At 42.3% G+C, this 467,257-nt stretch overlaps 16 protein-coding genes across 23 annotated transcripts; 8 read left to right on the top strand and 8 right to left on the bottom strand.

Annotated features, from left to right (window-relative positions):
* The first annotated feature begins 45,573 nt into the window (after positions 1 to 45,573).
* LOC103176641 (protein rolling stone) lies at positions 45,574 to 49,682 on the top strand. Its single transcript, XM_007890299.2, has 3 exons — positions 45,574 to 46,320; positions 48,369 to 48,627; positions 49,085 to 49,682. Exons 1-3 carry the CDS (start codon positions 46,225 to 46,227, stop codon positions 49,609 to 49,611), a joined length of 882 nt encoding a protein of 293 aa, XP_007888490.1. The 5' UTR covers positions 45,574 to 46,224; the 3' UTR covers positions 49,612 to 49,682.
* Positions 49,683 to 66,225: 16,543 nt separating this feature from the next.
* Positions 66,226 to 71,799, top strand: LOC103176640 (toll-like receptor 7). Its single transcript, XM_007890298.2, has 2 exons — positions 66,226 to 66,250; positions 68,433 to 71,799. The coding sequence occupies exons 1-2, from the start codon at positions 66,239 to 66,241 to the stop codon at positions 71,541 to 71,543; spliced, it is 3,123 nt and encodes a 1,040-aa protein (XP_007888489.2). The 5' UTR covers positions 66,226 to 66,238; the 3' UTR covers positions 71,544 to 71,799.
* A 10,005-nt stretch (positions 71,800 to 81,804) lies between these two features.
* Positions 81,805 to 115,485, bottom strand: elk1 (ETS transcription factor ELK1). The gene is made up of 5 exons (XM_042339759.1): positions 115,272 to 115,485; positions 86,831 to 87,041; positions 84,479 to 85,198; positions 83,836 to 83,937; positions 81,805 to 82,978 (listed from the first exon to the last, which is right to left on the bottom strand). The coding sequence occupies exons 2-5, from the start codon at positions 87,032 to 87,034 to the stop codon at positions 82,880 to 82,882; spliced, it is 1,125 nt and encodes a 374-aa protein (XP_042195693.1). The 5' UTR covers positions 87,035 to 87,041; positions 115,272 to 115,485; the 3' UTR covers positions 81,805 to 82,879.
* A 13,783-nt stretch (positions 115,486 to 129,268) lies between these two features.
* Positions 129,269 to 137,003, bottom strand: brk1 (BRICK1 subunit of SCAR/WAVE actin nucleating complex). Its single transcript, XM_007890295.2, has 3 exons — positions 136,836 to 137,003; positions 132,931 to 133,013; positions 129,269 to 129,870 (listed from the first exon to the last, which is right to left on the bottom strand). The coding sequence occupies exons 1-3, from the start codon at positions 136,951 to 136,953 to the stop codon at positions 129,844 to 129,846; spliced, it is 228 nt and encodes a 75-aa protein (XP_007888486.1). The 5' UTR covers positions 136,954 to 137,003; the 3' UTR covers positions 129,269 to 129,843.
* A 4,324-nt stretch (positions 137,004 to 141,327) lies between these two features.
* LOC103176790 (FANCD2 opposite strand protein) lies at positions 141,328 to 141,907 on the top strand. Its single transcript, XM_007890553.1, has one exon. It carries the CDS (start codon positions 141,359 to 141,361, stop codon positions 141,905 to 141,907), a length of 549 nt encoding a protein of 182 aa, XP_007888744.1. The 5' UTR covers positions 141,328 to 141,358.
* A 958-nt stretch (positions 141,908 to 142,865) lies between these two features.
* Positions 142,866 to 182,986, bottom strand: fancd2 (FA complementation group D2). Of its 3 annotated transcripts, none has more exons than XM_007890293.2 (44): positions 182,859 to 182,986; positions 181,661 to 181,801; positions 181,389 to 181,456; positions 180,472 to 180,575; positions 180,029 to 180,092; positions 179,885 to 179,937; positions 177,742 to 177,820; positions 176,687 to 176,811; positions 175,540 to 175,627; positions 175,235 to 175,339; positions 174,003 to 174,103; positions 173,616 to 173,718; positions 172,759 to 172,794; positions 171,758 to 171,904; positions 169,691 to 169,825; positions 169,035 to 169,166; positions 168,289 to 168,396; positions 167,249 to 167,358; positions 166,193 to 166,253; positions 165,540 to 165,659; positions 164,846 to 164,919; positions 163,748 to 163,891; positions 163,461 to 163,561; positions 163,110 to 163,225; positions 161,632 to 161,740; positions 160,793 to 160,894; positions 160,103 to 160,221; positions 159,685 to 159,825; positions 159,039 to 159,155; positions 157,967 to 158,095; positions 155,954 to 156,072; positions 153,767 to 153,871; positions 152,445 to 152,572; positions 151,998 to 152,097; positions 151,024 to 151,146; positions 150,163 to 150,256; positions 149,477 to 149,548; positions 148,729 to 148,767; positions 147,476 to 147,550; positions 146,566 to 146,640; positions 145,707 to 145,853; positions 145,212 to 145,295; positions 143,771 to 143,851; positions 142,866 to 143,319 (listed from the first exon to the last, which is right to left on the bottom strand). In XM_007890293.2, exons 1-43 carry the CDS (start codon positions 182,926 to 182,928, stop codon positions 143,771 to 143,773), a joined length of 4,344 nt encoding a protein of 1,447 aa, XP_007888484.1. In that variant the 5' UTR covers positions 182,929 to 182,986; the 3' UTR covers positions 142,866 to 143,319. The 3 variants fall into 3 exon arrangements, with proteins under 3 accessions (XP_007888484.1, XP_007888485.1, XP_042195572.1); XM_007890294.2 differs by having other exon boundaries at positions 174,003 to 174,046; XM_042339638.1 differs by lacking the exons at positions 142,866 to 143,319; positions 143,771 to 143,851; positions 145,212 to 145,295; ... (21 more) ...; positions 165,540 to 165,659; positions 166,193 to 166,253 and having other exon boundaries at positions 167,281 to 167,358; positions 168,278 to 168,396.
* A 352-nt stretch (positions 182,987 to 183,338) lies between these two features.
* On the top strand, positions 183,339 to 200,982 carry emc3 (ER membrane protein complex subunit 3). Its single transcript, XM_007890292.2, has 8 exons — positions 183,339 to 183,516; positions 184,904 to 184,961; positions 187,032 to 187,125; positions 189,095 to 189,199; positions 190,146 to 190,227; positions 192,125 to 192,204; positions 194,395 to 194,477; positions 195,646 to 200,982. The coding sequence occupies exons 1-8, from the start codon at positions 183,362 to 183,364 to the stop codon at positions 195,772 to 195,774; spliced, it is 786 nt and encodes a 261-aa protein (XP_007888483.1). The 5' UTR covers positions 183,339 to 183,361; the 3' UTR covers positions 195,775 to 200,982.
* Positions 200,983 to 206,159: 5,177 nt separating this feature from the next.
* Positions 206,160 to 262,423, top strand: usp4 (ubiquitin specific peptidase 4 (proto-oncogene)). Of its 3 annotated transcripts, XM_007890289.2 has the most exons (22): positions 206,163 to 206,359; positions 217,044 to 217,171; positions 224,825 to 224,955; positions 225,555 to 225,681; positions 227,964 to 228,109; positions 233,889 to 233,950; positions 238,917 to 239,069; positions 241,610 to 241,739; positions 241,885 to 242,058; positions 243,238 to 243,396; positions 244,351 to 244,575; positions 248,791 to 248,874; positions 250,636 to 250,730; positions 252,239 to 252,439; positions 254,062 to 254,168; positions 255,122 to 255,370; positions 257,351 to 257,421; positions 258,682 to 258,797; positions 259,471 to 259,620; positions 260,882 to 260,985; positions 261,092 to 261,180; positions 261,560 to 262,423. In XM_007890289.2, exons 1-22 carry the CDS (start codon positions 206,271 to 206,273, stop codon positions 261,704 to 261,706), a joined length of 2,937 nt encoding a protein of 978 aa, XP_007888480.1. In that variant the 5' UTR covers positions 206,163 to 206,270; the 3' UTR covers positions 261,707 to 262,423. The 3 variants fall into 3 exon arrangements, with proteins under 3 accessions (XP_042195370.1, XP_007888480.1, XP_007888481.1); XM_007890290.2 differs by lacking the exon at positions 238,917 to 239,069; XM_042339436.1 differs by lacking the exons at positions 233,889 to 233,950; positions 238,917 to 239,069; positions 241,610 to 241,739; ... (12 more) ...; positions 261,092 to 261,180; positions 261,560 to 262,423 and adding an exon at positions 229,749 to 229,835 and having other exon boundaries at positions 206,160 to 206,359.
* Positions 262,424 to 265,957: 3,534 nt separating this feature from the next.
* On the top strand, positions 265,958 to 271,094 carry LOC103176789 (uncharacterized protein C3orf62 homolog). Its single transcript, XM_042339696.1, has 4 exons — positions 265,958 to 265,988; positions 266,898 to 266,994; positions 267,422 to 267,528; positions 270,467 to 271,094. The coding sequence occupies exons 1-4, from the start codon at positions 265,958 to 265,960 to the stop codon at positions 270,709 to 270,711; spliced, it is 480 nt and encodes a 159-aa protein (XP_042195630.1). The 3' UTR covers positions 270,712 to 271,094.
* Positions 271,095 to 273,290: 2,196 nt separating this feature from the next.
* LOC103176634 (glutathione peroxidase 1) lies at positions 273,291 to 275,681 on the bottom strand. The gene is made up of 2 exons (XM_007890288.1): positions 275,445 to 275,681; positions 273,291 to 273,638 (listed from the first exon to the last, which is right to left on the bottom strand). Exons 1-2 carry the CDS (start codon positions 275,664 to 275,666, stop codon positions 273,291 to 273,293), a joined length of 570 nt encoding a protein of 189 aa, XP_007888479.2. The 5' UTR covers positions 275,667 to 275,681.
* A 7,603-nt stretch (positions 275,682 to 283,284) lies between these two features.
* Positions 283,285 to 312,519, bottom strand: rhoa (ras homolog family member A). 2 transcript variants are annotated; one of them, XM_042339400.1, is made up of 5 exons: positions 300,131 to 300,137; positions 288,631 to 288,788; positions 285,627 to 285,747; positions 284,919 to 285,049; positions 283,285 to 284,437 (listed from the first exon to the last, which is right to left on the bottom strand). In XM_042339400.1, exons 2-5 carry the CDS (start codon positions 288,784 to 288,786, stop codon positions 284,264 to 284,266), a joined length of 582 nt encoding a protein of 193 aa, XP_042195334.1. In that variant the 5' UTR covers positions 288,787 to 288,788; positions 300,131 to 300,137; the 3' UTR covers positions 283,285 to 284,263.
* A 10,426-nt stretch (positions 312,520 to 322,945) lies between these two features.
* tcta (T cell leukemia translocation altered) lies at positions 322,946 to 342,846 on the top strand. The gene is made up of 4 exons (XM_007890286.2): positions 322,946 to 323,410; positions 330,864 to 330,918; positions 335,058 to 335,107; positions 341,971 to 342,846. The coding sequence occupies exons 1-3, from the start codon at positions 323,200 to 323,202 to the stop codon at positions 335,098 to 335,100; spliced, it is 309 nt and encodes a 102-aa protein (XP_007888477.1). The 5' UTR covers positions 322,946 to 323,199; the 3' UTR covers positions 335,101 to 335,107; positions 341,971 to 342,846.
* Positions 342,847 to 351,178: 8,332 nt separating this feature from the next.
* On the bottom strand, positions 351,179 to 360,824 carry glyctk (glycerate kinase). The gene is made up of 5 exons (XM_007890285.2): positions 360,621 to 360,824; positions 357,966 to 358,392; positions 357,004 to 357,155; positions 354,676 to 354,851; positions 351,179 to 352,413 (listed from the first exon to the last, which is right to left on the bottom strand). The coding sequence occupies exons 2-5, from the start codon at positions 358,352 to 358,354 to the stop codon at positions 351,505 to 351,507; spliced, it is 1,626 nt and encodes a 541-aa protein (XP_007888476.2). The 5' UTR covers positions 358,355 to 358,392; positions 360,621 to 360,824; the 3' UTR covers positions 351,179 to 351,504.
* Positions 360,825 to 365,146: 4,322 nt separating this feature from the next.
* On the top strand, positions 365,147 to 383,407 carry wdr82 (WD repeat domain 82). Its single transcript, XM_007890284.2, has 9 exons — positions 365,147 to 365,382; positions 368,411 to 368,508; positions 372,570 to 372,636; positions 373,944 to 374,043; positions 376,249 to 376,365; positions 377,278 to 377,433; positions 378,548 to 378,617; positions 379,941 to 380,083; positions 380,875 to 383,407. The coding sequence occupies exons 1-9, from the start codon at positions 365,222 to 365,224 to the stop codon at positions 380,902 to 380,904; spliced, it is 942 nt and encodes a 313-aa protein (XP_007888475.1). The 5' UTR covers positions 365,147 to 365,221; the 3' UTR covers positions 380,905 to 383,407.
* Positions 383,408 to 384,132: 725 nt separating this feature from the next.
* LOC103176629 (protein phosphatase 1M) lies at positions 384,133 to 398,560 on the bottom strand. Its single transcript, XM_007890282.2, has 10 exons — positions 398,055 to 398,560; positions 392,677 to 392,797; positions 391,580 to 391,852; positions 390,838 to 390,950; positions 390,343 to 390,427; positions 389,579 to 389,697; positions 387,908 to 387,971; positions 387,293 to 387,400; positions 385,575 to 385,720; positions 384,133 to 384,770 (listed from the first exon to the last, which is right to left on the bottom strand). Exons 1-10 carry the CDS (start codon positions 398,273 to 398,275, stop codon positions 384,611 to 384,613), a joined length of 1,410 nt encoding a protein of 469 aa, XP_007888473.1. The 5' UTR covers positions 398,276 to 398,560; the 3' UTR covers positions 384,133 to 384,610.
* A 5,255-nt stretch (positions 398,561 to 403,815) lies between these two features.
* On the bottom strand, positions 403,816 to 461,167 carry LOC103176628 (twinfilin-2). 3 transcript variants are annotated; one of them, XM_042339566.1, is made up of 10 exons: positions 461,044 to 461,167; positions 446,348 to 446,425; positions 429,413 to 429,591; positions 426,930 to 427,025; positions 420,086 to 420,190; positions 418,991 to 419,005; positions 409,122 to 409,247; positions 407,676 to 407,826; positions 406,302 to 406,423; positions 403,816 to 405,390 (listed from the first exon to the last, which is right to left on the bottom strand). In XM_042339566.1, the coding sequence occupies exons 1-10, from the start codon at positions 461,066 to 461,068 to the stop codon at positions 405,217 to 405,219; spliced, it is 1,071 nt and encodes a 356-aa protein (XP_042195500.1). In that variant the 5' UTR covers positions 461,069 to 461,167; the 3' UTR covers positions 403,816 to 405,216. The 3 variants fall into 3 exon arrangements, with proteins under 3 accessions (XP_042195500.1, XP_007888471.1, XP_007888472.1); XM_007890280.2 differs by lacking the exon at positions 418,991 to 419,005 and adding an exon at positions 410,913 to 410,930; XM_007890281.2 differs by lacking the exon at positions 418,991 to 419,005 and having other exon boundaries at positions 461,044 to 461,166.
* Between the last annotated feature and the right edge of the window lie 6,090 nt (positions 461,168 to 467,257).

Raw genomic sequence — 467,257 nt, 5'->3', positions numbered from 1 at the left:
TTTTTGTATTTTTAGGCAACCAGCCAATTTGCACACAGCATTGTCCCACAAACTGCCATGAATTGAATAACTCAATTCTATCTGTGGTATTCATGAGCACGACACTGGGAGAAACTCCCTTCTGTTTTCAAATGGTTCCATGAGATCTTCAATGCCCTCCTGAACAACAGACAGGACCTCAGTTTGACAACTCATCTGAAAGACGGCACCTCTAACAATTCAGTACATCCCCAGCACTGCAACTGAAGCATCAGGCTAGACTGCGAGTTTAAAGTCCCCAATGTGAGGATTAACCCACAAACTTCAAACTCAGAGTGCTACCAACTGAGCCAAGCTGAATGAGGTAGTGGTGGGGGGTACTCCAGTTCTATACTGGGGGAGTGCTGCATTATCAGAGGTCCCATCCTTCTGTCAAGATGTTAAAACCAAAGTCCTAACCGTGCTTGTTCAGGAGAAGGTTAAAAAAAATCCCATGACAGTGCCTGAAGAGAGCGTTTCTGGTCAAATTGATCCCTTTATGGTTGTTTGTAAGACACTGCGGTCTTCAAATTGGCTTCCGCATTGGCCTACAAAAACTCAGAAATTCCCTGTGAAGTGCTCTGACGCATTTTAATGCTACTGGCACCATATCAGGTGCAAGGATTTTAATAAATCATAATAATAACCCTTACATTTGGTGCAGCACCTTTCACATGGGGAGGATGTCTCAAAGTGCTTTGCAGGATTTGCTTTCAAGTGTATTTTGTAGGCCAACACGGCAGCCAATTTGCGCACAGCAACATCCGACAATGAGGTGAATGACGACTTTTATTTGGGGGATTGTTGGCCGGGACATTATTTATAAGTACAAGAGTCCCCCCAGGCAGCCTCTTCCTGTACTTGGGAGCACGTTTGGCCTCCAAAAGGCATAAAGGCAATAACAATACAATACCCTCACCACAGAGTGCAAGTCAGGCAGCTCACACTGAATCAGCCTTTTGTTGTGAGCCATTCAACTCAGTTTTGACAAAAGCAGCCCTTTCAGCAAGCCACAATGTGGAGGCAATTCCCTGGCATTTCGTCTTTGGCCGCACCTTTACTAATCTACTGGGAAACATCTTGTTATTTCTCCTCTTTACTCTCCCCCGCCCTCAACCCCCACCCCTCGGCAGGATCGTTAGTAGGGATTTTTTTTTAAATAGCTCTGTGCAACGCTCTTTCCCCTTCCCTCCTCCCAAACACCTAGAAACTCATACATGTTTCCATTGCTGAGTGACTTTTCAATGCAAATAGTTTAGTCACTATGTAGACCACTGATGCAGCAAATATTATGTTACAGAGAGAGTGATAACTATCAAAGGCATTTTAGTACAGCCCTATCATATCGTCAAGACGTCTCAAAGCGATTCATAGAACTTTAAGTTAAGTGTGGTGACTCTTTGAAGGTCAACAGAGTAGCCAACAATGGCAGCGCTTAAAAAAACTGCATTGGAGCCTAGACAATGTGAGCCATAAAGTCCTGACGTTGGGCTCGAGTCCACAACTTTCTGACTCTGAGGGAAGAATGATTTCACTGCCGACAGTGCAATACCGAGGGAGCGTTGCGTTGTCAGAGGTGCCGTCATTCCATACGAGATGTTAAACTGAGGTCTCGTCTGTCTGTTCAGTTGGACGTTAATGATCGTCTGGCGCTATTCAAAAAGATTAAGGAGCTTCTTTAAGTGTCTTGGCCAACAATCGCCCAAATAAAATCAGTCACTTACTCCATGGCTGGCTGTGGGTCATTGCTGCGTGCAAATTAGCTGCCACATTTCACCTACAAACACACAGTCACTACACTTTACAGCACATCCTGTGAAGAGATTTGGGACATTCTCCCGACGTGAAAGGTGCTATATGAAATGTAAAGATTATTATAAGTTTTATGCACAGCAAATGTTCCAGGAGGTGAATGACCCAAATCTTTGCCGAGAGCGGGGGGGGTGTTGTAAAACAGTTTTTACAGTTCTATGAATTAACAGTTAGCCATAATTTGGCTATAATTTGGCTAGTGTGAGTTATAAACACAGTTCCGGTTACTATTTTGTTGGACATTTGCCTCAAATGAGAAGCCCAAACATACTGTGGTGATTCCCCAGAGCCCAGGCTCACCACACGTACTGCTTCATCGTGCATTTACAACACAATAATAAGCAGGAACAAGCTCAGGGATTGTGCATTGCAGTTACACAATTAAGCACATGCTTTTTCAATTACGGTTACAGATTTCGACAAGTCGAGTCTATATGCAGGAATACATAACAGAGCAATAATAATAATAGTTGTCTTTGATATAATGCCTTATCACGTTTTCGAGACCTCTCAAAGCGCTTCACAGAATATACTGTAACCTGATATTTTGTGGGCGAAACATGGCAGACAATTGTCACAGCAGTGTCTCACAAACAGTCGTGGATTGAGTGACAACTTTTTTTTAAAAAAAGGGATCATTACCCCCAGAAAGCATTTGCTAATCGACTGACAACTGGGTTCCCACTTACTCGTAGTTAAACAGAGTAAGGAAGTGCGGAGTAAGGAAACTTGCCTAAGGTTCGCCCTGCCCGGGAATCGAACCTAGGTCCTCCAGCCTGCAAGGTGAGTGCTCTAACCACTACGCTACAGTACTCCAGTAATGATTACAGTACTGATAAATTTAGCAACTGGCCATTTAACCAATTATATTCTATTTGGTACATGAATGGCCACATAGATAATGAGCGCAAGACTTGTCAGCTCCTGTGAGCCTCTAAACTCATCACTGGGCTTAAGAGTCTCCAAACCAGACATACGAAACTCTCAGTCACTTACACATGGAAATTTTCCTTTGTCTGGAATGGAATGCTCACTCTCTCCAGAGGGATGTATCCTGCTAACCTAATTCCGGAGAGTATTAGGTGCAGGTTGGCGAGAGCCAAGGCCTGGGGACCTCAGAGTGTGTGTTGGGGTAACTGCCGGAGTTCAATAACTGGCTCAAACAGCATAGTTTTCTGTTGAAAACACTGTCTGGTAAGTTTTTCACGCTGCTTGTCCAGCAAGATCCACTCTACCTGTTGGGGCTTTCGTTTGCAGGGTTAACAGGAGCTGAGTGGGAAGAATCCCTGCCTACAGTGACTGGTCTGTCCTTCCAAGTTCTGCCAACGAGCTAAGCTGGCATCAGCAGTGCCCTGGAATACCATGAGCCCTCCTGGGTCAGAAACCGGACTGGAGGTTGTCACGGAGGGCTGGCTCGATCCCGACGTTCCGTTGCCAAGCACAGTATCTTGGAGCCAACTCATTTCACGTAGTTAATCATTTTGTAACATTTTGCAGAGATAGGGTGAACAGAGGCCATTCCTGTTCAGTTTAGCTCAACAACTAACTGAACTCGTGGCTAAGCCTGCAGCAGAATGGGAGGATCTCAATATCATCAGAAACAGCAATGTCTGTCCAGAACTCTTATGTGGGTTTTTATTCTCTTCACAAGATCACAAGTTTGGTTTGGATGAAGAAAGACCTTCAGCCCTTGATGTTGCCAGAAACAGCAAAGAAGTTTAGCTTCTGCATACAAATGTAGCCATTATTATGGTAATAAAAACACACTTGAAACCCTGACTCAACATTCACTTCTCTACACAGGATCACAAGAGAGGTTCAAATGAAGAAGGCCTTTGGCCCATTTGACCTCATCCTCACCTGATATACGAGTTCTGTAGCGTAGTGGTTAGAGCACTTGCCTTGCAAGCGAGAGGACCCGGGTTTGATTCCCAGGCAAAGTGAAACCTTGGCTAAGTTTCCTTACTCTACACGCCTCTGTTTACCTACCCATACATTAGGAGCTGAGCATGGGAGCAAAGGGAAATGGGGAAGGCAAAGATGATTGAAAGCACAGTCAAAGAGGTTTAAGAGAGTAAGGAAATACTTCCTGGTTTCCAACCTGACACTGACCTTTGCAACTCTAAATCTGGGTCCTCTTGTCCTGCTGTCTTGGCCTCTCTGAAGGTAACACAAACCAAGCATAGAGTTCTATCTACAGGATACACAGTCACCTGGGTGATAGTAATTGGTGGATTGATTTGCGAGGATAATAATTTCTTTTAAAAAATAATAATAGTAATAATAATAATTTGGTCACTCAATCCACGACTGTTTGTGGGACACTGCTGTGTGCAATTGGTGCCACGTTTCACCCACAAAATATACAGTCAATTCACTTACAGTACAGCACTTTGAGACATCTCAATGATCTAATGAGGTGCTATATCAAGGATTATTATATTATCCACTCTCCCATTCTCCCATCACAGCACCAAACTGTTTTCTAAATTAATCCAACATCCAGGCTTCAATCACCATTTCTGCTAACCCTGTTTCACTCATTATCACCCTTGGAGTACAACACAATATCCATTTGTGTAGTGCCTTTTACCTTGGGAGCTGAGCATGGCAGCAAAGGGAAATGGGGACGGGAAAGATGATCGGAAGCACAGTCAAAGAGGTTTAAGAGAGTAAGGAAATACTTCCTGGTTTCCATTCTGACATTGACCTTCGCAACTCTAAATCCGGGTCCTCTTGTTCTGCTGTCTTGGCCTCTCTGAAGGTAACACAAACCAAGCATAGAGTTCTATCTACAGGATACACAGCCACAGAGAGGTCCAACAGAGTCTGGCACAGGCATTACAACAAATATATTTCAAAGCATTTTGCTTCTTTGGTTTGTTTTACTTCAGCACAAGTTTGCTCAAACCACAGAAAGCCTTTACATCTCAGCTGTCAAAGGATATAGTAGATTGGAATCTAAACCACTAGGTTTGACATTCAGATTGGGCTCAGGGTGCAAATTCCTGATAGCATTCCTCTCATTTAGGATTTAACTAACTATGTTAACACTAAAGTTTTAAAACCATGTCTAAAAATGTGCAACAAGTGCCAGTAAATCTTCGCTTAATTCCAGTGGATGCAATGTTATAACCGAAGCAGATGTTCTTGTTGGACAGCTTTTGAGAAAACACGTTTGTCATAGAAACAGGAATGAAGGTGAAAGTTGCTTGATTTTCCCCACTGTAGGAGGAGAAACTCCATTCGAAAAAAAATTGGTCACTCGATCCACGATTGTTTGTGGGACACTGTTGTACCAATTTGCAATTGGCTACCAAGTTTTGCCAACAAAGTATGCAGTCAATTCACTTTACAGTATATTCTGTGAAGCAATTTGAGAAGTCTCACTGATGTGATAAGGTGTTATATCAAATTCAAAGATTCTTCGTCTTATTATTATTTATGTGTTATATTTATAAGCAATGGCCCCAGTAATGGATTAGCTCCCTGTAAGGTCTCGGGTTTGTGAGGTTGTGAGCACTGATTGTTGATCCTCCACTGATAATTCAGATTATGTCCCAACTGTTTAGTTCAGTTGTGAGCAGCATTCTCTTTCTGCTATAAGGTTTCCTTCTGTTAGGAATGAGCTGCTTCTGAGAATTGATGTCATTTCAATGAAGAAATGAAGAAATACCGGGGGAATTACCAGCCCCCCCCACTTTATACACAGACAAACTGGCTTTGCACAAGCAATTCCAGATGGCTTTCTTGGGAGTAATAACAGAAACACAAAGATAGTCATTCAAATGATTTTAGCTTCCTCTACCAAAGGCAGATAACAGTTATTAATTGAACATGCAATGTTCACAAGCATTTCCCTGATTAATATCTTCCCTCCTTCGGGTCTTATAAGTTGCTCTTTTCACTAGGGAGTCAGTCCTGATGGTGAATGACACGTAGTATAATCAGCTTTCCATTGCCACAACAACTTGCATTTTATACAGCAACCTTCCTACAGGAGAACCTCTTGCAGTGGTCTACAGTGAGGGGGCCAGGCATCAAGTTGAGGAAAGGGGAGATAGGGAGCGGGGAGATCATAAGCATGGGCGAATAGATAGAATTTAGGTGGAATTTGAAGGGAGAGAGGGAGAGAGGGATAGAGGGAGGGAGTTTGGGGTCAGAGGTTGGTGCAAATGAAACTCTCCTGAAGTGCTGCAACCCAAATCAATCACTGGCTATGTGAGAGCAAATTTTATTCTACATTGGAGAGCTCTCAATCCTTTCCTTAAGGGGGAGGGGGGTGGAGTCCTGCATTGTCGCAGGTGCTGTCCTTCAGATGAGATGTTATGTCAAGGCCCTGTCTGTTTACGTGGGCATTGAACCCATAACACTTCAGTAGAACCTTGTCATAAAGCAATAGTTGGGGGTCCATACAATTCCAACTCTTTTAAATGGGGAGCAATCTCTGCATTACCCAATTGCATGACCGCATGGGGGGAAAAAATCTTTCGGATTATGAGGTCACTGCTAACATTATTTCCTGCGCCCTGTGGAGCCACCTATTATAAGTAAATCCATGCGATAACAGGGTTTCACTGGATTTGAGAGAGAAAGGAATCAGTTGTAGGTGCGTCTTTCAGCTGAGACATAAACCCACGCCCCGTCCGCTGTTCAGGTGGATGTTAAAGATCCCACAACACCATTAGAAAATAGAGCAGGGAGTTTCACCCAGTATCCTGGCCACCAATCCCCAGATAAATAGGTCACAGCTGTTTGTAGCAGTTTGCTTTGGGACACCACCCTGCGTGATGGGTGCTATACAAATGCAAGTTATTGTTGTTGTTTGCTGAGGGTAAACTGGCTGATGTTATGGATTTGACCCCACAACCTTCACTCTCAAAAAGTGCTACCAGGCAGGAAAAATGTAGGAGGGAGTCGTGAGTGGGTGGTAAGAGGCAGCAAAGTAATGGTAGAGCCCAGCTGTCGAGCAGTGCTGACAAAGGCTCAGAGCTGCATCTTTCAGGAGAGGGAGAGTTAAGTCAAAAGGAAAATTATAATATGGGGGTGGGAGACTAATCAGCGCAGTCGTGAAGGAATCTTGAAAAGGATTATGATACTGTACAGTCCACAACGCAAAACAAGACTGAGCAACTCTGTGCTCGAATGCTACGGGGTGGGGCAGAGTTTTATTGAAGCGAACAACTTGGTGACTGCAGCTGAATGGCAGCGCAGAATAAAAGAGCGATACAAAGCTGACAGGCAATGTGTGTGGCACCTGACAGACAAACACACAGACAGACAACGGTTCACTTTCTGCCTTCCCTCTCAATGGGGCCTTTGGTGAAAAGACCTATTTTCTCGAGGCTAAAGAGCTTCGGCATATCTGGTTGCTTCTCAAAACTTTCCTTCATGATCACTCACTCCATGGCTGTTTGTAAGACACTGCTGTGCGCAACTGGTTGCCACGTTTCGCCTGCAAAATACAGTCAATCCACTTTACAGTGTATCCCATGAAGCACTTTGAGATGTCTTAACGACATGATAAAGGGCTATATCAAATGTAAGGATTGTTATTAATTATTATTATAATACCTGCATTTGATATTGCACCTTTCAAGACAACAGGACATCTTCTTCAAATTGCTTCACAGAAATTACTGTAAACAGCAACAACAAATTAACAAAACACAAAATACTGCAGATGCTGGAAATCTGAACACAAGGATCTGACGAAGAGTTGTGGACCCGAAACGTTGACTCATTTCCTTTCTCCATAGATGCTGCCCGAACTGCTGAGTGTTCCCAATGCCAAATTAAATTTGTGTAACGGCTTTCACATCAGGAGGACATCTCATGACCCTGAACAATCAGGAATTCGGTGAACTGTAGTGACTGGGTACTGTGCATTTTGGACAGCCAATTTGCGCATAGCAACATCCCACAGACAGCAACAACAAAACAAGATTACATTTATAGAGCGCCTTTCAAGTCGGGAGGACGTCCAAAGGTGATGGACAGTCAGGGGTCAGGACCCGAGCATGGGGGAGGAGTGGGGTAGGGGTGAGGGAAGGCAAAGAGGTGGAAGGGCAACTGAGGAGGATCTTGATACCAACCTTGAAGGAGACAAGGGAGGAAGTGAGGCAAAGGAACTGTGGGATGGAGTTCCAGAGTATAGGGGTAGAGAGGCTGAAAGCTCGACCACCGATGGTAGAGTGGTCGGGCAGGAGATATGGAGCAGACCAGAGCCGATGAATGAGGGAGTGGGCAGGTTAGCAGGGAGTCAGCAGATCAGAGAGGTAGGAGGGGACAAGGCCATGGATGGCCTTGAAAGTGAGGATGAGGATCTTGAATTCGATCCTCTGAGAGATGGGGAGCCAGTGGAGTCGGGCGAGGGTGGGAGTGATGGAGTAATAGAGCCTGGTGTGCAAGAGTACATGAGCTGCAGAGTTTTGGATGATCTGCAGTTTATGAAGGGAAGAGTTGAGAAGGCCAATGAGGAGGGAGTTTCCATAATCGAGCCTTGACAGCGATGAAATGAATGACCAATTGTATCTGGGATTGAAAGAGATGAAAGCTACAGGGTGGGGGGCAAGCCTGGCATCACTGAGCTATGGTACAAGGCAGTAAACAGAAAGCAACAGCATCTGCTTGGGCGATAATCACAAAGAAAAGAAATTCTGGAAAAGAAATCAGCAAACCTCACAAAATTAGCTTCCACTTGCTGATGATAGTGAAATGATGCTGTCCTCAGTTGGACTAAGGCCAGCCATTTCTGGAAAGGATCCAACTGTCTTGGACAACAAGCGGTCAGCTTTCCCTCCCTCCGCTTATTATAATAATCCTTTCATTTGATTTCATGCCTTATCACGCTATTAAAACCTCTTAAAGCACTCAAATATTCTACAGTGCAGTGATTGCGTATTTTGTAGGCAAACGTGGCAGCCAATTTTCACATGGTATTGTCCCACAAACAGCCGTGTAAATGACTGATTTTATCTGGGGACTATCCTCCTTTGTGGTGGGGGGAGGGGGGGGTTGGTGGTCTTAAGCGGTTAAATGGGGTCTCATGGGAGCTGAACTGGCTCCAAGGTGACATGTTTGGCAACGGAATGTCAGAATCAAACCCACCCTCTGTGGTGACCTCAGTAGCCTGGTTCCTGAGCCAGACGGGCACGTGGTATTCCAGAGCACTGTTGACGACAGCACAGCCAGTCTAGCTCATTGGCAGGACTTGGAAGGGTAGACCATCACTGGGGGCAGGGAATCCTCCCACTCAGGTCCTGTTAACCCTGCAAGCCAAAGCCCTAACTGGTAGCGTGGTCCTAGCTGGACAAGCAACATGAAAGCTTGCCAGACCGTGCTTTCAATGGCAAGCTATACGGTTTTAGCTGGTTAAACTCCAGCAGTACTCCAACGCACACTCTGTGGTTTCCAAGCCTTAGCTCTTATTAACCTGTGCCTAATACTTGCCAGAATTAGGTAAGCAGGATGCATCCCTCCAGGGAGAGAGTGCACATTCCATTCCAGTAATCATGTATAGGAGGAATGCATGGAATTCTCAGTTTGAGTTAGGGTTGGATACTTTTAAGCAAGGTGAAGGGTTTCCACATGTGTCAGATACCCGGTTGATCCAAAAGAATCTAGGGGAATATTGGCCAGGACAGGGAGAAACTCCCTTCTCTTTTCAAATAGTTCCATGGGAATCGTTGATATCCACCAACAGGTAAATGGGACCTCAGTTTAATGTGTCAATTGAAGGACAGGACAACTGTAATTTACCTATTCCTGACATACACACACACGCGCGCACACAGTAGGAAATCCATAAGGTTTGAGCAACACCAAGATCACTACTCCCCCCAACCTCTGGAAAAGTGGCCATCACCTGATCTGCTAGTAAGCTTTGCAATGCTTTCCCCATTGCCAGTCAGGGTTCCCCATTGCTAGGCCGAGTATTGTAAGGTGGTGACACATTTAATTGATGCCATGCTCTTACAGTGGCAGTCTCACCACTTTGGACACAACCCAAGTCTGGCAATTTTTAGAAAGCGATGGAACGGTCATAACACACGCGTTGAAACACACACCATGAACTTAAACAGCCCTATGTCTTTCCATTAGAAAGAGGCGTTCTTCAACATCTTTGGTAAACAAGCAAACTTTCTTTTGCTGAAGCACTCTCTCTCTCTACCCTCATTTTACTATTTCAATCTCATTTAATGTTTTATACACCTCTTTTAGGCCCGCCTGTGTGTCATTCCTGTAGCTCAGTGGTTAGAGCACTTGCCTCGCACGCGAGAGGACCTGACTTCAATTCCCGGCAGGGTGAAACTTTGGGCAAGTTTTCTTACTCCACACGATTCTACTTCCCTAGCAGTAAGTAGGAACCCAGTTGTTAGTCGATTGACAGATCGCTTTATTCCAGGGGTAATAGTTCCTTCAAAATAAGTAAAAATAATCTCAATCCACGACTGCTTGTGGGACACTGCTATGCACAATTGGCTGTCCGTTTTGCCACAAAATATACAGTCAATTCGCTTTACAGTATATTCTGTGAAGTGCTTTAGACATCTCGAAGATAAGAACATAAGAAATCGGAGCAGGAGTAGTCCATTCAGCCCCTCGAGCCTGTCCCATCGTTCAATAAGATCATGGCTGATCTTCTAACCTAATTCCATTTACCCGCCCTATCCCCATATCCCTTAATCCCTTTAGTTTTTAAAAATCTATCGATCTCAGTCTAGAATATGTTCAATGACTGAGCATCCACAGCCTTCTGGGGTAGAGAATTACATAAATTCACTACCCTCTAGTGAAGAAATGTTTTCTCAATTCAGTTCTAAAAGGCTGACCTTTAATCCTGAGTCTATGATCTCTAGTTTTAGATTCTCCAACCAGGGGAAACAGTTTCACAATATCTACCCTGTCAAGACCCTTAAGAATAGTATAAGTTTCTATAAGATTACCTTCCATAAGATAAGCCACCATATCGAATGCAAGGATTATTATTATTGGTAATATATTCTCTCAAGAGTGAAGAACTTGTCTAATCAGTGATCAAAGCTCAATTCCTCTAAAACTAAATTCCTCATCGTTCTCCTCTGCACTGCCCCAGTCTAGGACCGGAGTCGCCCCCTTATGTCTAAACAACCAGAACTGTATGCAGGACTGTTCGTAAGTGCGGCCTGACCAGAGCACTCCTGGCGTATTGGCAAACATACAAGATGCACATTGAATCCTGTGGCTGTCATGGTCTAAAACATGTAAGAAATCAGCCTGGCTCAGTTGGAGCAGCCCCATCTCAGGACCAGAAAATGAAGGGTTTAAATCTCTCCCAACCATGTCCAGGTATTGAGCTCACAATCTAAGTTACCCGTCCAATGAATTACATTCAGCTCACGCTGCGTGAGTCAATGCTTTGGAAAAAGCACCTGGCTACATCCGAGAGTTTGTTACAGCTAAACAAATGGGCCCGCCAAGTGCTAGCATTGACATAACCACAGATCCTGCTGCCAGTACAATGATTTACAACACGAGGGCTGTTGAGCACATGACACTGGCTGGCTGCCTTTTGTGGCATCATTCACTAACCGTTCAATACTGAAAACAAACCGTCCTGCAAAGTCTAAGAAAAATACATTCCAGATTTCATCTCAATATTTGACCTGGCCCCCTCCTCCATTTCCCCTCTCCCCCCTCTTCCCCCTTGAGCCCCCACCGCACACAAAAAATGGTACTTATTGCCTGCCCTAGTATGCAGCTTGCCGTCTTACTATTTAGAACTCAAAAGAAATGGGATTGATAAAGTAAACGTAGAATACTACTTTTGGATGCAACAAGGCACAGGTTTAGAGTTGCAAAGGGCAATGACAGGACATCAGGAAGTCTGCATTTATCCAGAGGGTAATTAACAACTAAAACAGTTACCAGGAAGGGTGGTTGAGCCCAGGACACTGGACTGATTTAAGAGACAACTTGATGCTGTGATGGGAAGACTGAAGGGTGGGGTTCTGGAGGGATGAGATCATTGAACTCCCAATGGGTGTTATATGGTGGTGTGCATTGTATGGAATGAGATAGTATGGAAACTCCTGAGAGAATGAATATATTGTGCAATGATTGAATGTCATGACATTTTCCACACAACTGCTCTGTAGATCACAAGATCAGAAAATCGTTTTGGATGAAGAAGGCCCTGGGGAACCTCCTGGAGTCTAACCAGATAAAGCCACATAGCTTGCCCATTGCCCATAATCTGGCAAGCTTCCTGCTGCTTGTCCAGCTAGGACCACCCTACTCTTTAGAAAGCTGACACAGGCACGATGGACTGAATGGCCTTCACTGATATAAAATTCTGAGAAGGAAATCAGTAAATGTTATATCCGATTGACTCATCATATCAAAGAGCCCTACAAAGATTAAGTCACAGTAATCAGTGGTTACAATCTCAAGCATTTAGTATTGAGGTTACATTCAGCAATGGCATTCTGTGGCCCCACATGACTCAGGCACAGTGTGTCCTGCCCAGTATTTGGTCACCATCGGCATTCTCTTTAATCTCCTTCATAAGCCATCCAGCTGCGTAAAATAAATAAATACATGTCATCCTTGTATTGACCGTACCTTTCATGTCGGGAGGACATCTCAAAGCACTTCTCAGTATGGACAGTAAAGTGTAGTGACTGTATATTGTGACGAACACAGTGGCCCAATTTTGCTCAACAAGTGAATGACCAATTTTATCACTCCATTTACAATGATGGCAGTATCAACTTAGACTACGTGCGTTCAAAGTTCCAATGTAGGGTCTGAACCTATAACTTTCTGATTCAGAGTGAGAAGGCTACAAACTGAGACAAGACACCAGGAAGGATTGTTTTACACAGAATCCAATTGACAGCTGTGGATGGGTTACCAGGAAGTGTGGTGCCAGCCAGGACGCTGGAGCTATTTCAGAAATAGTTTGATGCTGTAATGGGAAGATGCTGAGGGTAATAATTTGGAAGCATGAGATCACCCGGGATTACTCCTGTAAATCTGGTTTACCGCTATCTAAAGAAAGGAGTTTCTCCTGGTGTCCTGGCCGAGAGATAAATTCGGCCATTCCCTTCACAGTTGCTTGTGGGATATTTCTATGTGCAAACTGATTGTTGCGTTTGCCTACAAATAACAAAAACAATAACAAAAATCAAATTTGTACAGCACCTTTCACATCAGGAAGATGTCCCAAGGCACTGGACTGCACTATACACAAACTTTGTGAAGCCCTTTAAGATGTTCAACATCATAGGAATGATATCGACTTCATGGATTGTCATAATTCACCTATATATATAATTCACCTGGACCGCAGAGCTCACACGGTTATTTAATACAACATGGAACTTTACATTTTAGGAATTAGTTTCTATTTCTTGCCAGTGTCTGGAAGGTTTCCAACATTCAATATTGCTGCTTTCTCAACGGGGGGTAAAATTAATTCATTAGTGATGCATAGAATGACACTCTGATACGGCAATGAAATAGGCCATTCTGCCAACTAGTCCGGTCAGTGTTTATACTCCACACAAACCTCCACTCTTCCTAATTCCCTCATCTACACCCCACTAGTTCCCTTGTGCATGCATTAAATTGTATCCTCTTAAATACATTGATGCTTTTTGCTTCAACTACAGCTTCCAGCAATGAGTTTCACATTCTCACCAACCTCTGTATGAAGAAGTTCCTCCTAAACTTACTATTGGAGCTGTTAGTGGCTAGTGTATATATATATACCCTCTAGTTTTGGACTCACCAACAAGTGGAAACAGCCTGTTGACATTTACTTTATCAAATCCTTTCATAATCTTAAACCCCTCAATCAGGTCCCCTTTCAATCATCTCAACTCATTAGTTGTGGGTAGGAGATAGAAGAGCAAATCTACAAGCAGATTTCTAAAAGATGCAAAACCAATAAAGTAGTGATAATGGGGGACTTCAATTATCCTAAGATAGTCTGTCAAAATAACAGTGTAAAGGGCAAGGAGGGGGAATGATTCATGAAATGTGTGCAGGATAACTTTCTGGATCAGTATGTTTCCAGCCCAAAGAGAAAGGAAGCAGTGCTGGATCTAGTTCTGGGGAATGAAATGGGGCAAGTGGAGCAGGTTTCTGTAGGAGAGCATCTGGACAATAGTGATCACAACATCATTAGGTTTAGAATACTTATGGAAAGGGACAAAGAACAATGAAAGGTGAAGATACTCAACTGGAAGGAGGCCAAATCAGTGAGTTAAAAAGGCAACCAGCCAAGGTGGACTGGAAAGAAAGGTTGGCAGGTAAAATAGCTAACAAGCAAGAAGGAGATAGTTTGGAGACAGAACAAATACATTCCCACAAAGGGGAAATGTAGGACATCCAAACCTCCCTGGATGAATAAGGAAATTGGGATTAAAATAAAACAGAAAAAGGAGGCTTATGAAAAATATCAGGTCCAACAACAGATACAACAAATAAGTAAATAGAATATAGAAAGTAGAGAGGAGAACTGAAAAAGAAAATAAGAGGGGCAAAGAGATTGTATGAGAAAAGATAACATAAAAGGGAACCCTAAGATATTTTATAAGCATATAAAGAATAAAAGATTAGTCAAAGGTAGGGTAGGTCAAATTAGGGTCCAAAAAAATCTTCTTGTGGAGCCAGAGTTGTTTTTCTGACTGGAGGGAAGTGTGCAGTGGTATCCCCCAGGGGTCAGTATTGGGACCACTGCTCTTTTTGATCTATATAAATGACCTGAATTTAGGTGTAGAGAGTAGAATTTCCAAGTTTGCAGATGATGCTAAGCTAGGAAAAGTAGTAAACAGTGAGGAGGATAGTAGCAGACTGGAAGAGGACATAGACAGACTGGTATAATGGGCAGACACATGGCAGATGAAGTTTAATGTGGAGAAATGCTAGTGATGCATTTTAGGAGGAAGAATGAGGAGAGGCAATATAAGCTGATGGTACAATCTTAAAGGGGGTGAAGGAACAGAGAGACCTGGGGCTCATATAAGTAAATCTTTGAAGGTGGCAGGACAGGTAGATAAAGCTGTTAAAAAAGCATACGGGATACTAGGCTTTATAAATAGGAGCATAGAATACAAAAGTCGTGAAGTTATGATGAACCTTTTCAAAATTACGAGGGGATTCGATAGGGTGAACAAGGAGAAACTATTTCCACTGGCGGGTGGGTCGGTATCTCAAGGACACCGATTTAAAATAGTTGTTAAAAGAAACAGAGGGGAGGTGAGGAAACATTTTTTCACACAGCGAGTTGTTCGGATCTGGACTACATTGCCTGAAAAGGTGGTGGAAGCCGATTCGATAACCACTTTTAAGAGAGAAGTAGATAATTATTTGGCTTCCAACCTGCCCAATCTTTCTTGACAGCTGGATCCTCTTATTGCTGGTCACATCCTTTAAATCAACACTGTGCTACAATAACCTCCCTCTAATAATATGGCGATCAGAACTGCACAGATACTCCAAATCTAACCAAGGTTTTATATAAATTTAACATTACTTGCCTACATTTGTATTTGATTCTTCTGTACACAAAACCAGTTATTTAAAATCTACAACCCTAAAACAAGGTATTCGGCCCAACTAGTCCGTGCCAGTATTTATACTTCACATGAACATTCACTGCAGGCTTCACAGAGAACAGAAATCTGTTCCAGGTGTGGGCAAACCTTATAAAAAATTTCTAGGGAAGAAATCCCATCTGTATCTACATTTACTCCATGTAACATTCACCCACAAAATACGACACTTTACAGGAAATCCAGTGAAATGCTTTTCCTGATGTGAAAGGCGCTGTGTCAAATGCTAAGATTATCATTTTTATTTCAGTATCTTAAACACAGCCTTTAATTTTGCAGTCGGTTTCTTTTAAGAACCACAGAAAGCCCTGTAGTTTAGTGATTAGCACGCTCGCCTCACAAGCAAGAGGACCCGGGTTTGATTCGCAGGCAGGATGAAACCTTAGGGAACTTTCCTTACTCCGCACGCCTCTGTTTACCTAGAAGTAAGTAGGAACCTGTTTGTTAGTCAATTGGTGGATCGCTTTCCAGGGGTAATAATCCCTTCAAAATAAAATTTAAAATAATAATTTGACGCTCAATCCACGATTATTTGTGTGACACTGCTGTGCGCAATTGGCTGCCACATTTCGCCCACAAAACACACTGACAATTCGCTTTACAGTATATTCTGTGAAGCACTCAGACATCTCAACAATGTGATAAAGCATTATATCAAATGCAAGGATCATTATTATTAAAACTGACTTCAAGGTTGGAACCCAATTCAGCCAAATTGTGCATGCTCTGAAACACAGTCAGCGTAGACCCGGGTGGGATTTCTCCCCTTGACGTGCTTCACAGTAAATCACAAAGAGAAAGAAAATCAACACCTGAAAGAGAAACAAGCTTGTTCGCAAGTTTCTTGCTGGATTTCTAACTACCCAAGCGAGAAGTAAAACCGGATTGAGGACACGCTGGATGGATGGAACCATCCAGGTGGATCAGCCCCAGGATATACAATGGGTCCATTTCAACTCCAGCCCTGAAATCAGTCACACCTTTTACCTCACCCCTCTGATAATAATAATAATAATAATCCTTGATTTTGATATAGCGCTTTTCATGTCTTCTAGACATCTCAAAGTGCTTCACAGAATAGACTGTAAAGTGAATTGACCGTATATTTGTGGGCGAAAGGCAGCAGCCAATTGCACACAGCGGTGTCCCACAAACAGCCATGGATTGAAAATGACCAATTTATTTATTTTTTTGTTTTTTGGAGGGATTATTATTAGGCGTATGGAATAAGGAAACTTGCCCAAGGTTTCACCCCGTCTGGAATTAAACCCAGGTGTCTCACTTGCAAGCCGAGTGCTCTAACCACCTAGCTACAGGACATCGGATAAGGATGGATCCCAAGACTGGAGCGTCATGGTTTAAATAACCTTTCAAGTTACAAAACTTCTAACTCCTTTGCAGGGAATCATTAAGGACCTCACAGGCTAAATATTTCTGCAAACTCTGGAATAAATGATCATCCAGTAGCTGGTTAAAATAAAACCACAAGATTATTTTCAGGCAACTAACCATCTGACCCCATAAGAGAAAGCTTGGTTTGTTATTGTGAAAGGTTCCAGACTCACTCACTCACTCACTCACCTGTGGTGTAACCGCACACAGACTGCTACTGCTGTTTCTGATCCCACTTCTCTCTGCACTTCTGAGACTGAATTCCCAGTCTCTTTCTCTATCTCTCCCCCTTGGTCTAGGGGAGGAGCATCTGGTGGCATACCTCGAGCCTGCCCCCGAGAGCAAGTTTTAATGCGTCAGGAAAGGATTGTAAAAGGTGCAGTGCAATTGTGTCTGAGCAAGGCTTTATAAATGATACCTGAACCCATGGAGATCGCAATTAGTGCCTTTGTATAGGGTGACCAAAAAGTCGTGATACCATTACAATGTCTAATAAGTCTTAAATAAATGATGATTTTTTTTAGATAATAGGGTAATTATCGTGGCTTCTTGGTCACCCTGTACAGTGAGCATAACTTGTGAGTCGTTTCAAGCCATTACCTGTGTCCTTTGATAGCCTTCTGCCATCAATGGACACAGTTGGAGTATCACAGTTTTGCCACAATTTTTCTCCTCTTGGTTCTTGGGAGCTTTGATGATGATGATGATTAATAATAATAATAATAATAATAAGCATTGCATTTGATATAGCTCCTTATCCCATCATTAAGACAACAACAACAACAACAACAACAACAACAAGATTCCATTTATTGAGCGCCTTTCACGTCGGGAGGACGTCCCAAGGCGCTGTACAGTCAGGTCAGGACCCGAGCAGGGGGGAAATGGTCAGGGTGAGGGGAGGGAAGGGAGGGAGCGAGGAGGGGGTAGAGAGTCGAGAGGGGAGCTGAAGGCTCGGTCAAAGAGAAAGGTTTTGAGACCGGCCTTGAAGGAGGAAAGGGAGGAGGCGGCAAAGGCACTGGGGGATAGAGTTCCAGAGCCTCAGGGCTGAGAGGCTGAAGGCCCGGCCACCGATGGTAGGGGGTTTGGGGCGGGGGATGTGAAGCAGACCGGAGCCAGAGGAACGGAGGGTACGGGCAGGTAAGTAGGGGAATAGTAGGTCGGAGAGGTAGGAGGGAGCGGGGCCGTGAATGGCCTTGTGGGTGAGGGTGAGGATCTTGAAGACGTCTTAAAGCACTTCACAGAATATATTGTAAAGTCAAGTAACTGTGGGCGAAACACAGCAGCTAATTGTGCACAACAGTGCCCCACAAACAGTCGTGGATTGAGAGACATTTTTTTTTGGGGGGGAGCTGGTTATTACCCCAGAAAAGCGATCTGCCAATCGACTACCAGCGTGCAGTATACCAGACATAACCCCGCGTTCGGTAATCTCTCCTAACTACATTTCTTCACGGGGGGGGCAATCCTTTTACCAAAGGGTTCATTTTTCTGCTCCCAATTGTAAAACCATCTGGAAACAGTCACAAATTGTCCTTTGGAAATAGTTCAGTGTTTGTGTCATGAAGTGAATGACTAATTTTATTTGGGGGAATTGTTGGCCAGGAAACCGGGAGAAAACTCCCTTCTCTTTTCAAATAGCGCAAGGAAATCTTTAACGTTCACATGACCTGACACAGACGGTCGGTGTGCCTGATCATGTGAATGTTAAAGATCCTTTGGCGTCTCCAACAATGCAGCGCTCCCCATTGGTCATAGACTGTAAGCTCAAAGTCTCCATTGTGGGGCTTGAACCCACAACCAGATTCTGGTCCACAGGCGACAATGTTACCGAATGAGCCAGGCTGGTGCTATACCATGTGCTATACATGGTTAAAGCACTTGCCTCACAAGTGATAGGACCTGGGTTTGATTGCCAGCATGGTGAAATATTGGGCAAGTTTCCTTACTCCACACGTCTCTACTTACCCAGCAGTAAGTAGGAACCTGGTTGTCAGTCGATTGGTGGATCGCTTTCCAGGGGTAATAATCCCTTCAAAATAAAATTTAAAATAATAATTTGACACTCAATCCACGACTATTTGTGTGACGCTGCTTCGCGCAATTGGCTACCACATTTCAACCACAAAATATACAGTCAATTCATTTTTTCGGTGTATTCTGTGAAGCGCTTTGAGACATCTGGAAGACGTGATAAGGCACTATATAAAATGCAAAGATTATTATTATTATTATCCTAAATAAGAAATAAAAGCTGGGACTCCATCCCCTTTTTTGGTCAGTCTGAGATACGGAAACCCATCACTGTGCTCGAGAGTATCGAAACCACATATGTGTGTTACCTACAAATAGGGCTCCTTCCAGTATCTGAGCAAACATCACACCAACTGACAGGAACGCTGCTTCAAATCTGTGCCAATCCCGGGGGTGGGGGGAAAGGAGGGTCAATGCGTCACTCCAGTGGTTCCTCTATTATGAAATTCCATTAGAAATCAACGCATTCGTTGTCGTGCGAGACACAGAAACCCTCCATTGACTTTGGTGGCGTCTTGTCAGCAAAACAACGCACCTCCCTCATCCATCACGCAGCCGAGACCTGTCAAGTGCCACAGAGAGAACGCAAACAGCCCATTTGTAGTTAAGTGCATGCGTCAGAACATTTTGGAAAGGGCCACAAAAGTGGGTTTTGAAAGTCCTCTTCAATAGAGTGCGTGGGAGGTCTGGCATGCCATTATTCGGGGACAATTTATTTTTTAAGCTTAATTGCAAAATTGATTCATCTGTCAACATCAACATTCTCCAGCCACTGCTGAAAAGTGGTGTGTCTAAGCCGTGCACAAGGGACATTGGAATGTGTGAAGATATGTTGAAAGAGGTCCGTGCATTTGAGACCATGCCTGAGTTCCCCATCTCCTTGTTCCTTTCTTTCCTTTTCTTGTATGTAAGATGCCCGGGGTCAATGTTCCCTTCCTCTCGAGGCTTTCAGTGAAAAGGTAACAATGCTGAATGTTTGTCCACAGTCATGTTCTATTTTCCCTTTCTCTCCCGTTAGGCTGACAATTGAACTGTCACTCATTGCCCGCTTCGATGCACTCTGGTACAAGGGTGTACAGCACACAGTTTTCAGAGGAGCTCCTGTTACTGGGACCATTGGACATTAGTTTTACTTTCCCAATCAATCCTATTGACTGTTGAAAGTGCTACCAACTGAGCCAGAGGTCAACCTGGCTCAGTGGGAGCACTCTCTCCTCCAAGTCAGAAGGTTGGGGATTCAAACCCCACGTCAGGACTTTTGACTCACATAATAATAATCCTTGCATTTGAATCAGCGCCTTATCATGTCTTCAAGACGTCTCAAAGTGCTTCACTGAATAAACTGTAAAGTGAATTGGCTGCATATTTTGTGGGTGAAATGCAGCAGCCAATTGCACAGCAGTTTCCCACAAACAGTCGTGAATAGATTGACCAGATTATTTTTATTAATTTAAAGGAATTATTACCCTACGGAAAAGCAATCCACCAATCGACTAACAACCGGGTTCCTATTTATTAAACACACCCTGCAATGCTGGGAGTGCAGTGCATTGTCAGAGGTGCCATTCTTCGGGCAAGACATTAAACCAAGGTCCTGTCTGTGCCTGTTCAGGTGAACGTTAAAGATCACCTGGCACAATTTGAAAAGAGAAAGGAGTTTTTCCCATTTCCCTGGCCAACAATCCCCCACAAAACACATGCTTCCTAAGTACATTTTCCTAAAAAACTGAGCAAGCTTTTCGGAGCAGCCTGGCGCAAAATGTAATTTATTTAGATAGGAACACTGCATATTTACAGTAATAAAGAGCTGAAGAAGGAAGGAAATGTTATTTACTCTGGCGGGCAGCAGAGAGTATCGCTGCTCTCTTTGAATAAACGCTGCCCTGTCTGAAAAAGACCCCAAGGGATTGGATTTGACAAGTTAGCATTCGCAAAGGTGAGAGAAGGGCCAGTGTACGTAAAGGTTCAGTATCGGACCACCAAAGGTGAAAGAGGTTTGTTTCTTCCGAATGTCCGCAGATGATGTCCAACCCATGGCTGGAGAACCACTGACAGACGTATGTCAGATCAAGTCTGCTGAGCCGGAACTTTTTCCTATGTGAAAGGCGCTGCATAACTGTCCACAAAGTCCTGTTACCCCCTGTTGTTTTTTTTCTTACAATGAATTTTTATTTTCTGTTGCAGATGAGTCAAGTTTAACAATGTCTGATGCCAGTAACTTCCTTATCACTCCATCCACGTTACGAGAGATGTCACACCGAACATGGTGATGGATCATTTCCTGCCATGAAAATGATGGCGCTCAAATACACACATACATGGATCCTCTGGATGTCCAAATACAGTTATGTACTGAATACAATTAAGTAATTCTGAATACTATTATCATGATTTTTTCCACATGTTTCAGTTGTTGGGCAGTGTAAGAAACACATGGGAGTAACAGGACTTTGTGAACACCCTTACATCGTTGCCGTACAATATGCTGAGATGTCTTGATGTGCCAAGCTACTCAAATTGATCATTCATTTCTTAGTTGTTTGTAGACATTGCTATGTGCAGATTCTCCGCTGTATTGGCCTACAAAATACCCAATCTCTGAAGCACTTTGTGACATTGAATTTTATAGACGCTGATTCAAATGCAAGGATTATCAGTATAAGTATCAAATCAAATTTCTGAAGTCCTGTAGCTCAGTGGTTAGAGCACTCACCTCGCAAGCAAGAGACTTGGGTTCGATTCCCAGCAGGGTGAAACCTTGGGCAAGTTTCCTTAGTCCACACCCCTGATAAAAATCCATCAAGAAAAAAAACAATAATAAAATTGGTCACTTCAATCCACGAGTGTTTGTGGGTAATTGGCTGCCGTGTTTCGCCCACAAATATATAGTCAATTCACTTTACTGTATATTCTGTGAAGCGCTTTGAGATGTCTAGAAGACGTGAAAAGCGAAATCAAATGCAAGGGTTATTATTTTTTATTAAATCAAAGTATTATTAGTGGTTTTAGTATTGAAATAGGCTCCTGAACAGTATTTATAATAATAATCCTTACATTTATGAAGCGCCTTTCACATTGGGAGAACATCTCAAAGTGCTTCACAGTGTAGTGACTGTGTATAGTGTTGTGACTATGTATTTTGTAGGTGAATGCAGCAACCAATTTGCACGCAGCAATGTCGCACAAACAGCCATGAAGTGAATGGTCAATTTTATCTGGGATTCTTGGCTAGGACACCAGAAGAGAGAAATTCCCTTCTCTTTTTGAACAGTGCCATGCGATCTTTAACATCCTCCTGAACAGGCAGACAGGACCTTGTTTTAAAGGAAGTCGCATCCGACATTGCAGTACACCCCTTATTACTGCATTGGAGTGTCAGCTTAAACAATGAGATTCCACGTCCCAATGTGGGGCTTGAACCCACAATCTTCTGACTCAGAGGCAAGAGTGCTACCCACTGAACCAGACTGACACACATAGCCAAAACTGCATTGGAGTCCCTGCCATTAGACCTCAGTTTAAGTCATCTTAAATGTGTGCTGCAATTGATTCCTCTGGAACATTTAGAATCTCTTGTGACTTGGCAATTTTTCAAATGTTCCCATTAAACATCATTAAAAGCCCTTTAAATGTTCCTCAGATATGTGGATCTCACAACAGATTGCTCTCTGAGGCTCCTTCACCCTCCCCCTCCCCCACTCAGCTCCCAACCACTAGAGGTTTCAGTCAAGAATCAGCCTCCAAATTGTCCACTGAGGAACACTTACCATATTACAGGTCAATTTGTCTGCATTTCATTGCAAAGTGGTTCTTCTTCCTGAAGACAAACAGACAACTGTCTAAAACAAACAGACTGGGTAAATACCAATGAGGAATAGTATTTAAAATAGTACTGCAACTTATTTACTATTTGCAAAGAGAAAAAATTGTCCTGGCCAACAACACCCTCCCAACACACACGCACTTCCCATCCTCACACTTAAGGTGGGTCATTCACTTCACAGCTGTTCGGGGATAATAGCAAATTCACTGCTGCATTTGTCTACAAAATACACAGTCACTACACTGTACAGTAATTACTCTGTAAAGCACTTTGAGACATCCTCTCGTCGTGAAAGACTCTGTATTGAATGCAAGGAATATTATTGTTATTTTACGTACCGCTCACAATGCAGTGCTCACCTAGTCCGCACTGGGAGAGAAAGCCCCATCGGGGGCTTGGAAGTTATATATTATATTATATTATATTATACATATTAATCCTTGCATTTGATATAGCGCCTTATCCCCTCGTTGAGACCTCTCAAAGCAGTTCACATGATAGTCTGTAAGTGGTGTGACTGTATGTATCTTGTAGGGCAAAACTGCAGCCAATTTGGGCAGCAAATATCCCACAAACAGCTATGGTGTGAGTGGCCAATTTTTTATTAGGGGGGGATCGTGCTTTGAGACTTCCTCCCGATGTGAAAGGCATTTTATCAAACACAAGATTATTATTATAAATACCCTTCAGGAACCTATTACAATGCTAAGAGCACCAATAATGCTTTGATTTGATATTTTATTAAGAATAATCCTTTGCGTTTATTACAGCGGTTATAACATTCAACGTCTCTGATTTCCTTCATTTGAATGATTTCACTGCAAAACGCTAATGATTACACACAGCAGTAGAAAGACTTTCAGCCCCTAGTGATTCTTTAGGCTCAGAAGCGAACTTGCACCATGCGTTCTCAATTAACAACCCTCTGTTTGTTTCCTGTGCAATATTTTACAGGCCTGCCCGGCCCCTCTGATCCTGTGCCAGAGAGCCTGTGAGAGCGGAATAAGAAGTTTGGCCTTTTTGGAAACGTTCTCATTTCGTGTCGGAGACGGCCTTTGAAACTCTAAATGTCACAGGCTTGCCCAGAACTACACTCAATCAGCTGGGAACTCTGACATGCAAAAGGTGAATCCAATGGGAGTCACTAAAGTTCAACCCATGCGCGCACTCCCCTGAACGAAGACGTGACTCCCTCCGAGCAGTCTTTTTGATTCTGAAGTGTCTGATACTCTTAACTCCATTTGAAACCACATCCAATATGTAAGTGCACAGGTAACACAGGTGAAGGTATATTACACACTGTTACCAGGTAACAGACTGTACTGTAACAACAACAACAACAACAACAAAATTACATTTGTATGGAGCCTTTCATGGCGGGAGGACATCCCAAGGCACTGGACAATCAGTGTTTCGGACCCGAGTTGGGGGTTGGGATCAGGGAGGGTGAAGGGCACGGTGGGGGATGGAGGGTGACCGAAGGCACAGTTGAAGAGGAGGGTCTTGAGACAGGTCTTGAAGGAGGCAAGGGAGGGGGCGAGGTAGAGGGACTGTGGGAAGGAGTTCCAGAGAGTGGGGGCAGAGTGGCAGAAGGCCCGTCCGCCAATGGTGGGGTGGGTGAGGTAAGGGGGACTTCAAGTAGTCCAGAGCCTGCTGAGCAGAAGGAGCGGACAGGTTGGTAGGGGGTTAGAAGGTCGTAGAGGTGGGTGGGAGCAAGGCCATGGAGGGCTTTTTAACACATTGTGTCTCCAACACCTACAAATTATGTAGTGCTTTTCACTTTGGGAGAACGTTCTAAAGTGCTGGACAGTCAGGATTTAGAACCGAGCATGAGTTAGGATCGGTGGGGGAGGAAGGGCAGGGAAGAAGGGTGACCAAAGGTGCTGTCAAACAAGATTTTGAGACAGGCCTTGAAGGAGGCAAGGGAAGTGGCAAGCTAAAAGGTCTGTGGAATGGAGTTCCAAAGGGTTGGGGAGGAGAGGCTGAAGGCCCGACCAATGATGGTAGGGTAACAGACTGGTAAAAGACTGTACTGTAACACACTGTGTCACCCAGGTTAGGGGACAATGGTAAAATGTGACAAAGGTGTGAACGAGTGATTCAGTGACATTTATGGTGACAAATTTCAGCACTAAAGATTAGCATCGATTTATTTCCAGCACTAAAAGAAATTCCTCACATGCACAGACCCTCTGAAAAAATCTTTTATTAGCAATAAAAAAAGGTTTTCCTTTAAACCTTGCCTGCTTGTCACAGATTCGAGGCAGAAAATGGCTAGCGACCGGGATATATGAGTGCGATGTATGGGGAACAGGTGTGAGCGAGAATGTGGGTGGTTGGTGTGTGGCTGGAGATCGAGAGCCTTATTTGTGGAGAACGTGTTTAATGTGAGGAAAGGCAAAAAATGTGAAAAATGTATGCTGGGCGTTCAACCAAGCCAGACAAAAACACATTGGCCAGTACTTCTCAATCTCAAGCTGTGCTTGCAAGACTTTAGCAAAGCAGTGGAGAAGCTCTTTTTTCCCTCTCCTTTTCTGTCACGGGATCTAGGTAACAAGGATCTCATCTTAACATCTCATCCGAAGGACGAAGTAAGAATAAGAAGAATCTTTGCATTTGGTAGAGCGCCGTAACACATCGGAAGGACGTCTCAAAGCACGTAATAATAATAATCCTTGCATTTGTTATTGCGCCTTATCACGTCTTAGAGGCATCTCAAAGAAATTAGTGTGGAGTGCCTGTATGTTTGTAGGAAAATGCAGCAGCACACGATTGTGCACAACAATACAGCAATGGAGTGAGTGACCAAGTTTATTTGGGGGGATTGTTGACCAGAACAACATGAGAGAGAAACTTTTTCTTTTCAAATAGTGTAGCAGGATCTTTCACGTCAGACCTGATCGAGCACACGCAGGACCTCAGTTTAACAGCTCATCCAAAGTGCAGTCTTACACATACAGGCAAAGAAAGCCTTAAGATGGAAAATGACTTAACCATTTGAAAATGGAATTGAAAAATATTGGTGGAGTTGGTGACGCAAGAGAGCCTTCCCTTTAACCGCAATGAATTCTGTTAAATTTGGTGCTTCTCCTCACGCTGCTTGTTTTCTTAAATGTGTTTGCTTCGTGTCTGAACAAAACATCAAAGTAGCTGAACCCAGTTTAATTTCTATTCACTGATCACTCCTGACTCTTTAATTATTAGACAAATATTATAATCACTGCAGCAAGTTTGTAAAAATCATATGTTGCAGCCCAATCTGAACATTTCTCCAATACTTCTATAGTTTATTTAAAAAAATAATCATTAAATTTGGGAATGATTATTATTTTTTAGAAAGTGCCTTTCATGTCAGGAGGACATCTCAGAGCGCTTCATGGGGTATACTGCAAAGAGCTGTGACTGTGCATGTTGTAATTTCATATGCAAGATAGTAAAACTACTATTTTTATGGCACCCACAATGTCAAGGAGTCTCATAGTCATCTGGAAAGTGGAATAACTATTTAAATACACACAGATGGCAGCTACTTTCTACACAGCAAAGTCCCACAGATAGAGTCCCAAGTCCCTTAACATCCACATGAACAAGTAGAAACGGGACCTTGGCTTAATGTCTCATCCAAAGAGTTGTGCATTCAACAATGCAGCACTCCTCCTCACCGCCGCCCCCAGCACTGCACTGGAGCGTCAGCCTGTACTGCGAGCTCAAAGTCCCCAACATGCAGCTTGAACACACAAGCTGGCTGACAGACCGTACATAGGCAGCTGTTGTCTTATAGAAGTTTAGTGAACGAGGCTGGTGTAAATTGATACATATTGAGTAGAGCCATACAAAAATAATTCCTGTTTATTCAGGTCGTTGAGCCATTTAATGATGGAAATCTACTTGGGTGGCAGTATTTACAGGTAATAATTATTTGTTAAAAAGGACCAGAGTACAGAATGTTAGCATAGATTTTAGCAACCACTGAGCTCAGAAAGCATAAAATACTACATGAGTCACATTAAATGCACCAGCCTTACAGGATAAAACCTGAGACAAGTTTCCTTACTGCTCTGTTTATCTAGCAGTAAGTAGCAACCCGGTTGCTAGTCGATTGACAGATTGTTTTCCGGGGTAATAATCCCTTCAAAAAAATAGTAATAATGATAATTTGGTCTCTCAATCCATGACTGTTTGTGGGACACAGCTGTGTGTAATTGGCTGCAGTGTTTCGCCCACAAATTATACAGTGAATTCAATTCACTTTACAGTATATTCTGTCAAGCACTTTGAGACGTCTCAATGACTTGATAAGGTGCTATTTCAAACGCAAGGATTATTATTATTATTATCATTATTAGAATGATAATGTCGCTACCCTTCATATTCACGTTCACATCCTTCCACATCTGCACCCCATCCCTCCCTCTGGGACTTTCCTACAGTCCAACCGCCCCAGCCACTCCCTTTTTGACCGCGCTTTTGGTCGCCTTTATCTGACACATGTGGAACCCATCACCATACTTAAAAGTATCCAAACTAGACTGAGAGGTCTACGTACGAATGCCACCTGCACATGGAAATTCCCGTGTCTGGAATGGAATGCTCACCCTCGCCCCGGAGGGAACCCTTACCTAAATCCAGGGAGTATTAGGCGCAGGTTGACAAGAGCTAAATTCTGGGAACCCCGAGGGTGTATTGTGGTAACAGCTGTAGATGTATCAGCTAAAACTGCATAGTTTGCCACTGATAGTACTGTCGGCAAGCTTTCCTGCTTGTCCAGCTAGGACCATCCTACCTGTTAGGGCTTTGACTTGCAGGGTTGACAGGATTCTCTGCCCTCATGACTGGTCTGACCTTCCAGGTCATCCCAATGAGCCAGGCTGGGCTGAGCTGTCATCAGCAGTGCCCTGGAATACTACGGAACCAGACTAGCAAGACCGCCACAGAGGGTGGACTTGATTCTGACATTCCGTTGGCAAGCATGTCATGTTGTAGCCGGCTCAGCTCCAAGCAGACCCTGCTTGCCTCCCCCTGAAGCAAGATAGTCATTTTCTGAGATAAAGTAACAGGCCGGTAAAGATCTGTGCATGTCCGAGATCATAGTGATAAGATATTGTCTGCCGCTGCGCCACACAGTTGGGACAGGACAATCTATTGTCCCAGATGGCAGCTCCGGCCAATTTTTTTCATCAGATGAAATTGTTTCCGTCAGAGTCGAGCGAGGTCCTGGGATCGGGTCTCACAGACCCAAATAAGGACACGATTGTTACAGCGACTCCAAACCGCAAATGAACAAGCTGAAATGTCAGCCTATATCTATCTCTCTGATACCCACACATCCAGTGATATGGGCTCCAAGGCCCCTTTCATCTCCAACGATTACAAAAAATCCCCTTTCTGTTTCATTTTTCCATTCCAGATCAAGGCATTAGGGCACTTACGTGTGCCAAGAGATAGCACATTAACCTTTCAGATATTTCCTCATTTCGTCAGAGATTGCAACAGAAAAACCAGCAACACATAAGCCCCAGAGCCCATACCTCTGACCCTGTGGATTAGCAGCAGTTATTCATAAACTAGGGGAACTGACTCCGGAGTCAATCCATCGTCCTGCTCAACACACACAGAACAGTATTTATAATAATAATCCTTACATTTCATATAGCCCCTTTATCACACTGTCGAGATATATCAAAGCACTTCACAAGATTTACTGCAAAGTGTAGTGATTGTAGGCAAAAGCAGCAGCAAATTTGCACACAGCAATGTCCTTCAAACATCCACAAAGCAAATGTCCAATTTTATTTGGGGGATTGTTGATCAGGGGTCCAGGAGGGAGAAATTCCCTTTTCTTTTTCAAATAGCGCTGTGGGATCCTTAACGTCCACCTGAGCAGGCACAGACGAGACCTCAGTTTAACGTCTCAACCACCGGATGCCACCTCTAACAATGCGGTGCTCCCCCAGTACTGTATTGGAGCGTCAGCCTAGACTGTGAGTTAAAGTTCCAATATAAGCTGATGGTAGAATCTTAAAGGGGATGAAGGAACACAGAGACCTGGGGGTTCACATAAGCAAATCTTTGAAGGTGGCAGGACAGGTAGATAAAGCTGTTAAAAAAGCACACGGGACACTAGGCTTTATAAATAGGGGCATAGAATACAAAAGTCAGGAAGTTATGATGAACCTTTATAAAACACTGGTTAGGCCTCAGCTCGAGACTGTGTTGAGTTCTGGGCCCCACACTTTAGGAAGGATGTTAAGGCATTGGAGAGGGTGCAAAGGAGATTTACCAGGACAGTACCAGGATTGAGAAACTTCAGTTATCAGGAGAGGTTAGAGAAGCGAGGATTATTCTCCTTGGAGCAGAAAAGGTTAAGAGGAGACTTAATAGAAGTTTTCAAAATTATGAGGGGATTCGATAGAAATTATTTCCACTGGCAAGTGAGTTGGTAACCTGAGGACACCAATTTAAAATAAATGTTAAAAAAAACAGAGGGAAAGTGAGGAGAATTATTTTCACACAACAAGTTGTTGGAGCTGGAGTGCATTGCCTGAAAAGGTGGTGGAAGCAAATAACAACTTTTAAGAGAGAAGTAGATAATTATTTGGCCGAGGATAAGTTTGCAGGGCTATTGGGGAGAGAGTGGGGGAGTGGGATTGAATTGGAAGCTCTTTTCAAAGAGCCAGCACAGACACGATGGGCCAAATGGCCTCCTTCTGCATTGCATAATTCTATGATTCTATGAATGTGGGGCTTGAACCAACAAACTATCTGACTCAGAAGACGTGTGTTACAGAACGAGCCAGGCTGATACCTTGTTTAAACATGCTATGGATTCTAAAATCTGTGTTATTTATTGAATGTCTTTTATACTCCTTGCCAACTGTGCTCTTTGTATAAACCCAGACTGATCATTATTAGCTGTAAATCACCCATGCTCTCAACACTCAATAAAACGCCACTGATTGTATTACAATTGTTCAGCGCTCTGTGTCCAGGGCTTGAGCATCAATGCCTTAAGGATAACAGCTGCAACCAACAAAAATGCATGGTCATAAAAGGGTTTTTTATTCCACGTCTCAATTAGGTTAATGCCTTGGAATTACTGCTTGGTATCCAGTGTTTCATATCTAAGCCCCTCGATCAGGTTCCGGCCTGTAATGCACTCCGAGAGGATCCATTATTCTGCTCCAAAACCATCTGAACCCCTCTCAAGTGAATATATAATCATATATAAACCACCCCAAAGCCTGACTGAGCAACCACTCCCAGGTATCCATTATTCTCTATTTGATGTTGAGCATAATAATAGGCCATGCTGTTCAGGGTAATAAAGGCGCACTTAGATACATGAGCACGTCAAGCAGAGAAGCTAAACTCCAAGGCTCAAATATTCCTTTGATTTTTTTTGAAAACAGTAATGTTGGAATTACTACCAAATATTTGGGATGGGGGAGGGGGAGAGAAGGTTGCCTGTTGAGAGATAACAGAGAATGCTTTCTGGAACTGTCTGCTCCATGTTTCGATCATGCTCTTCTCCCATTGTCTCCCTGGTTCTACTTAACATGACTCTGGCTCCTTCCACCATGCTGGGTCAGCCTGGCTCAGTAAGTAACGCTCTCACCTCTGAATCAGAATGTTGTGGGTCGTGACTTTGAGTTCATAATGTAGGTTGACACTCCAATCCAGTGTTGGAAACAGCGCTGCATTGTTGGAGGTGTCGTCCTTCGGATGAGATGTTAAACCGAGGTTCCGTCTGCTTGTTCAGATGGATGTTAAAAGATCCCACAGCACTATTTGAGAAGAGAAGGGAGATTCTCTCCCACTAGTGCCCTGGCCAACAATCTTATCGATAAAATTGCTCATTCGCTGTTTGTGGGACATCGCTGCATGGAAATTGGCTGCCGGTTTCACATTCAAAATACACAGTCTCTACACTTGATAGTAAATTCCTCTGAAGTGAATGCCAACTTTCATTTGGGAGATAGGCCTGGACACCAGGAGATACTCTCTTCTGTTTTTGAATACTGTAGTGCCACAGGATCTTTAAATTCCACCTGAACAGACAGAATGGACCACAGTTTAACATCTCATTTGAAGTACAACACTTTAAACAATGCAGCGCTCGCTAGCACTACATGGGACATCAGCCTATAGCTCAAAGTACCAACATGGGGCTTGAACCCACAAGCTCAGAGATGAGAGCGCTACCAACTGAGCCATTCTAAATCACTAAACCTCAACTGTTCGGCAGCTCTAAGTAGACATTATTATTAAATAATAACTGAACACTGACCTGGGATACTGAGGAATAAATACAATATAAACGTAAAGCATTCATGAGATGTAGGATTTTAAAATGTTACCCTTGTAGTACTGCACATGTACCATTGGAGGACGCTGTAAGCACATGTTATGGGCAATAATAATCGCTTGCATTTGATACAGCTTCTATAACATAAACATCTCAGAGAGGGAAATGGTGTCAAGCCTAGTGACTGGTTTTGCAGACAAGCACAGCTTCAGTTTTGCACACAGCAGTGTCCGACAAACAGCCATGAAGTGAGTGACGGCCAGGACACAGGGAGAAACTCCTTTCTATTTCGAACAGTGCCGTGGGATCTTAAAGTACTTGTCTGCCCTAAACAATGCTTCAATAAATTTTAATATTAAATAATGATGGAGGTAAAGGACAGCACCTCTGACAATGCAACACTCTCCCATTAATACCCTGGAGCGTCAGTCTAGATTGCGAGCTTCATGTCTGCTTGCTCTGCAGTGCATTTTAAAGGTCCCAGGACACTATAACAATGATAATCCTTACATTTTGTATTGTGCGTTTAATATCTGGAGGACGTCCCAAAGCAATTCAAAAGATGTACTGGTAAAATGCAGTGATTGCGTGTGTTGTGGGTACACAGCAATGTCCCACAGCAACCATAAAGTGAATGACAATTTTTATTTGGGGAATTGGGGCCAAAAAGAGAAAGGGGCTGTCTACCAGTGTCCTGGCCAACAATCCAGATGGATGAGTCATTTACTTCATGGAGCTGTGAGACTTTTCAATGTGACAAAGCCCTTACTTTACAGCGAGACCCAAACAAGCTGAGCTCCACTCACACCATTCAGCAACCAGCGGAAATAATCAGTTGCTGTTTACCTTTTCACAATCTTTCCTACTTTTCAACACTCGCTCTGTATATTATTCTCTCCTTAATCTCCTCCAAACCTGCATACAACCCGATCTCTCGTTCTTGACCTCGCAGTCTAGGTTGACCCTCCAGTGTAGTGTTGGGGGAGCTTTACATTGTCAGAGATGCCGTCCTTAGCGTGAGATGTTAAACCGAGGTCCCCTCTGCGTGTTGAGGTGCACGTTAAAGACCCCAAGGCACTTTTCGAAAAGAGAAGGGAGTTTCTCCGGTGTCCTGGCCAATAATCCTGCAGACACAAAATTGGTCATTCACACATGGCTGTTTGTGAGACATTGCTGTATGCAAATTGCCATGCTGGCCTACAAAATACACAGTTACTACACTTTACAGAAAACGTTTTGAGATGGGAGGCCAGTCACTTTGGTCAGGGATGCTTGCCTCTCGGCTCCTGTTAGTCCTGCAAGCCTAAGCCCTAAAATGGGCAGCATGGTCCTAGCTGGACACACAACAGTAAGCCAGCCAGACAGTGCAAGCTGCGTGAAACTCCAGCAGTTACCCCAAAGCACACTCTGGGGCCCCTAAGCCTTTGGCGCTTGCCAACCTGCGCCTAATATTTTCCGGTATTAGGTAAGATGTGTGTGTCCCTTTGGGAAGAAAGTGCACATTCCATTCTTCAAAGACGCAGGGAAATTTCCATGCAATGAGGCGTGCAACCTGGTCTGGATACGCTTAACCCTGGCGACAGGAGTCATACAAGTCTGACCAAAATATAACAGTTGAAAGGCTAACCCGTCTTTCTCCCTCAGATGCTGAATAGCTTGAAACTCACAGCTTCCTCTAGTTTTATGTTCCAAGTGTGCAGTTTTTCTGTTGCAAAAATGGGGGAGCTTGATGAATGAACCAGTTTATTATAATAATAATAAATAATAATAATGTGTTCAATCCACACATCAAGATGTCCAGCTCACGATCTAAGCTGATGCTCCAGTGAAGAGGTGGGGGCGTGCTGCATTGTCAGAGGTGCCGTCCTTCAGATGAGACTTTAAACCAAGGTGCCACCTACCTGCTCAGGGGGACATTTACGATCCCATGGAAATTTCTCATGCTGTAAGGGCCAATAATTGCCCAGATGAAAATTAATCATTCACTTCATGGCTGTTTGTGGGACAGTGTTATGTGCAAACTGGCTGCTGCGTTCACCTTCAAAATATACAGTCACTACACGTTACAGCAGATCCAGTGAAATACTTTGAGACATCTCAACGACGTGATAACTCGTAGTATCAAATGGAAGAATTATATTTCGTCATATATTTATAAATTTATTGCATTTGATGGAGCCACTTTACATTGGGAGGACATCTCAAAGCACTTCACAGGATTTTACTGTGAAATGTAGTGACTGTGTGGAACGTCGAAGCCAATTAGTCAATTTGCACAAAGCAATGGCCTACAAACAATGTCCCTTTGTATTACAAAGGAAAGCTCAGTGGGCTGAGCAAATAAGGAAGCGTTACTGAGCAAGAGAGTTCAAATTAAACAAGCGGAAAGCTCTCAACTAGAAGAAAAGGTCCTTTTGTTATCTCTCTGTGCCTAGGGTTTGCATACTGCAGTCACTTTCTTCCATGTTGTAGCACACAGTACAATGCTTTAGTTTGTCTCTTATGCGTCTCTATGCCCCAGGGATGTGGGATAACTCATTATTTTAAATGGTTAACGATAATGTCAACAAGGAGATTGAGGACAGGCAGGCTGACGTGGGACTTGGGATCTACATAATAGTTTTCTGGGCTGTAAATTGTTAGGTTTAAATCTCTGTCCACATAGAGTTTGCTGATCTTAGAAACTTATAAATAGCTGTTAAAACTCAAGTGAGAACTTCTCATAGCTCAGACTCCGGAAGTGTTTTCAGAATTATTATTAACTAAAATCAATTAGGTATTATTAATAATAATACATTACATTTGACACAGCATCATTCACATCAGGAGGACATAGCACGTTGGGCATTCCAAGGTGCTGGGGGTTGGGATCAGGAGGAGTGGAGGGCAGGGAAGGTGGGGGTAGGAGGGTAACCGAAGGCATGGTCAAAGAGGAGGGTTTTGAGATGGGACTTGAAGGAGGAAAGGGAAGGGACGAGGTGAAGTGACTGTGGGCTGGAGTTCAAAGGATAGGGGCAGAAAGGCTGAAGGCCCAACCACTAAAGGTGGGGCAGAGCCGAGCTGAGGGAGCAAACATTGGGCCAATGTGCGATTAACTGAGCCAGGCTAAAATAGTGTAAGTCTAGGCTCGGATGGGATTGCTCCACTCTCGATCTCAATCACCTACAAAACATACAGTCACTCCACTTGACAGTATATCCCGTAAAACGTTCCTGACATGAAAGACACTATACAAATGTAATTTGTTGTTGTTGAACTCACAAGACAGGCTGATGCTCTAATGCAGTGTTGGGGGAAATATTGTCCCAATGTAGGGCTCTAACCCACAGACATTGAACCCAGAGGCAAGAGTATTACCAACTGAATCAGGCACTGTCCTCGATCCTCCTACTCTCGCTCTGCCCACTTACTGGTTCTGAGTTTCTCCATATCCTAAGCGTTGCTCATCTTGGAAGCAATGACTGCGTTGCACATGGAGCCAATAATCCAAGTAAAGGGCAATTGAGAACTTTCTTGATGTGTTTCCAGGTTGGAAGAGCCAAGTCCAACTTTGGATCTCATTATTAAGAGCAAACCTATAATAAAGCTCCACTTCTCACACAGCTTTTCCTGTTCAAAAATTAAGTGTGCTCAGCGATTTATCAGGTCGCTCACTCCCATTGCTTCCAAACCGATGTTTATATCATGTACTCACGTCGCCACAGTTATGTGGGAACTACTGACAACTAGATCTCAACATCCAGTCACAAGATAAAACCAGACTCTCACTCCATGGCTGCTTGTTGGACGTTGCTGTGTGCAAATTCACTGCTACGCTCTCCGACCAAACAGTCGTTGCATTTCGCGGTAAAGCCATGTGACGTGTTATCATGTAAAAATTATGATACAAGTCTAGGAAAAGTAGAAAACAGTGAGGAGGATAGTAGCAGAGAACATAGACAGACTGGTGAAGTGGGCAGACACGTGGCAGATGACATTTAATGTGCAGAAATGCCAAGTGATGCATTTTGGGAGGAAGAATGAGGAGAGATAATGTAAACTGATGGTACAATCTTAAAGGGGGTGAAGGAACAGAGAGACCTGAGGGTTCATATAAGTAAATCTTTGAAGGTGGCAGGACAGGCAGATAAAGCTGTTAAAAAAGCATACGGGACACTAGGCTTTATAAATAGAGGCATAGAATACAAAAGTCAGGAGAATATGATGAACCTTTACTAAACACCGATTAGGCCTCAGCTAAAGTACTGTGTTCATTCTGAGCACCGCATTTTAGGAAGGATGTCAAGGCCTCGGAAAAGGCGCAAAGGAGATTTACCAGGATGGTACCAGGAATGAGGGACTTCAGTTATGAGGAGAGGCGAGAGAAGCCGGGATTATTCTCCTTGGAGCAGAGAAGGTTACAGGGAGATTAGAGTTGGTCAAAATTGTGCGGGGATTCGATAGGGTGAACAGGGAGAAACTATTTCCACTGGCGGGTGGTTTGGTAATCAGAGGACACTGATCTAAAATAGTTGCCACAAAAACAGAGGGAAGGTGAGGAGAAATGTTTTCACACAGCGAGTTGTTTAGATCTAGAATGCATTGCCTGAAAGGGTGGTAGAAGCCGATTCGGTAACAACTTTCAAGAGAAAAGTAGATAGATATTTGGGGAGTTCAAATTTGCAGGGCAACCTGAGAGAGTGGGGGAATGGGATTAATTCGGATAGCTCTTTCAAAGAGCAGGCACGGACACGGTGGGCCAAATGGCCTCCGTTTGTGCTTTGAGACTTTCTCCTGGTGTGAAAGGAGCTGTATCAAATGTTAGGATTATTATTGTTGTCTTTTCCAACCAGTTCCCCTCACAAAAGGCACTTCAGAATCTACAAGCATTGCGATCAACAAGGCTAAACAAGCGATTTAACCTCAGTTGCGTCAAACTAGAGAGTTTCCCCCGATGTCCTGGCCAACACCCCCAAATAAAATGATCGTTCGTTTCAAGCTGTTTTAGGACGTTGCTGTGCGCAATTGTGCAGCCGTGTTCACCTACAAATACACAGACCCTCCATTTCACGGTAAACTCTGTGAAGCACTTTGAGACGTCCTCCTGATATGAAAGAGGTTGTACCGAAATGCAAAGATGAAACTGGCAAAGTTTGCACATTTTTCCCCCAGAGACACGATGCGAAGGGTGTCTTAGCTGAGAGGATATTTTACAAGAAGAAATAAGTACGCCACAGAATCCAAAGCAGATGTGCTTTTGCTCTGCTGGCACATGTCAGTAAAAATGTTTTTGGGAAAAAAAAGATTGTCCAAATCTCTTGACCCCAGAGTAAAATAACAAATAAACCATTTTCTCCTCTCACATGCTTTTGTTTATTGAAATTACGTACTTCATCCCTTAAAGCACCTCACCAAGGCTGAGAAGAAATTAATTTGTTTACTCGCCGTTCCCCAAATTTGGCCCAAGTCGCATTTTAAATCTTTTCCTTCCACTTACACTGGCTAAACCTCACGCAAGTTCACGAAAGACGTTCAGATAAAGAAGACCCTTTGGCCCATTTGATCTCAGCCTACTTACTCATCCTAACAATAATAATAATAATCCTTGCATTTGATATAGCGCTTTTCACGTCGGGAGGACATCCCAAAGCGCTTCACAGAACACACCCTGTAAAGTGAATTGATTGTATATTTGTGGGCGAACGCGGCAGCCAATTGCGCACAGCAATGTCCCACAAACAGTCGTAGATTGAAAATGACCAATTTATTATTGTTTTTTGTTTTGGAGGTATTATTATTAGGCTCTGTGTGGAGTAAGGAAACTTGCCCAAGGTTTCGCCCTGCTGGGAATTGAACTCAGGTCTCTCGCTTGCAAAGCGAGTGCTCTAACCACTGAGCTACAGGACTCCACAGTAAGTAAGAAACCGGTTGTTCGTCGATTGGCAGACTGCTTTACGGGGGTAATAATCTCTTCAAAAATATAAAAAAATAAAAATAATAATAATCTGATCATTCAATCCACAACTGTTCATGGGACACTGTTTGGCTGTTGTGTTTAGCCCACAAAATGTAGTCAATTCACTTTAGAGTATATATGTAGCAGCCAATATGCACACAGAAATGTCTCGCAAACAGCCATGAAGTGAATGACCAATTTTATTTGGGGGAATGGTTGGCCAGGACATAATTCGGTCACTCAATCCACAACTGTTTGTGGGACACTGCTGTGCGCAATAGGCTGCCGCGTTTCAGCTACAAAATATACAGTCAATGTACTTTACAGTATATTCTGCGAAGCGCTTTGAGACGTCTCAACAACGTGATAAGGCGCAGTATTAAATGCAAGGATTATTATTATCCTTTCCGAATCCCAACCTCAGAACCCTCCATCAAGCTGTTTCTTGAATGAGTCTGATGTCCTGACCTCAGCCACCTTTCTTGGTCACTTGTTTCCAACCCATAATTACCCTTTTATGAAAGAATACTTGCTGACGTCTGAAATTTCCCTTCAAACTCATGTCCTCTTCTCTTGGTGTGTCTGAAAGTACAGCTCTGGGTTTAGTTTCTCAATTCCATTTAAATCCATTTAGATTGATGCTCCAGTGCACTACGGGGGAGCGCAGCTTTATCAAAGGTGACATCCTTCGGATGAGACAATCTTCCGAGGTCTTGTCTATGCCCGTTCAGGTGGAAGTTAAAAGTTCCTATGACATTATTTGAAAAGAGAAAAGAGTTTCTCTCTCCTGGTGCCCTGACCAACAATTCCCAAGATAAAATCGATCATTCACTTCATGGCTGATTGTGGGACATTGTTTTGTGCAAATTGTATGCCTACAAAATAAAGTCACTACACTTCACAGTGAATCCTCTTCATTGCTTTGGGATATTTTGATGACGTGATAAGACGTTGTATCAAATCTGAGGATTATTACTATTCGTTAGTGTATTTTGTTACTCGGGGGCTCAGTTTGGAGCTGAGAAGCAATCGAAGGCAGATCTTCCTGCTGATTTGGACCTTTAGTATAAATGGTCACAAAATACTTATGAATATCAAATTGTTTTGGAAAATGACATTCCGAGAAATAATTCTCCCGCTGGCTGAAAATGTATTTCAAGCGACAGCTCTGGAAATCTTTAACTGCTTGTTTTCCATCGTCCTGTTCCATGTAGCCCAAGATCTTATTTAGTCCATTGGAGACCGCCAAGTCTTGTCTCTGATAAAACAATTGTTTAAAGCATTCAGCCATTAAGAGTCATCATAAAGTTACAGTAAAAGATTGTAACGCTCTATGAATAGCCTGACTCAAATGGTAGCGCTCTCGTCTCCGAGTTGGAAGGTTCAAGCCCCGTGTCGAGGGTTTTGAACTCAGGCTAGACCAACACTTCAGTGCAGTGCTGGGGAGACCTGCATATCTGGAGGTGCCGTCTTTGGATGAGATGTTAGACCAAGCTTCCGACTACCTGTTCGGGTGGATGTTAAAGATCTCATGGCATTATTGGAAAAGAGAAGGGAGTTTCTGGCCAACTGTACCCCAAATAAAGATGTTCATTCACTTCCTAGCAGTTTGTGGGACATTGCTGTGCGCAAAATGTCTGCTGCGTTCGCCTACAAAATACACAGTAACTACATTTTACAGTATATCCTGTGAAGGAAGCACTTTGAGATGTCCTGCTGACATGAAAGGCACTGTAGCAAATGCAGGAATTATTATTAGTGTTATGATGATTACTGCAGCCTTCACTAGAAGAGCAGTGAATAGGAAAGAAATTCCACTGTCAATCTCCAGGAAATCCTGATGTGTTTTATCTGATGGTTAGAACACATTTTCCCTTGTTGAGGCTATCAATATGTTGGAGACAATATGGAGGTCCATTGTGATAGCAGACTGTCTGACTGACCCAGGGCCCCTCTCCCACTCTTCTTCCCCCTGTGAACCAGGGTAACAACAACAACAAAATTACATTTGTATAGCGCCTATCACGGCAGGAGGATGTCCCAAGGCGCTGGACAGTGTTTTGGACCCGAGCTGGGGGTTGGGATTGGGAAGGGTGGAGGGCGGGGGTGGGGGGGAAGGAGGGTGATCAAAAGCACGATCGAAGAGGAGGGTCTTGAGATGGGTCTTGAAGGAGACAAGGGAGGGGGCGAGTCGGAGGGACTGTAGGGTAACGGAAGCTGGTACGGGAGATCACATGGGCTGCAGAGTTCTGGATGATCTGTAGCCTATGGAGGGAGTAGTTGGGGAGGCCGACTAGCAGGGAGTTTGCATAGTCAAGCCTAGATGTTATGAATGCAGGTATGAGGGTTTCGGTGGCCTGCGGTGGGAGACAGTGTAGCAGCCGGGCGATGTTGCAAAGGTGGGAGAAGGCGAAGCGGATCATGGCACAGATGAGGGGTAGAAAGGATAGTTGAGGGTCAAATAAGATGCCAAGCTTTTGGACTGGCTTAGTAAGGTGGAGTGTGCATCCATGGATGGTGATGCTGTCAGCGCCTGAGATGTGGAGGCACTGACGGGAGCCAACCAGGAGAACCTAGGTCTTGTTGACGTTCAACTGAAGAAAGTTAGCTCTCATCCAAGACTTGATGGTCTGATAGATCTAAACCATTCAAGGACAGAACCATGAAAGTTGAGGTGAGAGGAGAGGCGGTGGATGAGGATAGAGTGGTCAGTGGTGTCGAAGGCAGCAGAAAGGTCAAGGAGGATGAGGAGGCCGAGGGAGCCCAGATTGCAGATGGACAGAATGTCATTTGTCACTTTGACCAGGACTGTTTCTGTGCTGTGGATGGCACAGGTTTGGGTTAGGTTGTGGGGTATGATGGAAGGTGTAGCTGTTTGGTGTGGCCTCTGTCAGGGAGAAGGTGTCGCCTGGAGTGACGCAGGTTTCAGTGAGGGCGAGAATATTGATTTTTTCGTCGACAATAAGGTCTTGGACGGTAAGTGTTTTATTGGAGAGGGAGCGGTCATTTTCTAGGCCGATGCGGAGGGGACAGTTAGTGGCGGAATGTGGGAAACAAGGGAGGGAGGGGAGGATTGACAGGGAGGGTGGGGATGTGAATGAGGGAGGAGAGTTTGGCCCTTGTGGTCAGGGACCAATGGACCTTGCGGCAGAAATGGGGGATAGGGCAGTCAGAATAGATAATAAACTGAGAGAGAAGCAAACAGGACAACAGTACAAATAAAGCATGTGGGTTGTATTAAGTTAATTTACAGAGCAAGACTAATGGGAGAGTCCCAGAGGATGCCAGCCTGGGACACTCTCATCTCCGGCCAGTACTTTCAAGTTATACTTTCAAGCCCCACATTGAGTGCCTTAGAGTTCAGTCCAGGCTGACGTTCGAGTGCATTGGCCAGTAGGCACTGCTTTGTCAGTGTGCCATCCGTCAGATATGTTAAACCGAGTTTCCGTCTGTGCCTTTTAAAGATCTGTTCAGGTGGATGTTAAAGATCCCACTACACTATTTGAAAAGAGAAAGGAGTTTCTCCCAGTGTGCTGCTCAACAATCCCCCAGATACAATTTGTCACTTACTTCATGACTATTTGCGGGCCATTGCTGTGTGCAAATTGGCTGCTGTGTTCTCCGACAAAATACACAGTCACTACAATTAACAGTAACTTTGTGAATCACTTTATGATGTTTGACATTACAGGTACCATATGCAATACAAAGATTCTTAATAATTATTGTTAACTATTATGAAGAGCTCTTCATAGTGATTCTTAAATTAATTGAAGGTATTTGGGTTTATGTGATCGACTGATATCATTCGCAAGGAGAGAGTTAGGGCACGCACTGGATGGTGTGTGGTTTGAAAGCATCATAGAAAGCGTAACATAATAATAATAATAATAATAATAATAATAATAATAATAATAATAATAACAATAATAATAATAATAATCCTTGTATTTGATATAGAGTTTTATCATGTCATTGAGACATCTCAAAGCTCTTCACAGAATATACTGTAAAGGAATTGACTGCATATTTTGTCATCGAAATGCGGCAGCCAATTGCGCATGGCAATGTCCCATGAACAGTCGTGGCTTGAGTAACCAAATTATTATTATTATTATTTATGAAGTTTTACCTCGGAAAAACAATCCACCAATCACTATCAACCAGAGTCCCACTTACTGCTGGGTAAACGGAGGCATGTAGAATAAGGCAACCTGCCTAAAGTTTTCCCTGCCCGGGAATCAAACCCAGGTCCTCTCGCTTACAAGGCGAGTTCTCTAACCAATATCCTACAAGACCCCACAAGAGTGACTGAGCTGTAACAGAAATGTTCCCAATTCAATGCAATAAGTGAGAGTGAGTCTCAATGGAATGCTTGTTGCAGCTGTTGCTTAACCTCTGTGTAAAGAAATATTCCCTGGTGTTAGACCTAAAGTTGCCCTTCATAACTCTAAACCTGTGCTCCGTTGGCCTGTTGCCTTTTTGTATCTGAAAGTATTCTTCTGGATTTAATTTGTGACCTTATTTTAGCATCTTGTACATCTCTATAAAGCCCTGGGTTAAGCCATTGTCATTTCTTAGGGCTCATCCCTTTCACACTGGGGATCAGAATTCCTGCTCTTAACTACACAACATCCTGTACTTAGGTAATATGTGTCACAACATCAACAACTTGCACTTATAAAGTGCCCTCACACAGGGTAGCATCTCAGAGCACTTAACAGTGGCGGAGTCTGACTCCGAGTCAGTGGGAGGGGGGAGGTGGCCGAAGGCACGATCGAGGAGGAAGGTCTTCAGGTGGGACTTGAAAAAGGGGAGAGAGGGGGCAAAGTGGAGGGATTGGAGAGAGTGTTCCGTCAGGGTATAGTGGCTGAAAGCGTGACCTCCGATGGTGGGGCGGAGGGTGCGAGGGACGAGCAGGAGGCTGGTGCCAGTCGATCGGAGGTGCCAGGTGGTGGATTGGGAACTGGGGAGGTCAGAGGGATAGGGAGGTGCCAGGGAGTGAATGGATTTGAATACGAGTATGAGGATCTTGAAGTCAATCAGTTCAGTGATGGGGAGCCAGTGGAGCCCAGGCCAGAACTGGTGAGATGTGGGTACAGAGTTTGGTCAGTATGCGGGCGGTAGAGTTCTGGATGAGCTGGACCTTATGAACAGTGGAGCTGGGGAGACCAGCAAGGAGTGCGTTTGAGTAATCTCAAACAAACGCAAGCATGATGGTTTCAGCTGCATTTGGGGTAAGGTACGGTCGGAGGCGGGTAATGTGCCGGAGGTGGAAGAAAGCGGTCCTGGTCAGGGTCCGGATGTGGGGGAGGAAGTATAGCTGGGGTTCAAACCGGTTGCCTAGATTGCGCACTGGTTTGGTGAGTCTGAGGGAGGGCCCAGGAAGGTTGAGGAGTTTAGCTTCGCAGGAGTGAAGATTTTGCTGGGAGCCAAGGAGTATGGACTCCATCTTGTCCACATTCAGCTGCAGGAAGTTTGCACTCATCCAGGCCATGATGTCTGCCAGACAAGGTGATAGAATATTGGAGGAGGCAAAGTAGATTTGTGTGTCATCCGCATACAGAGGGAGAATATAGATAAGGAAAAGAAGAGAGCCAAGGATGGAGCCTGGGGTACCCCACAGGGTGGGGGCGGGAGGAGAAATCATTTTCCTAGATGAAATGGAAGATGTTGGTTAAGTAGGACTCAAGTCATGCGAGTGCGGTCCCACTAAGTTGGATGAGGGAGGAGAGGCGGTGGAGGTGGATGGTGTGGTCGATCCTGTCGAACGTGGCAGAGAGATCCAAGAGAAAGAGGAGGCGGAGAGAGCCCTTATCACAGATAGAGGGTGTCGTTTGTGACTTTGACAAGCGCTGCCTCTGTGCTGTGGGCAGGACAAAAACCGGACAGCAGGGGCTCGAGGAGGGAATAGAGGGAGAGGTGTGACTGAAGTTGACCTACAACAATGCGTTCCAGAACTTTGGCAAGGAAGGGTAGGTTGGAGATGGGACGGTAGTGTGTGAGAGATTAGAGGGTTCGAGGGTGGGTTTCTTGAGGAGGGGTGAGATAACATCGGTTGTCAGTGGGAGTGGGACAGTGCCTGAGGAGAGAGACTGGTTGACGGTGACGGCCAGCAGAGGGAAGAGGAGGGGGAGTTGAGTGACCAGCAGCTGAGTGGGGAAGGGGTCGAGGCAGCAGGTGGTGAACTTCATCCAGGAGATTCTGGATGGGAGGGAGGAGGGAGAAATTGGGGCAAAGGAGTGTAAGGAGGGGGGAGTAGCAGGAGCCGCAGTGGAGGGAGAAAGCGGTGTAGATGGTCTGGGTGGGGTGGAAGGGTACATGGGATGGGAGGAGGACGATGCAGCCAAGCGGATGTTTTCAATCTTTGAGGCGAAGAAGTTTAGGACCTCTTCGCACTTGGCGTTTGATATGAGGATAGAGGGGGCTTGAGGGGGTGCACGGAGGAGGAGGTGATGGATGGTGGGAAACAGCATCTTTGCATTGTTGTTTGCCTCCAGGATGACTTTGGAGTAAAAGTCGGTTTGGTCTGTGAAAGGGAGAGAAGGTAATTGTGAAGGATCTTGAGCCACAGCTGGTAGTGAATCGTGAGGCCAGATTTCTGCCATCTGCGCTCGATTGTCGGGTTTGTGTCCGGGTTCATGGAACATGAACATAAAGCACTTGACAAAACGATGGGATCGCAGGAAGGGAAGGAGGATGGAAGCGCATCCTCTGTACTGTCTCTAAGTGGCTGTTTGTGGGGATATTGCTGAGTGCAAATTGGCTGCTGTGTTCACGTAGAGAACAAACAATCACTACACTTTGCAGTAAGTCCTGTGAAGTGCTTTGAGATGTCCCCTTGTCTTGAAAGACGCTGAATCAAATGCAAGGATTATTAAAGCAACTTGCATTTATACCAGTGGCGGCTGGTGAACTTTTTGACAAGCGAGGCAAGCTGAGTTTTCCTAACCAAGCGATCTTGTTACCATGGCCATGGCCCCTTCGCGCACACACAATGTCTTGGTCTCTCTCCCGCTGTCCTTGCTCCTCGGCTCCCCAATTTCCTGGTGACACAGTGCCTGATGAGATGATTTACACGGTGCCCTTCATGTGGGGTAGCATCTCAAAGCGCTTAATGATTGCGTTTCACACCGAGCTTGAGAGATGAGGGATGTGACCGTAGGCACGGTCGAAGAGGATCTGATGACGGGAAAGAGGGGATGAGGAGTGTTTGAGGTAGGGAGTTCCAGAGCCCAGTGACTGAAAGCATGGAGGTGAAGTAGAGGGGACGAGCGATGTGTAGGTGGCCGGAACTGGCTGAGTGAAGGGGGCAGGTAGAGGAGTGGGGTGTGAGCAGATTGGAGAGGGAGGGAGATGATAGGGCACAGAGTGATTTATGGGTCAATGTGAGGATCTTAAAGTCAATCTGTTTAACATGAAACCTCTTTGAATTTATGTCTAAATGTGAGCAATGACTATTCTGAATGTAATGGGGTCATTGGCTCCCGCTTGCCTTCGCCCTGGGCGTGTTGTCACTTTTATAGAATCAAAGCATTGTTTCAAATGTCAAAGAAACAACTTTACTCTATCTCAAGGAGCACGGCTCACATCCTCCCTCTTCCAAATGAGGTTAGAGAGTGCACGAACATGCTGGCCAAGACAGATGTGAATTAAAAAGCCCCTTTTGTCTTTTTTATAACTTTAAGCAATAATAAAACTTGCATTAAACATCTCAAATAGCTTCACAGGATTTGCTGCACAGTGTAGCGACTATGCATTTGCAGCCAAATACACAAATACAAAATATTTGAATAATAATGCTTGCATTTGTTATAGGGCCTTATCACATCATTCAGACATCTCAAAGCGCTTCACAGGATATACTGTAAAGTGAATTGACTGTGCATTTTGTGAGCAAAACACGGCAGCCGATTGCGCACAGCAGTTTCTCAAAAACAGCCATGGATTGAGTGACCACATTTTTTTGAGGGATTATTACCACCTGAAAATAATCCGCCAATCGACTAACAACCAGGTTCCTACTTATTGCTAGGTAAACAGGGGGTGTGGAGTACGGAAACTTGCCTAAGGTTTTGCCCTGCTCGGGAATCAAACCTAGGTCCTCTCGCTTGCGAGGCGAGCTCGCTAACCACACTAAATGATAATAAAACTTGCACTTGATGTGTTGTCGAAACATCTTAAAGCGCTTCGCAGGATTCACTGCAAAGTGGAGCATCTGTGTATTAGCGTCCAAAAGGCACATTGTAAATGTACAACTTTGTAAAGTTCTGGAGTGTTTGCTCAACTGCTGGGTAATGGTAGAAATTTGAACAAGAATTGTAGTCGGGAGTGATGTTGGGGCGTGGGGGGGTGGGGGGTGTGGGAGGAGGAAACTTAAACCCAAGTATTTTGATGGTCAGCAGTTGTGAGTAATGTGATATTGAAGTTTGGAACAGATTATTTTCCCCTTTTCTGTGAAGCTGCATCTGGTTGGCAGTCGCTGCTCTCGAAACTTGGCTCTCTGCTGTCAAACTCAAACCAGCGCAGCAAACAGAAACAGGCAAGGAGCAAAAAGTTTGCAAAGTGAATTGCAGGATTCTTTTGAAATGCTTTGCAAAGGGGTGGGGGGAGGGGACAGGGGGAGGAGGTGCGTTGGAGTGGTGGTGGGGGGGGGGAGGGAGGAGAGGAAAGAACGTGTCCCAGTGGAGAGGATCTTTCTTGTGTTAAGAAATAGTTTTCAGCCAGGTCTCCAGCTTTAAGACTGAAAGCTGTTGCTGACTGGGATTCGGGCTCAGAACACAAGGCTTGCCTCGGCTTGTGCATGTCCATCTTTCGTAAGGTTATTCAGAAGCTGGCGCACAGTTAGGAAAGGCTTTCCAAATAAGCTTTCTGTATGGAGGCCTTATCTCACTGCTAAGGTCTGTTTTCAGTACTGTTGGGAGGAGCTGGAGCTGGGGAGGGGAGGAGAGGGGAGGGGAGAAAAGATAACCAGATGATTTTGACATTTGCAATAAATGTACTAGCTTAGCCATGCGAGACGCAGTTTAGCAGCAGTCCAGCAGCTCTGCTGGGACACATCTGGTGAAGCTCCCTCAGCCTCTGTTACAGAGAAATCATTCTTGCTGGTGTTTCTCCACGATCCTCTTCTCCTCTGTGCGCAGGGGAAAGGAGGGTCAGAGTGTACCAGCGCACGTGCAGTGATATCAGAACGCAGTCATCCTTCACGCTCAATCCCCTACCATTGGAGCTCGATGTCTGTCTACAACTGCGGAGAACGCATGCAGCAGCCAGCTCCCAGAGTTAAGACCACACTGTCAGCATGGGGACCTGCTGGATCAAACACCTCAGAGAGGAATTCACTCTCAGCAAGTGCTCCCCGAAGCCAGACATCCCACAGTTAATGCTTCGACCTCAGGTAGGAACGCAAGTTTGGTTTATCGGCCGGGAGATTTACCGTCGTTAAGAGCAGCTTACCGCAGTCACTGGTCACTAAGTTGCGCTCAGTCCAGGCTGCTTTTCTTTTTAACTGTTTCAGGGTGCAAATTGACGATTGTTCGGTTCTGGTCACCTCAGCGTAAAGGGGGGGAACTGCCGAGGTCCTACAGGCAGTGCAGAGGAGAGCAATGTGGCTGATTCCCCAATGTTAATGGAATGAGCTACAGGCAACAATTAGGCAAGCTAGGGCTCTCAGTCTTGAGAGAAAGTTTACGAACGTGTGTATAGGATCGGCAAAGTAAATACCGGTGTGAATGCAATTTCAGGACAGATATCAGGAAGTATTTCTTTACCCGGAAGGTAATTAATGATTCGAACAGGTTACCGGGGTGGGGGTTTGAGTCCAGGACGCTGAACTCATTTAAGAAATAGGTCAATGCTGTATTGGGAATCTTCAAAGGAGATGTCTCAGTGAAGAACTTATAGAGATGTATGCTAACCTATTGGGGGGAGGGGGAAGGTAAGTGGGGTCTCCTTGGAGCTCAACTGGCTCTGAGGTGACATGTTTGGCAACGGCATGTTGGGATCGAGTCAGTCCTCTGAGGCAGTCTTGGTAGTCCGGTTCCTGAAATCGGCAGGTCCGCAGTATTCCAGAGCACTGTTAATGACAGCACAACACAGTTCATTGGCACCACTTGAAAGAACAATCACTGTGGGCAGGAAATCCTCCCATTCAGCTCCAGTTAACCTTGCAAGCCAATTCCGATTAATTAGGGTGGTCCTAGCAGGACAAGCAACAGGAAAGCTTGCCAGACAGTGCTATTGATGGCAAGCTCTGCGGTTTTAGCTGGTTAGACTCTAGCAGTACCCCCAACCGGGTCCCCAAGCCTTGGCTCCTGCCAACCTGCGCCTTATATGGAATTAGATACACAGGATGCATCCCACCAGGGAGAGAGTTCACATTCCATTCCAGCAATCTACCTCTGGAATTTCCATGTGTAGATGGGATGCCTGGAATTCTCAGTTTGGTTTGGATGCTCTTAAGCACGGTGATAGGTTTCCGCGTGTGTCAGACACACGGCTGCCCCCGCTCCCCCCACAAAAAAAAAGTGTATACAATTGTAAATAGGATTGAAAAAGTAAACCCAAAACAATACTTTAGGTTGTACCTAGATAGTAGAACAAGCGGTCAGGTTTAGAGTTGCAAAGGGGCAATTTTAGGACAGACACCAGGAATTATTTATTTACCCAGAGGGTATTTAACAATTGAAGTAGCCAAGAGGGGTAGTTGAGGCCAGGACAAGGCACTCAATTTTAAAAATTCTGCTTTTAAGGGGGTCAGTCAGGTGTCTCACACATGCAGATCTGTCACCTCCAGAAAGAGTTCCATCTACTTACTCCACCTACACATGGAAATTTCGCTGTGACTGCAATGGAATATGCACTCTCCTCTTTCTGGAGTGACAGCCTACTTACCTAATCCTGGAGAGTATAGCAAGGAAAGCAAGAGTCAGCTCAGAGTTGTGATGAGAGGATGGGTGTACTGGAAGAATGAAATCAGATGGCGATCTTTGACCTTGAGAGAGAGAGACGTGGATAAGTCTGGGTTAATACACTGATTGTCTACATCATTACGTGGAGTCCCGTAGCATAATGGTTGGTGCATTCGCCTCCTAAGCAAGAGGACTTTAATTCACGGGCGGGCTAAAACCCGAGGCAAGTTTACTTACTCCACACAACTCTGTTTACCGAGCAGTAAATAAAAACACAGTTGTTAGTCGATTGACGCATCACTTTCCGGAGTAATAATCCTTCAACAAAAAATCCACGACTGTTTGTCAAACACACGGCTGCCCCCCCACTCACCACAATTGGCTGCCCCGCGTTTTGCCCACAAAATACACAGTCAATCCGCTTTACGATATATTCTGCAAAGCGCCTTGAGATGTCAAAACAATGTGATAAGGTGCTATATCAAATGCAAGAATTATTATTAATATTATTATTTCTGGCTTCTCTCTTTGCCAGTGGAGGATCCATCCGGTCGTGTGGCTGGGATATCGAATATTCATGGGGGTCTACACACTGTCCTGGTGTGTGTGCAGTGGTGTACAGTACAGAAGCATCAAATGGTTCATCTTCTTGTCTCACCTTGCCTACGTCATGCTCACCGTCTACTTCAACCTAGCGTTGGTAAACCTCATTTGTTACATGACGCTAGGACTAAAGGGTTCCACTAAACAGAGCACAGACACAATGCTGGAGGAGAAATTCAACTCAAACACAGGTGAAAAATATTTCGCACTTAAGGCTATTCTCGGGATGACATTAACCAGTAATTTTTAATGTTCTCAGACTTTCTTCCCCACTGCTTTAATGTCAGGAAAAACAACCTTACTAGTCGTTTAACTGTGAAGCGCTTTGAAACAGCCGCCTGACAATGAAAGGTGCTATCCTTGCATTTGATACAGTTCCTTATCTCCTCATCAAGATGTTTCAAAGCGCTTCACAGGATATAAACTGTAAAGTGTCTTTTGACGTCGTGAGGACACATTAAAGTGCTATTACTGTTATCAAATATTATTTGTTCCCTAAAAGAAAATGTTTAAAAAATAATAAAGAAATAAAGAAATCAATGAATCAATGAATGAATCAATCAATCAATCAATCCATCCATTCATAAAAAGTAATAATAATTTTGGCCACTCAATCTACGACTGTTTCTATATATTTTTCCCATACAGCGGTTGTTGAGGTGGAAGCCAGCGAGAGCTCGGGATCGTGCCGGGTTGCGCTGTTGCCAGTGTCTTCGGCATTGCACTCCAGCCTCTCCGTGCAGTGGATCCTCCACAACCTGATCAACGTGCACGCCCTCTTCGTCACCATCGCCTTCTGGAGCCTGGAGTACCAGCCGGGACACACACAACTGGACAGTGTCAACCTCAACATGCACCTGGTGAACAGCGTGCTGGTGCTGGCAGAGCTAGGGCTGATCGCTGCCCCCATTCACCTCCTCCACGTCCTCTACGTCCAGTGCTTCTGCACCATGTACATTGTCTTCACTGTCATCTACTGGAGCGCTGGGGGCACTAACACCACAGGCAAGGCCTACATCTACTGGGTGATAGATTACCAGCACCGCCCCGGCCTGGCCGCCGGCTGCAACCTCGTCATCGACTGCATCGCCATGCCCACCCTCCAGTTCCTGGCCTGGAACCTGCACCTCCTCAGGCGCTGCGACCACCTCTCGCTCTGCCAGCCCCAACTCTGACCCCGGCATTTATTCCCGGCAGCAAAATTCTCTGTGTCAGGAAGACGTCAGGAATTTACTGTATGAAACGCGTCTGTCTTTCCATCAACAAAAAGGCCATCACTAGGTCTCCCGTCTTGCTCCCCCTCCACTTTGTTGTACCCTCCCCCCACCTCCCTTTCGCCCATAAAATATACAGTCAAATCAATTTCCAGTATGAAGCGCTTTGAGACATCTTGAGGATGTGATAAGGCGCTATATCAAATGCAAGGATTATTATTATATATTATTCCCCCCCAGCCTCCCTCTTTCCCCCCCAACCTCCCTCTTCCCCCCTCCCCACCCTCCCCAAAACTGAGAGCATGAGCAAACAAAGTGCTTTCAGACCCAGTTTAACATGGTTTAACATTTCCTCCGAACGGCACGTCCAACAATGAGTTGCTTCCAGAACTGTATTATGTCAGCCTAGACTGAGAGCTTCAAGTCTCCGTGTGGGACTTGAACCCACAGCCCTCTATCTGAAAGATGAGAGAGCTTTTGAACTCCATCCAACAGTCCCTTCGCCTCGCCTCTCCCTTGCCTCCTTCAACGCACATCTCAAGACCTTCCTCTTCGACCACGACTTTGGTTACCCTCCTACTCCTCGGGACCCTCCAGCGGCTTGGGTCGTCCTCCTGATGTGAAGGGCGCTATTTTTACCACCCACTCTCCCTGCCCTCCACCCCTCCTGATTCCACCTTCCAGCTTGGGTGCAAATCTTTGACTGGCCAGTACTTTGGTCTGTTCTCCTAACGTGAAAGATGCTCTATAAATGTAATTTGTTCTTGTTTGTGTTGTTTCTTTCATCTGAGTCAGGCTGAAACCTGTTAAAGTGGATCACAAGGTGGGAACATCGGATGGGGGAGGAAGACAATTGAGGCTGTTGATCAAATGATCAAAAAGAGAGGTGTTTAAGAGAGTTTTTAAGGTCAAGAGCCCTGATGCAATGGAAGGGATCTTGTTAAGAGTGCCAGGAGCATGAAGCACATGTGTAGAATTTACATCTAATCTAGCTAGAGTACTTATACACACATACATTGTATTCCCCACATGTCTACTCCTCCATAAAATATAACAGACAGTGTAAAGTTCTGTGTTAAATAATAAACAACAGGTTTGGGTCATAAAGTTCATTGACTCAACACCTAATCTACACGATTAGTATATTCTATGTACTTATCTAGTCAATATACTCTGCAGTATATATGCATTTATCTCGACGCAGGATCGATTCTGTGGTATTCAAAGGTATTTATGCTGTAATGTGCATCATGCTGTATCCTTGATTCTACTCTGTACATCTAGAGCAACTGTATTTAAACCAATAATGATTCAATATCCAACACTGTCCTATATGCCTGTATTGTAATACTCATCCCCATTGCCCACTCACTAGTCAATGACTATAACGCAGTGAACTGTATCTACATTTATTTTTAATATATATTTATTTTATGTATGAATTCGATTCAGTCTATACTATATGTCTGATATTAGCAGCCACACAATGTTACTATTTGATATTAGCCATCACACCACTATACCTCACAAACTACAGACCCATCTCAAACCTGCCCTTCCTGGCCAAAGTTTTGGAACACGTCGATGCAGATCAACGTCTCTTAAATCTCTCTCTCCACTCCCTACCCCTCCGGTCCGGTTTCCGCCCTGCCAACAACACAGACACAGCACTCGTCAAAGTAATAAATGACGTCCTTTCTCTCTGTAATCAGGGCTGCCTCTACCTCCTCATCCTGGACCTCTCAGCCGCATTCGACACAGTTGATCACGCCATCCTCCTCCACTGCCTCTCCTCCCTCTGGGGACCACACTAGCCTGGTTCGGTGCTGCTTAAAAAAACAATAACAATACACCTCGGGAAATGTTTTTTCCTGCCGCCCAGCCCAGTTATGCAGGTGACGCCCAAATCTACTTTTCCTCCTTCAGCTGCAACTCCCAGTCCCAGTCCGCTAATTTCCTTTCAGCTTGTTTGATAGACATCAAGGCCTGGATGAATTTTCTGCAGCTGAATGTCGGCAAGACGGAAGCCATACATACTCTTTGTCTCCCATCAACATCTTCAATCCTGCGGGTCTGAAATCATCAACCTCCTCGGGCTTTCCCTCAGATTCTCCAAACCGTGCGCAACTTAGATATCAGGTTCGATGCCCAGCTTAAACTTCCTGCTCCACATCTTTTATCTGACCAGGAACACTTTTTTCACCTCCGTCACATTGCCCACCTCCGTCCAACACGTCACAACAATGCCTTTGTCACTTTCCAGTTGGACTACTCCAATGTCCTCTTCACTGATCACCTCAGTTCCACCATATGCAAGATTCAATCAATCCAAAACTCTGCTGCCTGGATACTCACCCACACAAAATCTCCGTACCCCCATCACACCAGCCAGGCTCCACTGGCTCCCAATTACCAAACAGATCGATTTCAAGATCCTCTCACTCGTTTTCAAATCACTTGATGCCCTCGAATCTCCCTGCCTATCCTAACTACTTACCCCCCACTCCACCCACACTGCCACTGCTCGACTAGTTCCAGCCTCCTGGTTGTCCCTCATCCCCTCCACTCCACCATCAGTGGCCGTGCCTTCACCTACTACGCCCCGAAACTCTGGAACTCTCTCCCTCAATCCCTCCACCTTGCCCCCTGCCTCCCCACTTTCAAATCCAGCCCGAAGACCTTCCTTTTTGATCATGCTTACGGTCACCTCTCTCATCGTCTCCCCCTGGCTCGGCGTCAAACTCCGCCATTATCAAGCACTCCGGGACTCTACCCTGGGTGAAGGGAGCTATATAATTGCAAGTTGTTGCTGTTGTACACAGTCTTATATTAGCAGTCACACCTCTATACAGTCTATATTAATAATAATACTTACATTTGATATAGTGCTTTATCACGCCTTCGAGGCGTCTCAAAGTGTTTCGCAGAATATACTGTAAAGTGTAGTGACTGTGTATTTTGAAGGAGCAACGCGGCAGCCAATTGCGCACAGCAGTGTCCCACAAACAGTCGGATTCTCTATCAATGGAATATAAAACTCTGATATTAACCTGTGAATTCCTAACCTGCAAGCATCCAGTGAATCAGTTACCATCCACCCATCACTCAGTCTTGTTCTTGTTACTAAGATAAACTCGGGGATCAAACCCCAATTTGTGTCAGGATGAAGATGTGGTCTACCTGACTGAGTGTGTGCCACGGGAGGGTACAGTTCTGCTCTCCCAGGAACAATCCTTAATAATAATAATAATTCTTGCATTTGATGTAGCGCCTTATCATGTGGTCACAACATTTCAAAGCGCTTCACAAAATATACTGCAAAGTGGATTTGACTATGTATTTGTGTGTGTGTGTGTGTGTGTGTGTAGCGGCGGGGAGGGGGGGTTTGGCACAGTCCAGTCACAAGTCAATAACACTGACCGGTGAATTGCTGCTGCACTCAAGACTGGATATAGCTCCTAAAGTGGTTCGCAGCGTTTTCTGTGAAATGTATTGACAGTGTACTATGTCGGCAAACACAGCAGGCAATTTGGCACAGCATAGTAATTACCCCGCAAACAACCACATAGTCAATCCGGAGAATTATTGGCCCCGAGTACCAGAAGAAACTGCCTTCTCTTTTCCATTAACACCATTAAATCTTTAACATTGTTGAGTCCTGTAGCTCAGTGGTTAGAGCACTCGCTTTGCAAGCGAGAGACCTGAGTTCAATTCCAGGCAGAGGGCGAAACCTTGGGCAAGTTTCCTTACTCCACACAGAGCCTAATAATAATCCCTCCAAAAACCCCAAACAATAATAAATTGGTCATTTTCAATCTACGACTGTTTGTGGGACATTGCTGTGCGCAATTGGCTGCCGTGTTCGCCCGCAAATATACAGTCAATTCACTTTACAGTGTGTTCTGTGAAGCGCTTTGGGACGTCCTCCCGACGTGAAAAGCGCTATATCAAATGCAAGGATTATTATTATTATTATTATAACATCCATCTAAACAGGCAGACGGGACATCAGTTTAGCATTTTATCCAAAGGATGGTACCTCTGAAAATGCAGCGTACTGCCCAATATTGCATTGAATTGTCAGCCTTGATTATAAACTCGAAATCCTAATGTCGGCAAACACAGCTTGAACCCACAACCATTTATGACTCAGAAGTGAGAGTGAGCGCTACCAACTAAGCCAGGCTGATAACTTCAAAAAGGATTTAAAAACTGGCTAGCGTCAGACACCAGGGATGGGAGCGTGTGTTACTATCCATCTGGATTCTATATTTCATAGACCACAAGTCACAATGAAACAAGATGCTGAGTTGAAATCCTAACAATTAATTTCAGCTGCAGCTAAACAACAGGAGAGAGTGGTTGATATAAAGACTACATTCTTGGTGAGAATGAGAGACGTACAAGTTCCAGAGAGAGACAAATAATCTTGACTCACACACAGAACGAGATGGACAAAGACTAAGAGAGAGACCATAGGCACCCATAGAGAGTGTGAGTGAGTGAGAGAGAGAGACCATAGGCACTGATTGGCATCCTTACTCACCAGGCAATGTGTGTGTGTGAGAGGGGGAATGGTTGCAGTACAAATAATCGTCACCTGGTGGCGCTACGGAAAACAGGACCTAATAATAATAATCCTTGCATTTGATATAGCGTCGGGAAGTCGTCCCAAAGCGCTTCACAGAATATACTGTAAAGTGAATTGACTGTATATTTGTGGGCGAACGCGGCAGCCAATTGCGCACAGCAGTGTCCCACAAACAGTCGTAGATTGAAAATGACCAATTTATTATTGTTTTTTTTGGGAGAGATTATTATTAGGTGTGTGGAGTAAGGAAACTTGCCCAAGGTTTCGCCCTGACCTGCGTGGAATTGAACTCAGGTCTCTCTCTTGCAAAGCGAGTGCTCTAACCACTGAGCTACAGGACTCCACAATAGTGGTCAACATTGCCCCCAGCAGGCAGTTAGTACCCTGGTTCTGCACAGTTCAAGGGAAGACATCGAAGGAATTGATTGGAAGATACAAGGCGCATCAGTCCCAATTGTTGATTCTTATCGGTACCTCGGGGTCGTGGTGGACACCAACTTCAGCCTGGATACTGCCCTGAAGGACCGCTCTGAGAAGGGGCAAAGGACACTTTGGTCAGGCTCATCCCTCTTCAAATAAAGCAAGGTCCCAATGCAGGTCAAGCTTGTGGCTAACAGGACCTGTGTGCAAACAGTCCTCCTTTATGGATCTGAGCTCCTGGGAATGCAGTGGAGAGGCTTCCTCCGACCCATCTGCAAAGTCCAAGATCAACCAGTAAGGTAGATTTGTGGCAAACACGGGAAGTAGCCACGTCACAAGCTGCCCTGTAAAGATTGAAGGCAGTTGCCCACTAGATAGCTGATGAAAAACTCTGAGGCTTGGAGCTACAGCTTCTGGAAGGCATTACCTGGAGTCTGAGTTTATCAACACATGTTTGTACATCCAGTGCCTGGAATCCACCTTGATTGGTCTGCAGAGAGGCAAGCAGCTACTGCTTAAACTCTATGGGGAGGAACGTGTGGCCGAGCTATGGACAGGAAGACAGTGGCAATGCTCTTATGCATATCCTGATGAGCTGCACTGGCCGCCGGGAAGCTCGCAGTGTACCTGCCGCCCACCTAGTGAGGTCTCAAACCCACACTTGTCAGATCTCAACCAACCAACTAGTGACTGTCTTCCTGCGGGTGTGGGGGTGGGTGGAGGGGGGTTTCCTTGGAGCTGAACTGGCTCCGACATGACATGCCTGGCAATGGAATGTCGGAATCGAGCCAGCTCACTAGTGGCGGTCTCTAGTCCGGTTCCTGAACCTGTCGTGTCCGCAGTATTCAAGGGTACTGCTGATGACAGCACAGTCAGCCTTGCTCAACAGCAGGACCTGGAAGGGCAGACCAGTCACTAGGGCCAGGGAGTCATCCCATTCAGCTCCCATTAACCCTGCGAGCCAAAGCCTTAACAGTTAGGGTGGTCCTAGCTGGACAAGCAGCGGAAAAACTTGCTGGACAGCAATATCAATGGCAAGCTCTGTGGTTTTAACTGGTTAGACTCCAGCATTACCCCAACGCACATTCTGGGGTCCCCTGAAGTCCTTGTGAAGGGGTGATAAATTGAAGCCTCTGTGCAAATTGGCTGCTGCATTCACCTACAAATACAGAGTCACTACTATTGGTGAATCCTTGAAGCACCTTGAGATGTCGTTCTGGTGCGAATGGTGCTCTATTAAATGCAACCTCATTATATTGTTTTTGGACAGCTGGTGCCTGAGGATATGCGGAAACCCATCACCATGCTTAAGAGTATCCAAACCAGCTTAAGAGTTCCATGCAGCCCACCAACACATGGAAATTTCTGGAAATGGAAATTTGGAAATGTGTCTGGAATGAGACAGCACCTTTCATGTTGGAAGGACGTCTCAAAGAGCTTCATAGGATATACTGTAAAGTGGAGTGACTGTGTGTATTTTGTTTCCTCAAGAAGAAAAGATGCCTAAAACATGTCATTCTCCATGAGGAATGGGGGTGATTAGACCAGAGGAGGAAACCCAAGGGATGTTCATGTACAACTGTCTAGTCTCTGTGTCAGGTCACATGTAAATAATCCCAGGAGGAAGAGGCTACAGTATAACTCACACACACACAGCCACACACACAGACAGTCAGTCACACACACAGTAAATCCGTCACACACACACAATGTCTCACACACACACAGAGTCAGTCAAGCACACACACACACACAGTTACATACACACAGTCACATATACACGCACACAGTCACATACCCACAGATACACGCAGAGTCAGTCAGTTATACAAAAACACACATACTGTTAGTCGCACACAGTCAGTCAGTCATACACACACACAGACACACACACACACACACACATAGAGTCAAACATACATACACACAGTCTCATAGAAACATAGAAGCAGGAGTAGGCCATTCAGCCTATTCGAGCCTGGTCCGCCATTCTATAAGATCATGGCTGATCCATACCCCAAGTCCAATTACCCGGTCTTGCCCCGTATCCCTTAATACCCGACCTGCAAATATCCACCTCAGTCTTCAAAATGTGAATGGATTCAGCATAAACAGCCTTTTGAGGGAGAGAGTTCCAGATTTCCACTATCCTTTGGGTGAAAAACTGCCTCCTAATTTCACTCCTAAATGGCCCAGCTCTGATTTTAAGATGATTCCCCCTTGTTCTAAATTCCCCTTACCAGAGGAAATAGTTTCTCTGTATCTAGTTTATCAAATCACTTCATTATTTAAAACAACTTCAATCAGATCACTCCCCAAACCTTCTAAACGCAAGGGAATAAAAACCAAGTTGATGAAATCTGTCCTCATAATTTAACCATTTAAGCCCTGGTATCATTCTGGTGGATCTGCATTGTACCCCTTCGAGACCCAATATATCCTTTTTGAGGTGTGGTGCCCAAAAGTGAACGCAGTACTCCAGATGAAGTCTGACCAAGGCTCTATATAGTTGAAGCATCATTTCCTCTCCTTTATATTCCAGCTCCCTTGAGAAAAAAGCCAACATCCCATTAGCTTTTTTGATAACTTTTTGTACATGTGAGCCTGTTTTTAGTGATTTGTGTATGTGGACACCCAAATTCCTTTGCTTTTCCACAGTTCTTAGTTTCTCACCATTTAGAAACTATTCTGTTTTGCTATTTTTTGAATCCATAGTGAATGACCTCACACTTCCCCACATTGAATTCCATCTGCCACAGTTTTGCCCACTCACTCAATCTGTCTAAGTCCCTCTGTAACTTCCTGCTCCCATCTACACAATTACTGTGCTTTCCAACTTTGTGTCATCTGCAAATTTGGACATAAAACTCTCTATTCCTTCATTCAAGTCATTTATACAGGGTGACCAAAAAGTCATGATAACTACCCTATTATCTTACAAAATATATCATCATTTCTTTTAAGACTTATCAGACATTGTAATGGTATCAGAACTTTTTGGTCACCCTGTATACATGGTGAATAGCTGAGGCCCCAGTACACACCCCTGGTGAACACCACTTGTCATGTCCCAACCATCAGAGAATGTTCTCTTTATCCCTACTCTCTGTTTCCTGCCTCCCAACCAATTATCAAGCCACGTCACAAGGTTACCTCCGATTCCATGTGCTTTTATTTTTGCTAATAACCTCTTATGCAGAACCTTATCAAATGCCTCTGGAAATCCATGTAGACAACATCTATAGACACTTTCTTATCCACCATGTTAGTGACTGCCTGAAAAAATTCAATTAGATTCATCAGACATGACCCACCTTTCTACGCTGACGCTCTATGCTGACTCTCTTTGATTAGCTCATTCTTGTCCAAGCACTCAGGCACTCAGTCCCCGATGAGATAATTCCAGTAACTACCCCACAACTAAAGTTAAGCTGACAGGTCTGTAGTTATCTGGTTTCTCCCTCCCTTCCCTTCTTAAATAATGGAGAGGCATTTGCAATTCTCCAATCCAAGGACACAATTCCCAAATATAGAGACCTTTGGAAAATGATGCCTAATCTCACACACCCAGTCAGTCACACATGATCATGCAATGGATCAAGATCCTCTAACAGTGACAGTATGAGCTCAGACCATCAGAAAGTGAAGTGAAACTAACAGTAGTTAGGAGGTGCAGAGTGAAGGATGGAGACTGAGCAGTGTAACCACAGCTGCAATTTACAGACATTACAGCAGCCTTTTTATTGTGCAATTTCCTGACTGTAATTCTGATAAAACTGCACCTCTCCGTCTACCTCACTTGTAATATCCTTGTTATAGAATTACAACATGTTAACAGCATTCTCCCCATCACATCTGGCCTGGTGGGGTTTTTCCAAGTGAGACATTTGCACAAGACATCCCTCCAAAGTGAAAGGCACTATATTAAATGCAAGGATTATTATTGTTGCTCAAAAACATTTCTAATCTCATTCTCCTGCTCATTCATCAGAACTTTTAATATTCCTCTTTTTCAAGCATGGATCTATAAGAATAATAATCCTTACATTTAATAGAGCGTTAAAATTATTTTCACTTAAAAGTAATAATAGTAATAATAATCCTTACATTTGGTATAGCGCCTTTCATGTCAGGAGGATGTCTCAAAGGACTTCACAAAATGTACTGTAAAGTGTAATGACTGAGTGTTTGCAGGCAGCCAGGTTATAATGCACACCAATGGCCCACAAATAGCCATGGAGTGAGTGACTAATTTTATTTGGGGGATTATTGGCCAGGACACTGGGAGAAATTCCCTTCTCTATTTCAATTATGTCATGGGACCTTTAACATCCACCCGCACAGGCAGACAGGACCTCAGTTTAACATCTCATGCAAAGGATGGCACCTCCCCTCTATCAATGCAACACACCCCAGCTCTAGGGGTGTCAAACAAGACCATGTGAGTTCCAAGTCCGAATGTGGGGCTTGAACCTACAACCTTCTGACTCAGAGGCAAGAGTGCTATCAAGTGAGCCAAACTGAAACACATGGCTGTTTGTGAGACATCGGCTGCTGCTTCACCTACAAAATACAGTCAGCCCACTTTACAGTAAATCCTGTGAAGAGCTTTGAGATATCCTCTTGACTTGGAAGGCTTTATATCAAATGCAAGGATTATCATTATCTTGAATTGTAAGGCAGCGTGGTCTAACAGGCTAAGATTAGGGATTTTCATTGCCCAAGAGAAAGAACAAGTTATTTTAGCATTTGGGAGCCATCATGTTTCATTATCACCACAGACTATTAATGAGTTCCTCAATCAGAAGCACACAACATTCAGATTGAGATAAACATTTGAGGAAGTAACCAGCAACTTCCTGAAAATTTTAGCCTATGCCTTGCAAAAAATGTCAGATTAATACAGAATAAAAACAAATGATAGTAAAATGATGGTAAGATTTTAAAGAGAAAAATGGATCCAAAATACTGAATATGATAATAATAATAATAATAATAATAATCCTTGCATTTGATATAGTGCTTTTCAGGTCTTCTCGACGTCTCAAAGCGCTTCACAGAATATGCTGTAAAGCGAATTGACTGTATATTTGTGGGCGACACGCGACAGCCAATTGCGCACAGCAGTGTCCCACAAACAGTCGTGGATTGAAAATGACCAATTTATTATTGTTTTGCTTTGGAGGAATTATTATTAGGCGTGTGGAGTAAGGAAACTTGTCCAAGGTTTCGCCCTGCCGGGAATTGAACCCAGGTGTCTCTCTTGCAAGGCGAGTGCTCTAACCACTGAGCCTCAGGACTCCACATATGTCATCAAGCACCTGAAACAGTAGACCACATATTGTCCATCGTGTCTAGCCTTAGCACAATCAGAGTATCAGATTAGACATAATAATGTAGCTAAATATATTATAATAATATAAAAATAATAATCCTTGCATTTAATAAGCACCTTATCAAGTCGTTGAAACGTCTCAAAGCGCTTCACAGAATATATTGTAAAGTGGATTGACTGTGTATTTGTGGGCGAACCGCGGCAGCCAATTGCGCACAGTAGTGTCCCACAAACAGTCGTGGATTGAGTGATCAAATTTTGTTTTTCTTTGGGAGTGATTTATTACCCCCAGAAAGCAATCCACCAATCGACTTACAACTGGGTTCCTACTTACTGCCAGATAAACAGAGGCGTGTGGAGTAAGGAAACTTGCCTAAGGTTTTGCCTTGTCTAGGGTTCACCCTGCCCGGTAATCAAACTCAGGTCCTCTCACTTGTGAATAATGAGCTGAGAAAAACAACAACTACAACAACGACAAAATTACATTTGTAAAGCACCTTTCACGTTGGAAGGACGTCCCAAGGTACTGGACAGACAGAGTTATGGACCCGAGCTCAGGGAAGGGGTGGGGAAGGGTGGAGGACGGGGGGGAAGCAGGGAGATCGAAAACACGGTCGAAGAGGAGGGTCTTGAGATGGGTCTTGAATGTGGCAAGGGAGAGGGCGAGATGGAGGGACTGCGGCATGGAGTTCCAGAGGGTAGAGGTTGAGTGGCGGAAGGCCTGCCCGCCAATCATGGGGCGAGCAAGGCTGGGGACGTGAAGCAGGACGGAGCCCACTGAGCGGAGGGAGCAGACCGGATGGTAGGGGGTTAGAAGGTCGTAGAGGTGGGGGGAGTAAGACCATGAAGGGCTTTGAAGGTGAGGACCAGGATCTTAAACTGTATCCTCTGTGTGATGGGAACCCAGTGGATTTGGGTAAGGATGGGGGTGATAGGGTCGCGGAGCCTAGTGTGGGAGAGGACAAGGGCTGCAGAGTTCTGGATGATCTGCAGCCTTTGCAACATCACAATAATCTGGGATTCACCATTACATAGTCAGGAAAAGCAGCTGTAACGGAACAGATATTATCATAAAGATTCAAAAGCGTTACCCCTGGGTTTAAACGCGAAGTAGTAATTGCCCCCTGGGTTAAAGGAGAAGTGGTTTAAAGGGACCACATGGATTTAAAGGGGAAATTGTCGGTCATAGTTTATACATGTAGCATTGTTAATATGATTATTCCAAGTGATTACAAGGAATGAGATTAAATCAAGAAAAATATCGACCTACAAATTGAATGTGTACATACATAAAACAAATACAGTTCCAATAATCATTGGTGCATTAGGGACTGTTAATAAGACTATCCGAAAACAGCGTGATAAAATACCTGGTGAACAAAATATCAATCTTCTGTTATTTTATGAAGCTCAAACATACTAAGAAAAATAATATCCATTCATATGTAATGTGGCAGTGTTATTGGTCTGGCTGACCCATCACTGAAAAACACTTGGAAATTACCTCTACAGAGTAATTTAAACTGCAATAGTAAACTACATAGTAATAATAATAGTTACATTTGGTATACCTCATTTCATGTCAAGAGGAAGTCCCACTGGAAGTGTGTTTTTTTTGCATGAATGCAGCTGCCAATATGCACGCAGGAAGGTCTCACAAGCAGCCATGACCAATTTTATTTGGGGGGGATTGTTGGCCAGGACATAATTTGGTCACTCAATCCACAACCGTTTGTGAGACACTGCTGTGTATAATTGGCTGCCGCGTTTCGCCCACAAAATATGCAGTCAATGTACTTTACGGTATATTCTGTGAAGCGCTTTGAGACGTCTCGAAGACGTGATAAGGCCCTATATCAAATGCAAGGATTATTACTAAGGATTATTTAAGATGTTGCACAACAGTGGATGATTTTTAAGCATGAGATAGAAAAGGCACAGGAGAGATATATTCCATTAAGAAATAAGGGAAAATTAAATATTAATGGAACGCCATGGATGAATAAGGAGGTGAAGGCAAAACTGCAGTAAAGCAAAAAAAGCATTTGAAAAGTACAGAATAGATAACAAAGAGAAAAACAGGAGAGAATACAGCAAGGGAGGTAGACAGTAGGGAGGTAGACAGGGCTTTAAACTACTAAGGTGGTAAAATCAATCACATGTAATCCGTCACAATTAAAATTAGGACCGATGAAAGTGGAAGAGCAGATTAACCAGGGAGATGAGCAAAGTGTGGCAAGCGGGGAAAAGAAGCCCAGGGATAGGGTTCTGGTGAATAGGACTAATAGCCTGAAGTCAGAATTAAGGGCGCTATATCTGAATGCGCGAAGCATTCAAAACAAGATGGATGAACTAAATGCACAAATAGAAACAAACGGGTATGATCTGGTAGCCATCACCAAGACATGGTTACAAGGAGATCAAGGGTGGGAGCTAAATATTCCAGGGTTCGTGGTGTATAGAAAAGACAGGCAATGTGGTAAATGAGGAGGGGGTTGGCCCTGCTAATAAAGGATGGGATAAAAACAGTAGAGAGGAAAGGATTTAAATCAGAAAAGCAGGAAGTAGAGTCAGTATGGGTAGAGGTACGTAACAACAAGGGGCAGAAAACTCTAGTGGGAGTAGTTTATAGACCCCCGAACAGCAGTCACAGTATCTCTCAAGGTATAAATCAGGAAATTAGCAGAGCATGTAGCAAAGGAAAAACATTAATTGTAGGTGATTTTAATCTGCACATAGATTGGGACAACCAAATTGGGAAAAGTATAATAGAGGAAGAGTTTATAGAATGTATTAGGGATAATTATCCAGATCAGTATGCCGAGGAGCCAACCAGGGAACACACCATATTAGACCTTGTTTTGTGTAATGAAGCAGGGCTGATCAGCAAACTGGAACTTAGGGCTCCTCGAGGGCAAAGTGATCATAATATGATGGAATTTAGCATTAAGTTAGAGAAAGAAGCAGTTAAGTCCGAAGCAAAGGTCTTAAATTTAAGTAGAGCCAATTTTGCTGGTATGAGAGAGGATTTAGCTGAAATAAACTGGGAAATTAGACTTAAGGATTTGACAGTAGACCAGCAATGGCAGACGTTTAAGGAGATAGTGCAAAATTCCCAGCGAGCACGTATTCCTTTGAGGAATAAGAATGCTACAGGAAAGGTGGCCCAACCGTGGCTCACTAGAGCAGTTAGGGAAAGTACAAAGTTAAAGGAAGAAGCCTATAAAATAGCTAAGATGAGTAGGAAACCCGAGGATTGGGAGAACTTTAGGGATCAACAAAGGAGAACCAAAAAAGTAATTAAGAGGGAGAAAATGGAATATGAGGGCAAACTAGCGAGGAACATAAAGACAGACTGCAAGAGTTTTTAAAAATATATAAAGAGAAAGAAGCTGTCAAAGGTAAATGTGGGTCCGTTAGAGGCAGAGACGGGGGAAATTATAGTAAGGAATAAAGACGTGATAGAGTCATTAAACAAGTACTTTGCTACTGTCTTCACCTTAGAAGACACTGAAAACCTACCAAGAATAGAGGGGAACCAAGAAGAAAATGTTAGCGAGCAACTTGGGGAAATTAATATTAGTAAAGAAATGGCTTTAGGTAAATTATCAGGTCTTAAAACTGATAAATCTCCTGGACCTGATGGCCTACATCCTAGGGTTTTAAAAGAGGTGGCTACTGTGGCCACTGTGACTGACCTATGAGGATAGGCTGAATAAACTAGGGCTATATTCTCTAGAGTGGATGGCTTGTCTTTGATCTTCCAAAATTCTCTGGATTCTGGAACGGTTCCCATTGATTGGAAGATTGCAAACGTTACACCATTATTTAAGAAGGGTGGGAGAGAAAAGATGGGGAACTATAGACCAGTTAGTCTGACATCAGTGGTAGGGAAAATTCTTGAGTCCTTAATTAAGGATGTCGTTATGGGATTCCTGGAAGACCATAACAAGATTAGGCAGAGTCAACATGGCTTTACAAAAGAGAAGTCGTGCTTAACTAATCTTTTAGAGTTTTTTGAAGATGTATCTTGCAGGTTAGATAGGGGGGAACCAGTAGATGTAGTATATTTAGATTTTAAGAAGGCATTCGACAAAGTGTCACACAAAAGGCTATTGCACAAGGTTAAGGCCCACGGGATTAATGGGAACATATTAGCATGGATTGAAGAGTGGCTAACGGGTAGAAAACAGAGTAGGGATAAATGGGTCATTCTCGAATTGGCAGGATGTGACTAGTGGAGTGCCACAAGGATCAGTGCTTGGGCCTCAGCTATTTACAATTGACGTCAATGATCTAGACAACGACATTGAATGTAACGTATCTAAATTCGCGGATGACACTAAACTCGGTGGGAGAGTAAGCTCTGAGGATGATGCAAAAAGATTGCAACGGGATATAGATAGGCCAGGGGAGTGGGCGAGTAGGTGGCAGATGGAATTTAATGTGGGGAAGTGTGAAGTTATTCACCTAGGTAGAGAAAAATAGAAAAACAGATTATTTTCTAGAGGGGGAGAGATTAGATAGTGTTAGTGTTCAGAGGGATTTGGGTGTCCTTGTACACCAATCTCAAAAAGTTAGTTTGCAGGTGCAGCAGCAACTAAGAAGGCGAACGGCATATTAGCGTTCATTGCAAAAGGTTTAGAGTACAAGAGTAGGGAAGTCTTGCTGCAACTGTATAGGGCCTTGGTGAGACCGCACCTAGAGTATTGTGTGCAGTTTTGGTCTCCTTATTTAAAAAAGGACATACTTGCCCTAGAGGGGGTGCAGCGTAGATTCACTCGGTTAGTTCCTGGGATGAGGGGACTGACCTATGAGGATAGGCTGAATAAACTAAGGCTATATTCTCTAGAGTACAGAAGAATTAGGGGAGATCTTATTGAAACATATAAAATTCTTAAAGGGCTGATAAAGTAGACACTGAGGGTCTGTTTCCCCGGCAGGAGAATCTATAACCAGGGGTCACAGTCTTAAAATTAAGGGTCAGCCTTTTAGAACAGAGTTGAGGAAACATTTCTTCACTCAGAGGATAGTGAAATGATGCAATTCTCTACCCCGAAGGCTGTAGATGCTCAGTCCTTGAACATCTTCAAGGCTGAGACTGATAGATTTTTAAAAAATAAAGGGATTAGGGTATATGGGGATAGGGCAGGTAATTAGAGTTAGGTCAGAAGATCAGCCATGATCTTATCGAATGGCGGGGCACAGGCTCGAGTGGCCGAATGGCCTACTCCTGCTCCTGATTCTTATGTTCTTATGTTTTTAAATAACAAGTATAATTCTGCGTTTACTTTCTCAATCTCATTTATAATCTACTAGCTGTACCCATTGCGGCTTCGCTTGCAACCAAAGGATCCAGTATGGAATATAGACACACAGACAAAAATGTCATCTTTATCTATACTCATCTGGGAGGACTTCTGTGGGAGGACGCCTTTTGGGAGGACTCAGTGGGAGGTCTCTGCGCTTTAAAAATGTAATTTTGTTGTTGTTGTTGCGATGTAGTTTTGTCGCTACGTGCGTGCTTTGTGACGCCACAGCCCACAGTCAGCCAGTGCATCCATCAGGTGTAACTGTAGCGTGTGCGTACATAAATAGCTGCTCTGAGACGCGCGATGCCACAGCGCCACTTTGACTCAGCAGCCACCAGGTGTAACTGCAGTGACCAACACAAAACTAAAAATAACTCATGAACGTTAGGAGATACCTGAAAACAGATATGCCCATGTCACTCTCAGATGCAAGACCTTTCCAATGAGGTATAAATCATGTCTCTACACCAATCGGTTATTGAGATCCTTCTTGAAACGCAGACAGACATTGTCATTTTATTGGTATAGAAGATAGATTATTAGTATAGAAGAAGATAGATAGAAAATAAACCTCCACAAGTCTCCTCTATAGTCTCCCAGGCTGAAGAGAGGGCAGATCTGATTCTCAAATGTTGTGTGACAGTATCTGCGGTTTTGATTAACATACGGGAGGTTTACCCAAAATAGACCTCAAGAATATTTTTAATTTATCAGCACCTAGTCATGCTGCAACTGTTTCCAATTTCAGAGAAGAAATGAAACTGCGAAGAGCATCACAATGTTATTTAAATATTCATACATCTCAGGGGATCATTGTATCCCCAGCTCATTGGAGCACTTCTCAAGTCAGTGCTGAACAGAGGCTGCAGTCACTGTGGATTGGATTACTACAGTCTTCTGAGACAGAAACTGCAGACAAATCTGGCAAATATGTGTAGCGCAGTAAGTGTATTAAAAATTTTACTTTTTATATGGCTTTCCAACTATTTACTGACAGGCAGGTCAGAATCTTGGGATATACCACAGTCAGAGCTTTAGCAAAAACCAAATCCTAATTTTTCACATGAAATAGGCAGACGCCCCAGTGTAATGTTCAGAAGAACAGTTGTGTTGTCGGAGGTGCCGACCTTCAGGTGAGACATTAAACCGATATTTCTGCAGTTAGAAGAAATGTCAGACCAACCATTGTAAATGCTTCAAAGCAAAGCTAAAATGTTATCAATATGATGAAATGACCACTTTTTCATGAAATCCCTGACTCCTAATTTCGGTGATTTCATGGTTTCACAATTTTACTGTAACATATTTATGAGGGAGAAGAGAAGAGAGGTGTACAAGAGTAAATAGGAATGGAGCCTCATGCAGAGTATAAACTAGCATGGACTAGTTGGGCCAAATGGCCTCTTTCAATTCCATAATGTTTATTATAATTGTATGCAAAATTTCCCAGCTCTGTGAAATGAAAAAGAGAGATCTTTAAATTTCTGTTTGGACTTGCGGGAGTAGGAGGCTTTGTGGGAGGTGACGGGGGCAAGAATGTCAAGGGTAACAGAGAGGGAGTTGTAGAGGAGAGTGACTGAGGAGGTAAGATCTTTGCAGGAGGACAGGAAGTCAGATATCTTTGGGAGTTGAAGTCGCCTCAGATGAGGAGGTAGAGAGAAGTTAGGAGGGTGGAAATGTCAGAGAGGAAAGTCCAGGAGGGTTTGGGTGGGGCGGTAGATGAGGAAAATTTTAAGAGAAACATTAGATGAAGGATAAAGAGGGATGTGCTTTAAAGGAGGGGAAGGATCTGGAGGAGTAAGGAGAAAGACCCAGTGAAGACCTGGAGATGAGAGCCACAATTTGTGATGGTTGGGTCCTGGGGTATGATGGTAGGTGTAACCAGGTGGGGTGGCCTCAGCGAAAGGGAAAGCTGTCACCCGGGGTGAACCAGGTTTCAGTGAGGGCGAGAATGCCACATTTTCATTGACAATGAGGTTGTGGACATTGACAGTTTTATTGGAGAAAGCGGACATTTTGCAGGGCGATGCAGAGAGGACAGGCAGCAGAGGAGTATTTAGGATGTGGGGAGGAGGAATACTGATAGGGAGCATGGGAATGTCAATGACAGAAGAGAGATCCGTTCCCGGGCGCTTGTGGTGGAAATGAGGAATGGGACAGTCAGGGTGGCTACTGTCGGACAGGATTCCCAGGCTGGAACAGAGGGAAGCTGTGGGGCAGTTGAGAAGGGAGGGGAGGTGGGGAGGGCAGTAAAAGAGTGGAAGTGAGCGGGTGTAATGGAGGATACGTCACAGGAAAGAGGGCATTTTGGGGGATGGCATCTCAACCCGCTCCTTAAAACTAGGAGCAGGTGATCAGACAGTCAGTGGGCATGGTTAGTTTCATTAAAATCATAGAATTATACAGCACAGAAAGAGGCCATCCAGCCCATCTTTGAAAAGAGCTATCCAAATTTGAAGGGGTGGGGGGTTGGGGTGGGGGTGGGGGCGTGCAGGCCAAGAAACTCTCTTTGAAAAGAGAAGGGAGTTTCTCCCAGTGTCCTGGCCAACAAATGTCCCAATTAATGTGTGCAAAATGGCTTCTGGTGTTTGTGCCTACGTAAGAAAAGGAACTCACTTGACAATCATTCTGATTAATAGCGGTGAGAGCTGCTGACTGAGCCAGACTGAGATTTACAACAATTGCAAAGATTAACCAACTTGAGTCATATGAAGAGTGTGGAGTTCTGTAGTTTAGTGGTTAGAATGCTCGCCTCCCAAACGAGAGGATGTGTGTTCGATTCCCGGCAGGATGAAACATTGGGCAAGTGCCCTTATTCCACACGCCTCTGTTTACCTAGCAGTAAGTAGGAACCCGAGTGTTAGTCGACTGGTAGATTGCTTTTCCGGGGATAATAATTCCTTCAAAATAAATAAAAATAATTTGGTTACTCAATACACGACTGTTTGTGGGACATTGCTGTGCACACTTGGCTGCCACGTTCGCCCACAAATATACAGTCAATTCACTTTACAATATATTCTGTGAAGCGCTTTGAGACATCTCAAAGACATGATAAGGTGCTGTATCAAATTTATTATTATTATAGTGATAAAAAACATTCTCCTTTCTCCATTTATTTCAGGGAGCCTGGAGAAACTGCTGTCAAATCTGCCTTGTGCTCATCAACAGCTGCCTCGTGATGGGCATTTTTCCCATTTATCTGCCCTGTGATGGCAACGTGAGCTCTGCCAATGTAGATTGCAGCAAACGGGATTTGACCTCAGTGCCAAAAATTAAGTCAGCAAATATCACCAACCTGTTTCTGAACAACAATCACCTGGAATTGATAGAACTCGATGCCTTTTCCGGGCTCCCGTCACTGGAGAATTTGGATTTGAGCATGAACTGTTTGCCCGGGAAAATGCGACCTCCAGGGCTGGATTGCCAAGTGACCATACAGCCCGGAGCTTTCGTTCGTCTCCACCATTTAACGTCCTTAAATCTAGCAGGGAACAGCTTGACAATCATACCAGGCCTGCCCACCTCCCTCCAAATCTTAAACTTCGAGCTGAACAATGTTGCTAAACTGCAATTCGATAATGTCTCCAATATCGCCAACCTGCTCCATTTTTACATTGGAAAGAACTGTTTCTACAAGAACCCATGCAATGTTTCCTTCACGATTGAGGGAGATACATTCCAAAACATGATTAAACTGCAGACCCTTGACCTGAAGTTCAACAACATAACCACTGTGCCCAAGGCTCTTCCCAGAGACTTAAAAATGTTGGATCTCTCCGAGAACAAGATCCCCAGTATCTCCGCAGAGGACTTCAGAAATCTCACTCAATTGGAATATCTCCTGCTGGCTTGGAACTGCCAGAGATGTGACCATGCAGCTCAGCCCTGCTTCCCTTGTAAGGACAACAAGTCCATCGAGCTATCTCATGACGCCTTCCTCCATCAACACCAACTGCGAACATTGGTGCTCAGGGGTAACTCTCTCAATCACATTGAGGACAAGATATTCGAATCACTGGAGAACCTCACAGTCCTGGATCTGTCCGATAACTTCCTTGCTAATGAAATCCAGAATGCCACCTTCTACCAGGCCCTCCCCAAACTCCAAGTGCTCAATGTAATGTATAATTATCAGCCAAACAAAACCTTTCCGACCCTGTCCCTCCCGCCCTCCTTTCGAAACCTGAGATCGTTGACCACATTTCTTATCGACGGGTTTTTCTTCAAGAACATGAATAAGACTGACTTGTCACCGTTGCTGAGTCTCCCCAACCTGCAGGTCGTGAACTTCCGAATGAACTTCATCCAGCACATAAGCATGAAACTCTTTGCCAATAATACGTCACTGAGATACATTGGCATGTCTCAAAACAAAATTTCCTTTTCCCAGCGATATTGCTGCCCTAATGGTCCTGGGGATAAAAGTTTTTCCATCGCGTCAACAGCCAGTGATCGACAGCACATTATCGAGAGAAGTTCTGAGGAGCCGCAGTTCAGCAAATCTCACCAACATTTCTGTGACCCCAAATCAGATAAAGTCTTTGACCTGTCGTCAAACAACATTGCAGATATTCAGCAAGAGGATTTTGTGGGATTGGAACATATAGAGTGTCTCCTTCTGTCCTGTAATTACATGACCCAGTCACTGAACGGGAAACAGTTCACCCACCTCAAGAATTTAAAGCGACTCGACCTCTCCCACAACAGGATTGATTTCTACTATAAAGAGGCATTCACTGAGATACCCAAGTTGGAAGTTTTAGATCTCAGCTACAACAGTTACACATTTCAAATGAAAGGCATGGGCCACCGTTTCATGTTCATCAATAATCTCAAAAACCTTAGGGTCCTGAACCTTGCGCACAATCGAATAGGTCAGCGAGTGACAAAAGAATTATACAGCAAATCTTTAAACACGTTGCATTTCAATGGCAACTCACTCAACATCATGTGGAAAAGTGGAGAGAACACCTACCTGAACTTTTTCTCCAACCTGTACAACTTGACCATGCTGGACATTTCCAACAACAAGCTTCTGACTGTGCCCCGGGAGGCCATGCTCCAGCTTCCCAAAAGCCTGAGACAGCTTTACATCAAAAACAACAAGATCAACTTTTTCCCCTGGGACAGCCTGAGCAATCTGACCGCCCTGGAAATGCTTGACCTGAGCTCCAATTATCTCAAACAGCTGCCAAAGAGAGCATATTACTTTCCCCAAACGTTTCACCAACTTATTCTCCGTAAAAATAAAATCCGCAAGCTGAACAGTGACTTCTTTTCAAAGGTGGTGGGTCTGACCCACCTGGATTTGAGCCACAACTTCATCAAGCTCTTAGACGCAGACAGCTTCCCCCCTCAGCTACTGAGGAGACTGAGCATCCTCAACCTAAGCCAAAATCCCTTCAGATGTACTTGCGATTCCGACTGGTTCATTCGCTTCATAAGAGATACCAAAGTAACCCTGGCGTATCTTACCACAGATTGGAAATGTGGCTTTCCAGAGTCTGAACAAGGGAAAAGCATCCTGCTGACAGATCCTCTTTCCTGCCAGAAAATCTACGGTAGCGTAGGGTTCATCTTGTCTTTTCTGGTGACAGTCGTCTTCACGCTCCTGCCCATCTTACAGAAACTCTTTGGCTGGGATTTCTGGTACACATTCCATGTCATTGCTGCCAAAGTGCAAGGCAGCAAAACAACCCCTTCCGGCACCCTGCAGTACGACGCCTTTATAGTTTTTGACACTGCTCATGAGGCGGTGGCTGATTGGGTCTATCACGAACTCGTGGTCAACCTTGAGAAGAGAGGTCCACTCAGTTCCAAGCTCTGCCTTGAGGAGAGAGACTGGATCCCAGGAAAGACATCAATAGAAAACCTTTACGATGCCATCTACAAAAGCAGGAAAACGGTCTTCATCCTGACAAATGGCCATTTTGTAAGTGGGATGTTGAGGCAGGCATTCTTCATTGCTCACCAGCGCCTCCTGGATGAGAAGACGGACGTCATCGTCTTGGTCCTGCTGGATGGGTCCCTGAAGGAGTCAAAGTATCTTCAGCTACGGAAGAAACTGTGCAGGGCCTCTGTGCTCAAATGGCCAAAGAACCCTCATGCTGAGCACTATTTCTGGTACAAACTGCAGAGAATATTGGCGAGAGACAATCGCTTACAGTACGATCAGAACTTTAGTGGAGGTTTCTTACCCTATGAAAGTTTGCAATACACATCCTGGCAATAGAGCTGCAGAGGTCGCCATGAATGTCGATTCCTCCAGATGTGTCAAGGATGTAGGGCTTATCTCACCAGAGTCAGAGTCGCCTGACTCAGTTGGTAGCACTCTTACCTCTGAGTCAGAGGACAGTAGGTTTGAGCACTATATTGGGATTTTGAACTCATAAAATCTAAGATGACATGCCAAAGCAGCTCTGGGAGGAGATTGCAATGTCGGAGGGCTGTCCTGTGGATAAAATGTTAAACCAAGATCCCGTCTGTCTGTTCAGGGGGACAGTGTCCTGGTCAACATTCTGCGAATAAAATTGGTCATTCCCTTCAAGATTGTTTGTGGAACATTTACTGTGCACAAAATGACTACAAAATAAACAGTCACTACACTTTACAGTATATCCTACAAAGCATTTTGAGATGTCTTGACAATGTAATAAAGCATTGTATCAAATGAAAGGATTATTATAATCTATAATCTACCACTATTAATCTTGAAGACCACAATTTCATATTTGAGTTCCAAATAAATAAATCTTAATTTATCACATCTCTGATTTGATATGGCAAAATCCCCATCTTTCAGGATCAGTTGCAAAACATAAGTATCGTTCTTTAGTGAGCTGAGAACGATTAGTTTGGTGCATATGGTTGGTTTTGTGGTATGGTTTAGAGCACACCTTTCGGACTCCATAAGAGAAATGTGCCCCTTTTAATAACAACCTGTTTCCTACAACTGTTGACTTTAACCAGCAACAATTTGCATTTCTGTAGCACCCTTCCCATCTCAGAGTGCTTCGAAGTGGTGGGAAGCGATATTGAGCAGGGAAAAGGGAGGGAGGAGGTTGTGACAATTGAGGTAATCAACGAGATAGGTTTTGAGGCAACGACAGATAGAAAGGGAGTGAGGCAGAGAAGTAGAGGGAGGGAGTTCCAGAGGTTGGAAGGGTAGAATCTCAAAGCTCAGCCACTGGGACACATGTAGGAAACCTGAGTTAGCAGAGCAGAAAGAGCAAGTGGTGGAGTGCGATAAGAAGACATCGGAGAGATAGGGAGATTCTTGGTGAGAAGGGATTTGTAGGTGAGGGACGTTCCCCAACAGAAAGACTGTTTAAGGTCTTATCTAACTAAATGCAAATTGCCTCCTATTCACTGCAGAGGAGATGAAGCAATAGATTTCAGTATTGTTCTTGCCTTGATCATACTCTAGTCCGGTGGTTCTCTTTTTGGACTTTGTTAACCTTGATGGTCTGTTGTGACCCAATAAGCTTTAATGCAAAAAAAAAGCGCTTACAAAATATTTCTTATCCAAGATATATGATATACACATTAACGCAGAAACAAATAACAAATTACATCTACACAGTGCTTTGCATGTCAGGAGGATGTTCCAAGATGCTGGACAGTCGAGGGTTTGCACCTGAGCTGCGGGTTGGATTCAAGAGGGGTGGTGGGCAATAGGGGGTGGGGGAGAGAAGATGACTGAAAGAGTGGTCAAAGGAAAGTCTTGAGATGGAACTTGAGGGAAACAAGGAAAGAGGCGAGGTGGAGGGTCTCTGGGATGGAGTTCCAGAGAGTGGGGACGGAAAGGCTAAAGGCATTTGGTGGATGGTGGGGCGAGCAAGGTAGGGGCCATGGAGCAGGCCAGTGTCCACGAAGCAGAGGGAACAGACAGGTTGGTGAAGTTTTAGTGGGTTGCAGAGGTAGGGTGGAGCAAGACAGTGGAGGGCTTTAAAGGTGAGTACAAGGATCCTGAACTCAATCCTCTGAGCGATGGGAAACTAGGCAATGGGGGTGATTGGCTCACAGAGCTTAGTAGGGGATGCTTCCAGCTCGGGCAGTATAGGCGGGAAGGGATGAGTGTCTGTGTGAGGGAGGATAACAGTGAGCTTGGCAAACAGAACCACCGAGAAGACGGGTGGCATCTTTAAGTCAACTGAGGAATGCACTATGTTGAAAGTTCCCCCACCTCCTGTTTTTCAGATAAACCAAATCCAGACTTCCTAATAACAACAAGAAGATTACATTTGTATAGCGCCTTTCACGTCGGGAGGACATCACAATATTCTGGACAGTGTATAATAATAATAATAATAATCGTTGCATTTGATATAGCGCTTTCATGTCTTCTCAATGTCTCAAAGCGCTTCACAGAACAGACTGTAAAGTGAATTGACTGTATATCTGTAGGCGAAATACGGCAGCCAATTGCGCACTGCATGTCCCACAAACAGTCGAGGATTGAAAATGACCAATTTATTATTGTTTTGCTTTTTTGAGGAATTATTATTAGGCGTTTACAATATACAGCGCAGAAACAGGCCATTCGACCCAATTGTCTATGTCGACATTTATGCTCCATATGAGCCTCCTTCTACCCTTCCTCAACTAGGCCTATCGGCATAACCTTCTATTCCTTTCTCCCTCACGTACCTATCTAGCTTCCCCTTAAATGCTATTTGCCTCAACTACACCTTGTGGTAGCAAGTTCCACATTCTCACCACTCTCTGGGTAAAGAAGTTTCTTCTGACATCCCTATTTTGACTATTTTATATTTATGGCCCCTGGTTTTGGTCTCCCCCACAAGTGGAGACATCTTCTCTATGTCTACGCTATCAAAATCTTTCATAGTTTTAAAGACCTCTATTAGGTCACCCCTCACCCTTCTCATTTTAAGAGAAGAGTCCAAGCTTCTTCAGCCTTTCCTGAGAAGTATAACCTCCAGTTCCAGTATTATCCTTGTAAATTTCTTTTGCACCTTCTCCTGTACGTCCTTTCTATAATATAGGGACCAGAACTATACACAGTACTCCAAGTGCAGTCTAACCAAGATTTGATATAAGTTTAGCATGACTTCACTGCTTTTCATTTCGATCCCTCTAGAATTTAACCCCAATGTTTGGTTTGCTTTTTTTATGGCCTTATTAACCTGTGTCGCTACTTTTAGCAATTTGTGTATCTGTTCCCCTAGATCCCTTTGCTCCTCTACCCCATTTGGATTCTTATTTTCCAGTCAGTATGTGACTTTCTTACTCTTCCTACCAAAATGTACCACCTCACACTTATGTCTATTGAAATCCATTTGCCAATTAAATGCCCATTCAGCAAGATTATTAATGTCTTGCAATTTGCTCCAGTCCTTATACCCCCACAATTTGTATTTTCGATTCCCGAGTCCAAATCATTAATGTAAGTTTTGCACTACAGTGGTCCCAATACCGATCCTTGTGGAACACCACTTCCCACCCTCTGCCTGTCTGAGTAGCTACACTTTACCCCTACTCTCTGTTTTCTGTCTTGTAGCCAGCTTGCTATCCATTCTGCTACTTTTCCCCATGACCCTACATGCTCTGACCTTATTCATTGGTCTATAATGCGGTACCTTATCGAACGCCTTTCGGAAATCCAAATATATTACATCTCCTGCATTACTCTTGCTCTTTCTGTTATCTCTTCAAGGAATTCAATGAGGTTGGTCAAGAATGAGCTTCCTTTTTGAAATTTGTGCTGACTATTCTTTATTATATTTTGGTTTCTAGATGTTTTTCTATTACCTCTTTCAGTAAGGATTCCATTATCTTTCCAACCACCGATGTTAAGGTGACAGGTCTATCATTCTCTGGGCTTGTTCTATCTCCCTTTTTAAATGTAGGTATAACATGAGGTCCTCTGGCACTACTCCCTTTTCTAATGAATTATTATATATATGTAATAATGCCTTGGCTATCTCTTCCCTAGATTCTTTTAATATACACGGACTAGGGATTTTATCCTCCCTGACTTTGGTTAGTTTATTGATTATCTCCCCCTTTTTATCTTAAACACATTTATATCCAAGTAAGTGGAGTCCTGTAGCTCAGTAGTTAGAGCACTCACCTCACAAGCGAGAGACCTGGGTTCGATTCCCAGCAGGGCGAAACCTTAGGCAAGTTTCTTTACTCCATACGCCTGATAAAAATCCGTCAAGAAAAAAACAATAATAATTTGGTCACTCAATCCACGACTGTCTGTGGGACACTGCTGTGCGCAATTGGTTGCTACGTTTCGCCCATAAAACATACAGTCAATTCACTTTAACTATATTCTGTGAAGTGCTTTGAGACGTCTAGAAGATGTGAAAAGCGCTATATCAAATGCAAAGATTATTATTATTATTATTATTACCGTTTTTGATCTCTTCTACTCTCATGTCCACCTGATTTGTTTCCCTGGTAAATACTGAGGCAGTCATTATTCAATATTTCTGCCATTTCGCTGTCGCTGTCTGCGATTGTATCTTGTCCATCCCTTAGTGGCCCTATTTCTATTTGATTTTTCTTTTTTTCATTTATGTGTGTAGAATATTTTACTATTTCTTTTTATATTCCTTGCTAATTTAATTTCATAGTTTCTCTTTGCCCTCCTAATTGTTTTTTTGACTTCTTTCCTAACCTCTTCGTATTCTTTTTTGTCATGTTCTCTCTTGTTGTTTATGTACTCAGTGAACACCTCTTTCCCCAGTCTCAACTTTGCTCTTATGTCTTTATTCACTCACGGTGCCCATTATTGTTTAACGTTATCTTGTTTTTTAGCAGAATATATTTCTTCTGGACTCTATTGATCGGAGTTTTAAATGTTTCCCACTGCTGCTCTATCTTTTTGTTTGCCAATATTGTTTCCCAGTTTATTTTCCCAAGTTCATTTCTCATCCCCTCAAAATCAGCTTTTTTCCACTCTATTACCCTGGTCATTTTCATACTCATGTTGTTCTCAATCTTTATTAAGTTTTGTTCATTATTGCCTAGATGTTCCCCTTTTAAGGGGAAGTTATGTTTAAGTTTATGTTAAGTTATTAAGTTATGTTCACTATTGCATAGATATTACCCTATTCTTACTTCTCTTATCTGCTCTGGTTTACTTCCCATTGCTAAATCAGGGAGTGATTCCTCCCTTGTTGGGCCTTTTACACACTGGGTAGGAAAGGAGTCCAGTACACATTGAAGGAACGTATTCACTGATCCCCTTTACTACCTCTTCCAGCTGATTTATTTGGGGGTAGTTGAAATCCCCTTATTATTACTCTATGTCTTTTACTCATTTCCCTAATTTGCTTGCATACTTCTTCCTCGACCTTCTTTTCACGACTACTTAGTGATCTGTAGAATTCCCCTATTTGGATGATTCATCCCTTCTTGTCTTTTTTGATCTCTGCTGAGTTAGTTGCAATCAGCCACTGCGCCATCCGTTTTTTGGGGAGTGGAAATTATCCAAACTTTCCATTCTCTATCCAAAGACACCACCATAGGGACAGGATCGGGCCCCGGTACTCACAAGATGTCAGTCTGGCTCAGTTGGTATCACTCTCACCTCTTCAGTCAGAAGGTGGAGTCCTGTAGCTTAGTGGTTAGAGCACTCGCTTTGCAAGTGAGAGACCTGAGTTCAATTCCAGGCAGAGGGCGAAACCTCGGGCAAGTTTCCTTACTCCACACAGAGCCTAATAATAATCCCTCCAAAACCAAAAACAATAATAAATTGGTCATTTTCAATCTACGACTGTTTGTGGGACATTGCTGTGCGCAATTGGCTGCCGCGTTTGCCCACAAATATACAGTCAATTCACTTTACAGTGTGTTCTGTGAAGCGCTTTGGGACATCCTCCAGACGTAAAAAGCGCTATATCAAATTCAAGGATTATTATTATTATTAAGGTTGTAGACTTTGAACTCATGGTGGAGGATGACGATCCAGTGCAGTGCTGAGGGGACCACTGGATTGACAGTGCCACCCTTTGGATGAGACGTTCAACCAAGGTCCAGTCTGTCAATCCACCTGTTATGGTGGATTTGAAAATAGAAGGGAGTTTCTCTTTCCCAGTGTCCCAGCCAGCAATCCCTCGGAGAAAATCCCCCATTTCATGGCTGTTTGTGGGACGTTGACAAATTGGCTGCTGGAAAGAAAATGTAGGATTGATTCCTTCGGTCCTCAGTCATCAGTTCACGGGATGATAGCAAGCTATGCCTTTTTACCTGGTTAAACTGCAGCAAATAGCTTAATGTCCAACAGAGTCCCAAAGCCTTGGCTCTCGTCATCCTGCACCAAATACTTTCCAGCATTAGGTAAGCAGGGTTCATCCCTCCAGGGAGAGAGTGCACACTCCATCCCAGGCACCGAAAAATCTCCAGTAATCACTGTAGTTTGGAGATGGACTAAGAGTTTGGAGATTTCTTAAGCATGGTGATGGGTTTTCAAGTGTTTCAGACAGTATAAAGATCCCAATGACATTCAGTGTGTGGCTCACATGGGACATCAGAAGTTTGTGGGTTCAAATAGTTCACTTGAGGAGTGTGCTTAGCTCAAGTCCTTGGCTGAGAGTGGAAAGTCACTGATTAAAACCAATTACCACGGGGCACTTCCAGACAGATAAACACAAGTGCCGTTTTCTAATAAAAAATATATTTTATTTTCATTGCGAATAACAGATCCTACGGGCAAAAAAAACCCTTCAAAGTTAGAAAAGGTAATTTGACCTTTCGTCTTGAGAGAATCATGAACAATATAAAGTCACAGACATCGTCCGATTCGTCAAGTTTAGAAAAGACCTCAATTTAAAATAATCAGGCTCTTCGCTAAACCACTGTTAGCCTTGGCGTGTTGACTCAAAAGTCTTCCCCAAGTGATTACTTGGGAGCACTTCTGAGGCGAGGGCTGCCGTAGCGATACATTTCACTTCCAAATCTGTCACGTTCAATATTGATCGATTCCCTCGGTGCTCGGTCGCCAGTTTACACAGTAAATACAAGGCTAATAGGAACCAGCACCAGGTCATAGCATTATCTAACCAGACCCTCAGAGACGCACTGAATCACACGTCTACTTTGTTAAAGATCTGTTAAAAGCAGCACAGTCTTCACTCAATGGTAAGCTCACATTGAGATGTACCTGTCCAGCCAGCATCGCCCCCAACTAAACAGAGGACGTTAACCAGCACAAAGGGCTAACATTTCGCCCACAAGCTTGACAGTATATTCTGTAAAGCGCTTTGAGACGTCTCGAAAAAGTGTTGAGGATGCAAGAATTATTATTATTATTAACGGGCCAAGACACTGGAGGATTTTAAGACGCAGCTTGATACTGTCATGAGAGGACAGGAAGATGGGCATTTCTGGAAGGATGAGATGAGATGGGTTGAAGGGCCTAGTCTCGATACTTTTAAACATACTGATGGATTTCCACATGTCTCAGACACCCCCAAAAAAATCATCTGAACCTCCCTTGGGATTTTGTGGTCAGCAGTAAGTGCATCCGGGACAAATCTTCATTATTAGTTAGCTACAGGGATAACGTGCCCCTATTCTTCAATCAGCAACTTCCCCGCCCCCTCCCCTCCCCTCTCCACCACACACCAAACAGTGACTTCCTCTCTGACTGGCCGCAGATCCGTTTTCCATCCCCAGGCTTCTCATGGTGGGGGGTGGGGGAGGAAGAAATTTAACAGTTTGTTCAGTGTTTAGTGCAAAAAAAGGACACTTCCTTTCAAGCAAGGTTCCCCCCGCCACCCTTGATAATAATAATCCTTGCAGTTGATATAGTGCTTTTCACGTCTTCTAGATGTCTCAGAGCGCTTCACAGAATAGACTGTAAAGTGAATTGACCTTGATGTGTACCCCCACCCCACACTTTTTCCTCACTTCCGAACGCCGGAACTCCCTCTACCTCTACCTTAAAATCTACCTCTTCAGCCGTGTCTATGGCCATATTCCCCTCCCTACCTGGTTTGGCATTGGCCTCTGCCACTGTTAATGCTCCGAGACATTATTTTCTGGGAAGGGTTCTATATAAATTTAACTCGTTGCTGTCGTGGCTCCTCCTGTTACTAAAAATCTAGCTTAAGGAAACGCCAAGGGAGGAGAGAGGTTCAATGCAACAAATTCTCTTGGTGATGGAGGTCAGAGGTTGGGGATCAGCCAAGCTCACACTGGCTCTTCTTAATTACCAAATGACCTGCTACACCATCTGCCACTAGGACTGACATCCACTTTACAATATATTCTGGGAAGTGCTTTAAGGCATGAACGATGCGAAACGGCATTATATCAAATGCAAGGATTATTATTATTATTATGGAAGCCTTCAATCTGAAAATCCATAAATAAATACACTATCGAGCTATTTGCTTTACTCAATACATTTTACAGTTTGTACAGTGCTGTGAATAACAGTGCATCTTACCTGAAGATGCAAGTCTACATAACACTCTTTTGTCAGGCATGTGATCAATAATTTGCACTGAGTTACAGTGGTTTAGGTAATAATTTGGGGCAAGTATCTTCATAGAGTAATATAGGTGTCAGCTTGGCTCAATTGATAACTCTCTCACCTCTGATAACTCTCTCACCTCTGATAACTCTCTCACCTCTCAGAAGCTTGTGTGTTCAAGCCCTACGTCACACAGTCAAGATGGACAACCCAATGCAGTGCCAGGGGTTCACTGTATTGTCTGAGTTGAAACATTAAACTGAGGTCCCGTCTGCTGTTCTGGTGGACAGTAAAGATCCCATGGTGCTATTTAAAAAGGGAAGGGAGTTTCTCCTGGTGTCCTGGCCAGCAATCCCCAAGATAATAGAAAGTGCTCATTCATTTCATGGTTGTTTGTGACCCAAATACACAGTCACTACACTTTACAGTAAATCCCATTAAGGGCTTTAAGGTGTCCTCCCAACATCAAACACACTGTGTTAAATGCAAGGATTCTTATGTTGCTAACAAGGGCAAAATGCACAATACACAACATCGGACCCAGTGTTATGTTAGCCTGCAAAGCCGTTTTATGTTAAAATTTAAGATTACACAGAAAGTTCTTAAATTCAGGTTCAGTTTGGAAGTCATTTATAATATTACGAAAATAAAATCCTTGCATTTGATATAGCACCTAATCACATCATTAAGACATCTCAAAGCGCTTACATATAAATATATATAATCCTTGCATTTGATATAGCATTTTTCACGTCTTCTTAACGTCTCAAAGCGCTTCACAGGATCGACTGTAAAGTGAATTGACTGTATACCTTGCGGGCGAAACACGACAGCCAATTGTGCACATCGGTGTCTCTCAAACAGTCGTGGATTAAGTGACCACATTTTTTTTCTTGAGGGATTATTACTCCAGGGAAATGATTGACAAATCGACTAACAACCGGGTTCCTACTGACTGCTAGGTAAACAGAGGCGTGTGGAGTAAAGAAACTTGCCTAAGGTTTCACCCTGCCGGGAATCAAACCCGGGTGCTCTCGCTTGTGAGGTGAGGGCTCTAACCACTGAGCTACAGGACTCCATTTCTCTGCAAACCTAACAAAGATTCCAGCTCAGCTGTGTACTTGGTGGTGGTGGGGGGGAAGGCATTTCTAGGAGAGGCCAATTTATTAATAGATTTTGATAGATATATAGCGACTATATAAAGCAACAAACAGATGCAAGTACATCAAGGTATTTCCTAGTAAAAATTGGGGTTCGCTCCCAAACCCCCCTTTCAATTATATGACTGCCTTAAAACCAACATGTCACCAGTCACCATCTACACCCATAGGCCTGTCACCCATTGAAAAACATTCACTCCATCATAGGTTAGTCGTTAGGACTCAGGCCTCTGTGTCAGAAGGTTGTGGGTTCAAGCCCCATATTAAGACTTGGAATCAGTCTAAGCTGATACAACCAATGCAGTGCTGGGAGTGGGTGTTGCATTGTCAGAGGTGCCATCCTTCGAATGAGACATTAAACTAACGTTAAACTATCTACCTGTTGAGGTGACTGAGTTTCTCTCTCCCAGTGTCCTTGGCCAACAATCCCCCAAATAAAATTGGTCACTCACTTCTTGGCTGTTTTTGCACAAATTGGCTGGAACATTCACCCACAAACACACAGCGATTCCATTTTGCAGTAAATCCTGTGAAGCACTTTGGGACGTCCTTCCGACTTTAAAGGCGCAATACCAAATGAAATGTAAGAATTATTATTATTATTTGGGTTAAATGATACCTACACCACCAGGCTGGACTGCAGAGTCCCCTGGTGGAAGAAAAGAGTAATAGTTTACTCCACCAAAGTAATAAAGGTGCAATAGAACAGGTTGTAGTTGAGATAGTGTGTGAATAGTAAAAAGGACTTTAAGATGTATAATGACAGTAGAACAAGAGGATATAGGTTTAGAGTTGTAAAGGGCAATTTCAGGACAAACACCAGGAAGTTTTTCTTACTCAGAATAATCAACGACTGGAACAGGTTGTCAGGTAGAGGCTAGTTAGACGCATTTAAAAAACAGCTCAATGCAGTGATGGGGGTACAATAGGGTGGGTGATCTGGATGAGATTAGATGGGCCAAAGGGCCTTCTTTACCCAGTCTGTACTATAAGCAGAGAATCAAAGGCAACAGAGCCTCAAAACCCCAATACCTACCACTTAACCTGACAGCCCTGTAGTGTGCTGGTGCCCACTTGTCCATTGCTCTGCATAATAATAATGAATAGAGTCCATCCCTCCAGGCAACAGAGAGAGTGCGCACTCCATCCCACCCATTATGTGGACCTCCCAGCCGTTCAGATCGGATGCTCTTGAGCCCCATGGGGCGAGGGTGGGTTTCCACATGCGTGCGACTGTCCATCCTTCACCCGGCTGGGCAACACAGCAACATTATAAACAGTAGATTGCCAGACACGATGTCCACGTGTGAATGGCACTGTCTGAACCAATATTGACGCTCTGTTTCATCACTCCCATTTACACACTCATACAGACACGGGCACAAACATCCGAGACCAGGCTTAGGGACCATATACAAGGTTGCTGCACCCATCACAATTGGGGCCTCTCCCTTCAATCACAAATGCGTCTGCTCTCAACACTAGTTCCTCCGCTTTGGTGAATGTCCACCTCACCCACTTCACATCCAGACCAATCTTATGGGTTACCCAAAAGGCGTTGAGTACCAGACGGGAACGAATAGACATCCATCTCCCACATCTGTTTGTTGACGTGAAAGATGCTACAAAAATGCAATTTGTTGTTGTCATTGAGTCCTGGTGCCTGATAACAAGCGATGTCAGAGCACAAACGCAGATCTCAGCCTCACAACCTGGCATTGGGTCAGAAGTGGCAACACTTGAGGCAGCATCAGGTAGACAGAGAGCTGAGCTTCAGGTTGACCTCTCTGGACGGGCTGTGTCAGGAGCTCTGGAACGACATTGTGCCCTGAAGCTCTGGACGAGGGACAGTTCAATGGCCGGTTTGAACTTCTCTCCCTCAAGAACGTTTGCACCAGAGCGTGCACTCCGCCCACATGGGTAGCTTTCTCCGCTTCTCCTTTGTGTTGAGCTCCTTCATGGTTTCTGAAGTCCTGGTGATGGAAGAATGGGCGTTGACAGCCCGTCCACACTGGCAATGGGGATGTGGATCTGACTACTGCCCGCTGAAGGAAACTGGAACATAGGAAATTCTTTAATGTTTGTACATATTAATATTATTATCATTATATTGAGTTATTTTCTTTCCCACCTTATGCACCCAACCATCACCCCCTTTTACTCCCTTCCTCTACTCTTTTTCCAATTTCCCTCGCTGACTCTCACTTCCCCTCCTCATCACTCCCCCTTCCCCGTCTTCTAATCATTGAATCATGAGTTCCAATTCCAAGTCCTAATGTGGGGCTTAAACCCATGAACTTCTAACTCAGAAGCGAGAGTGCTAATAACTGAGCCAGGCTGTTATGCTTTAATGACTAGAACCCATCGGTGTGATAATCGTGTGTCAGCCTGCCAAAGAGGTTACATCTCGTCTCCAAGTCAGAGGGTTTGGGGTTCAAGTCCCACATCAGAGACTTTGAATCACATAATCTGAGAAGACATTAAACCAAAGTCCCATCTGCCTGTTCTGGTGGATGTTAAACATCCCATAGCAACTATTCGAAAAGAGAAGGGAGTTTCTCCCAGTGTCTGGGCCAACAATACCCCAAGTAAAAATTGGTCACTCGTTTCATGACCGTTTGTGAGACACTGTTTGTGCTGCTGCTGTTTCGCCCACAAAATGCAGTTAATCCAATTGTACAGTATATTCTGTGAAGTGCTTTGACATAAGGTGCTATATCAAATGTATGATAAGGCATTATATCAAATGCAAAGAACATTATTCTTATAATTATTATTATTATTATGTTGGGGGGTGGGATTGTTTGGATCTCTACGTTCTTTCTTTGGTTTTCTGCGGCAGTTCCAAACTAACACGGTTTCCCAGAGAGGTGAGGCTCCGTCATTGAGCATCCTCTGGTCTCTGATCTCACCTGGAAGGAGAGCTTTGCGGGGCTCCTGGGGGCTATAGGACTGAGTGTGCTCCAGAAATGAATGACCGACGGCAAAGCGCTTGGTGTCAGGATGAATGGATTCTGTGAGGGGAGACAATGGCACGAAGTTAGAAGCAACAACAACTTGCATTTATATGATGACCTTCATGCAAAGTAGGGTCCCAAAGCAGTCTGCGCCTCAGATTCCCAGTGCCTTCCCCCACCCCACTCCAGCCAGAGCAAAGCCCCCTCTATTTCTCTCAGTAAAACGGGAAGAGAATCTTCCCCCTCTGTGTCTTATCACGGAGGTTAGCTCTGCTCCACTCAGCTCCACTCAGAGTAAGTTTCCTTACTCTACAGCAGTAAGTAGAAACCCGGTTCTTAGCCAATTGGCAGATCGACTAACAACAGGGTTCCTACTTACTGCTAGGTAAAAATCCTTTCCAAATATATATTTGGTCACTCAATCCATGATTGTTTATGGGACACTGCTGTGCACAATTGGCTGCCCAGTTTCACCCACAAAAATATGCAGTCAATATACGTCACTAATTTATCCTGTGAAGCGCTTTGAGACATCTCAACGATGTGAACGAGGCGCTATATGAAGTGCAAGGATTATTATGGTAACAGAGCTGTGTACCTGGACGTGCTGTGCGATCAGTGTGGGGGTCAGAGCGCTGGGGCTGGGGAACACCACAGTGCTCAGCACTCCCGCATTAGTCTTATCCGGGGGTGGGCTCGCCCGGGTGATGGGGGATGTGGCCGGCAGCTCCAGGTTTGGCTTCTTGGGCTTCGGAGGCTGAAGGCTGCTGACACTTTCTGACAGGTCTTCAGGGGAGTCCAGGATCTCCAGGTCGATGGAGATAGACTCAGGCACGGGGGGGCCCTGCTCCGACCCCTCCTCCGCCTCCACTTTCACCTTGAAATCACTCAGGTGAGAAGCATCATCGCTGGCCTCTGCCGGAGGCTCCTCGAGGTCAGATCCCTGGTGCTGCTCCCCCAAGGCCTGACCCTCGGACACCGCCAGTAGCTCCTCTGCTGACAGCTCCGACAGTTTCCTCTCCGGCTCGGAGCAGCAGCTTCTCGGGGAGTCTCCTGCTGCCCTGGGCTTGTAGCTGCTGTGCTGCAGCGACTGGATGGTGAAGGTGGAGTAAAGTCCAGATCGCATGTACTCATTCCTGGGAGAGACCCTGGCCGTGGGTTTCAGCTGCTTCTGCAGACAAAGCCCTTCCTCCTTCGGCCTGTGCACCGCCCACCCCCCCTCTGAGCCGGTGTACTTTTCGGCCTCCAGCGTCACAGGGTCGGGCAGCGACACAAACTTGTAAACAAACTTCTGTCCGTTCACCTTCTTGATGATGTTCTACCAAAAAAAAAGGTTGGGTTTTAAATAAAAGTCAGAAGTGACTCTCTCTCCCTCCCCGGCTCTCACGCTACCCAAGACCGCTGTACGCAATTGGCTGCCGCGTTTCGCCCACAAAACACAGTCGCTACACTATTCACAGTAAATCTATCCTGTGAAGCGCTTTGAGGCGTTTCAATGACATGATAATGCACCGTATCGAATGCAAGGATGATTATTATTAACGTTCTTTTGAAATTTTACATCAAGATGTGAGACTTTGTGAATTGGAACCTCAATTATCCACCATAACCAACGAGTTATCATTAGCAATAATTATTGCTCATTATTTTTGAGTCAGCCTGGCTCAGTCGGTAGCACTCTCACCTCTGAGTCAAAAGTTTGTGGGTTCAAGCCCCCAGGTCAGGACTTGGAATCACATCGTCCAAGTTGACACTCCAATACGGTGCCGGGGGTATGTTTTATGGTCGGAGATGTCGTCCTTCAGATGAGACGTTAAACTGAGGGTAGATGTTATAGATCCTGTGGCACAATTCGAAAAGAGAAGGGAGTTTCTCTCTTCTGATGTCCAGGACGACACATCCCCCAAATTAAATTGGTCACTCACTCCATGGCTATTTGTGGGACGCTGCTGTGCACAATTGTGTTGCCGCATTTGCCTACAAATACACGGTCATTCCATTTTCCCATTTCACAGTAAATCCCGTGAGGCGCTTTGGGATGTCCTTCCAACGTGATGAGGCACTATACCAAAAACTAGGATAATTATTAAAAGTAAAATGATCCTCGATTTTGATAAGAGCATTCCGTTTCAGGAGGATGTCTCAAAGCGCTTCACAGAATTCATTATGAAATATTACTATTATTAGTGTATTTTGCAGGCAAAAGCGGTAGCCAATGCCACACAGCAATATCCCACAAACAGCTGTGGGGTGAGGGGACAATTTTATCTGGGGGATTGTTGGCCAGGACACCGGGAGAGAGAGATAGAAACTCTCTTCTCTTTTCAAATAGTGTCATGAGATCTTTAACATCCAGCCGAACAGGTAGACGGGAGCACGGTTTAATGTCTCATCCGAGGGCATCGCCAACATTGCTGAGCTCCCCTGTCAGCCAAGACTAAATGAGTTCAAATCTCCAACGTGGGGTTTGAATCCACAACTATCTGATTCAGAGGCGAGAGTGCCGACACTGAGCCTGGCTGACACCTGTATTACACAGCTGGGGGGTTGGAGTCCGAAAGGAGGCAGCTAACAGTTCAGGTTCCAGGGAGGGAGCATGTTTCATACATTTACTACTCGCTCCCTGAATGAGTGTTTCCATTTGTTTTGAATTTCCACTCCTTCGACGGCAAGGCCTATCATCTGGTTCTACTGTTCTGTTCAAGATAAAACAGATCCAGTCCTTTTAGAATCTCACAAAAATTAAATTATATCGCCTCTCAACCTTCTCTTTTCAACGCCTTGGAACGTCCTCCTGACATCGGAAGGTGCTTTACAAATGTAATTTGCTGCTGTTGTTGTCGACCAAACCCAGTTTACTTTATGGCTCCTCATAGTCCAGTCCCTCCATCTCTTCAAGCATCCATTCACGGGGAGAGAGATGACCCCGTACAGTCCCGCTCCTGCTCACCTTGTCGTAGTAATAGCGAAGAGCTCGGCTCAGCTTGTCGTAGTTCATGTTGGTTTTGTTCTTGCGCATCCCCCAGAGCCGGGCCACCTCCTCCGCGTTCCGCAGCTTGAATTCCCCGTCCTTGGACGTCCAGCAGATCAGATCGTTCTTCTCCTCGTCCAAGAGCTGCCGGAGAAACTGCCAGAGAGTAATCGAGGTGTCCATCGCTGGGCTGCGGGAGAGACAACAGGACAGTCAACACACAAGCTGCGCTTAACCAGCGGCCGCTCATAGCGAAAAGAGGCACATCTTCTCCATAGCTTTCCTAAGAGGGTTTTACACAGCGGCAGCAAAGGTCATGTCATGCTTTTTACGGGAATTATGCCGTTGAATTCTCAGAAAAAATAAAAGCTTCACATCAGTTACTTTCACATGTAGAGACTTTTTTGTTGGTAAACGTAAAACACTAATAACCCTTACATTTGATGCATCGCCTTCCACGTCAGGAGGACGTCTCAAAGCTCTACACTGGATTTACTGTAAAGTGCAGTGACTGTGTATTTTGTAGGTGAATGCAAGAGCCAATTTATGCACAGCCACATGCCACAAACAACCATGACGCAAACAACCAATTTTATCTGAGAAATTGTCAGCCAGGACACAGGGAGAGATTCCTTTCTCTTTTTGAATAGTTCCAAGCGATCTTTAACAACCACCTGAACCTAAACTGACAACTCTACTGACCACAAACTCCCCAACTCTACTCCCCACAAACTACGAAGCACTCCGATACACTGTCTCACGTGAAGGACATTATATAAATGCATATTGTTGTTGCTGTTGTTGTACACTGTATGAGCTCAAAGTCCTGACATGGGATTTGAATCCACAATCTTTTAACTTAAAAAAAATGATCACTTAACCCATGACTGTTTGTGGGACACCGCTGTGCGCGATTGGCTGCCACGTTTGACCCACAAAATATATAGTCAATCCACTTCATAGTATATTCTGTGAAGCGCTTTGAGACGTCTCAACGACATGATAAGATGCTATATCAAATGCAAGGATTGTTCTGATTAACTCGGAGACAAAAAGTGTTACCAGCTGGTTCAGCCCTGACGTGCCAGATATATTTACTTTTACAAAACATTCAAGGTTTGGTAACACGGGCTCATCGTGAAAAACTCGGCACATTTTCTCTACAGCTTTTCTAGGAGGGTTTCATACAGTGACAGCAACACGCCCGCTATTTGGCGTGTCATGCTGTGCACGGCCAACAGGGGGGGCACCAGAGCAGCCCAATTCAGCGTCCCTCCCTCAGACCAGACCGGATCTTGTTTGATGTCTCCCACTGACACACACACTGACACACACAGACACACACCAACACGCACACACATACTCACATACACACAGACTCGGAAGGTTGTGCGTGTGAGACACTGTGTGTGTGAGAGTCACTGTGTGTGTATGAGACCTACATATGACACAATACACACCACACACACACACGTATTGATACACGCGCACACGCTCCAAAAAATAAAATATAGCGATTTTCACGTTTTTTAGAAGTCTTAAAGCGCTTCGCAGATTATACTGTAAAGTGAATCGACTGTACATTTGTGGGCAAAACACGGCAGCCATTTGTGCACAGCAGTGTCTCGCAAACAGTTGTGGATTGAAGTGACCAATTTATTATTGTTTTTTTTTCTTGAGGGATTATTATCACGCGTGTGGAGTAACGAAACTTGCCCAAGATTTTTCTCTGCTGGAAATCGAATCCAGGTCTCTTCTTGCCAGGCAAGCGCTCTAACCACTGAACTACTCACACACATGTACATGTACTCACACACCAACGCACACGCCAACGCACACATGTACTGCAATTTGATTGGCACAGTGCACATTCCCACCATATCTGAAGGAGCCACCATCAAGCAGCACCAACCTGCATCACACATACATGAGAATTTACACATCACTGGGCAAGATGCAGAATGTAGCTTTATGGAGACCAGCTTTGTCCATAACTTTGGAAGTTGAAACGCGGAAGCATCATTTCCAAAGGACTTTGATGGATACATAAATAATGGTAACTTCAGCTGGATATGGAGGGTGCTCAGGGTCTGCAGAATTGTAAATAATAATAATAATATCTTTGCATTTGGTACAGCCACCTTTCACATCAGGTTGATATCTCAAAACACTGCTGCAAAGCGTAAAGTTTAATGTAAAGTGTAGTGAATTATACCTCAACAATGAAAGGGCAGCCAAGGGGAGAACAATCAAATATTAACATAATCCTGTATACAACACCTGTAACATAAAAGTATTTCAGAGCACTTATTAATAATAATAATAATCCTTACATTCGTTATGGTGCCTTTCACATTGGGAGGACATCTCATGATTTTCACATGATTTTCTGTCAGGTGGACGTTAAAGAGTTAAAGATCCCACAGCACTGTTCGAAAAGGGAAGGGAATTCTCTCGGTCAACAATCACTCAGATAAAATTGATCACGACTTCATAGCTGTTTGAGGGACATTGCTGGACGTAAATTGACTGATATATTTGCCCACAAAACACAGTGTCATCTTCACTGTATAACCTGGAAGTGTCTCGCCCTCCTGATGTGAGAGGCGCTACATCAAATTGAAGGATTATTGTTTATTATTGTGATACTGTAAAGTGTAGTGACTCTGTTTTGTGGGTGATATCGGAGAAGAGAAAGGTAGAGGATAGCCCATCGAGACTGCATTGGCTCTCAGAGCAAACCCTTCATTCAATCCCATTTTCCTGCCCTATCCCCACACCCTTTTAAACTTCTATCCTTCATAAACCCATCTACCCTCTGTGAGGATTGCAAGGGTTATTTATTACATTCCCCACAAGATAAAACTTGTGAAACTCATTCACTTCGCTGATGTTTGTGGGATATTGCTATTTTCATATTGGCTGCCATGATTGCTTACAAAATGCACAGTCACTCCACTTTGCAGTGAATTTAAGTGCTCTGAGGCGCTACCCTGCTTGGAGGGCACAATATAAGTGCAAGTTGTTGTTGTTCAAGAATCATGTGAAAGCCTATGAGATGTTCTCCCGACATGAAAGAGGCTATAATCAAATGCAAGGATTATTATTTTTATTATTATTTTGTAAGATGGGATTGAGAAAGTAAACATGGCGGCCTTCTTCCAGATACAACAAGGATAAGAGGCCACAGGGTGAGGGATGTGAGAAGCAACAGAGACCAGGAAGTATTTCTCACACAGAGGATAGGTTACAGCTGGAGGGGTTAGCAGGAATAGAGGCCAGAACACTGAACTATTTTAGAAACAGCTCGATCCCATTATGGGAACATGATGGGAGTCCTGTAGCTTACTGGTTAGAGCACTCGCCTCACGAGCGAGAGGACCAGTGTCCAATTCCTGGGCAAGTTTCTTTACGTCACACGCCTCTGTTTATCTAGCAGCAAGTAGGAACCCGGTTGCTAGGATTTGGGGGCAATAATCACTAAAAAATAATAATAATTTGCTCACTCAATTCGATACTGTTTGTGGGGCACTGCTTGTTCTGCCCACAAAATAAACTGGCAATTCATTTTACAGTATATTCCGTGAAGTATTGACACGCCTCAACGATGCAAGGATTATTGACATGATAAGAGTGACGTATGGACAGTTACTAACTGGCAGATGTGACACAGACTAGACTGGCACCTGTGCTGTGGGCGAGGGCTTCCAGTATAATACTTTACTGTAAACCAGTCAGAAAGAGACACAAGCTGACTATTTTCCACCGGGGAGGCCCCAGCACACAACGCTCCATCAGAAACAGCCTGACCAGGAAACCACGCCCACACACTCCACCAGCCTCAGTGGTCACAAAACCACAGAAGTCTTTATCCATCTGAGAGCAGCTGCAAGAGTTGAACTGAGACACACGCAGACATAGAGAGAGAGACACGCACGCTCACACAGTCAAACACACAGACATACTGACACTCACACACAGACACACATACTGACAGACAGACACACTCAGAAATACTCGCAGACAGACAGGCACATACATAGTGAGACACACACACTCAGACATAGTGACAGAGAGAGAGACACACACAGACATACTCACACACAGAGAGACACACACTGACTCAGACAGTACAACACACACCTCTGAGTGTACAGCATTCGAGTGTCAGCTTATACTACACACAAACACACATGTAAAAGAGAGAAACACACACACACAGGGGAGAGCTCCTCTAACAACGCAGCTCGCCCCCCAGCACTGTATCAGCAGGGTGCTCAAAGTCCCACAGTAGGGCTTCAAACCACAACCTTCCAGCCCAGCAGTGAGAGTACTACTGACCAGGGTCTCTAACATACTGTGTAGTGTTGAATGTTAGACTAGTTGTTCATTATTCACTGGTTAACTGGAGTCCCGTATCGGAGTGGTTAGCGAGCTCGCCTCATAAACGAGAGGACCCAGGTTCGATTCCCGGGCAGGACGAATTCTTAGGCAAGTTCCCTTACTTCGCACACCTCTGTTTATCTAGCAGTAAGTAGGAACTCGACTATTAGTCGATTGGTGGATCGTTTTCTGGAGATAATAATCCCTTCCCCCCAAAAAAATGTGGTCACTCAATCCATGATTGTTTGTGGGACACTGCTGTGCGCAACTGATTGCCACATTTCGCCGACAAAATATACAGTCAATATATCCTGTGAAGCGCTTCGAGACGTCTCAACAACGTGATAAGGCGCTATATCAAATGCAAGGATTATTATTATTATTGGACTAGCCTCAGTATTTACTAACTACTGGTTATTCTGGGTGCAGGGATTAGCCAGGGAGTACACTCACTGTGCCAGGACTGACCGTCAAAATATTCCAAATGACCTCTCGGCAGCTTTCAGCACTCACCATAGGTGAACTACGTAATAAGTACACGGTTAGGATGCAGCACAAAGTGGGGCATAAATAATTAGCTGTTCAGCTCCAAGGCTCACAGGCTTAGCACGAGGCGATTACAGATCTTTAATGGATTAATGTAATGGAGTAACAGTTGGCCGGCCACCTGTGCACAGACAACCAGAAGAAGCAAAAAAAAGCGAATTAACCTCCAGTCATGGCTTCTGTACAAGTTAATGCTTGTCAGCTCAGTCGATAGCCCTTTGGCCTCTGAGTCAGAAGGTTGTGAGTCCAAGTCCCCCACATGGAGACCTGGAACTCACATAGTCAAGGCTGATGCTCCAGGGCAGTGTTGGGGTGAGCCTGCACTGTCAGAGATGCCTTCCTTCAGATGAGACGTTAAACAAAGGTCCCATCTGCCTGTTCGGGTGGATTTAAATGTGCTACAGTACCAGTGAAAAGAAATCTCCCCCCAGATAAAATGGGTCACTCACTCCTTGGCTGTTTGAGGACACTACTGTGTGCTAATTGGCTGCCATGTTCGCCCACAAAATGTACAGTCACCGCATTTTACAGTATATTATTATTATTATTCTGTGAAGCGCTTTGAGACATTTTGACGACATGATAAGGCTCTGTATCAAATGCAAGGATTATTATTATCAATGGCAAAAATACTGGGCAGCACTGTGCTGGCAGAGATAGTCGCAAGTTAAGCTCAGAGCCTGGATGAAAGGACTTGACCAGTCAAATAAACATGGTATTGACCTTACCCAAGGCCTTCAGCAGCTACACACCTGAGCTCTGGAACCGGCTGCTTCAATCCCTCTGCCTCATCCCCTCTTTAGCTATCCTTAATTCCTCCCTCTTCGACTACAACAACAACAACAACAAGATTCCATTTATAAAGCGCCTTTCACGTCAGGAGGACGTCCCAAGGCGCTGCACAGTTGGGTCATGACCCGAGCAGGGGGGAAATGGTGAGGGAAGGGAAGGGAGGGAGCGAGGAGGGGGGAAATGGTCAGGGTGAGGGGAGGGAAGGGAGGGAGCGAGGAGGGGGAAGAGAGTCGAGAGGGGAGCTGAAGGCTCGGTCAAAGACTACACCTTCTCCCTTACTTGTTGTCCAACCTCGCCACCGTATAGCGCTCCAACACGTGAAGGGCACCATACAAATGCGTGTTTTGTGTTGTTACAGGAAGGAAGGGAGGAAAGAGCAATGACAAGGTTAAACCAGCCTAAGCAACTCACAAACCTGCACCCAACTGGACTGTTTGTGTGAGTGTTGATGGTTCTGCACAAAGTGTGTGAGCTCTGTGTACACGAGCAAATGGTCATTTATTTATGAGTCAGAGAAAGATGATGGACAGAAATAGAGAAAGTCATCGAGAAAATTAGAGATTCAAAGAAAGATAAATAGACGGAGAGGAAGCCTACAGTAAACAGCAGCTTCAGGAGGGTTTGAAACACAGGTCACTGCTGCAGTCACATAAAGAACTTCCACTGTTACAGAAAATCCAAACTGCATTTGCCATAACAAGTGAAGTAACTGTTCACACAGTAGCAAAGCCAAGTCACGCAAGTGGGTTTTAGGTGACGTGACTGGAAGTCAAACAATATTGTTGTACTCTCAGTAGATTGGTTTTAGATAATCTTAAACCAGGTGATGGGTTTCAAGGTGTTGTGCATGTGTGTGGTGTTTGTGTATGTGTGTGTGCGTGCGTGCATGCGACTTTGTGTAGGAGTATGTGTGATATTGTGTATGTGTGCATATGGCATCAGACTGTGTGCGTGTGTGTGGATCTGCGTGTGTATGTGTGGTGTTTGTGCGTAGGTGTGCATGGGCATAAGACTATGTGCGTATGTATATGTACACACATAACTGTGTGTGTCAGACTAAAGCTAAGACTGCTTTTGTGGGCAAGTTCCATCATGGGGCTTGAATGCACGGAGTCTAACCCAGAGGCAAGATTGCTGACTCCTGAGCCAAATACTCACTGTTGAGACTAAAAATAAGAGGGAAATGTTCCTCAACTGGAAGCACACCTCTATAAGGTCACAAGAGAAAGAGCCAAACAGTCCCTGAAATCATTCACTGTAATCTGGACGGCTCTGAATGTGGGCTCTCTCTAAATAAAACAGCACATTTCCACGCTGCATCTCTGAGCTCTGCCTCTTCAGCCCAGCAGATGCACATTCGCCCAAGCTGTAACTCACTCACTGCAGAAAGAAAGTCAGAAAGAAAGACATGTATACACATGTAAATGTGCTATTTTTATACAGCCTCATCATCTCAGAACGTCTTAAAGCACTTCTCAATAATGACTGTTAAGTAGAGTGGTTGTTTGTGTAGCTAACTGCCCTAGCAAAATCTCCAAAATAGCCATGAGGCTAATAACCAATTGATCGGTCAGTCGGTCAGGACACCGGGAGGAAGTCCCGGCTCTTTTTGGATAGCGTTTTGGGGATCTTTAACGTCCATCTCAATAGGAATCAGACAGGACCCAAGTTTAATGTCCTGCCCCCTTCACTCAGTTATCACTGGCTTGCACCACGTCCCCTGACCCTCTACATCACTATCGGTGACCATGCCTGTCACCACTCTCTTAGCCTCTGGAACTCCCTGACTCTTCCCCTCCCTTAACCCCTGTTCATCCTTAAATTTCACCTTAAAAGCTACATCTTCGACTGCGCCTATGATCCCCTCTCCTTCCTCCCTTACTCAGTTGTTGTTGTCATCCAGAGGACAGCACCACCAGTCCTCTCCCCAGTACTGCACTGGATCAGTCCTCAAACCCAGAGGAGTCCCATATCGTAGTGTTTAGAGCACTCGCCTCACAAGCAAGAAGACACGGGTTGGAGTGCCAGGTGGGGCGAAAACCTTAGGCAGGTTTCCTTGCTCCACACACCTCTGTGTGCCTAGCAGTAAGTAGGAACCCGGTTCTTAGTGAATTGGTGGATCGCTTTCTGGCGGTTAATATTTCCTTAAAAAAAAGGTCACACAATTCCCGATTGTTTGTGGGACACTCTGTCATAATTAACGACTGGAACAGGTTGCCAGGAAGGGTGGTTAAGGCCAGGATGCTGGGATTTAAAAAGCCGCCTGATGCTGTGATGTGGGGACGGGAGTGTGAGGATTCTGGAAGGATGAAATCAGATCGGCCAAAAGGTCTTCTTCATCCAGAACAATCTTGTGATCTTGGTAACTGTAAGGGGTGGGTAAGACTAAATCCTCAGCAGCTAGGTTCCATTGAAAAAGAATGGGGATTTTTGGACTAGACCCAGTGAGGAACTCCCTTCTCTTTTCAAGTCGTGTCGTGGCATCTTTAATGTCAACCTGAAGAGGCAGCCGAAACCTCGGTTTAATGTCTCATCTGAAGGATGGCACCCAGCACTGCACTGAACGCGTGAGTTAGAGTATAGATCCGTCAGCCACATGGCTCTATCCAGCCGCAGGAAGTATCTCTACAAACCAACACTCACAGTCACAGCAGCTGCCCACACAAAGACAGATCTGACACTAAATAACGGCACCACCCAACTTTTATAATGGGTATAAAACCATATCCCTGAGGGATATCAGAGCAGGAATACAATTCACAGGTTCAGCCAACACTGATAATCTGCTTGTGTGTTGCATTATTTATCTGCTTTACAAACAGTTTTCCCTTCCAGCTAAACACTCCCCTTATATTACAATATTATGTGTTGAGCCGTTCTCCGGACGTAAAAGAATCTGTACAAATATAAACTGTATTGTTTCTCTCTTTTTATATATAAATTACATGTGTCCAATTATTGTTCCTAATTTTTCCTCCTGCCATCGTACACCTTCTTCCCCTGCTCTGGCCTCCCCTCCCACAGAGGGTGTGTTTCTAGGGGTACTAATTGCCCTCACACCTAACCCAAGTGGAATCCTGTAGCATATTGGTTAGAGCACTGGCTCACAAGCGAAAAGACCTGGGTTTGATTCCCAGCTGACGTGAGACTCTATTTGTTTTAATTAACCTGCTTATTGAAGGCCCTAGTCTGTAGCTTGGGAGGGGGGGGGTGAGGGGTTGGAAGCATTATTATCACCACACCCTCATCTCATTGAGATGTAATAACTCTGCAACCTGAGATCTTGCTTCGAGACACCATCTTGCGTGAAGGGGGTTATATAAATGCAAGTTGCTTTTGTGTGAATGGCCCAGTACCACAGCACTTACTTACTCACTAAACCATTCTATACATTCAAATATTTTCAAATTATTTTAGACTGAATGTGCTTAAGGTTGTCACAGTTTTGATCCCCAAATTTGAATGGTCTTTTAAGCAAATTATAATAATCCGTTGATCATTTGATACAACCCTTTCACGTTGGGAGGATGTCTCAAAAGCACTTCACAGGATAATAATAAAAATAATCATTGCATTTGATACAGCACTTTATCACATCATCGAGACGTCTCAAAGGGCTTCACAGAATATTTCGTAAAGAGGATCGACTATGTATTTTATTTTATTGAGGATTTACTGAGAAGTGCGTATGTTGCAGTCAAATGCAGCAGCTAATTTATGTACAGCAGTGCCCTCGCAAACAGTCCTGAAGTGAATGAGCAGTTTTGATCTGGGGGGATTCTTGGCCAGAAGAAACTCGTGTCTGGGTGCCATCCTCAGCCACCCACAATCCCAACCCAGGGCAGGGGGTGGTGAGGCCAGCATCCAGCCAGTGATCTCCCCTAATTGTCTCCATTCCCCACTTGGGTTGTTTAGATCTCAGAGTTTTGTGTTGGCTGATTGAGCGAAGGTTTGGATCCGGTTATTTTAGCCTTATACAAAAACTGCCCTTGCGTTTATCTCTGTACAAAAATGTGACCTTTCAGGCTGCTGATTTTCTCGCTCTGTTAAACTTCTCTCCACTAAATTCCTCCCCAGGGTCTTGGCTCCTTTCCATCCCCAGGCGTACAGTTCCAAGTGTCCATTGATGCTTCTTGTGTAAGCTCCAATGGACACCATTTCACTCAAGGGAGATTCACAGTACAACTAAACCTGATCCTGTCCACCCACTCAAAGCTTCCAAGCGTTCTCCCTGGATACGGATCGTGAACAGGAATTCTGGCTAATTGTCTCCTCCTTACCCCAGAGGGGGAAGGGGGAGCAAGGAGGATAAAGTCAACCGTATTGTCCAGTCCAGGTCAGATTATGGTTGGGATCCATACAAATGTAATTTGTTGTTGTTGTTTTGGGTTGTGGGTCAATCAGTAGAGAGATCTGCTGAGATTTTGAGCACCTTTTTCCCCAACTTTTTTTATAGGATTAAGACCCAATGCAAGCAACTCTTTTGAAATGAGGAATTTTGTACAAGAGGGAGGAGGGAATAGAGGTAGCGGAGAAGCTACTCAAAGCTGTGGTTGAAGCAGAAACCATCAATGTATTTAAGAGGAAACAACAACTTGCATTTAGATAGTACCCCTCACGTAGGGTAGCGTCCCACAGCACTTGTATACAACACATACATGAAGGGAATAGAGGGGTGAAAGAGAGAGGAATAAGAGGGGGTGGAAATGTGGAGTATCACCTCCAGCATGGATTAGTTGGGACCAATGACTTGTAATGTCCTGTATAAATAATAATAATAATAATCCTCTGATGTCTCAAAGCGCTTCACATTATATGCTGTAAAGTGAATTGACTGTATATTTTGTGGGCGAAATGTGGCAGCAAAACAGTCATGGATTTTTATATGTTATGTATTTTTTTAAAGAAATTATTATCCCCCAGTGTTAGACCTGGGAGCCTTAACGTGGGAGTCAAACTCATAACCTTCAGTCTCAGAGCAAGATTTCTAGCAACTGAGCCAAGCAGACACCTTCTTTCTCTCAGAATGAATGTGCAGTGTGCCTCACAGTCACAACAGGCTGGTTTCCTCTGCTAAAACAGATTTCTCTCCCTGTTCAGGAGACAAACTCACCTCGGAACCGAAGCTCTACCCAGGTTAAACCTACAAGGCCAATAATTATGATTTTTTTTTGGATGGATTATTACCCCCAGAAAGCGATCCACCAATCGACTAACACCGGGCTCCTACTTACTGTTAGACAGAGGTGTGTGGGAGAAGGTTTTGACTCACGTGGGAATTGAACTCGGAAACTCTCACTTGCATTAGCCATTACACTACAGGACTCCACAATATTCACAATTCACAAGAATAGTCTTCAATCTGATCTCATCCCTCCAGAAAACCCACCCTAGAGTCTGCCCCCTCCCCCCCCCACACCACCCCCCACCATCACTGGTTCAACCTGATTTTTGTTCATACTTTAATCTGGAATTTTTCCATAGTTCTTAAACAGAAACCGGCTTCCAAATACAGACTGAATATCCCAGAAATGTTAAGGTAAAATGATCTTTCAGACTAATGCTAAATGGCTCTCGGGACCTTACAAGTAAAGTTGGAGGGTTCAAAGTACTGGTCCCCGAAACTAGACACCACACAACATTCTTTTTGTCTTTCAAAAATGTACTTCCGAGTCCGAGTTTGCAATATGTTTAGCTTTTGCAACTGTGTTTGGAGGCAGCTATCAGCCAGCAGCTGGAAATCCCCAGCAAAAATCCCCGCCTCTCACTGCTTTTGTCAACTATTAACCTTCACACCAACACAGATCAATTTGCAACTTGTGAATCAGTCATTCGCACACTGTACACTTACCAAATAGCAAGATTTGGTTACAGTTTTGACTGTAAATCTGCAAAGCCTTTCCCTCCCTCCACAAACACGCTCAGTGTATATCACTGCAGACTCAACACACACACAATCAATAATTTCCCAATAGCTTCTCGATTCCAAAAGAGGAGTGGAATAATGAAAAGAATAGGATAATAATAATAATAATAATAATACTACTAATAATAATAATCCTTGCGTTTGACATAGCGCCTTATGTTGTTCAGAACATGTCAAATTGCTTCGCAGAATATACTATAAAGTGAATTGACTGCATATATTGTGGGTGAAAATATTCTTAAAATCCATCGGAAAGGGATCCACCAATCGACTAACAACCGGCTTCCTACTTAGTACTTAGTACTAGGTAAAGAGTAAGGAAATCTGCCTAAGGTTTTGCCTTCCTAGGAATCACAACCGGGTCCTCTCACTTGAGAGGCTAGTGCTCTAACTAACACACTGCAGGACTCCATAGATAGAGACTGATCTGCCAATGTATAGTGATCAGTCAACATCAGTCACCAATTACCCTGATAGGCAATAACAGTGCATTTAAGCGTTCCAAGACGCTGCCCCACGTGAAGGGCCCTATATAAGTGAATGTTGTTGTTACATTGATGTAGAATCAATATAATTCAAAGAACTTCACAGTAATGCCATTGAGTGTTGTGACTGTATAGGCAAACGGAGCAGACAATTTGCGCCAGTAGTTCCGACAAACAGCCTTATCTGGGTGACTTTTGACCAGGACTCCCTTTTCAAACAGTGCAATAGGGTCATTAACATCTACCTGAATAGGCAGACGGGACCTCGGTTTAACATCTCATTCCGAATGATGCGACCTTTCACAATAGAGTTTATCCCCCAGCAATGGACTGGAGTGAAAGGCGCGACTCCCAGCTCAAAGTCCCCCAGAAAGTGATCCGCTAATCAACTAACAACCGGGTTCCTGCTTAATGCTCGGTAAACAGAGGCGCGTGGAGTAAGGAAACTTGCCTAAGGTTTCACCCTGCCCAGGAATCAAACCCGGGTCCTCTCGCTTGTGAGGCAAGCGCTCTAACCACTAATCTACAGGACTTGATAACCTCTCAAGCTGTCATCTGGAGTCAAGTGTCAGAAGGTGTGGCTAGCGGATAGCTCCCAGTACCAAAAACATAGGACCTGATGGGCCTGGTTAATGGTTAACGCTCTGTCTGAATGAGAATAGTAATTGACCCCTGCCTGCCGCGCTCCATTTGGTTAGGATATCGTGAAGCTTGTGTTATCAGTAAAAATGATAAACTACGTCAAGCTTGTCTTCCCACACAACCACGTGGTTTAAAACCACAGTCAAGATTGTTGTCTAAGTCTTTCAAATGTCACATAGAATTTGTCACATTACTTATTTCCCTCCCTCCGATTCTCTCTTCACGGCCAATGACTGAGATATTTCTACAGCTGTTTAATACCCACAGAACCATAAAATCTGCCGCATAGACGGAGGCCATTTGGGCCATTGTACCTGTGCTGTCTTTGTGAATGAGCCATGAGCCACTTGTTTAGTTCAATTAGTTCAAACACGCCCCTACAGATCATTTATGTTTCTCCTGTTCAGAGACGTCTCGAAGACGTGATAACCTGCTATATCAAATATAGGATTATTATTATATTATTTCCTCTTAAAAGCTAATCCATGGGGTGGGATGAGGGGTGTGGGGTTGCAGTGTAAGAGGTGCTGTCCTTCAGATAAACCAGGGACGCAGATGGCTGTTCAGATGGTCTTTAAGATCCAATGGCACTATTAGAAAAAGAGAAGGGAGTTTCTCTCAGGGTCCTGGACAACAATCCCTTGAATAAAATTGTTCATTCAGTCCATTGCTGTTTGTGGGACATTGCTGTGAGCAAAATTGGGTGCCATGTTCGCCTACAAATTATATTACAGACACATTGCAAATAGCTCTGTACTTTTGAATCATAATATTTAACTGTAATGGATTAATGGAAAAAACATTGCAAGAAACAATAAATTCTAGACAGTGCACCTTTCTATAAATGTACACCCTAACCTTTGGGTCAAAAAATTATATTAATAATAAATAATAATACTGGTATTCAATAAGCACCTTTCAGGTCAGGAGGATTTCACAAGATTTACTGCCATGTATAGTTACTGTGTATTTTGCAGGCAAGCACGACAGCCAACTTGTGCACAGCAACATCCCACAAAAAGCCATGAGGCGAATGCCCAATTTTTATCCAGGGGATTGTTGGCCATGACACCAGGAAAAACTCCCTTCTCTTTTCAAGTAATGTCAGTGGACCTTTAACACCTGAACGGGCACAGATGGGACCTCAGTTTAACATTTCATCCGAAGGACAGCACCTACAATAATCCAGTGAAACAATATCAGCTCAAAGTCCCAATGTGGTACTTGAACCCACACCCTTCTGAGACGAGAATGCTACCAACTGATACAGACTGGCATTAATAATGGAGCTGTAAAATACAGTAACAGCAATATTTTTCATCCCGTACTTCTAATAAATGTATTTGCCAGCTACGTTCATGTGTGACTACAGTTTTGCAAACATTGATGACCTCCATTATTCCCTATGTAACAGCTCTGCCTATTAGGAACATAGGGACATAGGAACAGGAGTAAGCCATTCAGCCCCTTGAGCCTGTCCCACCAGATCATATAGCTGTTCCAACCTCCACAAGCTCCAGAGCATTCACAAGCCTGAGCCTGTAGCTCAGTGGTTAGAGCACTCGCTTTGCAAGCGAGAGACCTGAGTTCAATTCCCGGCAGAGGGCGAAACCTTGGGCAAGTTTCCTTACTCCACACCCCTAATAATAATCCCTCCAAAACCAAAAACAATAATAAATTGGTCATTTTCAATCTACAACTGTTTGTGGGACATTGCTGTGCGCTATTGGCTGCCGCGTTCGCCCACAAATATACAATCAATTCACTTTACAGTGTGTTCTGTGAAGCGCTTTGGGACGTCCTCCCGACGTGAAAAGCGCTATATCAAATGCAAGGATTATTATTATTATTAAAACACCTTCTCTCCTGCATCAGACTCCACAAGCTCATCACCCCCAACTTACCCAGCTCCACTGATGCTCTGTTCCCTCACCTTCAAATGCCTCACCCAACCTTTCCAAGGTTCTTCAACCCAAACCCCCAACCCCCCATCTCCCACTCCCTGCCCATTCCCTCTATCTGACAACTCTGACCTCCTTCATGTCTCCCACCATTAACAGGTAACCTTACAACCACTGTTACCTGCTCTCTGTAATTCTTCTGAATTTCTTTTCCCCCACCCCTTCCCCCACCTCTTGCTCTGCTTTCAAAATCCACCTAAAAACCTCTGTCTTTAGACTGCATCTTCCTCTCCCCCCACCTCCCCGGCTATTCCCAGGTTGGGCTCCCACTCCGACTATGTGAAGCACTTTTGAGTCATTCTATGTGAAAGGCGCTGTACAAGTGCAAATTGTTGTGTCAGGTCAGGACAGGATGCATTACAGAGACACAGACTTTATGCCTGTGTTTCATCTGCACCCACTAGTGAAGTAAACCTCCTGTTTGAATGTCACATTGGCTACAGCGAGGTGTAAGCCAGCAGCACAGCGAAGCGTTGAGGTTATATTTTAAATCCTTTGAACTTCATCTGCACGAGAAAGACTTGCCACCTTTACGTCCAAACAAAAGTGTTGCGCAGTCTGTTTTCATCTACAAATCACTAAATGCCCTGGCACCTCCCTGCCTCTCCCTACTCCTGCTTACTCCCCACTCACCACCTCTGCTGGCCTGCTCTGGCCTCCTGCGTGTCCCTCGTCCCCTCCGCTCCACCATTGGAGGCCATGCTTTCAGCCACTACGACCTGAAACTTTGGAACTGTCTCCCTCAATCCCTCCACCTTGCCCCCTCCTTCCCAATTTTTAAATCATGCTTGAGGACCTTCCTCTGCGACCATGCTTATGGTCGCCTCCTCTCTGCACCACTTTAAGGTGGCTTTAAGGTTCCCCTGAACGGGCAGACAGGACCTTAATAATAATAATAATCCTTGCATTTGGTATAGCGCTTTTCACGTCGGGAGGACGTCCCAAAGCGCTTCACAGAATATACTGTGAAGTGAATTGACTGTATATTTGTGGGCGAACGCGGCAGCCAATTGCGCACAGCAGACCTTGGTTTAACATCTCGCCCAAAGAACGGCAACTCCTCAAATTCAGAGCTCCCCCCACCCCTGCTGGTTCGAGCCATAAGACCAGGGCCTTAAAAGTTAACGCTGGAAAATTCTCAAGTTCACTTTTTAAAATTTGGAGGCTTAAAGAGAACTGCAAAAGCAAAACAGGTTGCAAATCAAAATGCCCAACTTTGCAAATTTCTGCACAACCTTGAACTGTCAGGCAGTCAGTGGTTGAAAGGAACAATACCTCAGAAAAGTTGCCTTAGTGAGTGCTTGTCAAATTTAGGTCAATTTCGCTAGTTAAAGAATTATTGTGCAAGCGGGTTCTTGTTGATTTCAGGTCGCTTTCCCCACTTGTTTCTGCAAACCGCCGGTGAGGCTCCGAATGCTCTCGGCCTTCGGTGTCAGTCAGACAAGTGGCGTAAACACGAGAAACGTGAACCGCGAAAAGGAGGTTAAAAATAGGATGCGGTTGACACGCAGCAGAAAATGATGGTGACTATCTATCTCCCTGCGTTACGACCACAAGGTTCCACTGAAACCTTAAACACAGTACATCAAACCTTAAGCGGATCAAACAAGAGTAGGAAACGCGAGACACCTGCAGCACAGCGAGGCGTTTGAAGTGCACTGACAGCCAGCTAACTGCTGTTGCAAGCTTCCCCGAGGACAGGCAAAGCTGTGTTGCAATAATGGACCCTTTCAGCACAGACTCTCTCAGACACCATCCCCTGCAATCTTCCTTTCAGCTCTCTCACTGAAACACACACTCCGTCAGGATCCACGCTGTACTTAATGGTTATTTCAAACCGTTGAGACTGACCAGAACTCGCTAGAAAATGTTGGTCCATCATCACCCATTAGATATCCTATTTATGACCCCGACGTTGTACAGAATGTACAGAAATGTTGGCTGCCTCCTTCGCTGACAAGATAAAGTCACTACACTTTACGGGTGGATGTTAAAAGATACCGTGGCATAATAATAATCCTTGCATTTGATATAGCAGTTTTTCACGTCTTCTCGACGTCTCAAAGCGCTTCACAGAATAGACTGTAAAGTGAATTGATTGTATATTTGTGGGCGAAACGCAGGCAGCCAATTGCACACAGCAGAGTCCCACAAACATTCGTGGATTGCAGTGACCAATTTTATTATTGTTTTTTTGGAAGGATTATTATCAGGCGTGTGGAGTAAGGAAACTTGCCCAAGGTTTCGCCCTGCATATTCGAAAAGAGAAAGGCGTTTCTCTCTCCCGGTATCCTGGCCAAAAATCCCCCCCAAAATAAAATAAAATTGGTCACTCACTCAGTGGCTCTTTGCGGGACATTGCTGTGCAATCTTGAATCCAACCCCCAGCTTGGATGCAAACCCTCAACTGTCCAGATCCTTGGGATATGCTCCTTATGTGAGAGGCGCTATATAAATGCCATTTGTTGTTGTTATTATTATAAGTAATAATAATCCTTGCTTTTGATACAACGCCTTATCACGTCGTTGAAACGTCTCAACGCGCTTCACAAGATATACTGTAAAGTGGAGTGACTGTTTTGTGGGCAGTCAAATGCGCAGACAAAAGGTGCTATATAAGTGCAAAGTGTTGTTGTCCCATGTTCTAAACCACCATCACTCACAATACCTCAAACTTTCCAATAACCTTCACCATCACGTAGTAACAATAATTCTTGCATTTGATCCAGCACCTTGGCAGGTTGTCGAAATGTCTCAAAATGCTTCACAGAGATTTTACTAAAAAGGGAAGTGAGTATATGTTTGCAGGCAAGCGTGGCAGCCACTTTGCACACAGCCATGATACGAATAAGTCATTTTATAATCTATTCATAACTCTGGGGGATTATTGGCCAGGACACTGGAAGAAACTCCCTCCACTGTTCAAATAGTGCCATGGGATCTTTTACGTTTATTCGCCTACGAAATACACAGTCCATCCAGTTCACAGTATATCAACGACGTGATAAGGCGTTATATCAAATACAAGGATTGTTATTATTATTACGTTCACCCTCCTCAGATCACCCTCTAGAACCGGTTTACAAGCACGAGGAGGTGCTGAGTGAGATAATGGACACGTCTGACACCTCGAAAGGTTGGCTTCAACAGGAAATGGAAGCTGCAATCAGCGGCAATGAGATGGGGATGCTGGAGCATACAGCGGGGAGGATGTGGTCCTTGGAGCCTCCGCTTGTCCCAGGCTGTGGCTGTGATTGACATGTTCGGTGACGCTCGGATTGCCTTGGAGAGTCAGGTCCATCCAACCTTGCTCCGTTCAAGACTGATGGTGGGACATTGCTACGCGCAATGGCTGGCTGCTGCGTTCATCTACAAACACACAGTATTTCTGTGAAGCTCTTTGAAATGTCTCGACAATGTAATAAGGAGCGATATCCAATGCAAGGATTATATATTATGTAGTTTAGCTTGTTTAGTTTGCTTTAAAGGGACACTCCCAGCTGTATCGTCACCCGTGTCGGAAAGTGCTTGTTAAGACTCTAATAGAGGTGTTGAAAATTATGAGGGGATTTGATAGAGTGAACCAGGAGGAACTGTTTCCACTGGTAGGTGGGTTGGTAACCGTAGCACACAGATTTAAGATAGTTGTCAAAAGAACCAGAGGGGAGATGAGGAGAAATTTTTTCACACAGCGAGTTGTTCGGATCTGGAATGCACTGCCTGGAAAGTTGGTGGAAGCAGATTCGATAACAACTTTCACGAGAGAAGTGAATAGAGATTTGTGGAGGACGAATTTGCAAGGCTACAGGGAGAGAGCAGGGGAGTGGGATTACTTTGGACAGCTCTTCAAAGAGCTGGCACGAGCATGAAGAGCCGAATGGCCTCCTTCAGTCCTGTGAATTCTATAATTTTATGATTCTAAAACTGGATTGGATTTGGCTGCAAACATCTCACTCACACACACCCACACAGGCAATTTCCAGCAGGGGTCACTGAACAACACGGGAACTGTACTTTACAAATGAGGGGGTTCAGGGAAATCTGCCCCGTCTGTGAAAAGACACGAGTAGGTGTTTTCAGGAAAGGAAGTTAGACTGGGAATGAGCTGACGAGGAACGTCTCCTGCTCAAAGGAGCCTTTGTAATGGTTGTCTTAAGTAGGCAGCAGTTGGCAGCCTACAGAAAAGCAACTCACGCTAGCCTTCAGCATTGTTTAACAGTAAATTAAATGTCACGTGTGATCGGTCGGGAGAAGAAGGGCCCGTCTGCACATCTCCCAGGAGCCCAAGGCCGAATGCCCTGTGCCAAGGGCACAGTGTGCAGGTTGGCAAGAGAGTGAATGCAGAGCACACAACCCAAAAGGTACCTGCGCTTAACACCTTGACAGCCAACCCTATACAGTACGTACCACAGCAACCCAGTCAATGAATAACAGTGCCACAACCAACCCCGATGAATGGGTTGGGCTGATGAAATCTTTTCAACTACGAGGACAAAAAAAAAGGGATTGTGTTCCAGAAACAATGGGATTTTATGTCTCCTCACAGTCGCCTTTATACACAGAACAAACCATCGCTCTCAGTTAGAGAGAGATCACCACCTCCCTTACCATCCCCAGTCGGGCATTTCTGAAGCTGGTCAGACGGCACACTGACACAGACGTCACAGGCACATTCCTGCCTTAGATATCCGAGACCAAAAAGAAGTCTTATCTCATTGACTCCCCGTCTCATCCTTCGGCCTTCAGAGCTAAGACTTTAAACGTTTCAAGGGGGGGAAAAAAAAATTAATCAGAAAAAATAATATTAAACAGTGGCTCAGTTGATAGAACTCCCGACCCAAGGTCAGACACCTGGCAAATCAAACTGCACGTCAACAGAGAGGGGAGACCCCCTCAATTGAGACGTTAAACCAAGGTCCCATCTGCCTGTTCAGGTCTCACTGCATGATTCGAAAAGAGAAGGGAGTTTCTCCCGGCGTCCTGGCCAACTATCCTCCAGATAAAATTGCTCATTCACTCCATTGCTCCCTGTGGAGCATTGCTATGTGCACAATTGGCTGCCGCTTTCAGCCTACAAATGCACAGAAACTACATTTTACAGTAATTATTGTGAAGTGATTTGCTGTGTTACAATGTTAAGAATAATAATCCTTACAATTGATATCGCGCCTTATAATGTCATCAAGAGGCCTCAAAGTGATTCATGGGATACGATGTAAAGTAGAGCGACTGTGGATGTCTTGTGGGCAAACACAGCAGCCAATTTGCACACAGCAAAATACCACAAACAACCATGATGCGAGTGACCAATTTTATTTGGGTGATTGTTGGCAAGGAATCTTTTCAAACAGTGCCATAGGATCTTTATGTCCATGCAAACTGCCAGACAGTTTAACGTCGCAGATGAAGGACGCACTTCCGACAATGCAGCATCTCCTCAGCACTGCATTGGCGTGTCAGCTTAGACTATGTGGATTCCATGTCCCTACATGTTTGTTATAGGATCTGTATCACATATGCGGGATAAAGAGCACCTCTGTTATCCTGCGGTTGGTTGGGTTTCTCAGCTGCCATTAATAAACGAGACATGCAAAAAATAGCCAACTTTCACTTTGTTGGGTTGCCGTTGACATAACAGTAATCCAGCAAACAGTTGATCTGCGAATTGAGATACGATGCAAGAAGTGCCACTGACAAGACTTTCTCTGTGAAGTGACATAACGGTGTTTCTTGTGCGTGAGCAGAAAGTGACATATCAACGACAAAGGAAGTAAAGTCAGAAGTGTCCTGACGACCAGATGTCGGCCATTTTTTAAATGCGAGAAGCCGACCAGACAAGAGGCAGAAGTCAGGTTACAGCACTATAATAATAATAATCCTTGCATTTGATATAGCGCTTTTCACATCGGGAGGATGTCCCAAAGCGCTTCACAGAACACACTGCAAAGTGAATTGACTGTGTATTTGTGGGCGAACGCGACAGCCAATTGCGCACAGCAATGTCCCACGAACAGTCGTAGATTGAAAATGACCAATTTTTATTATTGTTTTGGTTTTTTTTGGAGGGATCATTATTAGGCTGTGTGTGGAGTAAGGAAACTTGCCCAAGGTTTTGCCCTGCCGGGAATTGAACTCAGGTCTCTCGCTTGCAAAGCGAGTGCTCTAACCACTGAGCCGCAGGACTCCACACTAATGGTTAACACGGGTCTACAGGAGACCCTCACTATAAGCAAAGCCACGCTATATCTGGGAACTCCTGTATCTATTGCTCATTGCCATCAGAGCAGATGTCCTTTACACGCTAGACATCTCGACAATGTGATAAGGCACTATATCAAACGCAAAGATTATTATTAACAATGTCATTATCGGTGAGAGTGTTACTGTTACCTCTTCATTACAAGTGGTTGCTATTAAGGGTCATCAAGCCTTTCACAAATCTGTCATTCTACCTCCTGTCTCCTCCTCCTCTTCTCCAAGTTATTTGACTCTCTTTTCCTTCTATTGGGCCACTCCTGAACACCTTCAGCCAAGGGACCATTACTCACGTGTGGCGTTTGACAATGAGAGTGTTGGCAGGCAATTTGTCTGTAGGAGAGGGGGAACCAAACCCAATCCTGTCCTCACTGCATGCACACGCCGGGACTAGTGCGCACCAGCACACACGCACATGCAAGCATACAAGTGGAGTCCTGTAGTGCAGTGGTTGGCACACACGTCTCGCCAGGTTCAATTCCCGGGCAAAGCAAAACCTTAGTCAAGTTTCCTTACTCCACACACCTCTGTTTATTTAGCAATAAGTAGGAACCCGGTGGTTAGTCGATTGGGGGACAACTTTCCAGGGGTAACAATCCCTCCAGAAAATAAAAATTTGGTCACTCAATCCAGACTCTTTGTGTGACGCTGCTGTGTGCAATTGGCTGGCGCATTTCACCCATAAAATATACAGTCAATTCACTTTACAGTGTATTCAGTAAAGCGTTCTGGGACGTCTCAGCGATGTAATAAGTGGCATTACCAAATGCAAGGATAATTATTATATGGGCCAAACGTTTTAACCCTTGCCTGAATTTTGGGACCTTGGGAAGCAGGGTATTACAAAGCTGTTTAATATTTGTTCCGACAATTAACCAGGGCAGTAAAAGTTAGTCCTTGATGTTGGATGTTCAGTTACTAGGCTTATGTTATGTAACTGACTGTTACGTTTCGCACCTGCTGTGTTTGGACACAATTCAACCAAGAACATCTGGTCACACCTCGCCAGAGGCAATAACAAACCAGCCACGTTCCTCAGATACTGTGCGTACATTTCATTCTACCTAAGCAGACTTGATGGTCCAAATGGCTCTTTCGTAATAACATGAAATTGGTTCTGACAAAGAAGGCCCTTTGGCTCATTTTGGACCACAGGACCTGGAGGAGCCCAGTCAACCCTGTTCCACCAGTTATTATCAAATTTAAAAGTTTATTAAATGGCTGCCGCATTTCATTCACAAAATGCACAATCAATCCACTTTACAATAGATCCTATGAAGTGCTTTGAGACGTCTCAACGACGTGATAAGGCGCTATTTCAAATACAAGCATTATTATTATTATTATTAAGTGCTCCAGGACACTACCCAATGTGAAGGGCGCTATGCAAATGCAAATTGTTGTTTTTATTGTTATTGTATCTTGGCAGATCTGTTAATCCAAGCAACCTGCTGTTAGAAAATATAGATTTTTACATATAATCAATTAAGTACATAGAGGAACTTTTAAGAACCTTAACCATATCATTAAGATAAAATAATGGTAGGTTTGTATGCAGCCTTTGTTTAAGTTGACCATGAAGGATGACCTTATTTGTTTAAATATATTGACTATCACCTCGGGATACATTGGTATACTTCAAACAGCAACCGAATGTTCCAGAAGGTTTGATAGTTAAATGGTTAAAACTAGTAATAATAATCCCTCCAAAAAAAAAACAATAATAAATTGGTCATTTTCAATCTACGACTGTTTGTGGGACATTGCTGTGCGCAATTGGCTGCCGCGTTCGCCCACAAATATACAGTCAATTCACTTTACAGTGTGTTCTGTGAAGCGCTTTGGGACGTCCTCCCGACGTGAAAAGCGCTATATCAAATGCAAGGATTATTATTATTATTATTAGTTGCGCTCAACCGGTTGAGGTCAGCTCCTGATTAAACGGCTACAGTCTCGAAACCTGCCTATCTTAAGGTTGAGAAACAAGCGGCTGTGGAAGGCTGCCCAGAAGTTGTCCATATCTCTCTCTGTACAAAGCAGCCTGCGAAGGGTAGGGACTATCTCTGTGACAAGGGCAGCTGGAGTTAAAAACACATAAAAGAAGTAACTTTGAAATAGTTGAAGTTGTGTGGAGGGTCAGCTCACTTCGCAGTGGAATCGATATTGATTCTACTGTATCTGTGTATATGTAATAATAATAATCCTTGCATTTGAAATAGCGCTTTTCATGTCTTCTAGACGTCTCAAAGCGCTTCACAGAATATACTGTAAAGTGAATTGACTGTGTATTTGTGGGCGAAACGCAGCAGCTAATTGCGCACAGCAGCGTCCCACAAACAGTCGTGGAGTGAAGTGACCAATATATTATTTTTTACAGGGGTGAGGGAATTTATCTCCAGTAAGAAAGTGAAAGGGGAGGAGTGGTCGGCAGCAGCCAGAGGAAAGACAAGGATAGAGGTCAGATGGTCGTTGCCCATGGTCATCGGAACGGGTAATATGCTTTGATTCTGTAAATACTTATATTTCACTAATTGTTCAATAAAATTTTGTTACACCACTTTGGATTGTCGGGTCATATTTCAAACTATTGTCACATCCCACATTCATACTCCACACCTCTGTTTACCTAACAGTAAGTCGGATCCCGGTTGTTAGTCAATAGGCGGATCGCTTTTCCAGGGGGTAATAATCCCTTCGAAAAATACATATAATAATTCATTTGGTCACTTCAAGCCACGACTGTTTGTGGGACACTGCTGTGCGTAATTGGCTGCTGCGTTTTGTCTACAAAATATACAGTCAATTCACTTTACAGTATATCCTGTGAAGCGTTTTGAGACGTCTCGAAGAAGTAATAAGGCGTTATATCAAATGCAAGGAATATTATTATTATACCTTGATAACTCTACTGCCCGTATCTATCCATCTCTATCTCTCTCTCTCTCAAACATCCTTATTAATTCCACCTCCAGAGCTTTCTGGGACAGTGTTTGTTTCACATCCTTACAAGCCCCTGTGTGAGAAAGCGCCTTCTGACCTCAGTGCTAACCGTCGTGGCTCTGATTTTAGGGCCAAATCCCAGTTGATCTCTTCTTTCCAGAATATCCGGTCACAGCATCAACAACTTCATGGTAACCGCTTACAGCTGCCAATTCCTCTCTGCAGGAAGAAGGACATCACTTCCTGATGTCAGTCTTGAAATCGCCCCGTACAACCCTGACATCATATTACGTTTAAAGCCCTCCGCACTCTTGCTCCTCCCAACTCTGTGATTTATTAACACAATCCCAACCCGTCCACTTCCTCCGCTCAGCAGGCACTGAGCAGCTCCACCCCTGCCCTGCCCGCTCCTCCATCAGCAGTCCAGCCTTCAGCTTTTCTGCCCCCACACTCTGGAACTCCATCCCAGAGCCCCTTCACCTCCCCCTCGCTTGCCTCCTTCTAAACAGGCAGCTGGGACTCAGAGGAGAGTTGGGACAGTCCAGGATTCAAACCTTGGATCCTTCACACTCTGTACGTTTAGATCCACCTGACCTATGACCTAAGATTGCTGGATACTGACCTTGGGTGTGAAACATACCAAAATGTTCCAGTGCGCAGTGCTAACTTACCTCACCTTGAGCACAGATCTCACCAGGAATAAACAACGCAAGATTTACGCTATATTTGGTCGATGGCTATTTTCACAATACATTACTAGTCAGAGACTGTAGTAATGTAATGTAGCGGTCCTGACTGAGACCAGTAGCTTTGTGTGTTTGTAATTAATGTGAAAACCACAAATACTCTCTGAATTCCATCTCGAGGGTGGAAATAGGAAATGATTAGACAGCATGGAATTCAGTGCTGAATCAGTCGGTTATCACGGCAGATGGCATTTCTCTGGTCTCTTCCTCAATGTGTTCCACACAGACCCTCATTCCTGTGCTCGCCCTGTGACGGAGTTAAGGCCGTGTGTAGTAAACACTTGGCCAGAATTAACCGATCTCCAGCTAGGAGCAGTGGTTAGGGTTCCAACTGGTTAAACTCCCCCCACACCGCCCTCCACCCCTCACTCTGGGTTGCAAACATCAATAATAATCCATGCATTTGATCTTGTACCTTTGAAATATCTCAAAGCGCTTCACAGGATTTACTGTAAAGTTTAACTCCTGGGTATTTTGCAAGTGAACGCAGCTGCCAATTTATATACAACGTTCTACAAACAGCCATGAAGTGAGTGACTAATTTTTAACCTGGGAGATTGTTGGCCAGAACACCGGGAGAAATTCCACACTGAGTCAGACTGATTCCTTTCTGTTCCTGATCACTACTGGAACGTGGCGGACTGCATGGTTGAACACTCACATGGTTGATGTGTAGAACGTACCAATGTGGAGCTCTCAGTCTGGTTTGGATACTCTTTAGCACAGTGTTTGGGTTCCCCACGTGTCAGACACCCACAGGGCTGATCAAAGATAAATAAGATGGATATGGGTTGGGATGGGGGAACAGGCAGACTGAACTTCGGTTTAACTCCCCATCCGAAGGACGTCACCTCCACCAATACACCCCCCAACACCCCCCCCCACGTGCTACACTAGAGTGTCAGCTTTGACTATATATAATAATAATCTTTGCATTTGACATAGCGCCTTATCACGTCTTTGAGACATCTCAAAGTGTTTCACAGAATATTGTGTGGGGTGAATTGACTGTATATTTTGTGGGCGAAACACAGCGGCCAATTGCACACAGCAGTGTCCCACAAACAGTCCTGGATTGAGTGACCACATTATTATTATATTTATTAAAGAGATTATTACCCACGGAAAAGCGATCGGCCAATCAACTAACAACCGTGTTACTTCTCACTGTGAGGTAAACAGAGGCGTGTGGAGTAAGGAAACTTGCCCAACGTTTCGCTCTGTCCGGGAATCAAACCCGGGACTCTCGCCTGCGAGGCGAGCGCTCTAACCACTGAGCTGCAGGACTGCACCAACATGATTCCAAGTGGGGACTTGAACTCACAAACCTTCAGAAGCCATTGAGAGCTCTACAGTACCAACTGTGAGCCAACGGTGAGCCGGGCTCACACTCACACTCACTCACACTCTCACTCACTCACACTCTCACACTCACTCACACTCTCACGTGTGGAGTCCTGTGGCTCAGTGGTTAGAGCACTCGCTTTGCAAGTGAGAGACCTGAGTTCAATTCCAGGCAGAGGGCGAAACCTTGGGCAAGTTTCCTTACTCCACACAGAGCCTAATAATAATCCCTCCAAAACCAAAAACAATAATAAATTGGTCATTTTCAATCTACGACTGTTTGTGGGACATTGCTGTGCGCAATCGGCTGCCGCGTTCGCCCACAAATATACAGTCAATTCACTTTACAGTATGTTCTGTGAAGCGCTTTGGGACGTCCTCCCGACGTGAAAAGCACTATATCAAATGCAAGGATTATTATTATACTCACACTCACACACACACACACTCTCACACACACTCTCACACACACACTCACTCTCACACACACACACACTCACTCTCACACACACACTCACACTCACTCACACACACTCACTCCACTCACACTCACACACATACTCTCACACACACACTCTCACACACACCCTCACACTCACTCACACACACTCACACTCACTCACACTCACACACACTCTCTCACACACATACTCACACACACACTCACACACACTCACCCACACTCTCACACTCACTCACACACTCGCACTCACTCATAATCTCACACTCACATACACTCACTCTCACACACTCACTCACACTCTCATACTCACACTCACACACACACACTCTCACACACACTCTCACACACACACTCACTCTCACACTCACACACACTCACTTACACACACACACACTCTCACACACACACACACACTCACTCATACACACACACTCTCACACACACACCTCTCACTCCACTCACTCACACTCACAGTCACACTCACACTCTCACACATCAGGAGGACGTCTGAACAAAAAGCGCTTCAGAGACTATAAATACATCAAATCCTTTTTTTCCGCTTTCCCCAAGTGATCCGAGTGCTAATGGCCGCGTGTGGACACTACAGTGGGGCTCAGTGGTGGGGGGGAGAGGGGGGTCAAAAAAACACAGCGAAGAGATCTCACCCCTCCCCACTCCCCCTCACCTCCCCCCTCACCCCCTCCCCTCACACCCCTCCTCACCCCCTCCCCTCACACCCCTCCTCACCCCTTCCCCTCCCCCTCTCCCCTCACACCCCCTCACCCCCTCCCCTCCTCACCCCCTCTGACCCCTCCCCCCTCACACCCTCCTCACCCCCTCCCCTCGCCCCTCCCCCTCCCCCTCCCCCCTCCCCTCCTCCCCCCTCCCCTCCTCACCCCCTCCCCCTCCTCCCCCCCTCCCCTCCTCCCCCCTCCCCTCCCCTCCTCTCCCCCTCACCCCCTCTGACCCCCTACCCCCCCTCCCCTCCTCACCCCATCCCCTCCCCTCCTCACCCCCCTGACCCCCTCCCTCCCCCTCTCACCACTCTGTGCAGCAAAACTGGACAGAACACCAGTCGGGACGGCAGTGGGTAAACAGCTGTTGGAGTCCTCTCTCTCTCCTCCGTTCAGACGGTGTTACAGTAACTTTTTTATATTCGATACATTGTACCCAATCGCGAGACACAGTGTCGGCGCCGCGCGGAGCGGCGATACAGTGTATCGAGTGCGGTGTCCGCGATACAGTGTATCCCATAGAAAGTGACTTTGAGAACTCCCAAAACCGAAGCGAAAATAGCAACAAAAACATCTCCGAGAGAGAGAGTGGGGGAGGGAGTGGGAGAGGGAGGGAGGGGGAGGGAGAGAGAGGAGGGGGAGAGAGAGGGAGGGGGAGAGGGGGGGGAGGGAGGGGGAGAGAGAGAGGGAGGAGAGGGGGAGAGGGAGGGAGGGGAGAGGGGAGGGAGAGGGAGGGGGAGGGAGAGAGGGGGGAGGGAGGGAGGAGGGAGGGGGGGAGAGGGAGGGAGGGGGAGGGAGGGAGGGAGGGGGAGAGAGAGAGGGAGGGGGGGAGGGAGAGAGGGAGGGGGGAGGGAGGGGGAGAGGGAGGGAGGGAGGGAGGGGGAGAGGGGGAGAGGGGAGGGGAGGGGGAGGGAGGGGGAGAGGGGGAGGGAGAGAGAGAGAGGGGGGGACGGAGAGGGAGGGGGAGAGAGAGGGAGGGAGGGGAGAGAGAGAGGGGGAGGGGAGAGAGAGGGGGGGGGGGAGAGAGAGGGAGGGAGAGAGGAAGGGGGAGAGAGAGAGGGAGGGAGGGAGAGAGGAAGGGGGAGAGAGAGAGGGAGGGAGGGAGAGAGAGGGGAAGGTCTCGGGTGAGGTGGCGGTGGGGGATGTCAGACGGCTTTAAAGTCATTCAAAAGAGCTCGTGTGTAAAAAGACATTCCGCTGTACCTGATATCGCCGCTCTCACCCCTCACTGAGGGATCACATCGCCTCTCGGGAATCGATCCCTCTCCTCATCTCACTCCGCCCCAGAGAGAGAGGGAGAGAGAGAGAGCGGCTCCATAGTGACTTTCCACATGGCGTAAAAATCCCTGAGACTGTAAACCAACCCCAGAGAGAGCAGTGTCACACACACACACACACACACACACACACACCAACCCCAGAGAGAGCAGTGTCACACACACACACACACCAACCCCAGAGAGAGCAGTGTCACACACACACACACACACCAACCCCAGAGAGAGCAGTGTCACACACACACCAACCCCAGAGAGAGCAGTGTCACACACACACACCAACCCCAGAGAGAGCACACACACACACCAACCCCAGAGAGAGCAGTGTCACACACACACCAACCCCAGAGAGAGCAGTGTTACACACACACACACACCAACCCCAGAGAGAGCAGTGTCACACACACACACCAACCCCAGAGAGAGCAGTGTCACACACACACCAACCCCAGAGAGAGCAATGTTACACACACACACACACACACCAACCCCAGAGAGAGCAGTGTCACACACACACACACACCAACCCCAGAGAGAGCAATGTTACACACACACACCCCAGAGAGAGCAATGTTACACACACACACACACCAACCCCAGAGAGAGCAGTGTCACACACACACACACACATACATGCACACAGGGTGTGTGTGTGAGCTTCTGCTCCGCCCCCAGTGAATAGCATTCCTGAGGTTAATTTGTTCATTTGAACCTCCCTGTGAGCAGCCCCGACACCAGGAGCCTCTCTCCAACCACTGAGACTTCTGAGCAAGTTACACAGAGACACAGCTACAACAACAACAACAACTTTTTGGATTTATATAGTGCCCTTCATGCTGGGTAGCATCCCAGAGCTCTGGCACACACACACACACATATATACACAACACACACACACACACATATACACACACACATACACATATATACACACACACACATACACACACACATACACATATACACACATACATATATACACACACATACACATATACACACACACATACACATATACACACATACACATATATACACACACACATACACATATACACACATACACACATATACACACATATACACACACACACACACACATATACACACATATACACATACACACAGATGTTTATGAACCCACGGGTGGGATAAAACCCAAGACAACCTACTTCCAGTAAGTAGGAACCAAGTTGTTAGTTGATTGGCAGATCGCTTTCCAGGGGTAATAACACCTCTCTAAAAAGAATTTTGGTCACTCAATCCACAACTGATCGTGGGACTCAGCTGTGCATAATTGGTTGCCACCTTTTGCCCACAAAATATAGTCAGTCCACTTCACAATATATTCTCTGAAGCGCTTTGAGACCAATTGCGTAAAGCAATGGCCCACAATTAATCCCTTCTAAAAAAATTTTTGGGACACTCAACTGCGTGATAAGACGCTATATAAAATGCAAGGATTATTATTATTGTTAATTCAACAATTTTTCGCAGCCGTAGGCTTTCTGAAATTCTGCGTGAAGAGAGTCCCATTGCTCTTCTTTCTCAATCCTGGCACATGTAATAATAATAATAATCCTTGTATTTGATATAGTGCCTTATCGTGTCTCAAAGACATCTGAAAGCGCTTCACAGAATATATAGTATTGTAAAGTGGATTCGCTGTGTATTTTGTGGACGAAAACATGACAGCCAATTGCACACTCACAGTAGTGACCACATTTTTTTTGAAGGGATTATTATCCCCAGAGAAAACGATCCGCCTGTCAACCAACAACCGGGTTTCAACTTACATCCAGGTAAACAGAGGCGTGTGCCATAAGGAATCTTCCCTTAGGCTAACCATTACATTCTATAGTCAATCCTGGAACATCTGGGTCCTCATGATATTTGGCGAGTAGGAATATAAAAAGGCTCCAACATTGGATGATCTGAGCAAAGTAAAACAAAAGTAATTGTTTCTATCTAGAATATGAAAGTAGATGAATCATCTCCTTCTGCTAAACTGTTACAAAGTTCACTTTACTTTACACACATAAATGGGAAGGTCTCAACTATTAGTTAAGTTCTCTGGTCTGGAGTTGGTTTGGGGCTGGGTTACTGCCAGGTAACTCAAGTCTGGTTTTGTTATTTTAGTGACTGCCCCAAACATCCTTTTTCTTCTGTAAAACATTAAAATGGAGTCATTCATCATCAATAAAACATTGATCATTTTTGGGGGGCGTGGGGGCTGCGGGGTGGGGGTTGGCGTGTGTAGTGTGTGGGTGTGCAGTGTGTCTGTGTATAGTGTGTGTGTGCAGTGTGCAGTGTGTGTGTGTAGCGTTTGTGTAGTGTGTAGTGTTGTATGTGTGTGTAGTGTGTATGTATAGTGTTTGTGGGTGCAAAATACCGTTCATGGTGACTCTTAGTGTAAGGAATTGCAGAAAGCTTTCAACACCCAAGGAAGCCATAATGACAATACGTCAGTGTTGGTGCTAACTCCCCCCATTGGAGATATCTGCTCTGCTCACATTCGCCCACTCTTTACTCTTTAATATTTATTTATTAATTCAAATACATTTTAAATAATAATAATAATCATTACATTTGATACAGCGCCTTTCACATCAGGAGGGCACTTCAAAGCGCTTCACAGGATTTTACTGTAAAGTGTAGTGACTAATGACGAATGTCCCACAAGCAGCCATGGAGTGAGTGACCAATTTTATCTGGGAGAGAGAAACTCTCTTCTCTTTTTGAGTAGTGACATAGGATCTTTAATGTCCAGGCAGACGGAGGAAACCATTTAACGTCCACCCGAAAGTTGGCATCTCTGACAATGCAGCACTCCACCAGCACTGCATTGGACTGTCAGCCCCGATGTGGGGTTTGAACCCATAACTTTCTGACCCGTGGGCGAGAGTACAACCAACTGAACCAGGCTGACACCTATGTCGGGTAAACAGGATTGAGCTAAGTTGGTTCCGCTTAGTCAAACAGCCTTGTGAAACCCATTAACTAGCGTCACACTTTCACAAGGTACCAGAGAAAGCCGGTGCCTTTGATTTGTCAGATAGGAATGAGTCACATCATCGTTCCACACACAAATGGTTCATCTAAGAACCGCGGTGTGAATGATACAGATATTGAAACATTGAGGTGCAAAACCGTCTGCAGAACATGAAGACGGTTCATTCTGTTCACTCGGTCAGAGTTGAGCGAAGTGTTTGATTCACTCTTAAAGGGGCAGTGGTGGGTTACATTTATTGGGTATTTTAAACTTAAAGGGGTAGTGCCCACATGATCAGACCCCACAGTGGCAAACAGAGCAAGGGGGACGTTCCCACAGTACTTTCCACTTCACAGTGCCTACATCGAGGAGGGATAGGAATCATGGTCAGCAAATTAATCTCCAAGGCATGGAGGAGACAGATATAATTAGCAATTAAAGCAGAAACATTGCGCTTATCTAAAATGCATCAAAAGCAGTTCACACTAATTTATTGTCCAATGTAGTGAGTGTTGTGTCAGGCGGCTAGCAATGTGGAGCTTAAGCCTCCAATATTCTGACCCGAAGGTGAGAGTGAAGGAATAGTCAAGATCTGCTTCAGTATCAGGGCTAATAGAAAATTGTGGAAATTTTTACCCCAAATTTGACAAATTTTGCAGGAAATTGCGGGGAGTTTATTGGTGCTGTTCAGAGGTATATTTTACTACATGTTTTCATTTTATTGATTAAGGCTAAACATGAAGAAATAATGCACATTAGATTGTTGCAAAAAAATTAATGCTTTATTTAACAAAAAATGTGTGGCCCGTTTTTGTTAAAGAAAGCATTCTTTAGGAGTTCTTGCTAGGAAACACTAGCGTAGGACCAAAGGGCCGAATGGTCCGTTTCTACCCCACACTACCTTTGACTCCCTGTGTCCTGACTGAGGGGCTGTAAGTCACCACCTTCTGCCTTTCAGGGCCCACCACCACAGACAGACACAGAGAGAGACACACACACTCACAGACACAGAGACACACACACACACTCAGAGAGAGATACACACTCACAGACAAAGAGAGACACACACTCACAGACACAGAGAGACACACACTCACAGACACAGAGAGACACACACTCACAGACACAGAGAGACACACACTCACAGAGAGAGATACACACTCACAGAGAGAGATACACACTCACAGACACACAGAGAGACACACACTCACAGACACAGAGAGACACACACTCACAGAGAGAGATACACACTCACAGACACAGAGAGAGACACACACTCACAGAGAGAGACACACACTCACAGACAGAGAGAGACACACACTCACAGAGAGACACACACTCACAGACACAGAGAGAGACACACACTCACAGACAGGGAGACAGACACACACTCACAGAGAGAGATACACACTCACAGACACAGAGAGAGACACACACTCACAGACAGGGAGACACACACTCACAGAGAGAGATACACACTCACAGACACAGAGAGAGACACACACTCACAGAGAGAGACACACTCACAGACACAGAGAGAGACACACACTCACAGACAGGGAGACACACACTCACAGAGAGAGATACACACTCACAGAGAGAGATACACACTCACAGAACAGAGAGAACACACTCACGGAGAGAGACACACTCACAGACACAGAGAGAGACACACACCCACAGAGAGATACACACACTCACAGACACAGAGTGACACACACTCACAGACACAGAGAGACACACACTCATAGAGAGACACATACTCACAGACAGACACACATTCACAGACACAGAGACACACACTCATAGAGAGAGACACACACTCACAGACACAGAGAGACACACACTCACAGATACAGATAGAGACACACTCATAGACACAGAGAGACACGCACTCACAGACACAGAGAGAGACACACACTCACAGAGAGACACACACTCACAGAGAGAGACACACACTCACAGCCACAGAGAGACACACACTCACAGACACAGAGAGACACACTCACAGACACAGAGAGACACACACTCACAGACACAGAGAGACACACACTCACAGACACAGAGAGACACACTCACAGACACAGAGAGACACACACTCACAGACACAGAGAGACACACTCACAGACACAGAGAGAGACACACTCACAGATACAGATAGACACACACTCACAGACACAGAGAGACACACACTCACAGAGAGACACACACTCACAGACACAGAGAGACACACACTCACAGACACAGAGAGACACACACTCACAGACACAGAGAGACACACACTCACAGCCACAGAGAGACACACACTCACAGACACAGAGAGAGACACACTCACAGCCACAGAGAGAGACACACACTCACAGACACAGAGAGAGACACACACTCACAGACACAGAGAGACACACACTCACAGACACAGAGAGACACACACTCACAGCCACAGAGAGACACACACTCACAGCCACAGAGACACACACTCACAGAGAGAGTCACACACTCACAGACACAGAAGGAGACACACTCACAGACACAAAAGCACACACACACACACAAATAGAGGAGAGAGAGAGACACACAGACAATTTTGCATTCCCGCCACACTGAGCGTGTAGGTCCCGGACCGTTCGGCCATGGTAGAGTTGAGTAAACAGCCAGTAAGTAGGAATCCGCGGCACAGAGGCCCGGGGCTCCGAGCTCACTGTGTTTATAGGTTTGTAGCCGAGGAGAACGTTTCTAGCAGATTCTATTGGCTCAGCGCCTTATTACGTTCTCAAAGTAATTTGTCAGCCCGGCTCAATTGGAAGCACTTTCGCCTCTGGGTCATACGATCGTGGGATCAAGTCGCACTATGGATACTTGGAACCTTAGGCAAGTTTCCTTACTCTTCACGCCTCGGTTTACCTGGCAGTAAGTAGGAACCCGGTTGTTAGTCGATTGGCAGATCCCTTTCTGGGGCTAATCATCCCTCCCAAAGTAATAAGAATTTGGTCACTCAATCCAAAACTGTTTGTGGGACACTGCCACATGCAAGTTGTTGTCGTGTGCAATTGGCTGCCGCGTTTCGCCCATAAAAAATACAGTAAATTCACAATAACAGTATATTCTGTGACATGCTTTGAAATGTCTCAAAGAAGTGATAAGGCACTACACTGAGTGCAAGGCTTATCATTATAATTATGATGATTATTGTGGGACTTTGCTATCTGCAAAATCTGCCATTGACCATGAATAGCATTACTATAAGGGTTCTTAGGGATGTTTCTATGATATACACACTATAAATACGCGTGTTCCTCTTTTATATCTCACCGCGGAGCTGCACATGATAAGCACATGATGTTTGTTAACACAGTCTTAAGCATGTACAGTTTGGAGCCGAGACTTTAGACAGTGACCTTCACTGAAGAAGCAGCCAACCCAACAGTTAGTGCCTGCTGCTCACGTCGAGCTCAGTTCAAGGCTTGACTCTATTCAAGAAGGGAAGGAATGTTCTCTTGCTGCCCTGGTCACCAATCCCTCGCACTGATCCATTGGTCATTCACCTCTTGGCTGTTAGCGGGGCCTTCCTGCTACAAATTCGCCTACCAAATAAACACAGCCTCTATACCGCCAACTCCCCTCAGGCTGCCAAGACCCTCATCCACGCTTTCGTTATGTCCCACACTAAGCTTTGTGGGTCTGTCACCCCCACCTGGCTTCACTGGATCCCCATCCCCCAGGGGATTGAGTTCAAAATCCTCGTCTTCACTTTTAAAGCCCTCCATGATCTTGCTCCTCCCTACCTCTGCCACCTACTACTTCACCAATCTGGTTGCTTCCTCTGCTCGGTGGGCACTTGCCTGCTCCATGTCCCCCGCTCTGCCTGCTCCACCATCGGCGGTCGGGCCTTCAGCACTCCTGACCCACCCCCCCCACCCCGGAATCCCATCCCAGAGTCCTGCTGCCTCACGCCTTCCCTTCCGCTTGGACCGCACCTTTGGTCATCCCCCCTCCTCCCATCCTCCACCCCTCTTGATTCTAACCCGCAACTCAGGTGCAAACCTTTCGCTGTCTAGGGCCTTGGGACAACTTCCCGAAATGAAAGGCACTATATAAATGTAATTTGTTGTTGTTGACAACAATCACTTGGCTAGTTTAACATTATAACAATTTGTAAAATGGATTTTTGACTGTGTATTTTGTGGGCGAACACAGCAGCCAGTTGCACACAGTAATGTCCCTCAAATAGCCTTGCATTCGATAATAATAATAACAATCCTTGCATTTGATATAGCATCTAATCACATCAAAACCTCTCAAAGAGCTTCACGGTGCTTTCTGTAAATGCAGTCACTGTTTGCAGACAGACTTGCTGCTGGGTAGGAGAGGGTTAACTTTTCTGCCTTAAAGCCAGCGAAGGTTTCGATATAATTGATAAAATTCACAATAACTTCAAAAGGATCTTGACCAAGTTTTGGCAGCCAATTTTCTTTTCTTGGTTCCTTCCCCAACTTTGCGCTGGGCGAATGGGAGGGTGTCTTAGTTCTATCGCCTCCGCTATGCATAGGCGTTGGGCAGTGGCTGGGAGGGGCCTGCAGGCTGCTAATTTTCCTTCCCTCCTCTATGTCTGTGAGACACCTGTGAGAAAATGCCCACAAAACTTGGCAGCTCCCTGCCATGGTGCAACTGACAGCCTGCGCTCTGATACAAAGGAATACCAAAGGCCTTTCAGTCCTTTCCTGAATACCCGCCCTATCCATCCTCACGTCACAGGGCCGCGCTGTTTCTCAAAGAAATTGAGGTGCGGGCTTCAGATGAGATTTTAAACCAAGGTCCCGTCTGCGCCTGTTCAGGTGGACGTTAAAGACCCCCCCCCCCCCAGTACTATTTGAAAAGAGAAGAGAGTTTTTCCTGGTATCCTGGCCAACATTCCCCTTGATAAAATTGGTCATGGCTGTTTGTGGGACATTGCTGGGCTGCTGCATTCATCTACAAATACACAGTCACTGCATGTCGCAGTAAAGCCTTGTGAAATGCTTTGGGATGTCTCAACAACCCGATAAGGCGCCGTATCAAAGGCAAATGCAATGATTAAATATTATTTGGAAATAGGAGAAGAATGGCAATGTACAGTGGTGCGAAAAAACTTTATGTGTTTATTTAATTCCATTTAAAATTTACAGTCAGATCATCTGGCTTGTCTCAGTTTTCTTTGAAAAAAATAATTCTGAACCACAATCTCTTATTGAGGTATTTGTGGAGTCCTGTAGCTCAGTGGTTAGAGCACTCGCTTTGCAAGCGAGAGACCTGGGTTCAATTCCAGGCAGAGGGCGAAACCTCGGGCAAGTTTCCTTACTCCACACAGAGCCTAATAATAATCCCTCCAACAAAACCAAAAACAATAATAAATTGGTCATTTTCAATCTACGACTGTTTGTGGGACATTGCTGTGCGCAATTGGCTGCCGCGTTCGCCCACAAATATACAGTCAATTCACTTTACAGTATATTCTGTGAAGCGCTTTGGGACGTCCTCCCGACGTGAAAAGCGCTATATGAAATGCAAGGATTATTATTATTATTATTATTATTATCTGACTGAGAGGCCAGACTGACACACAGAACGACTTCTTAAAGTTGGAAATTCAACTTTAATTGAATTTCTTCGTCCGGTTCTGACGAAGGGTCGTGGACCCAAAACATTGACTCACTTTCCTTTCTCCATAGATGCTGCCTGACCTGCTGAGTGTCCCCAGTGGCTTCTGTTTTTGTTTCAGATTTCCAGCATCTGCAGTACTTTGTGTTTTGTTTAATTGAGCACTGTTTTAGCTTAGCAGCCAGAGGCTACAGACCTGCGGTTCATTTTGTTCCAGTAAGTGATGGAAGGTTTTATATTACAGAGTGCCCAGCTGACAAGAAGAAGCATTCAAAGTAGGACACGACCTTGGTATAAAGTACTGTAAGTCCAATAACAAGTCACCGCAGAGTACAAGACAATACGATTGATTCCTGCCCTCAGATCACTCCCGCAGACCAGGCATTCCTAAAAGACACACTTCATAAATAGCTCAGATAATAGACGTTTAGGGAGAAATTTCCAAAGGGAAATAATGCCTTCGTTTACAAGATTTAATGCTCCCAAGATCACAGCGAGGAGTGCAGAACCTCTCAAGGATGTTCTGAACACAAAGTTCTGACAAACAGCCAGCTTACCAGAGTTCAAGAGCAGCGATGAATGAAAGAAATCTTGTACAATCAGCCCAGTGTTAGCCAGATGAATTAATCTCCTCCATATCCAGGAAGTGGGTAATTTATATTGGCAGCTGTTGCTGCTCTGACCTCTCTGCTATTCTGAAGCTTTACGTTTCACAATCAGACAGGCGCAGGCTTTAAAGCGGTGGTGATCGCCCACGTATGCACATTCATACATTTACTGATGTTTAGAAAATAGCGATCTGGGGAAGGGAGTCGCAAACACTCTACTAAAGAGACACACTAACGAAAATCAACTTTCTAACAAAAGAAATACAGAGAAACGATGACATAAATCAACAATCAATCCTTTCAAATTATCTTTTAGTTACAGGACCCAGACATCCATTTAGGGTTTATTATTGTCCAATCTCACGACCATTATTGCAATGTATCTTTTAATTATAGAGCATCTATTTAACCGGCCATAATAATAATAGACTCCCGTAGTGGTTAGATAATAATGATGTCCCGTACTGTAGTGGTCAGCGTGCTCACCTCGCAAGTAAGAGGACCTGGCGGACAAAACCTTAGGCAAGTTTCTTTACTCCAAAGCCTCTGTTTACCTAGCAGTAAATAGGAACCCGGTTGTAAGTCGATTAGCGGATCGTTTTTCAGGGGTAATAATCCACAACTGTTTGACTGCCGCGTTTTACCTACAAAATACAGTCATTTCACTTTACAATATATTCTGTGAAGCGCTTTGAGACGTCTCAAAGACAAGAAAGGCGCTATATCAAATCCAAGGATTATTACTATATTATAAATTACATTTGATATAGCGCCTTTCATGTTGGGAGGATGTTTCAAAGAACTTCATAGGATTTACTGTGAAGTGCTGTGACTGTATTTTATAAACCCAGCAACCAGTTCAGATTAATGTCCCACAAACAGCCATGAAGTCAATTAGTCCAATTCTATAAATACAGTAACCCCATCACACAGGTCAGGCCTCTCAACAAAACTAGTCTGAACTAACATCAGCGACAAAGTGACATTCAACCAATCCCTCAACCACCAGATCTAGGGTGTTTTCGTCAGCCAGACCCTTACGGAAAGCCATCACCATGCTCAAAAGCATCAAGAAGAGACTAAGAATTCCACCTATCCATGGAAATGTCCCCCAAGTCTGACACAGAATGTGCTCTCTCTCTGTGCAAGGAGACATCCTGCTTACCTAATGGTAGAAAGTATTAGCGCAGGTTGGCTAGTGCCAAGTCTTGGGGACCCCAAAGTGTGCGTTGGAGTAACTGCTGGAGTTACCAAGGTAAAGTCCTTATAGTTTGCCATTGAGATCAATGTATGGCAAGCTTCCCACTGCTGGCTCAGCTAGGACCACCCTACTCATTAGGGTGTTGGCTTGCAGTGTCAGCAGGAACTGCGTGGGAAGAATCTTTGCTCTCAGTGAGTGGTCTGCCTCTCCAAGTCCTGCCAAGGAGCCAGACTGACTGGTTTGTCATCAGCAGTGCCTGGGGACTTCTTGCAGACCTGCTCGGCTCAGGAACCCAGATACCTAGACAGCTACAGAGGATTGGCTTGACTCCAACATTCCATTGCCAAGTACTTCATCTGGGAGTCAGCTCAGCTCCGAGGAGACCTGCTTTTAAGTTCCAAGTCAATATACAGCACCGCATTCATCTCAATGTGAACTCTTGCGTAACCAAACATAGGAACTACATGAGCTTAGCCAAAAGGCTGTGCCTTCTCTTGCTCCACAGTCTATTTTAACTCAGGAGCCAAAAAATTTTTATTGAAAAAAAACTGACACTGGACAATTATTCTTTAATTCCTTCTTGTTGGGCTCTGGGCCCAAGTCACCACTCTTTACATATGAGCCTGGGCAGTAGACTGTTTGATGGGGGAAGCAAGGGGGCGGTTAGATATAGTGCCTTATTACACCATTGAGATGTCTCAAAGTGCTTTGTAGCATAGACTGTAAATGTATTTTGTGAGCGAAACGCGGCAGCCAATTGCACACAGCTGTATCCCACAAACAATCATGAATTAAGTGACCAATTTATTTTTTCAAGGGATCATTATCCCGGAAAGCAAACCTGGGTTCTCTCGCTTACAAGGCGAATGTTCTAACCAACATGCCACAGCACTCCATGGCTATGTGTATCCAGAGGGGCTAGAAATGTTGTGTAATCTATTCCTCAAGTATCCCAATTAATTTGAATTTGCATATTTAAGTATACTTCTGTCAATTAGAAAATAGGCTTTGCTCCTATTTGGAAATTTGGAGGGTTTATTTCTGGTGCTTGTATTGTGCAGAGAAGCGGGTTTAATATGACAGAATGTGCCTTACTTTACTGGCTTGGCTCTGGCTCCTCACACAATGACGAATGTCATTCTAAATAATCATGAAATGATTGCAACACTGGATGAGGTTTGTTTTTAATGTGGAGCCTCTCACTGATCCAAGGAGGGACCTGCAGTGTACACTATTCTTAGAATATTCCTAACATTTGATATAAGTATCAACACACTTCATATTGCTGTAAGTGTAGTGGCTGTGTAGGCAACCATGGCAACCCAATTAATGCACAGAAATGTCTCACCACCACCATGAAATGAATGGTCGATTCAAGCGCTACGAGGCTGCCCTGCATGAAGAGCGCTATATGAATGCAAGTTCCTGTTGTTCGTCTCAGGGATTGTTGGCCAGGACACCAAGAGAAACTCCCAATTTGTTGTTGTTGTTGTTCTCCTTTCAAATTGTCATACGATCTTCAACGTCCACCTGAACAGGCAGACGGGACCTCGGTTAACATCTCATTCGAAGGACGGCATCTCCGACAACGCAGTGCACCCCCAGCACTGCACTGGAGTGTCAGGCCTGGACTACGAGCTTAAAGCAATCTTACTACAAGCACATTGCTCTGGTCTCTCACCCTGCCAGTTCACACAATCAGCTCTCTGTACGTCCTGGCCAGCAATCCCCCAGATGGAATTAGTTATTTGATTTGCATCATAGCTGTTTATCGGACACTGTTATGCGTATATTGGCTTCTGCATTCGTCTACAAAATTCACAGTAACCACAGTAAATCCTGTGAAGCACTTTTGCGTCATCCTCCTGACATAAAATGAAAGGCTGATTAATATTAGTTCCAGGACTGAGCTGACTTAGTACAGGGAATTGACACAGGACAGAGTGTCGTGGTAGACATTTTCATTTCAATTTTAAATGTTTCTACCTCACATCTGCGCCACGACCCGCTCTGCCTTTCCCCACCTCTGCAACATCACCCGGCTCCTTCACTGTGTCACACCACAGGCCACAAAACCCTCATACACATTCATAACATCCAGGCTCAACTATGTTAACTCCCTGCTTGTCGGCCTCCCCAACTCCTCCCTCCAAAGGCTGCAGATCATCCAGAACTCAGCAACTCGTGCCCTCTCCCGCACCAGGCTCCGCGACCCTATCACGCCATCCTCTCCCAACTCCACTGGCTTCCCATTACACAGAGGCTACAGTCCAAGATCCTGGTCCTCACCTTCAAAGACCTCCATGGTCCTGCTCCCTCCTACCTCTGCGACCTGCTAACCCCCTACCATCCTGCCAGCTCCCTCCATTTAGCAAGCTCTGGCCAGCTTCACGTCCCCCTCCTCACCCACCGTTGGTGGACGGACCTTCTGGTGCTCTGACCCCATCCTCTGGAACTCCCTCCCGCAGTCTCTCCGCCTCACCCCCTCCCTTGCCTCCTTCAAGACCCATCTCAAGACCTTCTTCTTCGACTGTACTTTCAATCACCGTCCTTCCCTGCCTGCCCTCCACCCTCCCCAAACCCGACTCCCAGCTCGGGTCCAAAACGCTGACTGTCCAGCGCCTTGGGACGTCCTCCCGACGTGAAAGACGCTATATAGATGTAACTTTGTTATTGTTTTCCCCAGAAAAGTGATCCACCAATCCATTAACAACCATGTTCCTACTTACTGCTAGGTAAACAGAGGCACTTGGAGTAAGGAAACTTGCTCAACATTTCGCTCTGCCAGAATCAAACCCAGGTCGCTCACCTGTGAGCGAGTGCTCTTAACCACTGATGGATTCTACATATCACCATAGTTCTGTCTAAACACAAAATTTTTCATACTTTTAACCCAATTCACATGTGCGCACCCTTGTTTAACTGGTTCCTCATGGGCACCATTTGTTTTTTCTCTCTCAGCCATCTCACACCCGTTTTCATTTCAATGAGACTGAGTGAGGCAAAGTGGGTTTGTATAAATTCCAGAAGACAAGGGACATGGTAGGTGAACTGATGAATGAGATGAGACAGTAAGGAGTGTTAGATTGCAGAGCATTACACAGGGCCCAGTGGGGGCTAGGGATATAATTATTGCTTTTGATATAGTGCCTGATCACCTCAGAACATTATCATCTGAAAGTGCTGCAGTTTTCTGTAATGTATTAACTATTTTAGATATACACAGCAGCCAATTTCCACCCAGCAAAGTCCCAAACAGTCAGACGGTGAACAACCATTCTTTTTATCTGGGGGATTAATGGCCGGGACAGCAGGAGCAACTCCCTTCTCTTTTGATCAGATGGGATCTTTTAACATCCACCCAAACAAGTGAGAGGGCCTTCAGTTTAACACCTCGTCCAAAAGATGGCACCTCCGACAATGCAGCACTCCCCCAGCACTGCGCTGGAGTGTCAGCTGCGACTATGAACTCAAAGTTCAGACAAAGAAAAAGGTACGTTGTATTTATTTGAATGTACACAGAAACACAACATTCAATTTTTTTTAATTTTCAATATGTTCCAGCACACTGGGAGAGTCGACATTTTACTTGCAAGGCTCACTTTTTACATTTGTTACTATGCAAAGATTTGGGGGGAAAAGTTGCTCTTCTTCCCAGGATCAGCTGAAGAGCTAGAGATTGGGGCTCACCAACGTGAAAAAGGCTTAGATATTTATTAGATGTAAAACAGAAGGCCAGAACGCACTTTGTGACACATAAAGAGTTAGGAATAGAGTTTGTAAATTATTGGGGGAAATCAGCACACCACACACAAGAGTTGGCACAATTTTTCCAACAAGGTCGTCATTCAATCCAAGTCTCTCTCTTGACAAAGGCCGGGAGACGGTGCAGTGTGGGGCACATGGCTGAATCAGTCGGACTCTCCTTGTGAAAGCTTTGAATGCATCAAGTGTTAGATAGAGAGAAACAGAGTTCAATGGCTAGACACATGAAGTATCCGTACAGCACTGGCATGATTACACTGGGTCCACACTCCAAGAGTTTCCTGCACTAGGGTTTCCTTTAGGTCAGTGTCTCGCCTTTAGTTACCTGCAGAACAAAAATAAGTGTCAACCCAATCAGAAACAACATGAACAACCACTTACTGCCAAAGAGGTGGCATAGGCAGGAGACTTGATCTGCCATTCAAAGTCTAAAGAATAAAACATCTCCTTCTCTCAAAGGCAGAAGAGGTACAGTTTTTCAGACATCATCGCCCAAGTGGTCATACGTAATATGTGAGCCTAGACAGTGAGAGTCAGCCGGCTGTGTAGTGTATACCCTGCCTCATCTGATGTATGACATTTCTCACCATCTCAGGCTCAAGACTATTATCTTACAATTTGAGATTGTACAGAATTTTGGAACATTCTTAAATTCAGCCTTAAATGCAGAAAACACTTTATTCCGAAAACAACTGTTTACCTGGACACATCTTTAAAGCTGGTCTCACAGTGCTGGTGTACAGCAGAGAGTGCAATGTACAAACTTGAATTTGTGGGGACTGAATGGTCTCATAAGTTTTATGTATGGTTTACTTTTACACCTTTAGGTTCTGGCTTCCATTCCCATCAAGCCGAGCCCAATGGGATGAAAGTCACCTCAGTCTGCTGGCTTTACGTGAAATATGTTTGGGTGGGTCGGTAACCAGAGGACACAGATTTAAGATAATTGGCAAAAGAACCAGAGGGGATAGCGGAAATTTTTTTTTACTCAGAGAGTTGTTACAGTCTAGAAATGCACTGCCTGAAAGGGAGGTGGAAGCAGATTCGAGAGTAGCTTTCAAAAGGGATTTGGATAGTCAGTTGAAAACCAAAAATATGGGATAAGAGCAGGGGAGTGGGACTAGTTGGATAGCTCTTTCAAAGAGCCGGCACAGATACAATGGGCAATTGTCCTTTTTTGCTGTACAGTTCTATGATTCTGTTTAGCTAAACCTTAGAGATGTCACCTCAGACCACAAATACTATAATAATAATAATCCTTACATTTGGCATAGTGTCTTTAACTTTGGGAGGGTATCCAAAAGCGCTTCGCAGGATAAACTGGAAAGTGGAATGACTGTCTCTTTTTTTGTGTACCCCAAATTCAGCAATGAAATGCCAATCTCCCTCAAACAGGCCACAGGGAGAGGCGGAGTGGGAAACTGAATTGTTACATCAATTCTCTTCAGAAATTGGGGTTGAACTACATTACTGAGGCAGAACAGAAGACCATTAGCTCGGCATCTAACCTCATCTGGGAGTGTTCAGGATTGACATTAAACATTTGAACCTAAACTTTTCCATTCCTCAGGGCCAATATGCCATATGACAATAGCAAATACATCACCTCAATGAATTTAACCACCTCAAAAAGAGGAAGCGGTGCTAAGTAGGAGATTTTAAGGTTATTACAAATCGAGGAGCTGAACTTAACATGGTCCAATGCCCCAAAGGAGGCAGCCAGGCTCTGTGAAAATAGCAAACAAGCTTACTTGTTGCAGTATATTATTGCATTAAAGCTTCTGCTGGCCGTTTACAGTGGAAACAAGCTATTAGGGACAGTAAACAAACAGAACCGTTTTAGAACAAAGGAAATTTAGAGCATTTCAGGCCATCATGGTCTGTGCTGGTTCTCTGAAAGCCCTATCCATTCAGTCCCACTCACCATAACGTTTCATATTTCTCTTTTTCAGAGACAGTTATCTAATGTCCTTTTAAAAGCTAATACTGATTCTGCCTCAACCAAGTTCCAGGTTGGACGTTCCTAACAACCCTGTGTCATAATCTCTCTTCTAACTTTTCCATTTTTTTAGTAATTGCTTTAATGATCTGTAATTATCTGTGCCCTCCATTTACTGAATCATCATCAGATGCAATCTAATTTCTCTGTTTATAATTTTAAACACCTGTAAGAGGCTCCTCTCAATCTTCTCTGTTCTTGAGAAATTAGCCTCCGTTTCCCCAAAATTTCCTAACAAGTGAAACGTCTGCTTGTTTCAGAATGAAACTCAGAATAGTTTCCTCTTCACTTTTTCTACGATCTTGACATCCTCCCTACAGCGAAGTGTTCAAACTCCAACTGCGGCCTACCTAATGATTTATATAAAAACTAACAACCTTGCATTTGCTATTGCACCTTATCATGACAAAGAGACGATTCAAGCGCTTCACAGGATATGCTGTCTGTATTTTGTGGGAAAAATGCGGCAGTCGTGGATTCAGTGACCAAATTTTTATTATTTTTTTTAACTTTTTTTTAAAAAGGGATCATTAACCCCGGAAAGTGATCCGCCAATCGACTAACAACCAGCTTCCTATTTACTGCTAGATGCGTGGAGTAAGGAAACTTGCCTAACTTTTCTCCCCACCCAGGAATTGAACCCAGGTCCTCTCGCTACGTCACCAGACTCCTAATTAACTAAACAACGAGCAAGGTGTTCCCATTACTGAGGTGGCCTAAGGTGAGCTTCTATTGTTTCCAGGATTGCAATTCCCAATTTATTTTAACATACATCACTAATATCCTGTATATTTCCACATGCTATGATGGGTCGCAAAGCAGGTGTAACATCGCAAATTAAATTGCAGTATCACTGTACAACAAGGCTCAGTCTTTGCCACATTGGTTGCTTTCAAAATGAAATCTTCATAAAAGGACAAGAGCAATTCAAAACTAATGCAACAGGAGAATGGAAGATCACACGGACAATATGAATAACTTTACAATACAACATCCCAGACCTTTGAAAGTGAATCATAGAATGATACAAAATGGAAATGGGTTGTTCAGCCCAACAGGTCTGTCTGTGCTGGTGTTTTTTCTCCATGAGACGTAATCTAATCCCCTAATGAATGGGTGTCGAGTGACGAAAGGATTGGATCAAATTGTGATACTCCCAACTCTCAAACAGTCTGCTGACGTACACTGTCTAAGCTTACATGTGAAAAACAGCCACTTGGAGAGCAGCCAATGCTCACTGATAGAACCCCCAGGAAAGGGCTCCCTTTTCGGGGAAATGGAGAAAAGAAAGCAAGAGCCGCAGACCCCTCATTTGGATAGTACCATAGCAAAAATAATCTGACAAATATACTCCCATATTAACAGATTAATCTCCCTCCGCCTTACCCTGGCTTCAATGTACTCAATCCTTCGCTCTAGTGAGGTGAGTTTCTCATTCAGCGTGGCTAGCCTCGAACGACACGACATGTCTGTAAAACAGAATTATTATTGATAATGATAATAATCCTTGCAATTTATACAATGCTTTTCACGTCGGTGTTGTGAAAGTCTCAAAGCACTTCACAGCATTTACTGTGTATTTGCAGTGAACAGAATTGTTGACCAGATGCAGCTCTGTGTGAATACAGCAATGGAGGCTGTTTCACCATCATAGAAACAGGAGAACATTCAATTAATCAAACCTGTTGTGCCAGTTTTGGAGATTGCACAGATCTTTTTATTCAATTTTATTGTCTTTTCTCCATACCACTTAACCACAACAATTTGCATTTATATAGCGTCCCTCACACAGGGTAGAGTCTCGGTGCGCTTAATACCCTTATTTTTATCAGTGGCTTGGGTCTCCCTGCCCACTGATCTCTGCTCCTGCTGAGAAGGGAATATACAAGCCTGATACAGACTCTTTACTGGATTAGCAGTGGGATCAGCCCAAATGGTAGCTCCCTCGCCCCAGATTCTGAAGTCAAACTCCATGTCAGGAACTTGAATTCACAGTCCAGGCTGAGCACTCCATCACAATGCTGGAGGTGTGCTGATGAGCTGTCCGTCTGTTTGTCAGAACAGTAATGGTCTTGGGAGTAGAGGCAGAAATGTGGAGTTGGGCATCATCCATGTACATGTGGAACCAGGCCTATATACATCACCAAGAAGGAGCATGTTGATGATGAAATAAACAGCCCTGACAGTGGGACAAATTAATTTGTCAGGAATGATAGCAAATTAAGAAGCAGAGGAGCAGAGCCCTTGTGACAATGTCAGAGGTCTGCTGATTGTATGACTAATACAAGGTATTTGCTTCAGTTACAATGCTGTAACACACTCACAAGCGCTTTAATAATAATAATAATCTTTATATTTGATATAGCAGCTTAACCCCGCTTGTCCTGATCCCCGACTGTTCAGCATCTTGGGACGTCCTCCTGATATTTGTAAAGTGCCACGTTTTACAAATGTAATTTTGTTGTTGTTGTTATGTCATCTGGACAACTCAAAGCACTTCACAGGATATACTGTAAAGTGGATTGACTGTGTATTTTGTAGGCAAACACGGCAGCAATGTCCACAACAGCCATGGAGTGAGCAAACCAATTTTATTTGGGAGATTGTTGGCCAGGATACTGGGAGAAACTACCTTCACTTTGGAATTGTGTCATGGGATCTTTAACATCCGCATGAACAGGCAGATGGGACCTCTGTTTAGGCCTACATCACCTAAATCTGTAACATCTAACTCAACAGCAGGGAGAACACTGCAGCCAAGCCTGACCCGTCCTCACCAGTTTCTAGACTCACAGCCACTTTCCGGGTGTCTGGTCTGCTTGGCTCAGTGATACACTGGGTGGAGCTTTTACTCACTGGGCCATTGGGGGAGCTTGTTTAACATTTTACTCAATCAAAGTTTCCCTCATCTATTACTTTGCTAAATTATAAATTTAATGGTGATAGGAGCACCCCATGAGAAAGGACTGGGATTCGGTTGAAATTGGTTCTTGCAGCAGAGGTTCTTGTGCTGAGCTCCTCGTGGTCAGTGTGTGTAATATCTTTGCTGTCCCTATTTAAAATGTTTGCTAATCATTTAATTCATTGATCAGCAGAAAACCTGGGAGGAGAAAATGCCATTTCCTCCACAACGCATACCTGACCGCTGTTTCCCCTCCCAAACCCCCCATTCAAGGTTCTGACACTCCTAACCTAAAAGCCAGGTATATATATATATTTTATATGAGGAAGTGCATGATTTGATCACATCATTTGCACATTAGTGCATAGTCAAGCCTCGATGTAATGAATGCGCGTATGAGGGTTTCGGTGGCCTGCGGTGTGAGACAGCGGCGGAGCCGGACAATGTTGCGGAGGTGGGGAAGGCAGTATGGGAGATGGTGCAGATGTGGAGTAGAAAGGATAGTTGAGGGTCAAACAAGACGCCAAAGTTCCAGACTGGCATAGTATTAATAATAATAATAATCCTTGCATTTGGTATAGCGCTTTTCACGTCGGAAGGACGTCCCAAAGCGCTTCACAGAACACACTGTAAAGTGAATTGACTGTATATTTGTGGGCGAACGCGGCAGCCAATTGCGCACAGCAATGTCCCACAAACAGTCGTGGATTGAAAATGACCAATTTATTATTGGTTTGTTTTGGAGGGATTATTATTAGACTCTGTGTGGAGTAAGGAAACTTGCCCGAGGTTTCGCCCTCTGCCTGGAATTGAACTCAGGTCTCTCACTTGCAAAGCGAGTGCTCTAACCACTGAGCTACAGGACTCCAAGTCCTGTAGTAAGGTGGAGTGTGCAACCATGGATGGTGATGCTGTCAGCACCTGAAGTGAGGAGGCGCTGACGGGAGCCAATCAGGAGGGCCTCGGTCTTGTTGGCGTTCAACTAAAGAAAATTAGCTCTCATCCAGGACTTGATGTCCGACAGACATTCTTTCAGGACAGCAGTCGTCCTGGAGTCAAGGGTGGAGGCAGAGGTATAGTTGTGTGTCATCCGCATACATGTGGAAGTTGACCCCATGTCTGCGGATGATGTCACCAAGACATATAGATATTGAAGAGTAGGGGACCGTCTGTAAGGACAGTATAAGTGCAAGGTATTAAATGTCAATGTACTTAAAAGTCAAATTAATTTATTTAACGTCACTCAAAGTAAAACACATCCCATCTGTAGGAATCACACCCCATCTGACATATGAACAAATAGGGTCTGCCTGGTTTGTGGGATCAAGCCCCACGTCACAACTTTGAGCTCAGTTTAGGCTGAACATTCCAACAACGATCAGACTTCCTCTTTATGCGAAAGGCACTGTACAAATGTAAATTGTACTGTAAACCAGTGGTGGGGGCAGCGCTGCGTTGTCGGAGGTGCCATCCTTCAGATGGGTCTTTAAACTGAGGTCTTGTCCACCTGTTCAGAGGGATCTCACAGCACTATTCAAAAGGAGAACTGGGTTTCTCCCCCTTCCCCCCATGTTCAGGGTGACAACCCCCAGACAACATCAGTCATTCATTTCCGGGTTGGGTTGTTGGTAGCGCCATTGCTGTGCGCAAACTGACTGCGGCATTCGCCTCTCAATAACAATAACAACAATAATAATAATAATCCTTGTATTTGACACAGGGCCTTATCACGTGGTGGAGACGTCTCAAAGTGCTTCACAGGATACACTGTGGGGCGGACTCGGATTGACTGTACTTTGTATTTACAGTAACGTCCCGAGAGAGTTGGCCCAGTCCTGGTGGGTCTCCCTCTACACGGGGTCGCCCTGGCCCGCCATTGCCGCCTGACCCGGGGGGGGGGGGGGGGGGGGGGGGGACAGCCTGACCCGGGGGGGGGGGGGGGACAGCCTGACCCGGGGGGGGGGGGGGGGACAGCCTGACCCGGGGGGGGGGAGCCTGACCCGGGGGGGGGGGGGGGGGGGAGAGCCTGACCCGGGGGGGGGGGGGGAGGGGGGGACGACAGCCTGACCCGGGGGGGGGGGGGGGGGACAGCCTGACCCGGGGGAGGGGGAGGGGACAGCCTGACCCGGGTGGGGGGGGGGGCAGCCTGACCCGGGGGGAGGGGGGGGCAGCCTGACCCGGGGGGGGGGGGGGGACAGCCTGACCCGGGGGGGGGGGGGGCAGCCTGACCCGGGGGGGAGGGGGGGGACAGCCTGACCCGGGGGGGGGGGGAGGGGGGGACAGCCTGACCCGGGGGGGAGGGGGGGGACAGCCTGACCCGGGCCTGAGGCCCTGGGGGGGGGAACAGCCTGAGCCGCAGCTCCACTCGGCCCCGCGGCCTCTCACTCACCGAAAGAGTTCAGGAAATCAGCGATCTTCTTGATGCTGCTGGTGATGACCTCGATGTACTCCCTGTTGGCCCAGTCCTGGTGGATCTCCCTCTGCACGGGATCGCCCTGTCCCGCCATTGCCGCCTCCGCCCAACCCGACCGACCGACCGACCTCAACCGCCCCGGCGCCGCTCATTGGCCGCCGCGCCGCACGGTTCAATGAGCCGACGCAGCCCATTGGTCATTCCTGCTGTTACACTGAACTCTATTGGTTACTCCTAACCCGACACTGATGTCACACGGATCTCCATTGGTCACTCCTAATCCGACGCGGATGTGACGCTAATTTCCATTGGTCACTCCTAACGCGCCATTGCGGTTACACTGATTTCCATTGGTTACTCCACTCCTTATGATAAAGCTTATTGGTCAGGATTAACACCTACTGATGTAACGATTCATCTCATTGGTCACTCGTTTTATATAAATATATTAAAAAAACTCCGTCATGTTACACGGAACGTCATTGTCCAGTCAGGAGGACAGAGGGGGGGACAGGAGGAGGGGGGGGGACAGGGGGGGACAGTCAGGAGGACAGGGGGCGGGGACAGGAGGGGACAGTCAGGAGTATGGGGGGAGACAGTCAGGAGTATGGGGGGGGGAGACAGTCAGGAGTATGGGGGGGGGGAGACAGTCAGGAGTATGGGGGGGGGGGGGAGACAGTCAGGAGTATGGGGGGGGGGGGGAGACAGTCAGGAGTATGGGGGGGGGGGGAGACAGTCAGGAGTATGGGGGGGGGGGGGGGGGGAGACAGTCAGGAGTATGGGGGGGAGACAGTCAGGAGTATGGGGGGAAGACAGTCAGGAGTATGGGGGGGGGGGGGAGACAGTCAGGAGTATGGGGGGGGAGACAGTCAGGAGTATGGGGGGGGAGACAGACAGGAGTATGGGGGGGGAGACAGTCAGGAGTACAGGGGGGGGGGGAGACAGTCAGGAGTATGGGGGGGGGGAGACAGTCAGGAGTATGGGGGGTGGGGAAGACAGTCAGGAGTATGGGGGGGGGGGAGACAGTCAGGAGTATGGGGGGGGGGGAGACAGACAGGAGTATGGGGGGGGAGACAGTCAGGAGTACAGGGGGGGTGGGGGAGACAGTCAGGAGTATGGGGGGGGGGGAGACAGTCAGGAGTATGGGGGGTGGGGAGACAGTCAGGAGTATGGGGGGGGGGAGACAGTCAGGAGTATGGGGGGGGGGGGTGGGGAAGACAGTCAGGAGTATGGGGGGGAAGATGGCCAATGCTGCGATGGCTCGAAGCTGAAGGGCTAATTAGTTAAAGGTTCGCTTGTCTGACTGAATGTGCTGCACCAGCTATGATCAGCTGATCCCGTGGCCACGGAGCCCACACTGCCCAATGCCTCCGCCTCGCCGCCTCCTCACATCACACTGGAGGACTTTCCTCTTCGTGAGAACATAAGAATTTGCGATAAAAAGACCAAGGTCCATTCAGTTTGCCTTCCACATCCTGGCAGTCGCGTAACATGTATCCCGAGATATTATACCCCACTTCAATCTCAAGCCGTGTCCTCTGGTTCTGCTGTTCAGTACACGATAAAACAGCCTATCGTGGTCCACGTTATCTGGTACCTTTACAATCTTAAAGACGTAATCATATCCTTAATCTTCTCCAGCGTGAACAAGCCCAGTTTTATCTAATCGCTCCTCGTAGTCTCGTCCCTCCATCCTCTCAACCATTTTGGTTGCCCTCTTCTGTATCCTCTCAATTGCTGCAATATCCTTCTGTACTGCGGTGACCAGAACTGTATACCGAGCCTACAGTTACCATCTTGTTTTCCCCAGCTCAGTGTACCGTACAGCGCTCCGAGACGCTTCTCTCCCCACCGTGAAGCAACAGAAGTTATTTGTTATACAGCACAGAAGGAGGCCGTTGTGCCAGTTTTTTTGATGGAGTCCCTCTCTTACCCTGTGGCTCCGCATTTTTTTCCTTTTTAAGTATCTATCCAATTCCCTTTTGGAAACTATTGTTGTTGTTGATCTGAGCCTCGAGACAGCAGGAGAGTGACCTGGGGCGGCTGCTGGGTGGAATGTCACTTTAAAAATTCCAGAATACTTTTCTCAATGCTGATCTGATCCAAGTTATTGTCACCGCTGCGAAGACGTGTCATAATGGAGGTCACTAAGCAACAACCAAAAAAACATGTCTAGACCGACTGTATTACACCAATCAAACACAAATAAATAGTCAGGGAGGTATATAAAAATATCAGCAGCCTCCTGGGAAGTATTTCATGGTGATCATACAGCAGCCTGCAAGCTCACGAGGTGAGTTATATGTCGTGTAATGCTAAGTAATGCATTTTACACTTCAAGAATAAGATGGTATTTTCTACCTTTCTCACACTCCCGCTTCTCTTTTAAAAGTTTTAGGCCTTCCAATGCTGCACCTTGTACCCCAAGTTGCAGGTAGATTTATGTCAATGTTATATTATAACTTAATCTACGTTGGACAAATCCATTTAGGTCTGATATTGCTAATCTCTGTGGGTCTAAGTCAAGCCCATACACAAGTACGAGTGGAGTCCTGTAGCTTAGTGGTTAGAGCATTCACCTCGCAAGTGAGACGACCTGGGATCAATTCCTGGCAGGCAAAACGTTGCCTCACTCTGTTTACCCAGCAGTAAGTAGGAGCCCAGTTGTTAGTTGATTGGCGATTGCTTTTTCAGAGGTAATAATTCCTTCAAAATAAATAAAAATAATTTGGTGACTCAATCCACGACTATTTGTGGGGCACCGTTGTGCGCAATTGGCTGTCGCGTTTCACCCACAAATATACAGTCAATTCACTTTACCGTATATTCCGTGAAGCGCTTGGGACATCTCAAAGACGTGTTAAAGCATTCTATCAAATGTAAGGATTATTATTATTACTAGAGGTTGCGGAGTACCTCATTCACTTTGGTGAAGCACTTTGGTGAAGTGTGCTGTAGAATCATATCCTTCTGTACTTGCCAAGACTTACCCACTGTTGGGCAGCTCTGACCAGTCCACCAAACTCTACCTGCTCCTGCATGTAGCTGTTTTGCTATTGTACACACCAGGAAGGAGCCAGAGAGATTATTTTTGAATTTAACTGACTGGACTGAGTTCCCTGAAGTCAGGAGGTTCAGATCTTGCAAATACAGGCCCATTCTATAGCATTTGTCCTTTTTCACATGAGCGTCACACAGCGAGTGTTGGCAGGGCATTTGATCAGGGAGGGGGAAGAACCACAGCCAATCTAGTCACTAATGTGAATGTCACTTTTCAATTGATGGGTGGGGAAAGGAGGAGAGAGAGCTGCTAGCGAGCACTCAAGATGAAGATTCTTTCCCTGGTCCAGGAGCACCAAAACCAGTGATATCCTGGCTGAGATCAGCTAGGTAGGCATCAAGTTAGGACTGAGTTTCACCTCCACATTGGGGAATTTACCAACTAAGATACCATAGGAGCCCATTACACTGGATTTCAATTACTCTGTATGTAAATTATAAATGATGCTGGTGGGTAGGTAATGGGGTATTTTGGAGCTATGCAAGGTGATATATTTGGCAATCTAATTGCTTGGCAATGGAATCTTGGAATCAAGTCAACCCTCTGTGGTGGTGGCGGTCGCCTGGTTCCTGAACCAGGTGTATCAGTACTCTCCCGAGGCACTGCTGTTGACGAACCAGTTAGTCTGGCGCATTGGCAGGATTTGGAGGGCAGACCAGTTACTGAGCACAGGGTTTCTTCCCACTCAGCTCCTGTTAACCTTGCAAGCAAAGCCCTGATTGGGTGGTCGTAGCTGGACAAGCTAGCCAGACAGTTACTCAATGGGTTCCCAAACCCTGGCTCTCACCAACCTGCACCTAATACTCATCAGAAATAGGTAAGATGGATGCATCACTCCAGGGAGAGAGTGAACTCCATTCTGGATATAAGGGATTTTCCACGTGTAGATGTCAAACATATATGGAATCTCAGTCTGGTTTGGATACTCTAAAGTATGCTGATGGGTTTCTGTGTGTCAGACATCCAAATGACCCAAAACAATTTAGATAAGATATTAAACCGAGGTCGAGACTGCCTGTTCAGGTGGACATTAAAGAGCCCATGGATTTAATCAAATAGAGAAGAGAGTTTCTCCCCATCTCCTAGCCAACATTCCTCCAAATAAAATCGGTCATTCACTTCACTTCATGTCTGCTTGTTGTGCATTTCTGTGGCCAAAATTGGCAGCTGCATTAACCTACAAAATAGTCATCAACTACATTTTACAGTAAATCCTTTGAGATGTTTCAATGGAATATATGAGATAAAATATTATCAGAAACATTATGAGCAGATAATTTAAATTTAACATTATATGTGAAATACTGTAAAAGCATCTTGCTTTCCTCCCTCCAACATAAGAGTATTATGTTGCTCTTTGCTTATTGTAATTCCAAGCAGAGATAACTGAGTGTGTTTCCCCCCTTCTGTTTTTAATGAATTTGGCCATTCATAAGAAATGACGGCATATCAGCTCTGGGATCCATGGATTCCGTTCGATGAGAGTTTCCACTGGGTCAGTTACAGTACAAACTCCCTCAAGAAATTAGATGAGGCAGAGAGGATTCAGATGCCTTCCCCATCAGACCAGGAGGTGGCGCTCTACCTTCAAGATGGAATCGTAGCAGAGGACTGGGACCTGTTGGACCTGCTAGTGGAGCCAGAGCAAGTGGTGGTGACCGAGGACCCCTGTTACACTTTCCAGTGTGAGATCATGAACGAGACCGCCGTAGTTTTACACAAACCCCAACCCGTCAAACTGAGCTCTGTCGATTCAGTATTCGGCCGAGCGATCACAACCAGAGCACCAAAACTATCTGGCATCTTCACGGTTTCCGAGGGATCTGCTTTCACTGAGATAGTCTGTGACAGACCCCCAGCGCCTGCTCTGGGCGGACTATATAAAATTAACATTGTCGTGATGATTTATAGACAGTTGATGAGGGCGGTTACACTGATATACACAGCTTACCAGAAATGTTCCTACGTATTACAACATTCAGTTTAACCTTGCCATAACATTTTCCAAAAATACCTTCTTTGATTTTTTTGGAAAATGAATAACAAGAGTATTTTAAAAAAAACTATTTATTTTCCCCATAATCCAGTATATTCTCTCTTCACCTGGGATATCAGAACACATCTCCGCCTACTCCACAAATCCAACACTGTGATGCTGAGCTAGTAGTTGGATGTGGTACTTTCTGAGAGGGGATGAATTCATAAATCTCCTGCCCTATCCTTACTATTCTACCAGTCTGTGTTGTAACTGTCAGGCAGATCAATCTCTTCAAGCAAGCAATGCTCTGACTTCAGACTTGAGTGTGGATGTAGACGCTATTCATCCTCCCAGCCACAAACCTAGCACCCAATAAATGGGTTTTTAAAGCCCTTTCCCCCTCCCCAATATAGCAGTACTTATATATTCCTTCAAAAAAAAACAACCACACTCAAGAATATTTTTAACAGGAAAGCCATTGATCTCTTTTGCACTATTTTGATGTTCAGTCAAATCAAATTAAGGATCTGAAGGAGGCAATTTCATGAGGTTCGCTCTATTATTTTTTTAAAAAAACTTTACAAATGAATTCAACTCCAAACCTTGACACAGTTCTGGCTGCCTTTCTAAAATACTAACTAAAATAAGCAAAACCTGCTGAGCAAGATATTTCTCCATCACCCGCTGATCAGCTTAAGTATGGGGTCATAGGGCAAAAATACAACATGCAGGGATGAGATGAACTCCAGTGAAAAACAAGTGTTTTTTTCCATGACTGATTTTAAATAAAAATCGAGATTCAGAGAATTCACTCTTTGGGAAAACAAATAAAATGACATTTTTAATCACTTATCAGACTTGCATTGGTTTTGCTTAAAACAACTTAATATTATAGTAATCAGGAATGGATCGAACCAGTATCAGAAAATTTTACCCACAAAACACAGTCAATATTTGACTCACACCAGTACTTTAACAATTTATTACATATCTCATTAACATTGATATTCCAGTAATTGAGGTGCAACAGTGCCAAACAAAGTAATCACACAGGTCCCTCTGCTCTCTGTGGGCAGCTCAGTGATGCTGACAACTCACTGTTCAGGTAACTTTTTAACAATCTTGGTTTTATTTTTCATTTGAAACTCATGGTAACCAAATATCAAACTCACAAACAAGGGCAAACGCTGAAAACCCCTAATGGAGAGCTTCCATTCTGTTCGATTCCCAAATGGGTTTGTTTTACCCATTGTGATTTTTTTTTCAGCAAGTTTCCTGGGCATCACCCCAGTTCTTTGGGATGGCTTTGGTGCCAAACAATGAAAGACATCACAGGAAGCTGGAAACAGACTAACACAAGGCACTGTTGGTTGTTCCTTACTATCAATCCATTCACAGCACAGTAAGTCTTCATTATTGACCTGGAAATGAGGAGAATAACAAAAAAAATTAGGAAATCAGTGAGCGTATCAGGTGAGGAAAACTATCTGAATTATACAAAGAAATAAAATGTATTCAGTGTTTGTGCAGTGTGTCAAGAGTGTCTGATTCGATAGCACCATCGCCTGGTCAGAAGACTGTAGGTTCAAGCCCTACATTGAGCTCATAGCCTAGGCCAGGGTGGTCCAACCTTTTGGCTGCCACGGGACTGATTTCCTATTTGAGAAAGGTCCATGGGCCCCATAAGTAATATTTTGTGTTTCCTTCCCAGAAACATAACACATTCTCCCTCATCACTCTCCCAACCCCTCAATCCCTCTCTCGTCCAAGCCACATTTTGCATTTTGCATTTGGTCGTCCCGTCAACAGTGGAACTCATGTAGTTTCCTTCAGGTTCCTGTTGCTTTCTGGTAGTGTTCACAAAATACTGACCTAGTCATTATCAGAGTCCTCTGTGCTTCCTCCATTTTTTGTAGATTTATTGGTATCTGGTTCGCTATCCTCCTCTTCCTCCTGTAAGGAACGAATAGAGATTTTGTGAATACCTTTTCACTTTGACTCCTCCCCAGCACAAGGTGGTGAATATCATCTAAGCAATTTTGTCAGTTTGTAATAAACCATGGATTATTGGATTTTAACAGACTTTGATCACTGTATCGAATTGGTCTGGATTTTCTTAACAGTAGTTGTTTATAGCAACTCCTGCTGATGACCAGATCTGCGTCTCTAGTGACTGAAAATGGTCGGAGTGGCTCACTTATGTTTGGAGTTGATGGCTCCTGCTATGAATTGCTGTGCATTTGACCTCAAAATATTTTAATTTCTTTCAGAACATTTTTTTTTGCTTGAACACTTCTTCCAAATCTCTGGCTCAGCACATCAGGGTACCTGCTTCCCAATCACCCCGTAATGGTGATTTCAATGAAGATAATTTACACAAACGTTATACGTCAACAACAAAAAATTTTTGGACGTTGCAAAAGAATCTTAAAATGTTAGCATTTGCAGCCACTGTGGAATTGCAAAGGCAGTGAGTGAGCAGAAAGGCTGAGGTGCAGTGCCCTGGACACTGCCTGCCCTTTGCTACTCTGTCCAAGTGGCCATTGTTCATGTGCGATTGACAGTGAGCATCAACAGGTCAATCGACCGTCACAGTCAAGCCTGAGTTCTCCCCTAGCTTTCAAACATGCTTACCTTCCTCTTCAACCGTGTTTACAGTCACCTCCCCTCTCTCCCTGGCTCGATGTCAAGCTGTTAAACTTGACACTTAAATGCAAGTTGTTGTAAGGGCAGTGAAGGGGACCCGTAAACCCAGCTGCTTTTAATTTAATTGGCCAGGGACAATTAAGCTTCTGCACACAGCCCTGGTTCAGACCAGCAACCTCAGTGAGGAGTGGGAATCAAACCAGTGACCATAAATTGCAGCTCTCTCCACACCACCGTCGGGCCCACTTTTCCAAACAAAATTACACATATAAATGGAAAGTAGAAGTCAGCATTGATGGTACATTCTCCTTCACTGAGAAGAATGATCACAAGATTGGTTTGGATGAAAAAAAAGTCCTTTGGCCCATCTGATCACCCTACCATCCTCCCATCACAACATCAAGCTGCTTTTTAAATGAGTCCAGTGTCCTGGCAACAACCACCCTTCCTGGAAACCTGCTCCAGTCATCAATTACCCTCTGGATAAAAAAAAAAATTCCTGGTGTATGTCCTGAAATTTCCCTTTGAAACTCTCACCCTAAGTTCTGCTATTCTACTGTCTTAGTGCATCCTAAAAGTTCAGTAATAAAAAGCATCTAAAGCATTTATGTTTAGGGGAGGGCCACTTTTGTTTAATCCCGAGATGTCCTCTCGACAGTATGATTACCTCTTCGGCATCGTCCTCAGGGACCTGGGATTGTTCATCCCTCTCGCTCTCCTGCTGAGACAACTGGGACTGGATCTCTTCTCCCTGTGTGAAAGCAACACAATTAACCAGAGGAACAAGAGAGACCATTCAGCCTAACGTCTTCCTGACGTGAAAGGCGTTATACAAATGTAATTTGTCGTTATTGTATTGCATTTTTTAAAAATATACAGATCATGGCAGATCTTTGATCATCCAGCAGCATTTGTGCCACTTAAACCAGATAGGTTCCCCGTTTATTAAAAGAAACAAACAAACATACATACATTCACCCACAAAACACATAGTCAATACACTTTACTCCAGCACTTGGGGTCCTCCTGACATGAAAGGCACTCTACAAATGTACTTTGTGCTTGTTGTTTACACTATATCCTATGAATCGCTTTGGGACATCCTCCTGATGTGAAAGACGCTATACCAAATGTAACGATTATTATTATTATTATTGCTCACCTGTAAGTCTCGGTTTTTGAGGTTTCCCAGCCAAAAAGCTTCTTGGCATTTGTTAATGGTTAGCATGGCTTTGACCCGGTACACAAATAACTCCAGCAGCCTCTTCATGGGGGGCACATGGTTGGTCAGACTGGTGTCCTGGTTAATCTACATTCAGTCAAAGAGAAAAAGAACTTAACTGGCAACGGTGTTCATGTTGTCCTGTATAACAGACTCTGAGGCCTAAAATCTTCACGGTAATAAATTTAGCTTGATTCTTAATGCATTCTACAGTAGAGACTCAGTTATTCACACTCAGCTGGCAAAGAAGATAGGAGTGTGGATAATTAGACATCATGCAAAACACAAATTGGCTACAATTCTAAAAAAAACTTGTTCCCCCAGGAGTTACTGCAGTATACCAGATTGTGTCAGCTCTTCTCCTGATTTCTGTTTGAGTCTCTGTCTCCTTCCAAGTGTTCTTAACTCTCTTTCTATCTCTGACCCTAACCATACCCCCTGTAAAAGAAGTATAAACATTTGCCTTTATGCAACCTATAAAAATAACTGCTCCAGGTTAAGGACTTTATTTCCTTGAAATGTGCAGAGCTATATTAAGCGGACATGTGGATAATTGGTGTTCTGCTATAAATTGAAAGCAGATTAATTTCTAAGCACAATAGAAAACCAGTTTCCAAATTAAAACCTAATTGAAGAATTTTGCAAAATTTTGCAAAATCTTAAATTTTAAGATCATGGTATTACAGTGAAGACCAGGGGAAATTTCAGCCCTCAGATATTACACTATGGAAGTTACATTACTGGTAACCAATTGGATAGGAGGTTCCTTTACCGCACTAGTCCCATGTTTCAGCCTTACCTTGGTGTGCCCACACATGTGGTGCATCTGTCGAGTGCTCAGCTGTAGTGTTTTCAGCAAACTCTGCACGTCATCCTGTAATGGACAGAGAATCAATCACTTCAGATAATATTGATTTGGAACTTTTAAAAAGGTAACCCATCCTGCCAAGTACAATTTTGCATCAATTTAAGATATAGACTAGTAAACACAGGTTCACTCCAACGCAGCACTGAAAGAATTCAGCATTGTTGGAATTGCTGTCATTCATCCGCTTAATTGCTGTAATGTTAAACAGAGGAGCCATTTATTTGCCTGATCTGGTGGTTCGGGTGGACTTTAAAGGTCGTTATACTATTTCGAAGAAGAGCAGAGTTTGTCCTGGCTAATGTCTCTCCCTCAACCAACATGACAAAGTGACAGATTAACTGTTCATCTCAGTGCCAGCTGCCCAGATAGCAAGCCAATGCAATTCAAAATAACTCGCTCTTTGGTGATATTTTAAAGTGATTAGGTGCTGAATCAAATGCAGATATTATTAATAAATTATTAATAAAAACATGCTGGTGACACTGAGCAACAATCTATTTTTACAACTGCAAACAGAACTCAATATCCTCGGGCCAACTTCACATGATTTACCAATAAGCTTTCAGTAATAACAGTGATTCATTAACCTCCGTCTGATCACTGTCACAAATTCATGACTAAGGGAACAATGGAAGTCTCCATCTCTCTGTCACCAGCACAACTGAAAGGACCATTGATTCAAGTAACCCATTCAAAAAATAAGCCACATTCTAACCACTCCTATAGTCCTGGCTAAATCACTGGTTTGTCCTTAACCTCCAACTCCCATTATTCCATCGAAACCGTCTCAGTGGCTGTTATTTCCAACCGAACGTTCATTGGGTTTGGTAGAACTTCATACCCTGTGTTTCTTGAAGCTGTAGTCCAGCAGTGGCATGCCTTGCTTCACGAAAGATTCCAAGAAAAATCGTCCATGCTGCATCACAGAAACATGCATGGATCAAAGCAAAATAATCCGACAAATCTACCACAGTAAGCAACATGAATTACTGCTATAAAACTGCACCCATTTTGTTAAATATTACGTATAATTAAATCAAACCTTTTATACACTTTTAAACTATTAACAACACGCTGGTCCTGATGCAGCTCTGGTATTCTTTATTGTTTGTCAACGTTTCTCCTTTTCCTTAGACGTTTGTCCCTTTCCTTTCTCCTCTCCCCCACCACCACCCAATCAACTGGAGGCACAGTTTCAGGGGCACACATTGGTAACCTTCCCAAATTCCTATTTCTTTTGCCTACACAGTCATGAAGCGCTTTGAGGTGCCTCAATGGCAGGATAAAAGCACTATAATAAATGTAAGAATTATTATTATTCTATTCTATGTGGCTGTCATTCAGGTGTTCAGGTAAACATCAGTCGCAACTGGTCCCATCTGATCTTTTTGCTCAGCTGGGTTGGTGTTCTGCAGAAACCCATCCCCATGCTTAAGAGACTGTGAGTTTGGTGTAGTTTGGCGATGGTCAATCCACAACTGTTTGTGGGACACTGCTGTGCACAATTGGCTGCCGTGTTTCACCTATAAAATATAGTCAATTCACTTTACAGTATATTCTGTGAAACGCTTTACGACTTCTCAATGACATGATAAGGCGCCATATCAAATGCAGGGATTATTATTATTATTATTGTGAGTTTCACATATGCATGGAAACTGCCGTGCCTTGGCTGTGATCAGCTAAGTCAGAACAGAGGTTTTGTGTGTGTGTGTGTGTGTGTGTGTGTGTGTGTATGTGTATGAGTGAGAGAGAGAGAGAGAGAGAGTGTGTGTGTCTGTGTGTGTAGGGGTGGGAGGAGGTTGGTCAGTTGCGATGATCCTTGGGTAAAAAAAAACACAGCCCCTCACTGTGCCAGGCAGTGAATGATCACTTGGGGGTTGGTATTGGAGGGCACTTGATACCTCGCTCATAGAAGGAAAAAGACGTTTGACACATTTGATAAAGGGAGAAAAATATAGCACAAACAATCACAACTACAATTTATAAAATGTGAAGTTCTGCCACTGACTGAACAAAACTGCTGAAATCTTCACCATTCCCATTTAAAAATGCCGTTGTTCGACTATCAAAGCAAAATTATAAGGTGCTTACCTTGAGACAAATTCCAAGTACAGGCCTGGTATCAAATACCTGTGTGTTGATTAAATGTGAAACAATAAGAGCAGCTTTGTTTGAAATACAAATATGCAAACAATAACGCAGAATACACAGCAACCCAGTTACAAGACGATTGTCTGGATCCAATATCTCAGGTCTCAAATTATAAATCCCCCTGAAAAAATGTCTGACATTCGGGCCATACTCCAAGCGTTGTATGATATGCACAGTAAGCTTTAATAATGTAATTTCCTGCAACCTGCAGTAAGTGCACGCTGTAGGACATTAAGAAGTCCAGTTGACATAATCACTTCCTCCACAAAGTGACATCAGTGGTGTCACTTCGCAGGAAGTACGCAGGAAATTATGTCAGAGGTGACACAGTGACAAACAACTCGGCCATTTTGCAGCATGGGGAGCTGGTTAGTCAGCACAGAAAGCCGAATGGACGAAGCTTCCAGTTAACATGGGTCTGTAAGCAAATCCCCACACAACCTGGGGGATGTCCTAACACAGTTGCTATGTCCATGGGAAACCCGGACGGATAATTGAAAAGCATAAATAGGAATCACGATCAAAGCAGTGTGCTTGAGCATGTGTCAGTAGCAGATTATAAGACTAATCTTGCACCTGAATGAGATCTTCATCTCTAAAGTATTGCTGTGGAGAGGGACCGAGTGGAAAGTAAAACAGAAAAACCACACCAGTTAAGCATTAAAATCAGCATAGATTGTTTCATTACCTTTACCAGGTTTACTAGGATGTGGAAATCCCGTACAGCTAAATTCCAACGTAACAGCTTCTCCGCTTGTACCTGAGAATTAAATGAAATTCAAAACAGAAGGAGGTTTAGTTAAAAAAAAAGTATCTGCCCATTATTAAGACACAAGATGGCTATTTTTAGTGATCAGCACATCATGCAAATAATCAGCACTATTTATCCCACTGTGTGTAAATAAGCTGCCTGGCTTCGTGGCTGCTGCTTCCAACTCTTGAGCTGAATGCATTAGATACAGAAAGCCACATAGGCTGTAGTGTGCAACAAGGTATAGACAGAGAAATTCAAAAGTGCACAATTTGTTACCCAAGAGTAACAACAATAATTCTATATTGATACAGCGCCTTTCTTGAAGGGATCACATCTCAAAGGGCTTTACAGGATATATTGTAAAATGTAGGCAAACGCAGCAGCCAATTCTATTTAGTTGTTGACCTGAACACCGAGAGAAACTCTTTTCAAATTGTGTCATGGGACCTTTAACGTCCATTTGAACAGGCTGACGGGACTTTGGTTTACAATGTCTCGCCTGAAGGATTGCATTGCTAACAATGTGGAAGATGCCCAGCAGGACACTGGAGTATCTCTCTAGAATATCCGAGTTCAAATAGAATAATGAAAGGTGCAATATCAAATGCAAGTACTGTTACCTCACTCGAATCGGATGGCATGCCGGCAGGAATACACTTGACTGATTTTTCAAGTTCCCTCATCATCACCCGATAGAAGATCAAGAACGTTTGCCTGTGAATAGATTGAGCGATCTAATTAATATTGACACAAAAAGCTGCATTTTTATAGCGCCCCTCACACAGGGTAGCGGCCCAGAGCACTTGGCAGTGGTGGAGCACAACGCCGAGCTGGGGGAAGGTGATCATAGACATGGTCGAAGAGGAAGGTCTTCAGGCGCGATCTGAAGTTGGGGAAGGAAAGGGCAAGGCGAAGGGATAGAGGAAGAGTGTTTCGGGGTGTAGTGACTGGAAGCATGGCCACCAATAGTAGAACATGCAGAAGGCTGGAGCCAGTCAGGCAGAGATATTGGCCAAATCTTCAGATTCTACCTCCCAATCTCTGGAACTGTCTCCCTCTCATCCCTCTCTCTATTTTTAAGTTCCATATTAAACCCATCTCTTCACCTGCACGTATAGCCACCTCTGCCTCTCTGTTGCTTGATGTCAGACCTTGTCTTTGTGAAGGTTGCTATATAAATGCAAGTTGTTGTAGTCTATATATCTTCATCTGAATTTTACACTCCCCCCAATTTAATGTCATCAGCAAATTTCAATATGAACCCAAAGTAAGCTGAAATAGCTAGCAAGGCCCTCTGTACAGCAATCTCACCAAACGGTCTGCTATTTGTTAAAGTATCACAGCCAGAATTCCTACGGTGAACCCAATTCTGAGCACTGGTACAACTCTGGGTCCTTCTATGACATGTACAACTTTAACTCATGACGGATGAATCAATAACTTTGCAGTAACCGTTGGGTGGAAAGCACATGTTAACTTACCTGGTCAATGTTGGGAATGTGGCTGAGCTGCCATCCTTGCTTGAGTTAAGCAGTTCGGGGACACCCACACCAGCAATCTCCTCCACAGACTGCAAGACATCCTCTGTGTGCTCCAAGTAAATACTGTGAACATTACATACACAAAGTAAACTCCACAGAACTGTGGATCCCCAAGTAATATTTGAGTAACCAACTCTGCCTTACTGTATCATCTGAAAGATGATGCAACTTTCTTATACCGGATCCTTATTTTGGTTCCACCTCCATACCTCACTGTCTGGACAGAAGGAACATTAAACAAGAAAAGCACCAAATGCATCAGCCATACCAAAGTCCCAGAGAATGTTTCAGTGATGCAGTGAGCTGATGCACAAACACTCTGGGTTGGTGTCATGGGATGTGGGTTCCCTCTTGTGATCTCTGCAAGATCAGTAATTTTAAGAGGGAGAGAATTCAAATGGTCTTTGATGTTTTTGGTAATAGAGTACATGTAGCCAATTGTCTATGGAACTGGTTAAAAAGTGAGACATTGGAGACTTCAACCACAATGGCTGAAAATCCCCGAGACCTTCACCCAAGCAGGTCAGTCCCCATTTCTAACCTCAGGGAGAAGATAGGTTTCGCCCACAAAATACAGCCAATTCACTTTACAATATATTCTGTGAAGCGCTTTGAGAAGTCTCAATAACCTGATAAGGCGCTATATCAAATACAAGGATTATTATTATTACAGGTTCTTCCCCGCAAAGAGGGAGGCTACTTTTTCTTCACTGGAGAACATTTGGAACAAAGGAGGAAATGAATAAGGTTGGATACACAAATAATAGAAAGTGTTGTAATGAACAGGACAGCAACACACTCTGGTAAGGATCAAAGCGACATTAACTTCAAACCTGATTTCCATCTATCCTCGGGGACTGATAAGAGATCTGCCCTGATTGTCGCTGGTTATTTTGACCACTTGTGATACTCACCATAGAAGGTTTTGCAGTGCTTCATTGTATTTAATCCCCTTCTCTCTTTCCCCTGTGGGTAGAATCCAGGATTGGCACAGAAAGCCTCGGGCAATCAAAGCTGAGGGCAAAATGTGGAAAAGAATCAGAAGTTTAGAAATCTACTCAAACAGAATTAAACTGATGCTTTTTGGTTGGACTGCAAAGTAATACTAAGACTGACAAATACTAAAACAGTTAAGCAAGTGCCCCAGACAATTATCAATGAAAGTTGATTAAAAAGAAACCCTTTTACAATAGCCAGCTACAAGGTGGCTTTGGACTTTCTTACAGCAATCATAAATTGTAGGGTATTCCTATAATACCCTACTCACCTACACTCTCTGTCCCTCACTCTTCCCCCACCCCTCCCCATATCACACCCAGATTAATAATACTGGACTAGTTTACACAAAGAATGAGACAAACCTATTTGCTCCTTGTATTTGTCATCTGGAGACCTTTTTGCTATGACAATAAGGAGCTGAGTCAGAGTGACCGCAGAGAGACAGCTGGGAACACTGCTCTGGATGTTCTGCAGATAACGGAATGTTTGCCTGAGGGGAGAGAGCGACATATTTCCTGTGGGATCAAATATTCTACGAGCATTAAAGTTGTTTACTTTATTTTGATGGAACACTAATATATTGAAAAATCGCAACAATTTCAGATGGTCGCGAATGTCAATGACAACTAAAAAAAAAACTACGGGCTAGCAGAAAATCCCACACAATAAGAGAGTAAGTTAATGAAAGCCATGCATTAGTCTCATGTAGCCAGATGGACAGCGATATTCCCAGAGGTATAAGTGCAACCCTCCCGCCTGCTACTGCATCCAGGGGAATGGAGAGCGATGGGGAGAAAAATAACTCAGGATATAATTTTTCTTTGAAGTTTCAAAACTCTGTTGGTTGTAGAAAGTGTTCTTTTGTTTCACAACTTGGGTTTTCTCTCCTCATTTCCCAATGAAAGAAGTTGCTGAACTCTGCTGGGCAATCAACACTTGAACAAGCAGTAGAGAGATGGATCAAAGCTACCCACCAAAAGCAGTACATAGATTAATAATATTATTAATACTCAATCCACAATTGTGGGACACTGCTGTGTGCAATTGGCTGCCTCATTTCGCCTACAAAATACACTCAATCCACTTTACAATATATTCTGTGAAGTGTTTTGAGATATCTCAATGACGTGATAAGGTGCTATATCAAGTACTATGGAGTCCTGTAGCTCAGTGGTTAGAGCACTCGCTTTGCAAGTGAGAGACCTGAGTTCAATTCCAGGCAGGGCGAAACCTTGGGCAAGTTTCCTTACTCCACACAGAGCCTAATAATAATCCCTCCAAAACAAAAACAATAATAAATTGGTCATTTTCAATCTACGACTGTTTGTGGGACATTGCTGTGCGCAATTGGCTGCCACGTTCGCCCACAAATATACAGTCAATTCACTTTACAGTCTATTCTGTGAAGCGCTTTGGGACGTCCTCCCGACGTGAAAAGCGCTATATCAAATGCAAGGATTATTATTATTATTATTATTAGTAGTAGTAGTAGTAGTCGTATATAGATTGTGCATGAAAGGAAGGGGGGATGAGAAGGAACCAAAGAATAAGTTACAATTTCCTTTTGGTGCGAGGGGAGGAAAAAGTATTGGGGGATTTTCTCATCCACTTTTAGGACTGAGTCAGTTTCATTCCTTATGTCAGTACACAGATTTACACTCATGTCGAGTATATAGTTTGTTACCTAAACAATTCTTCCAGTTCCAGATCTCCAGGTTTTAGTCTAGCCGTCAAGACCCCAAGGGCTTCCTTCAAAAGTTTACTGTTTTCATGCTGGGAAAATCCACTCCTGTGAATAGAAAAAACAAATCCTCAATTCCCACAATTCTTTCCAATGGGAGCGAAGGTTCTACTCTGCCATAAAAATATCTTTTACCTTTTTCAAAAAATTTTTAATAGTTTTTTTCCCCCCTTGTTTCCCATCAGGAGAACGCACCAAAGTATATTGTCAGGCCCCCGGGAGAAACTCCCTTCTCAGCTAGTGTTACGTCCACCTGAAGTGGCAGATGAGACTTCGGTTTAACGTCTCATCCGAAGGACAGTAACTCCAACGATGCATTGGAGTGTCGGCCTGGACAAATGAATGCAAAGTCCTGAAGTGGAACTTAAACCCACAGCTTTCTGAATCAACACAGCTTGCACTCATAAAGCGCCCTCCACGCAGGGTAGTGTCTCAGAGCACTTAACAGTTGCGGTGCCTGACTCCGAGCTTGGGAGGTGGGCGGTGGCTGAAAGCAAAGAGGAGAGTTTTTAGGCAGGACTTGAAAAAGGGGAGAGGGGGCAAGGCGGAGGGTTGAGGGAGTGTTCCAGACTTTCGGGGCGTAGTGACTGAATGCGCAACCTCCGATGGTGGGGCAGAGCATGCAAGGGAAGAGCAGAGGCGCCAGGTGGTGGATTGGGGAGTGCAGAGATCAGAGAGATAGGAAGGTGCCAGAGAGTGAAGGAAATTGAACACGAGAGGATCCTGAAGTCAACCTGTTCGGTGATGGGGAAACAACAACAACAATTTGGATTTATATAGCGCCCTCCACGCCGGACGGCGTCTCAGAGCGCTTTACAGTAACGGATCCCGGGACTGAGCCAGGGGGAGGGGGAGGAAGGTGACCAAATGCGCGGTCGAAAAGAAAGGTCTTCAGCAGAGACCTAAAAATAGGAAGTGAGGGAACGAGACGAAGGGAGTGAGGAAGGCAGTTCCAGAGCCTCGGGGCAAAGTGGCTGAAGGCATGACCGCCGAGGGTGGAGCGGAGGACTTGGGGAACGAGGAGGAGGCCAGGCCCGGAGCAACAAAGATAACAGGTACTGTTTTGAGGAGAGAGGAGGTCAGAGAGGTGGGGGGTGCAGAGGAGTGCAGGGACTTGAATACAAGGATGAGGATCTTGAAATCGAAACAGTGGAGCCTGGGCCAAAACTGGTGAGGTGTGGGTACAGAGTTTGGTCCGGGTCAGCATGCGGGCGGCAGGGTTCCGAATGAGCTGGATCTTTTGAATAGTGGAGCTGGGGAGACCAGCAAGGAGTGTGTTGGAGTAATCCAGGCGGGAGGTGACAAACGCATGCATGAGAGTTTCGGCTGCATTTGGGGTAAGAGGCGGGCAATGTGGCGGAGGTGGAAGAAGGCGGTCCTGGTCAGGGACCAGATATGGGAGTGAGAATCAGAGGTGAGAGTGCTATTAACTGAGCCAGGCAGACACCAAACTTCTTGTTTAATTAATTGTTCCTTATACACAGTGCTGGAACTTTATCCAATTGGCCATTGTACATGTGTACATGACACAAGTGCAAGATAGCATTCAGGAGATCCAAAGGAGATTGTGGAACTCGCTATCTGAAGCTCTGGTTGAATCAGGTAGTATCAATGCATTCAAGAGGATTGCCAGACGTTCACATAAGGGAGAGGGGAATAGAGGGTATGGAAGGGAATAAGGAATGGATGGAGACTCGTATGGAGTATAAACACTGGTATGGACTGGTTGGGCCGAATGGCCACTTTTCGTGCTTTGATTGTAAATCGTTGTCAGTTTTGACACAGTGAGTGCTGGTCAAAGGTGAAGCTATTCAATCGTGAGGAGATAGGAGGTGTGGGGGGGTGGGGGGAGAAGAGAAAACATAATTAAACATAAAAAGGGGAAATACGTCTAACTAGGGAATTCATTTGACTGCACTATAGCAAGTGAATCATATTAGGAGTAAAAAGGAGAAATAGTGGGCTTGATGCCCAATATTAAAGAGGAGGAAATGAGCCTTCTGCTTTCTGTTCCTGATCATTTTCTCTAATCCCTGTTGGAAAGAATGTGTATGTATAATTCACGTAAGCAATATATTTTGAGCAGACTATTATCGAATGTAACAAGAGACTTTCACAACAGACACCTACCAAACAAAGAGTGTGTGCAAAATCTGAAGCAGTAACTGATAACACGTGGACATCAGCTGGTGTTCTTTCACATTCACTCCCAGGGCATCCACCACTCCATTATTCTCTCCCATCATCACCTGAGCAGAGAAAGCAATAGGTTATTAAATCTGAGATTTTATAATGTCGTCCAATAACAAGAACAGAAATTAAGCAATTTCACACAAACATCGTGGAGTCCTGTAGCTCAGTGGTTAGAGCACTCGCTTTGCAAGCGAGGGACCTGAGTTCAATTCCAGGCAGAGGGCGAAACCTTGGGCAAGTTTCCTTACTCCACACAGAGCCTAATAATAATCCCTCCAAAACCCAAAACAATAATAAAATTGGTCATTTTCAATCTACGACTGTTTGTGGGACATTGCTGTGCGCAATTGGCTGCCGCGTTCGCCCACAAATATACAGTCAATTCACTTTACAGTGTGTTCTGTGAAGCGCTTTGGGACGTCCTTCCGACGTGAAAAGCGCTATATCAAATGCAAGGATTATTATTATTATTATTATAGATCTACAATAGAAACTTCAGAAAAACAGCCTCAAAATTAAGGCTGTATTTAAGAATTTGACAGACTCTTGGACTCTCTAAAATGCTACGTAAATAGAGTGAATCAAAAAAACAGATTACATGCGTATAGCGCCTTTCACGTTGGGAGGACATCCCAAGGCGCTGGACAGTTGGGTCGGGACCCGAGCAGGGGGGGAATGGTCAAGGTGAGGGGAGGGAAGGGAGGGAGCGAGGAGGGGGTAGAGTCGAGAGGGGAGGTGAAGGCATGGTTGAAGAGAAAGGTCTTGAGACCGGCCTTGAAGGAGGAAAGAGGAGGAAGCAAGGCAAAGGCACTGGGGACGGTGTTCCAGAGCCTCGGGGCTGAGAGGCTAAAAGCCCGGGCACCGATGGTAGGGCGGTTGGGGCAGGGGATGTGGAGCAGACCAGAGCCAGAGGAACGGAGGGTACGGGCAGGTAGGTAGGGGGATAGTAAGTCGGAGAGGTAGGAGGGTGCAAGGCCGTGAATGGCCTTGTAGGTGAGGATCTTGAATTCGATCCTCTGGGGGATGGGGAGCCAGTGGAGGTGAGCGAGGGTGGGAGTGATGTGGTCCCGAAGCCTGGTGCGGGACAGTACACGAGCTGCAGAGTTCTGAATGACCTGCAGCTTGTGGAGGGAGGTGGCCGGGAAGGCCGACGAGGAGAGAGTTCCCATAGTCCAGCCTTGAGGTGACAAAGGCGTGGACCAGAGTTTCAGCAGCGTGAGGGGTGAGGTAGTGCCATAGTCTGGCGATGTTCCGGAGATGGTGGAAGGCGGTAGCAGTTGTGGCGCGGATGTAGGGAAGAAAGGACAGCTCAGGGTCGAACAGAACACAGAGGTTCCTGACTGGCTTTGAGAGGTGGAGATGCTGATGCTGTCAGCGCCTGAGGTGCAGAGGCGCTGACTCGAGCCATTCAGGAGGGCCTCAGTTTTGCGCACTTTGAGCTGAAGAAAGTTGTCTCTCGTCCAGGACTCGATGTCAGACAGGCAGCTGTCAGGACATCGGTGGTCGTGGAGTTGAGGGTAGAAGAGGAAAGGGTGTCATCCGCATACATGTGGAAGTTAACCCCATGTCTGCGGATGACGTCACCAAGGGGGAGCATATAGAGGGTGAAGAGGAGGGGACCGAGGACAGAGCCCTGAGGGACACCACACGAGACAGTGCAGGGGCTGGAGGAAAAGCCGTTTGCAGAGACAAAATGAAGACAAAATGACGTCCCAAAGTGCTGGATAGTCAAGGATGTGCACCAAAGCTGGGGTTTGGGATCAGGTGGGGTGGAGGGCAGGGTGGACGGAGGTAGGAAGGTGACCGAAAGAGTGGTCGAAGAGGAACTTCTTGAGATGGGTATTGAAGGAGGCAAGGGAGGGGGGACAGGTGGAATTGCCCCCTAAAGATTTCCAACTCCCCAGTGCATGCCCAATGCTAGTTCTAGGTTTCCATGTGCACAGGCCCAACCTGAAAGTAGTTGTGAATATTTTCCAGATGATTGCAGAAAGCATCAAGCAGGTGGACAGCAAACCGAGCCATTTCAAGTGGAGTGTTCTGGCGCAAGTGTGAAAACCCAACATCACGATCTGCTTTGACCTGGAAAAGCAGAAGAAACAGCTGAGCAATGTGTTTCAGATTTATTAAAACTGTCAATAAAACTATAGTTTATTCATATTACAACTAGCGTAAACAAAATCTAAAACTAGCACATCAACGTAGTAAAAATACACAGGTATTAATTCCATGTTTATTCTTTTCTACCCCCCCAATCTCCTCACTTAAAGGTAATAGGTCGCTTTATTGTCTTCTACCTGGATACAGTTGCACAGCGCCAGCCCCCTCCAGTAAACCAAGTAGCCATTATTCACACATTCAGGCTAATCAACAGGATGGGGTATTTTAACTGAAGCCAATTATTCCTAGCCTGATGCTCACATAAACTCAACCTCAAGTACAGGGTCTCTGTACAGTGACCAGGAACTGATTTTGATTTTTTTTTGAATGCTTATTTTCATTAATTCACAATCAAAAATAACCTGGTGATGTGCTCCACCCAATACGACGTTACTAGGGAGGTAGTTCTATAGCTATGCACAGGGTCAGATCAGACTGTATGAAACCTTTGAGCGGATTTCCCTTCTCCCAAACCGGCTACCCTGGCTTTAATCCTTACATTTGATACAGCGCTTTTCAAAGCACTTCAAAGTATTTACCGTACAGTTCAGTGGTTGTGTATTTTGTAGGCAAAATAAACTCAATCAGCACCTATTCAAAGATCAAGCCCGCAATTCAATTTTCTCACCCCTGGTTTTATCCTAGTGAAACTACATGCATCCTCTCTATGCTCCAACATCTTCTTTAACCACAGCTTTGACCCTGAGGATAGCTAGAGAACTACCTCCCTGGTAACGTCACGTTGGGTGGAGCTCATCACCTGGTTATTTTTTAATGTGAATCAATGAAGACAAGCTTTTAAAAAAAAAATCAAACTGAGACCTCTTGCGCATTGATTTTTTGTTGATGTTTAAGTGACGGGTACCTTTAGAAAGTTTATTTTCCTGGTAGCTGTTGCTATCAGGATGTACTCCAATTTCCGGGACAGGTCCTCCAGAAGAAACATCAACTCTGCTGACCCGAGCTGTACAACCTCGGTAACCTAGAAGATGAATAAAGCTTATAAGCTGTATGGTTTTCTCAATATAACCCTCTCCCCTTGTAAATAATACTTTAAAGCATTGGTGCCCAGCCTTTATAATCAGCCAACAAAACACATTTTCTTGATTGAGTATTTCTTGATTTATGCCATAAATCAAACTAAGAAAACACTGAACATACACTACCTATCAAACTCAGACTTACCTAGACTTTTGCAAAGGTTCACTGCTGCCACCTCCAGCCCTCGGGCCTCAGGTTGGCCACTACTGCTCTACAGGATGGGCTGAAACAATCCATGTTTCATTCGGCAATGACATGCAATCAATTCTCTTAAATTGGGATGTTTGTAATTTCACTGGCACGTGAAATTTCATTACAGAAAACTTCCAACAGAAAACATCAGATAATTTTCATTATGTGCTAAAATGTTAGAAGAACAGAATTCTTAAAAGCTTTTACTCAATAAATCCCGAAGAAGAGCTTGGCTGATCTCCCCACCCTATATGACTGACGAGCCCTGACACACTGACCTTGGTATTTTGCTCAGTGTCCAATAAGGACTTGGTTACCAGGCCACAACGTAGGATGGTGAATACACTGATGTCAAGCTCTCGGAAGTAAGCTCTGTAATTGGATAGGTTAATAGAGACCTTTCCCTCCTCAGCATTGTCCTGTGAAGCACAAGAGACTGTATGAAACATCTAGCATATCGGTACACTTCAACCCACATGCATTGATTTTCCAAAGTGAAGAGAGGTAAAAGAATAAAGAATACCATTAAGTGTCGTGACTGTGCATTTTGTAGATGAATGTGACAGCCAATTTAGTACAGCAAGGTCCTACAAACAGCCATAAATGGAATGACTAATTTTATGTGGGTAATTATTGGCCAGAACACTGGGAGAAACTCCCTTGAGAAAATCCTGTGAGGTCCCTTCCCCACATTACCTTCTCTTGGGTCTGTTCAGCCTGTATATGACTTTCTTCCATTGGTTCCTCAGTCTGAGAGCTGTCTGTGGAGGAGCTCTTGTTGCTGTCAGATTTTGTCCTCTTCTTAACCTTCCGACCTTAAAAAAATATACAAATGAAACCAAAGGTTACCAGGCTCTGAGCTCAGTAGCGTTGGAACTCTATCTGCACGAGTTTTACAGTATGATCTCATTGCTCTTTCTGAACTAACAGTTTTCTAGCAATTGTGGAAATACAGCATTGAGTGTATACTGTATAGTCAGATCGTGGTGGAAACCATTCCCTCCTTTGAGTTTGCTTAGGTAACGTGACTTTACAACAAACTCAAAGTGATATTCAACCCCAAACCATTCACTCCATGCTCAGTATCTCAGCCTCTTCCTCTCAGATCTTATAAGACAGTCACAATACGAACAATAGGAGAGCTTAGGAGAAAGTTTTTCACTCAGAAGCTTGTTGCCAAATAAAGTGGTAGAGGCAGAGTCCGTTGTCGGTTTCAAGAAGGAAGTAGATAACAATAATAGATAGAAAGTATGAAGGATAGAGACTTGAAGGACAAGACAGGGCAGTGGGACTGAATGAACAACTTGTTCGGAGAGCCGGTGCGGACTCAATGGGCTGAATGGCCTGTTTCTGTGCTGTACATTTCTACGATTCTTTGCCCCTCACCTTTCTTCCCCTTCTTGGCTGGTGCTGCAGGAGCTATGAATGGAGTAACGTCTGAGACCTCACAATCGAAGCACGCTAATGGGGGACTGTACCCAGGAGTTGCTGAAACAAAAACAGCTGCAGATTAGCAAATATACAAGCTAGTTAACATGGGGCTTGGGGGAGGTGGGGGGAGATGAATCAAGCCAACACTTAACTCTAACTCTTAAATAGTAAGATTGATTACAAATGATTGTTTCCTCTTCTCTTCTGGCGCTGTGCACCTCTAGGAACAGAACGTGAATCCAGCTCAGAGATTAAAGTGTCCCATCTCTGCTGGCTGAAAAAATCCCAAACATTTCAAAAGAGGCACAAGTCAATGGCCCCAAACTGTTCCAATTTGGTTCTTATTGGCATTTAATTGGAAGATCTATGCTGAGATGGTGAGAAATTCAAAACAATTATCCAGGTCGTCAACTAACCATTACAGCTTGGCTTGTAACCTAAGCTTCACTAATGACACAGACTGGCTGGTCACCCATCAAACTTGGTCACCCATCAGCCCTTGACACTGATACTGGGAGCAGCCTAACACTGGATTAGCACATAGTTGCCCGACTTCTGCAGACATGTTAACACAAAGCCACTTTAACCACAGGAACATCCTGTTTTTCTGGTACTCGGTTTAGATATATACTCAGTTTATCCACATCCCACCAAGATTCAAACACAGACCTTCTGGTTTCAAACCCAGTGCTCAATCAATCTGAGAGAGCCCACCAATGCCAAACCAAACTAACGTATTACATATATATTATGAAGTACCCAACGACATACGTCTACAACAGAAGAGACCAAACCTGCAAGACATTTCTCCAGACTGGTCTGCAGCTGGGTGATATTCTGTAATCGAAGGAGCACCTTGCCCTTCATCTCTGGGTCTTGCTGTTTACAGAACGCATTCACCACCTGAAAAGCAGAGAGAGAAAGAGTCAACAAACCCATAGATTAGAAATTTCTCCCTTATTCCAATGTAGGCATCAGCCTGGCTCAGTCAATAGCACTCTTGCTCTGAGTCAGAAGCTTGTAGGCTCAAGCCCAATGATGGGTCCTGAGACTCATAATCTAGGATGCTGTTCCAGTGCAATGTTGAGGGATTGCTACATTATGAGAGATGTTGCGAAACGGAGATCCCATCTGCCTGGTTCCAGTGGACATTAAAAATCCCAGGATACAGGTTAAAAAAAGAGAAGGAAATTTCTTCCGGTGTCCTGGCCAACAATCCCCCAAATAAATTTGTCATTCATTTGGCTGTTTGTAGAGCCAAAATGGATGTTGCAGTTGCCTACAAATACCAGGTCCCTACATTTTACAGTAATTATTGTAAAACGTTTTGAGATGTTTCAATGTTATAGTGAAGCATCTTTTGAATTACAAAGCAACAGTACATGGGTTTGTACCCTTCAATCTTTGATTTACCGAAGAGAGCTAGAAGAATGAAGAAAGAACTTGCATTTTCTCCACTCTGCACCCAGCTCACCCTCAGATCTGTCAATTCTGCAGCGGGATAGTACAAGTTGCAATGAAGGGCAAGGCGCAACTAGGGAATCAGCAAATCTGTGCAATATATTTTGCATTCTTTCACCTGAGTGACTAGGAGCAGATAATACTACAAAATATTGCCTCTTGATAAAACATTAATAATCTTTACGTTTGAGTCTTTCACAACTGGAGGGCATCACAAAGCACTTCACATGATTTACTGTGAATCATACAGCTAGCTCTAAGGGCAGGAGCAGACTCAATGGGCTGAAAGGGCTCCTTCTGCCCTGTACATTTCCATTCGATTCCCGGCAGGGCAAAATGTTGGGCAAGTTTCCTTACTCCACACGCCTGTTTGCCTAGCAGTAAGTAGGAACCCGATTGTTAGTCGATTGGCGGATCACTTTCCGGGAATAATAATTTCTTCAAAAAAATACTAATAATAAATTGGTCAGTTCAATCCACGACTGTTTGTGGAACACTGCTGTGCGCAATTGGCTGCTGCATGTTGCCCACAAAATATACAGTCAATTCACTTCACAGTATATTCTGTAAAGCGCTTTGAGACATCTCGAAGACGTGATAAGGTTGTATATCAAATGCAAGGATTATTATTATTTGAGGAGAGATGTCATTCACCTCTTGGCTGTTTGTGGGATCTTGCTGTGCACAAAATGCTTGACTACAAAACCAGTAACTACAGTAATTATTGCAAAGCGCCTTGAGATGCTTTAAAATGCTATAAAATGAAAGTTGGTTCTTTTTTACATTATTAAAGCCATTCTCGCCTGGTTACCTCTCTAAACCAATTCAGGGCATGAAACTGTAGTGAGCATAGAAGCTCTCGCTCCTGTTTGGACAGTGACTCCAATTTCTCTACCATTTCATCGTTGGTCATGTACAATGGACAACCTAGGGTGAAACAACCAGTGATATTGACATGCTGTATATTGTTTTTTTTCAAATACATAGAACCGCATACAGTGGAGCAGGATTCACAAGATCTGAACCTATTTAACATCCAGTAACTGAGAACGTACTTAACACACTCAATGTCTGCAAGTCTACCCAATACCCAGTAACTGAGAGCCTATCCCAATACCCAGAAACTGAGAGACTATCGAACACCCAGTATCTGAGAGCTTACCTAATAGAGCATCAATCTCCTCCAAGTTGCCATTGTGCTGTACCTCTTCACAGAATCTCAGTAAACGGAAGAAGGAGGCAAGACACACAGGAGAAATACCCCTAAACAATTAAAAGGAAAAAAAACAATTAAACATAACCTCAAGGCCTGCTTCAAACATTATTGGCTAAATTGGTTTTGGCCTCCCCAGGGCCAGGGAGGGTAAAAGGCAGGTAAAATGTATCGTATTTGAGAATGAAACTGGTCTGAACAATTGAGGCTTTATATGTAAAGAATAATTTACTTACTTCTTAGTTCCATGTTTGACTGGTGCTCTTTCCCAACCGTTGGTCAGCATCTCGGAAAGCAGTGGGAGAAGGTTGATAACAATCCCGCCCTCACTCTCCTCTTCGTCCAGGTTATACATCACCATTAGTGGCAGCACATATTTACTGACAAGAATCAACAACACGCGTGTTAATAGCTTTGTACGGCTGACAATACTGTCATTTGATTTTGCACAGCAGTTTTGTTTATTATACAGTATCTTTTTTTCTTCTACATTCTCTCCTTTCTTCCCTTCTAGGTTTTACTTGACAAGTAGCAAATCATTTTTCTCCTTGAAATATCCTAAGAGATTGAGAGGTGGGTATGAAGGAGGCCCTTCACCCTATTTGATCTCATCCTTCCAGAATACCAAGTATACAAAATCACAAAATTGTTTTTTAAATACATCAACGTTCTGGCCTCAACCAAGTTCTCAGTAGTCCATTCCAGCTATTGAGCACTCGCCTCACAAGCAAGAGGACCTAGGTCAATTCCGGCAGAGCGAAACCTTTAGGCAAGTTTCCTTACTCCACACATCTCTGTTTACCTAGCAGTAAGTAGGAACCCAGTTGTTAGTCAATTGGCTTTTCCAGGGTAATAATCCCTTCAAGAATAAAAAAAAATGTGGTCACTCAATCCACAACTGTTTGTGGGACACAGCTGTGGCGCAATTGGCTGGCGCATTTCGCCCGATAGTCAATTTACTTATATAATTCAATAGTATATTCTGTGAAGTGCTTTGAGACATCAGGAAGATGTGATAAGGCAGGCGCTATATCAAATGCAAAGATTATTATTATTGATATCTGCTCTCCGCTCAGTGCTTCCAACCTCACAGTTGAGCTCAGGAACTCGCTGTGTGGAGAAGCAAACTGTAGACTGGTCAAAGCTCTTAATGCACAGAATAAACGTTTCGTATAATAATTATGAAAGTCTTTCTTTTCAAAAATACAACTTGGCCTTTTCTAATACACGCTACAGAACCCCATTTATTTAGTTGCATCTAAATGCGATATTGATAATAGTCAATTGGCAGTAAATATTCATGATTCAACAGCAAATACTCATCACAGACTTACCCTTCCATAACTGGTCCCTGATCCACCACAAAATCTTCTTGAAAATCATCTAGCACACTTCTCCCAATCAACTCCTGCATAGCAGAGAGACAGAAAAAGAGCACAGAGAGAAAGAGAGCGAGTAGCATTTTAGAGCAGAGTGCATTTATTTGCAGAAATCTTCATTTTTGCTCCCGATTCTGGAATTTTTTACAGTAAAGATTAAATTCGCAGACACCTAAAATAGAGATAGAATTAATTTACTGCAGAAACAACTCCAATATTACTTAAATAAAAGGTCCTCCTTCCCAAGAGTTTTTTTTGTGGGCAATTGGCAATTGTAAATTGCCTGCAAAAAAAACGAGTCCCATAGCGTAGTGGGTAGCGAACTTGCCTCGGTAAGGCAAGTTTCCTTACTCCTCACACCTCGGATTACCTAGCATTAAGTAGGAACCCGGTTGTTAGCGGATTGGCAGATCGCTTTCGGGGGGTAATAATCCCACCCCTGGAAAAAAATTTAGTCACTCCACTGCTTTGTGAGACATTGCTGTGATCAACTGGGTGCTGCGTTTCGACCACAAAATATACAGTCAAAATATACTTTACAATATATTCCGTGAAGCGCTTTGAGACCTCTCAACGATATGGTAAGGCACCATATCAAATGCAAGGGTAATTATTATGATAAATGTTTACAGGCAGAGTGAGATTTTACCTGCACTTGTGGATCCAGGTTTCCTTTCTGCACCAGGTTAGCCAACTCATCGTAATACAGAGCCGCGGCCTCTGGGGAATGCTCGCTGCATCCACGGACTAACTCCAGCAGCGCGGTGGCCTGGGTTTAAAAATTAGAATGTTAAAAACAAGAACAAAACCAGATCAATTATCTCCAACCCTCCACGTCCTTTTGGTCAATCATATTTGTAGAATGAGAATGTCAGACTGAGATCCCAACCGCCTGTTAAAGTAAACGTTAAAGATCCCATGACACTATATGAATGGAGAAGGACATTTCTCCTGGTGTCTTGGACAGGAATTCTACAGATAAAATAAGCAATTTATTTCATGGCTGTTTGGAGAGGGGAAATACTGCTGCCCATAAATTAGCTACCACATTTGTCTACTAATATTGACTAATACATGTTACTGCATTTTACTACAAATGCACTTTACAGAAATTCCTGTGAAACATTTTATATTGTAGGCACCATACCAAACCCAAGGGTTATCACCGTAGAACATTATTCTAGATCATAATATTCAGATGGAAGAGTACCCCTTCTCCCAATGACTTAATAACTAAACATCCCTTGCCAGTGGGATGTGCTGGGAGATCGAGGTGCAAAGCATACATATAAAAGTCCCTACCTGTCGTAGTGACTCCTTGCTCATGGTTGCCGAATTGGAAGATGCTTCTTCAGCTTTGCTCCTGGAAAAGAAACCCAATTAGCAATTGATGCGCGTGTTCAGACTGTAAACTGGTAACAACAATAACGTTGATACATCACCTGTTTCACTGTTTAAAAGCTTAGGTTTGTTCCCTGTCCTCAACCATCAAACTTCTACAAAATTGAAATTATAATCCTTCAGGATATTATAAATATCCTTGCATTTGATACAGCGCCTTTCAGGTAAGGACTTCTTAAAGTGCTTCACAAGAGGCACTGTAAAGTGTCGTAACTAATTTTATCTGGAGGATTACTGGCCAGGAAACTAGAATAAATCCCTTCTTTGAATATTGCCATGGAATCTTTAAACATCCAGCCGAACATGCAGATGGAACCTCAGTTTAAGTTCTTATCTGAAGGACAGCACCCCTCCATCAATGCAGTCCACATCCAGCAACACATTGGAGTGTCAGCCTAGACTAGGAATTGAAAGTCCCAACATGGGGCTTAAACTTATAGCCTTCCTGACTTAGAGGAAAAAGTGCTACCAATTGAGCAAAACTAACACTTGTTTTAGGATTATGCAATAGACTGCGCATGAAATGCACATAAACCGTCATTCCCAGTGTTCAGCTGAAGAGCTAGAAAAGACTCAAAATGTTCACCGACAAGGACAAAACAAAAGGAAAAAGCAGAAGGTCACCTTGAGGACACTTCAAACACACCGTTAAGTGAGCAGGTCTCCTGCCCAGCCTCCTAGCTGAGAAAACTGTGTGGAACAGATGTCTGTAAACTGTACAGCACAGAAACAGGCCATTGAGACCAACCAGTCTATGCTGGTATTTATACTCCAAAAGTCAATTTCTAGATTCTGTTTGAATTTGCAGTGACATGTTAATGTTCAACATGTGTCTGGACAATTTAATTCTCTCTACAAAATCACACTCGCTAAAAACAGTCATCCCCCCCACCCCACTTGTCAAGTATTTGTCTTCCCAGCGTCAGCGAAGGTCAGATGATGTCGAGGCTGCTCTACCTGTTGTAAGCCAGGCTGCCAATCATCATGACCGCTCCAATGATCCCGATGCGCTTATACTTGGATATCGTGCTGGACAACTGTTTCCTGATCACAATGTGCATGTCATCCTGCACACAAAGACAAGGGTTGTTAGTAATCCCTCATGCCAGAGGGCAATAATACAATAACAACTTGCACTTATATAGCGCCCTTTATACAGGGCAGCATCTCTGAGTGCTTAATAGTGGTGGAGTCTGAAGCCAAGTCAGGGAAGGTAGGTGACCGTAAGCACGGTGGAAGAAGGTCTTAAGTCGTGATCTGAAAGAGAGGAAGGAGGCAAGGCGGAGAGATAGAGGGAGAGAGTTCCAAAGCTTAATAGCATATTAATGCTGATACACACTTGCAATGCAAAACAGAACAATCATACACCGTATCTGACTCAAGAGCGCTCCCTTCAGATTTTGTAAAGTGGATCCAATACCCAGAGAAGGGAATCTTCACACTGCACATTTGGATCTGATAATGTTCAGCTATTATATTTAAATATCAATTTAAGATCTACTTTATTCCAATGCCTGTTCCTACTGAAAACTGAGATCAAATGGACCGAAGGGCCTTCTCCCTCTAAGCCTCTTTTATGAACAATATTCTGTGCTAGACTTTCTTTTTTCTCTCTCAAGTGTTGCAACATGCGTCAGTACGTTTAGTGCCATTTGCTGATGTGCGTTTACAATGTGAATCTCTTACTAGCTCACAAAGCATTGCCACCTCCCCATGCAGATACTCAACTAATATCTCCCCCATTTCATAAAACGCAAAAGAAACCCCTTCATACAACTACAACTTGCAATTATACAGGGCCTTTCACGCAGGGTAGCATTTTGAAGTGCTAAAACATGGAAAGAGACAACCTACTGGGATGAAGCTTAACTGCTTAACATGGTAAATGGTAAGTACTTTCCCTGAAATCAGATGCATTTGTTCAGTTTCTCTGCTTCCCTTTAAAAAGAGTTATGCGAGATATTAAAATATAAAAACCAACAAGACCTCTGGTTCACCTGAATGTGACTCCCCTCTTGTCCTTTACTGAAAGCCAGCGAGCTGAGGATGTAGAACAGCTTCCTGATCTGTTGGATAGACAAGTTATCCATGTAGTCCAGGATTCCCTGTAGATAAAAACAATCCTCCGTGAAAATTACTTCCAATAATTAGTTCAGTCATTATCAGACCAACATGGATTCTGTTACTCCCAACATTCAAATATCCACAGTCCTTTTGGGCACTTTGCCCCCTGAATCCTTGCCAGTAAATCTGTCAAACTTTCCTGGATCTCTCAATTTCACATTCTACAAGGATAAGGTCATAGGATCAGGGTTGTGAAAGGCAAATCTTGCAAAAAGAGGAGGAATTTCTTTATAAAACAGTGGCAATCAGCAGCTCTTGTAATATCTTACAAAGAAGGTTGTTTGAGCGAATTCTTTAAAAAAAACTATTGATGTTGGTTCTCAATGGTGAGACAGAAGAGGGGTATTCTAGAAGGATTAAATCAAATGGTCTGAAGGACATTCTTCATCCTCTTTTGAGATCTATGAATATTCATCTACTTTGGCAGCTTTAGGCCAGTGTTTTAAGAAAATATAACTCATTCCATTATTCAGAATGATTGGTGCCTCAGTGTTACACCTGTCACTCACTGCCGATCTGCTATCACATCATTGGAGCTCAACAGCTGACATTCAAAACACAAATTGTAAAAAGGACAGAGCAAAAGTACTTAAGAGGTTTGCAATAGCTGACTGCTTACCTTCACAAAAACAGCATAGACAGCCATAGCAGACAAGCTGTGAGAAACCAGGTCTAAAAGGGCATCGAGGGAGACATCGGCCTCTGCAGTGAAACCGCTACAAACATGTGTCACCAGCGCACCAACAACTTCCTGAGCCGAGAGAAAGAGAGACAGAGAGAGAGGACAGAAATTAACTTCTGTCAGCAAATCTATGTGTTAACAATGGGCAGGAGACGGGTGAAAAAGCAACTTCTGAAAAGAGTTCCCCAACGGTGGAAAATGTGAATTGTCACGTTGACTAGTCCTGAAAACTCACGTTTTTCACACCAATATTTTATTTGAACAATGCACATTTTCGTCATCAGGAATATCAGACAGGATTTCCATCCATACGTCAGAAGAAACAATGAATGTGGCACTGGCTGAATAGAATTGGTAATTCCAATTTTGCAGGATCAAAGAAAGATATTGTAAGCAGTTTTTTTAGATCCCTCCAGCTTCCACGTCGCTTCATTGTGTCTCTTCCCTGGAGCTGATGCAAACCTACATCCTACCACTTTGCAGCAGATAACATTGGTGCTCCAATAACCAGTACCACTGTGCAGCGCAGGAGAATGTTTAAAAGAAAATATTAGGTAAGATGGAACACACTTAAGATGTAGGACTTTTCTTACTTGCTGACAATAGGAGTCAAACGTTCTAAAAGCAAGCTTGTACATCTCGCAGGCAAATGATACCACACTTGGATCTGTGGATCTCAGCAGGGTCTGGGCCAGAGACAGTATGGTGGGAAAGTACTCGCGAACAACCTGAAAGAGAAAAGAATAATTAGCACAGAATATTCTTCACCAAAGGATGTTACCAGGGATGACTGGATAGAATGATCAAGAAACTTTGGATAGGTTGGAGCTTTTCTCTCTGGACATGAAATGATTAGAGGCCTGGCTCAGTTGGTAGAAGATTGTGGGTTCAAGTACCACTTTGGGATTTGAAATCACATTGTCAAAGATGACACTCCAACGCAGTGCTGGGGGGATGTTACATTGTTGGAAGTGGCATCCTTCGGATTAGACTTTAAAACTGAGGTCCCGTCGGCCTGTTCAGATGGATGTTAAAGATCCCATGGCACTATTTGAAAAGAGAAGTTTCTCCCAATGCTTTGGCCAACAATTCCCCAAAATAAAATTGCTCATTTGTTTCATGACTGTTTGTGGGACATTGCTGTGCGCAATTGGGCTGCATGTTCACCTAAAAAGTCACTCCACTTCACAGTAAATCCTGTGGATGTGCTTTAGGATGTGCTTCTGACATGAAAGGAGCTATACCAAATGCGAGGTTTATAGGATTATCCTTCCAGAAACCAATCCTATTGTCTTGCCTTTACTGCGCCCAAACATGGTAAGTACAACCAGTGAATAAACCAATTTATATGGAGCATTGTTTTCCAGTGTGTTGGAAGAAATTCCCTTCTCTTTTCCATTAATAGCACAGGATCTTTAATGTCTACTCAAAAACAGGCAGATGAGACCTCAGTCTAATTTCTCATCCAAAGGACAGCACCTCCAATATTCATCATTCAGCACATTCAGCACTGCAGTGAATGTTTCATACACTATACTGCAGGTAAATGAAATAAGGCAGAGAACTTAAAAGGTTGAAGCAGTTTCAAAACAGGTCTATTTATCATGAAAATGCTTGTACCAATTTTGTTCAAAATCAAACTTTGCTAGAAATCTGAAATCAACATCAAAAAAGCAGAAATTCTACTGAAAGTTTAATCAGCATTTGACAAAAGCAGTTGAGCATTTTGGATGTGACTGTTCATCAGATATCCTGACAAAGGTCTTCTACTCAAATTAATGAACTGTGTAGAATCTAAAGTCAAGCTAATTCATTCCAATATTTATGCTCCACATGAGGCCTTACCCATTCTTAACCCCCCCACCACAACCCATCTATTCCTCTCTCTCTCGGATATGGATAGAATTTCCTCTTAAAAACAACTGATGCTTTCTGCTTCAACTACAGCTTCTGGAAATGAGTATCAAATTCTCACCACTCTCTGTATAAATGTTAGTTTTAGTTTTGTCTTACATTAGTGACCGGTTGTAAAACAGACCTCTCCGTTTCACTCTAATTTCACAACAGGTAGGCCTGTGTTTTATGTGGAGGGAGGGGGAAGAAAGAGGGAAAAACTATCCTCTTAGGAGGGTCACTTTTGGGTGAATGTAGTGACATGCTTGACAAAAAAAGTCAACCCTCTGTGAGAGCCTCGGTAATTTGGCTCCTGAACCTGTTGAATCTGCATTTCATCAAGGCAATGCTGACTCCAGCCAGCCTACCTTCAAGCAGAACAAAAGTGACTTCATACTCAACTCCTGTTAACCCAGCAAGCCCAAACCCTAACAGGTAAAGTAATTCTAACTGGACAGCAATGGGGAAACTTACTAGACAGTGGTCTCAATGGTTTTAGCTGGTTGAACTCCAGCAGTACCTAATGCACACTCTGGGGCTTGTAAGCTTTGATTCTCACCAAGCTGCGCCTAATATACTCTGGAATTAGGTAAGCAGCAGCTATCCTTCCAGGGAGAGAGAGCACACGATCGATTCCAAACCCAAGGAAATTTCCACATATGATGGCATACTTGGAGATGGGTTTCTGTATGTGTCAAACACCTGGCTGACCAAAATAAATAGATGAAGCGTGTCATTGTTCATTGAGACAGGCCAACAATACTAACCGTAGCATGGCTCTTGAACGCAACCTGGAGAAGCTGGTTCCGGATGTTTCCGAGACGGACCTTATTACGTAGCAGCTTCTCCACCTGTTTCTTGCTGTTATTTGTGTTGGTTGTGTGAAGTATCAAGAGGACTAGCAGATCTATGACCTACAGGCGAAATAGAATGTGAAACATTGTAATGTACTGAGAATATTTACTTACTGTATAAACGAATGTCTTTGGTAAATCACAATTAATATTTAAGGAGGCACGTTCCCACATGTAATAAAGAGTCTGATAAGATTTAAAAAATCATGCTTGTTATGAAGATGCAGCAAAGAGGCTGTTATTTTTAGCAATTCAGTAGATGCTGCAGTACCATTGGTTACAAATGGGTTATGGTGCATGTTACATATGATGTATGTATTCAGCTCGGGTCTCACACCAGCTACGCCTGACCATTAGGCAGCACACTCATCCTTCATTACTCCAAAGCATTGCTGATGACAGACCAGCTCCCACGACTTGGAGGAGAAAACTGATCACTACGGGTAAGGATTCTTCCCGTTTGGCTTTTGTTAACCCAGTAAAGCCCTAACAGGATGCATGATCCTATCTGGAGAAGCAGCAGGAAGCTTGGTGGACAGTGCCCGCAATTGTAAACTATTTGTTAAGCTCCAGGAGTACCCCAAAGCACACAATGGAATTCCCAGGCTTCACACCAGCATGTTCTGAAATTAGGTAAGCAGAAGGCGACCCTCCAAGGGAGAGAGTGCACATTCCATTCCAAGGTGACATATATATGTGTGGAAAGATCAGTCTAGTTTGTATATTCTTAAGCACGTCAATGGGCCAAACGTCAGGCTGACCAAACACAATTACTGCAGATGCATTCCAAGCACCCAGCACTAATTCTTATTACTGTTAATAACATTTAACTTGAGTGAGAGTAAACTACATTTTCTTTACAAAGCTCCATTGACAACAGTTGTAAGAATGAAATACAGGTAGAAATCTTTTACCTTGTGTTCTGCAGCGGAATCTACTTTCTCAATAGCCTGAAAGAAAAGTTACAATGTCAGTCCATCCTGAGCTTTACTGATCTGGACATTTCATTTTTAGAAAGATTCTTCCTCCCACGTTTCATTCTCCTCCAAATTGCTATAGGCCACTCATCATTCTCTACTTGACTGGGAGATAATAACAGATTTAAAACTGGTTGTTCTGCTTGCAGGGAAAAGAGTGGTATCCACTCTGCATCTTTCCCCTGGAGGGGGGTCAATATCCTAAGATCACCCACCACATGATGTGGAAGCAGGACTGCAACCCTGCTTTCTGACACCTCCATCCCTCTACTAGTTACCCAGTGTCAGGGTTTACAGCAAATGCTCTTACACCTGCCCTAACACGACTCGCTTTTTTGGACAATGTTTTGGGAAAGTTGCAGCAATGGATTCGCTCCAAGACGGATGAGCCTGTGCACAAAAAGCAATGTAGAAGTCATGTTTGTCAGTGCAAATACATGGAAAAGAATGATTTATGTGATAACATCTAGGAATTATATACATTGTGGGCAGTGCACAAATCACATGAGTGACTTATGCCACTTTTCAAATGTTTCCTGAGTTCAATCACAAGTTGTGTATTTGACAATCCTGACAATAATTTAGGGACAACAGGTCTTTGAAGCCATACAAAAAGCCTCAAAACTTTGCAAAAGGATTTCAAAAAGGTCTATCGTAGTCATTCTTATAGCAGGAAATTTGCTCTCTTTCATAATCAGGGGCATGAGAATATTACAATATTACACCAGACTTTGCTATGTTCAACATCACTAAGTTTAAAAACATCCATTGTACAGAACCAGCAGTTCAATCACCTTAATCCAGGCTTCCGCTGTTGTCTTCTGAAACCTCACGGAGACTTTTATGACATCAAACATAATGCCAACACAGTCATGTTTCACCTGATTTATTGAAGTTCTAGATACAAAAATAGAGCATGAATTAGTTTGTTATTTCTCTGGTGTGGAATGAAACATGTCCTGTTGGATCCCTGCTATAGAACAGTCTGATTTGGGTACATGCTTCTGTTTATATTAGCCTAGTGGGTAAAGGTACAGACTGGAAGGGTTCAAAATACAGCCAATGCTCAGCTGATCTCAACCAGGACACCAATCAGGATGCTACAATTCCGATGTTACAGTTTAAATGTGTGTATTCCCATTCCAACATCTGCCCTTAAAGCTGATTCTTTGGTACCATACCCGCCAGGATTCCGGCACGTTTGTTGGCTCTGACTGGGCTGCAGCTGTGGGGGAAGCACACAAGACTCCAGCTCAATCTTCCTGCGCAATTCTGAGATCACCTGCAAGAGAAGTACGACATCTTAGGAAGTTTCCCTACTCCACATCTAGCAGTAAGTAGGAACCCAGTTGTTATTCGATTGGCGGATCACTTTACAGGGGTAATAATCCACCCCCCCCACCAAAAAAATGTGGTCACTCAATCCAAGACTATTTGTGGGACACTTGGAATTGGCTACTGCGTTTCGCCACACAATACACTCTATCCACTTTGCAATGCATTCTGTGAAGTGCTTTGAGATGGCTCAACGACGTGACAATGCACTATATCAAATGCAAGAATTATTATTTTCCTTGAGCTCGGGCTCAAACAACAACAACAACAACAAGATTCCATTTATTGAGCGCCTTTCACGTCGAGAGGACGTCCCAAGGCGCTGTACAGTTGGGTCAGGACCCGAGCAGGGGGGAAATGGTCAGGGTGAGGGGAGGGAGCGAGGAGGGGGTAGAGAGTCGAGAGGGGAGCTGAAGGCTCGGTCAAAGAGAAAGGTCTTGAGACCGGCCTTGAAGGAGGAAAGGGAGGAGGCAAGACGAAGGCACTGGGGGATAGAGTTCCAGAGCCTAGGGGCTGCGAGGCTGAAGGCCCGGCCACCGATGGTAGGGCGGTTGGGGCGGGGGATGTGGAGCAGACCGGAGCCAGAGGAACGGAGGGTATGGGCAGGTAGGTAGGGCGATAGTAGGTCGGAGAGGTAGGAGGGAGCGAGGCCGTGAATGGCCTTGTAGGTGAAGATGAGGATCTTGAATTCGATCCTCTGGGGGATGGGGAGCCAGTGGAGGTGAGTGAGGGTGGGAATGATGTGGTCGCGAAGCCTGGTGCGGGACAGTACACGAGCTGCAGAGTTCTGAATGACCTGCAGCTTGTGGAGGGAGGTGCCGGGAAGGCCGGCGAGGAGAGAGTTCCCGTAGTCCAGCCTTGAGGTGATAAAGGCGTGGACCAGAGTTTCAGCCGCGTGAGGGGTGAGGTAGTGCCGTAGTCTGGCGACATTCCGGAGGTGATGGAAGGCGGTGCCAGTTGTGGCTCAGATATGAGTCTCATTTAAAAGGTCTCTGGGCACCAAACAACAATCTGCTGTAACATGAATTGCACATGAGCCAAACACTTTTTTTGAAAATGTATAACATGCGGGTTTTACCTCTACTGCATCGGCTGCTGTGATGGCGTGAAGAATGAACTTGATGACTACAGGCAGATCTTCAAGATTCACTGCAGACAGGGTTGACATGACAGATTGACGCACCTACACACAAAACAAATAAAATTAAAATCTTTCCCGAATGAGAAAGATTTCTACTGTTTTAGAAAGTACCGGCTTCCAAATTAAGATTGAATTTAGTTGGATCCATAAAATTCCAACCAGCACTAGAATAGGGCATGATTACCAGATTCCCACCACACGGCAGAGACTATATTCTTGCGCATGAAGAAAGAATATCTCACCTCAGCTAATAGCTCTGTCCTTAAATTGAGGCTGGAGAGAGCATCTAAGATAGGTACTGTCAGCTGAGTGTTCTGCTGCAACAGCAAACTGTTGGAAAGAAACAAAAGTGTTCACAATGTTTGAGGTAATAATAATCCTCACATCTGATATAGCAACTTTCAAGTCGGAAGGAAAAAGTGCTTCACAGGATTTACTGTACTAACAGGAATGCGGAGAAAAGATTGTGAGTCTCCTTCCTCTCTGCCTTGTGATAGTTTTGAGATATAGTAGTTATTCATGGAATTGGTTCTGAAGCCCCTGTTCCATTTGAAACTCAGCGCTCCACAATACTACCCTGTGTGAAGGGCACTATCAGAATGCAAGTTATTGTTGTTGAAACAAACCGATCAGACATTTATTTTCCTTGCTAATTGGTGTACGTGCATGTACGTTAGCCTGGCACTGGCAAACTCCACAATAGCACATACAGTCATTGGATTTCAGTGTTATTTCTTCTAAATCTCCAGGTGATATTTTTAAACATGTTTGCAGGCTACTTTGCTGAAGTGTTCATCTCAACATTATAAGACTTATACAGTACTTTTATAGGTGCAATAATCATTGCATTTGATATCATGCCTTATCAAATTGTTGAGATATTTCAAAGCGCTTCACAAATGTTGTTTCAAGAACAATTTACAGAGATTTCTGTTAGGAAATAATATCTCGGGATACAACATATAGTTTGAGACATGACAGGTGTATGCGACTGCCAGGATGGTGAAAGGCGAACTAGATGAACTTTGATCTTCTTTCGGCTAGCAGTTCTTATGTTTATATGTAAAACGTCACTGTGAATTTCAGTGACTATTTGTAGGCAAACTCAGAAGCCAATATGCACATAGCAATTTTATTATCCGAAGGATGAGACGTTAACCTTGGTTACGCGTTAACCTCAGTGGAACGTCTCATCCGAAGGATGGAACCTCTGACTCCCTCGTGCTGCACTGGAATCTCAGCCTAACGTTTGAGCTTGACATACTCAAAGGAAATAATGGGTGTGCTCCTGATAAGAGCATCATTGTGGTTACAAAACATCTGAAGCAGCTTTAAGAAGAATAAAGTTCTGTCCCCAGGAAATACGCTGACAGTTTGGATCAGACGTACTTAAGCTCCTTGCCTATTTCATTGTGCTGTGCGTCTTCCAGGATCTCTGGCAAACTGGTGATGATGTCTCGCTGGATCTCCAGGGGTGCAACGCTGATCAGCTGCATGATTTTACTAGTCATCTCCTAGAATGAAGCGAACTGGTGAGTAAGCAATAACTGTATGGCCCAGTCTTCCAAAAACACATTCCATGTGAAGTAAAAGAAAGAACTTTTAAAAGGAAAAATAAAGCAAAGCACTGCACAGCAATAGTGGAGGCTAATTTGCAACCTTGTGTTCATTTCAGTTTCTTATCTGCGACCATTAGATTTTGAAATTACGAATCCCAAAATCCGAATAAAAATACTTCCCATTTGGTGTTTTGCTCTGTTTTTGCCAACATGAGATGCTCAATTTGCATGTATTTTGAATCCAGAAGTCAAAATGAACGCAAAAGTTTGTGAATATCACAAATTAGATCCCGATATGTAACAGAAAAACAGCAGCAATTCAGATCGATTACGAGGGGTACCTTTTGCCTTGATTAATGATAGTTTTATGTTCTAGCTGGACAAAAGCAGAAGCATATGACTTAAATAATGTTTTGATGCTCACCAATAATAATCCTTGCATTTGATATAGCGCCTTATCTCATCATTGGCGTCTCAAAGCGGTTCACAGAATATACTGTACCTTCTCTCTACCTCGCGACCCCCTTCTCTATCCATTTTTAAAACCTGCCTTAAAATCTACCTCTTCAACCTCCCCATTTCCCTCCCCTTTTCGGCATCCACCCCATCATTGCAAAGCAATCCGAGACATTAGCCTATGTGAAGGACGCTATATAAATGTAAGTTGTTTTTGTTGAATATTGCACCAACAATCACTACTCAGCCTGTGAAGAACAACCACTGTACAGGAGGGCGACTGGCACCTCAGAAGATTCAGTGCTTTCAGAAGTTGGCAAACAAAAATGGATTGAATTCTCTGAGGGTATCTGATCCTGCGAAAATATTTTTTTTGTTCAAACCAAAACACCTTAGTTCAAAAGGTTTAGAAAAACAGTATATTCCTACCTTGCTATCCACGATTCTGTCCAGCCATTTAAACTGATTGATGATTAGCCGGGGCATGTTAATCCCATCCTCAGGTGCACTGAAAGTGAAGAAGAAATGTGAATTGCCACAAATTATCAGAGGGTAATGGAAACGTGGAATTCTCTGCCACAAAGTAATGTTGAAGGAGAGTCGGTTAATTTTTTTCAAAAAAAATTATAATCCTTGCCATTTGATACAGCGCCTTACAAATCGGGAGGATGTCTCAAAGCACGTCAGTAAAGTTTTGTAATTGTGTATTCATCGTCAAACATGCACAGCACAAACAGCCACAAAGTGAGTAGCCAATCTTATCAGAAGACTGATGGTCAGGACACCAGGAGAAACTCCCTTCTCTTTTTGAATAATCCCATGGGATCTTTAATATCCATCTGATCAGGCAGATGGGATTTCAGTTTAACTCTTCTTCCAAAGGGCGGCACCCTCCAACAATGCAGCACATCCAGCACTGCATTGGAGTGTCAGTCTAGACTTGTGAATTCAAGGTCCTAACGTGTGGCTTGAACCCACAGCCTTCAGACACGACAGGCGAGAGTGCTACCAACTGAACATGAATAGAAGTAGAAACCTATTATAAGATGCTCCCTTATAACAGTGTGTAGACTGGCTGCCGTCCCAGTTGCTAAAAAATGGACTTCCAGGTTTCCATCAACACCATTTCTTGCGCGCTGCACATGTATGATATGCATAGGAAACACATAGGGAGCAGGAAGTGAACTGAAAACAGGCCTTTTTGTTTTGTGGGGGTGGAGTGGTAGATGGAACAGCAAAACAATATCAATATTAAACGATACCAATTTATTACATTATCTAGTCTTGGCATCAGCTATAAAGTTGATATCAGTGCCAGTGCTCTCAAAGTCAGGGGGATCAGCAGTGCACACACACATCCATCTTCTTACTGGCTTTCAAATGTCAATGAAACTTCAAAATTAAATATTATACTTCAGGTTGCCAACTTGGGAGAGCTGTAAGAATAATAATATTTGCAGACTGTAAGCTGTACTGTGTACCTTGGCTTAGTCCAATATGAAAAGCTGCTTAATTCTGATGCAAGACACGCAGGAAAAAAGAAAATCGCATAAATTTAAGTCCCTTATGTGGAAGTCTCCTTCCTCAGGGACCACATACTGCAAATTGAAGCTATATTAGGAAGAATAGCTTTAGTAAGAAACTTTTTTTTCAATCAAAATGTATTACTACCATATTAGGAGCAGGAGGTCTTCAAGCCCATTGAGACATTTCCCAGTTTTATTAAACATCCCAATTAATTCAGCAGTGATTCTACATTTTGCCAAGCCTTTGTGTGAAGAAATATTTTTTGATCCAACTTCAAACTGGCTTAGCTCTAATTTTCCCTTTCTTGGATTCCCTCTACCAGAGGGAAAATCTAGCTAACTATCTTGTCAACTCCCCTCATTATTTTAAACACTCCTTAATCTATCTCAAAGTGCATCACAAGATACACTGTAAAGTGGATTGTAGGTGAAATATATATTTCATAAAGTGTATATATACATATATATAAATAGACTATATATAGATGATATAATGAAAAAAAAGTAACATCCTCCAACACTCATTGCATAGTGCAGAGATGCGGCAACTATATTGAGGCACAGAAGCTTATACCAAGGCTTCGGGCACCGGTCAATTTGGAGTAAGAGACAGTGTAGTGTAGAGAGTCAGCTGTTGCTTCACAGGAGAGGGAAGATTAATGGTCGGTGAGTCACCTGTACCCCCCCACCCCAAGTACAAACACGACAGATCAGCTTTGGCAGAGAGCAAGATGCACATCCTCCCAGCAGCAATGCGCATGCAAGAACAACAACAACAAGATACCATTTATAGAGCGCCTTTCACGTCGGGATGACGTGAAAGCAACGCACAACGTCAATGTGAAATGCCCCATAGAACCCAAAGTGTTTGATGCAGGAAAACTGCTTTGAAAGGTTAACCAAAACGTTTGTGCGAGTCTGCAAGTTCCCAATTGCACAAGGTCACAACATTTTAACAAGACCAGAGACAAACCTCCCCAATAGCTGAAAGTCCCACGGTTCCATTTTAACCATAGATTGCACTGAAGAACAGAAGTGGATCTTACTTGTCATATATAAATTCGGGAATTTTTTCAAATAAAGTGTTCATGACTGGAGGCTAAAAGGAAAGGAGAAACAAAATTTAGAGTAGAGCAGTGTAATCTAAATTTGAGTCAGTGTACAGTTTACATATCCCACAATTCTCTTACCTGTAGTACCTCAATCCCCAGAAGCAGCTTTATCAGACTTTCCTGGTAAGAGGTCCCTGCATTGCTGTAAATAAAGAGATCACACATTACATAACAATAAACCTTGTGTTTGATGTAGTGCCTATCACTTTGGTAGGACGTCTCAAAGTGCTTTACAGGTTTTACTGGAAAGTGCAGTGACTGGGTACTTTGTAGGCAAACACGGTAGGCAATTTGCACAAGAAAATATCCCAGAAACACGTTTCATCCATTCGTCTCCAAAATAAAACTTTTTAAGATATGGTAGCTGGTAGTTTTTGAAGAGTGTTATTGGGCTGGAGATTGAACTCAAGCTTTTGCACTGAACATTTAGGCTTCCAATTGAAGTACCCAATGATGGTCACCTCAGCTCCCTAATCAATCTCTGCTATATGCTGCATATAATTAATCCAAACACACTGTACCTTGATTCTCCCATTTGAGACAGTCCACAGGCTAAAAGACAGTTCCTGAACTTATCTCGGTCTTCAATGTGCGACTCCAAACCAGATATAAACTCCTGCAGAACCTGTAAATACCACAAAACCACATCATCCAGGATTATTCCTGCAAATCCCCAGACATTGGCAGCCAACGCACACCCATCTGCCAAGACTGCTCTGGGACCAACTGCTTGGAAACTAACTGCAGCTGATCTTCCTCCTTCTTATTCCTCATAAGCAACCTGTCTTAAATTGCTATCTTAACAGATCTTGGCAATCACAGGGAGAGCACCTGTCCTGCTTCTTCAAGAAACACCACACCAACAGACTCCCTGTCCTCACTGCATTGGAGTGACACTGACACTCCAATGACCTTGGGACGTCCTCCCGATGTGAAAGACATGAAAGACGCTATACAAATGTAATTTTGTTGTTGTTGTTGTCAGCCTTGACTGTGTATTCAAAGTCCTGGTGTGGGACTTACCATTCCTCACCTGGCTGCTTACCAATAGATTCACCTCTTGACACAATTCTGCATTTTAGGATGTAAAATGAAATATATTTTTACAAACTACATCCAGAAGGGAACATTTGGTTTTAGATTAATACAAAATGAATACAAAAAGTTTGGGGAATAATGTGTATTCTGTTTCTCTTGTGTAGGTGACACTCTGCTAGAATCAAAAGTGGTAGGGATCAGCATCACAGGGGAATGCTGGGGGTTCCATTAGCCTCTGCAAGCAAACATACCTTGCACTGTGACCAACAGTATGTGTAAGTTCATAACAACATTGCACAGGATCATATTCGTTTCCGTTTTATTGAATATTTCCTAATGCTGACAGAGGCTTAACACTCAACTGCAAAGTTACTGAAATATCATTTGAATAAAATCTTACGTTTGGATAGTGTGGGTGTTTCCGTAGACCTTGAAAAAGCTTCTTCTGGAACACTGCTTGGTCCAAAGCTAAAATAATAATACAGAATAAGACTTTAATGAATTTAAACATGCAATGACATCTCAATTAAGTAAGAGCTCCTTGCAAACTCCACAACCACCCAGACACCTCCCAACCATAATAAATCAAATGGGTAGCATCATCCCAGAATTTAAGTTTAGATGAAGGTCATGGGATTCACTTGAACTCATTCTTCCAAAATAATGACATACTTAGCTCATTTGGTAGGTTTCCAGATTTCAGAATCACTCCTGATGCTTTCAGCAGCTGAACGAACACAGTGTTGTCCTCCACCTCCCCTTCCTGGGCAGATGGGCTCGGTTTTCTACCATCAATCTTGCTCTTCTTCGCTCCTGACAAAGATATTTAATAATAATCCTTACATGTGGTATACCGACTTTCAGGTCAAGAGGATGTCCTAAATCACTTCACAAGAGATACTGCAAGTGCAGTGACTGTATATTTTGTGTGTGACCGCAGCAGCCAATTTGCGCACAGCAATGATCAGATTATTAAGGGTCAGACGGGCAAGAAAATCACTTCTACTCCTTTTTCCTTCTATTCCTTCCATGAGCACCAGTGGCGCATTGGCAAAAGGTGGTCATTATTCACTAAGTATCGATAGGCTATCCATCCATCTGCTTTGTAGACAAACCCAAGCTTATCCTTACCTTTGGGCAGGGGTCTGCGGTCAGCGATCAGGATCAGCAATGCTGGGTGATTCCTCCCTTATCCTGAGACACTAAGGTGAATTGTAGCTTCAACTGCAGCCCCAATTGAGATCAGCTAACTCCTCACAAACCTAGCACCTTTTGAGCCGGCTGCCCATCTCTTTGCCTCCACCCTTGATTCCAGGAGCACTGCTGCCTGTCGGACATAAATCCTGGACGAGAGCAGGATCCAGCTGTACGTCGACAAGACAGAGGCTCTCCTGCTTGGCTCCTGTCCGCATCTTCTCACCGCAGGCGCCGACAGCACCAACTTACCCAGATGCACATTCCGTCTCACGGAGCCAGCGGGGAATCTCGGTGTCTTGTTTCTTTCAACCCTCAACTGTTCTCTGAACCTCGCAACCGTGCCTTGAGCCGTTCTGCCTTTCCCCCCCCCACCCACCCCGCTTCCCCAACATCGCCCGCCTCCGCCACTACCTCTCCCGTCAGAGGCCGCTGAGACCCTCATCCATGCCAACCCTCGTCTTGTCCAGCGCCTTGGGACGTCCTCCCGACGTGAAAGGCGCTACACAGATGTTGTGGCTGTCCAGGCTTCACGATGCCAACCCCACCCTGTCACCCCCATCCTTGGTGTGTGTGGGGGGGGAGTGTCATCAACAACAACAACAACTTGCATTTGTGAGCACCCTTCATGCAGGGAGGCGACTCGGAGCGACCCCCCAGGGGGCTGCCTCCTTACTTGATATGGCTTTCGCGCCAGGGTCACGCTGCTCTTCAACTGACTTCGACAACCTCCTCTTGGCGACCATAGCGGCGGCCGTGCAGGCCCGGAGCCGACCAGTCCCCGCCAAACTTTCAGATCGACGCCTGCGCAGACGGCCAGCCCGGCGGGTGGTGTGTGTGTGAGGGGGAGGGGGCGGGGCGGCCTCGCGTGCGCGTGCGCGCAGGAGCGCAGCATCACGGGAGTTGTAGTTCTCCCGCCAGCCGCATCTGCTCTCTTTCTCTTTCCCACCCGACCTCCCCCGGCCCCCGGCATTTGGCGCGAGGGTGGCCTTTCGCGTGGAATGAACGTCTCGCAGCGTTCGTTTATATTGCAGCGTCACGCATTGCTCAGACAGCGCCCTCTTAACCCGCCCTCCCTCCCCCCCCCCCCACCTCCTGCCGGGCAACGTCAGCTCGGCGGTTAGCGTGACGTCATCACGCACGACGCCCTCCCAGTCCGCGGCCCTTTTCCGGTGGAAGATGGCGGAGCCGGAGCTGCTGCTGGACTCCAACATCAGGCTGTGGGTGGTGCTGCCCATCGTCTTCATCACCTTCTTCGTAGGTCTGATCAGGCACTACATCTCCATCCTGCTGCAGAGCGACAAGAAGCTCAGCGAGGAGCAAGTCTCCGACAGGTGAGGAGGCCGTGAGCCGGCTTCAGCCCGGCCTGCACGATCTCCATGGAGACGCCCTGCATCTTTGACCCCCTCCCCCTCTCTCTCTGCTAAGGGGGGCGCGGGGTGGGGGGTTGCTGAGGGACTCGGGTGCATGTATGACTTAGGCGATTCTACGATTTATAAAAAGACGACTTGTGCGAGTTTTACTGTGCAGCCGAATGGGCATAAAACAGAAATGAATGATAACCCCCTCTCCCCCCCCCCCCCCCCCCCACACACACACACAAGCACATATACTCACAACATACAAAGTGCTTGTGTCAGCCCGGCCCGTTTGGTAGCACTCCTGACTTCTGAGAAAGATGTGGATTGAAGCCCAGATACTGTCTGTCTGTTCTGTTGGGCATTAAAGATCCCATTGGCACTGTACAAAAAGAGAAGAGAATTTCTCCCAATGTCCTGACCCACAAACACTCAGATACAATAGGTCTTTCATTTCTTGGTTGTATGTGGGATATTGCTGTGTGCAAAAAGTAGCCTTCAAATGACGCATTCGCTGCACTTTATAGTAAATCCTGTGAAGTCCTTTGATACTACATATTAAATGGAAGGATTATTTTTATTCTAGAACCCTCTATCCTGCAAACAGAAGCACACATTCGCCTAGAAACCCATGTGCGTGCTTCATTCATCCCATTCACTGGGTGGAACAAAAACTGAAATCAGGAGAAAATCATTTTTTAACAAATGGATTTTCACCCAAAGAAAGGGGTGGTAGTTTTCGTGAAAATTGTTCGAAAAAAAACTTTTAAAAGTCGTTAAGTTGAAGGGAATGAAATCTTGCACACAGCAACCACTAGGTGGGGTCTGCTCGCCAGTTGCAATATAATTAATATGGTACACGTAGACTTTTTGATTTTGTTTCAGATTGTTTTTTTTGATGTTCAATTATGTTTTCAACTGCAAAACTAGCTGACATCCTGGTTGTAAGATTGCCACTGTAGATATTTCCTGCTTGGTGCACTATGCCTGGTATTTCCTCTAAGGCCACTTGATGCACAAAACAGTCACTGCACTTTATAGTAAATCCTGTTTGATATACCGCCTTATCACGTCTTTGTAACGTCTCAAAGCACTTCACAGAATATACTGTAAAGTGAATTTACTGTATATTTTGTGGATGAAACATATATTAAGGATTATTATTATACTTCATTGCAGAACCAGAATTACAAATAACTTCCATCAATGCACTAGCCCAAACTCCCAATTGATTTAGACCACCACTGGACGTGTTATTAGACCATCAGTAGAAGTGTTGTTTCCATCCACCTCTTGTATCATTAATTTATATCAGATTTACTGAATGGCAAAAGATTTTATTAATGCTTTGTTTTTTTTGCAGTCAAGTTCTGATCCGAAGTAGAATTTTGAGAGAAAATGGAAAATATATTCCCAGACAGGTACAATTTCTTCTTATTTTCTCACCAAATAGTTATTGTATTGATGAACACAAATAATGTGTACACATTCCCCGAACCGACCGTCTTGTGAGCACAATATGATGTGTGCACTTTCTTTTCCCATGTTCTTTTTATTCCCTCCCTTCCCAATATATTGGCTCCCAAGGTTTAGTCAATTCATCTATACTCTTAATCTTCTATACTAATAAAACCACAATGCGCTTCAAGAAGGATCTCAATAACCGATTGACATAGAGACATGATTTATACCTCATCGGAAAGGTCTTAAAGCTGAGAGTGACATGGGCATTTTTTTGTGTGTATCTACTATTGTTCATGAGTTATTACCTAAAATGCGTTTCAGTTTGGGGTTTTTCACTGCAGTTACATCTGATGGCAGCCGAGTCAAAGAGGCACAATGGCCGCGCAGGCTAACTATGGTGCTGTGGCATCTTGCTTCACGGAGCATGCACTTAGCCAAGCGGAAGCGGGAACAAAAAAAAGAACACAGACAAAGCTAAGCCGCGGCAACAACAACAAAATTACATTTTTAAAGCGCCTTTCGCGTTGGGAGAACATTCCAGTGATTATAAATTATACATTTATATTTATCATTATAAAGATGCCTAAGCGAAAATCAAACCTTTCAAGGATAAGTAAGTGTGTCTGTCTGTGTCAATCCACATTCCACATTGGATCCTTTGGTTGCAAGCAAAGCTGCAACGGGTACAGCTGGTATTTTATATATAGAGTGGAAGCATGTTAAATCGGACATATCGGGGACGGCCATTTGGTACCGACTTAAGAGGTATCTGGGGTTGGCTGAAGTTCTGCTACATCTTCCCACCGAGCAGAGGAGCAGAAGCGGTGCCTCCACCATTGCCATTTCCATTGGATGGGAAGGGGACCAGCGCTGAGGTGATTGACAGCCTTAGAGCCACTTGCGAATGTTTGGGCTCCACCCATTCACAAGCGACTCCAGGAATCAACCAATTGTGATTTGACTCCGCCCATTCCCTCCCTTGTCCTTCCCCGTTCCTCCGCCCCTTCACTGATGGCCCAACTTCAGCTGCTTGTGAAGGGTTGGAGTCTTCTGTCAATCAATGGTAGACTCCACCCATCTCTAATCTGGCCTTCGTGGCTGAATGGAGCCCCTCAAGACACAGAAGGCCCGAGTGGCATTTAATGGCGACCAGTGTGACATTTTGATTGGATTAACCAGATTTTTGTCTGAATCAACAGTCATGTCTAAAACAGCTAAGAATACAAATGACTCGGGGCCGTGTATTTTCGTTTTGTTCAATTCACCTGGTCTCCAGGGTTAATTTTCCGCTGTAAATTCAATGTGTTCAATCATATTTCTAATATTCTCCTCACTGGCATATGCTTCTCTACCCTTGATCTGGTCCCCACTGCTGGTGTTCCATGGGCGCGAGTTGCTTCCAGTACCCCAACCATGTGGCCATTATTCACTTGTGAACTCTGAAGCTTCTCTGTGTCAAGCATCACTGACAGCCCTATTTTCTCCCTTAATTTCTTATTTTAAATTGCATTTAATTTTACAACCCACAATGCTAGATTGTAAGCGGGTGTTTACCTAGGGCAGATTTTCTACTTATTTTTCTGTTGTTTTGTGATTAGTAGCAAATGTACGGAAGAATTGGCAGTTCCCTCAGAATTGTACCAATGCTCTCAAATTGGGTTGTCCTGACTTTGTTGCTAGAAAGGAGCAGTGACCGACCTCTGGGCGATTTCCAAACATTGTAATAGTTGATTGCTCTTCATTCTTTGTCCCATTTCCCCAGGCTGGGGAAGTGCCTTTTAATATTCAGAGCTTTTCACTCATCAAGCCGTTTGAGAACCTGTCCATGCAGAATGTATTTTTTTAAATATATATATGTATATATAGTGTTACCTTAAATTTTCTTGGAATATCTTAAAATACTGGCAGGAGAGTGATCCTGATTGGACATCCTTGCCTTTCTGTTGAACCAGATTAAATTTTGTTGATGTGGTGCAGTTACAGTTAAGTTCTGCTCATTTTCATGTCTTGCATTTTTAATGTTTCAGTCTTTCCTAACAAGGAAGTATTATTTTAACAACCCCGATGATGGATTTTTCAAGAAGACCAAGAGAAAAGTTGTTCCTCCCTCGCCCATGACAGGTAATGCGTCTATTATCCATCATATTGGAAATTGGCAAGCCAAGATATCTGCCTGGTCACCTGATGAGATGTGAATATCAAGTGATACCAGCACAGAACACAACAAATATTGCAGAGTGATCAAACTGCACAAACCAAAAGCCGCCAGAATTATTTTGCAATCACAGTATGACTGAATCTTAATAATAATAATAATTCTTGCATTTGATATAATGCCTTATCACATCATTGATAGTCTCAAAGTACTTCACTGAAAATAGTGTATTGTGAATTGACTGTGTATTTTGTGGGTGAAACGCAGCAGCCAATTGCACAGAAACTGTGGTAGATTGAGTGACCAATTTTTCCCTGTATTGCCAAACCTCCTCCTCTGTCTGAGCTCATTCTAAATGTGGAAGTGCCAAGATAGGGAAATGAGCAAAGGGATTTAGGAACCAAGTATATTAATTATTAAAAGCTAGTTTGGAGGAGTAGAATGACATTTTTAAAAAAGGGATGGATTTTATTACTATTATGTAGTGTCAAATTTAAAGGCAGGAAGCACTGATCACTGCTCCGACCTCTTCTGGAGTGTTTAGTTTTGTGCACTCCCAAATGTAGAAGATATGCTGGTTTCATATATTAAGTCCAGCAACAACTCATGCTATCTGGATGATGAAGCTGTGTTAAACTAAAGAGATTGAGAGTTGATTCGATAGATCTTTAAAATAGTAAAGGTAATTGATAAGGTAGGTCCAATGTCTTTAGTAAATAGTGTTAGAAAAAGGAAATATGTTCCAAAAAAGAAAAAAGGACAGTTTGAATGCTCAGTACCCATAAAGATTATCTGTCCAGTCATAAAATTTGCATGTTGTACAACCCTCCATCTCTTCTGCTAAGATTATGCTTGAATTCCTCCACACTGTTTTCCTTAGCTTTTAATAATTTTAGGAGCTTTGAGATGCTACCCTGGGTGGAGGGCGCTATTGTGGAGAACTGCAGTTCAGTGGTTAGAGCACTCGCCTCTCAAGCGAGAGACCTGGGTTCGCTTCCCGGCAGGACAAAACCTTGGGCAAGTTTCCTTACTCCACACTTCTAATAATAATCCCTCAAGAAAAAAGACAATAATAAATTGGTCATTTCAATCCACGACTGTTTGTGGGACAGTGCTATGCGCAATTGGCTGCCGTGTTTCGCCTACAAATATACAGTCAATTCAAAGTTGTTGCTTTGTTAGAGTTGCTGTTCTTCCAGTGAGACTTTAAACCGAGGCCCCATACATTTGTTTAGGTGAATGTCAAGGATGCAATTCAAAAAGGGAATGGAGCGTTCCTTATGATTATCCTCCTTATAAATGTTGGTTAGAGCACTCGCTTTGCAAGTGAGAGACCTGAGTTCAATTCCAGGCAGGGCGAAACCTTGGGCAAGTTTCCTTACTCCACACAGAGCCTAATAATAATCCCTCCAAAACCCAAAACAATGATAAATTGGTCATTTTCAATCTATGACTGTTTGTGGGACATTGCTGTGCGCAATTGGCTGCCGTGTTCGCCCACAAATATACAGTCAATTCACTTTACAGTGTGTTCTGTGAAGCACTTTGGGACGTCCTCCCGACGTGAAAAGCGCTATATCAAATGCAAGGATTATTATTAATATAAATCGGTCCTTCCCTCTTAGCAGTTTGTGGCCCAAAGTCGCTGCCTCACTGGCCTACAAATACAACCACTTCACTTGACAATTTTTGTGGTTAATATAAATCTAAACTGATGTACAACAGCAAAATTACATTTGTAGAGGACGTCCGAAGGCGTTGGACAGTCAGAGTTTCAGACCCGAGCTACAATAAGGGAGCGGAAATCATTTGACACTCAAACAAAACACGCATCCTGTAATGGCGTAGCAATGTATCAAAACTAAGAGTTTTTCTACGGGCTAGTAAAGACCAGCTTGAAACTGAAACCTGTATCATTATCTGCTTTGTTTTCAGACCCCACCATGGTAATGGACATGATGAAAGGGAATGTCACCAATGTGCTTCCTATGATACTCATTGGTGGCTGGATCAACTGGACCTTCTCTGGTTTTGTTACCAGTAAGTAATAAACAGCAACAGAATAGAAAGTAAAACTGATTTTGCATACCCGATATAGGCATCCCCAAACTGTTATAATGATTTTTTATGCTCAAACCTCTAATATAATGCCAATTATTGTAGATAGTGTTTACTGTGGTTTTCAATCTTCCTGTGTTTTCTTTTGTAAATGAACCCCACCACATTGCCCAACTGAGGCAGTCTAGTTGTTTAGCTCAATGATAATTTATATTGGCTGCTGGGAGATGTATAAGAATAATCTTATTTTTCTGACTTCCCTATGAGAAGTACCTGTGCTTCATTTAGGACTTCCATCCAATAGCCAACTGAGGTTAACAGCAGGAGGCAATCTGCATCTTACCATTCTGTGGCTGTTAATAACTGAACACCATTTCCATTTTTGGATGGGTTTTGTTTCTTATCTCCCAGTGATTCTCCTGACAGTAGGCAGACCCTGTTCAGGTCCTCTCCAGTGCCACCAGGAGTTGGCATATTAGCATGACCCAGCACATCATGTGAAGCTTTCAAAATGCATGTTTATACTTTCCCTGTCCCTTTGTATTTTCAGATGTTTTCTCTTTCTTCTGTTATGAGTATTATCCCCAATACAGAAAATCGATGGGTTGAATATGCAGCCACGATGAATCTGCATTGCAATGTGTTTGGTGTAGGGGAACAGTCCAGATTGATTTTCCCTATGGCTTTCTTTACACCATTCTAAGGAATGATGTGCTGAATCCTAGGTGCGCCTGTGCCCATTGTACCATATTGATAACTCATTTCTCCTTTGCTATAGTTTTGTAAAATTCATTAACACAAACCAAAGCTGCATGTTTGATATTGCTCTGAACACAAATATTTAACCAAAATGTTAAGTGCAAATCTTACAGTAAATGGAAAAAGAAATGGTTTTATTATTATTAAGTATTTTCCTTTTTTTTTACAGCTAAGGTTCCATTTCCTCTGACATTGCGTTTTAAGCCCATGTTACAGCAAGGAATTGAACTACTTTCATTAGATGCTTCCTGGTATGTTAAACACATCATGCTTCATGTAGAATTTGTTGCTGTCTAACAAATTCTTGTGTTGTTATCTTCTATATTTTGCGTCTCATGTCCATCACCTCCTTCCTCCTCAGAATCCACTGGCTCCTTGTTCCTTCATGCTTTTGCCCCTCCATAATTTTCTTCAGCTCCATTCTTCCTCTTGCACCCTCTGCACGTCCCTCTCCATCCCCACATTGGTGGCTGAGGTTTCAGCATCTATGCTTGTTGTAATCCACATAGTCTATAAAGCTATTCGATATCCTATGAGAAATTTTTAACTAGTTCAAGTTGGTGTTTAGACTTAAACTTAATTAAACGGAATCTTAATTGATTCTCTCAAGGCCTTAAAATCATTGTCTTACATTTAAAATTATGCAGAATTTTGGAAAGTTCTTAAATTCAATCTTAATTTTGAGTTCATAAATTAGTTCTTAAAATGAAAAATAGTATACAAAATGAAAGATAATATTAAGAATTTTCCAAAGTTCTGTTTACTCTTTAATTCTAAAACCATGGTTTTAAGACTAAAACCGTGAGGAATTTCTACCTCTAATCTTGTCCTCCAAGACACAGTGATAGTATGTTAATTTGAGATTGGAATTTAGCATTTTAACCCAGCTCGATCCCTAGGTCATCAGATGACTCGTAGATAATGGGAAAATTAATGTCATAGGAAGAAGTAATTCATACAATTGCATTTAAAGAGCAGAGCTGTGGAGTTTGAAGCATTTACTTTGAGAATTCAACTAACAAAAGCAAGTTTCTTAAAAGGGGCAAAGAACAATGTATATTCAAGGTTCTGCATTGAAGTAAGTCAGGAGTGAGTGTCACTGGGTCACAGTGATGAATATGTGTATGCACACAAGGGGCTTGAGACTCCAAGCTGACTGAAAATGAAGCTGTTCTATTGATTTTTAAATGGAATTTTCAGGACCATTAAACTTGTGATTATTATCTGTTTCTTTCATCCCACTCACTCATATCCTCATTCTGCACAGTTCAGTACCTCTCTTAGGCGTCAGGTTCGATCCCCAGTTATCCTTCCTCCCCCACATCCGGTCCCTGACCAGCACCGCTTTCTTCCAACTCTGCCACATTGCCTGTCTCTGACAATACCTCACCCCAAAAGCTGCCAAAACCTTGTCCATGCCTTTGTTACCTCTTGACTGGACTACTCTAATGCCCTCCTCTCAGGTCTCCCTCCACTATTCACAAAATCCAGCTCATTCAAAAGTCCGCCGCCCGCATTCTCACCCGCACCAAACTTCGTACCCTGATTACTCCAGTTCTTGCCAAACACCACTGGCTCCCTGTCACAGAGTGGAATGACTTCAAGATCCTCACTCTAGTGTTTAAATTCCTCCATTACTTGGCACCCCCCTATCTCTCTAACCTCTCTCCCACAGCAATACCCACTGCCTCTACTCTACTGGGTCCGGCTTCCTCCATGTTTCCCCGAATTCTTCACTCCACCATTGGCGGCCGTGCCTTCAGCCACTACTACCCGAATCCTTGGAACTCCCTCCCTCAACCCCTTTGCCTCACACCCTCCCTCCCCATCTTTAGGTCACGCCTGAAGACTTTCCTCTTCGACTGCGCCTATGGTCACCTTCCGCCTTCCCCTGGCTCAGCCTTGGGCTCCGCCGTTGTTAGGCGCTCGAGACGCCGCCCAGCATGGAGGGCCCTATATAAATGCAAGTTGTTGTACTCCATCCACATGCATTCATGGACATACACACACCCCTATCTACATGTGAGGTAGAGGAAGAGAAACTATATTAAAAAGAAACTGGCTGAGCAGGAGCATTGTTCGTTGTTGGTTCAATTTAACCAGTTTTCATTACTCTCGAACTAATGTTTCACTTTGGTTTACAATTAGGGTGAGCTCCGCATCGTGGTACTTCCTGAATGTGTTTGGGCTCAGAAGCATGTACTCTCTGCTCCTGGGACAAGATAATGGTAAGAAATGTTTTTGATATGCTCGTTAGATTGAATGAAAATATCATCTCCAGAAGCGAAAAAGAGAATGAGGAAAAGGGGAAGAATACAACAACAACAAAATTACATTTATGGAGCACCTTTCAAGTCGGGAGGACGTCCCAAAGCGCTGAACAGTCAGGTGTCGGGGGCCCGAGCATGAGGGAGGGGTGGGGTAGGGGTGAGGCAAGGCAGAGAGGTGGAAGGAAGACCAAAGGCACGATCGAAGAGAAGGGTCTTGAGACCGGCCTTGAAGGAGACAAGGGAGGAAGCGAGGTGAAGGGACCGTGGGATGGAGTTCCAGAGTGTGGGGGCAGAGAGGCTGAAAGCCTGACCACCGATGGTAAGGCGGGTCGGGTGGGAGACATGGGGCAGATTGGAGCCCATTGAATGGAGGAAGAATACAACAACAACAAAATTACATTTATAGAGCGCTTTTCATGTCAGGAGGATGTCCCAAAGCACTTCACAAGATATATTGTACAGTACCGTGCGGTCTGTTTTGGAGCCAAGCGTGGCAGCAGTGTCCCACAAAGTCTTGAAATGAATGACCACAGTTATTTTGGGAGATTTTTTGGTCAGTACACTGGGAGAGAACCTTCCACCTATTTTCAAATAGTGCCATGGGATCTTTAATATCCACCTGAGCAGGTAGACAGGAACTCAATTTAATGTCTCATCCAAAGGACGGCATCTCCAACAATGTAGCACATCCCAACACTGCTTTGAATGTAAACTTAGATATGAGATCCATAGTATCAAAAAAAGGGAAAACGCAGAAAGTTCTCCGTAGCTTCCCATGTTATGCTGAACATGATAGAAATTAGAAAGTAATGAAAACAATCTGTATTAATCATCATTTGATGGAGTCATAGTGTTCCACACATTATCTGTCCACTTATGGCAAAAGTTGCTTAGTAGTTATAAACCAGGGTATAGAACACTCAGTACTCAAAGGCTTAAGCAACAAAGGTGCAGTAAAGTCAAAATGCCACACATCAATTACAACATGTCTTAAAAATTTCTCAATGATGACTATACAGTTGAATTTCAGGACTTGCATAGTGCAAACCACAGTTTATATCTCAACGTAAACTGCGATAAGCTTGAGCATCTTATATTGAACTAATTCACTGTGTAAATGGCTTGCCTTCTACTTTTGAGATTAAAGGATGGAGGAAGGGACTTGGTGAAGGTTGCAGTGTATGTCGGTATGTTAAGTAGGCTCCTTCCGTATTACTACTACATAACTGGTAACTGCTGCAGAGTGACCTATTTATAGTCTACTGTGGATCTGCACTATAATAGAAGTATGGTACACTTCAGACTTGAAGCACAAACTGGATGGGTTCCTGCAAATAGCGCATATGTGAACTATGTGAAGGTGGGTCAGTTTGATGCCGTTTTGTGAAGTAAGTGATGTTTGTGGCGATTCCTATCAGTAGCACACATTGCAAAGGAAGCAATTCAGTGGTGACTTGATCCTGGGAATGATGACCAATGGCTATTTTTTAGCATGCCTCCTTATAACGTGGCTTCTGAGTATATGGAACCAAACCCACCACCAAATTAAATGGCATTATATACTTCAAGTATATAAATGGCACAACTAACTTCTAACTTGGGAAACCCATCCAGGTTGGATAGACAGTTGCTCGGAAGCGAGGGGAGATTGCAATACCGCAGAATTCCAAGATGTTTCCCTACTGGTTTCCAATGTCCCGACAACATCACTGACTGAGTGTTAGGAGCAGGTGGGCCATAACATTTTTGGGAAGCAAAACAATCAAGGAAACCCACCAGGTAGCCTATGAAACAAAGGAACAATGATTCTGTATGTTTTTGGTAATTACGTTGTGGGAGGGAGGATATGGGCTTCAAAGTAATGGTGTGCTTACACGGCAACGGTGACAAGAAATGGGAAGATCGTTTCCTGTTCCAGATTCTTTGCTGCATATCACTGTGATTGGAGCTGAATTAAAAAAAACATAGACAACACAGGATTTCTGGTAGCTATGTAACCACGCCTTGGAAATCAACATGACGGAACAGGCCCAACAATCTGAAAGCTTCTGTTCCTGTATTCCTTTGTGCACCAAAATTGGGTGTTATTTAAATCAAAAATGTTAATCAAAATAGTATCAAACAATCCTCTGTTTTCTTCCTTTTCAGCTGCAGACCAGTCTCGCATTATGCAGGAGCAGATGACTGGCGCTGCAATGGCAATGCCTCCTGATACAAATAAAGCTTTTAAGGTATGTTGTTTTTAATTGAAAAAGCAATGTCAACAATAATATAATTCTTGCATTTGGTATGAAACCAGAAGATCGAGTTTAAGATCCTCGTCTTCGCCTTTAAGGCCATCCATGTCCTTGCCCCCTTCTACCTCTCTGACCTGCTGACTCCCTACCAACCTCCCCACTCCCTCCATTCATCAGGATCCGGCCTGCTCCATGTCTCCCGCCCAACCCGCCCTACCATCGGTGGCCGGGCTTTCAGCCCCCACACTCTGGAATTCCATCCCACGGTCCCTTCACCTCGCTTCTTCCCTTGCATCCTTCAAGGCCAGTCTTAGGACCCTTCTCTTCGACCGTGCCTTTGGTCTCCCTCCCACCTCTCTGCCTTCCCTCACCCCTACACCACCCCTCCCCCATGCTCGGGCCCCGACATCTGAATGTTCAGCACTTTAGAACATCCTCCCGACGTGAAAGGCGCTCTATAAATGTAATTTTGTTGTTGTTGTCTTACCCTCGAGGCATCTCAAAGCATTCATTAATCATTTAGAATTATTTCCCCTGACCTTGTTTTCAGATGGAGTTTAATTCTATGCCACGCAAATCGTATGGCGTTCAGCCATTAATACCCAAAATATTTCTTCACTCTTGCATTCTTTCTCTCACATAGTGACACACGTCACCAAAGCAAGAAAGGAAATGCAAAAGCTAATTATCTTTAGCCACACTTTTGCATCTCCCAGGCACAGTCACTGGGATTCTTCCCAGTCAGGGCCTGTTAACCCCGCAAAACAAGATCCAATGATCCTAGTTGAACAAGTGGTTGAGTTGAGTGTTGACAGGCTAGTTGACCCAATCCTGTTCACACTATGCACTTTCCACTAATGGTCTTTCATAGCAATCAGGAGTAGGAACTCTGGCTCATGTTCCTCTCCCAAAAACAGAAGCATTGAAGCCAACTGAGATCAGCTAGCTCAGCAGTGTTCAAAGTGTACAGCTTTTTGGCCTGTATGGTCTGGTGCTGCTCAGGCCTCCCCCTTCAATACAGGTATTGTTTCATGGCTGGTTCCCCCTTCGCACAACTTTTGAGCTCCCCAGTTTTGACAGCAGTGAGTTTATCCTTTTGAAATGACCCAGACCACATCACACCCCTGAAATTAATTCACAATCTGCATGGTTTTATTCTTAGGCTGAGTGGGAAGCTTTGGAACTCACCGATCATCAGTGGGCCTTAGAAGAGGTTGAAGAGGAACTAATGACCAAAGACCTTAATTTTGAAGGCATGTTCAGCAAGGAGATAGAAACATCAATATTCTGAGGCGTTGTGTGTAATGGTGGTTCCTTTCACCAGTTAACTTCTGCTAACTTAACTTGTGTTTAAAGTAAAGACTTGATATTTCTCCTTCAATTACTAGTCTTAAACATTCACTTGGAAGGCATTAAAAACTTTTTGTAAAGCTTTAGTGCTTCACAAAACCACTAGCTTGTTCTCGACGTTTCACTGTGAATTTGGAAGGCATTGATACTGTTAATCAATATGGTGTCTTGATATTGGCTGAGGATGGATCTTGTTGCATTTCCTACAAGTTTAAGTGATACAGTTCATCCATAAAAATACATGTCACGTACAACTTCAGAGTATCTATTTTTGTTTAGAAATGTGGCAAAAATTGATTCCATATCCACATAGGGAGTATTTGTTTTTCTGGATGACCTTTGGTGTATGTTACATTGGGTTGTATAAGTCAGTTTTTACCGTGGTGAACTAAATTATTCTAATCAAGGCCACATTTTTGCCAACTGTCTAGCTTTTTGGTGTGTGAATGCTGTGGGAATGAACTAAGTGTGGCCTCTTTGTTTTTCTGCCATTTCTTTGTTTGTCTGCATTACCATAACCAAAAGCATAGGTGTAACATCGTGACCAATTTGGTGGCTTCGGGTGGGTGTAAAATCACTTTTGGTCCTGGAGTAACTTGTGTTGAGTTTCTGTTTGGATTTCCTGAAGCAGGTTTCTGCCAAACTGGATTTTGTTAGCCCTATAAAGAAGTGGGTATGAAATCACCACTGAATAATTGATAGGTTTTTTTTATTATACAGTGACGAAAGGTTAACATTATTAAAAATTTGATTTTTTTTCTTTATGTAAATTCACACAACGATCTGACAATAATATCTGCCTATTACTCATGTTTTCATAGTTTTAAGTGGGAATTTTGCTGTTTTGATTTCCAAATGCTAAATCTGACTTATTGCACCACAATGCTCATGATATATTGGTTATTTGTTTTTGGAATCTTTGTAATGGTCCACATCAGCGCTTTAAACATTCTGTTCATTATGGGCACGGGTTCAAATTCCTATACAATATTCAGTGTCTACGTTTCTTTCTTCTGTCTTGTGACGCCCAACAACTTACACCAGAAGGGAGGTTTCATGAGGCAACAGATAGAGAGATTAATGGTATCTGCTATTAATTAGCCACTCGCATTGTTCTGCAACCAGCTTTTCTTAATGGCATACATTTTCTTTATTTTCTAATTTGCTTTGCCTGTTCAGGCATCAACAGGAGAAACTTTGGCAGTAAAATAGTTCCATTTCTTTTTCTATGTTTTGTATTTTGCCTGGAAGATTTTGACAACAGATGAGAGAAGTCCGTGGGTTTACCTACTTTTTGGTGAATCACATGTATTTATTTTACATCTCAAGACGGCATCTATTTTTCTCCACATTTTGCAGTTGACTTGGGTCTCAGGTCTAAGGCTGAGATGGCCAATTCAGGACATATGGAATTTGTGATATTTACAAAATTGATATTAAATTTGACTGAGTTTACGTATGAATCTGAAATTCTTTTTGTGTAGTGAACAATTTTATCAGTTACAATAGCTGCAATAATCTCTGATGTGGTTTCAAGCATGTGAAAACCAAAGCAGCCATCTAAAATGGATGTTTATCCTGATTACTTACCAGCCTTTTTTGTTTTGTGTTGCTCGCAGTATGATTTTTACATTGCTACTTCTTATCAGCTATCTTACAGATTTACACCACTCATCACTTTCTAAAGGATGGTTGCAATGCAGCAAAGTGTGTTAATAATTTTAAAAATGTTTGCTCGATACATCAAGCCAAATGTGCCATTACATCAGGGGCTAATCTTTGTTAAGAAGCAATTCTTCTGCATCTGCTGCTATGTGTTATCAGGCAGTTATGAAATTTGGGGAAATGCTTCAATATTAATCAAAGGTTAACTAGTTACTGCATTTTAATTATAATTATCTGGGGAAATTATGTGACAATTAATATGTTTTTGTTTCAGCAAAATGCGTCTACCTGGTACACGTAGTGTTGTGTGTCAGGCAGATGCTACTGATCATTTCTTACCTATTCACAGTGAGGACTAGCAGGTGGGTTTGTGTGGAATTTAATAACAATTGTGTCTGAGCAGTACAGTGTTTCGACAAAGTCCTGTTACCCCCATTTTTTTTTCTACAGTGCACTGACCAACAACTGAAACATGTGGAAGAATAATGATAATTGCACTTAGAAGTACTTAATTGTATTCAGTAAAAGTGTTTAACTGTATTTCGACGCCCAGAGGATCGGTGTGTGAGCCCCATCATTATCATGGCAGATAATTAATTATCCATTGCCATGTTTGGTGTGACATCTTCGGTAACATGGATGGAGTGATGAGGCAAAATGCATCTTGTGTGACAGAGATGTATTTCTCTGTCAGCTTTTTTCAGCTCCTCCATAGTCTCATTGCTGTTTTGTAATGGGGGTGGAGAGGGGAAGGTGACTTTGTGGACCCCTATAGATTACTGTTCGAATTGAAACTTCTTTCAAGTTGCAGTGTATCCGAATGAAAAGGATTTTCAGATATGTGCAGAATCTTGCTGTAGTTGAGCATTATGCTCCACTAACATTACGGTTGCACTGCACAACACTGTTCACTTGTTCTTTGAGAAGTTGTTCCATAAAATTGGATCATATCAAGCACTGTAGTTTTTTATGTGACCTCTCGTGTCACAAAATGTGTTTCCACACCCCAGGTTGAAGCAGTAATTCAATAACATTTCATTGTGGGATACAGAAACTGCATGACTAGGACCAAGGCATTGGTTATATTTGGTCAAACATGTTAGAATGGGGGATGGGCGTCTTTCTTCCCTTCCTCTGCTCTCTGTAGGCCAATTACCAATTTTGAAGACTTTCACTCCTCCAATGTCACTCAATGTTTGTCAGTGACACTGGCCACTGGGAACTACACAATCTCCCTGGGAACAATTTCCAATTTGCACTTCATTGCAGATTTTAGTGCGTAAATACAGGAGAGCTACTCGTCCATGGGTATAACTTGTATGTTTTTATATAACCATAAAACTTTGATATTTATAAACCAGATTTTGACTTTGTTTTTCGCTTTTAAAACCTTGCAGTATAACACAGGGTCTTGACTACCATTTTCTTTCCATTCCCAGCATTGAGTGGTTTATTATACAGACTGCCTCCAGCTCACCCTCCGAAATGGTGAAGTAGACCAGCAGCCCCAATCAGGAGTAGCCATAATGTGGTTAATTCCATTCCTTATTTCAGTGCAGGGCTCCCTGGAGATTTCATTAACCCCCAAATACATCATCGCTGGCTTTTCTATCTGCAGCAGTTAGTTACAGGTATTTGTAGTTAGTTGAGCTGTGATATGTGTGCTGTTTTGCAATTTCAATGAAATGCATTCAAAAGTACAAGTGTTTATTAAAATGTGCAAAGCTGTTTATTATTCATCTCTAGGAGCAAAAGGGAGACTTGTTTAATACTGTCCAGAAACGTAGCTTTAATGCTAGGGTCTTGTAAACGGTTGTAAAGACTCTTGCTTTATAGTGTAAATGGTGTTTAGTCGGATGGTGAATTTCATTTTGACTTCTATTGATGGGTGTTGCTAGCTAGTCTACTAATAACTCATCTATGAATAAATGATAATACAGATTTTTCTGAAATGAACTTTATTCCAGCTCCTTTTGAAACCGTATCGTTTAATAATGCAACTTGTTGACCTTTAAAAAAATACATGCAGTGAAAAGGTCATTCTGAAACTTTAAGATCACCCCCGCCAATTGGATAAGGGCAACAGATAGGATTTTTCTGGTACCTTTGGTGTGTTAAATGGTTCCTTTGGTGTGTTAAATGCCACATAAATGTACTTGTGGCTTTTGATAATCTGATTTAATCGAACGTTGACTAATATTATGGGGAGTAATGGCTGAACATTAGCTTCTTATTTTTTACTGAAATTTTGACCCAGCCCATGCAGTTATAGGACTTAGTGAAACGTTGCACCATTTATCCATGGTAGCGTTATATTCCACTTAGTTAAATTATTTTAAATTTCTATGGGGATTCATATGCTATGAATCTGGAGTTGGAATCCAAATTTGGCTTATTTTGTTAGAACAGAGGCTAGGTTGCAGCTCGGAAACCACTATGTATTTGGTTATTTGTAATGGTTGCAACCTTAAAGTCATCCTATTGAGCTGGAGATTGCATTTGGCCTTTTGTCTATGCCCCCAAATACCCAAAGCGGTAGTAACCCAGAGACAAGAGTGACTGTGAGGGCTTATAATTCCCACTTGGAATGTAGCCTACTATATCAATCTTAGAAACTTGCTTCAGATGGGATAATTTGCATATCACAAGGGAAGCAGAAAAGCTGGCCTTCAATTTATTCCCTTGAATAATGAATGTAAGTGCTGTAGTTGTTTAAATTGGTGCTGGTGGAGCAATAGGTCATCCCTTGTGAGTTTGAAGGAATGATGTAAATTCACCTGAATGTTTTTTTTAAATGTGAAAGCAGTGAAACTAAATACAAAATGTTCAAGAAACAAATGTTGATGAGAAAGTGCAATTGGTATAAAGAGGAATTCAAATTTGAAACAGGTGGTGCAGAAATCTGTTCCCTAATGAATTTTACAGTGGTTTACCATGACCTTGTGTTACTAATGGTCCAATTCCAACTCAGTTGCTATTCTAACTGAGGATAGAGGTATTAAGGGATATGGGGTTAGGGCGGGTAAATGGAATTAGGTTAGAAGATCAGCCATGATCTTACTAAACGGCGGGGCAGGGTCGAGGGGCCGAATGGCTCCTACATCTTACGGTCTAACATTTAAGCTGCAATATCTGAACAGAAATAAAAGATGCAAGCCATTTTTGAACATAACCATATTTATAAGTGCAGTTCAATTGTTGGGCCTACCCAGAGATATAATGGAATTGAAGATCATTTTGAAACTGCATGGTTAAATGTGTTTATGCTGCAACTGATCGTTGTAAAGATTCTAGGGAATCTTTTCAGGCCTGGTCTACAAGTATGTCTTTTTGTATCTGCTCTTAAAAGGTGACCTTTTTCCAAATTTAATAACCTGGTTCTCTTGGATATACTTTCTGTATACTATTTTGCAGACAACTTATTAAGTTTTGTATGAGATGTTATTTTCAATAGCTGTATTAATAAAGTTTTTGCATAAGAATACTCCTTTAGTGTAACCTTATTTGTGTTCTTATTCAGGGTTAGTGGTAGAAATGGGAAGTCAGTGATCTTTTGATCAGCAAAAACATTTTCTTTGTCAGCTATTCTCCACCGCACTATTGCCCTCACCTCTGTTCCCACCACAGGTCGGAGAGGTAGGGAGGTGTCAGGGCATGAAGGGATTTGAACTTGAAATCGACTTGTTCGGTGATGGGGTGCCAGTGGAGCTTGGTTAGAACTGGTGTGATAGGGGTACAGAGTTTAGTACCGATACTCACCTTCAGACTTCAATTCTCTTGCACTTTCCACACTGGCTTGACCTTTCATAAGCTTAAACTGATTCATAACTCTGCAGCCCACATCCTCTCCTACCATGAAGCCCATCATACACATCCTCACCAAGCTCTGCTGGTTCCCTTTCCATGATGAGGGTGCACAGTCTTAAAATCAGAAAGAGGACAGTTAGAACTGAGGTGAGGAAGCATTTATTTACAGAGGGTTATGAAGATATGGAATATTTTACCCAGAAAGGTATAGAGACAATCAATTTGTTTAAGAGTTAGATGCTTACTTTGATAGTGCTTGTAGTATTAAGCGGTATGGCAAAAGAGTGGGACGTTGGGCCTGCCAGGATCTGATAAATTGGTGAAACAAGCTCAATGGGATGAATGGATTCATCACTATAATAATAATCCTTGCATTTACAATCACTTTACTTTATTCTGTGAAGCGCTTTGAGACGTCGAGAAGACTTGAAAAACGCTGTATCAAATGCAAGGATTATTATTATTTGATATAGCGTTTTTCACATCTTCTAGACGTCTCAAAAGCGCTTCACAGAATAGACTGTACAGTGAATTGACCATATATTTGTGGCAGCCAATTGCGCATAGCAGTGTCCCACAAATAGTCGTGAATTGAAAATGACCAATTTATTATTGTTTTGGAGGGATTATTAGCATCATTATAATCGGGAGCGGAGTCAGGAGAGCGTGGGGCCGAGCCGAGGCCTAGCTGCGAGTATAAAGCACAGCCGAGTGAGGAGCCACTCAGTTGGGAGAGGAGTCAGGAGCTGAGGTAAGTGAGGGGGTGGGGGGGGGGGGGGCGCGATTCACAAAGTGATGTCGGAGTGACGTCACAGTTAAAAAAACAACAACAACAACAATGGCCTGGCCCCTGTCACTGCCATCCCGGCCATGACCTGGGAGGCTGAGCCTGAGGGCTGATGCCGTCCCGCTGATCGCTCGCTCCCGGTCTCTGGGTGCGCGTTTTGGCTGCCGCCCCGACCCGAGCCTCCCCCCTCCGCTCCAAATGTCTCTCCTCCCGCCCCCCCCCCTCTATGTCTCTCCTCCCAACCCCCTCTATCCGCTACTCTCCCTCTGTTCTTCTCTCCCACCACCCTCCCCGCCTTCTCTCTCTCCTCAACCCCATCACCACTTCCCCCTGCTCCAGCCTGGAATTCTCCGCCGGGCCCATCGTGGCTCCCGGCACTGGCTGGCCCAGAGCAGCAACCCCACATGTCCAATCATTCACTTCCTCACCTCAAACTGCCTCCTTAAGGCAAACCCAAGTTCCCCCACCCTCATACATTCCCTCCCGAAATCTCCACTCACACCACTCTCAACAACCATCTCTCCTGTACACCCCAAAATCCTCTCCGCACCACTCTCTCCTCCCTCCCCTCCCTCCAGCAAACCCACCCGCATATCCCTCTAAAATGTCCGTTCCCTCTCAAATAAAGCCCTCACCATCCATGACCTCATCCTGGATGAGCACCTTGACATTCTTGGGCTCATCGAAACCTGGCTCTCCGCCAATGACCCCATCCCCCTAGTGGAAGCCTCCCCTCCAGGCTACACCTTCCACCACACCCCCCGTCCAAACCAGCGTGGCGGTGGGGTGGCCTTCATTTCCAAAGCCTCCCTTGGTCTTACCGCCTCCTCCTCTAGCTGCCATACTCTTTGGCTCTCATCAACAGGTTTTTTCCTGGCCAACAATCTCCCAAATACAAATTGATCACTTTCTCCATGACTGTTTGTGGGTAATGTTATGTGCAATCAATCCACTTTCCAGCATGTCCTGTGAAGCACTTTGAAATGTCTCAATGAAGTGATATGGCGCTATATCAAGGATTATTATTATTATTATAATTAAGCACTTTTGAGACTTCTGTTATGCACAAGTAACTGTTAGCTTCGTTGATAGCAGATTGTGAATTCAAGCTCCACATTGAGACTTGAGCTCTTAAGTCTTGGCTGACACTAGTGTAGTACTGCTGCTTTCTCAGAGGTGCTATCTTTTGCTGCTGCATTTGCCCACAAAATAGTCACACAATTTTACAGGATATCTTGAAACACTGAGACGTCTCAATGATGAGATACGGTGCAATATCAAATGCAAGGATTATCGCATCATTATGATCACGGTAACCAATCTGCGCACAAACAGCCATGAAGTGAATGGCCAATTTTATCTGGTGGATTTTCAGCCCGAACATGGATGGGAGAAACTCCCTTCTCTTTATTAATAGGACAATGCGATCAGTACCATCCATCTGAACAGCTGCAGAAGAGGGGACCTGAATCTGTGATGATCAAGTTCAGCTCCTGTTCTTTTTGGTTTAGAGTGAATTCCCATCAGCAAAAACATGTTTTGCCCACAAAAATACATGGTCAATTCACTCTACAGTATATTCTGTGAAGCACTTGGGAGCCATTTCAACAACAAATAAGCAGGGCGAAACCTTGGGCAAGTTTCCTTACTCCACACGCCTAATAATAATCCCTCAAGAAAAAAAAACAATAAATTGGTCACTTCAATGCACGACTGTTTGTGGGACACTGCTGTGCGTAATTTGGCTGCCACATTTCGCCCACAAATATACAGTCAATTCACTTAAAAGTATATTCTGTGAAGCGCTTTGAGAAGTCTAGAAGACGTGAAAAGCGCTATATCAAATACAAGGATTATTATTATTACAAATATATTGAGCCTTTACTCTCCCTATCCTTCAGAGGATCCAGTTCAAGATCCTGGTCCTCACATACAAAGCCCTCCATGGCTTCGCCACACCCTACCTCTGCGACCTCCTAACCCCCTACCAACCCGCCCATTCCCTCCGCTGGTTTTGGCCTGCTCCACGTCTCCCAACCCACCCGCCCCACCATTGGCAGGAGAGCTTTCAGCCACTCAGCCCCCAACCTCTGGAATTCCATCCCTGTCACTCCGCCTCGCCCCCTCCTTAAAGTCCTCTTCGACCATGCCATTGGCCACCCCCCTCCCCTCCCTTACCCCCCCAACCCCAGCTCGGATCTGAAATGCTGTACTCTGTCCAGCGCCTTGGAACATCCTCCCATCCCATCGTGAAAGGTACTGTACAAATGTAATCTTGTTGTTGTTTACAACAAGGAAGTCCCAAGGTGTGATGTCTCAACGTTGTGATAAGGCACCATATTTACAGTATATAGTTTGGGACATGTCAACAACAACCCTAACCCAAGCGTTTCAGCAGCCTGAGGGGTGAGGTAGTGGCGGAGTCGGGCGATGTTACAGAGTTGAGGGAAGGCAGAACGGGTCACGGCTTGAACGTGGGGGAGAAAAGGCAGTTGAGGGTCGAACAAGACACCTCGGTTCCTGACTGGCTGGTGAGTTGTAGTGTGCAACCATGGAGGTTGATGTTGCCAGAGCCTGAGGTGCTGAGGCACTGGCGTGAGCCAATCAGGAGGGCCTCAGTCTTGTTCACGTTCAACTGTAGGAAATTTGCCCTCATCCAGGACTAGATGTCCGACAGGCAGTCTGTCAGGACAGCAGTGGTCCTGGAGTTGAGGGTGGAGGCAGAAAGATAAAGTTGGGTGTCATCCACATACATGTGGAAGTTGACCCCATGTCTGCGGATGATGTCACCAAGGGGGAACATGTAGATATTAAAGAGAGGGCCAAGGACAGAGCCCTGGGGGACGCCAGATGTGACAGTGCGGGGGCTGGCGGAGAAACCGTTAGAGGCAACGAAGTGGAGACGGTGAGAGATAGGAATCGAACCAGGCAAGAGCAGATCCGTGAAGATTGAGTAAAGCGGAGAGGCTGTGTATGAGGATGGAGTGATTGACAGTGTCAAAGGCAGCAGAGAGGTTGAGGAGGACAAGGAGGCAGAGGGAGCCCTGATCACAGATGTTCAGAATGTCATTAGTGACTTTGACCAGGGCTGTTTCTATGCTGTGGGCAGCGCGGAAGCCAAATTGGAGGGGTTCAAAGAGGGAATGGCGAGAGAGAAAGGAACGGAGCTGGGACGCGATGACTCGTTCCAGGACCTTGGAGAGGAATGGGAGGTTAGATGGGGCGGTAGCTGGAGAGGGATGGATCCAGGGAAGGTTTTTTCAGGATGGGAGTGATAACGGCCATTTTTAGGGGGGTGGGAACTGAACCGGTGAACAGGGAGAGGTTGATGACATCGGGCAGGAGGGGGGGCCAGAAGGTGGAGCTGGGAGACTAGGAGAGAGGTGGGAATGGGATCGAGGGAGAAGGTGGTGGGTTTGAGTTTGCGGACAGTCGTGGTGAGGGATGAGGGAGAGATAGGGTCGAAGGAGTATAGGGAGGGATGGGTGGGGGGGTGGGTCATGAGGGAGAGGTGATGTGGGGGTGGCTGTGGACGGGGCTGAGGTGGCTGAACGTATCCCCTCGATTTTGGATTCGAGGAAGTCCAGCATCTCCTCACAGTTGGAGCTTGAGGAGAGGATGGGCGAGGCGTGGCAGGGCGGACGGAGGAGACGGTTAGTGGTGGAAAAGAGAAGAAGCCGGGGGTTGTCCTCTGCCTCCGAGAAGCCTTGGGAGTAGAAGGAGGATTTGGCGGAGGCGAGAGCCCAGCGGCAGGTCTTGGTGCGGTGAAGCCAGATCTGCCGATGTCAAGCCACTGCCAGTACGGTGGAAGGTGAACTGCGTGGCCCCTGGTCTGCTTTCGCCGAGCAAAGTCTTACACTCTTATAACAAAATCCAGGATTGTTCTGGTTCTGGTCTGGGTCTCCTCTGGATTACGTCATCGGACCCGGGCCAGTGGTTGCTGCGCAGCGGGCGCGCTCCCTGTGACGTAATAGGTAGGTAGCACACGCGCGTGCGCGGCGGGTGTGTGTGTGTGTGCGCGCGAGAGAGAGAGAGGGAGGGCAAGTCACGTGGGCGGGCTTTGGTAAGGGGGCGAGGAGAAGTCACGTGGGCTGGGGGCGGAGTCACGCTTCGGCTTTCTAGAAGGTACGCGAATAGCGGCGCGCGGGCGAGCTCGGCCGGCGCTGAGGGAGGGAGTAATGGCGGAAGGTGGCGTCCCGGATCTGGAAACCCAGAAGAATGAGATCGGGAACTTATTGAAAACACTGCTCAAAAAGGGAGATTCGTGGTAAGAACCCGATGAGGGGAAGATAACGGGTGAGGCGAAGGGCCCGAGTGAGGGGAACGGCCCGGGTAGGGGTGAGGGTCCGAGTGAGGGCCCCCGGTGAGGGGAAGGGCCCGGGTGAGGGTGAGGCGAAGGACCCAGTGAGACTGAGGGGAAGGGCCCGGGTGGGGGTGAGGGTCCGAGTGAGGGCCCCGGTGAGGGGAAGGGCCCAAGTGAGGGTGAGGGGGTAGAGAAGGGCCCGAGTGAGGGGGAGAGAAGGGCCCGGGTGAGGGTGAGGGGGAGAGAAGGGCCCGGTTGAGGGGGAGAGAAGGGCCCGGGTGAGGGGAAGGGGGAGAGAAGGGCCCGGGTGAGGGTGAGGGGGAGAGAAGGGTGAGGGTGAGGGGGAGAGAAGGGCCCGGGTGAGGGGAAGGGGGAGAGAAGGGCCCGGGTGAGGGTGAGGGGGAGAGAAGGGCCCGGGTGAGGGTGAGGTTGAGAGAAGGGTGAGGGTGAGGGCGAATTGAGAGCGGATAGGAAGAGGCGGCTGGTTTAAAAGGTATTTGCTATGTCATGGGGAAGGGAGGCCGTTTTTAGAGTGAGAGGTCAGGTGGAGACCGGTGACGGTTAAAACAGCCCTGTGCTTCCCTTCAGCCTCCGCCTGTCAGAGCAGCGCCGAAAGTCTGATTCCGGCGTCGCCTTTATTGGACAGTTCGATGATGTGCGTTGAACTTTGGATTTTAATAGGACACATTATATTCAGAAGGTTTTAGGAATTCTCGTCTATTTAAATGTACACTTTAAAACGATCAATCCTAGCATTGAGTCGATAAATTCGTAAAGTGCTCGTATCTTTTACCAACTCCGATGTCCACGAGCCACCTGGAATAGTCGCTGAGTAATATTGGGATTTTAAACAAATCTAATCCAAACAGTACCTCAAGTTTTACAGTACTATTTTAGAGCAATACAGAATCGTGAAGTGTGATAGATTTGCACGCGAGATACTTGACGACAGTATCTTTTGAATTTGTTTGCCACTCTTCTTCAATATTACTACTTGCAACTTTTGTCCATGGAAAGATGCATCCTCGACATCTTGTGAAAGATGATGATGCGTAGTTTAGCTTCAAATGTTTTATCATCTGATTCAAGTAAGATGATTGCATCATACTCTGTGTCACCTACAAGTAACCACATTGCAAACAAAATCAGATCGTAAATTCAGTTCAGGAGCAGGAAGAAAATAACAGTTAGTGAGGGGTACATCGAATTTTACATTTTGTTTCAGTTTCAAATTCTAAATACATTTAATAATCTTAAATTTACTATGCAGTACTTTATCTGATAGCTGTTCTGGAGATTAAATGCCCATAACCTATTATTCCTATCCAGAGTATTTTGTTGTGTTTTTGAATGAATGATGGAGTTTTTGGATGCCAGAAAGAAATGTTTCTGCATAAACTTCACTACAACTTCTGTACTCTTAACTCCTAATTAAGTCGTCAACAAAAGGTGTTTTGAGGAGTGGCTGAAGATGGGCTTATGTTCTTACAGGATAAATTTCTATTGTATTGCTATTTTGTAATGTTTGAGCTACAGAACAAGGATGATTCAGAAAGGTGTTGCTCTAGCTCACTTCCATAAATCTAGCAGTCTCATCAGCATTGCCATAATTGGAGGAAATTCACCTGCACTGCAGTTCAATGAATGATATACAGACAATGGGGAATAATAACCTTTAATATTATTAATTAAAATATTGTTTTTTCACCCAGAGTTGTTGGGATGTAGAATGCCCTGCTGAGTAGGGCGGTTGAGAGAGTCCCTTGTAGCTTTCAAGAGGGAATTAGACTTCAAAGTGGTATGGGGATATGGCGGAAGAGTTCTCCCTTGCCGATAGATTTTTAGGATGGGAGGAAGTTCCAGAGATAGTTGAAAGCTTGGCTGCTTTTTATACCTACCTTTTACACATGTAATAAAGGTAGAATACAAAATGTTGATTCTGTGGCGCGGAAGAGCTGGGAGTACTGAATCTTTTAAGTTTAGAAATGGAATTCAAAAGGAGATTCTTCAAGCTGGTAATTATTAGAATATCGAAGCATTTGTTTAACTTCACTTAATTTTGATAGTCATGATTCTTTTTGGGATCAGAAACTCACTTTTAAGGGAATCTAAGAAAAATAATCCTTGCATTTGATATAGTGCCTTATCACGTCTTCGAGACGTCTCAAAGCTATTCACAGAATATACTATGAAGTGAATTGACTATTTTGAGGGTGAAATACTCACAACAGTGCCCCACAAACAGTCATGGATTGAATGGCCAAATTTTTTAAAAAAGGAATTATTACCCCTGAAAAAGTGATTCGCCAATCAATTAACAACCAGGTTCTCGCTTACTGCTAGGTAAACAGAGGAGTGTGGAGTAAGGAAACTTGTGGAGTCCTGTAGCTCAGTGGTTAGAGCACTCGCTTTGCAAGCGAGAGACCTAAGTTCAATTCCAGGCAGGGCGAAACCATGGGCAAGTTTCCTTACTCCACACGCCTAATAATAATCCCTCCAAAACCCAAAACAATGATAAATTGGTCATTTTCAATCTATGACTGTTTGTGGGACATTGCTGTGCGCAATTGGCTGCCACGTTCGCCCACAAATATATAGTCAATTCACTTTACAGTGTGTTCTGTGAAGTGCTTTGGGACGTCCTCCCGACGTGAAAGCGCTATATCAAATGCAAGGATTATTATTATTATTGCCCAACGTTTTGCCCTGCCCATGAATCGAACCCAGGTTCTCTCACTTGAGAGGCGAGTGTTCTAACCACTAAGCTACAGGACTCCACAATGTGAATCCACAAGGTGTGAATCAGACAGGGAGGCATAATCCTAGTCCGGACTGGTCTTTTTTTTAGGGTTAATGGTCACTCAATCCACGACTGTGGGACACTGCTGTGCGCAATTAGCTGCCACGTTTTGCCCACAAAATACACAGTCACTTTATAGTACATTCTGTAAAGTGCTTTGAGATGTCTCAATCACGTGATAAGGTGCTATATCGAATGCAAGGATTATTATTATTATTTAAGCACCTTGGATTGTCCCTCTGATGGTATGTTTGCATTGTATTAGTCTGACCAGAAAAAAAGAAACTTGAGTTTTAGGTTTACTGTCTTCTAGGTACTTTGTATTTTGTATTTTCTACGCAGGATTGTTCCTAGCATTCATTTTTGTGGATCCAATCTGAAATAATTGGAAGTTAGTTATGTCATGGTACAACTTGTGGTCAGTTAAGTTCCTGATCATTCTGTTCTGTATAATATACTAAATGGTTTTATTTTGAATGGCACGTTAAGTCTGTTCAATTTTCTAGCACAATACTACTAGATTCAGTTACAAATTAATTGTTTGCCAGCAGAAAACATTGTGCTCAACAAAAAAGCAGCACATCCTGAAATGCTTGAAAAGAAATAGTGTTGCCAAATCGCTGACTAGAAGTACAATACCACTACTAAAACAACAACTATATAGTGCCTCTCACGCAGGATAGCATCCCAGTGCGCTTGAAACACAGGACGAGTGGATGTCACTGAACTCATCTGCACTGTATATAATAATAATAATAATAATCCTTGCATTTGATATAGCGCTTTTCACGTCGGGAGGACGTCCCAAAGCGCTTCACAGAATATACTGTAAAGTGAGTTGACTGTATATTTGTGGGCGAACGCGGCAGCCAATTGCGCACAGCAATGTCCCACAAACAGTCATAGATTGAAAATGACCAATTTAATTATTGTTTTTGTTTTTTGGAGGGATTATTATTAGGCGTGTGGAGTAAGGAAACTTGCCCAAGGTTTCGCCCTCTGCCTGGAATTGAACTCAGGTCTCTTGCTTGCAAAGCGAGTGCTCTAACCACTGAGCTACATAGACTCCACTATGTCTAGTGATACCAGTTTAGATTTTGTATGCTATCATAAAAATCATGGTGAGCATACGTTTGGAAGTGCAGACTTCCTCTGGTCATTAGTCACATTCATTAGTCTTGTATAAATTACCAAGGGGCTTAGAAAGTTGCCAAGGGACTTAGACTGATTAAGTGAGTGGGCAAAGCTGTGGCAGATGGAGTTCAATGTAGGGAAATATGAGGTCATCCACTATTGACCGAAAAAAAATAAAGCAGAATATTTGGAGAATACGTAGAGGAGTAAAGAAATTTTACATATCCACAAATCACTAAAAACTAATTCCCAGGTGTAAAAAGTAATCAAAAAGGTGAATGGAATGTTGGCTTTTATCTCAAGGGGCCTGGAATACAATGGGGAAGAAATAATGCTTCAGCTGTATAGAGGGTTAGTCAGACCCCATCTGGAGTACTGCATTCAGTTTGGGGCACAACACTTCAGGAAACATATTGGCCCTGGAGGGGGTGTAGCGCAGGTTCACCGGAATGTTACCAGGCCTAAAAGGGTTAAGTTACGAGGAAAGGCTGTGTAAACTTGGATTGTATTCTCTTGAGTTTAGAAGGTTGAGGGGTGATTTGATTGAGGTATTTAAGATGATAAAGGGATTTGATAGGGTAGATACAAAGAAGCTATTTCCTCTGGTGGCAGAATCCAAACCAAGGGGACATCGACTTGAAATTGGAACCAGACCATTTAAGAGTGAAGCCAGGAAGCATTTTTTCACTCAAAGGGTGGTAGAAATCTGGAATTCTCTCCCCAAAAGACCATGGGTGCTGGATCTATCCACACCTTCAAAAGTGAGGTTGATAGATTTGTGGTAGGTCAGGGTATTTAAGGGATATGGGGAGAAAACGGAAAATTGGAACTAAAAGGATTAGTTGAGGTAGAGATCAGCCATGATCTAATTAAATGGCGGAACAGGCTCGAAGGACTGAACCGCCTCCTCCTGCTCCTATGTTGTATACAGAAGTCAACAATGTTATTGCTCTAGTGTTGAGGTTTTGATTGTTGGGTCAGACTTAGTAAAAAAAATCATTCTTCGTGGTCCATTCAGCTCAAATTGTTTTGTAAATTGATTTTGTGTTACCATCATTGAAGGAAGGAAAACAGGGCTCCATCCTCGGCCCTCTTTTCCTCATCTATATGCTCCTTTTTGGTGATGTCATCCGCAGACATGGGGGAAACTTCTGTGTATGCAGATACAAATCTACTTTGCCTCCTCCAGTATCAACTCTAGGTCCGCCAATGTTCTATCAGCTTGTCTGGCAGACATCAGAGTCTGAATGAGAACAAAGTTTGTGCAGCTGAATGTGGACAATCCTTGGCTCCCATCAACGTTTTCACTCCTGCGGATCTGAACTCCTCAACCTCCTTGGGCTCTCCCTCAGACTCACCGAACCAGTGCACAATCTAGGTGTCCGGTTTGACCCCCAGTTGTCTTTCCCCACATTCAATCCCTGACCAGGATCACCTTCCTCCACTTCTGCCACATTGCCTGGCTCCGAACATACTTTACCCCTAATGCAGCCGAAACCCTTGGGCATGCGTTTGTCACCTTCCACCTGAATTACTCAAATTCACTCCTCACCGGTCTCCCCAGCTCAACTATTCAAAAAAATTCCAGCTCATTTCAGAACTCTTCTGCCTGCATACTTACCCAGACCAAACTCCGTACCCCCAGCTCATCAGTTCTGGCCAGGCTCCTGCATGTAGGATGCTATATAAGTGCAAGTGCTTGTTGTTGTTGTTCCTCCTCTCAACAAAATTGAAAGGGAGAAACCCTCAGGAAACGTAAAACAGAACTGGAGTTAAATGCAGAGTCACAAAAGTTTACATTTCCTGGGAAACCAATGTTTTTCTGTGCCTGCTGCCTCTGGATAAATAGCTCAAATGGGGTAGGAAATATATCTTCAAAGTCCCAAATGAGACCACTCTCAGAGATCAAATACCTGGTGTCTTCTGGATCTGTATGGTTCAGTTTTACACCAGTCAGTGTCAATTCTTTTTTAAAAAAATGCTTTTAGTGATCCATTTTAAATGCTGGCAGTTATCCAGCTACCCCATTCGACTCATTTAAGAAATGACTCGAGAGTATAATGTAAGATTGTAGGATGAATATTCTCGAAGATGGGATAAAATGGGCTGAAGGGCCTTCTCCCTCCTATGAATGAAAAATGTAGCGTGTTTTCAAATTTCTTCAAAGATATATTAGTGCTGTGTTGATGTGCTTAACTAGAAGCATTCAGTTTGACACTTACACACAGCACTGAAGTATGAAAGTGAAAGCTGGGGGCAGGATTTGCTTTTAATTTCAAGCCATTTTGAGGTCCATCTGAAACCTGATGTTATTTAGTTATGTCCTCAGTAACTGCTGGCATTAAAATTAGTTATATCAGATGAGATAATATTTTGATTTATGGTATTATAGCGGTCATGGAATTAAAGAGTGGAGGCAGAGAAAGTTGGGTATCATCCGCATGCATGTGGAAGTTAACCCCATGTTTGAGGGTAACATCACCAAGCGGGGAGCATTCAATATGAAAATAGAGAGGACTAAGTCGAAAGGAATATCTCATATGATCGTGGGGGGCGGGAGGAGAAGCCATTGGCGGATACAAAGTAGAGACATTGGGATGATAAGAATGAAAACAGAACCGTAAAGATGGAGCTGAGAGGAAAGACCTTATATTCTTTGCTTTTTAATTTAATTTGAGTGAACTGAGATAGTTAAATTTGCTATTAAATTGAGCATGTACATGAGTATTCAAATTACCCTTTTGTCAGATCTCCATTTATGTATTTAGCAAACATTCCCTTCCATTCCTTATCCCCTTTAGGAGTAGCATCTGTACCAATAAATAAAACAAAGTATGGTTAGAGCAGGAAGAGCTCACTTCATTGTGTATAGTGATCTCATTGATCTGAACTGGTGAGCCAGAACAATCATTTGGGATTTAAACCCATGACTCTGCCATCTGTGTTGTTCTTGGGGTGTTTGTAGAAGTCAATAGTGTCAGGAACTCTAATATTTTCCTTTGAATTCCAATTCCCTTTCTCTTATATTTTTGAGTCTGTAATCTTTTATATTGTATCTAACCTGGCTCAATAGGTATTACTATGCCCTCTTGAGTCAAAGGTTCAAGATCCAAGTTGGGACTTTGAACTTGTAGTCTCTAAGCTGACACTCTAATGCAATGCTGTAGGAGAGTGCTATTTTGTTGGGAGGTGTCATCCATTGGATGATGTATTAAACTGAAGTCCCAGCTGCCTATTTAGCTGGCCATTAAAGATCCCACAACACTATTCAAAAGGAGGAGGGAGTTTCTTTCAGTGTCCTGGCCGACAATCTTCCAAATAAAATTGGTTATTCGCTTCACAGCAGATTGTGGGACAAATGCTGTGTGAAAATTGACTGCCACATTCACCTACAAAATGTTGAATCAAAACACTTTGTAGTATATTCTGTGAAGCACTTTAAGATGTCTCAAAGTTATGATAAGGCGCTATATCAAATGCAAGGATTATTATTATTATATCTGTTGACTCTCTTTGAGATGTCCTCGATGTAAAAGATACTATTATCAAATGTAAGATTATTATTATCTTTCATGCATTGATTCATTGAAAAACAAATAAAATTTACTGAATAAAGTATGATATTTGCAAATTTGGACCATCTTATACTAATAAAGACAAAGTGTCTGTGTGTGTGTGTCAGTGTATCCGACAATCGTGCAATAACTGATTGATGCAGAGACATGATTTATACCTCATTGGAAAGGACTTGCATCTGGCACTGTCATGGGCATATTTTGGGCATGTTGTGCGGATCTCCTACCATTGGTGAACCATATTAAAAAAATGCTTTAATTAACCCCCGAAATATGAGGTATTCATCGTATTCAGCAACTAGTTAGCGACAGAGGAAAGCACACGGTACAGAGAGATACATCTATATTCTGCAACAAATGAAAGGCACTTTTTTCTGGTTGTCATGGGAACTAGAGTACTTCCATGTGGGACAGACAAATAGATCGACTGAGATGGTGAGCGACTGAGATAGTGAGAGACAGAGGGAGAGACTGAGAGAGTATGTTATAAAGTGTAGTGACTGTGTTTTGTGGGGGGAGAGACGGGGAGAGAGAGACAGGGAGAGAGAGAGAGGGACAGGGAGGGGGTGGGGGGAACACAGAAAGAGAGAGAGAAAATATATTAAAGGAGTCCTCCCACTGTAGTCCTCCAGCTGAGTCTAATGTCTGTGTGTCAAGCTACATTCCACAATGGATCTTTTGGTTGCAAGCGAAGCTGCAACGGGTACAGCTAGTTTTAGATAAACATCTTTTAGATTTTGTTTTTTATAGATGTCCTTAAAATGGTGCTGTGTTGATGAACACATGAAGCTATGAAGCTGACTCTCCTGATCTTCTGATCCACTAATGCCCATTTTTTCCCCCAGTTTTCCCCTATTTTTCTTCTCGATAATGATAAATAGTGCATGTATGTGAGCCCTGAAAATTTTCTAGTACCTTGTCCATTAGATGCAACACAGCTTAGCTTTTGGTCTTGCTGTCGCCAGACATGCATGGTTGTGTGATCACGTCAGTGTCCCTGAATAGCAGTCAGGGTGCAAACCTGTTCTTATTTCTTCCCTGGGGATATTGGATAATTGTAACCTTTTGATTATCTACTTTGGTTGTGATTGCCTAAATCATTACACAACAGGATGTGTGTTTTTACCCCTTACAATATTTAAGTATAACTTTATTTTACTGTGATAGAAACAAAAACCTGTTTATAAGTCCATCCAATTAAATTTACATTTTAGAAATATCAAAATAATAATCCTTGCATTTGATGTAGCTCCTTTAGTCATTGAAACGCCACAAAGCGCTTCATAGGATTTAATATAAAGTGTAGTGACTATGTATTTCTGGGCGAATGGAGTGCTATTGCAATTGAGAGGAGTATCTGCTTCAGACATTGATTCCAGCTGCTGCCTTAGGCATAAACAAGGTCAAGGCCATCTAGAGATGATGCAAGTTCCCTGAAAGAAAATACTGTAGCTTTTGATGGGAAGATAGTGGTTACGGTATGTCTGCCCTTAACAACTTTTCAGTAATGAAACTTAACAACAAGTTTAACAAAAAATTCACCATCTCTTTTGCATTTCACTTGTAAGATCCATGTTCATGTAATTGATGAATTGGCTCTTGAATTTTATTTGTATAACAGCATGAATTGAAATTATTGAACAATTTACAATTTTTTAAGAAGCAATTAATTTCTGCTCTGTTTGAATCATAAACAAACTGCATGTAGTTAGTACAGGCGCTGTAATTGAATCTTCGGATCATTTTAGTGAAATGTCAAGCAGCTGATGGATTTTTTAAAAAATGTTTTGCATTGCATTAGGAAGGAGCTTACTTCTTTGGCATTATAAAATATTGGTTTCGGTAATATAGTAGTATTTAAATGATATTATTTTGAAATAAAGAGTGAAATTGACTAGGAGTAACCTTGAAGGTCACTGTGCTATCTTGACAAAAATTGATTATGGTGTCGGGTATGGCTGGAAGGAAGCACTGAGGCTACAGAGCACATAAAAATCAATTGATGCTCTGAAAATTCTTGCATAATGTGGTAGCTATTTTGTAATCAACTCTGATTTGTAATCATTTATTGATCAGATGTTTTCTTCAGATATTACTTGCACTGTTTTAGGATCTTCTGCACCAGTATACATAGAAGTTGGTCATTTGGCTAGTTTTTACGTGTTGTTGTTTGCGCCTCTTAAGAAGCCGTCCATCGCATCCCAAATCTCTGCTCTTTTCCGTAACCTTCCTCTGCATGTGCTTGTCTATTTCTCTTCTCTTAAATACTGCAATCGACTTTTTTGCAACAGCTACCCTTGCCAAATCATTCCATATTCTGACAACCCTCTGGGAGTAGACATTCTTCCAAACCTCTCCTTTCATTCCCTTAGTGACAAGGTTGAATTAATGCCCTCCAATCCCCTACCAATGGAAAGAGTTTTTTTGTGAATAATTATTTCAAACTCTTTCATTATCTTAAGAATCTATTGAATTGCCCCCAAAACTTTCTCAGCTCTAAAAGAAGGGTCCTAGCCTCTCTTCATAGTTATATCCGCATCCTCGAGAAGCTTTCCATAGCTGAAATTTTACGGGTCTGGAGTCATTATTTACTAGATACAACAATTGGAGCTCAATTTAGACTTTCCAAAGGTTTCTTTTCAGTGCTGATTTCGAGGGGTGGCACAAATCATTGAGGTCTCCCTTCAAAATGCTATCTCCTTCTTGGTTGTTGTCAGAACACATCCTTTTTTGCCATCTATTTATAAAATGTATTCAGTCTTGGTGTTAAAACATTGAGGGTTACAATATTAAGCAGCAAATTTATTTTAAGGCTTATTTCCTCAAAGAATGCAGTACAATAAGATGTGGATTATCTTACCTTCCGGTCTGGATAATAGATGGTCTTTTTTCCTAGTGTTTGAAATGCAGAGGCAGCTTATAATTCTCATTGAAGTTTGTACTGTTGACCAAATGCTAATATTACAGAATTGTGCATCTTCTAGATTTCTGACTTGTTGATGGGGGGGTGGCGAGCAACTGGCTTCTGCCTGCCTTTTATGATGCAAGTTTTGCATGTTTCATGGGACCTCTATGGAAAGGAAAATTGAGCGTTTTTAACTCCTCAGAAAAATAACTTGCTGTATCTTTTGTCTTTTAGGTACCTGATAGACAGTAGGTGGTTTAAACAATGGAAGAAATATGTGGGTTTCGACAGCTGGGACATGTACAGTGTAGGAGAACGTGGGATGTTTCCTGGCCCAATTGATAATTCTGGGCTTTTTGCAGGTATTGGAATTAAATGATAAAACTCAAAGTTTCTAATTAATTTATGAACTGTAGATTAATATGTGTTCTAATGGATTTCTTTGTAATTACAAAATCTCATTGATTTAAAATGATTACTAAATTCTAAACATAATTTCATAATAATGTAGATGTAAACATTGTATCTTTCACACTGAATTATTGCATTAGAACGCACATTACTGTACTGAATTTACAACTGAAGATCCAAAGGACATTTTTGCAACTATGAGATGTCTTTCTTTGAAAAGGTATTCTCCTTTTGGGGTGGATGGGAGTGTGAAAGAGAGTAAGAAGAATGCATCCCTCCAGGGAGAGAGTGCATTCCATTCACAGGAATTTCCATGGGTAGATGGGTGCATGTTTGGTTTGAAAACACCAACTGGTGATGGGTTTCTGCATGCGTCAGACACTTGGCTGACCCTAAAAAAAAAGTAGGTCTGACTAACTGAATTTAATGTCAGTGCTTAAGCACTGTGCATAACTTATGTGTTCTTAGATCCAGATAGTGATTGTTAATATGATTGGTTAAAGCAAAATATGTATTTTCTGATGTTAGCCTACACAATTAGGTGTTCATCTCCAAAATTACCTGGATCTTTCAGCTTTTATTTTTCAGAATTCCATTTTGTAGATTTATTATTTCATATTTTTAATGTTGGAGGTTTCTTCATAACTGAAAATGGCCAAGGAAAATTGTGCAAACTTCTTGAATGGTCTCAAATAGTTTTCTTTCCTGCAAAATCTGATATTATTTGAATTTTCTTAAATGTTTGTTAAATGTTAAGAGTACTTAAATTAGTTTAAAAGGGAAGTAATATTAAAGGGTATGAGAAGCAGTTTGCGAGCATGATTAGAGGCTTGTGTGGGGAAAATCACCAGCTTTTGCGAGCCAAATGTTTCATCACATAAGAATGCCATTCAGTCCATTATACTTGTATATCTCTCTACAGTGCTATATGTTCAGTTCCATTCCTCTGCGTTTTCTCCACTTTTCAGTTAATAGGAACATGAGAAAGCAGTAGGCCATTCAGCTCCTTAAGCCTATTCTACCATTCTATTAGATCAAGGTTGATCTATACCTCAATTCCATTTACCCTCCTTTACTCCATATGCTTACATATATAATATCTATCGACCTCAGTCTTGAATATTTGAATTGAACCAGCATCCACAGCCTTTTGGGGGAGAGAGTTCCAGATTTGCTTCTGTTTGTGTGAAAAAGTGCTTCCTAATTTCACTCTTAAATTTAGGTTTAGTTCTAATTTTAAGATTATGCCCCCCTGTTCTGGATTCCCCGACCAGAAGAAATAGTTTCTGTGTATATACGATAGGACCACCCTATCAAACCCATTATTATTTTAAGCACTTTAATTAGATCACACCTCAAACATCTAAACTCAAGGGAATACAGGACCAGTTTATGCAATCTGTCCTCATAATTTAACCCTCATACCCTGGTGAATTTGCACTATAACCCCTCCGGGGTCAATATCTTTTCTGAGGTGTGATGCCGAAAACTAAACACAGTAGATTAGTTTTCAATTCACATTTCAAATGGGGTATGACCAAGGCTCTGTACAACTGAAGCATAATTTCCCCACCTTTGTATACCAGCCCACTTGAGGTAAACACCAACACTTAATTAGCCTTCTTGATTACTTTTTGTACCAGTGAACTAGTTTTTAGTGATTTATGGCCATGGATACCCTTTGCCCCTCCATAGTTCCCAGGTTCTCACCATTAAGATGAGTGGATGACCTCACACATCCCAACATCTGTCACAATTTTGCCAACTCGGCCTATGTGGCTTTGTGATTTCCTGCTCCCATCTACACAACTAACTGCGCCTCCTCCCGTGTCATCTGCAAATTTGGATACATAACTCTTATTCTTTCATCCAAGTCATTTATAGATGTACTAGCTGTACACGTTGCAGCTATGCTTGCAACTAAAGGATCCAATTTGGAATGTAGATTGACATACAGACATTTCATCTTTATCTATATTCATCGAGGAGGACTCCTGTGGGAGGACTCAGTGGGTGGACTCGGCGCTTTAAAAATGTAATTTTTTGTGGTTGCCGCGACTTAGCTTCATCTGCGTTATTTATTTTGATCCCGCCACTTGGCCTTGTGTGTACTCTGACGCAGGATGCCACAGCGCCACTGTTAGCCGGCGCTGCCACCAGGTGTAACTGCAGCGTGTGCATACATATGGTACGTGCGCTGTGATGCACAATGCCACCGCGACATAGTCAGCCGGTGTGGCCACTAGGGGTATGTGCGCGTACATACGTAGGTGTCCTGAGACGCGAGATGCCACAGTGCCACTTCGATCGGCAGCCGCCAGGTGTAACTGCAGCGAAAAACACAAAACTAAAAATAACTCATGAACGATAGGAATTACCCGAAAACAAATATGACCATGTTACTGCTAGATACAAGGCCATTCCAATGAGGTATAAATCATGTCTCTACGTCAATCAGTTATTGAAATCCTTCTTGAAACGCAGACAGAAATTGTTGTTTTACTAGTGATATATAATATATCTATATCAATATTGGACGAGACACCCGGCCCCGATGCATTCGTATAACAATGTTTTTAATCTGGACAAAATGCCCAGCGGAGGAGCGGCAGTCACTGCTGAATGTACTCCGTCATACATTCTGTGTCTCGAGCAGCTCCAGGATGGAGATAGGAGGAGTCAAATCAGGATTGATTGACAGCTAGAGCTGCTTGTTAATGGCTGGAGTGCCTATCCATTCGCAAACGGCTCCAAGGCTGTCAATCACCTCAGAGCCTTCGCTAATTGGTCCACTTCCCATCCACTGGGAACAGCAGTGGGCAGGAGGAGGCGCCGCTGCCGCTCCTCTGCTGGGGCGGGAAGAGGTAATGGAACTTTGGTTAGCCTCGGATGCCGCTTAAGTCAGACAAAACGTCCTGCTCTGATCTGTCCGGCTAACCGGCGTCCACTGTATATAGTGAAAAGCTGAGACCCCTGGAGAACACCACTTGTTAAATCCCACCAATTAGAGAACGTTCCCTTTATTCCTACTTTCTGTCTCCTGACTCCCAACCAATTACCAACCATGTCACAACCATGTCTATTTTGTTGTTCCAATTCCATGCACTTTCATTTTTGCTGATAATCTCTTGAGCGGAACCTTATCAAATGCCTTCTGAAAGTCCATATAGACAACTTCCATAGGCACTCCTATCCTCCACGTAAGGGACCGCCTCAAAAAATTAAACTAGATTCAATTTCTCCAATTTCTTTTTAAAAGCTCTCAAGGACTTTGTTTCAACCACTGTCTTTGTTTATGGCATTTCATGTCCTAAGAACCTTCTTATACATCATAAAATTCTTAACCTCGCCTTTTGTTTTTGGGTAATGATCTTGAATTTGTCTCTGAGTGACTGACCACTGGAAAGCTTTTTCTCAGGTTGCCTTATCAAGTCCTCTCAATTTTGAAAACCTCTATCAGATTCTTAGCATTGTCTATCCTCATGAAATAATTGTTCTCTCTTCTCTCTTGATAAATAGAACCTCACATCCCTGGTATTATTCCAGGGAATCTTCTCTGTACCATTTCTGGTACCTTTTATGCGCTCTGAGATGCTACCCTGCGTGGAGGACGCTATATAAGTGCAAGTTGTTGTTGTGCGAGCTTGACATACTTCAACTGCGGCCCAATCATGATTTTGTACAAGTTTAGCATTACCTTTGTGTTGCTATTTATAAAAACTAGGATCCCGTCAGCTTTATTTTTATGAGCTTTATCAAGTTGCCCTCCCATTTTTTATGTCTATTGTTAGTGTGTATATCTCCCTCCCTAGTGTTCCTTAATGGCAGTTAACCCCACTCCTTAGTGCATGACTTCAGATTTTTGGTTTTGTTTCCTTTTTACAAAGTCATTTGACTAAATTTAAAATGGTTTTAATCAGTATATTAATATAATTGATTAGTATTCTGCCAGGGCTGCTCTGAAATTGAGCAACAACAACAACAAGCTTCCATTTATAGAGCGCCTTTCACGTCGGGAGGACATCCCAAAGCGCTGGGAAAGTGCATAGCAATATTACACCCGAGTTCCGGGCTGTGTGTGTGCGCCCGGGTTAATTATAATTAATTATAAATTATTAATTTTGTAATAATTTATAAATTATTATAATTTGGTCACTCAATCCATGAGTGTTTGCGGGACACTCCTGTGTGCAATTGGCTGCCTCGTTTCACCCACAAAATATACAGTCAATTCACTTTGCAGTCTATTCTGTGAAGCGCTTTGAGACGTCTAGAAGATGTAAAAAGCGCTATATCAAATGCAAGGATTATTATTATAATATTGCTCAGATTGAGAATTCTATCTACAGCATGTGGTTTAATTTAGTGCCATTCAGATTAGAAATCTGAAACCAGTCACCATCTAATTACAATCTAACTACAATTTTCCAACAAAAATTACAAATCACGCCAATTTGGATGTTTTTGATTTTTTTTATCATAGAATATTACAGAACAGAAACAGGCTTCTTCTTTCTCTAAAATAAATCTCTGCACTTTCAGTCATCTTTCTGCTGTTTGTGGTACATGGCTATGCACAAATTGGCTTTTACGTTCACCCACAAAATACAGTGACACCACTTTATTGTATATCCTTTAAAGTGCTTTGAGATGTCTTAACAAAATAATAAAGCGCTATATCAAATGCAAGGATTATTTTATTGTTTTTACCTTCCTCGGCTAAAATCACCTATAAATTGGGTATGTTTCTCAATGACCTGCTGGGGATTCCAGGACTTTTTATTTCTACATTCCAAAGGTGCATGTAGTAGGGTTAAAGAATGGCAAATGGATTCTGTAAAGTAATCCATATTAGGATCCGTGAAGCTTTTCATGATGAAAATGTAACTTTTAACAAAGAAGGAAACCAATTTGGGTGTGATTATTAATCATTTACCCAATGTTTCCACTCCATGTCAATCCATAATTAAGTTACTCCAATACTAGGTTGTACGATGAAAGTATTTGGCTAAAATTATTCTAAGCTGTTATAAAGACCACTGTTATTAAGTTATCTGGTAGAAGCCATATTTTGCGAACATTTGCCTGAAAGGATCTTAGAAAGGATTTAGAGAAAAGCACTAACTATTTTGGGATGTTATGAGCAAAGACTAGGGATCAGAAGGAAATTTTGTATAGGGTAACATGGTAAACACAGAAAAAACAGTTGGTGCTCTCTCAACTAACCTGTAAAAAGCAGCCAGAACATCTGTGCTGCCGGGGTTGGGAGGGTGTTTCATGTGACCAACAGCATGCCAAGGGTAATAATGGAGATATGCGGATCTTTAGATAATCTGGGGTTTTATTTAATGCTTCCTATAGAGAGAACAGGAAGAATTTATGTAGTACTTTCCCACTGAGGGGTTAAATGGGCAGGGGCAAGTCTGTAATAGGACAATTGTAAATCCCTCCTGAAGACTTGCCTTTTTGACCGGGGCTTTGGACACCTCCTCCCTCTCCCTTGCTCTCCAACCCTGCTCTGAGGTATTTATGAATGGCAAGTTGTGTTGCTGCTGTGAAAGAGTGGCCTGGAGAGGCCATTCCATTATTTAGTGTCGTCTTTATATTTTCAACTTGGATGTATTGGAATTACATGCTCTGATATCATGGCATCACTGGAAATCTATTCTGCTTGGCCTCTGTGTTCCGCTGTATCTAGCCAAGCCTTTAGCATTGTAATACTGAAGTTCTTTCACATGACGGTCTCATTGCAATACTGTACACCCCGGTTGATTAGATTCAAATTGAATTAGTCAGTACCAGTACCTATAAACTGTGTGTTGTGTGTCTTTTGTTTCTGCAGTATGAAACCCTATTCTCTTTGCCCCTCTGTGCTGTTAGTATTTTTTAGGATATTTTGAGTATACTTTCTAAAATAGAACTGCTGAAACAGACCTCTTGACTAAAGTGCATCCAGAGGTCATTACTGTACAGCGACTGCCTGATATCCTTGCTCGCTGCTGTTCATGTGCCTGTGTGGTTTAGAATAGCTGCAGTTGCTAGCCATGTAATTCTCCTTGTTATGTTTGATAACTGCTAACTAGTGGTATTGTTCATGTGACCACATAGCTAAGGTCTGGTTTTCTAGGAGACATTCAATGAATTTGTATTCATGTAATCCTTTCAGGAATATTTAGAGTAGTCTTTCAGCAAAGAGCAGTACATCATATGAATATTTGGGATATAATTGTTAGAATTTTCCTATCTATCCAAAACTGGTATCATTGGGAAGAGATGGACGAGGATTAGTAACTGGCTGAAAGGAAGGACACTATGTTAGGGGTTACTGGAATCAGAGGAGGCAGCCATTATCATAAAATAGACCCTTGCAGCTGTGAGATTATTAGCAAATGAAGTTCAGTACAGACAATTGCAAAGTTGTTTGTACAAAGTAAAAATAAAGACATGTATTTCACGGTCGAGATAAAATTGCAATATGGGAAGTTAAAAGAGACAGTGAGCATTAATTGACTGTCACGCTATGAGCAACCTTCGGAGTTTGTAGAATCATAAGAAATTACTGCACATTTGAATCTAATCATTGTGGCTGCTGGCTTTTTGATGGAGCAATTCCCCCAGTCCCATTTACCTGCCTTTTCGTTTACATGTGGGTCACTCCACATCTGTGCCATGACCCGCTGTGCCTTCCACCACCTCCGCAACATCACCCGGCTCCGCCATTGCTTCACCCTTCAGGTTGCCAAAGCCCTCACCCATGCATTCATCACGTCTAGACTCGACTACGCCAACTCCCTGCTTGTCGGGCTTCCCAACTCTTACCTCCACAAGCTGCAGATCATCCAGAACTCTGCAGCTCGTGTCCTCTCCCACACCAGGCTCCATGATCCCATCACCCCCACCCTCACCAGGCTCCACTGGCTCTCCATTCTTCAGAGGATACAGTTCAAAATCCTTGTCCTCGCCTTCAAGGCCCTTGAGATCTTGCCCTCCCTACCTGTTCGACCTGCTGACCTTGTATCATCCTGTCCGCTCCCTCTGCTTCACATCTCATGCCCGCCCCGCCCCACCATCAGGGGTTGAGCCTTCAGTCTTCCTGCCCCACCTTATGAAACTCCATCCCATATTCCTTTCACCTCGCTCCCTTCCCTGATTTCTTCAAGGTACGCCTCAAAACCCTCCTTTTCGATTGAGCCTTCAGCCACCCTTCCTGCCCTCCACCTTCCCTGATACCGAACCCCAGCTCAGGTCCAAATTCCTGACTGTTCAACTCCTTGAGACATCTTCCTGACGTGAAAGTCGCTATACAAATGTAATTTTGTATTGTATTTTCCCTATACCCTTCCAGTTTATACGTTCAACAGTTTGGGAGTGTTCTCAAAGGTGCAACATCCTTTTGAGTCTCTAATGTTTAAAATGAACTATCCTCTTGTGGTTCTTTCAGGGCCATTCATGGCACACTACTCTTGTTTTTTTTAAGGCAGTGGAAAATATTCTGCATCTTTAGTGTCCTCTCTTGTACCTTACCTAAATGCCTAGAGACTTGGGCGATCAGATTTTCATTCTGTTCTTGTATGATCCCGATTTGTCATTTTTAATTCTTCCAGATGTAGAGTCGCAGGCCTTGAAGGAGCACCTTATTGATGAGCTGGATTATGTCTTGGTTCCAACTGAAGCTTGGAACAAGATGGTCAGTTGGTATGGTTGTGTTGAGGGTCAGGAGACCATAGAACGAAAGGTAAGAATGTATGCAATATCATTTACTGAATGTCCTAATTTATAGATGAATTTTTTTTTCTAAACTAAGTTGTGCATCTTAGTTTAATCACACTAAAGTTATGAACATTTTCACTATTGTTTGCCCCCCAAAATAGCATCTTTACTGATTGTACACTTTATATTGGATAGGACTATTAATTGGATAGAATTTGGCTTTTGGGAATTTGGCAGAAATGCTGTTCACTGAGTAAATTCCCAGGTTTTGTTGTCTATGATTGTATTTACTACCATTTACTACTAAGTTTTTAGTTTTGTTGAATGCTTTTGCTTTTGGCATATAGTAAAAATGAATTCTGTTGCCAAAGATTAATCTTATGTATTTTGGCATCATGTGTACTCTTAATTCTACCTACAACTTTGTGGTTCCTCTGAGACACCTCACCACCTCAACACATAGAGCCATTTAAAAATGGTCCTCTGTTTTAACCAAAGCTGCTCTGGTTGAAAATGCTAAATTCATTTAAGCCAAATGTAACCACTTTGTTGAGATCTTTACTACTATAATCTTGCTGCTTGTCACCATAGTGTTTCTAATGCAGTACTGGTTTCTGATTTCAGGTGGTTGAGCATGGAATGTTTGTAAAGCACTGTAAGGTGGAGGTTTACCTTCTAGAACTGAAACTCTGTGAGAACAATAATATGAACAATGTGGTGACGCGTCATTTCAGCAAAGCAGATACAATAGGTAAAGTCATTTCACTGATCTTTTTAAAATGTGTATTATGTGTTGATATGAATATTGTGGATTTTCATTGAAGTTTTGACATTTAATTAAATCGCAGGTAAGTGTGTGGGAATCTTTAAAAAATGTCCCTCTCATTGCTTCCATTTGGAGATTGTTCTTAAGGACAACGTGTAATTTTTACTTGGAATACTAAATGTGACAACTCAAGGTTAATATCTACAAAAGTACTAGTGGATCTCAGTTCTCAGATCTCAGGCATTGGGCTGCAAAAGCACATGGTGGCATGCAAATTCAAAATGTCAGCATTATACAGAGGAATTAAATGCACAATGTTGCCTACATAGGGTGACTGAGTGTACAATATCTTGCATTCCCTGTTCTCAAGCTTCTCCAAATATTATGAGTTGTTCTATGTAGATTGGACTATTGAAGATTTCAAAGGCACACTTCTTTAAGATTTTTTGACATTATTTAATACATATGTGTATTGACCCAACTGTTCTGTGCACATAAGGTGCAGGTTACATGCAACTTGTTTTCCCTACTTGAAGAATATCATTGCTTGTGCTATGATACTATATTTGATAGACCTGTTTAAAATGCATTCCATTCATGTGACAAACATTTCATAACTACTTAATTTACTTACTTTTAAGATTCCATCATTCCATATCCTACTTTATGCACTTGTGTGCACTTTTACTAGTGTGTCAACCTGTGGTTAATCTGAACACAATTTTGGACAACAACAACAAGATTGCATTTATAGAGCACCTTTCATGTCGGGAGGGTCAAGATCCACATCCTCACCTACAAGGCCATTCACGGCCTTGCCCCCTCCTACCTCTCTGACCTACTATCCCCCTACCTACCTGCCCGTACCCTCCGTTCCTCTGGCCCCAGTCTGCTCCACATCCACCTCCCCAACCGCCCTACCATCGGTGGCCGGGCCTTCAGCCTCTCAGGCCCGAGGCTCTGGAACTCCATCCCCCAGTGCCTTTGCCGCTTCCTCCCTTTCCTCCTTCAAGGTCGGTCTCAAGACCTTTCTCTTCGACCGAGCCTTCAGCTCCCCTCTCGACTCTCTACCCCCTCCTCGCTCCCTCCCTTCCCTCCCCTCACCCTGACCATTTCCCCCCTGCTCGGGTCCTGACCCAACTCTATAGCGTCTTGGGACGTCCTCCCAACGTGAAAGGCGCTCTATAAATGGAATCTTGTTGTTGTTGTTGACGTCCCAAGGCGCTGGACAATTGGATCGGGACCCGACCAGGGGGGAAATGGTCAGGGTGAGGGAAGGGAGGGAGCAAGTAGAGGGTAGAGAGTTGAGAGGGGATGTGAAGGCACGGTTGAAGAGAAAGGTCTTGAGACCGGTCTTGAAGGAGGAAAGGGAGGAAGCGGCGAAGGAACTGGGGGATGGAGTTCCAGAGCCTAGGGGCTGAGAGGCTGAAAGCCCGGCCACCAATGGTAGGGTGGTTGGGGCGGGGGATGTGGAGCAGACCGGAGCCAGAGGAACGGAGGGTACGGGCAGGTAAGTAGGGGGATAGTAGGTCGGAGAGGTAGGAGGGAGCGAGGCCGTGAATGACCTTGTAGGTGAGGATGAGGATCTTGAATTCGATCCTCTGGTTATCACTTGTGCCTTCTTGTTAATGATGATTTTACTTGGAAGTTGACTTTAATTTCAGTCTGAGCAGTTAGTGAATTACGAGGTATTTACTTTGATTCACTTTACTTAACTCTTCAGTTTCCTGAAAAACTGATGCTTCATTTTTACCATAAGTTTCTTCAGTATCAATTTGTATTTAAACTTTGTATTAGTCCTTACAGTTTTTAGCTGTAGAATAAATGTCAATGTTTTAGGAATGTAGTATTTAATATTGGCAGATTTAAATAATTTAAGACACTTCTGTATTTTAGGCTTTTTTTGCTGAAGGACATTGGGCAATGTTTCTAAACAGAGGCTTGCCCAGGGGTTAGTTAAAGGTATCCTTTCCGTGTAACCTTGTAAGTAGAACTACCCTGAGCAGTTAGGAGTTTTGCTTCAAATTCCACAGTTGTATTGTGGTCAAAGATTTCAGTTGATGGGATTTGATAGACTGATTGACAGGAATTGTATGTTTCAGGAAGTGGTATATAGATGAACTTGTATTTTGAAAGACTACAGATTAAGGAAGGTCACAGCTTCCCAATTGGAACTGTTGTGATCTAATATTCTTTACTGTTTAATATTCTCCTTGTAGCTTATTCATCTTTTTAATACTAATGGTAGCAATTGTGTTTTTTAATAGATACAATAGAAAAAGAGATGCGAAAGCTATTCGATATCTCAGCAGAAAAGGAAACAAGGTTGTGGAATAGGTACATGACAAATACGTACGAACAGCTCAATAAGCCAGACAATACCGTGCAAGATGCTGGTCTCTACCAGGGACAGGTGGGTAGTGCATTTTACTATACTCTGAAAATTATTGAGTGCGAGTGAAGATTGGAAAAAACAGTACTAGTGTGAGATAAAAACCTAATGGAACATGGGAATATGTTTAGGTATTTACAAGATTGTACCGGCTTTTGTGTGTTTCTCTTCCTCCTCTCTCTCCCCGCCCCCTTCCACAACTTCCATAGAAACAAACATTAAGTGCTGAAAACATAATACAACCTAGAGGTAATAGATTGCATTCTATTAAAGTGAGTTAAAGTGTCACGTTTTGAGGCACCTGTGTAATTTACTCTTTGTGGTGGCAGATTCTCATATAATCTACATTTGTGAATTTATATTATAAGCCAGTTTTACAACCGGGTGTCAGTGTAATCAAGATGCCAGAAACAAGTTAGGAAAATCAAAGTTGTCTTCGGACAGTGTAACATTTTACTGGAGATTGTATACACTGAGTCATCTCAGATATAAGTGGCTATCATTTTTCATGTTTTTCAATTTCCACTTCAACTTGGAAGGGTAAATTAAGGAAAGGGGAAACATGATATCTGATCTATATAATTGCTAAGTTATATAAATGTGATGTACAGTAAAACTCACATAAATTGCATCAGTCAGGACTATAATATTTATTGTGCAAAGTCCGAGTTGCAGGCAAACTTTTATAAATCGTATAAATTCCAATTGAATCACGAATGTACACTGCTCGTGTGTAATTCATTGCAACTAGTAACTGGCATGCAATGAATGGTCGAGACTACATTTCCCACGATTCTATGCGTCTTAACCCATTGCCCGCCGTTTGCACACTTACCGGCAAGCATTGGCATTGCATTGAATCACGGGAAATTAGGTTCTTCTGCACACGTAGCAACAGATCAAGACTGTTTCTTGCAATTCAATGCAGCCAGTAAGTGCGGGAGTAATGCAGGGCAGGGGAGCAGCATTCTGAGTTAGGAGATGATTAATACAACTAAAGAAACCTAGGTAGTGGATAGGAAACTCAATGGGACGGGTGTATGTACAACTTTGTTGATTATATGATATATATAAAGATAAGACTTACGCGAGTTTTACTGTATTGAAAATTTGCTTCTATTTTCAAGTGATTCTTTTGACAAAGCATAAGGAATACTGACTTTTTACTGAAATGATGTTACTAGCAAAAACGGAGAGGGGGTGGGGGAAGCAGGGTAAACATGCCAACCACTGTTATGTCTAAATTAATCGCTTGCAATATTTATGTTTTATGGAGACTTGTGAAACTTTTAAAATCCATGCAGCATACAGACAGTGAACCCCCAATATCTAAGATGGTGTCCAGCGCTCAGTCAGCTCTATATTGAAATGGGAAGTGGATTACATGACTAGGATTGCGGGAAACCAGGACATTCAGTACAGGGAGCAGCCTGAAAATGGAGAATAGGATGCATTTATTTGGAAAGTTACAGGAATCCTGCACCAGAGATCTGAAGCAGTTTGGTGGATCAGGCAGGTAGGCCAATAGCAGTGTTGGAAACAAAATAGTCTTAGTAGCAATTTTAAAAAAAACTTTTAAATATAAGTCTTTTATTTGAGACTTGCTGTCATTCTGTAGTACTGAGTGACTGTAAGATATCCTTTTGCTATTTTCAAATAGGATAGTGGATGGCTGTTGATGAATTACAAGACGGCAATCAATTTGAAGGGTCCGCATGATGAAATGAACTGAGTCATACATAAGTGCTTTTACTTCTGATCTCAGACATAGAACTGCTGTCTTGTGATTCAGAGAAGCATCTGGTGTTTAGAGCTGTGTAAATTTTTCATATAAAGTGCTTTTCTGCTATTACGGCAAGCTGACTTTTTTTTGAGTGTTTTGAGCACAAACACCACATGATACAAGTCTTTAATATTGAATAACAAAAAAATCAATATCTGACATAATTAGACAAATTCTGTGTGATAATGTATCTTTAATCAATTGTATTCTCACTCCTGGGAAGAGCTAAGGGCAAGATGGTTTACCTGGTAGTGCTTTAATTCTTTGAATATAGTATTCTTCACACCCAGATGGAAAAGTAAGACCTGTATCACATCTTGGTGAAGCCACGAGGTGTTGCTCTTTGAGATTTTTCAAGACTGGCCTGCACCATTTGTGTCAGCCTGGCTCAATTCTGAATCGAAAGGTTTTGGGTTGAAGCCCCACATTGGGACTTTGAGCTAAGTCTAGGCTGACACTCCATTGCAGGGCTGAGGATGTGCTGCATTCTTGAAGAAGCTGTCCTTCAAATAAGATGTTAAACCGAGGTCCCGTCTGCCTGTTCAGGTGGACGTTAAAGATCCATTGCACTGTTTGAAAAGAGAAGGGAGTTTCTCCTGACCAATAATCCCCCAAATAAAATTGGTCATTCAGATCTTGGCTCTTTGTGAGATATTGCTGTGTGTAAATTGGCTGCTGCATTTGTCTATTAAATGTACAGTTATTACACTTCACGTGAATCCTTTAAAATACTTTGAGATGTCTCCATGTTGTGATAGGCACTATAGGAAAGTCAAGGATTATTATTATTAATTTTGTCTGCTCCTACACACTATAAGTGTGTGCATGCAATGCAATGGTGATTTATTTTGGCTAAACCCCACTCAAAATGGAGCACTCCCTACAGAACTTTTAACAGTCAGTTGAGAGTGCAGTTACACACATGGAGCATACTGCATTCAGCAAAAGAAAGACACTAAAGGAGTGTAGGATATTAACCCAGTAGTAACTGGGAATGAGAGAATAGACCTGACAAATGCTGTTTCCATTTGAGAAGTCAAGACATGCCCTCAATCCTACAAGTCAAAATCCTAATTAGTAGTCCACAGTTACCATGATTTATAAAGATGATGAAAGTACTTAGCACGGGAGACGTACAGCAGAAGACAGCTAATGCACTTGGAGGACTACATTTGGCTGAATGCCAGATTGGAACAGTTGAAGTGTTTTGTGGATGCCTCAATATGACTGCTTTCCAAATGTCATCAATGGAAACATTACCTGATATTGCCCAGGACTTAGCCATGGAGTAAGCAGATTGAAATTCAAACAGCTGCTGGTTTTCCTATCCGTTCACAAACTTCAGGGGGTTCGATCATAAGAGACCATAATTGCTGCAAGATAGATTTGGATGGATTGTTAAATCAGATAACTCGGCAGGTTGGGCTTCTGAAGGTTGATCTGGTGCTGAGGAGATATGCCTGCCAAAGCCATGTAGATGCAAATAATCAAGACATTGCTAATGGTTGATCATTAGCTTGACTGTTTAATCAATGAAACTCCGAAGTTGAAACATGCCCTCAATCTAACGAACCAAATCCCTAATTGGTAATCCACAGTTATTATGAGTGAAAGATGGTGAAAATACTTAATGCAGGAGACACGCAACAGAAGACTGCCAATTCATTTGAAGGACCACCTTTGGCTGAATATGGCTTGTAATTGTCTTTAATTCCAGAATGGTATTCCATCAAAAAAAAGAGGTAGATATTTCCTCCTAAAAATATGTGCATTCATGAGCAAAGCAGTGTTTAATACTGTATACTGTATAATACTAATACTGTATACTGTATGAGAATCATGGTTGGTTTATCAGAATCACCTTCCTCTCTTCTGGCTTTATTGTTTAAAGAACCTTGGAAATTCAGTGGAATAGATTTTCTAACGTTTGCCTCAGCCTAACTGTTCTAAGATGCATCATTCATAACAGTAGGGAGCCAGTTATTGGAACCAGCCCTAACCCGGATACAGAAACAATGCAGATAGATAATGGGTCGTCATGCAAAATACAGATTGGTTCTAGCATAGACCAAAACTTCTTCAATCAGGAGTTACACTTTTATAAGATACTGTGCCAGCTTTTTTTTTGTTTCCTCCAGTAATTTTCTCTCTCCCAAGTCTTTTTCCTCCCTTTTTGCTCGTTCACTCTGAAGCTTCTCTGTCTCTCTCACATTCATATATATATATATATATATACACACACACACACACACACAGAGTCTCTGACATTCCACTGTATATAAATAAAATGAGCTAACAATTGAAACTTGAATGGACACAGTAGCCATTCAAAGATTAGCCTAATGATAAACATAGAACAACAACAAGATTACATTTATATAGCGCCTTTCACCCTGGGAGTATGTCCCAAGGCGCTGGACAGTGTACAGCATTTCAGACCCGAGCTGGGGTTGGGGGGGGGGGGGGGGGAGGGGAGGGGAAGGGGTGTGGCCGATGGCATAGTCAAAGAGGAGGGTCTTGAGGCGGGACTTGGAGGCTAAGGAAGGGGTGAGGCGGAGTGACTGGGAATGTTCTGATGTGCTTTAGTGCTGTTTGACAGATTTTGGATGCTTCCAGTACCTCATCCAAGTGCCCATTTTTCATCTGCCAACTTAAACAGTGGCCATTTGAGAGATGGACGGGGGGAAGGAAGTAGACCCAGCCAACCTCAATCTAGATCTCATCCATAATCTACATAAACACTTTACAGCAAGGATTAGTGGGTAATGAGTACCCTGCTATTTTGTCCCCTTTCTGTAAATCAAATATGCTAAATTTAATTGTAGTACCTCAAGACAACTGAGATTGGTTAAATTGACATGGACCTAGATTTGAACCTGAGACTTGTATGGCATGATGCACTAGATTGTTGAGTAGCTATAAACGTTTTTAAGAAATACCAATAACGGTGACTGAGGAAAGACTCTTGCCAATGCTTTAGGAGTACTTGTTTCCTGGGGTTAATTTAAATTTGCCACTACCAGCGTGTGAAATCATTCTCTGGTGGTTGTGCATGTTTTTGTTTTTTTGGGGGGCAGGGGCAGTAGAGGTAGAGAAACTTTGGGTCAATGGCATGTGATTTTAGTTGGCACAAGTGCCGGTGCTAAAACTTCATGTAGCTGCCGAAAGGTGGAGGGGAGAGTTGGTTATGGCAACAACAACAAATTACATTTATATAGCGCCTTTTCATGCCGGAGAGACGTGAAATATGTAACATGTAATTATATTAATTTATGTTAAGTCCTGACTGGCTATCAGATCCAGGAATAGATCCATCTCTCTTGGATACAGCAAATGCACGTGGAGAACCAGGAGAGAACAGCTCAAGGAGGGTAGAGAATTAAAATCCGGGCTGCTTTCATTTGGCATTAATATATCCTCGAAATTGTGCTGGTGACATTTCATGTTGTTGAACTAATGGTCTTCACTTCAAAGTTCACTTGTAATTTCTTATGTGCAAGTTCACTGTCTTGTTAAGTTAAGGGGAAAGGAAAACACCCAAGAAGAGGCTAAGCGTTTCTCGCTGTCTTGGTTGGGTAAATAGTGCATAGTGTGGAGTCCTGTAGCTCAGTGGTTAGAGCACTGGCCTCACAAGCGGGAGACCTGAATTCGATTCCCGGCAGGTTGAAACCTTGGGCAAGATTCCTTACTCTACACGCCTGATAATAATCCCTCAAGAAAAAAAATAATAATAAATTGGTCACTTCAATTCACAACTGTTTGTGGGACACTGCTGTGCGCAATTGGCTGCCGCGTTTCGCCCACAATTATGCAGTCAATTCACTTTACAGTCTATTCTGTGAAGCGTCTTGAGACATCTAGAAAACGTGAAAGGCACTATATCAAATGCAAGGATTATTTATTAGTAGTAATATAAAGAGAAATTTAACAAGCAGAATCTGTTTTTTAGATGACCTTAACTGTGCAGATATTGTGCCTCTGTTGTCCATTCAGTATAATGACATCTTCTCTTTCCAGGTGTTAGTAATAGAACTGAAGAATGATGATGGAACATGGCCGAGGCAAGCATCTCAAACTAAGTAAGTCGTTTATAATGTGCTTTATGCACTAACCTTCCACTGAAGCTATTAAAGAAACGGATGTTTACAGCAGTAAACCATGAAAGACAACATGAGCATTTGTGCTTTACATTCGGCTTTTTGGTTTACAGTTTAATTCAGTAAATTTGATGCTTTGTCTACCTCCGTTTATATTTAAAAAAAGTGATAATTTTTGTTTGTGCACTGCAAAAATGTTTTTGGTTGGGAACTCTTATCAGAGAGACTCTCTGGAACTCCATTTTGGAGACCTTGTGGTTTGCCCCTTCCCTTGCCTCCTTTAAGGTCCATCTTAAGACCTTCCCCTCTGACAGCACCTTTAGTCGTCTTTTTTCCCCACCCAATCCCTCCTGAATCTAACCCTCAGCTCAGGTGCACATTCTCGACTGTCCAGCACCTTGATACATCCTCCCAACTTGAAAGGCACTGTATAAATGTAATTTGTTGTTGTTTCCAACCCTTCACACTGCTGCTCACGGTTAATACTTGCTCCCTACAATATGATATGGTAAAAAATACCGGATAATTACTAATACCAACCTATAATACTGGAACTTTTTTTCAATGTATTTTGTATTCCTGGGATATATGTGCAGTCAGTGAGTCCCAAATTACAGACTTGTAAATTAGAAGTAAATGTTAATGAGAAAACAATACAAAATATAATGCAAAATTACATTTGTAAAGCGCCTTTTACGTTGGAGGGATTTGGACCTGAGCGGGCAGTTAGGGTTTGGATCAGGGAGGGCGGAGAGGGTGGCCAAAGGCATGGTCGAGGGTCTTGAGGCATGCCTTCAAGGAGGCGAGGGAGGGAGCAAAGCAAAAGGAATGTGGGATGGAGTTTCAGAGGGCGGGGGCAGAGAGGCTGAAGGCCCAATCGTCGATGGTGGGGCAGGCCTAGCCATGGATATGGAGCAGGCCGGAGACTGTTGGGCGGAGGGATCGGACAGGTGAATAAGGGGTTAGAATAGAACTATAAGTATGGAACTGGCAGTATGTCAGCTGGAAAATTAAGATGGCGGTATGAAGGCGTGAGTTGTATAGGTAGTAAGGTAGGTATTTGGTCACTTGTATAGCAAGATAAATTATTTTAAAGTAACTTTGCACAATGTATCAATCAGCAGTAATTTTAAATGATACGCAAGTTCGTATTAAAATGCTTTTTATCCATAGGTAAAAAANTTATTTCAGTTCTCCATGTCCTGACTTGTTTTAACAAATGCATCTCCAGGCTGCTCCTTTGGGAGTTCTTGATTTCACCTGCTTTCGCAGAAGAGGACTAAATAACTAATGCAGAAGACGGCCCTATTATAACATGCCCAGTGGATGTGAATCATCAGAAGTGTCTGAATAACATGCAGGAATTGACATTGCCATTGACCTTGTGATTCCAGAAGTGTTCAGCAGCAACCAATTTTAATACCTCCAAACCACCATGGTCAATGGGGTTCTGCATATGAATGCAGTCACTTCTCTCTGCCTCTGACTTCTTCCTGTCAGAGCTCCAGTACCATCAATAGGCCTCCAGCCATAAAATGTGTTAAGTAGCATGGCATGGCCCCTGAACCCTTCTGTGCTGGGGTCACCAGCAGCTGTGTGTACTCAGGATGGGCGACTTCAGACTCCCGCTCTCAGTGCCGCACCTTCCTGTGGGAGAGGCCTGGTGAGGCACCATCAATCGGGAGCCATGGAGGAGGAGAGGGAACCAAAGCTCACTGATGGTTACACGTCCCCTCAGGAAACGTGGTCAGAGTGTGTGACTCTGCGTACCTGTGTAACTCTGCGTGCATGCACGTGACTCCGCCCTGCTCAATCACTCAGCTTCCCCCACCACCCTCCACCTTCCTCAATCCCGAACCCAAGCTCGGGTTCGAAATTCTGACTGCCCAGTGCCTTGGGACATCCTCCTGACGTGAAAGGTGCTATATATCCATCATTTTGTTGTTGTTGTAGATCATGACAGGCTGTTTCAACGTGTCCAGAATAGCAGAACCAGAGGACATGGCCTGCAACTGAAGGGGGGTAAATTCAGAATGAATCTACCAAAAAAATCACTATTTCAGTGAGTGAATAGTGAACCTGTGGAACAGATTCCCTAGGGAGACAGTTGAAGCAGGAAGTGTTGATTCTTTCAAACACAGATTAGATAGTTTTCTTTTAGGAAATAACGTTATGGGATATAGTACATAGATGGTTTGGGACATATGTGCATGCAACTGCCAGGAAATTGGAAGATAAACTAGATGGACCTTGGTCTTTTTTGTCTAGCATTTCTTATTTAAGTGGCATGGCGATATGTCTTGGGCTCACACTGTGGCACACCTTAGCTAAAGATTGGCCACCATTGCTGTACACTACATTCATTAAAGATGCTTTGGACAGAATTTAGTTGCACTAAACAACTAGGCAAAAGATAACCCCAGCAATATGTAACTCTTGCCATGTTCAGCTACCAGAATTTCTACCTCCCTCCCCTCTAATCCTCCCCACATGTAGTTGGTGCAGTATGTTGGAGGGAAGACTGTGTAAGTTTGCATTGTGGGCAACTGTGAAGACTTGAGCAATTTTTTTTCTCCTTTTCCTTACCTCCCCTAGCACAAATGAATAAATACAAACACACTTACATGCAATCCATGTAACTAAACTCTTGTTTGGAGCAGGGTATAGTAATTAAACTATGGTAACAATTTAATAATCTGGTTGTGGCAAATATTCTTTTCTCATTATATTTCCTCCTTTAGCGTTTGTCGGCTAAACTCTTATAGAGCAAACTGTTCGGAGGTCATTGTCAAAGTGGGTCTGAATAAGGTTACTAGAGATGCATAGAAGTGGCCAAGATGATTTGTCCATTCTCTCCATCTGAGCAAATACTGAATTTACCTTCAATTTAATACTATCTCACAGATTATAAATTATTCAGATATGGGTGGAGGAATAGAAGAATGAAATGTCAAGACTCGTTTTAAATTGAATCCTGAAAAGTTGCACTTGAATTGAGCTTAACAGATTTGCCAACTATTTGTTGGTGTGGTGTAAGAAGATTCAGTGCACCTGTTGTGCACAGATAATATGACCAGTTGAAATCTTTTACTGCAGTAAAAGGTGGGAAGAGTTCCAAGATTCTTACTGATTCATTGCTTAGTAATCTATTGCAACGTGTTCTGTTCTTAAATATTTTAGCTTTTGGGGGTTTTTGTACCAGGAGAAATGGTAATACAGAATTATACTTAGTTCTGTAATGATTTCCTCTGTTTGTCATCAAGCATGACATTACTATCTGTCTTCTTGTACATGGAATTTCCTGTATGGATCAAAACCACTGCAGTCCTTGCAGTAGTGGTTCTCCCATGATGTTGTTTGGTTGAGAGTTCCATTGATGATTCTACATCACAGTCATATGTTTTAAAGAGAAGGCTGACACCACCGTCTTGGGCAATGATGGATCAAAAGGGAAAGGTGCTATACAATATCATTTGTTGTTGTTTATTGAGGGTCTTTGTCATTCTTTGCAATCGTCCATCCTTCACCTGCTATGTTTTCTTATGGACTGTCTCATTCAACTTTTGTGAACTGGCACATTTTAAGTTCTATTAAATTGGGAAAAGAATGAGAAGGCGCCATTTAATTACTGCAAGTCGAGTCAAGAGAACCTGTCGTGTCCTGCAAGTTAATTTTGTTTAAGGATGTTTGTTCAGCTCCCCAATGGGTTTGTGAGATGCTGAACCATAGAAATTGTGAACATTCCAGGTTTGATTTCTATTCTGATTTGAGTTGACTGATCTTAGCAAGCGAACTTATAATTGGGTTTAGTATTCCAGGTTAATTGGAGTTGAAGTGTAGATTAGCCGTGATCTAATAGAATGGGGGAAACAAACTCGAGGGGCTGAATGGTCTCCTCCTGTTCCTATATAAAGCAATTCTTGCTGGAGGTGTTTGATTTGATATTGCAGGAGGATAGACTGGCTGTTAAATACTTAAACTGTGAGTTCTTGGTACAATACCAGAGCATTCTGCGGAACTAAATCCTTGCAGAAGGAAAAGTCAAAATGTCTTTAATAGAGGAAATGGGTGAATAAAAGGAAACTCATCCTTATGATTATTTTCCTCCATCCCCATTGACATGTGGGCATTAACCTGCAGTATGTGGCAAATGAATTGAATTGAAGACTCAGGAAGATCCTGTCAAGGTAGATAACTTGTTTTACAATTTCCTGTATAAAACTCAAAACATAAATAATTTTAAACCATTTGATACTTATTTTTAGTGAGAATTACTTATTTTTCTCAGGCAAAAAATTTGCCCACATTTGGAAAAACGAGTGGTACAGGTGATTCTAACATCATAACATCTGAGGTCACAACCTGTCATTGTACCACAGTAATAATTAATTATATGTGTATATAACAGATTGTGATTTAGACCTGAATAATTAAGCTTTTCTCTTATACAATTATGTCTGAAAGCGTCAATTAGATTAAAGCCTTGAAAGACACAAAAAATTAGCCATTATTCTATAATTTTATTTGGAGAGGATTGGGATGAGAATGAAAGTTACCAGCATTTTCTTTGGAAATCCACCTTGTCTCTTTGATCGTTGAAAGCTTCGTTTTTTTTTCAGGTCCTAATTTTGGCTTGTCGCACAGCAGACGCACATTGTTTACTTCTTTGTCTTCTCTTCATTCTCAGTTTTCCTTTTGTTTATGTCTTTTTTTTCAAATGACTGGAGGCAGTGAGGGACATCCCACATAAAACATCGATGCATACTTTGTTCCATTAATCATTTTGTATGATTCAAAACATTAAACTTAAATTCCCGCCCCAAAATAAAATATTTAGTCCCCGTGGTGATCTACGAGTATTGCAAGGCATGCAAGTCTACTCTAAAGGTTGCCTTGCATGTGGCAATATGTTTGTAAAACCATATTCGTGCCTTTGTTTTCATGACAGATCCAGCACTGCCACCAGCAGAAATTTATCTACCTCTCCAAAATCCTTGAATAGCTGCAGCTCTTATTCGCCCTTGTCCTCCTCTCCTGCGGTGTCCAATGGTGACAACAGCAACTCCAGCTATACATTAAACAGTTCCAGCTCCACCAGAGGGTGAGTGTACCAGCATGGTGGAAAAAAAAGCCTCAATTGATTGTGGCCACTTTTTTGCTCTTTTTTGAAAAAATATGTTGACTAATTGTGATATAGTGCCAATTAGTTCCAGAAATCTCTTTTGTTTTTCTTTTCCCAAAGTTTTTTTTCTTTCACTTTACCTACAGGAAATCAACTTTCAACTAAGTGTATGCAGTCAGTTTTGCATTTGAGGTCTGCCTCAAGTGAGAAAAAACTCACATTGGGCTTCAGTTTGCCTATCTTTGTATGGGGAACTCCATTATAACTCTCTTGGTAACTGTAAGTGTAGTGTATCTAGCTCCTAGTGTTGACCAGCTGGCTTCCTGTGCTTAAAAATGGCCAATTTCCAGGATGTCTACTTACCTGCCCGTACCCTCCGTTCCTCTGGTTCCGGTCTGCTCCACATCCCCCGCACCAACCGCCCTACCATCGGTGGCCGGACCTTCAGCCTCTCAGCCCCGAGGCTCTGGAATTCCATCCCTCAGTGCCTTCGCCGCTTCCTCCTTCAAGGCCGGTCTCAAGACCTTTCTCTTTGACTGTGCCTTCAGCTCCCCTCTCGACTCTCTACCCCTTCCTCGCTCCTTCCCTCCCCTCACCCTGACCATTTCCCCCCTGCTCGGGTCCTGACCCAACTGTCCAGCGACTTGGGACGTCCTCCCGACATGAAAGGCGCTCTATAAATGAAATCTTGTTGTTGTTGGTGGTGGATGTTGGGTTGCCATTGACATCATTTCCTGCATGCTGTTCATGCACACAACAAGCAAGAAGTGTTGTCAGCAATGAGGTGACAACTCAAAAGTTAGCCATCTTTTCTTGCTTCACAAGCAACTCTGCTTCTATGCTATTGAACCCAGAGGACGGCATTATAATGAGGCTCCTTAACTTTTTAATTGCTAAGGTATAAAAAAGCAGGTAGACTCCTTTATCCTCCCTTCAAAAACACACACCATCTTATTTTTATTTGGAGCTTAAACTGCTTAGTACCTATAAAATTAAAATCTCCTGAAGATCAGATCTTCTTTTGACTTCTCTTCAGTCCATGTCTAACCTGTGGAGTACAAAATCAGGATTTTATTCACTGTAATCTGTAAGTTTACTTAGTATGTTTAACTAAAGGTGGAGTCCTGAAGCTTAATGGTTAGAGCATGCAAGAGAGAGGACCTGGGTTCGATTCCCAGCAGGGTGAAACGTTGGGCAAGTTTCTTTACTCCACACGCCTCTGTTTACATAGCAGTAAGTAGGCAGCCGGTTGTTAGTCGATTGGCGAATCCTTTTTCTGGGGATAAAAACCCTTCATAAAAATAATAATTTGGTCACTGAATCCACGACTGCTTGTGGGACACTGCTGTGCACAATTACCTGCTGCGTTTCACCCACAAAATATACAGTCAATTCAATTTACAGTATGTATTTGTGAAGACGTGGTGAGGCGCTATATCAAATGCAAGGATTACTATTATTATCACCCCAAATTTGTTTTATTGACATAATTCAGAAGAGTTTGCTTTCTTTATTTCAGAATACAATAACTCCTGATAACTCAATCCTAGCTTTATTTGTCGCTACCACTTAAGTCATCATGCTGTCAATATTTGGGCTGCATTTATTTATGTATTTAGTCATATGCCTAATTCGCCACTCCAGATAACTTGTCACTCAACCTTTTTCCTTTGAAGTGAAAATAATAATAATAATCCTTGCATTTGATATAGCGCTTTTCACGTCGGGAGGACGTCCCAAAGCGCTTCACAGAACACACTGTAAAGTGAATTGACTGTATATTTGTGGGCGAACGCGGCAGCCAATTGTGCACAGCAATGTCCCACAAACAGTCATGGATTGAAAATGACCAATTTCTTATTGTTTTTGGTTTTGGAGGGATTATTATTATTAAAAGTAATCAGGAGTTTACTGTAGCTATCTGAACAAGTGCTGCATATGTTTTAGATCATGTGTTATGCAAGATACCTGTATTGCTGATTCTTTCATGAATGTAAACACTTGTTTTGTATCTGGGTATAACTGTTACATGTCTTGAATTCTTGTCTCCATGGAGCTAAACTCGACTGTAAATTCAGTATCTCTTCAGATGCACCTTCAGTGAATAGCTCTTTTTATAGCCGTTTTAATAATGGCATTCTACTGGACAGCTTTTGCATATTCTATAGAAATAAATGCTTGGCTAATTCCACAAACATTTAACGTGTGGTCAATTCTTTAACAATTTGAGTTAATGTCTTAATGTGAATATGGATGGTTGATATAATTACATGCTAGAATCTTCAGTTACTGCATCATTTGTTCCTTAATTCTGCTATAACTATTTCATTTCACTGCAGTATTGGTTTATAATGGACTCAGCGAAATTAGTACACCGTATTAAGACAACCAAGTAATGATTTTGTGTGCTATGAAATTGTTGATTTGTAAATTTTTATTGCATTTTTACACTTGCTTCAGGAAGAAATATGTACACTAATTGCTGCTGAGTATTTAGTAGATTTTATACTTTATTTCAGGTCAAGTGGATACAGTTCTTCATCATACAGCTGTTCCTATAATTGCAGAGAATCACATTCACAAACCCAGCCAGGCCTTTGTGGTCTTAGTAACCTTGGCAACACATGTTTCATGAACTCAGCATTACAGGTAAGGCTCATCGCTTTAAAAGCTGTAGTTCTGTAAGATTTAGTGCATCAAACAATTGATTTCTGTCTCAATCTCAATATTTGTTTTGTTTACATAACCAAATATCAGCATGCTAAACTCATTCTGGATTTCAATCTCCTGCTAGTGCTTGAGTAATACCGGTCCATTGACTGATTACTTCCTACAAGGCAAGTATGAAGATGAACTGAATCGAGAGAATCCATTAGGCATGAGGGGAGAAATTGCTGAATCTTATGCTGAGCTTATCAAACAGATGTGGTCAGGGAGAAACTCTTATGTGGCACCACGAATGTTCAAAGTAAGTACTGGCAAACTCTTGTATAATTATTTTTAGAGAAACCTTGTTTTAAGTAAAACCAATCTATTGCTTTGATGTTTAAATGGGATTTGTTTTAGATTGGAATAAAAATAGTCTGTAGTTCCCACTCTAATGATCACTGGCTGATTTGGGAATGTAAATTTGAATCCCAGTCCAAAAGTGTCTGCACATCTCTTTGCCGTAAATATTGATTCTCATCAAAATAGGGAAAAGGTCTGTTAGGGGGGAAGAAAGAGACTTGGAGCAGCAGGTTTAACATATTGATGGATTGGTCTATAGAAGGATAACTTAGGTCAAACATCTTCAGGAAGGGCTTGGGACAGAAAATGATGGACAACATTTATACTATATATTCAATTATCAAACCTAGTAGTATGTATTTGCCCAGGAAGTTAGCTATTACATTTAGTGTAACCACAAGTCCACAGCCAACCCACGTTATAATTCAGTGAATTCAGCAACAACTTGCATTTACATTGCATCCATTGCACAGGATAGCGTCTCGGAGCACAATAGTGGGTTTGAATACCAGGGGAGCGGGTGACCAAAGTATAATTAAATGAATGCAAAGCATTTTACAACAAGGTCGCCATTTAGCTCTCTGTGGGGTCTTTTACCCTTAACATTTTGATTCTGACTTGTACACTCAAATAACTGACCTGCTCCAATGCTTGTCTAATATTCTTCAGCCTACCCTGAAAAGTGTCAGGAAGCAGCCTAATAACAGTAATCTCTCAGATTGTCTCTTTCTCTCGTGAAGTGTCATCTCACAGCAGTATACCTGACATGGCAACTTGATGGAGTGCATTATTAATCTATCCCTATGACCTGGGAGTACAATTGGAATAGCAGTGTGCCCCATACTATCTTTGGATGATAGGGCAAGTTCAAACCAGCTGCTGCATATAAATGAACTGTGAAGAATGTTATACATGAGTTTAAGTCTCTATAAAACAGGGTACATGGGGAAAATATGTGCAGCATAGCAAACATGTTAAATTATGTGGCACTCCTTCACTACAAATGTTTTGCAATATATGTAAGTGTATTAATTATATTGATAGCAATAAATTCTTAACATTTTTCCTAATGTATGTATTTCAACTTGTGGCTTAAAACAAGATAGTCATTCAACTAAAATAATCTTTATTTCTACAGACACAGGTTGGACGTTTTGCCCCCCAGTTTTCAGGGTACCAGCAGCAGGACTCTCAAGAGCTGCTTGCATTTCTTTTAGATGGTTTACACGAAGATTTAAACCGTGTGAAGAAAAAACCTTATTTAGAATTAAAAGATGCTAATGGTCGAGAGGATGAGGTACGTCCAAGTATTAATATCCCTCTAAGGTAATATGACAAATGTAAATACTTTATGGGAAAATATAACAGATACATTGTAGCTATGGAGACCGTATAGATCATGCAAAATACAAATTGACTGTACAGCTGACCAAAATTGCCATGTGTCACTGCAATCTCTTTGAACCTTTCTCTATTTCGCTCTCTTTTTATGACTTTCTCAGGTTTCATCTGTATTTCTCTGACTTTCTCTTTCACTCAAGACAAATTGCCTTACTTTACCAGTTACAGTCATGTTTGGGAAATTAGGACACAAACTAATTTATCATCACAGCTGCACTTTACTTCTGCATCAAAGTGTAATGTGGATAAGTGACATTCAAATATTCTGATATCTAGATTGATAATCCCCATGGTGAAGCGATATATTGAATTTTTGGGGGGTAATTTTTCAGACATTGAAGTTTTCACTGTAAAAGCACAGAAATATTCTCAAGTGTCCTTGTTTCTATACACTATATCTGGTCATTTCTCATTTACGTGAGAGCTTGATGCATCGCCAGTTTAGAGTTTATGAGCTATTGTTGGCGCAGATTAGCTGCTGGTTTCGGCAATATAATGAATTGCTACACTTAAGTGCAGTGTCAAATAGAAACAAATGGCTTAGGTGGTACTGTTTCGCCCACAAAAATATACAGTCAATTCACTTTACAGTCTGTGAAGCGCTTTGAGACGTCTTGAAGGCATAATGAGGCTCTATATCAAAATGCAAGCATTATTATATTATTACCACAGAGAGGTAAGGAAAACTGAAGGATATTTGAAAACTGAAGGCTGGTTTGAAAGCAACTGGAAACGGATCAATTACATGACCTAGCAATCTGAGAACAGGAAGTGGAAACTGATTGATATGTGTATATTTTTATGAAGTGAGTAGTGGCATGATCTTGTCTTGTCTCCTTTACAATTGCAGGTAGTAGCTAAAGAAGCATGGGAAAACCACCGGTTAAGAAACGACTCTATCATTGTAGACATCTTCCATGGGCTTTTCAAATCCACACTTGTGTGCCCAGAATGTTCCAAAATTTCTGTTACATTTGATCCATTCTGTTACTTAACTCTTCCACTACCTATGAAGAAGGATCGCACAATGGAAATCTTCTTTGTTCGGGCAGACCCAAAATCTAGGCCAATTCAGGTAAGTCTCGGCTCTCTAAGCTCTCGGTAAGCTAGTATGTGGTGAACACTATCAAGTCTTTCTGAGCTCATTTCTGGTGGTATCACAATTCGTGTCACCTCCAAAGTCAAGTTACAAGGAACCTAAACTACTCTTGTTCAAAAAGTGAGTATTTATATCAATTAGGATGTTTTTAAATCCAAGAATGTAAAGGAAGGTGTGTAAATATACAATTCATGAAGTCCTGGAATGTTGAAACATATGTCAGGTACAATCCAATCCTGTTAAAACAGCAGTTAGGTCCGTACATTGAGATACTGGGTTATAACTGAGTTTGTTGTAGTGTGCACTTCAGGTTCATCAGGTTTGCACCTGTGTGCAGAAAGCCGGATGGGCAATGCTGGAAGCAAGAGATAGACTATACTCCACTATTCTGCTTGTCCACTGTGCTCTCTTGCCTCCTTCAAGGCGAGTCTCAAAACCCTCCACTTCTCCTGCTCCTTCGGCCACCCTCCCTGCCCTCCCCGATCCAAACCACAGCTCGGGTCCAAATCCCTGACTGTCCAGCGCCTTTCCTAAGGCAGTGTCCCACAAACAGTCATGGATTGAGTGACCAATTTATTATTATTATTTTTTTTGATGAATTATTAACCCCCGGAAAAGCCATTTGCCATTCGACTAACAACTGGGTTCCTACTTACTGCTAGGTAAACAGGGGTGTGTGGAGTAAGGAAACTTGCCCAACATTTCGCCCTGCTGGGAATTGATCCCAGGACTCTCTCTTGCCAGGCGAGTGCTCTAACCACTGAGCTACAGCACTCGTCAAATTCTCACTTCTGATTTGGTTTACTCCTTACAACTTAATTTCTTTAAAACTTGTTTTTTTTTGATAAAAGTCTCAAAATGTTTGATTAAATGGTCTGCAAAATCTAGCAAAGCATATATGTTTTTAGTCATACCTTTGGTTATGCAGTGAGTGCATTGCTGTTTCCCCTCTTTCAAGTACCTCACCCTCTACCCTCCTCTCTCTCCTTCATAATCCTCCTTGTGAAGGAGAGATCCTTCACAAGGATTTGTGAAGGAGAGATCCTTCACAAATTCCCCCCCAAACCTCCTCGTTCCTTCCTCACGGTAATCTCCTCTCTCCTCTCATCCTTGTCCCTCAGAACTGAACTCATCGTGGATGATTTCAAGCTTCATCTCAATTCCTGCTCCACTTCCTCTGACTTCATTGCACTCCTCTCCAACCTAAATCTCACCCTCCATACAAACTCCCCGACCCACAACGGTGGCCACCTCCTAGACCTCTATCACCTACAGCTTAGATATTTCCGGTTTGTCCATCACGGACAAGGCCATCCTAGACCATTTCCTCATCTCCCACTCCTCTTGCATCCCTTTCTCCTCCAAGCCCTCCACCATCCTTTTGTGTCCATGAAAAAGGCGTTCCCCCAGACCCTCACAAAAATGCCTTCTCATCATCAGACCTACTCTCTCTCTGGCCTTCCACCTGCAGCGACCCTGATGCAGCCGTTAAGCTGCTCCATGATCACCTCTCCTCCACTTTCAACTCGCTTGTCCCCCTGAAATTCAGGACCGTCTCCAAAACCACCCACTCCCCTTGGTACAACAGCCATCTCCGCTTCTTAAAATCACAAACCCGGTTGCTCGAGCGCAGGTAGCGGAAAACCAGCCTCACGATTCACCACCAGCTGTGGCTTGAGCACCTTCACACCTACCACCACTCATTCTCGCAAGCACAAACTATTTATTACTCAAAGATCGTTCTGGAGGCGAAAAATAATTCCAAAATCCTATTCTCCACCACCTCCTCCGTGCGCCCCCTCAAGCACCCTCAATCATGACATCAAACGTCAAGTTTCATGCACTTAAGTCTAAAACGGAAAACATCCGCCTGGCAATCTCATCCTTCTGCCCCGTCTATCCCCCTCAGCTCCTACCATGGCCCCCATCCTACATTCCTTTGCCCCCATCTCATCCTCCCATCACCTTGAGGAAACCCACCACCTACTGCCTCGACCCCCTCCCCTCCCCATCCAGCTGCTGATCACCTAGCTCCCACATACCCCCCTGCCCACTGCTGGCAGACACCATTAATCAGTCTCCCTCCTCAGGATCAGTCCCACACACCCTCAAAACTGCTGTCATCAGCCCCCTCCTTAAAAAAAACTTACCCAAACCCCTCCAACCTCGAGCACTACCGCCGTATCTCACACGTGGCCTTCCTGGCCAAAGCTTTGAAACGCGTTGTTGCCAACTAACTTCATACACACCTCGTCCTCCACTCCCTACTCGAACCCCTCTGGTCCGGTTTCCGCCCTGACCACAGTACAGAGGCAGCGCTCGTGAAAGTCACAAATTATGTCCTCTCTCTCTCTGATTAGAGCTCCATCTGCCTCTTTGTCGTCCTGGACCAGTCTGCTGCGTTCAACACAGTCGATCATGCCATCTTCTGCCGCCTGCATTCTCACCACACTAAACTCTGCACCTCAATTACCCCAGTCTTTGCCAAACTCCACTGGCTCCCTGTCACAGTGCGGATCGACTTCAAGATTCTCATTCTAGTGTTTAAATCCCTCCGCGCCTTGGCACCCCCGCTATCTCTCCAACCTCCTCTCCACTCACAACACTGAGGTGCTGCCTCCGCTCTACTGGCCTCCCTACCGGCCTCCTTGTCCCTTGAACCTCCGCTCCACCAGCAGAGGCTGTGCCTTCAGCCACCAGCCCCCAAAGCAATGGAACTCCCATTCTCAATCCCTTTGCCTTGCCCCCTCTTTTCCCATTTTCAGGATTCCTCTTCGACTGCGCCTATGATCACCTTCCCCCTGCCCCTGGCTCTGCATCAGGCTCCACCATTGTCAAGCACTCTGCCGCGCCACCCAGCGTGGAGGGCGCTATATTATATTAGGGTGCAAGGATTATTATATTATTATTATAAGTTGTTGTTGTACTTCTTACCTCAGCAAAATTGTATCTTTTTTAAAAAAAATCTGCTGCATTCAATATCAATGCTTTACCACCCACTGTTTTAATAAAAGTAAAAGCAGCAGTCCTCTAGATTGAAATTATTACGATGCATTCAATGCCTGAAAGCGTGGTGGAAGCCGATTTGATAACAAATTTTAAAAANGTAGATAATTATTTTTGGGGGGGACAAGTTTGCAGGGCTATGGTGAGAGAGTGGGATTGAATTGGATAGCTCTTTTCAAACAGTCGGCACAGACACGATGGGCCAAATGGCCTCCTTCTGTGCTATATAATTCTATGATTCTCCAATTTGTCAGAAAGGGACCCTATTCAATAGGGAAAATTATAGTTTTATAGCTGCAAATATTATTTCAGCTTCTTCATGCTATTGAGCCTTAGTAGATTTCTAGATATCATCAAAAATAATCAAACTTAATTAATATATTAAAATCAAGTAGATTTTCTACTGGAACATCGACAGTTTGATTCCCAGTCCATGCTGAGTAAGCTGATCTCAGCTGTGGTAGTATAATTGACTACATTTTATCCTGGATTAGGAAGAAGAAAATCAGCCATGTTTCCTGCTCCTTTTTGCTGTCCAGTGACCACTGCCAGAAGGTGTACATGAGAATAAGATTTGCCTGTGATTCCACTTTGCTTGAATAGTTTAGCAACACTCGGATAATGTTGCTCAGGCTTAAGACATGTTTAATTGCTGTGGGTGAGAATATAAAAGGAACCATTGAATCATACCCCGAATAAATGGGAACCAGGAGTCCCAGTAGCTTTTAGAGAGGAGGGAGGAAGCATTCAGGTAGAGAGAAAAAATCAAGTGTGAACATTCATTTCAAGTTTACAGCAAGAATATATTGCAATTGTGCAATATAAATATGAAAAATGTGTAAATAATCATTCTTAGTTAGAATTTTTCTGGGACTTTAGTATATGTTCCCCCTCAAGCTAATCTTTAGATTCATCCATTCTTGCTATTGATTTTTTGAGGTGTTGGGGAAGTGCAAATTAGGAAGAGCAATCATTTCTGCTCTCCTTGTAAGTCCTTCCTGGAGGGTGAGCAAGGTCCAGGTTACCCAATTACCAATTGACAGCAGATGTGTAGACTATGGAAACTAGCAAAATAATTGATTTTATGAGGAACATTTACAAATGATTAGAGTTCCGTGTTTCATTTTCATTGATTTTCAGTCATTTTCATTGTGACCTGAAAATTATGATTTGCTTATTTCACAGTGTAGAATTATTGTCCCGAAGATGGGTGCAGTTACTGACCTATGCATCGCCCTTTCTCAAATCTCAGGAGTTCCTGCAGAAAAGGTAATCTTTTGCAGTGATAAAGAGGGACATTGCATAGCCTAAAATGTATGTACTGTATGCTGTAAGAATTTCTTCCCTATAAGGCATGTGCACTAGCATACTGTCGTGGTGTGAAGTGGATTTGCAACCAATGCTATAAGTTTCCTGTTTCATTACATCTTGTTTTATGGTTAGAGCTGTGGTCTGATTGTGAGCAATGTCCAATGCATGATCTTTGTGAAATATTTTCTATTGCAATGCCAGTTTTATGAGCCAATATTGTTCTCATCCACTTTCTTTCTCCCCCCCCATCTCCAAACTGCTGCCACATATTTATCCTAACCCAGAAAAATAGTTTTTTATTTGTTTTAATATTGCTTTAAATTTAGCTCATTTTCTTTATCAGAATTATGTTGTGTTGGGAAACCTTTGCAACATACAGCAAATGCCTGTGTGCAACCACATTCAAAGGTATTTTGGAAAATCCCATCTTAAGTAGATTTTTAGTTCTCTAAAGATAAGTGTAATTAGATGTAGGCATATATATATATATAACTACTTAGATGGACAGGTAGCTTCTATTTGGGAGCAGGAATTCAATAATGTCCATAGACATTTAACAAATTTATTCTGACTGAACTACATTACACTTTCTTTTTTTAAAATCGAGATTGGTCAACTGCTTAATGGGAGGGAGAGTAAAGTAAAAAGTTAAGTTTAATATTTTCGGTATGTTTTAGATAAGGGGCTTCTCTGTAGTCTAAACATTTTTTGTGCTTCAAAAAACTCCTACACCTCAGCCAAATAGGGGGAATTATGGTATGGAACTATGTAAAAGGTTTCAACTTTGAAGCTAAAACTCTTCAGATACAACAACAAGAAGATTCCATTTATAGAGCGCCTTTCACGTCGGGAGGACGTCCCAAGGCGCAGATAACACAATGTTTGGAAGCATCTGTTGAAAGAAGGGTTATGCTCCTTCTCCACTCATTTGATTTATTAGAAATTTACTCTGGATCCCCAATTGTCAGTAGCAGAGTTCCAGATTATCCATTCAACCTAACAGGATACTTGACACTAGTCAGAGCAAAATGAATTGCCAAATAAAATGGAAAATGTGGTTATCTCTTGCCAAATGTTAATCCAGTACTTAAGTTAATGGATACTATCTCATTGTTTCCATAAATACTGACTGGGGAGAGGGAAAAGTTACTTATATACTTAATCTTCCTGAAGTGTATTCTTAGAATGGGCATGGAATATCAAACTATCTGTTTGTCTAAGTATGTGTATGTCTCACTCTGGATCTGTGTGTGTGTGTATCTCTTTCTCTCTCTGGGTCTGTGTGCAGTGCTGCGTCCTTACGGGCATGAGAGGGTGAGCTCCTGCTCTGAGTGCTTTTTTTTTGGATGTCCAGGGACAAGTGTCCCTTCCTCCCCCAATTCTTGCTAAAGAACAAATCAATTTTACAAAATTGCAACACTCTAATATGTGTTATTTCCTCACGTTTAGTTTTTATCAATAAAGTGAAAAAATATAGGTTGGCTGTTAAATGTACCTCAATAGCACCCATCAACCTCCTGCAATTTTCTGCAGAATTTGTCAAATTTCCCAACAATCTTTGGCAAATATTTTCACACTTTTTTGGCCCAGGTAATCAGTAAGCAATGACCTCAATGGATGATGTCCAAACTTCATCTTTGTATTTAGTGTAATTCTACTTGATCTTTGATTATAATATATCCTCTTTTAGCTATGGTTTACTACTGTATTTCTTTTCAGATGATAGTTACTGATGTTTATAATCATCGGTTCCACAAAATGTATCGACAGGATGAAGCTTTGACCCACATTATGGACAGGGATGATATTTTTGTGTAAGTATATGTGATAGAAGTATAGGTGATACGCACACATTCATAGGCCCAGCTTCTAATTTTAAATTAGTGACAAGTGGTCTTTAGCACAGGGTGAGTCTAAACATTTAGAAGATTTTTGCGTGACTTGAATTACCTATATTAACCATAGTCAGATTTATAATTGAGATGAATTTGAAAAATGTGCAACACTCAAAATGATCCACAATTGTATGTCCTGCACTTAATCAATATGGAAAATCCCATTACTCTATAAGCAACAAACATAAAATTCACCAGTTCTAGAGGACAGAATGGACAGAAATACACCTAAGAAGCAGATCCTTCACCTCAAACCTCTTTAGAGAATCACTCAAATTGCCTGCCCCGCTCATTCCAAATTCTCAACAATGGAAAAAATGACTTCATCTTTTCAACTTGAATTTTAAAATGGTTAACATTTACTGAACTGACAAGTGGGTCAATGCACCTTGTGATGATGCACTGAATCATACAGAGCAGGAAGATTCCAGATTAATGCATTGGCCGAATAGTCAGTTTCCATTTGAAGGCCTGGAGATCCACTGAACACCAAATTTGCTCACCATGCTCTCCAGTGTCCTAACTGGGGTTACAGGGGGTCACCACCTACTGCCTCTCAGGGCCTACTACTGCACACAGACACCCAGAAGACACACATTCACAGACACAGAGAGAGTGAGAGACGCGCGCATATTCACAGACACAGAGAGCACCACTCACAGACACATAGAGAGAGAGACGCACGCATATTCAGACACAGAGAGCGACATGCACATTCACAGACACAGAGAGAGACACGCACACTCAAAGGCACAGGCACACACACTCAGAGAGAGAGAGAGATGCGCACACTCACAGAGAGAGAGAGAGAGAGAGAGAGACACGCACACGCGCTTAGACAGACAGAGAGAGAGAAGCTCAGACACTGACAGACATAAAAAGAGGCACATTCATAGACCCAAAGATACACGCACACTCAAGACACACGCAGACACACAGAGAGAGACGCACACACCCATGTACCATGTATCTACCACCCACAGTAACTGCCCCGCCCATAGTAGCTGCCCCACCCATGACCTTCATTTAGTGGAAGGAAGAAAAACAATACAGAAAGAACAAAATCCGAGATTCCTTGAATTAATTGACATTGCAAGAATCCACCATCATATTTGCCTTTCTTCCCTGTGACCTGGGCATGTATTTCCTACGTACTTTCTACAGCGAGGGAGTAGGGAAATGTTTTTTATAATCTTACTGAAGGGAAGAATATGTCTATGTGCCAAGGCACCAGGTCTGTGCACTTTGCCTCTGGCAGCAGCAAAACTGAGATGGGAAATGCACTGAAGTAAGGGAAAAAATCTTTTTCTGGATCTTACGTTGTACATGTTGCCTCATGATTTAGAACACTAACTTTACTGAATACTGACTTTAAAAAAAAGTGAAATTGCAGTGACCTGACTTAATTGGTTTCTTATATTTTACAGTTATGAAGTACCTGGTATTGGTGAGGAAGATACAGAGAGCACAAAATGCATCAGTCTACCCATTTACTTTCGTGAGAAAAAGTTTCGATCCTCAAATACACCTGCAAGCACAATTCTGTTTGGCCAGCCTTTATTGGTTTCTGTTCCAAAAGATAACCTTACTGTGGATAATCTATATGACCTTGTGCTTGCACGAATTTCGTAAGTTACAAATATTTATATTAATAAAGACGATGTGTGTATGTCTGCGTTTCCGCAAATAATGCAATAACCGATTGACGTAGAGACACGATTTAGACTTCATCGGAAAGGTCTTGCATGTGGAAGCATCATGAGCATTTTCTTTTTTCGGGAATTTCCTATCATTGATGAGCTATATTTAAAAAATGCTTATTAAAGCCCCAAAATATGAGGTATGCATGGTATTCTGCAACAAAGTAGCAGCAGAGGAAAGCACATACCCTTCTAAAGAGATACATCTATACTAATTTATTCTGCAACAAATGTATGGCAGTTTTTTCTGGGGGTGGTCTTTGACGCAGAAAGGCATGCAAGGTGTACACTCAGTTTATGGCACGTTAAATGGTTCGTGAGTAGTATCACTGAAATCTACATTCCATCTTGGATCCTTTGGTTGCAGGCGTAGCTGCAGTGGGTACAGCTAGTGCTTCATAAGGAGAGAGGAAATTCAGGTGTTGCTATGTTTATCTTTTAACCTATCATTTTGCATGAGCACAGCTTCTTAATTTCACTGTAATAATATGCAGTCTAATTTCTGTAAATACCTTGTATAAATCCCTGCTTTTCTGTCCTGTGAAAAGGCTGCTTCTGGTGTATTTCATGATCGTCTTCAGATTTATAGAATTAGTTGCTATTCTAGAGATGACTATATTGGTTTATTATTCTCGATAGGTGGCTATTTTCATTGATTATTATTGGATAGGTGGCTTATTTTCATTATTCAGATTAATTTTGCTTAAATTGAGATTTTATTTATGGGGCCTATTGAAAGCATCAGAACATGTTTAATCTCATCAAATAATATAAAGTAATTACAACTTTACCTGTCTGGGTTACATCTACTTAAAATATTGATCATTCGTTTACATGAGTCATTTACCTCCCCAGTGCTACCATCACCACTGAGTCAGTATGAGCTGGTATTAGTTTAGGCAATTTATAGAGATATTGAACAATCCTCAAGATATGAGGGCTAATGTGCTGCTGGAACTATGGAAATGTCATCTTTGAAAAGCAACTGGCCAGGTAATTGTAAATGGTTATTAGGACGTAGAAAAGAGGAGGCCATTCAACCGGTCTGCACTGCAAATTTATTAGATTGTTGCAAATCATTTAATCCCATTTTCATGGGATTCAAGTGCAGCAGATACATTTTACTCATCTGCACTTGTCATGTCAAAGAGGTAGCCAGTTAATCTACTTTTTTTCATGACCTTGTTGTTTATCCTGCCAATCTTGCAGATGCTTTTCATGAGCTGCGGAGTTGTCCACTAGAACCATCTTTTAAGCAAATGAAAAACCTCATTTAAGATTAGTATATTAATGAAGCTTTGGCTTGTTCTGAAATTGTAAATAAAAAGTCATTAATTGGAGTTTCATATCATCTGATGGCAGCTAACGATTCACTCTGCCATGCACAAACCAATTTTGTGGTCTAAATTACACTCACTGGTCTGTAGTTATTTGACTACCATCCCAGCTAAGATAATTTGCACGTTAAAGGCAATTTCTTCAACCTAATATTAGGGCAATAATCTATATGCATTTTTATTGAAAAGTTTCTCAAATTTGAATTTTTCTAGACGTTATGTGAAACAAACACGAAAGGAAGAATGTGAAAACAATAGCTGTGGGTCTCAGAGCACAGACAATGGGCATTGCAGTCGGTCAAATGGTTTAAATGATGAAGGTAATATTGTATACTTGTATTTTATGACTTAAGCTATATGTTTTGTTCCTTTCTTTCCTAAAGACATGCATTTCCCTTTTCCTTCTAATGGGATAGTTCCACAAATGCTGGTATCTTTCCAACACATCACCTAGTGGCCATTCACATAAATTAACACTGGATTTCAGCTAATCAGTACGACAGTTGCACAGAAAACATTCTTGCCCACGTGCACGTGGTCGCTGGATAGTGAAGATTCAATACCTGTTTTGCCTTTTCCCTAACCCTGAGTACTGAAACAATCTAGCCTTGCCTTCCACAATGTGCATGTGATTTGGTGTTGAGTGATCAGACTTGGCTGCTATAATCCTCCATGGTAAACTAGCAAACTAACACTCATTGTCAAGATTCAGTCTGGCAAAAAAAATAGAAACCGAATTTTCAGCATAGGAGAAGATTATTTGATGCATTATTGTTGTGCCATTGCTATCTCTAGTCACCCTTTTAATTGTTATTTCATCACATTCCTTAATTTTCTTTTTTATATAAAGGAGACCAATATCCTACAGTCACAATCTCACTTGTATTACTTGTATCCTACCACTGCAATAGCACACAGTGAAAATTCAATACATAATGGTTTCTGACCTAAGAATAGTTATTGTTAACAAAATCAATCCTTTGAACACTAAAATGAATGATGTTATAAATGTGTTCGTCTGTGAGAATAGATGTGACACAATGATTGCAGATTCTCACCAAATCTGTTGTATCTGGTTATATTAGTCCTACTTTTATGCAAGGTGGCATTCTCTAAATTAGAGATTCTCACGATTTAGGTATTCATGTGAACACAAGGTGAAGCATATCAATCTTATAAGTGTTACAATTTTATAAGGTTTTGTGATCGTGCTTTACTTACTTGAGACTGGTCTGTTTGCTCTGTATGTTAATCTTGTATTTTTTGTATACAGGTGAAGAGGAGATGGATCACCAAAATGTAAGCGGAGAAAACCAAGAAGCTAGCTCTGAACCAGAAAACCAGTCTGATGGGTCTGGAGCCGATGAGAATGACAAGGTGGAAAATGGTCCCACCAAACTCCCCACCAAAGAAAGTACACAGAATTGTAAAAAGAAAATATTTAACTTTAATGTAGTGAATGCCTATGGCACCTCAGATCTCAACTCCATTACAGCAGATGGGAAGTTTCTAAAGTTAAACTGTAAGTCTGAAAGTTTTAAGATTTGAATGGTGCGCTATTTAAATCAAGTAAATTATTTGATCCCCCCCCACCCCATTTATGGCTATACTAGTGGTTAGCCATGTTTTTCTTATTGTTCCAGACTTGTATATCATGACTATTGATCAGGTGGGGAGTGAGGGAAGAGGATACAATAGCTTTGTATTTTGGAAATGCCAACTTGACTCATAGGAACATGGAACAAACTTCCTATTTCACTCATGCAATCTAGGATATACCACCCAGAAAGGACCAGTTGGTACCTTCAGGAAATTTATCTCCTACTTCGGAGAAGAATGGAGAATACGTTCAATTTATAGTGAAGGGAATATTATGGGCCCCAATGTTCCATATACTGGAATATCCCCATGTCTCTATGTGATAAGGCCCTATATCAAATGCAAGGATTTTTATTTAACTGTAATTTAATTAACTGTAGCTCTATTATTAAACATGCGTTGTCAGTACTTCTACACCTATTGGCATGGAGAATATTTTCTTCTTGCCCAGCTCATTCTCTCCATGACAGTGTACCAATTGCCCTCACTGCAAATTTTCCGGACACACTCAATTTTCTCTGGGCAGCAATCAATTTCAGGTTAAAAGCTTCAACAAGATAATAACTGTTGATATAGTGCTTATAACAAATGTTAGGAGCTTCAAAAGGTTTCTGTGATTAACAGTAACAGTATGCCGCATCCAATTTGCACACAACAATGTCCCACAAATAACCGAAGGGAATGGCCCATTTTATCTGGGGGATTATTGGCCAGGACCCTGGGGAAAAACTGCATTCTCTTTTCAAATGTGTGTAATGCCAAGGGATCTTTAATGTCTATCTGAACAGCAGATGAGACCTCAGTTTAACATCTTATCCAGAGGACAGGATTCTGAAATGCTCTCCCCCTGACCCCCTCACCACCAACCCCATCCTTGACATTAGCGAACATAATATTTGGATGTAGACTCATTACAACCAATGGCAATCAGCTCTAGATGAGGTGCATTTTGCAGATTATGAATTCATAGTTTCAACATCTGCTATTACGTTGGATTGAGTTTAAACAGCCATATTTTGTTCTCAAATATACTTTACTTCAAAATGATTATTCTGAAGGTAGAAATATTGTAGACATTCAGAAATAGTTAGACTTAGAGAGAGGGACGCCGAGCCAAAAAACAACAGTAAAGATAAAAGAGAAAGTCGTACAGAGAAGGGCCCGCGTAGTGTTTTATTATAGTGATAGTATAACTCCTGATGGAACTCTTTACAGTGCACCAATATCTATCTTCATGTGAAGTGCCCAAAAATTGCTCAACGTATTCAAAATGTAACCTTAATGTGATCTACAAAGCAATCTTGTTTCAATTTATAATAATTTAAAATGTCTTTGAGGTACATCATAGAACTTGATAACTTCATATAAACTGGCTACTTTCAGTGTTGGCTTTAGATTAGTTGGTGGCTCTCTTCTTGGGGTCAGGATGTGGGCAACACTGGCAGGGCTAGAATTTATTGCCCATTCCTGGATGCGCTGAGCAGGTTTGGCTGCAGTCATGGTTTCTTTGACACTATTCAAAAAAAGTGAATTTCTCCTGGTGCCAAGAATCTTCCTGGTTCGGTGTCAACCTATGCTCTGAAACGCCACTCTGCAGGAGCTATATAAATACATATAGAAGAGACGGACACAAATACATACATACAGAGGAGAAAGAGACACAGCCATACTCACACAGAGACACTCACAAACAGACACACATACAGAGAGAGACACACACACTCACGTAGAGACAAAAATGCAAGTTGTTGTCTTTCCCCTACCTCATTGCTGCTTTTGGGGACAGTTTTTCTTGTGTATGAAACAATACTACTGAGTAAGTTAAAATACTGTAGTTTCACTTTAATTTTGACTGTCCTTTATATGAATCACTGAAATATTTTATCTGTTATTTTTACTCCAGCACATTCCACAATTGCTATAGATTGGGAAACACAAATCAAACAGCTGCACTATGATGATCAAGAAGCAGAAGTAAGTGTTTGGGTTTTGTTTTGGAACATTATTACCATTAGATTTATTGTGAATATTAAACCACAATGAGATTAATATCGACACCTATATAGGTTACCACAATTATTACAAATCTATTCCACCAAAAACATTGTATTTGAACTCTGTCATCTGTGCCAGACTATTCAGGTATTTTGCCAGCCAAACACGTAATGCTCTACTGCAGTATATCCACAGATTACAATTCACATAGGTAGGCACACACTTTTTTTNACTAACAGGAACTAATCCAAATAATTGTACAGGAAGTTGGCAAAAGGCAATGCCCTAGTAATTAGACTTAGCATCATTTTATTATTCTTGAAATAAATTGTTTTCTTGACCTATCAAGATGTAATGTGCTGGACCTGCAAGCCCTGATCAAGCATTTTGTGAGACTTTTGTGTTGTCTGACTCTTGTCAGTTCAAGGATTAAGATATTTACAAATAATTAAGTTGAGGGATATGAGAGAATGTTCTTCAAAAATTCCTTTGACACTGACCAGGTGGACTAAACATCTATTCTGGTCTGTACATTACTATTTGATCATAAATAGATCATATAGAGGAGGAGGAAGAGAAGAGAGAACTTATTTTAATGCATTTGTTATTAAATAAATGCAAGTCATTGGTTCGGCAAGTAAGAACTTATGTCTTCTCTTCCCCCATCAGCCAAAGTTCAGGGATACTTAAGTTGATTATAAATTCTGTATGGCTGGCTCTCCAGTCAGTAAAACTGAGTTCAGGAAGTCAATATGGGGATTTGTATGTGTACTTTAAATCTATGATTAGTTTCACTGGAATGCAAATCTTTACTTATTGTTGTTGACAAGAGCCAAGGTCATTATCTCCATGTAAAAATGTCTCAATTGGGAAATTTGCATCAAAGCATAATTAAAAAATTGTAGAAACAGAAAAGGGATCACTGGCTTAATACATCTGCCCCGTGTTGATGAATCTTCATGCACTGTATATCAGGAAGTTCCATACTGACTGGGTATTGGATAAAACATACATCCTCCCTAAACTGGGAGCCCCTCCAGCTCTTCTTAACATGTCATCAGAGCAGCCTGTTGCAGGAGAAGGCAAGTCCCAAATCAAGGGTTTTGTTGGGTTATATTAAGAGAATCTAAAATGATATGGTGGGAGTAATTTTGCGGAAAAAGTGTTTCCTCTAGATTTTTGTCTTTAAATATTTCGTGAAATGGGAAGTAATTACCACTCCTTGTTTTTTTTCCCCAGGCATATGAAAAGCATGAAAGTATGTCACAACCACAGAAGAAAAAGAGCTCAGTTGCACTAAGGGAGTGTATAGATCTATTTACAACCATGGAAACCTTGGGAGAGCATGATCTTTGGTTAGTGCACAGTTGAACTTTTTTTATACATATAGAAATTGTTGAAGTAATTTTCTTCTGATGTTAGCAGGACTATTTTGAACAAAGCATTCCGTCTCTTTCACCTTTTCGATCCCTTTTAAGTTTTCTATGTTTTTAAAACGTGTATCTCTACTCTTATCTCTTTCAACTATAGAATTTTTCTTTCATGAAAAAAGTTACCTCAAAATGTTGACTCAATTTTAGAATAAGGAGCTAAAGTTGCAGATCTAGATATTTTAACTTGATTTCTGTAGATGTTTGAATTTCATTATCAGTGTTGCATTTGTAATCAGTTGCCTTCCATGCCTACAATTTCTCGCATCAAATTTCCATTCTATAGGCTGATGATGAATACAGAGACGGAAATTAATGTCCTTCTGCCTGGGTCCCTTGCAGTCCTAATTAGCCAGCCATACAGAATTGATCTAGTCTGAAAAGCAGTCTATCTGCCCTCGAGTTAAAGCATAGAATTCAAACTGAGGAAGGAAAGTATATCTGATGGTAGAGGAAGATAAATTATTTCTCAACAAGAACTGCAATGTTTGGAGTAACCGATTTTAGGGACTGATCAGTTTTCACATCAGATACTTGTATTAAACAAACCGCATTTTGTGTATCTTTGAAATGATCCTGTGTCTGTTGTTCTCACTAGGTACTGTCCTACCTGTAAGAAGCACCAGCAGGCCACTAAGAAATTTGATTTATGGTCACTACCAAAGATTCTTGTTGTACATTTAAAGCGTTTCTCATACAACAGATACTGGAGAGACAAACTTGATACTTTAGTGGATTTTCCTATAAGGTGAGTCAGTACTGTTCTGAAATGTGTTTTCAATCTGAGTTGCACTTGTTTCACAGTGTGTGTCAGCAGTGATATTAAAATACTAAAATTCAATATTGTCTCAGGTTTCACACTTAACCACAAAAAAAATTGACAACCTGTGTCAGCTTGACATTCTGTTGATATAATTAGGGGCACTTTTCTTTGCAATAGATACACCAGCTTGCATTTATATTGGACCCTTCACTTGAGGTAGCATCTTGGAGCTGCAGGCTAATGGTCCCTTAAAGTCCACCCGACTCCGCCACTACCTCACCCCTCAGCCCACTGAAAGTCTTGTTCATGCCTTCATCACCTCCAGGCTCGACTATGCAAACGCCCTGCTTGTCGGCCTTCCCAACTCCTCCCTCCACAGGCTGCAGATAATCCAGAACTCTGCAGCCGGTGTCCTCTCCCGCACCAAACTCTGTGACCCCATCTCCGCCACTCTCGCCCGACTCCACTGGCTCCCTATCCTTCAGAGGAAACAAAGCCTTCCATGGCCTCGCCCCACCCTATCTCTGCGACCTCCTAACCCCCTACCAACCCACCCGCTTCCTCCGCTCAGCCGGCTCCGGCCTGCTCCACGTCCCCTGACCCACCTGCCCAACCATTGGCGGGAGAGCCTTCAGCCACTCAGCCCCCAACCTCTGGAATTCCATCCCCCAGTCACTCCGCCTCGCCCCCTCCTTAGTCTCCTTCAAGTCCCACCTCAAGAACCTCCTCTTCGACCATGCCATCGGGTACCCCCCTTCCCCTCCCCTCCCTTACCCCCCCAACCCCAGCTCGGCTCTGAAATGCTGTACTCTGTCCAGCACCTTGGGACGTCCTCCCGACGTGAAAGGCGCTATATAAATGTAATGTTGTTGTTGAACCATAAGGACTTGTGTTTAATGTTGCATTTAAAAAGGATTAATGATCTGGAATAAACTTGTATTTATGAAGGGTTAACGTTTTGAAATATCTGCAGCGTTGAACAGAAAGTTGCTTTGAAGTACAGTGAATAGTGTAATGAAGACATAGTATATTTAAGCCCATATTAAAAGCAAGCATTGAAGTTTTAAATGAATTATAAATAACCTTTCTCCCAAAAACTATTTGCAAAAAACATTAAAGTAGTCCTCCTGGTATAACATTTTTATTTCAATTACGTTTTAACATTTCAAAATGAATTGTGATTTCTGTGTAGGGATGTGTTTAACTCTTAATTCTCAATGTCAAAGTGTTAATGCCGATTTTCCAGGGATCTGAACATGTCTGAGTTTGTCTACAACCCCAAGGCAGGCCTCTGCATTTATGACCTTGTTGCAATAACCAACCACTATGGAGGAATGGGTGGAGGCCATTGTGAGTAACTCATTTTTATATTTTCTTCCTGGAAACCGAAGGACCTAGGGAAGGAAGTAAATCCTTAACATAAAACAACCACTTGTTATGTTTTATTTCCCCACAGACACAGCTTATGCTAAAAATCAGATAGATGGCCAGTGGTATTACTTTGATGACAGCAGTGTATCAGCAGCTTCAGAAGATCAGATTGTGGTAAGTTCTGCACTAACTAAGAGGACACCAATAAAGTATTCTGCCGGAAAGAATATTATATAAACATGTATAAACATATGTTTCAATTGCATATTTTCGGAATTTCTCAGTTATGAACAAATATTGATTTTTTACATTCATTTGAGAGTACAACAATCACGTGTTATAAGTCATAATTCAGGGACAAATCAGTTTGACAAACAATGTAGTTTTATTTTTTGCATATGCAGTTTATATTTACATAGCTCCTTTGTGTTGGGAGGAGGTTTCAAAGGGCTAAACAGTGCTGAAAATGAGCATTGCTCCAATTCACTATATCATCCTATTCTCATTGTAAGACGCTAACTTAAGTTTAATTTTGTTTTTCTTTTCATCCTAGACAAAAGCAGCTTATGTTCTCTTCTACCAGCGTAGAGAGCCTAGTAACCATCACAATAGCCCATCTGCTTCATTGAGTGCTCCCGCTGAAGAGAATGGCGAGGACAGTGTGAAAAATGACCAAGAGGTCAAAATGGACACCAACTGAGCTAGAAACATGATCTGCCTACTAGAATTATATCAACTGTTATTGGACTATGCTGCTCTCTATATCAGCACCAGCTGCCTTCAAAAATACACAAACAAAACCTCTTGGTGATGCCATTTTTTAAAAAAAAACAGATCTGAATGGTAAGGTGCACAAAATTTAACGACAGTTGCTTAGCTGTTCTGCCCTGGTGCAGAATCTTCTATTGATTTGACTGAAGTGAATTGATGAACAATACAATATTGTAAAATAAACTGCTTTAGAAATTTTTAAAATCGAGCTTGCTCTTCTGCTACTTGTTTTTTTCCTTTTGGGAAGGGTTGCAATTTTGTTTCCGTCACCAGCTCCATATCAGATTAATTTGCTATCCCATTTTGAGTTCTGGCACAATTCCTTATTGATATAACGCTATTCAACTGCATGAGTGGCATCTAACCTGCATTCATGCATTATTAAATTGTAGCACAGCACTGGTTTATTTGTGATTTAGCAACTGTGACTGTCATTAACATTTGATACTGTATTATAATGGCACATAAACAGGTTTCCCAGCCACCGATTTTCAGATTCTAATCTAAACCAGGTTAATATTGCTGGTGTGTATTGTAAATTTCACGTCCGTTTCTATTAGTCTTATTTTTTTGCGCAATTTGGTGCTTTTGTAAGTGGCTGGTTTTAATACACCTCTCATCAATAAAGATCCGTGTTTGGAGCTGAGAGTTGTCTGTAGTATGGGCTCACTATAATATTTGAATAGAAAGAATCATATTCTGAGCATCACATTTCGATTAAAAATTGATGAGGCTATTTTTACATTTTACATAAATGCCATCTGAAATGTAACCATTAGTAAAGGTGGAACCAATCTGATGGATGTAATGAACTGAGTGGAATGTTCTGTCCTACCAGAACAAAGTGTCAGCTCTCCCAATATATTTTAAAAACGATAAGCCATCTCTTATGTGTGCATACATAAAAATAATCCTTGCATTTGATATAGCGCTTTTCACGTCTTCTAGACGTCTCAAAGCACTTCACAGAATATACTGTAAAGTAAATTGACTGTATATTTGTGGGTAAAACGTGACAGCCAATTGTGCACAGTAGTGTCCCACAAGCAGTTGTGGATTGAGTGACCAAATTATTATTTATTTTTTGGTAGGATTATTAACCCTGGTAAAGCGGTCTTGACTAACAACCGGGTTCCCACTTACTGCTAGGTAAATAGAAGTGTGTGGAGAAAGGAAACTTGCCCAACATTTCACCCTGCTGGGAATTAAACCCAGGTCTCTCACTTGCGAGGCGAGTACTGTAACCACTGAGCTGCAAGACCTCTGAGGAGAAGGTATCTGAAGTCTCCAGGGACATTTTTCCTCCAACTTTAATCACACAACCTGGATGATCTTTGGACAGACATACTTGTCCACTCCAATAGAACTACCAATAACTGTACTGATATTTGGACAAATATAATCCAGCTCCCAATAACTTTGTACCAATTGCAACTGGTTTTGATCACACAGTGTTGTACAGTGTAGTGTTTATACAGAATCATTAAGAACAGAACTCAAATGAATGTATTCGCTTAGCAAATCGCCTTCCCACAATAACTTTCATTTATATAAAATTATATATTGCATTATATTGCCTTTCATCTAGGATAGCGTCTTGGAATGCCGACTACTCATTTTTTGCAGAGAAATCTTTTCCTATCGCAGAAAATATAGTTGCCCATAAGAAGCCTCGGAGTAGTTTTTCGGCTCATCAGAGCATTGTCTTCCAAAGCCGGTAAACAATAATAATAATCCTTGCAATTGATGTAGTGCTCTTAACATGTCATTGATGTGTCCCAAAGCACTTCACAGGATAGACTGCAAAGTGAATTGACTATTTTGTGAGCGAAAGACGCTCAGCCATAGATACAATGACAGATACAATGTTTGTGGGACACTGCTGTGTGCGGTCGGATGTCACGTTTCACCCACAAAATACACAGTCCATTCACTTTACAACACCTGTACGTTCCGTGAAGCACTTTTGAGACGTCTCAACGATGTGATAAGACACTATCACAAATGCGAGGATTATTATTTCTATTAGTGTCATAGTTTTTGGGGTCAATTTGCATCGTCACCTCAAAAAAGTAATTTTTTTTCTGATGGGATTTGACTTCCATCATTGTGAAGCATTGCGTTTTTTTGTGACTTCCCTATTACGACAAACTTACCTGTTCCATTCACGTCGGCGGAAATTGAAACCCGGCCCTTCGGTTGTGTAGTGTTGTCCGCTAACTAAGTAAGTTATGCAATTTTTTTTTTTAATTTTTATTGGCCGCGTTGTAAATTCGGTCCAAATTGCGGTCCCGCAGGATTTCCTGGAGACGGGTCTCCCGCACCTCAAAGTGTGATATGTCAGCGGATGACCCTCACCGCTGATTTTTTTGGACGCCGGGCGGGGCCACGCAGGGCGGGGGACGCAGGGCGGGGCCACGCAGGGTGGGGGGCGCGTGGCGGCGCAGGGCGGGGCCGGGGGCGCAGGGCGGGGCGGGGGGGCGCGGGGCGGGGCCGGGGGGCGCGGGGCGGGCAGACCAGTACAATTTTTTAACCCGTCCCCGCCGGCCGTTAGCCTCACTCCTCGGGGCTGACCGGACCCTCTCATTACCCCCTTCCCCCCCACCCCACCCCCACACACACACACACACATACATTGCGTTTGATATTCCTTGAACTTACTTTAGGATTGAGTTTAAACCACTGGTCAAACATTACCATAAAAGCCTCAACTGTACATCATCCCAACTGTTTGGTGCCGCTCCCCCCCCCCCCCCTGTCCGCGCGCTGGCCGTTGGCCGTTGGCCGCGGGTGGGCGGCCGTTGCTGCCTCGCGCTCGGGCGGCTCACGAGCCGGAGTTGAAAGGCTGTGGGAGCGCGAACCGTCACCGCGCGGAGAGCTGAGCTGTGACCGACCGACCGGCGGGTAAGGAGGGCGGCGGCTCAGCGGCTCACGGCCACACCCCACCCCACCCCACCCCGGGGCCGGAGGGCCGGAGGGCCGGGCGGGGGGACCCTCACACACACAGACCGGACAGGGACGACAACAAACTCTCGGTCATCGCCGACAATGGTCAGCGAGTGACCCGCGGCCTTAAATCACGTTATTTTAATTTAAACCACAGTGAGTCCGTGTGTGTGTCACACACCTCATAACGGCCTCCCCCCCCCCCCCCACCTGCTCACACAGCCCCGGGAGGGGGGGACTGGAGGCATCAGCCGCCCCCCCCCCCCCCCAGGCGGGCGCTGTGGCCGCCGCCGCCGCTCTCGCTCCTCCTCCTCGAGCGGCCATTTCTCTCGGTGGTGTGAGCCTCGAGCCGCGCCCGAGTCAAACTGCCGTTTGTAGCCCCAAATCCGCCCAAAAATAGCCCAATATTAGCCATCGCCCCCCTCCTCCCCCTCAATCTGTAGGGGCAGCAGAGCGGCCCCGAGTTAGGTTTAGTTTGAAACTGTGTAAGGAAAGGCCTTCAAAGAGAGGCCGTGTGTGTGTGTGTGTGTGTGTTGGGGGGAGTTTTTAAATAAAAACTGAGGCATCGCCCAAAAGCCGATGTTTTTTTTCACGCTTTGGGCGGGTTTGTGCCGCCGCCCCGCGCGGGGAGCACTGCCCTCCCCCTCCGGCAGGGGGCGCTGTGCCGGCCACCGGCACCCGGAACTCCCCCCCCCCCCCCCACCCCCCCTCCCCCCCCCCCTCCTCCCCCCCCCACCCCACCCACCACCACCCAGTGGGGGGGGGGGGAGGTGTTCAAGGGCCGGTTACGCTGCCCTTTGATTTGAGTCTCCACTTTAGGTGGTCCTTCAACAACAACAACAACAACAACAACAAATTGTTTTTTTATAATAATAATACTCTTTGCGTTTGATATGACGACTCCCATTACGTTGTTGAGACGTCGCAAAGCGCGTGGTGGAATTTCGTCGATTGACCACATTTTGTGGGTGAAACCCGGCAGCCAACTGCGCGCAGCGATGTCCCACAACACAGTCATGGATTGAGTGACCCAATTATTATCTCTTTTTGATTGAGGGATCCAATTACAACAAGATTCCATTTTTTTTATTTTTTTTTATTTTCCATTTCCACCAATTATTAGTGTGTTTTTTCTTTCACGTCAGGAGGACGTCTCAAGGCGCTCGACAGTCAAGGATTTGCACCCGAGCCGGGGGTTGGAATCAACGGGTGGAGGGCAAGGAGTGGGGGGGCGATGGGAATTTTGCATGAACAAAGCTACTTAGGTATCGGGAATAGCTTGATTGAATTTTTGTTATCCCCAAAACCACTAAGACATAATTTAAAATAAATAAAACATTCAAAATGTTAGTTACTGTCCCACTGGTATGCCGTTTTGTTCTATATACTTCTCATACTCATTGTCTGCTTTTTATTTTAACTTTATTTTTATTATTTACTTCTCCATTGATAGCATTCTTACCTCAAGGTCAGAAGGCTGTGTTTAAGGCCTCATATCAGGACTTTAAACTGATAACAGGGCTGTGCTGTAGGAGACTACTGACTACTTGCATTTTTCTTTTCATTGAGCTGAATGACGTGTGTGTATGTGCAAACAATTTTGAGTACGTTATTTGTAAATATGGGGGGTGTATGTGGATTGATCATTTTTAGTTGGTTGAGAGAGACAAAGAGACTTTTTTGGAAAGAGACACAAAAGAGGAATAAGGATAAAAATGTGGGGAAATGATGCAATCTCAACAACTAAGGGCACTAGCTTCTAGCAGGATTTTTAACATTATTTTCAAGTTGGTATCTGTGATTCTCTTGATTTCAATGTCACCGCATTGATTCAGATCAATGGAAGATTCTAAGAATCTAAAACTGCATTTCCAAGAGTTCTTACAAATCAAACCTGTGAGCATATTTATACTGTATGTTCCTAGTTTGTGTTATAGCAGTGAGAGCATTTTAAATATTACAAACAAATATATTTTGTGGGTGTTTCAATCCACTTTACAGTATATTCCGTGAAGCGCTTTGAGAGGTCTTGAAGACATGATATCAAATTCAAGAATTATTATTATTATAAATTCTGATGTTCTCAAATCTTTAAAATGAGTATAGAGCACTCTAATGTTTAGTATTTGGATTTTTCTTTCTCTGCAGTGAAATAAAATGTCTGAGAAACTGAGGCAGTGCAGGGAGGATCTTGCAACAGCTCTGGACCGAGCCTTTGAGGACAACATTGCTTCCCCTATGTTCTCTTCAGATCCTGAGTGGTTTGAATCAGTAAGACCGCTTCAACCAAACACTGGTGCATTCATCAACCATTCCATTGCTAGAATATACCCACCTTTCAACTCTCCACATCTCGGTCAGCCAGTTCTGCAAGTATTTTCTGAGAGAGGTCCTTATTACTGTGTACCTGCAGAGCTTGCGTTGATGGATTCTAATAGCATTTCATTTAAAGTAAAGCATCTTGTTTTTGGGAATGAGGAGAGCTTTGTTGTTAACACCACTATTCCAGTGCCTGATGTTTCCTTTGAGAATGGTTGTGAAAACACAGATAATTTTACAGGAGAGTACATCAGGTATAAATTAATTAGGCTAGGAATTGTGCACATTTCCTGCCCCAATTCAAATCCATTTCTTGATAGAACTTTATTTTAATCTTAAGAAACATAAGAAACAAATTAATGCATTTCCCTTTCTGCAGAAGTCCTAGACAAGAAACCAACATTAATGCATGTCTAGAAGCTCAGGGAAATTGTTCTTCAAGCAATTCCTGTGAAGAATTGACAAAGAATCTTCTGGAAATTATAGGTAACAGTGATTTATAAAAACACTCCAACATTCAATAATAGCTACAAACACAAAAAGGGTGGCAGGTGTATTACAAGAGTGCAACATAATTTATTATAGTTCTATAATATTATAAACTGAGCTTGAAAGATTTATATCGTCTTACATTACCCTTCTCCAGCGCAGGAGTGCTAAAGTCAGTTATCAACCACATACTACCCAACAAGCCCAAACCAGCTAACACAGAACACAAATCAAACTTACAATATTTTTGTCTTGAGGGTTTAATGTCCCAGCATGATTTAATATTTTCAGAGGAGGAGAAAAATGGCAAAAAAACTGACATATTATCAGTGTGTTTGTAAACATTAATTTCTCCCTAATTTATTGCTTCCTCTCCTGAACAAGATGATTCATGCTGAGGGATGGTTCTACAATTTATAATGTCTCACTAATGTAGCCATTCCACATGCATGAACTTTGAACCATCACCACGGAGTTCAATATTGTCTTCATTAGGGTCCCACATACATATATACCTACATATATATATGTAACACACACACAGAACGTCCCATCACCGGCCCGGTTCAACAACCATCAGGACACCGCTTGGATGGCATTAAAAAGGGCCCGTCCTCTCAGGGCTTTCATGCACAGTCGAGTTCTGGGCCAGTCAGTGCTGCTATTGGGCCGGCTGCAGAGGCGAGGAGACCATGGACCACCTCTTCCTGGACTGTTGGTACACAGGTGGTTTGGAAACAGATGGAATGGCTGCTCTCATGATTCGTCCCTGGGGACCTGCTGTCATGTATTCGGTGCTGTACGGCCTCTTCCCGGGTACCCACAGCAAGACCCACATGAAGTGTGCCTGGAGGATCATCAACTCGGTGAAGGAGGCCCTTTGGTTCCCGAAACCTGGTGGTCTTCCGGCAGAACAAGTTGAGAGAGACGACCTGCCTCAGGCTCGCGCATGCTAGAATCAGGCTACGTACTGAGGATGTGGTGAAGCTTGACTCAGCCGCAGAAAAGGTCAGAGGGTCTGACCCTGGCCAGAGCCTCTCCTGCGCTAATATCAGCGTCACATCCCCACATGTGAGAGGGAGATATCAGGGTGCGCTCAACGGGTAACCCTCTGCAGTCCAGTTTTCTGCTAATGTTTACAGTCAAGGTTCCTACATGAACAGTGCCATTTGATAACCAACGTTTACGGAACTGCACCCACCATGAGGAGGCCGGGGACCAAAGAATATTACTTTTTATTCTTTTAAAATGTATTTTCTAATTTCTTTCCCATAGGTGTATGCCCATTTGCTCCAGCCATCCCTGTAAAAAGTAATATTCTTTGGTTTGAAATTGACATAGTTACTTTATTATCCTTATGAGTCACCATCACCAATTTTGTGACATTTTTCAGCCACGTGCTGCTAAAAGGCCATTTAAAACGTTCTGATAGTCGCTTGTAGGTATGTGCAATAAACTAAAATTAGTTTATTTGTCAGTCTTCTAAATTTGAAATAACTAGCTTAAGCATTTTTTAAAATTCCTTTCAATATTTGCCCCCACTGTCCTGAAAGCACCACTCAGCCAATGAGTGGCAGAATATGGATGAGTGGGGAGCGGAGAGGGGAATCATGGTCAATCCTGCTTTTACCCAGTTTAGATTTATAGTGTTATTTATTGGATTTTGGTTAGTGCACAAATTGGAAAGAGATTAGGGGGCAGAGATTAAAATTGCTTATTGTGCGACGGATTTGGTGTATTTTTCAGAAGAGCAGTATTTTGTTTGCAGACGATATTATGCTCCACATTTGGGAAACAGTGCAGAAGATATTGGAATATGGAATTCTGTGCCACAAGTGGCTATTGTGGCTGAGACCCTAACAGTTAAAAGGGACCTCGATAAATATTTGAAAAGGAGGAACATAAAAAGGAAAAAGAAAGAACAGAGAATTAGGATTGGAGTACTGTTAATATAAACAACAACAAAATTACACTTCTATTGTATTTCACATCGGGAGGACATCCCAAGGGGCTGGACAATTAGTGTTTCGGACCCGAGCTGGGGAGTCGGGATCGGGGAGGATGGAGGGCTGGGGAGGAGGAGGGTAAACAAAGGCATAGTCGAAGAAGAGGGTCTTGAAGGCGGCAAGGTAGAGGGACTGCGGGATGGAGTTCCAGAGGATGAGGGTAAGGTGGTTGAAGTCCCACCTGCCAATGGTGGAGTGGGTAAGGCGGGGGACATGAAGCAGGCCGGAGCCCACTGAGCAGAGGGAGGGGGCAGATTGGTGGGGAGTTAGGAGGTCACAGAAGTAGGGGAAGCAAGGACATGGAGGGCTTTGAAGGTGAGGACCAGGAACTTGAACTGAATCCTTTGTGTGATGGGAAGCCATTGGGGTCGGGCGAGGATGGTGGTGTTAGGGTCATGGAGCCTAGTGCGGGAGAGGACACTGGATGCAGAGTTCTGGATCATCTGCAGCCTATGGAGGGAGGAGTTAGGGAGGCCGACAAACAGGGAGTTTGCATAGGCGAGGCTGGATGTTATGAATGCGTGTATGAGAGTCTTGGTGGCCTGCAGCATGAGACAGTGGCGGAGCCAGGCAATGTTGCGGAGGTGGGGGAAGGCAGAGCGGATCATGACACGGATGTGGAGAAGTTGAAGAGAAAGAATAGTTGAGGGTCAAACAAGACCCAAGGTTCCGGACTGGCTCAGTGAAGTGTACATCCTTGGATATGCTGTCAATGCCTGACTACACTGTCAGTCCATATGGAAATGTTGCATGATATATCCAAAACCATGTTTATTTAAATCTAGAAAATCTTATTAGTACAGTAGATACTATTATCTCCAGCTAGAAAACATACTTGTTCCTACCTGTTTAAACCTTTGTAAGTTCTATTACTTATGCTTTTTTTTGTTGGAATTTATCTCTTAACTATTGACTTGTATTTTATGAAGAGAGCACCAGTATTCGAACACTTGAAGCACTTGCAGCAAAGCTGGAGCCTCTGAATGAATCCTCTCTATCTCCTGATCAATCTCCAGCTGCTGAAGACACTTTAGCATTGTTCTTTGCGGATCCACCATACAGTCCAATAAAGAAAGAAACACACATTGGGAAGTATAGAGTGTCAGAGGACGACAACTTAATCAATATTGTACTGGACATGGAAGAGGATTACAATTTGGTGAAAAAATCGTAGCCACATATAATAAAAGCGGCTGGTTACATGAAGTCATTTCCAACATAGGACAGCCTGGAGACGCATTTAAGCAGTTCAGAGATTAAAAGGACATGAATTGAAACAAGTCTGTTAACTGCAACCTTTTTGTTGGCTTTCATAAGAACTTGACAACTTCTGAGATCCAAAAAAAACCTGTATAAAGCTCTTTGTTAGTGTTTACATTTTTATATAAAACTTTCCTTATTTGGACAAGTTCAAGTATGAGGTGTCAGGCCCCGTGTTGATTTTTTTAAAAAAAGTTTGAGAAAGTGTTAAAAGGAGGAAAGAAGTTTTGACCCTTTAAATTGTAATTAACTGCATATATGAAATGGCGATAAGCCAAATAAAATAAATATAATGGACTTGTCAGTTCTTTAGTATGCATTCAGCACCAAGCAGACAATGCAATAACACGCATATGTTAAGATCCCAAGTATGACTTTGTTTTCAATTCCATCAGATTTGAGGGATTTTAATAACCTTTGGAAGAAAACCAGTACCTGCATGAAGTTGCTAACAGCGTGTAATACATCTTGTGTGATGCACAGGCTTGTCACAATAACAAGACACTGCTGCTTTTATTTTATCCCAAGCAATTATTGATAACACTGAGGGATTGGTACTTGGAACATAGTCATAACGTTAAAGGCACTGTACAAATGTAATTTTGTTGTTGTTATTCTTCAGTGGCCTGCTGAACTCTGATGGCAATTTAAAAAATATCTAATATTTTAATATCATAGTTATTGAGTGAATTAGTGTTATTAAAACTGTGTTGGTTGAGTATAAGGAAATTTATCAGATATCATTTCACAATACACTTTACCAACTGACAGATCACAAAGTTTAGACGAACACGACATCTATCCTGTACCACAAATACAAAGCATTTTTTAAAAAGTGAGTCACTGGGAGGTTTTGGAAAATAGCCTCAGCCCACCTTCTTCAAATAAAGTATTCCAGCCGTTTTTCCCTCAAAGAATTTATTTACTAAAACAAATATGCTGCATGTAGTTAGATTTTTACAGATTATCAAGTACACTTCAGTAAATCTTTCAAAGAGTACCATCATACGGCAAAATATCCAACTTTGGCAGACAACTTCTGGTCCACATTAGGGAACTCGGGGGTCAACGTGATTTTTTTCTTGCATTTATTTTTTCTTGTGTTTATTTGAAGAGCATCTATTTGAAGAACCCTTACTTGATGAACGTCTATTTGGGGATCGAGCTGGAGAGCGATTAGGCCGTTTCCGTACAGGAGAACTTTTCTAAAAGGAGGGAACAGATTTATTAGAATAGTATACAGAATACAATACAGTCAATCTTAATTTCACATATATATATTACATTAGTTGTTGCTCGCCACCCATAAGTATTTGCTTCAATATTTTATGTTGGTTAGCCAGGTGTTGAATACATGTATCCATACTAGTGGATACAAGTCTATCCACTAGTACTAAACAGTCAAAGAGTAGGAACAAGTCTGAGAGATCCACGCATGTATGCTACCTATTCACGGAAAATTCCCTGTGTATGGAATGGATTGTGTATTCCCTGAAGGGAAATAAACTATTTAATTCTGGAGATTATTAGGCACAGGCTGGCAAGAGCCAAGGCTTGAGGCCTTGGGGTACTGCTGGAGTTTAAGCAGCTAAAAGGTTTGGCAAAGAATGCCACTGAAATTACTATCCGGAAAATTTTCCACTGTTGGTCCAGCTAGTAACATCTTACCAATTAGGGCTTTGGTTTAGTTTTACAGGAACCCAGTGGGAAGAGTTTTAACAAAGCAGCACTGCCCCAGCGCTGCATTGCGGTGTTAGCTGTGACTGAGTTCAAAGTTCCCAAAATGGGACTTGAACCCACAACCTTCTGGCTCAGACACCAGAATAGTATCAAACGAGTCAGACCGACACCGTCCTTAAACCAGACTGATACCATTCTGAGTGTCCGTTTAGATAAACATTTCAAAAATCACCACCACCACAAAATTACGTTTATATTAGCCCCTTTCACGTTGGGAGGACATCCCAAGGCGATGGACAGAGTTTTGGACCCAAGCTGAGGGTCAGGGTGGGGGAGGGCGGGGGGGGGGAAGCAGGGAGATCAAAAGCACGGTCGAAGAGGAGGGTCTTGAAGGTGGCGAAGGAGGGGGCGAGGCGGAGGGACTGTGGGCTGGAGTTCCAGAGAGTAGGTGCAGAGTGGATAGTGGAGCGAGCAAGGCGGGAGATGTGAAGCAGGCCAGAGGCCGCTGAGCGGAGGGATCGAACAGGATGGTAGGAGGTCGGAGAGGTATGGGAGGAGCAAGACCATGGAGGGCTTTGAAGGTGAGGACCAGGATATTGAACTGTATCCTCTATGTGATGGGAAGCCAGTGGAGTTGGGCGAGGATGGGAGTGATAGGGTAAAGGAGCCTGGTGCGGGAGAGGGCACGGGCTGCAGAGTGCTGGATGATCTGCAGTCTATGGAGGAAGGAGTTGTGGAGGCCGATAAGCAGTGAGTTTGCTATTTAGCTAAATCAATTTTTAAAATAGTTGTATGTTAGATGGTGAATCGCTATTATACCTTTTGTAGTAGAAATTCAATGTCCTCTGCGAGATCAATGGTGAAGTAGGCATTGCTGTAGCGTTTGTACGGTTCTCCATCGCGGTCAATAAGAAATTTCTCAAAATTCCAACCTACGTCATTCCGACTGACTGGATTCCAAACAATAAACCTATTTTGATCTATTAGCAATTCTTGCCCATCAGCAGGGCGAGGCAGCTTTGCTTTCAGAAATGTAAAAATCGGATCTTCATTGTCTCCGTTGACTTCAATCTTTCGAGTTAGCTGGAAATTAGGCTCAAATCCTTTGCCTGGACGCACATACTTCAATGAGTTAAGAATTTCCTCATTATAAACATTTTCCTATAAAACCAATATATCAAAGTCAGTTGCAAAACATTATCCTATTTACTTATGTTTTCTTTGACAAGCCATCAAAAAGCTGCTAATGCCACTGATCTGCAACTTATTTTTACATAGGATGTCCATTAAAACTGCATACATAACAATGATATATTATTATGAATAGAATAATCATATATTATTATATATTATTGCATATGTATGTAGTAAATAATATATTATGTATGCAATGTCATTTCTTGGCATAATTACAAAATACTATTGGACCTTACTAAAAGAGCAACAATTATTTTCCAGGTTTTAAAAAGGATACAAAAGAGTAAAAAGGTTGCATTTTTATTATTATTATATCTCTGAATCCTGGTCATAAGAACATAAGAATTGGTAGATAAAAGAAGACCAAAGCAATCCATTTTGTCTTCCACCATCCTGGCAGTTGCACGCACATGTCATAAATCTAATTTGTTTTTGAAAGAAAGCAAATTAGATAAGATTTATTTTAGGAAATAATATCTTGGAATACAGCATATAGTTTGGGACATGACATGGTCATTTTTTTAATTACCAACATAATCACCATCGTTTATAAGATACAATATGACTGGCTCCAAGGTAGGAACAAGTTTTTTTTAAAAAAAGTGGGAATTGGCTCAGATGGCTATTTCATTAACCAAATGACAACACCCGGCACAGCCACAAACATAACAAAACCCTGTTTATTAATAATAATAATCCTTGCATTTGATATAGCGCTTTTTACGTCTTCTCGACGTCTCAAAGCACTTCACAGAATATGCTGTAAAATGAATTGACTGTATATTTGTGGGCAAAACACGGCAGCAAATTGCGCACAGCAATGTCCCACAAACAGTCTTGGATTGAAAATGACCAATTTATTATTGTTTGGTTTTGGAGGGATTATTATTAGGCTCTGTGTGGAGTAAGGAAACTTGCCCGAGGTTTCGCCCTCTGCCTGGAATTGAACTCAGGTCTCTCACTTGCAAAACGAGTGCTCTAACCACTGAGCTACAGGACTCCACAAGACTTATTGGCGAACTTTAGAAATCATAAATATAATAGTTGTTTTTCCACTTAAACGCAGGTCTTTAAAATTCAATTCAGGTAAAAAAAAACTCCCTCCGCGTAATTTAAAAAAAATGTACTTGTATAAACGTTTGTAAATCGAAGATGGTTTGACCAGTGAGTGACACAGGGAGATTTGAAGAAAAATGACCGTCACGGATACCTTTCTACATACAGTAGTTTGTTTTTACTTATAAAATAGCCAACAGGAGGTAACTGCTGTACTGTAATACAGAATACTGGGCTGATTTTGAAGCTGATTTCCGCAAGAAAATACAAATAAAAGCAATGAAAGCAAAGGGGAAAAATAGTTTACAGAGACAAAATAGAGAGCAGTGTGAATTCACAGCACTGAATGTCCTGTATTTCCTGTACTTCCTATATTTCCTGTACTTCCTATATTTCCTGTACTTCCTATATTTCATGTACTTCCTATATTTCCTGTACTTCCTATATTTCCTGTACTTCCTGTAGTTATGGTGGGAGTGGGGGTGTGTGGGGGTAGTGGGGGTGAGGTGGGGTTGGGGTGGGGAGGGTAGTGGGGGCTGGGGTGGGGGTGAGGTTGGGGTGGGTAGTGGGGGTGAGGGGGTAGGGGCGGTTGGGGTGGGGATGAGAGTGTTTGGTGGGGGGTAGTGGGGGTGAGGTGGGGGTGGTAATGGGGGTGAGGTGGGGGTGGGAGGGGTAGTGGGTGTAGTGGGGGTTGGGGTGGGGGGTCAGTCTCACCTGGAACCCAAACTGGTTGCAGGGGAACCCCAGGACTGCGAAGCCTTCTCTGCTGTATCGCGACTGCAGTTCATTCATCTGAGTGTAGTCTCGGGCGGTGGTCCCTCACAGCGACGCCACGTTTTCGATCAGAACCACTTTCCCTTTGAACTTAGAGAAGTTCAGCGTTTGGCCGTTCAAAAGTTTGGTCGAAAACCCGTAAAACTTCCTGGAGTTCGCCATCGCTGTGCGGGTTGGAGCGGAGGGCGGATCTTTAACCCGAGGGCTGTTTCTGGGCTCCACTTCTCCAGAAGAAAAAAATATCAGGAAAGAAAAACGATGGGTTCTGGTGTGTGTGTTTGGTTTTTTTTTTAAAAAAAGGGTATATTGATCACCCTGTGGCTGCAGCAAAGGTAGTAAATCTGTAACTGGTCACTGCCCCATTATTGGTCATTTTTAACAGTATCTGTTCACGACAGAGAGTGACCTCAATTACTGTCAATAATCAGAGATGATCACATCAGCTCATACTGTAAGAGACAGCTCCAGGGCAACAGGAGGTGATGCTCTGATGACAAACTTACATCCCAGACATTACTCTTTGGGCAGATTTTTTAGCAATAAACATTTTTGAATTTTCAGACAATTGTGATTCATTGTGAAACCTTGTTATTTGGGAGTAAAAGTGGCTTTTTTCCCCCCCAACTTCGCCGATGTTGTGTCATCGGAACAACTCGATAGAACATGACTCAGGGCCATTTGTTTCCAAAAAGCGGATGTTAATAGGGAAATCCAGTCATTTGGTAATCTCACTCTCTTCTGCTTTGCTGCATTACAATTCATAGTCATCTACAGATGTCAACTCGACATAGCGGTCTTTCCCTTCCACTTTGAATATTTCTGAATTCTATTCTTATTGTTCTTTCATTCTCTCTCCCATCTTGTTAACTGTGTTCAAATCTCTCCCAGGATTTTTTTTTTCCTTCTTATCATCTGTCTTTTCCCTTATCCGATGACATTTTATTTCCTGAACACGACTCACCCACTTTGGTCAAATGGAGGACAACATCAAGGTCTTGAGTTCCATTTCAATATGGAGGCAAAGTATCTCTCTGGTCACATACCCTTTCATTTGCCGGTGGGATTGCTACTCAGATCAGTTTTGTGCTTAACGAGTAAACATCAAGATGACAGGATTCTGAACTAAATAAACAAATGAGCTAAACATAATTTAAAGAGTAACTTTTTTCCACATCTAATTCTTGTTCATTTATAAAACAAGACATGGCACATTGAATGCTGCCAGCATTCAGTTGAAGAACTCCAAACTGGAATGGGAAAGAGTATCTGCACAAAACAACAACAATTTGCAGGTTTATAGGGCCCTGCAAGCAGGGTCTCAGAGCGTTTAACAGTGGTGCAGCAAACTGCTGCTGAATTGGTTCCCATGATCAGTTGTTTTTTCAGCTCACAAGTTCCATTTCCAGATGATGGCACTCCCTTCTCACTCTCAATTCAATCAGCTGGCCCTTTTCTGACTTCAAAGACAATTTTGGGGAAATAAGCATCGGACCAATAATATACAGCATTACACCAATCATAAATTCAAAACAAATCTGCAGAAACACTACTTCAGTGAGCGAGTAGTAAATGTACGAAACAGGCTCTCTGGGGGGGAAGCTGAAAGTGTTGAAACTTTCAAGAACAAATTAGATAATTTCTGTCAGTAAATAATCTCAGGATACAGTATATAGTTTGGGACAGGACATGTACATGCTACTGCCAGGATGGTAGAAGGCAAACTGGATGGACGTTGGTCTTCTTTCATCTAGCAAATTCTTATGGTCTTATAGGATTTTGTTACAGGCCTGTAACAGATAATAAAGCCATCATCAGGATCCCTATTTGCTTCCAATGAACAAATGTGATGCTTCACACTTATTTAAAGTTTGTATTATAACTTATGTGAGCAAACTGCTCTTCAGAGGTGCAACTAGAAATGTATCTGGACAGGAGAAATGCGAGTGCAAACCAGTCTTTCCCTTTGAATTCCATTTTAAATATTCCTGAATTATCTTCCTTTATTGTTCTTTCATTCTCTCCCCTCATCTTGTTGATTGTGTTCAAATCTTCTTTCAACAAATTTTTCTTCACATTACCACCGTCTGTTCCCTCATCTAATAGAATTTTATTTTGTGGGCACTTCTCACCCTCTGCAAACTCATTTATTTGGTCAGCTGGGTGGGTGTCTCACACATACACACAAGGAAAGTCATCACCGTCCTTAACAGTGTGCATTGCGAGTACTCCTGAAGTTTAACCAGTTCAACACAGCTTCCCACTGTGAAGCTGTGGCAAGCTCTGCCTCTCTAAACTTGCTAATGAGGCTAATTGGTCATTAACAGTGATCTGGAGTACTGTGGACCAGCCTGGCTGAAGACCCGATGACTGAGACCACACCCACACAACCACCGACCTTCAGCTTCAATATTTGAATCACAAACAGGAACAGAAACCCCTGCTGATCAATTCACGATCGAGTGACCAAGACCACATCGCAAACCTCTGCACTCTTCCCATTTCTGTGATTACCTACAAAATAGTCATTACGGTATATCCTGTGAAGTACTTTTGAGTCGTCCTCCCACTGCGAAAAGCTCTATATCAAATGTAAGGATTACTATTACAATGATATTATTTTTATATGGATTAGTATTATTATCCATCTCCAGTAGCTCTGTTCCCCCACATTCCCTCTGCTGGCCCATCATTGTCAGGTGAGCTTTCAGCCACTTTTCCCCCCACTGTACTCAGAAACTCTTTCTCCTAAACCTCACTGCCAAGCCTCCTCTCTGCTTCATATTCCCTTTCATAAGACAACATATCTGCACATTTTGTAACATGCTTCCTACCCTCTTCCTTCCACCCTACTTGGCCCCACTTAGTTTCTGTGAAACACTCAGTGGAAAACATTTGAGCCTTATCCACATGTGAAAGGTGCTATTAAATCCACGTTTTAATAATAATCCTTGCATTTGATATAGCGCTTTTCACGTCTTCTCGACGTCTCAAAGCGCTTCACAGAATAGACTATAAAGTGAATTGACTGTCTATTTGTGGGCGAAACGCAGCAGCCAATTGCACACAGCAGTGTCCCACAAACAGTCGTGGACTGAAAATGACCAATTTATTATTGTTTGGTTTTGGAGGGATTATTATTAGTTATGCATGTATAGAAACATTTTATGTAGGACTTCCCTTTAACATCACTTTACAGTGAAATTGTCCTGGACTTTGGCACAATTCCTTTAACATCGGGAGGATGTCTCAAAGTGCTTCACATGATTTAATTGCACACAGAAATGTCCCACAAACAGCAATGAAGTGAATGATCAATTTTATTTGAGGGATTGTTGGCCAGGAGACTGGGAAAAACTCTTCTGCTTCTAAGTCGTGCTATGGGATCTGTAATGTCAATCTAAACAGGCAGACATGGATTAATGCCTCACCCAAACGACGGTACCTTAAGCGTTCTGAGATGCCATCCGGCGTGGAGGGTGCTATATAAATTCAAGTTGTTGTTATACTTTGAACAATGTATCTCCTCAGCATTGCACTGGAGTGTCAATGTAGACAACATTAGTGCAGGTCCCAAGGGGAGCTTCAACCCACAACCTTCTGATTCAGGGGAGCGAGCCATAGACTAAGCCAAATTACACACTTGGCTCAACAGTGCAAAAAATGGATGTAATGTAACTGAGGTAGTGCTCCAACGTACAGCATTACAGTGCAAGTGGCAACACCAGTGTGAAAGCCACCTGTGGATTTCCAAAAGAACCACTGGTGTTGTCAGGAATCAAAAGCACATTATTCATATTATGTCTATGGGTGTCAAGTTCAGTAGCAGCGTTTTGTTTTGCAGACATTTTTCCAGAAGAATCTCAATTAACCATATTTGATGAAGCTTCACCTGGGTTCAATTCTCAAGCGGCACAGGTTGAAACCTTAGGCAAGTTTCCTAAGTGTGTGTGTGTGTATATATATATATATATATATATATATATAACACACACACACCTGTTTACCTAGCAGTAAGTAGAAACCCATTGTTAGTCGATTGCCAGATCGCTTTTCCGGGGATAATAAACCCTTCAAAATAATCGACTGTTTGTGGGACGTCGATGTGCACAATTGGCTGCCACATTTCATCCACAAAAAGTCTCTATACTTTACAGTGTATCCTATGAAGCGCTTTGAGACATCCCAAAAGGCGTGATAAGATGCTATATCAATTGCAAGGATTATTATTATATAGCACCTTATGTTGTCAAAACACAAAACCCTTCACAGAATTTCACTGTAAAGTGTAATGATTGTATAATTTGAAGGCGAATATATAACAGTTATATACATAGCTAATTTACATATAGTCCTGGAGGAATAGAATATTTACTACTGGATTAATGCTCTACACAGGATGCTTCCTGTAAAGAGAAAATGGGTTTCCCACTACAATTTTCCTGTCTTCCATTACTCATCAATTCTTTGGTGTTTCTATACAGCGTTCCAGATGGTGCTGCATGAGTTGAACACTACAATTCTATAGTCAAGACATCATCTCCTCAAATCAAGGAGTGGTTGCAAAACAACAATAAATTTGCAAAGCTTTTTTGTTGAAAGAAATTCAGCATTTTTCATTTCTCACTCTTCACTAGTGAGATACCCAACAAACTGACCTAGTTCTATTTTGATGGCCCTAACCATAATACCACATCATATTTCAGAGGCACCACTGCTTGATTTGAGGAGGCGATATTTTTCTGATGCTAGAATTGTGGTGTTCAACTTCCTTTCAATGAGACACACCAAGAGCCCATTTGCCTTTTCAGATAGATGCAGCATACATGGCACTTTTTGAAAAAAGGAGTTTCTTCCAAGGTCTTGGCCAACAATCTTCCAGATAAATGAATCATTCACTTCAAGACTGTGGGACATTGTTGTACTGCAAATACATTCACTGCACTCAACCAATTATCTGTGAAGTAATTTGTGACACTGTTACAACAGCTACATCAAATCTCACCAGAGCTTAAAAAACAATCTTGCACACAACTTTGACAATTTGTGCTCAGTCTGAATTGTCACTTGCTGAAAAACGACCACACAATCAATTAAATATGGAACTGGAATCTTTTAAAAATTGAACATTTGTTATTGTACAAGTGGAAAACTTGTAAATATTTCAGGGAAACATTCATTTGCATGAAGAAATAAGATATCAAACATATACAATGAGAACACCTAGGTGTGCATGGACCTCCTGATGTATTAAACCACAGCCCCCGGTTATGAAAGTGGTGTATGGAATCTGCCCTTTCATTTTTCTCTAATTTTCTATGGAGAAAGTTCCTCTTGTTCTAATGGTACTGCATGGCAATCAAACAGAAAACCACCAGGTTGGCATCTACATTGACAAATTTGTGTCCTTCAATTCTATAACGATGTGTTTGTGCAGGGGAAGCACCCAAAATATTTGATTTGACCTCTGCCATCTAAAAATGAGTTATCATGGGTTCAGGGTGTTGACAAATTTCCTGCAGCTGAATGTTGGCAAGACGGAAGCAATACTCTTTGACTTCTGTCAACGCCTTCTTTCCTGCGAATCTGAACTCCTCAACCTCCGAACCTGTGCACAACTGAGGCGTCAGGTTTGCTCCCCAGCTTTCCTTTCTACCCCACATCCATTGCGACCAGGACCGTTTTCCCCCACCAGTCACATTGCCTGCCTCCGTCCATACCTCACAACCAACACAGCCGAAACCTTTTGTCCACAGCTTTGTCACTTCCCGGCTGGACTATTCCAGTGCCCTCCTTGCTGGTCTCCCCAGCACCACCATACACAGAATTCAAATAATTAAAAACTCCACCAGCCGGAGACTCACCTGCACAAAAATCTGTATCCTAATCACACCAGTCCTTGCCAAGCTCCACTGGCTCACAATTACTGAATGGATCGATTTCTAGATTCTCTCACTCGTTTTCAAATCCCTTCATGCCCTCGCACCTCCCTACCTATCTGATTTGCTTACCCCCCACACCACCACCCGCTGCTTCTGGCCTCGTTTGTCCCTCGTCCCCTCCACCATCGGTGGTTGTTACACCCCAAACCTCTGGAACTCTCTCCCTCAATCTTTCGCCTTGCCCCTCCCTCCTTTCCCACTTTCAAATCCACCCCTTCCGCCTCCACCCTCCCCAACCCCCAGCTCGGGTCCGAGATACTGACTGTCCAGCAACTCAAGGTAAAAGGCACTATACAAATGTAATTTTGTTGTATTATGTTGTAAAGACTTTTTTTTGTGTCAAAAGACTCCTGTCAAGTGCTCTGGGGCTACCTCCGCTTGAAGGGCGCTATACTAATAATAATCCTTGCATTTGATATAGCGCCTTATCACGTTTTTGAGACGTCTCAAAGCGCTTCACAGAATATACTGAAACGGGAATTGACTGTACATGTTGTGGGCGCAACACGGCAGCCAATTGCACAAAGCAGTGTCCCACAAACAGTCATAGATTGAGTCACCACATTTTTTGAAGGCTTATCCCCGGAAAGCAATCTGCGAATCGACTAGTACCCCGGTTCCCACTTACTGTAGATAACTAGAGTAAGGAAACTTGCCTAAGGTTTCGCCTTGCTCAATATTGAACCCGGCTCCTCTTGCTTGCGAGTGCTCTAACCAATACTCGACTCAACAGGCATCTGTGCTGAGAACAGCAATGTGCTGCTACTGACTGTTCTTTGTAACTTTACCCCTCAGATGTGGGAGTCTTCCTCAACATTCATAGATCAGAATGCTGCATTCACTGGGGGATTGAATTCTTTTAATCTTTGTAAAGCAAAATAAAATCACAGCCAGCATCCTTTCTCTGAACATACTTTTCAATTTGGTCCGTAATAAGCTGAAACAATCAAAATATTAGATTCACAAAATCAAAACAGTCCAATTCCCTTATTTTTCAAAATTACACCTTGGATTCTCTTTGGGTTAGCTTCTGAGTGCAGGCAAGTGTATGTTTCTTTAAATGTTGTATGCTACCATAGGGTGACAGTTACTCTGCTTTCTCCCCACCCTCACACCCTGGATCAGGAACACACTATTGAGGCAGCTTAAGTCACTCCAAGGCAATCCATATGCATGTGCCGAACTGACAATTTCCATTACCTTGTATTTCAAAACTGCAGCCAGATGGATTTCCAGCACGCCAATGAGTGAAGCGGAGAGCTATCAGGAGATTACAGTAGTTTTCACAACTATTAGTTATTTCAGAAGCTGGTTCTATCCAAACCTCCACAGCTGCATACAATATTTTGTATTTAACGCTGCCCCTGAAATCCACTAACTCCACACCAGGCAGTACTTCACCTTCCGAGGGCACCTGAGGGAGCTCCTTAGCACATTCACTAGAACAAGGCAACAGAATTAGCATCAGAACATCCCACATTTTGAGAGCATTAAGGATATTGGAGCATAAACATATTGCACAAATAATCACATAGCTCTGATTTTTTGGGGCCAAAATATTGTACGAAGTTAGCAAATGGTATTCAGGGTTACCGAACCCTTTAATTTCTGCCTTTTTAAAAAAAATCTTAAAATGTTGCACCAAAGGGATGATGCAATATATAATCTTACAGAAGCCAATTTCTCCATTTCAGCTATGCTGTTGTAGGCAAGAGTGAGCCCTGACATTCACTGGGCTGCTTTAATGGAAAGAGAAAGTATCACAAAAGGGGAAATTTGTACTATGAACAAAATCCACTACATATCACTACAATTTGAATACAAATAATGGACTCGGACAATTAAAAAACTGGCTTTTATTCTGCTATTAGTATTGCTGGTAACAATTTACTGATACAGCCAAAAAAAAATAAAAACACACTTAGTAGGCTGCGAGTGAGGGACATTCAGAACCTCCACAAATATATCTCCAATGTTATAAACAAAAACAAAGGCAGGCATTACATATACTGACATATGATAAATAGAAGGCATTGAATGCATGGTGCTGTGACCATGCTAATTTGTCTATTAAGCAGATGCCCAGCTTTCCTATAGCAAGCTGAGCAGCCACTTAGGTTCAATTAGCAAGGCCTTTTTTTATATAAACCATGTCCTGGAATCAAGACCGAACTCCTGCCCCCTTCTCCCCCCCCGCCCCCCAAATCCTCCCTCCCTCCCGAATTAAATCTCTTAACGTTATACATAAGTATGTTAGAGCTTGATTTGGTTTACATTAACAGTTATCCATTTGAGAAAGTTACCAAGCTTTTATACAAATGAATTCAACTCATTTATTTTCCAATACACTTAAAAATTTTCGTTGAGACTACAGTATTAGCGTTAAGAAATCCAAATCCAATTGTACAAAAGTTGAATTAAGCTACATCTACAAACAATGGTGGCAAATTGACTTTAGTTTGGTTTTATGTCAAGGAATACATGCTGACGAGAGGTTTGGTGCTTTCTCTCTGCCAGTAAGGCTGCATCTGTTGATGTGAAGTATACAGATCAAAAATGTTGCAGAAATGTAAATTTAGATGTACATGTGCATACTGAAATCAACCATAGCCAAGACATCTGTATAGCACTGAACTAGAAAAACCTTGGTTGGCTTTTAAATACTGGCTGCAAGCTGGATCGCTTGAACAGTATTACAGATAAATGAAAGGCCAGTATAATCAAGACACTATTCATACTAAGTTTAATAAACATCAATTCAAGATTTTTTTAAATCAAGGGACTGACAAGAAGTGTGTGGTAGGGTGCACTTGGCTTGCATTATAGCATAAGACAAAAATGCTTTTTCCTGCACTTCTTTGCTTGCAAGGCAGCCTTTGTAGCCATTTCGAAAACTTCTCTCACGCCATCTTTAGTTTTTGCCGAGCATTCCATGTAGCCATATGCACTAATCCTGCCGACCATCTCTCTGCCTTCTTCATGTCTCACAGGCTCCTGCACAAGAGAAAATATCAGTACTCAAGTGGGATCTCATATATCTACCATATACAAAACTTGTCATTATCTCCCCCTCACAAGGGGCAGATTTCCTGCAATTTTATTAAGATAAAGGTCTCTTCATTTGTATGTGAATTGAACAAATAAGTGTGCGCGTGTATATGCATATTATATATAAAAAAAAGGAAAAAATGGTCAAAAATAAAATCAAAAAGTAACTTAATTTCACTTTAGTTTAAAACAAAAAGAATGCTGCTGACTAATTGGTTAATTTTACACAAAGCCAGTGTTCCCAAGCTTCAGAACCCTGTTGATTCTGATAGATAAATTGTTGCAGTGAAAGACCAAAACAGCAACAGAAAGAAAATATTATAGTAATCAATTGGATTAAATGGATTTTTGTTTTAGTACAAAACATCCATCAAAGTCACTGCTATATGTTCAACCCAAAACATCATCCGTGTAGCTCTGTACGTACCTGCTTCATTTTTGCCAGTTCCCTTCGTGTGTGCTCATCATTTCTCAGGTCCTTTTTGTTTCCAACGAGTATGATAGGCACGTTAGGGCAAAAGTGTTTCACCTCTGGAGTCCACTTCTCTGGGATATTTTCTAATTTATGGTAAGAAGAGTAGAATATGGAAATTTACAACAAGACTTTTTAAGTAAAACCTATCAGTGCTCATTATTGTCAATCTTACTTTCAAAATTCACAGGTTTAAGACAACACAAATGGTATTTGAATTCCACCCTCTCTCAAAAATGGTAAATTTACATTTATATACAGTGCCTTTCATGTTGGGACAACGTTTCAAAGCGTTTTCACACAGTTGACTAGGTACCTGAATGTATGAGGAGGAAGAGAAAAAAAATGAACAAAATCAAGGTCAAAAAGGAGGGCTTTATGGGTGAGAGGGGGCAAGACAGACAGACCATGGGATGGAGTTCTAGAGAACGTAAGGATGGGGAACTTGAAGTCGATCCACTAGGAGAGGAAAGCACTAGTGGAGCAATTGTCTACCTAAATCTACATTTTTCATTTTTAATGTCTATAAATATTTACCTTCCACTTCTGCATCGTTAATCTTTTTTCTAAATGGAAATAATTTCTAACATTTGTATAGTGTACCCAAACTTTTGAAAAAAAGTTGCAAAAATATTCCAAGAGTTGTGCTGAAGAAAGTCTTACCTAAACTGTCAGGACTATCAATAGAAAAACACATTAGAATGACATCTGTATCAGGGTAGGAGAGAGGCCTAAGTCGATCATAATCTTCTTGCCCTGCTGTGTCCCAAAGAGCCAACTCAACCTGGAAGAGAAGTAAGAATGATGTGATCAGTTCAGGTGCATTTCCAGCAAGACTCATTTAAGGTGCAGTAGAAATCAATTTTATTTGGCTCCATGACACACCTCAGAGACCAGTGCAACATTTCTGAAGTGGGACAAATAACTGGTAGCAAATTAGGCTTTATAAACCACATCTATTAGAAGCACAGTTGAGTTGTTCTAAATTTCACTTGGAATACAATCAGAAGAGAATTTCAGGCCGGGATAGACTGAAACCAGAAAGAATTTAAAAAAACTACATGAATTAACTTAAATAAGTTAACTAAGTCCTTGTTTTATTAAAACAAAACTAGACAGGTCTAACTGACAAAAGTCCAATAAGTGCTTAATCTTTCGAGGAAAAGCCCTAATGATCCTTACTAACAACATTTGTCCTAACAGGACAAGCATGGAGCTGTACTGTTACCATAGAACAATATTTCTGAAGTTGGATTACATTTAGCGATTTAAGCAAACTCTTGTTATTGCGTCGGTTACATTAAGGATTTCATGAAACAAGGACGTTGGAAGTAACCCAGAAGCAAAAGTCGACACATCTCGAGTTAATACCAGCTCATACAACAGATGAGAGGGGAACTTCACAGAACAGCCATAATGAGTTAATATCCTGCAAACCATGGGAGTTCTCCGAGCTGCAAGACTCAGTGTAATTGCTTCTTCAAGGAATACCCAGGACACCTGGATATTGTAACAACTAAAGATGCAGCCAACCTGATAGCAGCTGACCCGAAGGAATGAAAAACTGATTAACAAAAAGGAGCATTAAAGCCAACAGAAGCTTCACATAATGTCAAGAGGTTACGGCTTAGCATTCACCCTCTTCACTTTGACAATAGAAAGGTATTTAAAGGAGCCAGAGATATCTTCAGTCTAGCCCAGGAGACTGATTTGGTAATTGAACAGCCCTGGTATTCAATATAAAAATATCCTCGAGACATCTACCCCCCAAAAATTGCCTGGTCAGAGTTAAGTCTAGAATCAGCTTGAAAACCAAATGAGCAAATAATTCTTTCCATTGACTCAATTCTTCTCACCTGGAAAGATTTGACTTTAAACGTTAGCTGTTAGGGAGGAAAACTAAAGAAGTATTACTGTATCTATGGCTGGAGAATCACGTGACAGAAAGTTTAATACAGACGCTTTTATTTGACCAGAGCATCGAACACACAGGAAGGGTCACTAAACCTCCACACTAATTTGTAGCTGAGAAAAAAAATCCATGCACTTTTCAAAGCACTTGTAGGTGATCACAGCAGACTATTTGCAACATCCCACAAACAGCTGCAAAATGATCAATTTTACCTTTGGGTTTTTTGGCCAGGAGACAAGGAAAACGTCTTTTCAAATAGTGCCAACATCCGTTGGGAGTGCAGCACTCAGATTTAGAGGTGAGAATCCTATCAATTGAGCCAGGCTAACATTTTGTTGAGGCCGCTTGAATTACTAACAAGTTCAGAAATCATGTGACCCAAATAGTAAGACCATGAAAAAGCTCAACGAGGATAGGTCTGCAATTTTAATGCAGTTTTTGTGTGTGTATGCATGAAATTCGGTACATGGCTACTAAAGTCTGCAATTTTGTCAAATTCACAGAAATAGTAACCTCGCATGGATGTGTGTAAATAGTTTTTTCATTAGTGCAAGGATAATCGTTTATCAAAGTTGGATCAGTGTCAGCGAGGAAGTTGGACAGTAACGTAGAAAATTAAAATTAGATATGGGAGGGGCAGAAGAGATATCACAAGTTCTTGCGAATCACCACTGTTATGACAAGACTGCCAATCAGAGATCAAGTCCTATTCCAATAAAGGTTAACAAAAATGAGGCTACCTATTCAGTTCTTGCCAGCATCTCCTCCTCAAGTGATAATAATATCAGCCTCCCAGTTGCTCATTTGAACCAACAGAGTCTGCGCGGAACTTTGGCATTTTGTTTAACCGTCACTACAATTTATTAAACTGTTGATCCAGGCTCTGATCAAGTCTTACAACCTTTGCCAGTATCCATCACTGCCTGCCACTTATAAGAGAAAAACTTATCATCAACACTGGTATCAGCTCCAGACTCAATTGATCCCCTATATCCTGCTCACCAACCTCCTCATCTTATACTAATAATCCTTGCATTTGATATAGCGCCTTATCACATCTTCGAGACGCCTCAAAACACTTCAGAATATACAGTAAAGTGAATTGACTGTATATATTGTGGATGAAACATGGCAGCCAAATATCCTTCACAAGTTCCATATCAAGAACTCTACAGGGCGCATTCCTCCCCACACTCAAACCAGCTCTCCACCCCACAGTTCATTGACTAAAGTCTTGTTCTTACCTTCAAATATCTCCACAGCCTTTACCCACTGTACCTTAATCATGTGCAATCCTTCCCCTGGCCAGTCCCTTTGGTCTGCAAAATCTGTCCTCCTGCTTCATACACTCTCTCCTGCTCTATCCCACCAGACTACCAGCAGACAAACTTCTAGCCACTTTAGCCCCACCCACTGGAACTCCTCCTAAATCCCTCCACCTTCCCTCTCTGCTTTTAAAACCCAAGGACCTAACTCTGTGTGTGCCTTTGTGCTATATATTACTATGGGGCAGCTAGCTCTGAAACTCCCTCCCTCTACCACTCAAACTTACCTCTTCCTTTCCCGCCTCAAATCCTTCCTTTCTGATTGTGCCTATGGTCACTCTCTCTCTGGTCACTGTGAAGACCCCCCCCCCCCATGTGAAGGGCGCTATTTAAACGCAAGGCTGTTGACAGATTTATCAGACAAGGACGCAAAAATCATGAACAGATACTGAATTTGAGAATCCCTTTCATACGATTATCAAACACCAACCTGTTTTCCATCCACTTCAATATCAGCTACATAATTTTCGAAAACTGTTGGAACGTAGACCTCAGGGAATTGATCTTTACTGAAGACGATTAGTAGACACGTCTTTCCACAGGCACCATCACCAACTATAACCAGTTTCTTTCGTATGGCTGCCATCACTGTGAATAAAAAAGGTAACTTTTACTTTTAACAGCTAGAACGATTCTTTTAAATAAAGCGCAGATGTGCAAGGTATTAAAATTAGCTAAACTTAGCATGCATTAATACTAGAGCAACTTTATAAGAATTTGGTAGTTTTTGTCCAGTAAAAANCTAAAATCAATGTTAAAAGAACAATATTATTTGGAAACTCTACATTTCATGCACCATATCCCAAGAATTTCCACATGTAGGTGTGATGTATGTATCCCAGTTTGGTTTGCAAATTCCTTGAGCATGATTCATTTCAAGTTGTGTCAGATACCCATTTGATCCCCCTCCCCCCCACCCATTTATATCACTTAGAGGGCATTTGCATAACAAACACAATTATGGAACATATTGAAGCTTTAAAGTGATAAAAAAAATCAAAGAAAAGTAACATTGAAGCTCTTCAAATACATTAAAGTTTATTTGGAGATATCTACCAAGTTTTCTTTAAGACAAAGCTAAACATAACCCATTACCTGCTTGTGCTGTACCAATACCATAAGGTAACCAGCTTGTGAAGAGAAACAACATTGTTGGTTTATGTTCTTGAATTCTCTGGTAAGTCGAGTTAAATAATCTGCTTACATCAACAGTGTATGCATGCCTCAGTATTATAAGGCCTGAATCACATCTTTTCTTTTCACTTGAATTTAAAAAAAATCAGTTCTTCATATTTCCAAGTTCAAAGATCACCCTTACTGCTTTTAACTTAAAACCATCAAGAGTTTTCTGAAGGATGAATGCCTAATACTAGACATTCTAAATGTGGTTTTACCAATCAACTAACAGGCTGAAAATAATTTTGCAATTTAAAACAAATGTCTTTGTGAAGCAGCCCAGTATCATAGATACAGCAATACTTTCACATTTATTTGATTATAAAAATCTTTCCATTTGATATACATTGCTGTACTGACTCACCCAAGACACACTTTTGACAGTGCACTCCAGCACAGCTTTGGAGGGAGCATCTTTAATAATAATCCTTACATTTGCTATAGCACTTCCCAAAGCGTTTCATACGATATACTGTGATGTGCAGTGACTATTCTGTGGGTAAACACTGCAACCAATTTGAATACAGCAGTGTTCCCACAAACAGCCATTAAACAAATGACCATTTTTTATTTGGAGGAATCGTTTGCCAGGACACGAGGAGAAACTCCCTTCAATTTCTGAATAATACCATGGGATCTTTATCATCCACCTGAACAGGCAGACAGGGCCTCGGTTTAACCAAAAGACGGCACCATCAAAAATACAGTCAGCACTGCACTGGAGTTTTATTTTAAGACTATACGAGTCCAAATGCCGAATTAAGGCTTGAACTCATAATCTGATTTAGAGGTGAGAGTGTTATCAATTGAGCCAGGCCAACACATCAGCCAAGAACCTAGATCATAAAGTCAAAGCTTCAGTGTGGGATAAGAACCCACAATCTTCTGGCCCCAAAGGGCCAATACCAAATGAGCAAGGCTGACACCCTCATGTACTTTCAAGGAATAGTCAAACTCACCCAACTAATTTTCACTCTAATACACTGATTGTAATATTACTTCATTTCCAAAATTAAAATGAATCTGCCATTCATTAGTTCACCCACGTAATTTGTTCAGATTTCTCTGAATGTTATCTCCACTGCATGAGCTTATGGTACAGATTTCTGCTAACTATCTGGATGGGGACTTCCCTATCTGAGTGATACATTTGTACAGAGGCAGTATTTGCAGGAGGACGTCTCCAACTAGTTTAAGTCAAACTCACAGAGACCTTTTGCGTCATTTTGGCACTTGGAATTCATCATTAACCAGCAGCATATAGATTATAGAGTTTTGTGGCAGACAAGCACATTCAGGGAAACCTCTATTATGTATACATTTTAATTATCCACCAGTGTGTTTTCGCTTATTACATTAAAGACAATACTGATGTGCTTGTCTTATAATACTGCTTCTAGTATTAACTACTAATAATTTATCAAGCGCAATATTTTTAGTTTAACCTTTTAGTTTGAGTGAAAAGTATTAACAGATTTATCCAGAACAGAATTCCCATTTATTCTTGAAATCCTAACAAAGATTTTATTGTTTGCACATATACTTTAAAGTGTGCTTTTGAAGTTTTGAATTGATTTGTCTGGCAACATATTTAGATGTTAAACCCTGCTCACTTTTCAAGTTTAAAAAAACTACAGATTGGAGGGAATTACTCTAGAGATGTACACTTCCTTTCATTTTGCAAAAAGGCACCATTTTATTTTATACTTTGTATAATTAGAATACGTAAATGGTTTCTTCTAGACTGGTAATATTTTCCCTCATTTACAATTTCTTTCCACCTTATAAACAGAGCACAGATGTTCAGCCCTAAAGACAAACAAGATGGTGAGCCAATCTAAAGTTAAGAAACTATACAAGTACCCCATGTATGCTTAATAAAGCCCCTTTCACACTACAAATTTCCACATAAATGTGTTTTGCTGGAAACCTTCCACATGTCCTCTCAATTCATTGCCTGAAAAACTGAATGTTCATGCTCATAAAGATAAAAGTATAAGGAAACAGATTCTCTCACGACTTAGCTCACAGAAACAGCTAAGATGCTTTATGTTTGAAATATTCTGCCAAAAAACAATCAATATCTGGAGCCTTTTAGTACTTTGTCAAACATTTTCAGTTAATAGCAAAAGTACTGTTGTTGAACTTTTTAAAGCTTAAAAACCTTGCCTATATCAGTCAAAATATGATTCATTCTGCCATATACAGCAGATCTTGGACAAATACAGATCAATGTACTTGAAAACTGGTAATAAGTATTAATTTGTGTGCAAGCCTTGATAGTCAATACTGGGAAGTTATTCAACCATGGAGAAGCACCACAACCATTGTGTCGTTACTTGGCAGTTCACAGATACATACTTTACAACAATCACTAATTAGATCGTGGCTTATGTTGCTTCTCCCCAGCTTTGAGACCAGCGATAACTCAACTGCCACCGCAGCTGAGATTAATCAAAAATAAACACCAAATATATTCATGAACGGTACATTTTATTAACATACAGTACATCTATTAATTTGGGGGGGTGGGGCGTGGACCAAAAAACAAACTAAGTTGCACAGATGTGATCCACTACCTGATAGGGAACTAATAGAGTGCCATTATAAAATTGAGACTACCTCCCATATTTACACTATATAAATACAACTTCATATAATATCTTCCTGGGACAAGACACAGGAATGCTGCCAAAAGGCACCTTTGCCAGCAGAGTACTTTTTTAAGGAAATCCAGGCAAACAGAAAACAGCAGAAGCAACATTTTAAAATTTCTCCTATTTATTTTTAATGTCTCAAGGCTGATTGAATTTAGTCCACCCTGCAGTAATCTGACAGGAAATGGAAGTAGAAATTACCACAATCTGACTGTGACTACACACATACAAGTTTTGACCTATTTTGTTCTGTACATAAGCAACAATTTACTGCTAACTGGACTATCGGACCACTCTAGATTCAAAACAATTGACATCATTATTTTCTGAAGAAAAATCTTTCCACTTAAAACTATTTTCTTCTCCGAAGGAATAATTTAATTTGCCATTTGGTAAAATAGTAACTGGCAGGTGCTATCAACTAAACTTGCTCATTAACTTAAGATTTTAAAAATGGCAATTGATCAACTAATTTTGCTTACTTCTGCAAACCCAAGTTAGTCTCCCTCAGGTTCTAAAAAATGTAGGGAAATGTTATAGGATTTGGACAATAGTTACAATAAGTTATTAACTTTTTAAAACAAGTATATAGTTGAAATTCCATCACATTTATGGCACACAGTAATGTTCCATGTGATGCACATGGATGCCCAATCTCAGATATACCAGTGAAGTATAAGCAAACATGGTACTTAACAGGACGACAATCAAGAGAACCAACTATGTTTTTCACCTATGCATTCCTCAAGAGTCCCAGGATGTAAATTGACGCACTCATGGAATAGTGAATGACAATGGAACAATAAAAAGCAAGAACTGTAACTGGGATATGTAAGAACAGACAACTACAGGCTGTGAACACGCTACGCTTTGTTTCCAAATTCTGTTCATATCTCTGTATATTAACTGCGAAGAAACCAATTTAATTTTTCAGTCAATTGCTCAGACATGTTTTAGCCTCCAAGGCTTCACTTGTGGCTGTGTCAGAGAATGATGCCGAGCAGCAAATACAGTAGTTTGTTTTGACCTGCCCAAGAACTTTATTCGCTGTGGGCAATTGGGCACCAGGAATCTTCACACCCTCACTACATTCCATGCAAGGTTACATCTGAACTGATAATACAACTGAGAAATGCAAAAGACTTTTGAATGGATTTTTTGTGGAATTCATTCTTGTACAAATGAAATGCATGACCAGAATTGTTTGAACTGTGTAACAGGCTGAGAAATAATCCAAGACTAATCCATAATAAATAATCCATAATCAATTCTCAACTTTCCAGGGAAAATATGCTAAAATCTACGCCGTACAATTTAAGAAAAGAAGCCGCAAGCATAATTCACACACTTCACGTTTAATATGGTAATTAAAAACAAGTCATTTACCAGTAGACAGCTCTTAATATCCGCAACACATTCAGGCTTTGACGACACTTAAGGAATTTAGCAAGCACAGCGAGAACTACAGACTTGCTCAGCTTTCCCGGATACATACCTCCTTAGAGATATTCCAATCCTAGGGAGAGATCACTTACCTTTAACACCAAGACTACGGATTTTTAAAGAGCATCAACTGAGTGAGCTGTGAACGATTAAGACAAGCTGGGGCTAGTCAGTCTTGGAAGACTCAAAAGGGACATTAGAGGTATAAAACTCTAAACGGAATAAGAACCATAGAAATTGACAGCAATGCCATTCGCCCCAACGTGTCTATGCTTATCTTTTAAAAGCAATCCTTTCCATCCCATTTATGTGTCCTTTCCCCAGAATTCTTTTTAGATACATATCTAGCTCGCTTTTGACAACTAATATGGATTCTGCTTCAACCACCAGTCGCAGCAGGGCATTCCATATCCTAAATACTAAAGATTGGAACACCATTGGCATTTTTTATAATCTCATCTCCCCGTGCTTCTACTTTTACAAGTAGAAACTCCCCCTTTCAATTCAGTGATTTTGGAATATCGAAGAAATCCACAAAACTTTTTTTTTAAAAAAAGGACCTTGAGGCAAAAACCTAAATGAGTTTTTTTTAAAACCAAGAAAGGTCACATGATGCACACAATCCAAAACCCCTTTTGCTGCAGTGTCGGAAACATACAAGCAATGTGATGTGTATTCACACCACCAATGATTTTTAATAAAATCGGCAAATTTGTTTTTAATAAATCAAATTCAGTTTAAATTTTGGTTTACTGATCGACTTTCATCACAATTTGTTTAAAAATAGGTGAAAATCGATTTTAATGGTCCCTCTGATTAGCACACTAAAATAGTTAATGATGCATATCTTTAATAAAGAAACATTTGTCAAACTTAAACTCAAACAGTAAACGTAAAGCTGTCCTGCCATTTGTGAATGTCATTTTTGTAAAATAACTCTCAAAAGACAAGACCTTAGCATGCAAAAAGTCTGACTTTCACTGGACAAAAATATCCTACATTCAGGTTCTTTACCATAGTATAAACCTACATTAAGTTAATGTGTGCACAGTTTTAAATGTATTTAAAGAGGAGAAAACAAATGTATTTTGTAAAGAACTAGTAGTAGCAAAGGCTCATTTTATGCACACTTCCTCCTCAGAAGGGTGGGGACCAATTCTATAAAACTCTGAACTTCTAACAAACCATTTCCTGCAGACTTTATAATACACATCAAGCTCGACTAATTTTCACATTACTATGCTTCGATTGGGCATCAAAAAAGTCCAAACATGCCAAAATAGCTTTAACCCAGATGAAATACAGCCCAGACGAAATACAGATATATGTTCAAGTGACTCCAGAGCAAAAACATCTGTTTTCTGCAGATCACTTCCAACAAATCAACAAGTTACCACTGGTAAAGTTATCAGTATTAACATCAAGTCTAGGCGTGGCTCCTATTCAAATGAAAGGATGTAAACTATGCTTTTTACAGTGCTGTCTTATTCCTCTAATACAAACAGGGCAGATACTGTGTAATCATCACAAGACATGAAACCAAAAAGCTATTTTAGTCAAGCCAGTTTCCTTTTGGTTGGAATGAAGCTGTGCTGGGTCAGTGTCAGGAAAGTAGTTCATCTTCAATATTTTTACTGGATGCAAAACTATTTGGGGACAGGAAACCACAGGGGCATTTCCGCTGGAAGACAATTTTCTCCTTGAAATTGTTTTAGTTATTTTTGCAATCTTGAAATGCAAAGTGTTTAATGGAAGACAAATATTTTGGTGTGCCATAATGGTCTTAGCTGCAATACATTCCACTAACATGCAGGTTTTAGCTCTTATTCCTAGTAAGTCAGAAAATATATTACCATTCCTGAAAACATTTAATGAAATTAAAGCACTGACTGCTACTAAAGCAATAAAGTGGTAACATACAAGTGAAACTGAGCAAGCTCTGAAACTACTAGCTAATACAGGAATATAACGTAGCACAAAAATACAAACAAAGAAGTAATTCCAGTACGTAGGAGAAATGCTGAATTATTACAATATACCAAACAGAGTAAAATCTCATTGAATTTTCTGCCAAACTCAAAACCATCCAATTAGCATTCCCTAGATTATTTGTTTAAAGGCTTCTCATGTCCAAAGCAAGACCTACATAAAAGCAATAAAGTAATTTGCTCTCTTAAGCTGCTACTTCCTCCAGGCCAAACAAACTAATCTACAGTGAAACGCTGTTGACTACTATGTAGGTTAATTCCTTGCATGATCATTACTCATTATAGTTTGAACTATTAGGGATAAGTTACACCTTGCCTACAGTACTGTTTAACTTTCTAGCCTCACAGGATTCTGAAAAAGGGATTAATGAACACCAGAGTGTGCTAATAATGCTTACAATCAGAAGTGACTACTTTCACAAATGACAGGGATATTTTGTATTCATAATTCCATCTAAAGGTTAACATGTGTTATCTTACTTGCATGTTGGAAACTAACAAAGGCATTGTGGCATGTGAAGACTGGAAACTTTCCTAAAGGTAAGTAGAGATTAATCAAGGGCAGGGCAAATACAGGCAACTCATATACCCAACTATTAGAACATCTTCAAGGAACATGCATCCAGTCAGAGAAGATGGGATGCCACAATCCAAAACAATGCTGGCACATTTTGAAGATTTTTTACAGCTCGACTCATTGTATTTCAATTAAAGCTCAGACTGTAGATGGACAAAAAAAATCGTCTCAGAGTAGAAAAGTTCAGGTGTAAAACAACACTCGCTTATTCAATGATAAAAGAGACAACCTGCAAAATCTATTATGGTTCTATACTCAATATTCTAGACCTGGTTGACCTACATTAAACCCTTTAAGGTTAACACATACAATGGCATACTAGTTACAGGAAATTGTGAGCCCTCGTAGAATAAAGAGCTACAGTACAATGGACCCATTTTGCTCTAATTTTCTTACTAGCACTTAATAAGTAAATGTACTTCAGTTTTAGAAAGATGCATGTCCCTAACCAAGCTTCTATGGCATTAGTTAGTACTTTAACTAGCAGGTCAATTAGAACCCCTAATCAGCAGCAAGATGTCCTACCTTCTTGCAGCCTGACCCACTTTCTAAAATAGCACATGGCTTGGTGACAAAACCTGATGCTCGGTACAGCACGAAAGGTGTCAAGAGCTCAGTTCCACTTTCTTCTCCAAATTCGAGATCAGCAAATGCAAGGTGAACTGATCTACTTCAAAATCTAAAAACAAGGTACTTCCCCTACAGTCAATACAGAAAAACAGTTGAAAAAAGACAAACAATAATAAGCATGTATGATATTAAAAGGGTAAGTTTGATTTTCTGTGGGTTTGTAAATACAAGTACAAAATAATGGGAGAGAAAGAAATCAATAATTTAGTCAGGAATTTCAAATTGAAAGAAAATGCTAGTTTACAATCTAGTTGAAAATAAAGTATTTTTTATGTGATACACAGCCCACCCCCCCCCCACCATAACCCAATTTAGTGAACTCAAACCCAAAATAAAAGCTACATTTGAGTTAATTTACACTTTACCAAAATATTAAATCTCCAAACTGACCACAAAACTGTATATAAAATTACATAGGTAGCATGAAAGCAGGCCATTTTGACCAACTGCCAGTGTTCATACTCCATATGAGCTTCCAAACCCCCGCCCCCCACCCCATACTCTCTATTCTCTTCTTACGATTCAAGACTCCTGTTAAAATATGTTGATGTGCATTGCTTCAAACATTCTAACCAAAAATAAATACACTGAATGATCAAATACAATAATCTAAACAGTTACACGTGCCAGCAGCTTTACCATGTTACAAACCGTGATCACAGCCATGGACCACTGTTTTGTTCATTACATTTGTCTATTCTAACCTCCCAGTTCCCAGCCTGATTAAGAAGTTTTTTTAAAAAAAGTATACAAAAGTTGAACTGATCTCCTTTAGTAAACATTCAGGATTACATTTTTTTCCAGGATATAAACATTTTCAATAAAATAGATCTAACTTAAAGAAACTAGATTGTGAGATTGTATGTGTTTTTTTAAAACAGTGAGGCACCTTGATTAGCTAAGTTAATCAAAGTCTAATTGGCAGAGCCTGGATCCAAGAGTTCCACCCCAGCAGCAGATGGAGGAGGGACAGTTGTTCTAGCACCAAGGAATCAAAACCAAACAGGCAAGACGTGCTCAGGGCAGTTGCTAAGCCAGATACAGGGAAAAGTCCAGGGTGTGCCGAGACAATAACCTCCAATTACAAGGGTAAGGCTACACTCACAGGCAGTAGCCTGAATCTTCACAGCAATCATTAAATCACAAACGTCATATCTGGCAGAGATACAGATGCCAAAACAATCTGCCTGGTCATCCAGTTCAAGATATGCAGCCTGGCAGTTACAAATCATGGGAATACCAGTACAACGCTTAAAAAAAAACACAAATTCATCTTACCAGTGTTTTGCAAATTAGGAACTCCCCAAGGGCTAACCTAAGGACTGTCAGTTACAAAGGTGTAGTTTCTCCATTTTATCTGATAATCAGTATTAATAATAGTCCTTGCATTTGATATAGAGCCTTATCACGTATTCGAGACTTCTCAAAGCACTTCACAGAATATACTGTAAAGTAAATCGACTGTATATTTTAAGTTTTCACTTAAATTTTCACCTGTACTACTTGTTGCAACATTGCTGACAGAACAATGAAAAAAATAAGCTTCATGAAAATGTCAATATTCATGTTCAGAACAGATTGTAAACTAGAATTTGATCCCTGGCGCAAAATTAATAGTGCCAATTCTAATCCACATTTACACTTGGCTTTAGCAATACTTAATGGATTGATGACATGAATAAGCTATTTATTTATTGGGGCAGGGAAGTGAGAATGACTGCAAAAATACTTTGGGAAACTGAGACTTGTTTTAACCAACCAGTTCAGTATTTTAAAAAAATACCACTTCCATCATAATACTGGGGAATTGGTTGTGGGAATGAAAAAAAATTAAATAGTATTTGAAACATCAGAGGAGTTATTTTAGACTAAGGCTGGCAAAGAATTCTAGGTACTCATCAGTAATGCTGAGTTTTTCTTCCATTTTTGAAATAGCAATGGCCCACAAACAAACGTGAAATGAATGACCAATTTTATTTGGGGGATTGCTGGCCAGGACAACAGGAAAAGCTCTCTTCAAATAGTGCCATAAAATCTTTAACATCAACCTGAACAGGCAGACAGAACTGTGCTTAGTGTCTCATTCAAAGGCAGTGCAGCACACTCCCAGAACTTCTGGTTCCTAGCAGTATAATACACCAAATCTAGAAAAGAAAGTTAATATGAAAGCAGCAAATTCCATGGTAGTGCACACACACACATCAATCAACCAACAGATTTTAGTGGTTTGTTGATAGAAAGGAAATGGATATGTAAAATGTATTTCATCAGAAGTCTTCAAGCTGTACACTCACAAATTGATACGCTTTGGGATACTTTCAACAGCTCGAAATCATAATTGCTCCTGGATCCCACATTAACAACAAATACTGGCTGGGACATTCCACTATTAACCTAAGCTTTTTTAAAAAAAAAACTACTTATATTGATTTGACAGCAAGTAAAGATATCATTTTGTATCCCATAGCTAGCCGTGATAAAAATGTGTAAAGTTCTGTGATATTAATAACATCATGCACCTGTTAGGAACTCCCCAAGGGCTAACCTAAGGACCGTCAATTACAGATGTAGTTTCTCCATTTTAGCTGAAAATCAGCAATAATAATAATCCTTGCATTTGATATAGCGCCTTACCAGGTCTTTGAGACGTCTCAAAGCACGTCACAGAATTTACCTTGCATATTTATTGCTGCAAATTATTAATAAGAATCCATGGATGCAAGAATACGTTGTTTGGCTTACGTGTTAATTTTATATCAGAGTGATTGCTAAATACTTCAGTCAGACACGACTATACAAGTACAGCAACAAAAACAGAAGTCGCTGGGAACGCTCAGCAGGGCAGGCAGCATCTATGGAGAAAGGAAAGTGAGTCACGGTTCGGGTCCAAGACCCTTTGTCAAAAAGATGCAAAATTTTAATTTTATTAAAACCTAATCCTTATACCACCCCAATGATTGTACATGTGTGGAGTGGTGGAGGAAAGGTAGAAAGAAGGATTTTCGTGTTCCCAATTATTATCTAACTCCTGTTTGATTAAGTAGACATTATCCAAGGACAGACTCTGGCTTGGCTATGGTGCCACTGTCACTTCATTTCCCTTCGCCCTAGCCTGCTCACAAAGCTTAGCTCACAAAGGCATCTTTCATAATTCAGTAAATGACACTGAAAACCATCTTGCACAAATAAACACTAAACAGCCATTAAAGAAGAACAATCAAACTTCACTAATAGCCTACCGACTGTTGGATAGCAAGGCTACTTAATGTGCAGCAATTGTCATACCTTCTGAAGCAATGTTTGCAGTGGGTTCTCTTGGATTTTTGCACAAACGCTGTGAAGCCATTATTGCACAAACTTCCATTTACAAGTGGCAAAAAAAGAATTGCAAAGCACTTTAGAAGTTACCATGCCTTTTGAAATACAAGTTTAAAAATGAAAGCGAGTCTGAGCACTTACCCACAGGAGTCTTAATTTTTTTGTTGTGTTTGATGGGTAAGTCTCAGATAGTGGTGGGGCGGGGGGGTAGAGAAAGAAAGAAGACAGGAAATGGAAAAAGTTTGTTTATAAAAAACATTAGCAACAAAGGGGTATTTCTCGATTTATATCAGCCCTGCAGTGCACATTTTGCTAAAGATTATACAAAATTCTCCACGGCCTCACAGATGGGAATTTTCCTTTCTTTGAATGTGAACTCGAGAAACATGTAGGGCCCAACTCATTCATTAAGTAAACATTCGTATCCCTACCATTTTTTGTTAGGACCGATATATCAGACAGATGATAATAATAGTGACATTCCATAAATAGATGGTCAGCAATTGTGATTTAATTTTTTTTCTTTCACACCCGCTTATGTGAGTTAATGAAAACTAACTTTTCAAAACTAAACTCTAAAAAAATCAAACAATAATGAGAACACTTGTAATTCCAATACTGTAACTTTGCAATCCATACTTTCGTCCTCAGCAGCAATACATTCTGCTGTAAATTCTCAATATCTAATATTATTTCAATCACTTTCTATTACTAGCCTATTGACTTTCTTCAATAGTTAGTTTGCAAGTGCTTGTTGTATAATAAACTTAATATGGCTTGTTAATAATGTTGTTGTTTACTTGCATAAATAAACTGAATCAGTCACTGTCAAGTCACATGATTCAAGTTCACTAAATACAATTTCATACACTTAATTTTGTTTAAGATTTTCAAACTAAATAGTAATTTACTTGTTCCCTAGAGTCACAGCTCTAATATCAGCAAATTACTATAAATATTTTATTTTAAAAATCCTCATTTCAGAAAGTATGCACAGGCTCATGACAAAAGGAATGTTCAGTAATGTTGATAAACTGTATTGTTTTATGCTACACGGGTATTTTCATTTCTCTGCACCACCACCATCAATTATTCAGGTTTTCTTCGGGGGAAATTATCAATATTTCTTATGGATAGTTTTAGAAACAGTTTCTTCCTGAAGAATTCTAGTCAGATCTCGGAAAAAAACAAAGGAAACAATTTGAGAATTAAAGGATATTATTCTTTACCTCAACTGTCCTCAAGCACCAAAGGGAATTGGATCTTTGTTCCTTCTGGACCAGTTAAGAGCAGACACAGATACATACACGAAAGTGTAAAATAACTGGTATGCCAACAGGAGAATGCGTGTCCAATGAAACTGTGGCAAACTGTTAAATGATAAAGATCTAAACCATGAATCTGTAAGCTCAGTGCTTGATTGCAGCAATAAAGGTTCATGGATTTACTACAACAAACTGCATTTAAATAGAGTCTTTCACTAGCAGGAGGGTGGAGCACAACAAGGATGCTTAATTATAGAGATTCTTAAATTGGTAAGAAAAATAGATTGATCCCAATTAGATATATATACTATGAACACATTATTTAGAATCCATAGCAAAAATAATAGGTTATATGAAAACATTTATGGCAATAGACCAAGAAGTAGGCAAATGAAAAATGTAGTTAAGTAAAATGATAAATGGCATAAACCATACAATTTATGTGTAAAGATCAGAAAGTAATAAGTGCACTGGTCATCAATTTGTTCTGGTCTCCAATTTTCAGGAGGAAGAACAAGTTTTAAAAAAAGTAAATTGTATAAGAAGGCCCTATCTGAAGAAATGTCTTGCATCTAGTCACCTCTTCATAGAAAAGATTACCCTTCAGAAGTACCGACAATCAGCAAATATGACTCCAGATATTAATCTATGTTACAAGGAGAGATTAAGGGCAGTGAACTTATTTTTGGAACATCTTTTGAGATGACCCAATTGGAGCTTTCAAGATTATGAAGAGGTCTGTGAACACATGCTCACATAGCCAAGAGTTGGTATCCATCATGCTGTAAACTAAGCAACTGCTGCTCAACCTCCACGTTTGCAACTAGTGTAACCTTCACTAAATGGGTAGGGATGCATGTCCAAGTTGTGGACAGGAAAATATGGCAACGCTCTCACCATTTAATGCTGAACTGTGCTACTCACCAGAAAGCTTGCAGGTGTACTTGTTATTCGACCAATTAATAACTACTCTCATGCACGGGGGAGGGGCTTCTTTGAGCCAAGTTGGCTCCAGAATTAGATGAGGCAAGTGCATCTCTCCTAATTTGTGCATTCCAGACAAAGGGAAATGTCTGCACATATGTGGCATACAAATGTGGAAGTTAGTCAGTCTGGCTTGGATACCGTTAAGCAAGGTGTCTTATTTCCATATGTGTCAATACACCCAGCTGAGCAAAAAAATACATCCTGGTTAAATGTGTCAACCTAACTCAGTTGGTAACACACTCACTTCTGAGTCAGAAGGTTGTGGGTTGTAGCCCCATATTGGGACTTCAAACTCCTATGGTCCAATGCAGCGCTGCAGGTGTGCGGCATTGTTGGAAGCGATGCCCCTCAAATGAGACATTAAACCAAGGCCCCGATTGCCTGTTCAGGTGGATGTTAAAGATCACATGGCACTATTCAAAAAGAGAAGGGAGTTTCTCTTTTGCCCAGTCCAACAATCCGCCAAAATAAAAAGAAACTAGTCATTGACTTCATGACTGTTTGTGGGGCATTGTTGCACGCAAAACTGGCTGCCACATTTGCCCTCAAATCACACTACCTTACAGGATATTCTGTGAAGCACCATGGGACGTCATTCTTAAAGACCAATATCTAAACAGCTAACATAAAACATATCTGTTCTAGCTGTTGTTCATCTGTTTTAAATTGATAGCTCTGGTTAATGCATGATTTCTGACTGTTTCCAATTATAAACCACAAAACAGAAAAAGATCCAGTCTGCTCAGTATGATTAAATTCAGTTACAATTAACCTTTTACAATAGTAATCATTGCATTTGATAAAGTACCTTATGTTGCAATTTCTCAAAGCACTTAACAGTTTCCTTGAAAGAAAAGCCAAAAGCAGCAGCTGATTTGCACACAGACTATCCCTCAAATAGTTATGAAATGGAAGGAGAAACTCCCTTCTGTTTTCAAATAGTGTAACAGAATCCTTAACATTCACTTGAATAGGCAGAAGACAGGACTTTTTAAAAAAAAAATCTCACCTAAAAAATTGTACTTTTCATAAAGCAGTGCTCTACGAGCACTGAATTGGAGTGCCAGCCGAGACTCTGAGCTCAAAGTCCCGATGTGAGACTTGAACCCATAACCTTCTGACCTAGAGGTCAATTTTATAAACTGAGCTAGGTTAACACGCACGAGTCTGACATTTAAAAAAACCTTAGCTGTGACTAAAGTTATTAGATACCACTTGATAAACCATGGTTCGATTTTTTTTAAAAATATGCCCGAAGAGTTTGCACTAACAAGCTTGGCTCAACTTATTTTTCTGCCTTACTTTCCTACATTTAGATTTTGTAGATAGGTGGCAATGTTGGATGAATGAAACATTTTTGAAACGCATCATAGTGAACTGCAAGACAATGTGCTGGAACAACTAAACTCTAAAAACACTACAGTAAGTTTTTAAAGAGATTTTTGGTATTTAACTTTATTTCCTGATTTTCCACAGACTCACAAAAGAATTGTTTTCTACCCCTTCCTCTTGTACAATGTATGAATGCACAAGTACAGACAACATTTTACACATGTTACCATTCTTCTACTGTAAGAACAGAAAACAGGCAATGCAACCAAGGGAAACATCAACAGACAAAGGAGATGCTGTCACTTTCCAGAAGGGGGGAGGAGTCACTAGATCGTGATCTGAATTGAAAACTCTGGCTGATCATTTTCTCTCCCTAAACCAACGATGCGGAAACCAATTTCAGCACCCTTATTGCAGAAGTCATAGAATTCAGCACAGTCCAGGAATCTTGGGATCTTCCTAGTTTAGACGGCTCAGTATTTATGTTTTTTCTGCTGAACTATCAAGGAAGCCAACAGATGTCATTTTTACTCTCCTCTCAGGCCATCTATATTCAATCAATTGGTCACTCTAATTAGCAAGCACCAGGTGATGCATGAAACAACCATCCACAATTTACCCTTGACCTTATGGAGAACATCTGGCCCATGTGTGAGCCAGACACAAGCTCACATCTGGAAGCTCCATTGCAGCATGTTGAACCTCCAAAACATTGTGCAAATCACCTAAAAGATCCAAGCACTACAGGATGATCCACATAATAGATGGGTTTGTTCAATTTTATGCAAGTATAAGTTAACCCCCACCTTTCCCCACCACCTGGGAACCCTTCAAGTTTAATATTGATGTAAAGGTTTAAGCGGTAAAGGCTGTTTCAGCGCTTTGGGATGCCTTCCTAAAGTGAAAGGCGTCATACAAATGTAATTTTGTTGTTGTTTGAAGGAGTCATGTTGCCCATTAAGATTTTTTTTTAAAAAAGCAGAGTACTGAGGTTAAGAGAACAGACATGAAGCTTAATAAACTAGATAGGGAGAACAGAATTAATATCAGCAAGGTACTGCAATAACTTTCACTACACATAACTTTTACAGATCACCCCATTAGTAAATACATTGTCTGATAATGCTGTGGCTTAGAAATCAGAAATCCCAGGTTCAATCCCTCATCTGTTTTGAGTTAACTAATAATTATTAGGGCAACAATTGGAGGCTATACATTTTTTTAAATGCCACTTTCAAGAGAGAACAGGAGAAAATATGAATTGTATTTGTCTAACTGAAGCAATTGTGCTTCTCTAACAAACTGAGCAGTCTCCGAGGTGACATGTTTGGCAATGGAATGTCAGAATCTAGTCTGTGGTGGTTTCAGTGATCCAGTTCCTGAGCCAGGAGGTGAACCGTATTCCAGGGCAATGCTGATGAGTCCAGCCAGCCTGGGTCATCTGCAGGATATGGAAAGGCAGACCAGTTCCCAGGGGCAGGGACACTTTCAGCTCAGCCTGATAGCCCTGCAAGAAAGCCCTTTCGGGTAACATGGCCCTAGCTGGACAAGCAGCTGGAAAACTTTCCAGAAAGTGCTCTCAATGGCAAGATTTGCAGTTTTAGGTGGTTAAGCTCCAGCAGTACTCCAACAACATTGTGTGGTCGGCAAGCTCTGGCTTTTTCCAACCTGCGCCTAATATTCTCTGGAATTAGGTAAGGAGGATGCGTCCCTCGAGGAAGAGTGTGCCCTCTATTCCAATAAATATCTCTGCAATTTTCATATATAGGTGGGATATATGGAACTCTCGTAGGCACGGATAACCTTAAGCACGGTGATTGGTCTCTACATGTGGCAGACACCTGGCAGACTAAAAAAACAGCTGTGACAAATAGATTTGAAATTTAAAAGCTACAATGCTTCACTGACATAAGCTATACAGTAAAGCACTGGAATATCACCCTCACCCTAAAGAGATTGAGAGAAATTGTCAGTAACATAGCCTTGATCTGCCATTTAGTGGGATATCATAATTTTATTAAATACCCCCAAGATTAACCAAGATCCCATGGAGAGGTGGGGGCGAGAGGATAAAGAAGTTAAATCTCTACCACATTGCTAAATACAATAAAGTAAACTAAAAGAGGAAACATGCATTCATTACAAACACTCATGCAATTCAAGTTTTAAAAAGAAAGTTGTGAACCTTGAACGTATTTAAAAAAGGTAAATTCAATGAAATTCATGATTGAGCTTGGAAAATCTGTCTACCTCTCGCATCAGGAAACCTGCCTGGCTGCAATGGCAATCCCATGAATATACAGGTAAGTTGGCTCCCAATTGCAAGCCACTGGAAACCCACCTGGTTGCCATGGTGCTTCCATGAATACACTGAAAAGCCAATTGTTGGCTCTTGGAGCATATTTGCAGGACTTGCACTGCAACTAAGCAGGTTTCCCCACTGTGTAGACATTCTGACAATCACAGAAGCCAAAAGATAGACAAATTTAGATTTCAAAAGTTAAATTCAGATGAGAATATTTTACTTTCACCAAATAAATCAGTATTTAGCAGTAGGTAATAGCGCTTACTTACACATGAAAGACATTTGCTTCAGTTGGAAGCCAAAGTCAAATGCCAATCTAGAGCACATTAATTGCATAGGAAAGGAAGTTGTGAAAGAACCTTTTTGGAATCAAAGGAGCAGTGGAGTCCTGCAGCTCAGTGGTTGGAGGACTCGTCTTGCAAGTGAGAGACCTGGTTTCAATTCCCAGCAGGGCGAAACCTTGGGCAAGTATCTTTACTCTACACGTCTGATAATAATCCCTCAAGAAAAAAAACAATAAATTGGTCATTTCAATCCAGACTGTTTGTGGGACACTGCTGTGCGCAATTGGCTGCTGCGTTTTGCCCACAAATAGTCAATTCACTTTACAGTATATTCTGTGAAGCGCTTTCAGATGTCTCGAAAACATCTCAAGTGCAAGTAATATTATTATTTATTATTAAAAAAAGGAAGGTGATCTTTTCTGCTCGACATCATCCAAACAAAATTATTGAAGGTAGCGCGCCTTCAATATATTTTACCTCCTTCTCCACGATATAAACATAATTTTTTTTGTATTTGTATATCGTGTACCTCACTTATTTAAAACTGGCGCAATTTGTAGCACTCCTGCTTCTGAGTCAGGTTGTAGGGTCACGTTGTATGTCAGGACTTTGAACCTCATATAGTTCTGGCTGACGTTTCAGTGCAATGCTGGGGTATATTCTGCATTATGCCGTTCTTCAGATAAGACAAATCTGAGGTCCCAACCGACTGTTCAAGCAGACATTAAAGAACCCATGTTGCTGTTCGAAAGTTTTCTCTCAGTGTCCTGATCAAATAATCCCAGATTTTAAAAAAAGGGTTATATGCAATGACTGTTTGTGGGGCATTGCTGTGTGCAAATTGGCTACCGTGTTCATCTAGAAAAACACACCCAATACAATTTACAGTATATCCCTTGAAACACTTTGAGATATCCTCCAATGTGAAAGGCACTATATCAAATGTAAGGATATAAACAAAACAAATTATACACATCAAGAATGTTTGCTGTTCTGCACAACCAAATTTCCAGTTTAGACAGGGAATTAGACGACTGGTTTCTCAATTAGTCTAGGAATTAACATCACTGATATTGAATTATATAGGTAATAATATAATCTTAGCATTTAATATAATGCCTTATCACGTTTTCGAGGCATCTCAAAGCGCTTCACAGAATATACTATAAAATGGTTTGACTGTATATTTTGCGGTAGATGAGAAATAAGAGTTCAATTGATCAAGATTATCACTGGGACAGTTAATCAATTGGTACTAATTTCAGAAATGATTATTCTCTTGATGTCTTAAATTTAATGTTTTTAATATTCCATAATTGTAATACTTGAAAAGGAAGACATTTTGTTTTTTATACATACACATTGACTACTTGGAATACCTAATGGCTTATTTTGTATTTATTATAATTAATACCTTATAATACATACTCCTAGGTTTACTTGTCCTATTTCTAGGTTAACAGACACTATTTCTTCCACAGGCTTTTAAATACCAGTTTTGTCCAATTTCTCCTCTGATAATGTATTAAGTATTTCTTCTAGAGTTTGCAATTGACAATTCATACCCGTTTGTTATTGGTACAAGCCCCAAGTCGGGATGTGGAACCCATAATCTATTCTGATGCTCCAGTGCAGTACAGGGCGTGAAGCAGGGGTTTACAATAATTGGAGGTGTCGAGACATTAAACTGAAGTCCATCTACCTGTCTAGGTGGACATCAAGGATCTCATGGTACTATTCGAAAAGAGAAGATTTTGAATAGTAACACTAGTTTCTCCTCAAACAATCCCCCAAATTGGTTACTCACTTGTGGGACATTTCTGTGTGCAATTGGCTGCCACATTCTCTCACAAAACACCTAGTTACTTTACAAAGTTTGGGATTCTTACTCAGGTTTAATAATCCGTGCCTTATGTTGTTGAAACATGTCAAAGTGTAGTATTTCTATATGAACACAATTTGTACACAACATCCCATGAAGCAAATCACCAATCTCATATGGAGGTTTGATTTTTGGCCAGGGTACCAGTAGAATCACCCTTCTCTTTTGAAATTGCACCATCTCAACATCTCATCTGAAGAATGGCAACTCTGACAACTCTGACATTGCACTGCAATGGATTGTAGCCTAGGCTGTGAACTCAAAAGTTTAGAAGTAGGGCTTGAACCCAAAACCCCTAAGAGGCAACCAACTGAGCTAAGTAGACACCTCTAAAGGTTGTGTTGCTAGATAGACTGTGATCTTAAGGCAGCCCATTAAGTTAATAATTTATATATGAACCACAATAGCTCCAGTCAAACTAGACACCTGGACGGTTTATTTAAAAGATTATTTTGTTTTCATAGAAAACAATAGACGCCTGGTTTCTCAATACAAAACTAGCTAATATTATAGGAAGGTAATGTCATAGGAAATGCTAGATAAAATCTCTGTCAAATGCATATCATGACACCTCCATCAAAACAAGCTTCAAAAATCATACTTTCTGCAGAAAATCCATGACAAATGTTCAAAACTGCTGAACTGAAATATTTTAACATATCCAAATCCCTTCTAACCACTTCTTCAGAATCAGCTTTTTTGAAACCTAAAATATACACAGCTTCTTCAAAATATTCAACCTTTCTTGACCAAAATAATTATTGTATGCATTCCACTTAAATTTGACAAAGAATGTTATGCTTGGACCAAACATTTCCATACATTAGGAATTGTAGATTGGAGTTTTATGTTTTTCATGTATTTATCACTCTTCTGGTTACTAAATGATCTGATATTCTTCCAAGGAATACAGTTTACTTTTATATAAATTGTACCACAAACCTTATCCAATTCTCTTCCTGGTTTTGTTTCTCATCTGTTTTCTTTAGATTCTCCTGTGCCATAGACCATTAACTATTTCAGCTGGGCAGCAAAGCACAGGCAACTACTTTAGGCAGCTTGCCCACGTTTCTGCTCTCCTTTACACAAGCACTGACCTCCTTGTATTTGATATAGCACCTTATCACATCGTTGAGACATCCCAAAGTGCTTCACAGAATACACTGTAAAGTGTAATGATTATGTATTTTGTGGGTGAAAATCAAACCAAAGTCATTAACTCATCAAGATGAGCAAGTAAAGTTACCAAATGTTACCAATAAAGCAGCATACTGCCATCCTAATATGCTGTACTATGTAGTAAAAAACTGTATATTGCATTTCTCATCACGTATAATTTTATTGACATTATCAGGAACTTTATCCAAGTAGCTATTCTACATAAGCAAACTTGTCAGTAGGATTCTACATTGTCTCAGCTGGGTTAATACACTGAACAGAGTGAAACAGCCAACATAAACTGGGGAATCCAAGGTTTAATAACAGGTTTGTACTCAAAGGGAACCCTGGCTTTTCGGAGAGGCATAGGGTGACAGGAAAGTAGAATTATTGGTGTCCCGATTGTTAAATACCACAAATAAAAAAATTACATTAAACCCTCTGTACTTCAATTAGCTGATCTTAACCAGGGTAACAATACAATGGTGTTTTTGGAGTCAGCATGCAAGGAGGTAAGAGGAAGAAGAAAGATAGGATAAAATACCTACTTCCTATTTAATAATACCTGTGCAATTCTACAGCCACCAATAACCTCTGATAACTTGCACAAGCGCCCACTCATTCTTTGTGTGCAAGCCTAACCAACCAGCTTCAGCAGGCCATTCAGCTGTGGGAACATCACAGAAATGTCTGATGCTCACCCAAAGAGATGTCAACTCATTCCAAATGGGCATTAAACCTTCCTGGTTGGTAAGTCTTTAAGTTTCATTTAATGTTAACTGATGACATTCATCGTCCAGGCACATACTCAAAAGAATTACCATTTGAGTAAACAAGCAGAAGGTAGCTAGTGAGGTAGAATCATAACCAGTCAGTCACCACCTGGAAAGAAGGTTAGAAAACTGGACCCAGGTAATATAACAAAGTTAGAAGTCTTACATTCAACATTTCCTTTTTACATTTACTTTAGTTATTCCTCTTGCAAAGAAACTTGATCAAATAAACTGTAAAAATGGCTCTATGAAATTCAATTGAGATGACAGATACGTAACCAATTACAGATGAGGATGCAGAATAAATGACAAAAGGTTTTTGTAATGGCAGTTTATCATAAGATTTTACCAGGAACTGATATACATTTTCAGTCCAGTTACTAATTCTCTGTCAATGCTCTACTAATCCAGTTCATACACATTTCGCTCACAAAATATACAATCAATTCACTTTACAGTATAGCCTGTGAGTGCTTTGAGAGACATCTAGAAGACGTAATAATCACTATATCAAATGTAAGGATTTTTATTATTATTTCTAAAATTGCTCTACAATATTGTGTATGTCTCTGTAGTTTCAACTTCAGCTGAATAACTATTTTAACCGTGGGAGAGACAACAAAAGATTCTTCCATTGAGAAAACGTCATGCACAGAAATTTGGCATCAACCAAGACATTAGTTCAGTCCGAGATACATATCCTATGCTTAACTAAAATGAACGCCCAAGCGCCTATTTGTGTCAAGAAAAAAAAAGTCAACGTGGCTCGAAAACAGAACGGCCACCATAGCCTTGCAAAACAAGCAAGATGTATGCATACTGCAGTGTGAAATACTAACGTAGCGTTATCTACGGAAAATTAAAATTAAAAAAACTTCTGGAGATGAGGCCAATGTCATCTTGACCCAAATATTTCACTTTCCAACCACTTTTATTTTGAATGTCGTACGCATTTTTTTTNCCAGAAACGGGGGAAAGGGGTAGACCGATGTAAAATCCTTGCCTGAGATCAGATACAAGTGTGCAGCGCTTATTTTAAAAAGGCACTCGCTCATCTCGGCAACATTGTGCTGCACAGAAAAAAACAATTCGGATGAAAAAAAAATCAATAATTTCCGTCTCGTCGCCTCAAAAATAAGTCTGAACTCGAAAATCTAAATAGATTTCCTATGGTTTAGAGTCGGCCAAAACACGCAGACATTAAGCCAAAAAAATCTAAATTTAGGGCGGTTGCCATTTTAAAATAGATTACCTCATTTTAGATGTTCTGATCTTTCCGTTTTTTTTAAAAAAGAAAAGAAACGATTGTGCTCTTTGATACAAATTAAATCTTACTTCACGACACGGTGCAAAACCTACATTCAAATAGATAAAAGATTTTTTTTTAAAAAAAAAGGTTTGGATCCCACTCGGTTTAACTGCAGTTTCCCCCTCCCTGGATGACTACAACCATGAAAAAAAATACAGACACGGCCTTGATTTTCTTCTTTTTTGTCTACAAAAAAAAGAAACGAGTCACCCCCGATCGTTTTCGCCGACGTTACGAACAGACAACAGGACCCAAAAAAACAAAGCCATCGGGGACCGACTCGCGATCAGAAGCGACAAAAGTTTGGCTTTGAAACTTCTGGCCGCTCTCCCTCCCCCCAAAAAGGGAGGAAAAAAAAACTTGACCTGTAAAATCCTCCCAACTTCATACTTGACTTTGAAAAAAAAAGGGGGGGGGGGAGAAGGGGATTGTGGCCTAATTTGGCTCTAAATTCGACAGCTTCCCACCCACCCCCTCCCCCGTTAAATGTTTAATTTCCTATTTTCCTCCCGGGTTCTTCATATTTTCTTTGGGTTGGGTCACACCAAACTCCTGCAAACCCAAGATGGCGGCCGCCAGCAACAGATGATTATAGGGGGGGGGAGGAGGAGAGGGGGAGGAGGAGAGGCGGCGGTAGGAGGGAATGAGAGAGAAGAGCAAAGAGAAACACTTTTCTTTCCCAGTCGGCGAACCCGTAACCCCCCCCCCTCCCCTCAAAAAAAAACTTGTTTTTTTTAAAAAAAAGTTTGCGTGCATCCCGCTCGTTGAACGTGTGTGTAAAAAAAAATAAGATGACCGTTAAATGTCGTTGATTTAAAACTGGGTTAGGAGCGGGTGGGGTGGGGGGAAGAGAGAGAGAGAGAGAGAGAAATGTCCTGTCAGAGGCGACCGGTTTCTGTAGAGAAGGAAGGGAGGGCGGGGGAGAGAGAGAGAGAGAGAGGGTTTAACAAAAACACGGCGGCTTAGGCCTGGCCTGGGCGGAAACAAGGGGAGACAAGACAACCCGCTCCTGTGTAACGGTCTAAAACAAATTTGTAATCTTCCAAAGCTGATTTCACTCCTTTTTTTATATCCTTTTTTAAAAATCCAATCTCGAATTAGCCGGTTCTGGAGGGAGACTTACCGCCAGATGAATTGAATGGGTGCTGTTTTTTTGCTGGTGTTGTGTGTGTGTGTCTCTCTCTCTCTCTCTCTCCCCCGCTCTCGCGCTGCTGCCTCTCTGGTCGCTGTACAATGGAAGCGCCGCGGCTCTGCCACACACACACACACACACCACTCACTCACACGCGCGCGCGCGTGCGTTCCCGGCTCCGCACGGCCACACCTGCGGCGGCAGCGTCGCGCGCCCCACAGCCCGAGCCAGGGAGGGGTGGCTGCAATTGCAAGCAATTGGCGCACCCCCTCCCTCCCTCCCGGAGGGGCGGGGCAGAGAAAGACCGCGCGGCGCATTCTGGGAGGGACCCGACTGGCAGCGTTTGCGGTGAAGTCCCTCTGCTCTCACTCGTCAGGTCTGTGGGAGTAGCTGTACCTCTCTGGTGGCAAACATGAAACCACCCCTTTACTTTCCAGGCAGAGGGCGAAACCTCGGGCAAGTTTCCTTACTCCACACAGAGCCTAATAATAATCCCTCCAAAACCAAAAACAATAATAAATTGGTCATTTTCAATCTACGACTGTTTGTGGGACATTGCTGTGCGCAATTGGCTGCCGCGTTCGCCCACAAATATACAGTCAATTCACTTTACAGTGTGTTCTGTGAAGCGCTTTGGGACGTCCTCCCGACGTGAAAAGCGCTCTATCAAATGCAGGGATTATTATTATTATTACTGCTCCTGTGGCGTACTGGTCAGAGCACTCACCTCGCCAGGCGGGGCGACCCGGGTTTGATTCCCGGCGGGGCAAACCCCGAGGCGAGTTGCCTTACTCCCCACGCCTGTTTACCCAGCGGTGAGTGGGCTGTTAGTCGATTGGCGCATAGCTTTTCCGGCGATAATAAACCCTTCAAAAAAAAATTATAATTTGGTCAATCAATCCCCGCCGGTTTGTGGGACACTGCTGGGCACAATTGGCTGCCGCTTCGCCCACAAATATACAGTTGATTCACTTTACAGTATATTCTGTGAAGCGCTTGGAGACATCTCGAAGATGTGATAAGGTGATATATTGAACGCAAGGATTATTATATTACAGGGTGTTATTATATTACAAGACCCGTTACCCCCCCCCCTCCATGTTTTTTTCTACAGGTCACTGACCAACCATTGCAACGTGGAAGAATGATGATAATTGTATTTAGAAGTACTTAATTGTATTCAATACAAGTGTTTAACTGTAGTCAGACGTCCAGAGGATCAGTGTGAGCACCATCATTCTCATTGGAAGACAATAATCCGTCACCATGTTTGGTGCAATATCTCCCGTAACATGATGGAGTGACGAGATGAAATCCATTGACAGCTTCTTTCAGCTCATCGCTCATATTTTGTAATGGGGGGGAGGTAAGAGGACTTTGTGGACACCCTGTAGGCAATTGCTATGACATGGTAATAATAATTAGTTGCATTTTGTCACAGCAACTAAAACAATAATATTAATAATCTGGAGGATTATTAGTCAGAACACCTCTTTTGAAATAGCGTCATTACACTTTACCTTCCTTGCATTTTATATAGTACCTAGAAGGTCAACGCCTCCTCAAATGCTTCATAGGTAATTGTTGAAAGGTGCAGTGACGATTTGTGAGCAAATGCAGCAACCAATTTCTGTACAGAAAGTTCCCATGAAATAAATGAAAAATGAATCTGAAGCATTGTTGGGCAGAATATTTTTTTAATATTTTTTTAATCTCTTTTTAAATATTGATTCCATCTTTAACACTCACTTGAACGAAGATAGGACCTCAAGTTTATTATCTCGTCTGAAGGATGGCATGTTGAACAGTGGGATGGATGCAAGCATGGATTATGAACTAAAGTCCTGACAAGAGCTTGAACCCACAATTCTTTGGCCCAGAGGCGAGAGTGCTACAAACTGACACGTAATACTGTACGTACTAATCTATAAATCTATTGCAGGTAACTCTAAACTGTGGGGTACTGGGGGTGTACTCCTTTTGACATTCAGGTGAGGCACATAACAGGTTCCATCTGACGATCCTTAGATGGATTCAAAAATGAGTTTCTCCCACTGTCTTAGCCAACAATCTTCCAGATCATTTTGATCATAGCTATTTGTGGCAGTGAGTTTTGGCAGGCTAATCAACATCACAAACTACCCAATTCTGTCAAACATTTTATCAGCAAGTCCTTTTGCTTCAGAAATGTGACCTATTTGGTTGTATAATTAAAACCACTACTCTCCTGGAGGTACTGACTCATACTGGCACACGGTTTTGCAAGTGCTTGTAACCTTCCAGTATTTCACCCAAGCAGCTATGTATGTGTAATCTTGCACAGAGAGTACTGGCAGTGTATGTGATCAGGGGGAAGGGTGTCTGGTTTACAATTGATTCTGTCCTCATGTGATGAATAACACACTTGCACTTTACTGCAGGAATTAGTGGATTGTAATCAGAAGCAGTAACTCTCTATAACATTTTTTCTCTTAGACAATGAGGCCATTCTTACTGCCACAGCAAGTGAGATCAGCACAGACGAACAATTGAACCTTGCACATTTCTTGTTTACAGGTCTCAGTACTACATATGTGGTGATGTATCCATCCCCTCCATCCTAAAACAACCAGAGACACATGCTTAAATGGGTCTATACATTTTGATATAGAGCCTTATTGTTTAAACGTTTCAAACTGACTCACAGGTAATTACTGTAAGTTTTGTCATTGTCAACTATAAAAACGGATGATTTCCAGGTCATAAAGTCTTCACTGACACCCCTTTATGCATGCTCCACACTGGTAGCACTGGTTATGTCACTTGCTACGCAGTGAGGTAAGTGATATTTGTGGCGACTTTGTAATCCAAAGCTCGCTAAAATATTATTTAAAAAATCAAGATAATATAAAGGTTGAAATCTGAGGGAAAAAATCTAACTGGCAATTCTAAGTGCAGGCTAACCCAGCAGTCATTTTGTGCACTACAAGATCTCACAAACAGCCATGAGGAGAATGACAAATTTATTTGGAGGATTGTTGGCCATGACAACGTAAGAAACATTTAGTGTCGATTGGATCTTTTGCGTTCACATGAACAGGCAGACGTTGATTTTATGTCTCATCCAATGGACAGCATCTCTGACAATGCAGCATTTATATTCTATAAAAATAATAATCCTTGCATTTGATTAGTGCCATATCATATATACTGTAAAATGGATTGACTTTATTTTTATTTTATGTATTTTTAAATCTGTTTTATTTTAACATTGATTTCATTTGTCATTCAGTGGACAGCATCTCTTGACAAAGTAGCATTTATAATCTAATAATAATAATAATCCTTGCATTTGATACAAAACAATACATAAAAGTATGAGATCCCATCTCCCAGTATCCTGGCAAAGAATCACACAGATTAAATTATTATAATAATAATCATTGATACAGCACCTTATCACATTGTTGAGACGTCTCAAAGCGCTTCACAGTGTGTAATGTGAAGCGGATTGACTGTATTTTATTTTTGATGTCACTTGTTGATTATAAATGTTCTTCAAAATATTTTCCCAATTTTTAAGAGCTCTATTATATTTAACCAGTCTCCCAAAAAATCACCCTCAATGTTTCAGTTGAGGCAATATGGCTGTGTTGGTTTTAACAGTTAAATTGCACCCAAAAATCACAGGGTCTATTAATTGAGTTGTGTAAACCATGTCTAAATATGCATGGTTATTATGTAAGTACACAAAGAATCACAGGTGCCTTAATTATTTTGTTAATAATGAACAAAAATATTGGAGATTATATATGCAATACTTTCTAATAATAATAAAAAGATACCAATAATTTGCTTATTTTTGTTTCCTGAAAAGACTCAAGTTACACTGGGTACAGTTCACCAAGTTCTGGCTGTCTTTCCTTCTGGCAGTTCTTCATGAAGTGTCGGAAAGCTATTGAACCATACGTAAGGAGGGAGGAAATGACTCACCACCTAGTACAATATTAAGCCACAAGAACAGAAAGTTGTAAATTCAAATCCTTATTTGTGCTGAATTATCTGATCTCAGGTGGGGAAATCAGGATTGGCACCATTGGAGTAAAGAGGGAGAAATCAGGGTTTTCATTCCTGACTGCCATCGAGAATCTAGCCCAGTTCCGTACCACAGGAAGATTTGGATGTGTGGTGTAGGGTGAGGGCAGGATTGGCTCACTGAAATACCAGAGGGTCCCTTGGAACCATCTTCCAGTAGTTGATAGCTTGGCTCAATTAGTGTACTTTCGGTCAGAATGTTTTTGGTTCAATGCTTGATAAATAGTGGCATAGAGTACAAGAGTCAGGAGGTTATGATTAACCTATATAAAACACTGGTTAGGCCTCAGTTAGAATACTGCGCCCAGTTCTGGGCACCACACTATAGGAAGGATGTTAAGGCATTGGAAAGGGTGCAGAGGAGATTTACAAGAATGGTACCAGGAATGAGGGACCTTGATTATGAGGAAAGACTAGAGAGGTGAGGATTATTCTCATTGGAGCAGAGAAGGTTACGAGGAGACCTAATAGAGGTTTCAAAATCATGAGGGGATTTGATAGGTTAGAAAGGGAAAAACTGTTTCCAATGGTGGGTGTGTCGGTGACTCGAGGTCACAGATTCAAAATAGTCTCTAAAAGAAGCAGAGGGGAGATGAGAAGAAATTTTTTCACGCAGTGAGTTGTTCCAATCTGGAGCGCATTGCCTGAAAGAGCGGTCGAGGCCGATTCGATAACAACTTTTAAAAACGCGGTGGATGGTTATTTGACGAGGACGGCTTTGCAAGGTTATGGGGAAAGGGCTGGGGAGTGGGATTGACATTACATTACTCTTTTCAAAGAGCCGGCACAGACTCAATGGGCCGAATGGCCTCTTTTTGTGCTGTACGATTCTATGATTCTATGAATCCGTATGTAGGACTTGAATTTATCGTATGGGTTGAAACCTCACCTTGGTAGTACTGTGGAATTGCTTACATTGTTAGAGGTGACATCCTTTTGAAATGAAACATTAAACTGAGGGGCCACGGCTGCTTATTCAGGTGGACATTAAAGTTTCCATGACACAATTCAAAAAGAGAAGAGAGTTTCTCCCCATGTCCTAGCCAACGATCCTCCACATCAATTGGTTATTTGTGTCATGACTATTTGTGAGGGCTTGATGTGCAAAAAAATTGGCTGCTGCATATGCCTAAAAATATACTTAATATTTATATGTGAAACGATTTTGAGACATTTGATATTATAGGTCAGTATAACAACAAATGTCTCAAAAGTGCTTCACATATACTATTTCTTGATTTATGCCATAAATCATGGGCTACAGGTTGGCCACCAGTGTTATAGGTGTGATATTGAATACTGCACAAGGATTCTTTATTTTTAAAAAGAAAATTGAGTCAAAAATGTTCTGGAGGAAGCAGAGGAGGGATGAAAATTATCAGAATTTTTTTTTACAGATCTTATGTCAGATCTGTTCTTTTTAAAAAAAGAACAGGAATAAATGGATATATTAATAACTCCCTACGAAAAATTTCCCTTCTAATTTAGCTGACTCAGACTACCTCCTCCAAGGCAGTTCTTTCAAATTATGTCATCAGCACTCTTTGTTTAAACAAAGAGTTCTCAGTGTGTAGAAAAAGACATTACCAAAATCACTTTAAATTTTTTTATATAAAGTAGCAAAGTGTTCATACTTTTAGTGATCAATGCAAACTAACTCCTATTGGGTAGCCCACTATGTGACCATGGGGAAACCATCACCCCCACCAATAGTAAAACAAACACCCCTGCCCCAGAAAAAGTAAAATAAGCCTGTTTTGGGGGGGAACAATATGTAAATGAAATCTTCAGAACAGTGTAAAGTATTGTGTATTCCATCCTCCAATCCCCATCTCCTACAATGTCTCTGGTTCCAATGGTACTCCCATCCCTGCACACTTGCTCACACATTCACAGACACCCATAACCCACAAATAAAAGTGTGTTCCACTGCCTATTATTATGGCTAATACAAAAATCACTACAATTTACAGCAAATCCCATAAAGTACTTTGAGATGTCCTCCTGACGTGAAAGACGCAATATCAAATGCAAGGATTATCATTACTAATCTTTCCCGGTAAGACAAGTCCCAGGTTAGTTTATGGTTTGGGCTGTTAACTCTCTACAGATGGGTTAGTGGTGGTGTTAAAACTGGCTTTAGTGGCCCTGGAATAGTACAAACAAAAAAAATCAACCAAGGTTCACACTTCTAATTGCTATACAGTGATCCCACTGGAATGTGCATGTCTGCCAGTGCCAGGGAGGATAAGATTGGGTTCATGCGCATTATTCAAAAAGCAGAAGAGAGTACCTCCTGGTGTTCCAGCAAACAATTCTGCAGATACAATTGCTCATTCACTTCATGGCTGTTTATGGAACAGTGATGTGCACAACAGTTCACCTATTGCACCTTACAGTAAATACTATAATAATAATAATCCTTGCATTTGATATAGCACTTTTCATGTCTTCGAGACTTCTCAAAGCACTTCACAGAATATAAAGTGAAGTGACTGTATATTTGTGGGCGAAATGCGGCAGCCAGTTGTGCACAGCAGTATCCCACAAACAGTCGTGGATTGAAGTGACAAATTTTATTATTGTTTTTTATTCTTGAGGGATTATTATCAGGCATGTGGAGTAAGGAAACTTGCCCAAGGTTTCACCCTTCCAGGAATCAAACCCAGGTCTCTTGCTTGCGAGGCGAGTGCTCTAACCACTGAGCTACAGGACTCCATGGGTATGAAGTAATTTGAGACGCTTTGGAAAGATGCTAAGGGAGGAAATTGCAGGAACTCTGGCACAAATCTTTCAGAAATCACTGGATACTGCAAAGATGCCTGGGGACTGGAGAAAGGCAGTCGTTACTCCTTTTTTTAAAAAAGGTAGCAAACCTGACCCAGGAAACTTCCAGACCAGTGAGTTTGACGTCGATTGTGGGTAAAGTTATGGAGACTCTTATTAAAAATAAGATCATGGAGCTTTTGGACAGTAATAAAAATGATAGAAGAAAGCCAAATGCAAAATCCTGCAGATGTTGGAAATCTGCAACAAAAACAGAAGTCACTGGGAACACTCAGCAGGACAGGCAGCATCTATGGAGAAAGGAAAGTGAGTTAATGTTTCGGGTCCACGACTCTTGTCAGAAAAGAAAGCCAATATGGGTTTATGAAGGGGAGATCATGCTAAATGAATTTACTGTTTTTCTTTGACTGTGTGACAAAGGAGCTTCATAAGGGTAAGGCAGTGAATATTGTATATCTGGATTTCAGTAAGGCCTTTGATAGTTCCTCATGAAAGGCTGGTACTGAAAATAAAGAGGAAGTACCTTGCAATGGATACATAATTGATTGACTGATAGAACCCAGAAGGTGGTAGTATAGGGATCATCAGGCTGGAAGAATGTTACCAGTTAGTTGCACAGGGGTCTGTTTTGGGACCTCTTTTATTTAACATTTAACAAGCACAAGGACTACATTTGCAGATGACACAAAGCAAATGAAGGTGGTAGATTGCAAAGATGAACAGGATAGGTTACAGGAGGACTTGAACATACTTGGAAATCGGGCAGATTGATGGCAGATGAAATTCAATGCAGAGAAATGCAAAGTGCTTCACATGGGGGCAAAAAAATCCAGGAATGGACTATTATTTAAATGGAAAGAAAATAGTCTGTACAGAAAAAGAAAAGGACAAAGAGGTCCTGATTGACAATAAATTGAAGCTATCACATTGGTGCTCCATAGCAGTGAGTAAGGCAAACCAGATGCTGGGTTGTATTAAAAGGGCAATATTTATCTGAAATAGTGGGGTAATCCTGCCACTTTACAAATTACTGGTGCGACCACTTGAAATACAGTGTGCAGTTCTGGTCATCACAATATAAAAAGGATATTCCAGTGATTGAGAGGATACAGAGGAGGTCAACCAAAATGAGAGGATGGAGGGACTGGACAACGAGGAGCGATTAGATAACTGGGCATGTTGATGCTGGAGAAGACAAGGTTGATGGGCGATTATGATTACGGTCTTTAAGATTCTGAAGGTATTAGATAATGTAGACCATGATAAGCTGTTTTATCTTGTACTGAACAGTAGAACCAGAGAACACGGGGGCAAATACAGAACAAATCTGTAAACACTACAGGAAGCGAGTAGTAAACTTATGAAACAGGCTCCCCATGGAGACGGTGGAAGCAGAAAGTGTTGTTTCAAGAACAAATTAGATCAATTTCTGCTAGAAAATAATATCTTGGGATACAATAAATAGTTTGGGGCATGACATGTCAAGCGACTGCCAGGATGGTGGAGGGCAAACTAGATGGACCTTGGTCTTCTTTCGCCTAACAAATTCTTATGTTCTTGCATTTCAGAAGCGTAAAATTTCCCTGCTTTCTCCTTAGGCCTTTTGCCATAAAATTTAAGATCTTGGAGAATTTTAGAAAATTCGTACAGTCAGTCATATTTTAGAAGCAAGTTTTCTACAATTCTTAAGAATACTTGCAAAAAATGGTTTCCAAGTTTAAGTTTTAAAAAATTCAGCAAAATCTTAAATTCTAAGAGAAATTCCCAAACTCTGATTCTTACTTATTTGACAGGAGCAAAAGTGGACTACAGTTTCAAAAGAGTTTTTGAACTAAAATGTGCATTTATAATTGTAGGCATCACAGATAACTTTATTTCTTTGATTAAATCCAAACAATCTTGTTTACCTCAGTGTTCCTGCTGCACACAGCTGTCTCTTCTAAGATGCTTCCGACATAATAAGTAATTTTATTACTTACTGAGTCAGAGTTTATGCCCACACTTACTTGTTTACATATGTTTTCCAGTGCTCTGTCATGAAAGAAAGCCCTGTGTTCCATGAAAGAAAATCATTTACAACTTCAACTGAAGTTAAGCACCACATGAGGCACACTGCGTTTGTACAGGATCATTTGATATGAATGCAAACTTGCATCATCATTCTATTGTTACTGAATAACGTAGTTTAAACCCAACCTTAAATTTAAATGTTACATGCACAATTGAAACGCTTATTCAGTGAGTGAGTCCACTCTTTAAATCAGCTTCTCCCTCACCCAGTTTCTTACCTCCTAAAGGTGTTGGCCGCCTCATGCTGAAATGTGGTCTGAGGTACCTAAGTGCTCTCAGGTACCTTGGATAATCTCCATGAGAATTGTCCTGGGAGATGATTTACCCTGGGAGGTATTACAACCCTTATCCTGTCTTTACCCAGACTACTCATGCATACTTTCCAGCAAGGGTCACTAGGATCAAGAATAGGAACTCTGCCTGATTTGGGGTCTTCTTCCCAGACGCAGGCTAATTATAGCATCCCCATTGGCACTTCAGCTGAGATCAACTGAGTCAAAACCCCACCAACAAAATTACATTTGTATAGTGTCTTTCACGTCAGGAGGAAGACCCAGGGTTATGGAAGGGAAACCACGTCCTCTGGGTTTCTGGTCCCTTGACTGTGTGTGTGTGTGTCGGGTTCCACCATTGTTAAGCGCTCTGGGATGCTGACCGGTGTGGAGGGTTCTATATAAATGTAGGTTGTTGTTGTTGTGAGAGAGCTGGGTGGGGAGAGATCAGGCTCGGGTGTGACACCCTCTACAGAGGCCTGCCAACACCCACTGCCAAGATTCACAGGTGAGCAACAGGCACTTGGGCAGGTACCAGAGGCCAATTGGTGCCAGAGGAACACTGGGATGCTGCCCCTGCGTGAGAGGGCGCCCTATAATAATCCCTCCAAAACCAAAAACAATAATAAATTGGTCATTTTCAATCTACGACTGTTTGTGGAACATCGCTGTGCGCAATTGGCTGCCGCGTTCGCCCACAAACATACAGTCAATTCACTTTACAGTGTGTTCTGTGAAGCGCTTTGGGACGTCCTCCCGACGTGAAAAGCGCTCTATCAAATGCGAGGATTATTATTATTATTATTATTATTATACAAATATCGTTGTTGAACTGCACTTGAGAAGGAGGCGGTCAGAAGGCATAAAAAGCCATTGATTTAAAGAAACAACACCACCGTAAAACAAAATAAAACTCGAGGGCTGATGTTATCTCCCTCCAGCCCAGGGACATCGAGGCCAAACACTAGTACATTCTCTTCCCTCACCCCACAAACAAAAAAAAATGTTTTCCAAAAAATTTGCTTCCCGGATTCACGGCAAAGGACCGGTAGTTAACCCGAGCAACGAAATCCATCTCCTAGGCCGCGTTTCCTTGGTTACAGCAACCCCCCGCCGAACGTCTGATTCCAAACGGCAGATTCTCTAATGTTGCAACGGTTCGCCACTCCAAACAAAATTAAACACACACACACATATATATATACACAGATATATAAAGGATGCGGTATTTGTATTTTAGGGAATTGTATTTTTTTGTGGTGGTGGTGGGGGGGAGGGAGGGAGAGGATGAACTTTGGAGGGTGTGTGGAAAGTGCGTGTCAGGGTGGGAGGGCTGGTGTTTGGTTTGGAAGGCGAGCGGTCGGTGCGAGGCCCTGTGGCGGGGATTGAGCCCGAGAGACAAACCCGCACAGACACACACAACACACGCACACACGGGGGGGGGGGCGATGAGACGAGGGCGCACTCAGCTTTCTGTCACTGCAGAGATGAACAAATAACATCGAGAGAGAGAGCGAGAGAGAGAGAGAGAAGAAAAAGAGGAGAGGAAAGACGCAAGTTATGCTGCACCTGGAGCGGCCATGGAGCTGCAGTGGGATTTAGGGATCACCTCGTTCCTCCTGGACGGGGTCTTCGCTTTTTGCAGCGAGTTTGCCCAGGACTGGGACAGCAATGACATGAGGGTGACTGTCTTCAAAATCCTCCTGGTCTGGCTGCTCTGCAGCCTGGTGGCCGTTTACGTGGCCTGGAAGTTTTATGGAGCCACAGTCAATGACATGTACTACAGACAAGGTATGTGTGTGTGTGTGTGTGTGTACGCGTTTGAAAGGTCAACTCCTTAATTTTACAGTGTTCTCTTCCAAAAAAAAAACTAGGGTTTTGAAATTAAGTTTTAAGCTTTCAGCAAAGGTTTAAGGTCAAGAATTGTAAACAGAGCAACAGATGTCATAAATGTTGTACAGTAGAAAGCGAGATAAAGCCGGAGAAAGTCCTGGAAATATACAGCATCAGCATCAATAGAGAAAGACAGACACAACACATTGCCTGCCTGTGTTTTCCCTCTAACCACATTTTGTCTCCTGAAGGAAACATTTGCCCCCTTTCATTCTGGGATATGGTTTCATGTCACTGGGTACCAGTACTTTATCCCGAGGGCCATTATTCAATGAGCCTCGACAGTGAGCGTTGGCAGCGTTTATGACAGTACAATACAAAATTACTTTTGTTCAAGCGCCTTTCACGTCGAGTGGATGTCTTAAGGCGCTGAACAATCAGGCATTAGGACTGAGGGTGGGGGATGGGGGTTGGCATCAGGGAGGTGGAGGCCAGAGAGGGTAGGATTGCTAGAAACATCAACAACAACAATTTATGCACGTATATAGCCCCCTTCATGTAGGGCAGCATCTTGGAGCGCTTGAACATCAGAACTAAACCCGATCCTCTCACACTTGTACTTTACAACTAGTAGTTTTCTGGATACTGCTCAGCAAAGTCTGGTTGATTTTCTTCCTTTCTCCTGCCCCCCGTATCGTATCTCCCCCTAACTTTACTGCCTCAATTGCTGCCCTGATTGAGATCAGCTAACTCAGCACTTATCAGGATTTGATTTTACAAACTCCAGGTTGAATTAATACTGCACGGGATAGAATCTTTAAAATTACTGTACTTGGGTATTGTATTGCTGGGAGCATGTTAAAAAGCTGCTGTGATTGTGACATGTATACAATTTTATTATCGTTTTTGGAATAAGGTTAGGAATTGTTTTGAAATTTGATCAATTTTTTCCCCCTCATTTTATTTTCTTTGGCCATCTCCTGGAGACAATGCTAGGTGTATGATTTCACAGGAAGAGGCTTACCTCCAGCATATCCAAGTAACTTCTTCCTGCGTAGTTTTAGACATTGTGTCAGCAGGTGTTTGATCAGAGGGAGAAGATGAGAGGCACCACTTCAGAGCTGAGCCTAACTTTAGCTTTGCTCGACATCCACACACAAGCTCTTTCTAGCAGCGATCATTAGAGACATTAGAATACATTAGAATATACAGCACAGAAACAGGCCATTCGGCCCAACTGGTCCATGCCAGTGTTTATGCTCCACATGAGTCTCCTCCTGTCCTTCCTCAACTAAGCCTTCAAGCATAACCTTCTATTCCTTTCTACCTAATGTACCTATCAGCTTTCCCTTAAATACATCTATGTTATTTGCCTCAACAACTCCTTGTGGTAGCATGTTCCACATTCTCACCACTCTGTGTGAAGAAACTTCTTCTAACTGCCCTGTTTGATCTTTTTGTAACTATTTTATATTGATGGCCCCTGGTTTTGGGCTCCCCCACAAGTGGAAACATCTTCCCTATGTCTACCCTATCAAAACCTTTCATCATTTTAAAGACCTCTATCAGGTCACCCCTTAATAATAATAATCCTTGCATTTGATTTAGCGCTTTTCACGTCGGGAGGACGTCCCAGAGCGCTTCACAGAACACACTGTAAAGTGAATTGACTGTATATTTGTGGGCGAACGCGGCAGCCAATTGCGCACAGCAATGTCCCACAAACAGTCATGGATTGAAAATTACCAATTTATTATTATTTTGTTTTGGAGGGATTATTATTAGTTGTGTGGAGTAAGAAAACTTGCCCAAGGTTTCGCCCTGCCTGGAATTGAACTCAGGTCTCTCGCTTGCAAAGCGAGTGCTCTAACCACTGAGCTACAGGACTCCGACCCCTTACCCTCCTCTTTTCAAGAGAAAAGAGTCCAAGTATGTTCAGCCTTTCCTGATAGGTATAACCTCTCAGTCTGGGATCATCCTTGTGAATCTCACTTGCACCCTCTCCAGAGCCTCTACAACCCTTCTGTAGTGTGGGAACCAGAACTGCACACAGTATTCTAAGTGTGGTCTAACCAAGTTCTCTAGATAGTGATCGTTAGATAGCAGGAACATGAATGACTAGACTGTGAGTGATGAAGTTGTCTGGTCTGAGCTAATCGAGCTACCTGGAATGCCATCACTGGACCTTTCATTTCCTTGCTGATTTGGGAACAAGTAGATCTTGCATGTGTGGGGTAGCAGGTGCATTTCGTTTGTGAATTCCAGTCCTATTTTGTTTGCTCAGATACCGTCGCTATCATCTTAGCTACAGAGCATGTAAATATTGATAAAAGGGAGAACTGTTAATGTTTTATTTGTAGCTGCTATCAAAAGGGACCATGAGGAGAGAAAGCAGGATAGGAGGTTGGACTGGTGTTGGGAGTATGTACATTAATTGCTTTTGTGCCTTCTGTTTTATTGCCATGATCTTGACTTGACTTTACCTGAAGGTCTTTCTGTTCAATCGTGCCTATGGTCGCCTCCCCCATTTCACCAGCTCAGCATCAAGCTCCGCCATTGTTAAGCCCTCGGAGACACTACCACGCTTGAAGGGTGCTATTCATACAATTTTTGTTTTCTGCATTGTAAACAAAGTAGCACATGCTGAAACTAGGAAATACAAACTTCTAATAATTATTTGATTATTATTAAAACCTTGGGACATAGTTCTATGAGTGACAATGGAAACAGTGAATTATATCTTTTAAGAAAGCAGGCAGATAGAATGGATTTTTAACATGCTATAGGTGAAATTAGCCAAATTAACTGCTTTGTTACTCAGCCCAAAGTTTTGTGCATGAAAATGTAACACTTTTTTTGTGTGGTCCTAATGAGTAACTTCCTAATAGCTAAAACACATAGGGATGTTTGTGATCTTCTGTAATCTTACTCCTCTGCCCACTCCCTCTGCTTCAGTAACTCAGGCCTGCTTAATGTCTTCCGCTCCACTATGTGGGCAAGCTGTCAGCTACTTTGCCCCTCACTCTGAACTTCCACCTTTTCTGCTTTCAGAATCAGTCTAAAAACCTAATTCTTTAATTGCGTCTTCAGCCACCTCCCAACAATCCCTGACCCCCTACCCATCTCCCACCCAGATCACACTTCCATTCAGTCTCTAAAATGCTTTGAGATGTTCTCCAACATGAAAAGTGCTACATAAGTGCTAATTGTTGTGGTCATGGTGCTCCCTTTGGCTCAGTAGATAAATATATTGTATTGTGCAATATGATTCTGAGCCATACAGAACCTTGGGTTGATCCATTATCTGTCAAACTTGATCTCAGCTAGGACCTCTTTAGTGGCACTGCAACTGCTTTTCATATGGGGGAAATTTAGCCTGGACTGGGTTCTTGCTACTAAAATTATTTTGTAATGGATAACTGAAATCATAGTCTTTTACAAAAGCACACTAATTATAATGTAGCGTGAGTTTTGCTTTACGTGCTATACTATGCAGAAAAGCAGATATTGCAGCTGTTGTTAATTGATGTGTTACCAAGAAATATAGCTACAAAACTAGAGGAATGCCCGTGATGTTCAGGTTTATAGTTCATGCAGCTTAACAAAATTTTAAGTAGTTGAGTCGGATTCTAATGCCTTGTATATTTCTTTCTGGATAGTCAAGGTTATGATGACAATATTGGTAAGTTTAGCCTGACTGAGTATTGCAGTGATGGGTCAGTGCTTGCAATCAATTAATAAATGTTCAAAAAATTGTATTTGTCTGAGAGCAATCTTTCTTGTGTATTGATATGATAATATCTAACAGTGACTATAATAATTGTATTTGATATAATGCTTTATTATGTTGAAATGTCTCAAGTGTAGTGACTGTATTTGTAGGTAAACTCTGTAGCCAAATTGCACACAGTGATGTCCTAAAATATAGTCATGAGGTGAATGACCCATTTATCTGGAGAATTCTTGACGAGGATATAGGTAGAAGCTCTGTTTTCTCTTTGAAATGTTAAAATCTCATCTGAAGGCCAGCAACAATAAATTACATTTGTATAGTGCCTTTCATGTCGGTAGAACTTCCCAAGGCGCTAGACAGTCAGGGATTTCGACCCGAGGAGTAGGAGGGTGACCAAACAAGCGGTCAAAGAGGTGGATCTTGAGACGTGCCTTGAAGAAGGCAAGGGAGGGAGCAAGGCAAAGGGACTGTTGGACGGAGTTCCAAAGGGTGGGTACAGTGGCGGAGCTGAACGATGTGGCAGAGGTGGGGGAAGGCAGAACGGGCACGGATGTGAGCTCAAGTGCTGATGTGGGGCATGAACTTACGATCTTCTGACCCAGACGCAATACAGTAAAACTCGTATAAGTTTTATGTTTATAAATCATATAATCGCCTAAGTCATACATGCACCTGAGTTCTATTCAGATTCCTGCCAAAAAACACTTAGATTTCTTTGCTCTAGTTGTATTTCATAAAGTAAATAATCTCCCAACGCCGCTGCATTGAAACGCGAGAAATGGTCTGTCACCACATGCACATTTGTTGCGTTGAATAGCAGGAAATGAAGTTCTGACCCATCGACGATTGTGTACTTTCCGGCCTCACTGAAGTGCGCAATGTAGATTATCGATTAATCTGATTTTATACATTATTTACACAAGTTTTCCTGTAACTCATATTTCACATAAGTTATATTAAATGTGATGGTCCCAACTGATATGACTTATGTAAGTTTTACTGTAATCCTGAGACAATAAGATTGTAATTCAGCCAAGTAAATTAAGTGTCAATAGATGCAGCCCTTCTGATATTAATCATTAACAAATGCCAGGCAAGAGGTATTTTTATAATGTATGTGGTGTAGTTATTATTTTACTCTTTAATCAATATGTGGTTGAGAAAGGCAGAGGTGGAGCAATATAGAGATGATGGACAAAGCTAATTGCGACAGTTTCAAAAAGGATGTGGTATTGCAACTGCTGCTATAGTCATTTTATGAGAGCACCAGGAAGTTATCTGTGTAGACAATAAAGAACAACATAAATTAGAATGTTTTATGGCAGTAGCACATGAAGGAGTTGAAATTATTTCGCTGTACAGGACAGTAACATGCTCTATTTTCACCTTTATTTTATCAGTACTGATGTGATATTACTCCTGGCTTTTCTTTGCAAGCTTCAAATACTGCAGACTCTTTCTCCTCCCTGCATTCTCACAACACTGAAATTAAGACTTATTGGAGTACTCTTAACTCATTCTTTCCCACTGCTTCAGTTCTACAACTTCCTCATCTTTTTGCAACAGTTAAAATTTTTTTTAAAAATGTAAGCTTGTTATGAGTTAACAATTGCTATTTAACCGACCACTTCCTACTCATTATTTTGGTTGTGTTCTGCACTGTAAGATTTGGGCCTTCGTCTAGATTTGTCAATTTGAGAAAAGTAGTTTTGTAGGATCTTTTTGTAGTGGTTCCTTATCAAACGTTCATTTGCTCACGCACCTCAGAACCATTAACTTAATGCTGGTTCTTTAGGTCAGTCTAAGTTGTACTTGCTTACATTCTCTCCCTCACCTCATGGTCTATCATGTTTTTGTTTTCGATTCTATTTTTCACACTTTCTATTTCAAATTTAATTCATTCACTTTGTATGTCTCTTGTTTCAGCTGATACTGTGTCTTGTCAGTTTTAGTTTTCGATTTAGTTGTCTGGTTGAAGTGTAACGTTGATCAATCGCAGTGACCTAATGGCAGTATGTATATATTTGCTTAGCCACACCGCATTTCCTGTAGTTCTCAGCTTTATTGTGTGCCAAACAATCGTAAAATCTAAACACATCTACAGTTTGTTTACTATCCTCTAATCTTCCGTCTTTATGGGCAGATTTTCAGAAAATCCATATTTTTTAATCTGCTTTTCAGCCTTTTAAGAGTTCATGTTCTTTTGAGGAAAGAGCAATGTTACTATGTAATCAATAATCTGCATTGAATTTAGCAGAATTAATTACAGCGCACACTGCATAAAACACTTGATAACTAAAAGGCTCTAGAGCGACTATACCCTTTTCATTTTAATTCACTTTTAGTGTGGTTATTTAATTAGGAAACATATCTGTGTTTGGGTATTTTCATTTGGGTTGAAATACAGCCAGCTCCTAATAGAAGCAATGCCTTCTGCATTATTTTGTATTCAGTTCAACTTTGGAATTTAGTCAGTTTACCTCAGCTCTTCTGATAGCTTAGTGAGTTTATCCATGGAGCAGCTGAACTACAAACCAGGAAGATTCCAGATTGTATCCCTGGTCCTTAACTTGATGAGTTAGCTGATCTCGGTTGACAACAGGGATGCTAAATTTGGTTTAAATTGGTCAGGTTAGGCAGAGTAATGTTTGGCGGGATTCTTGCTCTGAATTGCATCCAGCAACCTCTGCTGCAGGGCTACGTGTATGAATTTTGGGTGTGGATAAGATTGGGTTCAACTTCAATTCTCTCAGTCGAATAGCCTGCTCATAATCACTGTCTAGGTTCACAAAAACTTTAGTTTGGCAGTGGAGAGCATCTGGCAACGTGGAACCATATCTCAATAGAAGGAAATGGATCAATGACAGTTGTGGCGAAATATATATATACACATATATAACTTTATATAGCTTATATACCGCAAGAAGATTACATTTGTATAGCGCCTTTCACATCGGGAAGACGTCCCAAGGCGCTGGACAGTCCACAGCATTTCAGACCCGGGCTGGGGTCAGGGGAGAAGAAGGAAGGGGAGGGGAAAGGAGGTGGCCAATGGCATAGTCGAAGAGGAGGATTTTGAGGTGGGACTTGAAGGAGGCTAAGGAGGGGGCGAGGCGGAGTGACTGGGGGATGGAATTCCAGAGGTTGGGGGCAGAGTGGCTGAAGGCTCTCCCGCCAATGGTGGGGCGGGTGGGTCGGGGGATGTGGAGCAGACCGGAGCCGGCTGAGCGGAAGGAACGGGCAGTTTGGTAGGGATTAGGAGGTCGCAGAGGTAGGGTGAGGCGAGGCCATGAGGGCTTTGTATGTGAGGACCAGGATCTTGAACTGGATCCTCTGAAGGATAGGAAGCCAATGGAGTCGGGCGAGAATGGGGGAGATGGGGTCACAGAGTTTGGTGCGGGAGAGGACACGGGCTGCAGAGTTCTGGATTATCTACAGTCTGTGGAGGGAGGAGTTGGGAAGGCCGACAAGCAGGGCGTTTGCATAGTCGAGCCTAGAGGTGATGAAGGCATGAATATAGTGCCTTAAACACAATTGTCTTGAAAGAAGAGGGAAGAGGAACATTGGATGAAAGTACATTGGACTGCTCTTATGAATTGGGTGTAAATCTGGTTGATTTTTTTCCCCAGTGATACAATGCATTGGAAAGATCTTATTGAATTTGCTTTTCTTTTACAGGTATTGGAGGTCAGAACGGCGGCACTCCAGATAGCTCTTCCAATTTTACCAGTTGGTAAGTTTAAAGAGTTTTTTGAAGTTCAGTAGATACAAAACTGATCTGATGGCGACCTTTGAATATCACTTTTTTTTAGTCAGCCGATGTCCCAACATATTGCGAAACCCTGCACCATGCTTCAGAGTATCCAAGTCAAACAAGGTTTCGTGCATCCCACTATGTTTATTAATCAGTGCAGTACAAGTTGAAGTTTATCTAATCCTATTTAGATCAGAGAGCTATTCATTCATAATTTCTGTCCAGTAACCCTGCAACACCTCAGCAAAACACAGAAGTCATTTTAAATGAGGATAGGAGGTAGCTTGGACTGTGTAGAAGGCACTACTAGCAAACTCTATCCTGTCTTTGCTCAGTGTCCACATATTACTTAACATTGTTGGATGCATATCAGTAGTGGGAACACTATCTGATTTTTATTTATTTTCTTCTCTATAGATCAGGTACACTGAATCCACCAGGCTGAGATTAGCTAATGGCACAGATCAGGGATTGAATCTGTGATGTTCCTGGTCTGTAATGTCTCAGTAGTGAATCATTGAAACTGCCTTTATCCACTGAGAAATTCCAGGAGCTTTTCATCCTCGTCATTGGTTGCTAGTGATTTTATGAAAGCGGGGGTTGTGTGAATTCTTCGAGTAATTTAAAAATGCTTACAACATTGGTAATAACCACATGAGGAATGGCAAGTACAAGCCTGTGCACTTCAACCTTTTTTTAAAATCAGATAACAGATTATTTTATTAAAGCTTTTGAGACAGATTTGTCCTGTGGTGGGTGGGAATGGATTTACCACCAGCAGTGCTCACAGAAATTACTCTCCTTTGCTCGACTTAAAAAATAATAATTTGGTCACTCAATCCAAGACTGTTTGTGGGACACTGCTGTGCGCAATTGTTTGCCCCGTTTTACCCACAAATATACAGTCAATTCACTTTACAGTATATTCTGTGAAGCGCTTTGAGACGTCTCAAAGACATGAAAAATACAAGGATTATTATGATACCATGAGCGATATTGGGTGTAGTATTTTGGGCTGATTTGCAGTCTGTTTTGTTCAGTGGGAGCCTCGTCCAGCGAAAGATAGAATTATTTTGCTGTGTGAATGATGCAATGTCCAAGACAGAAGGAAAAAACATAATATCCTGTACAGTAACCCTTCAACAGCTTAGAATTAGACCAGCAACTAATTGGTTTTGCATCCACTGCGAGTGGTACCTGCAGCTACTTGGAAAATTGGGTTGGAAGTTAGGTTCGTTATTAACAAAAACCTGCTCTCTTGAATACTTTCTTATTCCATCTTGATTGGGGATACATTACAATTTATGCTTATATGTCACCTTTCCCGTTGGGAGAACATCTCAAAAGTGCTTCACATAGCTGACTGGGCACCCTTGCTTGAATGGGGAGATGACTGAAAGCACGATAAAAGAGTTTAAACTAAATGGGGGGATGGCTTAAAAGAGGGGAGGTAAGCAGTGAGATGGAGAAATTCTGGGATGGAGTTCCAGAGACTAGGGAAATGGCTGAATCTCGACGACTGGGCAGATCGTATGGGGCTTGTGAAGCAGGCCGGTGCTCACTGAGCAGAGGAAGCAGCTGGGTTGTAGGAAGCCGTTTTTATTTTCATTTTTCCACAATGATCGCCACACTTGCCCCAATGTGGAACCAGTGCCAGTTTGCCATTACAGTAAAATGATGAGAGAATTGCCTTTCTGCTTCCCTGGTGAAACACGGTTAACATTCGTAGAACCCTCCAAGCACAAACTTTAGAGTACCCAGGTTACCAATAACCATCTCTATGGCATGATGACCAACACCGAGACTGTCACTCAAATCCTGCTGAGTAATGTGTTGATCTTTGCGGATCCGTTCATCAACTTGCTGTGAATTCTCTTCATTATCAGGTATTGCTGGCCACCCACTGCGAGACATATCTTGAAATTCAGTTTCTCCACTTTAAGTACCATCTTACAGTACTCACATCAACATATAGACTTTTATGCAATGGTGAATCTCAATAGGTGAAATCTCCTGTGAGAAATTCAATTATGGCTCTCTGCTTAGCACATGTTAGGCACCATTTTGAACTGGGGTCATGTGCCTCCATCCAGTTAGAAGTAAACAAAACTTTCACAGCAGGGGTGGGATATATAAAAGTATCTTGTGTATGTTTTCCATTGCTGTACCATGTACCATTCTTCATAAAATAAATAGGAGGCAATACTTTTAGGATGTCCCTCGTATAAGCAGTAATGAGAGGAATGACTAGTTTTAATTTGTGCTGGTGTTTGTGACTGATGGAGATGCACAGTTTGGGCGAGGAACCAGATGATCAATGATCATCTTCAAAATAGTGCCATTGGATTTTTAATGTTCACTTCTACCACTTGAACAGGAAGATGGGATCATGGTTTAATGTTGCATTCTATGCATAGCACTAAGGATAACAGCAGTCCTTCAATACTGCATTAGATCCTGGATTATTAGCTCATGTCCTGGCTTGGATTTTACACTACAATTTTGAATGCAGAGGCGATAGCTAATTAGGACACAGTAGCAATGTGCCAGTGTGATCCGGAGAGTGTGACTTGCTTGATAGGCTTCTGAACAAATTCCAATGTACCCTCACTATATTGGTACAAGAAATAAGCTGCTTCTGTAGACTTTGTTTTGATGAACTGCCTTCAACAAAGATCTCTGTGTATACTACATATATACCACTGTGTATACATATATATTACACGTATTAATATCCAATGTCACTTTCTCCCATTGCTATAAGCATCTACTCCTTAATTTTAAGTCCTGCTTCTACAAGTGCTTGGAACAAAGGTACTCTAATTGGCTGAAGATAGCTTCAGCTGCAAAATGAGATTACCGCTTACACCATTCCAACCCCATAATAATAATAATCCTTGCATTTGATATAGCACCTTATCACGTCATTGAGATGTCTCAAAGCGCTTCACAGAATATATTGTAAAATGAATTGACTGTATATTTTGTGGGCGAAATGTGGCAGCCAATTGCGCACAGCAGTATCCCACAGAATACTGTGGGTGGAAAAATCTATCCCGTAATACTCTTTTTAAAAATAGACTGTATTAACTTTGTTTTATTGTCAAATCTACATGGCTCTCTCAATGTCAGTCAGGTTCCACTATTAGAAATAGAATTAAGGGTACACTATACAGTAGTTGCTTATGGGAATGATAAAAGCCAATTAGTGTATTACATACCTTTACACAATACTGTTCCTATGATTATCTCTTTGATTAGCTTTTCCCTGTTATTTGTTCAACTTATGACATGCAGCAAAAATAAATCATCTAAAAATAAATGCTTTTATTTTGGTTGTGAAAGTTTTGGGTGCAATTTTCTTTAATCAGAAACCTATTAAATAATAGGTAGAAATTCAAAATGTATATCACATCGATTTTACTGAAGATCACATGTCTTGGTAGCTTTCCATACCAATGTGCAACACATCCCAGACACCCAAAAACTCAGTTTTTCTGACATATTTGCAACATGTAATAAAAGAGTCTTGGTTCAGAAGGTGTGAGGAATCGATCATTTTTTGTATTTGAATGTTAAGTAATCATTTGTGAGTCCCCTTGATAGATTAGAGAGAAAGGGTGGGCAGGGTCTCATGGCCCAATGTGGTGTAATATTGAGCTACTGTGTGGACCAGTTTAGATCTTTAATCTGTGTTGTTTTCTCTGGTCTGGAGTGGTTGAGTAAGTGCTGCAGTTTGTCTGCCAGTCTCTAAGATAAGGAGGAGAAAATTGTCTTGGTTGTTGTAAATGCAATTTGTTTTTGTTTGTTGCTGCTTGTAGTATGATGTGCGTGTATATATCAAATTAGTACAGAATTTTGCATCCTCATGGTGAAATAGCTTCCCTACACTCACTATTCAGGCTCTATGTGAAACATAGCCAGCAAATGAAGCATTAGACAGATGCTATCTATGGATTCCAGCTATGGAATCGTCGCCCAGGTGAGATGCTGCTTTCAAAAGAGGAAAGTGAAAAAACTGAAGGAGAAAAAAAATCCTCACTCAATGTAATTTCACATGATTTGGATTGGTTATATAGCTGACAAAATAACACTGTTCAATTTCTCTCTAATTACAGGGAGGGTACAAGTGATGAGCCATTTAAACGTCACAGGGAGTGATGGAGATGTACGTATTCTACAGCTGAGAAATGCACTGGTCTGCTGGTGTGAACCTGGATTGTTTAAACTTTCGTTGGGTGCTAAGTTCTCCAAGATTTCGAGTATCGCAACTTGATCAGTTAAAACGTGCCATTGTTAACTCCTTGCTGTTAAATCCCTTTTTTTAACACAGTTTTACTGCTTAGACACTTCTATCAGAAATGTATGATGGATACTGCTATTGATTGCACCAGTGTTGACGCAAAATGCCAATAAAGAAAATGCCACTCACGTGAACAGATCTGCCGGGCTCAGTCAGCCCAACTGGACCCTGTTCTCGGTTGAAATAGATCCTGTTTGGCACTTCAACATCCATCTTTTTTTCTAATTTTGATTCTATTCAGACGGGAACTAATTTCCAACATGCCTGGGCATCATGCATTACTGAAATCACAGGGTTTTGTGCTGTGTTTTTCACATTTTGCAATGTTGCCTTATTGCAGGTTGCAAGGGGGTACACTTATCTGGGTTCAGTAATGTCCAGATCCATATCCTTCAGGCATGACGCTCAATTGTCACCTGAAGACACCCAAACTCCTAATTTGATTCCAAAGTGGAACACAAGAGCTTGTAAGAGTCGGCTATGAAGGAAGCATTGTTGAGAATTGGAAACTAGAAAGTTCACGGCATCTTGCCTCAAAGGGTGCCTAATGTACTGGTACTGTATAGCTTCCCAGACTATAGGTGTGGATATTTTCAGCACGCAGGCCTGTTTGATCGTAGATGTGTAATACCATTGCCGAGGTTTATTAGCCTGAATCATCGCATGATTTGCAGGTAGTTCGACTGACCTCAGAGAGAATGAAAAAGTACAATAACATCATTATGTAATTGAGTCTGTTATCTTGTTCTAGCAATGTTACATCATGTATGATGGTGTTCTCAGAACCCCAGCTTTGTGAATATCCTGTAAAGTGGAGCACTCTGTCCACCATTTGAATTTCAATTATCTAACTGGATAGGAAAAAATAATGAGTCTGAAATTAATCTAAATGATTTGGTGACGTCACATTGCTAGACCAAGCTGCTGTGTTGTGGAGTAGAAGGACATGGGATTATGCCTGCAATTTTCCCATAGGCCAAACTTCTAATCATGGGTACACTGTCATGTTTAGTTAGGCATTGACTGAAGACCAGGTATTTTTCCAGAGATGACGAGAAACCCTGGGCTGCTCTAGCACTTCCTAGTGTCTGAGTTGTGAATGAGGCCTAGGCTCCAGTTATTCACTTGCACTCTTAAGCCAGTGCTTGCCGTAATCACTAATTTAGATTTACACGTACCTACTGCCAGAGTTTAATTATACAAACAGAATTCAACAAGCAGTCAAAAGCAGTAATGCCCAGAAAACTATACCTATTTAATTTTAAAAATTATATACAGTGAAAGTTAAATTATTAGTGCTGCTATTCAAGAACAGTTTCATGGTTTAATAGAATATGTTTGATTACTGTAAGACTGAATCTTCTTGGCTCAGAGATTATATCAAGCTCTTTATGTCACAAGTGGGTTACGGGGTCCATAACAGATTTTTTTGGTGGGGGAATCTATCTGCGTTCTGTTGCAATATATTTTTCTACCTCTTCTACCCTCAACCTCCTGCCTGGTCAGGCAACTGGAGTGTGAATTGTACTATGAAAATCTTGTTTGAGAAGTTCCGAAAATGCACACAGCAGTATGGTTACCTCATGATAGGCAGCTACCGCGTTTCAGCTACACTCTTTTGATGTATAGTTTCAAATAAAGCAAAATATAAACTTGCCGTCCACATGAAGGAGATTCAGAGTAAAATCAGCTTAAAAAGTATGCCACAGCTGTAAGCTTTATCTCCTTGAAATCTATGGTTTTTACTTATTTAAGAGAACAGTATATCAAAATAAGGCTTGAATTTCTGGGTTTTTGAAACCTAAAGTGCAGATTCTTCATAGTTAATGTCAAATGTCAGCTTAACCTTAAGACCATTGCCTTAAAATGCAAGTTTGCACAGAGTTTTGTAAAATTCTTAAATTACATCTTAATGTGGAAGCAGGTTTTCCATAGTTCCTGGAGTGTATTGGTTAACGCAATTGAGAGGACCCGGGTTCGATTCATGCGCAGGGTGAAATAATAGGCACGTTTTCTTACTCCACATGCCTATTTACCTAGCAGGAACCCAGTTGTTAGTCAATTGGCAGATCACTTTTCTGGGGGTAATAATCCTTTCCAAAAAAAATTTATAATTTGGTCACTCAATCCACGACTGCTGTGCGCAATTGGCTGCTGTGTTTCACCCACAAGTTATACAGTCAATTCACTTTACAGTACATTCTGTGAAGTGCTATGAGATTAAGTATTAAAGCCTAATATCAAATGCAAGGATTATTATTTTTATTATACACACACACATACAGATGTTTATGAACCCACGGGTGGGATAAAACCCAAGACAAGTTTCCTTCCAGTAAGTAGGAACCAAGTTGTTAGTTGATTGGCAGATCGCTTTCCAGGGGTAATAACACCTCTCTAAAAAGAATTTTGGTCACTCAATCCACAACTGATCGTGGGACTCAGCTGTGCATAATTGGTTGCCACCTTTTGCCCACAAAATATAGTCAGTCCACTTCACAATATATTCTCTGAAGCGCTTTGAGACCAATTGCGTAAAGCAGCGGCCCACAATTAATCCCTTCTAAAACAAATTGTGGTCAATTGGCTGCCTCGTTTCACCCACAAAATACACAGTCAATCCACTTTACAATATATTCTGCGATGTGCTTTGAGACATCTCAACTGCGTGATAAGACGCTATATAAAATGCAAGAATTATTATTGTTAATTCAACAATTTTTTGCAGCCGTAGGCTTTCTGAAATTCTGCGAGAGAGAGTCCCATTGCTCTTCTTTCTCAATCCTGGCACATGTAATAATAATAATAATAATCCTTGTATTTGATGTAGTGCCTTATCGTGTCTCAAAGACATCTGAAAGCGCTTCACAGAATATAGAGTATTGTAAAGTGGATTGACTGTGTATTTTGTGGATGAAAACATGACAGCCAATTGTGCACTCACGGTAGTGAATTAAGTGAACGCATTTTTTTTGATTATTATCCCCAGAGAAAACGATCCACCTATCGACTTTTTAAAGAAATGTAAAAAGGTGTCTTCCAAATTAAGACTGAGAATGAAGAATTTCTGAAAACTGTGCATGATTTTGAATGTTAAGACAATAAAAGACTAAGACCATGAGGAATATTGAGCCTCTGGTCAGCAAACATTTACATATTTCTGGGGAAATTGCTTGTGTAATTGGGGAGGGGAGGAACCAGGCTGAATGAACTATAAAGACCTTTCCTGTTTATTAGTTAGTGAACTTGTATTTTGCAATTAGGAAGTAACAGAACTTAAGGAAAACATACCAGCATACCAAAATGTTCATTTGGGCTTGGTGACTATTTTGCAATAACATGGGTTATGATATAACTCTCTCCCTCAATTCCACCGCCTTGCTCCCTACCCTCCCCACTTTCAAATCCTGCCTAAAGACCTTCCTTTTTGATCATGCTTACGGTCACCTCCCCCTCCCTCTCCACCTGGCTCGGGTTCAGACTACACCACTGTCAAGCTCTCCGGGACGCTACCCTGCGTGAAGGGTATATAAATGCAAGTTGTTGTTACAATTCCAGGTGTAGGAATATATAGGAGGGCTTTGCAAGAAGAGGAATCTATGTGTAAATATTAATTTTTCCCTCTTCTCCCCAGTCCCTCTGATATTTCACCCGTTAACTATGTGCATGCACGTTATAAGATAGACTTATAACCAGATGTATGCTTGTTTTATTCCTCTCTGTTTTCCATCTATTTGTTTTCTTAAATTGTGTCTGAGCTACATTTCTAGACCATTTTGTACAGTAAAGCCATTAAGTGTACATGCAATTTACTCTGATGAATCTGAGTCAAATGCGGTTCCTGTCCTTGATTAGTTACACATCGAACAATATTTATACAACAAAAGCGTTCATTCACCTACATTTCTGGGTTCAAAAGTTTATCTCAGGAAGGTATTAAGGTATTAATTAAATTTGCACCAGGAAGCAACAGCGAAGAATGGAATTAGGTAATGGCTTTTTAATCCTCTCTGCCTTGTGACTTAATGAGCAACATTTATTTTGAGAACCTCTTCTAGCAAAATTTGTTGTGTAACTGAGAAATAACCAATATTAATCTTTTGCTCAAGAGACAGAATCATCTTTATTAAAATGAATAATGTAGGGGAGAAGTGTTTAAGGGGTGAATCTTAGGCAAGTTTTCTTACTCCACACGCTTCTGTTTGTAGCAGTAAGTAGGAATCTGGTTGTTAGTTGAAATTTGGTCACTCAATCCACTGCGGTTTGTGGGACACTGCTGTATGCAATTGGCTGCTGTGTTTTGCCCACAAAATACACAGTCAATCCACTTTACAGTATATTCTGTGAAACAAATTGAGACATCTCAACGATGTGATACGGCGTTATATCAAATGAAAGGGTTATTATTATGTGTAGACTAACTTTGCCCTTCCCCAACCTGATCAAAAACATGATTATTTATTCCTGATCTTGGGAAAGCACCAAGCAGAGATGGTGTTCTTCTAACATCTTTTTCCCCTTCGCAGAGGAAAGGAAAATCTCAGTGGTGGCCAACTGTTACGGTTGGCCAACAAAATAAATTTTCTTAATTTATGCTACCGGCCCATCTCCAACCTCCCACGGAAATTGCTCTGGTCAAGGTCACAAATGACATCCTGACTATATGTGGCCAGGGTTCCCTCTGCCTCCTCGTCCTCCTTGACCTCTCCGCTGCTTTTGACATTGTGGACCATTCAATCCTCCTCCACCGCCTCTTCTCCCACCTCAACCTCCAAGGTTCTCTCCTCGACTGATTCAGGTCCTACCTTTCACACCGCCTCCACTTTGTCTCAGCTAACGGCTTCTCCTCCAGCCCCCGCACCATCTCGTGCGGGGTTCCTCAGGGCTCTGTCCTCGGTCCCCTCCTCTTCACCCTCTACATGCTGCCCCTTGGTGACATTATCCACAGACGTGGGGTAAATTTCCACATGTATGCGGGTGACACCCAACTCTATCTCTCTGCCTTCACCCTCAATGCCAGGACTACTGGCATCCTGACCGACTGCCTGTTCGACATCAAGTCCTGGACAACTTTCTCCAGCTGAATGTCAGCAAGACCGAAGCCCTCCTGATTGGCTCGCGCCATTGCCTCCGCACCTCGGGTGCTGGCAGCATCAGCATCCACGGTTGCACACTCAACCTCACTAAGCCAGTCAGGAACCTGAGTGTCTTGCTTGAACTGTCCTTTTTTACCCCACATCCGCGCCATGACCGGCACTGCCTACCACTACCTCCACAACATTGCCGGACTCCGCCACTGCCTCACCCCTCAGGCTGCCGAAACCCTCACCCATGCATTTGTCACATCAAGGCTCGATTATGGACATTCCCATCTCATCAGCCTTCCCAACTCTTCCCTTCACAAGCTGCAGATCATCTAAAACTCTGCAGCTCGTGTACTCTTGTGCACCAGGCTCCGTGACCCCATCACTCCCACCCTCGCCCGACTCCACTGGCTCCCCAACCCTCAGAGGATCGAATTCAAGATCCTCGTCCTCACTTTCAAAGCCATCCATGGCCTTGCCCCCTCTTACCTCTCTGACCTGCTACCAGCCTGCCTGCTCCCTCTATTCAGCTGGCTCTGGCCTGCTCCATGTCTCCCGCCCGACCATCGGTGGCCGAGCTTTCAGCCTCTCTGCCCCCACACTCTGGAGTTCCATCCCACAGTCCCTTTGCCTCGCTTCCTCCCTTGACTCCTTCAAGGCCCGTCTCAAGACCCTCCTCTTCAGTCGCTCTCCCACCTCTCTGCCTTCCCTCATCCGTACCCCACCCCTCCCCCATGCTCAGGTCCTGACCCCTGATGTCCACCCGACGTGAAAAGCGCTAATGTAATTTTGTTGTTGTTGTTATGCCGCAAATCAAGAAATATTCAATTAAGCAAAAACTGAAACAGACAACCGATCAAACACGGACTTGCCTAGACTTATGCGAATGTTCGGGGGAGAGCTTCTTGACGCCCTACGGGCCAGAAGTGGTACCACTGGGGTAAACCAACCAGCACTTGCGCCTTCCAGTGTCTAGTTAATACCAGCAATATCAAAGCAGGTTGCCTGCCGGGGAACTTACGAAAGTGTCAGAAATAAATAATCCAAAATTACATTTGTAAAGCACCTTTCACGTCGTGAGGAAATCCCAATGCGCTGAGTAGTCAAAGTATCAAGGATTAGGACCCAAGCGGGGGAAGGGTGTTAGGGGTCAGGGAAGGTGGAGGGTAGGAGGAAGGAGGCACAGTCGAAGAGGAGGTTCTTGAGGCGTCCCTTGAAGGAGGCAAGGGAGGGAGTGAGTTGAAGGGAATGTGGGATGGATTTCCAGAGGGTTGGAGCGGAGAGGCTGAAGGCCCAACCGCCAATGTTGGAGCAGGCTGGAGCCTGCTGAGTGGAGGGAGCAGACAGATTGATAAGGGGTTAGCAGATCGGAGAGGTAGGAAGGGGCAAGGCTGTGGATGGCCTTGAAGGTAAGGACAAGGATTTTGAACTCAATCCTCTGAGGGATGGTATAAAATGGGGATAATTGTGCTTTTATTGGTTAGATCCTTACCTTTGGCCTCCAAACAAAATACCAGCAGCAGCTGCATTTGTACAATATGTAACTGGAATGAGATGTGCAGGAGAAACTGAATATTTCTTTTGTGTTGTAATGTTTTTTTTCCTTTCCCATTTTAAATGTTATTTTTATTCTCCCTGCTTTAGGTTTCTCTTGGCCCGAGCATCATTTACCTGGCCAGGGGGCAGCATGCTTCATGCTTCCGCCAAAACCTCCTTTGAGCTGGCCATCTGTCCAGAGAAATGGACTGGGGTAACTTTGTCTTTTTCTACTTCTTCTCAGCTCAAAAGGGAAGTGCCTGGCTTCCGCTCATTGGTTTTCCTTAGAAAACACAGACAGGATCACATACCTGCCACGTGTCAATTACACCTCGCTCTGCCACTAATCTCCCTCCCCACCCCCTCCATCCCATACTAATACTAACAGCTATAACAAAAGAACAAATTGCCACCGTACAATTATTTGGGGCCTGAAACACAAACAATCACTTACCATTTTGCCATAGCCTTCAATACCTTTCACCGTAAAGCTACTTAATTTTTTTTACTTCCTTTTCTATTGCTACGTTGTTATGCACTTAATCGTAGTACTCATTAATATTCAAGTAAACTTTGCCAAAAATGGCACCAAGTATTGAAACAGGCCATGAAGGAATGTATATCCTGCTGAAATACCTTTTGAATGTAAACGCATGTATTTAGAGATGAATATTTTATTTTGTAAATCACTGTAATCCATAAATTGGACAACCTTTATACATTTTTAGCTCCTAAATTAACTCCTATTTATGTTTTTAGACTTCCCTATGCTGTACATTTACAAAATTGTTGTATATATTTTATTGGGTGGGGGGGAGGCGGGTGGGTTGCTGTCCATGTGTTTGTGTAAAAGAGAATATGAAGAAACGCCACAATATAAATTGGCTTGGTTTGCACTAAATGTGTTTCTTGCTGAAGCTCATTATATTTCAATTACCCACAAAATATATAGTCAATTCAATTTACAGTATATTCTGTGAAGCGCTTTGAGACATCTCAGTGACGTGGTAAAGCGCTATATCAAATGCAAGGATTATTATTATTACTTTTCATATGACTGTCAATGTTAGTGAGATGTATGTGCACGATCACCAGCACTGTGTTCACCAATAAACCTGACCAATACTCATTCACATAGTTGTGCATGTTTATTAACTACTTAATCCACCTTTGTGATAAATCTTTGAACGCCTTGTGGTATTCTTTACCTCCCCTGTAATTGGGAGCATTTGAAACATAGCTCCAATTCTTCCCCATCTTTACTACAGGTTGCACAGTGACCAGTAGCAAAATCTGCATTATGTTCCTAATTTGCAATGAATAAATTATAAGGCAAAACAAATTGTCGTTATGAGCCTTTTTTCTGATCTGAGGTTACCTGCTTAAATTTTACATGCCCTAGGGTTTTAAAATAATTACTGTACTGTCTTCTCCTTGGTATCAGTTGTTATCATTACAAATTCTGCAACTCCTGGGATTATTTGCTTCCTCTATTGAGATTTCCATGATTTGAAGCCACTTGTGGATGAAGCAACTGTGAAATGGTACAACTTTGTATCATGGCCTTAGATGAACAGGAATGTAAAACAAGCCCCATTCAAACGCTGTTCAGTGCCTGTTGCAAGTTTTTCAATTTTATATTTTCCTCGAATCTTTCCCCACCTGTTTCAATCGAGCCACAAGAAGTGTATGCAAGGCAGGTCTGAGGTGGATCTGCTATTCGTGATCCAACCACAGTGAGAAAACTGTCAATTTTTGAGTTTAGTTCCCACCATTTTGTCACAAAACATCTACTCTAACCATGTGTGCAAGGGCGTGCGATGTCTCGTGTTTTTTTGGTTCTTCCCTGTGGGGAAGTAGCTGCCTTCCAGTCAAAGCCAAGATTTGTTGTAGGCAGCTATGAACAAACCTACACAATTTTACACAATACATCTGAAGGATTATTATTTAATAAATAAAAGGACATATAATTTAATTCAAGGTATTATAAAGACAAATCTGTACAAGGCAATTTCGCCACAATACGATTTAATCACAACCTGTTGTAATTTTGTATAATTGACACTTTATATACTCTTCATTACTTGTGCATATCTACATACATTTTATATGGCAGCTGAGTTCGATTACTTGCCTGTAAAATCCACCTAATAAATGTTTCATATTTAAAAGAGTAGGGCAGTTTCTCAACTTTGGTCTTGATTTTAAAGATAACTAGTGACATCACGAATGCCTGTCGGAATTGCTGGTAATTCTATTTCTAGGAGCAGTAGTATTATTCATAGCTGTACTGTGAAACCTGTCTATAAAAGCTGACACTCACGTCTGATTCATTGAAACAACATTCTTAACTGGTGAACCACCTTGCCAAACCTATTTTTTTTTAAGAAGATACAAGTTACAAAGATACATTTTGGGGCTACAAAATTATTTTAAGAAATATACTGAATGCAATGTATGCCTTTGATGCAATATGAATAATTTATTATGGAGCAAACGTGATTGCAATGTGCAGAACTGGTTGGTTGTTATGGGATCTGAACCGGGCCACATACACCCTTAAACTCCTCCCTTTTTAATAGAGGAACTACTTTTTAATTGACTGGTGGGACTACTGTTAAGGTAATTTTTTAAAAACTGGTTTCAGTTTTCTATTGAGTAACTGATCTGTATTGACTGCACATGATACATTGGTATCAGGTACAAATCCGCATCCATTAAAAGGCTGCTGCAATGTAGCGGTTGAGTCTTCTACACTATTTCATTATAAACTCTAACTGGCCCTAAAACAAGACCTGAGCTGGTGGGTATTAGATCCATCAGTAAACGTTGAGAATGGCATATCTCTGATGCTGTGCATATGTGCAGAACACGTATTGCAAGACTGCACTATTCTTTTAAATCCTACAGGTGATTTGCTGTATTTTTACAGCTATGTACATAAAATGTATATTATAAATGATGGCAATGTTTACTGGGGTGATGTTGCACTATGAATACTGGTTTGGCCAAACGTTTTGAAGTGTGGTTTACAAGTTTGTGTGATTTAAAATTTTTGCGGAATAAACATTTTTTCTGAAATTCTAGCTGGTATTGTCACTATTTGCTCTGTGTCAATTGATTTGATAAAACTATATTTCTCTTCATTTGCTCCTGACTTTTCTCCCTCTTTAATATATGCACGTCCGATGCCAACAAGCAATTATTGAAATAGTACTGTAATGCATTTCCTGAGGTCATTTTTTCCCTTCTCAAATATAACCAAGACCACTCACTGACTACATTCCTAAATTAGACTAACTCAACACAGACCAATGATTGAACCTGAAGATTCTTGATTTGTGTGGCTCAGTTTCACAACAGGCAGTGGCTTTACTGACTGAATCATCGGAGGAAAAATAGGGATGGGGGAGAAGTCTGAATTGGACCACACCCTTAAACTTTTAAGAGTAGTTATAAAGCTTCACTGTTAGATAGCATCACAGTGTTATTGAGTGTTAGAGCATTAACAGTGGAAGGATACAGCTTTTGGGAATGAAAGGAAGCTGTGGGAATCAGCTATAGTAATCCAACCTCAAAGGTAACTTGGATCTCCACGTGGTCAGCCAAGGTGGAAGTTGGTGGGAGGTCTGGGAGCAGAGATGCAAGTCCAGGCAGACAGAGAAAACTCTTAATTATCTCAGACCAATTTTCAGTAATAAGATTTACAACAATGAAAGCTATAATCTTATCTTGAGATTGTGATGACTGTCTCAAAATTGTTTGAGTTTGCTGTGTGGCTCATGACATCATTTGAATTCCTCTGAGTTTACTGCCCTGTAATAACTCCTAGGTTATTGATATGTCCTTGTTCTCATCCACTTTAAAACATGTCATTTTGATTCAAACATGTGAACGTACAAATTAGATCAGAACCCCCAGATTTTCTTTTGCTAATCTGCCCTCCTCTCTCCTGAAGGCAATAGCTGAGTAATGGTTTCATGGGTGTCAGCATTACCTCAACTAACTTACCATTCTTGGTGCACAAGTCTTTTGCTTTCAGAAGGCAGTGACTATTAGTGCAAATCTTAAGGAGTTGGATCCTATGGAGGCCATGAGGTTTGAAGTGCTGCCAACCAGTTCCCATTAACATCCTATGTCTGATTTCAGAGCCAGCTTCAGTCTCGCCATTAAAGTGAGTAACGTTATACAGTACTTCCTCATCCCTCAGCTTCTTTCTGTCATAACTATTCTTGTAGCTCATCCAACAGATTTTAAAATCATTATCCTTGTATTGGGGACAAATAATATTAATAGAATTGGCAGAGAACTGAATACATATCCTGCAGGTTTTTAACTTAGATACGGAATTTAGGCAGTGGGGAAAAAAAAGATCCACATAGCATGACAGTTTATTATACCAGCAAGAAATATATCACATAACATCACAATGTGCTGGTCAGATGTCATAAATCATGAATATCCTCTTGGGTGTGGAAAGGTAAGCATAGTTTCCTTGGGGCTGAACTAGCTCCAAGATGATGTACATGGCAAAGGAATGTTGGAACCGAGTCAAACCTCTGTGGGTGTCTTGGTAGTCCAGTTCTTGAGCCAAGCGGGTATGCACTACTCCGAGACTACTGTTGTCAGCCAGCCTGGATCATCAGCCTCGAAGAGGCAGGGAATCTTCTCACTCAACTCTTGTTAACCCTTTACGAGTAGGGTGGTCCGAGCTGAACAAGCCGTGGGAAGCTTGCTATTTCAGCTGGTTAATGATAATAGTAATAATAATTATACTTGCATTTGGTATAGCACCTTATATTGTTAAGTGGATTGACTATATTGTGGGTGAAATGTAACAGCCAATTGTGCACAGCAATGTCCCATAAGCAGTCATGGATTGAGTGAGGGATTTTGGGAAGGATCACCACCCCCAGAAAGCAATCTACCATTCGGCTAACAACTGGGTAAACAGAAGCCTGTGTAGTAAGGAAACTTGCCTAAGGTTTCGCCCTGCCCGGGAATTCATCCCGGCTCCGCTCGCTAACTGAACACGCTAACCATTACGCTATGGTTAAACTCTAGTAGTACCCACAAGCCACACACTGAGTTAAGCTCCACCGAATACATTCTGTAATTTGGTGAGCAGGGACAGCATTCCTCCAGGGAAAGAATGTACAATTGTATACATGGGAAATTTCCATGTTTATTAGGAATGTGTATGTGGAAGTTTGGCTGGCTGGATGCTGTTATCTATGTGTCAGACACCTCACAGACCAAAAAAATGCAACAGTTTACTAATATATCTGACAAGTTATTTACCACCACAAACCAAATAAGTGAGAAGTTTCGTTGACTGGGGCGGGAGGACGTCCTAAGGTGCTGGACACTGTACAACATTTCAGACCAACGTCATTCTGGAGACGAATGGAATAATGCAATAGTCCTTGTTCGAACTTTTATATTACTAAAGACCTGCCTAAGTCAGGAAAGTGGGAAAAGCAGCATGAAACCCTATTCACTGATAGAAACAATGGAAATTCTGGTGCTAAACCAGTCGAGCTATCCATACATGCATTCCCCCAGTCAAGCACCATCCCCGGCAGAAAAAGATGGAGTGTGACTTGCTCCCAGGTTCATCATCAATCCCTATGGTTGGTGTTCTTTAGTTTAGGCAGAAGTGCTCAAGGATATTTCACCCTCTCTCTGACTATCCTGGTAAATTCACCATTCTGGGAAAGCTGATTCCAAACAACAGTCAAGCCTGTTATTCAGACTCTAGTCTACAAGTCAAAGTCCAGTAATTTTTAACCTCTAATTTCTACACTGTACTTAACCAAGCCTGCTTCATTCATGGAGAGAGAATGCTCAGCACTTATTCTCTCTTAGGTCTAATTAGAATTGACTGCACATCCTTGACATTAGTCCTTGTTTGGCCATTTACAATCAGATTGGATCTGTTATTAAACTTGTTGGCTTTAGCTTCTGAGTCAGAAATTGTAGGCTGAAGCCCCATGTTGGGAGCTCATAGTCTAGGCCAATGGTGGCCCGGAAGTGGCCCACCAAACCTTCACTCTAGCCTAGGTGAATGTATTTTACATCAATGTTTTGATTCCAGTTTTGTTTATTGAACATTTCTTGATTTATTGCATAAATCAGCCAATCTAGGCTGACATTGCAGTGCTTTGCTGGCATAGCACTGCATTATCAGAGGTTCAGTCCTTTGGTTAAACTGAGGTCCTGTCTATGTGGTCAGTGGATGCTAAAGATCCCACAGCACTACTTGAGAAGGGAGGTTCCCCCAGTGTTCTGGCCACCAATGCCCCAGACAAAATCCTCTCTCCACGAATGAGGTAGGCTCAGTTAAGTGCAATGGGTGTTTGGGACATTTCATCTCCACAAACGGTTTCTCCTCTAGTTCCCGCAACGCCTATAGCGGCGTTCCTCAGGGCTCTGTCCTTGGTCCCCTCTTGGATGGGAGACCGGCGAGGAGGGCGTTAGAGTAGTCCAGCCGAGAGGTGACAAAGGCATGAACCAGGTTTTCAGCGACTTTTGGGGAGAGGTATTGGCGGAGACAGGCGATGCGTCAGAGGTGGAAGAAAGCGGTGCTGATGAGGGACTGGATGTGGGGGAGGAAGGATAATTGGGGGTTGAACCTGACGCCTAGGTTGGTTACGGGTTCGGAGAGTTTTAGGGGGAGGTCGGGTAGGTGGAGGAGGTGAAAGCCGTGAGATTTTCAACGTTGACGAGAGCCAAAGAGTATGGCTTCCATCTTGTCAACGTTTAGCTGAAGAAAATTTGCACTCATCCAGCCCCTGAGATCCGACAGGCAGCTGACAGAACATCAGGGGAATGGGGGTCACAAAGAGAGGTGGAAGAATAGAGTTGGCTGTCATCTGCAAACATGTGGAAATGTACTTTATGTCTGCGGATGACATCCCCAAGAGGGAGCATGTAGATCAGAAAGAGGAGGGGGCCAAGGATGGATCCTTGGGGAACCCTGCAGGTGACCGGGTTGGAGCGGGAGGAGAAGCCATTTGTGCAGATGTACTGCTGGCGGTTTGTGAGGTAGGACTCGAACCAGGCGAGTGCGGTCCCACTGAGGTGGATGACGGAGGAAAGGCGGTGGAGGAGGATGGCGTGATCGACTGTGTCGGAGAGGTCCAGGAGGACAAGGAGGCAGAGGGAGCCCTGGTCACAGATAGAGAGGATGTTGTTTGTGACTTTCACAAGCGCAGTCTCTGTACTGTGGGCGGAAACCGGACTGGAGGGGTTCGAAGAGGGAGTGGGAGGAGAGGTGTGCGTGAAGTTGATTGGCAACAACGCGTTCTAGAACTTTTGAGAGGAAGGGCAGGTTAGAAATAGGGCGGTAATGGCTGGGGTTTGAGGAATCTAGGGAGGGTTTTTGCAGGAGGTGGGTGATGACAACAGTTTTGAGGGAGGCAGGGACTGATCCGGAGGAGAGAAACTGGTTGATGATGTCAGCCAGTAGTGGGCAGAGGAGGGGGAGCTGGGTGACCAGTAATTACGTTGGTGGGGAGGGGGTCGAGGCAGCAGGTGGTGGGTTTCATGGAGGTGATGGTGGGTGAGAGGGAGGAGGGAGAGACGGGGAGGAAGGAATGTAGAATGGGGGTGGTGGTAGGAGCAGATGATGAGGAAGGTGAGAGGGACAGAGAGAGCGTGGTGGTGGATGACAAGGGGCAGGTGGATGAGGCTGCCTGGTGGATGTTAAGTATTTTAGATGAAAAGTCCATAACCTCCTCGCACTTGGCATTTGATACGAAGATTGAGGAGGCCTGAGGGGGGGGGGCACGGAGGAGGTAGTGAGTGGTGGAAAAAAGGATTTTGGGGTTGTGTTTAGCCTCCAAGATGATGTTGGAGTAGAAGGCCGTTTTTGCGCATGTCAAAGAACAGTGGTAGCTGTGGAGATGCTCAAGCCACAGCTGCTGGTGAACTGTCAGGGCAGTTTTCCACCATCTGCGCTCGAGCATACGGGTTTAGGTTTTTTGGCAGCGGAGATGATTGTTGTACCAGGGGGATCGGGTGGGTTTGGAGATGGTCCTGGATTTTAGGGGGACAAGGGAGTTGAAGGTGGAGGAGAGGCGATCGTGGAGCAGCTGGACGGCTGCTTCTGGATCTCCGCGGGTGGAAGGCCAGAGGGATAGGATGTTTGATGATGAGAGGGCCTTTGTGAGAGTCTCAGGGGGTAGCCTTTTCTAAAGGCGGTAGAGGATGGTTGAGGGCTTGGTGGAGGGATGTGAGTGGAGAAGGAGATGAAAAAGTGGTCCGAGATGCCCTTGTCCACTATGCTGAGGTCGGAAATGAGGTCTGACAAGGCCTGAATGTCAGTGCCTCAGGCACCGACAGCATCACCATCCATGGATGCACACTCCACCTTACTAAGTCAGTCCGGACCTTGGCGTCTTGCTTGACCTTCAACCATCCTTTGTACCCCACATCTGTACCATAAACCGCTCTGCCTTCCCCTACCTCCGCAACATCGCCCGGCTCCTCTACTGTCTCACACCACAGGCTGCTGAAACCTCATACACACTACCATTATATAGAGGCTTGTCTATGCAAGCTCATTACTTGTCGGCCTCAACAACTCCTCCCTCCATAGGTTACAGATTATCCAGAACTCTGCAGCCCGTGTCCTCTCCCACACCAGGCTCTGTGACCCTATGACCCTCATCCTCGCCTGACTCCATTGGCTTCCCATCTCACAAAGGATACAGTTCAAGATCCTGGTCCTCACCTTCAAAGCCCTCCACAGTCTTGCTCCCCCCTACCTCTGCGACCTCCTAACCCCCTTCCATCCTGCACGCTCCCTCCGCTCAGCGGGTTCCGGCCTGTTTCACTTCCCCCACCTCGCTCGCCCCAATATTGTGCTTGAGACACCGCCCGGGGTGGAAGGCACTATATAAGTGCAAGTTGTTGTTGTTAGCAGGCGGACCTTCTGCCACTCTGCCCCCACCCTCTGGAACTCTATCCCGCAGTCCCTCTGCCTCACCCTCTCTTGCCTCCATCAAGACCATCTCAAGACCGTCCTCTTTGACCGTGCTTTCGATCACTCAGCATTCCCCCCCACTGCCCTCCACCCTCCCCGATCCCGACTCCCAGCTCAGGTCTGAAATTATGACTGTCCAGCGCCTTGGGACGTCCTCCCAACGTGAAAGGTGCTTTACAAATGTAATTTTGTTGTTGTTGCAATAGGCAAATTAGATGCTGCATTTGCAGCCTATGAATTTATAGTAATCCTGTGAAGCAATACGAGATGTTTCAATGATATGATGATACTACACCAAATGGAAGGATTATAACAACATTACTTATGTTACTACATTTTTATTGTAAATATTCTTATTCTTTCAAATCCAGTTCATACATTTTATCGAGTAGAAAGGCTTAACCTTTTACACTTCAATTACTGAATTTGATACTCATGTTTTATATTATAAATCTATTGACACACAGTAGTTGCTACATTTTAGCACCAAAAGGAATTTTACCCTTTCAGTTTCAAAACATAGAAAATCTATATTTGTTAACATGCATGGTAAATACTGAGTAGATTTGATTAAAGAAACAATCTAGCCTCTTGATTATTTCCAGATCACATAGGCATAAAGGTGCATAAAGTGGAAAGAGCATGCTCAACACTTATCTTCTCTTAGGTCTGATTAGAATTGCCTGCACATCCATGACATTAGTACATGTCAGGCCAGTTACAATCAGATTGGATCCATTGTTAAACTTGCTGAAGAATGTAAAGGAATCATTGTTGCTGAGAAAGTCTTCTACATTGAGCCCTTCACTTATAGCCTCATCAACCAGCTCGGTGTAAGCTATTGCCCCAGCAGCTTCTGTAGGACCATCCTGCCCATCTGTCCCGCCGCTAAGAAAAATAACTTCATGCTCTGAAAGGGGGTCCTGTGACCTTGTTAATTTTGCTTTGTGCAATTCAAGGGCTACAAGCAAGGCCATCTCCTGATTTCGACCTCCTTTACCTTTGCCCCGTAGCATTACTGTCGTCTCACCTCCTGCCAGCAGGCAAACTGGCCTCCCAGAACCTCGTGACTCTTCCAAAGCTATCAGGCAGTTATCTAGCTGGAAGTCAGGAATGTCCATCATCGCAATAGTCTGCAGGATCGCATCTTTCAGGTTGCCTTGCTGGACAGAATTAGAGTCTGCTAGAGTGGAACATGCATACTGAATCAACATACTGTACAATTTGGCCACATTCCTGACATCCCCACTCACTGCAGTAGACAAGACAGAAGTGCTATAACCCAAACTTTCAGATTGACACTTTGCTTGTTTTAATGCAATTGCATTTGACCCAATAATAAAATTGCAGACGTGAGCAAAGTCCTGGCTTTCTCCATGGGTTGTACTCCCTTTGGCCCGAGAAAGAACTTCTTTTACAGATTCAGGTATGGATGACTCCAGGTTATATTTTGATAGAATCTTGTAGCAGTCTTCTGTTCTATGGGAGCTTGGTACAGTAGGACCGCTGGCAATAATATCCAGAGAATCTCCAATAACATCAGACATAATAAGACTGACCACCTGCCAAACAGAACAGATTTTATACTCTCAGGTTAGTTTATTGTATAGTCAACTTGCATTTTTACAGTGACCAGTTTTGTCACATAAAGGAGTCTTAAAGTGCATCTCATAACATACTTCATTACCACAAATCTTTTCTACAGGCCCAGCTCTGATGATGGGCACAAATATCAGTAAGAACCCAGATAAAGACCTATTTCGCCCACAAAATACAGTCAATTCACTTTACAGTATATTCTGCAAAACGCTTTGAGACGTCTCGAAGACTTGATAAGGCGCTATATCATATGCAAGGATTATTATTATTTCTTTGCACAGAGGGTAGCTAGAACATGGAATTCTCTGCCACGAACCGTTGTTGAGGCAGAAGCCAACATTAGTTTGAAAGAGAAATAGATATTTGAAAAGAGGAATATTCAAGGATGTGGGGAGTACACAGAAGGGCAATTAGATGAGGCGGCTCATGTGGGGGAAATACCAGCTTAGGGTTAGGGTTAGACTTGATAAGTCAAATGGCCTATTTCTATCCCGTTACTTGATGCTATCAGTTTATCTAATATTTACCCACTCTTTCCCTATTTTTTTTTCGACTGCATCACTGATGTTGGTGTCCTCAGTAAGTGGCCCATGTAGTCATTATTTCTGTATGAGCTTTAAGTGTTGAAGGCTATTTAACCACCGGAAGCTACCTCAGCCATTCATGATCCTGATCTCACCCAATGCTCACACACAGCAAGCGTCATGGATATTGATAAGAAACAGAAACCTTGACTGATTTCCCCTCCCTAACCTGGGGCACTGAAGCGAATGGAATATTTTTCTAATTTTATTACAGGTGTTAGCATCAAAAATTCTCAGGAGTAAAGTTCTGGCTCTACCCTAACAATATGCTTTAACCCCCAGCATCAGTAAATAGGCCCGGCACAGCAGGTAAGTTCTTCTTCATATATATATATATATATATATATAAGTGATCTGGACTTGGGTATAGCAAGTAGCATTTCCAAGTTTGCTGATGACACAAAGTTAGGTAGGGTGGTAAACAGTGAGAAGGATAGTAGCCAACTGCAGGAAGACATAGACAGAATGGTAAAATGGGCAGACACATGGCAGATGAATTTCAATGTAGAGAAATGCATTTTGGAAGAAAGAATGAGGAGGCAATATAGGCTGGTAATACAATCTTAAGGGGGGGGTGAAGGAACAGGGAGACCTGGGGATTCAGGTAAATAAATCCTTGAAGGTGGCAGGACAGGTAGATAAAGCTGTAAAAAGGGCATATGGGATACTAGGCTTTATAAATAGGGGCATAGAGTACAAGAGTCAGGAGGTTATGATTAACTTATATAAAACACTGGTTTGGCCTCAATTAGAATACTGCGTCCAGTTCTGGGCACCACACTATAGGAAGGATGTTAAGGCATTGGAAAGGGTGCGGAGGAGATTTATGAGGATGGTAGCCGGAATGAGGGACCTTGATTATGAGGAAAGACTAGAGAGGCGAGGATTATTCTCATTGGAGCAGAGAAGGTTACGAGGAGACCTAATAGAGGTCTTCAAAATCATGAGGGGATTTGATAGGTTAGAAAGGGAAAAACTGTTTCCACTGGTGGGTGTTTCGGTGACTCGATGTCACAGATTTAAAACAGTTTCTAAAAGAAGCAGAGGGGAGGTGAGAAGAAATTTTTTCACACAGCGAGTTGTTTGAATCTGGAACGCATTGCCTGAAAGGGTGGTGGAGGCCGACTCGATAACAACTTTTAAAAACTAGGTGGATCGGTATTTGAGGAGGACGGGTTTGCAGGGTTATGGGGAAAGGGCTGGGGAGTGGGATTGACATTACATTGCTCTTTTCAAAGAGCCGGCACAGACTCGATGGACCGAATGGCCTCTTTTTGTGCTGTACGGTTCTATGAAGTTTCTGTTGTTCAAAGGTGGGTTGGCAATGGATAGATCTTCAGGTATCAAAACAGGAATTCTCTATTTCGGTGTTTCAATAATAACCACCTATATAATAGTGCCTTTCATGAATGCCTCCCCATGTGAAAGGAGCTGTAGAAATGTAAATTTGTTCTTGTTGCATTGCAGCACTTTAGTTACACTGCAAGCTCATTCAGTGATTGATAGGAACAAGAATAGGCCATTCAGCCTGTTCTGCCAGTTTATTACATGTTTTTTTTAATCCCAGGTATTTTTTAATAGTTCAACACTATCCACTCAGAAGCACAGAACGTAAACATGAAACAAAAACATGAAACATACCTGTGCAGGATTGGCTATTTTTGCCAAGCCTCCGCCTTTGAGTAGAGAGAGACTCTTGCGAACTGTATTGAGTTCATGAATTGTTGCTCCTTTAGCAGCAAGTTGTTTAGTCAGGCTCTGTTTCTCCTGCAAAGTGACCGGTGGGATAGGGGCTGGTAACAAAGCTGAACCTCCTCCTGAAAAAAATTATTTTTTTTTTTTTTTGAGATTCTCATCAGGGTTCCACAGAACGTCAGTGCTTCCATATGCTGCATCATGGGTGATGTGGGTTAGCACCTGCTACTCCCGAAATGTGTCATTGGAAGCCAACCAATACCCAACAGTGTGAAGGGGGAAAACAAAATCCAACTACCAGTTCTCTCGCAATTCCTATCACCTGACTGACCAGCACTGACAAGAAACCTGGAAGCAGGTCTGCAGCCTCTCCGCATAAGCACAGGGGGCAATAATAATTTACATTTATATAGAACCTTTCATACCAAAAGGCTGTCTCAAATCGTTTCACATAGATGACTGAGCATCTGAGCTGGAACATTAAATATTGGGTAAAAAAATAAGGCATTTCGACTCTTTGTTCCTTCTACTGGGATTTGGTTTAACACTTGCCCTCTGGGATTAACTGAAATCAATAACCTGCTCCAGCCAATATCAACCAGATCAACAGATCAATTTTAGTTCAAAAGTAGCACCATGCCATGTTGTGCAATTACTAACTTCTTGGGAATTAGCCGGGTGTCTGACACATGCAAAAACCCAACACCATGCTCAATAGTATCCATACGAAACAGAGTTTCATGCATCCCACCTGTACATGGAAATTCCAGATTTATTGGAATGGAATGTGCACTCTCTCCCCAAAGGGATGTATTCTGCTTACTTAATTTCGGAAAGTAATAAGTGCCGATTGGTAAGAGCCAAGGCTTGGGGACCCCATAGTTTGCTATGGTGGTACTGCCGATAAGCTAGACTGGCTGGACTGACATCAGCAGTGCTCTGGAGTACTGGCTCAGGAACTCGATTACTGAGACCATCACAGAGGGTTAGCTCAATTCTGACATTCCGTTGCTGAAAGTGCCATCCTGGAGACAGTTCAGCTCCAAGGAGACTCTGCTTACCTTCTCCCCCACCTCCTTAGAGGACAGTCATCTTTGGTCATCTGATATCTTATGAGCATGGGTTTCACTAGATGGATGGCAATAACAAAAACTAACTGAGCAGTCCAAATTAAATTTGTTGCAGTGAATGCTTTAAAAATGATTGGATGGACTATAGTTGAATGGAGGATCTAGGACCGGAGGATCTAGGACCGAAGGAAAAGTCACCACTCTCACTAAAATGTCCAGCTTTATTCAATATCTAAGAGCTTGTGTCAGTTTGTAGCACTCTTGTATCTGGGTCAGAAGGTTGTGGATTCAAGCTCCACATCAATTCTGAGCTCATAGTCCAGGCAGTGGATAAGCCTTTTGGATAAGACATTAAACCAAGGTCCAGGTTAACCATCCAGGTCAAAGATCCCATTAACAGCATTTAAAGACAATGAGTTTCTTGTGCTGTCCTGATCAACAATGCTCCTGATATATTTGTCATTTACCTCATTGTGGGATTTCAATGCACACAAAACATTTGCCTATAAAGAACAGTCATTATACTACTGATTGTAAACTGCTTTGAGACATTTTGATGTAATTAAAAGCTTCAGAAATGCAAAAAAAATTGAATCAGCCAGTTGTCTGACACATGCAGAAACCCATCACCATGCTTCAGAGTATCCAAATCAAACTGAGATTTCATTGCATCCCACCTACATATGGAAATCCCAGAGATAGATTGTTGGAATGGAATGTGCACTACTTAACTAATTCCTGAATATTAGACGCAGGTTGGCAAGAGTTAAGACTTGGGGACTCCAGAGTATGCGTTGGCGTGCTGCTGAAGTCTAACCAGCTAAAATCGCATAGCTTGCCATTGATATTGTTGTCGGGCAAGCTTTCTCGCTACTTGATCAGCTAGGACCACCCTGCCTGTAAGGGCTTTGGCTTGCAGGGTTAACAGGAGCTGACTCCCTGCCTCCAGTGACTGGTCTGCTCTTCCAGGTCCTGCCAATGAGCCAGGCTGGCTGGTCTTGTCATCAGCAGTGCACTGGGATACAGCAGACCTGTCCGGCTCAGGAACCAGACTACTGAGACCGCCTGGCTCGATTCCACCATTCCATTTCCAGGCATGTCACCTTGAAGCCAGTTCAGCTCCAAGGAAAGACCCCGCTTACCTTCCCCACTCAGAGGAAAATGCAAATTATTTTGTAAGAAGAGAGACAAAGAATTCCTATACCTGAGATGAGTACAAAGAGTAGATCCTTTGCTGTAAGTCCTTCAGCTAAATGTTGGATTCTGTTGGCTGCTGTCAGTGCATTCTCATCAGGAAGGTTATGTTTGGCTCCTTCAATGACTTGCATTTTGGTCTGAGGCTTTAAAAGCATGTCTCTGCGGAGTTAACGACATTCAATTAAGCAGAGAAGTGTTGCTTACATTTTATTAACCAAATGTATCATTTTCCTTTTAACATTTACAGCCATAAGCTGTAAAAATCCACCATATAAAAACTGTCCATTAATTTAGCATTTTAAATGAATCACTTAAAGACAGTGGTGAATAAGTCACTCCAATATACTGTTTGACCCCATTATCGTATACCACTACACCATGGATTTGATAGAACACTGGCAAGGGTACAGTGGGTATGATGTACTTCCTTCTTGTGGTGCTGACTGACCAAATTCCTGCACATGGCTTGTTCTAGGCGATCTCCGGACGTCATTGGCGTCCTCAAAAACCACCAAAATTATGAGAGAAAATACTGCTAATGGCTTCCTTTACACTACACAGAGACCCAGCAAGCATCCACACTAGAACATGAATAATTATAGTGCTGTATCACATTTTGAGATGCACCACAGAGTTGGACTATAGTTGCAAAGCTGAGGTGTCCCTCAGTGACTAAGTGCTAAGGAAGATTAGAATCAAGCAGCCAGGATTTCTATCCAGTGACCAACTGCATGAAATTGCATCAGGAGATACAGAGAAAAGGAGAGGAAATGTGACAATGAGCTGCTATGATCTAATAACATGTTGGACAGGCTCATTGGATGGAATGACCTCACCTGTTCTTAAATCATTAGTGAATTGTATTAAATCATAAAAAGAATGACTTGCATCAACCACTTAATCCAATTCTCTTTTACTTTTTAAAAAAACTCCCATTGAACACTTGATGGTGGGAGAACTTTCTCTTACATTTTCCCAGTGGCCCGTAGGACCTCCTGAATACCACTCGGGACGCTGATTACACCTTGCAGCATGTGCTCTCCTAAGAGGTCCTCAGCAGCAGCTGCCATTCCCAGCACAGCTTTCCCGAAGCCAACCAGGTAGACATTCTTATGGACTGGGAAGCTCTGGTTTTGCACGGTTAGCCTCTCGCCCTCGACCCGAACATTGTTCCTTATCATGGTCTGAGGTAAAACAGCATTGACTGCTGCCTGAAAGATCTCCACGCTGTGCTGGGGAAGCGACATTTCTTTGCCAGCAATAGAAATGCTCCAATAATGCTTCCTCAGCTGCCACTTTGTGTGAACGAAGAGGCGATTGGTACGAAGCCACAAGTATTGTCCAAAAAGAACAACCATCTTAATTACAGAATCGCTGAGGTCCGCTGACTCCCGTCCTGAGGAAGAATAGATATGCATTAGTAAGATGTTAATATGGACCAAAGGTATTATTCACTCCACCAATTTTCTTCCCTCTCCTTTTCTCCTGAAAACATTTTAATTTATTTTTCCTTCCACTGTGGACATATTTCCACAGGTGCCAGGGTCTGGGACCCATTGGGACCCACCCAAAGGCCATTCTTCGTATGTCCATCTTAATATTCACCACCAATGGTCAGTGAGCTTTTGGATATTCTACCTTCACTCTCTGGAACTCCCAGAGTCCCTCCGCCTCAGTCTCTCGCTCCCCACTTTCAAAGGTGGTTTCAGTCACCCTTCCCAAACACCCCCCCCCACCACGGGTGCCCAGCCAGCAGTATAAAACACTTAGTCATCCTCCTGACATGAAAGACATTATCTAAATGTAAACTATATTGTATTCAATTGTATAATCATACAATGCAATGAGTAGCTCTATATCAGCTCACTATCAAGTATGGATGTCTATCACACAATCCTGCAGGGAATCTACAGACACTTATCAAGGGCCAATTTGAGGAGCTATGCCAAACCACGTTTCCCTTGACATACTTAACCTTTATCCAGCTGAATTAACTAATTACTAAGAAAACAGGTAGCTTGCTGACAAACAGTCAGCCAAGACCATCCATGTTGAACTTCAACCTGTGCATTCAAAGCAGCGTATAAGCCACAGGCTGCAAGTGTATTGCTTACCGATCATCTACCATAATATCCAGCATATTGGTTGTCATTTCAGTAAAGAAATGATATTGGGTAAAGCAATCTCTTCCACATTCATAGAAGATAAGCATTTACAAAGTAATGTGATAGATGCACCAGATTTTATAGCAGAACATCTATTTCCCTTGTATACAGTCACTCAGTTCATGCGGGAAAATCTCTCTTTGGGTGCTTCACATATGTGAATCAACAAGCGATTTAGGAGGGGGAAAACAGAAGACAATTGAAAGAGACATGGATCAAAGAAGTTGGTTTTTAGAAAGAATTCAAACCAGGGAAAGTGGAAATGAGGTGGAGGGATTTTCAAAGAGTTACAGATATCAGGGGCATTATGGTCACCAATGAAGGAGAGGGTCAAGGGACGTTCAGCAGGCTTGAGTTTGCAGGGCGGAGAATAGTTGGGAGAACATCCCGACTTGCAGAAGGAAAGAACACAGAAAGAACACATAAATATATGGGCTCAGTGGATTTATACTTTCCCAGCAAACGGGTACTGCAAACCCCCCAAGGCAGTCAAATATGATATGATATCGAAGCAACGCCCCACTTCCTTGCTCGGCTCCATTGTCTCCCCATCCTCATTCTTGCTTTCAACAAGAAAGCCTCACCTCACCTCTGTGACCTTCTACAACACTCAGGACCCGGCTGTTCTGTTCGCTCAGTGAACACCAGCCTGCTTCATGGTCAGTTTGGCAAATCCGACAAATGAAACATTGTAATAATAGAAAATTATTACCAAATGCAAGGATTATTATTAAGGATTATTATCCCTGATATTGGTAGACCAGGAGTAAGCATCGTTCAAAACCCAAAACATTGAGTTCATTCTAATTAGATTCTGGGTTCATGTTTTGATTAACTACTGTAGGTAATATTCCGACATTAGGTGGGAAAATTCATAATTTTTGATCCAACTGGTCACCAGAATTTTGAAAAGACTATTATGGAACGTGAAACGAGTTTAAATATCCCTCCCACCCACTTTCCAAAATTAATTTAGGGTTAATCCGCTTTATTTACTGCTGTTTCAAGGCAACAAGAGAAGCAGCTACAGCAGTTATAAAGCAACTAGTGATGGATTACATTGAAGGGTAATGATTATCCAGTTCTAAAGCAGCTGTAAATTATTAATAGAGGGGTAATGTTGATTATTTGTAGGTTACATTTTAAAATGAGTTGAGCAAACTTACCCAAGATTACACACAGTAAATCAGTTCAAATTATTCATTTAACCAACTGAAATTTAAGCAACAACTGACAAAATGGCGATTGAAACAAATTCTCTGTTGTTTCTATAATTTAAATGCAACAATTTGGCTCATCATTAACAAGCAAGTGACTTGATTGTCATTCATAGCTTCACTGAAGCCCCGTTAAAACTTCTCTGCATTTTCTGAAACTTCTCTCACCCCCGCGTTGCATTCCGCTCCAGTGTTAGGTTACTTAGCCCAACAGATCTAGGATTACTACAAAGTGCATTTACCTTGTCTGGCAGCATTGAGTTGTCACCCGCCGAGACTGATGTAAAATCCCAGCTGTGTGAGTCTGAGCGCAGGGAATTGCCATTTTTATCAATGCACTGTTCCCTCCTCCTCGTTATAGGTCAGCACATTATTTGGGTTTGAGCCTGTCTGCATCACAAGTACCGCCTTCCTATGGGTGTAAACATTTCAATATACATCATTTGTAAAAGTGAAGTTTTTAAAAAATGTGATTGTTTTAAAAAATTTGATTGCGAAACATGGCAGCCATTTGCGCATAGCAATGTCCCACAAACAACCATGCAAGTGAGTGACCAATTTTATTTGGGGGATTATTAGCAGGAACCTAGGAGAAACTTCCTTGTCTTTTCGAATAGTGCAATGGGATCTTTAACATCCACCTGGACAGGCAGATGGCCTGGGTTTTAACATCTCACCCGAAGAACTTTGCAGAACTTTGCTTTGCAGTGTCAGTTTAAACTATTTGAGTTCCATTTCCTGACTTAGAGCATGAACCCACAACCTTCCAACTCAGAGGCGAATGTGTATCAACTGAACCACACTGACACAATTTTGGGGTTCAGGATGTATATTTTATCCCTCCAAAAATCATTCACATCACTTTAAAGTACGTCCCGTGAAGCACTTGAGAAGTCGCAAAGATGTGATAATGCGCTATATCAAATGCAAGGATTATAGAATGTATATGGTCTGTGAAAGGAGCAGTGTTATATTAATAATAAAAGTTATATTGGCACCTTTTACATCAGGACTTCTGAAAGTGCAGGAACAATGAAAAGCTAGTTAACAGGATCACAGAAGAAGCCCCTTGGTTTTGGCAGTCAAAATGTCCATCAACACCCATTATTTCCACAGGCCACACAAGTGGGCATTTTGTATGCGCGAGTCCTGAGACAATGGGTGTCAACAGGGGTTGTGATATCAAGAAGCATCAGTCAACTCTGATCCCGTCCTCAAGTGGGGACAAAAACATGACATTGTTTTTACCATCAATGAAACCTCCAAACGTTAATAATTTAATGAACATTAGTATTAGTTCAGCTTATCAATGCCTTAAACCTCTGTTCTAGAAAAATGCTTATTGATGTATTTATTATGCATGCAGCCTAAATCAATAAATTAAGTGATAGGAATCCTGAAATAACTAAGTTCACAACCAAATCTAACAAACCCAGTCAGTAGGTAAATAGAGTTCCTCAAAAGCAAGAATGCTTGGGCTGTGTTTCTTGTGGGAAATTCCTTATCTTTTAAGTGACTCAGCCAAGATCTGTAAGTTTTCATATACCAGTGCAGCCATGTGCTTTTCCACCAGCACTTTACATGTAACCTGAAGGCAAATTTAATGCATCAAAATAGGTGAAAAAAGCATGCAGTAATCAGATGGTAAGTTACTCAGGTAGATTTCTTAGTAGCTAGCCACTGTCACCTTTCTCTGTTCTGCAGAGCAAGATTCTAAATCTATTGATAAATCATCTTAAAAGGAAAGTGCTTTTTTTGTGAATTACAAACATTACTGCTTAAAATTAAATTAAGCCTCTGTTTACTGAGCGGTAATTTGGAACCCGGTTGTTAGATATTGATGGATCGCTTTCCGGGGGGTAAGAATCCATCTCCCCAAAATAATAATAATTAGATAACTCTCTCCATAACTGTTTGTGCGACACTACTCTACGCAATTGGCTGCTGCGTTTCACCCACAAAATACAGTCAATCCACTTTACAGTATATTCTATGAAGTGCTTTGAGACGTCTCAACAACGTGATATGGCGTTATATCAAATGCAAGGATTATTATTATTAAGAAAGGACAATTCATAATATTCCAATACGTTATACTGTATTGTCGCATTTAGTGCTCCCCATCATATTGCTGTGAAGGGCATTAAAATGGGACTGCATAACCCTGCTCACCAGAGTTGGGCAACACATGACTGAGTTTCTGTAGATGTTTTATTACTAGCATTTTTGTCACATCTTGACAAAAAAATTAAATTCACCTACACTGCACAATAAATCCTGTGAAGTGCTTCCAACATGAAATCGCTATATTTAATGCAAGGATTATTAATAAAATATTACTTGAAAACAATTGGAGATCAGAGGATGTTCTGGTTTTACCAATATTAGCTGGATACAGATTGCTTTCCGGGTTCCATGCTCAGAAAGTAAAACAAATATATTTAAACTATATTTATCACGTTAATATAGGAATCCAATTTAAAAATCTCAGAAAATTAGTTTCCATACATTTTCAATTAATAATACTATTCCTTGCATTTGATATAACGTGTTATCATGTCTTTGAGACGTCTCATAACACTTCACAGAATATACTGTAAAGAGAATTGACTGATGCATTGTATATTTTGTGGGCGAAACGCGACAGCCAATTGCGCACAGCAGTGTCCCACAAACAGTCGAGCTTTGAGCACTAATTTTTTTTGAAGGAATTATTACCTCCAGAAAAGCGATCTGCCAATTTATCAGTCCAGCCAAATGCTAAACATGAGTGTAGTTTCTCCTTTAGTTTGAGCCACACAAAAATGCAACTCTAAATGCAACCAACTATTTAACTCTTGCTTTGACATTTTTATGGAGGCATTTCAGCTGCTGAATGAGTTAGAGAACTTAATTAGAGAAAAGGTTAATTAGAAGAATTAACCATTGTTTTGCTCAGTTAGGACAAGTTTCTCCTTTAGTTTGAGCCACACAAAAATGCAACTCTAAATGCAACCAACTATTTAACTCTTGCTTTGACATTTTTATGGAGGCATTTCAGCTGCTGAATGAGTTAGAGAACTTAATTAGAGAAAAGGTTAATTAGAAGAATTAACCATTGTTTTGCTCAGTTAGGTGTCTGACAATAAAATAATCCTTGCATTTAATGTAGCGCCTTAACACGTCATCAAGATGTCTCAAACGTGCTTCATGGGATATACTGTAAAGTGGCTTGGCTGTATTTGTAGGCAAAACATATAATTAGGTAAAACAACACAATCATTAAGACAAGCCAAACCAAATTACTGAGTTCTACATTTGCATAGAAATTTCCCTATGTCCGTCCGGCATGGCATGTACCTGCTCACCTAATCCTACACAGCATCAGATGCAGGTTGGCAACAGCTGAGCCTTGGGGACCCAGAGCATGTGTTGGGGTGACTCCTGGAATTTAAAGCTAAAAATCGGGTAGTTTGTCAATGAAAATGTTTCCTTGGGAAGCCTCTTGTCCAGCTATGACCAGCCTAGGGTGTGGTTTGTATCGTTACCAGTCCAGTTGGAAAAAAAATCCCAGCTCCTAGTGCTGGTCTGCTGCTCCAAACCCCGCTGACCATTCAAACTGAGCGTTCCCAGCAGCTTCTATTTTTGTTTTCAAACTAATAGCAATCCTTGCGTTTCATATTGCACCTTCTTACATCGTTGAGAAAACTCAAAGCACTTCACAGAATATATTGCAAAGCGAACCGACTGTATATTTTGTGGGCGACTGGCAATCGTGCACACGAGTGTTCCACAGTCATGCGTTTAGTGACCAGATCATTATTATTCTTTGTATATAAGGAATAATAAAATAGTGATCCACCAATTGACTAACAACCAGGTTCCTACGTACTACAAGGCAAACAGAGGCGTGTGGCGTAAGGAAACGTGCCTAAGGTTTCACCCGTGTCCTCTCCTCTCGCTCACTAAACTAAACCAAGAACAATTAAAAGGCAACAGTGACAGATGTACAAGTTTATGAAGGGCATTTAGAACGGGCATCAGGAAGCATTGTAGCATCTAAATAGCTACAACGGGTTACCAGGAAACGTTTAGGACACCAGGACACTGGATCTCATACCCAGAGAGAGAGAGAGAGAGAGAGTCCCATTGACGGTCAAGTGCCCTAAAATGGCGACGTGGAGGCTTCATCGAGTGCAGGGCGCATGCGCGGCTCCTCCCCCTCCCCCCCCCCACAGGGTGCGCCAGAAATTAAATGATGTTGGTCGCCGAAAGTCCGTTAAACACGAGCCCAAAAGTAGCCCAATATCATCCGCCGCCCCCTATGGGTATAGCAAGAGCGGCCGATTTAGGTCCGTGCTTTTTTGAAAACTTGAAAACAAAAAGGGTTTTGAAGGTTTAAATAAAAAAAAACCCGAACATTAGGGACCCGCCCAAAGGCGTTTCACTTCCAACGAAAAGTCGCCCAACTGGGCGTGAACCCACCCGATCCGGCGACATTGAATCATCGAGAGCAGAGAGCATGCGCACCTCCCCCTCCCCCCCCACAAACCGACCGACTGACTGACTGACGCGGGCCAGGGCATCATGGGTAAAACAGCGCTTCCCGCCAAGCGCGTGCAACTGTCCCACAATGCGCTGCGCGGCAGCCCCGCGCTGTGAAGGGGAGAGCTCGGCGGCTCGCGTTCAAAATAAACAGCGCTCGGCCATTTTCCCACCGGGCCGTTGCAAACCGCGGCGCCCGCGTGAGCGCCTTCACTCCCCTTCCCCCTCCCCCCCCTCCCCCCGCGCGCAAAACCGCCTTTTCACCATAGTTAATTTCGCTAAATAACCACCGTCGGCGGTGAGTGAAAGCCGTGAGGAGATGAAGCTGACGGATAACGTGCTGCGCAGTTTCCGAGTGGCCAAGGTGTTCCGGGAAAACACCGACAAGATCAACTGCTTCGACTTCTCCCCCAACGGCGAGACGCTCATTTCCAGCAGCGACGATGACTCTATCGTACTGTACGACTGCCAGGAGGGGAAGTGAGTCTTTTTCTTGTGTGAGGGTTTTTAAAACAATTTTCACAAGAAGAAGGAACGAGCGAGCGAGAGTTCCTCTCCATTTGGAGGCCTGCAGCCTCGGCCTCCATTTTCAGTAAGGCCGGACGGTGTGTTTGGGGCGGGGAGCGAAGAAAAGAACCGGTTTGCAGCAATTTATTCAGTGATTTTTTTTTCAGTGTGACCCGACATACATTTACTTTCCGCGCCAAAATAAAAAAAAACGACTGCGACACCAAACACAAGTAGAAGCAAAATAGATTTTTTTTAATTAAAAAAAGCTACTTCTGTAATGTAATATCGGAGGTTCTTCCATCTCGTTCTAATGCTGAAGTAGGATATTTGCTTTTCTTCCTCTTCTTCCAAAAGAAACCCCATCTCCATTAAAATGTTCCAGATTCTTAAAAAAAATCTTGCTGTGCTGTAGCAGTAAGATATGATGGCTGGAAAAATCCTTTTCTGTCAGTGTTGTTCAGCATGCATGCAATTGAGAATTTCTAAAGGGGCTGATGTAAATATTATAAAGCATTATACAGATACTTCTGGCATTGAACACGTACAGCCATTGTTTCTGGGTTCCTCGGCATTGGACAATCCCTATTAAACCTCATGGTCTTGAAACTAGTTCGTTTTCTTGATAAGAGTGCCACGTTTTTATAAATAATTTAATGTCCTGCTAAGATTCTTGCCCTTTTGTAATGTTAATGTAATGTCGGAATGCAGTTAAAATGAAAAGTGTGTGTAACATCAGATGATTCTTGAATTGTGACTGTAGTGGCGTTCGATCTGTCCGTTCACATTATAAACTGTTACATAAAGGCGAGAGTGCAGCACAGAAGCAGATGGATCTCAGATCAGGTGGCAAAATCTTTCCTCGAAATCCAATTGCTCAGCACAAGGAGGTTTTTACATTTATGTAAATTGGACTGTGCCCTGGTCCTACATGGACTTATTATTACAACCATAATATTTTCAATATAAATGTACACTTATCATGAATTTTGGCACTAACTGATCCAAATTATTAATTTATAAAATTGAGATGCCTTCATGAGCCAATTGATTTCAGTACCTTGTGTGCTTTTTGGCTTGGAATTGAACTAGAAAAATCTTTTTTTTAAAAAAAAAACCCCACATCACTTCCTCATCTAGGAGGACATGCGCGAGGGCAAATGGGATCTACTTCCAGCTGAACTGGCTCCCAAGGTGATGTGCTTGGTAATGGAATGTTGGAACCAAGTGAATCCTCTGAGGCAGACAGGGTGGTCTTGTGGGCCGTATTCATCGGCGGGTGGGGGGGTGATTTCCTCCAGCCCGCCAACTCAATCACATTGCGTGTCCGCAGCCCTGACTTGGTCTGACCCGGCGTGACAAACAGTGGCACGAGGCACTAGTTAGCAGGGGAACCTGTCAATCACTTTTAAACCAGCAACGAGAGAGAAAGATGCCCACAGATACAGAAAGTGAGATACATATGTGCAGAGAGAGATACAGAGTCACCACTCAGCGAAAAATACAGAGAGACACAGACCGACAACTCATCACTATCTATTGTTTTAAATTTTGCATGATTTTTTACATTGCCTATTTAAAATTGCAGTGTAATTAAAATAAACTGAAATTAAGTTATACAGTTGCACAAGTTAAAACAGGATTTCCATATGAATCTTATGGGTTATGCTTTTGGAAGGGAAACACAAAAATGTTGCTTATGTGGCCCACAGGCATTTCTCAAGTCTGGCATTCGGCATTCAATAGCCAAAAAGTTGAACCACCCTGCTCTAAGGTGTTTTCGGTAGTCCAGTTCCTAACCCGACGTGTAAAACAGTGTACTCCAGGCACTGCTGTTTACTGATCAGGGTCATTGGCAGGACTTGGACTTGGGAGCGGAGATTCTTACAACTCGGTTCCCCTTTACCTTGAAAACCAAAGTCCTAGTGGGTAGGGTGCGCCTAGCTGGGCAACCTGGTTTAACTCAAGCAGCACTTCCAACACATTTTTGGTTCCTAAAGCCCTAGCTTTTGCCAACTTTCTAGAATTAGGTAAGCAGGGTGTGTCCCTCTCGGAGCATACAGACACAGAACGTCCATGTGTAGGTGCCAAATATATGCATAGGAGCGCTTTCTGGTTTGGATATCTTGAGTGTCAGACGCATGGCTGCCCAATAAATTGTAGGAGGATGGGCAGGACAAATACTCTAGTTTTGCCAGTTCTGCTATATAGCTTGTCAATGGAAGGTTTGAAGATGTCTTGTTTGGTGAATGAAGTATGTTCTCTACTTGCGCACCATACTGAGGTTTAAAATCTTGTTATTTTCACCACATTTTACTCTGATCAGGAAAAGACCCAAAAGTATACTTGTCGATTTCTGAATTTAATCAGTAAAAAGTGCTTTTCGTTGGGTTTTCCAATCTTCTCCAAATCAAGGAAAATTAATTCCAACAGTTAAACATTTTTTAAAAAAAAACTTTTGTAATCAAAAACTGACCAACTCCTATGGCGTAAGGTCGAAAAGATTCTAAAAATCTGGAATGGGGAAGGAAAATATATTTGATTATTTGTTAAACTTAAAAGTAAAAAAATATTTTTTATGGGGAGTGAGGTTATTTTGAAACCTGTTCTTTTATTTACTAAAATTAGTAGAATATGATGGCCACATGGGTGTTAAATCATTGGTTCATTGCTCATTTATATTTTGAATGTGTGAATAGTGGTGCAATTATTGAGTAAATACTTAGTCGGAGGAGGATGTGTTGATGTGTTTTCCATGCTGAATGGGTTGTACAGTACAAAGCAGTGCTCAAATTGGTTTGATGGACCACCGGACATTGTCAGGAACAAACACTACTGTGAATTATTAAGATGCACTTGAATTTATCTCCTGTGAAGATAGACTTCCTGTCAGCTAGGATGTCTCTATTGTTAGCTCAAGTATGATTACATTTGAGTTATGGACGTTGCCTTTTGTCTGCTCACTTGAAATAATTTCATGTAAATATTTCTTGTCTGTTAGACCAAAACGAACACTCTACAGTAAGAAGTATGGGGTGGACCTGATCAGATACACACATGCAGCAAATACCGTGGTTTACAGTTCTAACAAAATTGATGGTAAGTTTTAACTACTATTCTAAACTTTTTTGGTTACTTAGAAATGTTGATCCTTTCAAGAGATACACCTTTGCATCTTGTAAAATCGACATATGCTCTAGTGTAGTGTTGGAGATGTCAGCTTTCAGATGTAGCTCAGTGGTTAGAGCACTCACCTTGCAAGCGAGAGACCTGAGTTCAATTCCAGGCCGGGCAAAATCTTGGGCAAGTTTCCTTACTCCACACGTCTGATAATAATCCCTCAAGAAAGAAAAACAGTAATAATTCGGTCCCTTCAATCCACGATTGTTTGTGAGACACTGCTGTGTCCAATTAGCTGCTGCGTTTCGCCCACAAATATATAGTCAATTCACTTTACAGTATATTTTGAAGCGCTTTGAGACGTCTAGAAGACGTAAAAAAGGCTACATCAAAATGCAAGGATTATTATATTATGTTTATTGCATGGTAAATAGAAGTATCTGCATGTTCATGTGGACATTAAAGATCCCTTAGTATTATTTGAGAGGGGAATTTTATTTGTTGTCTTGGCCACCAATCAATCAGCTCCTGGCTGTGGAAACATTGAAATGCACAAATGATTTGCTTCATCTGCCTATAAACATATAGTCACTACACTAAACAGTAATTACTGTGAAGTGCTTTGAGATAATTTAATGTAGTGGAGGATGGGAAGATTTAATACAGCACACATTTGTAATAAGTGAGTATGAATTGGAAAATCTGGAAATCCGTGTATTAAACAACAACTTCGAGTGAAACCTTTTAGAAATCTATAATAGTTGAAGGAGCCTTTTATCGTGAACTTTTTCAATTTTATACCACAAGTGGCTTTAATCCGTGATTTCAATTTTAATAATGTTTCTGAACCTCTTTTCCCCCTCTCACATTTTAAGGTCAACGAGTTAGAAAATAAAATAATTGGGATGAATTTGAGTGTATTTTGTGTCTGTTAGTTTGAATATCTTTGTTTTAAGATGAAAGCCGATGAAATCATTTGGAAAGCTGGCTTGGAATGGAGGCGTTACTGAGCCAACCATGTGCAAAATATGAATTAACATATGTGGGTGAAGCTGCAACACCCCGGGTTATTGACAAAGTCTCTGTAATGATGTTAATTCAACTTTGTAACTCTTCCAAGTCACTTGGTACAGTGAATTTATTAGCACTCACTGGTTTTCATTAGCACTCGCTGCTTAAAGGGAAGTAATGCTCTTTAGGGAAGTATTTATAGTGTAAAATACTTCCTCCCTGTGCATTTCCATAACTTATTACAATTTCCTAACATGGTCAGGGAATATTAATTTGTAAGACTTTCTACTAAGACTAGGTTCTGATGTAATATGCTGGATCAAAGTCTGTAATTATCCTTTGGTCTTAGCCATAAATTTGCTTATTTGTGGGGTCAGTATACTTTTTCTGGGATTGCTTTCCTCATTCCTTGATACTGATTTACGGTGTACCTAGCAGATGAGTACTGCTTCTTAACAGAGATTTGTTTGGGATTTAATATGAACATTTTTGGACCTTTACCTTTAATAACAAAAAACATAGTAATATAATGTTAAGAGATCAGCTAATTACATTGGATTGCAGATCTGTGCTACACACTGAGGAAACATTTCCAATTTATTGTTTTGGAAGTTTACTAAAATCGTATTAATCTCTTACAAAAAATGGAGATTTGTGGTCTTGAGTGTAATTTTTAGTGTAAATGTGAAAAATATATATTTTAAGGGAACACTTAATAGAGCAACATTGCTTAACTTATTATTGCAATTGTATATTGTGGTCTAAACCTGAAGAGCCATTATTAAAAAATAGAAGTAAGGAATAGCAGTCCTTTTGAATATCCTCATTCATAATGGCTGCCTTCATATGGAATTAACTACCGTAGTTTATAATACAGTAAAACTATTTAAAAGAAAATCTACGTTTCGAGATCCTGCTAATTAGTACTCTTACAGAGTATATCACTTATGGTCTGTTAGGAAATACAAGCACAAATGCAAGTCCTATTGTATTGCACAGAACGTTGGAACAGTAAAATGTGTTACACATAAATTGATAGGACTGCTTCTACATTCTCAAGTGAATCCTTAAAACATTTATGTTGTCTTAGATTTCTATCATCTCATCTACTCAGGAAATATGTATTTTGCAGTGAAAGATTTTAACTTAACTGTAATTTAGCATCTATTTAGTGCTTTGAGGGGGTTGCACTATAGACTGATCATTGGTCTACACAGAGTTAGGTGGCCTTACCCAGTGAAGGTCTTACAAGCATTTCAATTGGATTTAGCACTTAGAAGTAAGTTCACAGTGGGCAATCAAAAGATCTGATTGTGTTCCAATCTGTGGGAACAGGTGAAGTAAGCTCACAGTAAGTTAAGTAGCGAAGTTGCTTGGGCAAGGTACCGGAGCGTTTGTACCTCAGTGTGAATAAAGTAGGAAGAAAATGGAGATGGGGAACTAAGTATTGGGATTGTCTATTATTAATTAAGTGTTTTGACACTGGAAGATTTTTTNCTAGAACAAGAACCGGAATGACGTAAAATTGAATTGTTGGCATTAAAGCTCTGTTTTCTCTTGTCAGAACTGAGGCGTTTTGCTGTTTACTCAGCCCAACTAAAGCATTGTTGGTGATCCAAAGTCACTGATTATTATCATATCCAACAATCAAATCTGTCCAGGATGTTTTGTCTTTGAGGTGGATGGTATGAGAACTTTTCCTTGTGTGATGTGAAGGAGCAGACACCTGGATATTATATTGCCTGTGCCCATGCAGAGGTAGTTGTTTGTACAGTTTGAGGGTTTGTGACACCACCCGGTTGATGGAGATAACTGTACAAGCCACTGCCTTGCTTGGGCCAGAGACCAACATCACCCTGAAGTGACCAGGAGCTACTACAGAAGTACCTGCTATGTTTGAAGAATCTAAGTCTTATGAAGTTGTATAAAAATTGTATATGTGTTTTCTCTCTCCTTTCTTTTCTCCCCTGATTGAGCTGAATATTTCCTGAATGTTCTTCTATTGGTGCTGGCACCTCATCCAATTGACCTTTCCTTGTTGCTAGGCCAAGAGTGTAGACATATTGACGCAGCTGAGCTTGATTCTGTGTACCTACACTGATTCTGTGTACATTCAATAACAACAACAAGCACAAAATTACATTTGTAAAGCCCTTTCACGTTATAAGGACGTCTCATGGCATGAGATGGAGTTCCAAAGAGTGGGTGCAGAGAGGCTGAAAGCCTGCAGTTTGTGGAGGGAAGTGTTGGAGAGGCCGACAAGCAGGGAGTTTCCATAGTCGATCCTTGAGGTGACGAATGCGTGTATTAGGGTTTCAACGGGCTGATGAATGAGGCAGTGGCGGAGGTGGGGGAAGGCAGAGTCATGGCCCGGATATGGTGGAGAAAGGACAGTTGAGGGTCGAACAAGACGCCCAGGTTCCTGACTAGTTTGGTGAGGTGGAGTGTGCATCCATCCGTGCCTGTGGTGCGGAGGCGCTGATGCGAGCCAATCAGAAAGGCCTCTTTTTGTATGTTCACATTCAGTGAACATACACAAAAGATCCCAGTGTTTACAAGCAGAATATATGATGTTGTGCTCTTATGTGCTTCAGGGCATTTCTCAATTTTGCTGTTAGTGTGTGATGGGATTTTTTCCCCTTATCCAGAAACTGTTATTTTCAGTAGAAAAGTTCAACTGATGTGAGACCCAAATCATTATTTCCAAATACTGTAATTTATATTCAAAGTGCTCAGATTTTGAATTTATCACAAAGAGTTCTAGACTTCTAAGGACAGATTATTCATGTAGAACTGTTGGGCTTGCTTTCTGTAGAACAAGACATCCTCACTGTACCTGTTGAGGGCACCTCCCTTTAATGTCGTGACACAGTGCATTGGAATTGAAGCAGGCTGCTTTCTAAGACTTATTGAATTTAAAATGCTAGTTGTAGGATTTGTACTGCAACAAAAACTAATCAAATGTCTATTCCTGTATTTTTGACCACATTTTTAACTGCATGCAAATTGCTTTCTGTGTTCTATTTTAGATACCATCAGGTATTTATCACTCCACGATAACAAGTACATTAGATACTTCCATGGTCACAGTAAAAGGTGAGTGAAGGATTTCTATTAACTAGCCATTTTGTAATAGTAATTATACTTATAATTCTTAATCAAAATGGACATGGGCAGGGGGAATGAAACCTCCCTTTCTACCTTTTACTGTTCTCATTCTTTTTAAGTTAGTAGTCTGTTTTCTAAGAAAAGGAATGGCGAGTAGAATAAGATAAAGTGATTAAAAAGGAAGAAAATCTAGAATGAAAGTACACTTCTTTTCAAAGTACTCCCCAAAGATAGTAGAAAAGAACATAAATGCATCTTGCACAACAAATCCTTATATTTAGGAAATTCTGTGTCAACCTGGCCCAGTTGGTATCTATAAATACCTAATATCTATATCTTCTCTCTGAGTCAGAACGTTGTGGTTCAACTGAGACTTAGACCATGTATAGTCTACGCTGACAGCATGGAGTACTAAGGATGTTCCACTGTTGGAAGTGCTGTCCTTCAAATGAGACGTTAAACTAAGTTCTGCCTGTTCAGGTGGACATGAAAGATCTAATTGCTAACAATTCCTCAAATAAAATTGGTCATTCACTTCATAGCTGTTTGTGGGACATTCATAGGGTATAGTGTTCACTTTACACTATATCCTATGAAGTGCTGTGAAGTCCTCCCAACGTGAAAGGTTCTGTGTCGAATGTAAGGATTAATATCCTTGCAGTCTATTTAGATTCCTAGGCTGCCACAGTGACATATTACAGGGAAAGAATCAGTGTCCAGGAGCAGCTCCATTATTTATTTTAACACAATGGCCATTTGGGAACTGAATGCCCCACCCTGAAGAAGCTCATTCACAGTTAATAACAATACCTAGCCTACACTGTCCTTTCTGGGTTGATTGTCCAGCTCCCACCTCCACCACACTAAATGGATAAGATATGGTTCATGTCCAGCTCATGTATGTATCATACTTCATGTGTCAAGTGAGCTGAGCCATTGGAACACAAACTAACTGTTCAGCCTTTAAGTGTATAGAAAACTATTTCAGCTTTTTTCAAAGAATCTGTTACATTACAATGCTAATTTCATAGCAATGATAATTTCTACAAGTTGTATCGGCCAGTTGCACAGGGTAAAGCTGGGCCATTGAGGTGAGGAAGGTCCCAGTCCTGTGGTCCCAGCAAAGGTATAATTGGTGGTGCTACAACTGGTCTTCGGCTCTCGTCAGGCAGGGGTGGCATAGAGAAAGTCAGCGAGGGGAATAATCTGGTAATTAGCAACCTTTGTAACATTTTATGGTGTGGAGCTGTATAAAAATTGAGAATGACTGTCTCTAATGTTTTTTGATGTTTCAGAGTTGTAGCATTGTGCATGTCTCCGGTGGATGACACGTTCATGTCCAGTTCCCTGGATAAAACCATCCGATTGTGGGACCTCAGATCACCTAATTGCCAGGTGTGTTCCCTGTCTCTTGTCTTAATGATTCCTAAATAACAATAACTTCATACAATATGCGCCTATACAAGGCTTAAATTGTGGAACTATACCTAAAGATAAGTGATTTTTGAAATTGAGTAAAACCAAATTAAGATTAATTTTCAACTAGAATACTATGAGCACAGTATATTTTTTAAATATGTTTTTATGTTTTTATTTTCACATAAACAGTATGAATGTTTTTTAAAAACCTTGATTATATTTCACACTTTTGTGAACAGAAAGCCATTTAAAANGAAAAACCCTTTTGTGTGGGTGCTTTGAAAACTGCCCCCAGCAAACATCTGTGCTTGCATATCAGATGAGAGTACGTGCTTTTTGTTTGACAGTGATGGATCGTTGACTTTTTTTAGCTACTTGTCCTGCTGCTCTGAACAACAGGACAACTAGCTGACAAAAGTCACCGTAGGCTGTCTTGATCAACTGACTCGAGAATTTGGGAGCCGGCCAGGAAGCATGTCCCTCATTACTGAATAGTGGTGTGTAACAGAAAAAGTGGCATTATCTTTCATACATTAATGGTAACTTACATTGTACCTTTCTTACATTAATAGCAGTTGACTGTATTTGCCGTTGATAGAAATTCATATTTAAGTATAATTCCAGTGGAAACATAATGAACGGCAACTTCTTTGTCAAGAAATTGCAGTCATTGGAACCCACAATACAGCTAGTAAAAGTAGATGAATTTACAGGAATATAGTTATCTTACATGCTTGTCTTTGTCTGCTGACCAATAGTTTATTTTCCATTGCGGACAATAACATGACGTTCTCACAGTCTAATTGGATCGGGGAAGAGGACACTTTCTTTGATCTTTCATCCATGAATTACTTAGTTGAAACCTTTCTACTAAATATTGCTGTGTTCCAAGAGGAGCATTTGGATTACACTATTTGTTGGCTTTAAGAGAAATACTTTCTAATAACTATTTAAAAAAATGTTTTGAGGAAATTCTCTTTGATATTTAACATTCAGCAGTAATTAGACTCGAGTACAGCACTATTGCTGATTATGTCCAAACTAGGTCTTTGATCTATTAATGCAGATATCTTCATTGAAGATCAAAGGATCAACTCAGGAATACCCTGGCAACGTTTTAACTGAAGTTTTGCTATGCTGAAGGTTCTAGTGGATCAAACGCATTAATTCTAATGCCCGTCATTCTCTCTTAATTTGATAATTGTAGAAAACAGAAATAGCCTAAAGGGATAGGCACATAACTTGTGGATGTGTTTCACATATTTGTATAGAATGTTGGGGGAAATAATCTTATTTTAAGACTCTTTTGTTCTGCCCTCTAGTTCATCCCATTTGCTGTATTGAAAAGCGAAAGGGATGAACTCCAGTAATGTAGGTAAAGAGGACTGACTCCCGATGGAGGGCAGCCACTAGCCGATGTTGTTAGCTATGTTTGCTCTGTTTCCAGACTGTCCAGGGAGATAAAATCTGAGGATTCTGGGCACAGTGGCTGTGATTTGTGTATGGAATCTTTATGCTAATTTTGCTAGATTAGGTCCTTCAAAGCGCTGTGAAGGATACATTAGTCACAGGTTTAAGATTGTGAAGTAGCCCAATTGCAAATGGAAAGAGGCACGTCACATGTATGCAGACTGGTAACATTTTATTCCTCCTTTGAGGCATTTTTAAAACTATACACACATATCTTCTGGACATTCTTAGTGCTCAAAATAGTTCCGATTATTTTTGGGGGTCATGTGGAAACTTCATGCTCTTCCAGCTACTGAGAATTCACAAAATTTAAGAAAGTTGCTGCAAAAATCAAAAGAGCTTTTTTTAAAAAAATTAAATGTAATCAGTGCAGCAGGATAGGAATTGTACGCTTGCACGGTTCCCCACACACTGAGTTACAAGGCAGCAAGTAGAGAATGGACATTCTCCCATAGAGGGAAAATTAGTTCAGGCCTTTTGAATGTGCTGCTCAGTTCATTTTAGAGGACTTCTGCCAAAAGGCCCAGAGGGAGGTCCCCTGTTCTTTCAACCACAGATGGTGAACAGTTACAGGGGAGAAATAGGACGAGGGAGGATCATAGATATAAATACTTTAAAGAGACTTTTAATGGGATGAAATTACCTCACCATTGAATTTATAATCTGACATCCTTACTTTTGTCTCCTTTGTTTTATTCATCCTTTACACAGGGTTTAATGCATCTTCAGGGGAGACCAACGTGCTCCTTTGATCCTGAGGGACTTATATTTGCAGCTGGTGTAAATTCAGAGATAATTAAACTTTATGATCTACGGTCATTTGACAAGGTAACTCTTCTACAGTGTTCTTCCTCACAAGTGTGTTGAAATTAATTTCCAGTTGCTCTTGATTTTTTTAAACTAATGCATTCTATCAACGATAGGCAATTTACAGCATGACACAGCCACACAGGTAGAGGGGGAAGGCAAATTACAGTATTGGGCAACTTGCCTATTTCCTTCTCTAAAGCTTCTCTTTGTGACGGGCATTACAAGGTTGTGCAGCAGATCGGCTGCTCATGATTTTGGCTTTGTGTAAATGGTGGGGAGGAGGGGTTGTCAGAGGGGAGGCTGGTAGAACCAGCTTTGTGGAAATAAGCCTTCTGTCTGGAGATTGTGGAGGTGTGATGCTTATATATGGTAATAAAAGGTCTGATGGAATATATGATATTTATTTTGCTGAAATATTGATGTCTTTTTAATATGATTCTTCTATACAGGTTTCTTGAGGAGGAAGTGATTATTTTTTAGCTATTTGTGCCTATTGTGAGAACCTCTCTTCTCCTCAGCTCCCCCCATAATACATTTAAGAATCCTAATTGCCTTGTGAGAAATTGTGGAATTTTATCATTAAAGTCATTATTTCATATTTTACTCTCAAACACATTTCCATCATAATAAAATCTTGCTTGGTAATGCTTTAATAATTTTAGCCCACTGTATAAATCGTTTCCCATTGAACATGACACTTTGCTGTTGGGCTTCTGGCGGGAATGCTTATTCCACCTACGGGTTCCACCCCTGCAGTCAGCACATTGCTTATACTCTTCACCCTTTTGTGTTTTAAGAAGCTGCCATTTGGCTCTCGGCTTCCTCTACCTCAATAAATTAAAATATAACATTTCTTGCCAAGTATTGCTTCCAGATTCAAGAAACAACCAAAAATAATAATAATCAATGTTCAAATTTTGTTTTTGTTAGGGTCCTTTTGCCACATTTAAGATGCAGTATGAGCGAACATGTGAATGGACAGGATTGAAATTCAGCAACGATGGAAAGCTTATGCTGGTATCCACCAACGGTGGTATGGTTAGGCTGATTGATGCATTTAAAGGGGCAGTGCTGCAAACATTTGCGGTAGGTTGAATATTCTGAACATGATGGAAACAGCAAAAAGAATCACTTGTAGAGTTTCCTGATGGTTGAAACCATGACGGGTTTAACAATGACAGTGGAAATCATGGAGTAGAATGGGAAGGTGATGGAGTTTTAGAGTGTTGACCAAAGGCTTGGTAAAATGTGTGCGTTTCTTTAGAGGGATTTGAAGGCAGAGAGAAGTTACAAAGATGGAGTTTAGAATACGAATTCAGATGAGGGGACCTTGGAGGGGTCTGATGGGATAGAAATACACTTAGAATTAAGCTGAAATGAAAAATACCTTGGTAGTGCCCCCCCCCCCCCCCCAATCAGGGATTGTTGGAATTCATATTCCAACAATCCATGATGCATTGCATCAGAACTCTCAACATGCTCTGCTATTAAAGACATTTTGAAATAGTGTTTGAATTAAAAACATATTTACACAGCTCAAAGATACCCTTTTAATCCATTTGAGGGGAAACTTTAATGGAATTCACATTGTACTGTGCTTCAGACTGATATTACTGGGCCTACAGTCCTAACCAAAGTTTTTAGATATGCTGCTGTAGAGCATTTCAAGTAAAAGCTAGGGTAGGTTGCTCTTGAGTGCCTTTTATGTTTAGTATTACAGCAGCATTGGTAGAGGCTCTGGGGACAAGCTGGCTGCATTCTCTGGCAAAACTGGGATGTCAGAAGAGCAATTCAGGAAAGAGCAGAAAATAACATTGAGACTTGTTTATTCAATGTGTATTCTAATTCTAGATCTAAAAGAACATACTTCCCGATTGTCTCCATTGACAAGGTTTTCTTTTGCTTTGAAGCTGCTTCAGGAAAGGCATTCTGTCTGAAATTGTTCATGTCGAGGTGCCTGTGTTTAACAGAAAAGCTGAGATTATATCTGTGCCGTGTGGGAAATCCTAGCTAAGGGACACCATGTTGTAGCATCAACCCAGTAACACACTAAGGGATTTGTCTTTTAATGTTGTTTGTTTATACTGTGCACACACAAATGAAAAGTATGATGATGCCTTGTAACTGAAGAATAATTGCAATAAAAATCGGTGCTCAGTCACTGGTAAAATTTAGTGAAGGTTGTATTTTCATGTTCTAGGGATACAACAACAACAAAGGTATTAGTTTGGAGGCTTCATTCACACCCGATTCTCAGTTTGTGATTATAGGTGAGTGTATTAAATTGAATGGCTTGCTTATTAGATTAAAAATACAGTATATTTATCTGTCTGTTCTGGTAATGATTTGTTCCAAGCCATTCATGAAATTGGGGATATTTAGGGTTTTAATGCTGAATTACTCTGCCTGGGAACTGTTTATTTTTAAATGCTGTTTTAAAAGAAATCTTAAAAAGGGAAGTGTGCACACCTTAGTGAAACTGGATTTCACATGATTGAAGACTTTTTTAAAGGGAACTATATCCTCAACATTAATACTGTCAACAATTTTGCCACTTGATTGTTTTTAAAATATTTATATCACCCCAGGGCCAGAAAATGTATCACCCAAGCATCCACTTATCAAAAATTTCACATCAGCAGATGCATTACCCAGGGGAGACGGTCCGAAGTATCTGCAAAAGCTCAGATATTTGCAGAAAATACTGTGTCAAAGTGGGAACAAGTAGACTGTTCAGAGACCTCAGGGAAGGGAAAGGTTTATGCTGAGTTAGCTGATCTCAACCAGGGGGAGTAGTGGGGATACATGTGGGGGAACAAACTCTGTATCAACTAACTCTAGTGGTTTACTTTTTTCCGTTCATCTATAATTGATGTTGTCCCACATTAGCTCTGTTGAGATCAGTAAGTTACTGTTTACAGAATTATACTGTGGACATGTAATGGCGTGCCAGTCAGAAGAACTGTGCTTTGGCATTTCAGTCCACTCAAATACAAAGTGTTCCCCATTAATTAAATTTTATGGATATTAATAACACAGTAGTAATTAAATACGCATCTCCTGGTAGGAAAATTTTTAAGGATGTTACTGAAACCAATTAATTACTCTGGTTTTATTATGCTACACAGTCCAGGGAAAATATAACCAATGTTCTCTTCTGGGACCAGGCTATTGCTGGGCCTATCTGGTGACTCTGCAATCTGTTGCGCCTATACAATTAAGTCCATCATGGATGCAATACGATACAAAATTACACGTTGGGCGGACGTCCCAAGGTGCTAGACAGTCAGGGATTTGGACCTGATCATGGGGGTTTGGGGATCAAGGGGGTTGGGGATGGTTAGGAGGGTGGCCGAAGGCATGGTCGAAGAGAAGGGTCTTGGGACGTGCCTTGAAGGAGGCGAGAGATAGTGAGGCGAAGAGATAGAGTTCCAAAAGGGTGGGAGCAGATACCATTTCAAATGGGAATAGTTTGAATTAAACAATGTTGGTCTTACTAATCTTGTGCTCTTTCTCTCCAATTTTATAAATTTGGATTTAGTTGCATTGATTATAGAAGAGTGGAGCTTAAATGTTAAGATTTTGTTCCACAGGGTCAGAGGATGGTAAAGTTCACGTGTGGAATGCAGAGAGTGGGTTAAAAGTTGCTGTTCTGGATGGAAAACATACAGGCCCTGTCTCTTGTCTTCAGTTTAATCCCAAATTCATGACATTTGCCAGTGCATGCTCCAATATGGTAAGTGTATTAACCTATGGAGTTAATATCTAGTAGCTTTAATTTCTTTTGCTCTTTGTTGGGAACAATTAGCACAAATGCAACAATCTTGTATATTTTAAAATAATTGCTTGGTGGGGGAACTGGTTGATAAAGCCTTTATCAACCAATAAAATGATTCAAAGGAGACTGTCCTGTGAAGTGGCATTGTTTCATTTTTAATTTAATATAAACAACTTTTTGAGTTCAGAGTATTTATACATATAGGTTCTCATTTGTTTTAAAATTAATTTTTTGGTCATTCGTGAGGGCTGTTTGTATCATCTAGAGTATTGGCCACCGATATGTAGAAGAGGAGGTGCCTTGTTTGTATACATGTCTTAAGTCAAATGAGGATGGATTTAGAAGCAGATGATTTGCATGTCACCCACCCAAGGACAGCTAATTTTGCAGAGGGTGGAATTGTTAGTGTTTATTTTGGGGATGAGTTGTCAGCTGGGTGTTTTGACATGGGACAAAACATCTTGACGAGGGACAAAATGCCTTGCTGCTGTTTTTCAATCAGTCTCTCCCTCTTCAGTGGGGCTTTCACTTTCCAGATTATAAGTAGCTGAATGGGAAGAATCCTATTTTCCAGTGACCTGTTCACTCAGTTTCAATTATGAGCCTGGCCCGCTGGTCAATCCGCAATAGTGCCCTAGTGAACTGAGGATGTGCCCGGCTCGGACATTGGATTAGTGGATTCACCAAAGAGCATTCTAATGAATTTTGTATTCACTGAACACTTTGGTAACTATTCCATTTCTTTACAGGCATTTTGGTTGCCTACAATTGATGACTGAAGTGTCTCATCTTCTTGAACACACTGAAGAATTAACAGCCAACTGACTCCAAGTGTTCCAGTTGTTTTGTCTATAGATTGGCTGAAAGATCGGCAGGGTTTTTTTTGTATGTCCTTACATCAGCCACTGAGATATTGATGGACTACAGATGTATCACCACTGAATACTACAGTTGATTTTAGTAGAAGCAGAAAAATCCCCACCCCACCTCCAGCATTATAACTTCAATCCCATGTCTCATTCTTTCTTTCTCGCTTTGGGATGTGCCAACTGATTACTTTTTAATAACCATTATTGAAACTGTTAATTGAATATGTTGGGCATCACAGTAGCCAGGCAGTATTCTGATCAACCCCCGGTGTGTTTTGGTGTTTCTCAGCCAACAATTATTGCCAGTCACCCAGGTATTTACTAACATTCCACTTCAGTATTTCATCGTAATGAAAGGAAGACAGGATCTTGATTAGATTAATGGTTGAGAAGATAGTTGGAGGGGGATTAATTTGCTGAGTATTGAGATTTAAAAGCATGTCTTTTCTGTGTTTTTGTTTTATCTCAATTTTGTTCAGGAATGTCTTTCTATATTGTAGATTTCTGTACAGTGTAAAACTTTGCTTCACCTTAAAACAAAGCTTTACTTTGTTTCAAAGTGTTTGCCATTGTTTGCTTTGTGTAAATATTTGGGCGCGTGCGAAGTCTTATTTTGTTTCTTTAATGTGAATTCCATTTGCAATTTTTCAAGAGTCAAGTAAGATCTAAGATGGCCCAGTGCTGAAAGCACACTTCTGTAGTCGTGGCAAACAAACCAGCTCAGTTGTATTTTTATTCCATCTCCATAATTTTGAATTATGGACTTTTTTTACAGAAACTTCTCAAAATAATTGTGAGATGTGCTTTGGAGTATTTGAAGTTGCTTTTAGTTTGGGTGTTTTAATGTGCCAAAGAAAAGTAACAATGATAAAGTGACGCACACTTACTCTTGCTGAAACTGACAATTCCTAATTTGCATCTGGTTTAGGCAACTGTGTAAACTACAGACATGAGGATTTTTATGAGCTCGTCGGGGCCGAAGTTATTTCAATTGTTGAATGTAATTTTTTTGTCTTTTAGATGCTTATTTTAAAGGGAAATATTCAGATATGCATCTAGCTACAGAATCTAGTCCATTAGACTAAGATGAGAAAGCAGGATTCGGGTACCAGAATCCCCTTCCTGCTATGGCTGGTTGACCAAAAGACTGTTGAACTAAATGTGTACAGATGCCCAAGGCTCGGTTCAGTTATACCGATCAAAGCGTAGTAGACTCAACATGTTTGAGCTCTTCGAACACTGGTCGTGTGAAATGCAAAATATTGTAATTAAGACTGTGGCAGTTGGGAACAGCTTGACCTTTGACTTGTCATTTGTGGAGATTTGAGGTTCTTATTTTTTTAAATTTCATTGTCTGAAATCATGTAAAGTGAAGCACAATGTGATGTCTGTAATTCCTTCAACTTGCATTGTTCAATAGTTTTAAATGACTGTTTACTGATGCAGTAACTCCTCGAAGAATACAGTACATCTTCAACAGGGTGCAGTCCACTGACACCATCTCATGACAAAAATATATTTTGTACATGATGTCCAAGCAGTAACAATTCAAATTGCTGTGGTCTAAGGAAGTGTAAGCAACTGACCCTAACCAGTCACTTATGAAATAATTTCTATAATATCCTGAATTCTGTGGTATGTGCTGTTTAGCATTAACACTCACATCTATTCAAGCACTCATTTCAAGACACAAAATCTGGATTAACTTTTTTTCATAAAGTCTTGCAATAAACTATTATGTAATATGTATGCAACACCTAAAGTAATTAAATTGAGGTCAGTGTTATTGTATGACATTTACTCCATAAAAGGACAATTGTGGTGCAAATTATATCTCCAGAGATTCTGACTTGGATTCTGTGGATAGGAGGTTCCTATAACCATTATTTCTTGTGGGAGTTTCTTACTTTGTAAATGGGTTTGTTTCCCTATTTATAGTACTTACGATTATACAGTTCTACATGAAAAATAGTATCCTTTAAAAAGTGACAGGAACATCTATGTACCATCTCATGGAAAATGGGAGGGCATAACTTAGTGGCATTAACCTACTTATCCAAGGATAGTGAAGGAAAACAGGATGGTGTGTCACCCTGCATCATTGCAGTTCCTTGTAAGCAGGGGTATTGGTGAAGGTAAGATTAGGTCGGTCATCCTCCACCCTCCTGGCCCAGTTAAAAGTACAGTTAGGAAGAGATACAAGGAAGAGTTTAAAAATCCCTGAGCTTTAGGGAACTAAAAACAGTGAGTGACCTTTACAGTTTACTCCTGTAAATATTATCTGGGTGGCATTCTTTTAACTTCAAATGGCTTTTACAAAAAGCTGCTGATGGAAATATTGTATCAATGGGATAAACTGCTGGAAATCTTTGTAAACTGTAAAATTAAATTGTCAATATGTGTTTTTCATGAATACAGAATGCTATTTTTCCAGTTTCTTATACTTCATATGCTTAGTATTGATAACGTGAATTTCAGGTGAGCAGAGGTCTATTGGTAAATGTACCTTAGGTACTGAAGAGCTAAAATGTTTATTTGCTGTTATTACTGGCAAAAATGTAATGCAGGTCCACCCTATTCTGAGGATGAGGCTGGGAAGGCAGTATTTGGAAATTCCAAGGTGAGTAAGCTACCTGCCATTGATTATTACAGAAGCACAATACTGCTTCAGATGGAAATAATGATTGACTTGCTTGAATTATGCCCAGTCCTCACAAATTGCATTTCATTGACAAGCAGATTGAGTGAGTTGTGTCCCAGCCTAATGAAACACATTTTGCTATGAGTGTAAAGGGTCTTTGAATAAGAGGACATTCAACCCATTTTCTCAGAGCAAGAACTCAATACACAACTGATATTAGCAATATTTTCCTCCAAATATCACTAGTACTCGGGCGTAAACCTTGTCCAGCACATTGGGATAGCTTTCCAATGTGAATGGTGATATATAAATGCAAATGTGTTGCTGTATTAATTTCATGATCCAGTGATTTCTTAAAGCTTTTGGTCTTCCCACCGTGAAGGTTCTTATTTGAACATTTTATGTTGATAAATATGCTGGATTGTAAAATCAAGACCATTGCCAACAAGAAATCACACTTTGCTATCCTCTAGTAAAAAAAAACACAACTTCAGTTACAATATTTAATTATAAAAATAATCATTTGGCATCAGCTTCAGTAAAGTGCATAAAAACCATCTCTTTTTACAAAGTATCAACTGTATAGTCACAGAAATCTTTCCGTGCATTTGGGTGAAGAATGATCCAATGATGTGGAGGGTTTATTTTCAGTTTTGCACATAGATTCATTACACTTAAATCACATAAGTTTTATTCCAAAATGTGGCCAAAGTAACTTCAGCAGCAATATAACATTTTCATGTTGGCATGAGAAAATCATAGTAACTATAACCAGTCCCACATGTAAAATATACATCTAATATTGAAGGTCACAATCTCTTGCAGAAAGCCTGAATGCTGTTCTCTTCTGTGCTTCCTACAGATTAATGGGTAGTAGCAATCTTTGATGGACTGAAGAATTTGGCAGGATACAAACCACAGTACAGATTTCTGCTGGGAATGGTAGCTGTCAAATATTTGGAGATGAATTAGATTTCAAATTAAAGGTGGGGTTGTTGCTGCCATATTGTACAGTGGTATTACAAATACTGAGATGTCATCAAAAGAGGCAAAGCTGCCATCTTCTGTTTTCCACTCATTGCCACATAATGTGCCTTTTGCCTTATGTACAAGGTACTGAGCCAGCATTGTGTACCTACAAAAAGAAATGAATTGTATTTCAGTTAAAACTGCACCAGTCACTGGGCAAGGCGGCTGGTGCCCAGCAACTATACCCAGTACAAGTTAGTAACTTCAGAGAGAAAGAAATTGCTTAAATTAATTTAATCACCACCAAGAGAGTGAACTGAACATGTACTTATTTCATCTTTTATAATTAGTTACATTAGTTTTTTNAAGCTTTTATGTTTTACATTCATAAAGACTTATGTAATAGTTGTGGAGGTATGTACCATTCCTGGTGGGGTCAAATAGGAAAGAGCGTTCACATTGAAAATCCTGAGTTTTCTGATGTGTATGTTAACTTGTGTTTTTAAAAACTTCAGTGGTGCTCTCACTTATCTTCAAACCTTTCTTTTACCCAAAGCACATGTGATTTTTAAGTTTTAAAAATAACCAGCAGCCAACTGTCTAAAAAGCAGTAATAAGAGCCAATCAATTAGTTATATTTAAATATATATAACATTCTATAGAAACAATAATAATCAATCAAACTAGCTAATGACGCTGAGCACATTTTTCCATCACGGAAAAGACTAATGGATCAGCTTTCAGCAGCCACTCTACAGAGCCATTTGGAGACCTTAAAGACTTAAAGGGCCAGGGCCTGTTTCTGTTTTTCCCCACTGGGGGATCAAATGTCAAAGCTTATCGCAAACAATGAAAATAATCCTACAAAGGTGGGCAATCTCTGCTGTTTTGGTTGGGATGTTGATCAGTTAGAAACCTACTGATGGCAGTGATATGGAATAAAAAGGATTCTATGAAGCAGAACCTTTACCTGTGTGGATGTTTGTTCTCTGCCAAAAAGCTGTCAACAATATCTGCCACTTCTTTGTTGGACAATATATCCCATAAACCATCTGTGCCCATTATCAGAACATCATTTGGTTCAAATTTATGTTGCGTCAGATCAAATACAATCACCTTTAAAACAGAAACAATCCATGAGTGCATGTTGTGGGGGACAACAGTTGCTTTGACAAGTACAAAACACTATACATATAAGTAAGTCAATGATGACCAGACATCAATTTAAAATAGTTAGCAAACAAGCAAATGGGAGTTAAACATTTTTTCATGCAGTGTATTTAGGATATGGAGTGCCAGAGACGATGGTTAAAGCATTAGCCTCCATAAAGAACTAGATAAATACCTAAAAAGGTGTAATAAGCTACAAGGGTATTGGGGAAAGGGCAGGCTATTGGGACTGAAAGTTTTGTTTTTAAAAGCCCAGCACAGGGCTTTGGTGCTATAAATTTCTATGGTTGATGTCTAATAAGGTGAATTTTATATTAAAAATGTGAATCAAGACTTTCTGCAAGAAATTAAACATTTATGCACAAAGTGAAAACAAGGGCACCAGAACTTGAAGTTAAAGGGTGAATGAAGGCAGCAGTGAGACTGAGCACAAGCCTAATGTTACTGAAGTCCCGAGAGAGAATGGCTACATCCAACACAAGGGATTGATGACATTACCAGCCAGAGCAAAAGAAAGAAAACAAGGTGCATATGGGCTGCCACTCTAGACCTCTCGCTTGAGGTTTGAAAGTGGGGGCGGTGAGTTGAAGGGTCTCCAGGAAGGAGTTCCGAAGTGCAATATAGCTGAAAAGCTCGCCCTCTGTTGGGGCAGATAGTGCAGGGGCATGAAGCAGGTTGGTAGAAAGGGAAAGACTCTTCCACCTAGTACATGGTTTCAGGAATCAGAACATCTTCAAATTAAACCTGAACTGATTAAAAGTGAAGCTTATTTTTACAAAGTGAGTTGGTGCATTTTTCAAGGGAGTTGGTGAGGTTCTTATATATTCAGGGATATGAGATGAGAAAGATAAAGAGTTAATGTAATGTTAGAGCAATCTCTACTGGTGAATGTTCTGCTCCAGCTCTGATATGGTTTTAACAAACCCCCTAAAAAATCGATGTATCCAATAAACACCACAATCCCTGTAAACGGGTAACTGTCCTAACATGCACTGCGCATGCGTTAGGGCCTATTTCTCCCCTCTGTTTGAATCTTCCATTAAAAGTGAAAAACCCTGATTTTTAAAACTCAAAAAGGGCTACAAAATAAGCAAAATTAACCCCCAAATTAATTACATGATAAAACATAATGGGAAATTTGTAGCTTATACTCAAAAGATTTTTAAAGCTCCAATGTGGTTTCACTCAAGTCATGAGTATCCTCACTGAGAGGATATAGATAAATTCTAGTTACCCACTGAATTTTAATCAACATTGTTGACAAAAATCAATGCTAACCACACCTTTTCACTGGTGACTAGAGTCCAGTGTTTCATTTGTGCAAAGAACTGTCCCACAAATAGCTTTGCAACTTTGTGAACTATGAATATTCACATGCTGTAAAAGTTTATGACATCAGGATATGCACGAAAGAACACAGTGCAAGGTCACACAAGGAAAGTGCCCATTTGCACCCAAGGTCCAGGGCAAAAACCATTAAGTGCAGAAAGTTCTGCCTCATTCTGCTGACATACCTACCTCAGGAATACAGGACAAGAATGGTTTTATGTGGAGGTTGGTTTCGTGAACTTGCAGCTGATGGTCCCCCAGCCCCCGTGTGACTGCAATGGTGCCCATCACTCGAGTCTGGAAAAAGCCAAATTTAGAATTAAAACAATCATAGAAAAATGTTAACAAATGTTGAGAAAAACTATAACTTATAAACATTAATACAGTAGAACTCCATTATAACATGAGTGCATTTGAGGCATGGATCCAACCAACTAGCCAACAATCTTCCAGAGAGAATTGATTGTTCACTTCAAAGCTGTTTGTAGGCATTGCTGCACACAATGCCACATTCACCTTAAAAAATAGAGACATGGAGATGTGCAACATTATAGGCGCTATATCAAATGGGTAAGGATTATTAAATGCAAAGATTATTTACCTAGCAAAACAATCACTAACTGTGTTTTTGTGGTCGCCCACAATTCACTTTGCAGGATATTCTGTGAAACTGTTTGAGACGTCTTAAAGAAGTGATAAGGTGCTATATCAAATGCAAGGATTATTTATTACCTGCCACACTATGTGTCTTTCAATTACCTTGTTTCTAAATCACTAAACGGCAATGATTTCACAATGCATTACCTGTTTCCCCTCACCGTGTATTACTGGGTATTTTAGATCGTCTTCCTCTGCAATTTTGTATCCCCTGAAACAAAAGTTAAGGTTTTTTTTAAAAAAACAAAAATAAAGACAAAACCTAAAACTAAGATAACACACTTATCAAAGGTAGGCAATATCTTTAGGCGGTAATGATGATGGTATTATGGTGAATGTGTGGGGAGTACATTATTACATTTAGAATGGGTTTGATATGATGTGTCACTACTGCCTTGTGAAAACTATTTTGATAAGATGGAATAGCAAATAATTAGAAAATTGGAAAAAAAAACTAATGATAAGAAACAAAGGGTAGTGATCAGTGGCAAGTGCTTGTATTCTACTGTCTTATAATAATAATCCCTGCATTCGATATAACGCCTTATCTGGTCTTTGAGACGTCTCATGTTATTACAAAATAGTCATCAACCCCAAATTAATATTTTGAAAGCTCAATGATAGAAACATTTTGGTGAATGGTATACTGTCCTATTCAGAAATTCAAGTTCTGTTACTTTCTGTTTGCAAAACACAAGTGCACTAATTAATAAACAGGAAAGCTCTTTATAGTTCTGTCTGGTTCCTCCCTTCCCTAATTACATAAGTAATTTCCCCAGAAAAATGTAAATGTTCACTTTTGTTGTGTTAACATTTTCATGAACAGTTTTCAGAAATTCTTCATTCTCAGTCTTAATTTGGAAGCCAGCTTTCCACATTTCTTTAACTAAATAAAATTAATAATCCTTGCATTTGATATAGCATGTTAATACATTGTCTCAAAGCACTTCACAGAATATACTGTAAAGTGAACTGACTGTATATTTTGAAGGCGAAACCAAGCAGCCAATTGTGCACAGCAGCGTCCCACAAACAGTCGTGGATTGAGTGACCAAATTATTTTTATTTTGAAGGAATTATTAGCCCCTGAAAAGCGATCTGCCAATCCACTAACAACCAGGTTCCTACTTACTGCTAGGTAAACAGGCTTGTGGAGCAAGGAACCTTGCCCAACATTTTGCACTGCCTGGAATCGAACTAAGATCGTCTCACTTGCAAGGCGAGTGCTCTAACCACTAAGCTACAGGACTCCACAATGTCTTCAGTGGTTAGTCTCGGGTTCTCACAATAAAGATGCAGTAAGCCTCACATAAGTTGCATCAGTTGGGACCATACATTTAATATGACTTATGCAAAGTATGAATTATATCAAACTTACATAAAATATAAACTCTTGATCGGTACTTGGGCAGATGTACGACTTAGGCAATTAAGGTGATTATGCGCTATATCAAATGCAAAGATGATTATTATTATATCATTTATACAGATCAGACTTAGGCGAGTTTTACTGTATTAAAAGAAGAATGTTTAAAGTCTGTATGGTATCACATTGTGCAGAAAAACAGGAATTTCTGAAAAATTCTCAAAGTGTGTGAGGAAAAAGATCTTAACATAAAACAGCTGATTTTTAACCCTAACAAATCGACACTTGAGTTTATGAAGAGCACTCTGCTGGGGAATACTTAATGATATCGGAGACTGGGAGGGCAAAAAGAAAACAATAAGATCATTAAAATAGGAGAAAATAAGTTTTAAATAAAGAAAGAAAAATCTTGGTTCAGGTGTTTCAGACATCAGGCACGGACAGTCTCTCACCAGCCGCTCATGAAGTAATCCCTGTACAAGATCTTCTTTCCAATATCGCTTCTTTTCACTCTGCATGGAAATTCATATCTTGAGAACTCACCACCAAGTAACTCGGGCTTCAGAAAGGCCTGTGGAGAAACATGGAGGTGTAAACCCGCAATTTTATTTAGATAGAAATCATATTAATAATTTGTTTTTCCCCTCAAGACCATAAGCTGTGGATTTGTAAACTGAAAACATATCAATGAAAATTTGCTACTCTATGCCTTAACCCTTTTTTTTTTGATCAGGCAAGTGTCTTGACACATACGAAAATTCATCCCCATGCTTAAGATTTTAAAACCAGTCAGACATGTATGCCACCTAGACACGGAAATCCCTATGCACTGTGACTCCTTAGCCCTGACGTCTTAAATATGAAGAAATAACCCAAACTGCACTAAAATGCAAATGTCTCAACAGCTATTTTTGCAGCCTTTTTAAAACAGATCTGTCAATTTAGTGCTATAACTAGTTAGATGTGTGCCCTCATCTTTGAGAAACTGAGATAAGAGTGCACTCAACCCCTTTCATATAGCATCCGAGCAGCAAGAGGGAGAGCGCTAAATTCACACTCCCCAGAAGTGAGAGGAAATTGTTGTAATCCACAATACCACATACAACCTATCTTTTAAAAATACCATCTACTGTACTTGCTTTTAGTTGACAATTAAATCACAAAATTGAAGAGACTGTAACTCTTTTGAGAACATTTTAAACAATGAGGGTCTTACCAAATACTGAATCTTTTGTCTCTCCGTCTCGGCTGTGAATTCATTGGACAAAGATATTTCACGGTCCTTGAACACAATGATCGCTCTTAAAAATAAATGAAAATTAAGCTCACTTGTATCCTATTTGGAATAATGATCAGGTAAATGTTTGTACATCAAAACAGATAGCCAACTGTGAAATATTACAATTAAGAAATTACAACAAGTTCTTAGAAGATTTAAGACTCCTTGCATTTGATATAGCACCTTCCACGTTAGGACATCTCTGTGCACTTTTCAGGATTTACTGTAAAGTATAGAGACAATGTATTTTGTAGGCAAACACAGCATTGTGGATTGGTACTATTGGGCAGTGCCTTTACTCACTGCCATTAGGGGATCCCAATAACATTTACTGTAACAGAGATGGAAGTGGACGAATAATAAAGTCTCAGAGACCATAAGCCATAAAAATATGAAATAATGCTCAGGTGCTCCCTGTGGTCAAACACCCACCTGCTGTCACCAGCACTTGCCACGTAGAGCTTCCCATGCAGGAACAGAATAGTCAGGGCTGTGCAACCTCCTGACTGGCTGGTCGATTCCTGGTACTTACAAATAAGTTCATCCTAGAGTAAAGAAATCATTTCAGAGTCAAACAGCACCGTATTCCTTCAAAATATCTCAACAACAATGTTATTTTAAGTACAAAGATGTACATTATTTGGGAAAACACAATGGCTAATCTGCAGCAAGAACATCACACTGACAGCACAACAGCTCTTGTGTTTCTTGGTATATTGGAGTGAGGGGAGCATGTTAACTTGGACACTGGGAGAATTTCCTGCTCCTAAGAGACATACAAGTTGCAACGAAGAAAGAGGCAAGTTGGCTTCAGCTGTTGCTGGCCCTGGGATGCTATCCCTCATGAAGGGCGCTATATAAATGCAAGTTGTTGTTGGGGTAGCTCCTCCTCCACGGGAGCTAACTACCTTCATCCTTCCATATTGATCTTTTTCAAATACTTTTCCAATTCCGTTTACAATTGTCTTAATGTTAATTTCTAAGCTTCAATAGCAACTTGTAGCAAAACATCGCAAGCTCTAAAAANCATCTGCATGATAAATAATCTCTTCTCCCCTCAATTCTCCAAGTGGAAATCCTGAGTTTACATTTGGTCAGAAACATAATTCAGACTTTGCCTTTGCTCAACTATGAGCCTACCCAGTTGTGTCGTCACTAGAAGCCATATACTCACACAGCATTTGAAGGCCGTCTCCAGTGCACCCGTCACTAAATGGTCGATGCAAATATTTTTGGTCATCACACAATAACGTTCGTTTTGCTTCCCTTTCTTCCCATCAAGATGCAGAGGGGGTGGGACATTCAAAGGACCCCCAATGATCTCATAGATTTCCTCCAGCTGCTCTCTGATACAGTGGTGTAAATGCTTGGAGGCCTGGATTGCAGCAATGGAGCCTCCGTGACCATCAAACAAGGCCCAGTAATAACACTTTATCTCTTGATCTTGCTGTGAACGAAATGAAAGACTTGAGTGAGGCTCAGAATGTACACCCGCCCCCAAGCAAACATGATGTTACGAAACGTATTGAGAAATCCAGTGAAAGGACAGGACACACTTTGATTTGTAGCAGTAACAATCCTTGCATTTGATAGAACGCATATTGTGTCAAAACTTCTCAAGATATTTTAGTTTTCTGTAAGATTGTAGATTAGTAGGTGGACCCAGCAGTCAATTTGAAAACAGGAATCCACATAAAGTAAATGACCACTGTTTATCTGGAGGAATGCTGACCAGGATAAACTCGTTGAATAGTGCCATGGGATTTTTAACATCTACCTCAGGATGGTCCAACCTTTTGGCTGCTGTGGGCCGGATGCTGGATTTGAGAAATATCTCCAGGACACTTAAGCAATATTTAGTGTTTTCCTTCCAGAAACATAATATCTACATCACGCCCTTTTTCACGTAGGAAGGAGGTCTCAAAGTGCTCGTCACTGCCGGCTGGGCAGCCGAACTGGGTGTGGGAGTCAAGTCATATCACAGCAACACTATCAACCCCATTTTCTCAATCACTGAAATTCAAGATCAAGGAACCCTGGCTAACTTTCACCAGGTTAGCATGACAGTGAAGCTCATCCCTCATTCCATTCATTTTCCTGATTTGAACTTTTCCAAGTATTTCAGGGCCTTTTGATACGTAATGTAGCCTATACAAAGGATGATTTCCTCGAAGTTACATGTCTAGTTCAACTCCCCAACAGTCCACAAGGCAGCTGATAATATGCAAGTACAAACAATTCAACAATATTAATGTTTCGTGTGTTACATACAGTGTCTTCATGTAAGCACAGAAGGACCCATTCTTCCTCATTCTCAGCCTTTTTCTTCACGATGATCGATGTACAAACTGCTTGGTCTTCATTGAAAACACTTTTACCAGCATTTATCACTCTGAGGAGAAAATTGAAAAGCAATTGAAGATATTATTAGCAGCCAACAGCATAACTGCCTTTTCCCCATTATATCCTTCAATGTCTCTCCCACATTCAAATGAATGACTTTGAGGCCATTCACTTCATGGCTGTTTGTGGGACATTATTGTGGAGAGACTGGCTGACGCTTTTATCTTCAAAATACAGTCACTCTACAGTAAATCATGTGAAGTGCTTTGAGTCAGTGATACCATGATAAGGCGCTAAGTCAAATGTAAGGATCATTATTACATCTTACATCAAGCTCTTAAGTGCTTCAAAACTTTGAAGTGTGGTGACTATTATTTGAGCAAACAAGCAGCTAATATGTGCCAGAAACTGCGAACAAACATGAACAAATATCTTTTTGTGATGTATGATGAAGGCAGAAGATTAGCCAGGACTATAAAGCTAGCATAATAGGTGTGCACCTGTGAAAACAGCACTTCCCTGTGAAGCACTCTGAGACATTAATGTTAGTTACTGTATAAAATGTAAGGATTAATTATTATATATTGAATTTTAAGCCTTCCCCCGTATTCAATAAACAACAACAACAAATTAGGGGGGCTAATCCTGCTCCTATCCACGTCCGATCTTGGGACCACATAATAATAATCCTTGCATTTGATATAGCACTTTTCACGTCGGGAGGACGTCCCAAAGCGCTTCACAGAACACGCTGTAAAGTGAATTGACTGTATGTTTGTGGGCGAACGCGGCAGCCAATTGCGCACAGCAGTGTCCCACAAACAGTTGTAGATTGAAAATGACCAATTTATTATTGTTTTTGGAGGGATTATTATTAGGCTCTGTGTGGATTAAGGAAACTTGCCCAAGGTTTCGCCCTCTGCCTGGAATTGAACTCAGGTCTCTCGCTTGCAAAGTGAGTGCTCTAACCACTGAGCTACAGTAATCCATGTTAAAACCAGCAAAGAAAAAAAAATTCTATAAAAATTCTATTGTCATTAATATTCTTGATATGTGTTTTTAGTGGGAATCCCCTATAAAACAGCATGCCACCAAGGCCTGTACTTTACCAACAAATGGAAGTGGAACAAGGAGGAGGAGGATGATGACGACAACGCCAATATTAGATTTGTATAGCATCTTTCATGTCAGGAGGATGTCCCAAGACGCTGAACAGTCAGAGTTTCGGACCCGAGCTGAAGGTCGGATTGGGGAGGGTGGAGGGGAAGCAGGGTGATCAAAAGCACGGTCGAAGAGGAGGGTCTTGAAGGAAGCAAGGGAGGGGGTGATGCGAGGGACTGCACGATGGAGTTCCAGAGGGTGGGGCTAGAGTGGCAGAAGGCCCGCCCGCCAATGATGGGCTTTCTTTTTAAATAATGTGATGGGAATCTACAGCTCACCTGAAGAACAGGCAGATTAGATTGAACAGTTCACCTGAAGGACAAGTCTGATAACGCAGCATTCTGGAGTATCAGCCCACACTATAGCCTCACATTCTAATGTGGGCTTTTTAAACCACAACCATCTGATTCAGAAGCAAGATTGCTACAAACTGAACCAGCCAAACTGTGGTATGTAATACCAATGATAGAAGGAATCCCAGGTGATGCGAGCCAATGACTCCTACTCACTGAGAAGCATCTGAACCTGTATTATCAGTCTCATTTCAGTGTTCACGTTCTCGTTTTTGCCTGGTTTACTGCTTACTCAGCTCAACTTTTCACTTTCGTTGTTGGTGCATCAGCCTGGCTGAATTGGTAGCCTGACTCTCACCTCTGAGTCAGAAGGTTGTGGGTTCAAGCCACACATCAGGACTTGAACTCACATTGTCAAGACTGACACTCCAATGTAGTGCTTGGCGTATGCTGAAATGTCATAGATGCCATCCTTACAATGAAATGTTAAATCGAGGTCCTGTCTGCCTATGGCCAATAGTCCTCCAAATAAAAGAAAATGGTCATTCGTTTCATGGCTGTTTGTGGGATATTGTTGCGCGAAAATTGGCTGCCAAATTCAGTTGCAAAATATAGTCACACCACTTTAGAGAATATCCTGTGAAGCACTTTGAGACATCAACAAAATGATGAGGCGCTGTATCAAATGCAAGGATTATTATCAACATTTCAGCTTGAGTTTGCAACAGATCATCATTCACTACTTCGTCTATTAGTTATTCAATTTCATGTTTACTCACACATAATTACAGCTTTATTGAAAAAAATCATTTAATTAACTCTCCGGTTAATTTGATGGAATGTTTGATTTAATGCTGCTTCCAAATTCATACAAATTGGACGCCTTGGGACATCATCCGCCCGATGTGAAAGGCGCTTTACAAATGTAATTTGTTGTTGTTGTCTTTGTGGAACTAGTTTTGCATAGAGTGCTCACAATGTCCGGAATGATTTATAAGTGATTTCTTTTTAAAGTCATTAAAAATGAGAAAATACCAACGTTGGTTGAGAGTTTCTGCCCTCCAACAACAACGTCTCAAAACACTTCATAGGACATACTGTAAAGTGGAGTGACTGCATATTTTGTAACTCGCTTCCAATATCACAACATTTCTAGCTTTCAAAAATCTTAAAAATAATCTCTCTTTGCACCTTGTTTAATTAATATCTTTAAATCTTATTTCCCTGTTCAGAGTGCACCACATTTGTTCAGCATTTTAAGAAGTTCGGTTCCATGAAATACACTACACACAAGCCACCTGTTTCCATTCAACACTTCCTGAGTATTTCTCAGAATATTGCTGAGAAGGACTTTATAATTCTACAAAACTGCAGCTGGTTATTTTCTTGTATTTCTTGTGATGGAAGACCTTTTTCTTATAAAAGACATGTAAAGGTTAAGCTAGATATTACACAAAGAGGAAGCTCTTACTGTTGACAGTGAAACCCTAAATTAGTCATGCAGCAATATTTTGGTTGTTTGCTCAACAGGAATTGATTGTTATGTTCTTTGACTTTTGGGATGTGGTTTAAAATAATACATTGCAAGAATAAAGCTTGAAACTGCACTGCTGATTGTAGAGAACAGCCCTCAAGAATTCCAGCTACCAATTCAATAATTTCTTTTTGAAAAAAACTTCTCATGCCCTTCTGTTTATTCCTTTATTCTTCCATTTGAATGAATTTTAACATTCAGGTTTCTACCCACGGCAATGAGATTAGTAAAAAACTGAAGTCTCTTTCAGAAGAATTACTGAAGGCCAATGAGATTATTAAAAAAACTGCAGGGAGATATGAAAAAACTGATGGAAAAGATCAAACTGAAAAATACTGTGACAATGCAACAAGAGAAACTTAGTGGAGAAAAGACGCAAACAATCCAGAAAGAGCAAATGGAGTTGAGGGAGGTACAACAGAGTCTCCGATTAAAGGAGGAGGAGATGTCTAAGCTACAAGAGCACCTTGAAGCCACAGTCCAAAAATTGGAAAGAGAGCAAACAACTTCTAACGACAAATGAAAGTAATATCCTGGTTGAATAAGCAACTGAATGAGAATAAACTTGCTTCAATGCAAGAGACACCGGGCTCATTTGATCCATCAACAATATCCAGTGGCAATTTGTCTTGGCCCGGTGTTGTACTCAACAGTCTGCAGGCTCTGTACAGCACTCCTTTCTCTCTCAATGCCGCATCCTGTCTCTTCTGCTTTGGCTTCAGATAATTATTCTAAGATCTTTGTTCCTACTATACGAACGAATACTGCGTCCCTGATTCCTCGTGTGCCAGGACGAGGTCTGCAGGTGCACTTTAATCCAATGGTGTCAAATTCCACAAGTTCTCCTGTATGTGACTCTAAAGTAGTCCCTTCGACTTCAACACCAACGATGACAGCAGCCTCTACAAAGATGGAATCAGTTGGCTCAGACATGAAGTACTTGCAGAAGAGGGATGGCAGTAATGCGGTATTGACTCAAGGCGTGCCACTTCAGATGGCTTCATATCCATCCAATGGAGTATTAACTAGGACACCTGTATCTAAACCAGGAAATCCACTACCAAGAGTGTCTGCCTACTTCCCAGGACAACAGCCGAGACCCCCAGCATCATGAGAGAAGAGGATGGAATACAACTAAAAATAAAAAAAACGGCACAGACTCGATGGCCGAATGGCCTCCTTCTGTGCCGTAACATTCTATGAATCTATTATTTTATTCCAGTTCCTCTGTTCTCTGAAGCACAAAAAAACAAGACACTTTGTCGCAAAAGTGTGGTAATGATAATAATAGTAATCCTTGTATTTGACATAGCAGCTCTCTTGTCCATTGCAAGTGCGTCACAGAATATTGCAGGATGGATTAACTGTGTATTTGTGGACAAAACGCGGCAGCCAATTGCAGATAGCAATGTCCCATAAACAGTGGATTGAGTGACCCAATTTTTTGTTTTGTTTTTGGAGGGATTAATACCCCCGGAAAGCGATCCAACCCACAACATTTCCAGCTTTCAAAAACCTTACAAATAACCTCTCTTTTCACCTTGGTTAACAATCGGGTTTCTACTTACTGCTAGGTAAACCGAGGCTTGTAGAATAAGGAAACTTGCCTAAGATTTCGCCCCACCTGGGAATCAAACCTGGATCGTCTCGTTTGTGAGTCAAGTGCACTAACCACTATGACACAGGACTCCAGTTATCTAATTTATTTGATCATCACTAAAAATAAAATAAGATAATGTGATGGCTTCATTAACTAATCACAGCTGGGACAGCAGTCAGGGTGCTAAATTGGCCTCAAATGGCCTTACATTGCTCACTTGGGCACAATACCAACAGGCACTCGAGTAGAATCCTTGCATTTGATAGTGACTTTCACATTGTTGAGAAGTCTCAAAATACTTCACAGAATACACTGGAAAGTGGAGTGACTGGGTATTTGTGGGCGAACGAAAATACTGTAGATAAAACATCTTTTTTTAAAAAAAAATTTACTCCCAAATAAGTCCATATTTATTACGTGCGTGTATAAATATATAAATAACATAACTATAAATGATGTGCTGCTGATACGTCGGAATTTTCACAACAGTATAAAAGACGTGTGTATGATTGGGGCAGCTGTGGCTGCAATGAATCCATTTTAAAAACACATCAATTTTCATACATTTGGAAATGTGAAATGAGAAACTGTCACCTTTCGAAAGAAAGAAAAACGAACAACACGGACAGGCCTGATCAGCACAGCTCAGCTCGGCATTTAGAAACAGAACCAATTCTGCTAAAGGTTTCAGAGTGGTTGAGATCCCACTGAGACTTACTCTGAATATCCTGTGCCCCAGGGCAACCTCTTGTTCTTTGGAGGCACCAGTATGGGTCTGAGCTGATGATCTGTGATGTCGGGCATCTCTCCCCAAGTCTTGTGTAGAAAATGCGGTCGGCAGTAAATCTTCTGATCTCGGGTTTGCACCGAGCTGGCTGGCTGTGGGCTCGTGTGTTCCTCCAGGGCAGGAGAACTCTTCTTCCTGAACCTCTTGAACATGTTTGGCCGTACCTCGTCCAAGGCAAACACTGAGCACAGAGGTAACAGGGATCAGCTGTTTGATGGGTATCATTTGTGTGTGTGTGTGGGTGGTGGGGCGGAGGGGGGAAAGGACTGAGATCTGACTTAAAAAAGAACAGAGTAAACGCCAGGAAGTTCCCACTGAATCCAAGAGCTTGAAAGTTCAGCTAAACCCAGCGGTTACTGTTCTGCTACGTGTGTTGCTCTCAACAGCCAATTGCTGCGTTATATTGAGGGGAACTGGTATGTTGTGCAATGGAACCTTACAGCCGAGTTAGCAGGAAATCTCTGCACAGGAATCAGCAACAGCAGGAGACAAAACCGCAAGCTTTACTCGTCAACGTCAATTTTGTTTCGGGGGGGAAGGGAGAGAAATCTGTACAAACCCCACCCCCGGTATGCGAGGCTTATTTGTATCATGCACACTCAGCTCTCTTGTCCATTGCAAGATATTTGCATGTTTAACTTGAATCTATGTGTGTACCCAGCTGCAGTTGATCATTTGGTTTTCCCCCTTCTGTAGGCATTATTTCCACCATCTGTGGTCAAAGTGCTTCACAGAATATATTGTAGAGTTTATTGACCTTATTTTTTGGCCAAAATGCGGCAGTCCATTGTGCATAGCAGTGTCCCAAAAACAGTTGTGGATTGAGTAACCAACTTATTTTTTTGAAGGTATTATAACCCCCGGAAAATAATGCGCCAATCGACTAAACAACCAGATTTCTACTTACCTTCAGGGAAACGGAGGCGTATGGAATAAGGAAACTTGCTTAATACATTTCTGTACATGTGAGGTTTAAGTGTAAGGATATCCCATGATTGGAACGTATAGGGGCCAGTGACGTCATTAAAAACTGAACCGCCTCCGGTTGTGCTGAAAATAAATACAAATATTATGTGCTGAGTTTGCCAACACACAGTCACTGCACTTTACAGTATATTCTGTGAAACGTTTTGGGATGGTCTCCAGATGTGACCCAAACATACAGGTTAATGGTGCTTTGCCTTTAATGTAGCACCTATTAACATCAAGAAAGTGTTTCAAAGTGCTTCAGAGGTTTTCTATAAATTTGGAGGTGGATCTGGCAGCTACTTTGAGCACAGCAATGCCCAATAAACAGCATGAATCACTAATTTTATCTGGATCTTTAACATCCACCTGAACAGCAGCCTGGAACTCGGTTTAATGTCTCATTCAAAGCAATCTTGATTCAAGCACAAAAACTTGGCAAATAATGCTTTATCAGTTTACCTTGTTAACCTAGAGACTACACCTCTGACAATGGTTGACAACTCATTTCAATGTTTGTATGAATGTTTCTATGATTCTAAAGCTGCCAAGAGAGAGCACTTGAAAACCTGGAACACACTTTAGCTTTGAACACTAAATGTGCAAAATTGTATGATTTTACCTCTTCAGTTCTTGCCATCAAGGTTTCTGTCTCCTATCATTATGCAGTTGAGGACTGCGGTACTGGGTTGCTTTACCTGATTCAGACTCTTTTTACTTCAACACCAGTTTGATGTCAGAACAGGTTTGTAAAAACATTGAGCAACAAAATGAGAGTATTTTGAAGAAATCAATCCTCGGATTTGCAGAAACTTAAGAGTTATTAGAATTAGATGAATATAACTAATGGATCTGTAAGTATGAGACAGAGAGTGTGTATAACAGATGAGAGAGGTGGAGGAGTGCTAAATGTAGTAAATGATTTCAAATGAATAACCCAAAAACTCCAAAGTTATTATTAGTCGTGTTCACACTATTACTAGTAATCTCACTCATTAACGTATTGCTGTTATATGGCGCTCTGAGCTTCAGTGATCATAAACATTAGATGTGGTGTTTATATTAGTGCAGCCAATGCCGATAACAGTTGAGGTGCAGTACTAATGAGGTGGCTTGGTTGGTTTGCTCCAGGGGCACTTAACTCTGAGGATTTCCCCAATCCCTGGAAGCAACACCACCTAATACTGTACAGCAAAATAATTCTCCTCCTCGCTGTTGTTGTGTGCATTGGCCACCAGGGGTCAGGCTTTCCTCGTAAGGGAAAGGGGACAGAATTTATTGGATCATTGACAGACCAGCAATAAAGTTTTCATACATTGATGTCCACGGATAGAAAGTCATACATTTTTACAGTTGAACCCAAGCTGACTGATGGGCTTTCTTCATTTGAACCTCTCGTGATCATTGCAATTCACCTGCGTTTTAAAGAGGATGGAAGCCTCTTACAAACAGGTCACCATGTTAATATGTGTCTTAAGCATTCCTTTATTTATCATCCTTGCATTTGATATAGCGCTTTTCACGTCGGGAGGACGTCCCAAAGCGCTTCACAGAACACACTGTAAAGTGAATTGACTGTATATTTGTGGGTGAACGCGGCAGCCAATTGCGCACAGCAATGTCCCACAAACAGTCGTAGATTGAAAATGACCAATTTATTATTGTTTTTGGTTTTGGAGGGATTATTATTAGGCTCTGTGTGGAGTAAGGAAACTTCCCCAAGGTTTGGCCCTCTGCCTGGAATTGAACTCAGGTCTCTTGCTTACAAAGCGAGTGCTCTAACCACTGAGCTACAGGACTCCATATTTCCATATTCCAGTAATTAAGCCACTGAACGAACAATGTAACTTTACCCCCTAAAAATATTGAATATGCATAAATTGTGGGTAATGGAGAAGTATCAATCTAAAATCTGATGGAATAGATACTAATATTTTTTNCATTTAATATACCACGATCACATTGTCGATGTGTCTCAAAGTGCTTCACAGGATTTACTGTAAAGCAGACAATTTGTACATAGCAATGTCTCCACAGATCGTCATGAAGTGAATGGCCAATTTTGTTTCACCCACAAAATACACCGTCAATTCAGTTTACAATATGTTCTGTGAAGCGCTTTGAGACATCTCAACGGGATGATACGGCGCTATATCGAATGCAATTATTATTATTATTATTATTTCATCTGTGGGATTTTTTGCCAGGACCCTGGGAGATGGGACCTCGGTTTAACATCTTATATCTTTATGTATTGTTTTGTTGTTTCATTACAGTTATGTAAAATTCTGCCAAACTTTGGGGTAAGATAAATAGTAAGAGCCTGCATATTAACACATATTAGCAAGCTGATCATTTTCAAAGCATTTTAATTTACTGTCAAGTGTAGTGACAGTTTTTGGAAGAAAATGTGAGCATCACAAACACTCATGAAGTGAATAACTAATTTTAATGGAGGAATGTTGACGAGCATAAACTCCACTCGCTTCTCAAATCATACCTTGGTCAGGTACCGGTGATGAATAAGAGAAAGTAGAATCAAATCAAGAATTTGAAGCAGTGAGACTTATTATAAACAGGGTTTTCAGAATAAAAAAAACGTGATTTTTGAAAACAAAATGAACATAATGAGGGGTGATTACACAACGCGGTTGCTTTTTTACCCTCCTATTACTGAAATCATGATCAAACTTGAATTTGATATAGCAATTTATAATGTTGAAATGCCTTAAAGTACTTCACAGTAAATATTAAGTGTATTTGTAGGCAGCAAATTTGCAAATAACAATTTTGCCACAAACAGTCAGGAGGTGAATGGCCAATTTAACTGGAGGACACTAGACCAGGACACAAGGAGAAACTGTTTCCTTTTCAAATATTGTCATGGGTAGTTTAACGTCCACCTAAACAGGCAGACAGGACCTGAGTATAACATCTCATTGAAAGGTAGCACCTATAACAATGAGTGCTCCCACAACACTGCAATGGAGGATCAGCCTATCTGGCCCCTGACATAGAACTTGAACTCACAATTTTCTTGCTGTGCATGCCTTTTAATTACATTAAAATACATTGTGGAGTCTTGTAGCTCAGTGGTTAGAGCACTCGCCTTGTATGCGAGACACCTGGGTTCAATTCCAGGCAGAGGGCGAAACCTTGGGCAAGTTTCCTTACTCCACACAGAGCCTAATAATAATCCCTCCAAAATCAAAAACAATAATAAATTGGTCATTTTCAATCTCCGACTGTTTGTGGGACACTGCTGTGCGCAATTGGCTGCCGCGTTTCGCCCACAAATATACAGTCAATTCACTTTACAGCATATTCTGTGAAGTGCTTTGAGACGTCGAGATGACCCGAAAAGTGCTATATCAAATGCAAGATTATTATTATTATTATTTGGGTTTAAGTTGTTTATATGGGGCTATATTCTGGTCAATCTGGCCTGAAATCCACATGGAGAAACATCTGGTTCATAAGGTTCTGCAGTGGCTCAGAGAGTAAACACTTTTGGTACCAGAATAAAGGTGTTCACATTACTTTTGCTTTTTAAAAAAATTAGCCGGATGTCTGACACGTGGGAACCCATCACCAGAATTAAAGAGTATCCAAACCAAACTGAGAATTCCATGATTCCCACCTACACGTGGGAATTCCAGAGATAGATTGTTAGAATGGAATGAGCACTTTCTCCCTGGAGGGATTCCGGAAAGTATTAAGCGCAGGATGGCAAGAGACAAAGCTGGGGGACCCCAGAGTGAGGGTTGGGGTAACTGCTGGAGTCTAACCAGCTAAAACCACACAGTGTTTGCAGTGAGCTCATTGAGCTATCCTGAAAACTACCAGCATCTTAGGTTGTAATGAGAATATGTTTATCTATACTGGCAGCAGGAGAGACTCTATCACATTATTTATTTAACCTCCACCACTTCTCATTTGCTACTCCTAAGTGACTCACTCACAGAGTATCAGGTGCATTCAGCTACTGAATCACAAGGTACGTTGTCTTTCTTCATGTAAGTTAGTTCCTCAGTCTGCAAAAGAAGCCAGTCACCATTAGATTATTCCTAATACTGCACAGAGTACATTATCTTTAGGCAGCTAGATCTTTGCTACCCTCTGTAATTAGTCCTGCAGACCTATGATGGTATTAGACTTACAAAATGATCTGACATACATGAAGTTCATTTACTGTCTTTTTGAATCACTTTGAAGAGAAAAATCAACAAAAGGTGCAGGATAAGTGACCCCCCCCTCCCCCGATATCCAATATAATTGAACAACAACTGAATTACTGAGAATTATCTTTTAGTTTTAGTGCAAACATCACAAGCTGTGGTTTGCACTCCACAAACTATAAAATTCTGACTTTTCCCCTAATATTATTTCCAATTACAGCTACCCTCAAAGTATATTGTGAAACTGGAGTGAGTTAACTTAACATGATGTGAGTTTATAGTGACTTGCATCTTTTCACAGGCCAAAAGAAAACAAGATTCAGACGCAGACGGTAGATTTGAATAAGATCCAGGATCTTGGGACATCCTCCCAACGTGGAAGGCGCTATACAAATGTAATTTGTTGTTGATTCAGGTGAACACTGACCCAAGTTCCTCTTCTGCTTCCATAAAATGGAATATGTCCCAATCCGGCCTTCACTGGGCATCTCTCACTTTAAATCAAAGCATAATGCTATTTCCATTGTGAATAAAACTTCACACTAATATAATGGGAGGGGATGTCCTTTTATTACATCACATAGATGTAGGCATTTGCCTACAAAATACACAGTCACTACACTTTACAGTAAATGCTTTACAGGGCTTTGAAACGTCCTGCCGATGTGAAAGACACTATATCAAATGTAAGGATTATCATAAGAATTATGATTATTATATGTACATGTTCATTTTCAATGGCAGTCGGTGCTGTGCATTCAACTTTCCCCCAATCCACAGGTATTATAAGCATAAAATAGGCCCCAGAGAGTCCGTCAGTCTAGTAGTGGTTAAGGGGTCAAATCCTTGACAAGACGGTGGAGCGTGTTTAAGTATCAAGATGTCCAATGCGACAACAACAACATGAAATTGCATTTATATAGCTCCTTTCACATCGGGAGGCTGTCCCAAGGTGTTAGAAAATGAGGGGTTTGCAACAAAGCTGGGACTGGGATCAGAGGTGTGGTGGACAAGGAGGTGGGAAGATGACCAAAGGCACGGCGAAAAAGAAGGTCTTGAGACGGGCCTTGAAGGAAGCAAGGGAGGGGGCGAGGGGGAGGGACTGTAGGATGGAGTTCCAGAGGGTGGCGGCAAAAAGGCTGAAGATCTGACCACTGATAGTGGAGCAGGCAGGGCAGGGGACGTTGAGCAGCCCTGTGCAGAGTGGAGGGAGCGGACAAGTTGGTGATGTTTTCAGAGGTCACAGACCATGCGTTCAATCCCCTAATGCATTACTTTGTTGGCTTTTACACCAATCTCGTAATATTCAAACTCTAGAATCTCTAGAATTTATTATTTTGACATTTTGAAATCACAATCTCCATCCCCAATACCAGTCACGTCATTCCAAGATTGGATTTCTCAGACCACAGACAATATCTTCTGCTCTTAAGAAAATCAATTTGTTCAGCTTTAATTTGGACGTTTTATTTGGCTGATCTCAGCCAAACCGTAAAAAGCATCACAATCAATTCCCTGCGAATGTGGAACACTGTACGCTGCATCCTTTTGCTCAGGGATAAATGTAGTGTATTCAGTAAACACATGGGATGAGTGGGATCATCTAATCCCTACATAATCTTTTCACAAGTGCAAAATGGGATTAGATTTCAGATTGCTGCCATGTAACAATTGCCTGGCAAACAGACTCAACTATTTGTTTCCATAGCATGATATCATGGCAATTTTGTATACACACCTAAAGCTCTCCCAGACATTCTGTAACGAACAGCGGAAAACACAATTAAAGGTAAAATTCAAAAAAGGTGCATAACATTAGTTGGGGAGGAAAGGCATAAAAATGAGATTGATCTGATTTAAATCAGTATCCTAATAGTGTAAGATTTAAATTCAGTGTTAATCAGTATAAAGTTCAAAGTTTCGAATCCTGATTTCCTTTGGTTCTGGGTTTAAAAGTCCTCTCCATTTTCTGTATTCCCGGGTCCTCTGATAATCCGCTTCATTCCTCGCTTCCCCGCCGGTCCCTTGGGTTTTGCAAAAGCCTGCTTGAAGGCGTGCTGCTTAGGGTGAACTTCTTCATAAAGAAAATTTGCTGTTAACTCTCCTCCATCGTCTATCTCCAACTGGAAAAGAACAATTTCAAACATTACCTACCTTACCTGCTGACCTGCTGCGTTTGGAGGGATCATGTTCTCATTCCATTATCAATTTACAACATACAGAGACTCAGTATGCCAGGCTGATTGCAATTCACTGACCGCTGCTGAGAAACGGGCATTAGTTGATGTCAAGTGAGGACAGGATTGCGTTTTTACTATGATGCAATCTATAAATAAATAACCTGCTCATATACTGACAGCGTAGACTCACATATGAAGAACAGCCTCTGCTTTAGCAATCTGAGGGCCGCACGAACAGCAATCCAACATGAGAACAGAGGGAAAAATGTCTGCTGCATTAAAAATTTATACAGATCAGAAGCTGTGGGACGCTACCCTGAGTAAGGGACGCTTTATAAATGCAAATTATTGTTGTCACAGGTCAATGACTCGTGTCCTAATCTTGGATGACACAGCACTAGGTAGGGAACAATTAATATTGTGCCTGATACCTTTCCAGTTATCCCAGCTGGACAGTGCGTTGGTATAGACTTGAGGGGAGAAGGTGCTCGGCCGTTCACCACTGTACAACTTGTTGAAATTCAATATCCATATATTCTGTAAAGAACAGCTCACAAACTACAGCTAAAAATATTGGATGAAAGTTCTTTATTCCTTTCTTGAGACTTCCTTCTATTGTTTGGAACTGCAACACCTTCCATGAAGATGTGTGGGATTAAAATAGTGACAGAAAAGGGCATATTGGCCAAGAGACAAAGCCTCACATTACATAAAATGATAGGTTTAGGCGGCACTCGATAACTTGCTTTGATCATTGCTAGGAAGTCCGCAAGGTTCAATAACTCCCGAAATAGATAATATTGGATTTAATCCTGCAATTTATACAAGTACCCAGATAGAAAATAAGAGACTACCTTCTTGATAACTTGCAGTTTCAGTTGCTGCTCCACTACTTCTAGCAGAGGACCCTTACAGCTGGAGTACAGCATTCGATCCTTGATGCTGCACTTGTAACCAGGCATGGAGTAGATGAACACTAGAAAAAGAAGTATATCCATTATGGTTAGAATAGGCAGGTACAGGTGAATTACAGAGTTCATTGACTAAGAATTGCAATCCCTCTCTGCCACCCTATAAACTACCTTCTGAGCATTGGCACTGCATTATACCAATATTATATTTGCTCCTTATAATAATAATAATCCTTGCATTTGATATAGCGCCTTATCACAGCGTCGAGACATCACAAGGCGCTTCACAGGATATACTGTAGTGGATTGACTGTATATTTTGTGGGCGAAACACAGCAACCAATTGCGCACAGCAGTGTCCCACAAACAGTTAAAAAAAGTTTTTTAAGGGATTATTACTCCCAGAAAATGATCTGCAAATCGACTAACAATCCAGTTCCTACTTACTGCTAGGTAAACAGAGGCGTGTGGAGCTTGCCTAAGGTTTCACCCCGCCCGGGAATCAAACCACTAATCAATATACTGCAGGACTATGACAACTGCTACATTTGTGCCAAATAAGAGACCCATTTCCATTCCAAAAGGACTAATCCATCTGTACTGAGGACCAAGCTGCCTTTAATGAACAGTGATTGGGCAGGCAGCCCAGCAGTAACCAAAATGCCCATCATTCTGAGACTAGAGATAGAATCTGCAGTTCACAACGCAAAATCTTGCAGATTAGACTACAGCTGTCTGGCAGCAAGTAATTAAATGTAGGTTTCGAATGACTGTAAGATACAACAGTGACCCCATATAATTTGCAGATACCATCTGAACCCATTAAATTAATGCCCTTCTATTTGATTTTTATCATCTATAATTAAAGATATATATAGACTAACAGCTCCATAAAATTAAATCCATGCCAACAAAACCAAAGTAATGGATGCTGAACATTTCACCATTACTGAATGTAGACATCGGTGGGGAGGGGTGGGAGAAGAGAAACAGGAGGAAATTGAAATTTAAAAAAATGTAAAAACAGACAAATTTGAAATATCAGGTCAGATTCAGCTGAACTTGCTGCTCCTCTGGGAACATTTCACAATATAGTAAACCTCACATAAGTTGCATCAGTTGGGACCATACATTTAATATGACTTATGCAAAGTATGAGTTATGTCAAACTTGCAGAGAATATAAACTCTTGAACGGCACTTGGGCAGATGTATAACTTAGGTGATTATATGATTTTTACAGATCAGACTTAGGTAAGTTTTATTATATAGACAAGATGCCAGGGTTTTGCTCTCAGTTCGAGGCATCTGCTCTTACCAATAGATTCTAGATAGTCCCCCTCATGTGAATGCTTGTAGAGGAAAAAGTGGTAGCGGGGAGCATTATTCGGGATTCTCCTTGACAGATCTGAGACTTCAGTGGGATCTGTGTGCACCAGGTTTATGGTTTCCTTTTGTATGTCCAGTTTCTGGTAGTGAAGTGGGAAATTTAAAACAAATCAATACAGCTAAAGAAAAAAACCTTCGAAGGAATCTTATTTTTAAGTAGGAAGTTTTACTCATGTACATTATTACTGAAGAAGCACAAGTGGAGAAAAACGTGAACCATATCATAACAACAATAATCCTTGCATTTGATATAGCACCTTATCGTGTCGCCAAGCACTCTCAAAGTGTTTCACAGGATATGCTGTAAAGTGATGTGACTGTTTTGTGGATGAATATTCTTTTGTAAGGAAAGGTTCTCATATTTGGTTAGAGATTTTGGAAATGTCACCTAAAGAACACAAAGCTACTGCCACTTATTTCACTATCTACCTTATTATTTGATATGTGTTTTGTTATTTCTGCAGACCTGTGGACAAAACAAGTATTGTAAAGACATCACAAGATAACAGTAACTCTGCTAATAAAGTTTGGGGTGAATATGCAGGAAGGTCTGACTAGCTCGCTGTGCATATAATAATAATAAGCCTTACATTTGATATAGCGCCTTATCACGTCTTCGAGACGTCTCAAAGCGCTTTACGGAATATACTGTAAAGTAAATTGACTGTATATTTTGTGGGCGAAACTCGGCAGCCAATTGTGCACAGCAGCGTCCCACAAACAGTTGTGGATTGAGTGACCAAATTAAATTTTTTTAAGGATTTATTACCCCCGGAAAAGCGATCATTCAATCGACTAACAACCAGGTTCCTACTTACTGCTAGGTAAACAGAGGTGTGTGGAGTAAGGAAACTTGCCCAATGTTTCACCCTGCCTGGGAATCAAACCTAGGTCCTTTCACTTGCGAGTTGAGTGCTCTAACCACTGAGATACAGGACTCCACATTTGAAAGAAAAGATGAAGTATGTGCAAGAGTGAGCAGTGTTCACTGGTATGATATAGCTTACAGGAAATTGGGACCGAAGTATGGGAAAAAAGTGAAGTTTTTTTTTGCTCTCCTTTTGAAGTGCGTTCAATAGCAAACACAACCCTGCTCTCTTATCCAAGGAGGTTGTCAGAAACTAAAGATGATTTAAATTCTCTGCTCCTCCACATGTAACTATCTATGATAGTATTGATTGAACTAAATAATAAGTGTAAGTAACATTGTGTTAACATTTATAATTAAGGTGTTCCAATAAAAGGCCATACAGTCATACCATACAGTCTACTTGAAGCATTCACCAGAATAATATACCACCTATTTTGTTACATATCCTTATCAATCTGAAATTAATTTAATGAAGTTAGAAGCTGTGCAAAGGATATTACATACCAGCTGGATGTAATTTATCTTCCGATCTTTAAGTAAGAGTAGTGCCTTAATGGCACTTTCCTGGATTGGAAATGCAATACCTTGCATTGTCTGGTGCTTACTTTCAACACTGATCTCAGTCTTAACCTGAAACGGTAAAAAAAACATGGAGCTTATGCAAACTGTAGCAAAACCATCTTATTCCTCTCTCATCCAACAATATAAACATGAGACTCATCCAAGGACACAATTCAAATTCAATGGGAATCCTGAGTCATGTAACAGAAATAATAATTCTTGCATTGGATATCATTTCATATCACGTCAAAATGCACAAAGTGCTTCAGAGTTTTCTGTAATGTGTACTGACTGTTTCTTTGAAGGCGAACGCAGCAGCCAATTTGCGGGCAACAATGTCCTACAAATAGTCACGAAGTGAATGATCAATTTTTTTCTGGGGGATTATTGGTTAGGGCACCTGGAGAAACACTCTTCACTTTTGGAATACTGCCATAATAATTATTATAATCATTACATTTGATATAGCAGCTTTCACATCGGGAGAATGTCTCAAATCATTTCACAGGATATACTGTGAAATAGAATGACTGTATTTTGTAGCAAACAAAACCAATGGGATGTAACATCTACCTGAACAGGCAGACACATTTTACTATCTCGTTCAAAATAATCTTAATCCAAGCGTAAACAGTTGGAAAATAATGCTTTAATCAGGATTCCCCTGGATCCTTTACTTCTTCTGCTATGTGCCACAAGATCATGTGTTTCTTGTACAATAAAACTATCTTTCAAATGAGATGCAGAACAATAAACAGGTTCAATAAACAATTAGTGAATTTAGGTTTGAGTTTATCTGAGTCATTTCTTAGTGGTTGATGAAGCTAACAAGTACATAATAACGATCCTTGCATTTGATATAGTGCCTTAGCAGGTGTTCCATTTTTAAACATTGTTCTACAACACTAATTTGGATGGATGCTTTTATTTGTATTTTTGTATAGTAGAGAGAAATAAATATTTAGAGGTTAGATGCCTTTTAACTACTTTGAAAATGCAAGGGAGAAAACTGGTAAAAAATGGAATTTCTATTTACTGGTATATAAAAACTTGTATACAATATATGTAACTTTATAGTAATGAGGAGAAGAAACTAAACTGTTAAAAAAAGGAAATTTAAAATAAAGAAAGATTTCCTAATGCAATCAGACTTGGTAAAAATAACAGAACTCCTCATCCATAATTGTCTGCAAATTTTCTGCTGCAGTTATGAAATAATACTTACATTTAAATTAGCATTGTTCAGGAGAGAAACCAATGCTCTAGCTTTAAACTGGGTGCGCGAAACTTAGGAAATTAATATTACATGAAACATCGAACACCTTAACCCATATGATTAGTGAGAAAGCTTTACCAATGATTAGGTTGCAGACCCATCAGGTCATTCCCACTGTACATCAAGGCACTAATTCAGCCAATTTATGTACCAGTGTAGCCTTCACAGGTGTATATGCTGCAAAATACACAGCTTTTGTCTTTGAAGGTATGAAAACTGGACAGAAAGAGGAGCTGCTGGCAAATTTTCCAAATAGTAAATTGGGAATAGACAAGTGTTTAAGGCTGGCTGGATGAAGAGTAGAGTCATTTTAGTTGAAGCTTTTAAACTGAATGCATTGGGAAACAATTCACTCATTTTCAGTTAACAGCTGCATAATGCTGAATAGTTCGGTAATGTTACAACTCCAGACAAACAAATAAAGCAACACAAACAAACACCAAGAACTGAAGGCCTACCATTGTGCCGCTAGAATCCTGAAAGCATGTGAAGGGCAAAAGAATGAAGAAGTAAAAAGTTGACAGAAAATCTCTAAAGTAGAAAGGCAGTGGAAGAATAATGGAATTTTGTGGAATTTAATGATGGGGTTCCTTAATAAGAAACCCAAATCGCACAAATGGGGACTCCTTTAGAATTAGTTTCAAGGCAGCCTCGATGGACCTGCAGTTTACAGTCCGTGATCCTGCTGGTTTGAATCCCGGTCTGTGCTGAGTTTGTTTCGTTAGCCAAGCCTGAATAGGGAGATAAACTGGCTCTAGCTTTCCCAGGATTATGGCAGGGAAGCAGGTCTGATCTTAGTCTCTCTTTATCATCCTCCACTGGTCCTGAGTGTGGCAGTCAGGTGAGGAGAGATCAGTCTCAGCTGTGATGCCCTCTATAGTAGAGTAGTCCATTTAGTCAAGCGGTCACACCACAAACAGTAACTACTTGGATGGGGTATTGGAGGGCAAACAGCGTCTTTAGAGCCACATTCCAGTATGATGAGGATGGGGCCAATGGAGAGGAAAATTAGAAAATAATTGGACACATAAAATTTATATACAAAAAGAATTACTTAAACCTGTGGCAACTGTGCTCTGAGATTGTGTAGAGAGTTGAGACCTTTTGGGATATCATGAGAGCTTGTAGGCGTCCCCATTTGTATAACTCGGATTCCTTATTAAGGAATCCTATTAAGAAATACCTAAATAATAATTTAAGTAACATTTAATTTATTTTATTAGACTAAGAAGGCAATGAACTGTGGGAGTAAAAATCCATAGAACATGGATTAAAGCTGGAACAAGATTATACATGGCCTATGACATTGAACTTCAGAAAACAGTTGGTTGCTGTAATTTTTTTTGAAAAAATCCATCAATTTGACAATTGTACATAGAATACAAGAATCCCAATCCAAACCCGGATGCTTGAGTGCAGATGGCACAAAACCAGCCTCACAGGTCACCACCAGATGTGGCTCAAGCTTCTTCATACCTACCACCTCTCTCTCACTGGCCAAAACCGCTTTCTATTCCCAGGCCATTCTGGAGGCCAAAAATAACCCCAAAGTGCTGTTCTCCATCACTCATCACCTCCTTCACACGCTCCCTCAGCACATTCGATCCTCTCATCTATTGCCAAGTACAAAGAGGACTTGTTCATCTCAACAACAGAAAACATCCACCTGGCTGCCTCCTCTCACTCCCCTCTGTCTCCTAGCATTTCCGCCAATGCCTTCTACATAACTCACTCTTTCTGTAACAGCTCTTACCACTGCCCACATTCTACACTGCTTTGCTCCCATTTCTCTTTCCTCCTTTTCAACTATCATCATTGATCGCTGAGGTCCACTATCGGCTGCCTCAACTCCACGCCCCACCCAGCTGCTGGTCATTCAACTCCCCTCCTCTGCCCCCAGCTGGCCAACATAGTCAACCAGTCCCTCTCCTCAGGCTCAATCCCACTCCTCCTCAAAACTGCTATCATCACTCCCCTCCTCAAAAATACAACCCTTGATCCCTCTAACCTTCCAAACTACTGGCCCATTTCACCTTCCCCTGGATTGGCGTCAGATGCTATAAGGGCGCTGTAAAACTGCAAATTGTTGTAGCAGGAACCTATACGATGAAAAACAGGTTCATTTGTCCTACATTAAGGCACAGTTTGGTGATCATCTTCAGGAGGAATGTTGTTGATCTAATTGGACTGAATGTTTAACAGGCCATGTGTACCTTGTAGTTGGAGGAAAGCACCAACGTAGCTAACTGGTTAGAGCACAAAAAAAAGGAATACAAAAAAGGGTGAGGAAATGTAATCAAAATCCAGAAGAAATTAACGCTCATTAGGTACTGTAACATCTCTTATTATCGCACAAGTTTTATTCTGCGGTGGTATTAACATATTAGCCTATGGCAATTTGCTGAATACAGATAATTTGTCTGAAAAGCTATATATTCTTTAGGTGAATGTTGTCTTCATTAGTAGTGACATCAATACTGTGAAAGGAACTTTTTTTCTACTTTTCACACCCAACGTCAGCATCATTTACTGCACAGCAGATACTGGGCAAAACATCCTTGATGACCACCCCAAGCTCTGGAAATAACTTTAATTATAGGGAATGTATTGATTGTCAACTCGCACCGAGAGGGAAATTAAATCTTCAATTTGACGTATTTGGTCTCTGTTCTACATATAACTGTGGACAGTATCTGTACATACCTTGATACATCAGTGGCTTCTCATGCATATTCCTTTCACACATGGAATCATAGAATTATACAGCACAGAAGGGGGTCATTCAGCCCATTGTGTCTGGGCCGGCTCTTTGAAAAGAGCTATCCAAATCAATCCCACTCCCCCGCTCTCTCCCCATAGCCCTGCAAACTTGTCCTCCTCAAATAATTATATACTTCTCTCTTAGAAGTTGTTATCGAATTGGGCAATGCATTCCAGATCCGAACAGCTCGTTGTGCGAAAAATTTCTCCTCACCTCCCCTCTGTTTCTTTTAACAACTATTGTAAATCGCTGTCCTTGGATTACCGACCCACCCGCCAGTGGATATAGTTTCTCCTTGTTCACCCTATCAAATCCCCTCATAATTTTGAAAACTTCAATTAAGTCTCCTCTTAACCTTCTCTGCCACAAGGAGAATAATCCTAGCTTCTCTAGCCTCTCCTATCTGGGATAATACGCTAGAGCAGGGGTGGCGTGAAATTTGACTGCCTGCCTGTTAGTTTCTAAAATTGCATTGATATACTGTTCTGTGATTTTTATTTAAACTAACCCTCCTCTTTCTAAAATGACATATATTCAAACCTGTGCCTGCTGCATTGCATGAGTGACATTCCCATTAAGCCAATGACAGCTCACAGAATTAGTAAAAGTAGCCAATGCTCATGTACACAAGTGCTAAGTGTCTGGACAGAACTCATAGAAAGGTACATTTCATAATTGTACCAAATGGCATTTTCATTGCCAATATTTTTTGTTTCAATGATGCTAAAGACATTATATTTCGGTATTTAAGTTAAATATTGAAGCTCAGCATTGTCTATTGAGACTTAGCAATAGCTTGCATTGTTTTTTTGGATGATGAGGAATTGTACATTGGGGGGAATGTTTTGCACAAATTGGTGCACTTGAGCAATTATACACACAATCCCTCTATTTTTTTCAGGTACAGTATTATGCATAACTTTTTTATGGTGGGACCCACCAAGTGAACAGTGTTAACTTAAATGACCCTTGTGACCAGATGAGTCTGGCACCTTGTTCTAGAACATTTTACACAAAGCTCTTAGTAGCAAAGAGAACCTGGAACAATATCAACTAGATATTACACGTTTTATGCTACGGAAATGAATAAAATCGAATATTTTTGGTGTTTGGTGGCTTTGACCATGCATCCCATTTACATCAATGACTATAACCTCATGTCTTTGGAAGGACTAAACTATCTCATTTTAATAATTGGTGAACTTAATTTTTAATGAACTTTTCATCAAGTTGAAACGACAATTCAAGTCACTGACTGTGAGAAAGGGACTCAAGAGAAATGGTATAAAGTTTTGGCCTGTGATGGTCTTTAAACTGCCCTTTGTTGTTTTCATGAGTGTTTAATAAGTCACAGATGGTATACAGTACCACTCCATTATGCAGTGCTTTTTGTTTCGTGCAAATGTGATTAACAACAGTTGCGGAGTAGATCCCATTTACTGTGCATGTGCGCCAGTCTGCTCACTTCCCAAGTACTGCCTGATCACACTAAAATACCTGCCTTCTGTGTCATTTAGGTCACTGGATGTTCAGCACAGGATGTAACATAAGCAGCAACCTGCTAAGCAAGGAGTGTGTTTCATGACTGCAATATGACAAATATTAATGTGCTAATAACAACTAATGGTAGATACTAGACTGTAACCACATTTACTTTTAGTGTACTGCTGGCCTGTTAAAGCTGGGATTGAATAGTAACTTTATGAGATGGATGAAAATTGGCTAAATCTAATACAATGATGTTGCCTTCTCCACCCTTTGAACAAGAGCTCAGTTTCAATCCACTATGTCTGTGTTGAAAAATAAAATGGTGAAATGTAATTTACTTGCAACATATTTTATTGTCTGTATACAATTGTAGATAAGGCTAGGATGAATACAATTCATTTGAGTTTGTTAAAAAGACATACCTATACATAGCAAACTCCAAATACATATTGCATAGATCAAAAAACCCACATAGCATAATGCTGCATACTGCAGAGCTAATTCTTGCTGGATAATGGGGTCTCATTTGCAGTATTTCTTAAGAAATGTATTCTTGGGGCCAGGAGGAGTGGGGGGGAGGGGGGAGGTGGAGAGTGGTTAAAGGCACGGTGGAGAAGGAAGGTCTTTAGATGGGACTTGAAGGAGGCAAGAGGGGATGAGGCAGAGGGATTGCTACAATTGAGTAGCCTGCCAACACTCACTGCTAAGGTAACCAGCGCCTGTGAAACCACATTCAAGCAAAAGGAGGCTGGGGACCAGGAACAGAGGTATACACACACCAATGGGGAGAAAATGAGAAAATAATTGGACACACTAATTATTTTAAAAATAGAAATACCACAAGCTCAACCACATTATTTCAAACTTGATAAAATACAAAAGGGGCCGATTTTCAAAAGTCCATTTAAACTTTTCTGCTGTTTTAAACTAAAAACCACGACGGTTTTAGTGAAAGAGACAATTCAACGTTGGGAACGAAAGACTACTACAGAAATATTTTGATGTTGGAGAATGGGTTGGAGAAATTTATATATTTAAAAAAGACAGGTATCACCAGCCAGAACAATAGGATTATAGATATTTTATTAAAAAAGTGGATACGTTTATTAGAGGATTTTAATAGGGCCATGCAAGTAGTATTTCTTTTAAAAATCACTGTATGTGCTTGCACCTCATCTCAGTTCCAACAAGGGGAAATTTGCAAGATGCTGATTTTGAGAATATAATAGTCAATATAGCTCACACAGAGACAGCACAAGGCTACAATTGATCCTTTGATGTAAGTGGAGAGAATCGGCCCCAATATACACTTTATAGTCATCCGGATTCCTCCTCCCCCCAAAAAAAAATTAGTTGCAAGTCTTAATGTTTCTTAAATGCACACAGACAATTAGGAAATTCCAATTCAAACCAATCCAGAGGGTGCAGTGTGAAAATGAAAATGAAAGAAATTAACACATTGGAATTTGTTTTCAAATAATAATGGTTTTGCACATATAAATACAAATGATATTAAAATAAAGCTGGCTATGCTGTTGCACCTTTGCTCTAAATAGCTACAGACCATGGAAATGTTACACAATTGTGAAATATTTATTCTTCAAATTCAGAAAGGATTGTTTAATAAACGCAAACCTAGTCAAACCTGCAAGCAGCAAACTTTGCAAGTTATGTGCAGATTGCTATTTAATCTTCCAAAAAATACAGTGGGTTACTTGCCAATACTCTTTCACTATACGAAGATGGGCGACATGCTCTCCTGACAGGTCAGTGGATTAGTGAGTCACATAGACCAGAAAGATCCCTGCTTCAATTACTAATCTGCCCTGGTTGTCGTGAGCAAGACAAATGGTCTCTCAAGTTTCCATGCTTGAGGGGGGAGAGGGGGGAAGCAGAGAAAAAGAAGAAAATGACTGACCCAGAACTACCACTTCATATCTCTATGCAGTGACTCAAGCTGGAAACAGAGCACGACGCTGAGCCAAGGGGAGGCAACCGTAGGCACGGTCAAAGAGGAAGGTCTTCAGGTGCGATCTGAAGGTGAAGAAGGAAGGGACAAGGCGGAGGGATCGAGAAATGTTCCAGACTGTAGCGTAGTGACTGAAAGCCCTGCCACCAATGGTGGAACAGAGGGCATGAGGGACATGCAGGAGGCAGGAGCCAGTTACGTGTAGGCAGCGGGTTGGGGAGTAAGCTGGTCAGAGAGGTAAGAGAGGTACCAGGGCATTTGAATTTGAAAACGCGTGTGAGGATCTTGATCCGTTCCGTTCGGCAATAGAGACCCAGTGGAGCCTGACCAGAACGGGTGTCAGTTAAGTACAGGCGAATATGGAGGCGACGGAGTTTTGGATCAGCTGGATCTTGTGAATGGTGGAGCTGGGGAGACCGGCGAGGGGGGCATTTGAAAAGTCGAGGTGGGAGGTGACGACGGACGGGATAAGGTATGGTTGTAAAACAAACTGGGAAACTCACTTAAAGCTATCAAGTAGGATGTGGAGATTTTAATATTTTCCATACTTCACTGATACAACCTCTGAATTTGAGGGCTCTGTTGTGCCTAACTACCTTTCCCTCACCTATGGGGAGGCACCTAGATATTGCTTGGCCCGTCCTGTGAAATTATTCTTTGAATTCCAGTTTTGAAATTAGTTACAGATATTTTAGGTCATTGATGTTAGACTTAAGCAATCTCACACACACACACACAAAACAATCACAACCCATGCAGAACACAAACAAATATCAGAAAAGTGATAGCCATTGATAAGACATTTCTACCATGCCACTGAATAGTCACCACCATGCTAATGCAGTCAGAACTACTGCAAAGAGTAAAATAAACTGCAATGCTAAAAATGCACAAACAAAAACGTCTCATGACATTCACCTCAAATATTTGGGCTTACTATTGCTGCTTTATTTGTGTATGTGTGTGTATTAGATGCTTTAAAATTGATCAGAAGTAGTCTGGGAGTAGGCATACTCTGTGTTCAATTCTCTCTTCAGTATATTATGGTTAATGTAGTACACCTTCAATATTTATCACACTGAATGTATTTGGATGTGCCAGACGGAGGCTGCTCTCTGTGATAATGCTTGAGAAACAATAGACTTCCATCTTTTGACCCCTAGTTAATAGGATAATAGCTACTCAGTCTTTTATAAGACAGCATTAAGCCAACCTGAAATCAAAAGTCTTGATTTGCAAGCCTAGTCCACTTGCCAGCCTTCAGATATTACCATTTTGAATGTCATTTAGGAGGCACCAATCATTAGCATAACCGGGTACATTTGATGTGATAAAATATCAAATGCATCATTAAACAGATCCCATTTTGAGCAACGACCAGCACTCCTTAATCAGTGGACCACTATCGTGGAATTGGATGCTTTCAATGTTCATTTACAATCTGTGAGTATTTCCTAAGCATAAACTAGAAAATAAGGGGCAGCCCGAGACAACAGTCAGTGTCTATCTCCCTTTATAATATTTTGAGCAGGTGGCATTTTAGAAGACAATGGCTAACATTTCCAATCACATTATGGTTTTATATTTTGGAAGCAACTGGCAGAAAATTGGGACATCCTCCTGATGTAAAAGGTGCTTTATTTCTTTTTGTTGTGCCATAATGAGAAGGCGTGCACTTCCTAGACGGAGGAAGTAACAACAAAAGCAAACAATAAATTACATTTGTGTTGCACTTTTCATGTCAGGAGGATGTCCCAAGACCTCAAGTACACTAATGGACAGTCCAGCCAGGACTCCCATTTTTACAGGGATTCATTCAGGGATCCAGGATCCAGGATTCATATGCTGATATGTGCTCATGGATACCTAAAAGGCAATAATTTGCCTAAGTATGAAGAAGTATAGGTATTGGACTGAATGGACTGCTCTTTCAAAGAGCCAGTACAGAAAAGATGGGACAAATGCCCTTCTTCTGTGCTATACATTTCCTCCGTGATTCTATAATAGGGAGATGGAATATAAATTGTATCAACAGCAGGACTAACTTCATTTTTATCTTAATTCAGAATGTATTCTTTTAGATGTAATCAATCAGCAATGTGTGATAGGATCATGCAACAATCACATTGATCCCATCTAGACTACAAATACAGTAATTTATCCAAAAAAAACTTAACCATCCTTTTTAACTCTTTCTTGCTAATGCTCTGACCCTATCATTGTTTGGAATTACTTATTCCATATTTCATTTAGACTTTATCAAGCTCACTTCAAAAAGATCACAAGGTAAACCAAATGGTAAATGTTGAGGTACTTACCTGGATCACTTTATCCTGCAAAAGATAGTATTATTAACCTAGAGCAACATAAATGCTTTTTCTTGACAATTTGGAAATACTGTGAAGCAGCACTGCATGAATGACGAGCAGATAAGTCAACCCAGAAAAGAAAATAGTTAATTAACTCACAAGGAAGTAATTGGTCAAACCTATAAGATTGGGATGTGCTCCCAAAACCATACACAATGATTAACGGAAATACAATAAGTGATGCAGACTCAAATGGATTATGGTGATGTAGAATGTGGTATGGGGGAGGCAATACAATAACTATCCACAAAGAGGAAGTGGTGGATGGAGGTCTGATGTTTTCTCATGGAAATGGAAAAATAAAACCAGAGAGTGAGCGAGACAAGTATTGTTCCTCTTGTAAACACACTATTAGAACAGTTACTTAAAGAGTAGCAACTCAGCAAGATGGGTTTTCAACATGAGCTACATGTCCATTGGAACATCACTAAATAAATAATACACATCTCACACAGCAACATTTTACAGAAATTACTTTCACCTTTTGGGTCAATTTCATGAAAGTAGGTGTTTGGATGAATTGTATTAAATATCATTTTGAATGATATGCTTCAATTTGTTGAGGAAAACTACTTACCTCTGCTCACCACGAAATGGTGAAATCATTCAACTCGGAAACAGACTAGGATTTGAATAATAATAATCCTTGTGTTTGATACAGTGCTTTTTCACACTTCTAGACATCTCAAAGCACTTCACAGAATAGACTGTAAAGTGAATTGACTGTATATTTTGGGGCGAAACGTAGCAACCAATTGTATCCCACAAACAGTCATGGATTGAAGTGACCAATTTTATTATTGTTTTTTTACAAAACAAAAAGAAACCTCTGCCTCCATTTTTAAAAGGTGACGAGAGCACATTTCAAACGGTCACATTTCATCCAGGGTGTACAATTTAAGTCTTGATTGTATTCCTAGAATCCACTCTGGATGTGCGAGATGAACTTGGATGAACAGACAAAGTGGATTTAGACTGTAAAACTACTTGGGAGTAAAATTTACTTCAGGTGAGTGAATGATATAGGCCCTGTGGCATTCTTACCTCATTAATCTTAATCTGCTTGAGCTCCTCCTCAGCTGATGTAAGTGGTGCTGGCCCTGAACAGGAAGTGACATATTTCTGATAGCCACTAAAACAAATGTCTTCCTGCAGAAAAAAGATCAAAAAATTAAGACCATGTCATCATAGTCCTAGAATTGACACATGCAAAAGTACAGAAAGTTCAATTGTACAGTAAACCTCTTATAAAACATATCAATTGGGACCATACATTTAATATGATTTATTTATTTAGCATGAGTTATGTCAAAGCATAGAATATAAAACCTTGGTGGGACTTGGGCAGATGTACGACTTAGGCGATTATACAATTTATACAGGTCAGCCTTATGCGAGTTTTACTGTATAATAGTCATTCTATAGGGATTCATTTAAGAAAGTTGTGACACTTTCATTTTTAGAGCAACTTATAACATCTAAACAACAACAAGATTACAGTTATATAGCGCCTTTCATGTCAGGAGGACGTCCCAAGTGCTGGGCAGTGTACAGCATTTCAGACCCGAGCTGGGGTCAGGGAAGGAGAAGGGAGGGGAGGGGAAAGGAGGTGACCGCTGGCATGGTCGAAGAGGAGGGTCTTGAGGTGGTACTTGAAGGAGACTAAGGAGGGGCAAGGCGGAGTGATTGGGGGATGGAGTTCCAGAGGTTGGGGGAAGAGTGGCTGAAGGCTCTCCCGCCAATGGTGGGGCGGGTGGGTTGGGGGATGTGGAGCAGGCCGGAGCCGGCTGAGCGGACGGAGTGGACAGGTTGGTAGGGGATTAGGAGTTCGCAGAGGTAGGGTAGGTGAGGGCCAGGATCTTGAACTGGATCCTCTAAAGGATAGGGAGCCAATGGAATCGGGCGAGAATGGGGGAGATGGGGTCACGGAGTTTGGTGCGGGAGAGGACAAGGGCTGCAGAGTTCTGGATTATCTGCAGCCTGTGGAGGGAGGAGTTGAGAAGGCCGACAAGTAGGTCATTTGCATAGTCGAGCCTGGAGGTGATGAAGGCATGAACAAGAGTTTCAGCGGCCTGAGGGGTGAGGTAGTGGCGGAGTCGGGCGTGCTTCATGAGCAATGATATATTAAAAGCTACTAATATTTAATTATTCCTCATCAGGAGCCTGGTGCAATAGGTATGCCAGAATCATCCCTAGACAGGTTAAGAACTTCAGTTTCTCCCAGTGCAAATTATCTGTGATGATGACAATTCTAGAGAAGCTGCAAATATGCAACAACAGCAACAGCTTGCATTGTTGCAGGCTACACACCTATCTCATCAGGTCTGTACAAAGTATTACGTATCAAATCTGAAAATAGCAAAGCGATTAGATTTATGAATAAGTTTAAAAGATTTGAAATAAAAATGTGAACAGAAAATGTGTGATGGAAATGTAATTGGGAACAGATAGCTTTATCAGCATGTCTAAAAACGCAAGAAGCTATGTAAAGGCAAAAGGTAATTTGATCCATCAAAGGTATCCATATCACGTTATGACTTAATCTTGTATAACGGGTATGGAAATCTAATACTGATCTCCTATCAAAGCAACTCATCAAAACAGGCTGACTGCCCAATAAACATCTGAATTGAAAAGTATTGCCAGACTGAGCTTCCTACAATAGTGGCCAGGTGCCACATCCATTAAACTCTCAGGTTCCCTTATCTTATTTATCTTTACTTTGCGTTACATTTGAGTTAATACCTGGTTTCATTTTCCTGCTAGACATGTGGAGGCAGTTATGAAATAATCTAGAAATATAGCTCTTTCCCTAGATGGGACAAGGTTACAAAACAATGCGAGAAACTGCCCTGACATTACATAACATAACATGTAGGAGGAGTAGGCCATTCGGCCCTTCGAGCCTGCCCCGCCATTCAATCATGGATGATCTTCTAATCTAACTCCAGCTAATAACCTGACCCTGCCTTATCCCCATATCCTTTAATCCCTTTTGCAATAAGAAATCTATCTATCTCAGTCTTGAATATGTTCAAAGACTGAGCGTCAACAGCCCTTTGGGGTAGTGAGTTCCATACATTCACCCCCCTTTGAGTGAAGAAGTTCTTCCTCAACTCAGTGCGAAAGGGCTGCCTCTGATTTTAAGGTTGTGACCCCTGGTTTTAGTTTCTCCAACCAGGGGAAACAATCTCCCACTATCTACTCTATCATGCCCTTTGATGATCTTATAGGTTTCTATAAGATCCCCTCTAATTCTTCTATATTCTAGAGAATATAGGCCCAAATTGGTCAGCCTATCCTCGTAACTCATCCCCTTCATCCCTGGCACTAACCTAGTAAATCTACGCTGCACCCCCTCCAAGGCAAGTACATCCTTCCTTAAATGAGGAGACCAAAACTGGACACAGTATTCCAGGTGTGGTCTCACCAGGGCCCTATACAGTTGCAGCAAGACTTCCCTACTCTTATACTCTAATCCTTTCATAATGAATGCTAACATACCGTTCGCCTTCCTAATTGCTGCTGCACCTGCAGACTAACTTTCTGTGATTGGTGTACAAGGACACCCAAGTCCCTCTGGACGCTAACACATTCCAATCTCTCCCCTTCTAAAAAATAACCCGCTCTACTGTTTTTGCTACCTAGGTGGATGACTTTGCACTTCCCTACATTATACTTCATCTGCCACCTACCTGCCCAATCACCTAACCTATCTATTCTTCGCTGCATTTTTTTAATGTCTTCCTCTGTGTTGGCACTTCCTCCTAGTTTTGTGTCATCCGCGAATTTAGATATATTAACTTTGATGTCCTCATCTAGATCGTTGATGTAGATGGTAAATAGCTGAGGCCCAAGGACTGATCCTTGTGGCACTCCACTAGTCACATCCCGCCAATCTGAAAAGGACCCGTTTATCCCTACTCTTTGTTTCCTACCCGTTAACCATTCCCCAATCCACGTTAATATGCTCCCCCAATTCCATGGGCCCTTATCTTTTGGACTAACCTTTTATGCGGCACCTTATCGAATGCCTTCTGGAAGTCCAAATAGACCACATCCACTGATTCACCCTTATCTAGTTTACTCGAAATATCCTCAAAAAACTCTATGAGATTTGTCAAACATGACTTCCCTTTTGTAAAGCCATGTTGACTTGGCCTAATTATATTGTGCTCCCTAAATACCGCACTACCACATCCTTAATCAACGATTCTAAAATTTTTCCTATCACTGATGTGAGACTAACTGGCCTATAGTTCCCCATCTTTTCCTTTCCACCTTTTTTAAATAGTGGTGTGACATTTGCGATCTTCCAATCCATGGGGACTGTTCCAGAATCCAAGGAATTTTGGAAGATCAGACATAAGGCCTCCACTATCTCATAAGCTACCTCTTTTAAAACCCTGGGATGCAAGCCATCCGGACCAGGGGATTTGTCACTTTTTAGTGCTAACAGTTTCCCGAGCACCAATTCTCTACTAATGAAAATTTCCCTAAGTTGCTCCCTGTCCTTATCCCTTTGGTGCATCTCTATTGATGTCAGACTTGTTGTGTCTTCTAGGGTGAAGACAGATGCAAAGTACCCATTTAGGGACTCTGCCATGTCCTTGTCCCCCATTACAACTTCTCCTGTCTCTGACTGAAGTGGACCTACATTTACCCTCACTAGCCTATTCCTCTTAATATATTTGTAAAAACTTTTACAATCAGACTTAATGTTCCTAGCTAGCTTACCCTCATACTCCTTTTTCTCGCTCTTAATGAGTTTTTTAGTTTTATTTTGCTGGTTTCTAAAACTCTCCCAATCTTCAGATTTGCTGCTTTTCTTGGCAGTTTTATAAGCCTTTTCTTTTAATTTGATGCTTTCCCTAACTGCTCTAGTTAGCCACGGATGAATTGCTTTCCCTGTGGTACTCTTATTCCGCAAGGGAATATGCGACCGCTGAGAATTTTGCACTACATCCTTAAATATTTGCCACTGTTGGTCTACATTTTTACCTCTTAATCTTATTCTCCAGTCTATTTTACCTAAATCTTTCCTCATACCTACAAAATTAGCCCTATTTAAATTCAGAATACTTGCCTCGGATTTAACTATATCCCTCTCTAACTTAATGCAGAATTCAATCATATTGTGATCACTCTGCCCTAGAGGATTCTTAATACCTACACTGCCAACTAGCCCTGTTTCGTTACACAAAACAAGGTCTAGGATGGCCTGTCCCCTAGTTGGTTCCTCGGCATGCTGCTCCAGAAAGTTCTCTCTCATACACTCAATGAACTCTTCTTCTGACCTACTTTCGCCGATTTGGTTTTCCCAATCTATGTGGAGATTGAAATCACCCACTATTATCGCTTTACCTTTCCTACATGCTCCACTGATTTCTTGATTGATACCCTGTGCTATATTGTGATCGCTGTTTGGGGGTCTATAAACCACTCCCATTAATATTTTCTGCCCTTTATTATTTTTTATTTCCACCCATATTGTCTCGACCTCCTGGTCATCGGATTTCAGATCCTTCCTCTCCACTGCTTTTATTTTATCCCTAATTAACAGGGCTACCCCTCCCCCCACCTCTTTTCCCACAGTGCCTATCTTTCCTGTAAACTGAGAACCCTGGAATATTTAACTCCCACCCTAGATCTCCTTGCAACCATGTTTCAGTGATGGCTACTAGATCGTACCCATATGTGTCTATCTGTGCTTTTAGTTCATCAGTTTCACTCCGAATGCTTCGCGCATTCAGATATAAAAATTTTAATTTCCTACCATTTCCTCTACTCTCTGATTCCTTATCTACTTTGCCAAGCTTCTTACCCCTAGTTAACATATTCCTATTATCTGGCATGCTATTCTGCACTGTCATCTTTACTTTTTCTAATGCTAACTTATGGTTTCTCTTACCTATATATTCCCAGCCTTTACTAGTTTAAATTCCTATTTATTTCCCTGTTAATTTGTTTAGCTAGGATATTTGTCCCAGCATGATTTAAATGCAGCCCTTTTCTTCGAAAGAGCTCTCTTATCCCCCAATATTCGTGCCAATGGCCCATAAAAAGAAACCCGAGTTCCGCACCATTCTTTTAGCCATGCGTTCAAATCCTTAATTTGTTTGTTCCTGTACCAATTGTCGTATGGTACAGGCAGTAGTCCTGATATTACCACCTTCGATGATCTCGACTTCAATTTGGACCGCAGCTCTTCAAATTCCCTTCTCAAGTCATCTTGGCCTACTCTACCGATGTCATTGCTGCCTATGTGAAGTACCACCAACGGATCCTTGCCCTCATATTTTAAATTGTCCTCTAGCCCTGCCGAGACATTCTTCACCCCAGCCCCAGGGAGGCAATAAAGCCTTCTGGTCTTCTGGTTGGTGTTGCAGATTTTTTTTTACATTCCCAGTTGGCTTTAGCTCTCTTAATTTTGAAAGCACATCATCTCTTGTCTGTTGCTGGGTTAAAAAAAAAAAAAATTTTATTAACTGTTACGTCATGCTAACGTCACTTTGTGAATCACTTACCACCCCCACCCGCTCTCCTACCTCCGCTTGAATCCTCACCCTCGTATTCAAGACCCTGCACTCCTCTGCACCCCTCTAGCTCTCTGACCTCCTCTCTCCTCAAAACAGCCCCCGTTGCCTTCGTTCCTCTGAGTCTGGCCTTCTCCTCGTCCCCCGAGTCCTCCGCTCCACCCTCGGCGGCTGTGCCTTCAGCCCCTATGCCCCGAGGCTCTGGAACTGCCTTCCTCACTCCCTTCATCTCGCTCCCTCCCTTCCCATTTTCACGTCTCTGCTGAAGACCTTTCTTTTCGACCGCAGCTTTGGTCACCTTTCGCCCCCTCCCCCTGGCTCGGTCCCGGGATCCATTACTGTAAAGCGCTCTGAGACGCCGTCCGGGGTGGAGGGCACTATATAAATCCAAGTTGTTGTTGTCTTAGAGTTTTGATGTAGTAGTGTCACAAGCTCTGTACCCTGGGTGTGGACAAGTTCTATGTGTTGTCTTGCTTAACTTGGGCACCTATGCAAATAATATCAAAGCACATCACAGATAATAGTAATAATTTGGCCACTCAATCCACGACTGTTTGTGAGACACTGCTGTGCGCAATTGGCAGCCGTATTTCACCCACAAAATATACAGTCAACTTTATAGTATATTCTGTGAAGCGCTTTGAGACATCACAAAGATTTTATAAGGCGCTATATCAAATGCAAGGATTATTATTATTATAGGATTGAGTACTTTCTCACAGAGAAGTCACAAATCTGTTTGAATTCTGAGGCTGTTGTGATTATGAAGATTGAATCAGACGGTGTTTTTTCACTGGAATTTAATTAGCAAATTACATTTTGTATAGCGAATGCCACGTCTGAAGGATGTCCCACAGAGATGGTAGATTTTACAGTGCGTCTTTGCTACCAGAGCTTCAACATAATAAAATAACTGACAGGAGAGATGAAGGTACATTCTGTTTCTGCTTTCTATTAAGTGCTACACTTTGAAAGTGTCTGAAGCAGTTCCCAGCAAAGAGTGTAGCAGTCTGAAAGATCTGCTTTGGAAACTGAGAAGTCCAAAGTGTAGCAGTTAACAGAAAGCAGAAGTACCTTCACCTCTCCTGTAACCGTTATTCTTTATCGTTCAAGCATTGTATCAAGTATAGATTTAATTTCCAATAATTTAAATGTTGTTATATCCATTATGAAGTGAATATTAAAAGCGCTTTGGATGCATCACAGTATCAAAAGTCGAGGGTGAAAGTTTGTGTTTGCATTTTACTGGCCTTAGTTTATAGAATTTTCCAAAAAGTAAAAAGCACCACATTTTAATACATTATTTAACCATAAGAGTAAAGGATAAGTTAAAAAATGGAGCAACATTGTACCTCTATTGTTCCAAACAGCTCATCCTTAATGTGGCCTCCACCAAATTCCTTCTTTACAGTGGCCCTAGTTGCTGCATACAGCATCTTTTGCCGGACCTGTGTAAAACACAATGAAGATACAGAACTTGAAACAATAAAAGCAGCAACAAACACAGCATGTTTTTCAGGTCAGCTGGGTATGACACACAGAAACCCAGATATCTGACAATGTCTCCAAGCAAAATTAAGATTTCTACATATACATGTCTGGTGTAGAGTGCATATTCAAAGGGGTAACAACAACAACAAGATTGTATTTATAGAGCGCCTTTCTCGTCGGGAGGACATCCCAAGGCGCTGGATAGTTCGATCGGGACCCGAGCAGGGGGAAATGGTCAGGGTGAGGGAATGGAGGGAGCGAGGAGGGGGTAGAGAGTCGAGAGGGGAGGTGAAGGCACGGTTGAAGAGAAAGGTCTTGAGACCGGCCTTGAAGGAGGAAAGGGAGGAAGCGGCGAAGGCACTGGGGGGTGGAGTTCCAGAGCCTCGGGACTGAGAGGCTGAAAGCCCGGCCACCGATGGTAGGGCGGGGGATGTGGAGCAGACCAGAGCCAGAGGAACGGAGGGTACGGGCAGGTAAGTAGGGGGATAGTAGGTTGGAGAGGTAGGAGGGAGCGAGGCCGTGAATGACCTTGTAGGTGAGGATGAGGATCTTGAATTTGACCCTCTGGGGGATGGGGAGCCAGTGGAGGCAGCGAGGGTGGGAGTGATGTGGTCGCGAAGCCTGGTGCGGGACAGTACACGAGCTGCAGAGTTCTGAATGACCTGCAGCTTGTGGAGGGAGGTGCCGGGAAGGCCGGCGAGGAGAGAGTTCCCATAGTCCAGCCTTCCTTGAGGTGATAAAGGCGTGGACCAGAGTTTCAGCAGCGTGAGGGGTGAGGTAGTGCCATAGTCTGGCGATGTTCCGGAGATGGTGGAAGGCGGTAGCAGTTGTGGCGCGGATGTAGGGAAGAAAGGACAGCTCAGGGTCGAACAGAACCCCGAGGTTCCTGATGGCTTTGAGAGGTGGAGAGTGCAGCCTTGGATGCTGATGCTGTCAGCGCCTGAGGTGCGGAGGCGCTGACGTGAGCCAATCAGGAGGGCCTCAGTTTTGCGCACGTTGAGCTGAAGAAAGTTGTCTCTCATCCAGGACTCGATGTCAGACAGGCAGCTGTCAGGACATCGGTGGTCGTGGAGTTGAGGGTAGAAGAGGAAAGGTAGAGTTGGGTGTCATCCGCATACATGTTAACTTACGTTAACCCCATGTCTGCGGATGATGTCACCAAGGGGGAGCATATAGAGGGTGAAGAGGAGGGGACCGAGGACAGAGCCCTGATACAGTGCGGGGGCTGAAGGAAAAGCCATTAGCGGAGACAAAATGAAGGCGGTGGGAGAGGTAGGACCTAAACCACTCAAGGACAGGCCTTGAAGGTTGAGGTGGAGGACAAGCGGTGGAGGAGGATAGAGTGGTCGACCGTATCGAATGCGGCCGATAGGTCAAGGAGGACGAGGAGGCAGAGGGAGCCCTGGTCGCAAATGGTCAAGATGTCATTAGTGACCTTGACCAGGGCGGTTTTCGTGCTATGGGCAGCACGGAAACCCGACTGGAGGGGTTCAAAAAGTGAATGGGTGGAGAGGAAAGAGCGCAACTGGGAGGCGACGACTCTTTCGAGAACCTTAGACAGGAAGGGGAGGTTGGAGATGGGCCGGTAGCTTGATAGCTGCGACGCATCAAGGGAGGGTTTTTTCAGTGTGGGAGTAATGGTGGCAGTTTTGAGGGGAATGGGAACAGAGCCAGAGGAGAGGGACAGGTTAATGGTGTCTGTGAGAAGTGGGGCAAGGAGGTGGAGCTGGGAGATAAGGAGTGGAGTGGGGATGGGGTCCAGGGAGCAGGTGGTGGGTTTCAAGGACAGGATGACGTTGGTGACAGAGGGTGGGGAAACAGGTTTGAAGGTGTGTAGGGGAGGATGGGTAGGAATCGGAGTGTGGGAGGGAGGGAGTGGGTGGAAGTTGGAGGGGCAGTGACCGCGGAGCAGATTCCCTTGATTTTGGATTCAAGGAAATCCAGCATCTCCTTACAGTGAAGGTTGGAGGAGATGACCTGCGCGGTTGGCGGGGGGGACGGAGGAGTCGGGATGTGGTGGAGAACAGAAGCCTGGGGTTGTGTTGCACCTCCATGTCTTCAAATTTATATTTAATTAATTTATTTTTCCACTTTACAGATATTTTTGAGAAGAGATGGTGACAGTGCAATCTATTTTATCGAAGTTTTCCCACTTACAATGAAACCGAAGTACTCTCACCGATTGTACTTGTGGGAGCCAGGATGCAAATCAATTAAATTTGCCTTTCAGTCAATATGCTTTTCATCGGCATGATCAGCTTTACACCACCACTGTAACTTTCTATTTCCCCTGCATGCATATTCCTATTAGAAATAAACAAATGTACAGACACAAAAGACTTACTGGGGAATGATCAGGTGACCAAGAAATATAGAGCCATTCATAACCCTGTGCATTCATGGTATCCAGACGGTAAAGGATGTAGCAGGGCTGCATGTCTTCCAGAAGGGGAAGAATGAAGTGGTCGTAGTCCACATCCCATGACTTCAATGGTGCACTACACGCTCCCAACACTAACTGCTCTGAAAGGCAATTATACACAAGGTTAGTAACACATTGATAAATGATTATCGTTGTTCCACTGTCTGCCCTGATTCTTTCGTACAGTTGTGTGGCATGAGGAAAAAGTCAAACTTTGCGATTATAGCCAACTCTGCTTACAATCTGTAACATGCTGTACAATGAACGGATGAGAGTTCACATTACAGGTTTATACTTAGTCATAATGTATAGTTTAGCTCAATGCTACACCTAAACCCAGAAATCATTTGAAGAGCTGAGCAGAGATTAGAAGGACTCTTATTGGGGATAACATTCTGTATGGGGATACACAATGTTAACCCTCAAGCTTTTATGTTTAGCAACTAACACTACGGGGATAATGCTAAAGGAAAATGGGACAATTTTCTAGGCTTACATAAAGAATGGCTGCTTGAGTGAGATGCTGGAGGCATGGTTGGCATCTGTGAAACCTGGTTCCCAGCCAGAACCAATGCCTTTGGGGCAGATACTTGGCATTATTGGTCATCTGATCTACTAATTGGGAGTGGTGTTCTAGCACGATCTTTGGACCCTGGAGGCTGTAAAACTGGATTTTTCCACATTGTAAACTGGCTCAATTTCTTTTCCCATTCCAATAAGAAATAACACACGTGGAAAATCTCAGCAGCTTTAAATGATTATTAATCAAATAATTAGCCTTGCCAATGCCACAAGGCATCCATGTTTTGGCATAGCCATGATTTGTGCCACATGAAAATAGTGCTCGGTGCTGGAAAGCATGACTTTCAGGTTATCTAATAAAACGCCTAAAAGTTTAATTTAGAAGACCAGACAATCCTATTCCTGTCACAACTAGCTGATATGAAACTAAATGCTAAATAAAACATAATCTGTAATATTTCCTTAATTTTAATCGGCCAACATTATCACTGCACTGTAGATTGGTCTTGTGGTTTAGAAATGAGTATTTTAAAAGAGAAATTTTCATTCTTGAAAAAGAAGGATATTAAAGAACATAAGGAGTGAGCAGCAGAATTGGATTACAGGTAGACAGATTTTGTCTGAAAAAAATACCAGTGCAGAATTGACAGGTTAACATTTTAAGTTTCTTCTGTTGCCATAAGGTTAAAGAAATGTTAATTTAGGACATGGTACAACTTTAGAGTTTTGTACAACAATATCCAGATTTAAATCATGTTAGGGTTTGTACCCGTGTCCTATAGTTAGACCACATTCAGTGTTAATTCAATACTATTTTCCTTTGAATCATAGTTAAAAGTAGAATATAAAATGGAGATAAAATACATCAACTTGATTCTGCCTCCCAGATGTGGTTTCCAAATGCAACTGATGTAATCCACTGCAGTATAAATCTGCTTTGCACTGCTATGTCTTAAAAGAAATTGAACTTGAAAAAGTTGTTGAAAAGTTCCTCCTTAGGTTTTTAAAGTTATTTAAGAGCCCAGTGCACAAATAGCTCTTCAATAATATTAAATAGAGCCAGATTTTGGCACCAATTAGCAGTGTTGTGATCATGGTCAAGGCTCTCCTCGGCTAGTGGTGAAAGCTATACAGTGCAAAATACTAAATCAGTTTTCCGTTCCTAATGATGCCATTGCTAGAAGCAGTATAAATGGGGGATTAGAAAACATAAACCATGTATCTAATGGAGCAGAGTATTGCAGTTTGCAGCTTGTCAACTGAGAGAGCTTATCACAGTCTCAAATTTGTCTAACCACCTGGCTCAGTGACTGTAACCAAAGCAAACACAGGGCAGGCCGTCCTGTTGTTTCTGCACATCAAGCGAGCGAGAGACCTGAGTTCAGTTCCAGGCAGAGGGCGAAACCTTAGGCAAGTTTCCTTACTCCACACAGAGCCTAATAATAAACCCTCCAAAACCAAAAACAATAATAAATTGGTCATTTTCAATCTACAACTGTTTGTGGGACATTGCTGTGCGCAATTGGCTGCCACGTTCGCCCACAAATATACAGTCAATTCACTTTACAGTGTGTTCTGTGAAGCGCTTTGGGACGTCCTCCCGACATGAAAAGCTCTATATCAAATGCAAGGATTATTATTATTATTATTATTATTTAGTTTATTTGATTCAAGTTAAGTTGAGATTTTAAGTACTGAAGCATCAAACCTCATTCAAAGTCTGCAGTACTGAACGCCATTCTGACAAAGGGACCCAAAATGCTGACTCACTTTCCTTTCTCCATAGATGCTGCCTGACCTGTTGAGTGTTCCCAGCAACTTCTGTTTTTGTTTTCATACTGTAAAGTGAATTGACAGCCACTTAAAACGCGGCAGCCAATTGCACACAGCAGTGTCCCAAAATGGTTGTTGATTGAGTGACCAAATGATTATTTATTTATTTGGAAGGGATTATTACCCTCGGAAAAGCGATCCGCCAATCGACGAACAACCAGGTTCCTACTTACTGCAAGGAAACTTGCCTAACGTTTCGTCCTACCCGGGAATCGAAGCCAGGTCCTCTCGGTTGCGAGGCAACTGCTTTAACCATTACGCTACAGGATTCCATTTATAAACTAAATCCTACACACTATGTCTCAACCTTTCAGGAGCTAGTTGTCTGACTGCTAAAGCAAGTCACTGAACTGTATTCCAACCAATACTTGGGGGTCAGTTGTGCTGTGAGATCTCGTTTTTGTTCATACTAGGAAAATATTTCAAATTCACATGTTAATAAGGTAATTTCAGCTATATGCAACACTGTGCTCAGTAAATCACGATCAGTATGTATACACAGCACAAAATTATTTCATCAGTATCCATTTAGGGTTCAGATGTTAATCCTTTGTGCACTTTTATTTAACATTTTTTTACATTTTATAAAATATTTTATAATTTTATGCAAAGGATTTTAGTTATTCACCCAGTTTTGAACTTCCTGTGTGCTTCTTGAAATTTCTGGCAAGCACAAAGGATGCACATGAGCTTCAGAAGACAGGGCCTTAAAGGCTGAGAGTGCTGGAAAAAAATTGATAGAGTGGAATGAGGCTGCAGAGGAATTTGAAAAAAGGTTCAGGAATTTGGAGCTAAGCATGTATGGAACTTGGCAGGGTGAAGGGAACTGAGGATAGGATCAAAGCAAATTGAAATTTGTAAAGGATAGAACAAGAGAAGTCAATGAAGACTGCATTGGAAAAAAAAACAATGCTATATTTTCTACTGTGAACCACAAAGAAACAAAGCACTAATTCCTCCAAGGCCTCATCCACTCTTATCAAATATTTGCAAATGAATGGTAAGATCGGATACCTAAACATTCGTCCAAGCAGGGGGGAAATGAAGGGTGAGCTCTATCAAAGGCTGGAAGCAGCCAACTAATGTGTTATGAAATATTCATATACCTGTGATTAATAAACCACAATATAATAATAACAATCCTTAGATTTGATAAATCACGTGTTCTAGACATCTCAAAGCGCTTCACTGAATATACTGTAAAGTGAATGGACTATGTTTTATGGGCGAAACGTGGCAGCCAATTGCGCAGAGTAGTGGGCATATATTACAAAACTGCAAATAAAAAGATTTAGAAGCAATACAACCAATATACATCTTATTTTGGTGAAATAGCTTTTTAATCCAATGACATATATGAAATGGGAGGGAGTAAACTTTTACGTAGTGTGTCTTGTAGATTGTTTTATTCAGTAAGACTTAACTTCCAGTACATTATCTATTCTTCACCAAATTATCAACTACTATGATGCCAAATTAACAGAACTTTCCTTCTCCCATGATGCACACACGAGTGATAAAGGATCCTTCTCTCTGGGAAACTTTAGTTTCATAGTTTCTCACTCAAGAAGAAACTATGAAACTAAAGTAATACAGTAACAAAAACAGACATCGCTGGGAACACTCAGCCGGTCAGGCAGCATCCATGGAAAAGGAAAGTGAGTCAACGTTTCAGGTCCACAACCCTTCGTCAGAAGAAAAATACAGCAACTAATACTATTCACTTAAGAGCCGCTGTACAATCCTGCTAATTACAGCTAAAACTCAGAGGGTATAATGGATTGATTTTAAATGGACTAAACATGTTTTTTAAAGAAAAGATTATTCCTTGGAGAAACAATTCTAAAATATTGTTAATATGAGAAAAGCAGTTCCAGAAGATTTTTCCCATTTCCATGAAGATTAGGATCAGGAAGTCACTTCAGTGAAGTAAAAATAATCATTATTACATTGTGCAGCCCTCAATTATAAAAAGACTTTTATTCATAGCATCATAGAATTATACAGCACAGAAGGAGGCCATTCAGCCCATCGTGTCTGTGCCGGCTCTTTTCAAAGAACTATCCACATCAAACCAACTGCCCCGCTCTCTCCCCATAGCCCAGCAAACATTTCCTCCCCAAATAATGATCTACTTCTCTCTTAAACGTTGTTATCGAATTGGCTTCCACCACCCTTTCAGGTAATGTATTCCAGATTTGAACAACTTGCTGTGTGAAAAAAAATTCTCCTCACCTCCCTCTGTTTTTTTTAAACAACTATTTTAAATCGGTGTCCTCGGGTTACCGACCCACCCACCAGTGGAAATAGTTTCTCCACCCTCTCTGTTACTTCATCAAAAAGTAGATTTGCCCGTTGTTGTAAACTCAGATCACTACTATAGGATGTATCAAGACAGCAAAACAAGACAACATAGATTTATAGTGCCTTTCGTGTCAGGAAATGCTTTGAGATATTTTGACATAAGGTATATAAACTATTTGTGATAACCTTTTTGCAAATAGCCATTGTTGAGATCTACTCAACTTCAATGCAATCTGTGCAATTCAACCAGTGTCTTAGCATTAAAAGGATAAGGGGGAGTTGTGGACAATGTTGACGAGCTAAAGCATCTAACCAGCATGTCATAACAGTTTTCAATTAAAATATTTGAGCCACTTATTCTTTATAATCCTTAATAATCCTTGCATTTGATATAGCGTTTTTCATGTCTTCCAAACATCTCAAAATGCTTCACAGAATATACTGCAAAGTGAATTGACTGTATGTTTGTGGGTGAAATTCAGTAGCCAATTGCACACAGCAGAGTCCCACAAATAGTCATACCAAATTTTTTTTTTTTTAAGAATTATCATCCCTGGAATAGCGATCCGGCAATCGACTAACAACCAGCTAGGTAAACTTACTGCTAGGTAAACAGAGGCATTTGAAGTAAAGAAACTTGCCCAACATTTCACTCTGCCCGGAATCAAACGCAGGTCTCTCGCTTCTGAGGTGAGTGCTCTAACCACTGAGCTACAGGATTCCACTTTGTCAAATATTGGAAACTCACTTAATGTAAATAAAACATTTTTTTAGATATAAAGTTGTGTTAAAGAAATTTAAAGAGTGAGAGACTGAGAAAGTAAGTCTCAGTTACTATTTTATAATTATTGGTTATAAGTTATTGGTATTTTATAATAACTCCCTGGCAATAAAATAACCCTCAACCAGGGCAATCAAAAGTCTAGAAACTCATTTTTAAAAAGCATTTGCTGAGAAACCACAAACCAGTCTGGATATTTTTCCAGATTTAAACAAAAGTCACAATCAAGCAGGATTATCCTTTATGGCCTAACTGGTTGGTAGATGCTCTGCTTGATACTGAATCACAGACTGGTGAGGCGACATGCACATGAATTGTGCCATTTTTATAATGAGCCTTAAAATTCACAACAACATGCATGTATTTTTTAGATGAATTTCTTTTATGCGGTTATTTTTCTAGCTTCTGCTTGCAATGAGAACAGTTTCCTGCACTGAATGACGGTCTCAGAATTTTGAATTTGCTACTGCATAATAATCTCCACGGCAGCAAGGCCAAGAACAGAAACTCAAAACCTACAGAATGAACCCTCCACAATTGATAGGTACACTTTTTTTTGAGAAATTAAATTTAAACGACCTTTGACGTCAAAAATACCGATGCCTCAGTAATAAAATCCCTAAGCATTATAGTGCTGGAACCAGTTTTCCGTGAGAGGTTCTTCAGTAAAAACTAACCATGCTCTGTATGAATTTTTAATCGTAGCAGCCTTTACAACAAGATTAATAATTTAAAAGAAAGAATTTGATCTCCGAATCTACTTAAAAATTCTTAATCCTTGCATTTGATATAGTGCTGTAACAAGTTGTGAAGACAACTCAAAGCACTTCACAGGATTTTACTGTGAACTAATTGTAGAACATTTTGCAGGCAAATGCGGAAGCCCCACAAATAATCATGAAGTGAACAATTAATTTTATCTGGGGTATTGTTGGCCAAGACCCAGAGAAATGCTGTTCTCTTTTTGAATAGTATCTTGGGATCATTACTACCAACCCGAACAGGTGGCCAGAACCTTAGTTTAGCGTCTCATCAAAAAGACAGCTCCAAGTCAAGTTACCTAGTACCACCAAAATAATTTATGAAACTAGTTTGACAATTGATTTATTGTAAGAATATCGATGGTCCTCTGTAGTTTCTTCAGCCTGTTCCAGTGATGTCGGCGCACCTTGAAATTAGAACTCCATCCAGTCACATAGGTCTTCTAAATTTTCTTCATAATGAGAGGAAGCGATAATCTTAAATATATTCTAGGAAAGTGTATTAGCCACGCAGTTTAAAAACTAATCAGAGATCAGGACTTTCGCCCTTTTTTCTGTGAAAGGCAGAAAGGGGCAGAGGGAAAAGATATATGAAACGTCAATCCTAATTTAAAATCCTTGACCATCAGTATATATAATGGTTTTGTCCATAATAATAATAATAATCCTTGCATTGGATATAGTGCTATATTGTGTCATTGAGACGTCTCAAAGCACTTCATAGAATATATTGTAAAGTGGATTGACAGCATATTTGGTGGGCAAAATGTGGCAGCCAAATGCGCACAGCAGTGTCCCACAAACAGTCACTTTTGCCCTGGAGTCTCATTGTTCTCTGTTCTATAATATCCACCTTAACAGCAGATTCGCACAGATCCTGTGCAGCTCGTAGGAGTGAGAACAGAGGATACCCGACAACAAGATGGCCCAGAGAATGGCATGAGTTCACAGCTTCCACCTGCAGCAGAATGGGAGGTCCAGTTCAGCATGCATCTCATGCTGTCTCCAAACTGCAAATTCAATCTAATCCTCAGAGATGAATTTGGCAATAACTACAGTGACTCGGATTTGGCGTAATCTGGGCTTGTCCTGATCACCAGCTCTTCAACATCAGAGTTATAGTTTAGAGACCCTGAAGGGCAACATCATGGAGTTTGCCTAAAAAAATATAACTGCACTTAACAACAAAAAATAAGCTCCTAGGAGAACCTGCTCACTTCTCTCCTGCCCACCCTCATTCGAGGACAGTCATTAGTTGATCATTTGACATCTGATCCCATTAGTGATCAACATCACCTTTTGTGATATGTGTCACGTCAAATGAAATGTTTTCCCAGAGGGGATACCATGTTACCTGCTATGGTTAAGTTCTGATCCAGAAATAAGCAGCAATGTTTAAACTTCCGGTGCTTTTCAGCTTCTGTTGGGCAATGAGCCCATTCCTTGGGGCTAATTGTAGCACACCTATTGTTATCCTGACCGTAACCAGCAAACTCAGCACAGATAGGAGATTGAACCTTGGACCACCTGAGTCTGTCAATTTGAACTTAACAACCACATTTTCCCACTGAAGCCAGGCATAAAAAGAGTAAGCAGTACTATGATCAGTAAGTGCTAAGTATTATCTTACAGGCCTTGGCTTGAATACTACTCGAATTATCAGTGTATCTATACTTTGTGCCGGCATCCAAAAATGTTTATCTAGTTACCACAGTCTCATTGGCATACCATACTAGTAAATCTCTAAAATTGTTTAAAGTTTAAAGCCAAATTATTTTTAGCAGCCAACTGCTCCCAATGTAAAGTTCTATTCCAGCGGTGCGCTTACACAACCAGGATCACGACTCAAGATCAAAGTCTTCTGTAAAGCATCAGAATTACTTTTCTCATAATCAAAAACCACAAACACACTCACAATAAGAAATTCCATGTAATACTTCTTTCTGGCTCAGGCCCATTGAGGCCTTCAGTTGCAAAACACTGGCTTTCACTGCAAGCAGTGAGGATACCAATGCAATGATATCATACCAATACATCAGTGACTGAGGTGTAAGACTTCAAATGAGGATTCATAGAGGATGTCCACATTCATATTCATAGCATTTTGGACTCCACGAATTCAATTCCTAAAGTGAAAGAACTGCTTACTCTGACTATGCATGCAGGTCACACTATATATTCAGAGAAGTGCCACAGGTTTACAATATCAGTTATGAAAACAAATGAGACATTTTTGTGTCTCCCCTTGCAGATTCCTCAGAACCACATGCAATAATAGTGCTGCAAACTTTTCAAACTCCAGGAATCAGCTCTGACACAACTGTTCAAAAGTACCTTTGCTCCGCACCATGCAAGGGCAATCTTTATCTGTCCTTGTCAAATGGTAGAAACAAGATTGCAATGTAGTTAGTAATCCTTTCAAAATAACCCTTTCATTTGGTATCATGCTTTCATGTCAAGAGGATGTCCCAAAGCACTTCACAGTATATACTGTAAAGTGGAGTGATTATGTTTTGTGGCGAACGTGGCAGTCAATTTGAGCACAGCAATATCTCACAAATAATTATAAATTTGAAGCCGAGGTTGATTTTCTCCCTTTTAATAAAATGTCCATATTTCACCTCTCTGGGATGGTGGTGTAGGAGGTAGTAAGTGACAAACTGCCATAAATCGTGATATATTGACTCAAGAAAAAAACTGCCAAAATTCACTATTGATCCAACATGGCCTTACCTACACTTGTGGAAATGTTTGGTGGGGGAGGGTGGGGCGCTTCTTCACAGTCCCACCGGCCACAGGTTGGCTACCACTGGTTTATAGCTATGGGAAATCATTGCACACGAGTGCATAGCTGGCACATATCTTAAGTCTTACTTGATGCAAATTGGATATATTTCAAATAGATCTGCATTACAAAGAACTGAAGTGAGAGGAGCTGAGTGTAGATCAACTATGAGATCCCCCTTATTCAGCATCAGATCTTCAATATAATTGACTCTAAATAACCTTTCATGTTTGGTTTCAACTTAGCATTAGTTCAGATGCATTCAAACAAAACCTGGAAGTAAACTCAAAGACAAATCCTTTGCATTCCACCCACCACAACCTTTCCCTATATGTACAGAACAGCTGTCACGTCCAATGTCAGCTGTGGTCTTGCTGCAATTTTACCAATGCTTGTCTACATGAACGCATGCATGGAAATTTCTAACCCCTCTCCTTAAAGTATGTGTGGAGCTTCCCTGCTGTGTGCATTCAGTCAGACAGGAAGTGGAAATAATATATTCTAATAAAATAATGATAATCTTTGCATTTGATATAGAGCCTTATCACGAGATGTCTCAAAGCACTTCACAGAATACACTGTAAAGTGCATATTTTGTCTGTGAAACACAGCAGCCAATTGCACACAACAGTTATGGATTGAATTGACCAATTTATTATTATTATTATTACTTTAAAGCAATTATTACCCTCAGAAAAGCGATCCGCCATCAACTAACAACCGGGTTCCTACTTACAACAACAAGATTCCATTTATAAAGCGCCTTTCACGTCGGGAGGACGTCCCAAGGCGCTGCACAGTTGGGTCATGACCCGAGCAGGGGGAAATGGTGAGGGGAGGGAAGGGAGGGAGCGAGGAGGGGGGAAATGGTCAGGGTGAGGGGAGGGAAGGGAGGGAGCGAGGAGGGGGAAGAGAGTCGAGAGGGGAGCTGAAGGCTCTAAATTGACTCTAAATAACCTTTCATGTTTGGTTTCAACTTAGCATTAGTTCAGATGCATTCAAACAAAACCTGGAAGTAAGCTCAAAGACAAATCCTTTGCATTCCACCCACCACAACCTTTCCCTATATGTACAGAACAGCTGTCACGTCCAATGTCAGCTGTGGTCTTGCTGCAATTTTACCAATGCTTGTTTACTGCTAGGTAAACAGAGGCGTGTGGCATAAGGAAACTTGCCCAACATTTCGCCCTACCATGAATTGAACCCAGGTCTCTCGCTTGCAATGCGAGTGCTTTAACCACTGAGCTACAGGACTCTATGCTATATTTTGTCTCACTATAACATGGAGCACACAATTCTTCTCTAACAAATTTAAAAGAAAACGTCTGGAACTTGAGTAGAACAATACTTATTCAATTTAATACAATGACAGAGCAACAAGGACTTGATGAACAGTTTTCTAGATATAAAGGACATTTTATGGCGGTAAAGATTTTTTTTATTAACTTTTGATTAACATGTTGCAGTCTAGCTTATTCTTTGGCTGCAACAGTAGCTGTAAACCAATACATTTCCTGAGAAGGGTCCCAGGATTGCTGCATCTTCAGGGATCACATCTGCAATACAAAATAAATGCTGAGGACTTTTAACAGATCAAGTAGAAATTATTTCCTTTCACAATTCAGGACTTTTAAGCCCTGTTCATTCTACTAAACCAGGGTCAGGATGACCAGAACACAACAGCATTTCCTCTGAGTTGATGCAAATCACTGCCCTGTGTTAGTTTCTGCACCAGGATGTATTACATCTTCCAGTTGATGCATTTGCTGATGCTGAAGTTTTGTTTCAACTGAAGAGAGTAGGAGGATTTCGTCAGATGATTATATAATTACTAATAAAATTTTATTCTTCGTGTCCACCAACAACTTTAAAAAAGGAGGCTTTTACTCTGAAATTGCCCCCTCACACTGCAGGCCCCACCCATTCCTCCCTCCATATCTTTGAACCTGTCCCCCCCTCCTCTCTCCATAACCCACATGAAACCGACCACCTACCCCTCTCCACCTCCTTACCCCCCTACTCACAGTCATCATATACCTCTCCCCGTCCACTGGCACCGTTCCCATCCTTCTAAAAACAGCCGTCATTACACCTATCCTTAAAAAACCCTCCCCTGACCCATCCCTGCTCTCAAACTGCTGCCCATATCGAACCTCCCTTTCCTTTCCAAGGTCCTGGAATGAGTCATTGGTTCCCAGCTTTGCTCCTTCCTCTCCTGCCACTCCCTTCACGAACCCCTCCAATCGGGTTTCCGTGCCGCCCACAGCACAGAAACAGCCCCGGTCAAAGTGACAAATGATATTCTGTCCATCTGCAACCAGGGCTCCCTCTGCCTCCTCGTCCTCCTTGACCTCTCTGCTGCCTTCAATACCGTTGACCTCCTCCGCCACTCCTCTCATCTCAACCTTCATGGTTCCATCCTTGAATGGTTCAGATCCTACCTCTCACATCATCTCCACCTCATCTCCACAAACGGCTTTTCCTCCAGCCCCCTTTCCTCAGGGCTCTGGCCTTGATTCTGTCCTTTTCAATATCTACATGTTCCCTCTTGGTGACATTATCCACAGACGTAGGGTCAATTTCCAAATGTATGCGGATGACACCGCATCTTTTCTACCTCACAACAGCGCCATGTCCTGCTCTGCCTTCCTTCACCTCCGCAACATCGCCTGACTCCGCCACTTCTCACACCGCAGGCCACCGATGTTTATACCGACACCCTCATACACGTATTCATAACATCCAGGCTCAAATATGCAAACTCCCTGCTTGTCGACCTCCCCAACTCCTCCCTCCATATGCTGCAGATCATTCAGAACTTTGCAGCCCTGGTCCTCTTCCGCACCAGGCACGTGGACCTTATCACCCCGATCCTCATCCGACTCCATGGCTTCCCATCACACAGAGGATACAGTTCAAGATCCTGGTCCTCACCTTCAAAGCCCTCCATGGCCTTGTTCCCCCTTACCTCTACGACCTTCTAACCCCCTACCAACCTGCCCGCTCCCTCCGCTCAGTAGGCTCCGGCCTGCTTCACGTCCCCACCATTGGCCCCACACTCCCTTCCAAAAAGATACATCTATACTGATATATTCTGCAACTAATGTACAGCATTTTTTTTTCGGGTTGTCATGGGAGCTACAATCCTCCCAGGAGTCCTACCAACAGGAGTCCTCCCAATCAGGTGTCCTACCAACAGGAGTCCTCACACTGATTCTTCCCACTCAGTCTTCCCACATGAGTGCTCCCAATAGCAAATTTTCTAAGCAAAAATCAAGACTTTCAAGGGCAAATAAAAATGCCAGGCAAAAGAGAGGACGAGTAAATTAAACTGAAGAACGAAGAACAGCACGGCTGGGCTTCTATGCTGAAAGGACTGCAAGAGCAAGGCAAAATGAGTTGCGTGCTCAAAGAACAGCCCAGCAGGACTTGGACGCAGAAAGGCAGACAAGAACTCAGCAAAATAAATTGCCTGCTCAAACACCAACATGGCTGGACTTCGACGCACAAAGGCATGCAAAGTGTACACATAGTATTTATGGCATGTTAAATGGTTTGTGAGTGTTATCACTGAAATCTACATTCCATATTGGATCTTTTGTTGCAAGTGTAGTTGTAATGGAAACAGCTAGGAGTATACAAAGATCATTAGTCTTTTTTAGAAAAACACAAACTTTTGTGGATAAATACCTGTTTTTCCAGTAGATTAAAGTTTCCTTGGACAGGGACTATGAAGTAAAGGGATTAATTTCTTCCTCTTCGAATGAAAGATGTTCCCACCTACAAAATATTATGAGTGTTCCACCAAGACTGCAAGAAGCACAGCAAGACTTTGGCAAGCCCAGTGTGCAGGAAACTAGTATTGAAACTAGCTGCATTAGGATTACATTCACACTGGATTGAACTGAGGGAAAAAGAAGTCTCATCTGTAAACTTCCCACCAGCTCCCTAGATTAGGTAATAAAATTCAATATCAAAGATACTAATAATACAGACAATTCCTTTTACAATTGAGACGTCTCAACAACGTGAATAAGGCACTATATCAAATGGAAGGATTATTATTATTAATACAAAATACATGGATTATTCCTGAATATACAATTCATTGTCTATAATAACAATATTTACATTTATATGTCATTATCATCATTGAAACAGCTCAAAGTGCTTTACATAACATATTGTAAAGTAGTGTGAATGTGTGCATTTTGTGGGTGAACAGAGCAGCCAATTTATGCGCAGCAATGTCCCACAGACAGTCATGGGGTGAGTGACCAGCTTTCTTTGGGGGATTGTTGGTTAGGGCACTGTGAGAGACTTCCTTCTCTTTTTGAATAGAGTCATGGGACCTTTAACATCCACCTGGACAGGCAGATGTTTTTAACGTGTCATCCAACGAACAGCACCTCAGCACTGTGCCGGAGAATCAGCACAGACGATACAAGTTCCAAGTCCTGACGTGGGGCTAGGACCCATAACCTACTGACTAAGAGGTAAGAGTGCCACTAACTGACCTAAGCTGACACCTAAATGTCCTTTAGATGAGACATTAAACAGAGGTCCAATCTGCATGTTCAAAGTGACGTTAAAGAACGATGACACAATTCAAAAAGGGAAGGCAGTCTCTCCCAGTGTTCTGGTCATCAATTCTCCAGTCAAATTAGTCATTAACCTCCTGGCTATTTGTAGGACCTTGCTGTGTGCAAATTGACTGCTAAATTCCCTACAAGTAAATGGTCACTACACTTAACAGTATTTACTGTGAAGTACATTGAAGTGTTTCAATGTGATAAGGTGCCAGGTCAAATTTATTATTTTTAATAAGAACTTAGTTTATCAGACCCAAATCTAAGTTCTTAAAGTAAGCATTTTGGGCTTAAAGGGGTCTGAAATACTGCCTTTAATCTTCACCTTTTTTATTGTGAAATTTCCTGGAATCTCTCACATTCCCATTAATTTTAATACCACCCACAGATTCTGAATTATTTTCCACTTGCACTGTGTCGACCTTTTTCACAGTACCAATCAACTTGTTTTCATCCTTTGCAGAAAACCCATGACACTGTATCAGCTGAATTCAGCCAGCCAATGTCATTAGCTGCAAGCACTATTTTAAGCAAAGTCTGCACCTGTCATCACTTTGAGATCAAGGTTACAAGCCACATTATGCCGCTCAAGTCATTAGAGGCATCAGTGTGTTCACCCTCCCCTGTTCAGAAATGCTTCATGCTAGTATTTCACCACACAGTTCGTTTAATGAAATTTTTTTTTAAATACACCTCAAACTTCCACCAGTAAATGGAAATACATTTCTATAGCCTATCGCAGGAACAAGCTCAGCATTAGTCACACTGAGATGTGACACCTTGTTAAAATGATTGAACAGAAACAAGATATTTAATTATGCACTAAAGTCGAATACAAATCACTCCATAACCTCTACTGTACCCTGTACAAACAGCTTAAAATGTGGCGCAGACATAATGGGCTCACTGTGACTGTTTATGTTTTTCAGCACAGATTTAGATAGGTGATCTGATACCATGATACTGCTCATGCTACTCTTTATCCATTCATTAGAAATGACACTAAAATCTCGCTGATTGACTCACTGCAATTTTCTTCCCTTCCATAATGTGTGTGTGGAAAGTACAAGATAAAACAGCACTTCACATTCACTTACAAGGTACAGTGTTTGGGGAAATCAAGAACATATTGATATCCTACTGCTCCACAGAGCAACATGCTATCAACATGTGTGCCATCATCTGAAAGAGGTCAATACCATATTTGAAAACACTGATAAATATTTATGTTCCATCAGTTTCTTCGTATCTATTAATATATAATATCCAATTCTTAAAAATAAATCCCTGATTTAAAAACAGTGAGTCTTGCACTTCTAATGTGACGGATACCAGAGCATCCAATTCCTGGTCTATTGTGGGTTAGTACAAACAAGATTGACCAAATGGTCTTCTTCTATGTTGTCAATTTCTATGGTGGGTTAGATAAACCCATTTAAATAAAGCCCCCTTACAGCATCAAAGAAACTTTCATCTCAGTAATTTGAAATGGCTCAGAATCCAGCTCCCAGAGAAAATATCTGAGCCCACTTCACTATCCAAAGTACTCTGATTTGAGTTTACAACTAGGCTGACACTCCAGTGTAGGACAGGGGAACAGAGGTGCCACTTATTTCATGGCTGTTTGTGGGACAGTGCATATTGGCTGCTACATTCACCTACAAATACAGAGTCACTACATTTTACACTAAATCCTGTGAAGTGCTTTGAGTCATCCTCCCAACATGAAATGCGGTACATCAATTGTAAGCATTATTGTATAATGCAGCTGAGATATTAAACCAAGTCTTTGTTTACCTGTTCAGGTGGACATTAAAGTTGCATAGCATTATTCAAAAAGAAAAGGGCGGTTCCCCTAGTATCTCAGCTAACAATTCCCACAAAAATTAATCACACACTTCATGGCTGTTTGTGAACCATCGCTATGTGGAAACTGACTGCTGAATTTGCCTACAAATACAGTCATTTCACCCGTGAAGATGTTTGAGCTATTTTGAAATAGGTGCTAGATCAAATACAAATATTATTGTTGTCATATAAATAATTTGCACCAAGCTTTGCAAAGTGCTTCACAAAAGCAGATTGAAACTCAAAGTGGGAGGGAGGTGGCTGAAACAGATACACAGCTGTTAGGGGATTTTAAAGCAGAGCAGGAGGAGCAAATCAAGGCAGAGGGATTTATAAGAAGAGTTACAGAAGGTGGAACAAAGTGTATCAGAAAGGTTGACTCTGGAGCTGACAAAGGTGGGATGATGGATTTTGCCTGAGTTGGAGGTGAGAGAGTGGGCAATGTGGAGGTGAGAGAGTGGGCAATGTGGACGTGAGAAAGTGGGCAATGTGGACGTGAGATAGTGGGCAATGTGGATGTGCGATAGTGGGCAATGTGGACGTGCGATAGTGGGCAATGTGGAGGTGAGGGGATTATGCTTTATTATGCTTCACTTCTACTAAATGGAGTTCTGCATATCAACAAAGTCTGAAGATAATGTGTCAGAACATAACCAGTTAGGAAGAGTGGGAACTGTTGGCCATGAACCTTCCATAAATGAAATATGCATTGGTATCAAATATACACCAGTGGAGGCAACGAAAAAATAATTAAGCTAATTCTTTGGTCTAAAGTCTAGCCTGTCTCTTCAATGCAGGGTTGAGGGAAGCATTATATTGTTGGAGGTGCTGTCCTTTGGAAGAAAGGTTAAACAAATGTCCCACCTGGCTGTTCAGGTGAACGATAAGGATCCCATAGGACTTCACAAAAAGAGAATTTAATTTCTGGCCAACAATCCCTCAGATTAAAAAAAAATGGTCATTCACTTCATGTAAATTGGTTGTCATGTTCACATCCAAGAATACACAGAAAACTCTGAAGCACTTTGAGATATTTTGACATGATAAGGTTCTATATCAAATGCAAGGAATATCATTATTGTACTCTCTTAACACATTGTTCCAGACGTGGGTTCCACAGTACACATTAACATGGACAAAACTGACCTACCAGCAACCTCAACACACGTTTAAGTCGACTTACTTAAAGCACAGAAATGAAGTGCTACCCTATTGTGGCTACCTACTCTAATCTCACAGCTCCCCTAATCTATCCTCAAATATTTATTCAAACAACAGATTCCCAAAACAATAAGTACATAACTGACTTCATGTAAAGCAACAACTCCTTATTGTGGTAGCTTTATAGATCCATTCATTAGAGCTGCAAACATTTTCTTTCCTTAAATTGTTCAGCTATAGTAGAATAGACATAAATAAATAAAGCAAACTCACCATCTTTGATGATAACCTTTATAATGCGAATAGATCCACCACGGGCTTTTGCAAAGAAGTCCTTCAATTCCCTGGTAGCTAGAAGAACCAGAAACATGTTGATAAAGACAAAACCCAATACACGTGGCTGCCCAGCAGCGTTTTGATTTAGATCTTTTGGAGACCGATTTCTCAATGTGGGTCTGTAGTGTAAAGTGTACAGCAAGTACTGATATTCAGTATGGCTCTGGTATTAAATACTGTGTGTGCATGTGATAAGAGAACTTGATACCACTATGGACGAACATAATCCCAAATTTAGCTGATGGCTAGGCAAGTGCTCACAGGCACAGCTCAAGTGATCGTTTATAACACACACATAGCATTTTCCGGGCTGTCTATGTATAGCTTGGATCTTGGGTCCTTCCTGGTTTTATTTTTAAAAACATACTTATGTACCACAAAGTTTAGGATGCCATTAGAAACAGCTGAGTGCAATCTAGAACATTGACAATTTGTTTTTCCTCATTCCATGGTCGTTGTGAAACTGCTTGAAACGTGGCATCAGGGATAGAAATAACCATCTATCTTCCTGTCCCATATGGGCAGAAAGCAAGACACCAACACGCGGACTGAGATCCATGGACATCAGCAGAGTTTGTTTTGCCATATTTTTGCTGAAACATTTTGAAAATTGAAATTGTAAACATTGGTTCACCACCAATTACTGTAGTTGGCAACTAATAATAAAATATCATATTTCTCGATGGAATTCAAATTCCACGTGTCCTTATTTTCTTCATGTGTATAGTACACAATGTCCGCATTTTGTCATTGCCAACTATGACTAAATCATTTTTGCCTTTATGTATCATGTACGTCAATATCAATTTCAGTGATAGCACTCACTGGTACCACCCAAACCTTCCTTATACTTCACTTATGGTTATTTTGTTTAAATGTTTCTACCATCAGGATCGGTATACCTTTTCATAGAATCTCCTTTGCTGTATGAAACCCAGCAACCAATTTCGCACAGCTGTGTCCCACAAATAGTCGTGGATTGAGTGACCAAATTATTATTATTATTTATTTTATTTTTGAAGGGATTATTACCCCTGGAAATGCAATCCGCCAATTGACTAATAATCAGATTCCTACTTACTACTAGACAGAGGCATGTGGAGTAAGGAAACTTGTTCAACGTTTCGCCCTACCCGTGAATCAAATCCAGGTCTTCTTGCTTGCGAGACAAGTGCTCTAACTAAGCTACAGGACTCCACTAAGTCACTAAGTCAAATTCATGGATGACTCCATTCAGAAATGCTGTGGACATCAGAATAATTGCTGTCAATACTAAAGAAATTTCTAAATTAAACCACAATGTTACTACAATGTTATAAATACTTGCTCTCTTTGCAATCCCCCAACATTGATTTGACCAGATGTTGAGGATTAAATTACATAAATTTAGAGTATAAAAAATGGCAACAAACAGAGCTTGTCCAGGGTTGGATTACTACAGAAGTAAACCTTCACAGACATGGATAATGTAAATACATCCCTGGCTCCAACAAGCCTTTAGGAATTGCAAAATAAATTACTGGAGATAGTTCTTTCTTGGTCTCATCACTTTCTCCCTCTAGCTTTTTCACCCCTAATCATGTGGAGGTGGGGAGAGGGGTTTACTCAGTACCTCCTCATATCAATTGTTTTTTATTAACCGGGTATCTGACATATGCGGAAACCATGCTTAAGAGTATCCAAACCAAACTGAAAATTCCATGCATCCCACCTATACACAAAATTCCAGAGATAGATTGCTGGAACGGAATGAGCATTTTCTCACTAGAGGGACACATCCTGTTCACCCAATTTTGGAAAGTATTAGGCGCAGGTTGGCAAGAGCCAAGGCTTGGGGACCCCATAGTGTGTGTTGGGGGTATTGCTGGAGTTTAACCAGTTAAAACCACATAGTTTGCCATTACAACTGGTGGTCAAGTGTTCAATGCAGGGGGGCTTTTTATTTCACTTGTTGAACTGAGCTAGGCTCAGATTGACTTCTAGCATTTAGCTGTCAGTTTCTCCAGCTGTTGTGTACCGCCTTTCTTGAACTGGAGCCAGTGTAGTGTTAAAAGATACTTCATACAACTCCCTGATATCTTGTGCACTCAAAAATTATTTTCCTCTGTATGGTAAAATTAATCTGCACATCTGAATGATTGCTTCAAGTTCAAAGAAAGTTGCATATCAATTACACTATATGTCACAGCAGAGTGCATTGAAACGCAGCTTGAGTAGTGGGATGTCAATTCAGTCATGTTTCAGTCCAATTCAAATGAACCTATACAGTGCTCTGGTCAAGACACACCTAGAGTACTGTATATAGTTCTAGTCACCGCATCATTGTGTCAGCCTGGCTCAGTTGTTGGCAACTGAAGATCATGTGTTCAAGGCCAATGTTTGGTCTTGGAACCCACATAGACTATGCTGACACTCCAACGCAGTGCTGGAGGTTTCCTGCAACATTCAACCGAGGCCTGTCTAGGTGGACGCTAAAGATCCCATGGCCCTCGCCTCGGAAGTGAGAAGACCCAGGTTTGATTCCCGGGCGGGACAAAATCTTAGGCAAGTTTCCGTACTCCACAAACGTCTGTTTACTTAGCAGTAAGTAGGAACCCAGTTGCAGTCGATTGGTGGTTCGTTTTCTGGGGGTAATAATTCCTTCAAAATAAATAAATAAACCTTGGGTCACTCAATCCACAACTGTTTGTGGAACACTGCTGCGCACAATTGTCTATCGTGCATCACCCACAAAATGCAGTCAATTCACTTTACAGTATATTTCGTGAAGATCTTTGAGAAATCTCAATGACGTGATAAGGCTAGTGCTATATCAAATGCAAAGATTATTATTATGGCACTATTCAAAAAGAATGGAGTTTATTCCGGAGTCTTGGCCAACAATCCTATAAATAAATTTGTGTCACTCACCCCATGACTGTTTGCAGAACATTGCTCTGCACAAATTGGCTGCCGTGTTCGCCCACAAAATGCACATGGTCACACCACTTTACAGTATAACCTGTGAAGTGCTTTGAGATGCTTCAATGACATGACAAGGTGCTACAACAACAACAACAACAAGATTCCATTTATAGAGCGCCTTTCACGTTGGGAGGACGTCCCAAGGCGCTGTACAGTTGGGTCAGGACCCGAGCATTGGGGAAATGGTCAGGGTGAGGGGAGGGAAGGGAGGGAGCGAGGAGGGGGTAGAGAGTTGAGAGGGGAGCTGAAGGCACGGTCAAAGAGAAAGGTCTTGAGACCGGCCTTGAAGGAGGAAAGGGAGGAGGCGGCGAAGGCACTGGGGGATGGAGTTCCAGAGCCTCGGGGCTGAGAGGCTGAAGGCCCGACCACCGATGTTAGGGCGGTTGGGGCGGGGGATGTGGAGCAGACCGGAGCCAGAGGAACGGAGGGTATGGGCAGGTAGGTAGGGGGATAGTAGGTCGGAGAGGTAGGAGGGAGCAAGACCATGAATGACCTTGTAGGTGAGGATGAGGATCTTGAATTCGATCCTCTGGGGGATGGGGAGCCAGTGGAGGTGAGCGAGGGTGGGTGTGATGTGGTCCCGAAGCCTGGTGCGGGACAGTACACGAGCTGCAGAGTTCTGAATGACCTGCAGCTTGTGGAGGGAGGTGCCGGGAAGGCCGGCGAGGAGAGAGTTCTCATAGTCCAGCCTTGAGGTGTTAAAGGCGTGGACCAGAGTTTCAGCAGCGTGAGGGGTGAGGTAGTGCCGTAGTCTGGAGATATTCCGGAGGTGATGGAAGGCGGTGCCAGTTGTGGCGCGGATATGAGGGAGAAAGGACAGCTCAGGGTCGAACAGAACGCCGAGGTTCCTGATGGCTTTGAGAGGTGGAGAGTGCAGCCTTGGATGCTGATGGTGTCAGCGCCTGAGGAGCGGAGGCGCTGACGTGAGCCAATCAGGAGGGCCTCAGTTTTACGCACTTTGAGCTGAAGAAAGTTGTCTCTCGTCCAGGACTCGATGTCGGACAGGCAGCTGTCAGGACATCGGGGGTCGTGGAGTTGAGGGTAGAGGAGGAAAGGTAGAGTTGGGTGTCATCCGCATACATGTGGAAGTTAACCCCATGTCTGCAGATGATGTCACCACAGGGGGAGCGTATAGAGGGTGAAGAGGAGGGGACCGAGGACAGAGCCCTGAGGGACACCGCACGAGACAGTGCGGGGGGGGGAGGAAAAGCCGTTCGTGGAAACAAAGTGAAGACGGTGGGAGAGGTACGACCTAAACCAATCAAGGACAGGGCCTTGAAGATTGAGGTGGGAGGACAAGCGGTGGAGGAGGATAGAGTGGTTGACCGTATCGAATGCTGCCGATAGGTCGAGGAGGACGAGGAGGCATAGGGAGCTCTGGTCATAGATGGTCAGGATGTCATTGGTGACCTTGACCAGGGCAGTTTCTGTGCTATGGGCAGCACGGAAACCTGACTGAAGGGGTTCGAATAATGAATGGGTGGAGAAGAAAGAGCGCAGCTGGGAGGCGACAACTCGTTCAAGGACCTTGGACAGGATGAGATCGTTGATGACCAGGGCCTTGTTTTTGTTACAGAGGGAGCGGACGTTTTGCAGTCCGATCAAATGCAAAATACATCAGATGCAAGGATTATTACTATAGTACAACTAGACCCCAAGTCCTAGAGGTAGTGCAGAGGAAAGCGATGAGAATAGTCTCCAGTGTTAGAGGAATAAGCAAACTCTTCAGCCTTGATAAGAGGTCTCAGAGGGGACCTTATAGTCGGGTATAACATTTTAAATGGGATTCAAATAGTAGACTGGAAACAATACTTTTGAATCCACAAAGACAGGAGAACAAGAAGACATAGGTTTAGGGTTGCAATGGCCAATTTCAGGACGAATACCTGAAAGTTTTCCTTTACCAAACGGGCAATTAATGACTGGAACAGGTTACCAGAAAGGCTGGTTGAGACCAGAACACTGGACTTGTTTTTTGAATGAGCTTGATGCTGTGGATAAAGGCTCGTAGTGGGTATTCTGGATGATTGTGGTTGTTTGTGAACGTTGCTGTGTGCAAATTGGCTGCTGTGTTTACCTACAAATACACAATTACTACACTGTGAAGCACTTTGAGATGTCTTGACAACGTGACAAGGCAAACTTTACTTTTATTAATAATCTAGACTGGTCTCCAGCTGGATAATCATCCAGAGCTATTGGGATTTACAGATTCAAAGAAATTACTTCATGGAGGTCATTCGGTCAGAGTGTGTGGATAGCTACATTACAGATTATCTAACTATTCCACACAAACGCATTACGGAAATATACTGCAGGTTTCCCCAGGGCAAACACAAAAGAAGCCTGCTTGTTGCTTTATAATAATAATAATAATAATCCTTGCATTTGATATAGCGCTTTTCAAGTCGGAAGGACGTCCCAAAGCGCTTCACAGAACACACTGTAAAGTGAATTGACTGTATATTTGTGGGCGAACGCAGCAGCCAATTGCGCACAGCAATGTCCCACAAAAAGTTGTAGATTGAAAATGACCAATTTATTATTGTTTTTTTTTTGGAGGGATTATTATTAGGTGTGTGGAGTAAGGAAACTTGCCCAAAGTTTCGCCCTGCCTGGAATTGAACTCAGGTCTCCCGCTTGCAAAGCGAGTGCTCTAACCACTGAGCTACAGGACTCCACGTTATAGAGATGCCTCACATCCTCGTGAAGTTTGGTAATGCATGCATGTTTCAGATGCCTCCAAAGCCTCCCCATTAAGCTGATGTAAACAAACCTGAGGTATGTTTGGCACCATGTTCATACAAAAAGGCATTTGATTAGGTCATTTTCCGATAACAGTGTCACGGTCAAGGCCTTTGTATTGAGGAACACTGAAGGGTGTTGATACATCACTTAATTTAGAGCAAGTTGAATTAATTTAGAGCGTGGTGGAATACAATGAACCAAGGTCAGTGATCTGGGCCAATGGACTGGTTCCCAATCATTTTGTTCCCAATATACTGCACCCTGCTTAACAACATCTAGTTAACCAGTACGTGTTCAGATACCAAAATTCAGCATTTGCAATTTCTATATAATTTGCATTGGGTCTCTTCTCCCAACGACCTTACCTCCTTGGTCACTTTCCTCACAACTTCCTCTCTGATATTCTCAACAATTTTGTCCCATCATCTCTCACACCGTCTCCTATTTCCCCCAAGTCCCTCCTGGTACACCAGTGATCTCTGTTCCCTCAAATCACAGGTGCGTGCCGCTGAACACATCTGGCTCAAATCCAACCTAATGATCCACTATCAGATTTGGCTAGACCCTCGTCTCAGCTAAATCATCCTTCTACTCCAGCTTCATTCTGGAGGCTAAGGACAACCCCAGATTCCTCTTCTCTACCACTAACTACTCCTCCCCTCACCATCGCATGCCTCACCCACCTTCTCCTCCATCTCGAAATGCGAGGAGATAATCGTCTTTTTCGGGTCCAAAATTGCAGGGATCTGCTTCGCTGCCCCTGCGTTTTCTACTGCTACTCCCTCCCCATGTCCCCCCCTTCACACCAGCACAGTTACCACTCCCTTAAAAACAGCAGTTATCAGCCCCAGCCTCAAAAAATCTTTCCTTTACCTTTCTCAGTTCTCTAACTGTAATAATAATAATCCTTGCATTTGATATAGTGCCTTATCATGTCGTTGAGACGTCTCAAAGCGCTTCACAGAATATACTGCAAAGCGTAAAGTAAAACTACAATTGCATCTACAATCTCTCTTTCCTTTGCAAAGATCTGGAACGAGCCGTTGTTTCCCAGCTTCTCTTTCCTCTCCAACCTGTTTCCTTGCTGCTCACAGTAGACTGTCCTAGTCAAAGTCACAAATGATATTCTTTCCATCTGCAATCAGGGCTCCCTCATCCTTAATGATCTCTCCGCCACCTTTCACATTATCAACCAATTGTGCACGGCAATGTCCCACAAACAGCTATGGGGGATTGTTGGTCTTGACACCAGTAGAAGTTCCCTTCGCTTTTCAAATAGTACCATGGGATCTTTAACATCCACCTGAACACGCAGATGGGGCCTCAGTATAACATCTTATCCAAAGGTTGGCCCCTCCAACAATACAACGTACTCCCAGCACTGTATTGGAGTGTCATCTTAGAGGGTGGTCCAACTGGCGGCACGCAGGCCAGATTCACATCCCTCCTTCCATTCCATCTGGCCCATCTGCTCCCTCCATAACCCGTAAATGTTAAGTTTATGGAAGGGAAACACAAAAATATTGCTTATGCTGCCTTAAGGATGTTTCTCAAATTGGGCATGGGACTTGAACCCTCAACCTTCTGACTCAGAGATGAGACTGCTATCACTGGGCCAGGCTGAGACAAGCCTGGTAAAACATCACTGCATGTATACTTAGAGAAACATGCAAATGCCAACAATGTGATATTACTGCCTTGATGATCGTTGTGGCTAGCTCTAACATTAAAAGATTAATACCTGACTTCAGTCCACTGTACAAAACATTAAAACTGTGTTTTTTAAAAATACCCAAAGCCAAATGCAAAGTAGGAATAAACCAGGAGCCGCTACTCCACATTCCCAGCATGACGAACAGTGGTCATTGAGTGCCATTTGAAGAGATCCGAGAGCATATATAGTGTGTGACACAAGAGTTAAAGTGGCAGGAATGTAGATCAAATATATAACAAATAGCAATAAGGCTACAGTTTTAACCTTAGGATTTTAATGATGTTCATTCTAGTAACAAAAAAACAATTAAATCTGTAAAAGAGAAGTTTTCCTTCTCACTAGCTCTCCTAAATTTCACATTTTCATCACTTTACTAATGCTCCTCTGGAATTAGCCACTAGAATCTATAGTGTGGGGGTGACTGCCCACTGATCTATCCTCGATTCCTGTGGGAACCTCCATCCCTCCATTAAGTGGCTCACAATGAAAATACAGACAGGGTCAGGTTGTCCTTGGAATAACACATGACTGAACAGTGAAGAAAACCAATCGAAATCCCAATTCAAGTCCTGTACAATCCTTCGGCCAACAGAATACAAAAATCAATCACTTCACATTAATGAATTATTGCAATGTACAATTTGTTGCATGGCACTTGCAAGCAAAAGCACACATGGTATTGCTTTGCTGCACTGCAAGCTCAATTAACTTAAGTGTGCTTAGCTAGCATAAATGGCCTGAATTTCCAAAACAACATTTGTAGATTTAACAAGCTCAATGCTAAAAACAAACTAAATCTAATAACCATATAAGGGAAGTACAGTTCAAAGACTAGTTATTATCTAATCACTAAATAACTTAAATTGATAGGTGTTCTGATTCAAGTAGAATAAAAATATTGACAGGATTCTCCAAATGATCTTTGCAGTATTAATTTGCGTACTTATTTTCAACTCAAATAACATTTGTTTTCAGTTGATGAGCTGTCACACAGGCCATCCATTCCCTGACCTGTTTTTGAAACATAAGTATTAACTAGTCCTTGCATTTAATATAAATTATGGGAGGATTTACAAGATTTACTATAGGACAGTGATTGTATTTTGTAATTCACTTTACAATCTATTCTGTGAAGCGCTTTGAGACGTCGAGAAGACGTGAAAAGCGCTATATCAAATGCAAGGATTATTATTTGTTATTATGACTTTGTTTTTTAACTTTGATCCTTCTTCTCCCTTTTATGTCAAGTCCTTCCCTCAACTGCATTGTTTGTCTAAGATAAGGTAGGCTCCTTCTTCCTCGTCCTCCATCCCTTAATGAGTCAAGGTACAAAACTCTCTCTATCTGGAGAGCGTTCACTTGGCACTGGCCCAAGATCACCTCCAACATAACAAATCTGCAACAACATCACCAAAATACCAGAATAAATCGATAATGTACCTCTTTAATGTCCTGGAGCTCAGAGGTTAGAGTACTTGCCTTGCAAGTGAGACACCTGGGTTCAATTCCCGGCAGGGCGAAACCTTGGGCAAGTTTCCTTACTCCTCACGCCTAATAATAATCTCTCCAAAACAAAAAAACAATAATAAATTGGTCATTTTCAATCCACGACTGTTTGTAGGACACTGCTGTGTGCAATTGGCTGCCGCGTTTCACCCACATATATACAGTCAATTCACTTTACACCATATTCTGTGAAGCGCTTTGAGACGTCTAGAAGACGTGAAAAGCGCTATATCGAATGCAAGGATTATTATTAATGTGACTTCCAATACCCAGTGTGTTTCCATAAGGGGAGGAGAGTAAAAAATCATAAGGTACCTTAATCGGCAATGAATCTCATAGCAACTGCGTTAAGTAAAGTTAGCAGAGGCTATGTAGTAGGAGTATTATTTAATTTTCAAAAATAGGTTTACGGAGTGGACAGCCTGTGAGACAGCTAGTCAGCTGAAAATGAGTATTATTTGAGTTGAAAACAAGTACACAAATGAATACTTTAAGGATCATTTACCTTCCGGCTTGCCACCTCTCCCTTGCCTCCTTCAAAGCCCATCTTAAGACCTTTCTTTTCAACCTGCTTTTGGTCATCTTCACAATACTCCCGCGACCCCGATTCCAACCTCCAGCATAGGTGCAAACCCATCACTGTCTGGTGCCTTGGGATGTCCTCCCAACATGAAAGGTGCTAAATAAATTTTAAGCACTCTGCGTGGAGAGCGCTGTATAAGTGCAAGTTGTGGTTGTTGTAAATGCAATGTGTTGTTGTTGTAGTAACTGGTCTGCTTGACTTCTTAGGGAAATGGTGGAAAGAGGAATCTAGTGAAGGCTTTTATACCAGAAGCTTATACTAATACCGAGAAGCAGAATAGAAAAACATCCATGATTTGTCCATGACAGAGACTGAGTTAAAGGTTTACAGATGTACAAATGCTGTAATTTTTCCAACTTATTTTCAGATAAGGTTAAAGAAAATTTTTTTCAAAGATCAAATTTTTAGCATTCCCTGTGTGGTCTAAAGTGCCTAGAAAACCAGCTGCTTCCTAAACCTCACGTGGACTCTGCACTGCAGTCATCCTCTCACCATCAGCTGAGTCATGGGCAATGGCTTTATCATTAACATTTAAAATGCTGCTTAATGTGAGCAGCCATCTCTCGGTGAGGATTTACATTTACCAAAGTTAAACCAGTTTTGAATATCTCTTGAATGACAGGATCTCGTCACATCAAGTCTTATGTATCTCGCGTTCTTGTACAAGGAACAAGGATTTGATAGTTTCTGTGCATCTTTCTCTCCTTGCAGTTTTCCAGATTAGGCAACTTCCCCAGATCTCAGTCTCTGCTCTTGAGACATATACTGCAGGTGCACAATACAAGCAGCCGATCGGCCGCCTGCCTTCAGTTCAGCAGTGGTGAGGCTGAGATTAGAACCCAGGCAGAGCGGATTATTGAACCCGTGCTCTCGAATGCCTCAGTGTAGAAGAAAGGAAATACTTTCAATGTTGTTTCATCCTCCTGCGACATATTCCAGCTACAATAAGAGTATGTCACATGTGTACTCCCCAGCTGTACCAAATACAGATGAGGCTCAGCAAAAAAAACACATTCTGCTTTTTCCGCTCTAAAATGCACATCTTGCATGATTAAGAGTGCAGAACTCAAGTTCAAAATTAAAAAGAAACTCAAGAATATTCTCTCTCCCCAACACTTCTTACCCAGTTACACAGGAACGGACCTGCAAATTAATGATATTATATTTGGGATTGGAAGCTGAATTGATCCATCAATGGTAGCTGTCAAAGAACCAGAGCTTGCCTTTCTTTCTTCACTCCCATATTTCTCTGCTTTTTTCATAACCAGATTGTTAAATTCATTACATTTTCTAAGCCATGTTTCCTCGGTGCTACCCATCAGCGAAGTTACCTGCTCTCATGCCTCTGCAATGCTCTTAAAAGAATTGTGGGAGAAATGAATGCATGACTTCACAACGCTCGGAATGGAGAAGGTCTATGGTCTGTGTTCTGCTGTGACATTTTCATATCCGACTCGAGGTTTGGATTGACTGTGATCTTCGGTTTGCATCTTTCTATACCAAGGCATTATTCATTTATAAAGGCACAACTTATTTACTATTAACTATAGTGTGCAATTCAATCTTTTGTTGAAAGCATCACCTAACAAAATTTAAAAAACATACACAAAGAGTGTAGTTGGTGCTTGAAGGTGGTTGAGGAATAAAGTACGTACTCTCATTTGAGAATATGATAGCTACAGATTCATTTCCGATGCAGCAAGCTCAAGTTATTCTATAGGCAGGTAACATAATGCTTAATCGTGAACAGATTAGCCAAGGTAATTCCAATTGCAAAAGGTGCCAAAAGGCTTTCCCCTTCCTCTTTGATGACGTAAAATCGATTAAACCGAATGCCTGTAATCAGAGTATAAAATAAATGGTAATGCGATCTTATAATTTATGCGCAAAGGGATGAATTTCATATGTGCACTGGGTACTCTACTACAATGAAAAAGTGCACTTTATTGACAAACTACTCATACGCTAGCAATGTAATCCACACCCAGTGGAGCGAATGATATGACAAGGTCATTCTTTCCACCGCCACAATGAAATAGTTACAGATTACAGAGCACAGCAAACAGATAGCAAATAGTATCTTTAATGCAGGTTTGGTGTGGACTGTGAACTTCAAGTGAGGCACAGTGTTAAAGTGCAAAGCATCGCCTGGTAACACTCTAATGCTCGTCATTGGATACCATCTTATCTTATTTGCTTATGTTACAATTCATGGACATCCAAGCAGCAGAAAAAGGAACACCTTTTGAAACACCCTCAAGATGGCCACTCTGTATCCTCTTTTGGTTAATTATCTTTTTTCTCCTTCTAAGTCTTCCCATATCATATACCGGCAACCAGACAACTGGATTGTGTGTCAAATGACTCAAAGATAATCCACAGTTGCAATTTTCCTTCCCCAACAAGCGGCTAATGAAGTCAATTCAGCCCCTTCAGCGTCCAGTCTTACTACTCTCCCACTCACATCAACCAGCTCATCATAGGCAACTCTTCACTTGTCATGAATCAGACATCGACCTCCCTGGTACCACAACTCATTGAACCATTAGATATGCCTCAGGGAATCCTTCCCACAAATTATATAGCATGAAAATTACACCACAGGAGGCCGTTTGGTCCAACAAGCCTATACTGGTGCCAGCTCCCCCATTGGAACTATCCACTGTCAATAAAGTGCACTTTTTCATTGTAGTTGTGTACCCAGGAGACAAATGAAATTCATCCCTTTGCACATAAACTGTAAGCCTGATTCTCTGCTCTCCACCCTCCCTCATCCTTTTATACTCGTTTACTCCTAGTTTGTTGTAGGACATTGCTGTACGCAAATTAGCTGGGATGTTCACTACAAAATACAGAGATAATAATAATTATTGCATTTAGTGTAGCACCTTTCACATCAAGAAGGCATTCCAAAGCTCTTCACAGGATTTACTGTAAAATGGAATGACAATATGTCACTCTTTACAGGTCATACTTTACAGTAAATTCTGTGCAGTGTTTTGAGACATTTGAGAATATAGTTAGGTGCTACATCAAATGTAAGGATTTATTATTTTATTTATCATTTCTCAATATATTGAGGATAACCTGAACACTGACACATTAACATGGAAACAAATGATTTCCTCCCCTAAGTCCATTATTTAGCGACTACACTTTGAGCACTTTTTTAAAAAAATTGTGAAAAAAACATTTTTCCACAGAAATTGTCACACCACAAACAGTAAAATGTTAGAAAAAAATGGAACTCCACTCAGAAGAAGCTCAACAAATGAGTTGCTTCCAGTGTCCTGGCTAATAACCCCCCAATTAAAACTGCTCATTCATTTCATGGCTGTTTGTGGGGTCATTGTTGTGTGTAAATTGACTGCCGCATTTGCCCACAAATGCCCTGTTTTTAAACCCACTTTGAGAAACTCTCTGGCAGTGAATTGCACTGTGCCAAAGGCTGTTATTACAGATAGGGTGACTGTACTTCCCTGATTTCTGGGAACAGTCCCCATAAGAGTATTGTGCCGCTGGAAAATTTGCCCTGTCTTAAGTTCAGCAACAGCCTGAGCAGAACAATAACATTCAAAAACAGATACACTGATCAGATACAGAAATACAGCCAGTAATCAGGAATTGTGATGAGTTTAAATTTTTAATATGTATATATAATATATAATGCTCCTATATTGTATAATATATAATGTATATATATATATATATATACTATGATTCTATAGCGGGGGAGTGGGATTGATTTGGATAGCTCATTTAAAAGAGCCGGCACAGACATCGATTGGCCAAATGGCCTCCTTCTGCACTGTATAATTCTATGATTCTATGATATGAGTCTCTGGATTTGGTTTAGAAAATATCACCGTATAATACAGAGGCATTGGGAAGCTCCGCTGCCATTGTGGGAAATTGGATTCATGAGGACAGTTGGGGCTAATCTGACATGAGGCCGTCAAGATTATAAATTGCATTTATGTAGTGCCTTTGACAGTTGGGAGGACAACCCCAACGCTGGACAACGAGGGGTTTGCACCTGAGCTGCAGGTTTGAAGCAATAGGGGGTGGAGGACAAGGGGTGGGAGGACACCTGAATACACGGTCAAAGAGGAAGGTTTTGATATGGGCCTTGAAGGAAGCAAGTGAGGGGGTGAGGGGGTGAGTGAGGGGTTGAGGGGATGAGTGAGGCGGTGTGAGGGGGTGAGTGAGTGGGTAGGGGATGAGGGGGTGAGTGAAGGGATGAGTGAGGGGCTGAGGGGATGAGGGGGTGAGTGAGAGGGTGAGAGGATGAGGGGATGAGGGGGTGAGTGAGGGGATGAGTGAGGGGCTGAGGGGATGAGGGGGTGAGTGAGAGGATGAGGGGGTGAGGGTGTGAGTGAGGGGTTGAGTGAGGGGATGAGTGAGAGGGTAAGGGGATGAGGGGGTGAGTGAGGGTGTGAGTGAGGGGATGAGGGGGTGAGTGAGAGGGTGAAGGGTGAGTGAGGGGGTGAGGGGGTGAGTGAGGGGATGAGGGGGTGAGGGGATGAGGGGGTGAGGGAGGGGATGAGGGGGTGAGTGAGGGGGTGAGTGAGGAGTGAGGGGGTGAGTGAGGGGTGAGGCGCGGGGGCTTTGGGGTGGAGTTCCACAGGGAGGGGGGGGATAGGCTGATGGTGAAGCAGACAGTGGGGGGGGGGGGGGACCGGGAGGTTATAGCGGGGGCAGCGGGAGGGGGGGACGAGGACGGGGATCTTGAACTTTACTGATGAGTTTAACTTTAAATAGAGCTTCAGTTTAATTTACTGTTGAGGTGTAATGAGGATCTCCCGAACAGCCCTGACAGCGCCTCCCGGGCACCCTAACCTGCTGGGGAGGCGGGGGGCGGGCGCTCGGCCTGATGGACAGCTCGCTGCAGCCAATCCGAGCCTACACCGGCCGCCCTCCAGCCAATAGCCGAGGCGCAGAGGTGGGACATCCGCGCCCACTAAGTGCGGTTGTCTCCCGGGAGGACTCGATGCCGGTTTCCCGGCAACTGAGGAGAAACCGTTAAGCTTCGCCCGGACCTCGAGCCGCGAGCGGCTGCGCACGCGCCCTCCCCCCCTCCCCATCGGTCAACGATTCGTCTCCCAGACGAGCACTTACCGGGTATTCCTGTCTGGTGCGACATTGCCCGAGGCGCTGCTTTGGCTCCTGTGTCCGCGGAGAGACGCCGAGGAATAGACACGTCAACCCGCAGCCGCTGCCAACTCCATCTGGAGGCGGAGCTGCTCGCGACCAGCTGAGGTCGGCACATGTGCGCCACCCGGCGCCCGCGCAGCCTCACTGCAGCCAATCACCAGCACAGCGTCCCCACGCGGCCGCCCAGCCTCACTGCAGCCAATCACCAGCACAGCGACCCCACGCGGCCGCCCAGCCTCACTGCAGCCAATCACCAGCACAGCGACCCCACGCGGTCACTCAGCCTCACTGCAGCCAATCACCAGCACAGCGCCCCCAGTAACTGAACCCCCTGTGACACTCCCCCTCCTCTCTCAGGTGCTCAGGTCACCACTGCAATCCTCTGCCTCTGGGGAGGTTCACGGGGACATCAACTACTCGGTGGTCTCCAATAGACAGGTTCTAGACCCGGGGCTCGTCCGGAGACCTCAGAGGGACAGACCGGCCACTGGGAGCCGCGATTCCTCACACTTTTTGTTTACTGTAATAATAATAATAATAATAATAATAATCTGTGCTGAGTGCCATGTCATGTTGTGAAATTGTATTTAATTATACTGCGGTTAACACCGTAAACAGAAAACGCTGCTGAGCAAACACGAGGGAAGTTTTTGCCAGAATTTAAATAGGTGCAATAAGTGGTCCTTCATTTGATAATAGCGTCTTTCACATTGGGAGGACATCTCAAAGCGTTGCGCAGGACACAGCGTAACGTATGGCGACTGTTCTGGGGAGATTCACGATGTATTTTGTTGGTAAATGCAGTAGCAACGTCCCACAAACAGTCATTAAATCAAACAGCCATTTTTTGTTTTAATTTGGGCGATTGTTGGCCAAAGCGCCAGGAGAAACTCTCTTCTCTTTTTGAATAGCACTGTAGGCTCTTTAACATCCACCCGGACAGGCAGACGAATCCTCGGTGGAACATTCATCCAACGGAGCTCTATTAACCTCCAACAGAGCAGCGCACTGGCAATTACTGGCATTGTATTTGTGTTAATCTCGTCAGCAGAAGATAGCAAATAACTTGTCCTCTGCTCACGGGAATCAAACTGAGTGAAAGTCGATATCTCTGGTCACTAAAGGCCAGCAGGTATGGTGGGTATGGTGGGCTGGCGGAGATTTATTCCATTTTGGATCTGACCTGACCCACCAAGTGCACGAAGAATACAGAGAAAAAACATTTACAGAAATATCATTTGGGTAATTAACAATAACAATAATAATAATAATAATCCTTGCATTTGATATAGCGCTTTTCACGTCGGGAGGACGTCCCAAAGCGCTTCACAGAACACACTGTAAAGTGAATTGACTGTATATTTGTGGGCGAACGCGGCAGCCAATTGCGCACAGCAATGTCCCACAAACAGTCGTAGATTGAAAATTACCAATTTATTATTGTTTTTGGTTTTGGAGGGATTATTATTAGGTGTGTGGAGTAAGGAAACTTGCCCAAGGTTTCGCCCTCTGCCTGGAATTGAACTCAGGTCTCTCACTTGCAAAGCGAATGCTCTAACCACTGAGCTACAGGACTCCACAATCCTTGCATTTGATACAGCGCCTGTCACATCAGGAGGACTTATCAAAGTGCTTCATAGGATACGCTGTAACGTGTAGTGACTGTGTATTCGCAGGCAAAATTCATATTTAAAAAATGATATTTTACGAGGAAAAATAATCTTAAGAAGTTCAGAGCGAAAAAAGCCAAAAATAGCACTATAATATTTGTCAGGACGACGTGACAACAACAACTTGCATTTATGTAGCGCCCTTTAGGCCGGACAGTGTCTTAGAGAGGTTTGAACCTCGATGAACTTCTCTTGAGGACGTTTTTAAACACAAATCTCGTCTGTACGAGAGAGAGAGAGAGAGAGAGAAAGCTTCCCATAACACCCTTAACAAGTAAAGACAAACACAGCCATTGGTAATACAGGAACAATGCAATATTGAGACACCAGGCCCATTAAATCACAATTTCATCCTGTCCAGACGCTGTGATTTTAATCTGTTTCTGAGTGTATTTCACTGCGATAAATGGCTTGGCTGAAAAAACAAAGGAGTTAAATTACGTTGTGTCAACAGACGATTCCCAAAACCACTTGGACAACATATATGTCAGAGAACGTAACTCACAACCAAAATGACGGGGTAATTAAACAAAATTTCCGGGCCCCCAAAAAAATAATATTGTAAGAGGGGCCTGTTCTCCAGTGACTGGTTTGAACCCAGTAATAAAATCCTGACTCAGTGAATTACTGTCCCTGACCCCAACCATGAGAGGTTTACACCACCAGGAGGCGCTCACACCACATAATCCAACCAACCATCACTGACAGGAACCAAATACCTCCCACCCCAGAGCAGCAGCAGCAGCAACAACAACAACACGTTTGATTTTATTTACTGTTTTGCAAATGCTCTAAACATTGTCAACCTTCAGAGTCTGAAGGGAATCGTAGTTTAATGAAATGCAAAACAATTCCTGCAAATCCATTCCATAGAATCATCTGCCCTGAGGTTGGTGGGTGGGTTGGTGGGTGGGTGAGTGGGTTGGGTTGGTTGGGTGGGTGGGTTGAGTGGGGGTGGGTTGGGTTGAGTGGGGTGGGGTGGGTGGGGTGGGGTGGGTTGGTTGGTGGGTTGGGTTGGTTGAGTTGGTGGGTTGGGTTGGTTGGGTGGGGTGGGTGGGTGGGGTGGGGTGGGTGGGTTGGGTTGGTTGAGTTGGTGGGTTGGGTTGGTGGGGTGGGTGGGTGGGGTGGGTTGAGTTGGTGGGTTTGGGTGGTTGGGTTGGGTGGGTGGGTGGGTGGGTTGGTTGGTCTCTCAGAATTTCAATTGGGCTTTTGAATGAATTAAGGAAAGTTTTGAACTAAATCTGATAAAATAATGTATTTTTCCTGCAAATACACACACACACACAGTAAAACAAAAATTTTATTTAAAAAAAAGCACCAACTCTTGTCATTTCCCAGTGGAGAGTGGAGCTGTGGAGACAGACAGACGGCTGAGGTGGGGGGTGAACCTGGGGATGGATAACATGAGTTTTTTTCCCCCCCACGTACTTGAAATGGGATACGTTTCGAATCATCTGTGGAGAGTATTTGCGATAAATACAATCTTTCAGCAGAATGAGTGTGAGCAGCTCAGAATAATAATCCCTCCAAAACCAAAAACAATAATAAATTGGTCATTTTCAATCGACGACTGTTTGTGGGACATTGCTGTGCGCAATTGGCTGCCGCGTTCGCCCACAAATATACAGTCAATTCACTTTACAGTGTGTTCTGTGAAGCGCTTTGGGACGTCCTCCCGACGTGAAAAGCGCTATATCAAATGCAAGGATTATTATTATTATTATATAGAGTCCCTGATGGGCTGTGAGATTACACACGAGGTGTGTGTGGGCTGTGCTGTGCTGTGTGTGAACACGTTCCTCAGAGAGAGACACGGAGAGTGACTGAGTGAGAATGCCCCCCCCCTCCCCCCGGGGGGTCGTGTCGTGTGTCTCGGTTTAAAGTGCACGAAGGAGAGGATAATGTTTCACCCTCCGGAGCAAAGTCTGTACCTGTGGCCGCGCGTCTCACTGACTGAGGTTCAGTGTCTCAGCCCCGACACAGCCACAGCCACAGCCCCGACACAGCCACAGCCACAGCCCCGACACAGCCACAGCCACAGCCCCGACACAGCCACAGCCCCGACACAGCCACAGCCCCGACACAGCCACAGCCACAGCCCCGACACAGCTACAGCCACAGCCACAGCCCCGACACAGCCACAGCCACAGCCCCGACACAGCCACAGCCACAGCCCCGACACAGCCACAGCCCCGACACAGCCACAGCCACAGCCCCGACACAGCCACAGCCCCGACACAGCCACAGCCACAGCCCCGACACAGCCACAGCCACAGCCACAGCCCCGACACAGCCACAGCCACAGCCACAGCCCCGACACAGCCACAGCCCCGACACAGCCACAGCCCCGACACAGCCACAGCCCCGACACAGCCACAGCCACAGCCCCGACACAGCCACAGCCCCGACACAGCCACAGCCCCGACACAGCCACAGCCCCGACACAGCCACAGCCACAGCCACAGCCCCGACACAGCCACAGCCACAGCCCCGACACAGCCACAGCCACAGCCCCGACACAGCCACAGCCACAGCCACAGCCACAGCCCCGACACAGCCCCGACACAGCCACAGCCACAGCCCTGACACAGCCACAGCCCCGACACAGCCACAGCCACAGCCCCGACACAGCCACAGCCACAGCCACAGCCCCGACACAGCCACAGCCCCGACACAGCCACAGCCACAGCCCCGACACAGCCACAGCCACAGCCCCGACACAGCCACAGCCCCGACACAGCCACAGCCACAGCCCCGACACAGCCCCGACACAGCCACAGCCCCGACACAGCCATTCATATCACCCTCTCCACAGAGAGCCCCACAGTGTCAGTGTCAGTGTTTGTGTCAGTGTTTGTGTCAGTGTCTGTGTCAGTGTTTGTGTCTGTGTCAGTGTCTGTGTCAGTGTTTGTGTCAGTGTCTGTGTCAGTGTTTGTGTCAGTGTCTGTGTCAGTGTCTGTGTCAGTGTTTGTGTCTGTGTCAGTGTTTGTGTCAGTGTTTGTGTCAGTGTTAGTGTCAGTGTCTGTGTCAATGTCAGTGTCTGTGTTAGTGTCAGTGTTTGTGTCAGTGTCTGTGTCAGTGTTTGTGTCAGTGTCTGTGTCAGTGTTTGTGTCAGTGTTTGTGTCAGTGTCAGTGTCTGTGTCAGTGTTTGTGTCAGTGTCTGTGTCAGTGTTTGTGTCAGTGTTTGTGTCAGTGTCAGTGTCTGTGTCAGTGTTTGTGTCAGTGTCAGTGTTTGTGTTTGTGTTTGTGTCAGTGTCTGTGTCAGTGTTTGTGTCAGTGGTTGTGTCAGTGTCAGTGTCAGTGTCTGTGTCAGTGTCAGTGTCTGTGTCAGTGTTTGTGTCAGTGTCTGTGTCAGTGTCAGTGTTTGTGTCAGTGTTAGTGTCTGTGTCAGTGTCTCTGTCATTGTTTGTGTCAGTGTTTGTGTCAGTGGTTGTGTCAGTGTCTGTGTCAGTGTCAGTGTCTGTGTCAGTGTCTGTGTCAGTGTCTGTGTCAGTGTTTGTGGGACAGACCAACATCTGCTCGAGGTGGAGGCAGATTCTCTCCAGATGTTAACACATCAAATATGAATATCGATGAACCAATCGATAATAATAAACAATATTTTCCTGAACACTTGGATCACATTTACACGGAGTGAAATTGTATAGGAATTGTGTGCGTTTTGCACATTTCCTTTTTTTAAAAATATATAAAAAAAGACATTTTAAGGTGATTATTGTTGCGGATTGTTCATGGAACCCTCTTCTGTGCACTTTATACCGTTTAATACCGTTTAAGAATCCAGATGTTCAACTCCTGAGGGTTAAATACTCCATAAAGACCTCCAGAAATAGGATCTCAGTGACCGACACATTCTCTTTAATAACTGTTCTCTCTAATGCATCGGCCACAGAGATGCAAAGCTGTTAATATGGAATATACTGTGTCAGAATGAAACTGCATATTCTGTATTAAACTGTGAAGGAGACAAAGACTTGATAATAAGATCAGGATTCAACCCCAGTCAATGAGTGGATTACAGACTGCAAGTCCAGTTGTGCTGCAGTTTCTGCCTCTGTGTGTCTCTCTCTCTCTAACACCAACTCACTCACTCACTCACTCAGTGAAGATCTCAACAAAGAAATTATTCTAAAAATATTCACAATGAAGAGAAATGGGTTTTGGTCATTCTGGAGATTTCCTGCCAGTAATGAGTGAGTGAGTGAGTGAGTGACCTGCACAAGGGAACATTGTATTAGAAACTATTGCTTTATACACAGAGCATATATATATATGTATATATATATATATTATATATATATATATATGATGTCTAACACAGGCACAAAACAGCCAAAAACAGACACATAATCACTGCATTTCATATCCAAATGACTTCATATTGTTGGATTTTCTCTCTCTGGTGGGTTGTTGTTTTTTTTGTGTGTGTGTGTGTGGGGGGATTTTTCCTGTTTGATATCCTCTATTTTATTTTGAGGGCAAAAACAAAAATCCTAAACCAAAGCAGG

Source organism: Callorhinchus milii, unplaced genomic scaffold (genome assembly GCF_018977255.1).
Source record: "Callorhinchus milii isolate IMCB2004 unplaced genomic scaffold, IMCB_Cmil_1.0 Scaffold12, whole genome shotgun sequence".
Lineage (NCBI taxonomy): Eukaryota > Metazoa > Chordata > Chondrichthyes > Chimaeriformes > Callorhinchidae > Callorhinchus > Callorhinchus milii.
Note: the sequence above shows the minus strand (reverse complement) of the source record. Positions and strands in the feature narration are given on the sequence as shown.

Excerpts from the sequence above, each read along its gene's own strand:
- usp4 (XM_007890289.2), top strand. The coding sequence starts at position 206,271 with ATGGCGGAAGGTGGCGTCCCGGATCTGGAAACCCAGAAGAATGAGATC. Across the intron at positions 206,360-217,043 it reads CTCAAAAAGGGAGATTCGTG|GTACCTGATAGACAGTAGGT; the intron begins GTAAGAACCCGA and ends TTTGTCTTTTAG. Across the intron at positions 233,951-238,916 it reads AGGCAAGCATCTCAAACTAA|ATCCAGCACTGCCACCAGCA; the intron begins GTAAGTCGTTTA and ends TTTTCATGACAG.
- rhoa (XM_042339400.1), bottom strand. The coding sequence starts at position 288,786 with ATGGCAGCCATACGAAAGAAACTGGTTATAGTTGGTGATGGTGCCTGT. Across the intron at positions 285,748-288,630 it reads TTGAAGTGGATGGAAAACAG|GTTGAGTTGGCTCTTTGGGA; the intron begins GTTGGTGTTTGA and ends CTTCTCTTCCAG. Across the intron at positions 285,050-285,626 it reads TGATAGTCCTGACAGTTTAG|AAAATATCCCAGAGAAGTGG; the intron begins GTAAGACTTTCT and ends ACCATAAATTAG.
- elk1 (XM_042339759.1), bottom strand. The coding sequence starts at position 87,034 with ATGGACACCTCGATTACTCTCTGGCAGTTTCTCCGGCAGCTCTTGGAC. Across the intron at positions 85,199-86,830 it reads TTCGCTATTACTACGACAAG|AACATCATCAAGAAGGTGAA; the intron begins GTGAGCAGGAGC and ends TTTTTTTGGTAG. Across the intron at positions 83,938-84,478 it reads TGATCGCACAGCACGTCCAG|AATCCATTCATCCTGACACC; the intron begins GTACACAGCTCT and ends CTCCCCTCACAG.
- emc3 (XM_007890292.2), top strand. The coding sequence starts at position 183,362 with ATGGCGGAGCCGGAGCTGCTGCTGGACTCCAACATCAGGCTGTGGGTG. Across the intron at positions 189,200-190,145 it reads CTTCTCTGGTTTTGTTACCA|CTAAGGTTCCATTTCCTCTG; the intron begins GTAAGTAATAAA and ends TTTTTTTTACAG. Across the intron at positions 190,228-192,124 it reads CTTTCATTAGATGCTTCCTG|GGTGAGCTCCGCATCGTGGT; the intron begins GTATGTTAAACA and ends GTTTACAATTAG.
- tcta (XM_007890286.2), top strand. The coding sequence starts at position 323,200 with ATGGAGCTGCAGTGGGATTTAGGGATCACCTCGTTCCTCCTGGACGGG. Across the intron at positions 323,411-330,863 it reads TGACATGTACTACAGACAAG|GTATTGGAGGTCAGAACGGC; the intron begins GTATGTGTGTGT and ends TTTCTTTTACAG. Across the intron at positions 330,919-335,057 it reads TCTTCCAATTTTACCAGTTG|GGAGGGTACAAGTGATGAGC; the intron begins GTAAGTTTAAAG and ends CTCTAATTACAG.
- LOC103176641 (XM_007890299.2), top strand. The coding sequence starts at position 46,225 with ATGGGGACCTGCTGGATCAAACACCTCAGAGAGGAATTCACTCTCAGC. Across the intron at positions 46,321-48,368 it reads AGTTAATGCTTCGACCTCAG|TGGAGGATCCATCCGGTCGT; the intron begins GTAGGAACGCAA and ends TCTCTTTGCCAG. Across the intron at positions 48,628-49,084 it reads GAAATTCAACTCAAACACAG|CGGTTGTTGAGGTGGAAGCC; the intron begins GTGAAAAATATT and ends TTTCCCATACAG.
- glyctk (XM_007890285.2), bottom strand. The coding sequence starts at position 358,354 with ATGGTTGTTCTTTTTGGACAATACTTGTGGCTTCGTACCAATCGCCTC. Across the intron at positions 357,156-357,965 it reads CTACGGGCCACTGGGAAAAT|AGACATGCTTTTAAAGCCTC; the intron begins GTAAGAGAAAGT and ends TTAACTCCGCAG. Across the intron at positions 354,852-357,003 it reads ACTCTTTGTACTCATCTCAG|GAGGAGGTTCAGCTTTGTTA; the intron begins GTATAGGAATTC and ends AATTTTTTTCAG.
- LOC103176789 (XM_042339696.1), top strand. The coding sequence starts at position 265,958 with ATGGGAATTTTGCATGAACAAAGCTACTTAG. Across the intron at positions 265,989-266,897 it reads GCATGAACAAAGCTACTTAG|GCAGTGCAGGGAGGATCTTG; the intron begins GTATCGGGAATA and ends TGAGAAACTGAG. Across the intron at positions 267,529-270,466 it reads GAATCTTCTGGAAATTATAG|AGAGCACCAGTATTCGAACA; the intron begins GTAACAGTGATT and ends TATTTTATGAAG.
- brk1 (XM_007890295.2), bottom strand. The coding sequence starts at position 136,953 with ATGGCGGGACAGGGCGATCCCGTGCAGAGGGAGATCCACCAGGACTGG. Across the intron at positions 133,014-136,835 it reads TGATTTCCTGAACTCTTTCG|ACATGTCGTGTCGTTCGAGG; the intron begins GTGAGTGAGAGG and ends TCTGTTTTACAG. Across the intron at positions 129,871-132,930 it reads TTGAGTACATTGAAGCCAGG|GTAACTAAAGGCGAGACACT; the intron begins GTAAGGCGGAGG and ends TTTGTTCTGCAG.
- LOC103176628 (XM_007890280.2), bottom strand. The coding sequence starts at position 461,068 with ATGTCGCACCAGACAGGAATACCCG. Across the intron at positions 429,592-446,347 it reads AAAGGTTATCATCAAAGATG|AGCAGTTAGTGTTGGGAGCG; the intron begins GTGAGTTTGCTT and ends ATTGCCTTTCAG. Across the intron at positions 407,827-409,121 it reads AGATAAATTACATCCAGCTG|AAACTGGACATACAAAAGGA; the intron begins GTATGTAATATC and ends CTTCACTACCAG.
- wdr82 (XM_007890284.2), top strand. The coding sequence starts at position 365,222 with ATGAAGCTGACGGATAACGTGCTGCGCAGTTTCCGAGTGGCCAAGGTG. Across the intron at positions 377,434-378,547 it reads CAGTGCTGCAAACATTTGCG|GGATACAACAACAACAAAGG; the intron begins GTAGGTTGAATA and ends TTCATGTTCTAG. Across the intron at positions 380,084-380,874 it reads CCAGTGCATGCTCCAATATG|GCATTTTGGTTGCCTACAAT; the intron begins GTAAGTGTATTA and ends ATTTCTTTACAG.
- fancd2 (XM_007890293.2), bottom strand. The coding sequence starts at position 182,928 with ATGGTCGCCAAGAGGAGGTTGTCGAAGTCAGTTGAAGAGCAGCGTGAC. Across the intron at positions 176,812-177,741 it reads ACAGAATCGTGGATAGCAAG|GAGATGACTAGTAAAATCAT; the intron begins GTAGGAATATAC and ends GCTTCATTCTAG. Across the intron at positions 149,549-150,162 it reads TGCCATCCGATTCGAGTGAG|GTACAAGCGGAGAAGCTGTT; the intron begins GTAACAGTACTT and ends TTTAATTCTCAG.
- LOC103176790 (XM_007890553.1), top strand. The coding sequence starts at position 141,359 with ATGACGGCATATCAGCTCTGGGATCCATGGATTCCGTTCGATGAGAGT.
- LOC103176629 (XM_007890282.2), bottom strand. The coding sequence starts at position 398,275 with ATGTTCAAGAGGTTCAGGAAGAAGAGTTCTCCTGCCCTGGAGGAACAC. Across the intron at positions 392,798-398,054 it reads TGGGGCACAGGATATTCAGA|AGTGATAAATGCTGGTAAAA; the intron begins GTAAGTCTCAGT and ends TTTTCTCCTCAG. Across the intron at positions 384,771-385,574 it reads GAGAACAAACATCCACACAG|GTACACAATGCTGGCTCAGT; the intron begins GTAAAGGTTCTG and ends TTCTTTTTGTAG.